This window comes from Heterodontus francisci, chromosome 17 (genome assembly GCF_036365525.1).
Source record: "Heterodontus francisci isolate sHetFra1 chromosome 17, sHetFra1.hap1, whole genome shotgun sequence".
Classification (NCBI taxonomy): domain Eukaryota; kingdom Metazoa; phylum Chordata; class Chondrichthyes; order Heterodontiformes; family Heterodontidae; genus Heterodontus; species Heterodontus francisci.
The window spans coordinates 71,757,038-72,269,602 of NC_090387.1; the positions used below are offsets into that span (position 1 = coordinate 71,757,038).

At 43.2% G+C, this 512,565-nt stretch overlaps 2 protein-coding genes across 6 annotated transcripts; both read left to right on the forward strand.

Moving 5' to 3' along the window:
- The first annotated feature begins 5,826 nt into the window (after nt 1-5,826).
- LOC137379046 (guanine nucleotide-binding protein G(o) subunit alpha) lies at nt 5,827-260,122 on the forward strand. Of its 3 annotated transcripts, none has more exons than XM_068049653.1 (10): nt 5,827-5,998; nt 6,217-6,259; nt 99,556-99,697; nt 105,213-105,252; nt 108,693-108,700; nt 210,852-210,961; nt 244,618-244,746; nt 248,708-248,837; nt 254,376-254,529; nt 256,697-260,122. In XM_068049653.1, the coding sequence occupies exons 1-10, from the start codon at nt 5,881-5,883 to the stop codon at nt 256,882-256,884; spliced, it is 1,062 nt and encodes a 353-aa protein (XP_067905754.1). In that variant the 5' UTR covers nt 5,827-5,880; the 3' UTR covers nt 256,885-260,122. The 3 variants fall into 3 exon arrangements, with proteins under 3 accessions (XP_067905754.1, XP_067905753.1, XP_067905752.1); XM_068049652.1 differs by lacking the exons at nt 105,213-105,252; nt 108,693-108,700 and adding exons at nt 138,229-138,275; nt 202,943-202,961 and having other exon boundaries at nt 210,867-210,961; XM_068049651.1 differs by lacking the exons at nt 105,213-105,252; nt 108,693-108,700 and having other exon boundaries at nt 210,801-210,961.
- A 60,655-nt stretch (nt 260,123-320,777) lies between these two features.
- Nucleotides 320,778-469,485, forward strand: cbfb (core-binding factor subunit beta). 3 transcript variants are annotated; one of them, XM_068049656.1, is made up of 7 exons: nt 320,778-321,104; nt 321,385-321,471; nt 325,467-325,583; nt 419,926-420,042; nt 438,361-438,456; nt 449,844-449,901; nt 468,049-468,081. In XM_068049656.1, exons 1-6 carry the CDS (start codon nt 321,027-321,029, stop codon nt 449,892-449,894), a joined length of 546 nt encoding a protein of 181 aa, XP_067905757.1. In that variant the 5' UTR covers nt 320,778-321,026; the 3' UTR covers nt 449,895-449,901; nt 468,049-468,081. The 3 variants fall into 3 exon arrangements, with proteins under 3 accessions (XP_067905757.1, XP_067905756.1, XP_067905755.1); XM_068049655.1 differs by lacking the exon at nt 449,844-449,901 and having other exon boundaries at nt 320,780-321,104; nt 438,361-438,463; nt 468,049-469,485; XM_068049654.1 differs by lacking the exon at nt 449,844-449,901 and having other exon boundaries at nt 320,782-321,104; nt 468,049-469,485.
- The last annotated feature ends 43,080 nt before the right edge of the window (nt 469,486-512,565 follow it).

Sequence of the window (512,565 nt, forward strand, 5' to 3'; positions counted from 1 at the left end):
ACAAATGAATAAAAAACAAAACCCATCCTGATTGGAAATATATCACCATTCCTTCATTGTTGCTCAGTCAAAATTCTGGAACTCCTTCCCTAACAATACTGTGGGAGTAACATCACCACAGTGGCTCAAAGGTGGCTTACCACCACCACCTCAATAGCAATTGGGGATGGGCAATAAATGCTGGCCTTGCCAATGATTCTACATCCTGTGAATGAATTTAAAAGTGTACACTTCATCCTTGAACACAGTGTTTTAAAATGAAATTGTTTGTTTACTTGGTCTGTGAGATTTTATGGTACCGAACTAAATGGCCCATCAAAATGAAATGTTTCGAAACTCTCTGGTTTCAAAACAAAGACTTCCATTCTTCTTAAATTTGCAAAGAGCAAGCTGTATCCAGAAAATTTAAGTAACTCAGCATGTTCCAAACTTTGAAATTAGTATTATAACACCTTCTGTACAAAGTACATTCAAACCATACTTCAACAATGTCAGCAGATTAAGTTTAATACAGATAAAACCAAAGCCTTTCAAAAAGTTTATAAAGACAAATGATTTACCTGGGCTTATCTGAGAATCAGTGTGTTCAGCCATTCAGACTCACCAAGGAAGTCATTACTGGGATATATATGGATTTGTGGCTCAGATTTGCAGAGATCCTCACTGCAACTATGCCCCTGCGGCTGTCCGTCATAGCAATCTACTGTTTGCAACTGAGTTCTCCAAGGATTACAATGGCCTCAGTCAAGAGTTCAAGAATTCACCTACCTAGGCTCAACTATCACCAGTAACCTGTCTCTCGATGCAGAAATCAACAAGCGCATGGGAAAGGCGTCCGCTGCTATGTCCAGACTGGCCAAGAGGGTGTGGGAAAATGGTGCACTGACACGGAACACAAAAGTCCGAGTGTTTCAGGCCTGTGTCTTCAGTATCTTCCTCTATGGCAGCGAGGCCTGGACAATGTATGTCAGCCAAGAGCGACGTCTCAATTCATTCCATCTTCGCTGCTTCTGGAGAATCCTTGGCATCAGGTGGCAGGACCGTATCTCCAATGCAGAAGTCCTCGAGGTGGCCAACATCCCCAGCATATACGCCCTACCGAGCCAATGGCGCTTGAGATGGCTTGGCCATGTGAGCCACATGAAAGGACACATTGTACAGCGAGCTCGTCACTGGTATCAGACCCACCGGCCGTCCATGTCTCCGCTTTAAAGACATCTGCAAACACGACATGAAGTCCTGCGACATTGACCACAAGTCGTGGGAGTCAGTTGCCAGCAATTGCCAGAGCTGGCGGACAGCTATAAAGGCGGGGCTGAAGAGAGGTGAGTCAAAGAGACTCGGCGGTTGACAGGAAAAGAGACAGAAGGGTAAGGAGAGAGTCAACTGTGTAACAGCCCCGACAACCAATTTTATCTGTAGCACCTGTGGAAGAGTCTGTCACTGTAGAATTGGCCTTTATAGCCACTCCAGGTGCTGCTCCACAAACCACTGACCACCTCTTCCCCATTGTCTCTCGAGACAAGGAGGCCAAAGAAGAAGGAGTCAAGTCGCTATGTGTGTCAGTAAGTGACTGGTGCATAACGTCTTCTGAAGTTATTTAAAGGTGCATTTAGAATATTCTGAGCAACTTTGGATTCTGCGTTTGAAGAGAAATTGTTCTTCCCATTGTATAAATCAGGAGAGAAGTTGATGCAATGGATGGTCAATCAGGATAATTTCAGGACTTCTGGTTCCACGTTTTGAAAAGAGGCTCACATAACAGAAATTCCTTTTATCAAAGAAAAGACTGAGAGGTGACATGATTTAGTTATGTGAAATACTGAGAGGCATGAATAATGTGGATGTAAACAGTACTTCTTCAATTTAAAATGATCACAAATATTTTTTCATAGTAAGGAATAGACTTCCATCAAAAGCAGTTAATGCTGTGTCCGCTTACCTGTTAAGATGTGTTGGATAAAAAATCAGGATGAAATGGAATTTAAAGTGAGAAAGGAGGTAGACACAATTGGCCAGATGCTCAATGGGACACAATCATTCCTGTTATGCTGAGCCACTGATAAGTCAAATAATTGTGATTAACTAAAACTGGATTCATATTCTAGACTCCTCACTTGATTAACCTCAAAGAGCCCAAGGACGATTTATTTTTTTGGGTTAAGAAAAGCAACATTTTTTTTATACAATGGAAGCAAATACTACCAATGTAATACATTCAAATATCTAAGTTGGCTAATTGACAGAAGACAGTCATAGCTAATGGACAATTTTAAATTACATAGAGGTACATAAAATGTACAGCAGAGAAACAGGCCATTCGGTCCAACATGTTTATGCTCCACACAAGTCTCCTCCCACCTTATTTATCTAACCTTTCATGTACTTACATAGATTCCCCTTCAATGCATTTATGCTATTTGTCTCAATCACTCCGGGTGGTAGGGAGTTCCACATTCCAGATTGGAGGGATGTTTGTGATATTTGTTAGGGGTCATTGCTGGGACCATATATATTCTATATAGATGATGTGCTGTATATAATCTGGACTTGAGTATAGGGGCAGAATACCAATTTTTGAAGGGAACACAAAAAGTGTGACTGAGACTAACTGTGTAAAGAACTGCAGAAACTTTAGGAGTCTATAAACAAATCAGTAGATTGGGCTGATGAAATTTAATACTGGCAAATCTGATATATTCTGAGACAATGAAAAAAGAGAGGATATGTACACTAACTAGTAAAACTTTTAAGAAAGTTAAGAGCAAAGAGACATGGGGGTTTAAATACACAGACCTTTAAACGTGATAAGTAACAAGGCATAGAAGATCCTAGTTTCTATAAATGGAGCATGGACTACAAAAGCACATCTATACAAATCATTAGTTAGGCTCCAAGTGGAATTTTGCCAAGTTTTGGGTGCCTTACTTTAAGCCTTGGAGAGGGAGCAGAAGAGATACAATAAGATGTATCAAGGATGAGAGGCTTTAGGTAGCAAGAGTGCATAAAGAGGCTGGGACTTCTTTGTCATTAAACCAAAGGTTAAATAGAGATCTGATAGAGATGCTCAAGACTAATGAGGGGTTATGATCAGGTAATTATTATCATTGCTCAGTGAGTTGGTAACTAGCAGTCATAAATTTGAATATTATTACCAACAGAATGGAGGGAGAGTTTAGGAGATTTTTCGTATGTGGCAGGCATGCCTTACCAGAAAGTTTGGTGGAAGCAGAATACATTTTCTAAATAAAATAGAATCCTAATTATTTGAAAACAAGATTAAAGACTGCACTGCAAGGACATCAGAATGAGATTGAATGGATAACTGTTTTGGAGAGCTGGATCAAGCACCATGGATCAAATGGCCTGCCTCTGTGTTGTAAAAATTCTACCATTCTGTGATTCTGAGAATGTTGAATACTTTGAAACAGCCTGTAATTTCCAGAAGTCCAATAGAAATTTCACCAACCTTTTTATCCTGCTGCAGGTTCTATCTGTGGATACTCCTCTCCCTTGGAGATTATTGGTTTAATTTGTCACAGTTTGTTTAGGGACCCAAGCTACTGGACCAAATGACCTTCTTCTGTCTGTATTTTCTTACATCTTGTGCATGTCTTGGTGTATGTGGAGTCGAAATTGTGTATTCTTGTCTATTGTACTGATGACTGTTCCTTGTGGTATATTCACTGCATCGCCACTATTCCCCAGTATAACATTGTTTCCCTTTGCATATTGCACATATCTCTCATCATTCCTAACTGTACGTCACATTGTTGGCTATTATAAGCTCCATTTTTGGTTTTGGTAAAATAAACTTCTGTGGCAGGAACCAACATCAGCTCCTAACAGCTTTTTTATTTCATTTGTTTGTGTATGCAGTACGTGCTTTAACTTGACAACTAATCTATGCCAAGTTTGTTCACCTCCTGACCTATGTGCCATCACCATCTGGTTATCAGCTTGGGCTAGTCCTTCATCGCTTTTTGCGGAGAGGGTGATATCTTTACAAGCTCTGCCTAGCTCGCAGAATTATGGTAACGTCGGGATCACAGCACATTTGTATTGGCTATAATGCGCTTGGGACGTGTTGAGGTGAAAGGCGCTATATTAACGCAAGTTTGTCTTTTTGTATAAAGAGCAATTCTCAGCAGGATTCTAGTTATGCTAATGCTATTCTGGCTATTATTGAATATCCTCCCCCACAGTTTTCAGTACAAAGTTTGTACAGTTCACAATTTAACACCCTTTACCCCTTCGTCCCTCTTCACATGCAACACACTGTCCGATTCCATGTCTCCTTAAACCACTTCACAAATATTGCCATTTTTTAATGTTTAGTAAAAACATAATCCTCCTAATGGATAACGGATGATCGGATATTCTAAACCACAGATGTTTGATGCGGGAGTGATTGTTTTGGGGAGTGAATTGATCAAGATGTCAGGCTTTGCGCTGTACTTAGAATTGACAGACACGTTTATCTGGGAGAAACACGGGCATTTCATTTTCAATTCGGGAAGGAAGGAGGCGGACTGTTTGCGGCCGGAGGGTTTGGACAGTGGATATTATTTATAGATGGCACTCATTCCGAATTGTGTCAGTGGGATGTCTGGGAGTAGGGATGCGGGTGAATGAACAGCTTCAGTGTTTGTTTGGCTCCGATCTCGGTTGGCACCGTGATCTGCAGATCTCGGGTACACGCCCTGAAAGCCTGGGAAATGGAAGGGGCTGCTCCGGGAGAATTCACTGTAAAGACGGTCCCACTGGAATTGCCAGCCTCCCCACTCGGCTTACTCGATCGTTACTTTGCCAGCAATAATGGATCCGCGGAGCGTTTCAGATAAAATGCACTTGATGCCCACCTTTTTGTGATCGTTTCTCCCTTTCACTTCTCTGTAAATAGTCTGACTTTACAGCAGATGTGTCTCCCTCCCAGCCTCACTAAATCGTCATGTACTGTTAACTTAAGTGCTTCAGTGCCCTAATTGCGAGTGATTTTGTGGTTAAATCCGTTTAACAGCGTGACATTATGGGTGTGATCAATTTATAGTGCCCACCATAATCTGCTGGTACAATAAGCACTCTTTGGCCCCCAATAGCATCTGGATCATAATCTCCTTTGCATTCAATGAATGCAAGTTAAATGAGCAGTGCATATATATGAGGGTGTATGTGTGAGAGCGGGTTTTAGAAATGGATTCTACTCTGTGTTGTATTAAATATGTGGGTACTGGGTCGGTGCAGGTTGTTTTCTTTTTGCAATTGCATCGATTACATTCACTCCTGCATCGTTTGGGGGGCACGGCGATTGCAGCTTTTTCTGCCATCTCCTGTAATAAGGAGCTGCCTCTCTCCCCCCCACCCCCCAGTTAAGGTGCAGTCAGCAGTGGGAGTGTTGGGTGTTGGTGGATTGGCGCAGGCTCAGTGTCTATTTGACGTCAGTGTGGAGTGGGGCTGAGGCTGGCGCACTCTCTGTCTCTCCCTCCATTGTGAGCAGCTGAAGGATGAGATCGGGCTGACTCGCTGCCGCCGCCGCCGCCCAATACACACCAGCCAGACTGAGCCCGTGACAGACCCTGCCGGCCAGAGCCCCTCTGATCTCTCTCCTCCCCACGCATTGGAAGGGCAGCAATCTTGAGTGTGCAAACCTGCAACAACAACAACAACAAAAAACCCAGCCCCCTCCAAAGGATATCTTTTCCTCCTTCTTCCCCCTCATTCGCTATTCACCGGCAAAGGAAAAGAAGCGAGCCCGGCCCACCTCATCCCTGGCTTTGGATGTGTGATTAAAACCCAGCGTCTAACAACAGAGGGTTCAGTCTGAGAGTGAGTGTGAGAGTGAGGAGAGGCCAGAGCTTGTGCTACTTTACAGCAGTAACCATGGGATGTACAATGAGCGCCGAGGAGAGGGCAGCCATGGAGCGGAACAAAGCCATCGAGAAAACCATCAAAGAGGATGGCATCAGCGCCGCCAAGGATGTGAAGCTGCTGCTTCTCGGTAAGAGCCAAGCTGCCCGCGCTCCCCATAGCAACCCCTTCCTTCCCTGCCTCCCTCCAAGGCGGACTGGAGAGTCTGCTCCGCCGGCCTGCTTTCCTCCTGCCTTCCCTCTCTCTCTTTAATCTTCCTTTATCTCCTTACATTTGTTAACGCCCGCTTTTCCTCCCCTTCCCAAACCCCACTTTCTCACATTTTCTCTTTTTTTTGTTTTCCAACAGGGGCGGGCGAATCAGGGAAAAGCACCATTGTAAAGCAAATGAAGTAAGTGGCTTATGTTTTTACATTTTTTGACCTGTCATTTTATATGGATTTTAATACCGCGCATACACTTCCCTATATGTTCACGCCGCATTTTGAGTCGAGACTGTATCTTGAGGTTAGATGTACATTAATGGCAGAGGCCCGCCATATTTATGGTGCTGTTATCTCACTCTCCTATCTCCAATATATTGATGGCTTTGATGGAAGAACTGTGACTCTTCCCAACATGTACAGTGTGGTGATGGAAGAGTCAGATTTTTTAGGGGGAGGGGACCTTAATTTTTGTTTTGATATTCCTATTTCTTTGGAAAGGGGTGTGGGGCTGGTGTATTTATGCTGTAGCTCGATCACCATAGCAGGACTTGCTTCAGTGAGTGTGCAAGGATGCATCAGGACTGAGACTCAGCTTCAGAGGAGGGGCAGGGGAAAATCATCCCCAGCTACCAATTAACCTTTAATGCCAAGCTTTCATCTTGCAACCTTTTTGTCATGTTTGATCACTTAAAACTGGATTAAAAGCCAGTTATGTGGCGCTTTTTCACATTACATAGAACGCAGATTTAACCTGACAGACGGCAGATTGAGCATTTGCCATTTAAAGCTTCTTTTAACTGAGATTTCACAATTATACAATGTTATAATTAATCAGCCAGAATTCTCTTGGTTTGAGTAACAGTGGTGATAATCTCATTGTTAAAAAATGTGTGGGATTACCTGGGTCTCATAGGTTGGTCCTGCCCTTCCCTATCCATTCCTTTGAATATTATTTTCTTTATAGATAGTATGACATCCTCACAATTTGGGGGATAAGGGAATGTGTCTGATCATAAGTACCAATCAGTTATTGCTGTACGAGAATAATTCAAACGTTTTTATTATCGATGGCCCAGGTCTGTGTGTTATGTACATAAGTGTCCATGTACACAAATCACTAAATACTAGTGGTCATGCACAAAAAAGTAATCAGCGACCAATGGAATGTTGGCCTTTACCTCAAGGGGGCTAGAATACAAAAGTGAGGAAGTTATGCTTCACTTGTACTGAGCCTTGGAGATACCCCATTTGGAGTGCTGTTTGATTCTGGCCATCACATTTCAGGAGGGTCTTGGGAGAGGGTACAGTGCAGATTCGCTAGAATGACACTGGGGCTTAAAGGGATAAATAATGACAGTTTGCATAAAATTGTATTCCCTTGAGTTTAGACAGTTGAGTGGTGATCTGATTGAGGTGTTCAAAATAACAAAAGGATTTGATAGAGTAGATACAAAGGAGCTGTTTTCTCTGGTGGGGTAATCCAGAATAAGAGGGGAGCACAATTTTGAAAATAGATCTAGGACTTTCTGAATTGAAAACAGGAAGCACATTTCCCACATAAAGCGAATGAGAAATCTGGAGCTGTCTTTCTGAAACAGCTGTAGATTCTAGATCAATTGAAATTTCAAGACTGAAATTGATAGATTAGTTTTGGGTAGGGAGATTGAAATATGGATCAAAGGCACGTAAAGGTATTTGACGAAGATTAGTGATCTAATTGAATGACAGAACAGGTTTGAGACTGTGAATGGTCTATTTCTGTTCCTATCCGCGACTGGCCCAGGTCTGCGTCTTATAGCTTGGGCCTGCATATTTGCCTGTGCATCTGCTTGAAAGCTTTTTTTTTGTAGTGATCTATATGTCTTGATTCAGTGGAATACTGCCTGTACAACACATTTCTGTATTACAAGCCAGATCAGATGATTGTATGCATAACTGGCTGGAAGCCTAGTTCTGTGTACTGGAACCCAGGTTCATGCCTGTTTACCAGAGCCTGGGTCTTCTCTGCGTGTCATTGTCCAAATTGTAGCCCAAAAGTGATGATACTGTAGCTTGGATGTATGTTTGTCTGTTGGGCCTAGGTTGGTACAATGTGATTGGCTTCTGATTTGGGTTTGGTTTGTGGGCCTGGGTTGGTGTGTTGCAGGTTGGGGTTTGGGCATTCTGGCCCAGGTTGGTGTGAAGTGGCCTTGAGTCTGTGTTTTGCGACCCAAGTGGTTCATTTGGGCCCAGGTTTCTGTGTTTTGGCTTGGGTGCACTTCCACCTTCAACATCGTCTGTATCCACTTTTGCCTCAGTTTATCTGCTGCAACCTTCATCCATGCCATTGTTACCTCTAGACTTTACTATGCCAATGCTTCCTCGCAGACCTCCCACATTCTTCCCCGTAAACATGAAGTCATCCAAAACTCTCTTGCTCATGTCCTAACTCTCACCAAATCCCATTCACCCATCACCTCTGTGTTCGCTGACCCACATTGGCTCCCAGTCTGGCAGTACCTTGATTTAAAAAAAAATCTCATCATTGTTTTCAAATCCTTTAATGGCCTTGTCCCTGCTATCTCTGTAATGTCCTCTGGCCCCACTATTTTCAGATATGTGCACACCTCTAATTCTGGCCTCTTGAACATTCCTGATTTTAATCACTCCACGATTGGTGGCTGTGCCTTCAGCTGCCTAGGCCCCAAGCTCAGGAATTGTCTTCCCAAACCTCTCTGCCTCCCTACCTCTTTCCTCCAGTAAGAAGCCCCTTGAAACCTATTTCTTTGTGGTCACCTGTCACTATGTCAAAGGTGCTATATAAATACAATTTCTTATTAGGTTGGTGTTTTTGGTGTCTCGGGCTATGTGCTGCGTTGTGCTGGTTTGACGTTGACCACAGTTGATTCGTTTGGGCTCTGGGTCTGTTCTGCTCTGAGTCTTTGTGTCGACCCGGAGCAGGGCGGTCTGACCGGGTCGTTGAGAGGTGGACCGGGGTCTGTTTGTTGGGGGCCGGGTTGAGCTGGAGCAGCCTCTGGGAGGTCAATCTGACCTGGGGCAGCCGGTTCTGGGCAGTGACAGAGGCCGGGAACGGCTCTCCCCGTCCCCGCGGCGCTGATGAGCTGGAGGACGGAGGGGTTTGCGCACCGGGGCCGGGACGAGCGGGCGCCGAGCGCTTTTCAGGCGCTTTGGTTGGTGGACAGCGCCCAGGGAAGCGGCTGAACGCGGCTTCGGGAGAGCTCGTGCTGGATCGGGCGGATTCGGCGCTGGGAGGGCGGGTCTTTCGCCGCGGGGCGGGAGGAGGAGTCAGTTCCCTGGGCGGCAGTGACCCGAGCTTCGGGATGTTGTCCAAGTTGACCGAGGCCCAAATGTTTGAGATCCTAGCGCTGGACTAGCACTGGAGACACGGGGCCATTAGTTTTGCTTGTTGAGCGCCTGATGCATTGTATGGTTTTAGTCAGTCAGCAGCATGAAGCATTCTCGCTTCCTTTGCCAGCAGTTCTGCAGAATATGCTCATTCACATTACAATGCATGTCCCACAGCAATAAAGAGAGAGCGGAGCAGGTTTTTGCATATACTTGAAAGTTGCAATATGAGATTTATAATTCTTATAGCTGCCAGGCTTGACCTGATGAATGGGAAAGACCTGTACGGGACAAGAATGAAGGCCTGCTTTGCTTGCCTCGATGGAAGGGGTCCCAAGTGTTAATCCTTATTAGTGACCAGAAACATCAGGGCCAGCTATCTATGTAGGTGGTTTGTATGGCTAATAAAATCACAGCACTGTTCATTTACAATGCTGCTGCTAAAATTGAGACAGTCATCAGAAGCAACCAATACAAGCGCTTGCATTTATTTAGCGCCTTTAACATAAAAATGTCCCAAGACGCTGACCAATATAGGCCATGCCATGGTGAGAAAGCAGCATCCCTGCAGTCCAAACCATGTAATTTGAAATGGATGCCTTTTACTGCATGATTTGATCATAGCAAACTATTCGTCTGTACCACCTATCATATTGCTCTCAGCTGACCAAGAAATATCTTGGCAAAAATGGATAAAGGTGATTCCACATTCCCACCATATATATCTTAAAGAAAATGTAAATGAACATCTTAGTTTCCAATGACACTGGTCAATCTGTCTGAATTTGCTTTCGTAGTTCTTATTGTGTGATCTTTTCAGTGTAACGTTTCAACCTATTTGTAGTGTAAGGTTTCTTGAACAATGCAAATTATGTGATGTGTACAGAAGTTGTGAATTCAGGAGCTGTTGCAACAACTGGACACAGTAGTTTTTCTCAATTTCAAATACATTTAGATTTTAAAATTATTCCACAGGGAATGAGATGTGGGAATGACATTAAAGTAATTATCATTATAGGAGTATGTATTTTGATTCTACAGCACTCTTCTGTTTTAGAATAAGATGGCAAGTGAGAAACGTTCCTATGGTTTGAGAGCTTAATAGCTATTAAGAATAAGAACATTTGGCATCCTGATATCTGAACTGTGGAAAGGATAGACAAAATTCATAAAATATTTGGATTGATTCAGACATCTGTTGATGGGCAGAGAGTGAGAACAAACTCAAATACTGGTCTTGGTCTCCTAGAGACTTTTCACTGGTGTGCTCTGCAATATTTCAGATGTGAGTCAAATTTTAGATATTTGGTATCCACACCCATCTGGTTCCTTCAAGTGATATTTAAAAAGAGATCATGGATGTTCAAAGAATGTCTGGGTAGAGTTACTTGCAGATGTTCTTGGAACCATTTCCAGGTTCGTGCTGTAAACATCTGCCAAGTCACAGCTGATAAATAGTGGGAAGAGTCCTGGTCCACCACAATTCTTAATACCTGCAAACATCTGAAGACACAATAATAATGGGCGCAAGTTTGCATTTTTGGAATATAGCAATGCAAGTTCTGGAATCATCACCTGTGACATTTGGGTGTACCTGGATAGAGACGATTGCGATGAAGCCTGGATTAAAGTATGATCAATACCTTTCAAAGGAAACTTTTGGTTGGGTGGAATTCCAAATTTGGTAGAATTTGAACTGTGAGAGTCGTTCCATTTCTTAGAACGTTGAAAGTTAGAATGGAAGGGGATGTTTTTGTATGCCTTGCTTTGATAGAGATTCAGGCATTGTACTAATTGTGTAATACTGTGATCTTCCAAAAACTGAATTCCTTTTCTGTTACACATGGATTCTTATCGCTATCAAATTACTATTTAGTTGCAGAGAGACTGTTACCATGTGTCCCATCTCAAACTTGAGAACAAGAGCAACAAATAACATTTACATTCTTCGTGTCTGTTCTGTGTCTAATCATTTTGAAATGTTTAAAAGGTTACACCTTTTGCAAATACATTGTGACAAGAGTCAAATATCAAAAGGGTCAGAATACTGAAATTGCACCAAAGCACGCTTGCTATTATGAGGGTGCGAATATTGAAGTGATTCAGTCCTTTTTTTTTAGTTGTTTTTAATTTTAAAACTCCCAACAGTGCTATTGCTAGGTCCCTGATCTCTGCAATTCCAGATGACTAATTAGATATAGTGACAGTGAACCTGTTGCACCTGATCCTGTATAACCAGTTATTTTGCAGAGGGTCACCCTGCAGGAAGCAGGAGAATATTCAGTGCTCTTATAATAACAGCCAAAACAGGGAGGTTGACATTGTGTGAAATGCCATCCATTTATTTTAAATTAGTCATTTTATCTAAAATTTTGCTGTTAACGATTGTTGGTAAGAGTGTATTTCTATAGTGATATTGCACTGTGTTAATTGCACAACCAACAAAGTGATAATGCACCTGGTAAAGTTAGTGTCTTCCTTTGAATTGTCATGCAACCCTTTTAATGGTCCAAGCTGTAGGTCTCCCAGTTGCTGACTTGTTTTTTTTAATGCCCAGCTATAAAGCTGAGAGGCACTGTACAGCCTGCTAGGAAACATTTTGCATATGGTCCACTTTTCACTAACAATGTCAGATTTTGTCCTAGTGACATCATATGTAGAGACGTGGATATCACAGGGGCAGGAATGGATGTTGGATGTTCCGGGGTTTAGATGTTTCAAAAGGAATAGGGAGGGAGGTAAAAGAGGTGGGGGAGTGGCATTGCTAATCAGGGATAGTATCACAGCTGCAGAAAGGGAGGTCGTCGAGAAGGGTTTGTCTACTGAGTCATTATGGGTGGAAGTCAGAAACAGGAAAGGAGCAGTCACTTTGTTGGGAGTTTTCTATAGACCCCCCAATAGCAACAGATTGGGAGGCAGATTTTGGAAAGGTGCAGAAGTAACAGGGTTGTTGTCATGGGTGACTTCAACTTCCCTAATATTGATTGGAACCTCCTTAGTGCAAATAGTTTGGATGGAGCAGTTTTTGTAAGGTGTGTCCAGGAAGGTTTCCTGACTCAGTATGTAGATAGGCCAATTAGAGGGGAGACTATGTTGGACTTGGTGCTTGGCAACGAACCAGGCCAGGTGGCAGATCTATGGGTGGGAGAGCATTTCGGTGATAGTGATCACAACTCCCTGACCTTTACTATAGTCATGGAGAGGGACAGGAGCAGACGGGATGGGAAAATATTTAATTGGGGGAGGGGGAATTACAATGCTATTAGGCAGGAACTGGGGAGCATAAATTGGGAACAGATGTTCTCAGGGAAATGCACGACAGAAATGTGGAGGTTGTTTAGGGAGCACTTGCTGCGACTGCTGGATAGGTTTCTCCCGATGAGGCAGGGAAGGGATGGTAGGGTGAAGGAACCTTGGATGACAAGAGATGTGAAACAGCTAGTCAAGAGGAAGAAGGAAGCTTACTTAAGGTTGAATTAGCAAGGATCAGACAGGGCTCTAGAGGGTTATAAGGTAGCCAGGAAGGAACTGAAGAATGGACTTAGGAGAGCTAGAAGGGGACATGAAAAAGTCTTGGCGTGTAGGATTAAGGAAAATCCCAAGGTGTTCTACACTTATGTGAGGAACAAGAGGATGGCCAGAGTGAGGGTAGGGCTGATCAGGGATAGTGGAGGGAACTTGTGCCTGGAGTCGGAGGAGGTAGGAGAGGTCCTAAATGAATACTTTGCTTCAGTATTCACTAGTGAGAGGGACCTGGTCGTTTGTGAGGACAGCGTGGAACAGGCTGATATGCTCGAACAGGTTGAGGTTAAGAGGGAGGATATGCTGGAAATTTTGAATGATATGAGGACAGGTAAGTCCCCGGGGCCAGACGGGATATACCCAAGTATATTAGGGAAGCGAGGGAAGAGATTGCTGCGCCTTTGGCGATGATCTTTGCGTCTTCACTGTCCACTGGAGTAGTGCCGGATGATTGGAGGGTGGCAAATGTTGTTCCCTTGTTCAAGAAAGGGAATAGGGATAACCCTGGGAATTATAGACCAGTCAGTCTTACGTCGGTAGTGGGCAAATTATTGGAGAGGATTCTGAGAGACAGGATTTATGATTATTTGGAAAAGCATAGTTTGATTAGAGACAGTCAGCATGGCTTTGTGAGGGGCAGGTCATGCCTCACAAGCCTCATTGAATTCTTTGAAGATGTGACAAAACACATTGATGAAGGAAGAGCAGTGGATGTGGTGTATATGGATTTTAGCAAGGCATTTGATAAGGTTCCCCATGGTAGTCTCATTCAGAAAGTAAGGAGGCATGGGATACAGGGAAAGTTGGCTGTCTGGATACAGAATTGGCTGGCCCATAGAAGACAGAGGGTGGTAGTAGATGGAAAGTATTCAGCCTGGAGCTCGGTGACCAGTGGTGTTCCGCAGGGATCTGTTCTGGGACCTCTGCTCTTTGTGATTTTTATAAATGACTTGGATGAGGAAGTGGAAGGCTGGGTTAGCAAGTTTGCCGATGGCACGAAGGTTGCTGGAGTTGTGGATAGTGTGGAAGGCTGTTGTAGGTTGCAACGGGACATTGACAGGATGCAGAGCTGGGCTGAGAAGTGGCAGATGGAGTTCAACCTGGAAAAGTGTGAAGTGATTCATTTTGGAAGGTTGAATTTGAATGCAGAATACAGGCTTAAAGACAGAATTCTTGGTAGTGTGGAGGAACAGAGGGATCTTGGGGTCCATGTCCATAGATCGCTCAAAGTTGCCACCCAAGTTGATAGGGTTGTTAAGAAGGCGTATGGTGTGTTGGCTTTCATTAACAGGGGGATTGAGTTTAAGAGCCGCGAGGTTATGCTGCAGCTCTATAAGGCCCTGGTTCGACCACACTTGGAATATTGTGTTCAGTTCTGGTCGCCTCATTATAGGAAGGATGTGGAAGCTTTAGAGACTGTGCAGAGGAGATTTACCAGAATGTTGCCTGGACTGGAGGGCATGTCCTACGAAGAAAGATTGAGGGAGCTAGGACTTTTCTCATTGGAGCGAAGAAGGATGAGAGGTGACTTGATAGAGGGGTACAAGATGATGAGAGGCATAGATAGAGTGGATAGTCAGAGACTTTTTCCCAGGGTGGAAAGGGCTATCACCAGAGGGCATAATTTTAAGGTGATTGGAGGAAGGTTTCGGGGAGATGTCAGAGGTAGGTTCTTTACACAGAGAGTGGTGGGTGCGTGGAATGCGCTGCCAGCGGTGGTGGTAAAAGCAGATACATTAGGGACATTTAAGCGACTCTTGGATAGGTACATGGATGATAGTCGAATGAAGGGTAGGTAGTTAGTTTGATCTTAGAGTAGGTTAAAGGTTCGGCACAACATCGTGGGCCGAAGGGCCTGTAGTGTGCTGTACTGTTCTATGTTCTACGTTCTATGTTCACTCCAAATTTTTATCCATGAAGTGACGACAGAGTCTGTTCCCAGCCCTCCCTTTCCCCAAAACCTTCCAGGCCAATAGTCTTAAAAGCCTAAAACATAAACAAATGAATTCGGGTACCAGTGCTTAAATGGCTTTGTGTAGAACATTTGGGAGTCCCTGGCAACTCAGATGAAACTCATTAACAGCATAATATTTTTCAGACTGTTTCTGCAGAACGCTAAAAGCATGCGAGTTCCACAGGAGAGCTGGAGTTTGCAATATTTTAATCAACTCACAGACTGAAGCCTCAGAATTAGAATTATTTTGCTCACCTTAGAACTTTTTATAATTATTGCAATTTTGAGAATTTGAATGATGTAGAATATTTTCACCCAAATAAAGGCAATTATAGCATTTTAACTTCCCAACAGTCTAGATTCAGAGTTCTATATCTAATACCAGCTTTATTTAATTCTTTTGATTTCATGGGACTGAGTCTTGTGGTTGTCAGTTAAAGTGTTCCCCTTTTCAATTTTGGAATGCAGTTCTTTCTGTTGGGGACAGTGAATTGGTTAGAAAACTGTCATTTTGCATCTCAGAACTGAGTTAGAATCCAGTGTAGCCAACAGGATAAAACTTGGATGAAAATCTGCTCCTTGGAGCAATTGTAAGTGACATTGTGTGGGTCATTTTCAACCTAATTCCTACAAGGTGTAAGTTCATAGCATGCACTGCCCACAATTTTTATGAATCAGTAATTTCACTTGGGCAAAAGACATGGAAATTTAATTGCCATTATTGGTGCAGAAGGCAATTTTTTAGGTTAACTTCAAGGCACATTGTTGAGGGAAGGTTACTATGCAGTTAGCATGCTTTATAATTGCCCTGAAGCTGCTTGATGGTGCAGTATTGGTGCAGTATTGATGGAGCTTTATCCTATATCTAATCCTTGCTGCATCAGATTTGAGAGTGTTCAGTGGGGTGGTGCAGAGGAATCTTCCTGGATGTGTCTAATGGTGCTAATGAATAGAACAGTGGTCACTTTTATCAATCTCCAGGCACCCCTGGCAGCTTGAGTCATTTGGTAGCAGTCTTGCTTCCGAGTCTTGGCAGACATTTCAGTTCATCATTGAGGGAGTACTGCACTGTTGGAGGTGCTGTCATTTGGATAAACTGTTCTACTTGGGTCCCACATGCTTGTTCTGTTGGCTCAGGTAGACACTTGTGATTTCATGGTACTATTTGAAGAGTAGGAAGTTCTGATGCTCTATCTAACATTCCTCCTTCAACATTGGCAAAAACAAATTAACTGGCCATTTATTGTTCTTTGTGCCTCTCGATCTGAGAGGATGAAATCATTTGAGAGGGTATTGGGCAATAAACAATTGCAGAGATAAAGCCATGGGGAGATTTATAGATAAGGATGAGGATCTTGAAATTTAACGTGATGGGGGGGTGGGGGGGGGGGGGGTTGGCATGGGGATTGCAATGATGGGCAGCCAGGACGCTGGGAGGACAGCAAGGAAATAATTATTCAGGACATGACAAAGGTGAATATAAAGTTTCTAGTGGCTGTGGGGCCGAGGTAGGAAAATGCAAATTGTGGAGGTTGGGTTCAACACAGTGGAGAAAAATCAGTGGGGTGGGACCAGAGTTTGTGACAGGTGCCAGTGGTAATATCTTCTGGATATTTAGCTGATTGAAGTTGTAATGAAGCAAAACTTGATGTTGGACAGGCAGTCTGATGAAACGGAGGCAGTCTAGCAATCAAGGGAAATGGCAGATAAGGATATTATTTGTGAGAACTGACCCCATGCCTGCGAATGATGTTGCAGAAGGGCAGGATGTATCAAAGGAACAAGAGGCCAAGGATAGATCCCAGAGGTGATGGTGTGAGGAAGGGAAGAGACGCCAGAGATGCAATTTTATAGATTGGAATAGATCATACAAAGGCAGTACCACAGAGGTGGATGACTAAGAAGAGGCATTGGAGGAGGAAAGTGCAGTTTTCCTGTAGAAAAGTCGAAGTGCATCTCTTTTCCCCCTTTGCCTTAGAGTTGATGGCTGTACTTTCAACTGTCTGAGCCCTATGCCCTGGGATTCCCTCCTTAAACCCATTCTCCCACTTCTCCACTTTTAACCCCACGTCTTTGGCCAAGCTTGTGGTCACCCCTCCCAATATCTCCTCCTTAGGCTCGGACTCCTTTTGTTATATTGTGTCTCATGGAGCAGCTTGAGACGTTCTTCTACGTTAAAGGTGTAACTGTAGATGCAAGTTGTTGTTGATGAAGGCTAATGCAGTATAGTCACAATCACTGAGGATATCCCTTCTGACTTTGGCAAGGGCCGTTTTAGTTTGAGAAGGACAGAAGTAAAACTGAGAAACTCAAACCGGGAGCTTTAGGAGAGATGAACATGGAGCTGGGAGGCAACAGCACTTTCGAGGACCTTGGAGAGGAAGGAAGCTTGGTGTTGGAATGGTAGTTGGAAACAATAGATGGGTGATGGGTGAGTTTGTTAAGTAGTGGGATGGTGCCTGACAAAAGAGAAACATAAACAATATTGGCTAGCATTGGGACGAGGAAGTGGAGTTGAGTGGGAAGGGATTTAAGGGACCAGAAAATGGGTGTTGGATGATATTAGCTTGGGCGAGTATAGGTGATAAACTACAAGGAGATGAGGGTCTGGTTTGGAGGTGGCAGGTGGAAGGGAAGGAAGTAGCAGAGGTAACTACATAGATGGTCTTGATTTTTGAGAACAAGGAGATCCATGAGCTCCTTGCATTTGATGTTTTGAGTGATTGGTGGTGGGGTTGGAGGGGGGGGGGGTGGGTGGGAGAGTGGGGGAGGAGGGGTGGCAAAAAGAAACTTGTTCTTGACCTCCAGGATGATCTTGGAGTATTGCATGGCTTTGGCTGAGGAGGGCAAAGTATAAGCGATCCATAGCTGGATCCCTTAATTAGCTAAGCTAGATTGTAGAAATTTATAGCACAGACGGAGGCCATTGGGCCCATTGTGTTAGTGCTGGCTGACAAGTAGCCTTCCAGCCTAATCCCACTTTCCAGCTGTTGGTCCATAACCCTGTAGGTTACGGCACTTCAAGTGCACATCCAGGTACTTTTTACATGTTAAGAGGGTTTTTGTCTCTACCCACACTTTCAGGCAGTGAGTTCCAGATCCCCACTACCCTCTGGTGAAAACATTTGCCCACGAATCCCCTCTAAATCTCCTATCTTTACCCTAAACCTATGGCCCCTGGTTATGGACCCCTTAACCAAGGGGCTTCCTATCCACTCTAGCCATCTCATAATTTTATACACCACAGTTAGGTCTCCCCCAGCCTCTTCTGTTCCAAACAAAACAACCCTAGCCTTTCTAATCTTTCTTCAAAACTAAAATTCTCCAGTCCAGGCAACATCCTCATAAATCTCCTCTGCACTCTCTCTAGTGCAATCACATTGTTCCTATAATGCAGTGGCCAGAACTGCACACGGTATTCCAGCTGTGGCCTAACTAGTGTTTTATACAGTTCCAGCATAATCTCCCAGCACATATTCTATGTCTTGGCTAATAAAGGCGAGTATCCCCTATGCCTTCTTGACCACCTGATCTACCTGTCCAGACATTTGTGGACATGCACTCCAAGGTCGTTCTGCTTCTGTACACTTCTCAATAACCTACCATTTATTGTGTATTCCCTTGCCTTGTTAGCCTTCCCAAAATGCATTAGCTCACACTTCTCTGGATTGAACTCCATTTGCCACTGTTCCTCCCACCTAACTAGTCCATTGATATCGTCCTGCAGTCTACTGCTTTTTTTCTTCATTATCAACCACAATTTTGTATCGCCTGCAAACTTCTTAATCATACCCCCTGCATTCAAGTCCAAATCATTGATGTATACTACAAAAAGCACAGGACCAAGTACTGAGCCCCACAGAGCCCCACTGGAAACAGCCTTCCAGTCACAAAAACACCAATGGACTATTACCCTTTGCTTCCTGCTTCTGGCCCAATTTTGGATCCAACTTGCCACTTTGCCTTGGATCCCATGGGCTTTTACTTTCATGACCAGTCTGCCGCTTGGGACCTTATCAAAATCCTTGCTAAAAGACTACATCAAATGCACTACCCTCACCAACCTTCCTTACTAACTCCTCAAAAAAAAATTGATCGTGTTAGCCAGACACGACCTTCCCTTAACAAATCCGTGCTGACTGTTTTTGATTGTATGAAGTTTTGATGGAGCTTACTGTCCTCTGACTTAAGGAGGCAAAGAATGATAATGAAAGGTTATGACTGCAATATTAATCTGACTCTTTGAACAGATGCTGTCGAACCTATTGTGCATGACCAGCATTTTCTTTTCTAGTTTGATTTCCAGCATTTGTGTTCTTTTCATTTTGTGTAGCGCAGTGGTCTATGTTTATGCAAAAAGGTGATGAAAATGGCACCTCCATTTACCCTCGCTACCCCTTGTCAGCAAACCTGTTCGCACTCTTTGGGAACCAGGCAAATGCTCTGAATAAAAACAGCCCAGTACATTTATATCTCCTCTTTCTGTCTAATTACAACTGATTATTGAATAGTATTTATTTGGGCGTACTCTTAATACAAGATTTGCATTAAAAACAGTTCCATCTAACAGTTACTTCAAGAATGCAAACCTGTTTATCTAGAAGAGTACAGCACTTGTAATTGCTATTTTATCTCCCTGTGTTGGTCCTGTTTGACTTGATTTTACTACATTCACTCCATGTGGAGAAAATCATAAAACCTGATGTTGAGCAGACCAAATGTTCTAACTCCACAAATGTGCTCCTTCAATCAAACAACATTACCATTGAATGTATAGTTGCACCATAATACACTATTATACCAGACCAGTGGTTTCCTTATTTTGGGATGGGGTGTGTTGAGAGTTCAGATGGTCCAAGCTACAATGGATAAGTCTGTCAGTGAAATCTAAAAGGCTCCTCTCTAATTGCAGCCAACTTGAGCAATCTCTTGTCCTTTTCTACAAAAGGGTACATTGCTAATGGAGAACTGTCTGTTCATACAGCAAATCCATTGAGGGAAAAGCATAATCATCTATTACCTTGCAATCTCAGCAGTGTTGTCAACATGTTGATCAGTGGTGTTGTTACATGAGGTCTGAAATGTTCACTGCAGCCCAGGTACGTGCTTATATTTGCAGTGTTGTCACATGCTGGTTCTAAATAATACCCCGCTCCACTTATCGTAAAATGAAAGATTTTGTTTGTTTCTTTTGCACATGCTTCTAGTATGAAAAAGTCTCCTTGTTCTAACTTGTTTAATGCAAGCTGAAGCGTGTTCATCGGAATGGTCACATAACCCATTAATGTTCAATTTATAAATCTCCTTCTGACAGTGCAATTCCATTTAACTTTTTCTTCTTCAGAAGCTGTCCTTGCAACAATTTTCCAATAGTTTTCAAATTACAATTTAAAAAAAACACTACACCTTATCAATAAAATTTCTTCCACAAACCAACGTGATATAAAGGAACTAGAATTGTATGCTGCTGAATGCTATGATAGAGTTATGTAACCTCATGTTTTGATTTGATGAGATATATAAATACATTGTGCAATATGATAGTCTGTTAGTTGATTGTGGTATTTAGAAGTCAAGCATTGATTTGATAACATATCCAAGAGAAATTGATAGATTAAGTGCTTGTATTAAACTGCTTCGAAGGAAATTGGGGCCATAGTCCACCTTCATTTTGGATCCTGGTTTGAACCATTGCCTCCTTTGGTGAGGGAGGAAAGATCTGCCTCGTGATTTACTTTTCAAACCCTGTTGTTTTACCTTTAGAAGTAGAGTTTGAATCTAGCAAGGACAAAAATTGAAGAACTTCTATTGTCTACTCAGTTGACTTCAGTTTCTGAGGGTCAGTGGAATATTTCTGGAGCAGTCCATAGCACATACTGCCTGTTGTTAAGCAAGATTTAGGATTCGTCAGAAATCTCCCTGTAATAGTGCCGAGCATGGACTCTATTTTTTTAAAAAAATGTTGTACTATGGTAGTAGGATGCTCAAGATTGCAGTTAGCATTAATTAGTGAGGCAGCACAGGTGGATGTGCTGCTTTGTGCCTGATTTGGGAGCACTGATTACGGACAGTGGAAGGTTTATTCCTCAGGACTGCTATCGATCATCTGTTGAGTACATGAATAAACATAAACAAAATACTGAGAAGGATTTGATTGGGTGACTGTCTCTGATCTTAAGATATTAGTGATTATTTTCAGCTTATCTAGGAGGCAAGGAGGACTTGACCATTCTCTCAGAAGCCCACTGTGCTGTCATCAGTCAGTGCTGTGCAAATGTGTCTTGCCACCTTCACTTGATGCCTCCTCTGGTAATTACCCATGATTGGGAGGTATAGAAGGGAGGCACAGCCAGATAGGGATTCATCACTGCACCACTATTGCACATATGTGGTTGCATTAGTGGTGGTCTGGGAACAGATCACTCAGCAAGTCCACTTGGCTCAGGAGTTGCATAGCAGGAGAACCAGCAAGGACACAAAATGGGAATTAAAAAGGCTCTTGGTTGTGACCAACTCTTGGACTTGCCCAGTTCCAATTTATAAGAAATTCTATATATTTTTTAATATAAGTTGGTGGGTAGGCCCAGTATTCAAGTTTTAAAATGGTTTCTGTTACTGATTGCTGAAGGGGTTTTATTCTGGTTTGTATGTATGTGTGGGTGGGGGTTAGGTGAATATTTACATTGTCTAATTTAAGGCCTCATGAAAACATTGGACTGAATTTTCCTGTTCGAGTTGCGAGCCCAACGTCTGGCTGATTTCTGGATTCCAAACCTGGGCATGCACGTGGCGAGACATCAGGCACAATCTTCTCGGAGGAGGCCAATTAGGAAGCTGCCTCTGGCAGTCACGTCCAATTACGAACAGCCCGAGAACCCAGGAGAGCCAATCAGAGTGCACTAAGTGGAGGGCAGCCGACAGACCCACTGTGAATGCTGTGTACTGCTGAGGTCAATGGAGAAGGATAGGGCAGGACAAGGTGGAGGTGCCTTACTACTAAGAGGAATTGGCTCCCGGTCCCTATGCCCAGCACTATCCAGTGGATCCATTCTGCAGGTGACAAGCAAACAATTGCAAGTATTTGCTTGCCACTGACCTGAGGATTGCCAACTTTGTTTTTTAAAGTGACCACTGCATCTAAACTTCAGGGCACTCTGATCTTGCCTCCTGTGAGTAGAAAAACAACAGACACAGCATGGCTTCCATGTGCCATTGGCAAAATTCCATAGCCCTCCAAAAATGCCTATTAATTCCCTCTGTAATTACCTTAATTGGCTTCCTGCCACTGACAGGCAGGTTGCTGTCCGCACACGTATCACACCCCTGGGAAAAGTAGGAGGAGATGGGAACACATCAGGCGATAACTGTCTGCCAGCAATTTTTCAAATTTTTCCGGCCCCCTCCCCCCGCCTCCGATCCCAGCTCCTTTTGGCCTGGGAAAATTCCCCCAGCTGACCGCTTTGACGTTGACCTTAATTACAGAGGGGTGTACACTAGTATCAACCTGGAATCCTAATCCAATGAAATAAGTCTTGTTCAACATAGCTTTAAGTTGAGGGGTGATAGATATAGGACAGATGTTAGAGGTAGTTTCTTTACACAGAGAGTAGTAGGGGCGTGGAACGCCCTGCCTGCAATAGTAGTGGACTTGCCAACTTTAAGGGCATTTAAGTGGTCATTGGATAGACATATGGATGAAAATGGAATAGTGTAGGTCAGATGGTTTCACAGGTCGGCGCAACATCGAGGGCTGAAGGGCCTGTACTGCGCTGTAATGTTCTATGTTCTAACTGATCTAGGCTAGGGAATTTCCTCTGAGCTGGTGCTGCTCCACTGTTGTAACATCACCAGAGGTGTAGCAGAAGCCTCATGTACGTCTGAAAGTGATATCAGTGGAGCAGGAGCAGCTGTGAAAATGTTCCCGGGAAAGGTGTTTGTTTTGAAGTTGTGGATTCCTTTTTTGTCTCTGGTCAGTTGCTGCAAAAAGCATTTTGAAGTTTCTGATAGTGCATGATGCCATTTATCTTCTATTCTGCCATGTTGGTGATCAAAGAAGAGAAAGGCAAATAACCAGGCTGGTGCTCCACATTCTTCAGTTTTCCTGTTTTGCTTTGTTGCTACGTAAATTGGTTGGGGCAGGGACTTGTACACCGTTCATTTTGTGTGTGAAACTTTTCATCATAGACTACTGTTTAAGAGTTACTAAAGAAAGCTTCTAAAACCTTAGAGTGTTTATGGTTTTGGAATAGATGATGTCAAGTTAGGTAAAGTCTTGTGCTTGTCTGCAGATTCATTATTGCTTCTATGTAACTTTACTTGAGAAATTCAAATTAATTGTTTTTATCCTGAGCTGTATGGTTTGGCAATATGGTGCATTATAGCATTATAGAGAGATCTGAAGAGTGGTGGGTAGGTTCTTTCTTCAGGTGTAGACCCCATGCATAAGACTATATTTCAGGTTGTCGGAAATGACAGCATCCTATGTGAGCTGACTTGTATGGATGGGATGAATAAAAACAGAATTGAGAGAAGTGTCCCAAATTAACAGGGTTTCAACCTTTAAAAAAATGCATAAGAAACTGTGGGGAAATGCAGGTAGCCAAATATGGCCAAATCCTCTGTGGCACAGCTGATAAACACACAGTATCACTGGGCTGTTCTTCATGTACTAAAATTGTTCTTGCGTATTGCTGAAAATAGAGACATTTTGTCGAAGCTTTTCGTCCTGCACTCATCAGGACAATCCGTAAGTATACCAATGTAAGGGAAACAACAAATTTATACTGTATGAGAAGAGAGTGCTGATTGGTTGACAAGTGGACTTTGATTGGTAGAGGAGTTGCCATGGAGACTGCACCAGTTTATGGTGACTGACCATTAGCTGCCAAGCTTTATTTGAAATTTAAACCAGGCAGCTTGGCTGTGGTCAAGGCATTGCCTTGAGGAACGAACCAGCAAATGGCGGTCACTTATTTTGTTTTGCTGAAACAGGTACAATGTATGTGCACGTTCTTTCTGTCTGCAAAGAACAGGCCCCTTTGTATTGATATATGTAGCCTCCATTACGTGCAAATGTGCCACACTGTGAGACCTACTGACAATCTTAAATTGGTTGTCAGCATAATTCTTAACACAGTGAGGATTATTTAGCAAATGTTGGCCAATCGTGGAATCACATCTAATGTTGGACACTTTTGAGTTTTGCAAGCATGGGCTGGTTGGGTACGGCCTGTACCTTGCCCATTGCAAACAGCAGAAGGGACAGGTTGTTTCATACGATCCGCCAGTCTTTGGGACGTACGGCCTATATACCTAGCATCACGCTGGCATTGAATTCATTTTTCACATTACACACTTGTGTGATAGGCAGAATGTCTTTTTGGCTTGACGTCAGCATCCTGTTAGTGGCAAACACCGCACGTGTTGCTACTGCATAGTAGTAGCACGATACAGCTAGTTTCACCTGATGGTCAAATTTTTGTGATACATTACCCTTCCAGGGTAATCTGAGGTAGACTGGGCACTTTTCAGGGATGAAAATGATGGCCTTAGGCCAGTGAGATGACAAAATGTCTCTTTTCAACAATGCTCAAGTTCCGTATTTAAAATTTATTGACCATCCCTAATTGCCCTTAACTGAGTGGCTGGTTAGGCCACTTCAGAGGGCATTTAAGAGTCAACGACTGGAGTAACACATTGGCCAGCAGATTTATTTGCCTAAAGGACATTAGTGAACCAGTTTATTTTTTATGCAGTCACTTTTATTGGTACCAGCTTTCTATTTCTAGATTTTAAAAAACATGAACTGCCATGGTATGATTTGCACTCAACATTCTCTGGATTGCCACTTCAGTAATAAAACCACTGCGCTATTGTACACCCTATTCTCAACAAGAACCTGTATTTATATAGTGAATTTAATATAATAAAACATCCCAAGGCCCTTCACAGGAGCAAAATTTGACACCGAGCCACATAAGGAGGTATTGGGGAAGTTGGTCAAAAACTTGGTCAAAGTAATGGATTTTAATAAAGGAGGAAAGAGAGCAAGAGAGGCAGAGATAAAGAAGGAGAGAGCACTTGGGGTCGTAACAGCTGAAGGTACAGACACCAATGCAAGAGCAATTAAAATCAGGATGTTCAAGAGGCCAGAATTCGAGCAGCAGAGATATCTGACGGTTGTGGGACTGGAAAAGGTTACAGAGATGGGGAGGGGCGAAGTGATGGAGGGATTTAAAAACAAGGATAAGAATTTTAATTTTAAAATCAAGTCATTGCTTAACCAGGAGCCAATGTATGTCAGCAAGCACAGGGGTAATGGGTGAATGGCACTTGGTGCAAGTAGGGGCACGGGCAGCAGAGTTTTGGATGACCTCAAGTTTATGGAGAGTAGAATGTGGGAGGCCGGCCAGGAGTGCATTGCAATTGCCAAGTCTAGAGGTAACAGCAGATAAGCTGAGGTGGAACAGAGGTGGTTACAGGCGACTTTACAGAGGTGAAGATGGACGGTCTTAGTGTGATGGTGTGGAAATGTGGTTGGAGGCTCATGTCGGGGTCAGATATGGCACTAAGGCTGAAAACAGTCTGGTTCAGCCTCAGACAGTTGCTAGGGAGAGGGATGGAGTTGGTAGCTAGGGAACGGAGTTTGTAGCAGGCATCAAAGACAATGGCTTTGGTCTTCCCAGTGTTTAGTTGGAGGAAATTTCTGCTCATTCAGTACTGAATGTCAGACAAGCAGTCCAATAATGAAGAGACAGCGAAAGAGCGAAGCGAGGTGGTGATGAGGTAGAGCTAGGTGTCGTCAACATACATGATAAAACTCATATTTTCAGATGATGTCACCCGAGGGGCAGTGTGTAGATGAGAAATAGGATGGGACCAAGGATAGATTCTTCAGGGACACCAGAGGTAACGGTGTGGGAACTGGAAGAGAAGCCATCGATGGTGATAGATAAGAATGGAAGCAGGCACGCTGAACAACAGTGGAGAAGTGTTGGTTGACCATACTATCCTCCGCCATGTAAAAGGCTGCAGACAGGCTGCGAAGGATGAGTAGGGATAGTTTACCTTTGTCACAGTCACATATGCTGTCATTTGTGACATTGATAACCGTTTTGTTACTGTGGCAGGGGCAGAAACCTAAGTGGAGGGATTCAAACCTGGAGTTTTGGGAAAGTTGGGGATGGATTTGGGAGGTGTCAACACATTCAAGGACTTTGGAGAGGAAAGGAATGTGCAAGGATAGTAGGGTCAAGAGTTGGTTTCTTCACAGTTTAGTGAGCAGTGGGATGAAAATCAGGCCGGCTGTTTTTTATACAATCATTATCCAAATGCAGTCCTACCATAAGTATAGTAATTCTTGGTTTTAATAATTATACAGTCACCAGAATTGAACTGCAGACACTTCTAGCAATTGCCCTGACTAATGGCAAAATTGAGGTGTTATACAGCACCACCAAATGCAATAATTTACCTTATATACTCTCAGCTGGAGTGTTCTGTGAAAAACTGATATTTTGGTGCAGTTATGTTGCATCATCTTCCACTGGAGCAGTTAGCCTCGAAGCAAGCTTCAGACTACAGTTCCCACCAGATTAACACAATGAAAAATAACTTGATCAAAGCATTGTTCCTTCGCAGAAGTGCAGCTAAAGGACTAGAATAGCACAAGCATGAATAAGTGTGACAATCCATAGGAACAGGAGTAGGCCATTCAGCCCATTGAGCCTATTCTGCCAGTCAGTTAGATCATGGCTGATCCATATCTTAGCACCATTTACTTGCCTTGACTCCATATCCTTTTAATATCTCTGCCTAATACAAATACATCAATGTTGGTTTTGAACTTTTTAGTTGAAGTAACCTCAACGTTTTGGGGGAAAGGGTTCCAGATTTCCACACTCCTTTGTATGAAGAAGTGCTTCCTGACACACCTCTGAATGGCCTAGCTCTCTAATTTTAACTTCAGGACTGCTGTTATACTAGGTATTTAATGGAAAGGTCACCTGAGCACTTAAACCTGCAAAACACTACCTTATAACATTTTACTGTGTTTGTTCAGAGTACAGGACTCAAATAAGTTGTTAAATGGTATTCCTCTATGAATATATATTGATGTGTCCCACTGATTTTATTTATTTAATCAAGTTAACTGATAATTGAAGTGATATTGAGATCTGTTTATATCATCCAAAATGGGCCCAGTGCCCAATCCTCTCTCTCTCTCTCTCTCTCTCTCTCTCTCTCTCTCTCTCTCTCTCTCTCTCTCTCTCATGTCAGATTTAAATTGGGAGTTTTTCCTCTTTCTTTTCAGCTTCTGTTTTCCCATTTTGAACTCCAAGATCAGTTTCCCTGCCAAGTGAGATTATTCCAAGGAGCTGCTGATAGAGACCATGCTGACCATGTGCCAAGAGAAGCCGCGCAGTTCTGGGACAAGAGACCAAACTGACTTACTCTAAGGGAGTTAATGCCATATCACCTGCTGATGAGGGACATATTGATTTCATGCCAGTTACAAGCTAAAGAAACTATGTCAGTTCTGTGTCAAGAGACCAAACTGATCATGCGGTGAGGCAGCCCATATTATGTGTTCATGCGGCGTACCAGCTGAGTCAAAAAGGACCATAGTGACACATTCTATTAGGGGCTTTGCAACCGTTTGCCATGCTGAATGCTCACAAGTTTCATTGAATGAGGCCTTGCCCAGTTTTTATCAGGAGAGACCATTTGCTCTATTCCAGGAACCAATGCATGCGCTTACATTATATAAAGTCTGCAAATTGCTTTAGAAATAACAGTGCAGAGGTGTACTCTGAACCATATGTGGTAAAGTGCTGCTATTATTTTCACCATGCAGTGAGATGACCAGGTCCTGCATGTGTCAGTTATGCAATGAATAAAGCACAATACAGAATATCATCACTTCTGTGTTGTGCTATCAGTGTGTCTCACGCAGGTGCACAATGCCATATTATGGATAGCTATAGAACAAAATGGAGTGTCTCGGAGAAGTGTGCAGTAATGTATTGTACCCACACTAGCTTCATGGGACATCAGTTAATGACTAGGCTTTTGTTTTGGCCAAAACCTGTATTTTATAATAGGATGCAGATGCTCCTCCAAGATTTCCACATACTGAATTCCCGATCTTTGGGAGGCATCGAACCCTATTTGGTGGCTCCAGTGTTCGAAACAGTCACACACTCACCTGATTTGCTTAGCTGGTAAAAGCAGGATGTAACTGATCCAGATAGATCAGGATGGCCCAAGTTTAGAGTCTTTGCTGAGTTAGCTGATCTCACTTAAGATGGCTGTAGGAAAGTTACACCTGATTTCGATGCCTCTAGGCTGAAGAGGAGGATAAAGGAAGTATCCAGTGGTGCCTGTCGGGAAGTGTCTGTGGGTGTGGATGTTGGGTGCCGATAGGATCCAGTTCAACTGTGATGTCCCCTCCCCCCCACGATTCGATAGCTTGCTAATACTCACCATCTAGAAGGTGGGGTCAGAATTGTTGCTGTGTGCTTTATGTAGCAAAATTGTAAACCTATTTCCAGCCTCTGTGTTAATGATTTTGCTGCACTTGGGACTGGAGGAAATTTTTCTCCCATCAAGGATGGCCACTTGGATGAGGTACAGGTGAATGATCAATATCCATGCAGCTGCACTTCAGCAAGAGTTAATGTCTTCAGGAAGGAAAATTACAGAAGATTTTTGCTTTCAAATGCAGTGCAACAATGGTCATGCGAGGAAATACTTTGTACCATTTTGACAGCTACAAATCAAACAGAAAACAAAAAAAAGTTGGAAGTAACATTCCTGATTGCAGCAAGAAAAACACTGAACCTTGAGAAACAAAGGATAGATGAGAATTTTTTCACACAGGGAGTTTTTGTGATCGACAATGCACCGCCTAAAAGGGTGATGGGAAAAGATTCAATAGTAACTTTCCAAAGGGACTTGGATATATATGTGAAAAGGAAAAAGCTGCAGGGCTATGGGGAAAAAGCAGGGGAGTAGGACTAATTGGATAGCTCTTTCAAAGAGACAGCACAGACATGATGGACCAAATGACCTCCTTCAGTGCTCTAAGATTCTGAGTTTGTTGGTTTATCTAATTTGCACTGAGAGAGTGCCCATTCACAGAACCCTGACTTTTCCAGATGCTGAATGCTGAAACATGAGTGCAGTCCTTGCATTGAATAGATCAATAAATCTTTTCTGAATGGTAACCTACTAACAATTTGCGGACCTGGTTGAGTGTCTCAATATCCTGTTGTTTGGCCCAGTCTGTTCAACTGATGCAAGATGATAATTTCACAATTTTACTTTTACTCCATCTCAAGCATTTAGCGCAGGAAATATATTAATTTCCTTGGGTGCTGTTGTCATATCCCCAGAACATAACAGCCTTTTTTTCATCAAGCGACCACTGCTGATAGCCAGCATAGAATAAATTTTGGGCATTCACTTATCTGTGGCCCATAAAACTTGATCTGCAGGAAACCAAGCAGCACTTTCTTAGTCCCCACATATCTCTATGGTGTGCGATACCAATGTGACAGTGGTGAACAAATAACTAACCAAATTATTTTGAGTCATAAGGGTGCATTTACATTGTAAGTTAATGTGGAGGGGTTTCAGCTTTGCACTGAATTCAAGTAATATAAGTCATGTGTGAAGACGCAAACTGATTGTGAAGAAAAGCAGAGTGTGACTTCCCTATTAAGGGTGTCTCACTCTGCATCACTCCATTAACTGGCCAGATGTTCTGTTGAAACTGGAGTTGAGCTTGAAACTGCATATCCAATCCACCAGCAAGACCATGTGCTTCTGGAAAGTTGGCCACCTTCATCGCTACCTCGGCTCCTCTGCTGTAACCCTTAAACACTCCTTTGTCACCTCCAGACCCGACTATAACGCTGACATCCCATCCTCCATAAAATTCAAATTGTCTGAGACTCAGCTGCATGTGTGCTGTCCTGCATTAAATTCCATTTGCCTGTCACTCCTGTCATGACTGACTATTGAATCCTCAAACCCCAATGATTTAAATTCAAAATCCATTTCCTCCTTTATAAATCCCTCGATAGCCTTGCCCCACTTTTACTTTTATATAACTTTCAATCTTGATCTTCCTTTAATTCCAGCCTGTGTATTCCTCTTTTTTTTATTTGGCCCCCATTGGCAGCTGAGTTTTCAGCCACCTTGGGCCTACTCTTTGGAACTTCCTCTGCCTCTGCATCTCTTCGAAACCCATCTTTTGATCAAGCTTACTGTCACCCCCACCTAATCTCCCCTCATCCATTTACCTTGTGTTTATGGATACATTAAAGGTGTAATATAAAAGCAAGTCTTTTAATTGAAACAGATTTTCATTAGTGTGAATGCACCCTTTATAGGAGTACATTGTGCTTATTGTGCATTAGAATGACATCTGTATTGAGTTGCTGAGTGGGGTTTTGTCATTCAATTGAAAGGGAAGGATCATGACTGTCCTTAGGTTCCTCAATTGTAGATTGACAGTAAACAGGGACATCTGAGATAGGACAGGATGCTATTGAGCAGCTGCTGGCCCAACATTGAGACAAACTTCTGTCCAGCTGCAAAAGAAGATGCAAATCTGACCTTGGGACGAGTAGAGAGCTATTATTACTGATGAGTAGGTAGGTGACGTGTCTTCCAACCTGATTTGAGAAAGCAGTGGTTCACCAGAGAATAAGAATATCCTGCAAAGTGTTTCATTTGTACTGTGTACGTAGAATTTGATCAGGGAATAGGTTGATGTTTTGGTTGGAACGATATCTGAATATCACATTATGTGAATGTGAGTTTTTGAAGTAATTTTGTTGAATTATTTGAAATATAGATGAGTAAAGTTATAATTAGTAGAAATTAACAGTAGAAGGCCCTTTACGCCCTCTCTCTCTGCATTGGATTTGAACCCTGAACCTTACCTTAGAGATGAAAGGACAGTGCTGTAAGCCCTCATTGGGATTTAGCATTTTATATCCCTGTTATGGGACATCTAAATAAGCACATGAGGGAGAAAGGAATGGAACAACGTGCTGATGGAGTTAGATGAAGTCGGGTAGGAGGAGGCTCATACGTAGCATGAACACCAGCATTTACTAGTTGGGCCGCATGGCTGTTTCTGTGTCATGAATTCTATGTAATTCTATAGAATGCATGCTGTCGTTTTATTGTAGTCGAACTGATTGAGTATAAGGTCCTCATTTAACAGCGGAATGTGGTTTGTAAATATTAATAACACTAGTTCTACCAGGAGATGTGAGAAAGGTAATGTAGGACATGACTGGAAACAATATTTATATTTAAAACCATTGCAGTTACCAGCAGAGTAAAAGGGGTATAATTTTAATATTTAACTCAACAGGTGTTTGTGAAAAGATTGCTAATGGCTAAGAGTTAAGCAGAATTCACTGGGAATGGGGAACTGCACTCAAGCCCTGCAGTTGTCACACTAAATTGCTTTATTGGAACTTGAGGCAGATCAATAGCTTGCACTCCGCAGGGCAGTGTTTTCAGTGCTATCAGTTACCAATGTAGCTCATCTATAGGCTGACTGTAAGCAGTAAATACCAGACATCCACAAATTGACAATGAAATAAGAGCAGCTGTCGAAAGGAAATGTGATTAAATGACATTAGGCCAAATTCCATTTATATTTAGTAGCAGGACTTGTATATCTGTAAAGAAGAAAAAGCAATGCAGATTTTTGCCATGGGGGTTGGCAGCAGATAGAGATTATTGACTAAAAGTGCCCACTTAATATGGGTGGGGATTTGTCCAGGGATTTTGGAGGAAGGAATGTAGCTACTTAGGGATAACCAGGTTAGTTGAGGTTTAAAAGGGTAGCATTGTCATGGTGATGTGTTCTGCAAAATTTTCATTGTGTTTGTACACACAGCAGAACAGAGTGACATGGTTAGGAGAAAAGCATCATCGTGTATCTGGCCCTACCAGTTATAAAACTATAAATGTTTATAACCCAGAAAGAAGTCATTCTGTGCAGTATGGCTGTGCCAGCTTCTTGCTAGAGCAATCCAAAACTAATTTCACTGCCCTGTTCACTCCCCTTGGACTTATTTATTCCTCTGCTTCAAATACTTATCTGCTCCCCTTAAAAAGATTTGATGGTTTCAGACCCAACTTCCCCTGTTTACAAATTATTCCATGCTCTAAACACAAATCTACATAAAGACGTTTTTCCTAACCCACCTCCTTACTCCCTGGGGGAAATTTTAAATTGATTTGTCACTAATTCCCCGATCAATAGTTGAAATACTCTTTCCTTATTCGTCCTTCCAAAGCCCTTGAAGATTTAAAAAAAAACTCAATTACATCTCCTCTTGATCTTCTCAGGTGTCAGCTGTGGCTCAGTGGGGGGGTAGCAATCTCACCTTTTGAGTTAGAAAGTTAAGGTTAAAACCCTGCTGCAGAGACACGAGTAAAAATCTAGGCTGATGCTCCAGTGCTCTACTGAGGGAGTGCTGCACTGTGAGGTGCCATCTTTCGGATGAGATATTAAGCCGAGGCTACATCCACCCTTTAAAGTGGACTTAAAAGATCCCAAGGCACTATTCAAAGAAAAGCAGGGAAGTTTTATTGGACAATATTTTTATCATTCAAGCAACAGCACTAAAACAGACTATCTGGTCATTGTTATTGCTGTCTTTAGAACCCTGCTGTGTGCAAATTGGCTGCTGTGTTTCCCTCCAGCATAGCAGTGACTACAGGACATTTTGACGTATAGTCAGTGTTATAATGCAGGAAGCATGATTGGGGTGGGGGGTTGTGTGTTGATGTGAATTTATAAAATTAACATCTAGTTGTTCATTTTCTAGAGTCCAACAAAAACGCACTCCCTTCGCCATCTCTGAGCAATTCTCCTGTTACAAATTTCTTTCCAAATTCTTTCCATAGAGATGTGCAACTGCCTTCCACCTCCTGGAGCCCCAATAACAGAATGGCCTGCAATTCATCAAAACTAGGCGTGATAATGTTTATTATTTAATATGATCATAAACAATGCTGCAGTAGATCGGCTAATGTTTGTTATTAACATTCGCGGGTTTCAGAGAAGCAGAAGGTGCAAGGAGGTTGGGTTCATGGCAAGGCCAGATCGAAAATCATGCTGGCTGTGCCCTTGCATTTGAGCTGTATTAGTTGATCTCCATCAGTACAAATTTCTGTAATGTATTTTAGGGATTTTAATCCTTTTTTAAAGCTCCATATATAAAGTGCATGTGTAGTTGTAAATATGATTCGATAAATAAATACCTTCAACTCCAAAACATTTGATTCAAACAGAATCATACCACAAGTGTAGAAATCCAATTGACCTCTCACTTCCCAAACCATATACTGTTGGTAAGTCAAATGAATTTCCACTGCAAGTATAAATATTTTTGCAAGTATAATCAGTCAATTCATGATTCAGGACAGCAACATGTTTCTGGAATTGATTTCCATTTTTTGTAACTTTGCTTTGTTGGTGTTTACTAAATTGTAGTGCACACAATTGCAAATCTATTGCTTGCATCTGCAATATTTGGAGACCTGATCCAAACCGAAAACAACTTGGCAAAGCAAACATATTTGACATAATATAGTCATGATTCCCTGACCTTTCCCATCTGTTCCCCCCCACCCCCCCATTCTCTCCCCAACCCCACCATTCTTCTTAACTCCACGTGTAAGCTGTTTTTCCTCCCTGGCTGCTTTAAATAAAGCCTCATCATGCTATCTCTTACTCTCGGTTATTCGATCCCTGGCCCTCAAAACTGTGGAACTCCTTACCTTTCCCAGACTGAAGGCTTTTAAAACCCAAGCTTGGTCACACCTAACCTATACTTCTTGATTGCTTGGGAAGGACAAGTGACAGTGGGTTAAAGATTCTCAAAGTGCTCCACAACTGGGGTTTTCCTCAAATCTTGTCTGGGTCTGTGTAGCTTAATTGAGAGAGATTGATTGCTGTGATTAGTCACAACTCCATTATCATTGTCATGCAGCAACCAGGATGGTAGAAGGTGAACTAGATGGACCTTGGTCTTCATATCGTCCAGTAATTCTTACATACCCTGTCATCTCTCTTATTTTCAACCTTGATAGTCTCCTCCCTTACCTTACTAAAGATAATAAATTTTAAGCTATGATATTCTACAGAATGAGCCTCGTGAATTCTCGCTGCGTCCAGGTGTCCATTATCTGCTTTTACTTTCTATCTCAATTATTATTTATTTATTTAGAGATACAGCACTGAAACAGGCCCTTCGGCCCACCGAGTCTGTGCCGACCATCAACCTCCCATTTATACTAATCCTACACTAATCCCATATTCCTACCACATCCCCACCTGTCCCTATATTTCCCTACCACCTACCTATACTAGGGGCAATTTATAATGGCCAATTTACCTATCAACCTGCAAGTCTTTTGGCTTGTGGGAGGAAACCGGAGCACCCGCAGAAAACCCACGCAGACACAGGGAGAACTTGCAAAATCCACACAGACAGTACCCAGAATTGAACCCGGGTCGCTGGAGCTGTGAGGCTGCGGTGCTAACCACTGCGCCACTGTGCCGCCCACTATATTGGGACATCTGTATCAGAATATAGAGATGAGAATCGTCTTTGAAACACAAACAGAAGAATCCTTCCTTTACTCAATAATTAATGACCCACTACCAAAATTATATTTTCAAATATCACACCTTTTCATGATTTTGTTGGCATGCTATTAATTATGGACAGAATCAGGCAGGTACAGTTTGGATTTTCTGTCAACACTTCTGTCATGTGTTCACAGCACAAAAAACAGTTTCCGTAAACAGACTGAGACTCTAATAAACTAAAATCTTACTGTAAGTGGGATAGAGTGCTCAGAATTAAGTTATTCTTTCCATGTACTGTTGGACGCTGGACATTATATGGGATTCCCAACATGTTCACCTTATTTATTGGGCAGGCAGAAGATACCACATCATCGGATCAAGTTGCACAGGTTAAAATTAATATTCTGATTTATTTACATTTGGAACAATACATGGAGACAGTTAAAGGCAGCAAGCTATGAAAATACTTACAATGGACTGAGTCTGAGTTCACAAGTGATTAAAAAAAATCTCACTTCAGAATGGATGAAGTAGTTTTTCGTAGACTTTTACAAAGCTGCATTGATATGAAATTTCAATTCCGAGTTCAGATCTCTAAATAGAATTAAATCTGTGTATTCAGAGCTGAATTTTTTATGGCATGTCAACGTTTTTCAGGTTACAGCTGTGCTGTTGAAGTTCACAGACAATCTGAGGACACAGCTTATCTTGTGCCTTGTGGAGAAAGTTGTTAATGGCAGGATGTTTCTGTCTATCAGTAAAAAAATCTTCCATTAATGGTTCAGCAATCAGAGTAATTGAAATTATCTATTCTGTGGTCTGTTAACCTGCATAGATTAACATATTCAACAGTCAGTCCCATCCGGCAAGCAACTTTCGACTTAATTCATTTCTGGGTTAGAGGTGTTGACACAAAGAGAAACCATCCAATACGGATATATCTCCACAGTCTTGGTTCGATTGTGTGCATTGGTCCCTTTTGCCACAGAGCCCCTGAGCTCCTCTTATCTGCTGAATTTCCACATCTCGCTAGCAGGCCAGTTTCCCTGGAGACAGCCTAGCTCCAGTCTCCATTTTGAAATTTTGGTAAAGATTCCATTTTAATCCTAGATATTAAAAAAAGCCATTCATAACAGATCAAATTCCCTTTTTCACACCGTTTTCATCACATGGGCACTTTGCGATTTTTCATTTAATATAAAATTTTGAGCCTTATAGGGGTCACAGCACTTCAAAACTGATATGAGTGCTCAGAACACTCATTACAAGACAGCTCTACACCTTTATACTGATACATGTGGGCTATAGAGGAGAAATAGAGATATTAAAGATGTTAGACAATTGAGAACTGGTGTGTACCACACACAGAGTGGCATCAAATGTGATTGTTTTTCTTTTTACCCATTGTACACTATCCAGATCCTTCAGCAGCAAGACAATTCCACTCGGCAAATAGCTTGAAGGATGTTATTTTCCAGCTTTAGCTGAGTTGCAAAATAAAGCAACTGTATCCAATTGCAGCTGTTCCTGACTCCACTTCTTGCCGACATTGAAGGCATGTTTAACTCCTTTGTCGGATTAATTTTGGCTGGTTGTCAGAGGAATTGCCATCACTAAATCATTATCTTGCAATCCCAGTGTCACCATTTGTAAACAAATCGGGCAATAACATTTGTCATGTTGCAGTGAAATAATTTGTCTCTTTTTAAAAAAAACTTGCATTTCTGTAGCGACTTCCATGACCTCTAGAGGTCCCAAAGTGTTTTACAGTCAATGAAGTACTTTTTGAGGTACAGTCACTGTTGTAATGCAGGAAACTCAGCAGCCAACTTGCGCACAGCAAGATCCCACATCAGCAATGTTAAATTTTTTTATTCATATTGTTTGAGGGATACATGTTGGTTAGGGGTCACCTTCTTGGGAATAATGACATGGGATCTTCTACATCCAACTGCGAGGGCAGCTGGAGCCTCAGTTTAAATCTCATGTGAAAGACGGCAGCTCCAATGGTGCAGCACTCCCTCAGTACTGCTCAGTGGGAGGTAGGATCAGTAAGTTTGCGGATGACACAAAGATTGGCCGAGTGGTTAACAGTGAGGTTGAGTGTCTTGGGTTACAGGAAGATATAGACGGGATCGTCAAATGGGCAGAAAAGTGGCAGATGGAATTTAACCCTGAAAGGTGTGAGGTGATACACTTTGGAAGGAGTAATGTGACATGGAAGTATTCAATGAATGGCCTGACACTGGGAAGTTCCGAGGAACAAAGGGACCTTGGTGTGTTTGTGTGTTCTGAAGGCAGAAGGGCAGGTTAATAGGGTGGTGAAAAAGGCATATGGGACACTGACCTTTATCAATCAAGGTGTAGATTACAAAAGCAGGGAGGTCATGTTGGAGTTGTACAGAACTTTGGTAAGTCCACAGCTGGAATACTGTGTGCAATTCTGGTCGCCACATTATAGAAAGGATGTGATTGCACTGGAGGGGATGCAGAGGCGATTCACCAGGATGTTGCCTGGGATGGAACATTTAAGCTATGAAGAGAGGTTGGATAGGCTTGGGTTGTTTTCGCTGGAGCAGAGAAGACTGAGGGGTGACCTGATCGAGATGTACAAGATTATGAGGGGCATGGACAGGGTGGATAGGGAGCAGCTGTTCCCCTTAGTTGAAGGGTCAGTTATAGGGGACACAAGTTTAAGGTGAGGGGCAGGAGGTTTAAGGGGGATTTGAGGAAGAACTTTTTTACCCAAAGGGTGGTGACGGTCCGGCATGTCCTGCCTGGGAGGGTGGTAGAGGCGGGTTGCCTCACATCCTTTAAAAAGTACCTGGATAAGCACTTGGCACATCATAACATTCAAGGCTATGGGCCAAGTGCTGGCAAATGGGATTAGGTAGACAGGTCAGGTGTCTTTAATGCATCGGTGCAGACTCGATGGGCCGAAGGGCCTCTTCTGCACTGTATTATTCTGTGATTTTATTTTGGAGAAAAGCTGCACATATTGCCTGTAGACTTCTATTAGGGCTGCACTGAGCACCAGTTGAAAGTGCTGGAGAGTGTTCTTTTGTTTGCTCTTGTGGCTGAAGTGAAATACTTCTCGTCAGAAGGCATTCCATTTAACAGTGGCAGACAGAATTGATGAAACAAACCACATCTATGACGGGCAGATTTAAATGATAGGCTGAAGGGTCAATCTTGAATGATAGTCTGTGCTGATTCATTCTCGAAGTTTAGAAGCCAGGGCTATGGATACATGATAAAAGACACATAGTGTGGTAAATTTATAAGTCATTTCCAGATGGCATTAATTCTTACTAATGCAAATGTCCCAAGTAAGCTATTAACCTAACCATGAATATTGAGAACAACTTGTGTCACATAGTGCATCAGTTCAACTCACTGTTGCCAGTATAGACTATCGTGCTGAATGTTGAGGCATTTTGCTGCCACTTTGCTTTTGTGGTTTGACCATCAACCATAATGGAAAAAATTTCAAGGAATCATTCCCTTCAAATCCTATGCTTACTGTAATGAAAGTAAATCTATTCCAATTCTTCAGATCAGAAAAGAGAATACTTGCACTTCTATAGTGCCTTTCACTATTTCAGGACATCCCCAAGTGCTTGATAGCCATTTTGAGTGACGTTGGTTGAGGGATAAATATTGACCAGACAACCAGGTGAAATTCCCTGCCGTTCTTAAAATAGGGCCGTGGATCTTTCACACTCTCCCACGAGAGTAGATGGAACCTTGGTTTAACATCTCGTCTGAAAGACAGCACCTTTGACTGTGCAGCACTCCCTCAGTACTGCAATGGAGTGTCAACCTAAGTTTTGTGATTGTGCTTCTGGAGTGGAACTTAAAATCTGCTGTCTCAAATTCAAGAGTGCTACCATCTAAGTCAGGACTGACACCTTGATTTCCTTACAATACACTGAAATAGCAGGACCTTAAAATGAATAGGCAGTGACCCCCCCCCACCCCTTCCCAATCTGGACCTGGCTGCAGTGGGTGAAAGCTGGACATTTATTCACTGCTGCATCTTGTGACCTGGAGTATTTTGTGAGATTAGCAGTTTACTCTTTGTCTCCAAATTATACAGATTAGCTGTTTGAATTTTTTAAAGGTAGCTTACTGACTTAAATCCTGTGGCTCACGACAGCGACTTTCCGGAGCTAATTGTCCTCCTGGCTTCTGCGGCTTCATAACTTTGGTGGGGCTGGACTTACATTGGCTCTGACCAGAGTCCATTTCCTGTGGTCAGTCTTGTAATATTTTTGGCTGGCTTCTTGTGGGATTCCTGGCCTGCGTGTTGCAGGGGGTTGTGAGCCTGGCCTCTTCCCTAGGGCAGCTGAAGAAATGTTAATTTTAAAGTGTATTAAAATGGGCAGTGTATCCATCATGCTAACATAGCAATATCATATGACAGGAATGCCAGCCACCCCCAGTATTTGTGTGATGATGAGGTAAATGGTGGCAAATATGTTGCATAAAGTATTCATGATATTTGCAATTCATTTCAACATGCCCCACCCAGATTTGGGCAGACATATTAAATACTCAACCCCACTACTGGTGGAAAATCCCTGAAGTACCAGCAAAGGTATTGGGGGCTTGGCAGGACTGAATTTAAACAACTGCCCACTGAAGTTAACCAGCATAACTCCAGAGGATAATCTTCCCCCATGTCTTAGATTTTAAAGCACTGAATTCTAACATATATATTCTGCAGTTGGTGAGTTTTAATATGTCATCGTAGGGACAAATAAACCAATTGACAATTCCAACCATCTAATGTGTGCCAATGTTGCATAGTATTTACAGCTCAAAAACAGGCCTTCCAGCCCAGCAGCTCTGAGCTGCTGTTTATGCTGTACACAAGCCGCCTCCCACCTCACCTTATTTCGCCCTAAAATGTTTAAAACAATCCTTCCATGAAACTTCACCATACTAACATGCCCAGATCCCCCTCCAATGTCATAGCAAGTTCTCAAATGTCAACTACTGCTGAAGGGCTTTGACAGATTAGAAACATTAGTTAAGTTTAGGAGTTTGCTATCTATGAAATGGCTGCCGCACCCAGAAGGCCATGGTATCTCCACATTCTCCTCCGATGCTGCAACACCTTCCATTTATGTAGCGCCTTTAACATAGTAAAACGTCTCAAGGTACTTCACAGGCAAAATATATCAGACAAGAATTGACACTGAGCCAAAGATGATGATGTTAAGATGGGTAACTAAAATATTAAGAGGTAAGTTTTAAGGATTGTCTTCAAGACAGAGGTGGAGGGGTTTAAGGAGTAAAATCCAGAGTTTAGGGCCTAGATGGCTGAAGGCATGGCCGCAATGGTGGAATAAAGGAAATTGGGGATGCACAACAGGAGGAACAGAGTTCTCTGAAGTTTGTAGGGCTGGAGAAGGTTAGATCGAGGCAGGGCATAGCCATGAATGAATTTGAACAAAAGTATGCGAAATGTTGATTATCTGTGGGATGGTTTTTTAATTGAGTTAAATCCTGTGATTTATAACCCCGATATAATTTAGTGTGCAAATTATGATGCAAGTTCACTTAAAATCATTGAATATTACAACACAGAAGGAGGCCATTCAGTCTGTCGTACCTAGGCCGACTCTTTGGAGGAGTAACCAATTAGTCCCACTACATTGCTCTTTCCCATTGGCTTTGCAAATTGAAGAATCAATGAAAGATTGTTTTTTGGTCTCTGAAACTGTATAGCGATAGAACTGAAATTAATGTCTGATGATGTGCTGGACTGTGCCATTCCATGAAGAGGCTAATTTGGGAGTACAAATCAAATTCCTTTCAAAAGCAATGCTCCCAATCCATCAACATCTAAATTTTAAAATCCTCATCATTGTTTTCAAGTCCCTCCATGGCATCGCCCTCTCTATATTTCTAACCTCCTCCAACCCTACAACTCTCCAAGCTATCTGCACTCCTCCACTTCTGGCACCTTGTACATCACTGACTTAGATCTCTTCACCATTGGTGGCTGTGCCTTCAGCTGCCAAGTTCCGAGGTTCTGGAATTCCATCCCTAAATCTCTCCACGTCTCCTCTTTTTTTTATTCATTCAGGGACGTGGGCGTCGCTGGCTAGGCCAGCATTTATTGCCCATCCCTAATTGCCCTTGAGAAGGTGGTGGTGAGCTGCCTTCTTGAATCGCTGCAGTCCATCTGGGGTAGGTATACCGACAGTGCTGTTAGGAAGGGAGTTCCAGGATTTTGACCCAGCGACAGAGAACGGAACGGTGATATAGTTCCGAGACATGATGGTGTGTGACTTGGAGGGGAACTTGCAGGTGGTGGTGTTCCCATGCATTTGCTGCCCTTTTCCTTCTAGAGGTAGAGGTCGTGGGTTTGGAAGGTGCTGTCTAAGGAGCCTTGGTGCATTGCTGCAGTGCATCTTGTAGATGGTACAGACTGCTGCCACTGTGCGTCGGTGGTGGAGGGAGTGAATGTTTGTAGATGGGCTGCCAATCAAGCCGGCTGCTTTGTCCTGGATGGTGTCAAGCTTCTTGAGTGCTGTTGGAGCTGCACCCATCCAGGCAAGTGGAGAGTATTCCATCACACTCCTGACTTGTGCCTTGTAGATGGTGGACAGGCTTTGGGGAGTCAGGAGGTGAGTTACTCACCTCAGGATTCCTAGCCTCTGACCTGCTCTTGTAGCCACGGTATTTATATGGCTACTCCAGTTCAGTTTCTGGTCAATGGTTGCCCCGTAGGATGTTGATGGTGGGGGATTCAGCGATGGTAATGCCGTTGAATGTCAAGGGGAGATGGTTAGATTCTCTCTTGTTTGAGATGGTCATTGCCTGGCACTTGTGTGGCGCAAATGTTACTTGCCACTTATCAGCCCAAGCCTGGATATTGTCCAGGTCTTGCTGCATTTCTACACGGATTGCTTCAGTATCTGAGGAGTCAAGAATGGTCATAGAGTCATAGAGTGATACAGCACTGAAACAGGCCCTTCGGCCCACCGAGTCTGTGCTGCCCATCAACCACCCATTTATACTAATCCTACATTAATCCCATATTCCCTACCACATCCCCACAATTCTCCTACCACCTACCTACACTAGGGGCAATTTATAATGGCCAATTTACCTATCAACCTGCAAGTCTTTGGCTGTGGGAGGAAACCAGAGCACCCGACGGAAACCCACGCGGTCACAGGGAGAGCTTGCAAACTCTGCACAGGCAGTACCCAGAACTGAACCCGGGTTACTGGAGCTGTGAGGCTGCGGTGCTAACCACTGCGCCACTGTGCCGCCCATGGTGCTGAACATTGTGCAATCATCAGCGAACATCCCCACCCTTTAAACCTACCTCTTTGACCATCTACCATCTCCTGCGGCTCGGTGTTATTTTTGTTTACTGGCGACGGTCTTGTTAAGCACCTTGGGACATTTTATTGCATTAAAGGCACTATAGTTGTTCCCGAATCATGCTTTTGAGATTGTGCTGAGGTGCTAAATGGAGGCCTGAAACTTCCCTTTGGGGAGAAAGGGAAAGTTAACCATGGGAATAGCTTTCACTTGCTTCTGGCAATGACCTAGAAGCCAGTTGTTATTCTGCCCCCTCTCTACTGAATGATGTTTGGGGCATAGAGGCCTAACAGACAGAGAGCAAAATAATTAGAACCTGTTTTAAATTGGTAGGGGAATTCTAAATGTAAAATAAATAGCAAGACATGAAGTCTTAATGCAGAATATCCAATTTTTTAAAGGATGAGTAGCATATCAATCTCCTGCTAATAATAACAATATTGCCCCTTCTAAAAACTGAACATTTATAAATCCTACAATTTATCATTTTTAAGTGAAAATTATCTAATTATTTTCATGGTTTGGTTCCCAGTTAGAAAGTCTGAGTGTAGTTCCACCAACAGCTCTGTTGGTTTATACCGTGAGTATCTGAGTCATGCAGACCAATGAGGTTTCCGATTCCATCCCTACTACAGGTCGCACCTGAGGCATGTGAAGAGTGTCAAATTTTCTTTGGTTTCTAAACGATCTTCCCTCTTCACGGCAGTGGATCAGGGATTTTCTCAGCAATGAAGAAGCTCCTGGTAATTGGGATTTCCTTCCCCCAGCTGATGGTTAATCATTTCCCAGGAAAGCAAATGTGATAAGAAATTCTAAGGGGTTGTGTTATTATATTTCAGTGCAAATGCTGCCATGGGCCAGATGAGGCTTCAACAGACTGAAGATCTGATTTCCTTCAGATTCTAATCAATAATGGTCATTTTCAACTCTAAATATTTACAGGCTATGCATGTGTGTATTTACATGGGGAATAGGGGAAGCAGCAGTATTTTCAAGGGCAAAATCATTCTGCATTTTGTTGACAAGAATCAGCTTAATATCCTCTTATGGTGGTTTGTTGGGAGTTTTCTAATAGTACAGTACATCAGAAGTGATGCATAATGATATCCAGTGTCACCCACAGAGCAGGCAGTCACTCAGAATCTCTGACAGTAACTGTCATACAGTAGGAAGTCATGAATGCTGACTATCAGTAAGGGTGTGGGGCCTTACCAGTAAATGTACTATCTTTGGTTGATGTTTTGTTAGTTGCATTAGTCCGGTATACTGACTTGCATTGGTGTCCACTACGTCGTCACCAAATCCAACTTGGCAATAAAAGAAATTTATTAATGTATAAACCAGAAATTCTCCTAGTCTAAGATGGCTTCCAAATGAGCATTATTTGAAGAAGAGGCAGCTGTCTGGTAACAATACTTTAATGGCCGAAGTTGGATTTCTTCAGGACCAGCAGCTTCCGGACTAGAGGATTGTGTCTGAGTTGAAACTGTTGAGACTTTGTAGCAGATCCTGTAACATCCTCCATTCAGAACCTTTCAAAGGCAGTGTCCTTCAGAAGCTGTGGGTGGCACCAAACTCTTCTAGTAATTAGAAGTCAAATTGTTTGACCTTGTGCCTGTACAGTATGGGGACCATGAGATTGTTCTGCTTTTCTGATAAGGAAGAATACAAATAGGCCCACCTGGCCGATGCTGGTGTACCTCATTAACCCACTTCCACGCTAAATGCCTCCGTTTCTAATGTACATCCCTGTGGATTCCCAGCTTCCCTTGTTTTGCCTCCTGTTTCAGGTTTGCCTCCTGTTTCAGGTGGTTTTCCATTGAATTATATAGAAATTGTGTAGAAATGGAAGCATCGAGTTCGATGTAGTTATTGGGCCTGCAGCTCGTTGGGGGCTGCATTGGCTTTTAAAATGCTGAGGGATCAGGGTTGATTTTTAACCCTGCCCATCCAGCAGAAATAGTCCTTGGGATTTGCCAGGTTTTGATTTTAACTTGCTCTTCTGAGTAAGCAAGAAGAACGGTTGCCAGAAGCCAAGCTCCAAAAAACAGTACATGAAAAGAAAAGGTGGCAGTGTCTTGTTTTTACAAGTACAAACTTCAAGTCATTATGGTGTGTGGCAGCTTTTATATTTGCATTTTTATGTAAATTTATTTACCTGATATTATGTTTTTGCAGCAATCTCCATTAGAGATTATGGTAACAGTCAAATCCCTAAGCCATGGTCTTATGTTCTCATAGTCCAAAGCCTCTGCTTCCCTCCTATATTAACCCTTGTCCACCAGCTGATGCTGAAGGTAGCACATGCTAGATTGTCGCTGACAAAGCCAACATTTATTGCCCTTGAGGCTGCAACTGAATGCTTGCTGGGCCAATTCTGAGGGCAGTTCAGAGTCCACCACATAAATCTGGGACTGGAGTCACATTTAGGTCTGATTCGGTACAGATAACAGGTTTCCTTCCTGAAAAGACATTTATTAACTACATGCCAAGAAGAACATCTTTAAACAAAAGAAATGAGGCTCTAAAGCCAATTTACTATGCCTGATTTTGGCGCCAGGCGTACTTGCAGTGCAATTGAAATTGTGACCTATTTTCAGACAGATAGTTGTGAAATATTTTGTTTTGAGAAGAAAAATATTGCAATAAATCCATCACAAGAACACTGCTGCTTTATTACAAAATGGTCACCAGCTGGCTGATAAGCGAGTTTAAAATAGCAGCCTGCAAATTACAGCCAGTTATTTTATAGTTCGAATGCTTAAGTATTTGTACAATAGTTGTTATTTCTAGGCTGTAGTGTATAAATGGAAAGCCCACATTGTTGCGATGAGTCATCAAGATATTGAATATTAATCAGGAAGGATCTTTTGAGAGCAGCATTTGACTCCTATCTTGAATCAATCACCCTCCTAATAATAGGTCCTTGCAGCTTGACAACCCAACACACTTGTTCTCAATATGAAAATATCTCAAATTGGCATTTACCTTCCAGATCAAAGCACAAAAGGAATCACCTGTGACATTATTTTCAGGATTGCCGATGCTACTGGGATGGCTCACTACAGTCATCAGCCCAGCTTCTTTTAGCGACAGCAACGTCTTGCAACTAAAAGACATTAAAAATTGGGAGTGAGGGCAAGGTAGATACCGAAAAAAAATCATATTTAATTATCATTGACATTTGTAGCTTATTCCATACCTAAGAATTGAAGCATTCAAATTCCTTAATTCTTTGTTAGGCTGCTTCATGAAGCTAAATCTATTGTCACTCCTGGATTAAAGCGAGTTTTGGTTTAATCTGAAATGGTAGCAAAGCTCACTGCAAACTCCCAAATGTACTTCCCACCCCTACAAAGCACCAAGTTTCACCAAGTGTGATATCATGGTAGCACTATTCAGGGCTGAGTGTGGTTTGAAAATACACAGCAACTGTAGTGATGTTAGGAGCAGGACAAGGCTATTCAGCCCCTTGATCCTGTTCTATCATTAAATTAGGTTATGCTGGATCTGGACATGTAGCTCAACTTCATTTACCCGCCTTTGGCCATATCTATTGGTATCCTTACCACTTTTTCTTTTAAAAAGCCTGACATTTTTGGTGTTGTGGCACATTAGGGCTGGGTGTGTTGGTGGCTTTCGTATGCAGATTAGGTCTGGGTGTATACATGCTGAGATCAGATGTGTTGGTGAGTGTGGGGCACATGTTAGGACTGGGTGTGTTGGTGGTGTGAGCATGGTGTGGGCAGACAGCCACAGCTGGCGCTTGCCTTGTCAAAACAATCTTATTTTGCAAATCTGAGGTCTCCCTGGGACACAGCATCACGAGAAACCAATCCACAGAGACACGCTCCAGTTTTGCTTCATTGAGCATGACATGCATGTAATGATGAAAAGTGTGATGCTTGTCCATCTTCTAGAGTGCACAGAGTGCAATGCAGTGTGGCGTTATTTGTGTTGTACGCTTATCTGTTGGGCTGCAATTTCCAAACTATCCCCAGTTTAATAGAGCCCTTTGTCATTCCTTTTTCAATTTTTTTTGGTGTAATCACTGTATTAATCCACTGCCAACAAACTGGAATATATTTTGTGTCTTGAATAAAGTGCAGGCAGCAATGTCAACTGATGAATGAAATTGAGAAGAGTGAAGCTGCTTTGTAATAATGGAATTGTTCAGAAAAGTGCTTCCAGATCCCTGCAAGTTCCACGAATAGGAATATGTTCCCGTTAGTTCTTAAATGCTAACTTTTAGAATTCCATTATGCAATGGAATTGCCCTTTGGTGGGTTGCTTTTGCTCTCAGCCTACACATTAATTCTGTTGCAACACTAAATGCTTTTGGCTTGCATTACTTGATGTTCAAACCCAACTTTTAAGGAATTATATTTATTTAGCTTCTACTCCAACGATGCTTTACCCACTGAAGGCTGAGTATTGCCTGTGCTTCCAGCTTCCCAAAATAAGTTCATTAGACAAGAAAAACTGGATGCAAAAGTCAGCTGCTATTTTTTTTTTTGAATACAGTGGTCTAAATTCAACACCTATTTAAAAGCTTGGTTTAATTTGTTTGCCATGAAACCTTGCTAATGAATATTTCTAGCTTTGAATAAACATCTATTTAAAGGAACAGATCCTGCTCAAGGAGCCATGAGATGTTACAGTTGGTATTGTAACAATATAGAATTAACTCCAGTAATGTCACCTGTCAACTGTTTAAATTTGTCAAAAAACTGTAAATGCAGCTAGCAGAGCCACTCAGCTGCCCCAATGCAGCCCCAATGGTAGCTTGGGAATACGAAACTCCTCCAAAACCAAAGACAAAGAATTCCACACCGTGGGTCTAGCTGGCTATCCAGTGTCATTTCTCCACTACCAATCATATCCTTGAACCCCACCTGCCCCCCTCCATCCTCATTTGTAAGAACAAGTGCAAGGAATTGGTCAGTTTCGTTGACAGTAAAGTTGAGAAAATCCATTCAGCTGCCTCATGCATCCCTTCCTTTGTCTAGCTCTGAACCCACATTCTTCTGTCATTCTGCCTTTTATCTCCCCTTATTTCCCTCTCTGAGTGCAGCTCATCCATGAGACTGATCTCCTGCTCCCTTGACCTTATTTCCATTAAACTGCTGACTGCCCAACTTCTCTTCCTGGCCCCTGTGCTAACTACATTACAACAGTAATTAATATTCAAAAGTACTTTATTGGTTGTAAAGCACTTTGGGATGTCTTGATGTTGTGAAAGGTGATATATTTTTGTTTTTTTTTCTTTTCAATTGTTCCCTCTCCTCAATTATTGTGATATCCTCTTCTATCCCCCCCCCCCCAAACAAAAATAATACCCTTGACCCCTCTGTCTTTGCAATCTGTCGTCTCCATCTCCAACTTCTATTTCCCCTCAAGCCCTTGAACAAGTTTTTGCCTCCAAAATCTGTACCCATGTTTCTGGAACTCCATGTTTGAACCTCTCTAATCAGGTTTCCACCCCTGCTGCAGCACTGAACGGCACTAATCAACATGACAAATGATATCCCCTGTGACTGTAATTGAGGTGCAGTATCTCTCCTCAACCTTGATCTCTCTGCAGCCTTTGACACAATTTGATCACACACTTCTCCTCCAACACCTCTGCTCCATTGTCTAGCTGGGTGAGTCTACCCTTGCCTGTTTTCACTCTTACCTATCCAGTCACAGCCAGAGAATCTCCTGTGATGGGATCTTTTTCTGCCCAGCACCATTACCTCCGGAGACCCCATATCCTTGCGTCCTCTATTTCAAAATAAGGGGTCTCCCTTTGGAGATGAGGAGGAATTTCTTCTCTTAGAAGGTCATTAATCTTTGGAATTCTATTCCCCAGAGATCACTGGAGGCTGGGCCATTGAATATATTCGAGGCTGAATTAGATAGATTTTTGATATACAAGGGAGTCCAGGGTTATGGGGTGCAGGTAGGGAAGTGGAGTTAAGATCAGCCATGATCTTATTAAGTGGCGGAGCAACCTCAAGGGGCCGAGTGGCCTACTCTTCATTTCTTTTGATTCTTGTGATCTTATGTGTGGCCCCTCGATGACATCATTCAAAGGTATGACATCAGCTTCCATAGATACGTTAATGGCACGCTGCTCTGTCTCACCTCGAGCTGTCTCAATCCTTCCATAGTCTCTGTTCCCAGACTGCTTCTCCAACATCCAGTTCTGGATGATTGCAATTTATTCGAGTTAGACATTGAGAAGACCAAAGCCATTGTCTTTGACCCCCGCCCAAAACTCAGTCCCATCCCATCCTCAGCCATTGTCTTGGGTTGAATCAGGCTTTTCAGAATCTCTGCAGCCTCTTTGAAGCTGAACTTCTGTCACCTTATCCTCTATCACCACCACTCCCACCTGTGTAACATCACCCATCCTCTCCTCTGCCTCAGCCCAACTATTGGTGAAACCCTTATCCATGTTTCTGTTAACTCCAGACTAGACTGTTCCAATGCACAGCAAGCGGGTCTCCCATCTTCAATCCTCTGTAAACCTGAGCTGATCTGAAACCACTGCCTGTATCTTAACTCACACCAAGTCCTGCTTACCCCTAATCCCTGTGTTTGCTAATCTATGTTGGCTCCCAGTCAATCAACACCTCAAATTAAAATGCTCATCCTAGTGTTCAAATCACTCCACCTTGCTAGTTTAACATTCTCCAACTCTACAACTTCAGAGCTCTGCATTCCTCCAACTCTGGCCTCTTTTGCACCCCCACCCCCAATTCCCTTTGCCCCACCATTGGTCACAGTGCCTTCACCCATCTATGCCCGAAGTTCAGGAATTCCCTTTCTCTTAAGCTCTTTGCCTTTATACCTCTCACCATCCTTTAAGATCCTAGTGAAAACCGACCTCGTTGATGAAACTTTATTTGGGATGAGTTGACAAAACAGAAGTGCAATCAGACAAGAATCGACACTGAGCCAAATAGAAATATTAGGAGGGATGACTAATCATTGGCTCGGTGTCAATTTGTCCAGTGACATGTTTGTGATGCACCTTGGAATATTTTCATGCTAAGACCCTAAAGGTGCAGGCAGTGGGCATCACTCACTGTGTCACTTGGTTTTGGGTGTTAATACCAAACAGAGAGCAAGTCATGTTGCTGTGCTTTGACCTGATCTTTGAAATTCCTTCACTAAACCTCTTCATGCCCCTACCTCTCTCTCCTCCTTTAAGATGCTTCTTAAAACTTAGCTCTCACCAAGTTTTTGGCCACCTGTCATATTATCTCCTCATGTGGCTTAGTGTCAAATTTTTGTTTTGATGATTGCTCCTGTGAAGCACCTTGGGATGTTTTACAATGTTAAAGGCATTATATAAATACAATTTAAATTCATCTAACCAGCTTTGATACATTATGATTAGCATGTATGAGCCAAAAGTTTGGAAAATTATCTCTGTTCGTGAAAGAACTGAACTGTTGTGGTTTTGAGTCAGTGCAAGTTCATAAATAATACTTAGAGCCTATCTGGTAGAATCCAGCACATGGGATCCTCACGTTAAGCTAATAGTTCATATGTCTTACTGATGATCTGGTCCAGGCGGTTTGGTTTTGAAAGGGTTAGTGTTGCCATTTGTCTTCGAAGTGGCTGTGTGTTGGATGGGACAACATTTCACAAATCAAGGTCCTGTTAAAGGCTGAGGGTGTCTTTTATTTTTGAGGATTTCTATTCATTCAAAGTTTTGAACAGACTGGGTGATTGCACCAAATATCACTCAATTTTCACTTTGTTTACCTTTCTGTAAAAAGAAAATTACAGATGATCCAATCTTTGACCGCTTTCCATTTCCTGACTTTGAGCAAGCTGCAGTGAAGGCTGAGGGACTTGGAGTTCATCCAGGAAGCTTATGGACATCCAGAATTTTAGGTCTTTTGGGTTTCCATTATCCTTTTAACCTACACTCTGCCCAGATAAATGCCCCCATCTGTTTGCTTCCCACTTGGCCACCAGCATTCATCTTTGTCAATGTAATTGTCAGCTTCTGACTGGGGTGGCAGATGTCATAAAGCAGTAATCAGTGAAATTTCTAACTATCTAGTAAGTTAAATTTTCTCATGAGAAAGTATTCTGCTCACATAATTGTAGTTATTGATCAAATCTACACATATTGAATTGCACAAGTGTTCAGAATCAGAATCTTGGCATCTTCAGCGGAAAAAAAAAGTGATTCTGAATGAGTGTTTTACTTACAACCATTAAGTGACCCAGCGTTGGGTATTCTCTGTTGTTTTTGCTGTTCACTTCTGATATATTACCATGTCCTTGATATAATGTAGACCATGAGTGTAGTATCCAGTATATTGAGGAAAACTGCAGGTGAGTGGGACAGCTTGACACTCACTTACTGGGCATGGAGTTTCTAGGATGAGTTTAATTTTTGTTTTAAATATGTAGTAAAATAATGTCAGAATTTTATTTTTGTTATGTCTTGCTCTAGCTCCGACTCCCCCTCTTTCACCGCACCCCATCCCTTCCCGCTCGCTCCAGGCTGCTCCAATGAGGTTGCCATGGGAAGTGTTCTTGTGAATTCCAAAGCAGCACTTCAGAAAACTGTGGGAGGTCATAATCCCCACACCAGCCTGAGCACCAAAGCAGTGCCATAGTGGCCCTAGAAATCACACTATTGGATGAGAAATCTGAACCTCTAACTTGGAAGTTCATTTTTAGGCGGTAATGCAACTATATTTAACTGGAGAGCACTGAATGGCACAAAACCTTCAGATGCAGGAGTTTTGTTATACTTGGTTTTATATTGTACAAAATGTTTTTGAGTATTCTGCAATTAAAACCCAATACCAGGAATCGCATCCAGCTGGAGGTTTTACAACAAATATTTTTAAGTGGGAAATAATGTTCCTTATCCCATTTCTAACAGGTACTGAGGGTTACATTGAAACTATATTTCAGTATTAATATATTTATCATATGAGTCAATTGGGATCAAGTATTCAAGCTATTTTACAATCTGGCCAGCACGTGCCTGAAGGACACTCCACACTTCCAAGTATTCATTATCAACACCAAACTGGTTCCAGTATCTTTATGTACAGTTCAAAAAAGCATTTGCTGGTCGGGGCCATGAACTCTACTAAAAGGTGACAGAATTCCTAAGTGACATTTTTGGCAAATTAGTGCGTCTCAAACCCAACTCGCTGGCTAATGCACAAATTAAGGGCCAAAAGTTATTAACTTGTGTACCCACTATATTCTACCTTTTTATAATGTCCAGAAAGTAGCCAAGGTAGGTAGTGAATACATTAATCATTAGCCCTTGAAAGCCTGGTGTTGAATCCATGTACCAGCTTTCTCTTAATTTCCTCTAAACTAATCTGGATTTCAAAACCTCAGCCCCAAATGCATCTATGTTTACTCAGAAATGTGCAAGTCACATTAGACAGATTACAAAATACAATTCAGATTTCTTACGATGGGCACACAAATCCTAAGTACTTTATATAAACTTAACAAGGTCTGAAATGCTGCTCTTGGATCTTGTTTTGTGAAATCATTCCAGGGGTCATTTTAAATGGACCCACCTAATGGGGAATTGGGACCAGGTTGAAGGTAATGGAAAGTAAAAGCCAGGTGGGCTGTAAAACAAGTGACTGATCTGATCCTAACAGTTTCCCACTGGATGGGTTAGGTTCAAATTATTGCCCCCACCCCATTAAGAAAGGGACGGTTGTTGATCAATTAATTGTGTATCAGTTGTTTGATTACATGCAGATTGAGGGTGTTAATTGTGTTCTTACTTGAGCACTTATAAACAGACACTTGCTGAGACTGGTGGAGGGTTTTGAGTGAGGAGCTACATGTATAAATAAATGTGAAACTGAGTAAAGATAGGCTCCAGCATTATCCTTCCATAACAAGCTTTCTGGAGTTTAACAAGGGTTTCACAGCCAGGTTTCATAAACCTGACATAGATGCATTTTCTTCCAGATGACTATCAAAATGACCCAAGTTGAATTGCATGAACTTGTGAATTGAAAAGAGGGCTGCATAAACAGAACATTGTTCACAGATCATAGGAGGGGAAAGGAGGAGGTCTATATTCACACATTTCACAACCACGTGTAACGTGTAGTTTGGCTGCGTTAACAATGTTTTGTTAATTCATTAATTTATCATTTCAACAATGTCGATTCAAAAATGTCATAATTTAATGGAACTTGTGTAGGTGGTGCAATGTATTAATCCAGTAGTCAGCTGTCATACAGTGTAATCGGATGCTTTTATGCATTCACTTGGTTGTGCACGCAACCAGCTCTTCACTATCCATATTAATGATTTGGATGAAGGCATTGGAGAAACTGTGAACAAGCTCATGGATGATGTCAAGATTTGTGCTGGTGTTCAAGCTTTGGATGAGGGAAAAAAAATCACTATCAGATCTAGACACATAGGGGAATGGGCTTGAATCTGATAGATGACATTTAATGTAGATAAATATAACTCTGTGCATATGTGTAGGGGTAATATCAAGCATGTATATACCTGCAGGATTCCAAACTGAAGTATGTTGAATGGGAAAGAGATTTAGGTGTTTTAGTGCATGAGTCGCTAATTGTTTGCAAACAGTATTGCAAGGCTGTAGTGAAGACTAACCGAATATTGGAATGCATTGCTGGGAAGATCCAACATTAAACAAAAAATACTGCATTGTCCATGTTCCTTCCCTTCTTTCTTTGGAATCCTGAAAAAGAGGTTAAGCCATAAATCAACTCCTAGCTTGAGAATCTTGGACCAATAGAAAGTACAGTCTTTTTGCCCCTATTTACACATGTTTATACTTTTTCTTAAGTTTCCTGTCACATCAGTCTAATTCATGTGATTACAGCCACCTCAAAATCCCCAGCCTAAAAGCAGTCTCTTCAAACTGCAGAACAGTCACTATGAAGAGCTGCTGACTTTATTTGCTAATTTTTAGTGCAAGGTGATTCATCTTGGCTGTTTTATAGGGGAAGACAAAATTGTGTTGAGGCGAAACCCTGTTATTGCCATTTGTCAGGCTGTCAAAGCCTTTTAGTGAGGACAGAGGATTAATATTCACTCCTACATCAGAACAATCTAGAGCAGCCATTCATGGAGCAAATGAAGATTATATGCTTCCATTTGACGTCTTGATTGAGTTTTTGGTCAGATATACCGATGAAGAACAGCATAGTTACAATCAGATAATCACCTTCATGCTACATTATTCTTCACGAGTGCTAACAATGGCTTTGTGTGCTTTGCAAAAATTGTAAGTCTAAACAGTGGAGAGCAATGGGGTACTAACCTTATTTTATGACTGAACAAACCTCTCAACTAAAATGTGTCAAGCCACAAGTTAGTGATAAGGATCTTCTGTGTGAGTGGAATAAACTCGATACTCTGTACTGTGTTTATAAATCATCACTTTCCAAACTCAAAATATGTTACCAGAAGACATTTTATTTGCATGTTAACTCCACTGAATCTTTAGCACTGGATTCCTGACAAACACCGAATTATAACTCTCTAAGTAGAAGAGCTACCCTTCTCACACATCTGCCTCATGATCAAGCTTTCAGTTTACACACTGCTGTGCTTTGCCTGACAGTAAGGCTCTAACCAATAGCTGGGTTTCTGCTCTTTACTCTTTTTTTTACATTTTTTAGTTTCTTTTTGGTGAAAATTGAGCAAAAATATAAAGTTACATCGCCTAGGTGGCAATCCAATGTTTGGAAAGGTAACTCGCTCAGTCCTTTTATACAGGGTCTACAGCTAAATATGTGTTATTTAAAATATTGAATGAATACAGTCAGCACATGAAGGGAACTGTTGCCTGAAAGCTGGTAAGTGTGATCAGATGGGAATGATGGAAAACCCTAAAAACTGCAGGCTGAAGCTTTTTACTTCAGCACAGGTCTCTGGGGAAAAATTTTTACAGTCATTTCAAACACAAAAATTCTTCTTTCTTTTGGGCCTCCTTATCTCGAGAGACAACACAAAAATAGTGTGTAGGTAATCTTGGCCATACTCTTGTAAATTTTGTATCTTCTGTGTCTCACAATGTTACAAATCTTTATTTCCATAAATATGTTCACATTTTGTGGGAAAACCAAAATGGCAGCTGGAAGCATTTAAAAACAAATTCTCTTCATTTGTAACTTCTTGCTGTTCTTTGAATGTGAACTTTGAGGCAATCATTTGCAGGTATACACCTCTGATGTCCAAGACATAATACCAAAGTTGTGATGTGGAATGTATGAGGTAACGAAAGCAATGTATGCTAGATGCGGTTGTTTTATATAATAGTCCAGGCCCAGGGTTTTCTGCACTCCAAGATCTACATTCCAATCCCCACCATTCTGCTGCTGCAGATCCTGCTTCTGTCACTGTACCTCTTTGGTCTTGGTCATCTAGGCTCCATTTTTGGGGGTAGAAAGTCAGACTCTGTTGAAGGGTAGGGAAAGAGAGAGGCCCTGGTTTCTACATTACCGCACTGACAATGCTTCAGCAATACTTCTGATCACCACATTACAGGAAGGACATAATTGCTCTGGGGAGAGTGTAGGGGAGACTTACAAGAATGTTGCCAGGGCTTGAGGGTTGCAGCTATGAGGAAAGATTGGATAGGTTGGGGTTGTTTTCCCTGGAATTGAGGCTGAGGGGTGACTTGATTGAGGTGTACAAAATTATGAGGGGCCTAGATAGAGTAGACAGAAAGGACCTGGTTCCCCTGGCGGGGAGGTCAGTTACCAGGGGACATAGATTTAAGGTTATTGGTAGAAGTGTTAGAGGGGACATGAGGAGAAACATTTTCACCCAGAGGGTGGTGGGTGCCTGGCATTCACTGCCAGGATCGATGGTGGAGGCAGAGACCCTCAATTCTTTTAAAAGGTACCTGGACATACACCTGAAGTGCTGTAACTTGTGGTGCTATGGACCAGGTGCTGGAAGGTGAGATTAGTTTGGGTGGATAGCTTATTCGGCCAGCGCAGACACGATCGGCTGAATGGCCTCCTTCTGTGCTGTATTTGGTTTTCTGTTCTAAAGCACTTTGTAACATCCTGAAGTCATTAAAGGCTCTCTCTAAATGCAAGACCATGAGGGAGACTAGAAGGCTATGTCAACAGGGTGAAATGAAATAAAAAGAACAGAACGAGGCTCTTGTAGAGTGTAGAACACCTGGCAGCGTGAAGACCAGGAAATTTTCACTTTTATGCAAAAACCAACAAAAAATCAAATATGACATCTGCAAAGAGACTGAGATTTAAGCCAAAGTGCTTTAGAACACAAAACAAAATACAGTAGAGAAGGAGGCCATTCAGCCGATCATGTCTGCACTGGCCGAATAAGCTATCCACCCAAACTAATCTCGCCTTCCAGCACCTGGTCCATAGCCCCGCAGGTTACAGCACTTCAGGTGTATGTCCAGGTATTCTAAACCTCCAATATTTCAACAATGTAACTGGAGAAGGGAGTCAGATGTCCTGGACAATGACAGTAGTTCCCAGGAGGGAGAAAGGAATAGAAAGATATGTTGATGGGGTGAGCTGAAGTAACAGTGGGAGGAGGCTCGTGTGGGGCATAAACACCAGCATAGACTAGTTGGGCCGGATGGCCTGTTCCTCTGCTGTAAATTCTAAGTAAATCTATGTGTCTTTGATAATTTACAGTTGGGAATTTATTGAGGACAACAGGTAAAGGAAAAAATGAAGAATCTTATTGTGACATTTTCTCTGTCATCCAGTCCCTTCTTGGAGTCTTGTATCAGTCTCTGCCATTGAAATCTTGCTTGCTGCAAACTGAGGCTGCTGCAACTGCTGTTTTTACAAATTGAGATCTGGCTAAAATCCTCTGACCAACTGAATGAATGATGTGAAAATATGTGATTAGAAGCAGCATGTGTTTACAGCAGGAACCACACTGCATTCGAAGGAGGCATGGCAAGCAGAGATTGTCGCTGTGGCAATGTATTTCAGTAGTTTCTGTCCTCGTAAGTAAACAAACAGCAGGACCTCGCCATGAAATGAACCATGGTGAGTGCAGGAATAACAGAGAACACATGAGCCTGCCCCGAACAAACTCTGATATCAAACAGTATATCATAGTGACTCCTGAACAGAAAATGTCATTACCCAACATTAATATCCCTCACCTTGCCAAGTACAGTATCTTAAAATAAAGATTTTAAAAGAACACTTTGCAACGTATTCTCTCGAACGCAAGGCAGCCATGTTTCTGCAGATGCCCCTTTGTGATTGGTGCTTCTTCATGGCATCAAATTCATTGCTTTATTGTAGGTTGCTGACTTTTCCGTCCTCCACCCTCTCTGACTAGAATTATAATAAGGATGGTGAAGTGACTGCACAAAACTTGTGTTTCAATGTCTCCGTTGGATGAGGCGCATTTGCTGTTTGTTCTGCATTGTTAACGTGTCTCTGGAGTTCCCTACACCTAAGTGCATAACAGTGGAGATGTGCGTTCTCTGAATACTGGGTTGATGTCCACTGAAGTGCTTGCATCCAATGGGAACTAAGTGCCTGTACTTCCCCTTCTGTCTCTTTTTGCCACCCCCCACCCCCGCTCCCCCGCCACATCATCTCTAGCTGGTCCTCCTGTTATTTAGTCAGGCTAACGATAACAACTTAAATTTATATAGCACCTTTAATGTAGCAAAACATCCCAAGTCACCTAGAGAGTTATCAATAAAAACATTTTGACACCAAGCCACTGGAGGAGATATCAGGACAAATGATAAAAAGCTTAGTCAGAGGTAGGTTTTAAGGAGCATCAAGGAGGAGAGATAGAGAGGTAAGGTGGTAGAGGTTTAAGGGGGGAATTCAAGAGTTGGGGCCAAGGCAGCTGAAAGCGCAGCCACCAATGGTGGAGCGATTAAAACCAGGGATGTCCAAGAGGTAAGAATTGGAGGAGCACAGATATCTCAAAGGGTAGTAGGGCTGGTGGAGGTTATAGAGATAGGGAGGAATGAGGACCTGGAGGGAATTGTGAAAAATAATGAGGATTTTGAAATTGAGACATTGTCGGACCGGGAGTCATAGCAGGTCAGCGAGCACTGGGGCGACGTGTGAACAAAACTTGGAGTGAGTTAAAGATACGGTCAGTAAAGTTATGGATGAGTTCAAGTTTATGAAGGGTGGAAGATGGGGGCCCAGTCTGGAGAGCTTTGGAATAGTGAAGTCCAGAGGTCACAAAGGCATGGGTGAGGGTTTCAGCAGCAGATGGGCGGAGGTATGGTCGGAATCGGGATATGTTACGGAGGTAGATGTAGGCAGTCTTGGTGACGGTGCAGATGTGTGGTTGGCAGCTCATCAGCTGGTCAAACACAACACTAAGGTTGCGAATGGTCTGGCTCAGCTCCAGACAATTAGTTGTTCCCGAGCCACTATTTCTACCCTAAGTTTGTCATGCATTTAACATAGCAATTTGTCCCACTGCGCTTCACAGGAGTGTAATCAAATAAAATTTGCCACCAAGACATTTTCAACAATGACCTGTCCGTTTTAAAAGGGTTTGTTATGGAAACAACCCAGAGCATAATTTGCTGGCTGTAAGTTTGTGGAAGAAATAGGTTGTCTCATTTGCCCGTAGACATGGAAGAGTCTATGAATAGACATGCACAACCCTGCATTTATCCACACTAATGATCCTCTCTCTATAGGCCCACTCACATGGCTTATCTGAATTGGCCATTACCTTAGTTATATTTGATTTCAATTCCCAACTCCCATCCATGTTTGTGTCCTCTGTGGAATATGTTGTCAGTAATTTTTCACCATTGTTCTGATAGTTCAAAATGGTGATTGTGATTCAATGAGGTGTGTTGAGCAAGGGCAAAAACCCCCACTCAGTATTTTACTTAACATGGATAAAATCACTCGACTCATCTCTTGTCTACGTCTTCTGTTGAGAGAGTTCCCATGCCCTTTGGATTACACAACCCTGACGTGTGGCCATTCAACTCCCCTTAAGAATTCTGAAGCACTAGAATTACAAGATGAGACGCCAACCCCAGAATTTGGTTTCAGATCTGTTCTCAATGCTCTTTATTGAGTAAAACACAATAGACAAAATTTACTTGTAGTGTTCAGATATACTCCCTATCACCCGCCCGGTCCGTCTTCCGGCGGTAAAGTGGGTTCCGTGGAGTCGGTGACCAGCCAAACTCCTCTTCCTGTGTCTGTCTGCAGATCAGCTGTCTTCTTTCTTTCTTTCTCTCTCTCCTCTTTCCTTCCTCGATGGCTTTAAAGCTGCCAGGTTTTATACCCCTCTCTGCTGCAGGATTCTTTTCACATAGGCAGGATTTCGAGTGACCACAGTGATGTAATCAGTTGGTGGGTGACCTCGTCCATTGTGGCCGCAATTCACCATGATCTAATTAGTTCAATACTTCAGCAACATATGGCCTGGCTTTTATATTTAGATATAATTGATTGATTATTATAATAGGGCACTGTAATGGCTGAAACAGTACAAATATCAGTTTTTGATAATGGTAAATAGTTTAGCAATGTCCTTTTGTTTCTGTGTCAAAGTTCCTTCTGCAGTTTGCTGAGGCCAGCTAAATTGTCACCAGGTTTAAATAGTTCATAAATGTTGGTATACGGCCGTTGAAAATACAGTGGCCTCCTACAGTCCCCCCTTTCATATCTTTTCTCTTATAGAGAGGGAGGCATCATCTTTGATCTCTTCATCTGTCCTTCTGCCAATTGTTTGGGCAATTAGTGAGCATACCCTTACACGATCAATTAAACATTTACTTTTTCCCCTTCGCTTTGCAAAGCTTTGATTTGTTTATGCAGTTTAGCTTTGGCAATCATTGTAATATTAATACATGCACAACTATAATCAACTGACTGATGACCAATATATGCAAGATTATTCTGATCCATGGTGGAATTTCACTGTTTAAACCAATATCCCACCACGGAGGTACATAAATGTCATCAATTCCCTTTACCAGATCCTGAGATTTGTGTTTCAACTCATAATAATGTTGTTGTGATGTTTTAAAACTGTCTATCAATTCAGTATAATGCTCGGGTATTAAAGGTACATCATAACCAAATCGCAGCACATAACTTCGCAGCTCTGATTCTGAAAGTGGACTATTTACGGTAATATCAACAGTTCCAAGATTGGGCAGCACAGTGGCGCAGTGGTTAGCACCGCAGCCTCACAGCTCCAGGGACCCGGGTTCAATTCTGGGTACTGCCTGTGTGGAGTTTGCAAGTTCTCCCTGTGTCTGCGTGGGTTTTCTCCGGGTGCTCCGGTTTCCTCCCACAAGCCAAAAGACTTGCAGGTTGATAGGTAAATTGGCCATTATAAATTGTCACTAGTATAGGTAGGTGGTAGGGAAATATAGGGACAGGTGGGGATGTTTGGTAGGAATATGGGATTAGTGTAGGATTAGTATAAATGGGTGGTTGATGTTCGGCGCAGACTCGGTGGGCCGAAGGGCCTGTTTCAGTGCTGTATCTCTAATCTATAATGTAACTAAGTGATGACCTTAGGCCCAATTTGCACTCTTTATTGGGGATGCATGCAGAAGGTCGGGTTGTTAATGACACAAATGGTTTTGAGCAGTCAAACAATAGGTGCCATTTCCAAGATATAAAGTCTGTGGCCTCACATGGTTATCAGGGATGACTTCCAACAAGCAATTAATAGGTACTGTACCATTAAACCCACAAGACCCTGTGTGGTGTTTGGATCAAGGTGCAACGGGCACATTATGATACCTTCTCCTGCCTGATGACAGCCCTCTATACTCGTCATGATTTCCCCTTTTATCTCCTGCATAATTTTCAGTGTGTAGGTATTTTATAAAATACCCCTAGTTTTTAATCATCCCTATATTTTCCAATCGATACAAGTCCAAGGGTACACGCTCTTTGGGTACCACAGGCATCCTTAACACGATTCCCAAAATCTTACTTCGTATCTTCCTACATTTTATAGGAACATGATAAGCTTCCGTGATGGTTTGTAACTGGCATGGGCTCAGCCCCTGATCATAGGAACTGAAGGCTGTCAAACGATCGTCATCTATCCAGTCGGGAACTTCCCCATCCTTTTAACTGTGCAAGTTTTCCCTTGCCCGCTTAATCATGATCCATACATTGCATATACATCATTCTGAGCTGCCTCAGCAGACGCATTTTCATCTTTTCTATTTTCCTGACTAATTATTTGCGACATCTTTTCCAATTTTCTAACTACTTCCTGCATTTGCATGATTATTATCTGATTCTCCCTTAACCCATCTGTTTCAGTTGTAATGCTTTGATTTAATATTTTCTTGAGCCTAATTTTAAGGTCATTAAGTTGTGACCTTAAAATTGGGCACTGAGGAAATGGCTTATTACCTGCACCAGATTCCACCCCCCTCCCCCCCCTTTTACCCCCCACCCCCGTCCCCTTCCCTGCTCCACCCTCTCAGCTCACCCCCTCACAACCCCGTCCCAGCCCGCCCCCCCCTCGCACCATCTTCACCCCGCACCCCCTTCCCCTGCACCCCCCCCCCACCCCCTCCCTCTACCCCTCCCCCTTGCATCCCCTCCTCCCACTGGCACCATCCTACACCTGTGTAGGGGCCCCAACAACCCCACTGCCTTGTGGGCGTCTCGGGAGAGACCAAGGCTAAGGGAGTAAACCCTAACAGAAAATCCGGAGCGGAACCCCGTAGGCGGTCATGTGTCACCTTTGGCATGTTTCCGGCAGTTCCTGCAGCCATACTGGTGCCAAACGTCGTGTCCTGCACTCCTTTGGACCCCACCAGAAAGGCCGAGAGGGGGGTTTTGACGACTGGGCAATTCTCAACCTCCATAAATTTGCCCAGGCATGCGCCATGGAGAGGTCACTCCATAGTTGCCTCACAGCGACTAAAACAACACGGAAGGCAGCAGTTACGGGTTATAAGTTCAGATAAATTGGCGTAGAAACTGGGCGCCACGGGTTGCCTTTGTCGGTGGGAGAGGTCATTGCACCTCACTGGACAGCTACCGCTCGCCTCAAACCGGGCAGCCCCCGGTCAATAAGGTTCTGTCCCGCCACAGTCTGCCTGCTTCAATGGGTGCTTGGAGCTCAGGGTCATTGCCCGAAAGGTGGACTGATACACCGCACCAAACAACATGAAAAAAGGAAAGAAGGTACCAGCCCTTCGCTTTGCAAGCTGGAACGTCAGAACTATGTGTCCTGGCCTGTCGGAAGACCTTACACAAATCAACGATTCTCGGAAGACCGCCATCATTAACAACGAGCTCAGTAGATTCAATGTGGACATTGCAGCACTTCAGGAGACTCGCCTCCCCGCGAGTGGCTCTCTAGCAGAGCAAGACTACACCTTCTTCTGGCAGGGCAGGGATCCTGAAGAACCAAGACAGCATGGAGTGGGCTTCGCCATCAGAAACTCCTTGCTCAGCATGATAGAGCCTCCCTCAAATGGCTCGGAACGCATACTGTCCATCCGACTGCTCACCACCTCTGGTCCAGTACACCTACTCAGCATCTATGCTCCAACACTCTGCTCCGCACCTGAAGCTAAAGACCAGTTCTATGAACAACTCCATAACATCATTAGCAGCATCCCCAACACCGAACACCTATTCCTGCTGGGGGACTTTAATGCCAGGGTTGGGGCCGACCATGACTCATGGCCCTCCTGCCTTGGGCGCTATGGCGTTGGAAGGATGAATGAGAACGGGCAGAGACTGCTTGAGTTGTGTACCTATCATAACCTCTGCATCACCAACTCGTTCTTTCACACTAAACCCTGTCACCAGGTTTCATGGAGGCACCCAAGATCACGTCGTTGGCACCAGCTAGACCTCATTGTCACAAGGCGAGCCGCCTTAAACAGTGTTCAAATCACACGCAGCTTCCACAGTGCGGACTGCGACACCGACCACTCCCTGGTGTGCAGCAAGGTTAGACTCAGACCAAAGAAGTTGCATCATTCCAAGCAGAAGGGCCATCCGCGCATCAACACGAGCAGAATTTCTCACCCACAGCTGTTACAAAAATTTCTAAATTCACTTGTAACAGCCCTTCAAAACACTCCCACAGGGGATGCTGAGACCAAGTGGGCCCACATCAGAGACGCCATCTATGAGTCAGCTTTGACCACCTACGGCAAAAGTGCGAAGAGAAATGCAGACTGGTTTCAATCTCATAATGAAGAGCTGGAACCTGTCATAGCCGCTAAGCGCATTGCACTTTTGAACTACAAGAAAGCCCCCAGCGATTTAACATCCGCAGCACTTAAAGCAGCCAGAAGTACTGCACAAAGAACAGCTAGGCGTTGCGCAAACGACTACTGGCAACACCTATGCAGTCATATTCAGCTGGCCTCAGACACCGGAAACATCAGAGGAATGTATGATGGCATGAAGAGAGCTCTTGGGCCAACCATCAAGAAGATCACCCCCCTCAAATCTAAATCGGGGGACATAATCACTGACCAACGCAAACAGATGGACCGCTGGGTTGAGCACTACCTAGAACTGTACTCCAGGGAGAATGCTGTCACTGAGACTGCCCTCAATGCAGCCCAGCCTCTACCAGTCATGGATGAGCTGGACATACAGCCAACCAAATCGGAACTCAGTGATGCCATTGATTCCCTAGCCAGCGGAAAAGCCCCTGGGAAGGACAGCATTACCCCTGAAATAATCAAGAGTGCCAAGCCTGCTATACTCTCAGCACTACATGAACTGCTATGCCTGTGCTGGGACGAGGGAGCAGTATCCCAGGACATGCGCGATGCCAACATCATCACCCTCTATAAAAACAAAGGTGACCGCGGTGACTGCAACAACTACCGTGGAATCTCCCTGCTCAGCATAGTGGGGAAAGTCTTTGCTCGAGTCGCTCTGAACAGGCTCCAGAAGCTGGCCGAGCGCGTCTACCCTGAGGCACAGTGTGGCTTTCGTGCAGAGAGATCGACTATTGACATGCTGTTCTCCCTTCGTCAGATACAGGAGAAATGCCGTGAACAACAGATGCCCCTCTACATTGCTTTCATTGATCTCACCAAAGCCTTTGACCTCGTCAGCAGACGTGGTCTCTTCAGACTACTAGAAAAGATCGGATGTCCACCAAAGCTACTAAGTATCATCACCTCATTCCATGACAATATGAAAGGCACAATTCAACATGGTGGCTCCTCATCAGAGCCCTTTCCTATCCTGAGTGGTGTGAAACAGGGCTGTGTTCTCGCACCCACACTTTTTGGGATTTTCTTCTCCCTGCTGCTTTCACATGCGTTCAAATCCTCTGAAGAAGGAATTTTCCTCCACACAAGATCAGGGGGCAGGTTGTTCAACCTTGCCCGTCTAAGAGCGAAGTCCAAAGTACGGAAAGTCCTCATCAGAGAACTCCTCTTTGCTGACGATGCTGCTTTAACATCTCACACTGAAGAATGCCTGCAGAGTCTCATCGACAGGTTTGCGTCTGCCTGCAATGAATTTGGCCTAACCATCAGCCTCAAGAAAACGAACATCATGGGGCAGGATGTCAGAAATGCTCCATCCATCAATATTGGCGACCACGCTCTGGAAGTGGTTCAAGAGTTCACCTACCTAGGCTCAACTATCACCAGTAACCTGTCTCTAGATGCAGAAATCAACAAGCGCATGGGTAAGGCTTCCACTGCTATGTCCAGACTGGCCAAGAGAGTGTGGGAAAATGGCGCACTGACACGGAACACAAAAGTCCGAGTGTATCAGGCCTGTGTCCTCAGTACCTTGCTCTACGGCAGCGAGGCCTGGACAACGTATGCCAGCCAAGAGCGACGTCTCAATTCATTCCATCTTCGCTGCCTTCGGAGAATACTTGGCATCAGGTGGCAGGACTATATCTCCAACACAGAAGTCCTTGAAGCGGCCAACACCCCCAGCTTATACACACTACTGAGTCAGCGGCGCTTGAGATGGCTTGGCCATGTGAGCCGCATGGAAGATGGCAGGATCCCCAAAGACACATTGTACAGCGAGCTCGCCACTGGTATCAGACCCACCGGCCGTCCATGTCTCCGTTATAAAGACGTCTGCAAACGCGACATGAAATCGTGTGACATTGATCACAAGTCGTGGGAGTCAGTTGCCAGCATTCGCCAGAGCTGGCGGGCAGCCATAAAGACAGGGCTAAATTGTGGCGAGTCGAAGAGACTTAGTAGTTGGCAGGAAAAAAGACAGAGGCGCAAGGGGAGAGCCAACTGTGCAACAGCCCCAACAAACAAATTTCTCTGCAGCACCTGTGGAAGAGCCTGTCACTCCAGAATTGGCCTTTATAGCCACTCCAGGCGCTGCTTCACAAACCACTGACCACCTCCAGGCGCTTATCCATTGTCTCTCGAGATAAGGAGGCCCAAAAGAAAAGAAAAAAAAAGTTGTATTTGTAGCTGAGCATTATCAAGACTGTTAACTAGGAAAGTGCCTGTATTAAAAACAGTGGCGGCTGCATTTAGTAAACCTCATTTCCTTCTGATCTGCTCCATGGTGCTCTCATTATATTCACTTTCCCCGTACCAATTCTCAGAATTGCATAAATACTTGCTGCAATAATTTCTCATACAATTGTTCAGTTTGGGGTTTACACATTGCAGGCAAATGTAATCTGCTAAAGTTCAGCATTACTGGTACCACTTCATAATATACCCCATAATACAATTGTTGTCTAGTGGGAATCATTACTAATCCATTAGGTGGTCCAGGAATTTGCTCTGGACATTCTGTTTCTTTTCCCCTGTGCATTTGTGAAGGTTTTGGAGGAGGTTGTTTTCCCTTCATTCTTAGTTCCATTTCCTTCAAGCTCCCAGGCGGCCTGGCTGTTTTATACATGAGTTACCTGAAGTGGTCCTTCACTATCCTGCCACCATTGTTTCAAGGTTATGGGCAGTAGTGGCAGTACATGAGGTATTACTTCCCTTTAATACACAAATATACCCCTTCCTTTTCCTTCCACCACTTTGTCCAACATAACTTATTCCATTCTGCTCTTGTGTTACTGGTATTCTTCACCTTTTCCCACAGTGAAGTATAATTCCCTTTTTCCTTAACTCCTTTCTTCAGCCAGATATGATAACCAATATTTCAAGATTGTTGCAGCATTGAATACATACTCCCTTTCCTTCCTCTACACTGAACGTGGTGGCTACTATGGTAATATTGGTATTATAGTTCACACTTGCATCCGAGAAGTTTGGTCAGTTTTGACTACTGTTACTGCCCAAACATCCCTGCCAAAAACCCGGATGTACATATTTGGCGGTCCCATCATCCAACAAAGATTTTCCCGATTGATTTACTTTAGGTGTACTTGGGCCATTGCAGAGATATACTTTAGACTGTTCAGTATCTCTCTGTGTTGCCGGAACAACTAATACATTGCTCAATAATCCAATGACCCAGAGTAGCTTCATTTTTCTGTACTGATTGCTTTCTTTTGCGGGAACATACATGACTCCATGAGGTTTCCCGTCACAGGTCAAGTGATTAATTTTCAATGCCTTTTCCCTTTAATTTAGTCAACTGTATTGTGAGGGTGTGGTGCTAGGACCTGCTCTTTTCCACACAGGAATACCCATAGGTGGTGTATTCCTTGGTGATGGTCCCAGAGGTGCCGGTAGGGTGTAAAGCACCTTGGCCTTCTGTTGTCTTTGACTTCTCTTGACAGCATCATCTTCCCAAACATGAGGCATCACTCACCATTCCAAGTCTCACAAACCTGCAATGGTACACTCCATTTTGGTCTGTTTCAACTGTCTGCCCTTCTAGTACAATTTACATTGGTTAATGTGGAACCATTTTACCTTCTTTTCCATCTGCACAGCATACACCATAGGGCTAGCCTTGTCAGTGATGGTGTAGGGGCCCGATACAATGGTTCAAACAGACCCACCCGGGCATAGTTCCTCACTATTACTTGGTCTCCCACATCCCACTCTTGAGTTTTCAGAGGTTCCAGTCTTAGTTTGTTGTCCCTATGCCTCTTCCCCATCCATTTAGCAGCTGCTAAATGCCACTGCTGCAACTGTTCTTGCAATTCCTAACAAATTTGTCCTTTTTCACCTCCCTTTCTACCTGTTCCCTAGGCACCACCAAATGTGCAGCAGTTTTCATCGGTCAACTGTTGACCAACTCATGGGGAATATCCTGTAACCTTTGATTCTGTGGCCCTAATATTCATTTGGATTGGGTTAGGACCTCGTCCCATTTCTTTTGGTGGGCCTCCCCTAGCTCCTTCTGCAATCGTTCCTTTAATGTTCTGTTCATTCTTTACACAGTCCCAGATGATTGAGGATGATGGGCAACATGCCATTTCATTTTGATTCCCAACAGTCTTAAAGTTGTTTGTTTGACTTGCCCAGTGCAGTAGGATCCCTGATCTGGTTCCACTATGTCTGGTAATCCCCATCTTGAGAACACCTCCCTTACTAAAGTTCTTGCTGTAAACAAAGCTGATGCAGCCTTACAAGGAAAGGCTTCTACCCACTTTGTAAAACTGTCTAGCAGTACCAGGCAGTACTTGTTGCCCTCTTAGACTTTATAGGACCCCTCCCCACTACTATCTGAATACTCCACCAGGGTCCCATTGACCCCTTTTCTCGATGTGGATCAGGATTATCAACAGCACACACAGGACAGTTCCTAACATCATCCTGCACATTCTTTCATAACATGGGCCACCAGACTGAACGCTCTATCTTTTCAATCATCATGTAGATCCCAGGGTGTTTAGTTCCTGGTGCGTTATGGGCTAGTTGGATAAATTCCTCTTGGCATCCCTTAGGAACTATCCATTTATCCCCTTTCCACAGCATGTTCTCCCTTACCGTTATATCATCTGCTCCATATGGCCCTGCAACAGCAAATCTATCGCCCTGCAGTTTATGTTGCATTATTGCCTTGTGTGTCACATCCCTGTGTTGCGCAGTTTCTAGCTCTTGAGGGGGTGGCTCCGCTTCTGCTACGGCATGCGTGTGTGCCTGTACAACTCCTGACCAAAAGGGTTCCAAGGATCTCCTTCACTTGCCCCTTCTTTAGTGAGTTCATCTGTTTTTTTGTTACTTTCCCACCGGGGTTCGCTTTTAGAGTATGCTTTGACCTTGTGGATGTAGTACTCTTGATTAGTCCCTTCGGTTACTCCAAGTATAGCTTGCAACAGGGGCACTATCGTCAGAGGCTTACCATCTGCCGAGGTAAATCCCCGCCTGGCCCAGATGGCCAGATGTTCAGTGCAGGAATTACAGGTGAACCTGGAACCTGAACATATGGTGTTTGGCAATGTAAACTCTAAGGGGTGTGTAACTACATATGTTATAGCTGCTATTTCAGCCTGCTGAACACTCATACAGGTGAGCAATTTATTTTTCTTCTGTGTTCCTTTTTCGGGGTTCCAAATTCCACACCCGGTCTTCCCCTCTCCCTGTTCTACATAACTCGATCCATCTATGTAGATGTCTTGCTCCTCAGCCCGAAACCTACCTGTAGTCTCCCATACACCTTCCGCTGTACAGTTGTGAGGACTTCCCTTGCACAGGAGATTGGCTGCTAGCTTTGTTTCGTTCAACCATTCTGTTTTCAACGACATTTGCATCAACAACAACGTCCACCTGGCTATTCTAGCATTACTTATGGGGCCATCCTGAATCCTTCTCTCTAGTAACAGCCTTACTGGTGTGTGACAGGTGAGCAAAGTCACAGACTGCCTTCCAGGAAATATTTCAAAATGCTTCGCCACCCAAAAGGTAGCCAGTAGATGGTGTTCGCATATAGAGCATCCCTTCTCTACCTCTGTCAATACTTGAGAGGCATACGCTACCGGTTTCCATTTATGGTGCCTTTTTTGAGTTAGTATTGCATTTAGACTTGTAACGCTAGCTGTAACCTCCAATTGAAAGGGGGTCTTTGGGGCAACAGTTTCCAATACGGGGGATACTTGCAACCTCTGTTTGTTTAGTTTCCTCAAAGGCCTGATGCAGTTCTTCACCACCCCCCCCAACCATTCCAATTGACCCCTTTCCTTAATAGCGCTAGTAGGGGCTGCATAATTACTGCATAATCTTCGATAAACTCCCTACAATACCCTGTCAGTACCAGAAAGGATCTTAGACCATGTGCATCCTCTGGCACTGGTAAATTCTGCACAGTCTTGCACTTAGCTTCATCTATCCCTAGTTCTCCTGCTGACAAGGTCAATCCTAAAAATTATACTTTGGTGTGACCAATCTGAGCCTTTCTCGGGTTCACTTTTAACCCAGCTTCTTTAAGGATCTCTAGCAGTTCCCCCAATAGCTGCTCATGCTCCTTTTCTTCCTCCATGTAAAACATGAGGTCATCCACGTACTGTATCAATTGTTTAGGTTGGCTAAACCTTTGCCATATGCTGGTGGAATATGGAGGAGCTATTGTGGAACCCTTGTGGTAAACATGGCCATGTGTACTGCTGTTCCTTAAAAGTGAATGCAAATTTGTACCTGTCGTCTTCCCTTACTGGCACTGACCAAAATCCATTGGAAATGTCCAGGACACTAAATACCTTAGGTGAGGCCGGAATCTGAGCCAACAATCCTACCGCTACTGTGGGTGAACAAGGGAGTATATGTTTATTAAGTACCCAATAGTCAATTGTCAACCACCATGAGCTGTCGGGTTTCCTGACTGGCCAAATGGGCGAAGACACATGAATACCACGGTTCTCAAAACTCCTTGTTCCAGCAAGGAATTTACCACCCCTCAATATCTTGTTCTGCTTCGCTGCTGTATCAATACTGTTTTTGTGGTTTCCTCATGGGCTCCACCTCTATTTGCACATCTACTCCTTTCATTCTCCCACAGTCATTTTGAAGCTCAGCAAAAGCTCCCAAATGAACCTCCCATATTGACCGAAAATGATCCAGTACCTGTTGTGACAGCTGATTCCAGTCATACTTCCCTACCACTGCCTGGATACTTGCCTTATTGCCGGGAATAACTACCAGATCTTCCGTCTCTTGTCCTGCTTGCCTAAAGCACGTATTGCAAAAGTCTACTATGATGTGCTTGCCTTTTAGCCAATCTGATCTCAGGATCCCTTATCCTATTTGTGTGGTGTTCATCAATATTACCTTCCACTGGGTCTTCAAAGACACCACCCGCAGAATCACGGGATTGGATACTGCCCCAGTCTCAGCTTTTCCCGTAAAGCCCTTTAAGCTGTATGGTTTCCTGCATGACCATGGTGATAGGGATCCATAGGGATAACCGTCTGTAAGGCTCCCATATCTACCAAAACCGTCAAATCTGTCCCACTAATATTGAGATCAACACATGGTCTGCCCCATGGGTCCTACCTAAGGGGACACAGGTACTCAGGCTGGGTGCGGCCCCTTCAGCATTGTGAATTTTCCCTTTCGGAGTTCCACTCATCTCTCTCTCCCTTTCCCATATACACTAGCTCTAGCTTCCCTCATTATTTCGAAAAAGACATCTTTCAATTCAGCTTTTAGCACACTCCGTGTTATCCCTCATGACAGATCAGAGGTTCCTTTCTCCCTTTCCTCTTTTGACTTCCACTTCGTCTGGTCCTCCTTTGGGGCTTTATAATCTCGGGCAAAATGCCCTTCCTTTCCACAGTTATAATAACCCTTCTCCTTTTCTTTCTTTACTCCCCTATTAGTAACTTTGGGTTTTGCCCCTTCCTGCTTCCATGTTGGTGGCCCCTTTTCCTGTGATTGCCCTTCGGGTTGCTGAGAATGGACCCTTCCCCCACTCTTCACTATTGGGGTATGCTGGTGGATATTAGTCACTTTCCTTAGCACCTGTTGTTCTGTAGTGTTATAGTCCTCTGCGTCATACCGCTCTTCCATCTTTTCCCTAACTCCTGGTCGTAAGCCTGATGGCAAACACCTTATCCACTTTACCCGTACATCCTGCTGCAAATTATTTCTTTGTGGTACATTATCCAACACGGCAGCATGTGCTTCCCACTTCCTCTGTGCATAACTATCTACTGCTTCAGTAGGCTCCTGCCTTACATTGTTCAGAACCTGTATTGGATTACCCTGACCCTGTCTCATTGCTTTCCTTACAGCATCCTTGGTTGCCACCCATTTCCCCCTTGTCTTTATCCCAATAGAAATCCTTCCCTATATTGAGGGGCTCAACCTGAGGAAGCAAGCCTTTTTTTCAGTATCATCCCACCAGTGGATGTCCCCTAACTGTTCCATCTGTTGGTGGAACATCTCCCCCCGTGTCCAGAGGCGTCTCCTCCAATCTGTGTTCCTTAGTAGTAACCGCTATCGTGTACTGATTAACAATCAGAGGATTTGCTCCACCTGCACCCGAGGGCCCATATTTTATCTGCGTCATAGGATTCATTGGTGGGAGCTGCCCCTTACCTACTGGGGTATATTCAGTCCCACAACTTTCTTCTCCTATCAGATTCCTGTATTTCTCTCTGACACTGCGTGTGATCTGCACCTTTATGTCTCTGTTCTTGTATAACTGCATAAGCCTGCTTCATCCCTTGCAATGTGAGTCATGTAACTGTGCCTCAGTTGTGGAAAACCTTTCCCGATACACTTTCTTCTCCTTTTCTAACAGACACATCTGATTCTGATAAACCATTACCTGACTTCTAAGTCCCGCTTCTGTCTCCACCCTTTCTCTTTTCAACTCCTCTAACTCTTTCATTAAACAATTCGCCACTGCCTTTCTATCATGTGCTTCTACATTCAGTAGCTCTACCTTTTTCTTTAAGGTTCCTATTTCTGTTTGATCTTGTTGGTGCTGTTTATCATAAGCTGCCAGCCATACAGCCTTTACCTGACTCTTTTTCCTACAGGAGGAATCACACCAAATCTCTGCCGCCTCTAAGGGTGTAGGGGCTATAGCCATCATACTGTTCAACGGCTCCTTATTAAGATCTATCTTTTTAAAAACACAGGTCCGCACTCGCTCCCCGAGTGGTAACAGCACCATTTCCTTCTTAGTCCCCTCCCGGGGTCATTCTGCTGTTCGGGACTCATCTTAATCAGTCTCCTACCTGGCTTGCCAATTCTATTGGGAGAGTTCACGTACCCCCTGGGTTACACGTCCCTGACGTGTGGCCGTTCAACTCCCCTTTTCACTTCTTAAGCACTAGAATTACAAGATGAGATGCCAACCTTAGAATTTGGTTTCAAATCTATTCTCAGTGCTCTTTATTGAGTAAAACACAATGGACAAAATTTAGTTCGTGTTCAGATATACTCCCTATCACCTGCCCAGTCGGTCTTCTGTCGGTGAAGTGGGTTCCGTGGAGTTGGTGACCAGTCAAACTCCCCTTCCTGTGTCTGTCTGCAGATCAGCTGTCTTCTTCCTTCTTCTTCTCTCTCTCCTTTGTTTTTTCCTTCCTCGATGGCTTTAAAGCTGCCAGGTTTTATACCCCTCTTTGCTGCAGGATTCTTTTCACATAGGCAGGATTTCGAGTGACCACAGTGATGTAATCAGTTGGTGGGTGACCTCGTCCATTGTGGCCACAATTCGCAGTGATCTAATTAGTTCAGAACTTTAGCAACTTATGCCCCGGCCTTTATATTTAGATAGAATTGATTATTATAATAGGGCACAGTGATGGTGTTGGATAATGATAAATGGTTTAGCAATGTCCTTTTGTTTCTGTATCAAAGTTCTTTCTGCAGTTTGCTGAGGCCAGCTAAATTGTCCCCAGGTTAAAATAGTTCATAAATGTAGTATTAGTCTGTTGAAAATACTCCCCCTCATTGTTTAATTACTATAAATTGTTTCTTATTCCTGTACTGAGTGCTAAAATATTCAGGCCATCTGAGGTATAATATTCTGTGATGAAAAGGGAATGTCATGACAATACAGAAGGCACTTGGTAAGTGAGGGCATCATGACCCATAGAAAGTAATGAACAAATGCAAAACATTCCTCTTGATTAATTGGAGAATTGAATGAATAATGTAACAAGAGGAAGGGTTTAATCACTGGCTCGGTTTAGTTTTTGAACACCAGCTTGTTGAAGTGTCTCAGCCTGGCCTGACTCTGGTGCTGGAGCATAACGTTTGGAAAATCCAGGATTTCTGTGACTGAATCACTGTGCTAATGTTAACTGTCCATCGCTTGAAGGAACAGCTTCTGAGTGATTCTTCTTCCACATTTTGCATGTTTGAACCTTTTGGAGTGAGACTTGACCTGACCTTCTGACTTAGCGACTTGCGCACAATCTAGGTTGACATTTGTTGCAGTTTTGAAGGAGTGCTTCACTGTCAGAGATGCCATTTTTTCGGTGAGACATTAAACCAAGGCCTTGTCTGCCCTCTTGGGTGGACATAAAAGATCCTGTGGCACTATTCAAAAAAGAGCAGGGGAGTTCTTATGGTGTTCCGGCTAATATCTATCCCTCAACCAGCACTAAACAGATGATCTGGTCATTTATTTCATTTCTGTTTGTTTGACTGCTGTGCACAAATTGACTGCTACCTCTCTTATGTTGCAACAATGACTAGACTTCAAAACTGTTTCAATGGCTGTAAAGTGCTTTGGGAGGTCCTGAAATTGTGAAAGGCATTGTATAAATGCAAGCCTTTTAATAAAAAAATGCTGTCTTTTTTCACTTCTGATTTTCTCAGCCTTTTCTTTCACCAGTACTTGTCGTTCGCTGGCACAAAATGCACTGCAAAATTATTTTAAAAACAGGTGACCTGCTTTGCCTATGGTGTTCATCAGTCAGCCATATAAGGTTTACAATGTCCACCACTCATTCTCCCACTCATTATGGATTTAAATATTCCATGTTTGCTCATGAAGCATTTTATTAACATTCATTTTGGGGAAAAACACTAAGGTTTGAATAATGACGAACAGATCTGTACAATTTCATTAGAGACTACTGTAGTCTTTGAGTTCAATGTTTGGATTCACCTAACTATTTCTAGTTATTACTGAAATACAGGCACTTAGCAAATAAATTTGGAAGCAGTCGAGGCATTGTAGGAACTCCACATCCATCAATAAAGAAACAGACTATACGTGAGCTCAACTGCTTAGAGGGAATCATAAAATAATGCAACAAAGAAGAAGGTCATCATTCCTGTGGCAGCTCTTTAGCAGAGCTACCTGATCAGTCTCACTCCCTGCAAGTATTTACCCAGTTCTCTTTTGAAAGCTACAATTGAATCTGTTTCCACCACCTTTCAGACAGTGCATTCCAGATTATCATAACACGTTGCATGAAAAATATTCTCGTCTGCCCTGAGGTTCTTTTGACAATTACCTTAAATGTGTATCATCTGGTTACTGACGGTCCTGCAAGTGGAAATGGTTGCTCCTTATTTACTCCAGCAACCCCCCCCCCGCCAGAATTATTGCTTAAAAATAACCCAGAAGTAGTAATTTTCAAATTTTCCTGGAGTTAGTCAAATGTATCTCCACCTTTAGGATCAAGAGTTCACCTCATAGGTTACCAGACCTGGGGCTGTGATCTCAGTTTGCGCATAAACATACTATCCTAGTGATAGTACATGGTGCACCAAATAGGAGTGTGCAGTGATCCCTGCTGTTGCACTGTTATGTGCAGTACAGAGCAAGATGTATACAATCATCTATACACTGTGTACACTGGCAGTCTTGTCTATTGAGTAGAATGTGAGGCTGCAGTCCACAGAGGGTGAGAGGAGAGAATAAGAGAAATGGAATGATCTTTGACAGTCAGTAGAGTGTCGGAAGGCATACTGTACAGTATGTTAACCTTCATCCTGTGAAATGAATAGGAATTCCGTGCAGTGATATAATTGCAACTCCGCACCATTATGCAGCAAATATGCATCACTCCCCACATTTACTCAGTCAGGAATCTGTACACTGTTAAGTTGAATTTCTAGATGACTCTCATGCTGCACTCTTGGTTATTGACAGTTTATTGCCTTGACATCCATACCTAAAGTGTGCGCCTCTTTTTTTCAGCCGCCAAAGGTGATCAGCCCCATATGTGCTCACACTAACTTTCCGCTGGTTTCCATGCACCAACCATCCCTTTTCCCCCAACACTAAGAATAAGCTGAAAAAAGAGACTTTCAACCAGTTCAGGAGTCTTCTGGTAAAAACCTGCTCCCTCACGCCTTCATAAGCAATGCAATACGTGCCAGTGGACCTCGGGCCCTACTTGGATTCTGTAGACCTGATTTTAACTCCCAGCTAGAGTTTTGCAGGTGCAGGAGAGCTGGGCTGGACTCCGGGCCCTCCATTGCGCAAGACCCTGGAGATTTTAGCTCATGGTCCACGTGAGCAGTGTGAGCTGGCCGACGGGCTTGTGGGACAAGGACTTCAGGTGGCAGGAGTCCCCAGCAATGGATTAAGTAGTTGGAGAGAGGGTTGGGAGGGCATCGGGTGAAGGAAGCTCAAGGCAGGTGAGGCCCAAGGTTTGCTTGTGAGGCCCTTGGAGCACTGCCGCTCATCCCAGCCAACAAAGAAATAGAAACAAAGATTAAAATTGTATTTGGGCTTTGATGACATCGGGAGGGATCCGACTATGTAAAGCAGGATCCAGTACCTTCCGGCAGGAGTCCCGCTTACCTGCTGTGAAGAACAGTTTAAAATTCTGACCTGAGGGAAGGCAGTGGGATTGAAGGAGGTAAGTTGCTGCCCTAATTCTAACTGCCTGCATGCCACTGGGGGTGTGGGGGGTGGGGGTGGCACAGTTAAATTGGCCCCTGTGAGTAAAATGGGAGAGCAATTCAGGTCACCCACAGTCATCATATCAGAGACTTGCAATATTAAGGCCCCTGTATAAAATATGTGGTGAGAAATGAATCATTTTGCAATCATCCCAGTGGCCACTTAAAGTGGAAGAGCACAACAGAGACCTCATTTGCAATGACACAGAGTTCATCTTCATTTTGCACACTATATTGGAGTTTAAACTTTGCATTTGTTAAAGGGAGGAAGCAAGGCATGTGTCTGTTGTGGAGCCTTCACATCCTTTCAGTTCTTTAAGATGGATGAAATTTTATATGCAAAGGAGCTCTGTGCAATGAGTAATGAAACAACCTGGATTGATGTATCACTTGGCGTAGCTCAGTGTATAGTGCAGGTTTGACCAGACTGTTAAGTACGGTTCTCCAGCTCTTCACTATCTTAGACTGTCCTCTCTGGCCTTTCTATTCTATCTCAGTAGTTATTGTGGCATCTTTAGGTTCTGAATGCCTATTCCATTCTGGTTGGCATCCTTCCAGCTACAAAAGATGATGGACATGCAACAAACAATCCATTTAGGTGGGGTGTCTTCTCTTGGTGCACCGTTACTGATGGCTGTGAAGGCCAATCCTTGAGAGGCAGGTTCTGTCACAAGTGCTGCACCCAAGTGACGCTGTGAGTTGTTGTTTTTAACGTTGGCGCCTGTTGTCAAGCTGCTGTGCACAACCACAGTGACCAGTTGCTGCACCGGTCCACAGGATGTGTCGCCGTTTCCCCCTTTCGGCAGCTAGTGACTCCCAAGTGCAGTAGTCAACATTTAGGACCTTCATGTCACGCTTGCAAACATCTTTGAAGCGGAGCTTTGGGTGTCCCACTGGTTGCCACTCAATGCTTATTCCATATTACAATAATAATCCCCTCAAACATCATTTGCTCCCCTCCCTCACTTGTACCTTTGGCAAATTTGTCTGTGTCTTGCTTTTAACTAGGCTAGAAATACCCTCTTTGTCCAGGAGATCTGACTGCCTTTTCCAATTAAGTTGCTGAAATATGGGAGATTTAGAATGTTGACAGTGGACGAAGGGCTCAAATCATAAACTTTGCAGACCTGTTAAATTTGATTTTCTGGTGATTTCTGCATGTGAGTTAAAATCTCCTGGGCCTCGTACTGCTGAGAATTTAAAACCAGGGCTTGAATGTCTGCCACCTTTTAATTGAACTCTTGTATAATTTCACCTAGTGTTTGCTTAAATGAAATCACATTTAAACTTCAGAAAAACAATATATTGTGCTTTACATGATATATTATTCCTGTCCAAATACATCGTCTGACTTCTGTGAGCACTGCCACAGGAGTTTAGCTAACAAATTAAAAAACTTAGTGTAGGGTGAGGAGAGGTTGGTTGGCTTTCATTCTTTAACTTTTTTTTTGTTAAGTGTGTTGCTAATTTTAAAAAAAATAAAGTTTGTGTGGTCATGGTAGTTGAAACTCCAGCGCACGTGCTATGGTGCTGGAATGAATGTGATTCTGGTACATCACTGAGCACCTGAACTTAGCCACTCTGTTATGGAGAGGCATCAGGTGAGGATAAACATCTACAAGGTTGAGGGACGATTGAAGAGAATTGTCTCTTAGTGCTGCTGCTCAACTCCTAGCCAGCTCATGGATTAAGTTACAATAACAGACAATATCTCTTTCAGTGTAAGCTGCAGAACAGCACAAAAAAAATGAAACACAGCTTTCTCTTGTTCCTATTGCAGCTTATGCGAGGCTTATAAATAAATCTTGTGTGACAGGAGAGGAACTGATCGAATGAGCTGGTTGACAAAGTTACTTCTTTATTGTGAGTGAGCCACGTGTTAGCACACATTCTCCACAGTGTTACTGCCGCAGTTCAGATCCACTTGGCACAGCTGTGAGATTGATGCCATCGAGTGCCTTCCCTGGGACAAAGGATTGCAATTAGAATGAGATCATATGATGTATTTTAATAGTAACTTGGTGGAGCATAAGAGCATTAGTTAGTACCAGGAGTCATGGGTGCGGCAGGAATAATAAAAGCAGCATTTGGAGGGATGCAGCAAATCTAGAACCCTGACCAAGAATGATGAGTCTCACGATTTGGGGGCAGCGGGTGTTGATAATTACAATATTAGCACAACTAGTAGAGTCCTAACTAGGAGTTATAAACTGGATTTGCATTCACTTGCGGAGAGTAATGGAAACTTGTAGGAAAGGCGTGTTTTCTGCATTGCCCTTGTGCCCCACCTAGCACTGAAAATATGCAGAGGTGCAGGTGAAAGTTGAAGATGGGACACGGCTAGCTCAAATACAGATAGAATACAAGTGAAACAGAAGTCAAATACAGGCACACTGTGAACAAGGATTGGGATTCACACTTCCAACAGTGGTACCAAAGCACAACTGACTAGCAGCAGTAGAGCTTAAATCACTGTCTGCAAAATGGAAAGAGAGGCAGCTATAGAACCTGAACTCATGTTATCCAGGATGGAAGGACCATTGCCCTGGATGTGAACTCATGATCACCAGGATGGAAGGACATTGTCCTGGGCTTGAACTCCAAATTGAAGCAACACACCCCAGGAGATGAACTCAAATTAATTTGTGGTGTACCTTGTTTCTACATTTTGTGTAATCTTACTTTGTGTAATCCAATCAGTGAGTAAGAACAAACCAAGCATGCCGAGACGAAGAATAAATCCAGCCTCCGATTTGAATTGAACAGACTGCTGCAGGACTTTCACTACATCCCAGACCTCAAGTAATTTTGGGTGAGAACTCGCCTGAAATACAGTCTTCCTTCTACTTTCTCTGAAATGGAAACATGAGCTTGAATTAGATTCACACTTAACTCTTTCCCATAGTTTAGAGTCAGAGATTTTAATAACTCAGACTGATTGTCAATTCCATGGGAAGCAATTTTCCTCTTCCTCAGACCCATGTGATAATTTATCAAATCTGTCTGATGTCTTGACTTGATTTCAATAACAGTAACTGGAAGAAATCTGGTAAATCAGTAGTCAGTGTGGATTCATTGGACTGGATGGTGGGAAGTCAGTAAATGTGACTGAAGGAAGGATCTACTGAAGTCTCAGGAAAAATATCTTTCCAGTAAAGTGACTAGTTTGTAAATGAGTGAAATGGCATGAAAATGGTTAAGAATTATATCAAGAAACTGCACATACTGATCAGGTGGGACTGTTCACATCTAGCAGTGTGCCCAGTTTTTGTTTCTCACTGCTCAAAAGCATTACATTAGTGATTTTTGTCATGACTTGTAATCCCTCTTTTTTTTTGTTTCTAGAACCATCTCCCAACTTCTAACTGTTTTCAAATTGCCTGTACCTAGGCCTGTGCCGGTGGTGGTGATTCATCCACCATCACACTAAGGAAGTGCCTGATCTCAATCTGATCCTTCTGTGAGCCTTTGTGAGGGGAGATTTTCAACAAACTATAGCACTTGCCATGGTGTATTAATGCAGTAATGAGCTGCAGCCCTGCGATTGAGATTTTTCAGATGCAAAAGCTGAGGCCTGATTAGAAAAGGCAATGGGAGCTTGTCCTCTTTGAAACAGGACTTTTACTTCCCCCTGTAACCCTCTTCCCCCACCCCCCCAACCACCTAGTCACCCGGCACCCATCCACTTGGGTCATCACTCATTCACTATGGACAGGATTCCCAACATCAAGGGAACCCTGCCAATGCAGCTGAGGTAACTCGAACAATGCAGCAACAGCACTCGGGGAGGATACGAGGCTTCTTAAGGGGCAGAAGCACCCAAGAATCAAAATGAAGACACCCACTAAAGACTTCAGTCAAGACTATTGCCTTCAGCAATTAAGCATTTGGTGCCGACTGGAGGGAGAGATGGTTGCTATCTTCTGTCTGTTGGATGAACTGTGGGCCTTTACTGCTACATCAGGAGTGTCTGTTGCCACCAGTATTGCCAAATCTGGACACATATTGGGAGGTTTCAACACATGATGTAATGGAATTAAGGACTGAAGTACTCGACTCCTTTACTTGTACCATCTGTGCACTGATAAGATGGGTGAGAGAGGGCAAGCACGTGTAGCTTTGATTTTTCAGTCATTGGTCAGACTATAAAGTCTCTAGGAATGTATGAAGATGTTCTAGCCATAGTCCTAAAGGACCATAGGCATGACTCCCCATTAGAAAGAGACACTCCACAAGTGTAGGGCAAGGCATGGAGGCAAGCCGCCATGAACTACCACAGCCGGTATGGGGATTGAACCCACGCTATTGATGTCCTTCTGTATCACACTCTAGCTGTCTAGCCAAATGAGCTAACTGACCCCCGTATGAAAATAACGAGAGCTGACAATGTGATTATTGTCATTCACCATTTAGTATTCATTTTGTGTGTGTCTGGGAGATTAATTGGTAATTCCAGGACAATCCAGGAGGGTTGGTGACCATAATGGCCCCCTCCCATGTGGCGGCTTGTAGATGCAACAGTAATTGGGACAGATAGGAGGGAAATCTATTGGGAACTCGCCACCCCCTGCCATATGCACGTAATGAGTGGGAAGAAGGAATCACTGTAGGGGGTGGTGGGAATGATGGGTTGGAAATGGAGCCAGTTAGGCTTCACAACTTGAATAATTTCTACTGCGATTCTACCAGATTGTGGGCAGGATTTCTGAGAAGAACTTTGGCCATAAAGTCTTTCAATTTGCACACATCAAGGTCCAACAAACAGCAATGAGATAATGGCTTGATCATCTGTTTGTGATGTTGGTTGAGGAATAAATGTTGGCCAGTACACTGGGAAGAGCTCTGCAGCTGTTCGAAACAGTGCCATGGGGTCTTGTAAACTATTGGGGTTGAAGGCAGACAAGTTCCCAGAGCCTGATGGCCTACATCCTAGGGTCTTAAAGGAAGTGGCAGCGGAGATAGTGGATCCATTGGTTATAATATTCCAAAATTCCCTGGGTGCGGGAAAGGTTCCATTGGATTGGAAAAATGCAAATATAATGCCCTTATTCAGAAAGGGAGGGAGGCAGAAAGTATGAAACTATAGACCAATTAGTTTAACATCTGTCATTGGGAAATTGTTAGAATCCATTATTAAGGAAGTAATAACAGGACGGTTAGAAAGTCAAAACGCAAACCATCAGAGTCAGCATGGTTTTATGAAGGGTAAATCGTGTTTGACTAATTTGCTAGAGTTTTTCGAAGAGGTAACAAGTAAAAGTGGATAATGGGGATCCTGTAGATGTATATCTAGACTTCCAGAAGGCATTTGATAAGGTTGCTGCACAAAAGGTTAACACACAAGATAAGATCACATTGGGTTAGGGGCAATTTATTAGCTTGGATAGAGGATTGGCTAACCACCAGAAAACAGAGAGTTGGGATAAATGGGTCCTTTTCTGGTTGGCAAGATGTAACTAGTGGGGTGCCACAGGGTTTGGTCCTCAGGCCCCAACTATTTACAATCTATACTAATGACTTGGATGCAGGGATAGAAGGTACCATAGCCAGATTTGCAGATGACACTAAAATAGGTGGGATAGTAAGTTGCAATTAAGAAATAAGAAATTTACAAATGGATATGGATAGGTTAGGTGAAAGGGCCAAAATTTGGCAGATGGAGTTTAACGTGGATAAGTGTGAGATTATCCATTTTGGTCAGAAGAATAGAAAGGCAAATTATTATCTAAATGGAGAGAAACTTCAGAGTGCTTCGGTGCAGAGGGATCTGGGTGTCCTCGTACATGAATCGCAGAAAACTAGTATGCAGGTGCAGCAGGTAATAAGGAAGGCAAATGTAATTTTGGCATTTATTGCTAAAGGAATAGAGTATAAAAGTAGAGAAGTGTTGCTGCAACTGTACAAAGAATTAGTGCGACCGCACCTGGAGTATTGCATACAGTTTTGGTCCCCTTACTTGAGGAGGGATGTAGTTGCATAGGAGACAGTTCATAGAAGCATAGAAACATAGAAAATAGGAGCAGGAGTAGGTCATTTGGCCCTTCGAGCCTGCTCCGCCATTCATTATGAGCATGGCTGATCATCCAACTCAGTAACCTGTTCCCACTTTCCCCCCCCCATATCCTTTGATCCCTTTTGCCCCAAGAGCTATATCTGACTCCTTCTTGAAAACATACAATGTTTTGGCCTCAACTGCTTTATGTGGTAGCGAATTCCACAGGCTCACCACTCTCTGGGTGAAGTAATTTCTCCTCATCTCAGTCCTGAAATGTTTACCCCGTATCCTGAGACTATGACCCCTGGTTCTGGACTCCTCCACCATCGGGAACATCCTTCCTGCATCTACCCTGTCAAGTCCTGTTAGAATTTTATAGGTTTCTATGAGATCCCCCCTCAATCTTCTGAATTCCAGCGAATATAATCCTAATTGACTCAATCTCTCCTCATACGTCAGTCCCGCCATCCCAGGAATCAGTCTGGTAAACCTTCGCTGCACTCCCTCTATAGCAAGAACATCTTTCCTCAGATCAGGAGACCAAAACTGCACACAATATTCCAGGTGTGGGCTCACCAAGGTCCTGTATAATTGCAGCAAGACATCCCTGTTCCTGTACTCGAATCCTCTCGCTATGAAGGCCAACATACCATTTGACTTTTTGACCGTCTGTTGCACCTGCAGGCTTAGCTTCAGCGACTTGTGTACGAGAACACCCAGGTCTCGTTGTATATTCCCCTTTCTCAGTTTATAGCCGTTCAGATAATCTGCCTTCCTGGTTTTGCTACCAAAGTGGATAACCTCACATTTATCCACACTTCAGAAGAGGTTCACTAGATTGATTCCAGGGATAAGGGGTTTGTCTTATGAAGAGAGATTGAGCAGTTTAGGCCTTTATTCTCTAGAGTTTAGAAGAATGAGAGGAGATCTAATTGAGGTGTATAAGATGATTGAGGGGATTGACGAGGTAGATGTAGAGAGGATGTTTCCTCTTGTGGGGCAATGTAGAACGAGAGGTCATAGTTTTAGGATAAAGGGCAGCAGATTTAAAACAGAAATGAGGAGAAATTACTTCTCTCACAGGGTCGTGAGTCCGTGGAATTCACTACCCCAGAGTGCGTTGGATGCCGGGACATTGAGTAAATTTAAGGAGGAGATAGAGAGATTTTTATTTAGTAATGGGTTGAAGGGTTATGGAGAACGGGCAGGAAAGTGGAGTTGAAGCTGAGATGAGATCAGCCATGATCATATTGAATTGTGGAGCAGACTCAAGGGGCTGAATTGCCTACTCCTGCTGCTAGTTCTTATGTTCTTATGTATGTCCACTTAAGGCAGAGGGGCCTTGGTTAAACGTCTTATCTGACGGTGCAGCATTTCCTCAGCGTCGGCCTAAAGTTTGTGCTCAAGTTCCTCGATTTTGCAAGTGTTTTAGAAGAAAATGGTTGCTGTACACTAAAGCCTGGCTACCTGACCCGAACCCGACTACGTGTCGGGTTCGGGTCAGGTCAGGTCTGTGTTTGGCGTCCAGCATTCAGGCTCGGGTCGAGTCAGACTGGACTGTACCGTTTTGTTTTGTGTTGTTTTTGTTTTAGTTCGTGATTTTTTTCTGATTCAAAAATATGTTTGTTATTTTCGTGTCGGGTTGGGCATTTAAAAAAATTAAAGGACTCGGGGGCCCAGGTCAAGTTCGGGTTGGCTGTTGTCTGGTCAGGCCCGGGTCGCGTTTTAATTTTATACCCAAGTCAGGCTTTACCGTGCACATCAGCTAACTAAATGGTTCTCCACACCTTCTAGGGGAGTTTCCATATCAGAGGAGCCTACATGAAGTATAACGTGACAATATATGTGAGGCCTATGAAAATATTGTCGTCATAGGGCTTCTGTTTAAATATTGTGTGACTGGTGAAATGTTGAAGTGTTCAAATGAATCATTGGATTAGTGTTTGAGCAAATGACAACAGGGCCATTAATCTGCTCCAGTGCGAGTGCAGACTGCAGCACTACATGTTCCCGCGGCAGGCAGTTTCAGCAGACGTGCGGTTCTGCCGCCATCCCTCGCAATCCTGAAGGTAAAGGCACTGTTCTCTGATGAGAGCCAGAGCTGTACACTGTTTGTTTCTTTGTGATGCCGCAAGCGTGCTGACCTACAGGAGCAGATTGCATTTTATCATGAAAACAATTTTAGAGGTCTGCTTTGCCAAGACAGGCGCATTTTACTCTTTTGGTCCTTGAGCTTGATGTTTCATGTGATCCCTTTTTTCTGCTTGACTTTTAAATATACAAAGCAACACAATGCCAGCTGTGCATCTGACTGTGTGTAGCAAGGTCACAAAATGCTTCCCACTACCTGGTCCCCACAAGTGGCAGCTGTGAAATTCACAATGGGCAATAAGCCTGGCTCCACCTTAAATAAAGACCACAGGGTTGATTTTAATCCTCCCACTGGGCAGGTAAGCATTTAAAACGACCAGGTGACTTATCCATCAATTCCCTTCCTGGATCCTGCCGTCTTAGCTTTTAATCTGCTGTTCTGAACATACGGCAAAGGCACCTGCCTGAAACTGGCAGAGTCCTTCTTTAAATAGGGTCCAATGATGCCATCAGGCTCTGACCCAAGCAGCGAATCCATTGTGGCTTTCCTACAAGGTGAAATTAAGTGGGAAGAGTATCAGAAGCAGAAGAGGCTGTTCACTGTAAGTTTTCTGCTTTACTTTGTGGGGTAAGGAAGATCAAGTGTGCTTCCCCCTTCCGTACCACGAGACACCCCCAGAACTCGCTTCCCCACATTTAACCAGAGTGCCAGTGGCAAGAGCCAAGGTCCAGTTGAATGTCTGCAGGCTAGCAGCTGCTTCCTGCCGGAAGGTTAGCGGTGATTCAAATCATCATGGCCGCATTCTGGTGCAAAATGACAGTCGACCTCAAAAAAGAAAAGGTTCTTTTTTAAATAAAGCTCTCTGATAGCTACCTGTAATTTATTAGTGATTACTAGCTGGAATAGTGCTGTTTGCACAGAGTGAGGCTATGAGTTGTGTGTGGGAGATTTCGCTGGTTGTCGGGGCAAGGTGCTCTTTGGTCTCTTTCTTTTCTGCCTTTTCAGCCTCCAAAGTACAGGGGATAAAGCTGATTACAAATAACTGTTATTAGATATTACATATTAGATATTAAATAAATTATTACACTTATTGCACCAGCAATAATTGATTGTAAAGCTAAGTAATGGCAGGGCAGCTCGGCCAAGTGGAATGTGCCTCCTCTGGTATTTAGGATGTCGTGGATGCACCATGTGTCCTTGACAAACACATCTGCAGGAAGTGTCTCCGGCTGCAGAAGCTTGAGCTTTGGGTTTTGGAGCTCAAGCGGTGGCCAGAGTCACTGTGGCGCATCTGCGAGGTGGAGGACTTCGTGGATAACACATTTCAGGAGGTAGTCAACCTGGTGCTTAAGAGAGCACAGGCAGAGAGGGACTGGATAGCTGCCAGACAGACAAGAAGGTCAGGGCAGGTAGTGCAGGAGTTCCCAAAGGGCATCCCACTTTCTAACCAGTATTCAGTTCTGAAATTGGATAAATTGCCAGGACCGGATTGATTGCATCCCAGGTTGTTGAAGGAAGCCAGGGAGGAAATAGCGGATGCGCTGAGGATCATCTTCAAATCCTCACTAGATACAGGCGAGGTACCAGATGATTGGAGGTCTGCGAACGTTATACCATTCTTTAAAAAGGGTGCGAGGCATAAGCCAGGTAATTATAGCCCAATCGGTCTGACCTCGGTGGTGGGTAAATTGTTAGAATCTATTGAGGGACAGGATAAACCGTCACTTAGAAAGGCACAGATAGTCAGCATGGATTTGTTAAGGGAAGGTCATGTCTTACTAACTTGATTGAGTTTTTTGAGGAAGTGACAAGGAGGATGGATGTGAGTAGTGCAGTGGATGTGGTTTACATGGATTTTAATAAGGCATTTGACAAGGTCTCGCATGGCAGACAGGTCAGTAAAATGAAAGTCCATGGGATACAGGAGAATGTGGCAGGTTGGATCCAGAATTGATTGAGTGACAGGAAGCAAAGGGTAGTAGTCGACGGATGTTTTTGGGAATGGAAAGCTGTTTCCATTGGCGTTCCACAGGGCTCAGTGTTGGTTCCGTTGCTGTTTGTGGTATATATTAATGTTTTGGACTTAAATGTGGGAGGCATGATTGGGAAATTTGCTGATGACACAAAAATTGGTTGTGTAGTTAATAGTGATGCTGGAACTGTATAGAACGCTGGTTAGGCCACGGTTGGAGTATTGCGTGCAGTTCTGGTCACCACATTACAGGAAGGACATTTTTGCTCTCGTGAGAGTACAGAGGAGATTTACAAAAATGTTGTCAGGGCTTGAATGTTGCAGCTATGAGGAAAGATTGGATAGGCTAGGGATGTTTTCCCTGGAACTGAGGAGGCTGAGGGCTGACTTGATTGAGGTGTACAAAATTATGAGGGGCCTAGACAGAGTGGACAGGAAGGACAGTTACCAGGGGGCACAGATTTAAGGTGATTGGTAGAGGGGGCATGACAGGAAACTTTTTCACCCAGATGGTGGTGGCTGTCTGGAATTTGCTGCCTGGGATGGTGGTGGAGGCAGAGGCTCTCAATTCTTTTAAAAGGTACCTGGACATGTACCTGAGGTGCTGTAACCTGCAGGGCTATGGACTAGGTGCTGGAAGTTGGGATTAGTTTGGGCGGATAGTTTATTTGGCCGGTGCGGACATGATGGGCTGAATAGTCTCCTTCTGTGCTGTACTTTTTCTATGGTTCTATGGTTCTAACTGAAACCGATGTTTTATTGCTGGAAATTAACATCATCCAAACCTGCTACCTCTAGTCTACTGGACTCACTCAAAGTCTATCCCTAGCAAATGTACACTTCATGTGAGTGCAGAAGACAAAGTATCAAGTTAATGGTCACATTTCTGATGGGGCCAACTGAAGTCTGCAAACACTGAACTGATATAGACATGACCACTGTTCAGGGAGCCCACTGTTATGTCAAGAAGCTGTTCCAAATTACATCGCTAAAGTTTTATTATTTTATATGTTTAGTATTTGAGAATGGACATTCATATCAGTTGAAGATTTAGACCATATCCAAATGTAATCTAAAGAATAAAACAGAACAGACTGCTTTGCGAGTGAGGAGAGCTTCATCAGATCTCCAGAGTGCTCGTTGCTCTGTCTCCACAATCACCAGTTGCCTCTGGAAGGGGATTTTTTTTATCTTTTGTCAATCACCTGGGTGTCTAATACTCAGGAAACCCATTCCCACATTTGATCCTCCAGACCAAACTACATTGTCACTGCACGGGGACATATTCCACTTACCAAAAAGCTTTGTTGCAGGTTGGTAACATTGAGGCTGGGGGTCCTGCTAAATGCGTACCGGAATACTGGTGGAGTTTGGTGTTGCTTGTCTAGTTAGGACCACCCTACCAATTAGGCTTATAGGGTTAGCTGGAGCCTAGTGGAAATAATTCCAGCCCCAGTGACAGCCCCTTCACTTTCCACTGGTGAGTCAGGCTGACTGGTCAGTCATTGATATCAGTGTTGCAGAACTGCACAGTTCAGGTATCGGCTTACTGAATCCACCATGGAAACTTAACTTGGTTCCGAACTTACATCGCCAGGTTCACCAGTGTGGGGCCCAGAGAATCCCAGCATACAGGCTTGTGATGGGGATATGCTGCTGCTTTCCAATTTATTTTATTTCATGTTCACACAGATGAATTAAACTGAGGCATATCTAATGTTCCAAATCACTTTTATAGGAAAATGAGAGCATTTGATTTGCATTTTTTGTGTTTGTTTCTGCTGTCCATTGTCCAGAATAAAATATAAATGTTTTATTGGCCATGTTATTACTTTACAGGATTATTGTCTGCACAATGATTATTACAATTAGCAGCCATAATCCGAGTTAACCATCTCTTCCCTCACTCTGTTGGGGTTTGGGTGTTTTGATTTGAGTCCAGTTGTGTTCAACATGAAATGAATTGCAGGGTGGGATTTGTACATAGTGTGTCATAATCGCCTATGATAGCTGAAGTAATTCACAATGAGTGAATGTGTAAGGGCTATAAACAGTCCTGTAAATGAGCTTCAGAAATACAAGTTTGCCGTTGTTTCTCACCTCAGTACGACTTATATAATCATATACTTGTGTGTTTTTGTTTAATTATGATCAAACTTTATTCCTGCAGATGTACACAACAAATAGAGTAGTTGTTGACTGATGCTCGATCAGGGAGGGATGTGGGGTTGTAGGTTTTAGTCACTCAAATGTTGCAAAGGACTGGTCAAAGTTACATACTCTGAGGAGAGTGAGTTCTCCTCCATAACCAATTCCATCTCAATGCATGGTGTGCTGAAGTTATTAACCTGGAATTTGAGTGATTCTGTGATATGAATTAAAGCCTGGCTCAGGTATAAAATTAAAACCCGACCTGGGTCCGATCCGACCCGAGCCCGAATGCTGGACTCGTAATTTCGACCCAACCCGATCTGCCACGCACCCAACGCATGCAGTTCGGGTCGGGTAGCCAGGCTTTAATATGAATGCCTTGTGTGTCTGCAATAACTTCCTTTATTTACTTTTGGTAAAAAGTGGAAACAGAAAGCAGGAAAGAGCAAACTTGCATTTATATAGTACCTTTCAGGATATCCCAATGTGCTTTAGAGCCAATAAAGTATTTTCGAAGTGCAGTCACTGCTGTAATATAGGAAACATGGCAGTTAATTGGCATGCAGAAAGGTCCTAAAACTACAATGAGATCGATGACCAGACAATCCATTTTAGTGACATTGAAAGCCTGTTTTTTGACATAAGAACTTCTGATAGCATTATTAAATGTGTGAGGGAAGATTGGGCCTCCATTTAATATCTCATCCAGAAGACAGTGTGGTTCTCCCTCAGTAGTACGTGGAAGTAATGGTGATCAGGTCTCTGGAGTGAGACTTGAACCCATGACCTACTGACTCCAAGGCAAGGGGGATACTTAATATGAAAGGAATTTGATACAAAATATGTGAATCATTTGTACCATAGTATTGCTAGCAATAATTTCCTGGCTTTTGTATTAGTTTCATAGGCAGGGGAGGTGGGAGTGACTGTTAGTGCATAAAAATTACAACACGGAAATAGGCTGTGGAATCTAGCCAGTCCCTGTTTAAGTTGGTGTGTGCACTCTGCTGTAAAGAGCAGATTCATTCCAGTTTAAGATTATTTGTACATTTCATTTTCTTCAGTTTTACAGTATATTTGTAAACCGCATTGTTTGATTCAAATCTGACTTCTTATCCCTATATATACTATGTCAAACTCACAAGAAGAATACCCATTGTGAAACAGGTGAGTGATAGGAAATTGGCAAACTGCACAAAGGTTTAGCAGTCTGTATAATGCCTTGTCACTTAAGGCTGGTACATGAAAGTAACAGGAGCAGCAAACAGTGAGGTGAAATGTTACCTTTTCTTTGAGGTGACACTATGAAGGATGGAAGTATTTTCTGATCACGACGTTCCCTGAGCACTTTTGAATATTCAGTGTTTGACTGTACAGAAGCATTCCGAATGATAGCATTTGTGTCTGCCTAGTTTATTATTTATCTGCCTGTAAAAGTGAAAAAATAATCTCACAAATACCATTGCACAGAGCTTAGCTTACAAATATACGCCACCCCATTGAGCCGGATGGTGGCGGAGGGTGGCATAAAATTGAGCGGGAGGCTCAGGGAGGCCTTCCCGGCTTGCTCCCGCCTCCATCCCACTTTACGTGGGCCGAGAGTGGGTGAGAAACAGGCCGCCCAACCCAGGCCAATCAAGGCCCTTAAGTGGCCACTGGGTGCCCAATTGAGGGCCAGCCCCGCTTTTCCAACTACCCCCAGGACCCGAGTCCCCCCCCCCCCCCCTCCAACTCCCCCCAAACAACCATCCTTGCCTCGCCGGGCTGCAAGCGATTAGCCCGGCAAGGCAACCCTTACGTACCTTCAGTCCTGGCTCCATGTCCTCGGCTGGGCTGCAGTCCCAGCAATGGCTACCGGTGGCACTGCAGGGACTGAGAGCTGCTGGCCTGATGTTTGGCCGGCAGCTCAATCAGGCAGGACATCCTCCTCAAGCGGGTGGAAGTCCCGCCTCTGAATAATTAAAGCCCGGGGACCCGTAAAATGCGAGTCAGATGCGGGTTCGCCACCTACTTTTACTTCGGTGGCCAGCTCCCGTCCACCCAGCGTAAAATCCAGCTCGGTGTTTTCTATATATAAATAAGCCTAACTGAGGAGTACCACAGACACCAGTGAGTTGTTAGGAATCTGTCATTTGAATGAAAACATTCTGGAATTCCTGAATGTATAAAATCCAGTAGTGGAAGACTGAGAGGGCATGAGTTGGAAAACTGGATCCCCGACTTCAGGTTCGATTCTGCGGGAAGCTCAATTTGTTTTTACCCCAGTGGATGAAACACAGGCAGTCCTTGGCTAGCAAAAGTTGGTGTAGCCCACTTCGACACTGCCTGCGTCACTAATGTGCACAACCCCAATTTAGCTGGAATCATCACAACTGGGGCTTAGATAGCTATCCCAAAGCCAACATTTAGGAAACTCTTTTGATTTAAAATATTGTCCTGCATTAAACTTACTTGAAACCATTGGCCGAGAGTTTGGGCTTTATTGGAAAGTTACCGTCACTCATTTAGTGCAGCAGTTTCTGCCTCCCTGTCTTGAAGGGAGGGTGAGGATAACAATCTTCTGACTGACCTGAACTTTGTGCACCTGAGGACTAATTGTGTGAAGCCTTCCACTTGATGGGTCAGATCTACATCTGTTAATAATCCAGCCTATTGAATTGAAGCTTGTGATTCTGTTCATGTTGTGTTTTGTAAAGTCTGTTCTGTGGCTAGTTGGATTGATAGAACATGAATTGTGGGATTGCTTCCAAAGAAGCATAGCAGCACATGAGAATATGGTACTGGCTTGACAAGAGGCCTGTCATTGATAATGGGAATGTGTATGAGTCTAAACCTGCCTTAAACACTAGTTTTATCACCTACCTGAGTCCCATTGCCTTTTTCTGGATGAGGTGTCAGCTGTGACACAGTGGTAGCGCATTATTCATTGTGGGAGGTTGATGTGCGCAACTTGACTGTTGCGTTTTCCACGTTATAACAGTGACAACACTTCAAAGGTACTGAATTAGCTGTGAAGCATTTTGGGATAGCCTGAGGTTGTGAAAGATGCTATATAAATGCAAGTCTGGCTTTTCTTTTTGAACGCTCATGCTGGTGCTTTGGGAAGTGGCAACTGGGAGTTGTGGTAAAAACAAACCATAGACATTGCATTTCTTTTCTGTTCTCATTTTCTTCCCGTCCACCTACCTCTCAAAACACTGCTATAAAAGATAATTACCTCTTGGGCTCAGAATGAAGGCAGAGACTGACCTTATCCCTGATGGCTCCTGAAGCACTTCTGTACTTACTACTCAAGGTGTAACTCACACAAGGTGACAGCCTGTGGTGGAATCAAGTATAGTGGTGGAATCAAGTATAGTGCCATCTCAAAGAAAATTGCCACCTTATCATGCATCTCTGAAAAATCCCAAAGTGGTTCATAGACAGTTAACTGATTTCAAGTCCAGAGACTATTGTTTTGTCAACAAACACAGCAGTCATTTTTCTGCACAGCTAGATCTTGCAAACACTGAGCTAGATGACCAGTCAGTCTGTCTTTAGTTGTGTTGTGTGAGGGGCCAATGAAACTGAGAGAACTTGCTGTTCTTCTTCGATTAATCCATCTGAGTAGACAGACAGAGCCTCAGTTTAGCATTTCATCTGTCAATAGCACCTGTGACCAGGCAGAACTCTCAGTAGTTCACTGACTGTCATTATCATCTGTCCTGAAGTCTGGTAATGGGGCTTGATCCCACAACCTTGCGACTCTGAGATGACCGCATTACCATCTGAGACAAGTGGACACTTCCACCAGCAATAAGCCCACTACGGTCCACCTTAGAGTAAATTACTCAGCATGCCTGTACCAATCAGGAATAGTGTAAAATTGTTCCTGATCCAGTGTCTTCTGCCATGGTTAATACCCTTGCAGTTGTCAGTAATGTTTCAGACTGTTTGCTGTGACCATATTGTCTCACTTGGAGAGAGTGTTTAAGGGCCTCTCAATTATGAGCCATGGTGATTTTCTCATTGTTCAGCCATACTTTTCTCAGTGATGGACCAAATCCTTCTTGTGACTGATTGGAATCACTATGAATAGATAAATGACCTTGATGATGTGATTGTTCAATCGAAAGATGTACCAGTATACCTTGGGAATGGATCCTGTGTGGACTATATGCTTTGAGATTTCAAATGGGCCTTTATGAAACCCAGTGTTATGAAATCCTTAGCATTCTAAAGGTAGGCTTCACATTATTTTTGTGGATTAACTTTTCTGCTGCTGAGGTTTTAAATGGAGTAGACAACGTGAACTTCGACTTGTCAGAGCAACAGCTACAGAAATTAAAGTTCGATATTCAGAATTTGAAATCGTATTCTAAGTTGTGAGAACTTAAAACATTTGGCAAGGTTATGACTCCATTTTATTTTAATTATTCAAAAGATGAATATCTTTTCGTGGTGTCCGACTAGACAATTTATTCCTGAAACAATGATCCTTTTAAGCAGCAATACTGTATTAAATGGGCAGAAACAGTGGGTGAAAGGAATGATATCAAAGCACTAAAGGGGAATGATGCTGTATTAAGCACTCAACAAAGCATCGTTTGGTATGTTTGAGCGCCACTTGGTCTGCATTCAAGTGGCCTTTCATTTATATCTTGAAAGGAATACCAAGCACAAGGTTTGGCTAGATGACCAATTGGAACAGTCTCAAGCATGAAGTTGCTGCCTCCAACTGGCATCCCATCCAACAATCAAAAGACCCAAACTCCCATCCGAGCTCAAAGTGAGCAGGTCACATTTTGAACTGCAGAGCACCACTTCCCATTCAAGCAGCCAATTGGCATCTGCCCAAAAGCTTGGTCTAATGCCACATCCCTGCTAGATGAGGAAGATCAGGTTATGGGAAGGCCATATCACTGGAAAATTCAATTCATTAGCTCACCAGAGGTACAAGTCCAAGATCAGCTGCATGATTCTCAAGGAGAGGTATTTTTAAAAAATTGATAAACCTACATGAGCGAAGGTCCATACTGCAGGATGTAATGGAGGCTTGAAAAATAGTGAAACAAATCAAGAAATAGAGGTTAGTTGAGTGCAAGCTTGCAGTTTTAAAAACCTGTAAGAGGAAGAGAAAACAGGTGGAATTATGAGTTTCATAGTTCAGAGGTTTTAGGAAAGAATTAGCTGGTGTAAAGAGCAACGAGTCTTGATTGAAATGAAGTGTGGAAGAAGGAAAAGTGCATTAAAAAAAAAACTTGTGGAAAAGCTGCCTTCAACATTGGGATTAATCCCACTATGCTTCCACTTGATGAGGCCAGAGATGTATGCTAAACTTGTGTGCGGAAAGCAGAACTGTTGATCACCAGAGTAGAACTGCTTTGCTTTGCTCTTCTCACACATTTACTTTAAGAGCTGGGAAGATCATGGTGAGGGCGTGTATAGTTTCTCCATATGCACCAGGAACTCCAAATAGGAACATTGGCAGGCTGATGGAGAAAGTGAAGGCGCTTGGGGTCCAAGGTGTACTAGCTAGATGGATAAAGAACTGGCTGGGCAACAGGAGACAGAGAGTAGCAGTAGAAGGGAGTTTCTCAAAATGGAGACGTGTGACCAGTGGTGTTCCACAGGGATCCGTGCTGGGACCACTGTTGTTTGTGATATACATTAATGATTTGGAGGAAAGTATAGGTGGACTGATTAGCAAGTTTGCAGACGACACTAAGATTGGTGGAGTAGCAGATAGTGAAGGGGACTGTCAGAGAATACAGCAGAATATAGATAGATTAGAGAGTTGGGCAGAGAAATGGCAGATGGAGTTCAATCAGGGCAAATGCGAGGTGATGCATTTTGGAAGATCCAATTCAAGAGTGAACTATACAGTAAATGGAAAAGTCCTGGGGAAAATTGATGTCCAGAGAGATTTGGGTGTTCAGGTCCACTGTTCCCTGAAGGTGGCAACGCAGGTAAATAGAGTGGTCAAGAAGGCATACGGCATGCTTTCCTTCATCGGACGGGGCATTGAGTACAAGAGTTGGCAGGTCATGTTACAGTTGTATAGGACTTTGGTTCGGCCACATTTGGAATACTGCGTACAGTTCTGGTCGCCACATTATCAAAAGGATGTGGATGCTTTGGAGAGGGTGCAGAGGAGGTTCACCAGGATGTTGCCTGGTATGGAGGGCGCTAGCTATGAAGAGAGGTTGAGTAGATTAGGATTATTTTCATTAGAAAGACGGAGGTTGAGGGGGGACCTGATTGAGGTGTACAAAATCATGAGAGGTATAGACAGGGTGGATAGCAAGAGGCTTTTTCCCAGAGTGGGGGTTTCAATTACTAGAGGACACGAGTTCAAAGTGAAAGGGGAAATGTTTAGGGGGGATATGCGTGGAAAGTTCTTTACGCAGAGGGTGGTGGGCACCTGGAACGCATTGCCAGCGGAGGTGGTAGATGCGGGCACGATGGAGTCTTTTAAGATGTATCTAGACAGATACATGAATGGGCAGGAAGAAAAGAGATACAGAACCTTAGAAAATAGGCGACATGTTTAGAGAGAGGATCTGGATCGGCGCAGGCTTGGAGGGCCGAAGGGCCTGTTCCTGTGCTGTAATTATCTTTGTTCTTTGTTTTTTTTTAAAAACCATGTCCAGTAACTCATTTAAAGTCAAGCATAAAGTTAAACATTTTGTCCAAAGCGTTATAAAGGGTTTCTCAAACTCTCATCTGAGGAACTAGATACTCTCCTTGCTAATGCTTTTCAATCAGTATTATCCACCAGAAGTAGAGAAACTCATACCCCAGTACAATTTCGAGTCTCTACATTCACGGCAGTCATGGTCATTTTTGTTGTTAACTGTTGAAGTTAACTGCAATTAATATGCAAAATAAAAGGGGCAACCACACAGAGCCAGAGAACAGTTATGGTGGGCTGTAGTCAGAGGGTAGTCAGTGTGGGGAAGGTGGTGGTTGTCAACAGGCGGGGTAGTTGGTGTGGGGAGGATGGTGGCTGTAGTCAGAGGGTAGTTGGTGTGAGGAGGATGGTGGCTGTAGTCAGAGGGTAGTTGGTGTGAGGAGGATGATGGCTGTAGTCGGAGGGTAGTTGGTGTGAGGAGGATGGTGGCTGTAGTCGGAGGGTAGTTGGTGTGAGGAGGATGGTGGCTGCAGTCGGAGGAGGGTAGTTGGTGTGAGGAGGTTGGTGGGTGTAGTCGGGGAGGGGAGTTGGTGCGGGGAGGATGGTGGGTGTAGTCGGAGGAGGGTAGTTGGTGTGAGGAGGTTGGTGGGTGTAGTCGGGGAGGGGAGTTGATGTGGGGAGGATGGTGGGTGTAGTCGGGGAGGGGAGTTGGTGTGGGGAGGATGGTGGGTGTAGTCGGGGAGGGGAGTTGGTGTGAGGAGGATGGTGGGTGTAGTCGGGGAGGGGAGTTGGTGTGGGGAGGTTGGTGGGTGTAGCCGGGGAGGGGAGTTGGTGTGGGGAGGATGGTGGGTGTAGTCGGGGAGGGGAGTTGGTGTGAGGAGGATGGTGGGTGTAGTCGGGGAGGGGAGTTGGTGTGGGGAGGATGGTGGGTGTAGTCAGAGAGGGGAGTTGGTGTGAGGAGGTTGGTGGGTGTAGTCGGAGGAGGGTAGTTGGTGTGGGGAGGATGGTGGGTGTAGCCGGAGGAGGGTAGTTGGTGTGAGGAGGTTGGTGGGTGTAGTCGGGGAGGGGAGTTGGTGCGGGGAGGATGGTGGGTGTAGTCGGGGAGGGGAGTTGGTGTGGGGAGGATGGTGGGTGTAGTCGGGGAGGGGAGTTGGTGTGGGGAGGATGGTGGGTGTAGTCGGGGAGGGGAGTTGGTGTGGGGAGGATGGTGGGTGTAGTCGGGGAGGGGAGTTGGTGTGGGGAGGATGGTGGGTGTAGTCATTAGAACATTAGAACATTACAGCGCAGTACAGGCCCTTCGGCCCTCGATGTTGCGCCGACCTGTGAAACCATCTGACCTACACTATTCCATTTTCATCCATATGTCTATCCAATGACCACTTAAATGCCCTTAAAGTTGGAGAGTCTACTACTGTTGCAGGCAGGGCGTTCCACGCCCCTACTACTCTCTGAGTAAAGAAACTACCTCTGACATCTGTCCTATATCTATCACCCCTCAACTTAAAGCTATGTCCCCTCGTGTTTGCCATCACCATCCGAGGAAAAGGACTCTCACTATCCACCCTATCTAACCCTCTGATTATCTTATATGTCTCTATTAAGTCACCTCTCCTCCTCCTTCTCTCCAACGAAAACAACCTCAAGTCCCTCAGCCTTTCCTTTTAAGACCTTCCCTCCATACCAGGCAACATCCTAGTAAATCTCCTCTGCACCCTTTCCAAAGCTTCCACATCCTTCCTATAATGCGGTCACCAGAACTGCACGCAATACTCCAGAGAGGGGAGTTGGTGTGAGGAGGTTGGTGGGTGTAGTCGGAGGAGGGTAGTTGGTGTGGGGAGGATGGTGGCTGTAGCCGGAGGAGGGTAGTTGGTGTGAGGAGGATGGTGGGTGTAGTCGGGGAGGGGAGTTGGTGTGGGGAGGATGGTGGGTGTAGTCGGGGAGGGGAGTTGGTGTTGGGAGGATGGTGGGTGTAGTCGGGGAGGGGAGCTGGTGTGGGGAGGATGGTAGGTGTAGTCGGGGAGGGGAGTTAGTGTGAGGAGGTGGGTGGGTGTAGTCGGGGAGAGGAGTTGGTGTGGGGAGGATGGTGGGTGTAGTCGGGGAGGGGAGTTGGTGTGAGGAGGATGGTGGGTGTAGTCGGGGAGGGGAGTTGGTGTGAGGAGTTTGGTGGGTGTAGCCGGGGAGGGGAGTTGGTGTGGGGAGGATGGTGGGTGTAGTCGGGGAGGGGAGTTGATGTGAGGAGGATGGTGGGTGTAGTCGGGGAGGGGAGCTGGTGTGGGGAGGATGGTGGGTGTAGACGGGGAGGGGAGTTGGTGTGGGGAGGTTGGTGGGTGTAGTCAGGGAGGGGAGCTGGTGTGGGGAGGATGGTGGGTGTAGACGGGGAGGGGAGTTGGTGAGGGGAGGTTGGTGGGTGTAGTCGGGGAGGGGAGTTGGTGTGGGGAGGATGGTGGGTATAGTCAGAGAGGGGAGTTGGTGTGAGGAGGTTGGTGGGTGTAGTCGGAGGAGGGTAGTTGGTGCGGGGAGGATGGTGGGTGCAGCCGGGGAGGGGAGTTGGTGCGGGGAGGATGGTGGGTGTAGCCGGGGAGGGGAGTTGGTGCAGGGAGGATGGTGGTTGTCGTCGGTGGAGGGTAGTTGGTGTGAGGAGGTTGGTGGGTGTAGCCGGGGAGGGGAGTTGGTGTGGGGAAGATGGTGGGTGTAGTTGGAGGAGGGTAGTTGGTGTGAGGAGGATGGTGGGTGTCGTCGGAGGAGCGTAGTTGGTGTGAGGAGGTTGGTGGGTGTAGTCGGGGAGGGGAGTTGGTGTGGGGAGGATGGTGGGTGTAGTCGGAGGAGGGTAGTTGGTGTGGGGAGGATTGTGGGTGTAGTCGGGGAGGGGAGTTGGTGCGGGGAGGATGGTGGGTGTCGTCGGAGGAGGGTAGTTGGTGTGAGGAGGTTGGTGGGTGTAGTCGGGGAGGGGAGTTGGTGCGGGGAGGATGGTGGGTGTAGTCGGGGAGGGGAGTTGGTGTTGGGAGGATGGTGGGTGTAGTCGGAGGAGGGTAGTTGGTGTGAGGAGGATGGTGGGTGTAGTCGGGGAGGGGAGTTGGTGTGAGGAGATTGGCGGGTGTAGCCGGGGAGGGGAGTTGGTGTGAGGAGGTTGGTGGGTGTAGCCGGGGAGGGGAGTTGGTGCGGGGAGGATGGTGGGTGTAGTCGGAGGAGGGTAGTTGGTGTGAGGAGGATGGTGGGTGTATTCGGGGAGGGGAGTTGGTGCGGGGAGGATGGTGGGTGTAGCCGGGGAGGGGAGTTGGTGTGAGGAGGATGGTGGGTGTAGTCGGAGGAGGGTAGTTGGTGTGAGGAGGTTGGTGGGTGTAGCCGGGGAGGGGAGTTGTTGTGGGGAGAATGGTGGGTGTAGTTGGAGGAGGGGAGTTGGTGTGGGGAGGATGGTGGGTGTAGTCGGAGGAGGGAAGTTGGTGTGGGGAGGATGGTGGGTGTAGTCGGAGGAGGGAAGTTGGTGTGGGGAGGATGGTGGGTGTAGCTGGGGAGGGGAGTTGGTGTGGGGAGGATGGTGGCTGTAGGCTGGGGGGTATTTGGTGGGATGAGAGAGTTCTAATTTGAAATATTTTTTTAAAAGAATAAAAGATGTCAGATTGAGACCTGAGAAGTTGGTGAGTAGCACAATATGGTAACAGTTATGAGAAATTGGAATGGAATTAAGTTATAAGTAGTACGCAGAGTGTGGATAGTGCAAAGGGTCTTGCTCAGAAGTTAATACAAGGTAGGTATCAGTTGTGGAGATTCAGTAATGATTCCTAATTAGAGAGGTAAGTAGTAGAGTTAAGCTAATTCACATGGTTTTGTGTATTACGAGTCCAGATAAAATATGTTGAATGGAGATTGAAAGAAGCATAAGACACATGTTAGGATAAATTGTGTACACGACGGGTAATCTGAAATCCTTGCTTGATCTAAATCATTTTAAATTCAATACTGCCTGGGCCACTTTCAGTGTTGTCAAGTTTGCAGTTCAGTAGGATATTTGGTTTTAGCATTCATTATTATATAAAAAAAATATAAATTGAACTGAAATGAATGTTGAAGAAGGCAATAATTGCCTTCCTTTGCTAAACAATGTCCAAATAAAGAGAGGACTGGGAAATTAGGACTGAATTTGTACAAAGCAATATTGAGAAACATTTAATTAGAGCCAGAGAGGAAACAATATTTAATAGAAAGGAAGAATTTGTTTTTATCTCATTATAATATTTCTTAAACATCTTATTTGAATTGCTTTTAAGTTATGGAAGGGAAAGTGGCAACCATTTTGCACACAACAAGATGATGAATTAACAGTTAATCTATTTTTGTTGGATTGACTGAGGGAAGAATTTGGTAAGGAGACCAGGAGGAACGCTCTGCTTCTCTTCAAATACAACCATGGGGACTTTAGCATCCACCTGAACCATTGTAACAAGCAGATTGAGCTTTGGTTTACAATTTCATTTGAAGGATAGCACTTTCAACACTATAGCACTCCCTCAGTGTTGCACTGAGGTGCTAGCTTCGATTATGTGCTTAGGTCTCTGGAGTGGGTTTTGAACCCACAACATTCTAACCCATAGGCAAAAGTGCTACCAATTGAGCTGTGCCTACAGATAGATTTAAAGGTGGCATATTTATGATGACAGAGCTGAGATATTAACAAAACAGCAGGTGAAAATCAATGAATGAGCAATTGCAACAATCATTGTGATGTTGACAGAATTAAGTGTTTTTACACCAATATAAAGAGTATTGGAGCTTCAAGGTTATCGGTAGAGAGAGAAAATGGATATTATGCAGCACAGGCTCAACTCTTAGCGGCCAGGTTAAAAATCAGAGAATGCCAACAGATTCATTAGATTAATGTGCTCCCTTGTGAATAATGTGTAACCACAATGTCCCCAACTCCACCAATGTATATGAATGGAAAAAAATCAGTTTTGAATAATTAGAACAGATAAAATAAAAGGTGCATGTCTAACTTTGCTGATAAGGAAGGATTTAACATTTACTTAAAGAATAGGTTCATCTTTGACTGAGGGGAATTTTGAGTCATATGGGTGGAAATCTGTGATGTACAATAGCAATGCCCAATTTGTTGCTCTTCACATCAGGGCAGTAAGTGAAAATTGATTTTGAATTATTGGAACATGCATGGAGAAAGGAGAACAAGGATTAATGAAGGATTTTAATGGAACTAAATTCAGGTGAAATACTAACTGTGATTCTTTCAAAAGGGCAGATAAAGCTGGGCTGCTACAGGACTACTCTTGGATACAGCCTGTTAAAAAGGGACGGTGGGGAAAAAAATCTCCAATATTTAGTAGCAAGTCTGATATCATGGAAAATTTAAAGGTGAGACACTTGAACAGCAGTGGAGAGGAGCACTAAAGAATAAAACAGGAAAGGAAATATCTGCTATTCAGAGCAATACTGCCCAATAGGAATTGCTGACTAGTTGCAGATTTGGACACAATGAGACCATTTTAGACACATGCGCTAATTTTAGTAGAAACCCTTTGCATGCACACAATACAGGTCAATATATTTCCCGTGTGTATATTTACTTAATGGGCATCTACCTCCAGTAAGGAAGTAAAGCATGAACAACGATGAAAAAACACTCTCACACTCTGCTTTTTGTCTTGCCATTTTACCAACAAACACTCACAAAGGTAAAGTCCACATGCACACATTGTATGAATAAGAGTATTGAGATCACATGCCCAAAGATGGTGTCAGTTATGCATTTTCTAATTTAGTAATCAAATGCAGTTTGTCACATCTGAATTCCCAATTAGCCACTTGTGGCTACTGGACAATACTGATCTAGAAGTAGGTTAATATTGGAGACATGGAACTAGATAGCTAATTAGAGAGATTTTAAAAATGGCATAAAGGAAAAGCACAGATCTTTTAAAAGGTTTAAGAAATAGAAGGAAGGTAAGTGGAAACTGCTCAAAAGATGATCATTGATCAAAAGGGTAAATTGAAAAAACTAATTTGAAAGGGATGTTCAGAGAATAAAGAGAAATTGCTTGTACATGTTTTTAGTAATTGTTGGAGGCGTGATAGTATTCATGTTGGCAGCATGGAAGCAGGTTTAACAATCTGGATTTAGGACTATTTTAGTCATTTCCCTGTAACACTTGGCATTGTACTTTTCCAGGATTATCCATGAGGATGGATTCTCTGGTGACGACGTGAAGCAGTACAAGCCTGTGGTGTACAGCAACACCATTCAGTCGCTGGCGGCTATTGTCCGTGCCATGGATACCTTGGGCATTGAGTATGGTGACAAGGAGAGGAAGGTAAGGTGGCAAAAGCACATACAACAACATGTGGGTGGAGTGGAAACCTGGCTATTGACTGAGGCACGAAAGCTTTTATAAAATGAAGAAGTTGAACCAGGGCGATATTGGCATTCACCTATAAAACTGGAACACACTTGATAGATGTTGGAAAATATATTGTCCTTGTTTAATTAAATGGTCATTACTGAAATTTACAAAGTAGAATCAGGATTTGGGTATCGGAATCTACTTTTCAAACAAACTGTCTGCAACAAAAGAGTCCTGTGACATTGGTGGAATCTCAAATACAAATAAATCTCACCTGTAGATTTACCCTGTTTGCCCCAGTTCAGCACGGTAACTGTTTTTGCTGTGCAGTCCCAACATGGCTGCTTTAAGTTTAGGATTTAAAATAGGAGGGTGTGATGTAACTTTATATCTGCCATAACTGATTCCTTGTCATGATTGCCATCAATGATGCTGATCAGCAAATCCAGCACAAATCAATTTGAGAAGTGCTTGCAGTGAGCTCTGTGTGTTACATTTGACCAAACTTGTGCTCTGTTTCCTGGATAGCAAAGGCATTGATTATTTGTTGACATTGAAAGTGATGGGTTGCCTCCATCATTGTGTGCTATGTCGGTTGTATCCTGCATTGTTAATGCTAAGGATAAGTGTGTCACCCTGCCGGACGCGAACTTTGCCCAGATTCCATTTCCAATCATTTTGTGAATTGGCCCACACAGCCAGCCAGCTCAGAGCAAAATTGGCAGCATGTGTTAACATTGCACTCAAAATGTAATACATCACCCGTATAAAAAGAAACTGATCTTAATAGATTTAAGGATGTGGCAGTGCAGCGTTATAAACAGAGCACTGGTCCCTCTGACTTCAGCCAATTTGTCATGGATGGAGCTTGGTCATGCACATTTGATGTTGTAAGTGTGTAGAGTGTGTGTACTCCCTGCTGTGGTTTGGTGATTCAGGGTTCTGATTGTATCATTTCCTCAGTGATTTTGGATTGACGTGGGTGAATACAGTGCAGCCTCAGAATCAATACTAAGTTCATATTGTTCATATTGGTATTGGATTACAGATGTGGCATCATTGTCGAGGAGTCTGAGCAGACAGAATTGTGGACTTGAACCACTCTCATGCTTCAACACACACAAACATAAGCATTGAACATAATGACCAAGACTAGATCTTGGAACTTGAATCTTGAACCTGATGGTAGAATATGGTAACATTTCTACTTATGGAGCTCTTTCACATTATTCATGAAGTATGAAAGCTGTAAAACCCATTTAGTCACAGTGAATTAATGCACAACTCAGGACATCTTACAATCCATAGACAAATAAACTCTTGTAATTGTTATTGGTAACATTTGAGATGTTAATAGAAAGCTGACCAAAAAAGGAAGCAACGTAATCTTTTAAGCGGTACAATAAATTAGTGAAAAGGAAACACAGGTGTGTGATGGAAGAACCCAAAATATAAAGTATACAAAAATGACAGTCTTGCCTGAAGATATAGATCATGTGGCATTCAATTGTGCCATTTGATCAACACCCTGAGTTTACTTAAGAGAAATTGCAAATAGTTACTTGATTGTGTGCAAGTAAACACTAAGCAAATATTAATTTTGGTGTAGGGGCAGCTCCAGAATTTTACAAGGAATTGAGAGTTCCAAAGCCAAAGTAGAGGTACCAATAATTTCTGAGTTAGAATCCTAATTGGGAGGGGTGTGTTCAATCCCATGTGTTGGAATCATCATGAGATTTGGTTTTGAATTTCACTTTTGGCCCATGTTCACACGTGAACTGTCCCTGGGAAACATTTTAGATTCTATATCCACACTAGAACTCAATCTACATAGAAATGTTGGGTTAAAATGGCATAGTGAATTATTCAAGTTGCACCGCATTACAGCATTATGTGAACCTCTTTTCTTTAAGTAAGTACATTGTAGCAAGCTTGCAATCATCTAGTTATGTGAGGAAGCCTTGGCTTTTAATGTTACAGAGTGCATTCCCTGTCCAGCGTGATTCCACTTTAATGTATCTCACAAAGCTTGCTGGAATATTCATTTGCAAGAGCATCTAACTTAGAACATTGGTAGGGTATAATAATGTCTATTGGTAATGTAGTGGATTTTTTTCTCTCTTTGACTTTTCTCTCTTCTGCTTTTCTCTCCTGCTCCTCCTCTTACACCCAATGGTCTTGACTCTATATTAAAGTATGGATCCATGGCCAGGTTTCATTTGGTACCACTCCCAAGCGGTCATTCTTCATATGTGAGGTTACACAGTAAGAGTTAGCAGCCTGATCCGTGATGGGTGCAGCCCAACTGAGCACAGTACTGTCCCACCTGATCACACATGTGCAATTCAGCAGGGGTTACTGATTAGTAATTAGGAGCAAGAATGCTGGCCAATCTTCTCCTGTCTAATGCAAAGGTGCTGAGGCCAGTTGCAGCCATGCCTGAGATTCTTCAGTGGACCACAGACTAGGGATTAAATGTATGACTGTTTTGTCTGTACAGTTTATGTTGCAGATGGTCTTAACTAGCTCAGAGGTAAGACATGCCTCATTGTGGATGTTAGAGAACACAGCGTACACTGTATGCTATAACTTATGGCCTGCACTGGGCATGGATAAAAAATGAACTAAAGGATAATATTAGAAAGTGCTCATCCAGAACTGATGGGTCAAAACTATGTGTATTCTATAGCTGGTATCTCCCTTGAGACTGGTGTGATATGATTATAGTTGTTTTGTAGAGGGTATTCCCTTAAGACTTTGTAATGTGATTAGAGGTGTTATGTAGAAGATGTTTCTGTGGGTATAATTAGAAGCATTATACAGAGGATACTCTGTGGCCAAACAACTTCCTATTGCAGGTTCATGCTAGAAGCCAATGGCAATACTAAACTTTTTGTAAACCACAAACTACCTTCTTCAAACTTCCCTCCCCCATTTGCTTCATTTTTGCCTCTAGCGCCTGAAGCAAGGAACTAATGGCTGACTTCATCCACCAGCTGTCCAACCGTGTGTCTACCCTGTAACAGTTGTTTATCCTCCCTCTACCCAGCTCTCATCAGTTTCATTTTTCTTTGAGAAATGCTTATGCTTTCAAAATTGAAATACCTATGCTCAACTCTTCTGTCCCCTCAACTTATTAGCCCACCTCCAATCTTCCCTTCTGTCAAGAGTTCTTTGTGTTATCTTGAGCAACACAATGAGACACATGGATTCCAGTTCTTTGAAGATCTCTAGAAGATTTATTAACAGCTAAATTAGTACATAGAATATAAAGCAAACTATATACAGAACCTTTGTCCAGGGTGTTACAGTGCAGAGTTACTATGGCTTCTAGTCACATGGCTACATCCTAGTACTTAGCTCATTAGCAAACTGAGTTCTTAAAGGGACATCACTCTTGAAGCAATCATACAACACTTTCCCTTCAAGATCTTGAATTGATTAAATTTCACCCAACTCTTCGACCACGCCCTATTTCAGTCCTTCCAGTCTGGTTTTTGGTTCTACCCATGTCTAACCAAGACTCTATTGATCAAAGTCGGCATTGACAACCTATGTGGCATTCTGTTTCTTCTCAATCCCTCCATGGCCTGTAGTACGATTGACCATTCCATTCTCCTCCATCATCTGTCCTCTTATCGCAGTGCTCTCTTCTGGTTCCATTCTAAGTTACCCTAATGAAGTAATACATATTTTCCAACTGTTCTGCCTCCCATGCCCAAGTATTCATTTCTAACACGCCCAATGTTCAATGTCTGGTTCCCTCCTAATCGTCAAATATATATATATATATATATATATATATATATAAATGTGGGGTCACCGTTCATATGTCTGTCCAGAGCACCAAGCTATCCCACCTTTGATTCCATAACTGGCATTGTCCTGTGTGATACCTTTTAGGCATTGGGTCCTGAATGAGCCTGTACTTTGCTCAGCTCGTATCAACATGACTGAAGCCATCCTGTTTGATTCCATCACAAATGAAGTGCCTCAGACATTGATTTCACCTTTTGTCTACTGTTGCTCTCTGATGGAACCCAACAGTGTGCAGCCTCAGTCTCCTGCTTAATCTTTTGCTAAATATCTTTGCTTTTACTTCTGAAGTAGTGCAGTCTAATGCCCTGACTTCATCATCACTATTGCTGAGACCTTCATCCATGCCTTCATTATCTTGAGGATTAACTTCAACCTTCTTTGACATCTTTATCACTGTAGTTCATACAATATGAACTTCTGCGCACTCATGCACTCTCATTACTCCTGTTCTTGCTAACCTCTGCTGATTCCCAGAGTATTGATTTCAAAATCCTAGTCTTTAGCTACAAATTCATCAATGGTCTTGCTCCATCAAGCATCTACAATCTTCTCCAGCCCTACATTTCAGCATGTACCCTTTGCTCTTTCAGCTCAGATTATTGTGTGCCCCTCACTGTTCTCTGTAGAGAGTCTTCACTCACCATGCCCATGCACATCGCAATCCAATGATAATGCAGAACTCTGCCCAGCTCTCAAAAAGAGCGCGGCGTGCTGGGAGAGGCTTCACTTCAAAAAGAGCGTTGAGTGCAGGGAGAGCCTGCCCTCTAACCTGTCCAGTACCCGATCCTCTCGCCTATCCAATACCCGATCCTCTCGCCTATCCAGTACCCAATTCTGCATCCTGTCCTCTAGCCTGTCCAGTACCGATCCAGTACCCGATCCTCCAGCCTATCCTCTAGCCTATCCAGTATCCCATCCAGTTCAGTGGAACGAGCCCTTCAAAGAAAATCAAGTGTGACATCACAGGCAAGCAGGTAGGTGATTGGTTGGGAAGAAGCTGTTTGGTGAGTATCTGGTAAGTGGTTAAGGTCTATTCTAATCCTAACATTTAAAATAGTAAGGGAACTAGTGGTAAGCTTAATAAAATATATAAAAAAGGAAAATACAATAAATAATTGAATAAAATAATTAAGTGGTTAATTGAAACACATTAAGGGTGGCAAGACAGGTGATGTGTCACGGCTGCAGCATGTGGGAGCTCCTGGATGCCAGTGTAATGCAGGGCAAACACGTCTGCAGTAAGTGTTTGTGGATTGAAGAGCTTCGGCTCAGAGTCATTGAACTGGAGGCCGAGCTGCAGACACTGCAACACATCAAGGAGGGGGAAAGTTACCTGGACACTTTGTACCAGGAGGCGGTCACACCCCTTAGGATAGGGTCTTCTGATTTAGTCAGTGGTCAGGGAAAGGAGAGTGTGGCTGCAGCTGAGGCAGGTAAGGGGTCCCAGAGGGCAGGAGTGCAGGAGCCTCAGCCTTCACGATTGTCCAACAAGTTTGAGGTTCTTTCAGCTTGTTTGAATGAGAGTGGGGGCTGCAGGGTGGATGAGCAACCTGACCATGGCACCCTGGTACAGGAAGCCATTCAAGTGGGAGGAGAAAAAAGGAATCTAGTGGTAGTAGGGGACAGTATAGTTAGGGGGATTGACACTGTTCTGTGCAGCAAACAGCAAGAGTCCAGACGGCTGTGTTGCCTGCCTGGTGCCAGGGGTCGGGACATCTGCTCAAGGCTGGAGAGGAACTTACAGTGGGAGGGGGAGAATCCAGTCGTTGTAGTCCATGTAGGTACCAACAACATAGGCAGGACAAGGAAAGAGGTTTTGCATAGTCAGTAAGAGGAATTAGGCACTAAATTAAGAAACAGAACCTCAAAGGTAATAATCTCTGGATTATTATCTGAGCCACATGCAAATTGGCATAGGGCAAATATGATTAGAGAAATTAATGTTTGGCTCAAAGACTGGTGTGGTAGAAGTGGGTTCCAGTTCGTGGGGCACTGGCACCAGTACTGGGGAAAGTGGTGGCTGTACCGTTGGAATGGTCTACACCTGAATTGTGCTGGGGCCAGTGTTCTAGTGAGCCACATAACTAGGAAGGACAGGAAGCTAAGAGAAGATGGAGGGGTGGCTCTTAATTAATGATGGTATTAGCGCAATAGAGAGGGATGACCTAAGTTCAGGAAACTAGGGTGTAGAAGCAGTTTGGGTAGACATGAGAAATCATAAAGGCTAAATGTCACTTGTGGGAGTGGTGTACAGGCCACCTAACGTTAACCACACTGTAGAATGGGGTATAAAGGAAGAAATAATGGCAGCCTGTCAGAAAGGTACGCCGATAATCATGGGGGATTTTAACCTACATATAGACTGGATAAATGAGATGGGCAGAGGTAACCTAGTTGAAGAATACACAGAATAGATACATTCCAATGAGAAAGAAAAATTCCAAAGGGGGGACTCGCCATCCGTGGTTAACTAAAACAGTTAAAGATAGTATCAAACTTAAAGAAAAAGCATATAATTGCGCAAAGATGGGAGGCAGGTCAGAAGATTGGACAGAGTATAAAAAACAGTAAAGAAAGACTAAAAGATTGATAAGGAAGGTAAAATTTGAGTACGAGAGAAAGCTAGCTAGAAATATCAAGACAGATAGTAAGAGTTTCCATAGATATTTAAAAAAGAAAAGAGTTAACAAAGTGAACGTTGGTCCTATAGAAAGTGAGTCTGGAAAATTAATAATGGATAATAAGGAGATGGCAGATGAATTGAACAGGTGTTTTGCATCGATCTTCACTATTGAAGATACAAGTAACATCCCAGAATTAGCTGTAAGTCAGGAAATGGAAGGGAGGGAGGAACTCAAGAAAATTACAACCACCAGGGAAGTGGTACTGAACAAATTGTTGGAGCTGCAGGCCCACAAGTCCCCAGGTCCTGATGGACTTCATCCTAGGGTCTTAAAAGAAGTGGCTAGTAGATAGTTGATGTGTTAGTTTTAATTTTCCAAAATTCCTTAGATTCAGGGAAGGTTCCGCTAGACTGGAAAATAGCCAATGTAACTCCTTTATTCAAAAAGGGAGGGAGACAGAAAGCAGGAAACTACAGGCCAGTTAATTTAACATTTGTCTTAGGGAAAACATTAGAAGATGTTATTAAAGACGTTATAGCAGGGCACTTAGAAAAATTGAAGGTAATCAGGCAGAGTCAACATGGTTTTGTTATAGGGAAATCATGTTTAACCAATTTATTGGAGTTCTTTGAGGGAGTTACATGTGCTGTGGATGAAGGGGAACAGGTGGGTGTATTGTACTTAGATTTCCAAAAGGCATTTGATAAGGTGCCACATCAAAGGTTATTGCAGAAAATAAAAGCTTATGGTGTAGGGGATAACATATTGGCATGGATAGAAGATTGGCTAGCTGACAGGAAACTGAGAGTAGGCATAAATGGGTCATTTTCTGGTTGGCAAGATGTAACGAGTGGGATCTGTACTGGGGCCTCAACTTTTTACAATTTATATAAATGACTTAGATGAAGGGACCGAAGGTGTGGTTGCTAAATTTGCTGATGACACAAAGATAGGTAGGAAAGTAGGTTGTGACGAGGACATAAGGAGGCTACAAAGGGATATAGAAAGGTTAAGTGAGTGGGCAAAGATCTGGCAGATGGAGTATAATGTGGGAAAATGTGAAGTTGTCCATTTTGGCAGGAAGAATAACAAAGAAGCATATTATCTAAATTGTGAGAGATTGTGGAGCTCTGAGATGCAAAGGGATCTGGATGTCCTAGTGCATGAATTGCAAAAGGTTAGTATGCAGGTACAGCACGTAATTAGGAAAACTAATAGAATGTTATGTTTATTGCGAGGGGAATTGAATACAAAAGTAGGGAGATTATGCTTCAGTTGTACAGAGCATTGATGAGACCACATCAGGAATGCTGTATACAGTATTGGTCTGCTTATTTAAGGGAGGATGTAAATGCGTTGGAAAGAGTTCAGGGAAGGTTTATTAGACTGATATCTGGAATGGGCGGGCTATCTTATGAGGAAAGATTGGACCCGCTGGAATTTAGAAGAGTAAGAGGGACTCGATTGAAACATGTAAGATCCTGAGGGGTCTTGACAGGGTGGATGTGGAAAGGATGTTTCCCCTTGTGGGAGAATCTAGAAACAGGGGTCACTGTTGAAAAATAAAGGGTTGCCCATTTAAGACAGAGATGAGGAGAATTTTTTTCTCTAAGGGTCGTGAATTTTTGGAACGCTCTGCCTCAAAAGGCGGTGGAAGCAGAGTCTTTAAGTATGTTTAAGGAAGAGGTAGATAGATTCTTGATAAGCAAGGGGGTGAAAGGTTATCGGGGGTAGGTGGTAATGTGGAGAAATCAGTTCAGCCATGAACTTATTGAATGGCGGAGCAAGCTCGAGGGGCCGAGTGGCCTACTCCTGCTCCTAGTTCTTATGTTCGTATGCTTTTCCCACACCACTTGTCTTGCTATTTTACTCTCCTCCTTCAAAAACCTCCTCTAAACATACCTATGTGACCACGTTTTTCAGTCTTCTCCTGTCCCTCTGCTCCTGCTAAGGGTGAGAGGATCTAGTTCTGAGACATCTGAAAGATGTCATGTATTAAGTGGTGTTATGTAAAGAATATCCCCCGAAGACTGGTGTGATGTGATTAGCTATACTTCAGAGGTTGTTCACTCAGGACTGATGTACTTAGAGATGTGTACAGAAGGTATTCACTCGGAATGGAACTGTTGGGGGACTAAGTTACCCTCCTGGGGCTGCCAGCATATAATGGCTGCATGCCAGTGGCATTGCAGTGTCTTGGGATAGGTTGCAAGTCTGCCCTTAATGGTCAGGGTATCTTATGGATCTGGGTGACCAAAAGACAGGTGGCAAATTAAAAGAAAAATACTTATTAAAAGAACTTGTAGTTCCCTCCCTTTTTTCCTGATAAGTCAATGTAAACTTAATCTTGCATACCATGACTCTTTTAAAAACCTGGGCCCAAATGCTAAACAGCCTTTTGCAAATAAGCCTGTGCTGGGTTATATCTAAAGTCTTCTGTTTGTAGCCCTTTGCAGAGCCTACGTGATAACACTTCTGATAAGTCCCTATTCACAGTGCTTACTGGCAGCACACCCCAGCAGAGGAAGGAGTGTGGAGAATTTAATTCTCACTTCAGGTTATTAATAACTCCTTATCTTTCCTTCTCTCATCTAAAGAGAGCTCGGAGTTGGTGGCTGAAATTGGATTTTTACGTTTGGACCCTTGACCACAGTCACACAGGAGCAGATTCACTTGGAAATTGTGCAGCAGTTTCTCAAACCATAGGCATTGCATTCAGCTCCTGCTATTGATTTCTCTTCCCTTTCTCCGTGCCAATCTGTATTTCATGTTTCTGCATTTTAAGCTGATTAGCTTAGTTCTGACTTCTTTCTATTACTGTTCAGTGCTTGCATCTTTTCTGAAACTTGCTTCATCAAAAAGAATCACTTGCAAATGATCATTTCAGGTTATCACTGCAATTTTTAGAATTTAATTTTTAATTAAAAAGACCTCTTTTAAGAAAAAATCCTTGTTAGTCAAATATTTCATATTTGCCACATGCAGGTATGCATTTATGACATGCTATCAACTCAGCCAGTCACACATTTATCATTGAAATTACACCATCCTGAGCGACTGGTATTGTTGAGCCAGGAACTGCCGATGTATTGTGATTCTACTACTTCTATGACAAATTGCCAATTAAAATATCTTTGTTTTGATTTAAAGTATAGCAATATGGTTTGCTATCTTGGCATGCCAGTAATTTAATCCAAATTGAGATGCCGTTAGAGCATCAGTGAAACAACTGTAATTAACAGAAAGATTGTCATAGCTGCACTGAGATCCCTGAGACTGGCCATGTTACTGATCAGGGTAACATAAGCTTCATTTAAAGTAAATTGCTGAACTTGATATCTGATCCTTACTTAAGACATTCGTGTAGGCTGTCACATGTCAACGGAAGAGGAAAAAACCTGCTTTGAGTTTCTCTGTCCTGTTTAATACTTGCTACCTCACATGCCTTGGAATCAGATGTCCATATAAGATGTATACATGAACTCAGCTGATGAAGCCTATACAAACCAAAAGGTTCCAGGTTTGAAGCTCAATCGGTGCTGAGTTAGCTGATCTCAGCTTGGCCAATACTGGGGCCTGATGATTTGGTGCCCCTGGGAAAAAGTGGGGGATAATCTAAGGTTTGTGCTCCTTATTGCTATCCAGTTGGCAATATAGAAAATGCTAGTCCCTTTAATTAAACTGGACTCATTTCAGTGTTAATAGAGAGCAGGTGATGCTCATTATAGTTTTGCATTGAAGGGCTAGGTTTTTGGCCAGTTGGGGAGTTGCCTGTGGACAGTGGGTTAGTCCAGAAGGAAAGACTGGGAACTGATGTTTGGACTGAACTATGAATTGTCAATAAAACAGTTGTGGATCAGAGACAGTCATTTGCTTCCTCATTTTGGTGACGGGAAATCTGCCTGTTTAACACAGTAGCTATCTCAGCTCATCTCAAACCAGGTCCAGAGCTATTAGAGTCCATTATGCCCCTTCCTTCACTTGTAAGAGAGTGCACTGTGTATATGTAGGGATGAGGACAGGATTGGGCTCAGCTGTAATATCCAATAGTCAAATAGCCTGCAACACTCACTATCTAGAGTCGAACAGGCAGAAAAGCCTCTTGGACAAGTTACTGGTGGGGTGGGGGTGTGATGGGAAATAGTGTTTATGTAGAACTGCACACAAATGTAAGGCTTCAGAGGATTGGTAAAGCATTTAGGTGAATAATATCTGCTGGAGTATAATCCCATGGGTAAGCCCAGGCCATGCAGATTAACTCATGGAGTGCCAGATGCTTTAACCAACTGTAAACATCAAGTAATATTGGATCATCATATTGTGCAGCAGCAATTCTTTTCAATACTTTATCTTACACAAAATTAAGCAAAAGGAGCCATATTTACAAAACAAGGACAACAAAAGAAAATAGGAAAGACAGGAAGAACATTTTATGGTAACATTTGAAACCAGCACAGGTGATAGAACAATAAACCTTTATGGGTTTCAAGGAGGAACTAAAAAAGTTCATGTCAACAAATGGGTTTTGGGGTTATTAGAAACATGGATAGGTGGGCTGGATGAACAGAAAAGCATCTCCCATCTGCAACTGCTGTGAAGTTACTAAACAATTTGCTGAAACGACCACTACCATAGACAAAGTTATTTTGGATTGTCATACCAGTTAAAAGTAAAAGAATTGTGTTTTAAGATGTCAAGTGTTAGTAAATTGAAAATGTGCCAAGTTCCACCAGGTGTCTGGGATTTCATCAGATTGAAACAGCCTATTGGTGTTGAGGACCAATATCAATCATATCAATAGGAATTACAGGAAGTGCATAATGAAGTTCTTCTATCTCTGCAGTATAGGTTTGAGTCCACTCCAAACAATGAAGCCCTAAAGGCTTCCTGTTGCTGTGGGGAGGTGGCTTAGTGCAGTTTTAGATCTTTTCCTCTTATCTTGGACTTTGGATCAATCCTTTCCAGATTCGTAGAATGTGATGGTCTCTGGTGTCTCATGGTGTACTGAGCAGGAGAATGGAGTAGAACACTCTCCCTTTAACTCTGGATTTGAAGTGGATTATTCTACTTCACCTTGAGCTGAATTAACTGGATTTGAATCATATATTGAGGTAATCGGGATGATATTCTCACCTCCCTGTTTGCTGTCATGGATTTTAAGTGGATATTTGCCTTTGTTTTACTGCAGCTCCCAGCAAATGTTTGCCTAGGCTTGGAGTTCAGCACCTTGCTGGGGTATGGTAGAGTAACATCTACATTGCAACTCGTCTAAGGATATTAATATTGAACAAGTGAGAGAATATTGCATTCTGAAGATTATATCATTGATTATACCAATGTAACTACAACAAAGTGTCAAGACTGTATTGAATGGAAAAGCCTGGGAACAGTGCCGCACTTGATCTAGACACTCACCCGGACACACTCTCCATCTTCAGCTGAGTGGATGATCCATCGCGGCCTCCTCCTGAGGTCCCTGGAATCACAGATGCCAGTCTTCAGCCAATTCAATTCACTCCACGTGATATCAGGAAACAGCTGAAGGCACTGGATACTGCAAAGGCAATGGGCCCTGACAACATCTTGGCAGTAGTACTGAAAACTTGTGCTCCAGAACTAGCCACATCCCTAGCCAAATGTTCCAATACAGCTACAACACTGGCATCTACCTGACAATGTGGAAAATTGCTTCGGTTTGTCCTATGCACAAAAATCAGGACAAGTCCAATCTGGCCAATTACCACCCCGTCAGTCTACTCCTGATTATCAGCAAAGTGATGGAAGGTTTGTTGACAGTGCTATCATGCAGCATTTACACAGCAACAACCTGCTCACTGAGTTTGGGTTCTGCCAGGACCACTCAGCTCCAGATCTCATCACAGCATTGGTTCAAACATGGACAGAAGAGCTGAATTCTAGAGGTGAGGTGAGAGTGACTGCCCATAACATCAAGGCAGCATTTGACTGAGTATGGCATCAAGGAGTCCAAGCAAAATTGAAGTCAATGGGAATCGGGGAAAGCTCTCCACTGGTTGGAGTCGTACCTAGCACAAAGGAAGATGGTTGTGGTTGTTGGAGGTCAAACAACTAAGCCCCAGGGCATCACTGCAGGAATTTGTCAGGATAGTGTCCCAAGCCCAGCTATCTTCAGCAGCTTCATCAATGACCTTCCATTCATCATAAGGTTAGAAGTGGGATGTTTGCCGATGATTGCACAGTGTTCAGTACTATTAGCCAATCCACAGATGCTGAAGCAGTCTGTCCACATTCAGTAAGATCTGGATAACATTCAGGCTTGGGCTGATAAGTGGCAAGTAACATTTGCACCACACAAGTGCCAGGCAATGACCATCTCCAACAAGAGAGAATCTAACCATCTCCCCATGACATTCAATAGCATTACCATCACTGAAGCCCCCACCATCAACATCCTGGGGGTTACCATTGACCAGAAACTGAACTGGACCAGTCATATAAGTACCATGGTTACAAGAGCAGGTCAGAGGCTGGGAATTCTGTGGCCAGTAATTCACCTCCTGACTCCCCAAAGCCTGTCCATCATCTACAAGGCAAAGGTTAGGAGTGTTATGGAATACTCTCCACTTGCTTGGATGGGTGCAGCTCCAACAACACTCGAAGCTTGACACCATCCAGGACAAAATAGCCCACTTGATCGGCACCATATCCACCACCTTAAATATGCACTCCCTTCATCACTAGCACACAGTGGCAGATGCATTGCAGCAACTCGCCAAGCCTCCTTCGACAGCACCTTCCAAGCCCATGATCTCTACCACCTAGAAGGACAAAAGCAGCAGACACATAGGATCACCACCACCTGAAAGTTTCCCTCCAAACCACACATCATCCTGACTTGGAACTATATCAGTCAAAATCCTGGAACTCCCTTCCTAACAGCACTGTTGGTGTACCTACACCAGATGGACTGCAGCAGTTCAAGAAGGCGGCTCACCACCACCTTTCTCAAGGGCAATTAGGGGTGGGCAATAGATGCTGGCCTGGCCAGCGACGCCCACATCACCACGAAAGAATAAAAAAAAAGATTGAGTTGCGAACAGAAAACCTTGGCAACAGTGAGATAGGATAGCTTCTCCCATCTTTTGTCTCACTGGATAAATATGGCATAAGCTTCTACTGCAGTTATGAAATGTACGTATGTGCAGTTTTATTAACTTTAAATTTGTTTTTGCACTGGTGGCACTTTATCTTTTGATTGCTGTAAAATTATTTGTGCTCATGTTTACTAGATGGTCACATCAGCTGATTTATTTGTGACTTTAATAAACACCTCACAATCATCAGTTAAATTGGATGCTATTCGTGTGCAGAATGATAGCATTAAAGATATGGTAACAGTGTAAGAGTGTGAATTCACAGCCCTCGTGACAATGTTCTGCTGTTGTGAAAGAGTCAATGTGTTTGGGTGAAAGACAAAAGTTCTGCAGAGTAGCAAATAAGGTTTTGAACAGTCCAATGAAGAGTAGAAGGAATGGAATTTTAAAACCAGAACCTAAGAACAGGTACAGGACATTCAGGCCCTTGAGTCTGTTCCATCATTCAGTTAGATCATGGCTGATCTGTATCTTGACTCCTTCTATCTGCCATGAAGCTCCTCTTGACTCAGATTCTATGTTCAGAGACCCTGTTAATTTCTTGGAGAGGAGATAGAAGAAAATTTCTTGTTTAGAGTTGGATCGGCACTACAAGCTGTCAGTAACACTGAAACAAAAGCAAACTCTGTTGCTTGAGATTTCCATTTTGTGCTTAACTGAAGTCCAGACCACAGTATCGAATGCAGTGCCTGGTCATACCCACTGGCAAAGCTATGTAGTGTCAGTTATTTGATTATCAGCTAATCTACAGGTTCCTGCTGATTAGAATTTGCGATGGAACAAATGTTATCCTTGATAGAACCTGACTCAATCCCAGGCCAGTGAGTGAGTTCAAAATTCACTGCTTTATTCAAGTCATCAAATTAAAGAATTAAAGTCCAGCAGGTCAGTTGAAGGCTTGCGAGCTGACTCGAGCCAGTGAACAGATATTGCCCTGTATAAAAATCTAAACAAGACCAACAGACAGGATTTCCCTTTTGTCCCTCACACACTCATTCAGTCACTCTCAAAATCAGGGACTCCAATTTGCAGTCACAAGTGCCAGCTTTGTCTCTCCCCTCCCCTCACCACCCCATGGGTTGTGACACTGTGCTCCCCGCACCCCCCCCCCCCCCTCCAACCCCGGTCACTCTAGCCTGCCCTGGTGACTTTCTTCATTACAAGGATCTTCGATCAAAAACTAGCAGGCAAGGGAAGGACTGACCAGAAACCAATTAAAAACTGTTTGTAAGCATCAGTATCAGTATGCTGTGCTCTGTCCAGGGTACTGAAACGTCACTTAACCCCCAGCAGTTATTAATCAGTCACACAAGGTCTTGTTACCAGTGCAATGTGGACATTAATTATATTTCACAGTTAAGAATGGGCTAGTGCAGCTCTACTATTCTACCAAAATAATTAACAAACACATAAATGCAGATGTTTTGGGCTAAGATATTCAGTGTGGGTTACTTTCCTGACGAACAAGTTGGTTCAGAGGAATCCTATCTGAGAAGCATTTTTCGTTCTAAGACCGCAGGCACATAAACAGTATCATTGATCAGGGTAGACAATCTTTTCAACTGAGAGATAACTTATGTACTGATCCCATATTTATAATAGGAGGTAAGGATAATACAATAAATTAGTAAAGCTGACAGGAAAATGCATGTCAATCATGAAAATCTCTGGACATCCCAAAGCCAATGAAGTACCAATTGAATTGTAGTCACCATTATAATGTAGGAAATATGGCAGTCAATTTGCACACAGCCTCTTGAGAGAGTAGACGGGGCCTCTCATCCAAAGGACAACACCTCTGACAGTGGAGTGTTTGCCTAGATTTTGTGTTCAAGTCTCTGGAGTAGGACTTGAACCCAAGACCTTCTGCCTCATAGGTCAGATTGCTACCATTAGCTGCGGTAACTATAGTAATGGTTTATCAGCAGGAAATGGATATTGAGTAGTACAGAGCTTTTGATATTTGATTGAAGATCTCCAATCCCATTCAGTTAATTGATGAACAGTGTCAGTGGCAACAATGGTTAACAAAAGGCACCCATTTGTTTTTGATGAATCGCTCAATACTATCCACCTCCTCACTGTATTAACTAACAACCCTTGCCTGGCCAAAAAATTGGCAAGCAGTCTGATGGCATGCATCAGCCAGTGCTGTTCTGTAATTAGCCACTGGGCGAGCTACCAGAGCAGTTGGAGGTGATTTGCATGATAACTTTTCCACCTTCCCCTATTGGGAAGCTGCTGTTCCTCTTTCACTACCTCCCTGGGATGGCGCAGTCTGGTTTAATTTAGGATCTCATTAGTGACAGAAAATTAGTGGTATAAATCAAGCAAACTGTGTCACGCGTGAGCAGGCATTTTCATATTGTGACCTTCCTGATCCCTAGTGGATGTAGGAGCAAGTGTATTTTATGAGACTGAGACAATAACAACGTGCCATGTACCAGGAATATCCAAGCACACTCTTTCACTTATCTGATACACTTGCAAACACATACACATTCATTCTTATATAATTATAGTCCTTTTACTGACACTGAATTAATGTGTTAACCTTGAAACTGTTTACTGGGCTGGAATTTTCGCCCTGAGCAGAAATCCTGCTTACTCTCAGAATTTGCATACTTGTCTTGGATCTCCAGATTCTTTGAGCCTTACTCATCGCTGGTTCAGAAGCTGCCACTGCCATTCAGATGACTTAATAAAATCTCAGCATTAACAGATCCACTTTTATAGATTTGCCAATCCTGGTTTTAACAGTTGAAAGTATAATTTTTGATTGAGAAACCGGGTAGAGTGTTCTGGGTTATTTCTTTTTTTTAAAGAACAGGCATGTTCTATCAATAATTTGAAACAGTTAATGGAACCACTGGATACACTGAGGACACATTGTTCAGAAGCATGTGCGGTAATGAGGTCATCTGTTATTCACTGCAGGAGCACAGTGCAGCACCAATCTCTCCCACATACTCCAATGGAGTGGTTGTCCCTTAAACCTATTTATAGATGAGCAAAGAACCGAAGAATCACATCTGAAAACATTGCAACCCTCTATACTTCACATCCCTCTTTGTTTTTGCATGTGACATGATAGTCTCAGGAGTTTGGTTTCCACGATGCAAGGCCATTAGCCCTGAGTGTGGCACACATTTATTAGCTTGCTTATAGAATCATAGAATGGTTACAGCACCGAAGGAGGCCATTGAGCCGATTGTGTCTGTGCCGGTGCTCAGTGAGAGCAACAAAGCTAGTCCCAACCCCCTGTCTTTTCCCTGTAGCCTTGCAAATCTTTTCTCTTCAAATAATTATCCAATTCCCTGTAAAGCCACGATTTGATCTGCCTGCACCACCCTCTCAGGTAGTGCATTCCAGATTTAAACCACTCGCTGCATAAAGTTTAACGCAATGTCTGCTATGGTTCTTTTGTCAATCACTTTAAGTCGGTGTCCTCTGGTTCTCAACCCTTCCACCAATGGGAACAGTTTCTCTCTCTACTCTGTCCAGACCCTCATGAATCGAATTTCCTCTCAACCTTCTCTAAGGAGAACAACTCCAGCGTCTCCAATCTGTCCTTGTAACTGAAGTCCCTCATCCCTGGAACCATGTGTTAACCATCAATGTACAGCTCAGGGTCCCAGTGACTCAACTGGAGACTGAAATATATTTCATTGTTCATGAAGTGTTATATCAGAGGATCAGAACAGTGGTGCCAGATTTTACTTGGGCTATTGTTAGGGAGGACACATTCCTCATGTCTTCCCTTGTGAATATTCTTATCTTGTAATTTACTGAGAACTTTGTATCAGTTAAGATTTTGTTAAATTGCTAATTATAGATGAATTCATCATACCTTTTGTCAGTTATTGTAACTGTGCCAGAAGTCAGATTACATTTAAGGTGAATGCAGCAATTGGCAGACTAGATTAGAAGTATAGTCATGCCAAATATTGTTCCTAGCCTAAGGCAAAGCTAGGTGTGCCAAGAAGGTGGTTCATTATTTTTATACTAAAAAATGATGAATTCATCTATAATTAGTTATTAGTTTGACTCAAAAATTCAATGCAAAAGAATCTTGCTTGCTGATGTTACCAACCTAACAGGCAGTGGAATCGGAAGAGGCAGCTCAGTGAACAAAATGAGTTGGGCAAGATTTTCACGTGGGCAGAGCAATGGTGAATGAAGTGCAATGCAGATAGGTATAAAATACTGCTCAGAGCAAGGAGAAATAAGCAACATATGTACTTCATGAATGATGTTGAAATAGCTAAAAGGGAAGCAGAAAGAGTTCCAGGGAGTATTTTTCACCTTGATGTTCCTCCTTTATAGAACCCGCCTGACTTTTCATTTCCATTCGAGAAAAGTGGGATTTTCATCCGACAGAGAAGGTGTCTGAGAGGTGATCTTTAAGATAGTGAAGGGAATTGAAAAAATAAATCCAGAAAATGAGTTTAAATTAAATAATAGGAGTGAAAAAGGGGACACAGGTGAAGGTTATTTTAGGTCTGAATGATGTCAGGAAATCCTTTATATATGGACTTTAGTAAAGCCTTTGACAAGGTCCCGCATGGCAGACTGGTACAAAAGGTGAAGTCACACGGGATCAGAGGTGAGCTGGCAAGATGGATACAGAACTGGCTTGGTCATAGAAGACAGAGGGTATCAGTGGATGGGTGTTTTTCTGAATGGAGGGATGTGACTAGTGGTGTTCCGCAGGGATCAGTGCTGGGACCTTTGCTGTTTGTAGTATATATAAATGATTTGGAGGAAAATGTAGCTGGTCTCATTAGTAAGTTTGCGGAAGACACAAAGGTTGGTGGAGTTGCGGATAATGATGAGGATTGTCAGAGGATACAGCAGGATATAGATCGGTTGGAGACTTGGGCGGAGAAATGGCACATGGAGTTTAATCTGGACAAATGTGAGGTAATGCATTTTGGAAGGTCTAATGCAGGTGGGAGGTATATAGTAAATGGCAGAACCCTTAGGAGTATTGACAGGCAGAGAGATCTGGGCGTACAGGTCCACAGGTCACTGAAAGTGGCAACGCAGGTGGATAAGGTAGTCAAGAAGGCATACGGCATGCTTGCCTTCATCGGTCAGGGCATAGAGTATAAAAATTGGCAAGTCATGTTGCAGCTGTACAGAACCTTAGTTAGGCCACACTTAGAATATTGCGTGCAATTCTGGTCGCCACACTACCAGAAGGACGTGGAGGCTTTGGAGAGGGTACAGAGGAGGTTTACCAGGATGTTGCCTGGTCTGGAGGGCATTAGCTATGAGGAGAGGTTGGAAAAACTCGGATTGTTTTCACTGGAACGACGAACGTGGAGAGGCGACATGATAGAGGTTTACAAAGTTATGAGCGGCATGGACAGAGTGGATAGTCAGAAGCTTTTTCCTAGGGTGGAAGAGTCAGTTACTAGGGGACATAGGTTTAAGGTGCGAGGGGCAAAGTTTAGAGGGGATGTGCGAGGCAAGTTTTTTACACAGAGGGTGGTGAGTGCCTGGAACTTGCTGCCAGGGGAGGTGGTGGAAGTAGATACGATAGCGACGTTTAAGAGACATCTTGACAAATACATGAATAGGAAGGGAATAGAGGGATATGGACCCCGGAAGTGCAGAAGGTGTTAGTTTAGGCAGGCATCAAGATCGGCACAGGCTTGGAGGGCCGAATGGCCTGTTCCTGTGCTGTACTGTTCTTTGTTCTTTGAAGAGTGATCAGCACTCAGAATAAACTGCCAGATATAGTAGCGGAGGCAAAAACCCTGGAATCATTTGAATGATTGGATGTTGCAATGGTGGGGGAGGGGGGAGAGAATCCTTAGGATCTTTTTGAATGGATGTTTGTTTCTGTACATACCTTGAAGATTTCAACCTACTTCAGAATTTTAAGTCAGTGACAGTGAGATGCTCTTTGAGCTCTAATTCAGACATTGTGGACCTGACCATGCCACTGTGAAATGGCTACCTTCCCCTCTCATCGTTTTGACCTCTAGCACACGTAGCTGCACCATACAGAATTCTGTCACACTTGTCAAATCAGATCAACTGTACTCGGATAACTACCTAGTGCGTCCTTGACTTTTGCTTTTTTTCTGTTCAGTAGTGTTGAATACCTCCACGTAGGAACACTGATTTCTCCAACAGTGTGTTGAGGGCCTTATTTCTACCACAACGAAACTTGGAGCCCTTCCTGCCAATTTGGACCCAAATGGTATACAGTTATGAGCAGTTTTAAATTGTGGGCTGTGCCAGTAGGAACTGCGGAACTAAATTGTCTGTGTCTGAAATTTCTGGAGTCATGAGCTATGTTTTTTTTTAAAGATGTAACAATGCAAGACGGAAACAGTGTCGATGGGAGGCAGTGTAATTATTACAATCCTTTCTAACACTTTCAAGAGATAATGTCTGAAAGGGCAGCTGCATGTTCTGCTAACTTTCAGTGGAGCGAGGCTTTTTAAATCTATTATTATATTTAAATAAGATACATCTAGAGTATTGTGTGATGCGATACAGTAATTTTGGTGAGTGTGATCAGCATGCTAATTTCTTGGAATTGTCTGCTATTTTAAGATAATCAGCTTTAAATTTTATGCTAAAGAAATAGCAGTTGCTAATGTAAATCATTTGGATTCAACTAATTAATGGATTTGTAATCCATGACCAATAAAGGTCACTGATCCCTTTGGAAACACAAGAGGCCCATTTGTATTTTCTGCGTATCAGTTATCCCAGTATCTGCATTTGAAATGTAAGAGTTTTAGGGAAATTGGACCCCAGGAGTTTACAGGTGTGGGGAATGTTTTATAAGTTGGGCACCTGTACTCATTGAAAAATCTGTTCTTTTTCCCCAAATAAAAACATTTACTTGTCAAAATCAGTGTTCGGAAACCCGCGTGTTGGGTCCGTGTCAGAATCCCACCTCGCCTCACTTAACAGCTGTGACTCAGTTGGTAGCAGTCTCACATCTGATTCAGAAGGCTGTGGGTTCAAGTTCCACTCCAGAGACTTGAGCACAAAATCTAGGCTAACATTCTCAGTGCAGTACGGCAGGAGCGCAGCAGTATTGAGGTGTTCTCTTTCGCATGAGATTTTCATCCAAGGCCACATCTGCCCTCTTGGGTGAATGTCAAAGATTCCATGACACTATTGCAGAGTAAAGCAGGAGGGCCATCCCCAGTGTCCTGGCCAATATTTATCCCTCACTCAACCAACAATACTTTAAAAATATATTATCTGGTCATAATCGCATTGCTGTGTGTGGAACCTTGTGGCGTGCAAAATGTGTGCTGTGTTTCTTACATTACAATAATAACAAGACTTCAAAAGTACTTCATTGGCTGTAAAGCGCTTTGGGATGATCTGAGGTTATAAAAGATGCTATATAAATGCAAGCCTTTCTTATTCATGAAAGCACACAGCATCATGCCTGAAATTTGAGACAAAAACAAAACAAAGAACAAAGATAATTACAGCACAGGAACAGGCCCTTCGGCCCTCCAAGCCTGCGCCGATCCAGATCCTCTCTCTAAACATGTCGCCTATTTTCTAAGGTTCTGTATCTCTTTTCTTCCTGCCCATTCATGTATCTGTCTAGATACATCTTAAAAGACTCCATCGTGCCCGCATCTACCACCTCCGCTGGCAATGCGTTCCAGGTGCCCACCACCCTCTGCGTAAAGAACTTTCCACGCATATCCCCCCTAAACTTTTCCCCTTTCACTTTGAACTCGTGTCCTCTAGTAATTGAAACCCCCACTCTGGGAAAAAGCCTCTTGCTATCCACCCTGTCTATACCTCTCATGATTTTGTACACCTCAATCAGGTCCCCCCTCAACCTCCGTCTTTCTAATGAAAATAATCCTAATCTGCTCATCCTCTCTTCATAGCTAGCGCCCTCCATACCAGGCAACATCCTGGTGAACCTCCTCTGCACCCTCTCCAAAGCATCCACATCCTTTTGATAATGTGGCGACCAGAACTGTACGCAGTATTCCAAATGTGGCCAAACCAAAGTCCTATACAACTGTAACATGACCTGCCAACTCTTGTACTCAATGCCCCGTCCGATGAAGGAAAGCATGCCGTATGCCTTCTTGACCACTCTATTTACCTGCGTTGCCACCTTCAGGGAACAGTGGACCTGAACACCCAAATCTCTCTGGACATCAATTTTCCCCAGGACTTTTCCATTTACTGTATAGTTCACTCTTGAATTGGATCTTCCAAAATGCATCACCTCGCATTTGCCCTGATTGAACTCCATCTGCCATTTCTCTGCCCAACTCTCCAATCTATCTATATTCTGCTGTATTCTCTGACAGTCCCCTTCACTATCTGCTACTCCACCAATCTTAGTGTCGTCTGCAAATTTGCTAATCAGTCCACCTATACTTTCCTCCAAATCATTAATGTATATCACAAACAACAGTGGTCCCAGCACGGATCCCTGTGGAACACCACTGGTCACACGTCTCCATTTTGAGAAACTCCCTTCTACTGCTACTCTCTGTCTCCTGTTGCCCAGCCAGTTCTTTATCCATCTAGCTAGTACACCTTGGACCCCAAGCGCCTTCACTTTCTCCATCAGCCTGCCATGGGGAACCTTATCAAACGCCTTACTGAAGTCCATGTATATGACATCGACAGCCCTTCCCTCATCAATCAACTTTGTCACTTCCTCAAAGAATTCTATTAAGTTGGTAAGACATGACCTTCCCTGCACAAAACCATGTTGCCTATCACTGATGAGCCCATTTTCTTCCAAATGGGAATAGATCCTATCCCTCAGTATCTTCTCCAGCAGCTTCCCTACCACTGACGTCAGGCTCACCGGTCTATAATTACCTGGATTATCCCTGCTACCCTTCTTAAACAAGAGGACAACATTAGCAATTCTCCAGTCCTCCGGGACCTCACCCGTGTTTAAGGATGCTGCAAAGATATCTGTTAAGGCCCCAGCTATTTCCTCTCTCGCTTCCCTCAGTAACCTGGGATAGATCCCATCCGGACCTGGGGACTTGTCCACCTTAATGCCCTTTAGAATACCCAACACTTCCTCCCTCCTTATGCCGACTTGACCTAGAGTAATCAAACATCTGTTCCTAACCTCAACATCCGTCATGTCCCTCTCCTCGGTGAATACCGATGCAAAGTACTCGTTTAGAATCTCACCCATTTTCTCTGAGTCCAAGCATAACATTCCTCCTTTGTCCTTTAGTGGGCCAATCCTTTCTCTAGTTACCCTCTTTCTCCTTATATATGAATAAAAGGCTTTGGGATTTTCCTTAACCCTGTTTGCTAAAGATATTTCATGACCCCTTTTAGCCCTCTTAATTCCTCGTTTCAGATTGGTCCTACATTCCCGATATTCTTTCAAAGCTTCATCTTTCATCAGCCGCCTAGACCTTATGTATGCTTCCTTTAATCACAAACCAGGCTGGTGGTTTCTTGTGCCAGGTGCCAATTGGAACCTGTATGGTTTGTGACCCTGGTCTTTTTTAAAAGAAAAATGTTGTCATGGTTGCTGTGTCCAATCTGACCACTTGTTAAAAACCTCATGTTACCATGCTAGTTATTTTGCCCAACTGAATGGTATCTGGACTGACCGAAACATCTGGTAGCAGTCAATGTGTCCAATTCCTCCACCATGAGCTCACAATTTGGCATGTTGACAAGATCTAGTGATGATGAGAGTGATACCATCCAAGGTTATTTCCTATCTGTTGGGAATCAATTGAACTTGATACCACAGATCTATTTCTAGTGGGCCCTAGGTTGTTACCAACAGCCTCCACAGCCTATCACCAGCATGATAGTAGATTTGATGTTTTGGCTGTAAGCTTAAGCTGTCCTTGGAACCAGAGAGGTGTTAGCACTTACTGTTGAATGGAGGAGAGTGTCGTCGAAGTATTCTGCTTGAAAGCAGATTGATCTGGTATTCTTGTGGGCTCTTCAGATCTCTAGTTTTGCCTCAGAGTTGGGCCAAAAGACTCATCCCTTGTGTGTTGCAGTAGAATGATTTAGTATGGTGCAGTAAGAGCTTTTGAAGCACAGACTAACAGCACAAAGAATATTTAAAGATAATTTAAATTTCATGTACTTAACCAAACACCTTGACACCAGCTAGCATGTGGGACAGAACTGCACTGATAAAGATAAGGAAATGGAAGCTGAGATGGTGATCCAAAGGGGCACACATTCCTCAATGATATAAAGGGCTGGATTTTAACCCATTCAAAACCCACCCACTTGTATGGAGTTAAAGTCAGGCCCTTTAAAACTTAGTAGAAAAAGGACATAGAGGCACTAGTGAAAGTACTAAAAAATTATAAGGACAATACCAAAACTGAGAAGTTATACCTATCGGATAAAACTGAATAGGCTGGTGCTCTTTTCTCTGGAAAAGAGAATGCTGAGAGGTGGCATAATACAGATATTTAAAATTATGAAGGAGTTTGATAGCGTAGATGTAGAGCAGATGTTTACACTTGTGGGGGGAGTCCAAAACTAGGGGTCATAAATTAAGATAGTCACTAACAAATCCAGCAAAGAATTCAGGAGAAGCGTTTCCCAGAGAGTGGTTAGAAGGTGGAACTTGCTAACATATGAGGTGAATAGCAGATGTATTTACTGGGAAGCTAGCTAAGTACACGAGGGAGGAAGGAATAGAAGGATGTGTTGATAGGGTTAAATGAAGTAGAGTGGGATTTCATCATAGACCAGTTGGTCTAAATGATCTGTTTCTGTACTATAAATTCTTTTAAATCAACTGTTGTCTTCAGTCTGGGACTGGTGGTGCATTACTGTGAGACTCTTTGCTACCTTAAAATGACTACCAGCCAATAGAACATGGCATACATAGTTGAGGCTACAGCTTTACCTAATATATGCCAAAATGCTTCATATAATGGCCCTGACACTGTCTTAATCTGCTAGACATGTTGTCTTGCTGGCCATTTGTCCATTGTGAGAAGAGATTTCCCCATTGTGGCAACTGTCATTTCCAAATGAATAGCTGTTTTCAGACACTGTTATGAAGAGATGGAGGAAATCCGATTCCTTGGTACTTTGTATATTAATGCTGTTACTCAGTGCATTCTGATAGTTGTGGAGAATTTGAGGTGCAATCAGTTTTCAGATGTCACTTCAAAAAACTTGTCAAGGATATTACTTGCACACTGCAGTCACTATCTTTTAATAATCCAAATTGACTGCACTGTTTATATTTCGGTCAGGGTTTTCTTGCCAATGTGGTATCTTCCAAAAGGAAAATAGAAAGGGGAAAATGGTGCAGGCAGCTGGTCCATGTTGATTCCCCAAACTATTTGGGAACCATGCATACTTTGATACTTGCACTACAACAGTGGCTGTGTTTCATTGGCTGTGTAGGATTTTGTAAAGCCCAGAGGTTATAAAAGGCCAATATTAGTGCAAGTTCTTTCTTTCCATCTATGCTACTACTAGGAGTGCCCCGGAACTCCCTAACCATAAGCTCCACAGTATTCAGTGTGCGGATCAGTCAGGTTTCTGGGTTCAGAGAGGTTTGTGCTTCACTTGTGTCCCTTGATGTGGCACTAGCTTCTGAAAGCTGCTCTTTTCCCTCCGTCGCCCTTTTTGTTTGCTTCTCTCTTAAGCATGCTCTCTGAACTTGCGCTGAATATCTCTTGCTCTCACATCCTTATAATGACTTCTTTCCTTTGTACTGATTTTTTGGCCTCTTTTTTTGTTGGTTATTCCCTTTTGGATATTTGCTTCTTCATTTTCAAACATATGAGGTTTGCCACTTGAGATTGGGGACGTTGATCTGCTGTTTGTGGTCAGTCCAAATTGTTGGATTTTCTTGGCTGGGTGGGTCTTCTCTCGGGATTCCTTTTCGACCTGGTCCATATTTCATCTCGTTGTATCTGACTGTTCTCTACATTTTACTCTGTCTTGGATAGGGTGTTGATCGTTTTAATGTTGTATATTAATTCTCAGCGTCATATTTCACAGTTGAATGAACACAACTTGTTGATCATTACAGTGGATTAATTGCACTTTGTATTTGCGCTGTTAAAATTTTATGAAGTGAAAAGATTGCAGAAAAGATTAAAGATTGCTGCCCTTGGAGAAATGACAATATAAAAGAGTGTGTATGGTGTGCAATGCTGGACAGTCACTCACATGGGCAATACAAGACTATCTGAAGCAGAATAGGAGGCAGTTGAGAAATTAAGTTGCTAATATTTGGTGTTTAGCCACAAACAGGACACTGAACTGCTGAATACTCAAGTATCCCTGATAACAACTTAAGTTGTTAATCATGTGGGTTTCAGCGAAAGGCATTTTTTATGATCTTTCAAATTATTATGGGCACTAGGATTTGGCTGACATGGTTACCAATTGGGATTTTTTTTTAATTTTCTACTGGTTCTTGGGATATGGTTGACAGGCATTTGCCCATCCTTAGCTGGTCTGTCGCAAGAGCAAGTAAAAAAAAAAGTAGCATGGCGAAGCTTTAAGGTTGTGAAATGTTATGCTGCAAAACTCAATCTCATCTCCATACTAAAACTGTGCTGCTCGGCCTTGCTGATTGTCTTTGCGGAAATGGCAGTTTCGGCAGGTCTTTTTACAAACACAGCTTGATCCATATTGAATAGTCATGAGAATCTTGCACTTATCGCTTTTATATAAACAAGCTTCTCTTGTAAGTCAATGATGTATTCAAATGGAACCTAACCCAGTCAAATAAACAATTATTTGAGTCAAAAAAAACCCATAGGGCGGCACAGTGGCGCAGTGGTTAGCACCGCAGCCTCACAGCTCCAGTGACCCGGGTTCAATTCTGGGTACTGCCTGTGTGGAGTTTGCAAGTTCTCCCTGTGTCTGCGTGGGTTTCCTCCAGGTGCTCCGGTTTCCTCCCACATGCCAAAGACTTGCGGGTTGATAGGTTAATTGGCCATTATAAATTGCCCCTAGTATAGGTAGGCGGTAGGGAAATATATAGGGACAGGTGGGGATGTGGTAGGAATATGGGATTAGTGTAGGATTAGTATAAATGGGTGGTTGATGGTCGGCACAGATTCGGTGGGCCGAAGGGCCTGTTTCAGTGCTGTATCTCTAAACTAAACTAAAGATGGGATTGTCCTCATGGTCTTTACGGGTGCACATTCTCTTGGGTCATGAAGGTCTTCTCACGTCAACATCCAGCTAACGTAGATGTTCAAAATCCATATCACTTACCTTTACCTCACCCAGGATACTAACATTTGACTGGCATAGTTAAGAAAGTCCACAGTAGAAGGTATAAATCTAACTCCTTAAAATTCTGATCAGACTGAAACTTGCCAGATATATTAACCAGCATCCCCATTAAATTGAAATACATGTTTTGAGTACATCATCCATTAATTAAATTGAGAGCAGTTGAAATGTGTATGCCTACCAGTGAGGGGCGATGTACATCGTTTAAAAAAAAAAATTGTAGAATAATCTTCATTAATCTTAATTTTTATTATGTAATCTTACAATTCCCTCCCGTGACCTATGGAAGTATTTGGCATCCTTTTGAGACCAAGCCTGAGATGCATTATGAAAATTCAGGTAGGTGCTTCACGCTGCTATTAGAAATCTATTACCATGAAATACTGGTTTACGAATACAGGAAATTGCATCAGAGAGGCCCTTGAGCACCAGCTGTGTTTAATGTGTTGTGATTGGTAAAGTAGATGTTGTGTCATGATGACTCCCTCAGGTTCCAATAGTAAACAGGCAGCTCTCTATAATGTATTGTATTGGGATCCTGGGGAACAAATACAACCCTGCTTGTTTTTCTCTATATGTATTTACCTAAGACAGAATTTTGTTTCTCTGCCAACTAAATAGATAGCAAAACAGCAATAAAGTACATCACAAGAGAATGCCCTTGCTACCAAATGATCTACTGTGATACTAAATAAATCCTTAGCTTTGTAGTCTTGACATGGCCTAAAATGCTGGTCAGAGCTTCCTGGCCTTTTTCATTCCTTACAATGGTACCTGTATTGCCTGTGCTCCTTTCCAGTTGCAATTTCCTTCACTCCTTTCCCATTCTCCGAATGGTCCAAAGTGTTTCACAGCCAATACATTGTTTTTTTAAGAATAGTTGCTCAGTATATAGGCAAACCTTGCACACACAAGGGTCTCACAAACAGCAAGGAAATAATTGATCAATTAAACTGTTCCATTGGTATTGGTTGAGGGGTATATATTGACCAGAACACTGGGAGAACTCCCCTGCTCTTCTTCAGAATAGTGCCTTGGGATCATTTGCTTCCATCCTAACAGACAGATGTAGTTTGGGCTTAACATCTAATCTGAAAGGCGGCACCTCTGACAGTGCAGCATTCCCTCAGTACTGCACCGGAGTTGGACTTGAACGCAACTTTCTGACTCAGGTGAGATTGCATTCATGCAGCATAGCCAATCCCAAGCTGGCATAAACACATATGAGAGATTAATGATAATTATCTCCCATGAAAATGTTTTCCAGAACTCTTGAAATAATGTGGCAATCAATGCCTTGTCCACAAATTGCAGGGCTAGAGATGCAAGTGATCCTTTAGGCTATTGGTGATTGGTGTGTGCCGACAATTTTGCCTCAGTGCATGAGATCGCAGATTTCAAAAAACACTTTTAGAGCAGCACTGCTGATTTTAAAACTGTGATCTGAAAGAGTCCAATCATTTTGGGGGCCCCCAGGACTGAGGACTTCAGGAAAATCCACTGCCTTCTCGGGGTTGGGCAGTAAAATGAGGCCATGCTATTGTTGTCCACATCTCAAGTACTAATTTTTTAAAAAGTGAATGCCTTCTCTACTGTTACCAAATTTTTAAAAAGGCCCGAGTTTGTTGTTGTTAAACTCAAGGCTCTGGGTGAATATTAACACCTCGGTGATGTAATCCTACCTTTTCTGTAAAACACTCTATTAAAATAAACATGTTTAAATTTAACATGATTAAAAATCCAAATTCATGTTTATTTTCTTTGCTTTTGTAAAAACCTACCATAAAAGATGAGGAACAATTAACCTGATGCCTGCTCTTTAGCAAAGTAATACAGTAACTGTGCCTGTTGAAACTTGGCTCCTTAATCAACTGAAGCCACTTCTGCAATAAGCCCTGTGCATTGAAAATTGCAAGTTAATGATTCTGCTTACATCCCTATGGAAGATGCATGGATGCAAATATCCTGCCTGTTCTGTATCACACACCTGTTGATTTCCTAGTGTTGTATGTTCCTCTGCACCTCCTCCCAGTGAGTACAAAGTTTTAAAAGAAATTCTCTAGAATTTTCTCCCTTGCTTCTGCTCTCCTGAAGGTTGTTGATGATGGGTGGGGAACAGACCATCCTACAGCCAGCAGTGGCCGTCCAGTAACTCACTACAGTGACAGTCTCTTCTTGGGTGCAAAGTGTCTTGTTGAACTATGCAGGCAGTCACAGCTAAGCCTAATTCTGTCCTTATGTACAAGTAAACTGAAAGTAGGGTGCAGAGTGATCAGAACTGAGGATGATTTCCCCTTTTTTGCCCACATCCATCAGGCAGGGCCTTATCTGTCTAAATGTATCATTAAATATTGTGTGTGTGTGTGTGCTGACACAATGATTATAGTGAGCCTCTAACTTTACCGACTGGGGCATGGATCCCATCAATAAACCTATCACACTTGCTGCCTCGGGATAGGCTTGGTAGGCTAGAGAGGGAAAACTTGAGCTAAAAATAGCTCAGTCCAACCACATAGTGGCTGTGGAGCAGCAGCAGGGAGATTGATAGCTTGTTTACTCCCTCAGAAAGACAAATAAATGCCTCTAGCACGTTGGTGATACAGTGGTGATGGTCGCTAGCCTCAGGATTGTGCTGGCAACAAGGGCCAGTTAAGGTATTCGGTACTTTGAAAGAGTGGTTCCCATTAACAAGATATGCAAGGGAGCCAGACCTTTTCAGGCTGTGGACAACCGTGTGACGACCCCCCTTCTCAAGCAGCAAGTTTCCACATGCTTCCTGGTCCAACATCAGCACTGACCACCTACCCAGATGCCTGCAGCTTCTCTCACTCATTCTGATTCCAGTCACCTGGCTTCTTGGAACCCTGGGGTTTCTTCATTTTCCCATGCAGGGCTTTTGAGTACAGCCTGGATAATGCAGAAGTATGCCTTTTCCTTCTCCAATAAACAACAGAGGAAAAATACAGAGCTCTGTAGTAAACTGAAGCCAAAACCCAGCTGCTTCCCTTTCTGCTCAAACAACCAGGCACCAGGTGCAGCCTGGCGAGGTTGTAAACACCAACAGATTAGGAATAGGTGGAGATTGAGGTTACTGAGCGGTCTACAGGTCATGCAATGGAGCAAAACAAACCCTGATGAGGCTAATCTCTTTGACGGGTTTAGCAGGCTTACTGTGGGCCTGTTCAAACACAGTTCCAGGGCTACATCTACTAGCAAACCAAACTAGATTACAATCTCTGAGCTCTTTTTTTATTCATTCATGGGATGTGGGCGTCACTGGCCAGGAAAGCATTTATTGCCCGTCCCTAATTGCCCTTGAGAAGGTGGTGGTGAGCTGCCTTCTTGAACCGCTGCAGTCCATGTGGACTGCAGTGCTGTTTTTATCTCCATTATTAAGAGGTGACATTTGGTTCAATATATTTTCAGTCACTTCCTTTGATTTTACTTTCTTCAGGAGTACAAATTTTATAGAATCATAGAATGGCTACAGCACAGAAGGAGGCCATTCAGCCTATCATGTCCATGCCAGCTCTCTGCAGGAGCAACTCAGCTAGTCCCACTCTCCGCCTTTCCCCTGTAGCCCTTAAAACATATTTTTTTTAATGTGAACTCTTCTGTTCAATTTTGTGCTACCAAAGACCAGAGATTTCAACACTGCAGCATGAAAGTCTCCTGCCTTTTGCACCTAACCTTTGATTTTAATTCTGGGTGTAAAGTCACTGAGTTTGTATGGCTATATTGGCGTAAGGCCAGGGCCGTTTTAACTCCAGACAAACTGTTCTACAGTTCTGTAATTCAATTCTTCAGCTGGACAGTTGGAATGTTTGAGAGTTTTCTGTTGACCAGCCCACGAACTTCCCTCCCTTCCTTTACCCACAAGTTAAATGGAGGAGCTGTTTCCCAGGATTCCTCCTTCTAAATGTAGCATATAATTGTGAAATGATTGAAATAACAAACGTGTTTTCAGTCCTCTAGAGCTGTCTGAGTAAAGTGTAATTTCATTGTACTTTGTGTTTTGAGGTGTGCTGACACTGTCTTCGTAATGGAAGGCTTGTAAATAAGATTTACTTATGTAGAATGTCCTGGTGAGGAAGCATATGCCGAAGATTACACTGAGAATGGTGCCCAGTGAGCTCCATGTTAAGACCCCCGCATGCTGTGAAGCAGATGGCATTTTGACAAGCTCCTCTTGTGAGCCCGGAAGATGCCTGTTTACTATAGAGAATATGGTATGGATGGTGACCTCAGCTGCTGCTCACCCAGTGCACCCTGCTTCGCATCAGCCAACACCTGCAGAACAAGGCTGGAGGCTGCTGTCACATCTACATTAAAAGGAAAAAGGTTCAAGGCCAAAGAGAATTCTGCACAACAGTCCCAGCACACACCAGATATGCTAAGCAGCTGAATCAACCAGACTGTCTTGTGGTGACCTGTGCATCAGGATGCAAGTAATTGCATCATTCCTGTTCCAGCTGGTTGATTGGTCAAAACAAGTGACTTGATAGTACAATGTCTGTCGAATTCTGTAGTTCAAATAGGCCTGGGGGAGGTAGCTTCATTTTCTGAAGGAAATGCACTTTCATTGTGGAAATAAATTGGGTCTCAGTTCACTTGATGCACTGAGGGCAGGAAGTGAGGGAAATTAGTGAGCAAGTCAGCACAGAACTCTCTCAAACCTTCTAACCAACTAGCTGAAGGTTGGCATTACAGTACCATGGGACCAATTTGCTGTCTTCGCTTCGCTCCCCTCCCCCTCCCCCTCCACTTCTCAGTGCAGCCCAGTCATTTCCAAAGGGGGAAGAAAATAAATGACTTAAAATGCTGGGTTTTAATACCCCAACATTGAATGGTCATTGGCTATTACGTATCTGTGAGCTGTAGGAAAGGGTTTAGGTATGATGGATCAGGCTGGTCTTTCCTGCCTGTCTTTTTCATATGTTCACATGTAAAGATGGAACAATGTCACCTGAACCGAAATTAAACAGCAAGGTTGGACCATGCATAATAATGTTTTCCACTGAGATGATTTGTTTTTAAATTTTATGTGAAGGCTCTGCTCTGAACTGAACTGAGGTGCCTTTTCCCCCATGACACATAATAAATGTGTACAGAAGAGGAGATGAGGGTTTTTTTAATCCAATAAGTTGTTGTGATCTGGAATGAAGTGCCTGAAAGGGTGGTGGGAACAGATTCAATCAAGACTTTCAAAGAGGCATTTCATAGATACTTGAACAGGAAACATTTTCAGGGCTATGGGGAAAGAGCAGAGCTGTGGAACTAATTGGATATCACTTTGGAGGTCCTAAGAGACTAGCGGTCCATGTACATCATTATTTTTTGTATCTGTCCATAACATTTTAGTCAAAAAGGCTAATGGAATGCTGGCCTTTATATCTAGAGGACTAGAATATAAGGGGGTAGAAGTCATGCTTGAGCTACACAAAGCCCTGGTTAGACCATACCTGGAGTATTGTGAGCAGTTCTGGGCACTACACCTTAAGAAGGATATATTGGCCTAAGAGAAAGTGCAGCTGAGATTTATCAAAATGGTGCCTCTTTCCGAGGGTTAAATTATGAGGAAAGATTATACAAACTAGGTTGTGTTCCCTGGAATTTAGAAGTTTAAGGGATGATTTGATCAAAGTTTTCAAGATATTAAGGATAGCAGATAGGTGGATAGAGTGAAACTATTTTCGCAGGTTGGGAAGTCTAGGACAAAGGGATATTAGGCCTGGCTCTAATTTTTAAGGTTTCAGGACTGGACTTAAGAAACACTTGTACATGCAAAGAGTAGTGGAAATTTGGAAAACTCTTCTGCAAACAGAAGTTGCTCCTAGCAATTGTTAATTTTAAATCTGAGATAGATTTTTGTTAACTAAAGGTATTAAGGGATATGGGGAAAAGGTGGGTATATGGAATTAGGTTACAGGTCAGCTGTAATCTCATTGGATGGTGGAACAGGCTTGAGGGACTTCCCGAAGAAGGGTCACTGACCCGAAACGTTAACTCTGCTTCTCTTTTCACAGATGCTGCCAGACCTGCTGAGTGGTTCCAGCATTTCTTGTTTTTATTTCAGATTTCCAGCATCTGCAGTATTTTGCTTTTATATTATTGAGGGACTTCCCTCCTGTTCCTATGTTCTGTCAAAGAGCTGGCACAGGCACGATGGTTGAATGGCCTCCTTCTGTGCAGTATGCATCTATGATATCACAAAAAATGTGGGGAATGTATTACCAGCTGTTCAATAATTCTGAGCTACTTGAGTTCTGCTTAATATTCAAGATTTGTTCTGGAATGGCTCATTTGGATGGACATCTCTGGGATCCAACACAGTGTTTGTCCACTTGATTTTGGTGATGGCGGCCCCTTTCAGATTGCAGATTCCCACTGGGCACCTCGGGTACCTGGGTTTCACACTATTACATAGAGGGAGTAATATGGGGTATTGCTTCACTCGAGAACTGATTCAGAATGCAAAGCTCATCCCATTTGTTGGAAGTCTTATTGGTGGAGTTGCCCAATTAGTAGAGCCTAACTTTTCCCTCCATGTCACCTTTTCTCTTCAGCCTTTGTTTTAAATCACTCTGTCTTCCAGTGATCTGTTTATTTGCTTTCCTCCCCTTACCCTCCTGAGAGGGTGGATCGCCAACCTGCTCCCAGATTTCTGCCATTACTGTTTTCTTCGAATCATCTTCAGTTCAGTCTGTGTTGTATCTGGGTTCCCTTGATGACTTGCGTTTTGATTTCTCCGTCACCTGCATGCCTGCCCAAGCGTCTGCCCAGTTACTGTAAGACTTCCTGTTACCATAACTTTCTAGCTTACCATGTTTGCCATTTTCTGGGAATATGTACATACTTAGAAACACAGTAGCAAGCTATTTCCCCTGGTACCTCAGCTAGTTTCAGCAAGATCCAGCAGTTCTATTTGGAAGTCCCAAGTACAAACACTACTGTTTGCATCCGGCGTGATATGTCTCTTGCATCCTGCTGTGTGCCCATTTCTTATTCTCTTCTAATACCATCATGCACCTGACCATCTGAAGATGTGCATACACCTGGCATGCCTTGGATTTTCCTTCTTTGTTTCCAAGGATCCGTGCGAGCTTTCAGCCAATTGAATAACTGAGATTAGATAAGGGGAACTCACAGGTACGGCTTTGTGCAGAGTGCTGGTAATCAATGCAACCTTGTAATCCTTGTAAAAGGCTTAGCAGGCATATCCCAAGTACAGTAGTGGTTGCCTTGCAGAAGATCAACAAGGCTTTGCGAAGCATGTGAATAACCCACTTTGAATTACACACTAGGGACAAGTGAGATATCACTTTGGCTCAGGTGTGCAATTTTGGCTCAGGTGGGCGTTAGCTGTAATTAACAGTAGCTAAGGAGTGTTTGTATAATACAATGCAACAGGGACCACTTCATCCTTTCATATCACAGTATCTACAACTGTGCAATTACATTCTATTGTTCGAAACAGAATCTGCAGCACATTAATTAATCTTGTTTGTTACAGTGACGCCAGCTACTTCAATCAAACTGAAAGTACAGCCTGTCAGAGAGACATTGTGGTAACGGGATGTAGGGAGGGGGTCACGGGTGCCACGGGCGCAGGATGCAGTTATGGCAGGATACAGAGATGGCTCATGGTAACAGGATATAGAGAATTGGAGGTCACTAAAATGGCAGAAGCTAAGAAGCGGTATCACTTTGACGGAGTGTAGGGAGAATGTTGAGATGACCCTTTCATACAAATATAATCTAAGGAAGTGGCATTTTAACACTATAGAGGACTGGGAGAAAGTTTCTCTTTCCCGATGCAGTCAATATCCTTGTTTTCTTCATTATTGTCTCCTACCATCCCTAATCCAATGAGAGTGTCAACTCATGAGGGGAAAAGGCTCAGACTGCCTGCAAAAATGATAGGAACAGAGCTTGGTAAGAACAGTGAATGGTACATATCATGCACTCTGGACTTTCCTCCAAAAACTTCCTGTGAAGGACCTTGCGACATTTTACTGCTTTAAAGGCACAATATAAATGCAGGTTCTTTGTTGTAAATAATAAAGGGAAGCTCAGGGAAGACCACAGAGTTGCAAAACTCTGCAAGGGCTCTGATAACGTTATAAAACAATTGCTCTTTGCCATCATGGTTGACAATACCATCTCTACCAGCTGAATGTCGAATCCCTTTCTGTAAGAGCTTGTTCAGCCACCAAGCAGGCATCAGAGATTTTGGGCTTTATACTGTTCTATTTATCCAAGTAACAGTAACTGTGTAATGTGATGAGAGATGTGGTAGGTTTTACATAAATACATTTGTTTCCTTTTGAGAGCCTCAAACAATATTAGTCACCAGGTCATCACCTGATTTTCGTGCTTAGCCTGTGGACTGGGACTCACTAATACTGGTGGATGCCTCTTGACCAAGGTGTAAATTGATAGCTGGGCAATTTCTTCACTTTCACCAACTTGCGCATAAGACACCAAATCTTGGGCTGCTGCCAGTAAATCAGTGAGCCTATTGACTCAAGCTTATGTTTGAGAAACATATATCCACACCTAGGAGATGAACCAAGAAGCTGCTCATTCAGCAACTCAGATACTGGTGTCGGGCATCTGGCTGATCCGAAGGAAAATCAGGTCTAGTGACAGAGTCTCTCATTGAACGGACTGCACCTAGGTGTATTTGCTGCTAATGATTGACCATCGAGTCTGAATCACCAATGAGTCCCATTTCTAGGTGCTAAGGCTTTCCTTACTCATTCCGGATAATCCTTCAGGCCAATGTCTGGCAAGCTGCAGGAGGCTTACCAGTGAGTTAGCTGGTCAGTTTTAGCTGGTTAAACTCCCCCTACCCACACTTGGGGGATCCCTGTGCACTGGAACCTCCCAGCCTACACCAAGTTCTCTGACCTGGGTAAGTAGATGGGGTCCCTTCCGGTGAGATGATGTGTAATCCATACTGAACAATGGAAACTCTGCTTATGTGAATCTTCAAGTTTGTTTTGGCAACTACAGGCCAGTCAGTTTAACCTCAGTGGTGGGAAAGCTTTTAGAAATGATAATCTGGAACAAAATTAATCATCACTTGGGCAAGTCTAGATTAATTAAGGAAATCCAGCACAGATTTGTTAAAGGCAAATCATGTTTAACTAACTATTGATTGATTTTTTTTGGTGAGGGTAATGTGTTTAATGTAGTCTATATGGACTTTCAAAAGGCGTTTATAAAGTGCCACATAACAGGCTTGCCAGCAAATTTGCAGTGACAGCATGGATAGGAAGTTGACTGAGTGAGAGGAAACAGAGAGTTGTGGTGAAAAGTTGTTTTTTCGAACTGGATGAAGGTATATAGTGGGGTTCCCCAGGGGTCGGTAGTAGGACCACTGCTTTTCTTGATCTTCTAATGACCTAAACTTGGGTGTGCAGGGTACAATTTCAAACTTTGCAGATGACACAAAACTTGGAAGTATTGTAACCTATGAGGAGGATAGTGATAGACATCAAGAGAACATAGACAGGCTGGTGGAATGGGCAGACACATGGCAGATTAAATTTAATGCAGAGAAGTGTGAAATGATACATTTTGGTAGGAAGAATGAAGAGAAACAATATGAACTAAACGGTGCAATTCTAAAGAGGGTGCAGGAACAGAGACCTGGGGTTATGTGTGCACAAATTTTGATGGTGGCAGGGCAGACTGAGAAAGTGGTTAAAAAGGCAAACAGGATTCCTTGGCGTTATAAATAGAAGCAGAGAGTACAAAAGCAAGGAAGTTATGATGAACCTTTATAAAACACTGGTTCAGCCTCAACAGGAGCATTGTGCCCAATTCTGGACATTGCACTGTAGGAAGAATGTGAAAGCATTGGAGAGGGTGCAGAAGAGATTTAAGAGAATAGTTCCAGGGCTGAAGGACTTCAGTTACTTGGATAGATTGGAAAAGCTAGGATAGTTCTCCTTAGAGAAGGGGAAGTCAAGAGGAGATTTATTAGAGGTGTTCAAAATCTTGAGGGGTCTAGACAGAGTAGAGAGAGAGAGAAACTGTTCCCATTTGCGGAAGGGTCGAGAAGCAGAGGGCACAGACTTAAAGTGAATGGCAAAAGAACCAAAGATGACATGCGGAAAACCTTTTTTTATGCTGTGAGTGGTTAAGATCTGGAATGCACTGCCTGAGAGTATGGTGGAGGCAGATTCAATCGTGACTGTCAAAAAGGAATTGGATAAGCACCTGAAGAGAAAAAATGCAGGGCTACGGGAAAGGGCGGGCTAAATTGCTCTGGCAGAGAGCCGGCATGGACTCGATGGGCTGAATGACCAATACTACCTGCAGCAGCTTAAACGGGGAGTCAAAATTGGATTGTGGAAAAATTCTCCCAATGAGTTTGCCAATTCTATTGATGTGAAACTGCCAATCTGTTGTCTGCACCATCCTTTTTTGATTATTGGTATTGTTCCTTCCCCTAGCAACACTGAACACCTGTTGAATGCTGACATTAGCATCCAGCGTTGCTATGGTGATTATGATGGGGTGAGTGGCTTATTATGTCCCCCCATCAATATGGTCTAATTTGTATGTTCCTACCCCATAACTGGGCTGGCACATCCACTACTACTTCCAGCAGAAAATACATGCAGCACAAGAATTGGGAGAGCACCAACATTACAAGTCCCAGCCCACTCCAGTACTGCTGCTAAAAGGAGGAAAATACAGCCTCAAGTCTCTGGCCCGGATAAGCGATGGAGGAGCTCCAGCCTTCCATATGATAAACTCCTAATGTGAATGGTGTTGCTTGCGCAAACAAGCCTGGAAGAATGAGGTGATTATATTTGAAGCAACGATCATGACCTCCAATTGTAGCTATTACTCTTTACTTATCAGATAGCCCTAATGGGCAAAGCCTGCAATGCTGGAGCTGAGAACAACAGGGATAATATATGGAAACCAGCTGAGCAAAAAGAGTAGGCCCCAGCACGAAAACGATTGCTCTGTGAAATCTGTGTACATTTAAACATTTATTATAATTTTCACTTCAGATTCCTGCCACAAAGCAGTGACACATTGTTGTTAATAATTCATTTGCATCCCTGGAGGAGACTCTCCAGAGCAAGAGTTGCAGTCTTGTTGCTAGGGAGTTGCTAAGGGGTTGCCTAGGCAGAGCTCGTTGCTGAGGACACTGATGGATGTCTTGTGAAATCAGGAAGAGAACAGCTGAATTAGCTCCAAATGCAGATATATTCTTTCATTCTGTCCCCCTCTGGGGGAAAAATAATTTTTAAAAATATTCACAGACACTGTAAGATTCTTCCATTTGGGATTTATCCTGCATTTTGTCTCTCTCTTGATTTAACACTGAGCCTGATTTTTCTCTACCTGCGTTGGATGAATGTGCAAAGTACTATTTGCATTGGAGGGGTAACAGGAAATAGATTTGTGCACAAGAAGGAATTATTCTTCCTCTGTTTACTCAAGTTGGGGTGCTTCATTTTCCACTTGCCCTAACTCCTCAGTGCCTGCAGATTTCACCTGTTTGAGAAGTCTACACCTGCCATAGCTCCTCAAGTCGATTCTGCCCGGAGGTCAGCCCATTTATGGGACAGTGCATCACCTTGACTGTCTGACCACACCATCTGCCCAGAATACCACACCCATGGAGGCAAGGAAGTTCCTACAAAGGAAGGTTAAATCAAGGGCCTTGTATATCTCCAGGCACACAGCTGAAGATCAGTGCCATCTACTTCATCCCCACTTATGCTGAATGATATGTTAGAACACAGCTACCTGGATTTTCTTCCAAATACAGGCTAGAAATTGTGAAGGGACCCGTTTTTACCATTTCTCTGTCTATTTTAACACCCGACTAATTTCAGCTTTCATTTCTAACCAGCATCAAACATTCCCTGCCACGTTCCTCCGCCCCAAACATATGCATTTAAAGAAAACTGAAACATTGTGGTGACTGAGAATCTCTGCCTTTCCTCCAACAAATAGTTATCGTTGTGGCAGAGCACAGGTAGATGGGAACGGGAAATGAGTCGTGGATGCACTCTGGAGTGTCTCATCAATTTTTGTGTTTCCACGTTTTTTTACTCGAAATGCCTAAAGGTGTTCAGTACACCCACCCGTAATGTGCAATATTCAAATGACTGAAGTGTGTCACCAACATACTTTCCATCGTTTGCACTACAGCAATGCTAGTTACTTCCATGGCAGCTGTCCACTCATTCTACAACTATCTTCAACACAGAACAGTCAAGTGGCTGGGATGTCAAGGCTCCCATTTACAGCCATTGTCGATGACACCTGTGATTTCCAATTACTTTGGTGTGTTTTCCCAGACATCAGCTGAGCATTTCTACAATGAGGCTAATCCTTCCAGCAGAGTTGATACAGCACGCAAAGTTCTGAAACTTTGAAGGAGCACTTAAATTGGTCTTGGACTGCTCTTCAATATCATCTGGATGGGGGTCATAAGGTTTGTGATAGTGTGCTGCCTCACAAAGAAGGAGCAGGCACCCAAGGAGGGCAGAGGGTGAACCTGAGAATGACTGAAGCCTGAAGAGCACGCACAGCACAAGCCATTGCTAGATGCTCGAAACATTTGTTTCAATCTTATATGGGAATGCTCACTTGATTACTACATCTATCACTGCGTGAACATTCGTGTCTACATCTTCTCTCCCATCCAGAGCAGGATTACGAATTCTTGGGGCCCTGGACACCTAGAATGTTCAGGGCCCACTCCACACTCTGTGTACAGTGCCACCCCCAGTCCATGAAACACAAACGTGTGGTTAAATGGGCCTGTAGAAGGTTTACCTACCATATGAATAATAAAACAAATTATACCAGGATATACTATACTTACACAAACCGATCCTTCGTTTTTACTGTGTTATGATGAGTTTTACCATATTTGGCTGGGGCTCCTGAGGAACAGGTCTCATGGGCCTGTGTGTTAAACCACCCATTCTCCTCCAACCCACAACACAAAGCTGCCATCATCAACAGACAATTCTTTGTCTGCAGCAACTCGTGTCACGCCCTTAAAGTCACTTCCAAACCTTGCTGAGAATACGGTCTACAGGTTCAGCAATTTTAGTGCAGCCATAATTTAAATCAAAACCCATTCTGTACATGAATCTTTTCCCTGTACCTCTTGTGGGTGCCTGTGTGTGACCTATGCAAAGCTGGGCACCAACAGCAATATGACTGGGCTGGGGGTATGCAGGTTATTGCATTGTCCCAAGTTGGTGGAGATCAAATCATATGTAGTCAAATATGGCTAAAACCTGCCTCTCCCTAGAACTCTCCACATCACCACGCCCCTCTGCTCCTCTAGAGACACTCCTTAAAATCCATCTTTTTAACTGAGGATTTGTTCCTGTTTCCCCCTTGACTCCGTATCCCATGTTTTTGATGAAGCCTCTGTGAAGTACTTTGAGATTTTTTTCTTTGTTAGAGGTGTTTTCTAAGTGCAGTTTGAAGTGGTGGTGGTGATCTGTGGCTACAGCCAATAAACTGACAGCCCAAATTCCATGATCTTGATGCCTCATGTTTTTCTTGGCTCATCTGGTTATTTGGAGATATAATTGTCTAGCCGAGTGATAATTAGAAGTTTCTATCCTGGCAGTGACATTTTATTTGGGAAACTGGTAAAGGGTGTCCCTTTTGAAATTTCTATCATGATTGCATTGCTGACTACTCGCAGTATCCACTCGGAGGGGTTCCATGCTGCTGTGTTTGTGGTTCCTTGTCACACAACTGATGGATGGACTGCAGAGATCCTAACTGAAAGCAATATTAACGGAACCAAGATAGAGGGAGGCAGAGAAAGAGCTAATATTGATACTGGTTTTGCCCTTTGGAGAATCCAGATTAAATAAATAAAATGAGATCAGCTGCATGGGCCATTGTGAGTGGTGACTGCACATTGCTGTTATATTTGATCGCTTTTCCGCTGCCTAATTATATGTCATTATGGTATTGAGTGTTGGGTAGGTATTAATTGAGCATGTTACGTGCCAACACCAAACTGCAAGCCTGCTGATGACAGAGCCAAAATTACCATTACACATGGAATGTAGTGTATCACTTCTGCAAGGAAGGGGGCTTTCAGGGTGCATACTGGGCAAGAATCTTGTCGACACAGACCAAAGCTGGGATACATTCGCTGCATTTTAATTGCAACCCGCAGCCGAATTAACAACCAAAAATGTGGTTCTTGTTTGACAGCATAAATGCTACAGGTTTAGTGCATTTGGAATAAATACATTTGCCCCATCTCATTTATTGAAAATGCTGTATATGTAGTTACTGCAAGAAATTCAGGATATCAAAAGAAAATGGTGAACCCCACCCCAGTATGACTTCCTCCATCAATGTCCAAACCACCTTTTTAAGGCATTTTAACAGGCAACTCTTTTCAATGCAGTGAACAGCAGATCAAATGGTTTTGTTTGAAAGCCTGACACATCTACTCGTAGATCTATGTTACATACAGATTGTACATGCAGAGAGGTCAATTACCAGGGGGCACAGATTTAAGGTGATTGGTAGAAGGATTAGAGGGGACATGAGGAAAAACTTTTTTACCCAGATGGTGGTGGGTGTCTGGAATTCACTGCAAGGAACGATGGTGGATACAGAAACCCTCAATTCTTTTAAAAGGTACCTGGACATGCACCTGAAGTGCTGTAACCGGCAAGGACGTGGACCAGCTGCTGGAGGTGAGATTAGATTAGGCAGCTAGTTTTTTCGGCCGGCACGGACACGACGGGCTGCATGGCCTCCTTCTGTGACATAATTGTTCTATGGTTCTATAAACACAACTGCCCAAATCCAATCCCATACTGTCCTGCTATCCCAGTTTTCACTGACCTATGCAGGTTCCCCATCTCTCACCATGTCCAATTTAAAATTCTTGTCATTGTCTTCAAATCCTTCCATGGTCTCCCTCTTCCCTACCTCTACAGTTTCCTTCAGCCATAATCCCCTCCTGCAACCCCTCACTTCTCCAAATCAGGGCTCCTGTGCATTTTGTCCTGTGTTCCCTTTGACTCACCATTGATGGCAGAGTTTTCAGTTCCCTCAACCCAACTTTGTAGAACTCCCTCCCTACATACCTCCATCTCTCCACTGATCTCTCCCTCCTCAGACACCTCCCCAAATCCATTTTTTCCACTTACCTTTCAATAACTTCTTATAAACTCTGCTCATTGGCTTGACGTCTAGTCCTCTTTCTCCGTGAAGCACTTTGGCACATCTTGCATGTTAAAGGACCATCTAAATTCAAGTTGTCGATGATGAAGAAGAACGCTCCACCCCATGTGGCAGTAATCTATGCAGATTAGAAAATGAAGGTAAATTTGTCTGCACCAAATTAGTCAACAACAGTTGGGGAAGAGTTGGAGTTCATCTGAACTAAGGAAGGAAAAACAATTCAAGCTTCTGGTTCCTGATTACTGCCAAGTAAGTGATTGTGAGTAGGCCTGGGCTAAGCTATGTTGCCCCTGTTTGCAATAAAAAGGAGGCCTCCACCTGGGATCTGAGAACATGGCCCTTGACACTAATAAGAGGTCATTGGGGTGGGTGGGAGGTGCAATTGGGTGGCAGTCATGGTCAAGGGAGGATGCTTGGGGCATCGGAGGTCCAAGGTTTTCCTCGAGAGGCTGGGAGGAACAGTCCTACTGCTCCTAATCCACAGGGAAACTGGTGTGTGTGTGTGTGTGTGTGTGTGTGTGTGTGTGTGTGTGTGTGTGTGTGTGTGTGTGTGTGTGTGTGTGTGTGTGTGTGTGTGTGTGTGTGTGTGTGTGTGTTTACTTTGCTTAAAATCTCTTCGGGCCCTGAGTCCATTTGGTGACATTTTTGACCTACACAGTCAGCACCCTATGCAAGTTGCACAGCCTGGGCTTAAAATTACAATAAGGTCTGAATGCCATCAGCTCTCGAATTTTGAATATTTGACACCCTTGCCTCATACGCATCCTGAACGCCTGGAATTGAAATAGTGGCCGTAGAAGCGGGGAATTGTGTTCTCCACTTCGATGTTAACCACCCACGTTTGTCAGTCTAGTCATGCATTAGGGGTTCAAATTGGAGCCTAAGGGGTTGAAATTCTGTTGTTAACATGGCACAGTGTAATATTGACCCATAAGCCATCTAATGCAAAGGCGTGCTGTCGATGCCAGGTTGTCAATGGAAGGAATTTCTTTGAGAATGGACAAAATACAGATCCCCATTGTTGCTGGCCACTTGTGTGTAAAGTCTGCTCTTACAGTCACTCTTTTGGGTGTGTCAGCACATTCCTCCAGTCAAAGCTTTGCTGCTGTTAATAAATCGGCCCTGCAGCAGCAGTACTTAGTGACAGAACTGTCTTAACACAATGTCACAATGGACCGATGCCAAAATCTACAAGATCTCTAACCAGCACAAAGTAAATCTTCTGTGGTATTAATTGCCAAGTCACCCTGCTGTAAGAACAAATATCAGACTGCTTTCCAGCATTGCAATAAATCCTTCCATCCACCACCCCTCCCCTCGACCCAGCCACAAATGCAAAATACAGGAGACTACAATTCAGCTGCCACTGCCCATGGGTACCCGCCACTGGGTCAGATGGTACCTGCCCAGAGGGCCAGTGGTCCAGACTTTAGTCAGGCTTCTACATAGAGGACCAGTGGACTGGGCTTTAGTCTGGCTCCTACCCGAAGGACTGTAACGTGGTGTTTATTTAGGCTTCTACCTGAAGATCTGGCAGACTGGGCTTTAGTCAGGCTCTAACTTTTTGATCTGTCTGTCATGGGTAGTCCTACCAGGAGTTATACTCCCGCCAGCATTATCTTTCAGGGCCATAGGAGTACTCAAGTCTTCCTATCTCGTCAATGTGCAGTCCCTAGAGAAGGCGTTTTTATGTTGAAGAATTTTTTTTTTAACTCCTCTACTTGTGAAATTGCATTCAGATGAACTTCCTCAGCCTAGTATTTTAACAAAAGTGCTACTGTCGCACAGCATGATTTCTCTGGTGTTATCAAACACTCCCACGGTCAGGTGTCACATGGTTTATGTGCAGAATGAAGTGTGTCTATCATTGCAGCATTTCAGTGACAGTCTCTGTTGGAATTACCAATTAGTGCCAGCTTGTTGCCATCTTGTGTGTGTGGGATTGACCCACAAGGAATGCAAAGGGAGGTTTTTCTGCTTTGATTCAGCCACCACCTACCCAGACTGCACACCAGGAAATTGCTGGTACTCGTGGGCAGGGTGTGCACATTTTCCTGACTATAGGCGCAGTTCCAAGCTGAGAGAGCCAATGCAGTTATTATTGAAACTGCTTCCACCACCCTTTCAGTCAGTGCATTCCTACTAATCACAACTCACTGCTTAAAAAAAATCTCTGCTTGTCGCCTCTGGTTCTAAATCTGTGTCCTCTGGTTACTGACCCTTCTGCTACAGGAAAAAGTTTCTCCTTATTTACTCTATCAAAGCCCTTCTAAATTTTGAACATTGCTATTAAATTTCTCCTTAACTTCTCTGCTCCTAGGAGAACAATTCAAGCTTCTCCATTCTCAGAGATTCATTTCTTCAGGTCCATTTTAACTGCAAGGGCGAGCGGTTAAATGAAGTGGCTGAAATACTACTGTGTTCCCACTTGGCTGCAATTTTTAACATGCCTGATTATTCAGGTGTATGAGGTGCCCACCTGAGTCAGAAGCAAACTGCAGCTCTATTACATCAATAGGACCTTCTCTCATTTCAATGATAAATAAGTAGGCTGCCCATAGCAACTGTCCTGATGGTAGAACCTGATCAAAGGACTGAAGAAGCCTTTCCGGATGAGATTGCTCCTCTAGATGCCACGAGGAAGGTGTGGGCCTTCGCTGCCTGGACTTCGCCTAAACCCATGTCTTCACCCTTGTGACAGCCTCTGGCTTTTCCCCTTTCTGCTTCTTCCCACTAGTTTCTTGGCCATTTTGGTTGGGAAGCCAGACAATGCCATGTCAATGAGGCTCGGCCTTTAAAATTAGCTTCCATTCCTGGACAGGCCAGCCGTTTGCTAGGCCACTTTTGCACATGGCAGTTAAAATTGAATGATGTGTTTTTGGACATCCTAAGGTTGTGAAAGCTGCTGTAAAAATGCAAGTTCTTCCTCTTTCTTTGGAGACCTCTAACTCAAATAATACCCTTTGGAATTCCTACCAACAAGGCACTGGCAGTTTGTTAGCCACTGGAATATGCTCCAATCTGTTGTTCCAAGATAGGAGCTTGAAAATTGTAGATGAGCCAAGAGATTGTCATCCCTCGTGGAGGGTCAGTGACTGCTGGTGGAAACTTTTTTCTGGATGGCTTTAAGGGGTGTGAAAGTCAGTTCAAACCCATTGAAATGTGATTCTCACCAGTCAGGAAATCCTCAGCTTTAAGGCATTAGAACAGATTATTGGCTCATCATTCAAGATTCACTGAGAAGAGAGGGACATGAGCCAAAGCTATCAAGTATCCACACTGTCATTTATACTGTAAGTAATACTTACTGTAGTCAGTCAAATGTGGCCGAGCCACTCCATTATTAAAAGCATACTTGTACTTCAATTTGTTGCCTTTTGTTTAGACCACTCCTCAATAGTCAAAAGGGTAAAGTACTTGCATTAACTTCCTCTGAATTGCTAGCTTGTTATAACAGCTCAAATCAGGAGGACCAATTCATTAGAATAATGCCCTCAGATTGGATGGCTGATTTATTGTAACTCTCCGTCTGGTAACTAATCACACTCAGTTCCTGTCACCCTCTCTGTTCCCCAGCCCCGACTGTGTGGGATTTCGTGACTGGCAGAATTCTCATACAGTGGATTCTGATGTGTTCAAGTTGAATTTCTGCCATTGAATGTTGCTCTGATTACATGATTCAGAAATGGCAGCGACAAGCTTATTTTTGCACTTCTGATATAGTCTGTATTTACTATAAGAGTTTACAAAGCAAAGTTTGGAGGTTACTAAATCTTTTGTCCCAGATTTCAGATCATAATTATTTTGAGGCCAGTATCCACCCATTTAAAATAATGGCAGTGTTGAAATAATTACAGCTCAGGAAATGTAGATTTATTAATCTGACAAAAACCTCTGTTTTATTCTTTGTGTTCTATCATAAGCATTTCAAGCACACAGTTCCATTTGGGGTGTAATTGCCTCTCATGTTGCCTTGTGCTCTGCTTTTTAGAATGTGAAGTAATACTATTTTCGACACGAGATGTTCTTCTAGGTGAGCCTTGCCATGCAGGTCATTGTTCCTTGCTGTTCCTATTGATCCTCATTGATCCTGTACAATTCACAGGCTCCTCTCTTGGAACACAAGAACTAGGAGCAGGATTGGCAATTCAGCCCCTCGAGCCTGATCCAGTATTCAATAAGATCATGACTGATCTGATTGTGGCCTGAAATCCACTTTCCTGTCTGCCCCTCATAACGCTTGATTCCCTTGTCGATCAAAAATCTATCTAATTTAGTCTTGAAAAATTCAGTGACCTAGCCTGCGCTGCTCTCTGGGGAAGAGAATTCCACCGACTAACGACCCTCTGAGACAAAAGATTCCTCCTCATCTCAGTCTTAAATGGGAGACCCCTAATTTTTAAACTGTGCTTCCTGGTTCTAGACTCCCCCACAAGGGGGAAACATCCTCTTAGCATCCATCCTGTCAAGTCCCCTCGGGATCTTATATGTTTCAATAAAATCACCTCTCATTTTTAACTCCAATGGATATAGGCCCACCCTGCTCAACCTTTCCTCATAAGATAACCCCTTCATCCCAGGAATCAGTCGAGTGAATCTTCTCTGAACTGCTAATGCAATTATATCCTTTCTTAAGTAAGGAGACCAAAATTGTAGACCATACTCCAGATGCAGTCTAACTGAGGTCTGTACAGCAGTAGCAACACTTTCCTACTTTTATATTCGATTCCCCTTGCAATAAATGCCAACCTTCCATTTGCCTTCCTAATCACTTGCTATACCTGCATACCAACTTTTTTGGAATTCATGTACCAGGACACCCAGAAGCCTCTGTAACATTGAGTTCTGTAATCTCTCTCCATTTATTTTCTATTCTTCCTGCCAAAGTTGACAAGTTCACATGTTCCCACATTATACTCCATCTGCCAAATTTTTTGCCCACTCACTTAACCTCTCTAAATCCCTTTATAGACTCCATGTCCTCTTGACAGCTTGCTTTCCTTTCCTTCCTATCTTTGTGTCATCAGTAAATTTAGCAACCATGCATTTAGTCCCTTCATCCAAATCACTGATTTAGATGGCAAATAGTTGAGGCCCCAGCACTGATCCCTGTGGCACTCCACGAATAGCATCCTGCCAACCTGAAAATGTCCCATTTATCCCTACTCTCTGCTTCCTCTATCCATGCTAATATGTTACCCCCTACACCATGAGCTCCTTTTGGAAATCCAAGTACACCACATCTACAGGTTCCCCTTTATCCATATTGCTTGCTACTTCCTCAAAGAACTGTAATAAATTAGTCAAAATCTATTTCCCTTTCACAAAACTATGTTATTAATATTAGGCTGGAGACTATTCCAGTGGGTACCAAACTGCCAGTGCCTTGTTGATGTGAATTCCTAAAGGTATGATCTGATTTAGAGCTCTCAGAAGAATGAGACTGAACATGCACTCATATAGCACCTTTCATGACCTCAGGATGTCCCAAAGCACTTTACAGCCAACAAAGCACTTTCAAAGTGTAGTCACTATTGTAATGTAAGAAACGCAGCAGCCAATTTGCACACAGCAAAATCCCAGAAACAGCAATGTGATAATTAACATAATCTGTTAGTGACGTTGATTGAAGGATTGATGTTGGCCAGGAAACCAGGGGAATCACCCCTGCTCTTCTTCAAAGTAGCAGCGCGAATCTTTTTTGTCCACCTGAGAGGGTATCCAGGACCTCTGTATACATTCATTCAAAAGTCAGTACCTCTGACAGTACAGCATTCCCTTTAGTACTGCACTGAATTGTCAACCTAGATTATGTGCTCAAGTCTCAGGAGTGGGTCTTGAACTGGCCCAGTCGAGAATGCTACCACTGGGCTAAAGTTGACACTCTGTGTTGATTTAGCATTGGGAAAGACACCAGTAAGGGTCTGACATTTTAAAAGGTCTTGCAATAAATCTCCTGCAAGATCGCAAAATAATTACAGGTATGGAAGACGATTTACCCTGTATTAATTCATCCATCCAGAACAACCCTCCATTCTCTCTTCCATTGCTGTATTTAATTGTTTCTTTAATGATTTCAGGATGTTCACCTGCACCACATCTGGAAGTCAACTCCACATTTTGATCACGATGCAGAAGAACTTCCTGATGTTGGCCTTTCATAATCTGAACCCGTGTCCCCTCCTACTCCAGTTTATTTTAAAGAAGTGTTTTGAATTGATCCATTCCATACTTTTACCATCTTGTGTATGGTTTCTAGATCACATCTAATCTACATTCTACCAGTTTTGACCACGTTGTTAAGCATCCTGTTAGCTCTGTTGAACACTGAGGCCACTGAAGACACCTTTTTTTCTACTTCACTCTTATCTATTTCAGCATGGTTCACAAAGTGTGTTTGTTGCCCACTTTTCTTTCCCATGTACAAAACTTTACACTGCATTTGATTTGATCTCGCATTGTTCAATTCACTTAAATAGTTTGTTTAATGTATTCTTTAATTTCCATGCTGCCTTTTTCGATTCTACTGCCCCTCTGAGTTGGTATCACATCTGACCACTCTATATTGAGCTCCTGAATCCAAGCACTAAACCCTTGGCACCATCATCCACCCCCCAACACCACCCCCACCCCCCAATAAAACCTAGGTGATAATCAGTACAAATCATTCTCAACTTTATTCCCAATTAATAAGTTTTCCCCCTTCATGTTTCACAGGTCTTTCTTTATTTGAAAGGTTCTTGTGTTTTGACTTGTTTTTATCCACCTCCTGGTGAACCACCATCACACTGTTCAGAATTGCATAGAATCTTACAGCAGAGAAACAGGCCATTCGGCCCAACAGGTCTATGCCTGTGCTTATACTCCAGACATCACACCCTGTGAACTTCTCCCTCATGTACGTATCTAGCTTTCCCTTAAGTGCATCGATACTAGTCACTTCAACTATTCCACGTGGTACGGAGTCCAACATTCTCAGCAGTCTGAGTAAAATCAATTGAAGGTCACATGTCAGTTTGTGGCTGGTTGAGAAGTATCACCATACAAGGCTAATCAGGTAACTTGTGAGCATAATGCGAATTACAGTCACCTCACAAATAGAGATATTTGTCGTAAATTATGGCTTCCATTATATAATTAATGTATGTAGGTTCTGGTGACGACACTTTATCAGACAGGAAATATGGAGCAGAGGTGAGCTAGTCTTCGTGAGCCAGCCTAGGAAGGTATTTCACTCTCACTGCCTTGCAGTTGACTGAAGGGCAGCAGAAATCTGGAAGCTAATTGTTTGAATGTCTGCATGCTCAGTTGCTTGTAAATGGAGACCTAAAGGAAGGGGCTGAGAACATTAAGTGTGAAAAGAAATTAGAACAATAATTCAGTTCAGCAGCCAACTCCTCCCTCTGTTTCACTGATTCACGTGACTGTTTCATTGCCCTTTCTTTCATACCTGCTAAAAGGAGAGACTGTACAACCATCTTATGTAGGCCATGCCATTCCTGAGTCTAGACATCAGTAGGTTAAAATGTTCATGTAGTTTGAAGAGAAGAGATGCCAAGCCCAGCAATACTACACTGCTTTTTGAGACATTATGCCAATGTGTGCCTAAAATTTTGCGATTGCCAATTGAAATGAAAGAAAGACACCGCACCCCCCCCCCCCCCATCCCATCCCCCCAACAACTCTTACAAAGCTCAACAGCCATCCAGGTGAATAACTTGGTGATTAAATCCCAAGAGCTTGCTGCATAATTTGTACAGGGACAGAGATGTAGGCAGTCAAGTAAAAGTTGTACGTGCTCTTTACAAATGGTGCTCCAGGGGTGTGGACTAATGCATGTCTTGCTGCAGGAGGGTTCTTTTCTTCACCTCCACCCTCTTCAAAAAAAATTGATTTTATATTACATTGAAATCAGGCATTACTGTTTATTTTATAACATTTTTCCCTTCATAGTTAAAAGGGCGGCACAGTGGCGCAGTGGTTAGCACTGCAGCCTCACGGCTCCAGGGACCCGGGTTCGATTCTGGGTACTGCCTGTGTGGAGTTTGCAAGTTCTCCCTGTGACCATGTGGGTTTTCGCCGGGTGCTCCGGTTTCCTCCCACCGCCAAAGATTTGTAGGTGATAGGTAAATTGGCCATTGTAAATTGCCCCTAGTGTAGGTAGGGAATATGGGATTACTGTAGGGTTAGTATAAATGGGTGGTTGTTGGTCGGCACAGACTCAGTGGGCCAAAGGGCCTGTTTCAGTGCTGTATCCCTAAATAAATTGGTGTGAAGTTGGTCAGTACGGTGCCGTGAATCAGACATTCAAGGAATTTAATGTCAGACAGTATTTTTGTCAATTGGCCTAAAATCAGCAATGGGATAACACGTTATAGTCCAACATTCAATGTGAAATTGATAATTGAGTTTACTGCATAATCCAAGATATCGAGTTAAAGTTGCAAAGAAACTAAAAATTACCTATACTTTACTAAAATAGCACCGCTCCCTTGATGTGTCTCTCTGATTTTCTTTCTTCCTTGCCCCTCGTGCATGCTCTCTCTCTCTCTCTCTCATGCTCTCTCTCTCTCTCTCATGCTCTCTCTCTTTCTCATACTCTCTCTCTCTCTCTCATGCTCTCTCTCTCCCATTTATTCTCGGCAGGGAGGCTTCCTGTTTTGTTTTTTTGCACCTTATGACATTTGAGTGATGGTGACCTCAGGTAGGACACATGCAGCTTAGTTGGTTGGTTGTTCATCTCAGCTTGAATGTTGAGTTCGTATTATAGAAAGGAATTGAGACAGGTTTTAGTGAGATCACCAGAAAAGGGATTAAAACTCAAAACAATGTACAACTTCCATACATTGCAGAGGGCACAATATATTTGTACTTATACTACACCTACACCACACAGCTATAAATAGAGGAGGCTCAGTCAATTCCACAAATCCCCTGTTTAAAAGTAACACCTTATTTTTCCAAGATATTCTCAAGTTCTATAATTCTCCCAGAATTGCAGTATTTCAACATTTGATAGTAACCTGAAGCCTTCCATCATTTCACTGCTGGAATCCAATCATTTTCAATCAAGATTGAATGATTCTGTATATTATCAAGTTCCTCCCTGTTTCAGGCTCCCAGAGGAGGGCTGTCTTAAAGTTTCATGATGTGAAGGATTTCCAGATTTTGGCCTGGAAATCCCATTGCGTTGCTTATATTGGCTATACTGCTGTGAACAGGCACTGAGTGCAGGCGAAGTGAAGGCCTGAGCTCTTCCCCATGGTGAAAGGTGGAGAGTACAATCCTAATGGCTCAAATGGCCTGTATGTGCAACCTGCCCATTGAGAAGACAACTCCACAAAGTGCACATGCACACCTGTGCATGGTGAGTTGCCTATGTCTCTGTCAATGTTCCCTGTAAGCTGCACAGTTGCGCAGCAACCCAAAAGTCCCCATGCAGGCTGCGCACAGGTCAGCCCCTTTAAATTACCATGCATGTGCCGCCACGGGAAAAAATTTTAAAGGGCCGCACACTTAAATAAACCATCCATGCACTCCAAAAAAATAAAGGGAATGTTGATATCAGTCAAGCTCAGACATGTGGATTAGATGTAAACTGATGCACAGTAATGCCACCAATCAGGACCATAAATAGGACTTGTTTGGTGATGGCTATCCATTGAAATTTGATTAGTGCCTTGCCCTTCTGCACTATATTTTGCCTCTGCTCAGTAAAAGCTTGTATAGCTGTGAAATGGGCACACTGATCCCTGCCTAAGTTTTCAATGCAAGCCCTCGTTGGCAAAACTCTGGACTGGAAGCACTAATTTGTAAATATATATTCCTATGTGCCACTATATAGGGATGCCACCAGCGCTGTGTAACACTCTGTAGGATTTCAGTCATTTATCCAGATCCGAGAAGCTGAAAAGACATGGTCAGTCTTATTTTAAGTATTCCATGGCTCATTTGTGAGGCTTGCACTAGAATTCACTTGATCCTTGTGTAACGCCAAAGTGCTTTATTGAATGATAATGTTCTTTGGTCCACTGGCTGGAGATCTGAATTTGAATTTTTTTTAAAGACATTTTTAAAAGACAAGCTGCTAGCAAAGTCGTCCTTTCAGCTTAAGATGCTAACCTAATTTGCAACACTGTATCCTACTGCAAAATGGGATCAGAATGGGTAGGCTTGATGGCCAGCACAGACACGGTGGGCCAAAGGGCCTGTTTCTGTGCTGTATAACTTTGACTGTAATGCTTGTGAGGAGAGAGACGAAATGTCTGCTAATTTCCCAGCAAGAACCAAGACCCAGGAAGTTTAAAGGAACCACCTGTTCTTCCAGCAAGAACAGCCTTTTGAATGGCTGAGTGACTGTCATGTGACAAGCCTCCCCATCTGTGGTTTTAAGCTGGTGTTTTTCTCTGCAGCAGAGGAGAAGCAACTGGACTCTGACATGTGCAGCCCCTAAGTGGGGGGGTCTCTCTCTCCCTCTCTCTCTCTTTCTCTCTTTCTCTTTCTCTTTCCCCATTCCAACTTGAAAGCTTTCAAATCTGGCTTGTTGACTGAATACCTTTGCATACTCTGGCTACAATCAGAAACCCCATTGGAAGAAATGATCCGCATTGCTATCTCCAAAGGACTCACTGAACCAGTCCTCTACCTCTTCAAACTAAAAACCTAAGGACCACTGAATTCAGCTAGAAGCCAGACGAATCACGAAACTTCACAGATTGTATACCTTTTTTTATGGACTCTATCTCAACCAATCTGCCTTTCCCCACTCTGTAACTTATTTGTGTGTATGTAAACCTCGAGTGTGTGTATGATTGTGAAATTTGGAGCAATGTTTATTATTTTATTAGCTCAATTTAGGTACATTAAGGTTAACCTCTTTCTTAGCTAACTCAAGAAAACCTGATTGATTGGTTCTTGTTATGATCAGAGCAAGTAAGTAATCAAACACCTACTGAATTGGCCAGTACATCCACTTTAATAAAGAATTAAACCTGTTGTGGTTTAACAAGGAGAGGGAAAAGAGGGAAGCCCTTTGACTCCTCCTCATTTGACAGTAACAACTAAATGTTTCAAATCCATCACAACTCCCCTTTTGTCCAATTCATTTGCTAGTTTGACTTGAATGCTTTTGTAGTTCAGTTCATCTTCATATTGTAGGGAGGTGAAGCGTTCCACTTGCTTTTAATATACAGGAATGTAGTGGCTGCATTAGATTCTTCTGTGATGTGATTGTTTGGTCCTGGCAGAAAAATACATTGTGCATTTATATAGTTACTTAAATTATTTAAGGCAGCATCTGTAACTAAATGAATAATTTATCTCTGAAAGCCAGCTGTGTTGTGCATTAGCTTAATATTTATTTCAATGGGCTGTTCTATATATGTTTTATTAGAAGCAGGGTCAGATCTCAAAGGGGGTTCCTTTGTGAAACCACAAAAGCCATTTAGTCATTGTCACTGAGCATCTTCTAGTTGATGCTATTGAGTGTTCTTGCATTGATTGAAATTATATTCTCCCAGGTCTCATGTTCTATTGCTGAGGCAGGACCCTTTTCTGGCCAGGTGGAATTCTAGTTCCAAATGAGAGGCTGGCTCTGTGATCTGGTTCAGAGAGTCTCGAGTTGCCAGAAAGTGATGGGGTGGTTATAAATGGGCTGCCCTGGAAACCAGACCCAATTCAAGGTTGTATACGATACACTTGTCCCACTGTCCACTGTAAATGGTTAATTTAAGGCAGTCTTGGGTATAGCAGTTGTTACCAGTTTTGCAGGACTTGTACTTCACAATAAATGGGTACAGGGCAATATTTCAGCCGAGCAGTTTGGAAGATAAATTGTTCTTGGTTGTATTAAGCCAAAACTGCTCTCCACACAGCCTGGAATAATCTATGTCCGTGCAGCAGTTTTGTGTAGTAAAAGAAACTCCACTAGAAAGGATGATCAACGCATCATCGTTGGCTCGGGTCAGTGCTTTTTCTGGGTCACATTGGGAATAACTCATTGATTGTCCCATCCTGTGAAGGTTCTTCCACTGGACAAAAATAATAATGAAATAAATAATATAATTTTAAGATTGGCTGCAAAACAGAACAGAGGAGCAGGTTGGCAGGGGTGAAGCAGCAAAGTGGATTGGAAGGAAGGGTGATGATCTTGAAACCAATTTACTGGGCCACAGAGAGCTCCTGAGGTTAGTTGAGGGGGGGGTAGCATATGGGAGTGCAGGACCTTGATGGTAGAAAAGCACAGGGGCATTGATGCATTGGTGGGGCACAGAGTTTTGCAACTGATTTGTTTTTCAACTTAAATCGTGTTTCCTCCATTCGCAGTAGTGTTACTTCAGGGTTTCTCCAAGAGGGAGGAAGAAGGAAGCAATGAACAAGTGGAGAAAACTATATTTTTTTGAAAAGGGGAAAGAGATGAGACACAATGAGAGGCAAATGATGTAAAAGAGGCGCCATGAAGACTATTAATGGTTTTCTTGAATTGTCAGTATTTGTTGTGTATTACTGACTGAGGAGGGTTGCCATGGATATGGGGAGAGGAGTGGGATCAGAATGAATGGGCGGGGAATAAAAAAAATACATCTTTGTAAATCTAAAGGAAAAAATGATTGTTTGTTTTATGGGTCATTACATAAGTTGTCTGTGAGTGAAACACTCCAACACAGAGAGCGCTACTTGTGAGTTGATATTGAACAATGTCATTTTGTTGTGAAGAGCTCTCATTGCTTGTATCCCTGAAGATTATGTACACATTATTATAAAGTTGTAAACAATACAGAGTTGTTAGTCCTGCTAGTGTTTGGGAATGCACCGTTTAGGACCAAGACCAGAATCACTGCTTCACTCAAATGAATTGGAGGCACATATTAGCTGTGGAGTATTGCAGCTGCAGGGAAACTGCACCCAAACACCCAGTGAGGGAGGTAGGAATGATTTAAATAAAAGATCTAAATGGATACAGAATTATGAGTCACTATGAGTGTGCAACAGTAAGTTATTGAGGGAGATTCATATACTCAGGAGACAAATGTTTCACTTGTGACTCAGTAGATGAAGTCTTGGAGAACTGACCTTTGTAGCTCTCCTTCCTTTTAGTACAGGAAATTGAGGGATGATCTGATTGAGGTGTTTCAAATGTTAAAAGATTTTGATATGGTGAATACAGGGAAATTATTTCTTCTGGTAGGTGACTGAAGAACAAGGGGCGTGATCATAAAATTAGAGCTAGGTCATTTAGAAGTGAAATCAGGAAGGACTTTATCCATGCAAGGAGTTTTGGAAACCTGGAAAACTCTTCCAAAAGGTTGTGGCTGTTGGGCCAACATGAGCTTTCAAGATTGAGATCGATAGATTTTTAAGTAAGGGATTATGCAGAAAATGCATGTAAATAGAGTTGAGGTACAGATTAGTCATGATTGAATTGAATGGTGGGTCAGACTCAAGGGGCTGAATGGCCTCCTGCTGTTCCTATGTTCATGCATACAAAGATTTGTTGATCTGAACTGCTGCGTTGAGATATGCATGAGTCTTTCTCATCATCCTGCCCACTAGTGTATCTGATTCTAGGAGATCAGCTCTATTTGCAATGTGAACGGGTTGTCAGCCAGCATCAGGCCTGTCCTTGGGAACTCGTCACGGGTGGTGATAGTTCAATTTACAGTCTTGCAGCTAGTTAAAGGTAAGTGGCTGCAAATAAGTAAGAATGATGCTACTTTTTATAAGGCTCTTGTTCAGGCCGTGACAAAGGTTCACTGAGTACCAAGTAACTAGGTGTCCTTGTGCATGAATCGCAGAAGGTTGGTCTGCAGGTACAGCAAGTAATTAGGAAGGCAAATGGAATTTTGTCCTTCATTGCTAAAGGGATTGAGTTTAAAAGCAGAGAGGTTATGTTGCAGCTGTATAAGGTACTGGTGAGGCCGCACCTGGAGTACTGTGTGCAGTTTTGGTCTCCTCACTTGAGAAAGGATATACTGGCACTGGAGAGGGTGCAGAGGAGGTTCACTAGGTTGATTCCGGAGTTGAGGGGGTTGGCTTATGAGGAGAGACTGAGTAGATTGGGATTATATTCATTGGAATTCAGAAGAATGAGGGGGGATCTTATAGAAACATATAAAATTATGAAGGGAATAGATAAGATACAAGTAGAGAGGATGTTTCCACTGGCAGGTGAAGCTAGGACAAGAGGGCATAGCCTCAAGATTAGAGGGAGCAGATTTAGGACTGAATTAAGAAGGAACTTCTTCACCCAGAGGGTTGTTAATCTATGGAATTCCTTGCCCGGTGAAGTAGTTGACGCTTCTTCAGTAAACGTCTTTAAAGCTAAGGTAGATATCTTTTTGAACAATAAAGGAATTAAGGGATACTGTGGAAGTGCAGGTAAGTGGATCTGAGTCCACGAAAAGATCAGCCATGATCTTATTGAATGGCGGAGCAGGCTCGAGGGGCCGGACGGCCTACTCCTGCTCCTAGTTCTTATGATCTTATGATCTTATGAACTAAAAATATCTGGCTGGCATAAGTAACGTGGTCAGGATGCCAAGTCTGTAGCCAAGTGATGGAGCTGAGCAATGCTCCAACCCTCTGTTTGGTGGCTGGTAAACGCTTCAAAGACATTCTGAAATGCGGCAGCATTGACATTGATTACTGGGAGGAGCTTGCTACCAATCATTCAAAATGGTGACAACTCGTCCATCAAACTGCATCATGCTTCGAGTCCAAACACCTTAAGGATGAGGCAGAGCGGCGGCAGAAAAGGAAGCAAATCCTGCACTCCGGATTCCATTACCTCGTGGGACGTCCTGCCACATGTGCCTAAAGATCTGCGGGTCGAGAATTGGCCTGTTCAGTCACGTGAAAACCCAGGGCAGAAACTAGTGACCTTGAGTAGACCTCGAGGAATCGAATCGAGGGACAGCCGACAACAAAGTGGACTTGGTACATAATGAGTTGGTAATGAGGAAGGTGGCTCTGTTTGCCACTCCAGCTCACCCTCCCTGTAGGACAGTATTGCCATATATTTGAAAGGGCAAAAGTAAAAGTTTCAAAGGTTAATCTCTAGAATGTTGCCAGTGCAAATGTAAATCGCATGACTATTCATGTTACAGGTTTCTTAAATGAGCAATGGCACCAGTGATTTTTCTTTTATTCACATTGAAGCAATATTAACTTCCAATTGCTATATGGAGTTGAATGTCTTTGGATGAATGAGGAAGATGCAAACCCTTATAAATGAACTTGCAAAAAGGGAACATCATTCCAGTAGATGTCCTGGAAGCATTGCCATTGTCACAGCTGACAGTTTGGCAAGTTGAACCTCCAACCCCTGAGTTCTATTATGTGCATCAAGCAGCAATTGCAAAATCTTCAAGGGCTCAAAGGCTCCCAGCACTGAGACAATGTTGATACCTGTGCTGGTCAAGATTCATCATCCATATGGAATTCTGAATATACAAGGAGTCTGTACAGCAAGCTGAATCAGGGCAATGGGAAGTAAGATGGCCAGCAACGAAGATAACACTGATTCATTCAAGAAAAACCACACACTATCTCGTATTACTAATGGCAATTGGGAAAATCTCATAGCTGACCACAGAATATGTGGTCATGTCACCTCCTGAAGGAAACATGGAAACGTGAACAGCAGCAGAGGCAGTCTCAACCCTAGATGAGCTGTTTGGATCTATCCAATGAGCCACTGTTATATTGGATTGTACTAGTCATCAGTACAATCGTCAAGACTCACCATCTTTCCAAGAAGTGTTGTCATCTTCCAAGCAAAGAACTGTCATCAAAACTATACGACCCAGGAAGAGAGGGGCCTAAACTCCAGTCGAAATCAGCAGGCTTCCATATTCCCAATAGTAGAATTGTAGACCCACAATGGAGTGAGCCAAGGACATCTGTCATCCTTTGACCAAAACCACAGACACATTAAATATTCATGCACCTTTTCAGGAGTCACTGACTGACTAGGCTCACAATCAAGAATAGGACTGTTGCCAAGGTACTGTCAGGTGGACAGCTGCATGTGGGAGCATATCCCATCCAAGTGTTAACATCTTCAGGAGAGGAAATGGAGAAAGTTGTCACAAAGGAAAATAATCTTTCAGGTGTACACAGACAATACATGGAGCTCCCTAAAACATGCTCTGATACGTTTTTCTGATATCATTTTCCACTGTCCCCTTCAGTGACTGGTCACACTCTCTTCTGCCTTGTCTAAGTGGCCATTCTTCACATCCTAACCCAGGTAGTGATTATCTCTCGGCTATTTGACTCTGAGGACACCACAGCCCTTGTCTGACATCCCTATCCAGTAGGGGTCTCTGAACAGCAATCAGGAGCCGGGGTGTTCACCAATTCTCCCTTCCATAAACCTACTGAGCACTGGCTGTAGTTAGTTATAGCACCTTAACTGTCAGCCCAACTCATAGAATCATAGAATGGTTATAGCACAGAAGGAGGACATTTGGCCCATCATGTCCATGCTGGCTCTCTACAAGAGCAACTTCGCCAGTTCCTGCCCATACCCATAGCCCTGCAGATTTTTTCTCTTCAGATGCTTATCCAGTTCCCTAAGATTAGTTAACTTAGCAAAGAGTGATGATAGAACCTGGGATTTTCCTGCTCTGCATGACTACGCTGCGAGCTGCACAAATGCACTTAGGGAGGTTCTCTGGTACATGGGTATCAAAAATTGGGGTTCTCTGAGCCCAGGATAACAGACACTCTGCTGATATTAGAAACTGTAATTCTATGTAAAAGATGTTTTGCTGTGACTTCAATCGCCATCTAAGCCCATTCTTTGTCTGCTGTACTATTATGGATCAATGTATTCCTTTGGATCAGATGTTCCTTGGAGAGTAATTTGTTGATAAACCTTCTAAAGCATTCTATAGGCTCGCTGTGACAGGAGCTGGAGGCAGTGAGCCCTCACGAGCGTTCTTAACTTCAGGCAGAGCGGATACTCTTCCATGTCGTTGTTGCCAACCCACCACACCTCATTATAGTGGAGGAATGAGCAGACCTCAGCCTTTGGGCTTCTGAGTGACTTGGCACTTCTGCTAGATGAAAGGACCAGGGTCTGTGATTGTTCTGCTGTCAAGCTCCAAGCATTTTAAAAAAAAAATTGAATGTCCGTAGCCTTGCTTTCACATCAGCTTTATTTTTAATCAGTTCATTTTTGGGTTGCAGATTTTATTTTTCTTTGCAGACAGTTTGCAGTAGAAGATAACCTGAAGAAAGAAATGATCATGTGGCTATTGGATCACATCGTGGCTGACATTACTCTTTCTTTCTCAAGATGGTCTGTGTACAGGACTGTTTCCATTTCTATTCCGGCTTGTTTCCTTTTATGAAAGATTTGGGATTATGCGCCAATAAAAGCAGAATTGCCCTGGAAAGGAGGCGGGATCAGTGGTACCACTGGCCAAGTACAAATTACCATAGAAGTGTTCTGCCAAAGTGTTGGCCAATGGCACCCAGGTGAGTTGAGAATTTCTGGCCTTGCTGCCAAGTTTTAAATGGTGCTCATAATTCCATTTGTGATATATTTTCAATCCGTTAGTAAGATTAACCATCAGTCAATTTTAAAAAAAAGTCACACTTCTCTCAGGAGAGTCGGCACTTACTTTTTGCTGCCTGGAGCTCGTCATTGTCCATTTTGCTGCCATATTCCTGCTCCAAAAACTGCAGGTCGACCAGTGAGGCTCTGGCAAAACTTCTGAGACTGTGTTGTCTCGCCTCGATCAGTTTTGTCATGTTTCCTAGGTGTTTGAAGCGTTCTTGTTTACACTGCCACCTATAGCCTAATTGGGTGCTCTTCAGGTGGAGATGAATTGTGGTTAAGTTCCCAGGCCAGATGAAGATTTTCTCTAAACAAGAAATGGGAATAGTTGGATGTGTGAACTAAGAAGCTTTATTTACATGGAACACTCCAGATGTATTTTACTTCTTACTAGGCACATTGTTTACACATGCTTTTCACACAGTCACCCAAATGGATCTGGCAAGCACTCAAGTCCTTACTGTAGCCAATACCCAGGTGTAGGCCAATATGGACATAATTAGCCAGGTGCAATGCTACACCAGTCAGCAATGAGCTGCCTCAATACAGGAGCCCAGATGGCTGCCCAGGATATTGTCCTGCACTGTTTCATTTGGCTGACAATCTCGCACACTCTGCCAGATTTACAAATGTGGCTGATGAAATTCTCCTTTCAGATGCCAATCTCTTTGAAGATTATGTCGAAGCAAGCCTCAAAAATTCTCTTTAAAAAATATTCAGGCTATTCCAGGGGTATCTTTAAAAGGAATTTCCTAGACAGCGTAGTGCCAGACCAAGATCGTCTCAACCAATAAATGACTACCATTTTGAATGAGTGACAGATACACCCACTGTTGGTAACACAGTATAATGGATTGCAAATCACTGTTCCTGTTATATGGATGCAGACAGTTTGATGTCTGATGGTACAATGGCAGGTGAAACCACAACATGGCAAGACAAGCTGAAAGAGCTTTTAATGTAAAAAGATAAATTTCTATTTCTATAGTGCCTTTCTGTATGTCCCAAAACATAATTTTTTGTTTGTTCTTGGGATGTAAGTGCCACTGGTGACCCAGCATTTATTGGCCATTCCTAATTGCCCTTGAGAAGGTGGTGGTAGGCTGCCTTCTTGAACCGCTGCAGTCCATATGGTGTAGGTGCACCCACAGTGCTATTAGGGAAGGAGTTCCAGGATTTTTACCCAATGACAGTGAAGGAACAGAGATATATTTCTAGGTCATGATGGTGTGTTACTTGGAGGGGAACTTGCAGTTGGTGGCGTTCCCATGCATCTGTTGCCCTTGTCCTTCAGGTGGAAGAGGTCATAGGTTTGGAAAGTGTTGTCTAAGGAGCCTTGGCAAGTTGCTGCATTGCATCTTGTAGTTGGTACACACTGTGTGTCGGTGGTGGAGGAAGTGAATGTTTAAGATGGTGGATGGGCTGCCAATCAAGCGGGCTGCTTTGTCCTTGATGGTGTTGAGTTTCTTGAGTGTTGTTGGAGCCACACTCATTCAGGCAAGTGGAGAGTATTCCATCACACTCCTGACTTCTGCCTTGTAGATGGTGGACAGGCTTTGCAGAGTCAGCAGATGAGTTAATTGCCGCAGAATTCCCAGCCTTTGACCTGCTCTTGTAGCCATAGTATTTATATGGCTGGTCCTGTTAAGTTTCTAGTCAATGGTAATCCCCAAGCTGTTGATGGTGGTGGAATGCAGCAATGGTTAATGCTGTTGAACGTCATGGGGAGATGGTTAGATTCTCTCTCTTTTTGGGGGAGGTCATTGCCTAGCCCTTGTATGCTGCAAATGTTACTTGCCACTTATCAGCCCAAGGCTGAGTGCTGGCCAGGTCTTGCTGCATGCAGACATGGACTGCTTCAGTATCTGAGGAGTTGTGAATTGTACTGAACGCTGTGAAATCATCAGTGAACGTCCTTACTTCTGACCTTAGGTTGGAGGGAAGGTCAATGAAGTACTTTTGAAGTGTAATGACTGTTGTAATACAGGAAATGCGACAGCCAATTTATGCGCAACAAAGTCGCACAAACAGAAATGTGATAATGACCAGGTGATCTGTTTTGGTGATGTTGTTGAGGGATAAATAAATATCTATGAATTTGTCATGCTGAGTCACGAATATACATTTTCCATTTTCTCGTTGACTTTGCCTGATGTGTCCCTGAGTGTGCAGAGTCATAGTGGAGTAACATGTCAATTGAGTAGCCCTTAGTGATGAGGGAGGCAGCAGAGGGAGCTCCAAGTTCAGCAATGGATAACTGAGCACATTATGGGCTAGGAGTGGGAGAGGGTTCTCAGAGCAGACTGAAGGAAATGCAGAACTTGTTTCGAAGCTACTGAGATGGATTCTTTTAATTGGAGCTAATTGCAGCCAACTCGCTGGCCACAGGGACCCAAAACAGAAATGTTCCTACAATTTCTACTGTTCATAAACGGCAACTAATTTCTCATTGTGTTCTCTGCCCAACAAAGTGAGATTGTTTCAGCTTCTTGGGGCCTGGTGTTTCCAGATTGTTGCGGGACAGTTTCTGGAGCTTCACATTGATTTAATTAGCTGTTGTCTCTTTCACCGAAATGATGACTGACTGAGCCGAGTCTGCACAAGACAAGCCTACAATAGGAATGCAGGGGGAGAGGGGCCCCATAGAGGAGATTCTTGGGATGGATTGTCACCTCCACATTAGCTAGTATCTCCAGCAGCAATGAACCAGGCTGAAGACGATGACGACTTTCTTCATCCATAATCTTGTGCCAAAAAACATTCCAGAGGGAGGGGTTGGTTGCAGTATTATCACCGGTTTGGAGATCTCTGGGACCTAAGGTTGCATCCATCCCAATCAATGGAATGAAAGTCTCCTCGCTTTTGGCAGGAAGGAACCATTTGTTAGCTCGATTGTAAATAATTACCTATCCTTAGGTACTGTCCCCTCCGTTTCAAATCTATCATCAACCCATTCCTCAAAAAATCTACCCTCTGCCCTTGCAAGCTGATAACTCATCTCCAACATCCTTTTTTTCCCCCCAAAGTCCTTGAATGTGATGTCACCTCCCAAATCCATGCACATCTTTCCCGCAACTCCATTTTTAATTTCCCCAATCAGGTTTTTCAACTGTGTGAGAGCACTGAAACGGCCCTAATCAAACTCACAAATGGCACCTTTTGTGACTGAGATGGTGGTGCACCACCATCTCATCCTTTTCATCCAGTTTTCAGCCTTTGACATGTCCTCCTGCAATACCTCTCCCCGTTTTAGCTGGCTCATTGAGGCTGCTCCCACTTGACTCCACTGTAATTTATCGGAGCGTAGCCAGACCATCTCCAGCACTGGTTCCTTATGCTGCTCTTGCACCGTTACCTCTGGAGTCACCCAAGGATCTATGCTTCGTCTCACCCTCGTCCTTTTCCTCATCTCTATGTTGCCTCTCAGTGGCATCATCCAAAGATAAGGGGCAGAATTTCATCAGCAGAGTGCAGATGTGCTGGGAGATAGGAGGGTCAGCAAAATGGCGGTGGATAGTGTTGGGAGGGAAGCCGATGTGTTTATGCTGCTAAGGGATATTCCCAGAGGTGGCCCGGCTGGCGGATTGAGGCCACACTTGAAGGTGGTGGGTAGGTAATTAAGCTTATTAAACAAGCAAATAATGGTGATTTTTACCAACTATTCACAATTTTGCAAGGGGTGCAAGAGAACATCGTGGCTTCAGAGCCTCAACAGCTGTAAGGAGGCGGAAGATGAATGGAAGGTCAGTCTTGGCTGTGGTCAGCAGCTGTTGTGAAAGGTAGCATGGCTTTACAGGAAGGATGAAAGAGAGTAAATAGCGGCAGTAGCAATCTGGAGACTAGCCAAACTTGGCAAGCACAGTGGAGGCATTCTGATTGAGTGTCCTCTTTGAATTGCCACTTGTATGTACAGAGTCAGGTGGGTGGGAGGCCTTGAAAAGTGAGTGTAGCAATTTACATGTATCTCATTCACTCCGGCTTTGACACCTCCAGTGAGGAGGAGCATCAGAGAGGGAGGGAGCTGCAGCCAGTGGGAGGGCTGCTGACACACCCAGAGGGGCAACAGGATCATGAGGCTGGAAGGGGCCACACAAAGGGCACTGAGGGGCATGCAACCAGCTTGTTGTGCACAGATGACGCTACCCACCAGAGAGCATTTACCATCAGAGGCTCTGCTTCCTGCACCTCTCCAGAGACATGGTCACTGAACTGTGCACCATAATAGAGGAGGAGCTGAACCCAATGGGATGTGGTGGGCACCCAATGCCTGTGGCAAAGGTCACCGTGGCGCTGAATTTCTATGCCTCAGGCTCATTCCAGGGATCTTCTGGAGATATCTATGGGATATCCCAGTCTGCGTTTCATCGCTGCATCAAGATGGTCACCAATGCCATCTTCAAGAGGGCCTGCCATTTTGCACCAATCCAGTCAGTTGGGCTGAGAGTGCTTCAGAATTTGGGGCTATTGCTGGATTCCCCCTGTGCAGGGTGTCATCAGCTGCACGCGTGACCATTAAGGCTCCCACTGACCAGGCAGCAGCCTTCATCAGCCGGAAGAACTTTCACCCGCTCAATGTACAACTGGTCTGCGATCACCGCAAGTGGACCCTTCAGGTCTATGCAAAGCTCCCGGGAAACTGTTATGACACCTACATACAAAGGCAGTCCCAAGTGCCTGACCTTCTCGGGCCCACCCCTCGCCTTGGAGCTGATACTTGGTGACGAGGACTACCCACAGACGACATGGCTCCTTATGTCTGTGTGGAACCCTGGCACAGATGCAGAGGAGAGATACAACAGCTTCCACAGGACAACACAAGTGATCATCGAGCAGGCAATAGGGCTTCTGAAGATGAAGTTCAGATGTCTTGATAGATCTGGTGGAGCCCTTCAATATTCCCCAGCAAGGGTCTGGCTTATCGTTGTGGTGTGGTGTGCTCTGCACAACCTGGCGCTACAGAGGGGAGAAGCTTTGAACAATGAGGACATCTTGGAATGCAATGTCTCCTGTGAGGATGAATATTTGAAGGGGGCTGCTGACCAGGTGGGCTATGATGAAGACCCGGAGGAACCACAGGCAAGACACAATGAGATACGCACAAGGAAGGCTTGCAAGTCACTAATACAGACACGTTTCTCATGAATTTTCCTACACAACCATACAAGCAAATATATCTTCTACCTTCTATAGCCCTGTTGCCCTTTCCTTGAATGCCCTTCCCACCTCACGAGACTTGCAATCGCATTAGACCATGGCATGAAAAATGCAATGACCTTGTGTGTTGTGGTCCTTCCCATCACATCCTTTGCAAGAGCCATCAAACTGTTAATGGCCCAGTAGTGGATAAATGAGTAAAGGATTCTTTTTGTGGTGCAGCATATCTGATTTAATTAAGACAAATAAACAGCAAGGTGACGTCAAACTACATAATCTATCCCTTTGAAACCCAAATGCAGCTAGGTGGACTTCCTCATGCACTTGCGGGTGCTCCCCCTGTGCTGTCACCTGAGGTGGAGGCAGGCTGCTGTCTTTCTGCTCCATGGCTCTCAATGGCCGTGGCAGTCAGCCTCTGGTTGCCTCAGGCCTTGAGGGCCCAGGCTTTGGTGGTTTCCTTCACAGGTGGCTGTGTCATTGTAGATTCCTGAGGCACTGGGGTCACTATCAGAGGGGACAAGGATCCACCGTCCAGTGTCTTCGCAAAGCCACTCCTCTACTCTTTCAGGGCACACTTGTTCCTCCCTTCTCACTTGAGTTCGAGCACGTGGCGATGATGCCAGGCATCTGGCCCCGCCCCTTCGCCCAGCTATTGCTGCACAGATTTCATGGAGGCAATGGAATGCAGATCCACACGCATCTCGGGAATCCACTGGATGGTTTGCTGGATGTGGCGCTCCATGAGGGTTGCCAGTCTGTCAGTAGAGGAGGTCATGAGTGCGCACACCAGAGTCATAGCTGTGCTCATGTTCTGGATGGACTCCTCCAGCATTCATGCATCGGTACACATAGCCTCTGGAAGCTCCGCCAGATGTTCATGCACCTCACACTGCAGCTCCAGCATCTGCTGCTTTGTGGATGGCCTCAGAGGCATGTCATCAGCCTGAAGCTGAACATCGTTGGGTACTTCCACAGTCCTCTGATTGTGAGTGGCCACAACTGTCACTGCCTAGGTCAGCTGCTTGGGCGGGTCTGTGCTGTGGTCACCAGATTGTGACCCTGTTACTACTCGTGCACGATTACTCACTGATGTGAGAATATCTGTGCTGGTGGAGGATGCAGGGGGATAATATGATGGTGCACCCTCTGAGGTCTCCTCCTCCTCAGAGGTGAAGGGTTATCACCCAGGCTCAGCACCTGGCTGTTCTTGTCCCTGACCTGCGAGAGACAGAAGAGTGATGAGAGGGCAATACACTTTCCAACACGTCCTTCTCACTACTCATCATCTGGAGCTCTATGTGAGCAGTGGTGTACACATGAACACTATGCTTTTTGCTCGCCAGAGGGTCCCTTGTACCCTCGCACTCTCTTGGAGCTCCACGCGCGTCTCACCATCTGTGATAGCCTGCCTTGCCTTATTGTCCCTGAACTCCATTGCCACCTCTTCCATTTGTGTGAGGAATGCTGCCTCCAGTTCTTCTTTTCTCTTGCACACTGTGAGCTCTTTTCTCCTACAAGCATATAAATTTACATTGTTACATCATCATGGACACATGGTGTCACAGAAATGCCTCCTGCTTGCGGCTATTCACTGGCAGTGCAGGGGTCAACTGCAGGGAGTAGTGTTGAACTGCGGGAGCAGGCTGGTAGAGGACCTTTATCTTCTGGATGTTTAGCTTAATGCCCATTCTTCCATACACCTCCATGAATGCATCAGCGAGGCTTTGAAACTCGGCCTCTGACTGTGCACATATGCAAGCATTGTCCGCACACCGCAGTTCGATGACAGAGATTGGAGAGGCCTTGGTTCTGGACTGGAGGTGGCATAGGTTAAATAGTTTCCCTCCACTACCTCTGTATTGTCCGATTTTCAGGCCTGGATACCATGTTTAATTCCAGTCAAATATTGGGAAGACCGAAACCATTGTCATTGACCCCATCACAAACCTCATACCCTCTCCTCAGTAACATCCCCAGCCACGGTCTCTGATTGAACTTGACTGTTCATAACCTCCACAACCTATTTAACCCGAGGTGAACTCCAACTCTATATCCTCTTCATCACAAAGACCGCCGAATTCCAACTCTGTTATATCCCCCTATCTCCATCCCTGCCTCAGCCCATTCATTGGCAAAATTCTTATCTATGCCTTTCCCACCTCCCATCTTTGACCATTCCAATGCTCTACTGGCCAGCCTCCTATCTTCCACGAACTTCAGCTAATTCAAAACCCTGCTGCTTGTGTTTTAACCCACACCAAGTCCCATACACCCATCACCCTTGTGCTCGCTGCTGTTCGTCAATTCTCGCTCCTCCTTCAGTTTGGTGGGGTTTTTTTCTGATTACACTTCTTTGAAATTCCTTGCAATGTTTTCCAGCATTAAAGGTGCTGTTTAAATCCAGATTGTTGTTGTGGTAGTGGGTTTGGACAAAAATTGCCAGCATTTAGTAGCTTCACTCCAGGAAGAAAAATGGAAATGATGTGACAAGTTTGGATATTTGTTGTAATGGCCATGTTTCGAGGGATTGTGTATTTATTACCTGTCTAGACTGGGTGTGCCTCTTGTACGGGTGACGGACTGATATTACCTGTCTAGACTGGACGTGTCTCTTGTACAGGTGGCGGACTGATATTACTTGTCTAGACTGGGTGAGCCTGTGGTACAGGTGGTGGACTGATATTACCTGTCTAGACTGGATGTGCCTCTTGTATTGCCAGCAGACTGATATTACTTGTCTAGTCTGGATGTGCCTCTTGTACAGATGGCAGACTGATATTACTTGTCTAGACTGGATGTGCCTCTTGTATTGGTAGCAGACTGATATTACTTGTCTAGACTGGGTGTGCCTCTTGTACTGGTAGCAGACTGATATTACTTGTCTAGACGGGGTGTGCCTCTTGTACAGATGGCAGACTGATATTACTTGTCTAGACTGGGTGTGCCTCTTGTACAGATGGCAGACTGATATTACTTGTCTGGACTGGGTGTGCCTCTTGTACTGGTAGCAGACTGATATTACTTGTCTAGACGGGGTGTGCCTCTTGTACAGATGGCAGACTGATATTACTTGTCTAGACTGGGTGTGCCTCTTGTACAGATGGCAGACTGATATTACTTGTCTGGACTGGGTGTGCCTCTTGTACTGGTAGCAGACTGATATTACTTGTCTAGACGGGGTGTGCCTCTTGTACAGATGGCAGACTGATATTACTTGTCTGGACTGGGTGTGCCTCTTGTACAGATGGCAGACTGATATTACTTGTCTAGACGGGGTGTGCCTCTTGTACAGATGGCAGACTGATATTACTTGTCTAGACTGGGTGTGCCTCTTGTACAGATGGCGGACTGATATTACTTGTCTAGACGATGTGTGCCTCTTGTACGGGTGGCGACTGATATTACTTGTCTAGACTGGGTGTGCCTCTTGTACAGATGGCAGACTGATATTACTAGTCTAGACTGGGTGTGCCTCTTGTACAGATGGCAGACTGATATTACTTGTCTAGACTGGGTGTGCCTCTTGTATTGGTAGCAGACTGATATTACTTGTCTAGACTGGGTGTGCCTCTTGTACTGGTAGCAGACTGATATTACTTGTCTAGACTGGATGTGCCTCTTGTACTGGTAGCAGACTGATATTACTTGTCTAGACTGGGTGTGCCTCTTGTACAGATGGCAGACTGATATTACTTGTCTAGACTGGGTGTGCCTCTTGTACAGATGGCAGACTGATATTACTAGTCTAGACTGGGTGTGCCTCTTGTACAGATGGCAGACTGATATTACTTGTCTAGACTGGGTGTGCCTCTTGTATTGGTAGCAGACTGATATTATTTGTCCAGACTGGGTGTGCCTCTTGTACAGATGGCAGACTGATATTACTAGTCTAGACTGGGTGTGCCTCTTGTACAGATGGCAGACTGATATTACTTGTCTAGACTGGGTGTGCCTCTTGTATTGGTAGCAGACTGATATTACTTGTCTAGACTGGGTGTGCCTCTTGTACTGGTAGCAGACTGATATTACTTGTCTAGACTGGATGTGCCTCTTGTACTGGTAGCAGACTGATATTACTTGTCTAGACTGGGTGTGCCTCTTGTACAGATGGCAGACTGATATTACTTGTCTAGACTGGGTGTGCCTCTTGTACAGATGGCAGACTGATATTACTTGTCTAGACTGGATGTGCCTCTTGTACTGGTAGCAGACTGATATTACTTGTCTAGACTGGGTGTGCCTCTTGTACAGATGGCAGACTGATATTACTTGTCTAGACTGGGTGTGCCTCTTGTACAGATGGAAGACTGATATTACTTGTCTAGACGGGGTGTGCCTCTTGTACTGATAGCAGACTGATATTACTTGTCTAGACTGGGTGTGCCTCTTGTCCAGATGGAAGACTGATATTACCTGTCTAGACTGGGTGTGCCTCTTGTACAGATGGCAGACTGATATTACCTGTCTAGACTGGGTGTGCCTCTTGTACAGATGGCAGACTGATATTACTTGTCTAGACTGAGTGTGCCTCTTGTACAGATGGCAGACTGATATTACTTGTCTAGACTGGGTGTGCCTCTTGTACTGGTAGCAGACTGATATTACTTGTCTAGACGGGGTGTGCCTCTTGTACAGATGGCAGACTGATATTACTTGTCTAGACTGGGTGTGCCTCTTGTACAGATCGCAGACTGATATTACTTGTCTAGACTGGGTGTGCCTCTTGTACAGATGGCAGACTGATATTACTTGTCTAGACTGGGTGTGCCTCTTGTACAGATGGCAGACTGATATTACCTGTCTAGACTGGGTGTGCCTCTTGTACAGATGGCAGACTGATATTACTTGTCTAGACTGGATGTGCCTCTTGTATTGGTAGCAGACTGATATTACTTGTCTAGACTGGGTGTGCCTCTTGTATTGGTAGCAGACTGATATTACTTGTCTAGACTGGATGTGCCTCTTGTATTGGTAGCAGACTGATATTACTTGTCTAGACTGGGTGTGCCTCTTGTATTGGTAGCAGACTGATATTACTTGTCTAGACTGGATGTGCCTCTTGTATTGGTAGCAGACTGATATTACTTGTCTAGACTGGATGTGCCTCTTGTATTGGTAGCAGACTGATATTACTTGTCTAGACTGGATGTGCCTCTTGTACTGGTAGCAGACTGATATTACTTGTCTAGACTGGATGTGCCTCTTGTACTGGTAGCAGACTGATATTACTTGTCTAGACTGGGTGTGCCTCTTGTACAGATGGCAGACTGATATTACCTGTCTAGACTGGGTGTGCCTCTTGTACTGGTAGCAGACTGATATTACTTGTCTAGACTGGATGTGCCTCTTGTACTGGTAGCAGACTGATATTACTTGTCTAGACTGAGTGTGCCTCTTGTACAGATGGCAGACTGATATTACCTGTCTAGACTGGGTGTGCCTCTTGTACAGATGGCAGACTGATATTACTTGTCTAGACTGGGTGTGCCTCTTGTACAGATGGCAGACTGATATTACTTGTCTAGACTGGGTGTGCCTCTTGTACTGGTAGCAGACTGATATTACTTGTCTAGACGGGGTGTGCCTCTTGTACAGATGGCAGACTGATATTACTTGTCTAGACTGGGTGTGCCTCTTGTACAGATGGCAGACTGATATTACTTGTCTAGACTGGGTGTGCCTCTTGTACAGATGGCAGACTGATATTACTTGTCTAGACTGGGTGTGCCTCTTGTACAGATGGCAGACTGATATTACTTGTCTAGACTGGATGTGCCTCTTGTATTGGTAGCAGACTGATATTACTTGTCTAGACTGGATGTGCCTCTTGTACTGGTAGCAGACTGATATTACTTGTCTAGACTGGGTGTGCCTCTTGTACAGATGGCAGACTGATATTACTTGTCTAGACTGGGTGTGCCTCTTGTACAGATGGCAGACTGATATTACTTGTCTAGACTGGGTGTGCCTCTTGTACAGATGGCAGACTGATATTACTTGTCTGGACTGGGTGTGCCTCTTGTACAGATGGCAGACTGATATTACTTGTCTAGACGGTGTGTGCCTCTTGTACAGATGGCAGACTGATATTACTTGTCTAGACTGGGTGTGCCTCTTGTACAGATGGCGGACTGATATTACTTGTCTAGACGGGGTGTGCCTCTTGTCCAGATGGCAGACTGATACTACCTGTCTAGACTGGGTGTGCCTCTTGTACAGATGGCAGACTGATATTACTTGTCTAGACTGGGAGTGCCTCTTGTACAGATGGCAGACTGATATTACTTGTCTAGACTGGGTGTGCCTCTTGTATTGGTAGCAGACTGATATTACTTGTCTAGACTGGGTGTGCCTCTTGTACTGGTAGCAGACTGATATTACTTGTCTAGACTGGATGTGCCTCTTGTACTGGTAGCAGACTGATATTACTTGTCTAGACTGGGTGTGCCTCTTGTACAGATGGCAGACTGATATTACTTGTCTAGACTGGGTGTGCCTCTTGTACAGATGGCAGACTGATATTACTTGTCTAGACTGGGTGTGCCTCTTGTACAGATGGCAGACTGATATTACTTGTCTAGACTGGATGTGCCTCTTGTATTGGTAGCAGACTGATATTACTTGTCTAGACTGGATGTGCCTCTTGTATTGGTAGCAGACTGATATTACTTGTCTAGACTGGATGTGCCTCTTGTACTGGTAGCAGACTGATATTACTTGTCTAGACTAGATGTGCCTCTTGTACTGGTAGCAGACTGATATTACTTGTCTAGACTGGGTGTGCCTCTTGTACAGATGGCAGACTGATATTACTTGTCTAGACTGGATGTGCCTCTTGTACTGGTAGCAGACTGATATTACTTGTCTAGACTGGGTGTGCCTCTTGTACAGATGGCAGACTGATATTACTTGTCTAGACTGGATGTGCCTCTTGTACTGGTAGCAGACTGATATTACTTGTCTAGACTGGGTGTGCCTCTTGTACAGATGGCAGACTGATATTACTTGTCTAGACTGGATGTGCCTCTTGTACTGGTAGCAGACTGATATTACTTGTCTAGACTGGGTGTGCCTCTTGTACTGATAGCAGACTGATATTACTTGTCTAGACTGGGTGTGCCTCTTGTACAGATGGCAGACTGATATTACTTGTCTAGACTGGATGTGCCTCTTGTACTGGTAGCAGACTGATATTACTTGTCTAGACTGGGTGTGCCTCTTGTACAGATGGCAGACTGATATTACTTGTCTAGACTGGGTGTGCCTCTTGTACAGATGGAAGACTGATATTACTTGTCTAGACTGGGTGTGCCTCTTGTACTGGTAGCAGACTGATATTACTTGTCCAGACTGGGTGTGCCTCTTGTACAGATGGCAGACTGATATTACTTGTCTAGACTGGGTGTGCCTCTTGTACAGATGGCAGACTGATATTACTTGTCTAGACTGGATGTGCCTCTTGTACTGGTAGCAGACTGATATTACTTGTCTAGACTGGGTGTGCCTCTTGTACAGATGGCAGACTGATATTACTTGTCTAGACTGGGTGTGCCTCTTGTACAGATGGCAGACTGATATTACTTGTCTAGACTGGGTGTGCCTCTTGTACAGATGGCAGACTGATATTACTTGTCTAGACTGGATGTGCCTCTTGTACTGGTAGCAGACTGATATTACTTGTCCAGACTGGGTGTGCCTCTTGTACAGATGGCAGACTGATATTACTTGTCTAGACTGGGTGTGCCTCTTGTACAGATGGCAGACTGATATTACTTGTCTAGACTGGATGTGCCTCTTGTACTGGTAGCAGACTGATATTACTTGTCTAGACTGGGTGTGCCTCTTGTACAGATGGCAGACTGATATTACTTGTCTAGACTGGGTGTGCCTCTTGTACAGATGGCAGACTGATATTACTTGTCTAGACTGGATGTGCCTCTTGTACTGGTAGCAGACTGATATTACTTGTCTAGACTGGGTGTGCCTCTTGTACAGATGGCAGACTGATATTACTTGTCTAGACTGGATGTGCCTCTTGTACTGGTAGCAGACTGATATTACTTGTCTAGACTGGGTGTGCCTCTTGTACAGATGGCAGACTGATATTACTTGTCTAGACTGGATGTGCCTCTTGTACTGGTAGCAGACTGATATTACTTGTCTAGACTGGGTGTGCCTCTTGTACTGGTAGCAGACTGATATTACTTGTCTAGACTGGGTGTGCCTCTTGTACAGATGGCAGACTGATATTACTTGTCTAGACTGGGTGTGCCTCTTGTACAGATGGCAGACTGATATTACTTGTCTAGACTGGGTGTGCCTCTTGTACAGATGGCAGACTGATATTACTTGTCTAGACTGGGTGTGCCTCTTGTACAGATGGCAGACTGATATTACTTGTCTAGACTGGGTGTGCCTCTTGTACAGATGGCAGACTGATATTACTTGTCTAGACTGGATGTGCCTCTTGTACTGGTAGCAGACTGATATTACTTGTCTAGACTGGGTGTGCCTCTTGTACAGATGGCAGACTGATATTACTTGTCTAGACTGGGTGTGCCTCTTGTACAGATGGCAGACTGATATTACTTGTCTAGACTGGGTGTGCCTCTTGTACAGATGGCAGACTGATATTACTTGTCTAGACTGGGTGTGCCTCTTGTACTGGTAGCAGACTGATATTACTTGTCTAGACTGGGTGTGCCTCTTGTACAGATGGCAGACTGATATTACTTGTCTAGACTGGGTGTGCCTCTTGTACAGATGGCAGACTGATATTACTTGTCTAGACTGGGTGTGCCTCTTGTACAGATGGCAGACTGATATTACTTGTCTAGACTGGGTGTGCCTCTTGTACAGATGGCAGACTGATATTACTTGTCTAGACTGGGTGTGCCTCTTGTACAGATGGCAGACTGATATTACTTGTCTAGACTGGATGTGCCTCTTGTACTGGTAGCAGACTGATATTACTTGTCTAGACTGGGTGTGCCTCTTGTACAGATGGCAGACTGATATTACTTGTCTAGACTGGGTGTGCCTCTTGTACAGATGGCAGACTGATATTACTTGTCTAGACTGGGTGTGCCTCTTGTACAGATGGCAGACTGATATTACTTGTCTAGACTGGATGTGCCTCTTGTACTGGTAGCAGACTGATATTACTTGTCTAGACTGGGTGTGCCTCTTGTACAGATGGCAGACTGATATTACTTGTCTAGACTGGGTGTGCCTCTTGTACAGATGGCAGACTGATATTACTTGTCTAGACTGGATGTGCCTCTTGTACTGGTAGCAGACTGATATTACTTGTCTAGACTGGGTGTGCCTCTTGTACTGATAGCAGACTGATATTACTTGTCTAGACTGGGTGTGCCTCTTGTACAGATGGCAGACTGATATTACTTGTCTAGACTGGGTGTGCCTCTTGTACAGATGGCAGACTGATATTACTTGTCTAGACTGGGTGTGCCTCTTGTACAGATGGCAGACTGATATTACTTGTCTAGACTGGATGTGCCTCTTGTACTGGTAGCAGACTGATATTACTTGTCTAGACTGGGTGTGCCTCTTGTACTGATAGCAGACTGATATTACTTGTCTAGACTGGGTGTGCCTCTTGTACAGATGGCAGACTGATATTACTTGTCTAGACTGGGTGTGCCTCTTGTACAGATGGCAGACTGATATTACCTGTCTAGACTGGGTGTGCCTCTTGTACAGATGGCAGACTGATATTACCTGTCTAGACTGGGTGTGCCTCTTGTACAGATGGCAGACTGATATTACCTGTCTAGACTGGGTGTGCCTCTTGTACAGATGGCAGACTGATATTACTTGTCTAGACTGGGTGTGCCTCTTGTACAGATGGCAGACTGATATTACTTGTCTAGACTGGGTGTGCCTCTTGTACTGGTAGCAGACTGATATTACTTGTCTGGACTGAGTGTGCCTCTTGTACAGATGGCAGACTGATATTACTTGTCTAGACTGGGTGTGCCTCTTGTACAGATGGCAGACTGATCTTACTTGTCTAGACTGGGTGTGCCTCTTGTACTGGTAGCAGACTGATTTTAGCTGACTGAGTGTTTCTGCTGAACAGGTTTGAAAATCAAGCCTGTATTTGACCTGGAGAGATCAGCAGCCACTCTGCTGAGAATGATCTTGTGGGGGTGACTCCCAAGTAAACTACAGGGATAAGTTCTGAAAGTGAAGTTGGCGGACTGACCAAGTTCCGGATAGGTTTGGGACAGATCCCAATGTTCCTGGACCTTCATGCTGTGACTGCTTGATCCTATGTTTTCCTCGATTGAAAATAAGACTGGATGATGGCTGCCTTTTTGATCACTTTTTCTGTTTGACTGATTACATTAATTAGTGCATATCTCATGTGACCAGTCAACTCTTTAGCCTGTGTGTTGAAGTATTATCAAATTAGTATTTAATTTTCCCAATTATGGGATTCTGAATTATTGGATTATTTTACTTTCAGTCGAAATCCCTTTGTTTCTCTCCCCCACAGGCAACATTTTCCATAAGCTATCTTCGACTGGCCTTTTGCTGCTAGGAGATGGGTGGTTGTCATGGCAACAAAGCTTCGAAGATGCCTGGTGACTCCCTGATTGGTGCATCTGTGCTGAATTGCTTTCAGGATTAATTTTACTGTGCTTTGAGATACAAAGACCCAGTCTGTTGTACTGGTTAATGTTTTTGTGGTTGATGGAAAGGTGGTTTGTGGGAGGGAGATGGGAGGGTCAATGGCTGCAGCAAACCTTGGCTGCATAATGTACCTCGACTAATATGACACATCCAGTAGCTCCATTCAGGCAGATCGGAGAAACACCATGTCTCCTTGTTGCTGAGGTAGTGCAATATCTGCATACTCAGCCTTTCGTACGCGCTAGATATTTCTGCTCAATTGTGACATAACAATGAAGTGCCTTCAGAGTAAAGCTCTAATTAAAACAAATTATTTTCTGGAATCATTCCTCAGAATACTCTCTTTGCAGTAGGAATTGAAGTGACATTGACCTCAACACTTCGTCCTGGTTCTTAACTGGCAATAACCTTAAGTAATAAAAAAAGCCGTAGCCCATTGGATGCTGCAGTTGCTTCCTAAATGCAAAATGCATATTTCAACTCTGTGTATTAAATTATTCACAGTTGCAGGTGTTGTTGAGGCAGGAGTTACTTCGTGCTCTGTTCCATTATTGGAGTCGGTGGTGGGGGTGTGGTTGTGCTTTACCCTCGAGTTTATAGGATTGGTGACAATTTTGGGCTGTTCAGAAGATCCATGATGGAACCTCGGTACTGATGTGCACAATTTTGCATTAATCTTTCTGCCTGTGTCAGAAATAGGATGTCTCCACATGTATCTAAATCTATTAGATTTGCAGCTTCTTTGCATTGTGAAGCACTCCCCGTCGGACTGGCAAGTACTCTCCGGCATATTTGCCAGCTTAGCTAACTCCATTTAGGTTGGATTTAAGATTTTGTGACCGCTGACAGTTATTTCTGTTTGGATGCAGCATCTTTATTCTCCAGCATTCTGCTCTCACAGTTTCATAACAGCTATATTATTCTCTGTACCACCAAAGAAAACTATACTGCACCCCTATTCCCCACACTACGTCCTCAGTAAACTCCTCTATACAGCAGCCAGCTCCCAATGTTTCAGGAGCAAGTTATGTCCTTTGGTCAGGAGTAGTGCCTGGGAGAAAATAATGGATGGAAGGAGACAATATGCAATGAAGAAAGCTGATGTGATAGCAACTGCTAGTCGAACATATCCAGATAGAACATATTACAACATTCCTGGCTTAAGGACTCATCCCCAGTGTTTGACAGTAAATATAACTACAGCATTGACACAAATAGCTGTTTAATCTGTTTGGGTGCACTGATTACATTTTGACTGGGATAATTCTGACTTCTCTTGACTGATTAACTTAACACTTCATAATACCAAACCTTAATGATCTCCCTGTTCCCTCCCTGCTGCAATTAGACTGTGCTGTAAAATGATCTGGGAAACTAGGGACTAGGGATATGTGGGACAGGAAGAGCTTACTGCAGAAAGAAAGCAGATATGAGTTAAGTCTTTCGCGCATGTGTGAATAAACAGCTGATAGCAAGGGGAGGCTGATAGAGACTCGGAGTCAGAGTGAGGCTTCGGCCTTGCTCCGTCTCATGCAGCCTAACTTAAAGCCTGCTGCTACCTGTGCTGTTTGTCTGGAGTTCCTCACACTGTTTAGTCGTGCCGATGGAAAGATAGCGGCCCCAAGGCAAGATTTCTATCGACTGGTTTCAGAGCCGAGAGCTGTCAACGTTGGATACTGTGAGAGAGATTTTGAGGCATGAGCTGTTGCTTTCACCAAAAATACAAAAACGATTAAAAACAGCAAGCAATGTTGCAGTGCCAGTATTTTTTTATTTTTTTATTTAGAGATACAGCACTGAAACAGGCCCTTTGGCCCACCGAGTCTGTGCCGACCAACAACCACCCATTTATACTAATCCTACATTAATCCCATATTCCTTACCACCTACCTACACTTGAGGCAATTTACAACGGCCAATTTACCTATCACCTGCAAGTCTTTGGCTGTGGGAGGAAACCAGAGCACCCGGCGAAAACCCACACGGTCACAGGGAGAACTTGCAAACTCCGCACAGGCAGTATCCAGAATCGAACCCGGGTTCCTGGAGCTGTGAGGCTGCAGTGCTAACCACTGCGCCACTGTGCCGCCCATGTAGTATATTCTTCTTTCCTCTCCTTTCCTTATCTTGCTCTGTTTCTCCCTTTCTCCTTTGTCCTTGTAGCTGCTTTCTCTCCCTTGGCCAGAAGTTTTAATAGAGAGCTTTCACTGCAGCTTTGGATGCTGGGATACTCCTGCCACTTGTGAAAAACACTGCTGCAGCTGAGGCATGAATATGGCTGATCATTGGGTATATCCAGGAGTGTCAGTAAGCCAGTACAAGTGAGCTCAGGCAGAGGCCGAGAAGCAAGTTACTCAAGGTGTGAACACAGGTGCATGCCCACACGTAATTAGGGGAGGGTATATGTGACTGCAGTGGAAATATCCAGTTGCCGTGAGAGATTGCAGAGATCACATTGGTGTCTGGAAGAATGAGGTGGGGGGAGGGGATGGGGGGGAAAAAACATTTATAATCTGTGACTATTTCACCAAAATTGATTAGTCCTATAATGTCAATTGCTAAGAGTGGGATCAGACATAACAAGGTAGACTTATGTATTGAAGCTTACCTAATTCTTTGGAATTTTACAGGTTTCACTCCTTGTAGTATGGGCTGTTATCTACACAATGCAGCTAGTCAAAGCTCAATATAGGTGGTTATGTTCCATTGACCTACTACATGTTTGCTGTGGAAGAAAAAATTCCCAGAATTTCCCTTTTGCAATATACTCTGATTATTCACCTCTCTCGGATAATTAAATGAGTTGGGGAGTTGCCGTGGTAGTACAAATTGTATGAGTCATTGCAAGGATCGACCTCAATTGACTGAGTTTCTTGTTCCATATATCTTTAATACTTCTTTACCAATTCTTTTATTTGTACTTCCTCCTTTTCTGTTTATTATTCCCCAGGCTACAGGGGGGAAGTGGGGGATTCAGGCAAAATGGTTCTTAATTCCATCCTGTCCCCAATGCATTTCTACAGTCGCCCATGAGGAGGGATAAGCATTGGCATGGTGACTGTTTTTCCCCCTTCCAGTTCTTCCTCCTTCAAGGGAAGAGATGGGCAGGACTGGGGATGTAGAGGTGTGCTGCCCAGATTATGGACATTAGGTAAGGTGGCATCACTGGCTGTTCACATGCTGCTACACTTTGATAATGGGCCCCTGGTCTCCACTGTCTGTTTACAACAGATCCTTAAATGGCGCTAAAGCAACAAGGTTACCTCATACAGTCACTGCCAATTTACTTATTTTTTTGAAGATGTTCTCAGCTTCTGTCAAATATCTTTTGAGCTGCTATTACCTGGAGAGAGGCCTTCATTCCCTGATAGGAGAACTATACGAAACACTGCAAGTGAATCAGTTACTGATTTGGAATTGTGAAAACCCATCCACACACAGCTGGCAGTCACACAGGCGAGGGTGAAACTGGAAATCCTGGTCAAGGTTATCCTGCATGTAACTTGAATTGCAGCTGATACAGCAGCAGGACTCTACTTTGGAGGTCCAATGTCCAACAGGATGGAGAGAAGACATTTTGCTTCAATATCTTCTCTTCACCTTCACCCCTGTACTCCACTGAGTTCCCAATCTTGGCCATGCTGCACAGAAAGGATGCTCCTACCAGAACAGGAGAAAAATCTGTGAGTCACAGTAAGCAGCTCTCACAAGAAGGAACAAACTGATTCGTCAACAGAATGGGAATTCATCCAAAGCAGTAATCTAATCAAGGTGGGTAAAAGTACTCTCCACAAACCATTATTTCACAGATAAATCAATCAGACTCCTCAATTAGTGTGTAACTTACACAAAGCTATGCATTATTCTATATAAGCCACCCAAACCCTTCAATTACATTACAGCCTGCAGTAGCACCCTCATTATTTTGTATATGCAGCAACCAATTCCTCAATTCAGATTTGAACCCTGCATATTCTCCATTCATTTCATCCTTACGGTTCACTTTTCTCCTGGGCAGACTGGCTACATTATAAACCATGTAGTTCTCAACATGGTTTATTCTTTTTTCTTTTGCAAGCACAGCATCTTAACAGGTTATGGTCCCACCAACACTGGCAGCACCCATTGTTCACTGTGGTTCTCCATGTGTGAGCCAAGTTACTGATCATCAGTCAATTATTTGATGACAGAAGGTTACTCCCCTGACCTTTCTGACTTCCAGTTGTCTCCTTTTAAGCAGCGCTTGTTGGATAGTAATTGGGGGTTGATTCACTGGCTGATATTTCTCTCTCCTCTTTGCCCCTTTCCCACCACTCATGCCTAAGCTGCCAGTTCATAGGCTTGTAGTCTAACTGCAGTACCTCAGCAATTGCTTCAGTTTATATGAACTGACTCAGTACAGACCAGATGTAGGACCTCCTGCTCTGTATGGCTCAGTACATCATCAAGCCATCCAGGAGCTTCAAAAAACTGGTATTTTGTTGGACAATAGCTGTATCACTAAATTAATCCAGCATCTTTGAGATGCAAAAAAAGAAAAACTTGCATTTACATAGTGCCATTCACAACCTCAGGACATCCCAAAACGATTTACAGCCAATTAATTACTCTTGAAGGTGCAGTCAATGTTGTAATGTTTGGCAGCCAAATTGTGCATAGCAAGCTGTCACAAACAGCAAAGTGCTAATGACCAGATAGTCTGTTTTACTGATGTTGTTTGAGGAATAAATATTGGCCAGGACACCAGGGAGAACTCCCCTGCTCTTCTTCAAAATAGTGCCATGGGATCTGTTACATCTACCTGAGAGGGCAGATGAGTCCTTGGTTTAAGACACCTCTGTCAGTGCTGCATTCCCTCAGTACTGCACTGGAGTGTCGACCTAGATTTTTTTCTCAAATTTATGGAGTAGGATTTGAACTAATAGCCTTCTGACTAAGAAGACTGAGTGCTACTGTAGAGACACGGCTGACAAAACACTCTGTTACCTTCCCATGTTGTCGTCAGTGTGTTACATGTCAGCTACAAGCAGGACAACGGGCATTCAAATGGACCTGCTGAGTATGCATTGCATTAAGGGGCTTATGCTTAAGACAAGGCCAGATAAGATGTCATCGTAATGCCTCACAGTGTATATCTGATTGGATTTATAATGCCGAGCAGGCTGCTATATAAAATCTAGGTAGTGCATCCCGGAAGATGATGCTTAGTGATTTGCTGCAGCTCAAAGATAACCGGTGTCTCTTGCTGTGCTTCGCATGGACTTCATTTTACCAAGTCCTTACTGTACCCTTGTGGAGAAAATCTCAGCATCGTTCCAAGATTAGAAAAAAAACTCCCAGAAACTTGGATAGTCTCTGAAGTACTCTCCACTTTCAAGTTGGCTTTCTGATGTAGTCAATCTGTTGTCCAATATCCTGGGTAATTGAATATTTTCTAGTTTTTGTAACCAGTATCAAGCATTCCCAGTAAGATGCAGCACAGGCTAAATGTAGGTAAAAACTTCCTTTAAATTGGCTCATACAGTACCAAGATGGGACCAAGATCAGAAACTATCTTTAGTCTTGATACAGGAATGTCTATGTGGCCTCACAATCTGCCTCCATGCCGGATCCACCTAATTAACGTGCAACAAAATCTTCTCTGCCAGGAGTACAACAGCATGCACCTCACTTTTTTTTAATCTTAGTAACAGCCATTGCCATTTGGTAACCACTAGAAAGAATTCTGACTTTTTCTTTAGTACCTAAGAAATAGGAGCTGGAGTAGGCTCCAGCTTTCAAAAAGATTGTGGCTGATCTTCTACCTCAATTCTACTTTCCTGCACTTTCCTCATAATACATTGTCCAAATTCTTCGCCAGTTCTGTGAGACTAAACCAATATGCCTAATTAAGAAAGAGTCCCACTTTATTCCTTGGAGTGATCCCCATGACAATTACAGGTGTCCTAAATTGGCACCGGGCAGCATTAGAATACTATACTGAAGTGGTTCCAAATGGCATCAGATGAGGGAGCACTTTGTCTAACCAAACACTGCATTGAAAGTAATTCATCATGCAATGCTTTTTGTAGTGTTTTGTTATAAAGGGGGACTATATAAATGTGAGGTTTGTTATTTATTATTGTTAATTCCCTGGGATGTCTGAAGGGAGTTAAAAATGGAAGTCAGGACAACAGCAGTCAATCTTGCACTCATTTGACGAGAAAGGCATGAGTAGCAGCTTGTTCAAGGGCAGAAGGTGAGTTTGTGTAAAAAGCACCCTCTCAGTACCTTAAAATGTTGGGCGAGGCATTACTTTCACCGTGAAGTTACTAGTATTACAAAGAAGCACCTAATTCTGGAGTTTAATGAAATAGGAATGTCCATACTTCAGCTCAGCTTCTGGGTCAGAGAGATGCATGTGGTCATTCCGGGTTGAGATTGGCTATGGAATGCTCATTCAACACTGGTCTGATGTCATAGGCCCGCCCATGTGCCCCTGCCTCTGAGTCTGTGAAATAGTCCTTCACAAACAAGCTTACACTGTGTGAATGGGCATTTTTAAAGAGGAATATATAAGTAGCTGTTTTTATTTATGTGTAAAGGCAGTGTGATTTAAAATAGTTAATATGGCAGCTGGTCAAAATTTCATGGTAGTTCCCAGAATCCATTGTTAAGAATGAAGATTTTGCAGCATTTGTATTTTGTATTTACTTGTATTTATTTATATCTTGAATTAGAACTGTAATCGATCTTGGGGTAGAGTTTCTGCTTTGTGTGCAGACAGTGATCTGGGCACAAATTGTGTTCAAAATTGCTCTACATTTCCGAACCTTTTTTGCTCAAGTTTCCATTCAAACTAGATGTAAAATCTGCCATGAACCAGCACAATTGGGCTGTGTTTTAACATGTAATTTTTTTTAATTGCATTTAAAAATATGATAAAATCATTGGTTATAGCACAGAAGAAGGCCATTTGGGCCATCAAGTCTGTGCCAGCTCTTTGTAAGAGCAGCTCAGCTAGTCCCATTCCCCTGCCTTTTCTCATAGCCCCGCAAATATTTTCTTGATATAATTATCCAATTTCCTATTGAAAACCATGATTGAATCTGCCTCCATCATGCTCTTGGGCAGTGCCTTCCAGATCCTAACCTCACGATGCGTTAAAAAAACGTTTTTCCTCATGTCGCCTCTGGTTCTTTTGCCATTCACCTTAAATCAGTGTCCTCTGTTACCCTTCTGCCAAGGGGAACATTTTCTCCCGATCTACTCTGTCCAAACCCTTTATGATTATGAATACTTCTATCAAATCTTCTATCAACCTTCTTTTCTCTAAGGCGAACAACCCCAGATTCTCCAATCTATCCATGTAACTGAAGTCCCTCATCCCTGGAGTCATACTTATAAATCGTTTCTGCACCCTCTCTAAAGCCTTCACATCCTTCCTCATGTGTGCTGCTCAGAATCGGCCACAATACTCCAGTTGAGCTGAACAATGGCAGGGGGGTGGGGGTGCGGTGAGGGTGAGGGATCAAGCTTGAGTAGATGTAGCAAACAGGGGTAGAGTCAAGGCAGGACAGCAGAATAGTAATATGGGAAATGAAGGTCTGAATGACAGGATGGGACAGAGAGACAAAACCTAAGAACACACCAACAGTCGAGACTTGATGTTACAAAGATAACAATAAGACAAAACTAAAGGCTCTGTATGCATGTAGCATTCATAACAAAGTAGACGAACCAGTAGCGCACATTGAAGTAAATAAATATGATCTGATAGCCATTATGGAGACATGGCTGTAGAATGTCAAGGATTGGGTCTTGAATATTGAGGGGTATATGACATTCAAGAAGAATAGGAAGCTAGGTAAAGATGGAGGGGTAGCAAGGATGGCATTGGTGTAATAATTAAAGATGACCTTGGTTCAGGAGATCAGGAAGTAGAACTGGTTTGGGTGGAGATGAGGAATAGTAGGGGGAAGAAGTCACTAGTGGGAGTGGTCTACAGGCCCCTGAACAGTAATCACAATGTAGGACAAAGTATACAAGAAGAAATATTGGGTGCTTGTGATAATGGGATGGCAATAACCATGAGTGATTTTAACCTACATATAAACTGGAAAAATCTGGATGCGGAGTTCATAGAATGCTTTCGAGATAGTTTCTTAGAGCCTAATGTTCTGGAACCAACCAGAGAGCAGGTTATATTAGATTTGGTATTGTGTAATGTGGCAGGATTAACTAACCACCTCAGAGTAAAGGCACCTCTAGGTAGCAGTGACCACAATATCATTGAATTTTACATCCAGTTTGAAAGAGAGAAGAGTGGGTCAAAGACTAGTCTTTTAAACTTGAATAAGGGCAACTATGTGGGCATGAAAGCTGAGCTAGCTGAAGTGAACTGGGTTACTAGGCTTAGCGATAGATCAATACAGAAGCAATGGCAGACATTTAAGGGGAGATTTCAGAATACTCAGAATAAGTATATTCCTGCTATAAAGAAAAATTCTAAGGGGAGGACCCACCATCCATGGTTAACTAAAGAAATTAAGGAAAGCATCAAACTTAAGGAAAAGGCATATAATTGCACAAAGATGAGTGGCAGTTCAGATGATTGGTCAGAATATACAGAACAGCAGAGAATGACGAAAAGGTTAATCATGAGAAAGTAATTGGAGTATGAGAGGAAGCTAGCTAGAAATGTAAAAACGGATAGCAAGAGTTTCTACAGGTATTTTAAAAAGGAAAAGATTAAGTAAAGTGAGTGTTGGTCCTCTAGAGAGTGAGAATGGGGAGCTAAAAGTAGATAATAAGGAAATGGCGATGCAATGAACAAATATTTTTCTTCTGTCTTCACAATAGAGGATACAAAAAACATTCAGGCAATAGCTGTAAATAAGGAGGTTAAAGGAAGAGAGGAACTTGGTGATATTACAATCACCAGGGAAGCGGTACTGACCAAACTGCTGGAGCTGCAGGCTGACAAGTCCCCGGGTCCTGATGGATTTCATCTTAGGGTCTTAAAAGAGGTGGCTCATGAGGTAGTCGATGCGTTGGTGTTAAGTTTTCAAAATTCACTAGATTGTGGAAAGGTTCCATCAGACTGGAAAGTAGCAAATATAACCCTTCTATTCAAGAAGGGGGGGAGGCAGAAAACAGGTAACTATAGGCCAGTTTGCTTGACGTCTGTCATGGGGAAGGTGTTAGAATTGATCATGAAGGAGGCTATAGCTGGGCACTTAGAAAAACTCAAGGTAATCAGGAATAGTCAGCATGGTTTTGTGAAAGGGAAATCATGTTTAACCAATTTATTGGAATTCTTTGGAGGAGTAACATACACTGTGGATAAAGGGGACCCGTTGACCTACTGAACTTGGATTTCCAGAAGGCATTTGACAAGGTGCCACATAAATGGTTATTGCGCAAAGTAGGAGCTCATGGTGTAGGGGGTAACATATTAGCGTGGATAGAAGATTGGCTGGCTGACAGAAAACAGAGAGTATGCATAAATGGGTCCTTTTCTGATTGGCAGCATGTGACAAGTGGAGTGCGGCAGGGGTCTGAGCTGGGGCCTCAACTTTTTGTAATTTATATCAATGACTTAGAGGAAGGGAGCGATGGCATGGTAGCTAAATTTTCAGATGACACAAAGATAGATAGAAAAATATGTTGTGAAGAGAACATAGGGAGGTTGCAGACCGATATAGACAGGTTGAGTGAGTGGGCAAAAATCTGGCAGATGGAGTATAATGTGGGAAAATATGAAGTTGTTCACTTTGGCAGGAAGAATAAAAAAGCCGAGACTTACTTAAACGGAGAACTACTGCAGAATTCTGAGGTGCGGCGGGATCTAGGTGTGCTAGTGCATGAGTCACAAAAAGTTAGCATGCACGTACAGCAGGTAATAAAGAACGCTAATGGAATGCTATCCTTTATTATGAGAGGAATTGAAAATAAAAGTAAGGATGTTGTGCTTCAGTTATACCACATCTCAAATATTGTGTGCAGTTTTGGCCTTCTTATTTAAGGAAGAATGTAAATGCGTTGGAGGCGGTTCAGAGGAGGTTTAGTAGATTGATACCTGGACTGGGCGTATTTTCACTGGAATTTAGAAGAGTGAGGGGAGACTTGATTGAAGTACATAAGATCCTGAATGGTCTTGACAAGGTGGGTTTGGAGAGGATCTTTCCTCTTGTGGGTGAGTCCAGAACTAGGGGGTTTCTTCCCTTCCAATTTCCTTTTGAAATCATTGTTTCTGCTTCCATCACTCTCATGGACAGCAAGTTCCAGGTCATTACCACTCACTACATTAAAAAAATTCTTCCTCACATTCTCCTTGCATCTCTTGCCCAAATCTACAATCTGTGTCCTCTAGTCCTTGTACTATGAGTTAATGGGAACAGTTTTTCCTTGTCTAACTTATCTAAGCCTGAATAATCTTGTACACTTCTATTAAATCATCCCTCAATCTCCTTTGCTCCAGGGAGAACAACTCCAGCTTTTCCACTCTAACCCTGTAACTAAAATCCCCCATCCCTGGAACCATTCTGGTAAATCATCTCTGCAACTCCTCAAGGACATCCTTCCTAAAGTGTGGTGACCAGAACTGGATGCAGTACTCCAGCTGGGGCCTAATCAGAGCTTTATAAAAGTTCAGCATAAATTCCCTGCTTTTGTCCTCAATGCCTCTGTTTATGAAGCCCAAGATCCCATTTGCTTTGATAACCACTCTCTCAATATGTCCTGCACACTCTTTAGAACCGCGCCATTAAGTCTATATTGCCTCACTCTATCCTTTCTTCCAAAATAGATCCCTCCAGATCTCTCAATTCCTGCAAGCCCTTTAAAATTGTACCATTTAGTTTATGTTTCCTCTCTTCGTTCTTCCTAGCAAAATATATCACTTCACACTTCTCTGTGTTAAATTTCATCTGGCATGTGCCTGCTCTGCCCATTTTAACGGTTTGCCTACGTCCTTCTGAAGTCTGTTACTATTTTCAGTGTTTACTACATTTCCAAGTTTTGTCTCATACAGGACATAATTTCAAAGTTTACAGATACCATATCCTCGTCATTAATATACATCAAAAAGAACAGTGGTCCTAATACCAACCCCTGGTGAACATCATTCGATACTTCTTCCCTCCAGTTTGATAAACAACCATTTCCCACCACTCTCTGTTTTCTGTCCCTTGGCCAGTTTTGTGTCCATGCAGCCACTGTCCCTTTAATTTTGCTAACAAGTCTGTTATGTGGTACTTTATGAAGCACCTTTTGAAAGTCCATATACGCATCAACTGCACTAGCCTCATCCGCCCTCTCCATTACTTCATCAAAGAACTCAATTAAGTTAGATTTGAGTAATCTGTGATGACTTTCATTTATTTGCCCATACTTTTCCAAGTGGCAGTTTAATTTAGCCCTGGATTACTGTCTTTTAAATGTTTTCCCACCACTGACATTAAGCTGACTGGCCTGTAGTTATTGGGTTTAGCCCTCTCTCCTTTTTGCAATCCTCCAGTCTTCTGGCACAACCCTCATAATCCAAGGAGGATTAGAAGATTGCAATTTCCACCCTTACTTCCCTCAATAATCTAGGAGGCATCCCATCCGGCCCGCGTGACTTTTCCACTTTGAGGACTGCCAAGCTTTTAAGTGCGACCACAAAGCAGAGTGCAAGTAGTAGGGCAGCACAGGGCCCCCCTCTCCCCACTCCTATCCTGCCTCCTGGATTGGCTGGTGACATGCAAGGTTGCAAGTAGCGTGTCTCTGTTTGCCACTCTCAGGTGCCAGTCCCCGAAGTCAGTATGTCTGGAAGGGGGCGGAGGCAGATGTGACCATTGCCTGCTGAAGAAATTAGGCATTGCTGATATTTTAATGTCCATGTGGAAAACAGGGTTGAATGGAAGCCCAGCAGCATTTCAGTGCATTCAGTCAAAGTTGGATTCAAAGGCAAGCTGCAGAGGGAAGACAAACATCAGACTGGGAATATAAGACAAATTTGACCTGCAGTCAGTATTATTGTGGACAAGCTTGGTGTTTGAATTTTGGCCAAGTTGCTAACAGATTAAATGGCAATCCAGTTTATAGAGATTATGGAGGGGCCTTTATGCTGGCAGCAGGGGTCTCGATGTCGGAGAAAACTGATGTTGAAATCCCCACGTTGCCTCTTTTCTGGAAGGCGTGGCAATTTTAGTGTCCATCAGGCACTTAAGTGGATAGCGGCTGGCCTTCCATAGGATTTAGGACCCCATCACCAGACATCCCGGCCTTGGAGAGCTGCTGGCCAATCAGAGGCTGGCAGCTGCAGCGCCACCGCGGAGAAACGAATATCGTTTTCATGAAAAGTTCCCATTTGTAATTATTCACTTCCATTGTTCCAATCCAACAGCCTCTTATTGTAGCATGACCTTTGGAAGTTATTTATATAATGTATTTATTTATGTTCTCTTATCCCAAACAGTATATTATTGGGCTTTCTTTAACATTCAGTCCATAATTCAAACTGGATTGGCATTACTGTCGTAATGCTGTGCATCTAACATAACAATCCAAGTATAAAAGAGGGTCTCTAAATATTTCATCAAATCAATAATTTAGTGACAATGTACATGGACCTCTTTGGTCTGTAAAATGCATCGTCAGCAGGGGTTAGTTGCCATGGTTACCAGCTTGCTGTATCATGTGATGGAAGAGAATTGGGGTGTGAGTAGGGCTGCAAGTTGCCATAGTAACAGTGACAAGTATGATTGATTGTGTCTTAAAGACAAACAGCCTGAAAGCAGCACTGGTCCTCTCTCATCTTGGCTGTCTAATATCCGAGAGTGTACTTAACAGATCACACATCATGCCTTGAATAATGTAGAAGTAGGCAGGTGATACTGGGTGATAAACAGTTAAAGTTCAAGCTCTTATAGAGAACCAGAATGAAGCAATTGTCTTATTGCTGCTTATTCCATCATGTATAGAGGATTTGGATCGGCGCAGGCTTGGAGGGCCGAAGGGCCTGTTCCTGTGCTGTCATTTTTCTTTGTTCTTTGTATAAAGATGCTTTGTGCACATTCTATGCCGTGTTCTCCATTGCACAGCCCTGATATTAAACACTCAGGAGTGCAATGTGAAAAGTATCACCAAAGTTTTCAGCATCAGTGAGGACATAAAATGGGTGATATCTGATTGGCTGCCTGTTACATACCCTGCCTGATTTTTTCTTTTCCCATTGAGGTCAATGGGAAGCAAGCAGTCAATCAGATAGCATCCATGAGCCTGGAATGAAATCCCTTTCCAAATTACACCATTCCTCCTGTCACCACAGCTGTGGCAGCTGTATTGGTGTTAGCCTGAGTGACAGCGCTTTTGCCTCTGAGTCACGTCCGCCACCAGGACCTAAACATGTGATGTAGATTGACACTTCAGTGCTGCAATACCGGAGCTGCCGTCTTTCAGATGAGATGTTCAACTGAGCCTTTAATTGCCTTCTCAGGCCGAACCAAACGATCTCATGGCATAATTTGAAGAAGAGCAGAGGAATTCTCCCTAGTGTCCCGACCAACATTTATTCCTCGACCAACATAATCAAAAAATGATTATCTGGTCATTATCTCATTGTGCGCAAGCCAGCTGCCACATTTCACTATATAACAACAGTGACCACACTTCAAACATAGTTGATTGGTTATAAAACACTTTAGGATGTCCTGAGGATGTGGAAGGCACTAAATAAATGCAAGTTTGTTCTTCCTGAATTTGTGACTTCTGTACAAGATCAAACTGGTAGAACACATTTTATTCCTGTACAGTAGCTAGTGGAGAATTTAAAAACCAATTTAAATGTCTAGTGTTTCTATTCCTTCATTAAAGGAAAATAACATTTGAATTATAAGTGGCAATATCCTAAGTCTCAGTCATCCATACATGCATTTATCGCCATGGTGAAAATGGTAGTCTGGATTTAGAGGCTTTTCCGATTGATATTAACACCGGGATCACAAATTCTGATGTAGGCTGAATACAGTGATAATATGATGCTGGTGTGTTAAAAAGATTAAATTAACTAATTATTAGCAGGGAAATTAACTTAAGTCACAGTATATGCCCAAATTGTTTTATCAGATACTGTGCTGGTGTTATAAGTCCTACCTAGGCCTTCATTTATACCATTAGGGGGAGCACTGGTCCTGTGGCATGGTCGTCAGAGGCAACAACTGTTATCGTCTTTGTTCTGGAATAGAATCTGATGTTTGCACATATAGGTGGGTGAACTGTAGTGATTCTATTCTATGATTAGGGCTGCACTGCTGTTCGTAAAGTAAGGTAATGGACTTTGCTGGAATCAAGAGTATTTGGAGTGTGCCGACATGGCTTGCGATTGTGCGTTTGGTCATAATCTGCTGCAGCATCTAATCCTTGTTGGCTTGCAGTTAGAAGCCATGATGACAGAAGCAGCGTAATTTTCCAGAGAAAGGCTGTTTGCCTCCATGCCATACTTTCACACTGCTGGAGCTGACCATAGAGTGTGCAGATGTCGTAGTTGTACTTCGTTGTTTTTTATTATCAGTTCTCCTCCAATGAGGGGAAAACTTGATTTCCTTATTATGTGTTGTCAAGCTCCTTGATACAGGCAGTGAAGAAAACAAAAAAGGCCACAAAGTATAATCAAATGTTCCTTCAATGAGAACGACATTTCCCATCTAGTGATTGACGGTTGTCATTGTCACCTAGTAAAGAAAGAACTTGCATTTATAAAGCACCTTATCACCACCTCAGGATGCCCCAAAACACTTGACAGCTAATAAAATACTTTTGATGTACAGTCACTGTTGTTACAGAATACAGCAAGATCCCACAAACAGCAGATAATCTGTTTGATGCCATTGATTGAGGAAGGAATATTGGCCAACACACCAGCAGAAAATTTCTTCCTCACTGAATATTGACGTGTCCTGAACAGACCGCATGTCTTCCTTTCAGAACCAAGTGAACAAACGAATTAGGAGCAGAAGTAGGCCATTCGGCCCCTCTAATCTGCTCTGCCATTCAATAAGATCAAGGCTGATCTGGTTCTGTCTTGAATTCCACAATCCCATCTACCCTTGATAACCTCTGATTCCCTTGCTGAGAAAGAAATTTCTCCTCTTCTCTGTCCTAAGTGGCTTCCCCCTTATTTTGATATTGTGTCCCCTGATTCTAGACTCCCCAACCTGGGGAAATATCTTAGCTGCATCTACCCTGTCTATCCCTTTAAGTATTTTGTAGGTTTCAACTAGATCACCTCTCATTCTTTGAAATGCTAGAGAATACAGGCCCAGTTTCCCCAATCTCTGTTCATAGGACTGTCCCGCCATCCCAGGAACAAGTCTGGTGAACCTTTGTTGCACTTCCTCTATGGCAATAATATCCTTCCTAAGGTAAGGGGACCAAAACTGCACACAGTACTCCAGGTGCAGTCTAACCAAGGTTCTATACAATTGAAGCAAGACTTCACTACTCCTGTACTTAAATCCTCTTGCGTTAAAGGCTAACATACCATTAGCCTTCCTAATTGCTTCTGCACCTGCATGTTAGCTTTCAGTGATTTATTGACAAGGACACCCAGGTCCCTTTGTACATCTACACTTTCTAATCACTTACCATTTAAAAAATAGTCTGCACATCTATTCCTCCTACCAAAGTAGATAACCTCACATTTTTCCACATTATATTCCATCTGCCACGTTCTTGCCCACTCACTATGTCTGTCCAAATCCCCTTGAAGCTGCTTTGCATCTTCTCACAACACACATTCCCACCTAGTTTTGTGTCATCCGTGAACTTGGAAATACTACATTTGGTCCCCACATCCAACTCATTGATATATACGATGAGCAGCTGGGGCCCAAGCACTGATCCCTGCGGTACCCCACTAGTCACAGCCTGCCAATGCGAGAATGACCCATTTATTCTTACTCTCTGCTTTCTGCCTGTTAACCAATCCTTAATCCATGCCAGTATATTACCTCCTATCCCATGTGCTTTAATTTTGCTAACCAACCTCCTGTGGGGGACTTTATCAAAAGCCTTCTGAAAATTCAAGTATACTACGTCCACTGACTCCCCTTTATTAATTCTGTCAGTAACATCCTCAAAAAAACTCCAACAGATTCGTCAAACATGATTTACCATTCATAAATCCATGTTGACTATGCCCAATCAGATCATTATTTTCCAAGTGTCCATTTATCATATCCTTTAGAATAGATTCTAGCATTTTCCCAATGTCTGATTACCTGTTTTGTCTTTCCCTCCCTTCTTAAATAGTGAGGTGACATTTGTGACCTTCCAATCTGCAGGAACCGCTCCAGAATCTGTAGAATTTTGGAAGATGATCACCCATGCATCCACTATCTCTATAGCTACCTCTTTCAACACGGATGTAGAATATCAGGTGCTGGGGATTTATCAGCCTTCAGCCCCATTAATTTCTCCAATACAACCTTCTTGCTAATACTGATCTCCTTCAATTCCTCATTCTCCCTAGTCCCTTGGATCTCTAATTCTGGGAGATTTCTTGCATCTTCCTCGGTGATGACAGACACAAATTAGTCATTTAGCTTCTCTGCCATTTCTCTATTTCCCATTATAAATTCTCTTAACTCTGTCTGTAATGGACCCACATTTGTCTTAACCAAAAGTTTCCTTTTGACATATCTGTAGAAGCTTTTAAGTTCCTTTCACCAACTTTCACCAAGTTCCTCTCTTCCATCCACCTCCTGATTTACAGCTATTACTGGAACGTTTTTTGTATCGTGTTTCGTGAAGACAAAAGCAAAATATTTGTTCATTTCATCTGCCATTTCCTTTTTATCTACTATTAACTCCCCATTCTCACTCTCCAGAGGACCAACACTCACTTTACTTACTCTTTTTCTTTTTAAATACCTGTAGAAACCCTTGCTATGTATTTTTACATTTCTAGCTAGCTTCCTCTCATACTCTAATTTCCTTCTCCTGATTAACCTTTTAGTCATTCTCTGCCATTATTTATATTCTGACCAATCATCTGGCCTGTCGCTCATCTTTGCACAATTATAGGTGATTTATTAGTGTGTTGCTGAGTGCTCTGAAGTCACCCTCATCTGCCTATTTGAGATCAGTCAAGCTATGTGTTGCCAGAGATATGATATAGTCCATAATGACACTAACCAAGGACTGAGCCACTGTACACTGAGACACTCAAAGCCAGCCATTGCATTTGTGTCCGGAGGTAAAGAGACACACCCCAATGCCAGGTGGTATCCTGTGCCTCTGGAAGCCTGTGTAGTGCTTTGTTTTATATTACAGCCTTCCTCTGAAGGCACAACAGGTTCCATCCACAAGATCCCATTACCCTTGGAGCCAGTATACAGCCATCTGGCTCAGTATTCCAAGGCTCACACCACTTTACTTACCTACTTACAGCATAGGCATTTTGTTTGCTGAATTACCTGTTGAAGCTGCAGCAAGCAGTGCGTTTTTTATTCATTCAAATTTTGTCGACATTCCAAGACAAAACCTACAAACCTTTTAGGGCAATAAAACTGAAAACAAACTGCACAACAATGATAAAACTGTCAATGTAACTGATGTTCCTCAGTGCAAACGTGTGGGGGATGCATAATTAAACATGGTTAAGCTGCATACCGTATAAAATTTTTAAACAACGTGAAGACCAGGTGGATGGGCGTGCATTTTGTGCCTGCATTCGTTAGGCCTGCTGAGTTACTTGGCCGTGTTTCAAAACACCAAAAAAAAAAGCTGTTTGCTTTTTAAAAGGTACTCCCGCACATGCACAGTAAGGTTTTACAAATCTGCTCTATCATTTTGAACTATTCTTGTTCCTTTCTGCTCAAAAATATTTTGCATTTTTGAAATTGATAGTCTTTTCTCATTGTCTACATTCAAACAATGTTGTCTGGTGTTGTCTGAAAATACCAGTGTTAGAATCATAGAATAATACAACACCGAAGGAGGCCATTTGACTCATCATGATGGTGCCGGCTCTTTCAAAAGAGCTTTCCAATTAGTCCCCAGCTCATTCCCCATAACCCTACCAATTGTTACCTTTTTAAGTAGAGCTCCAATTCCCTTTTGAAAGTTACTACTGAATCTGCTTCCATCACCCTTTTAGGCAGTACATTTCAGATCTCTCAACTCGCTGCATGAAAAAATTCTCCCCACCTCACCTCCAATTATTTGGTTTTGCCAATTATTTTAAACCTATGTCTTCTGGTTACCAATGTTCCTGCCAGAGGAAACAGTTGCAGGTGCGTTTTCAAGCATGTCACAGTCTTAGACTGTCATGTGTGTTTTTTTTCGAGATGTATGAATCCTACCTATCCACTTTCATAAACAAATACCTCCTGTACATATCCTGTGCAATGTTTAATCCGATTTATTTTTAGAAGTGGCCATGCATCATGCCCGTGCTTTTATTTGACAGGGTACATTTTCTGATTGGATCCAATTGAGCTAAACAGATCAGAAAACGATCCATTAAAGGCCACATTTTCCACCTTTCAGCGCAACATTTGATTTTTCCGGTTGGGTTTTATACTGGAGCCAAAAATACCTGCCAGTGTGCTGTTAATTCTATTAAAATTTAAATCTTTGCACAATTTCCTGGTGCTCACACTGATGTAGGACTTTGTTATCCGTCTTCCTATAAGAAATACATTTGCCATTTGCAGGAGTGCTTTGACAGAATTGTATTGTAAGATCTGGAGCAGCATGTTAAATCTATTTCTGAACTTTTTTTAATCTTGTTTCCACTTATTTCTTCAGGAGGCTCTTTGTCGGTTATAGTTAATTTTCTGTTGCTTACAATTGGAACTGTAGGTTTCTGTTATGATCAGGTGAGAAAGGTGTTTAGGGTTCCCTCTCAGCCTTCACCTGGTCTTACTGTAACAGGGTTCAATTTTAAACGCACCATGTTTTTAGCTGCCCCTTGGTGAATCCTTTTTCACTGCTTTCAAATTATAATGCAAAGAAACCAGCACAACAGGTTTTCTCAGGTTTAAAGAAGAAAAGTGAAATTTTATTAAACTTAAACTCTAATTCAGTTAACGCCTACGGATACACGATGCGCCCACGCTCGCTAGCATGTACATGCGATACACACATGTACATGGAGACAGAAAGAAAACAGAAGAAATAAAGTTGGAAAAGTTTGAGGCAATATCTGAGAAGGTTTTTTGTGTTATGGTTCTTCGAGCTCACTGTAGAATCCTTTATTGTAGGTAGGTCTTGCTTTTTGTTGGGGCCCAGTATTATTCTTAAACCTTTCTCGCTGTAGGAGACTTTTCTCTCTTGGGGTTCATGTGTCTTCAGTGAATTTGGAGTTCTGTGAGAAAGAGAAGGGAGCAGACAGACAGGAGAGGCTGTGGCGAGCCAGCCAGGAGAGATCTTCTAAGTCCTGGAGCATTCAGCTCTCTGCCCAAATTGTTTGTACAAATTCAAAAAACTCAGGTTGCCCAGCAGGTTAGTCATGTGACTAGCTGGTTTGACCATCTTTGTTTGTGTATTTGGCCATCTTAGCAGTGAACCTGGAATACGAGCTCCCCCACCTTCAACGTCTGGTGATCAAAAGTCCATTGTGGGTTGAATGTGTCAGGGAATGGTCCTTTGTCCTTTCCAAGCACTGTGTGTTAATATGCAAATGTCTTTCCAGCCAAGGGTCCATTATAGGTTGAATGTGTCAGGGAATGGCTGCTTTGCCCTTCCAAACACTGTCTGTTAATATACAAATGTCTTTCCAGCCAAGATCTGGCAATTTTCTAAAACACGTCCTTTCTTCACTTCAGCGACAGTTTGAAATTTAATGTCCATGTGGCAAAATTAATATGCCTCATGCTTGGCAGATGAGGGCCTGTGTGACAGTTTCCCACTGGGAATTTCCAAGCACTTATTTTTTGGAGGTGGTGGGGCAATGAATGGGTGCTTTCTGTCGGGTCAGGGTGTGCCAGAGGCAGACTGTGCCAAGTTGCTGACACCCTACCACTGACATTTACAGGCAAAGCCCAGCTTCCTGATAGTGAACATGCGAACTGGCTCCAGGTCATGAGTGAGTCGGGTGAGGAGCTGCACCAACCTTTGCAAGGATACCAAGGACCAGCAGATGGTATTCTGGGACCCTCTTCCTCTGCCTCCAATGCTGCCATATAGACAGAGAACCATGAAGAGAACTGCAGAGCCATGTCCCTCACTATCACCCCATTCAGCACCACCTCCGCTTCTCCAGACGTCACACTGGGCGTTGCAGTGTTGCATGACTCTGTCACTTGGCCATGACTGGGCATGCAGGGTCTGGGGAAGGCACCTGATTATATTGGGGCTGCTGGGTGGATGCCCACAACTTTTTTTAAGAAAAGGAATTGCATTTATATAGCACTTCTCACGACCTCAGATCCGAGAGCACTACTGTCATATAAGAAAAACACCAGCAGCCAACTTGCACACAGCAATGTCCCAGAAACAGCAATGTGATGATGACCCCAACAGTGCAGCACTCCGCCAGTACTGCAGTGCAATGTCAGCCTGGATTTTTGTGCTCCACTCTGTGAAATGGGACTTGAACCACAACCTTCTGACTCAGAGGCAAGAGTGCTATCACTGAGCCACAACTGTCACTAGAGGTGCACCTTAGCCCCCTTTGTGACCCAAACTCTGGTAAATCCAGCCTTAGGCTGGATGGGAGTGTTGCCTGCCACCTCACCCCACTCTCTGCCAAAAACCTCTGCAAATTGTCAGGGGTCAAATTGAAAGAAAAAGCATACAATTCTGCAAAGATAAGTGATAGGTCAGAAGATTGGACAGAATTTAAAAACCAGCAAAATTGATGAAAAAATAATGAATGAGTATTAGAAAGCTAGCTGGAAATATTAAAATGGACAGTAAGATTTTCCACAGGTATCTAAAAAAGAGTAACTAAAGTGAGTGTTGGACCTCGAGAGAGAGAGTGAGTTTGGGGAATTAATGGGAAATGAGGAAATTGCAGAAGCATCGAACAGATATTTTGTGTCTGTCTTCACTGTGGAAGACACAAATAACATCCCAGAAATACTTGTAAATCAGTAGGTGAAAGGGAGAGAGGAACTTAAAACAATTACGATCACCAGGGAAAGGGTACTGAGAAATCTGTTAGAACTAAAAACTGACAAGTTGCCAGGACCTGATGGCCTGTATCCTAGGGTCTTCAAAGCTGCTGAGATAGTAGATGCATTGGTTGTTGTTTCCAAAATTCCCCAGATTCTGGAAAGGTCCAATCAGATTGGAAAATAGTGAATGTAACTCCTCTATTCAAGAAAGGAGGGAGACAGAAAGCAGGAAACTACAGGCCAGTTAGCCTAACATCTGTCATTGTGAAAATGCTAGAATCTATTATTAAGGAGGTTATAGCAGGGCACTTAAAAACTCTTAATGCGATCAGGCAGATTCAACAAGGTTTTGTGAAAGGGAAATCGTGTTTGACTAATTTATTAGAGTCTGCGAGGAAGTAACAAGCAAGTTGGATGAAGGGGAACCTGTAGAAGTGGTGTATTTGGATTTCCAAAAGGCATTTGATAAGGTGTCACATCAAAGGTTACTATGCAAAATAAGAGCTTATGGTGTAGGGGGTAACATATTAGCATGGAAAGAGGATAACGTAATAGCGTGGATAGAGGATTGGTTAGCTAACAGGAAGCAGATAGTAGCATTAAATGGGGCATTTTCGGGTTGGCAAGCTGTAACTAGCGGAGCGTCTCAACTATTTACAATCTACATCAATGACTTGGATGAAGGGACTGAATGTATGGTTGCTAAATTTGCTGATGACACAAAGTTAGAAGAGTAAGTTGTGAAGAGGACATAAGGAGTCTGCAAAGGGATATAGATAGGTTAAGTGAGTGGGCAAAAATTTGGCAGATGGAGTATAATGTGGGAAAATGTGAACGTATCCACTTTGTAAGGAACAATAGAAAATCAGTATATTTAAATGGAGAGAGGTTGCAGAATTCTGATACAGAGGGATCTGGGTGTTGTGGTACATGATTCACAAAAAGTTAGTATGCAGGCACAGCAAGTAATTAGGAAGGAAAATGGAATGTTGTCGTTTATTGTAAGGAGAAGAGAATATAAAAGGGATGTTTTGCTGCAGTTGTACAGGGCGTAGGTGAGACCCCATCTGGATTACTGCATACAGGTTTGGTCTCCGTACTTGAGAAAGGATATAATTGCATTAGAAGCAGGTCAGAGAAAGTTCACTCGACTGATTCCTGGGATGAGGGGGCTATCTTATGAAGAAAGGTTGGACAGGTTGGGCCTCTACCCATTGGAGTTTAGAAGAATGAGAGGTGATCTTACTGAAACATATTAGATCCTGAGGGGACTTGACAGGATGGATGCTGAAAGGATGTTTCCCCTAATGGGAGAGACTTCAACTAGGAGACACAGTTTAAAAATTAGGGGTCTCCCATTTAAGACGGCGATGAGGAGAATTTTTTCTCTGTTGGTTGTTATTCTGTGGAATTCTCTTCCACAGAGAGCAGTACAGGCAGGGTCATTGAATATTTTTAAGGCTGTGAAAGATAGATTGAGTTCGATAGATAGATTCCTGATTGACAAGGGAGTCAAAGGTTATAGCAGGTAGACAGGAAAGTAGAATTGAGGCCACAATCGATTAGACATGATCTTATCAAATGGCAGAGCAGGTTTGAGGGGCCGAATGGCTTACTGTTCCTACTTTGTAGACCCAAAGTGGGTCCGACCCCTGCCAGGATCATGGTCGCCACCCCTCTTCTAGTTGGATGTACCAACTGGCATTTAAACAGCAGGGCTCTGACAGACTGGGGCTGAGGGTATATCCCGGCCTGGGAGTCTCCTGCCCCCTCTGCCACCAAGGTTCTACACCATACAAGGTCCCACAGGAACTTAGAGCACAGGTGAGATCTGGCCTATTCCAGTTCCAGTCTATTTCCCATAGTCACGGTTGGAGGGCACCTGTGCATTTTCAGGCCCAAGGGCTTAACTTCCATAGTGTGAAATCCAGCTCAGTTTGACAAGGCGTCATTAAACGGTGAAAGGAGTTCTTTATTAAGGATTCATTGGGGCCTTGCATCTGATCTATTTTATATGTCTTTAGTTTCACTGAATTTGAGTAGTTAGGAAGCTTTTTTTCCAATATTCCAATTAATTGTGCCTTACTTTTATTTTTATTCTCCTTTACTTGTTCTGTACATTCATACAGACTTGAACACTGCCTAACTTTTGCCATGAGCTCCCTTCATTTCCCCCAATGCCCTTGCTGTCTCCCTGGTGTTTGATTAGCTTCCCCCACTGCTTCCTCAGTATTTGGCTTGTGTTCAAGAAATAACTGACCGTTGGCTGACTCTTGCTTATCACTGTAGTTTGCTTAACACTGCATGAAGTGTGTGGTGTAATTTGTCTGTAAACAGACCACTTTATTCTTATTCTATATTTAGGTTGGATAATCTGTGACTTGCATAACTAACTGTAAATATTCACTCCTTACTTTATTCCAAGTTGTTCCCGGAGTTTGTGTTACTTTGCTTTCAGAATGTTTGACTTTGAAATTTTGTGAAATTCCATGATGAACTGTTTGATATTAATTGGGAGTGTGTGTTATGGGCATCGTCCCATTCTTCCCAAATCACAATCCCAACCACAGTTCCCTCCACCTCTATCCTCTCCATCTTCAGTTTTGGCCTTCACAAGAGGTGCATGTGTGTGGACAGACATCAATGAGCCGTATTTTGCTGTAAAATAGCAGCGAGAGGCTAACGGTGCTGACTGTTATTTATGTGGAACGCGACATTAGCTTCTGATGACCACACATGCGGTTAAGTGTGGAAGTTCAGAAGTTGCTGTTCAAGATGCTCGACTGCTATAATGGTATCTCGCCATACGAACATATGAATTAGGAGCAGGAGTAGGCCACTTGGCCCTTCGAGCCTGCTCAGCCATTAAATAAGTTTATGGCTGAACTGATTATTCCACATTTCCACCTACCCCCGATAACCTTCCACCTGCTTGCTTATCAAGAATCTATCTACCTCTGTCCTAAAAATATTCAAAGACTCTGCTTCCACTGCCTGTTGAGGAAAAGAATTCCAAAGACTCACAACCCTCAGAGAAAAAATTTTCCCTCAGCTCTGTCTTAAATGGGCAATCCCTTATTTTTAAACAGTGACCCTAGTTCCAGATTCTCCCACAAGGGGAAACGTCCTTTTCACATCCACATCTGATGCACCATTCAAATACATTGAATGGCATGATGTTGCTGCATTTACCTCAGAGGTAGGAATTAAGCTCGTCAGAAAATGTTAGGTCTTGTCCATTCCAGTCTAAATACCCTTTTAACAGTGTGGTAAGTCATAACGACTGCTAAATGACTTCTTTTTCATTTAAAGTTAACTTTTAGGAGTGTGGAGTTTCATTCCTTCAGATTTTACTTATCATTGGAGGCTTTAAAAATCGTAATCACTTTTTAACTTTTTTCTTTTGTCTAATCAATTTCTCTAATCACATCTTTCTTTCCCTCTTTTTCACTTTCTGTGCCTCATTTGACATTGAATTCAGTATTCTAACTTATACTTCCTGATTCAGACTCAGGGCTGCTCATTAATGATTCTTCAATCTGTGGTTAAAGAGACATACAGATTTTTGTCCCGTTTACTCAGGTTCCAGATGTACTGTAGAGGACTCTGTTCTTTTTACATAGAAACACAGAAAATAGGGGCAGGAATAGGCCATTTGGCCCTTCAAGCCTGCCCCACCATTCATTATGATCATGGCTGATCATCCAACTCAGTAGCCTGTTCCCGCTTTCGCCCCATACCCTTTGATCCCTTTTGCCCCAAGAGCTATATCTAACTCCTTCTTGAAAACATACAATGTTTTGGCCTCAACTGCTTTCTGTGGTAGCGAATTCCACAGGCTCACCACTCTCTGGGTGAAGAAATTTCTCCTTATCTCAGTCATGAAATGTTTACCCCATATCTTTAGACTCTGAGCCCTGGTTCTGGACTCCCCCACCATCGGGAACATCCTTCCTGCATCTACCCTGTCAGGTCCAGTTAGAATTTTATAGGTTTCTATGAGATCCCCCCTCACTCTTCTGAACTCCAGCAAATATAATCCTAACTGACTCAATCTCTCCTCATACATCAGTCCCACCATCCCAGGAATCAGTCTGGTAAACCTTCACTGCACTCCCTCTATCGCAAGAACATCCTTCCTCAGATAAGGAGACCAAAACTGCACACAATATTCCAGGTGTGGCCTCACCAAGGCCCTGTATAATTGCAGCAAGACATCCCTGCTCCTGTACTTGAATCCTCTTGCTATAATGGCCAACATACCATTTGTCTTTTTTACCGTCTGTTGCACCTGCATGCTTACCTTCAGCGACTGGTGTATGAGAACACCCAGGTCTCGCTGCATATTCCCCTTTCTCAGTTTATAGCCGTTCAGATAATAATCTGCCTTCCTGGTTTTGCTACCAAAGTGGATAACCTCACATTTATCCACATTATACTGCATCTGCCATGCATTAGCCCACTCACTCAACTTGTCCAAATCACCATGAAGCCTCTCTGCATCCTCCTCACAACTCACCCTCCCACCCAGTTTTGTGTCATCTGCAAATTTGGAGATATTACATTTAGTTCCCTCAGCTAAACCATTAATGTATATTGTGAATAGCTGGGGTCCTAGCATCGATCCCTGCGGTACCCCACTTGTCACTGCCTGCCATTCGGAAAAACCCATTTATCCCTACTCTTTGTTTCCTGTCCGCCAACCAATTTTCTGTCCATCGCAATACACTACCCCCGATCCCATGCGCTTTAATTTTACATGCTAATCACTTATGTGGGACTTTGTCGAAAGCTTTCTGAAAGTCCAAATAAACCACATCCACTGGCTCCCCCTCATCAACTCTACTAGTTACAGCCTTGAAGAATTCTAGTAGATTTGTCAAGCATGATTTCCCTTTCGTAAATCCATGCTGACTCTGCCCGATTCTACCACTGTTCTCTAAGTGCTCTGCTATAAAATCTTTGATAATGGACTGTAGAATTTTCCCCACTACCAACGTCAGGCTGACTGGTCTATAATTCCCAGCTTTCTCTCTACCTCCCTTTCCAAATAGTGGGGTTACATTAGCTACCCTCCAATCTGTAGGAACTGTTCCAGAGTCTATAGAATCTTGGAAGATGACCACCAATGCATCCACTATTTGTAGGGCCACTTCCTTAAGTACTCTGGGATGCATACCATCAGGCCCTGCGGATTTATCGGCCTTCAATCCCATCAATTTCCCCAACACCATTTCTCGACTAATACTGATTTGTTTCAGTTCCTCTCTCTCACTAAGCCCTGTGTTCCCCAACATTTCTGGTATGATATTTGTGTCCTCCTTTGTGAAGACAGAACCAAAGTATACATGTAGTTGGTCAGTCATTTCTTTATTCCCCATAATAAATTCCCCTGTTTCTTACTGTAAGAGATCTACATTTGTCTTCACCAATCTTCACATACCTATAGAAACTTTTACAGTCAGTTTTTATGTTCCCCACAAGCTTACTCTCGTACTCTATTTTCCCCTTCTTAATCAATCCTTTGGTCCTCCTTTGCTGAATTCTAAACTGCTCCCAGTCCTCAGGTCTGTTGTTTTTCCTGGCAACTTCATATGCCTCGTCCTTGGATCTAACGCTATCTCTAATTCCCCTTCTAAGCCATGGTTTGGCTACCTTTTCCGTTTTATTTTTGCGCCAGACAGAGATAAACAATTGTTGCAGTTCATCCATGTGCTCTTTAAATGTTTGCCTATCCACCGTCATCCCTTTAAGTAACGTTTCCCAATCCGTCATGGCCAACTCGCGCCTCATACCTTCGTAGTTTCCTTTACTAAGATTCAGGACCCTTGTCTCAGAATCAACTATGTCACTCTCCGTCTTGATGAAGAATTCTATCATATTATGGTCGCTCGTCCTCAAGGGATCTCGCACCACTAGATTGTCAATTATTCCTCTCTCATTACACAATACCCATTCTAGGATGGACTGTTCTCTAGTTGGTTCCTCAACGTATTGATCCAGAAAACCATCCCGTATACACTCCAATAATTTCTCCTCTACGGTATTGTGACTAATTTGATTTACCCAATCTGTATGCAGATGAAAGTCACCCATAATTACAGATGTTCCTTTATCGCATGCATCTCTAATTTCCTGTTTAATGCCATTCCCAACATCACCACTACAGTTTGGGGATTTATATACAACCACCACTAACGTTTTTGCCCCTTAGTGTTTCTCAGCTCTACCCATACAGATTCATCATTGTCAGAGCTAGTATCTTTTTGGCTGTCTCATTTACAGCAAATTCCATTGGAAAATTCCATAGAAGGTCTATGGGCAAATGGAAGTGGAAGGAATGATTGTTTCTTGTTGCTGACTGTAAAATCCAGCCCATCATGGGTGGGTGGGTGTGTGGGGATGGAGCTGCAGGTGGGTGTGGGGATGGAGCTGCGGGTGGGTGGGTGGGTGTGTGGAGATGGAGCTGCGGGTGGGTGGGTGTGTGGGGATGGAGCTGCGGGTGGGTGGGTGTGTGGGGACGAGCTGCGGGTGGGCGTGGGGACGGAGCTGCGGGTGGGTGAGTGGGCGTGGGGACGGAGCTGCGGGTGGGTGTGGGGACAGAGCTGCAGGCGGGTGTGGGGATGGAGCTGCGGGTGGGTGTGGGGACGGAGCTGCGGGTGGGTGTGGGGACGGAGCTGCAGGCGGGTGTGGGTGCTTGGGAGGGCTGTTCTTCCAGATGTAGTACTTTGTCTGGAAAAAATACCAAAGAATGGTTCTGTACTGAAGAAATATTGATCACAACTTTCAATATTTGCTTTGAAACTCCTACGCAGGACCTTGGTGATACTGAGCTGTGAAATGTAGGGTGAAAAATACATTCCATCTATGCCTCTGGGTTAGGAGTGAAAGGCCAGCTATGTTCCTTAAGCAATTTGACCTAAAATCTAATTAGAAATGTAACACCTGAAATCAGTTCACAGAAAAAATAAGGTTAAGTTCCCTGTCTCGCACAAAAAAGTGGAAGAATATACTTTGTCTTTCTTTTGGTGCCTGCAGCTCACTACACTTGAAGAGGGTGCCCCAGTGTAAACTACACAAGCGAACATCAGAGGGCTCTGCACATGGATGTCCTCTTCTCTCTGGCTCAACATCCAATACCGTGGACCACAGTCTGTGCTTGTCTTGTGATGGTGATTCGTGTAGAGGAAATGCTGGTGCAGGTGTGCCGGTGTGTGGTGTTGAAGGTTCCAGTGTGTGGAGCACGGTGCGAGTGGTGAAGGTGTCGGAGTGCAGTGCTAATTGCTCTTGAGCAGCGAGTTAAGAATCAGCTCCTGTATGTCTGCCTCACTAAGACCAACCTTTTCGGTGTCTACCCTTACACTGCAGACTGTCCTTATGACCATAATAAACCAATATTTATGATTTGCCACAGCAAGACATCCCATTTATTCCTCACAACTAGATGAACTTTGCTGAAGTTCAGGGCAGGCTCAATGAGTTTGAGTTTGCCAGTTAATCTCCTGGGGGTTACCATTGACCAGAAACTGAGCATAAATACTGTGGCTACTATAGCAGGTCAGAGGCTAGGAATCTTGTGGTGAGTAGTCCACCTCCTGACTCCCCAAAGCCTGTCCACCATCTACAAGGCACAAGTTAGGAGTGTGATGGAATACTCTCCACTTGCCTGGATGAGTGCAGCTCCAACAACACCCAAGAGGCTCGATGCCATCCAGGACAAAGCAGCCCACCTGATCTGCACCCCATCCACCACCTTAACCATTCACTCCCTCCACCACCAGCGCACAGTGGCAGCAGTGTGTGCCATATACAAGATGCATTGCAGCAACTTGACAAGGCTCCTTAGACAGCACCTTCCAAACCCATGATCTCTACCACCTAGAAGGGCAAGGGTAGCAGATGCATGGGAACACCACTACCTGCAAGTTCCCCTCCAAGCCACACACCATCCTGACTTGGAACTATATCGCCATTTCTTCACTGTCACAGGGTCAAGATCCTGGAACTCCCTTCCTAACAGCACTGTGGGTATACCCGCAGCAGATGGACTACAGAGGTTCAAGAAGGCGGCTCACCACCACCTTCTCAAGGGCCATTAGGGATGTGCAATAAATGCTGTCATAGCCTGTGATGCCCCAAATCCCCCAAACGAATAAAAAAAAAGTTTGTGTCGGATGAGCAGTTCGTCATCTGGTGGTACTGTTATCCAGCTGCTCCAGGTGATGATATCCCAGTTGTAGGGGGTTCCTGCTCTTAATGGTGTCCACCTCCTCAACCAGGTCCCTGAAAGGATATTGTGAAAGGGTAAGAGTTACACTGAGAGAGTGCACAGCCAGGGGATCAAATAATTATTACATACGGCACAGTAACGCCATCATAATGAGTTATATAAAGAACTATAATTTATATTGTGCTTTTCATGACCCATTCTTGGTTTCAAATCCCTCCATGGCCTTGCCCCTCCCTATCTCTGTAACCTCTTAAAACCTTTGAACATACAAATTAGGAGCAGGAGTAGGCCATTTCGCCATTTGATAAGATCATTCAAGAACTCTGGGTTCCTCCAATTTTGGCCTCTTGTGCATCCTCCATTTTAATCACTCCACCATTGGCAGCTGACTGGCCCTAAGTTCAGAAATTTCCTCCCTAAACCTCTCCACCTCTCTCTCCTTCTTTATGACACTCCTTAAAACTTTCCTCGTTGACTAAGCCTGTCCTAATATTTCCTATGTGGCTTGGTGCTGATAATGCTCCTGTAAGCACCTTGAGATTATGGAAATGCATGTTACCTGATAACCCTGTCATGTGCTGTGGAGAATCTCGTTTGGATCTCCTCAGGTGAGCCTGACCGTTCTTATTCATTAATATCGGGGAATTGGGGCTAGGCCAGTGTTTTGAAGGTCGAGCCTCTGCTCCATCGGCTGTGTTGTGCATACAGAAAATTTACTGATTCGGCTCCTCTGCTGGTCCACTAGGTAAAAATATCATCTGGTGCAATACAAAGCCATTTAAACGAGGAGAGGTCTCAGCTTTGATTTGGTCTGCACTATGTCAGCTGATTTAAACTAGGGGCCCCTTTATGATGCTACAGCTGTACCTCAGGGCGCTGGGCCAGGCAGGAGAGAAATCACGCTGAGTTCAGTCTTTTCTTTATCCATTCTCAGGACATCATTCTGAGTGAGGCCTATCCCTAATTGCCATTGAGAAGGTGGTGATGAGCCACTGCCTTGAACTGCTGTTAGTCAGGGAGCTCCAGGGTTTTGACACAGTGACAATGAAGTAAGAAATATGCCCAAGTCAGGATAGTGTGTGCCTTGGAGGTGATGGTTTTGCCATGCATCTGCTGCAGTAGAGGTCCCAGCTTTGGGAGATGCTGTTGAAGAATGCTCCGGATTCTGAGCTGGTTTAGAAAATTCATGTGGAACAGGAGCTTATGTGAGGGCAGGATTGGGCTTTACTCTGATGCCATCTACAGTTGATAGGCACCTGGGCAGACCCCAGAGAGCCTGTGAACCGCACCCCAGCAAGACTCACCATCTTCAGGAGACGAGGAGTGAAAATTGGAAAAAATAAAATCAACAAATGTGAGTTAGTTGTCATCTTTTACCTGATGGGAGTGTTTCTCACTTGAAGTGAGACTCGCTTATTCTGGTTTTGGAAGGCCTCGTTATTTCTTGTCTCTCACTTCTAAAATAAGCACAGATGTTGCCAGTTCTGTTTAGTTTAAGACCACCTGGGTCATCTCAATCAACAGAAACAGGCACAGGACAGATGTGAAAATACTGCAAATGGGCCGAACCTAAAAGTAATGAAAGCTCAAGCCTGGCACCAGTGGCTTTAGTACTGCTCCACAGATTGGTTATAAGCTGTGGCTGCTGCTCAGTTTCAGCCTCTGTCAGAGTTTATCCCAGGCTTTCCCAGCTAATGCCAAAATGGAGGTCATTCCCAGGGCTGCTCCCGTTTGCTCTGCCATTAAACCCTGAGCTCTGACTCCTCCTTGTGGTCATGTTGAGGAACTGCACGTTGGTCCAAACGAGAGATTGGCAACCTCTTGAACAGAATCTCTTCTGTTCTGTCTGACCTGTCGGAGTATTGGCTGAGCTTCCCTCACCTTCTAGAGTTAGGATTTTGCTAAGTTTTGAACCCTGGAGAGCTGTGGCTGTGGCAGAAGAGATGTACCAAAAATTGTAAGGGGTTTTGACAGAGTAAATGGGGAGAAATTGTTTAAACTGGCAAGAGGTTTGATTGGTAAGCAAAGGAACCAGAGGAGATGAGATTTTTTTTTACAAGGCAAGTTATTATGCCTGAAAAGCTGGTGGAAGCAGATTCACTAGAAAATTTCAGAATGGAAATCAATATGAGCTGCAAAAGCCTCACTAAAAATTTTAATGTAAGTTTTAAGGCCTTTTTTTTTCTTCATTCACTGGATGTGGTTGTCACTGGCAAGGCTAGCATTTATTTCCCATCTCTAATTACCCTTGAGAAGGTGGTGGTGAACCACTGCAGTCCATGTCGTACATGTACAGTGCTGATAGGGAGGGAGTTCCACGATGTTGACCCAGCGACAGTGAAGGAACAGCGATATAATTCCAAGTCAGGATGGTCTGTGGCTTGGAGAGAAACATGTCACTGGTGGTGTTCCTATGTGTCTGCTGCCCTTGTTCTTCTGGACAATAGAGCTCGTGGGTTTGGAAGTTGCATTCGCAGAAGCCTTGGCAAGTCGCTGTAGTTCACCTAGTGGATGGTACACACTGCATCCACCGTGCACCACAGGTGGAGGGAGTGAATGTTGAAGGTGGTGGATGGGGTGCCAATCAAGTGGGCTGCTTTTTCTGGATGGTGTCGAGCTCCTTGAATGTTGTTTGATCTGCACTCATTCAGGCAAGTGGGGCGTATTCCATCACACTCCTGACTCATGCCTTGAAAATGGTGGACAGGCTTTGAGGTGTCAGGAGATTTGGGAGAAGAACTATTGTTTTAGATTAACAGAATGAATACATTATCTATGTGATCGCTACTGGTTTTGACTGAATGACGTGCTCCGAGAGGAATTTCCTAGAGATTTTCCTCCTTATTGTTTTTTTCTGTTTTTCTGCCTCTGATGGGTGGGGAGAGTAGAAAGTGTCTGATCTTAATGCTCCAGTCATGATGAGTGTGGAGCAGGCTTGATAGAGCAGCTGTTTTTTTTTCATGCCCATCATATTTATATCTTAAGCAATGTGGATAATGTTTATGTCATAAACGGGCTATATAATGATATGTTTTGATACAATTCACAACACTGCATCATGAAAATGAACATTTACTGATTGCTTTTCATGAAGACGGATTCCTCTGCACATTCATCAGTTGAAAAGGCTCCTGGTTCCAAATTTTAACCATTGAAAATTCCAGGATAAAATTAGTTTGTCCACAGTAACCCACGCAGTTGACAAGCTCGACAAGATAGTGACTGGAGGGGACGAATAAGACAGTGGGGTTGTGTTCTCACATTGTAACTTCTTCCTTTAACTCCTTCTTCTCCTGACTCCTCCTTGCCTGTGGTTCCACAGGTATCAGCAGCCCTTGACCACCTCATCCAAGTGATAGCTTTCTACACGAGGACCTGCACACTGGGTGTCAGCAAGATGTTCAGTTCATCACGTTGGAGCCCACTCCTGTTCTTGTCAACGTCCCGGTGCACGCACGCTTCACTGAAATGATCAATGATTGGGCAGTTCTCCGCCTTTCCCAGCCTAGGGGGGTTGACTTTAATCGCAGTGACCCCATCACTAACCTTTTTCAACTAACCCAGACCAGATATCAAACCTGTCTGTACTGCTCAGTACCCCACACCAAGTAGTGTGCTAACTCAATGAACCATCAAGATACCAATGGGGCTACCTTTAATATCACACGTTTATCCACTGAGGTCTGTGTCATTTAGATGGACTCCCTCCAAGGGATCGCTGCAGGATTAAGAAGTTTCTCCTGAATTCCCGATTAGATTTATTAGTAACTATCTTATATTTATGGCCCCTAGTTTTGGACTCCCCATAAATGGAAACGTCTTCTACTGAACCCGTTCAGAATTTTAAAGACCTCTATCAGGCTACCTCTCAGTCTTCTGTTCTGTGGAGAAAAGAGCCCCAGCCTGTTCAGTTTTTTCTTACAGTTACAACCTCTTACTTCTGGTATTTACTTTGTAAGTCACTGTCCGTTTTGTAATATGGAGATCAGAACTGAGCACAATACTCCAATATAGTCTAACCAAGGTTATATATAAACTTAACATTACCTCCCTACATTTGGACTGCAGCCTTTCCGACCCTTGACCAGCTACAACAAAGATACATTCAAATTTCTTCTGATTAACATTTATGAAACGTTTTTTTTTCCAAGTATAAAGTTATGTGAGATTTTTTAAAATCCTCAGTGAGGGGTGCTATTATGACCAGGTGAGAAAGGGGTCTTGGGGTTCCCTTTCAGCCTTTGTCTGGTTTAACCATAACAGGGTTTAATTTTTAAAACACTGTTTTTAGCTCCCCCTCAGTGAATCCTTGTTCACTGCTCCAATTGTAAAGCAAAGAAATCAATCAAACAGGTTTTCTTAGATTTAAACAAGAAAGGTGGAAGTTTATTCATCTTAAACTCTAATTCGGTTAACGACTACGCGAATGAATACGCGACACGACCACGCTAGCATGCATGCGTGATAAACACACATGCAGATAGAGACAGAAAAAGTAGAAAGAATAAAGGGGAAAAGTTTGAGGCAATAGCTGGATGTATTTACAGTCCTTTGAGTTCAATGTGGAGTCTTTGGTTGCTGGTAAGTCTTGCTGTTCGTTGGGGCCCAGTGCACACTTTAACTTGTTTCCATGTAGGAGTCATTTCTCTTTTGAGGTTTAAGCGACTTCAGTGGGTCCGGAGGTTTGTGAGAAAGCGAGAGAGAGCCAGCCAGGAGAGAGGCTCTCTTATTCCAGGTTCAGTTGCAATCTGCAGTCTGTCTTTAAACTGTTCTGTAAGCACAATTCAAAACTCCCAATTGGCCAGCAGATTAGTCATGTGACTAACTATTTAAACAAACTCCTCCGTTTGTGGATTTCAAAGCTTTTGGTGGGGGAGTACAGTGCTGTCTCTTACACAAAATGTGGATTACCATTTCCCAGACCAATCTCTGTTAATTGGATCAGTGAGCAATTCTTTTGTCTCTCCAAGCACTGTCTCTTAGTATGCAAATGTTTTTCCAGCCATGGCTGATCACTTTAAACAAGTCATCTCTCCATTCCAACAACAATTTAAAATTGATGTTCATATGACAAAATGAATGTGCCTCATTCTTGGCAGGTAGGGGTCTCCGTGATAGGAAAGTTTTGCAATATTTCCCTAGCAACTCTGACTAATTGGCATGTTGAGCCAAATGACCTCTTCCTGTCCCTAAAAAAAAACTTCTGCACTTAATAAATATAAGACTAGGAGGAGACCTGATGAGGAGCTTTAAAATGATGGTGTTTGATGGGGTGGGTGTGGAGAGACTGTTTTCACTTATGGGTGAGCCCAGACTAGGTTTCATAAATTGAAGATATCCACAAAGAAATCAAGTTCTTTTACACAGAGAGTGATGAGACTGTGGAACTCACTGCCACATGGAATATTTGAAGCAGAATACATTAACATATTGAAAGGGAGGCTTTATGCACAGATGAGGGAGAAGGGAATAGAGGGAAATGGGGGCATAGTGGGGAAAGCTAATTAGAGGTGGAAGGAGGCTTGTGTGAAATGTAAACAGTAGCATAGACCAGTTTGGCCATGGTCCTGTACTCTAGGTTCAATGTAGGACAGATAGATGCAGCAAGAATGTAGAGAAACACTGAAAGATCTGGATCAGGGTTGTGAGGGCTCATAACTTCAGTAATGATGTAGTTTGTAACCTCAGCAAAGCTGACCAATCACTAACTCACCCATGACTAGTTGGTGGATGAAATTCTATAGCCCAATGCTGTACGGTATGACATCTGCAACATCTGCCTCAAGCTAGCTGACACAGTCTTGGTAGGTCACTGATGGACCATGTACCAGCTCTAATCCTCCAAAATTGTTCCACTAATCATCTTAAAAAACAAATGAACAAAGTTTCACTGAGTAAAGCACAGCCTGTGGTAGTTATTAATCCTTAGGAACCAGCAGGTCCTAGAAGTTGATCCCAGAGTTGGCTGTCCTATGTTCGGGCTGTACAATTGGCCTTGACATCGCTGTGCTAGGGGCTGAAAAATCAGCCAGAATTCCTGCTTTTGATCATAATCCAGTAACACTGCCACCAGTGGGCTGGAAAGTGACTGTGGTTGTTTGCTCACTGCGGAGACTCACTTTAGAAGGGTTCTGGAGGGTTGCCATCACTCATGGAGCTATAGCTTTGCAACAGTTCATAACTTCAGGATTGATTTGTTGTTGATGCTTGCCTTGACATGATTGGCTCATTGCTGTCCTTTGCCATGACATGCTTGGCTTGTTGCTGTTCTATGTAGTGACATGATGGGTTTGTTACTGTCTTGTTCTGACACATTTTCTCATTTCCCACAGGCTGATGCTAAAATGGTGTGTGACGTAGTGAGTCGGATGGAGGATACAGAGCCATTCTCCCCGGAGCTGCTGTCTGCCATGAAACGACTTTGGACAGATTCTGGGATGGTGGAATGCTTCAGCCGTTCCCGTGAATACCAGCTTAACGACTCTGCACAATAGTGAGTACACAACTGAACGGATTGTCCATGGAGGGTTCATCTTTGAGCAGGGTGTTGCAGGGATTACTTTGCCAAGTGGCATCAGATCCAGGGATTGAAGATATTTTAGTAGCCAACCTGGTGTGGGAACTTCATCTTCAGGTCAGAACTCAGGGAGCATGTTAAAGCCTGAAGACACCAAATGAGAATACAACAATACATGGCCCAGATGGACTGTGCACTATGCATTTGGGGAAATGGCTGAAAAATCTGCCACACGTTGGTATTTTAACAATTCATTGGAAACAAGAATAGTGCCTGAAGCTTAGACAATGGCAAGTGCAATACCAGTTTATAAAAAATGACAAAACAAACCTGGGATCTACAATCCAATGGCCTAATATACATAATAGGTCAAACAGACCTGAAGGAGGGAATAAACACTTGGAGAAATATGAACTTAGAGGGTCAACATGGGATGGAGGTAACAACTAACAAGTTGAACTTTGAGGAGTTAATGCACCAAGTGGATAAGGGAGTCAGCAGACATTACTGCCTCAGGAGTTCATTGGTCTCCCACCATAGCTCTGGCAGTGGACTGGCAGAACCACCAGAGAAACAGCAGAGACCCAATTACACCAGGTCATTTGCCAACCCATTGAGGCAAATGGCGAACTGGGGCCATGATCAAGGGCAGGGACCTAATATAGTAATGGTGCTGTTGAAACATACCAGCCCACAAGGGTGTGAATATGCTCCATCACTGGGGTGTAGGAGTGGCAAGGGATCTCCACCAGGGTTGTCCAACATACGGCCCGCGGGCCAGAATCCAGCCCACCGAAGGTTTCCATCCGGCCCGCCAAACTGCCTGTAGCTCAGCTCTGATTGACAACTCCCATGTACGTCAGGTGCTGGGTGTAGGCGGGACCTGTGTCTGACGGGCAGGGGCCTCTCTCTGTGATTGTTCAGTCCCTGCGACTGACAGGGGCTGCCCAGGCAACGTTAGTGGTGGAATGCGGCGCAGGTGCCCTGGGATCAGCTACCCCTGCTGCTTTCGCGTGGTTCATTAAATGTCCTGTATCTTGCACACTCGGCAGGTTCCCGTCTCCACTCGCCCCAACTTAAATAATACAGGCATGGTAAATATCTGGTTGTGGGAATGGCTGCTGCAGGGAACACTGAGCGGGGAGTGGGGGAACACTGAGAGGGGAGCACTGAGCGGGAGCAATGAATGGGGAGTGGGGAACACCAGAGATACAGGGGTGAGGGAGAGAAGGACAGAGAAACATACAAACAGAGGAGAACAGAGAGACCCGGGAGGGGAGAGAAAGAGTCATAGAGTCATTTACTTATGGCACAGAAGGAGGCCATTCTGTCCATTGAACCCATGCTGGCTCTCCACAGAGCTCTGCAGTCAGTCCCACTCTCTGGCTCAATCCCCGTAGCCCTGCAAGTCTGTTTCTCTCAGGTGGCCACCCAACTTCCTCTTGAAGTCATTGATCATCTCCACTTCCACCACCCTTGTGGGCAGCGAGTTCCAGGTCATTACCACACACTGTGTAAAAACAATGCTTCCTCATATTCCCCCTGCATCTTTTGCCCAAAACTTTCAATCTGTGTCCCCGAGTCCTAGAGATGGGAGTGGGGGTGGGGGTGGGGGGGGGGGGGTGGGGGTGGGGGTGGTGGTGTGGAGGAACAGAGACAAAGATATGCAGGGAGAGCGTGCAGGGAGACGGGGATAGAGAGATCAAGGTCTTTCCTGACAGATGGACATCTGTCCAGAATATTCTGCATTGCTACATGAAGTGTGAGGGCAGAGATTGACTACTTATGCAAGCAAAAGTAATGCCAGGTATGTCACTAAATCAGTTTTCAATATAGTGACAAGAAAGTAAGTCAAAAAATTAGTCTTCTCATTTAAAGCTTCTTCACAAAAATGTACATTTGTTGTTGTTTTTGTTAGTAAGATAAATTTTTAATGTCTTTATCTTTTGAAATTTGCTCACCAGCCCCCTGGGCCGAGCAAAAATCATAATGTGGCCCTCTGCCCAAAAAGGTTGAACAACCTCGGTGTAGACACAGGAGAAATGATTTTAAAAGAATGTCCTGAATCAGCTAGTTTGTTCAGACCATTGTTGGACTCTGTTTCGGGGGTTTGAGGTGACAGCAGGATGCAGATTTTCTGGCAGATTGGGTAGCCACTCGCACCCACCTGCTTCATTGAAATAGGGGTGGCCTCCCGCTTACAGCAGGTTCGGTGTTGCTGGTAACCATTGGGTTTGGGTGTCGTGGTGTAACAAACAGGATCTCAGCCGGCAGAATTTCAGGGCCTATATATTTTAACATTTTTTAAATTCTTTCATGGGATGTGGGCGTCGCTGGCAAGGCCAGCATTTATTGCCCATCCCTAATTGCCCTTGAGAAGGTGGTGGTGAGCTGCCTTCTTGAACCACTGCAGTTCATGTGGTGTAGGTGCTGTTAGGAAGGGAGTTCTAGGTTTTTAACCCAGCGACAGTGAAGGAACGGCGATATAGTTCCAAGTCAGGATGGTGTGTGACTTGGAGAGGAACTTGCAAGTGGTAGTGTTCCCATGCATTTGCTGCTCTTGCTCTTCCAGATGGAAGAGGTTGCTGGTTTGGAAGGTGCTGTCGAAGGAGGCTTGTGAGTTGCTGCAGTGCATCTTGTATATGGTACAGACTGCTGCCACTGTGCGCTGATGGTGGAAGGAGTGAATGTTTAAGGTGGTGGATGGGGTGCCAATCAAGTGGGCTGCTTTGTCCTAGATGGTGTCGAGTCTCTTGAGTATTGTTGGAGCTGCACTTATCCAGGCAAGTGGAATGTATTCCATCACACTCCTGACTTGTGCCTTGCAGATGGTGGCCAGGATTTGGGGAGTCAGGAGGTGGGTTACTCACCACAGAATTCCCAGCCTCTGACCTGCTCTTGTAGCCAGAGTGTTTATATGGCTGGTCAAGTTAAGTTTCTGATCAAGTGAAATAAATGAGGGGGGACTAGTAAATAAGGCTAGTAAGACTAAGAGGAAGAGCAAGCACGGAGCACAGCGGGACTGGTGGTCTGAAGTGCATTTGTTTCAATGCGAGAAGTATAACAAGTAAGGCAGATGAGCTTAGAGCCTGGATTAGTACTTGGAACTATGATGTTGCTATTACAGAGACTTGGTTGAGGGAAGGACAGGATTGGCAGCTAAATGTTCCAGGATTTAGAAGCTTCAGGCGGGATAGAGGGGGATGTAAAAGGGGTGGGGCAGTTGCATTACTTGTTAAGGAGAATATCACAGCTGTACTGCGGGAGGACACCTCGGAGGGGTCGTGCAGCGAGGCAATATGGGTGGAGCTCAGGAATAGGAAGGGTGCAGTCACGATGTTGGGGGTTTTCTACAGGCCTCCCAACAGCCAGCGGGAGGTAGAGGAGCAGATATGTAGACAGATTTTGGAAAGATGTAAAGGTAACAGGGTTGTAGTGGTGGGTGATTTTAACTTCCCCTATATTGACTGGGACTCACTTAGTGCTAGGGGCTTGGATGGGGCAGAATTTGTAAGGAGCATCCAGGAGGGCTTCTTGAAATAATACGTAGATAGTCCAACTAGGGGTGGGACCGTACTGGACCTGGTATTGGGGAATGAGCCCGGCCAGGTGGTCAAAGTTTCAGTAGGGGAGCATTTCGGGAACAGTGACCATAATTCCATAAGTTTTAAGGTACCTGTGGATAAGGATAAGAGTAGTCCTCGGGTGAAGGTGCTAAATTGGGGGAAGGCTAATTATAACAATATTAGGCAGGAACTGAAGAATTTAGATTGTGGTGGCTGTTTGAGGGTAAATCAACATCTAATATGTGGGAGTCTTTCAAATGTCAGTTGATTAGAATCCAGGACCAGCATGTTCCTGTGAGGAAGAAGGATAAGTTTGGCAACTTTCGGGAACCTTGGATAATGCGGGAAATTGTGAGCCTAGTCAAAAAGAAAAAGGAAGCAAACAAGATTAAGGAAAATCCCAAGGCTTTTTATACGTATATAAAGAGCAAGAGGGTAACTAGGGAAAGGGTTGGCCCGCTCAAGGACAGAGAATGGAATCTATGTGTGGATCCAGAGGAAATGGGCGAGGTACTAAATGAGTACTTTGCATCAGTATTCACCAAAGAGAAGGACTTGGTGGATGATGAGCCTAGGGAAGGGAGTGTAGATAGTCTCAGTCATCTCATTATCAAAAAGGAGGAGGTTTTGGGTGTCTTGCAAAGCATTAAGGTAGATCAGTCCCCAGGGCCTGATGGGATCTACCCCAGAATACTGAAGGAGGCAAGGGAAGAAATTGCTGGGGCCTTGACAGAAATCTTTGCATCCTCATTGGCTACAGATGAGGTCCCAGAGGACTGGAGAATAGCCAATGTTGTTCCTTTGTTTAAGAAGGGTAGCAAGGATAATCCAGGAAATTATAGGCCGGTGAGCCTTACGTCAGTGGTAGGGAAATTATTAGAGAGGATTGTTCGGGACAGGATTTACTCCCCTTTGGAAACAAACGAACTTATTAGCGAGAGGCAGCATGGTTTTGTGAAGGGGAGGTCGTGTCTCACTAATTTGATTGAGTTTTTTGAGGAAGTGACAAAGATGATTGGTGAAGAAAGGGCAGTGGATGTTATCTGTATGGACTTCAGTAAAGCCTTTGACAAGGTCCCTCATGGCAGACTGGTACAAAAGGTGAACTCACACGGGATCAGAGGTGAGCTGGCAAGATGGATAGAGAACTGGCTCAGTCATAGAAGACAGAGGTTATCAGTGGAAGGATGCTTTTCTGAATGGAGAGATGTGATGAGTGGTGTTCTGCAGGGATCAGTGCTGGGACCTTTGCTGTTTGTAGTATATATAAATGATTTGGAGGAAAATGTAGCTGGTCTGATTAGTAAGTTTGCGGATGACACAAAGGTTGGTGGAGTTGCGGATAGTGATGAGGATTGTCAGAGGATACAGCAGGATATAGATCGGTTGGAGACTTAGGCGGAGAAATGGCAGATGGAGTTTAATCCGGACAAATGTGAGGTAATGCATTTTGGAAGGTCTAATGCAGGTGGGAAGTATACAGTAAATGGCAGAACCCTTAGGCGTATTGACAGGCAGAGAGATCTGGGTGTACAGGTCCACAGGTCACTGAAAGTGGCAACGCAGGTGGATAAGGTAGTCAAGAATGCATACGGCATGCTTGCCTTCATCGGTCGGGGCATCAAGTATAAAAATTGGCAAGTCATGCTGCAGCTGTACAGAACTTTAGTTAGGCCACACTTAGAATATTGCACGCAATTCTGGTCGCCACACTACCAGAAGGACGTGGAGGCTTTGGAGAGGGTACAGAGGAGGTTTACCAGGATGTTGCCTGGTCTGGAGGGCAATAGCTATGAGGAGAGGTTGGATAAACTCAGATCGTTTTCACTGGAACAACGGAGGTGGAGGGGCGACATGATAGAGGTTTACAAAGTTATGAGCGGCATGGACAGAGTGGATAGTCAGAAGCTTTTTCTCAGGGTGGAAGAGTCAGTTACTAGGGGACATAGGTTTAAGGTGAGAGGGGCAAAGTTTAGAGGGGATGTGCGAGGCAAGTTTTTTACACAGAGGGTGGTGAGTGCCTAGAACTTGCTGCCAGGGGAGGTGGTGGAAGCAGGTACGATAGCGATGTTTAAGAGGCATCTTGACAAATACATGAATAGGAAGGGAATAGAGGGATATGGGCCCTAGAAGTGCAGAAGGTGTTAGTTTAGGCAGGCATCAAGATCGGCACAGGCTTGGAGGGCCGAATGGCCTGTTGCTGTGCTGTACTGTTCTTTGTTCAATGGTAACCCCCAGAATGTAGTTGGTCGGGGATTCAGCAATGGTAATGCCATTGAATGTCAAAGGGAGATTGTTATATTCTCTTTTGTTGGAGATGGTCATTGTCAGGCACTTGTGGGTGCAAATGTTACTTGTCACTTATCAGCCCAAGCCTGAAAGTGTCCATGTCTTGCTGCATGCAGGCACAGATTGTTTCAGTCACAAAGCACACAGTAGAGTGATCCACAAGATCAGAATTTGACTGGAAGGGAAGCTTCTGGAGTGGATCTGAAATTGGTTTAATCAGCGTCGGTGTACATGAACTGGATCAAATTGAAAAATGGTGATTGCTGGAGTGTCATTGTTGTTTGGGCCATTATTGTTTGCACAGTACATAAATTATTTTGAAGTCATCTAAGTTTGATGATAGAAAATAGGGAGGTTCAAGGAGCAGAAACATACAGATGAATGCAGTGTATTCTTAACAAGGGTTGAGAAAGGAGGCTCAAAGATTCTATGGGGTACAGATAAACTAAACCCAATAACCTGATACAGTGACAGACTCTGTAACCGGGGAATAGACAAGTGCTGAAAAGAGGGAATAGATGGTTTTGATTTAACTACTTTGCAAAGTATGATGAATGCGTGAAACAGACTGTCCAAGGCCTGTGAGCAATTGTTAAGGAACTGGATAGCTTTTGGTGAAATAAGTGATTATATTTCTTCTGCTCTTCAATGTGGCATTTTTAGAACTTAGAAACTGTCCGTATGAACCAAGTGACCCTTTCAGGTCTTGTGCCTTCCCAAGTTCCTAGAACCACTTGATATCGAGGCATTACAAAGCTGGCAAGTTCCAAAGATGAATATCAGATTCTGGGGCATTGGCCAGTTTGAGATTTGGCACATCTTGCAGTTTCCAGGTTCTGGCACTAGGTGTTGCTAGCGAGTTGGGCTGATACCACAGGTACCTGTGGTGGCAGAAATTGTGTACTGCAACACTAACTTCTATTTTTCATCCATCCATCAGTCTTCAAACTTGGCAGCATTTAGCAATCATACAAGGCAACTTTAAGGATAAATACCAGGATTGATGGGTGCTTACATTTACTTTAAAAATCTGTTCTGAATTAATCGCATTGCAGGAGCCTCCTGTTTATGCTGTACTTGATGAGTGAAATAGTGGAACAGATGTGCTTGCCGTGACGTCAACTAACAGGATCCCTTGCAACACATCATTGATTAGAATTGGCACTTAGTGCGTGCAGTCTGTTTGCGGATTCTTTTTCGTGTATAATTATACAGTCCATGCTGTATGTTTGCTCTGTTTAATTCTTTCACTTGGCTGGAGTACACTTTCCTTTTCAGCTGGGCCCAATTTTGTGATGAGGCTGCGTTACATGGTCATTTCAAACCCTGAAACAGTGGCCCTGTCTCTGGACTAGGTGCGATATTATATATCCCTTCACTGGAGAAAGTTTAAACGGCGGTTTGCATAAAGTGGTGTGATTGCACTGTACAAAATTCCAATTTTGAAACTTTCCGAGGCAATGAAATTCTGTTGGGATTTTCCTGATTTCTTGCTGCAACTTCAGGAGATCAGTGGAACCCCCCAGAGAGATGGTTTGAACGGCCAAAGTTGCAGCATGAAATTGAGTAAAAGGCCTGCTGACCTCAGACCTCCAATTTCTCTTTTTTTTAAATCGCTTGTCAAGATCACAACGCGCTCTTTCCCCAGACCTGAACCTCTCTGACTAAGCACCATGAATGGTCCAGTGCCCTTTCTTACAATAATGATAGCCACTCCAGAAATAGACTGGGGCTGGGGTGTAGATCCTGCCTCATCGGAAGATCTGATTGTAGCCAGGAGGAAAATCCAAGGTTATTGTACCAGGGGATGCAGTTTCTGGAAAATAAACCATGTCGTGTTACTGGTCATGTAAGACATCACTGTCCTGGCCAATTCCAGCCCAGTCCATCCTCACCTTTAGTGTTTCTCATTGTTCCTTGTGTGTCAGCCGTGGCTCAGTTGGTCGCACTCTCGCCTCTGCGTTAGAATATTGTGGGTTCAAGTCCTGCTCCAGGGTTAGAGCACAAAAATCAAGGCTGGCACTCCAGTTCAATACTTGTCGGAAGTGCCATCTTTTGGAAGTGACATTAAACCAAGGCCTCGTCTGCCCTCTCAGGTGGACATAAAAGATCCAATGACACTATTTCAAAGAAGAGTGATCCCCAGTGTCCTGACCAATATTTATCCCTCAATCAACCTCACAAAAAACAGATTATCTGGCCATTATCACATTGCTGTTTGTGTGAGTTTTCCGTGTGCAAATTGGCTGCTGTGTCTCTTACATTACAGGAGTGACTACAGTTCAAAAGTACTTCATTGGCTGTAAAGCAATTTGGAACATCCAGTGATCATGAAAGACACCATATGAATGCCAGTCTTTTTCCTTTCTTTCTTACGTTATACACTTATTGCACAGCACCAATCCATAATAATTTGGAAAAAATGCTAATGGTCAGTATATGGAGGCAAATGGCTAAGCCCAAATCAGCACTCCACACACCACCATAATGACTGTGTCAGTCATTATCTCCCACTGGTGCTCAGGACATCCTGTAACTGAAGAAAGTGATGTGAAGGGAATTTTTGAAGTTTTTCCAGATGGGGAAAAATTTGAAAGATGGAGTACCTTTATCAAACGTCACAACATTTGAAATAGTTTTATCAAGCCTGTTCGTGCAGGGTTATTCAGCCCATGCCCCTAGGGCTATTCCAGCTCATCTGTGCCTGGGGCTAGTTCAACCCATATACATGGAGCTTATCTGGCTCATATGTACATAGTTATAGCAGTCCATTTATATGGTGTTCCCAACAACTTGAGTGAGTCACTGTTGTGCTCACTCAATCTCGATCATGGAAGCCTCTCAGTGGATCCCAAAACATGGGAGGTCTTCTGTGCTCGGCTGGCTCTCTGAATTCTCTGGTGGGGGGACCAGTGTTTCAGTTTAATATTCTTTTGATGATGAAATTTCCATAATTTTTCTCTTTTTTTCCGTTATTCATTCTCGGGATATGGGCACCATTGGCAAAGGCACTTATTGCCTATCCCTAGCTGCCCTTGAGAAGTTGATGATGGGCCACCTTGAACTGTTTCAGTCCATATGGTGAAGGTACTCCCACGGTACTGTTGATTAGGGAGTGCCAGGACTTTGGCTCAGTGACAATTAAGGAATGGCAAATGTTGGGCAAATTTTAATCAAGCAGCCTGAATATTCTGGCTGTACTCCAAGGCTCCCTCATTTATTATGGATTGTAAATTGTTATTTTCAGCCAGAATACAAGTTACATTCCATTCAATTCTTTGTCTCATGACATTGGGCTCACTAGCAGTTATGGCCTTCCCTTACTCGCTGTCTCACTTTCACCTGTTGTCTTTAGTTTTTTTTTCAAAGCGGACATTGTACTCATCAAAATGATTTGGCAACTATTTGTTTTTGGGGAGTCAAGAGCTGATAGAGCCATGTCTAAATCTCGCCATACACAGGCGACATGATGTCTTTCACCGTAATTAATGTCATAGCATAGTGTGTGTGTGATTGTATGCAATGGCACTCTAATTCAGAGCTCTCCAATTTACAGTATGAGAGATCAAGGGAGGGATTAGCCATATAAACCTCTAAAAGTGGCAGTTGCATCACCATAACCTTCACTTGACCATCTGAATCTATTCTTCACTTGTACTCCTCATGAATATGTATTTGCATTAGCTGGCATAACAACATACAGCTAGCCACAAGTGTAACACAGACGTGTATCTCTCAAATTTACCCTGTGTTGCTGAGAGTACTTGGGAGAATTGCACTAGGAAAGAAAGACTTGCATTTATATAGTGCCTTTAACAACCTCATGATAATCCATAGTACTTTACAGGTAATTAAATACTTATGAAGTGTATTCACTGTTGTAATGTAAGAAACGTGGCAGACAATTTGCGCACAGCAAGCTCCTACTATCGGTAATGTGGTAACAGCCAGATAATCTGTTTTACTGATGTTGGTTGAGGCTTAAATATTGACCAGGTAATCAGGGAGAACTCTGCTGCTCTTCAGATAGTGCCATGGGATTTTTTATATCACCCTGAGGACAGATAGCTCCTAGATTTATCGTCTCCTCCAAAAGACAGCACCTCCAACAATGCAGCACTCCCTCAGTACTGCACTGAAATGCCAGCCTAGATTATGTGCTTAAGTCTTTGGAATGGGACTTGATCCCACGACCTCTAACGCAGAGGCAAGAGTGTTACCAGTTGAGCCACAGCTGACATAAGGGCACTAACTGATGAGTTACTGAAGTCCCAACCAAGTGGATGATGGCATGGTTTATCTTTATATCTGTGCATCCTTGGTTGACATGGCAAGTGATGGGTCTGCAATTAATGGCTTCTGCTGTATTTTGAACTCTGCATACAAGGAACAGATTTCAGGATGGTGACTCTATCTGGTAGCAAGTTCCATTGGCAGAATGAATTTTCCAATAAATGCAAGCAACTGCTGTGCTAGTGCTGCAGTTGTCATTTTGTAAAGGAATGTCACTGACAGAATGATGTTGGAGGACACTATTGATGAGGTTGATGCCATAAGGGCTGGATAACACAAGACCAAATATTGTACTGATTTTGAATAGAACTAGGAAAATTTATGAAGGTAAAGGACTTCCATCAGGGAATGTTGAACTTAACAGTTGAATCAGTAGAATAGCAGAAGCTGTGATTAAACTGTACAGTGCTACGGTTAGACTGCACCTTGAGTACCTTGTCCAGTTCTGGTGAATGAGACACAAAGGAAACATTTAATTCCTGGAGGCAGTGCAGAGAAGAACAATGAGGCTAATAGCTGGTATCAAGAGACCTGAGTTAAGAGGGAATGATGGAGAAACATAGGCTTTCCAGCTGGGAAAGAGGCTGTTCAGAGATGATCTTATACAGCTATATAAGACAGCTGATCTGTTTATATTAAATAGCAGGAGTGGAACAAGGGGACACAAGGTGAAGGTAATTTTAGGACTGATGTCAGGAACTGCTGTACACAAAGATAAAGCAGTGGAGGCAAAGGCCTTGGGATCAGTTCAGATTGGAGACTGAGATGGCTGGGTGCATTTAGGGTCATTCTGGATAGAAGAACTAAGACAGCTCAAATCGCATTCTCATCAGTAATTATCTTGTGAGCTTGTGCCTCATTTTTCTGCACCTCCACTTGGCTATGCCAGGCCTGACAGAAACCATTGCAGCAATTCACAATGACCAGTGGTGCTGTACTGTTGATCAGAATATGCTCAATTAGCTGAGTGATTCATCGATGGACACGGTACAGTAGAAAGCACTTTGCTTTCTTAATAATGCAGAGATGGATTTTTTCCAGCATTTTGGAACAACTTTAAGAATCAAGAGTTTGTAATTGTGTTTGTTCGGGGCAGGTGGGGGAACAAAGATTTTTTTAAAACAACAATAACCTGCATTAATAATAACCTGCCTTTAATGTAGGAAAACGTCACACAGTGTTTCACAGGAGCGTTATCAAACATAATTTGACACTGAGCAAAAAGAATGAGGTATTTTAGAACAGGTGACTGAAAGCTTAGTCAAACAGGTGGGTTTTAAGAGGTTTTAGAGGAGAAGAGACAGAGGTTTAGTGAGGGAGTTCCAGTGCTTAGAGCCTCAACAGCTGAAGGCAGGGCCACCAATGGTAGGGCAAAAGAAGTGGGTGTTGCATAATCAAACATAATGTCTATATTTGTACTTTGTTAAAGATGCCTTCTGTTGACTCCCTAACACACAGAATAGGCAATTAAATATGAACCTAGTCCCCAGTTTCAAATGATGTGAAAGAAAGGAGCAACACAGATCCGAACAGTGAATGATGGAGAGGCCTGAGCCACAATGTCAAGGCGCAGAATGAGATTTACAGAGTAAACAACAAGAATACAAGTAAAAACAATCTCCAAGGAGCAAAAGGTGAATTGGAATTACAATGTAATAGTCACATTGAAACAACGGGTGAGCTTTGTATTGTTTCTATATTCGTAAACATTTGAGAATTAAGAGAAGGACTTGAGGCTCCTCAGCTGATGTTTGTCACTCTGGCTGCAGAAATGATAAACAACATTAATTAAATTAAAGACATTGCAGTTGATGTCACAGCTTTGTTTAATTGGTCAATTTGTCATGCGTTTGTTAGACCGGCATAAATAATTAGAGTTGAGTAAATTCAGTAGTTTATTACATCACTGTGTGACGTTTCAATGTGACTATTACATTGTAATTCAAATTCACCTTTTGCTCCTTGGAGATTGTTTTTACTTGTATTCTTGTTGTTTACTCTGTAAATCTCATTCTGCGCCTTGACATTGTGGCTCAGGAAAATGAACATCATGGGGCAGGACGTCAGAAATGCTCCATCCATCAATATTGGCGACCACGCTCTGGAAGTGGTTCAAGGGTTCACCTACCTAGGCTCAACTATCACCAGTAACCTGTCTCTAGATGCAGAAATCAACAAGCGCATGGGTAAGGCTTCCACTGCTATGTCCAGACTAGCCAAGAGAGTGTGGGAAAAAGGCGCACTGACACGGAACACAAAAGTCCGAGTGCATCAGGCCTGTGTCCTCAGTACCTTGCTCTATGGCAGCGAGGCCTGGACAACATATGTCAGCCAAGAGCGACGTCTCAATTCATTCCATCTTCGCTGCCTCTGGAGAATACTTGGCATCAGGTGGCAGGACCGTATCTCCAACACAGAAGTCCTCGAGGCGGCCAACATCCCCAGCTTATACACACTACTGAGTCAGCGGCGCTTGAGATGGCTTGGCCATGTGAGCCGCATGGAAGATGGCAGGATCCCCAAAGACACATTGTACAGCAAGCTCGCCACTGGTATCAGACCCACCGGCCGTCCATGTCTCCGCTTTAAAGACGTCTGCAAATGCGACATGAAATCCTGTGACACTGATCACAAGTCGTGGGAGTCAGTTGCCAGCGTTCGCCAGAGCTGGCGTGCAGCCATAAAGACAGGGCTAAAATGTGGCGAGTCGAAGAGACTTAGCAGTTGGCAGGAAAAAAGACAGAGGCGCAAGGGGAGAGCCAACTGTGCAACAGCCCCGACAAACAAATTTCTCTGCAGCACCTGTGGAAGAGCCTGTCACTCTAGAATTGGCCTTTATAGCCACTCCAGGCGCTACTTCACAAACCACTGACCACCTCCAGACGCGTATCCATTGTCTCTCGAGATAAGGAGGCCCAAAGAATACCTATTGAATATTAAAAGTTATGTTCAAATGCCAACTTCATGGCTAAACAATGGAGGTTTTCCTTTAACTTTCAATCTCCAGTGACAATCCTGCTGCCGCAAATACCCTGAAGTTCCAAATCACTAGGCCACCTGCATCATTTAGGTGTCTTGGCAACTGCCCTCTGCATAATCCCAACTCACTTAATTTCATCTCTGGTTAGTTGTATCCTTGGACATTTTATCACATGACCTCCTGCTCCCATGCTTCCGCCATTGGTCGTCCAACACATCTAACCCTGTGGCGCACTGCCTTCCCACACCAATTGGAAAGCAAACACTCATCCTTGGCTGACTGGATGATTCTACACTCTCAATCAAACAACCTTCTTCTTATCTCCATTATTTTTATAACTAATAAACACATTTCTTTTGATTCTTTCCTGGGATGTGGGTGTCGCTGGCTAGGCCAGCATCTGTTGCCCATCCCTAATTGCCCTTGGGAAGGTGGGGGTGAGCCGCCTTCTTGAACCACTGCAGTCCATGTGGTGTAGGTAAACCCACAGTGCTTTAGAAAGGGAGTTTCAGGATTTTAACCCAGCAACAGTGAAGGAATGGCGATATGGTTCCAAGTCAGAATTGTGTGTGTCTTTGAGGCAAAATTGCAGGTAGTTGTGTCCCCATATATCTACCGCCCTTGTCCTTCTAGGTGATAGAGGTCACAGATTTGGAAGGTGATATCAGAGGAGCCTTCTGAGTTGCTGCAGTGCATCTTGTAGATGGTACACACTGCTGCCACTGTGCCTTGGTGGTGGAGGGAGTGAATGTTGAAGGTGGTGCATGGGGCACTAATCAAGCGGGCTACTTTGTCCTGGACGGTGTTGAGCTTCTTGAGTGTTGTTGGAGCTGCACCCATCCAGGCAAGTGGAGAGTATTCCATTACACTCCTGACTTGTGCCTTGCAGATGGTGGATAGGCTTTGGGAGTCAGGAGGTGAGTTACGCACCACAGAATTCCCAGCCTCTGACTTGCTCTTGTAGCCACTGTATGTATATGGTAGTTCACGTTCTGGTCCATGGTAACCCCCAGGATGTTGATAGTGGGGGATTCAGCAATGGTAATGTCATTGAATGTCAAGGAGAAATGGTTAGATTCTCTCTTGTTGGAGATGATCATTGCCTGGCACTTCTGTGGTGCGAATGTTACTTGCCACTTATCAGCCCAAGCCTGAATGTAGTCCAGGTCTTGCTGCATATGGACATGGGCTGCTTCAGTATCTGAGGAGTCATGAATGGTACTGAACACTGTGCAATCATCAACAAACATCCCCACTTCTGTCCTTATGATGAAGGGAAGGTCGTTGATGAAGCAGCTGAAGATGTTTGAGCCGAGGACACTACCCTGAGGAACTCCTGCAGTGATGTCCTGCGACTGAGATGATTGACCTTCAACAACCACAACTACCTTCCTTTGTTCTCGGTATGATTCCAACCAATTCCCATTGACTCCAGTTTTGCAAGGTGTCCTTGGTCAAATGCTGCCTTGATGTCAAGGGCAGTCACTCTCACCTCACCACTTGAGTTCAGCTCTTTTGTGCATGTTTGGACCAAGGCTATAATGAGGTCAGGAGCTGAGTGGCCCTGGCGGAACCCAAACTGAGCATCAGCGAGCAGATTTTTGTTGAGTAAGTGTCGCTTGACAGCACTGTCACCGACACCTTCCATATCTTTTCTGATGATCAAGAGTAGACTGATGGAGCGATAATTGGCCGGGTTGGATTTGTCCTGCTTTTTGTGTTCAGGACATACCTGGGCAATTTTCCACATTGCCAGGTAGATACCAGAGTGGTAACTGTACTGGAACAGCTTGTCTAGGGGTGCAGCTAGTACTGGAGCACAAGTCTTCAGTACTATTGCTGGAAAGTTGTTGGGACCCACAACTTTTGCAGTATCCAATGCCTTCAGCCATTTCTTGATATTACATGGAGTGAATCAAATTTGCTGAAAACTGTTATCCTGGGGACTTCAGGAGGATGCCGAGATGGATCATCCACTCGACACTTCTAACTGAGAATGGATACAAATGCGTCAGCTTTGTCTTTTGCACTAATGTGCAGGGCTCCCTCATTATTCAGGATGGGAATACTTGTGGAGTCACCTCCTCCTGTTGGTGTTTAATTGTCCACCACCATTCACAACTGGATGTGGCAGGACTGCAGAGCTTAGAACTGTTTATCTCATGCTGCTTCCACTGTTTGGCATGCAAGTAATCCTGTGTTATAGCTTCACCAGGTTGACACCTCATTTTTAAATATGCCTGGTGCTGCTCCTGAGGTGTCCTCCTGCACTCCTTATTGAACCAGGGTTGATCCCCCAGCTTGATGGTAATGGTAGAGTGGGAGATATGCCGGACCATAAGGTTACACTGTTGTTGGATACAATTCTGCTGCTGCTGATGGCCCACAGCACTTCATGGATGCCCAGTTTTGAGTTGCTAGATCAGTTCAAAAACTACACCATTTAGCACAGTGGTAGTGCCACACAACACAATGGTGGGTACCCTCAATGTGAATATGGGACTTTGTGTCCACAAGGACGGTCACACCTACCAATACTGTCCTGGACAGATGCATCTGCTGCAGGTAGATTGGTGAGGATGAGGTCAAGTAGGTTTTTCCCTCTTGTTGGCTCCCTCATCACCTGCTGCAGACCCAGTCTGTTGATCTGTTAATTGTGTATCAATTGTTTGACTATATGCAGGTGGAGGGTGTTAATTGGGGTCTTACTTGAGCACTAATAAGTTGACAGTCCGAGTGTATCAAGCCTGTGTCCTCAGTACCTTGCTCTATGGCAGCGAGGCCTGGACAACGTATGTCAGCCAAGAGCGACGTCTCAATTCATTCCATCTTCGCTGCCTCCGGAGAATACTTGGCATCAGGTGGCAGGACCGTATCTCCAACACAGAAGTCCTCGAGGCGGCCAACATCCCCAGCTTGTACACACTACTGAGTCAGCGGCGCTTGAGATAGCTTGGCCATGTGAGCCGCATGGACGATGGCAGGATCCCCAAAGACACATTGTACAGTGAGCTCGCCACTGGTATCAGACCCATCAGCCGTCCATGTCTCCGCTTTAAAGACGTCTGCAAACGCGACATGAAATCCTGTGACATTGATCACAAGTCGTGGGAGTCAGTTGCCAACGTTCGCCAGAGCTGGCGGGCAGCCATAAAGGCGGGACTAAAGTGTGGCGAGTCGAAGAGACTTAGTAGTTGGCAGGCAAAAAGACAGAGGCGCAAGGGGAGAGCCAACTGTCTAACAGCCCCGACAAACAAATGTTTCTGCAGCACCTGTGGAAGAGCCTGTCACTCTAGAATTGGCATTTATAGCCACTCCAGGCGCTGCTCCACACACCACGAACCACCTCCAGGCGCTTACCCATTGTCTCTCGAGATAAGGAGGCCAAAGAAAAAAAAAGAAAAAAAATAAGTTGACACTTACTGAGACTGGTGGAGGCTTTTGAGTGAGGAGCTACATGTTTGTAAACCTTTTACTCTGTACAATAAATGTGAAACTGAGTAAAGATAGGCTCCAGCATCATCCTTCCATAACAAGCTTCCTGGAATTTAACTCAGTCTAGCAGCTATATCCTTTAGGACTCGGCCAGCTTGGTCAGTAGTGGTGCTACCGCACCACTCTTGGTGATGGACATTGAAGTCACCCACCCAGAGTACATTCTGTGCCCTTGCTATCCTTAGTGCTGCTTCCAAGTGGTGCTCAACATGGAGAAGCACTGATTCATCAGCTGAGGGGGGGCTGTAGGTGGTAATCATCAGGAGGTTACCGTGCCCATGTTTGACCTGATGCCATGAGACCTCATGGGGTCCGCGTCAATGTTGAGGACTCCCAGGGCAACTCCCTCCCAAATGTACACCACTGTGCCACCACCTCTGGTGAGTCTATCCTGCTGGTGGGACAGGACATACCCAGGGATGATGATGGTGGCGTCTGTAAGATATATTTCTGTGAATGTGACTATGTCAGGCTGTTGCTTGACTATTCTGTGGGACAGTTCTCTCAATTTTGGCACAAGCTCCCAGAGGTTAGTAAGGCAGACTTTGCAGGGTTGACAGGGCTGGGTTTGCCATTGTCATTTCCGGTGCCTAGGTAAATGCCAGGCGGTCCATCCAGTTTCATTCCTTTTAGACTTTTCTCTAGTGGTTCGGTCCAACTGAGTGTCTTGCTAGGCCATTTCAGAGGACATTTGAGTCAATCACATTGCTGTGGTTCTGAAGTCACATGTAGGCCAGACCAGGTAAGGACGGCAGATTTCCTTCCCTCAAGGACATTAGTGAACCAGATGGGTTTTTACGACAATCGACAATGGTTTCATGGTCACCATTACTGAGACTAGCTCTTTTAATTCCAGATTTATTAATTGATTTTAAATTCCACCAGCTGCCATGGTGGAATTTGAACCCGTGCCTGGGCCTCATTACCACTACACAACCGCTTCCCCTAAATTGTTCAAAGAAAATGAAGGAACACAATTATCTTTTAATGTCCCTCTGATTATTCTCCTGGGTTGCCCACAGCAGTGTCCTGGCAATTAATCTTTAATTCCTGAAGGCTCCAGTCACGTTCCAACTCACTCAATGCAACTGGCATTCATATCCTTGAATTCTGTTGACGAGCGAGTGCTTTAAGTCATGAGTGACTTTCATTCACCTGCCCAGTGATGGGTTGTACTTGGTTCAGCAACAGACCATGAAAAGTGAGGGAAATCATGACGGCAAATGAACCAAACACGGGCTAGAAATTAGGGGATTTATAAACAAAGGTCGCACTGAACTTGAGCATTGGGATTGCACAGCAAACCAGTGAGTGATTTATTGAAAGCTCAACACCACCAAAAAAACTCTCAGCTGCAGCTTTGCTACTAAGAACTTTTCAATGAAAGTGCCAGAACCACTCCCTCAGGCGGAAGAGTTTGGACTGTACTTAAAGCAAGGTTGAACCTCTCTTTTTGAAACCGTAGCTGTTCCCCAATTGTTTGATGGATGCGGCCTTGGGCACTTGTCTTCCACTCTCAACTGTTAAAAGGCCCGCACTCTCTGTTTCGAACGATGTGGAGTAGATTTGTGTACAGTGATGGCTAAGTGCACTAGTGAAGTATGTAATAAATACCGACAGCTAGCAGAGATAAGTCAAGAACAATGTGAAACACATGGAGGGTTTGGATCCGATTTTGTTTCAGTAAAATGTTATTTGTAATTCCGGCAGAAACAATTCATAAATGAAGCAGGCTGCATGTGTGAGTGTTCGAGCAGGAGAATGTGAGGAGGAGATATAAAGATTGGAGGTAAAGGAACAGAGTGGCAAAAGCTCCTGAAAGACAGCAGTGTTGTTATTTCATTTGTTACAGCCGTTGGTTCCAGTAATGAGGTTAAAATATCCAGCAGCCCATGGAATTCCCGCTCCCCTCAATAAAAATACACGTTCAACCAGCTGATTGCACTTCTATCCTCTCAGAAGAGGCAAGCACAGAGGATTACAATAATATAGCACATAAATCTCATTCTAATGGATTATTATCATATTAATTGAGTTTTTGATGCTGTTTTAGAATTATAATATTTCAAAAGGCAATATCTCAATTGTGATAGCTTGTCTGATGTTTGGTGCAAAATAATGACATACAATTACAGTATAACCCATTTAATCTCCAGTGAGCTTCTGTTCACTGCCCACTGCACATAATGCATCAGAGTAATTACACAGAGCGGCAGGGAAATCTTATATACAATGGATCAGCCTTGTGCACAAGAGGAGTATTCAGGCGCTTTGCAGGGCACTGCCACATAATGATCTTTCCTTTGTTGAAGTGTAACTCACTGAGATGGACAGAATGTTGCGTTGGAGAGAATTCTGAGCCAGGGAGGCAAACTCATTCAGTGCTGCAATATACTTGGCATGTCAAAAGGGAAATGTCACCCACATTAATGCAATGTCATTCTCTGCCAAAATGTCATTAAAAGGATCAAGCTTTTAATTGTAACTGGCAACAACAGTAAATTCTCAAAGAACAAGATTATACCATTTGGCCCATCAAGCCCATTCTATCCACACTATATGGATGATTGTCTCAACCATGGACTCCTGCTCCTATTAAAAAAAAATCTTCCATGACATGTAACGGATTTTGACAGCAAGTTGCATTTATAACATTAGCATGTTTGCCAGTCCCCTTGCTCCATCAGGTAGGATCAGCTTGTCAACAAATGACCTGGATTATAGTGAGCTCTACCGAATGTTTCTGTAACTAGGGGGTGACCTGCAGCTTAGCATTTTGGAGTTAATTTAAATGTTCCTAGGTCAAATTGGCTTGTCATTCATTAAAGAGGAGACAGCTCCAAACAACCAGTTCCAGCTGGAATAGGAATTATATGCAAGACATTAAGCCAACTGTTATTTTTCTTTTGCTAACCGAGACTGCATCCTTTCCATTAATTTTTAAGTTAGATTCTCCTGTTCCCCTTCACTGGGTCATTTCATCCTTGGCTAAGAGAGGGAGCAAGTGAGCTTCCACCACCTCTTCCCCCCGCCCCCCCCCCCCCCCCCTCCAGCCACATGCTCCCTCCCGAGCCTGCAGCTAGCAAAAGGTACTTAGAGTAATGCTCTTAAGATTTCCCCTCACTCACTCCAAGGAAACTCATGGACTGCACCCATTGCCTCCCCACAGAGGTAATGCTGTTGGTAATTTGCAATGTGACAGATCACAGACAAGGACCTAGAATCCAGTACGATGAGCATAGAATGTAATCTTGGGGGTGGTGGTGGTGGTGGGGACTTCACCAAGAGTGGCTCAGTAGCACCATTACTGACCAAGCTGGCTGAGTCCTGAAGGACACAGCTTCCAGACTGGGCCTGCAGCAGGTGGTGAGAGAACCAACAGGAGGGAAAAACCTACTTGACCTTGTCCTTACCAATCTACCTGACACAGATGCATCTGTCCATGACAGTGTTGGTAGGTGTGACCACCGCACAGTCCTTGTGAAGCTAGTCCCATGTTCACACTGAGGATACCTGTCATCATGTTTTGTGGCACTTCCACCATGCTAAATGGGATAGATTTAGAGCAGATCTAGCAGCTCAAAGCTGGGCATCCATGAGGCGCTGTGGGTCAGCAGCAAAATTGTATTCCATCACAATCTGTAACCTCATGGCCTGGTATCTCTCTCACTCTACCATTACCATCAAGCCAAGCGACTAACCCTGGTTTAGTGATGAGTGTGGAGAGCATGCCAGGAGCAGCACCAGGCACACCTAAAAATGAGGTGCCAACTTGGTGAAGCTACAACACAGGGCTACGTGCATGCTAAACAGCAGAAGCAGCATGTTATAGATAGAGCTAAGCAATCCCACAACCAAAGGATCATATCAAAGCTCCGCAATCCTGCGACATCCAGCTGTGAATGGTGGGTGATATTTGTGAAGGTATGCATTGTGAATATCCCCATCCTGAATAATGGTGGAGTCCAGTATGTGAGTGCAAAAGGTAATGCAGAAGCATTTTCCATCATCTGCAGCCAGAAGTGGATGATCAGTTTCTGCCTTCCGAAATCCCCAGCATCATAGATGTCAGTCTTCAGCAAATTCAATTCACTCCACATGATATCAAGAAATGGCTGAACGCACTGGATACCTTCAAAGCTATGGGCTCTGATAACATCCTGGCTGTAGGACTGAAAACTTGTGCTGCAGAACTAGCATCGTCTCCAGCCAGCTGTTCCTGTACAGTTATAATACTGGCATCTACCTGACAAAGTCAAAAATTGCCCAGGTATGTCTTGTCCACAAAAAGCAGAACAAATCCAAACCAGCCAATTACTGTCCTATCTGCCTACCCTCAGTTAACAGCAAGGTGATGGAAGGTGTTATCGACCATGCTATCAAGTGGGATTCTCACAGCAATAACCACCTTCCCGATCCTTAGTTTGGATTTCACCATGGTCAGTCAGCTGCAACCGCACTACAGCCTTGGTCCAAATGTGAACATGAGAGCTGAATTCCAGAGGTGAGGCAAGAATGACTACTCTCGGCATCAAGGCAGCATTTGACCGAGTGTAGCATCGAGGAGCTCCAGTAAAATTGAAGAAAATGGGAATCGGGGCGATCTCTCCACTGGTTGGAATCACACTTAGCACAAAGGAAGATGGTTGTGGTTGTTGGAGACCAAACTTCTCAGCCCCAGGACATCACTGCAGGCGTTCTTCAGGGCACATCCTAGGCCCAAACATCTTCAGCTGCTTTATCAATAACCTTCCCTCCAGCATGTCAGAAGTGGAGATGTTCGCTGATGATTGCACCGTGTTCAGTTCTATTCGCAACTCCTCAGATAATGAAGCAGTCCATGCCCGTATACAGCAAGACCTGGACAAGATTCAGGTTTGGGCTGATAAGTGACAAGTAACATTCGTACTTCACAAGTGCCAGGCAAAGATCATCTCCAACAAGAGAGCATCTAACCATCTCCCCTTGACATTCATAGAAACATAGAAAATGGGAGCAGGTGTAGGCCATTTGGCCCTTCGGGCCTGTTCCACCATTCAAAAAAGATCATGGCTGATCGTCTAATTCAGTACCCTATTCCTACTTTGTCCCCATATCCCTTGATCCCTTTGACATTAAGAAATGTATCTATCTCCTTCTTGAATATATTTAATGACTTGGCCTCCACTGCCTTCTGTGGTAGAGAATTCCACAGGATCGGTAGAGAATTCCACATGGCATTACCATTGTCTAATCCCCCATTAACATTCTGGGAGTAGCCATAAAAATATTGTGGCTACAAGAGCAGATCAGAGGCTAGGAATTCTGTAGCAAGTAACTCACCTCCTGACTCCCCAAAGCCTTTCCACCACCTACAAGACACAAGTCAGGAGTATGATGGAATACTCCCCACTTGTCTAGATGGGTGCAGTTCCAACAACACTCAAGAGGCTCAACACCATCCAGGACAAAGCAGCCCTCTTGATCGGCACCCCATCCACCACCTTAAACATTCACTCCCTCCACCACCAGCGCACAGTGGCAGCAGTGAGTACCATCTGCAAGATGCACTGCAGCAATTCGCCAAGGCTCCTTTGACACCACCTTCCAAACCCACAACCTCTACCACCTAGAAGGGCAAGGGCAGTAGGCACATGGGAACACCACCACCTGTAAGTTCCCCTCCAAGTCGCACACCATCCTGACTTGGAAATATATCACTATTGTCTCGTCATTGCTGGGTCCAAATCCTAGAAGGACTGCAATGGTTCAAAAATGTGGCTCACCACCACCTTTTCAAGGCCATTTAAGAATGGGCAATAAAGGCTGGCCTTGCCGGTGGCACCCATGCCTGTGAATGAATAAAAAACAAGTGCATTGGATGCAGGAGCACCATGGGCCACTCCACCCAAGATTATTCTGCTTTTATGTTGGCTTTCATTTAGAAGGGCGATAGGGCAGTACAGTCGGTAATGGGTTCACTGCGTTGGAATTTAGGTCTGCATTTTTATTAACCAGAGCAACAACAATGTGTCAGGCTGTGCCCAGTACTCCTTGCATATTAGTTACTCCTCAGCTTTAAAATTTTGGTTCTGCCTGTTACTTGCCAACTGTAGGGTGCATCAGTGAAAAGACTTTCTGTAACGGTCACATCAGTATGTATTAGAAGAATAAAGCTCCAGTAGAGCGACCTTATTGAGGGAAATCTACAAATGCTACATCTGTGGTACAGGTGCTATAGATATGATTGTGCTTGAGTTCTCTACTCCATTTCAACAGATTACAGGGAACCAGCGTGCCAGGCACTTTGTCAATAAACTATTGTGGATCTTCCTTGAGGACGGTCATGGATCAGCTCAGGAGGCACAGTGTTGATTGTAAGCAAGATTGAAAACATCCTGTCCACGCTAACACAAATCCATTCTAGTCTTTCTCTGTCTTGAGAGGGTACTGCAAGCAGCACAGTTTGACGTGTGCATACTGAAAGCACTTGGAGATAAGTAGCAATTCGCCTGTAAAGTATTGAGGAAAACATCAGTGAATTCCTCCTCTCCTACAGCAACCCTGCAGCGTGAGGCTCTGGAACAATTAATGTTCACAGCAGAGTAACTGAATAATTTACTGATGGCGTCACTCAGTGATAATGTTAGCTTTATTGTGCTATAAGCTTGAAGACCAAACAGAATGTATCTGAGCGAGGTTTCTGTTGGGTCTACAGCCCAAAATGGTTGTGATTTGTACTTAACAAAATCTCTCTGACTTCTTTATGAGCCTAGGGCATGAATAGCTGATACTTGTAGGAGATGAAGATTGGATGAGGGTCTCGGGATGTTATTACATAAACAGGTCATAGAATCTTAGAATACTATAGGAGGCCATTCAGCCTCCTGCACTGACTGTTCCGAAAAGCAATCCATTTAGTTCTCATTCCACGCTCTTTTCTCATAACCCTTCAATTTTTTTTCCTTCAAGTATTTATCCAATTCCCTTTTGAATCCACTATTGACTACTATTGAATTTGTATCTGCCACTCTAGCATGCAATGCATTCCAAATCCTAATCACTCATTGCGTAAGAAGAGATTTTCCTCATGTCACCTCTGCTTCGTCTGTCAATCACCATAAATCTGTGCCCTCTGGTTATCAACCATTGGAAACAATTTCTCTTTATTTACTCTATCTAAACCCTTCATGATTTCAAACACCTCTATCAAATCTCCACTTAATCCTCTCTGCTCTAAGAAGAACATCCCCAGCTTCTCCAGTCTATCCACATAACAGTAATCCCTCATCCCTGGAACCATTCTCATAAACCTCTTCTGTACTCTCTCTCAAGCTTTCACATCCTTCCTAAACTGTGGTGGCCAAAATTAGACACAATACTCCAGCTGGGGTCAAACTAGTGTTTTATGTAGGTTTAGCATAACTTCCTGGCTTTTGTGCTTTAGGCCTCATTTATAAATCCCAGAATCTCATATGCTTACTAACTGCTTTAATCTTCAATGATTTGTGCACATGCAATCCCTGGTGTCTCACTTGCACCCCCTTTAATATATTTAGCATTTAATACCATTTAGCATGTCTATCCTTGCTTTTCTTGCCAAAATGTCATTCAGCCCAATTGGTCTGTGCAGATGTTTATGATGCACTTGACCTTCCTCCCATTCTACTTCGTCTAACCCTATCAGCATACCCTTCTATTCCTTTCTCTTTCATGCACTTTTCTAGTTTCCCCTTAACTGCATCTTTCCCCTTAACTATTCCATCTGGAAGCACATTCTCTGAGTAAATAAATTTCTCCTGAATTCCTTATTAGATTTATTAATGACTATCTTATATTTATGGCCCCTAGTTCTGGTCTCATTCACATGGGAAACATCTCCATGTCTACGCTATCAAAACCTCAAAGTTTTAATGACTCTATTAGGAAACGCATCATCTAACGAAAAGAGCCCCAGTCTGTTCAGTCTTTCTTGATGGTTCTAATCACCTCAGTTCTGGTATCATCCCTGTGAATTTTTTTGCACCTTCTTTGATATCGTTTTTATAATATGGAGACCAGAACTGTATACAGTTTCCGAGTGTGGTCTAACCATGGTTCTAAACAATTTTAGCATAGCTTCTCTGCTTTTCAATTCTGTTCCTCTAGAAATGGGTGCTTTAGTTGCTTTTTAATGGCAGTATAGTAAATATCATATACTTGGATTTTCAAAAGGTCTTCAATAAGATACATGGTAGGCTCATAACAAAGGCTGGGCATATAGCTGAATAGACAGCTAATTTGACTCAAAAATAGAAAGCTGAGAGTAGGGGTAAAGAGCAGTTGTTCAGATTGGATGAAGGTAGAAAGTGGTGTTCCACAAGAATCAGTGCTGGGACCAACGTTAGTCATAATTTGCAGGAATGATTTGGACTTGGGAACAAATGACTCAATATCAAAATTTGTAGATGGTACCAAACTGGTGGGGTACAGGGGTGGAAATATAGCTAATGCTGAGGAAAAATACAACATAATACAAGACAACATCAGAAAACTTACAGACTGGGCAGTTAAGTGGCAAATGAACTTTAACATAGATAAATATGAGATGATGCATCTTGATAGGAAAAACAGAAGCATCACATAAACCTTAGAAAGTAAAAAACTAAAGAGGGTTGCAGAGCAAAGGGATGTAGGGATACAAGTGAACAAATCATTAAAAGCTGCATCACTGGTCAACAAAGCAATTAAAATGCTAACAAAGCACTGGGATTTATTTCTAGGGCTATAGAATTCAAAAGTAGTGAAATTATGTAAACTTGTATAGGAGCCTGGTTTGGATACACTTGGAGTACTGTGCACAGTTATAGTATCCACACTATAAAAAGGACATGGAAGCAATGGAAAAAGTGCAAAACGATTTACAAGGATTTACCAGGACTCAGAGATTACAGCTGTTGAGAAAAAATGAATAGGTTGGGGCTTTTCTTCTTTAAAAAAGAGGAGACTTGCTAGAGGTCCTTAAAATTATGAATGAGTTGGACAGGGTAGATGTGGAGAGAATGTTTCCACTTGTAGAAGGATCCAAAACTAATGGCCAGAAATACAAGATAGTCACTAGTAAATCCAATAGGGAAATATGGAAAGGTTTCTACTCAGAGTGGTTAGAATGTTGAGCTCACTACCACATGAAGTGGTTGAGGTAAATAGCTTAGATGCTTTCAAAGGGAAATTACATGTGAGTAAAGAGAATAGGAAGATATGCTGAAAGGTTCAGGTGAGGTAGAGGGAGCAGACTCAAGAGGAATATAAATACCAGCACAGACTAGTTGGGCCAAATGACCTGTTTCTGTGCTGTATACCATATGTAATTCTATGCAAAATGTACACCAGCTTAAACTTAACTTGAAATTAATATGCCATTTACACCCCCATTCTGCAAGTTTATTAATGTCACCTTGTACTTTGGCACAGAAGAGAATATCCCTTAACTTGGAGAGGCTAAGAGATGTCACTGGAGTAGTACATGCAATTATATTAAGCCAGTGATGTCCAAGTGGAACTAAATATATCCCACAAACTTCTTTGATCTTGCTGGCCCCCTTCCGGCCTGCAATGTTCTGAAAGCTAACCCTAGCTCCTTGAAAATGTTTCAAACAGTCTTGGGCCTGAAGGACAGACAAAGGCCCTGCCTCGATTGCTGAATTTTAACCAATAAGTGAGCAGCCTTGATCAGGTTCACTAGATTGATTCTTGGGATGAGAGGGCTGTCCTAAGAGAAATTGAGCAGAATGGGCCTATATTCTCTGGAGTTTATCAGAATGACAGGTGATCTTATTGAAATGTATATAATTCTTAGAAGTTTGATGGGGTAAACACTGAGAGGCTGGAGAGACTAGAACAAGGGATTATGGTCTCAAGATAAGGGATCAGCCATTTAGGACAGAGATGAGGTGAAATTTCCACTCAGGCTTGTGAATCTTTTGAATTCTCTATCCCAGAGGGCTGTGGATGCTCATTCCATGAGTATGTTCGTGACCGAGATCGACAGATTTTTGGCCACTAAGGGAATTAAGGGATACAGAGATATACAGGGCAAGTGGAGTTGATGTAAAGGTTCAGCCATGATCTTAATGAATGGTGGAGCAGGCTCAATGGGTTGTATGGCCTACTGCTGCACCTATTTCTTATGTCTTTATGTCCTCTAGTTGAGGTAACTTTTCAGAGCTGCACCATTCGTTATTGCTCACCAAGTGGCTTTAGCAGCTCCAGCCGTATCTTTCCCGCTGCCTGCATTGGCCAAGGAAAACATGTATTTTGAAGCATGGATTTTGTTCTTTAAGATAATCAAATGAACCTAAAAAAAAAAGGGGAAAGAAAGACCAGATAGAAGAGATGAGGAAAACTGAAGAATAGGAAGGAGAGGACTGCAGGAGAGCAATAGCTTAGAAGGAAAAGAGTGAAAGGACTACAGCAGTAAAGGGAGGATCAGAAAAGAAATTACATTTATGTAGAACCCATCATAAGAACATAAGCCCCTTCAAGCCTGCTCTGTCATTCAACAGAAGCATGGCTGATCTACCTCAACTCCACCTTCCCACACTATCTGCATATGCCTTAATTCCCTTAGTGCCCAAAAATCTATCAAATTCTTTCTTGAATATACTCAACGACTGGGCATCCACAGCTGTCTGGGATAAGGAATTCCAAAGATTTGCAACCTTTTGAGTGAAGAACTTTTTCCTCTTCTCAGTCCTTAATGGCCATCCCCTTATTCTGAGACTGTGACCCGTGTTCTAGATTCCCCAGCCAGGGGAAATATTTTCTCAGCATCTATTCTGTCAAGCCGCTCAAGAATTTTGTTTCAATTAAATCACCTCATTCTTCTAAACTCCAGGGCAATAGGCCTAGTCTACTCAATCACTCCTGAGAGAACAATCCCCTCATCCCAGGAACCATTCTAGTGAACTTTCATTGCACTCCCTCGAAGGCATGCATGTTCTTCCTTAAGTAAGGAGACCAAAATAGCACACAGGACCTTAGGTCTGCCTCACCGATGCACAGGTATAATAGTAGTAAGATTTCTTTGCACTTATATTCCAATCCCTTTGTAGCAAAAGCTAACATACCATCTGCTCTCCTATTTGCTTCTGTACCTACATGTCAATTTTCTATGATTCATATACAAGGACATCCAGGAACTTGTGAATGCAAACGTTTCCCAGTCTCTCACCATTCAAAAAATACTCTGCCATTTTATTTTTCCTACCAATGTGGATAACTTCACACTGCACTACAGTGTATTCCATCTGTAATGTTCCTGCTCAGTACCCTCATCTAAGTCATCAAATAGAGTATAAATAGCTGAGGTCCAAGCTCTGACTCTTGTAGTATCCCACTAGTTCGAGCGCCAACCCGAAAATGTCCTGTTTATTCCAACTCTCTCTTTTCTGTCCATTAATCAATCTTCAATCGTGCTAATATATTGTCCCCAATCCCATGAGTCCTAACTTTGTGTAATAACTTCTTGTGTGGCACCTTATCGAATGCTTTTTGGAACATCCAGATACACTGCATCTACTGGCTCCCTCTTATCCATTTTACTAATTGCATCTTCCAAAAACTCCAGCAGCTTTGTCAAATATGATTTCCCTTTCATACGTCTATGTTGACTCCGCTTATTCACATCCTGGGATATCACGAAATGCTTTACAGCCACTGAAGAATTTTGAAAGATTGTCACTTTTGCAGTGTCGAGAAACGCAGCAGTTAATTTGCATACAGCAAGGTCTCAAAAATAGCAAATAGATAAATGACCAAATAATCCAATTTTGGTGATGTTTGAAGGGTAAATGTTGACCAGGAGAACTCCCCTGATCATCTTCGAAATGGTGCCATGGGACCTTTTTATCTGAGAGGGCAGGCAGGAGGGCATCGATTTAATATTCCTCAGTACTGCGCTGAAGTGTCAGCCTAGATTATGTCTAGGCAAGAGTTCTCCCACTGAGCCAAGGCTGACACCTTAGGGACACAAGATAGAGTAACAATGAGAAGAGAACAACAAAAGCACTGGAGTTTGGGGAAGGGATGATGAAGGGAAGGATGAGTGGCAAAGGAAGATGGAATATTGTATTTTGTTTATGGAGCTTGCTTTACTGCATAACCATGTACAGCTCACTCACTACTTCAGATGGATGTATCACTGCACCCTCTGCCAGCTTGAAAATGCTGTATTAGGGGATATTTTAACATGGAGCTGGAAGTATCAGAGTGCATTACATTGGCAGGGGAGATAGACCCTGCGTGATTCCCTACAAAGCACCTTCTCAACCTGAATGACCAAGGGAACAGTGAGCGAGCAATTGTCTCACCAAACTGTCAGCATGGGCAGAAACCTTGGCATGAGATTTTTATCTAAGAATCTATTTAAGTTGTAAATGTGGCAAGTTGTGTCCATCAACTGGGGTTCAAGGGATGGCCATCTTTTAATTACAGTCCTGTCCCAGCGATGCTTCCACTTCAACTCATTTTCTCAGTCATGGTTGAAGAGCTGAATTGCTTATTAGTTGCAGAACAAGCATGTTTAGCCAATCAGAAATCCCCTGGAAGAGGTAGAAGATGGGCACTGACTGAAATATGAAAACAGCTAGTGCAAAGTCCTGCCAAAAAAGTCCAAACTTTTAAAGTTAAAAGTTTATCTCTTGTACCATCATTCACTATTTAATAATTTAGAACTGACTAACTTGTCACCTGTTACAACTATTAAAACTCATGGCAGCAGGAGCCTAGTAAACTGAGCATCATGCATGGTTTGATTTGAACGTTATTTATAGAGCTGTACCTCCTTCAGTCTCTCAGTGCTGCAAGCATACTGTAAAAGTATGACTGCCACTTAGTAAAAAGAGAATCAACAATCTTCATTGTTGCTGTGTATTTAACTGCTGCTGTTTGTGTTACTTCTATCAGTCTCTCTCCTCTATCAGTCTCTCGGTCTCTGATCTTTCTCCTCCATCGGTCCCTCTGTTCTCTCCTCTTGGTCTCTTTTTCATCAATCACTATCTCCTATTGGCCTCTTTGTTTTTCTTCTTGTTTCTCTACGTCTCTTTCTCTTTTTTCTATCAGCCTCTCCTCCACTAATCTCTCAGTTTCCCTCTTGTGCTGTTTCTGCTTCTCACTTCCCATTATTTTCTCAGCTATATGTCTAGTTCTTTCTCTCCTGCTGATTCATTGTTCCCTCCTTCCCTGTCATTTTCATTCCTTACTTTTCGTTTTGTCCCAGTCGCTGTTATTTCTCATCTACATGCTGGCCCTCAATGGCATCATCCAAAAAACACAGCGTAAACTTGCATATTTATGCTGACAACACCCAGCTCTACCTCAACATCACCTCTCTGAACCTCTCCAATATCTGATTTGTCATACTGCTGGCCAACATCCAGTACTGGATGATCAGAAATCTCCTCCAAATAAATATTAGGAAGGCTGCAGCCATCATCTTTGGTCCCTGTCACAATGCTTTCCTGGCTAGTATCCCATTTTCCACCTCGCATAAACATAAGCTCATCCAAAACTCTGCTGCCCGTATCCTAACTCACACAAAGTCCTGTTCAACTATCAACCCAGTGCTTGCTGATCTACATTGGCACCCAGTCTGACAAAGCCTTAATTTCAAAATTCTCATCCTTGTTTTCAAATCACTCCCTGCCTGTGTAGCCTCGCCCAACCATCCGAGATCACTGTGGTCCTCCAATTCTGGTCTTTTGTGCATCTCCAGTTTTAATCGCTCCATCATTGGTAGCTATACCTTCAGCTGTCAAGGCCTAAAGCTCTGTAATTCCCTCCCTAAACCTTTCTACCTCTTTAAACCTCCTTTAAGATACTTCTTAAATCTTATCTTTTTGACCAAGCTTTTGATCATCTGCACTAATATCTCCTTATGTGGCTCGGTATCAAATGTTGTTTAGTAATGCTCCCGTGAAATGCCTTGGGATGATTTACTACATTAACGGCACGATAGAAATGCAAGTTGTTGTTCTGGCCTCTGAACAAGTAGCCATAGACAAGTTGCAGCAAAGCACCCACAAATGGAAAATAAACAGTCTTGTGTATTTTGCCACGGGACCTTGCTGGTCATTTGCATGGCTCTCAAAGGCAATAAAGTTCCAGAGAATCATTAATCTAGGAAATTTCTACCCGTACCAGCTTCTCCACTGGGAATCGATGGGAAATGCCTCTGGGGTGGTAAATGTGCTGTATGGTTTTATGCAGAACCCTGCCCCTCTCAGAAAGCTTCCATGTTTGATCACTGATTTATACTTAATCAGCTGGGGTGACAGTGGAGGTGTAACAATTAATCTCTGAATTCCTGGTTCTGGGAAGGAGAATTGGGAATAGGTATGTGGGCCTGGTTGAACACAATTGAACTTCAGGAACAAAACAGGTGATTAACCGATCGGCCACCCTGCTGAAGTCATTAGGATGAAAAATCAGATGGGGTTTATAATGGGTGACAGATCTGCCAATGTGCACTTTACCCCTGTTGAGGTTGAATTTTAACCCCTCAATGTCTGGGCTCACATTGATGGAACAGTCCAAGGCACTAAATGGCAATTGTCATCCTTGGGGCCATATCTCAGGATGCAGTGCCATCTCCTGTTGTTGCTCTATTATTCCATTTACTTCTAAGCGGTTATCAGTTCAGCTAAAATAACAGGCAAAAGATTGTCTGTAGTCATTTATAGAAGACTAACAACAACCAATGTCAGTTTGAATGCATGGAGAATTTTTCTTAGAATAGTTAATTAATTTTGTAAGTAAAACATGGTTTGACACCCTTATCATATTTGCATAGCAAATATCTGTTGCATATCTGCCTCTGGTAACACAAGTGGGCATCACTGGCATCATCCAGACAACTCCCTGCAGAATTGAAAAAATCAGACAATGCATCTAAAGAAATGCAGAATTACTGAATGGAATTCAGTGGAAAAGGATTTGCTAATTCTGAACTTCCATGCACAGCTGGGCTAATCCTTCAGATACATGAATACATGCCAGGGGTGATTCTACAACCTGGCACCCTCCATGGGGACCAGCTGTCACCCATGATTTTCTGTCCGCTAAATTAATTAAGATAAAATCAAGGGCTACACACCCACCATTTCCCTATATATGTTCTCCTTGAGAGTGCCACTCGCTATGCGGAGCATTGGATTGTTGGTTCGCTCTTGCTGTGAAATCATATCACCTTTTCTTACATGTTCTATTGAGAAGGGGCTTCTCTTGTCATTAATTTGCTACTGAGTTATTGTAACTATATCATTTTTGATATAAAGATATTTTATTATCAACTCGAAACTGGTTTGTTTATAATACTACCCCTTGCTTTATTAACAAAGAATGCCTTGCATTGATGCAGCATTCCAAGTTGCAGTGAAATTATTTGGTTTCATTTCACTGGAGTTTTTGATCTACTGAACATGAGCTGGGATTATGCATAGTACCTGCTCATGATAATCTGGGAAGAGGGGAATGTGAAACTTCACATCAACAATGTGTCAATGTATTTTATTAACAAGATAAAATGTGAATAAGCTTTTATTTCACAGCCCTTACAACGTGAAACGAGGTCTGTAGACTGCAATGTAAAACACACAATGCACTTTCAAATGTGCTCTATAAACTGCAGACTAAAACAGTCATTAGTATATACCTCAGTAAGGATGATAGACTGCAATGTAAAATGCTCACCCACACATACCACATTGGGTCTGTACAATGTATGTAAAAGATTCATCAATGCATTGGATTAGATGTAATTGAATCTTTGAAAAATGTAATTGGGTTAGATGTGAGAGAATGGTTGATGGTGATTGGATGAGATGTAAGGAAATGGCTGAGTCACTGATCCATTTTGGCACATGTTGAATATTCTAGTAAATATAAATACAGTATTAATAGGAGAGGCTTCTTTATCTTAGTGCCATTGTCTCTGTTATAATATGCAATCAGAATGCTTAATGGAATTATCAGAGATTGGCAAAACGTTTATTGATTTTGTTTTTAGATTGCTATTCAGCTTAGTGGGACAGGTGCTTGGAATTGCCCCAAGTTAGTGTGATATACTACACTGAGAAATCATATCTATTGCTAATATGGAGATTGCAATATGAAGCCACAGTATAGAATCTGTACATGACGTAAGTGGAAACATAGTAAAAATCACATGTTGGTTTATAGCCGTTGAAAACCCAAATGACTAATCCTGACTACCTCTTCAAACCTCCAGTGAAGATAAGAGTAATTCTCTTTGACACGTGAAGATGGGTAGATATTTCTACCAAAGAAAGGTGGAAAGAACTAGCCAGGAAGACATCTTCATTAAGTTTACTGTATTTGGTTAAACAATACCCCCTTTCCAGTCTGAGAAGTTAATTACTGTTATTCATCGGTGCCATGCTGAGATTAATGGGAAGTTAATGTACTTTAAATATAGGAGGTAACTTTCATCCCTGCAGTGGCCATTCAAATCAATTCTTCCACTCGCAATAAGGGGGCACATGAGAGAGTTCATGTTTCCTGAATTACAGTCTTACTTGCAGAAAATAGAAACTAAATCTCTTGTCCCTAATCCATAGCCTTTCAAAAAGATTTAATTCCATCCCCCAGAATTGAAAGCCTTCCAACAAGTGAAAGCTCAGTCAACTTATTTGGCAAAGGGGCCAGCAGTTTTTTTCACCCAAACACCATAGATTGAGAACGGCCTACTGAAGACAAGTGGAAAGGTTGGACCCTTCTTACTATGATTTAAAAAAATAGTACTGAACATTTTGTATATTTCAGTCTATTTCTGTTGATTAGTTGAATGTTTTAAATCAATGTGCATATCAATGACATCAGGAGTAAATCTCTGGGAAGAGCCTATTCTTTTGTAATTGTTTGATTTACAATTACAAAGATGTCTCTGAAGGTTTCTGATCACATTGGATGCAATATAGTACATTGTTGGGCAGTTGAGGGCTTTCTTTGTAACAACCTCTGTTTTTTTTCAGTTATCTAGACAGCTTAGATCGAATTGGAGGGAATGATTACCAGCCAACAGAGCAGGATATCCTCCGAACCAGAGTGAAGACCACTGGCATCGTAGAAACTCACTTTACATTCAAAAACCTCCACTTCAGGTGAGTCCAGTTAAGGATAGAATCACATCTCCCCATATAGGAGGGCTCCTTCCCATCATATCAGTAGATAAATAACCAAGCATGTGCAATTGAATTAGATATGAGAGAATCATTGAGCAAGATTTTAACTCATTCAAAACCCATCCACTTAAACAGAGTTAAAATTGGGCCCACTGAGTATGATTGTGTTTGATGTGATAAGGTGAATATTATAAAAAATACAAATATAGCAATAAATAAAAGAGGCTGGTTGCCCTACGACTGTTGCCTTGATGGTAAATACTGTGGTGCCTCCTTACCCCTCCCAACAGGAATCTCCACCCATCATGTACGGACATAATTAACAGACCAGAATCAGTGTGTTCCTCACAGATAGGGAGCCTCTTCCATGCAGTTATTTAGATCAGCGGCAGTCACATTGTACAAGTTGCAGTTATTAGTTATCCCCAGTATCGAGACACCGGTCATGGCTAGTCAGTTACATTGGGTGGGCTACATCAACCTCATGCCTGACACAAGACTGCCAAAACAAGCTTTCTACTCTGAGTTCCATCACAGCAAGAGGTTACCAGGATGACAGAGGAAACACTACAAGGATATCATTAAAGCCTCCCTGAGAAAATGTGACATCTCCACTGATTCATGGGAATCTCTCGCCTGAGACCACCCAAAATGAAGAAGCATCCACGAAGGTGCCAGCCAGTTCGAAAAACGTCAACATGCCCAGGCAGCGACAGATGCAAACAGCGGAAAGAGCTTTAGGAAATTCAAGTATCCCATCCACTCGCCAAAAACCACCTGTGGCAGAGTGTGCGGATCCAGAATTGGACTATTCAGTCACCTAAGGACCCACATTCCTGGAGTGGAAGAAAGTCATCCTCATTCCCAAAGGACTACCTAAGAAGAGAAGAAGTATTAGTTATAAACGGTTCAAATGTGTTTTCACTATAATAAAGGGATCACTCAGAACCCTGACCTCTCACAGTCGAGGATAATGCACAGTAAACAAATAATGTAGCCAATGGAACCCAAATGGAACCATTTACATTGCCTTGGTGTGCAGGCAAAGCATGTGGCTCATCCAAGACTAGATGACAGACATAATGTCTGAGAGCATAGATGCAATGAAGGGGGCTGAGAGAGGTGGTGGAGCTGAGTGTCGTCAGCATACATGTGGAAGTTGACTCCATATCTTCGATGATCTCACCAAGGGGAAGCATGTAGGTGAGAAAGAGAAGATCAAGGATAGATCCTGGAGAGACTCCAGAGGTAACGGTGCCAGGGCAGGAACAGAAGCCAGTGCTGGAGAGGCTCTGGCTATGAATTGACAGGAAAAGCAAAACTAGGCACAGCAGTCCCATAGCTGGACATTGGAGGAGGATAGTGTGGTCGATCATGTCAAAGACTGCAGAGAGGTTGAGGAGAGATGGTGTATTATAGTCAAAGTTACAGAGGGTGCCATTTGTGACTTCAATTTAGGGCAGTTTCAGTGCTGTTCAGAAACCTGATTAGAGAGATTTAAATATGGATTTGCAGGAAACAAGGGCATGGATTTGGGAGATTTGTAATAATTTGACATCATGATCATTTTCTCCCCACAGCCCATAAATTACCAAATTCAATTTTACAACTTGTCATGGTGGGATTTGAATTCTGACCTGTAGATAGCTATCCAGTATCCTAACTGAGTAACACAATCATGGGAATTCCAACAAATTATAGAGCCACTTCACATAGGAACTGACCTGTAGTACACACACTGATGGAAGGGTCAGACCTCTTCCCTGCGGGGTGGCGGTTCAGACCTAGGCATTTCAGATTGTTTTCCCCTTCTCCAGGATCCAGTTTGCATTTCAAAAGATTTTTCATTTCACTAAGTGACTTTCTGTAAAATATGAGTAAGTAATTTTCTGAGCCAGTTCTGGATACCTGCTGATTGGTGATCATGCGGCTCATGGGGGTTGATAGCAGGTGGTTTTCATTAATTAGCCTGTGTGGGCGCTGATAGACTGCAGGGTTTTGATCATTAACCTTTTAAAGGACTGCTAGTCGTCAAACATAAAAGATCAAAATTTACATTTTTTTTTAAACTGCATTATTTCTTATAAAAGAAATAAACATAAATAAACCATATCAGCACAATTACGTAACCAATTTGAAAAACAGACTAAATAGACCATTAAAACAAGGGGGTTAGTTCACTGTGCTCAGGCTAAGCCAGACTAGAACCCAGTACTCTGTACCCATGCTAGTTCCTTCTAGACTGTACCAAGCCCAATACCCTGTACCCAAGTTAGCACTCAGTGCCTGTCGTCCTGTACCCAGGCTAAGCCAATAGCTAACAACTACCCGTTAGCCTCTGTCAAGTACCCAGTACCCTGAACCTGTATCAAGACCTGTATCTGGTAATCTGACCAGTACCCACGAGCCTGTTTCCAGACCTATATCCAGCACTTAATACCACGTTTCTGGACACAGTATCTGATATCTAGGCTGGTATCCTGGACCCAGTATGTAGGCAACTCTATATCGTGTACAAAGACAACTACTCTGGTATATAACTGGGATGGGGAGATCTACTCCTGCATCACAATTATTGGGGATAAGTGACCTGTATCCCCATGTGGTTAATATTGGGATAACACCTGTGTGTTATATACTGAAGTAGTTTGATTGTTGTATTTATCATGAGGTTAGACCCATGTATCAAGATATTTTGAGTTATCTAAAGACATAAGGAACTTTTGACACTGTGTTTTTAGATCAGAAGGGAGAGAGAGTCCCCATGTAGAGTGTATATTTGAAAGGTTATTCCTGCACAGTGTAGATCATGGTGAGAGTGGAGGAGTTGGTCTCTATCTGAAGCTGACCTTCAACATCACAAGATCACACCGGCATGCTCTGTCTCCAGCAAGCTTCCATTGTTGTCGCCCACCCAGTCCGTTCACAGCCCTTTATCTCAGTTTTGGCCATCCACATTGTCATATCCCAGCTGACGCTCACTCCATCATCTTCAAAAGTGCCAATCTTGTGCCATATGCACACCCATTTCAGTTATCTCCCTGAAATATATGCTGTGGTACAAGAGCCATTCTCTCATTGCTCCTGGGTACTACCCACCATTATCTTTGCACAGTGAATTCCAAAAGCACCAGTCTCTGCTTCTGTGCCTTTTGTCAGTAAAGAACTGTGGACAATAAACTGGTGTATTAATATCTCCAATTGGTGAAGAGCCATATTGGTATGGTTAGTAGAAATGTACATAGAATGTACAGTACAGAAATAGGCCATTGGGCCCAACTGGTCTATGTCAGTGTGTATACTCCACATGAGCCTCCTTCCATCCCTCCTCTTCTAACCCTACCAGCATAATCTTGTATTCCTTTCTCACTCGTGTGTTTAACTAGCTTCCCTTTAAATGCTTATATGCTATTTGCCTCAACTACTCCCTGTAGTAGCAAGTTCCACATTCTCAACACTCTGAGTAAAAACACTTCTCCAGAATTCCTTATTGGATTTTTTAGTGACTATCTTATATTTATAACCCTTGGTTTTGGATTCTTCCACATATCAAACTCTATGTATATTGGGTCCTGCCCTGGAGATTGTCTGCAACTAACTTCTAAAAGCAACAGGTGGCTTCTGTAACTGGCCCATCTTGCCTGGAGGGAAGTGAATGACCTGTGCTTACTGCCTTCTCAGCCAACATCAGAAACTTCACGTGAAGGGAATTGCAGCCACAAAGGCACATTCTAATTCTCCACAAAGGGCTGCATGGAAGCATCACCACCACACTACCTCTGGGCTTTCAGTCTCAGGGATAATAAATTCGGGAAGTCGAGCTGTATGTTGTGATCGCTATCTGTCAGTCCCACATACATCCCCATAGCTGATTGAGATGATCCCACTGGTTTGGCAGTCACCAGGTCTTACTAAAAATAATTGTTACATTTTTTCACAGGCTGTTTGATGTGGGAGGTCAAAGGTCAGAGAGAAAGAAGTGGATCCACTGCTTTGAAGACGTGACAGCAATTATTTTCTGTGTGGCACTGAGTGGCTATGATCAGGTGCTCCATGAGGATGAGACCACGGTGAGTAGGGCCCCAGGAGTTGGAGTACGCCCGATGGCTGATGTTTGCACTGCCTGACAGATCCTGTAATGATGGTTTCGGTCTCTGTCCTGCAGTTGTAGTGTACCCAGTGAGGTACAGAACCATGGTTTCACGTGTGTGTGTGAGTGTGTGTGTGTGGTTTGTGGATGAGTAAGTACATGTTTGTATGCATGTGGGTCTGTACAGAGATGTTTTCAAATTGTTGTGTACATAAACTATAGAAGTGAAATTAAGATTACATGTGCCTGTTAACCAAGAGAGTCTGAGAAGGGAGTTTGACAGAAGCTGCACAGAAGGGAGGGGCAGAACTGATTTCTCTTTATCTGCGAGTAACAAGAGAATTGAATTATATTACATGTAATATTTCTTTTTCAAGCTGTGTAAAGTGCTGTGAGAGATGGATTATTGTCTCTGCTGATGTCTGTGAGATACTGAGTAGATGTGATGTGTTTTGGCTCTTGGGTATTTATTTTTGTCCTTACACAGGATTGTGCTGCCGAAGTTAGACAGTTTGGCTGATGCACTGGCTATTAGTCTAGCTGTACTCTATCTCTGGTTGGAAGTGGTTTGCTCTTCACTATTTACATAGAAGCACAATGACTTGTTTCTTGTCGTTCTTTTCCCCCCAAGATATCAACTTTCTCAAAATGGCTTAAAAAAAAATACACTTTATTTTATGAGATCTGAAAATTAAAGCAACAGAGTGCTTAGTGTAGTACCAAGGTCTGAGAACAGAGAGGGCCCCTACCTTGTTGGATTTTTGCAGCTATTATAATCCAGTTCCAGGATTCTTTGACCTGTCCAATCAAACCTTTTGAACTCAACAGGAAATGACGCACTAAAAAAAAATTGTTCTATTATCCGGCACGGACACAACAGCCTGAATGGCCTCCTTCTGTGCTGTAAGCATTCTATAATTCAAATGTACATTCAGGATTTCTCATGCAACAAATAAGATTCCAATTGATGCAGGGCAAGATTTTAGAATCCCTGACATGCATGTGTTAATAGGACAACTCTGGGAGAGGTAGATTATCCCAATACAACCTCATAGCCACCTTTATGTATCCCCTCTGCCTTTAAAACCATTATGTACATTAGGCTGATTGTTAGGATTGCATCAATGTTAAAGGGGATGTGAATTCATGAATTTTGCTTCCTAGGTCCAGTAGCATGTCTTTTAACTCACTATGTTTTATAATATCCCAGCATTCCTTTCTCAAGGAGTAATCAAAGGCAGAGTAATTATGTATATTGATGTGTTCAAATGATGATACATGCCTGTGTGTTTTTGTATGCTGGAGCTGAGCAGGATGGCTGCTGTCAAATTTTCACCAAGTTTCCCCAGACTCTAAGGCCAGAATTTTACGGCCCCCCCAAAGGAGCGGGCTGGTTGGGGGAGGTGGGGGGCCATAAAATTGAGTGGAAGGTGGGAGGGTGCCGATCCTGACGCCTTCCCGCCCCAACTGCAGTTTTACGAGGGGCGGCGGCGGTGAGAAACGGCCCGCCCGCCCTAGGCCAATCAAGGCCCTTAAGTGGCCAATTAACTGCCACTTAAGGGCTTCACCCACCGCCGCTGGTATTTTACCAGCAGCAGGTGGGCAACTTAGGCCCCCAGAATGCCGCCCACCTCCTTGTGGGCTGGGGCCCCTCCTGATCGGGCACCCTGTGCCCCACGGAGGGCTGCCCTCGAAGCCCCAACCACCCCCACTGAAAGAAAGTTCCCCCCCCCCCACAACTGGCCCCCCTCTTGCCTCGCTGGGACCTGGCCAATTGTCCCCAGCAAGGCCCCAAACTCTTATGTGTCATACAGGGCAATCATCCCTCTTGCTGCTGAAGCTGGGTGCAGTCCCAGCAGTGGCCACCACTCCTGTTGGCGCTGCTGGGACTGAGAGCTGCCAGCCCACTGATTGGCCAGCAGCTCGGCCAGCAGCTCCATTAGGCGGGACCTCCTGCCTCAGAGAGGGGGCAGGCCTGCCCAAGGCCATTTAAGGGCCTGAGGAGCATAAAATCCCAGCGTGGCTCCCCTGGCCTGTTGGAGGTGCGCTCATCCGCAACTTTTTGGCCTGTGGGCAGGGCCTCCCACCCAACATAAAATTCCAGCCAAAGTGAAATGTGTAAGTAGTTACTGTTGCAGGAATATCATTGTAGGTTTGTCCCTGGATCTGGCATGAACATAAAATTGCATGCTACCATTCCAAGCCATTTAGATTATCACAACATTTTGATGCTGTAATTCCGACCTGTTCCCAGTTCACTCAACTGCTCTGAATATTGTTATTCAGCTGTGCAGCTTCATACAAGACTAAAACTGCCTACTGCAATCTCATTTCTGGTGTGTGTCCCCAATACCTGTTTCTTCTATTTAGTGAATATACAATCACCTTCATCTTAACATACAGTGCAATCAGTAGTAAATACGTGAAGGAATCACATAGTGTATTATTGTTACAGTGGTGCTAGCTGTCATCATGGCCTTGTCTGGACTGCCTTAAACTTACCTGTAACTTGCTAAGGTAGTTCTGTAATGACGAAACGACCCCAATGCTACAACAGGCACCATCACTGACAATACGCCTTCGATAAGTCAATTTTTTTAACACTTAATTTTTCACAAATCCAATGGGACAGCACAGTGGTGATGGGGACATGTTAAGAGTCTTGTATTCCATGTGATACATCACCATGCTCATCAATAACAAAATATCCTGAAGGAAATAAATTTATAGCATTAAGGGGATCGAGCGGGGAAGTGAGACTGACTGGATTGCTGCACGGAGAGTCAGCATGGACTCGATGGGGCGAATGGCTTCCTTCTATGTCCTTTTATGAATGACACTGTGACTCCATATAGCTAATAAAGAATGTTGTGTCTAATTTTGTACAAGCAGATTACTAACTGTACCTAGGATTTAGTAGTAACCCTTTTGAGGATATAAGGATGGCATACAAGGGTTCCAAAGAAGGCAGCATTGATCATATATTTTTTCCCACAGGATAGTGGGCATATGGAGCAGACTTCCAAAGAAGGTAGTTGATTTGGATTCATTTGACACCTATGAAGAGATCTGGATCCATACTGATGGGAAAGGAGATTGAGGGTTATTAATAATGCTGATTTTTTTTTTGAGGTTGAGGCAGAATTTTAGTATTCCTTAAAATAGGAATCAACAGGTGATGGGACTGAGGTGAAGTCCATGGTATATTAATCATATGCCTTTTGGATGAAACAGCTGGATCAACTGAAAGTCCTTTTCCTACATTGTAATATTGAAAGGCAATGGCGGGGTGTATTTTCTCTATTGTTCACATGTATGCTGACGAAACTAAGTTCTACCTCACCACCACTTCTCTCATCTCCTCCACTGGTGCTAAATTATCAGACTGCTTATCCGACATTCCTGATTTTAATTGTTCCACCACTGGTGGCCGCACCTTCAGTTGCCTAGGCCCCAAGCGTTAGAATACCCTCCTACGCCTCTCTGCATCTCCACCTCACTTTCCTCCATTAAGACTCTCCTTAAAACCTACCTCTTTGGCCAAGCTTTTAGTCATCTGACCTAATATCTCCTTTTGTGGCTTGGTGTCATACTTGGTTTTATAAGGCTCCTGAAAAGCACCTTGGAACGTTTTATTGCTTTAAAGACGCTATATAAATATAAGTTGTTATTTTCATAAAATGACCTCTGGTCACAGGTTAAACGCATATTATAATTAGATATCCAGACGATTTAATGATGTCATTAATAGAGACATGGAAGTATTACAGTGACCACTCATTACTCTGATTTATGGGAAAGTCTGGAATAGTAAAATGCTGAAAATCTGAAATGAAAAAAATATAATATCCATTAACATCTGAAAAGATAGGTTAAGATTTCAAGTATGGATACTTCTTCAAAAGGTCTGATCGTAGCATTTTGTTTGTGTAATTAATATCCCCAAAGTGTTTCAGCATTGAAAGTGACAGGGTGAGGTCTGATATGTTGTCTTTCTTCACATCACTTACTGATTTTATTCAGCCCTTCCAGCATGAGTCTGAGTGAAAGAATCCAAATAATCATTTCTATAAGAATGTGCTGCTGTTTAAATCTTTCCTCCTTGGAATATCAATTGATCACGAATACAAACTTTCCGTCCAAGTAAACAGACCCATGGAATGTGAGACTGGGGAGGGTTGTGGCAGGTTTTTTTAAGTGCGACTCCATTAAAGGGAAAATGACGGTGTGTGCAGTGGAGAGTAGGTGCTCGAGTGAAATGGACTTTTGCATCCTGTTTGAACACAAGGTGGCAACATTGTGAAGTAAAGCAATGCCAATGCTTAGGAGTTCAGCCATTGCCTTCAGTGAATGCTATACCTGAAAATGTAGAACTGACATTTAGTTATACTGAGAATTTCTAGAAGCAAAATGCAATCAAAATGTGATATTTGTGTGAACTTTCAATGGTTTCTGGCTAAATTACACTCTATTCATTATGTAAAGAGACGCCCCTCTGGGTCATGCTGCATACATGATGGTGATTTTTTTGGATTGCACTGTGACATAACAGTGTGCCTTCAATGCCGTGTGACCATCCCATGACTCTGGGTGTGCTTCGTCCTCTTTTTGCCTGCTCTATGATATCACGTCCCTGGGGGAAGGAGGCGGCCTTCCAGCTACAGCCTCATGCTACAGCCTCATGACACCATTCCACCACCGGCTGACTGTTGCAAACAAAATGCTAATAATGAGATTTTGAGAGACCAACCAAATTGGCAGGTATGAAGCTTCTCTTGACCAAGAATTGAAAACAGCAATGTGACCTCTGACCTGGACCTTGTCACGAGCTCCTCCCACCACCATATGCCATGTAGAAGACTTGCAAGTCTTTTCCAAATTTTTTTCTTCTGCCTTTTACTTTGCCTCGGCACATGTCCTGTAAAATGTAATTTTTTTTTTTGCTGTCCATGCATTTGGTAGTCTTCCTTTTGGCACTAGACAAATGTCATCATGAGCTGACATTGTGGTGTTCAGTAGTCTACAGACTTCTTACTCTGTTAGTTCCTTCACTCCAGTTTTTAAAAACCCATCTTTCAGTCATTGCTGTTAATAAAACAAAAAGGTCATGGCAAAGTCTCAAAGGTCAGGAAGAGGTCAATCATTGACTGTTTTCAAGTCTCGATTAATTCAAGGATCTCTGACATCCTTGGTTAATGTATCCAGTTAATATTTGCCACTGCTCTCTGGTTGCAAGGTTCTGCATGGATTCTCGCCCTAGCAATAGAAAAAGGCAGCAAGTCTTCAGCTCTAGTTCCCACTACATGCATGATGCATGATTTATACCATATATAAGATAAAATGTTTTTTTAAATAGATGCAGTTGTAACATTATGCATAAAATGTTTAAGTAACATTGACCTTCTGTAGTTAGCCTTGTATTTAATACATAAATTGTAAATTGCTGAGCTGTCAAGATGGAATTGCTTTGTTTGGTCCCAAGTGTTTACCTTAACCAAGAGCGTTCTTTCTGTTTCAGAATCGCATGCATGAGTCGTTGAAGTTATTCGACAGTATCTGTAACAACAAATGGTTTACAGATACTTCCATAATCCTCTTTCTCAACAAGAAGGACATATTTGAGGAAAAAATTAAGAAATCTCCACTAATGCTCTGCTTCCCCAAGTACACAGGTAACTAGGTTACTGCCACACCTGCTGGGGTGGGTGGGGAGGGAGCACACAAGTCTGATAAATGGCAGTTAAATTCATTTGATAATTTTGAAGTTCTGTGGCTTGAACTTGCATTCTTTGGAAGTTAACATTTTAGTTTTAGAGATACAGCACTGAAACAGGCCCTTCGGCCCACCGAGTCTGTGCCGACCATCAACCACCCATTTATACTAATCCTACACTAATCCCATATTCCTACCACATCCCCACCTGTCCCTATATTTCCCTACCACCTACCTATACTAGGGGCAATTTATAATAGCCAATTTACCTACCAACCTGCAAGTCTTTTGGCTTGTGGGAGGAAACCGGAGCACCCGGAGGAAACCCACGCAGACACAGAGAGAACTTGCAAACTCCACACAGGCAGTGCCCAGAATTGAACCCGGGTCGCTGGAACTGTGAGGCTGCGGTGCTAACATGTTGAGCCTTTGTACGCTCAACATTCAAAAAGTTTACTTTCAGGTTACCTGTGTCTGGAAATAGAATCAGAATGTTGTTGGTAAAAGAGCAAGAAATATGAGATGTCCAAAATAACCCAATATTTCAGATGACACACCATGATGCCCTCAACAGAATTCTGAACACTCAAAATACAACTAACCTCATCACCTTCACTACCCATTAAGTAGCAGAGCTACACTCATCTGCATTACAGGAAAGATTTGCAATAATTATAATACAAGTAGTACCCAATTCCTCTCAATTAATTTAGTCATAATTCAGTCAGAAGTTTTGCGTAATGTAAGCAGCATGTTCATTATAAAGCTGAGTGGCGATTTAGTTAAACATAAAGTTAAACTCCAATGGAAAATTTGAATTGTATTATCCATGATGAGGGACGCTTCAGATGAAGTGGGTGGGAACTGTCAACTTTCATATGAGATGGTAAACCAAGGCCTTGTCAAGAGTTAGTAAAAGATCCCACGGGACTGTTCAAAGAAGAGTTTTTCACGTGTCCCACCCAATATTTATCATTCAACTAACATCATAAAAAACTGATTATCTGGCCATTTATCTCATTGCTGTTTGTGGGAGTTTGCTTTGTGCACTTTGGCTGCTGCATTTCTCTATAACAGTGACTACACTTCAAAAGTACTTCATTGGCTGTAAAGCAGTACTATAAAGCTGTTGATTCTGATTGATTCCTAAAGGCCATGGATAGGAAAGCCTCTGGTTAAGATTTGTACAAAATTAGTTGATTAACTAAAGTATCAAACCCATCATGGATAATGCATTTTAAATTTTATCTTTAAGATACTTTTTTTACTCGTTCTCCACCCTTTTTTATAATGAGTTCATCTTACCTTGTATGCTGCTTGCATTGTCTGTTCAACTCATGACATCATTCACTGGAACAGTCCATACAAAAAGAGGAAGTGCAATAATAGCATGCATTTTTATAGCATCTTTAACATAGAAAAATATCCCAAGGTGCTTCACAAAGGCATAATCAAAAACATTTGTAACGTAGGTTGCAGATTTTTTTTTACAGGATTTAGTCCCCCAGTTGCTGCCAATTTCCTGGCTTGGTTGAACAAGTGCCTGTTTGCATAGTTACCGCAGGTCTCTGGTACATCACCCAAATGGACAATCTTCATGTGCCATTCTAGACAGTGATCTTTGGTAGGCTCCTCCACCGTGGAAGGTATCACAGCTGATTACATCCTGTTCTCAGCCAGTTGCAGGTTTTGAACAGTTACCTGGAAACGCAGCAAGCAGTCCTCCCAATCTCCGGCCATGAATCCAGTGGAAGCTTGGCCAAATCCTTAGAGAAATGGTCTCAATCACACTCTAAGCTATTCCTGCAGGATTTCCTGCCTTAAGTCACAGTGAGAGATCAGGCAAACCCCACCCTCAGCAGAAATTACACCCCGATGCATTTATTACTGGGCAGGGCATTTACCTGTGTTTCTGCAAAGGTATTTGGATGCTTCTCAGGAAATGTTTTACAAAGAAGCAAAAGAGAAACTGACAGACCACAGAATACCTTAGGCCTGTTAGGTATGGTTTTAAGATCTGTAGTTTACTCTGAGAGAGCTGGTGTCTAGCACCAGACAAGGAGAACAATCTTAAATGTTGCTGATACTATTTTCTTTTCCTCTGTGTTTGTGTGTCTCTCTTTCAGGCCCCAGCATGTTTGCTGAAGCTGTTTCTTACATTCAGTCCCAATACGAGACCAAGAACAAGTCAGCGAACAAGGAGATCTACACACACATCACCTGCGCCACCGACACCAATAACATCCAGTTTGTTTTTGACGCAGTAACCGATGTGATTATTGCTAACAACCTGCGAGGTTGCGGACTGTACTAGATTCAGTCGGGGCTGTAAAGGTGGCATTTTTGGAGACAATTTTGCCACTGGTTTTACTTCAGATATAAACAAAACAGCCTATTCTGCAGCGGTTGCTTGGGCACAGAGCAGAATTGGACAGATTTTATCTTCATTTACATACACACGTGGGCCAGGCAGGCATACACACACAAACACACACCCTGACACAGGCAATATGCACTTCGGGGCGCAGTTATAATGCCACTTTGGATTGATTTGGGTGCATCTCAATGCGTAAGTGGCAGTATAGCTCAGGAGAGTCCTGACAGCAGTACAACCAGGAAGTACGAGTCCCCCTCCAGGAGGCCAAACATGTTGTTTGGAGTTTGCATCAAGTTCAGTGTAACTCCATCCTTACTGTACTGAACCATTCACTCATATGCAACCATTCACCTGGTCAGCCATGCACACGGACACACACTTAGCTCTAACATTCAGGATGCACATACACATGTGTAAGCTTGTGTATTTTTCTTTGCGGTCAGTATTGGCTATTTCCATTCTCTCTTCTCTGCCTTTTGTTCATGATTTCAATTTAACTAAATTTATCCTCGGGGTCACTTTATCTGAAAAGTTCCTCTTTTTTTTTAACAAAGCATTATATTTCAGAACTCAGAACCCATACTATTCAGTCACTTTTCATTTTGTTGGAGAAGCTGATGTCTTTTAGGTTTTTCTTGGTGGTGTTGCTGAAATTAGAAATGTGTCTTGCTTGGGAAGAGATTTCTCAGGGATTGGCCTTGTGCTGAGAACTCCGGTGTCTGTTGGACCCGTGTTATCTATATGGAGCACAGGAAGCTGTGTGGTAGATGTGGGCAGAGCTAGTCAGTATTGAGGCTATACGTGAATGCTTTCCTGGAGTCTCTCCTCTTCAGTCTTTTGCACCCACAGATGTTGGATCCCAGTAACTGTCGATATTTATTGTACCTAATACAGTCGGTTGATCAGTATTACTGAGACTCATTTCCAAAACTTTGGTTGCAATCATACATGAGGCCATTTGGCACTTCGTGCCTCTGCTAGTTCCATGGTAAAACATGCAGATTTTTTGCCCGCTAATTAAGCTGGCAAATCTTGAAAATACTAAACAATAGTCTTTTCAAATACTTCACAATTCTCACCTCTTGAAAACCGAGTGCCAGTTGTTATGTCCAGGTGGGTGATGAGGTGGCTTGTTCCCACTGTTCACCTCCCAACTGACCGCAGCAAGTGTTTTTGTGATGAGTGTTTTAACCCTTGTGTTTTATTTGCCAAGTAAACAGACAAATGACAGGTTTTTTCAGAGGTTAAAAAGAAATAACTACTTTAACAAATCCCGAAATGCCCGCATTCACTCTCTCACGAGCACTCGAGAAGATAGATAGAAAAGTACAGGGTAAGAGGTATTCAGAGTTCAGGTTGTAAAAGTCTGTTGTTTCAGGAATAACCTATGGGATCCCCTCGGAAGATGAATTTTTAAAGTTGCAGGCCTATTTGCTGGTGGTCTGGTATTTGTTGGGCTGTTGCAGTCTCCTGGCAGTTCACTTTGGGTTGAAGACAGTGCTGATGTCTTAGGTTAATCCTCACCCGTAGAAAAGTCATTTTTGCAAAGGCACTGTCTTGTCTGCTGCAGCTAGCTACCAACTTGTCTCAGCAGGACTCAACTGTATTGACTGGAATCTCTCTCTCTCTCAGCCTTGTTGGAAATCAAAATGCCTTTTTTGTTGTAATGAGAGAGCCGAGGACAGACCAGATTGATGTCTCTAGTCCTGTCCTGAACTCCCCCTCCATTCCTCAAAATTATTACCTTTTAAGGTGAATATTTTTACAAGGGTTGTTTTTGCCCATGTGACTTCAGGTTTCAGGCCTAGCTGGGCTGTAAAATAGCCTTGATGATGGCCCCATTCTGAGATGAGAGTGGTTCACATTCCATTGTAATGGAGGTTATTCGGAGATGAGAAGACTGAAAAAGGTCTCATTGTGTTTTAGTATAGCTCACATCCAGATGTGATTGTCTGTCGCATTTCCATGCAGACAGGGCTTAATTGGTTTTCAGTCTTAGTAGACACTGATGTGGATTTGAGGGCAAGAGATGCTGAGGGTCATGTGTCTTGTCCTCCATTTTGTTGACAGCACATGTACGAGTCTCTTTAAAATTGTTCTAATTTTTTGTAACTCTTCAGTTTGGTTGTGTATTTTCATCACTGCATTTCTCATGAGTGTGACTCCACCCCCAAAAGGGAAGAAATGAAATTCCTTGGATTTCATTTTTATGTTTTTTTGGTTTAGAAAGAAAGAAGGAAGGAAGGTATAGGATCACACAATCTGCACTCATGACACCCACACCTCAATCTTACAACTGTGACAGCTGGCATTATCTGTAACAGCTGTTTCCTATTCACGTTTGATTTCTTCTTCTTCCTTTCTTTGGATGAGGCTCAATTATAATTGAATTTCCTTTTTGGGCTTTGAAGTTTTGCCCCAGGAAAGCTTCTGTTTCGCATATTTGGTGTTTTCTATCCGTTTCCACTTTTAAATCCCAGTTATGTGGTGTCGAATGGGGTTGGATTTCTCGGGCATCTGTTTGCAGTACTTTGGGAGACTGCTGGAGAGACATCTTTTCTGTTCCAAGGCTTGTATTATGCATATTTCTGATACTGCATTGTTCCTGGCTGTTTGTAAATTGCACTGCCAGTAACCCCTTAATGGCTGATTTCACAATACATGGCTTGAATAGTTCAGGTTCTGACACATTGATAATTCTTATCACTAGGGTGACAGCAGGTGATAAATTGTTTTTTAGCCCCTGTGAGGTGTCTGGGGTTCTCATTCTGCACTTCGTCCTTAGTGGGTTCTGAATCTAATTTGCTGGGTTTGGATTTAGAACCTGACCCTTTGATTCTTCAATGGGCAAATCCACACTGACCTCACTTTTAGTTTTCTTATGACTTTCCCAAGTGTTTTTTTACCAGAGGGTACATTACCTTCTCTTTTCTCTTTACTTCGGGGATGGCTTGACACTGTGTGCATGCTGGGGAAATCTACTAGCATTAAAATATTTATTATAAATCAAAACTTATACTAAAACCTACAATATATATATATTAAAAGCTGAAATAATTTATTACAATAAAATACAGATGATTAAATCAAAACGGTATAGTGGTATTAAAACAAAATAGATTTTATGTCTGCACCAGTTACAAGTAATTTCACAGGAAGCTGATCCTTAGTATTCTTTTTGGGAGATTTGTTACGTTGCGTTTCTACGCAATTTCTCTCCCTCTCCCCAGTCACAGAGCATGTTTCCATGTTTCTGGAATTACTCCACATGCTGTAAATATCACATTTCCCTTCAGATTGTGCAGAAGTTCCTTACTGGGCTGATGGCCATCTGGGGAATGAAAAGATTCAGAATAGGCTTTCTCAAATGTTCCTGAGAACATGGAACACTATCTTGTCCCTGTGAGAATTGACAGGATTCCACCAAATTTTTGGACAGAGTGCTTTTTGTATGAAGAGATGAGGTGAGAGTGCTCTTGTGAGTATGGCATCAAGGAGCCCTTGCAAAACTGGAGTCAAGGGAATCGGGGGAAATCACTCCACTGGTTGGAATCATACCTAGCGCAAAGGAAGATGATTATGGTTGTTTGAGGTCAATCATCTCAGCTGCAGGACATCACTGCAGGAGTTCCTCAGGGTAGTGTCCTAGTCCCAACCATCTTCAGCTGCTTCATCAATGACCTTCCTTCAATCATAAGGTCAGAAGTGGGGATGTTCTCTGCTGATTGCACAATGTTCAGCACCATTCGTGACTCCTCAAATACTGAAGCAGTCCATGTAGAAATGCAGCAAGACCTGGACAATATCCAGGCTTGGCCTGATAAGTGGCAAGTAATATTCGTACCACACAAGTGTCAGGCAATGACCATCTTCAACAAGAGAGAATTTAACCATCTCCCCTTGACATTCAATGATATTGCCATCGCTGAATCCCCCACTATCAACATCCTAGAGGGGTACCATTGACCAGAAACTGAACTGCAGTAGCCATATAAATACTGTGGCTACCAGAGCAGGTCAGAGGCTAGGAATCCTGCGGCAAGTAACTCACCTCCTGACTCCCCAAAGCCTGTCCACTATCTACAAGGCATAAGCCAGGAGTGTGATGGAATACTCTCCACTTGCCTGGATGGGTGCAGCTCCAACAACACTCAAGAAGCTCAACACCATCCAGGACAAAGCAGCCCACCCGATTGGCACACCATCCACAAACATTCACTCCCTCCACCACCAACGCACAGTGGCAGCAGTGTATACCATCTACAAGATGCACTGCAGCAACGCACCAAGGCTCCTTAGACAGCACCTTCCAAACCCGCGACCTCTACCACCTCGAAGGACAAGAGCTGCAGATGGTTGGGAACACCACCACCTGCAGGTTCCCTTCCAAGTCACACACCATTATGACTTGGAACTATATCGCCGTTCCTTGACTTTCGCTGGGTCAAAATCCTGGAACTCCCTTCCTAACAGCACTGTAGGTGTCCCTACCCCACATGGACTGCAGCGGTTCAAGAAGGCAGCTCACCACCACTGTCTCAAGGGCAATTAGGGATGGGCAACAAATGCTGGCCTAGCCAGTGAAGCCCACATCCCATGAATGAATTAAAAAAAGACAAGTGGTGTTTTATATTTGCTGTTTTACACAGTTATTCCATTTGAAATTTGTGGACCTTTCCTTTGCCTGCTGTATAATTCCAGCTGGGTGTTTATTTGTTCACCAGGAGAGGGGACACACTTGCAGAGGACTGCAACTGTCAAGTAGCTAGAGGAAGGCAAGGTTGAGAGTGTTTTTCAGTCAAGCTACATTTCACCGAAAGATAGACTAGTGAATAGAATAGTGGCTGATTTCTCCGAGACCTGAGTAGTTCATTCCCTCTGACTATGTATGTGATATTGAACTAATCACGGCCATAAATAACAGCACATAATCAAGAGCAGTATTAGAGAATGAACAAGCAGGCTTGGCCCCATGGAGTTCTACCTCTTATTACTATCTTCAAATATCTTCTGTGACTAATAGGATAGATCTTTCAGCCTGGCCAGGACAGGCCTACCCAGGGAGACCTGGTACACAGAAGAAACCTGGGGCTTGATTATGATAGCATTTGATTACCTCAAATTGCTTTACTTAAGGAAAGTGTAAATGACAATGGCAAGTGGCTAGTACAATATATATGACTCAGGATGGAATGGTTCAGATGCCAGAGCAACCCTACTAGTACAGAATTGCTGAGTACTGCTTCACACACTGGTACCACACCTAGAACCAGGGCAATGATGGGTAATAGTTCATTGTATGACTAACAGTCAGAGTAGCGCAGGAGTCTTGGGTCCTGTTCATTTACTGGAAACAGAACTGATAGTGGCAGCTTAGGAGTGATTAGTATTGGTAGCGGTAGCATTCAACTACAAATGGAATTTGGCAGTAATACCAATGCATTCCTGTTCTAGAAGTTGACTACCATACAATTTCATGGAGTAGTGATGGGCACTGGCACAAAAGGGTGGAACCTGTACTGGTGAATACCAAAACAAATAACAATACAGCAGGCAATCCCAACTGACCTCTCTGCAGAGAAACATGTTTTATGAATCTGGTATGGGATATACACTTCTGTAGATGGGATGCAAGAATTTGTGGTTTACAGGCACCCATGCTCTGTTGAACAATGATTCAGTTCTGTGGTGTTTGGTTATTCCTCCCTCGCAATTACTACCTGTGGGGACATTGTGGAGAGATCCTAAGCTGTTGATCAGGTGGTTGTTACTGATTGTTGCAGTTTCACTGTCAGTATTAGTGTAAGTCTTCAAGGCCATCTGCCAGCTTCGAACCACTCATGCAGGTCTGCCAATTGCTATGAAGGTTTTGAAGGCCAGTTGTGCTCATTTACCATTGAAAATCATCCCACTAGCTTTGTACCATGCTGGTATTCCTTTCCAAAGTATTAACCACAAACTGAGTGATGTTTTCAGTTGTGTCTACCCAGTGCCATAACACTAATAGCAGTGGAATGCTTCAGGTAAGTGAACTGTGTGGAACACAAGTAAATGTTTGTACAAGACCTAGTTGCAAGGCGGTCCTTACTAATGCAGTATAGGCCAGCCTTTAGCGGCTGCCTCTTAGTCACCTCTGTGTAGCATTAGGAACTGTAATGTGAGATTGAGTTGACTGCTGAGGCTAACCTACTGCTTTATTGGTTATTACATGTGAATGAGGTACTTAATAATTTTACAACAAAGTAAGTGTCCGTCTGCTTATACAGTAGTTTGTGTCATTATTTATTTCTGTTACTGTATTTATTAGTAAGATGTCAATAAAATGGCAGCTGTTTCCTAGTGTGTGTGTTTGCCTCTTCTTTGTGTCTGGCCTCATGATGCTGAGTGCAATTTTTCGTTCATTCTTAAATCCATGATTCTGAGATAAGGAATGCATTCAGCCTACTTTCTCCAATTTTCAGGAGATTTAAGGAATCAAAGCAGCAAAAAAAATCAATGTGAAATAATCTAGGTCTCCAGATATCTTCAGAATGTCTTTTAGTATTGTTTTACTTAATCTGCTAGTTCCATTTTATGACTGATCTTCATTACTGCCCCAAACTGGGATATCTGCTCTTCTCTCTTGTCATTTCCAATAGCAATATCAACTACCCACATGCACTTGGATGTACAGCCACTGATGCAGGTTCCATTGATTCTCTTTCCCCGTATTCATCATTTAATTTTATCTGCCTTTCTCCTATTGCTTTTTTCCACAGGATCTGAACTTCAGTACATTCCTGACTTGTAATGGAAGGAGCCAGTCTGTACTGCAAACCTTTGCCCATGACACTCTGTGATTGTAGTCGGTCAAACGTCTGTGAGCTGCCCACTCTACCGCAACCCCCACCAGCTCCACTTTTTGGGGTGGTGTGGTTGCTGGGGGTGGGGGTGGAGGTGGGGGGTGGTTGTTGCGGGTGAAGTGTTTGATGAGTCAAACTCTTACGGACAGGAAATGCTGGGCCTTGGATCTGCTCCTATCTGGCAAGTACCTGTCCACTTCCCTGTCCACATAATGCATAATGAATGTCCAACAGTCACAACAGTGTAAATGTACATCATGGGCCGCAGTGTGTTAACATAAAGGCATCAGGATCCAGCTTTCCCCTGTATGTTAGCTGCTCAGTCCAAGGGCTTCTATTTATATTGCTGTGTTTGCCAACCTCCATAAGTAGATTTTGTGATCAGATTAGGTCCGCCTTTTGTTGCGGCACTGATGCTGAGGTGCATCAAAAATAAAAGCACTGAAAGGAGAAGCAAGTTTAGCCTCTGGATTCAACCTGGACTTCAGGTCAGTTTCCAGTAGCACAAGACAGTGGTATTTGCCTTGGTTCCAACTCCAAGTAGGTCCCCAACTCAGTACCATGACTTGCAAACACATCTTTAAAATATCAATGCTGTCATTACACAGAATTATCACCACAACTCAGTCATTCAGGCAGAAATTCTCTACACACTGAAATGTAAGCCTTTAGGAGAGACCTATCTGTAGGCTTTCAAAGTCTGCACAATGGCCTCCCCCTCCCCCTCCTTCCTCCACCCCCATTCTTGCTCAAATGCTAATTCGCTCCCTAGCAACAGGTTCCAAAAACAGTTATATTCCCAGGCTGCTCTAGTGCATGAACTCTGGAGTGGGCCAGACTTTGTTGGAAAGTTATGGTGAGAACTCTTACAAATTTAACTCTTATCACATCTTGCACAGTTTGATACAGAAAGCCCTGCGTGGTCTTGGTGTAGTTGGAGTTTGAGTGCTCCAGTTAGGAAGGCCTTGTGCAGTGCTGTTTTGCTTATGGCTGCTCATGTGAGAGTCACATAGGATCCTTGTATAAGTACACTGTAAACTAAGTAAAGTTGTATACCCACCATAACATATTTAAAAGAATGTGTCTGGTGTTGCAGGATCTTGTTTGTATGTGTCCAATATCTCATAGTGTGGAATACATCCAAATGATGTGCTTGTGATGCGTCTATGATATGTGTGCACAACACAGTATCACTATCCACTTTTATGCAGTGTTTGATGTAGCTTAATAAGTTAGTCACAAAACCTTCTTGAATGGATGGACTAAAACATTCCAGTGATTGGTCTGTATTTGTTCAGTAAATTTGATGGCGTCACTTGTAACATTAGTTTGTATTTTCATGCCCTTGTAGTATTTACACCTGTGGGTGTATTGATGTTCCAGAAAATGTGATCACATTTTCTGCTGTGATTGCAAGATCATCTCCTAGATGCTCTTTGGAACTGTTACTGAACAGTAGATGGAGAGAGGGCTTGTCAGTGAACGTGTACGATCTGGTATAGACCTTATATCTATACATCAGAATGCCAAACTGAGAACTTTCTTGCTCTCCTTCTCACTGTTTGTGGCCTAGCATAGCCACAGTGCCTGATTCTGAGATCTTTCACTGCAGAGCTTCATGAGCATGACAGAGGCATGAATGAATTTGAGTTGATGGGTTTCAGTATTTTATTGCTCAAACAGAAGGAAGTGTTGTTATTGGGCTGGATGTCATTTGTCAGGGAAGGCTGAAGTTTGCCCAGGTAAAATTACCTGGATAATAACTGAACTCTTGGCTGATCTATGTATTTATAAGTGTTGGTTAATACCAGGAAATGTGGTGGCACAATTTGCAGCTGAAGGTTGCACAGCTATCTTGGTTAAAGGGCTGTATTGCTGAGCAAAATTTTTTGGGACAAAAGCTCCACATGGCCAATGATAGGTCATCCAAAATGGCAATGATGATGTTGTCCATGCAATATTTGGTATTATGTGCTTATGTTCTGGATCCCATTCTTCATGCCAACCACCCAATTGGTCCTGTGACATTTTAACCTGGGAAGATTTATTTTGAAAACTGAAATGACACCTTTAACAATCTCCATCTATGGGTTGTAAGTAGACTTATCAGTGATATGTCACCAAATCTAAAGTTCGAGAAAAGGTTAAGCAAACCCTACCTACAGAGATCAACAGCAAAAGACGAAGTTGATAAGAAAGTTTCTAGATTGATCAACAGGGAATGCTGAAAGTTTTAGGTGCTGGAATGTGAGTGAGTGAGTGTGTTTGTGTTGCTGAGAATTTGTGTCTGTCCACCTGAACATTGGACTGTCTGAACTTGTTTGAGCGCTTACTTGTATCTAATATCTATTTGACTCATGTTTATTAACTACACTCGTTCATACAGTTTCCCCTTTCTGATGCTAACGAATCCTCCTTCTTTCTCTCTCTTCTCTCCCTCTCCCTTGCTACAGAACCGCATGCACGAGTCTCTTATGCTGTTTGATTCCATCTGTAATAATAAGTTCTTCATCGACACCTCCATTATTCTTTTCCTCAACAAGAAAGACTTGTTCGCTGAGAAGATCAAGAAGTCGGCTCTCACAATCTGTTTCCCTGAGTACACAGGTAGGAGTTTTATTAAACCTTCCCTTCCCTTGTCTCTCTCAGCAGTGACTCCTTCTCTGTGTGCATGCTTGTGTGTTCAGTCTGCTTTGTTCAACACAAATCATTCACTCTCTTCAACTAACCCTTTTTCATATCAAGTTTGAAGGGCCCATGTCATCAGAAGTCTCTTGGCTGTTAACCACAGATATATTTGTGTGTGTGTGTGTGTGTGTGTGTGTGTGTGTGTGTGTGTGTGTGTGTGTGTGTGTGTGTGTGTGTGTGTGTGTGTGTGTGTGTGTGTGTATAAACAGTGGAGCATTCATGGCTGTAAGATATAGTGAGCCTGGGGTGCCTGCTGGGTGGGGGGAGGAGGATTTGCAGATTTATGTTCCCACAATATTTTCAAAGATTTAGGGGTAGATTTTGACTGTGTGCAACACTGTAAAATGGGTGCTAGCGAATCAGCAGCTCGTTTTACATCTCATTGACTTCAATGGAAATAGCAATCGAAGATGTTGAACGGACTGCCAATTGGCTATCGGCCACTTTACACTGTCAAAGTTAGAATATAGCTACTCAATGAAATTCACACTTTGAAACACTTGAAAGACCCCAATCGGGTTGTTGGTGGGTTCATGAACCTTTCAGCAGCACTGCTCCTGTAATCTTTCTATACTAGTTCAGGAACAAAGTATGCAAGTCAAAAAGATGAAAAGAGTCTCCCTTTTGAGGGCTGCAGTAGCATTTGTACACACTTCCAAAAATAACATCTAAATATATCCATCTGTTCATAACAGGCCTGTATCATTTAATATCTATACCTTTTTGTGTGTTTATCTCTGTGTTTCTGTGTCTGTGTTGCTTCTGTAACTTTGTGGGTGTATGTATGCTTATTTTAGTCAATGTATCTGTGCATCTTTATATATGCATTTGTCTGTATGTATATGTGAAGTTCTGTTTGCACTTGTGCATTTCCATATCTCTGTTTGTATTTCTGTGTATTTGCTTGTGTCCACATGTATAATCATAGATGCACACAACTGGGTGAATATATACTGTCTATACATGCACATACCTGTGTGTACCTATACCTGAGGATATGTACATTTATCTGGATGTGTGCTTATCTGTTTCTATATGTACACTTCTGTGTGTGTGTGTGCTGTCTCCCTATGTAGGACGGATGTATGTATTTGCAATTTGTGCACGTATTTATTTAGGTGTGTGTATATCTGGAGGTATGTATGCCTGTGTGTGCTTCTATCTATGGCTGATTTATCTGAATATATGTTTTTAGGATAGATAGGGAAGAAAATGGGGAGGGGCTTTGTTAATAAGGGATTCCATCATGGTGATACAGCAGGATGTTCTAGATTGTTGCATACAGAGTCTATGTGGATGATAGGAAAGGAAGTGGTTACAATTCTCAATGTGCATGACAAATCATCAAACAGTAGAGGGGTGGGGATCAGTATACCATTCAGAGCAGGGGTCGGCAACGTGTCCGTGGTAAAACATTTTTAGGTCCGTGACTGGTAATTTCAGGGACGAGAAATTTCCCATTGGTTTCTTCTTTCCGACCAGAGTGGCTGTAAAAAAAAAAGGCAGCTGTCCGTTTCACAGCTGACAGGTGCAGGGAGTAGGAACAGCGGTGTCCAAACTTCAGACAGATTCAAGGGTTTCCAGCGGGTGCAGCTTTTTTTTTAAAGCCCGCCAGAAAACCTTGAATCTGTCTGGAGTTCAGAAACTGCTGTTCCTGCTTCCAGCAATGATCATGGGGGGGAGGGGGGGGGGGGTGCAGGGGGAAGGGTACAGAGAGAGGGGGGAGGGGAAGAGATGGAAGAAGAGGGGATTAAAAGGGCTAAAAGAAAATTTGGGAAAAAGCGGATAATTGAAAAGGAAAAGTAAGTGCTTTTATAAGCATATAAAAATAAAATGGTGAGAGAATATGACCACTCGGATGAAGGAGGGAACATAATTGTGGAAATTTGGTGGTGATATTAACTAAATATTTTACATTAATTTTTACAATTGATGGTGGAAGTGAGAATGTAGATGTACTGGGGAGGACATGGAACACTTGTCAGAGGGAACTGTGGAAAAGAACTCAAGGCAGATCGGTCATTGGGCTCTGATGGCTGCAGCTTCGGCTGCTGAAAGAAATCAGAGAGGAGATAGCACAATTTTTCAACTTTCATCAAATACGGAAATTCTGCCATTGGATTGACAATGGGCTTGCAGTTTTACACTGTGCACTAGCAGCACACTGCTGCACAAAGGGGAGGGGCTTGGGCCGGGAGGGGGATCTCCTCGTCGGTCTGCTCCTGGGCCTGGCCAAGGTGGCAATTCACAGGTCCAGGTTGCGGGCCGTCGGGGGGTCAGTCCTCCCCGATTGCCTGCCCCTCTTCCGCGGTTACGTTCGCGCCCGGGTGTCCCTGGAAAAGGAGCATGCGGTGTCCGCCGGTACGCTTGAGGCCTTCCGCGACCGGTGGGCACCGCAGGGACTGGAGTGCATTGTCAACGCCGAGAATGGCATTTTAATTTGAGTTTTTTGTTTATTTATCTGTTTTTTAATAAAGTTATTTTAAAAATAAAAAAAAAACAAAGGGTTAGACCTTGAGTTAGTGTGGCAGTGTTAAACATGTGATAGCGAATCGGCAGCCCATTTGGCATCTCTCCCATTGACTTCAATGGTGATAAAAATCAGGATTGTTGGTGGGCCACAGCTGCTGAACTCAGAGCATGTTACTTGTTCTGCTGAATATTAGACCATACTCCTCTGTCACTTATAGTCATTCCTTTTTTTTTTGATCAATGCTAATTATTGGTGTGTTCAAAGTCTAAGGAGTTGTGCCTGCTGTTGTAGACTTTGAAATTATACACTTTGTTTTTATATTCAGACATCACATTGCATTTTCCCTGATGTTTTGACTAGAGTATATCACTAATCTTGCATCGGTATTGCTCAGGTTAGTACTTAACTTCTTAGAAACTGAGTATGGCACAAAATTACATTGATATCCCACATCAAACTTAAAACAGTTCCACCATGCATCTTTAGATCAACAGTCCATTCAGTTTAGCACCTTTCACAACCACAGGACATCGCAAAGCACTTTACAGCCAATGAAGTACTTTTGAAGTGTAATCACTGTTGTAACATAGGAGAAGCAGTATCCAATTTGCACACAGCAAGCTGCCTCAAACAGCAATATGTTAACGATCAGTTAATCTGATTTTTAGGTGTTGATTGCGGGCTAAATATTGGCTTGGACACTCGGGGATAACTCCCCTACTGTTCTTCAAAAGAGTGCCCTGGGATCTTTTACCTCTACCTGAGAGGGCAGATGGGGCCTCAGTTTAATGCCTCATCCAAAAGACGGCAATTACAACAGTGCGACACTCCCTCAATATTGCACTGGAGTGTCAGCAGTGGGATTTGAACCCGTGACCTTCTGAAGCACAACCGCCACAATGTCAGGATTGCTGTGAAGTCAGTGGGGCAAACAAGAAAGCTGGGCCATTGTATCCTCAGTGGTGAGGGATGGATGTTTGAGTGTATTTGTGTTTGTGTACATGTGGTTTCTGCATTGTGGAATCCCTTCTGTGTCTGCCCATCAATGCTGGTGGCCTGTCTGGTTACCATCTTCATTAATGACATCCCAAATGGATTGTTGAAAGACCTCTTGGGCTTCCAAAAGACAGTATCCCCATGAAAGGCTATTTGGCTCAAAGGGGTGAGGTATTCAGAAAAATATTTTGGAATGGATAAGAAATTGGTTGGAGGAAACTTCTTTTCCCTCTTGGCATCCCCTCAAAGCAACACAGCTGTGATTAGGAGCTTGGTGGTACAGGAAATTGACTACAAATGCAGCATCCTGATTGTGGTTCCAATGCACCACACTGCTGTTCTGTCAGAACACAAATCCCCATCCGCAATTGTATGTAAATACACAACTGGAATTCTGTACGTTGAAGCTACAATTCAGACCCACCAGCACAGGAACAAGGCTTACCGCTTACTTATCACTGGTCTCAAAAATGTAGATAACCAAGTTGAGGGTTGTAATTCCAGAGCTCCACTTCCTCGGTGCTGCTCATACACTCAGTGCTACATTATTGCACTGTGGACAGCATGAGATATTTAATCTGGAGCATGACAAGAAAAAGAATGTGTGAATAGCCAGTGCTACTGTAGGTTTGGGCAAGCTTTATTGCACCAGTTAATTAAACTGTAAACATGTTTACAGATGTTACTGAGATGTTACAACAGTTTGGATTCCCGGGTCCTGATGGACTTCATCCGAGGGTCTTAAAAGAGGTGGCTAATGAGGTAGTACATGTGTTGATGTTAATTTTTCAAAATTTGCTTGATTGTGGAAAGGTTCCATCAGACTGAAAGTAGCAAATATAACCCCTTTATTCAAGAAGGCGGGAGGTAGTGGGGGGAGGCAGAAAACAAGTAACCAGACGCCAGTTAGTTTGGTGTCTGTCGTTGGGAAGGGGTTAGAATCAATCATTAAGGAGGTTGTAGTTGGGCACTTAGAAAAACTCAAGGTAATCGGGAATAGTCAGCATGGTTTTGTGAAAGAGAAATCACGTTTAACCAATTTATTGGAGTTCTTTGAAGGTGTAACGTGTGCCGTGGATAAAGGGGAGCCTGTTGACGTACTGTACTTGGATTTCCAGAAGGCATTTGACAAGGTGCTACATAAAATGTTATTGCGCAAAGTAGGAGCTCATGGTGTCGGGGGTAGTATATTAGCATGGATAGAAAATTGTCTGGCTGACAGAAAACAGAGTATGCATAAATGGGCCCTTTTCTCATTGGCAGGTTGTGATGAATGGAGTCCCACAGGGATCTGTGCTGGGGCCTCAACTTTTTACAATTTATATCAATGACTTAGATGAGGGGAGCAATGGCATGGTAGGTAAATTTTCAGATGACACAAAGATAGGTAGGAAAGTATGTTGTGAAGAGGACATAAGGAGGTTGCAGACCGATATAAATAGGTTGAGTGAGTGGGCAAAAATCTGGCAAATGGAGTATAATGTGGGAAAATGTGAAGTTGTTCACTTTGGCAGGAAGAATAAAAAAGATTATTATTTAAACGGGGAATGACTGCAGAAATCCGCGGTGCAGAGGGATCTATGTGTTCTAGTGCAGGAGTCACGAAAAGTTAGTATGGAGGTACAGCAGGTGATAAAGGCAGCTAATGGAATGCTATCCTTTATTACAAGAGGAATTGAAAATAAAATTAAGGATGTTATACTTCAGTTATAAAAGGTATTGCATTGGAGGCGGTTCAGAGGAGGTTTACTAGATTGATTCCTGGAATGAGCAGGTTGTCTTATGAAGAAAGGTTGGACTGTCTGGGCTTGTTTTCTTTGTAGTTTTGAAGAGTGAGAGGAGACTTGATTTGAAGTTTATAAGATCCTGAACTGTCTTGACAAAGTGGATGTGGAGGGGGTTTTCCTCTTCTGGGTGAGTCCAGAACTAGGGGGCACTGTTTTAAAATTAGGGGTCACCCTTTTAGGATAGAGATGAGGAGAAATTTTTTCTCTGAGAGTTGTGCAACTTTGGAACTCTGTGCCTCAGAAGGTGGTGGAGGCAGTGTCATTGAATATTTTTAAAGCAGGTAGATAGATTCTTAGGCAAGGGAATCAAGGGTTTTCGGGGTAGATAGGAGTGTGGAATTCGAAACACAAACAGATCAGCCATGATCTTATTGAATGGTGGAGCAGGCTCGAGGGGCCGAATGGCCTACTTCTGCTCCTAATTCATATGTTCGTAGGGAGGTTATGCTTCAGTTATACAGAGCATTGGTGAGACCACATCTGGAGTACTGTGTACAGTATTGGTCTCCTTATTTAAGGAAGGATGTAAATGCGTTGGAAGCAGTTGAGAGAAGGTTTACTAGACTAATACCTGGAATGGGTGGGTTGTCTTATGGGGAAAGGTTGCATGGCTAGGCTTGTATACGCTGGAGTTTAGAAGATAAGAGGCAAATTGATTGAATCAGGATTTTTCCTCTTGTGGGACAATCTAGAACTAGGGGTCACTTTAAAAATAAGGGGTTGTCCATTTAAGACAAAGATGAGGATACATTTTTTCTCTCAGAGGGTAGTGAGTCTTTGTAACTCTCTTCCTCAAAGGGTGGTGGAAGCAGAGTATTTTAATATTTTTAAGGCAGAGGTAGAAAGATTGTTGATAAACAAGGGGCTGAAAGGTTCTGGGGGTAGGCAGGAATGTGGACTTGAGGTTACAATCAGATCAGCCATGATCTTGTTGAACGGCGGAGCAGGCTCGAAGGTCCTGCTCCTAATTCATATGTTCGTAGATAACCACTGAGGCGTTGAGTGTAAAAATGTTCGGATCCAGGATTGATTTCAATGTCACTATAGCAGAACACCTTTGGAAGCTGGATTCTCCCATCAGGCCTCACTCAGGGTGAGAGATTTAAGCTTTTTAATTATAAAGTGTTGTATGTAGGAGAACCAAATGGATATCTCACACACTCTCGGAAATAGATAAGGAAAGCTGAAAAATCCAGTGGCCTGAGCCTTGAGACTCAACATGTCCAACAACTGCAGAGCGGCAATCAACAAAGCAAAAACATATTGAACAGGACAGTCAAAGCACTAGGGTACAAGTCAGAGGAAGACATGTTTAAACTAGTTCGTGCTCTGATCAAACCACACGTAAGTCCCGTGTCCAGTTGTGATTGAACTACGGCACTGTGCCAGGAAAGGAAACAGAATTCTCGGTTTATCGATGGTTTGCCCAACAATGTTGTGTGTCAAGTCAAGACGTGTGTGTTGTGTCTTTCCTTGCGCTTAAGGCTGTTTCTGTTCCATTCTACCCTTGCCTTTAGGTCCCAACACTTACGAGGATGGTGCAGCCTACGTTCAAGCACAATTTGAGAGCAAGAACCGCTCTCCCAATAAGGAGATCTACTGCCACTTGACCTGCGCTACGGATACTGGCAACATCCAGGTGGTCTTCGATGCCGTCACTGACATCATCATTGCCAACAATCTCCGAGGCTGCGGCTTATACTGACTCTACTGTCTAGAGGCAAATTTGGTGATGATTATTGAATGCAAGTTGGTAAATAAAGGCATAACGTATATAATTCTTTTTAGTTATCATAAGCTGCCAGCAGAACTAGACTCCTGAAACCCCGCAGCCTTATCACAAACTTGTACACTGTTAACACTGTACTTCACAGGATCTTCTGCTTTAAAGAGAAAAATTTTACAAAAACCTTTTTAAAAAAAAATCCACACCCTCACCCCCACCCTGGGAAGACGAACCATTTTTATTAGTACCATGTCTGCCTGTTTTTAAACACATGGCCCGTACTACGGAATCGGTGTGGCACTTCACCTTCCAAGCACAAGGCCGAGTTTCCAGTGTTTAGTTCCGTGGCAGCTCTTTGACTAATATGTTAGGAAACCTGAGGACGCACAGGACAGCACCATATCAGCTGCATTGAGCCTCCCTCTTCATATGGTGGAATGGAACGGCCCTGAGTTAAGCACAGCAACAGCCTTGGAGCTTTCCACTCTGACCGAGGGAGGAGAGGGGCTTCCGTTTACTAAAAGCTTGAAGGTCTATTTTTGCCAGAGAAGTTTTCTTTTGTTTCGTTTCATTTTCTTTGACTGTCCTTACCAGTGCCAACCTGCCCCTCCAGCCATTCTCCCACCCCCCAAACATTCCCCACCCCACCCCTCGTTTTGGTGAGCTTGTGAAAATGGCTTAGACAAGTTGGTGACCTGATAAATGTTTCTCTTCCTCCCCTGAGAGTGTGCATGAAGAATCTCTTGTGTGTTTTGTGTGATGGGAAGGTTCCCTCAGCCTCTTTCTGCAGACTGTATAATGGACTATCCTGGTGCCCTTATGTACAGATAGCATGATCTTTGGCCTTTGTGAGACACAGCCTTCCTACACGGTCAATTCAACCTTCTGAAAACTGAATGGTGGTTGTGTGTTTCAGTAGAATGCTGTAGATCTGGTTTTAGCCAAGTCTTTAAAAGTAGAAGCTAAAATAATAAATTATTTAAAACATCCATTTCTTGTGCTATGTAGCTTCAAAAAGTTATTTTTCCCTTTTTTTAAAGTTAAAGAAATTTTGCTGAGAGGTTGTGTACAACACTCGGATTAGTTAAGCCAAGTTAATGTTTTGGATTATACTGGTTCAGCAATGCTTTGGTTACTCTTTAGCCTGACGTCCTGCATTTGCAACATCTTTTCTCGGCCTGGAGTCTTTCAACCCCACCATGGACCTTGACTGTCCCCCGAGACAGTGCAACTGTACAGTAACAATGAAACTCTGTTTAGACTTATCTTAATTCTAATTGTATCGGGATTTTAAAAAAAAAACAATTAAACGTGTTCACCCTCCAGGTTTGTATAGAAAAGCACAGCTCTCACTGGCCAAGTAGGTGCAGTAAAGATGTCCCCGTTTTACAATATTTGCTATGATACTGTGTAATATATAAGTTAGGCTTCATTTCTTTCTCGGTGAACGTCTGTGCTGCTATTTCTTTTTAGTGAATGGTGTTTTCTCCTGTGGGATGTTAGTGACGCAAACACCTCGAATGTAGTGTTTACATTAAAGCCACAGTTTTCATGACCAATATTGTTTGTCATTTCCTAGTTTGATTGAAACAAGGTCGCACCCCACTGTCTCACTATGAATAGGGCGTGACCTTTGAACGCTGACAGCGAACCAGCTTGTAGGAAAATAATGGCCGTCCGTCGCGGAGACGTTTCTACTTTATTTATTGATTCGTTTCTTGCTGGTGTCTGTTCAACGTGGCCAGTCTCTTTTACAGATGATGGAATATTCATGTGTAGCTCTTCAATAAAGAGGAAATTTGTCAGTAACACCCAGTCTCCAAACCTCTGGTTTTCCGATTACAATCATTCTTTTTGTGTTTTTGTTTATTAGCTCGGTACATTTCTGGTGTATGAAAAGTCATTTTTCTGTTAACAACCCTCTGTTAGAATGCGTGGGAGCTGCCTGTTGTCTTGCAGCTGGCGCCTTGCCCATTAAGTGATGTTGCTCATACTTCAGTCCTCATCGGCACAGCCGGTAGTGACAGTGGCACAGATCAGTGCAGAGAAGCCACACCTTCAATTTCGTCTTAAACCCCTTACGCCATTGAAAGGTTTCAGCTGACATCTGCTCCAAGAGGTTTGTGATAAGAGTATAGATGGCATGAGCCTTCCTCTTGTGTTTAGAGGTCTACCTGACTGACGGATTGGGAGACTGGAGCCTTCTTGTTGCCTGATGGATTACTCTCAGATTCATAGATTTTGATTGACTAGTCACCCTCTGGTTTTATCCCATTTAACATCTCGTTTTATCTTTATATTAACCCAAATCTTCATTTAAACACTCAAAGGGAGGGACCATTTATATGGAGCACATCCTCAAAGATGTCCAGCTTGGAATCCAGTAATCTTTACATGTAGATAGATGCCTGTTTACTGGGTCCAAAGTCAATGGTGCAACCAGTTTTACTTATTGTAACGATGAGTCTCACAGTTAAGGTAGATGCTTCTACCTTTTCATTAATAATATTGGAAAACTCTTAATTATTTTGAATTTGGTAAAATGTTTGAAATGTCAAGCAAATATCATGTTTGGTCATTTCTAACCTAAAAATGTAATAAATCAGATAAAATTAATTCACTGTTAACTCAATGAAGCAGATAAGCAGTAACATTAAAAAATGGCAGTTTGGGAAAGGTTCGTGGACTCAGGACAATATTAGCCTGGTAGTTTGTAGAGGCACAGAAGCTGCATGGATAATCAATGAGAAGAGTACTTGTGAGGTTCAGTGCATTTATACTGTGGATTTAGCATTAGTACAAAGTGATTTCTGCTTCCTAATGATGCTGAACTGATCATTTGATTCTAGGGTCATATGGGAATGGTAGCATAGTGGTTATGTTACTAGAATAGTAATTCAGAGACTTAGACTAATGACCTGGAGATATAAGTTCAAATCCCACCATGGCCACTGGGGAATTTAAATTCAATTAATTAACTAAATCTGGAATTTAAAAAAAAGATTAGTATCAGTAATGATGACAATGAAACAACTCGATTTTTGTAAAAACTTATCTGATTCTCTAATGCCCTTTCGTGAAAGAAATCTGCTGTCCTTACCCACTCTGGCCTATATGTGACTCCAGACTTTCAGCAATGTGGTTAACTCTTAACTGCTCTCTTAAATGGCAGTTGTTAATTTGTTAAGAAGGTGGCTCTTAACAGCCACCTTCTCAAGGGCAGTTACCCAACATCCCAGGAATGAGTTTAAGAAAATTAAGAGTCAGGGCTGAGCTACACAGTGAAGGTCCTTGGAGAGTGGGAGTTTTGCACTGCTTTGCTTTGGTTTGATGCTGCATGCAGTATAAATCTCCCAGTTAAATCTGACTGACTTCAAATGTTTACAGAAAATGGATTCTCCATCCTAATCTCAAAATCATTGAAGTTTTTTACTCCTTGTGGGCTGAAGCAGTCCTAGGCAAGCTACAGCCGAGGCATGTATATGGGCTGTAAGTCGGAAGGTTGTGAGTTCGAGTCCCATCTGGGACTTGAGCACAAAAATCAAGGCTGACACTCCAGTGTAGTATTGAGGGAGTGCTGCATAGTTGGCGGTGCCATCTTTCTGATGAGATGTTAAACCGAGGTCCTGTCTGCCCTCTCAGGTGGATGTATAATAGTGCCATGGGATCTTTCAAAGAAGAACAGAAGAGTTATCCCCAGTGTCTTAGCCATTCTTTATCCCTCAATTGACATCACAGCAACAGATTATCTGGTCATTATCACGTTGCTGTTTTTGGGAGTTTATGTGCAAATGGGCTGCCACATTTCCTATGTTACAACTGTGACTACAATTCAAAAGTACTTCATTGGCTGTAAAATGCTTTGGGACCTCCTAAGGTCATGAAAGGCGTTAAATAAATGCAAATCTTTAAAAGGAAAAGCCTTCAACCCACCTCAAGATCCAACAGAGAGAGTAATGAAGGCCCCAATTTTAACGTAGCAAGAAAGGGGCAGGTGAGGCAATCACCGACCGCCGCACCCAGCCCCCTCGCCCCCCGACCACCACCCCCACCAGCCTCAGTAACTTGAGGCCTGAGCGATTTTAACACCCAAGCTTCGTCTGCATGTCCCCAGTCAGTTGTCTGCCTGAATCTAGTGGAATACAGCAGCTGGCTAGCGGGAAGGAGCAGAATATTGGCCGGTCGGAAACTATTGTCAGGGATTGAAGGAGTGGTCCACAGCATTTGGGTAAATAGCAGGAGGAAGTTTTGGGAGGATCTCATGATTGAGTGGGGCTGGGGGTAGTCTTGGGACAGGGAAGGTCACAGCTTTCCCTGTGGGACCCAGAGAAGGACTTCTCCTGGCCCCACAATGAAGGATTTAAGAAGAAGTAAAACTTAATCTCTTTAGTTAGGAACAGGAGTAGGCATTCAGGCCCTTGAGCCTATTCCTCCATGCAGTGAGATCATGGCTGATCTGCATCTTAACTCCATACATCTACTTTATCTCCATAATCCCAAAATACCTTTGGCTAGCAAAAACCTATTGATCTGCAGATTTAAAATTATTCATTGAGCTAGTATCTACTGCTTTTTGTGGGAGAGGTCCACACTTCTGCCATCCTTTGTGTGAAGAAATATTTCCTAACTCCTCTCCTAAATGGCTTGGCTCTGATATTTAAGATTATGTCCCTCTATCTTAGACTTCCCCACCTGTGGAAAAATTTCTCTCAATTAACCCTATCGACTCCCTTCAAAATCCTAAAAGCTTCAATCAAATCACCCCTTAACCTTCTATATTCCAGGGATTACAAATCCAGTCTATGACAATCTCTCCTTGTAATCTAAACCTTGGAGCCCTTGTAGCATTCTTTTCCAAGGCCAATATATCATTTCTAAGTTGCGGTGCCCAGAACTGTACACGGCAATGTTCCCTTTAAAATTTAGTTGTTCTGCACAGCCCGTTTAAATTTTCTTGCACGGCCATGCACATGCATTATTTATCACAGAGCAAGGCCTGTACACTACCCTTTTAGCTGCTGTGCAGTCATGCACCTCCACACGTCTTTGCGGGAACATTGGTACATGATACTCCAGATGTGGTCGAACCAGGACTTTTTATAGCTGTTGCAAAACTTCCTCCCTTTTATATTCTAGCCTTCTAGTTACAAAGGCTAATATTCCATTGGCCTTTTTTTGATTATTTTTGTACCTGACTACGATATTTTAGTGATCTGTGTACATGGACCCCTAAACATCTTTGGACCTCCACTGTTTAGAGCTTTTCACCATTTGAAATAAATACTCTGATCTATCCTTTATTATTCCAAAATGAATGACAGTACATAGAGGTGTTGAAATCCATCTAACAATTTTGCCCACTCACTTAATCTATCATTGTCTTTTGTATTTTATGTTCCCATCTCCATTACTTACTATGCCACCAATCTGTGTCATCGGCAAACTTGGATAAATGGCTCTCCATTGCATTATCTATAATGAATAGTTGAGGCCCCAGCACAGATTTTTGGAGGACATGACTAGTCTCTTCCAATTCGAGTACATACTCAATTATCCCAAATTTACGTCTTCTACCACATAAACAATCTTCTAACCAGGTCAATAATTTGTCTTCAGTTCCTTTTGCTTTAATTTGAGCTAATGTCTCTCTTATATGGACCCTACCTTCTGGAAGTCTATAGACATTCCCCTGTCTACTACTTTAGTTACTTCCTTAAAAAATTCAATTAGATTCATTAGATGTGAGCTACCCTTTACAAATCCATGTTTTCTCTCTCTAATAAGCTCAGATTTTTCTAGTCACTCCGTCCTTAATTATAGATTCCAACAACTTCTCACACCACGGCATGGATATAGAACAGGCAAGGGAGACGGGCAGACATGGAATTTCCCGAAGCTGGTTCCCTGCCACGGTGACGACTTGGCTGTTTTCCTGGAGGCCGGATACAGCAAGGACGAGCTACCCGCCTGTAGCTTGTTAGGTCAATTAAAAGGCCAATGGAGGCCATTAATCAGAGGCTGACTGGAATTTTTCAGTCAGCCTGTGGAACCCCCATGGCATCAGGACCTCGGCAGATGCCTGGAGGTGGTCTCCTGGTGGCAGACCAGGGGCCAGCACTTCAAGATCACTTTAAGGCACCCCTGCAGCCACAATACCTACCTGGCTGCATCTGCGGCCACAGTACACCCTGTTGAGGGGTTTCCCCTCCACAGTGCTGGTCTGGCCGCAGTAGCCATTTTTAATTTCAAATATGCTAAAAGTGCTGAAAGGGCATCTCAAGGTGGATGCACCCTCTCCTTCCCTTACCTGCAATGACAGAGTGTAGTTCCTTAAGTGCTGGAGAGCCCCCTACTGGCCCTCCAGCTTTGAGAGCCCACCCACCATCCTTAATTAGAGAGCGAGCAAGCCTTCTGGCCACTAATTGGCAATCCAGCAAAATCGATGCCTGGTTACTGCTCATGACACTGTGCAGGGTCGGGTCTGGCATTTGATCCTGATGTCAAATCCCAATCCAAAGTGGAAAATGCTGCCCCAACTGTTTGACTAACAGGTCTCTAATTTCATGGTTTCTGTTTCTCGCCTTTCTTAAATAATAGAATTACATTTGCAATTTTCCAGTCTAAAGGGACAATTCCTAGATTGAGAGCACTTTGGAAGATTATGGCTAAAGCATATGCAATTTCCTCACCTATTTTCTTTAAAACCCTAGGATGGAAACCATCGGGTCCTGGGGATTTGTCATCCTGTAGTGCCATTATTTATCCTAATATTTTTTCATGCTTACGTTAACTTTAGTGAGCTCCAGACTATTAGTTGCCCTGGAATGTCTGGAATATTATCTGATTCCTCGACTGTGAAGACTGCCATAAAATAATTATTCAACAAGTCTGCCATTTCCTTCTTTTCATTTCCAATATTACCCACATCTGTTTTTAAAGGACTCACATTACCCTTGACTACTTTTTTTCTCATATAATTGTAAAAACTTTTTATGTTAATCTTGATATCCCTTGCAACTTTTTGTATTTTCTTTTGCAGCTCTTACTATCTTTTTGTTGTCTTCCTTTGTTATTCTTTATCTCTCCCCCAATCCACTGGATTTACACTATTACATGCTGTTTGCTTTACTTTGATGTTATGATTAGATTAGATTAGATTAGAGATACAGCACTGAAACAGGCCCTTCAGCCCACCGAGTCTGTGCCGAACATCAACCACCCATTTTATACTAATCCTACACTAATCCCATATTCCCAACAAACATCCCCACCTGTCCCTATATTTCCCTACCACCTACCTATACTAGTGACAATTTATAATGGCCAATTTACCTATCAACTGGTTCTAGACATATTGCTTCATAAAACTATCCTGAATGCACTGAAGAAATTCACTACCATTCTGAGTTGAGCTACTCTACTAATAAAAATTAAAATCTCCCATTAAAACAGCTCTGCTTTTGCGATAAGCCTCTCTAATCTCTGAATTAATTTCTTCTGCCACTTTATGGCTGCTATCAGGAGGCCTGTAGACAACTGCCTCTACTATTTGAAGACCTCTCTCATTCCTCAATTCTAACCGTAGAGTATCCACTGATAACGTTCCATGACCTGTATCCTCTCGTACTGAAGCCTCTTGTGGCCCTGGATCATCCCCACTAGGTTGGCCTGAAAGAAACGCCATACAGTTTCACCACTCAGGCCACCCCTACATGAGCAGTCGGGGCCTGGTGAAATTATCGGACCCTGATCTGCATATTGAAAGAAAGACCCTGCCAGTTTCAGGAAGTTGTCCTTGACCCTTGCTCAGAAGAGCAGGTTAAAAGAGAAAACCGTGGGAAGGGAATGGGGCATCAACAGTTAAATATCCCAGCTGATTAGTTTAAATTAGTCTTGGAATTTTCCTAGTGCTTCCCAAGGGTAAGATGAACAGTCTGCCCCAATATTACAATGAAAGAGCCCCACCATTCTGAGAGGGAACCATACAGTCAGATCAAAAACTCTGCAGGAGAAGAATGTGCATCAATGCGGCCCCCCCCCCCCCCAAAAGGAAATCAATGTACCTGAGAGCAAAGTAAAAGCTGTCACTACTCTTTCTAACTGTCTGATGTAACCTTCAGCTCATCAGAACTAAAGCCACTATTTTTGTTTCCAACAAGCAATTTCACTCGCTCAAGCAGTGGCGCACCATGGCTGCAGTGTGTACCATCTACAAAGTGCATTGCAGAAACTCGCCAAGGCTCCTTTGGCAGCACCTTCCAAACCTGCGACTTCTACCACCTAGAAGAACAAGAACAGCAAGTGCATGGGAACACCACCACCTGCAAGTTCCCTTCCAAGTCACACACCGTCCTGACTTGAAAATACCTTTCACTGTCACTGGGTCAAAATCCTGGACCTCCCTCCCTAACAGCACAGTGGGTGCACCTATAACACAAGGACTGCAACGGTTCAAGAAAACAACCTATCACCACCTTATCAAGGGCAGTAAGGTGACCTTGCTAGCGATGCCCACATCCCATGAATGTTACTGGTCCCCACTCCATCAACCTTTCCCACTAAGGTCGCAAATCTTGATGTTTGCAAACTTAACATCATGTTTGAAGCTGCTTCATCGCCTGGAACACATTCTTCAGTCTCCAGTGCAGTGACCATTTATACCAATAACTCACCCACACAGCTGCTAAAACATAATCCATCAGGTGGGCCAATTAGTCATTGAAGAGACCCTGATGTGTGAACTTATTTTCTGCCTATAAATCTATTCTGCAAACACGTAACTAACTGTACCTCGAGATGTTCCTCCTGGTCCTAAATTTTCTGCTTCCTTATTCAGTATCTACATTTCACCTCCTCAAGGACTCCAGAAAAGTTTTAAAAATGCAACTTGTTTTTGTCCCTAAACTGAGTGGGAAGAGAGAGGAATGCAGAGACAGCAGTGAAAAACCTGTCCCTACACTCAGAGAACAGTGTGAAATTGTCACTACACTCAGAGACAGCAGTGAAAAACCTGCCACTACACTCAGAGACAGCAGTGAAAAACCTGCCACTACACTCAGAGACAGCAGTGAAAAACCTGTCCCTACACTCAGAGAACAGTGTGAAATTGTCACTACACTCAGAGACAGCAGTGAAAAACCTGTCCCTACACTCAGAGAACAGTGTGAAATTGTCACTACACTCAGAGACAGCAGTGAAAAACCTGTCCCTACACTCAGAGAACAGTATGAAATTGTCACTACACTCGGAGACAGCAGTGAGAAACCTGTCCCTACACTCAGAGAACAGTGTGAAATTGTCACTATACTCAGAGACAGCAGTGAAAAACCTGTCCCTACACTCAGAGACATCTTTAGACAATCACAAATTAACTATTTTTAAAAACTAAATCTTAAACACTATTAAGATAAACCTATGTCTAAAGACCTTATAACTTCTTATTTTAACCTAACTCCCCCATTCACACACATACACTGAAAAATCACGGTTAACTGGTTTCTTTTCTAAAAATTGTGTTTTAAAAGTTTGCTGTTTCTTAAGAATAAATAAATAAATAAGTCTTTGTGGGTTACGTCCCTAATGGATGAGGTATTCTAATGTGAAATTAAGCAAATGCTACTCGAAGACTCCTTGCGGATTTGATGAAATAGTTTGTTCTTAATAGGCATTCAAAACACTTCCATTGTAGTACGCATCAAACAGTTCTTTTAACGATGAGCACAGCAATAGGTCAACTTGAATTTTAAAATTGACAATTTCTCAGTTGAAACTTTACTTCGAATTACAGCAAACACAATCAGTCAAGAGAGATTCAATCTTGAAGCAAATACTTTCTGGCTTGGAAGTAAAGAAAAGGAGTTTTGCTACCTTCAGCAATACAAATGGTCTCTTCAAAAAAAAAAGGCTTTTTTTCTCCTTAGGCAATTAATTTAGCCTTTAGCTCCTTGTAGAATTTCTGCTGAGAGAGAATAGACAGCTCTTTTCAGTAGCAGGCCTCACTGGAGAGTCTCTCAAAACTAGTTTGAACCAGTTTTTGCCAGTTTTACACACAGTCAAATCGAAACAATATACCATGTGACCTCTCTCCAGCTGTGGCCTAGGGACTGGTGCAGCTGGTATCCGCTGCTCAGTCTTAGAGGCACACTGTTTTCGAACAGAGTCTAAAAGGCACACACTGTTTTTAATCCGAGGAGAAAAAAAAGACAATAGTTAAACACCAGCTGGACATCGAGGGACTAGAATCTCTTTCAGTTGCGGTGCATCTCAGAGTTGACATGTGATACCTGCAAAGTGCTAAACATGCAGTCAGTGCCATGTGCTCACTCCATCTGCTGCTCTCTGGCAAGAGAGAATGAAATATATTCAGCTCCCTTGGAATACAGAGCCCCAATGAGTCCCTTATGCAATAATGGATGGCAAACTGGGAGATGTTGCAAATATCTCCAGCTCCAGCCTGGAAGGAGCCTGACACATAAAAGTTCACAGTTAACGGTCACCTTAACAGCGACTGGCAATACTGTCCTCACCCTGTTCTGTGGCTGCAGCAGGTGGCAGCTTACAGTAAGGACATCCTTATTGAAGTGCAGATGTATGACACATTGGGCGGAATCTACTGCTCTTAAAATATTTGGAGGTATCTGAACCATTTCTAGGTCCCGAACCTACAGGGGTCAGAGGTGCACCAACAGGGTGAATCTTCTGGGAGGCAGCCAATTATGAGGCCGTCTCCACGTTCACTGTCCAATTAAGGACAGTGGCAGAATCAGGAGGTGGGACATGAAAGTCAGGCGACCTATTTAAAGACCAAAATAGTGGAGTGGAATGGAGGGCAGGCTGGGAAGGGCAGCCCCAAGATTCACTGAGATCATGGTGGAGGCAGTGAGGGTTTGCAGCTATGTATTATTTCCAGAGAGCGAGAGGAGGAGGCTAGCTGCTACGATGAAGCAGGAGGTCTCCAGCCACAGCGTCCTTAGAAGGACCTGGACTCAGTGCCGCAAGCAGTTCAATGACCTGCTGAGGTCTGGCAAGATGAGTGGCATAAGCTCCCAGGTGCCAGACAAGAGGGTTGTTGAGCACAGTTGGCCTCTGCATTGCAAAGGTTCAGCCAGAACAAGTGCTACCAATACTGAGTCTTGTGCACCCTGGGCCACTCAGTGACTGAAGGAGATGGTAGATGCATGCCACCCATGGAAGAAGTGAGGATGGCACCATGACGTTAATAGTGTGTGAACTGTTCTTTGGCACAATACCATCTCAGGTGCTGATGGGAGCCCAAGCATTCATGACACTCCTGTCCTTCACCTTGCAGGAAAAGAAAGTGCACAACACCCGGAAGAGGGGCACACTGAGGGTGGAGTAACCCTCATCTCAGTCCTGACGTCAGTGGAAGAGGAGGCCCTGGTGATTGGAAGAGTGTCAACAGAGCTTGCTGTAGCTAATGGCGAGATGAGGGTGCCCCTGAGTGAACGCCCAATGCTTGAAACATGGCACTGTTTTTGCACACTCTTGGGCAAAAGATGGAGGAGTCCATCCATGGCATGAGTGCTGCCATCTCTCAGTCCAATGAGCACATGAGTACCTCCATTGAAAGGGTCCCATCCTCATGGAGGCTCATATACGCCACGCCATCAATTGGATGCAGGAGCAGAAAAGTGGCCTTCATAGTGTGGCTGCAACGCGCAGGAGCATTGACAGTTCCATTGCAGTTATGGCACCCAGAGGCATGGAAGCATAGCTCAGTGCTCTCCCACTCCTGGTTAGCGCAGGTTTGCCCTGAAAGGACTGGGGCAGATAGGTCTGTAGGCAACAGGAACCCTACGGTCATCGGCCGGCCCCCTAGTCCCTGACAGAGACACCCCTCTGCCTCCTGTCCCCATGACTGGGGCTGTCCCTGCACAGATGCAGAAGGGGCAGTCTGTGGCTGAGCCCTCATGGGCACCAGAACCCAGAGGACAGCCGCCATGGGCATTTACTTTGCAGCAAAACGAGCAGGTAACTTCACGTCGGCCTCCACCACAGGGAGAGAACCATGTAGAAGCTCACGGAAGAGAACAGAGAGATTGCATTAGTGTCACTAGGGGGCACACGAGTAACTTTTTAAATGTAAGTGTTAGTTGCATATTCGTGATTTGAATGAAGGATCATTTGCTGATGACTTCATAAAATGTAATGTAGTTAATTTTGCATTGAAAACGCCTGGTTAAAAACACACTGGAGTGCAGGTAAACTAAAGTCGTGGGATAAAGTCTGGCCGTGGCCTGGGTGTAGGCAACGGGAAACGTGTTACCAGGGGAACTGGTTGTTTTGAGGCAGCAACTGATTTTTGTGTCAAACAGGGCAGGTCTGAAAACCTCCAATGCAGCCAAAGCCCTTCTTATGAAAACCTGGCCTGGATGAGTGTCCCGAGCTTCCTTGCCACGCAGCTCCATCTGCTGACGGCTCAGAGGCACCAGAGCTCCTGTCCTTCTTGTGTCTCCAGTTCCTCTCCCCCTCGCTGCACAGCACCACTATTTTAGGTCCTTTTTGGAGGGCACCCCAGAGCGATCAAGGCACCGGAAACGCATCTTCAAAAGACCAATGGCCTGCTCAGTGGTTGCCCTGGTGGAGCCATGGCAGCATTTGTACCACTTCTCTGCCTCTGTTGCTGTGTTCTGCACTGGCGTCATGAGTCATGCCTTCAAAGGATATCCCTTGTCACCCAGGATCCCTGGAGGCTATATGGTGGAGTGAACAGTTGAGGCACCTGAGACTGTCCAAGAATGAACAAGCCATGGCAGCTGCCAGGGAATCTTGTACACATTTGCATGAAGTGTTTATGGTGGTCACAGACTAGCTGCATGTTGAGAGAGTGGAAGCCCTTCCTGTTAATGAATGCATCCTCCTGCTCCAACGGCAATTTAATGGCCACAGGGGTGCAGTCTACCGCCTCCTGCACCTGACGGAATCCTGTGATTGAAGCAAAACCGACAGCCCTCTGGGCCTAACTGGGCCCATCCGTGGAGTACCCGATGTAGTCAGATGCCCTCGCATACAGGGAATCTGTCACCTGCGTTATGCACGCAAAGACAGCCCCAGATGATGCCTGAAAGGAGCCAGTGGCATAAAAGTTAAGGGCAACTCTCACCTTCACTACCACAGGCACTGGATGTCTGCCTGTTCCCTAGGATGTGTGGTCATCATCCAGAAGAGTGCAGATGTTCACGACCATCTGCTGTGAGAGGCACAGTATCCTATGGCACTGTTCCAAGAGGTCTATGAAGCTGAGCCTTTGCCTGTAAACCCTCCATGGAGGGTTACACCGTTTTCTGCATCCTGCTTGCATCCAACCCTTCTGTGGCACTCTGCTGCCTGTGCTGCTCTCCATGTTGTTCCTCTTCCGTGATCCAGCCAACCACTGAATAACGGACCACATGTCCACTTGCACAAGTCACTCCTGTGGTCTCCTCAGCTCTGGTGTCCTGCCGGAATACATTGGCCCAAGCCAACCTACATTGTCATCCCTAACACTTTTTACACTTCAGCATCAGAATGACTACTCCTCCATGGTAGGTGTCTTCCAATGCAAGGGTCCTTCCTGCTGCCTCTGCTCTTTATGGTGAGGACTGCATGTAATTTTCATTGCACAATGACTTGCTGCTTGTGCAGCCGCCTCAGCTGAGCTGCTGAGATGCTGACACAACATGAAGCTTGTGTGATGGTCACAAGATCTCATGGTACACTCTGATGCTTAATTAATTGCTTCTGATTGGCTACCCACCACTGTGCAACTTTTGCAATTTTCTCCCAGTCCCACCTTGAAACCCACTTCCATAGGGTCCGGGCTGATTCTGCCCATTGTTCCCCACTGAGGTTCAGGTAGGAAGATTGCTCCCTGAACACCCCGCTGAGACCCCATCTCCCCGTCCTCCACTCCCTCTTCAGCAGCTGTCCAGCTCTGCGTGGCCTCTGCTCATTCTCCAAGTCATGCTGTATTCCAAGGGGAATGCCAATACTGTGCCCATGTCTGGTTTGTGCAGAAACTTTGAAGTTAGGACAAAGTTCTCCAGCAGCTGCCACTCGACTCCCTGTAGCAACTTTAAAAAAACTCTGGAAACCACCAAACATTTCTACCATTGCAGAATCAGCCAGTAGAAATCAATCAGCAACTAACTTGAAAGCAACTGATGATCCCTTTAAATAGCACTGGTGGTGGTCTTTCCTGCTGCTGAACATGTGTTCAACTGTGCGAGATTATGAGAAAGTGTTAACTGGAGCGTTGAGCTCCAAAATGGCCTTGCTGGTGTCAAATCAGTGTTACACATTGATTAATATCATGATCTGCCTACGCTGCATACTTCCAGCAGACACTCACTGCACGCATGCTAACACCCTCATCAAAGGGTGACTCACACTAGATGTGTGCACGCACACCACAGATGCTATTTTAGACCTCCTTGGCCACCAGTGGCACCCAAAGAACAGGCCCTACAGATCCAAATTTGCTGCACATATTCTTTGATTTACCATCCGCAACCCCATGTGAGGGCCATCGAAATATAGGGGCTAATTTTCACCTTGACTGCTTGGATATAATCTGGCAGAGTGGAGTGCCTACTCATTGCAGAACTCACGATTCTCATCTCCAATCTGGCACAATTGCCATAAATTTCCAATAACCCAGCTGGGTTCATTATTAGACCTGGGCTGCATTAGTTCCTGTAAGGCTCCAATATTTTACTTGTAGCTAGTAGTTATCCTATTACCCACTGATATTCATCCTGTAACTGAAGCCAATACACAAGGTGCACTCAGGCTTCTCAGCCCAGGTCTGATAATGGGTTATTTGAAATTTATGGCAATTATGACAGATTGGAGATGAGAATCATGTGAGTTCTCAGGCTTCTCAGTCAATGCCACTGTTAACAGGCCTTATATTTCTCCCTATCTCCCTGAACTCTGTGCCAAGATGACAACTCTGAACTGGGAGACTCAGCGTAAATCCCCATTTAAGTCCTTAATTGACCCCACTCCTCCTTTTACCACTCTTAACTATTTATATGCCTATAGAAGACTTTTGGATTCCCTTTTATGCTAGCTGCCAGTCTCTTCTCATACTCTTTCTTTGTTTCTCTGATTTGTTTTTTCACTTCCACTCTGAACCTTCTATATTCAGCCTGTTTCTCAATTGTATTATCCATCTGACATCTGTTATATGCACCCTTTTTCTGCTTCATCTTCCCTTCTACCCCTTTCATCATCCAGGGAGCTCTGGTTTTGTTAGTCCTACCTTTCCCCCTCATGGGAATCTACCTCAGCTGTATCCAAACATCTTTTTAAAGGCAGCCCATTGTTGAGCCACAGTTTTGCCTGTCAATCTTTGATTCCAGTTTACCTAGGCCAGACACATTCTCACTCCATTGAAATTGGCCCTCCCCCAATTAATTATTTTTACTCTGGATTGCTCCTTATCCTTTTCCATAGCCAACCTAAACCTTATGATGCTATCTATGGTCACTGTCCCCCAAGTACTCCCCTACTGTCACTTGGCCCATTGCCTAGAGCCAGATCCAGCAATGCCTCCTTCCTCATTGAGCCAGGAACACACTGATGTAGAAAATTCTCCTGAACACACTCTAGAAACTCTTACCCCTCTCTGCCCTTTACACTATTACTATCCCAGTCTATATTTGGATAATTAAAGTCCCTCATTATAACTAGTCTATATTTCTTGCAACTCCCTGTAATTTCCGTGCAAATTTGTTCCTCTATATCTTTCCCACTAGTTGGTGTCCTATAGAATATACCCAGCAATGTAATGGTACCTCTGTTGTTGCTTAGTTCTAACATAATAGATTCTGTCCTTGACCCCACTAGGCCATCCTCTCTCTCCAGCATTGTAATGTTCTCCTTAATCAATACAGCTACCTCTCCTCCTTTCCTTCTTTCCCTATCTTTCCTGAACACCTTGTATCCAGGAATACTTAGTACTCAGTCCTGCCCTTTTTTGAGCCAGGTCTCCATTATTGCTATAACATCATATTCCCACATGACTGTGTCCACCTGCAGCTCACCAACTGGCAAATCGTCCCACAGGGACATTGTTCCCAGCTCTCTTCGGGTGAAATCCATCCAGCTTTTAGAGGTCCCATCTCCCCCAGAACCGATGCTAATGTCCCAGGAATCTGAAGCCCTCCTTCCTGCACCATCTCTCCAGTCATATATTCAACTTCTCTATCATATTTCTATACTCGTGCACATGATACTGGGAGTAATCCAGAGATTACTAGTTTTGAGATCCTGCATGTTAGTTTCTTTGCTAACTCCCTAAACTCTGCCTGAAAGACCTCATCCCTCTTTCTACCTATGTCCAATATGGACCAAGACTGCTGGCTGCTCACCTTGCCCCCTCAGCCCTGCAGCTACTCCATGATGTCCTTGACCCTGGTACCGGGGAGGCAACACACCATCCTGGATTCATGTCTGCAGCTGCAGAAACACCTGTCTGTTTCCTAACCATCGAATCCCTTATCACTATTGCTTTTCCAATCTTCTTCCTGCCCCCCAGTACAGCTAAGCTAGTCGTGGTGCCATGGACTAGACTCTGTCTGCACACCCCAGTTGAACCATCACTCTCACTAGTATTCAGAACGGAATACTGGTTGGAGAGTGAGATGCACTCAGGGGAATCCTGCACTACCTGCCTGGTTCTCCTTGATTGCCTGGCAGTTACCCATTCCCTCTCTGCCCGCATACCCTTAAGCTGTGGGGTGACCACATCTATAAACATGCTATCCACGAAACTCTCAACCCTATGGATGTGCGCTGTGACGCCAGCTGCTGCTTAAGCTTCGAAACCCGGAGCTCAAGCAGTTAATAACACTTCCTGCATATATAGTTATCCTGGAGTTCCCACATGGAACAGGTTGCACACTCCACGGGTCCAAGCTGCCCTGCCATGCCTCTATTTATTAGACTATTAAACTTACGACTGAAATAAAAAAGACTCACCAGCTACTTACCAATCAGCTGCTTCTTCTATGCTGATATTACTTTATTTTGTAGGGAGGTTAATGGAAATGCTTTTACTAAAAGCCTTAAATTTTAATTCACTTAAAAATTCAGACTTCTTTAGTTTAGATTTAGAGATACAGCACTGAAACAGGCCCTTTGGCCCACCGAGTCTGTGCCGACCATCAACCACCCATATATACTAATCCCATATTCCTACCACATCCCCACCTGTCCCTATATTTCCCTACCACCTACCTGTACTAGGGGCAATTTATAATGGCCAATTTACCTACCAACCTGCAAGTCTTTTGGCTTGTGGGAGGAAACCGGAGCACCTGGAGGAAACCCACGCATTCACAGGGAGAACTTGCAAACTCCACACAGGCAGTACCCAGAATTGAACCCGGGTCGCTGGAGTTGTGAGGCTGCGGTGCTAACCACTGCACCACTGTACTGCCCATAACCACTGCACCACTGTACTGCCCATAACCACTGCACCACTGTGCTGCTCATAGCCACTGTGCCGCGCATAACCACTTTAGTTTTACTATCCTCTAATATTTAATTATTTAATTTTTCAACTGAAAATCGGGCGGAAATCCAGATTTATACCTGAGCAGCAAGTTGAAAATCCACCCCAAAGAATTTTTTGTGAAGGTGTTTTATACTTTTATCTATTCATGCGTTTTGAAGGTTTTAGTGAGACAGCACTCGTAAAGTCTCACAAGCATAACTTGTACATTGCAGTAACTGCTGAAATGATCAGCACCAGTTCAAAATGACATTGGACAGTGGCAGGCCACCAGATGTCAGTCCTGTTCTGAATGATCCTGGCACCAGCAGCACCCCAATTCAACAGTGTGCTTCATTCAGTCTGACTGCCCTGCAGGAGACATTGATGCAGGCAGAGTTCCAGATGTGCTTGTCAGCTCTTAACCAGTGTGTATGGGGCAAAAGCTACACAGTGTAAATAATCTGTCATTACCGAGGTTATGCTATTGAGATTCTACTCAATGCTTCTACATTGCTCCCGTTTGACTTATAGGCTGTAGCCTTTTGTAAATGGAATTTTACATCATAAATTATCCATGGTTATTAGCATTTTCTTGACTAACTGAGAGAGGTTGGAAGAAATGAAACCTTTAAGATTGAGATTGATAGATTTTTATTAGGTAAGGGCATCAAGGGATATGGAGCAAACCCAAATAAGTGGAGTTGAGGCATGATCTAATTGAATGGTAGAGCAAGCAGGAGGGGCTGAAAGCCCTACTCCTGTTCCTATGTGAGTGAGAATGCAGTTTGCTCCCAAATGTTGCCATTGGTCCCTGTATCAGTTCGGTGTGACTCCACCTACCGCCTGCCCCAACCTTCCTAGTGAGATGCCACAGCCTCCAATTGGCATGGTTCAGATCAGAAATTGGACAAATGGCTCTGGACATGTCAAATCTCCATATTGGGCTGCAGTTCTGATTCGATGTCAGGTGCAACTGGACAGATACAGGACGTTGATTCCTCGGCAGTCACTGTGGGTCATTGCACACCCTTTAACGACTGGAGAATACATCAGTGCTCAGCATTCAATCTTCATTCTTTTCTCTGACTTCAGAGGCATGAGGCTAACTTAAATAATTCACTGTTGCCCGGCTGAGATCTGCTTCAGCATAATGAAAGCATAGATGCTGGACCCGTACTGGTCTCACAGATATGAGACATATCCCCAACTCTACCATTACCAACAAGCCGGGGGATCAACTTGATTCAATGAAGAGTGCAGGAGGGCATGCCAGGAGCAGCACCGGGCATACCTCAAAATGAGGTATCAACCTGGTGAAGCTACAACACAGGTCTACTTACAGACCAAACAGTGTAGCAGCATGTGATAGACAGAGCTAAGCGATCCCACAAGCAACAGATCAGATCTAAGCTCCGTAATCCTGCCACATCCAGTCGTGAATGGTGGTGGACAATTAAAGAACTAACAGGAGGAGGTGGCTCCACAAATATCCCCATCCTCAATGATGGGGGAGCCCAGCATGATATCAAGAAACAACTGAAGGTATTGGATACTGCAAAGGCTATGGGCCCTGACGACATTCTGGCAATAATACTGAAGACCTGTCCTCCAGAACTTGCTGTGCCCCTAGCCAAGCTGTTCCACTACAGCTACAACACTGGCAGCTACCCAGAAATGTGGAAAATTGCCCAGATATGTTCTGTACACAAAAAGCAGGACAAATCCAAACCAGCCAATTACTGCCCCATCAGCCTACTGTCAATCATCAGTGAAGTGATGGAAGGTGTCATTGACAGTGATATCAAGCGGCACTTGCTTAGCAATAACCTGCTCAGTCACGCTCAGTTTGGGTTCCGCCAGGGCCGTTCAGCTCCTGATCTCATTACAGCCTTGGTTCAAACATGGACAAAAGCGCTGCAGTCAAGAGGTGAGGTGAGAGTGACTGCCCCTGACATCAAGGCAGCATTTGACTGAGTATGGCATCAATGAGCCCTGGAAAAACTGAAGTCAATGGGAGTCAGGGTGAAAGCTCTCCGCTGGTTGGAATCATACCTAGCGCAAAGGAAGATGGCTGTGGTTGTTGGAGGTCAATCATCTGAGCTCCAGGACATCAATGCAGGAGTTCCTCAGGGTAGTGTCCTAGGCCCAACCATCTTCAGCTGCTTCATCAATGACCTTACTTCAATCAGAAGTGGGGATGTTCGCTGATAATTGCACAATTTTCAGCACCATTTGCAACTCCTCAGATACTGAAGCAGTCCGTGTAGAAATGCAGCAAGACCGGGACAATATCCAGGCTTGGGCTGATAAGTGGCAAGTAACATTCGTGCCACACAAGTGTCAGGCAATGACTATCTCCAACAAGAGAGAATCTAACCATCTCCACTTGAAATTCAATGGCATTACGATCGCTGAATCCCCCACTATCAACATCCTGGGGTTACCATTGACCAGAAACTGAACTGGAGTAGCCATATAAATACCGTGGCTACAACAGCAGGTCAGAGGCTGGGAATCCTGTGGCGAGTAACTCACCTCCAGACTCCCCAAAGCCTGTCCACCATCTACAAGGCACAAGTCAGGAGTGTGATCGAATGCTCCTCACTTGCCTGGATGGGTGCAGCTCCAACAACACTCAAGAAGCTCAACACCATCCAGGACAAAGCAACCCGCTTGATTGGCACCCCACCCACAAACATTCACTTCCTCCACCACCGACGCACAGTGGTAGCAGTGTGTACCATCTACAAGATGCACTACAGCAACGCACCAAGGCTACTCAGGCAGCACCTTCCAAACCCACGACCTCTACCACCTAGAAGGACCAGGGCAACAGATGCATGGGAACACCACCACCTGCAAGTTCCCCTCCAAGCCACACACCATCCTGACTTGTAACTATATCACCGTTCCTTCACTGTCGCTGGGTCAAAATCCTGGATCTCCCTTCCTAATAGCACTTTGGGTGTACGTACCCCACATGGACTGCAGCGGGTCAAGAAGGCAGCTCACCACCATCTTCTCAAGGGCAATTAGGGATGGGCAATAAACGCTGGCCTGGCCAGCAAAGCCCACATCCCATGAAACGAGTAAAAAAAAAATTCAAGCCCTGGACATAACTTGAAGAACACTCACAAGACTGAGGACTGAGCCTGAGTGTCAGAAGATTGATTGAAGGAAGGATTGGGATTTTCAGCATTGAAATTAGACAACCTGACAGGTGAACTTATCGAGCTGGATAAGGTAATATAAAGAAGGTGGAACTTCAAACAAAATAATGAGTGGAACAAGAGGACACAGGTCCAAACAAGCAAAAGGAGGACTGATATCAGGAAGTTGTTCTTCACTCAACCCTTGGAATGGACTTCCAGGTAGAGTGGTGGGGACAAAAACCCGGGAATCATTGGCTATATCCTTGTATTTTTAAGGATCCGTAATCAATCTCCATCCTCTGCTGATCTAGAAGAGCGACAGTGTGTCTATGCCCTGCTTCTGATCATTAATAAACAAAAGAGGTCCCAGCACTGAACCCTTGCGACAACTCATAGTGGCTGTACCTCATTGGGAAGTTACCCCATTTAAACCCACCCTTTGCAAACACTTCTTAGTCAATTAGTGATCCTTCTCACTATTGAGAACACAGGACTTCATTTTAACAGTCCCTCATAAGGCACTAAGTTAAAACCTTTTGGAAATTGAAGGAGATGTCTATTGGATCTCTATGATCTTTCAATGATTTTATTCTACTGCTTTGGCCATACTGGTCAGAATTCTGTTGGCTTTGCTGATTGCTGCTCTGCTGCAAAGAACACAAAAGGTTGGCTTTTGTTGCAAGAGGATTGGAGTACAAGAATAAAGAAGTCTTGCTACAATTGAATAGGGTTTTAGTGAGACCACACCTGGAGTACTGGGCTGAATTTTGTGTAGCTGTTTAAGGCAGGTCCAGTGGCATGGGGGGACCGAGAATTGCAGCGGAGCCGTCCACCCTGAAATCCGGTGTCATTCCGTATTTTCCCGATTTTGTTTGAGGTAGGGAAGTACCAGGGCAGTTTTGACTCCCTGGTACGACGGGATCCTAATTTAAATTGCTGAAATGCTGATTAACACGAATTTAAATGTAATTATTTCCAATTTAATGACTTGACTGTGATTTTGTGAATGGCAGGTGGCACTCACCTGCCTTCAGCTTTGCAACTGGTCAAAGCTGGCAGCACCAAGGCGAGAGGCCTCAGAGTCGCGACAGGGAGGTATCCTGACCATGCAGCATCGGGGAAGTGGGGGGGGGGGGGGGGGGGTTCAGTGACCATTGCTGCTTTGCTAATGTAGGGTCTGCAAGGGGGTTGTGTCTATCAAGGGCTCTGCAAGCGTTTACGTTGGGTGTGGGTATGCATTGGAGGGTATCATAACTGCTGTGTTATTGTGTGTGGTGGCTCACACTGCTGAAAAAGGTGGTGGCCCTTCAGTAAGTTTAAGTCTTGAGGCACATCAAGCAAATAGTGATAAGCATAGTTGCCAAGGCAGGCTCGTCTCTGCCTCTGAAGCAATCCAAAGGCCCCAGGACACCTGCCATGGGTCTCACACACCCTGTGTTTTTGGATCCCCTTGGTGTGTTGAGGCACCTCTGACAGAGTCAGGCCCAAGAGGCAGCTGCACCTGACCCTGAAGCTCCACGAGGAGAGCAGCAGCAGCAGCTGGCCAGGCCAAGAAGGACCCACGTACACCAAAGAGTCTACAGGACTCACATCAGCTGCCTCCAAATGTCTGAACGACACTGTCAATGAAGACAACGGCTCTCTAGGGAGGCCGTCACTGACTTATGCGGCCTTCTGCAGGACGATTTGTGATCTCTAGGATTTGGGGGTCACACTATGTCGGTGGCCCTAAAGATTACCGTAGCACTAAACTTCTATGTATCTGGATCTTTCCAAAGATGCGCTAGGGACAAGTTGGGGTCTCCCAGGCCACAGCGCACTGTTGCATCAAGGAGGTCACCAATGCTCTGTTCAAGAGGGCTGGCGACTATGTGCAGTAACGGATGGACCCAGATAATCAGGCTAAGAGGGCCATCGGTTTTGGGGCCATCGCTGGATTCTCCCAGGTGCAAGGTGTGATAGATTGTATGCATGTGGCCATCAAGGCTCCAACAGACCAGCCAGCCACCTTTATCATCAGGAAGGGCTTCCATTCAATCAACGTTCAACTAATCTGTGACCACCAAAAGCGTTTCCTGTAGGTATGAGCCCACTTCCTAAGAAGCAGCCACGATGCCAACGCACTTCGACAGTCCCAGGTGCCACAGCTTTTCAATCCCCCCGCTAGACTTCAGGATGGATTCTCAGAGACAAGCCATTGAAGATATTGCTTCTTACCTTTGTGAGGAACACTCACACTGCAGCAGAGGAGAGGTACAGCAGTTGCCACGGCTCCACCCAAGCGACCATCGAGCAGGCCATTGGTCTGCTGAAGATGAGGTTCCGCTGCCCCCATTGTGTCTTGCATATCGTGGCGCTCTGCTGTGCTCTGCACAATCTAGCACTACAGGGTTGCGGGGCAGGGGCTTACATGAGGAAGACATGCCTGAGCAACAATGTCCTCCAAAGAGGAGGACGCAGTGGAGAGACAGGGGCAAGTAGCAATGGATGATGATAAGACAGCGGTGGAGGCCAGACATATTGAACGATGCGCAAAGGCGGCAAGAGACAACCTCATAATGATCTGCTTTCAGTCACCCTGATGTCCACTCAATGATAATCCAATACTCACCTTCATGCATGTAGTCTTCTGCCTCCTTTCCATCTGTGTTCCCTGAATGCCGACCATCTGCAATGTGCACTAGTGCCCATGGGAGAACATATGTTAATGAGATATGAGATATGGCATGTTGGCCTTTATTGCAAGGGGATTGGAGTACAGGAATAAGGAAGCCTTGCTACAATTGTACAGGGTTTTGGTGAGACCACATCTGGAGTACTGTATGCAAATTTGGTCTCCACATTTAAGAAAGGATATACTTGCATTGGAGGCGGTACAGCGAAAGTTCACTAGATTGGTTCCCGGGGTGAGGGGGTTGTCCTATAATGAGAGGCTGAGTAAATTGGGTCTATATTCTCTGGAGTTTAGAAGAATGAGAGGCGATCTCATTGAAATATACAAGATTCTGAAGGGGCTGGATAAGATAGACAAAGAGATTGTTTCCACTGGTCAGAGGAGGATACTTTCAGTATAAGGGGCCAACCATTTAGAACAGAGATGAGGAGAAATTTCTTCACTCGAAGGGCTGTGAATCTTTGGAATTCTCTACCCCAGACGGTTGTGGATGCTCCATCATTGAATACATTTAAGGCTGAGATAGACAGATCTTTGGTCTCCCAAGGAATCAAGGGATATGGTGAGTGGGCGGGAAAGTGGAGGTAAAGCCTAAGATCAGCCATGATCATATTGAATAGTGGAGCAGGCTCGATGGGCCATATGGTCTAATCCTGCTTCTATTTCTTGTGTTCTTGATAATGAGGGCTGTGGTTACATTGACACTGCACTAAGGGGTAGGGTGGAAGTCAGAAGCTCACAATTAAGGCATGTTGGAATATGCTTTTCACACAATGATGGCTAATGATTGGCCAAATGAGCATTAAATTGAATTCCAAAGAACATATTTGCAACACCCATGAATACCCAATGTGGCTAGGTGCTTTTTTTAATATGTTTGTGGGTGCTCCTAAGCGATGTGACCGCTGCAGTAGCAGCTGTGCTAGAGGCAGGCTGCTGATCAGGCTGCCCCTTGGCCAGTGATGAATTCAACGGCTGTTCTCTGGGTGCCTGAGGCCTGGAGGGTTCCAGCTGCCTGTGGATGTCCTGCACTGGTACAGGAATTTCCTCAGGCATTGTGGATGCTGAAGCTGGGCTCACTGGTGGAGGGCCTGAGGAGCCAGTGTCCACACTCAGAGCGCACAGTGGGGAGCTCCCAGATGTGGAAGGCAGCCTCTTCTCCGCCCCTTCAAGGCTCGCTGGAACCTCCCTGCTCACCAGTAAAGGACGAGGAGTGGGAGAAGTCTCCAGGCTCCTGGTCCTTCTCTCACCTTGCCACTGCTGAGTTGAGCTCATGGCCAAGGTGATGGTGTGCAGGTCCTGGTGCATCTGTGAAATCTGCCTCTCCATGAGGGATGCCAACTTCTCAATGGAGAAAGCCATACGCTCATATGCCTGAGACATGGCAGCACTCATGGCATGAAAGGACCCTTCCATTGTCCTCTCATGGCTGCACATGGCCTCTGGCATCTCTGGCAGATGTTGCCTTACCTCTGTCTGCAGTTCCAGCATGCCCTGTACTATCAACACCACAGGCTCATCATCAGCCTGGGACTCAGCATAGCCTGTCCACCCATAGTCCTCCGACTGTCAGAGGCCTCAGCTGTCTCAGCCTCAGCCAGCTACTGTGGCGCGTGTGCAGTGCTGTCTCCATCTTGTGACCCTGATGCTAAAGCTGAGCAGTTACTTACTGAGGTGAAAGTATCTGCACTGGTGGAAGGTGCAAGAGAGTCATGGGATGGTGCATCCTCTGAGTGGTTCTCCTCCTCAGAGGTTGATGGGTGTCCCACTGGGGCTGCAGTCACCTGCAAAATCTGACCTGCACAGGAGAACAGAAACATGTGAGGGTTAGGCTGCACATATCCCATCATGACAAACATGCCTGAGTTGGTTCTCCATCATTCATGAATTTTTCGATGAATGGCAATAATCGCTCTCTTGCGCAGGGACTCCAGTCTCCCCATCAGATTTAGTGCATCTGTCCTGGCTCCCCACTCATTCTCAAGCCTCTTCCTCAGCCTGGCTTAGAGGACGAATGTCAGGGACCTCTCCAGCAGTCCTAACCGCCTCTTCTCCTGCAAGAGGAAGGATAGAGAAATTATAAATTGGTATAAGTATCACCATGACAGTTCTGCTGCTATGGGCCCCTCATCACCAACTGGGAGATCTGATATATCCCATGATGACACATGCTGTCATGGGATTTACTAGGGGTGAGCTATGAACGACGGTGGCATGTGGCCCAGATGCAGTCATAACTCTGTCATGATGATGTAATAAGCACTGTTATCGCAATGGCAGTGGCACCCTCACCATGTCGCACACCTTGTAGTCACATCCAAACCCCAGAATAGATCATTGGAATGTCACACTCAGCTTGGCTGAACGCAGGAGGTCATTGACCCTCTTCCCACACTGGACTCAGTTATGTCTGGTGATCCCAAGGCTGCTGACCACTACGATCTTTGTCCAGGCTTGCTTGGTCAGGCGGGAGGACCGCTTCTTGCCATTGCTGGGCAAGAGAACCTCCTGCCTTTCCCTTGCAGGCTGGAGGAGAATCAGCAGGGATGTATGACTGAAGCGTGGGGTAACTCTTGGTCTACCCTCTGCCATCTGCAAGGCAGGAGTGATTGCAGGGCTGGCAGGCTTTTAAAGATGGTGCCAGCACCTGATCCACTGTCACCTGCCGACATAATTGGCATCTTGCCTCCCACCCCGCCACATGATTGGGGGTGACAAGTGCCTCCATTATGTTAAATGGCCACCCACTGCATAATTGCATCGATGCAGCCAGCCGCACATGTGACACACGGCAACGCCGCCCTTTTCCAAGCCCGCCGCCAGGACCAACAGCATCCTCATTAAATTCAGCCCACTGTGTGCAGTTTTGCTCTCCATATTTAAGAAAGGATATGCTTGCCCTGGAGGCGGTACAGCAAAGGTTCACTAGATTGGTCCCTGGGATGAGGGGGTTGCCCTATGATGAGAAGCTGAATAAATTGAGCCTGCACACTCTGGAGTTTAGAAGAATGAGAAGTACTCTCATTAAAATATACAAGATTCTGAAGGGGTTTGACAGGGTAGACACTGAGAGGTTGTTTCCCCTGGCTGGGGAATCTAGAACACGGGCCACAGTCTCAGGATAAGGGGCCAATCATTTAGGACTGAAATGAAGAGAAATTTCTTCACTCAAAGGGTTGTGAATCATTGGAATTCTCTAACCCAGAGGGTTGTGGATGCGCCATCATTGAATATACTTAAGCTTGAAATAGTCAGGTTTTTGGTCTCTCAGGGAATTAAGGGATATGGGAAGTGGGCAGGAAAGTGGAATTGAAGCCAAAGATCAGCCATGATTGTATTGAATGGCGGAGTAGGTTCGATGGGTCATATGGTCACTCCTGCTCCTATTTCCTATGTCCTGATGTTGGGTTTTACAATTTCAGCATCATTGATAGAATATGTGTTTTCCACTTTACGTTGCTATTTGCAGAACTTTACTCTTGTCAGTATTAAATTTCACATACCATTTGATCTGTTCCCTTACATATTTTGATCAACTCATTTTGTAATTTCCTCCTTTTTCCACTGCCCTTCCTAGTTTGTTATCAACTGCAATTTTTTCCAGTTTTCACTGGGCTTCTAAGCTTGTAGTTATCTCAATGAGTGAAAGATGTAACAATCGATAATAGTTACGGTATCCTGAGAACATTGCAAACTGATTTTCACATGTTATGATTTACAACTAGAGGACAAGCTATGGGTCCATTTCCTGTCTTGCATTCATTCACTAAAAGCTGTGTCTGGCATCAGTCCTTGCAGAGGCCTGTTTTTGAAAAATGTTATTAATCTCTCACTGTCTTTCTCTTTGTTTCTTTATTGTTATTTTTGATTGTTTTCTTTTAATTTTGCATGTCTTAAACTTTCAGTCTGTTGGCCTTTTGAAAAATCTTTCCATATAAATCCCTCTCTCTTGTTACGACCAGGTGTGAAGGGGTCTAGGGGTTCCCTCTCAGCCTTTGCCTGATTTAACCGTAGCAGGGTTTAATTTTAAAACACTGTGTTTTTAGCTGCCCCTCAGTGAATCCTTGTTCACTGCTCCAATTGTCAGGCAAAGTAATCAAACAGGTTTCCTTAGATTTAAACAAGAAAGGTAGAAGTTTATTAATCTTAAACTCTAATCCAGTTAATGACTACAAATATGCTACGTGACCATGCTAGCATGCATACGCGATAAATGCACGCAGATAGAGACAGGAAAAGTAGAAAGAATAAAGGGGAAAATGTTTGAGGCAATATGTGGTAGTTACAGTCCTTTAAGTTCAATGTGGAGTCTTTGGTTGCCAGTAAGTCTTGCAATTTGTTGGGGCCCAGTTCACACGCTTCAACTTGTTCTGATGTAGGAGTCTTTTCTCTCTTGAGGTTTACGTGTCTTCCGTGGGTCCGGTAGCTTGGGAGAAAGCAAGAGAGAGGGGGAGGCTTCCTTGTTCCAGCTTCAGTTTCACACTGCCTTCTGAATTCAAACTGTCCAGTGGCTAGTTCAAAAAATCTGGACCACCCACTTAGTCATGTGACCAGCTGGTTTAACCAGTCCTGGCTCTGTGGATTGTAACATCTTAACAGGGCCTGGAATGCACCTCCTTACACCTTCAATGTCTGGTGATCAAAATCCATTTGGGTTAATTGGAGCAGGGAATAGCCCTTTGTCTCCACAAGCAGCGTCTCTTAGTATGCAAATGTCCTTCCAGCCCAGTGTCTGGTGATCTTCAAACAAGTCATTTCTTCACTCCAGCAACAGTTTAAAATCAATGTTCATATGACAAAATTAATATGCCTCATTCTTGGCAGGTGGGGGTCTGCATGACACCTCCACACCCAGCGGAATGAAATGCAATTTTTAAGAAAGAGCATTTCATTAAAAGGGACTAGAGAGAAGATAAGGACAGGAAGATACACATGCATCTCTCTCATTCATTCAGAACCCTAACAATTGTTACAGCCTATCTTTTCTGGGTAGCAGTGCTGCTTTAAACGGCCCTTTTTGGCATCCCAATAAACATGTAGTTTTTGGGGAAGTTTTTCTTTCCAGTTTGCACATTTCCATGATTGCCTAAGGTGTCTTTGTTCTTGTTGAGGTCTGCAGGGCGAGGGTTTAGTTTAATTAGCCCTGGGTTAGAGTTCTGCTCCGGGACGGCGGCAGTGGGCGGTTCTACTCTGAAGTCTCTATCAATGCTTTGATGAGTCATGCAAGGGCTTTTCACCTCAGGGAATGGCTGATTCCCCTTTTTCCTGACTTTGGGGGTGGATTCTTTGCTAATCCTCCCTTTGTCCTGTGGGACATTCCTGCTTGTAGGTATTTGTCCAGATTTTGCTGCACTCCCCTGCAGTACTTTGACTAGGTGAGGCATCTCCCTCACGGTTTCTCTGCCCTCTTGAGGACTTTCTTTGTCCCTGCAGGTCCCTGTAAATGCTGTTAGCCACCATGGTGGGGGTGCTTCTAGTGTCTGCATTTACATAGGAGGGTTTGGGGTCTAACTTTTCAAATATTTCGGGGTTGGCTGACTGGACAGTAGGGGTTTCCATTTGGGATTTCTCCCAGACTTCCTTTAACCTGCCCTCTTGGTCCCTTTTCCCTGTTCCTTTCTAACCTTTTGCCAGCCTTGTGCCTGCCTGTCCCCTTTTGTCCTTGGCAGGGGTCCCTTACAGTTCACCAGCCCTCTGCTGGATGGTCCTCCTAACGCCAATTCAAGACTTAGGGGTGCAGATTTCACCATAGGTTGGCACTTCCCCTCACCCTGGCACATGTGACAATTCCTACAGTACTCCACCACATCTTTGTGGAGTTTTGGCCATTCAAACTGCTGTCTTATGCGGGCTTTGGTTTTTCATATACTGACATGTACAGCCTCTGTAATCTCCTGGGCCATTCTTACTATTTCTCCTCGGTACCTTAGCAGCACCATTAACTGGTGAACCACTGTCCACTCCTTGCTCTCAGGTCTGTGAGGAGAACTCCACTTCCTCATCACTACCTCATTCTTTAAGTAGTAGCAATCAGGTTCAATTTCAGATTGGGCAGCCTCTCTCAATACTGGGTCAGCTTGCTGAGCCTCAGCTAGGGAAGATCCATTTAATTCATACCCTGATCATCTAACTTTCCAAAGAAAGTCTCAGATAGACAGACCTCATGGTCATCTGCCTGCAGTGTCAATTCAGTCTCCTCTGGGGCAGCTGGTTTGATCATAGCCTGATTCATTACACATTTAGGGAAACTGCAGGGGATCGTCTCCTGCCACTGCCCTGTCTCTCTGACCTCCTTTGGCCTCTCTATCACTACTGGAGAAGCTACCACCTTCATCCCCGCCAGATCATTACCTAGGAGCAGGTCAACCCTGTCCACAGGCAAACTAGGGACAATCCCTGCGGTCACCGGTCCCGAAATTAGGTTGCTCTCTATGTGCACCCGGTGTAAAGTACAGGCATACACTGCCCTCCAATACCATTTACCACCATTCTGGATTTTACTGCACTCTCTGGGGAAATGGTCAGGCCTTTTCCCAGTAAAAGGGATCTAGTGCCCCTGGTGTCTCTGAGGATTACTATGGGCTTGCTTGCTCCACTTGATGGGTATGGGGTTACTTTCCCTTCAACCACAAAACCCTGATAGCCTTCAGGAATCCTATTAATTTTTCCTGCTTGCAGTAGTAAACTTCCTGGGTCTCACTCTTACTGCAGTTAAAGCCACAGCTTGTGCTGCTGTGCTTTCCATCAGGTTTGCTTCTTCACTGAGCAGGTGTGCCCTGATTAACCCGACAGGTTTTCCCTTTAGTTTCCAGCAGTCAGCTCTTAAAAGCCCCGCTTTATTACAATGGAAACACACAGGTCTCCGGGTCTCACTCCTACTTATAGCACCTTCCTTTTTGGCTGGAGGAGGACTCCCTGTGACTCCTGCTTTTTCTTCCCGCTCAGGACTGCTTGGGCTTCTAACACCTTCCCACCCTCTGTCCTTTTCAGATTTGCGGGGGTGGTTAGGAAAGGTTCTCCCCTGGGAAACTGACTTATAAATTAAAACAAACTCATCAGCCAGGACTGCGGCTTGCCGGGCTTTATGAGCCTTCTGCTCTTCTACATGTGTCTTTATGGAGAGTGGGAGAGAGTTTTAAAATTCCTCTAACAAAATTACTTCTCTGAGATTCTCATAGCTGAGATGTACTTTAAGAGCCCTCAGCCACTGGTCAAAAGCCAGCTGCTTACCTCTTTCAAATTCCAATTAAATTTGATCAGCTTGCTTCTTGAGGGTTCTAAACTTATGGCGATAGGCTTCCAGTACTAACTCATAAGCCCCGAGGATAGCATTTTTTGTCAGTTCATAATTTGATGAACTCTCATCTGGCAACATGGAATAAACCTCATGGGCTTTTCCGGTTAGCTTACTTTGTAGCAAGAGAGTCCAAGCCTCAGTTGGCCACTTTAACTGCCTTGCCAATTTTTCAAAAGACACAAAAACGCTTCCACATCTCCCTCATTGAATTTTGGGATCAGTTGGGAGAGTTTTAACAATTCTGTACCCAGCCCTGAAATACGCTCCTCCATATTGGCCAGGCTTTCACTGGGGTTACTCTGTCGCCCCCTAGCTAACTCAAGTCGCTTCAGTTCACTCTCTCTTTGCATTCTTTCTGGAAGGTTCTTTCTCTTACTCTCTCCTGTCTCTCTTTGTCTTCATGTTCCTTCTGGAAGGCTCTTTCTTTCTTTCTCTCTCTCTTTCCTTGAAATTCATGTTTTCTCTGTTCCAATTGTATCTTTTCTAGCAATACCCTGTCAGAGTCTATTTCTAACCCTGCTCTGCTTCTTCAGATGCACGGGAAAAATGGTTGGCCACTAGTCTTAGGCATTCCAACTTCCTAGCCTTGCCACGTACAGTGATCCTACACTGCTCAGCCATTTTCCTCAACTCTACCACAGACAGTTTTTAACTTATTACAAATTACTTCACCCTGGCTTGGGGAGCTACTCGCTTCAGTCACAGACATGTTAGTATTCTAGTACACACAACCACAAGAAAACTTGTATTGAAATCTTTTCTCTTTTTGTTTGGGATCAATTTGACCTCCCACTTCTAATTTCTCGTTTGTGGGTAAAATCTCAGACACTAGCCCCCAAATTTCTGTTACGACCAGGCGAGAAGGGGTCTAGGGGTTCCCTCTCAGCCTTTGCCTGGTTTAACCATAACAGGATTTAATTTTAAAGCACTGTGTTTTTAGCTCCCCTTCAGTGAATCCTTGTTCACTGCTCCAATTGTAAGGCAAAGAAATCAAACAGGTTTCCTTAGATTTAAACAAGAAAGGTAGAAGTTTATTAATCTTAAACTCTAATCCGGTTAATGACTACAAATATGCTCCATGACCACACTAGCATGCATACACGATAAACGCACGCAGATAGAGACAGAAAAAGTAGAAAGAATAAAGGGGAAAATGTTTGAGGCAATATCTGGTAGTTACAGTCCTTTAAGTTCAATGTGGAGTCTTTGGTTGCCGGTATGTCTTGTAATTCGTTGGGGCCCAGTTCACACTTTGACTTGTTCTGATGTCGGAGTCTTTTCTCTATTGAGGTTTACGTGTCTTCCGTGGATCCAGTGGCATGGGAGAAAGCGAGAGAGAGAGAGAAAGCTGCTCCCTTGTTCCAGCTTCAGTTTCACACTGCCTTCTGAATTCAAACTGTCCTGTGGCTAGTTCAAAAAACCTGGACCAGCCAGTTAGTCATGTGACTAGCTGGTTAAACCAGTCCTGGTTCTGTGGATTGTAACATCTTAGCAGGGCTTGGAATGCGCTTCCTTACACCTTCAAGGTCTAGTGATCAAAATCCATTTGGGTTAATTGGAGCAGGGAATAGCCCTTTGTCTCCATGGCCCAGTGTCTGGTGATCTTCAAACAAGTAATTTCTTCACTCCAGCAACAGTTTAAAATCAATGTTCATATGACAAAATTAATATGCCTCATTCTTGGCAGGTGGGGGTCTGCATGACACTTTGTATTTGTCTTTGTCTCATGCTCTTTCTCTCTCCATTCATTCTGTTTCTTCTCTCGCTCTCACTATCTCTCCCTCATTCCAGGCACACACACAGAAAAAGCTGGACCACTGCCAGAGAACCACCCAAATCAATGCTAACATTGTACTGTGTATTTACTATGCTGAGCCAATTCGTATGTTAGTTAATTCACTGTTACCTACCTTAAGGCACACAGATAGACACAATGATTGCAAAGATAAGAGATCCTTCTATGAAAACCTTTGATCCACCCATCACAGCGTCTAATTGCCTCTTGAATGACTCCAGTGCATCTTGCCTCCACTGCCCTACACTGTTGTTCATTGTGTGAAGATGTGCTTCCTTATATTAGTCTGAACCTTTTACCAGTCTGTACATATATCCTCTTGTCTTGCAGTTGTCGCTACATTTCACTAGCTCTCTACCATCTCTCCTCAATAACAACTTGCATTTATATAACACCTTTAAAGTAGTAAAACATCCCAAAACATTTCACAAAAGTGATATCAAACAAAATTTGACATCAAACCACATAAGGGCAGAAAGCCAAAAGCTTGGTCAAAGAGGTAGGTTTTAAGGAGCGTCTTAAAGTGGGAGAGAGAACAGAGATGTTTAAGGAGGGAATTCCAGAACTTAGGGTTTTCACAGCTGAAGGCATGGCTGCCAATGGTGGAGCAATTAAAATCAGGAATGTTCAAGAGGTGAGAAAGTCGGACGGGGCAATTGGGATTTCAGCTCATAATGATGAGCCCTTTAGTAGATGCCAAGAGAGGCACAGAGGGAAGCTGTGGGCTTATCAAAGAGGGAGTCAGGACTGAATTTTTTCTAACCTTTCTTGATAGCTTAATTGCTAACATGGGATCAGCCCCAAGGCCATTCTCTGCACCACTTCTAAGTCTTGGATATTCCTCTTGTAGAAAGATGCTGGTTCCAGCCAATAAACAGCCAGACAGACTGATGCAACAAGTTCTAATTGACCAGAACTTTAGTTAAAATCAGCACTTCCGCCCCAACATGAGCAATCTCTGTACCTCATTCAGCCCTGACCATTATGCTGGGTCAAACTAACTCAGCCTCTGCCAACAAATCATCACTAGATCTTCCAAAGAAACAGTTTATATCTCTCTTCCTCATCAATATGGGTTTCTCCAGATGAAAGCGCAGGAGATACACTGAAAGCCCTGAAAATGCTGAGCCATTAAATAGACCTGTAAATACTGTCAGCACCACAGCATCTGCACTGGTTACCAACTGCTGTCCCCTATCTCAGTAGTTCTCAAACATTTTTAGTTGAAAGACTCCTTATCAAATGGATTAGTAATCGTGGACCCCAGTCTAAATAATAACACTCAAAATATGAATATGCAGCAGCCGCACTCTGCTTCCACCTCTCGGCTCACACCAAGCCCGCTTCCAGCCGCCACTCAATTATTTCTTGGACCCCATGGAAAGTCTCTACAGACCCCACTTTGAGAACCATTGTCCTATCTTTTCTCCAGGCTTCTGAGGGGGCAGGTGGATCTTCATTCTGAGAGGCAAAGTCTTCAGCCGTTTTTCTTCTTACCGTGCTCCAATGTCTGCTGCCCCTCGTGCATGACTAGGGAAGTGTCTGGGCACAGCCCTTCAGCTTGTTCAGGTAAGGTGCAAACCTGCCATCAAGATGCTCTCAAGATTGCATTTCTGGCTGCTATAGAGTAAGAACTTACTGTAAAGTGGAGCCCAAGATTTCAATACCAGTAAACACCATCTGTCCTCGCGAGCTCCTCGATAGTCACTGGATTTCCACTTATTCCATGGTGTTATGCAGGTTCTTGAAACATTCTTAAATGCATACACAGTTGTCAGAGCAGCACTCCTGCAGGTTCTGTGACAGTCTGTGCAGTGAGCTTTGAAAATTCTCAAAAGAAAATAGGAACAAGAGTAGGCCATTTAGCGCCTCGCGCCTGTCCCACCGTTCAGCTAGATCATGGCTGATCTGTATCTCAACTCTGTTTACCCAGCTTGGTTCCATATCCCTTAATTCCCTTGTTGAACAAAAATCTATCAAAAAGGACTCCATAAAGAGTTTCTTCTGATTAATCAATGGAGTTCAGAATGTAGCAATTGTAAGGTACGAATCCGTGTATCCTGCAGTTGGTGTCAATCTAACTCTAACCCTCCCTCCCTTCCTCTCAGTTGCTGTCATCTCCACTTGCTGTTCCTCGCTGGTGCTCAGTGCCTCACCCTGACTCCTGTACTTCTTCCTAATGTCTAATTCCCCTGAATGTCTCTGGGCTGGTGCTTGCAGGATCTGGAGTGCTGTTGTGAGAGGGGTGCTCCATGGTGCCAACTTCCTTATCTTGGGAGACGCCAACAATGAAGGGAAAGTGAACTTGTGTTAGTATAGGTTATGCAGTCAATGGCAGTGCATACTGTAGCGAGGCAACTACAGTGGTTTGAAGCAGTGGGGCAGATGTGGCTGCATTATAGTAATTGATTGAGTGCAGCAGAGGCATTTGAAGTCAACCCATAACTTGTTGGGCTCGCACAAAGCCACCAAGTTCTCCCTCACCAACTTCTTCGATGGCTTCCACTCCAATTCCTTGGAGGATCTGCTCTTTATAGCGACTGAAGAGACACATGTTGTCTGTTCCTCCCCCGGTGTGGCTTTGCTGCTGCTGGTTATGCAAAACCTTCAACTTTACAAATAAACTGTTTGAGTATTAGAAGGTGTAATACATTTGGACCTGACCGTTGATATTCTTTCAGGGACAGTAGTGCTGGGCACTCCCTGAACATCTTACATTTGGGGGTTTGCCTGGACTCTCCAATGTTTAACACTACAATAGTGTAACCAGAGAAGTTATAGAATTGAACCCCCCCCCCCCCCCCCCACTCCCCACCACCAATCTAGTGATCTAAACTGAATATTCATGTTCTTCAAATATCCACCCAATCCAATCCTTTGGAAGGAGACTGAGAAAACTCTTGCTAAGATGAGGCCCCATACCAATTATTAAGTTAGATCATGACAACTATACTATTGTATTTGTTAAATTCCAGAAAGCTTATTGTGGAGAATAATGCTGGAACCTATCTTTACTCATTTTATCATTTATTGTACAGAGTGTTACGGAATTTCCATTTTTGTGCTAAAACTTGGGAATCTATATTTTTAAAAGCTAAAAAAGGATTTCATGGACATTGAAACATCTGGAGATAACTGAACTTTATGGATGCTTTTAACAAAAAAGGAAGGTCAACAAGAGGTTCCTGGTTTTGACTAGTAAACAAATACTGGAAACCAGGTGATTTCAAGTAAACATCACAGGGGGTTTGACTTAAGAGTTATTCTTTGTTGTGACAAGAGAGAATTTATGACTAGCATGAGACCTGCTTGGAAAAGTTTAGTTTCACTTTGAACGGTTAAAAAATGCTGGTTCTTGGACTAAAAGCAGGCAGTTGGTATCGCATATGGACCTGTCAGGAGATCAGAAGAAAAACCAGATAACTATTACCACTCTTTGAAGAAGCCCTGCTATTGAAAAGCAAAAGCCTGTATGTAGTGGTACTCTTGCCTCCTGTATTTTTAAGAAACCCTGAATATTTACAGAAACCTTGCATCTTCAAATGAACTTTGCATCGAATGTGTGAGTACTGAAACCTCTGCTGCTGCACACCTGATAGAAGTCCTAGGTGAAGCCTTCTGCAGTTGAAATTCTTTGAACACCTACCCAAAGCAGACTATTCATTAACTGGAAAGACTCCTGGTGGCCACCAACTATTCAACTTTGGGACACGTAGCCAAACCAAAGGACTTCCTTCCATATCTTTTCAGTAAAAGTTTTTTTTTATTCCTTCTATTCCTTTGTAACAGCTGTAAACAAAAATCCTTTTTTTCCTGGTTAACCGATTTTTGGATGTGTGTGCATTTGTGTGAGGGCTAGGATAATAATATTGGGCTTTAATATTTCAATTCACATATATATTTACTTCATTATTGGTGAAGACTCCGTTTTATAATAAATGGATAATTTTGATGTTTATTAAAGAAACCTGGTTGGTGTGCTTTATTCTGGGGACAAATAGAATATCTAATTGGCTGTTTCGTTAAGTGGGGAAATTTATTGATATGTTATGACCTGTGGAGAAGTGGGACTGAATTAACAGTGCACTTCTCCCACCTCAGTTGTAACAAGAGTAAAAGGATTACAAACATACAGCTCCTCATTCAAACCCTCTACCAGTCTCAGTAAGAGACTTCTTATAAGTGCTCAAGTAAGACCCAGTTAACATTATCCACTTGCATATAATTAAACAATTGATACACAGTTAACAACCGCCCTTCTTTCTTTTATAATAAAACTTAGATTAATATGCTCAAACAACATTTCAAAATAAATTACACATTAGGTACAAAGTATTACATTGCGAGATGCCCCTCCTCTAGCACCTCTAACAATTTCTTTGTACTAGCTTTTCTTTTTGTGAAACAATTGGATAGCTGATGATTTTCATCTACCCATTTAAATTTGGAGATTTCCTTTCTCTCCAGCATTTGTTTCAATCCAGCAAGGTCAATACATAGTTTTTTCTCAATCACACTTTTTGCAGAGTGTACATTGTCCCACAAAGAACAATTATCCACATAACATTCAATGGGTAGCCTATCTTCAGGATGTCCCTTGTTCAAATTTTCACCTAAAATATTTGATAAATAGAACCCCATATCCACTGCCTCCATAAGACCCAGTGTTTCCACAGCTAAAGTACTTTTAACGAACCTTTTTGTTTTCTTAACTTCCCAAGCTAAAGGAAAACATTTCCCATTTTCACCCATTGGAAATATTATGAAACCAACTGCACTCTAATACCCATCAGGAAGATTAGCATGTGAAGAATCACTAAAAATTACTAGTTTCATGTTCTTTGGGTCACCTAAGGATGGGAACTTCAGTACATATTTCTCCAGATGTAATTTTTTAAATGTTTTATTTGCCCTTAAAACATTTTCAACTTTTGGGTGTTTCATCATTGTACTTAGCTGCAGCCACATTAAAACTAGCATCAGGTCTAGTCTGAGTGCACAACCAATTTAATTGACCAATCAAGCTTCGCAATTGCTCAGTCTCTGCTTTAGATATATCTTCATTTTTCTGTGATGACCTAGCATGATTAATTGGGATGGAAGTAACACTTTATAAATAGGATTGTTGATTTAAAGTTATTCCAGACTTAATCTGCTTAATATCTACTATCTTAATATTTAAAGGCCCCACATGCCTGACTCCCAATCTTAAATTCTGCCCTAATCTTATTAATAACATATTTCTCAAAATCCACAGTAGCACCCAATAAGAAATCATCAAAATGCATCATGAAGATGCCTGAAAGTTTCCCTTTATGATACCAGTAAAATATTGCAGGATCTGCTTTTAGTTGAACACAACCAATTTTCAACTAAACAGATCTCACTGAGAAATACCACACCTTGGAAGCATCATTAAGGCCATAGACACATTTATTCAGTTTCTATAGTTTCCCTTCTGCATCTGCTGCCTCTTTGGGTAGTTTCAGAAACATTTCTCTCTGAAAAGTATCACCCTGCAGAAATGTGGCTTTTATGTCAATGGATCTACACTCCTATGAATATGTGGCCAAAAGAGCTAAAAATATTTTCAAGATTACTTTTCCAGCTGTATCACCTAGTCACTCTTCAATACCCCTTGCAACTAGCCTCACTTTAGCCTTATAAGTCCCATCAGCAAGGACTTTTTCAGTACAAATCCATTTATGTGACAAGGCCGGCTGTCCCCTATCTGCTACCTCAGAATAGACTCCAAACTCTCTCCAACTCTCTAATTCCTGATGTTTTTCTTCTCTTACTAGTTGATCCTCAAGTTTATTGGCAGCCACTAAAATGTCACGGTCATGAGGACTTCCGTTTCTAGTTCTATTCCAAGACTGCTCTCTAGCCTTCATTTCATTGTGCAATCTGTTCAAACTATGATCTATATTAACATGGTGATATCTTTTAAGACTACTGCTATAAGATCTCCCTTGCACACTATTGGAGGCTCTTTCTCAAGTACAGGATCGTTTCCTCTCTTCAGTGACTTCAATGTGTTGTCATCACCAAACCTAAAGCTGGTAGTACTTTTATACTCCTTAACCTTGCGTTGATCCTCACTACTGAGTGAATCCAGATGACATTGTAACCAATCTGTTCCACATACTGTCGATGTGCAAGTACTATCTAACACAGCACAGTTGAATAAATCGGCAACTAACACATTCATCGGACTAAAATTCCTTGTGACAAGTACAATTCATTCAAATTCATCAGTATCTTCCTCTTCTGCCTCAGAATTCTCTGTGTCATGTGTTATTTTGAGGACTCTGCCCCTCTGCTTTGGGCAGTTCATTGCATAATGATACATTGAGTCACACCTGAAGTACTTATTAACTATTCCTAGGGCATTCCTGGGATTCATTCGCCTATGATTGCTCTTCCAATTCTGTCTTCCACTGTAATAGTCAGACCTGCTAAAGTTGCTTTCAGCCTCATTCCTCTTGCCTTTAACTCTTCTACTGTACTTATGCCTGCATCCAGTATCTGGACCATTTAGAAATCTAGTAAACATTGAGTCATCCATTCTTTGTGTCACCACAGAATGCCTTGTTTGATCTACCGGGGCTGCAGGAAATAACTGTTTCCCCAGGAATTTCTTTAAGGCAGCAGACATTTGATCTAACAGAGTCTTTTTCCAAGAACTGAACCCCAGTTAGAACCAAAGGCCTGTCCATATGCGACACCCTAGCACAATCTAGCAACTTAAATGCTAGCACTGAACCAGGGATTGCCAAACTGAATTTCCTCAATGTTCTATACAGTCTGCTAAAGTCCATGATATATTGAATAACCACCTGTTTTCTGAAATCTATCAAAGTCTGACCATGCCTCATATGCATTCAGTAGGTCAGCTTTCTTGCAAATTTCATCCAAGAATTCTAACAGAAGATCCAAACCTTCATCAGTATTCAACTGACAAGCATCCAGTCCAGAAAACACTTTACTTCCGATTTTACTTTTGGTAGGAAGTGATAATGCCAAGTCCATACCCTGTTTCCTCTTTGGTAGGGACATAACCCATGTCCACATATCCACTTCATTCTTCCACTGGTCATATGGTTCAGACTCAGAGAACATCAGAGGGTAATCATACCCTGACAATTTATACTTACTCTCTGCAATTTTTCCACGATAGCCAGTGAAATTTTAGTTTTCTATGTACATTTTTTCCCTAGTTTCCAACTTCAGCTTTAGGCAACCATCCTCTGCTACCATCTTAAATTCCAGAAAGTTTGTTGTGGAAGGATAATGCTGGAGCCTATCTTTACTCAGTTTCTCATTTACTGTACAGATTAAAAGGATTACACACATGTAGCTCCTCACTCAAACCCTCCATCAGTCTCAGTAAGTGTCTGTTTATACATGCTCAAGACCTCAGTTAACATGCTCCCCCTGCATATAGTTAAACAATTGATACACAATTAACAGTATTCACTATTTTTACTCTATCCGACACCAAGGCATTCTCCCTGCCCCTCCCCCACCCATTGCTCCCATAGCAGCACAGTCAGAAATTCAAAAGTATGGCAGGCAGTATGGCAGGAAGGGAATTCAAATGAACAGATTACATTGAACCTGTTTTGAAAGGATGAGCATGCAAATAATTCTAGAAATTATATAAAATGGTCAGAAAACATATCAGTGTTCTGTGAACAAAAGGAAACCCATTCATTTGACAGCTGGCAAGTTGTACCTTCACATATACAGGAGGATTGAAAAGTGAAAGGTGGGGTCACTGGTTTACAGGCTGCATTGCAGATGCTGTGATACAGTGTGAGTTGAGTGCTTACTACATGCATAATATGGCACGCCCTTGCTTTTAGTGGGTGTTTAATAGCATTCCCTACCTTGGCACTCTTTCTCAGTCTAGAGAATGTTTACTTCCTCATTTGTTCCCATGATTAACACAGAGGGGACTATAACTTCTCGCCAGGTTCACCGCACTCCAGCTCAATTGAAGAATTTCTCTCTGCCTCAAAGATTGCCACATTCTTCTACCTCCTCCTCCAATCCAGGTTCTCTAAATTGATGTGGGCAAATCTGGGACCTCCTCCAGACATGCATTCAACTCAGCCATACAAGAGAAAATGCTGCCTCCCTTTAAGAGTTTAGCATCACTTTAAGAGTTGCTGCTCACTTGATTATGAGTGCCACCACCTCCCCCAACACCCCCAAGTACAACAACTCTCCCCACACACACAGAAAGGATTGCAGGAAGACAATTTAAATGATCCAATTCCACGGAATCCAGTTTAACACGTGCAGGCACTGAGCCTGTGGAGCCATTTTAATTTGATCATGGAATCAGTATTTGTGTAAGTGCAAGTTGTTGTTGGAAAGAGATGAAAGTTGGAGCGAGAAGCTGAGCAGAAATTACTCACATTTAAATCATTTTAAAGTTTATGCCAGAATCTACTACACATATCCAGACATTAATTGCTCTAAATAAAATATTTAGTTTTCTTTTACAGCTTTAAACTTTTGTGAAAAGTTGTGTAATTTGTGTTAAGGTATCAGGTCGCAAATGATGCAGAAACTTGCTTTTGCATTGGGATCACACTCAATCTCTTCCAGTTCTCGGGAAGATTCTCTTTTTTTAAGAGATATGCTGAAAAAATGAACTGGAGCTTTGCCTGATACCAAAAAGAAGCTACATGTACATTTTCCTGGATGTTCTCTGAGGGGGAATATCTTTTTTTTTACAATTAAAATGATGGGTTGACTTTCAGCTCCGGGTACACCAGCAGCATGTGTGCATTCACAGAAATTACAAGCACACATGACCATCAAAGAAACAATCAATTAGGATGAGGTGTGTGCTTTGCAATATAAAACATTTTACATGGAGAGATGTACACTCTGTGCTGGCACAGAGCATCCTAGGAAGTAGTAGTATTAGTATTTATTCCGCATGTCCCAAGACAGAGAGAAATCAGTAGAACTGAATGTAATTATAAGGAAGTCAAGGCCACTGATGCTGCTCCCTTTCCCCGCACCCCCGCCCCCCCCCCCCCCCCACTTATCCTCAGCATTGAAACAGCTGCTGGAGTTATCTTGCACTGCTTTCTGTTGCATGCAGTTATAGCAGTGCCTCTTACTTAATGACTAGATCGATATGGAGGGTTTCAGTGCAGGCCTGCTTGTCTGTCTGGGTATTGATCATTGGAACTGTATTCATCATCATCTCACCCTCAGCACTCCTTCCTGCTGTCAGCTCATTAATCATCCTCTCAAACATTCCCATGTGTCCCACCACACCAGTAACTGCAGCCAGGCTAAGCTTTTTAGAATAAATGCAAGTGTAGTGAACATATCTGGATTGCATTCATCGAGGACAGGAGACTTTGATGTCTTTTTATGCTAACAGATTATTACCAGCCATATGCTTACTTGTATCAAATAGAGGACTTTGAGATTTTATGTGTGATTATGTACCACAGTATTGTGTGGAATGTACAATAGGACAATATATATTACAAGCTATAATGGCATGTACATTCCATTGCATATGATATACTGTAAAAATGTGTAACGTATTAACAATAGAATAGATGACAGCATGTTATTTGAACAGTATATATTGGATAAATTAATATACTCTGTATTTAATCTATAACGAACTACATGACAGTATGGAGATACTCAGATTGGATATATTAAGCTACATATGCCCAGCATAATAATTGTGTTCATGTGGTATTTATTACTAATCTCTTGAAAAACAATCCAATGTTCATTCCAATAATGGATTAATACTTTCAGGAACTGTTTGTGGCATTTCTTTGTAGTTGGAACCGTGTAAGAGTACAAAATTAAACCTATCAAACACTTGTGCTTGTCAGATACAAACCTCATGAAGACCAAGTCAGTAACTCCAAGTAAGACTGGTTGTAATTTTACCAGTCACCTCCCCTCTATGTGAGTTTGCAAGTTCTCTTCGATTTCTGTTTCAGCTTCATGTATTTTTAACCATATCTGATTGACAAGTGGTGGATGTGGCTAAATACTGTTGAAATCATAGAATGATTCAGCACAGAAGTAGGCCTTTCAGCCATCGTGCCTGTGCCAGCTCTTTGAAAGAGCTATCCACTATTCCCACTCCCATGTCCCTTCCCTGTCGCCCTGCAATTTTTTTTCCCATTCAAACATTTATCAAATTCCCTTTTGAAAGTTATTATTGAATCTACATCCACTGCTCTTTCAGTTAGTACATTGCAGATCATAACAACACACTGCACAAAAAAATTCTCCTCATGTCAGCTCCATTCTTTTCCCAATTACCTTAAATCTGTGTCCACTGGTTACTGTCTCTTCTGTTACTGGAAACAATTTCTCATTAATTAGCCTATCAAAACCCTTCATGATTTTATACACCTCTATCCAATCTCCCCGCAACCTCTAAGGAAAACAACCCCAGTTCCTCTTGTCTGTCCCAGTAACTGAAGTCTTTCATTCTTGGTACCATTCTAGTAAATCTCCTCTGCATCCTCTCTAAGGCCTTGACATCCTTCCTAAAGTGTAGTGCCTGGAACTGAATACAGTACTCCAGCTGGGGCATGACCAATGATTTATAAAGGCTTAGCATAAGATGCAGAGGAATCCTCAAGAAAGCTGAACTTTATTGCCACAGTCCGCAAAACTTATTGGAGTAGAAATCGGTCTGTATTGCATCGGTTTTAATCTTAATTCTATAGATGCCATCTGGTGTAATTAGTGTGGACTTGGTAGAATAAATGGCCTTGAATGAGTTCTGATCGAAGGTCATTGAACTGAAACATTAGCTCTGTTTCTTTCTCCACGGATGTTGCCTGACCTGCTGAGTGTCTCCAACATTTTCTGTTTTTATTTCAGATTTCCAGCATGAGCAGTATTTTGCTATTGTTTGATTGAGGTCTTGATTGAAATAAATGCCATGTAGCTTTGTGACTGTGGACTCAGCTGATGCATTGAGAAAAGAAATAGGCAGATTCCTGACTGAAGAAAGAGCTGGGTGTAGTGGGAATGGAAATGGTGTGATCAGGAAATGGTGTTAGAAGGTCCCAAGCATGGACTGAAAGAAAGATCAGCCAAATGGAATGAATAGCCTTTTATAGTTTAATGTTTGTGTTCTATGAACAACAATAAATGCATTTATACACTGCCTTTAATGTAGGAAAATGCCCCAAGGCATTTCACAGAAGCATTAATACCGAGCTGTAGAGAAGTGGAATTGCAGAGCTTAAGGCCGAGGTAGCTGAAAGCATACCCGCCAATGATGAAGCAATTAAAACTGAGGATGTCCAAGAAGCCAGATTTGGAGCAGTGTAAAGATTGCAGGTGTCAATTTCAAAATTTGTGGATGACACCAAACTGGGGAGGAGTACAGTTAATACTGAGGAGGACTGTGACAAAATACAGGAAAACATCAATAACTTTCAGAATCGTGTGTAACTGGCAAGTTAACTTCAATATAGATAAGTATAAGGTAATACATTTGGTTGACAAAATATGGAGGACATATACTCCATGGAAAATAAGTGTCTAATTGGGGTAGAGGAGTAGAGGGATCTGGGCGGGTACAGATATACATATCACTAAAAGTAGTGATGCAGGTTAATAAGGCCATTAAAAAAAGCAAACAAAGCACTGGGGTTAATTTCTAGAGGATAGAATTGAAAAGCAGAGGCATTATGTTAAACTTGTATAGAACCTTGGTTAGACCACACTTAGAGTACTGAAAATAGTTCTGGTTTCCATATTATAAAAAGGATAGTGATACATTGGAAAAGGTGCAAAAAAGATTTTTGAGAATGATACCAGAACTGAGAAGTTATACCTATCAGGAAAGATTGAACAGGCTGGGACTCTTTTCTCTAGGATTGAGAAGCCAGGGGAGGGGAGAGAGGGGTGCAGGGGGTGAGGTAGGGTGGGGTGGGGGAGTGACCTGATGGAGGTCTTCAATATTATGAAAGCTTTGATGGGGTAGATATAGATATGTTTCCATTTGCAGCTTAGACCAGAACTAGGGGCCATAAGATAATCGCTAATAAATCTAATAGGGAATTCAGGAGAAACATCTTTACCAGAGCATGGTTAAATTGTGGAACACAATACCACACGGAGTAGTTGAGGTGAATAGCATAGTTGCATTCAAAGGGAAGCTGGATATATACACGAGGAAGAAAGGAATAGAAGGATATTTTGATGGAGTTAGATGAATAGGGTGAAAGGAGGATCATGTGGAGCATAAACACGGGCATTGGCTTGTTTCTGTGCTGCAAATACTTAGCAATCTTGATGGGGGGCGGGAGGGGGAGGGGGTTGTGGGGGGCGGGGGAGTGTTTGCAGGGCTGCAGGAGTTTACAGAGATAGGGAGGGGTGAAGACAAAGAACACAAGGAAACAAGGATGAGAATTTTAAAATCGAGAGTTGCCAGACCAGGAGCCAGTTTAGGTCCATGAACACAAGGATGAGGGGTAAACAGGATTTGATGTGATTTCAGATATTGGCAACAGAGATTTGGATGTGCTCACGTTTACGGAGGGTGGAAAATAAGAGGCTGGACAGGCGCATTTGAATAGTGAAGTATAGAGAAAACCAAAGCATGAATGAGAGTCTCAGCAGCAGGTGAGCTGAGGCAGGAGCAGCTGGAAGGTAAAATAAAGACTTATTGCCAAGACAAAACAGGAGTAAAAGTTCTAAATTGGGGGAAGGCAAATTTTAAGAAACTGAGAGGTAATGTGGTGAAAGTGGACTGGATATAGCTACTTGAAGAAAAATCAGTGGCAAACCAGTGGGAGGCATTCAAAAGCAAGATACTACAGGCACAGTGTAGGCATGAACCCACAAAGATAAAAGGTGGTACTGCCAAATCTAGAAGCTTACAGGGTAAGTTAAAGCAGAAAAAGAAAGCTTATGACGATCACAAAAAATTAATACTTTAGAAAGCCTAGAGGAGTATAGAAAGTGCAGGGGTGAAGTAAAAAAGGAAATTAGAAAAGCAAAGAGAGGAGATGAAAAATTATTGGCAGGTAAAGTCAAGGAAAACCCAAAGATGTTTTATCAGTACATTAAGAACAAGAGGATAACTAAGGAAAGGGTAGGGCCTATCAGAGATGTACAGGGGAACTTATGCATGGATGCTGAAGATGTGGGCAGGGTTCTTAATGAGTTTTTTTGTCTCTGTCTTCACAAAGGAGAGGGTTGATGCAGACATTGTAGTTAAAGAGGAGGAATGTGAAATATTAGATACAATAAGCATAATGAGAGAGGAAGTACTCGAGGGTCTGACATCCTTGAAAGTGGATAAATCACCAGGACCGCATGGATTGCATCCCAGGTTGTTAAAGGAAGCCAGGGAGGAAATAGTGGATGTGCTGAGGATCATCTTCAAATCCTCACTGGATATGGGTGAGTGCCAGAGGATTGGACGTCTGTGAACATTATACCATTGTTTAAAAAGGGTGCGAGGGATAGGCCAAATAATTATAGGCTGGTCAGTTTGACCTTAGTGGTGGGTAAATTATTAGAATCAATTCTGAAGGACAGGATAAACTGCCACTTAGAAAGGCACAGATTAACCAGGGATAGTCAGCATGGATTTGTTAAGGGAAGTTCATATCTTACTAACTTGATTGATTTTTTTGAGGAAGAAACAAGGAGGATTGATGAGGGTAGTGCAGTGGATGACACAGGTCCCTGAAGGTGGCAGGACAGATAGATAGAGTGGTGAAGAAGGCATATGGATTGCTTTCCTTTATTGGCCGAGGTATAGAATTCAAAAGCTGGGATGTGATGCTGGAAATATGTAAAACGCTGGTTCAGCCACAGCTGGACTATTGTGTACAGTTCTAGTCACCACATTACAGGAAGGACATCATTGCTCTGGAGAGACTGCAGAGGAGATTGACAAGAATGTTGCCAGGACTTGAAAGTTGCAGCTATGAGGAAAGATTGCAGCTAGGGTTGTTTTCCTTAGAACTGAGGAGGCTGAAGGGTGACTTAATTGAGGTGTACGAAATTATGAGTGGCCTAGATAGACAGGAAGGACCTGCTTGCCCTAGCGGAGAGGTCAATTACCAGGGGGCACAGATTTAAGGTGATTGGTAGAAGGATTAGAGGGGACATGAGGAAAAGCTTTATCACCCAGAGGGTGCTGGGTGTATGGAATTTACTGCCAGGAATGGTGGTGGAGGCAGAAACCCTCAGCTCATTTAAAAGGTACCTGGACATGCACCTGAAGTGTATGCAAGGCTATGGATCAGGTGCTGGAAGGTAGGATTAGATTGGGTGGCTAGTTTTTTCAGTCGGCACAGACACGATGGGCTGAATGGTCTCCTTCTGTGCCGTAATTTTTCTATGGTTCTAAATAACACCTTTCACACCTAAAGCACGTATTGAAATATAGTCACAGTTGTAATAAAAGCATGCAGCAAATAGCAACAGATGAGTATCAATTTGGGGAAATCATGTAAAGTGGGCACAATGGTCTGTTACAGTGGAAAGCCGGTTGCCCTCTGGGTGATTGAAGTTAACACATTGAGAACTTTGGAGATTGCAGTCCCATTAGGATGTATTCTTTCACTAGTTTATGCAGGATACATGCTAGTGACGATAGGCGCAATAAATTCAGTTAGCTCTATACAACTTATCGTGTTCGTGCATGAATACGTTGAACTGCGGCGTAGTGTGTCAGGAATGAGCGAAACATGTCAGTGCTGAATTCCGCGGGCCAATTCCCACTCCGTTCGGCAATCATCCTCCCTCCAGGCACTCGTGGCTAATGAGCTGTGTTGGCGGTCCAATGAGGAGGAGCCGCGCCTGCGCACTGTATGTAAATGAGGGGGAGAGTGCGCGCCTGCGCGCTACTGCCGCTGGCGGGTGCGAATGGTGCAGTGTGTGAGTGAAGTTAGTTGAGAGGAAGTGAGAGCGCGAGACGCGCCGCGAGCCTTGGAGGAAGTGAGCGCGCGAGCTCTGTCTGAGTCGGTTAGAGGCCGGGGAGCACGAGCCGGCGGGGCAGGACCGGATAGCAGCGACCGAGGGAGGGGGAGAGAGAGAGAGAGAGAGGAGCAGCGGCAGCACCGAGGCATACTAACCTACCCAGAGACAGAGAGTCGGGAAAGATGCCGCGGGTCGTCCCCGATCAAAGGAGCAAGTTCGAGAACGAGGAGTTCTTCCGCAAACTTAGCCGGGAATGTGAGGTGAGAAACCAGTCTGGACGGGGCCGGGGTGCACGGGGAAAGTTTGCCAGAGTTGCCGCTCGGCGGAGAGGGTGAGGGCTTGTATGGGAGGGAGAGGCCAGGTTGGGGCGGGCCGTGCCGGGCCGGGCGGGGGACACATGGCCATCCGCTACTGCTGCTTTATTCCGTGTTGTAATTGTAATTTGGGAGGGGAGACTTCCCCGAGTGCCACCGGCGCGCCCACGCTTATTTGTTCACCATTCGCGCTGGCAACAGTTTAACTTTCTCTTTTTGTTAACAGATTAAATACACAGGTTTCCGCGACCGACCGCACGATGAGAGACAGATGCGGTTTCAGAACGCCTGTAGGGACGGCAGGTCTGAGATTGTGAGTAGCAAAAGTCATCCTCCCTTGATTATTAGCACCAACAAGACACACGCACAACATGGGCAGCGTGTCCGGGACACAGTACCTGATACTAAATAGCTTGGAAAGGAGTGGCAGGGAAAAACTGCCCAAGAGTCAGACGCCCGACCGACATGGCTCTAAATGTGCCTTGATATAGAAGTGGGAAATGAAGTGAACACTGGTGTGTGCAGTCAGTATGCAAACTTGAAAGGCTGGTTAAGTTTGGGTGGAATCTCCATCAGGATGGCAGTGGAGTTGGTAACCTGTTTTTCTTCAGATGCTGACCGTTTTTGTGTTTGTAGCATTTAACGTTTTTGTTTCGGATTTCTGACTTTTTGCTAATCCTTGATGGATTGATGAAAATAAAAAGAAATACACTCAAGTAATCCTAACCACTCTACTTGAGGTGACTTAAATTTTATATGTACCCACTATCAGATGGGCACAGTACAGTCCAGGATGGGCTGAAGCTCACATTGGCCTATTGCAATGAATTAGTTTAAATGAGCTATCTCAGGATGGAACTGAGCAATGAAGATGCTGAGCAATATATGCTTTTTCTCCTGACTGATCTGTCAATATGAATTACATTTGGAGCTGCTGAATGTTTTTTCAATTCCCTTGGGAATGGCTGCTTCCCTCAAGCAGAAAAATAATTGGCCACTCTAACATTATTTATTTGAAGTTATTGGCGCTGCACAACTTTTAGACCTTTTATACTCCACTTTTGTCTTCATTTAATGTTTGCAGATGTATAAGGCTTGTCATATCTTAATCTGGAACACACAGCTTCCAATATATCTTTCAAGCACTTAGGCAGGCAGGATTTCACTCAAGATAGGTGTTTCATTAGCTTGTATAAATTTGTCTTGCAAATGTATTTTTTTTGGGGAGTGGCATGTGGTCATACGGACCAGACTATTTGTACTTATGCCAGAATGGAACTTGTGAAGTGAGTGCTGTTTTGGTTGGAACACTACTGTAAGATAGGGAAATTAATGGGGAATGGCAAATTTTGGTCGGGAGCTTGGTATCAAATCTGTCTCAATAGCATGCTGATAAAATCATTACCACTGCTAAGATTTGCATAGGCTTTATTTTTATGATTAAATCAGTGCGTGTGAAATTTGTAAAAGTATGGCCTAAGTGAAAATAACCTATTTTGCAGTATTGGTTATTTTAAGCATATTCAATTTATGTCTTATATCTGTCATAGGCTAAACAAATGTGACAGGATTACCTCTGAAATTTTTCATAGGTAAAATAAAGTTTCATGAACAAATGTGAGATATTTCTGACAGAAGTACATCTACATTAACTTCCTTAAGTGCTAATTCTTTCATTGGGATATGCATGATTGGATTCTCCCTGGTCATATTTGAGCCTTTACAATGAGCACTGACAGGTTGTCTGTGGAGGATATCTTAGTCAAGCACAATCCTGTCTTCATGTAGCATTTATACATGAGCCCTTCCAGTAAGGGATGCTGCAATAATAATCATAATGTCATGGCACAGATTGTGCAGTCTATCAACACATTGCTTTCTACAAGTGTGCCACCTAGTCTAATCCCACATTTCTGTATGCTTCTCATACTCTTAAATATTTCTCCATTTGCAGCTAACTAATTTGCTTTTGAGACCTAGACTCTGCTTGAACAACTCTACTCTTGCTGTGCAGTTTTTCCCTTCCATTGCTGTGTGTTTTTGGGCAATTAACATTCATGCCACTCAAGTGCCAGGCACTTGACTGTCACTGTCTCTTGTTGGAGACCTTCAGTGGTGTTACTATTGTCATCCTGGGGCTTACCATTGACTAGAAACTTGACTGGGCCAGTCACTAATGCTGTGGCTACAAGAGCAGGTCAGAGACTGGGCATTCTGTGCCGAGTGACTCACTAACTTCCCGAGCCTTTTTGCCATCGACAAGGCATAAGTTGAGTGTGATGGAATCCCTGGATGACTGCAGCTCCAACACTCGAAGCTGGACACCGTCCAGGACAAAGCAGCCTGCTATATCGGTGCCCTATCTACCATATTAAGCATTCACTCCCTGCAACATGACTGCAGCATGTACTATCTACAAGATGCATTGCAGCAACATACCAAAGATACTTTGACAGTACCTCCCAAACCCATCTCTACCACCTAGAAAGATAAGGGCAGCAAGCGCATGGGAACACTACTTCCAAGTCGCACACCATCCTGATTTTGAAATGTATTGCTGTTCCTTTATTGTTGCTGCATCAAAATCCTAGAACTCCTTCCCTAACTACTGTGGAAGTAGCTTCATCACATGGACTGTGGTGATTCAAGAAGGTGGCTCACTTCCCGAGGGCAAATCGGGTTGGCCAATAAATGCTGACTCCACCTACATGTCAAAATAAAGTAACATTGTAACACCCTTATCACTGCTTCAGTTGAGATCAGATAACCCAGCACAGAGCAGGGTCAAACATGAATCCTCCTGGTATGTCAGACTGAGACATGGCTCAGAAACATTGACTTTGAACTGTCAGGATGGTTTCAGACATTTTTAAGCCAACCTGATTTCATCCATGTGAAGAATAACTTTGTTGCATTCTACCCCAGGAATAGCAATGGACAGAATTATATGGCAACTTCTTTAATTTTTATAATTTTGCCCCTTCTCTGGGTTGGTCGAGGTTGCATGCCATTCCCCAAATGTGGGAATCCACCACTATCTTTTTGATCCAGCTATGGAAGTGTGTGATAGGGGTCCACTGTGGCTTCCAACATGGTTGAGATCAAAAACATATGCTTCCTGGATCCTTCTGATCTGTAACATTGCATGATAACACTCAATGCGCTGCACTGCTATTCTGAACCATTCATCATGGAAATTGAAATTCATGAGCTTTCAATTGGAAAATTTGCCATTTTTAATCAAACATTTTCTAACAATGCTAGAGATTCCGTTTCTTTAAAGTAGTTGATCAGTTTAGATCGCAAACATGCTGACTTTGAGGGGATAGTAAATATTTCTCCAAGAGCAAAATACTGCAGATGTTGGAAATCTGAAATAAAAACAGAAAATACTGGAAATACTAAGCAGGTCTGGCAGCATCTGTGGAAAGCGAAATAGGGTTAACATCTTGGATCAGTGACCTTTTGTCAGAAATGTTTGGTCATCGACCTGAAACACTAATTCTGTTTCTCCCCCCACAGATTCTGCCATTCCTGCTGAATATTTCCAGCATTTTCTGTAAATATTTCTCCTTTGGCTTTGGTCTTTCCTCTACTTTTGCACAATGGCTAGTCTGTACTTGAACTGTTTTAAAATGATTTGTTTCGAAAGTTAATGACATCTGTTTGGCTGGTGGACTTATGCAAGCTCTGATATCGATACATTAAATAGATTGATTTGCTGTTGCATGAATAAGTATGCTGTAGTTTGACACCATGAATCCCAGGTCAAACAACCAAAAAAAAACCCTCTGTCCTCAGCGTGTCACCGATACAGTCAACAAATAATGCTGGGTTGACTTGACATTTGCACTGCACAGATCATGCTGTTATACCAAATTCAATCCCGCGATGTTCGAATATTTTTTATTGAAGGGTGTCCAACTGATTTGGTATTAGTATTATAAGAATCTCCTTTTCCTGATCCTAGTTTTCATTTTATCTTATCTCATCAGAAATAATCACTGTACCTTCAGCTTTTCAAAGTACATAGTTGTTCTGGGCAGAGACAGTAATGTTGATTATTGCAGTATCTCATACTATTGACAACTTCTGGGCTATGTGTCACAGTAGAATCAGATGCCTGTAACTGTACACTTGATATAAAATGGACTCATTCATTTCTTATGCAATTCTGGAGCTTGGAGTATACAGTGCCGCCTGGCAGACTATAACCTCAGGATGTAGCACTGATGTAAAAAATAAATGACACTATAATTTATTTAAAGGCCTGTTTTCTGATACAGTTTATATTGATTTTTCTGAAAGGCTTTTGTGGCCTCTGGAACCAATCTATCTCTGCAGTTTTTTCCGGCAAATTGGCATGGAGAACAGCGGCAAACACCCACACGGGAGTATGTGGATTTTGAGCGTGATGTAGGCAAGGTAAGAAACTAGTCCTGACATTCTTAGAACTTATTCTGAGTGGGAGAAATCTTGATGTTCTAGACTGTGCCTGCTGCTATGCAGGTGCTTTTTAAATGTATTAAATATATACAAATGTGAACTGGGAAATTTTTTATTCTGAATATTTGCTCAAATGTGTTAAATGTTTTCAGTCTGGTGAAGCAATTAGGAAAGCTATAATTAGATATTATTCTGGCTCTAAGTACAAAGCCTACTGGGATTGTGCTGAGACTACAATGCGCTTGTTAGACAACATTGCATGCACTTCTGGTAACTGTGGTACAAAAGAGATTTGCAAGCATTAGAGAGGGTACAGAGAAGACCAACAGAATGACACAAAGTGTATGTTGCTGAGTTGTGAGGAGCAACTTAAAAGATCAATTTTTATAGTTGGAATGATAGTATATTGGCTTAATTGTTAATTCTGAGTACATTATTTTAAAATTATGTAGAATATGATAGCAAGTCATAAATATGAACTAGCGAAGGATAAACTTAAATCAGAAAATAAAAATCGCAGAATGGGTACTGCATAGCATGAGGCCATTTGCCCCATTGTGTCCGTGCTGGCTCTCTGCAAGAGCAACTCAGCAAGTACCACTCCACTGCCTTTTCCTTGTAGGCCTGCAATTCTTTTTCTACAAATAATTATCCAATTTCATTTTGTGTTCGAATCTGCCTCCTTTAACACTCAGGCACTGAAATCCAGATCCTAACCACTTGGGTAAACATGTTTTTCCTTGTGTTGCTTTTGGTTCATTTTCCATTCACCTTTAATCGGACTCTGGTTCTCGATCCTTCTACCAATGGGAACAGTTTCTCCCTATCTTCTCCGTCCAGCTCCCTATCAAATTTTCTGTCAACTTTCTAAGGGAACAGCCCTAATCTATCCTCATAACTGAAGTCCCTGGAACCATTTAGTTTAGTTTAGAGATACAGCACTGAAACAGGCCCTTCGGCCCACCGAGTCTGTGCCGACCATCAACCACCCATTTATACTAATCCTACTCTAATTCCATATTCCTACCACATCCCCAGCTGTCCCTATATTTCCCTACCACCTATCTATACGAGGGGCAATTTTTATAATGGCCAATTTACCTATCAACCTGCAAGTCTTTGGCATGTGGGAGGAAACCGGAGCACCCGGAGGAAACCCACGCAGACACAGGGAGAACTTGCAAACTCCACACAGGCAGTACCCAGAATTGAACCCGGGTCGCTGGAGCTGTGAGGCTGCGGTGCTAACCACTGCGCCACTGTGCCGCCCATTCTTGTAAATCTTCTAATGCCATCACATCCTTCCTAAAATGTGGTGCCCAGAATTGGCCACAGTACTCCAGTTGAGGCCAAACCAGTGTTTTATAAAAGTTCACCATAACGTGCTTGCTTTTGTGTACTCTGCCTCTATTTATAAAGACCAGGATCATGTGTGCCTTATTAACAACCTTCAATGGTTTGTGCACCTATACCCCCAGGTGTCTCTGCTCCTGAATCCCCTTTAGAATTGTATCCTTTTATTTTGTATTGCCCCTCTTGCTTCTTCCTACCAAAAGGTATAGCTTCATAGCCCTGTGCATTAAATTTCAACTGCCACGTGTCCGACCACCAGCCTGCCTATGTCCTCCTTGGAGTCTATTATTATCATCCTCCTCACAGTTCACAATGCATCCAGCTTTCGTCATCTGCAAATGCTCTGCATATCCAAGTCTAGGCCATTAGTATATATCAAGAAAAGCAGTGGTCCAAATACCGACACTTGGGAAACCCCACTATATACCTTCCTCCAGTCAGAAAAACAACCCTTCACCACTACATTGTTCCCGATTACTCAGCCACATATGTCCATGTGACTGTTAACTTTGTCCTGGATTATCGTTTCTAAAAGCTTTCGCAACACTGAGGTTAAACTGACTTGCCTGTAGTTGCTGGGCTTATCCTTCTACCTTTTTTGAAAAACAATCTAACATTAATAATTCTTCAGTCCTTTGGCATCACCTGTATCTAAGGAGGATTGGAAGATTATGGCCAGTGCTCTCTTTCCCCCACACCCCCCCAACCTCATGTATCTCATCTAGTCCTGGTGACATATGACTCTATCAACTTTAGATCCAGCCTTTCTAATGTTGCCTCTTTATCAATTTTTGGACCATTCAGTGCCTCAACTTCCTCCTCTTTCACAATGACTTTGTCTTTACCAAGGAAGGTGCTGCCAGATGTAATGTATTCATTTAGTACCTCAGCCACGCACTGTGCCTCCATGTATAAATCTCCTTTTTGGTCTCTAATCAGCCCAGTCCTTCTCTTTACCACCCTTTTACTATTTATATGCCAGTAGAACTTTTGGATTCCCACTTGTGTTAGTTGCCACTCTACTCATACTCTCTTTGCTTTTCAATTTCTTTCCTCTCGACCCCTCTGAAATTTCAATTTTTAGCCTGGTTCTTGTATTGTCAATCTGACGTTTGTCATATGTACCCTTTTCTGCTTCGTCTTACTCTGTCTCTCCTTTGTCATCCAGGGAGCTTTCTTTATTTGTCCTACCGTCCTCCCTCACCCCCCCCACACGCCACCACCTCCTTGTGGGACTGTACCCGAACTATCTTTTCTTTAAAGGCCGCTGTTACAGTTTTGCCTGCCAGTCTTTGATTCCAGTTCACCTGGGCCAGATCCGTTCTCACCACATTGGAATTGGCCCTCCCCCAGTTAAGTATTTTTATTCTGGATTGCTCCTTGGCCTTATTCCTAGCTAACCTAAACCTTATGTTGCTATGGGCACGGTCTCCTAAATGTTGCCTTACTGACACTTGATCCACCTCATTCCCTAGAACCAGATTCAGCAATGCCTCTCCTTCCTCACTGGACCAGAAAGCTACTAATCTAGAAAATTCTCCTGAACAGACTTCAGAAACTCTTTTTTTTGTTCCCCCCTCCCCCACTCTGCCCTTTACAGCATTACTGTCCTAGTCTACATTGGATCATTCAAGTCCCCCATTCCAACTGCTCTAATTTTTGCACCTTGTAAATTTGTTCCTCTGTCTCGCCCATTAGTTGGTGGCCTATAGCATGCACCAGTAGTGTAATGGTACCTCTATTGTTAACTCTAACCAAACAGGTTCTGTCCTTGACCCCTCTAGGATAGTCCCCCTTCCCCACTTCTCTCTTTCTCGCTCGTTCTCTGGCGTGTGCGCTCGCACCGGCTGCTTAATGTCATTAGTACTGATATGGACAATGATTGGTGGCTGTTTATCTTGTCCTTTTTCCCCACCCCCCCACTCAGTCCTCTACTGCTGCTCAGTGACATCCTTGACCTGACACCAAGGAGGCAACTTACAATCCTCGATTCATGTCTGCGGCGACAGAAACTTCTGTCTTCCCCGAACTATAGAATCCCCTATCACTGTTGCTTTCCTGAGCTGCTTCCTGTCCCCCTGTATAGCTGAGCTAGCCATGGTGCTGTAGACTTGGCTCTGGCTGTACTCTGAGGAACCATCACACTCTCCAGTATTGAGATCTGAATACTAGTTGGAGAGCAAGATGTACTCTGGACTTCTGCAGTACCTGCTTGGTCCTCCTTGACTACCTGGCAGTCACACATTCCTCTCTGCCTATGCTATCCACGAAACTCTCAGCCTCGCAAATGCATTACAGTGATGCCAGCTGCTGCTCAAGCTCTGAAACCAGAAATTGAGCTGCTCCAGCTGGTAACTCTTCCTGCACATATGGTTGTCCAGGACGCACACAGTGGAACGGGATGTGCACTCTATGGGTCTGATGACCTCCCATGCCTCTGTTTATTAGCCTAATAACTAACTGAACACAAGTAAACATAAAACTTAAATAAAGACTCACCCACTACTCACCAATCGACTACTTTCCCTTGTGCTGACATCACTTTATTTTACAGGAATTTAACTTGAATGTTTTATTTAGCTCTTATTTATATTCCTCATATTTTAATTCTGAAAATTCAGAATTCTAGTATCACTGTCCCATGCTATTTACTTTTAACTTTATCTCTAGATCTGATTAACAGAACACTGATTATATTTATAAATTATCAAATTGACTTCAGTTTTCCTACTAATTAATTGATCTATTCTTACTTTATAGTTGATTTAAAGTAAAAGCTTACTGGTATAGTCGCCTCACATGACTCCTGTGATGTAACTTTACGAGTTTTTTTTTTTCCCCTGCTCCCTTTTGGTTCAGTTCAGATTCACAGTCGCATTAGTGCTGCTCTGCTCCTGGCTTTGACTTTTATGCTCATTTTGCCCCTTTCTGCATTGAGGATGACTAACTGGAATAATCTGATGGACAGTCTTGGGTGATCAAAACAAAATAGTATGCAAAGCTTGGAGAGTTGTAACGAGAGGGATGAGATTTGGTGTACCGGATGCTATTCCTCATCCTTCACTATCTTTTTAAGTCCGTGGTGATTTGGGGAATTACTTGAGTAACTACTTGAGTATCCTCTATACCGATATGAGTTTTGCTGAGATCTTTTGTATTTCTTAACATTTTTATGAAGGCACTTAATTAAAATGAATTATGTTCTAAAGTAGCTTGTGCAGTTACTGTATGATAGTAAATATTTGGATTTTGGACTCTGAAGTAAGTAACTTTAATTGCTAAAATCAGTCACTCTCAATGACCAGTAATCCAGTTTTTGTAGGTGCTGGATGATTCCTAGCATGAACAGTTTTATATTGTATCTTCTGATCTAGAAAAGGGGAATGATGCATTTGCAGGTCAGTGAGAATGGGATGTGATGGTAGAATATACTGCATTTATGGCAATAGGTGCAATTGCACTGGAATATTAGTCTTCTAACTCTTTGCTGTGTTTCTAATGTAAACAATCTGAGATTCAAAATTTGCATATGTTTGCTTTCAAGGATTTGGGTCACTTAATCTTGCATTCGTTGTGGTTGGACCTCTGGAGTCCATAATACTGGCTGAAATTAGAAAATACATAAAATGCAGGGGATAGTCTTTGGGTACATCTGTTAACTTTCCCTGTGGCATCAGTAAGCTAATATAGAATCAGGAAATGAGTCTTGTGTTGGAAGGTGCAGAACAAGTACTGCCATGTTGGTGCTCAATTGTATAAAAGTTTGAGTGGCCTTGACTGACAGAAACAGGGCACTATAGCACAGTATGAAGTATTTTTCACCAGTCCATTGTTTTCAGGCTGTTTTGTTACTTTGAGTCTTTTTCTCCCCCCTTTCCTCTCTTTGTGGAAGGCAGGGAGAGAATATGAGCCAGTGACTAGTTATTTCGGATAATACAAGGAAAACTCGGCAGGTTTAGTGGGCGGCGCAGTGGTTAGCACTGCAGCCTCACAGCTCCAGCAACCAGGGTTCGGTTCTGGGTACTGCCTGTGCGGAGTTTGCACTATGACTGCGTGGGTTTCAGCCGGGTGCTCCGGTTTCCTCCCACAGCCAAAGACTTGTAGGTTGATAGGTAAATTGGCCATTGTGAATTGCCCCTAGTGTAGGGGAATGGTGGGGATGCGGTAGGGAATATGGGATTAATGTAGGATTAGTATAAATGGGTGGTTGTTGGTCGGCACAGTCGGTGGGCCGAAGGGCTTGTTTCAGTACTGTATCTCTCTGACTCTATGACTAAAATTCAGGTGGATTCTATAACGGGTGAACAATTGTTCAGCCAGGCTACCTCCTATGTAGTGAAGATGAAAACTTGCCCTGTGGTGTCTTGTTAGTTTTTAAATAGCAAGGATGTTTACTGTTCTGCACATAAACTAATATAAAGAAGACTAATCTTCATAAAGCTAAAACTAAGTCTTGTTAGCAGAGTTGAGCAATAGTTTTGCAGTGCCAGCTGATAAAACAATTTCAAGAGACTAAATGAAAAGTTGTAAATGTCTTTCAGCAATATCTGGCTTGGATCATGTATTCAAAGATGACATCTGATTATTCTTGCTGCTTTTGAATTAATCTTCAAACCAACTGATCTCTTTATAATTGCGAACTGTCATTGCTGCTCCAGCACCTTATTACAGAGTGAAAGAGGTGCTTGATAATTGGCCAATAAATTGGCATTGCAGGATGAATAATCTGAAGGCTATAACAGAGTGAAAATGGATTCATGAAATGAAAGTACAATATTTTGATGTAAAACTGAGCGAATGCAAATGCCCTTGGGAGCTGAATTCGTGGTTTTATGGTGTGGCTGTTTTTTTAAGAAGTCAACATTTTGGTATGCAAAGTATGGTTAATTATTGAAGTAATCAGGCGAAATGAGACTTGTTTTAATATTTCTAATTCTACGTGTCTGGAGCCTGAATGGGTCATGATGTGTTCAGACAGTTCATTCGTTGGATATGTGGGAAAAGTTGAAGAGGAACACAGAAACTAGGAGCAGGAGTAGGCCATTTGGCCCTTTGGGTCTGCTCTGCCATTCAAAAAAGATCGTGGCTGGTCGTCTAATTCTGTATCCTGTTCCTGTTTTCTCCCCATATCCCTTGACCCCTTTGGCATTAAGAAATATATCTATCTATCTTCTTGGATATATTTAATGACTTGGCCTCCACTGCCTTCTGCAGTAGAGAATTCCACAGGTTCACTACCCTCCTGAGTGAAGAAATTTCTCCTCATCTCTGATCTAAATGGCATACCCGTATCCTGAGACTGTGATCCCTGGTTCTGGACTCCCCAACCATCGCGTGCATCCTCCCTGCATCTAGCCTTTCTCGTCCTGTTAGAATTTTATAGGTTTCCATGAGATCCCCTCATGCTGCATGCTCGTTGGCAGCACAGTAAGGAACATTATAGTGAGCCAAGTGCAGTGCTTGCTTATTGATATGGAGTAACATAATAGGGTGGCCATCTGATTAAAGCTATAAACTTACATGTGCAACATTGTTAGAAACTTTAGATTATAGGCATACTCTAGTGTGACTTTCTGCATCAACCTCATTATTGTAACAACATCTTAAAAAAAAAAGGCAATTTGTGTTTGACATTCCACTTTACTTCCTCTTGATTGAAAGTAGCATTTCGGAGCCTGGGCTTAGACATTTCCGGTCCAATATATGGCTACCCAGTACCTATTTCTTACAAAATGCACCACCTTTTGGGCAGAGATATTTTCAGCCAAAAACCTGATGCAAGTTGTGACTATTAATGGATTTGTTTTGTTACTGAGAGTGAGGAGCTTCCCTTTGTTCCAGGGATCTTCAGTACTATGCTTGATCTTGCATTTGTGCCATTGCTGTTCTAAGCCAACTGAGAATGAGGTTGGAGTTCACTCTGCAACCTCTGTTTTTACACCCTCCCCATCTCTAGCAATGTGGCTCCAATCAGTGAAACTTGAAGCCTTTGGAGAATCGTTTGTCATTACCCTGGGCCATACCAACAACTATATTGTCACCTCACTGTACTGCAACTAAAATCTTTTATCTTCTGACTTTACCATTAATTCAGGGGGAGTGTGTCATCTTTTCCACTCTATTTAATTCATCATATAAGTGATGTCCATTCATCACCCTACAGAAACATCAGGAATAGGAATTGAAGATTGCAGGGTATAACTTTTAGGAAAGATAGAGAGGGGAAAATGGGAGGTAGAGTAGCTGAACTTATTAGGATAACAATGGCATAGAAAAAGGGGATGCTGCTATCAGCAAGACAAAATTAGAATCCATATTGATAAAGATAAAGGATCGATCACTGTTATGGCCAGAATTGAGAGAGTCGAGTACCTGAAACCCAGTTCTGTTCACTGTAATCTGAGGTTTTTTGAAAAGGAAGATAGGTGTGTTTTTTTAACCCCGAGTGTATGGTCAATTTGAATAACCACTTCTTTGGCCTCCTTATCTCGAGAGACAATGGATACACGCCTGGAGGTGGTCAGTGGTTTGTGAAGCAGCGCCTGGAGTGGTTATAAAGGCCAATTCTAGAGTGACGGGCTCTTCCACAGGTGCTGCAGAGAAATTTGTTTGTCGGGGCTGTTGCACAGTTGGCTCTCCCCTTGCGCCTCTGTCTTTTTTCCTGCCAACTACTAAGTCTCTTCAACTCATAACCAGGCGCATGCTTTTTGTGGGTTGAAATAGAGAATTATTTTTATTCACATGTTCACCCTGAAAGTCTGATGCTGTGTCACTCTCACCATTCGCGTGCACACACATGCACTCAGGATTTTCAGCTGGTCGCAAAGTTAGTTTCTTGTAGTCTTATGAGGTCAGTTTTCTATACTGGTGGACTTGAAAAGGAGCTGGTTTGGAGGCCTTAAGATGTAGTAATCTCCAGTTATAAGGCATAGGTGTTTTGCCTTTGCTGCTGTCTCTCTACAGCTGTGGTTTGCAGACTGCCCAGTCTCTCCCTGGTGCTTGGAGTAATAAGATTAGATATCTCCGATTTAGTTCCAGTCTGGTGACCACCTGATTAATGCTTCTGTTGTCCACCAAGAACTGTTTGAAGTTCGAAACCATTGCTACACAATGGGGAATGGATGGTGGCCATTCGGCCTACTCATTTAATTGGTTTCTTACAGCTCCCTTTAAGTTTCGATCTCGGAGACATTGAGTCTAGGAGTCCATAGATATTGAGTTATGGTAAGACCACAAACAATAGGTAAGAATTCCACACATGGTTTCATCTTTGTATGTCCATTTCAAGGGAGGCACTCTACCCACTGTCATTCAAGTAGGAACTTTCCGGAGGCTTGAGATACTTCTGAGTCTGGGCCGAAGTTGCAAAAGTCACTTGACCCTCGGCAGCCATCATGTGCAGCATTTTAATGTCCATTGTGGTTCATTTATAAAAAAAGTTCAGCTCCAGAAGATTCTATGCTGAATACAGTCCATATTTAAAGTTATCAATAGGACATTCCTTTACTGGGCTTCATACCACACTGATAGGTGAAGTCTACAGACCTGCCTACCTGGAAGGGAGGTAGAGGAAGAAATCTGCAGACAGGTTAGGATTGTATTGAGTTTAAAGGTATTTGAATTTTAAAAAAAATCTAAATCATGGGGGATTTAAATAATTGGACAGAAGATGTAGGTAAAGGGGATAAGGGAATGAAATTCCTACAATGTGTACAGGGCTTCTTTCTAACCCACCATGTAAAAAGCCCAACAAGGGAAGATTCACTTGGATCTAGTAATGGGGAATGACCCAGAGCAAATAACGGAAGTAAAAGTAGGGGAATAGCTAGGCAATAGTCGCCATAATAAATTGCATATTAATGATCGTAGAGAAGGCATGACAAAAACCAGGTTAATAGATTGGAGAAAAGCTGATTTTTTTTTTTTTTGAGGGGCTGAGAATAGAACTGGGGGAAAATAAAATGGGCAACAATATTGGCAGACAGTGATATCGAACAACAATGGAAAACATTTAAAACAGTGTTCAACAAAGTGCAAGAAAAATGTATTCTGCTGAAAGGAAAGAACAAACTAAGCACTAGTGAGACTAATGACCAGGGAACAATTGTGGGTTAGAAAAGAGGCAAACATTAGTACATGTACAGTAGACAAGTACATGTGAATACAAAGATTAGGAGAGAATTAAGGCAAAAAGGAACTATGGGGAAATTTAACAAGGAACATCAAACAAAGTAAAATATTTTACAGGCACAGCAATAAAAACGGAAGGTGGTGATGGATTATTAAGGGATAGATGTAATACCACGGGTAATAAAAAAAGATGGCAGAAATATTAGATTACTTCACTTTATCAGGGAGATAGAACAGGTGGACATTATGTTGGATGAAAGCCCCTGGTCAGGAAGATTGCATCCATGCATATTAAAAGAACCCACAGAAGAGATAGGAGAAGCGTTACTGCACAATTTAATAATTCATTAAAGAAAGGATGTAGTCCCAGGGGGCTGGTGGATAGCTAACCTATTCCTATATTTAAGGAAGGCAAAACATGCCCAAAGAATTATAGACCAGTCAGCTTAACATCAGTGGTAGGAAAAATAATGGAATTCCTATGAAAATGTGCGACTAGAGAACCTCTAGAAAAGAAAAATATATAATAAAGAATAATCAGCATGGATTTCAAAAGGGAAAATCATGTTTGACGAGCCTCATTGAATTTTTTGAGGAGGTAAGAGAGTAGGCAAAGGTAGTGCAGTAGATGAAATTTAGCTGGATTTTCAAACGGCCTTAGATCAGATGCCCCGTAATGGACTTATGTACAAGGTCTGAAGGTGGAGTTGAGACAAGTGGCAGAATGGATTGCTAACTGGCTCCGAGACACTGTGTGGGAGTAAAGGTTGGTTATTCAGAGTGGTAGAAGGTGGGATGTTGTGTTCCAAAAGGATCAGTGCTGGGACCACTGTTAACAATTTGTTAATGATTTGGACTTTGGAATCAAAAGAAATTTGAGGATGACACCACATTGTGGAAGGTGAGGAGGGTAGTCAATACGGAGGACTGCAGCAAATTACAGGAGGGCATTAATAAAATTGCAGAATGGCAAATAATTGGCAAATGAAGTTCCTCACAAATGTGAGGTAATACATTTTGGTAGGAAGAATAGGGAGATCACTTATTACTTGAAAGGTGCGAGTCTAGGTGGTGTAGAGGAACAAAGGGATCTTGGTGTACAAATAAACCAATCACTGGAGGTTGCGCCACAGGTTAGCAAGGTCATTTAAAAAAAAACCAAGCACTAAGCTTTATTTCTAGAAGGATAAAATTGAAAAGTAGGAAGGTTATGTTCAACCTATATTGAATCTTGGTTAGACCATACTTGGTGGATAGCATGCAGTTCTGGTCACCATATTTTAGAAAGTATATAGAGGCACTGGAGCGGGTGCAGAGAAGATTTACAAGGGATACCAGAAATGAAGGTATACATAGCCAGGAAAGCTTGAAGAGGCTGGGTCGCTTTGCTCTTGGTGGGGAGGAGGAGCGAAAGAAAGCTGAGGAATGACCTAATTGAGGTCTTGAAAATTGTGTAAATTTTGAGTGGATACAGAGAGAATATTTCCACTTGTGGGGAAGAGCATAACTAGAGGCCATCAATATTGGATTTCTTGGTGACTATCTTGTAGTGAATTCAGAAGAAACTGCTTTACCCAGAGAATGGTGAGAATGTGAAGTTCGCGACCACAGGGAGTGGTTCAAGCGCATAGCATAAATACATTTAAGGGAAGGCGAGACAAGCATATGAGGGGGAAGGGAATAGAGGATTATGCTGACAATTAGATGAGGAAAGATGGGAGGAGACTTGAGTGGAGCATAAACACTGGTGTGGATTGATTGGGCTGAATGGTCTGTGCCTATATCATATGTAATCCAATCCTGGCAACTGTTGCTTTTGATTTTACTCTGTTTATCAGTTTCCTCTTTGTATTGCATATCTTCAGTGCACTGAGCATCAGTTTCTTGCAGAGTTCCCATTGCTGAATTACATCTGGATTTACACTCTGCTGCTTGAGGCAATGACAATATTGCTGCTTTTTCCAAGTGTTTTACAAATCTAATAGTTGCTGCCTCTTGCCTTGGGCGTTTCCATTTATTGGCATTCATGAGCTCACCACGTCAGCTGATGTCAAATGAAATCTCCATTGTTAAAGCTTGTTGACAAAAACAACTTGGACTAATGTAAATGTTTCATAGTGCTTCACCGAAGTGTTATCAGGCAAAATTTGACAGGCTCATGAGCTATTGGGACAGGTGACCAAAAGCTTGATCAGAGGTAGGTTTTAAAAGGCATCTTGGAGGAAAGAGGTGGGAGGTTTAGGGCTTGGGGCTGTGATGGCTGAGGACATGGTTGTCAGCGGTGGGGGTTAAGGAAATTTGGCATGCACAAGAGGCCACAATTGGAGTAATGCAGAAGGTTCTGAAGATTGTAGGGCTGGAGGAGTTTAGAGATAGGGAGGAGGTGAGTAAGAAAAAAACAAAAGGGTGAGGGAGAGTAGAAGGACAACAGGATAAGGTAGTGGTATTCAAATTTCTTTACATTTCTAGAGTACATGGACGATGCAGGTGAAATATTTAGAGTTAAGGATAAGAAAATAATCCACTTTTGTGACTATGTTAATAAAACGCTACAGAAGTTAGCAGAATTTTTTTTTTATATAGAAAGCAGTTAAGACATTGGGTTTTCAACCAGAAAAGTTGTAATGGCAGAATCAAAACCTGATCAATATTTGAAAAATATTAGTGTGTGGCTAAGGGATTGACACGAACTGGATACCTGTTTCAGAAAGCTAAATTGCAGGCGGGGAGGGGCGGGAGGAGGAGAAGGGAAGAGGAAAGAAACAGTGGCCTCCAGAGCTCTAAAATTCGACAGTTCTACCTGGTACCACTCCTGAACAACCCAGCCAAGTTCATCGTATTAGGAAGTCTACACATTATTATCTTCTTTACATATGAGAGCAAGCCACATGGGGGCAAGCAGAGCCAGTCAGACAATTAAACTTCTGTTATTTATTGTCATTAAAACATTGCTGTTTTAGTAATGGGATCTAGTTAGAGTAGAGGATCACGAGGAATGGGATGAAGGGATGAACCCCCAGTTCTGATGAAAAGTCTTTGACCTGAAACATTAATTCTTTCTCTCTCTGCAGGTGCTGCCGAACCTGCTGATTTATTTCCAGCATTTTCTGTTGTTAAAAGGAGCAGCGCTGGTTAACAAAGCCGTAACAAATGTAAACAAAGCACTAGTGTTCTATTCTAGAGGAGTAGAATTAAAAAGCAGAGAAGATGTGTTAAACCTGTATAGAAACCTTGGTTGGACCACACTTGGAGTACTGTGCACAGTTCTCTTGTCCATATTCAGAAAGGAAAAAGAGACACGAAATGGTGATTTAAAAAAAAAAAATTATGTGGATAATGTTACAGCCCCTCTGTTCTGCTATCAGGAAAGTCTGGGGTTCTTTAGAAAAGAGAAGGCGAAGAGATGGCCTGATGGAGGCCTTTAAGATAATGAAAGGGTTTGACAGGATAGACGCAGAGAAGATGTTGCCACTTGTGGGGAGCACCAAAATTGGTGAACATGAATATAAGGATAATCACAAAAATTCAGGAAAAACTTCTTTATCCAGAGTGTGAGTGGAGTCTGCTATCACAAGGAGTAGTTGAGGAGTGATAGCTAGCTTTCTCTGAAATGTATCTGTGCTAAGTACATGAGGGAGAAAGGAGCATCAAGATATGCTGATAGGGTGAGATGAAGTAAGGTGGGAGGAGACTCTAGTGGAGCATTAACAGTGGCATAGACCAGCTGATCAATTGGACTGGTTCTGTGATGTGAAATTTTTTAAAAAACCACTCCCATGCAACAATTGATTGATTTTCACTTGATTTAGTAATCGCAAGCAAATGTTCCTTAGCATCAGTTGCAGTAATAGACCCACAACAGAGCTGTAGAAGTCAATCTCAGAACAGCAACTGTCTTTGTCCTCGCATAGGCCAGTTGGGCTGAATGGCCTGTTTCTGTGCTATAAATTCTATGTAGTGTTCAATATACACAAGTGCAAGTGTTCAATTTCAGAAGAATTGCTCTTCCTGTATGCTGTGGCATGCAATTGTTGGGGATGCAAATGTAATCGTGCTCTTCAACATTCCTATGTTTGGAACATAGGAGCAGGAGAAGGCCATTCAGATCATCAAGCCTGCTCTGCCATTCAGTATGATCTTGGCTGATCATCCACTTCAATGCCTTTCTCCCACACTATCCCTATATCCCTATGTCATTGGTATTTAGAATTCTGTCAAACTCTACTTTTAAACATACTCAATGACTGAGCTTCCACAACCCTCTGGGGTAGAGAATTCCAAAGATTCACACCCCTCTGAGTGAGTAAATTTTTTTCCCATCTCTGTCCTAAGTGACTTCCCTCTTATTTTGAAATTGTCCCCTGGTTCTAGACTCCCCAACCAGGAAAGTATCTTGTCTGCATCTACCCTGTCTATCCCTTTAAGTATTTTGTAGGTTTGAATGAGATCACCTCGCACTCTTTGAAACTCTAGAGAATACAGGCTCCAATCTCTCCTTGTAGGGCAGTCCTGCTATCTTGGGAACAAGTCTGGTGAACCATTGTTGCACTCCCTCTATGGCAATAATATCCTTCCTAAGGTAAGGGTCCAAAACTGCACGCAGTACTCTAGGTGCAGTCGAACCAAGGTTTTATACAATTGAAGCAAGACTTCACTACTCCTGTACTCCAAACCTCTTGGGATAAAGGCTAACATACAATGAGCCTTCTGAATTGCTTGCTGCACCTGCATGTTCGCTTTCAGTGACTTAAGGTAGTTATGGAAAAGGTCGAAGATGGACTGGAAATAAAGGTACTGAATTGGGGGAAGGCCGATTTCAATATGATAAAACAGGATCTGGCCAAAGTGGACTGGGAGCAGCTACTTGTAGGAAAGTGTACATCAGACCAGTGGGAGTTATTAAAAAAGGAAATAGTGTTCAGGGCCAACATGTTCACATAAAGGTGAAGGGTAGGACCAATAAGTCCAAGGAACCTGGGATGTAGAGGACTGGATAAGGGAACAAAAAAAGGCTTATGGCAGATTCATAGGGCTGAAAACCGTGGAGGCCCTAAAGGAGTATAGGAAGTGTAGGGAGTACTTAAAAAAAAAAAAGTAATTCGAGTGAAGAGACAGCATGAAAAAAGCACTGGCTGGCAGGGTAAAAGAAAATCCCAAGGTGTTTTATAAATATATTAAGACCAAAAGGATTATCAGGGAAAGAGTAGGGCCCATTAATGACCAAAGTGGCAATCTGTGTGTAGAGCCGGAGGATGTAGATGAGGTTTTAAATGATTACTTTTCATCTGCCTTCATTATTGAGAAGGACAATGTAGCTATAGAGATCAGGGAGGGGATTGTGATCTACTTGAATAAATTAGCATTGAAAAGGTTTAAAAGTGGATAAATCCCTAGGACCAGATGAAATGTATCCCAGGCTGCTTTGTGAGGCAAGGGAGGAGATTGCAGGGACTCTTACACAAATTTTCAAATCCTCTCTGGCCCCAGGAGAAGTGCCAGAGGACTGGAGGACAGTGAATGTGGTACCATTATTCAAGAAGGGTAGTAGGGATAAACCAGGTAATTACAGGCCAGTGAGTCTAACATCTGTGGTAGGGAAATTATTGGAAAAGGTTCTGAGGGATAGGATTAATCTCCACTTGGAGAGGCTGGGATTAATCAGGAATAGTCAGCATGGCTTTGCCATGGGAGATTGCCATGTCTAACAAATTTGATTTGAATTTTTCGAGGAGGTGACTAGGCGTGTAGATGAGGGTAAAGCAGTGGATGTGGTCTACATAGACTTCAGTAAGGCTTTTGATAAGGTCCTGCATGGTAGATTGGTTAAGATGATGGGCCCATGATCCAGGGCAATTTGGCAGATTAGATCCAAAATTGGCTTAGTGGCAGGAGGCAGAGGGTGTTCCGAAGAAGGGTCACTGACCCGAAACGTTAACTCTGCTTCTCTTTCCACAGATGCTGCCAGACCTGCTGAGTGATTCCAACATTTCTTGTTTTTGTTTCAGATTTCCAGCATCCGCAGTATTTTGCTTTTATTTTAGTGATGGTAGAGGGTTGTTTTTGCGATTGGAAGCCTGTGACCAGTGGCGTGCCACAGGGATCGGTGCTGGGACCCTTGCTGTTTGTAGTGTAGGTTAATGATTTAGATGTGAATATCGGAGATATGATCATTAAGTTCACGGATGACTCTAAAATTGGTGTCGTAGTGAGGAGGATAGCATTAGATTGCAGGGCGATTATAGATAGGCTGATAAGATGGGCAGAGCAGTGGCAGATGGAATTTAATCCTGAGAAGTGTGAGATTATGCATTTTGGGAGGACTAACAAGGCAAGGGAATATACAATGGATAGTAGGCCCCTAGGAAGTACAGAGGGTCGGAGGGACCTTGGTGTACTTGTCCATAGATCACTGAAGGCAGCAGCACAGGTAGATAAGGTTGTTAGGAAGGTATATGGGATACTTGCCTTTATTAGCCGAGGCATAGAATATAAGAGCAGGGAGGTTATGATGGAGCTGTATAGAATGCTGGTTAGGCCACAGTTGGAGAACTGTGTACAGTTCTGGGCACCACACTATAGGAAGGATGTGATTGTACTGGAGAGGGTGCAGTGGAGATTCACCAGGATGTTGCCTGAGCTGGAACATTTCAGCTGTGAAGAGAGACTGGATAGGCTAGGGTTGTTTTCCTTAGAGCACAGAAGGCTGAGGGGGGGGGGGGGGGGGAACCTGATTGAGTTATACAAAGTTATGAGGAACATAGATAGGAAGAAACTTTTTCCCTTAGCGCAGGTGTCAATAACCAGGGGGCATAGATTTAAGCTAAGGGGTAGGAGGTTTAGAGCAATATAGATTTGAGGAAAAAAAATTTCACCCAGAGGGTGGTTGGAATCTGGAACACACTACCTGAAGAGGTGGTGGAGGCAGGAACCCATAACATTTAAGAAGTATTTAGATGAGCACTTGAAACACCATAACATACAAGGCTACAGGCCAAGTGCGGGAAAATGGGATTAGAATAGATAGGCTTGATGGCCGGCATGGACACGGTGGGCCGAAGGGCTTGTTTGTGCTGTACAATTCTGACACCCAGGTCCCTTTTTTTTTTTTTACATCTACACTTTCTAATCTCTGAAGAGTCACTGACCTGAAAGGTTGACTCTGCTTCTCTCTCCACAGATGCTGCCAGACTTGCTGAGTATTTCCAGCATTCTTGTTTTTACTTCAGATTTCCAGCATCTGCAGTATTTTGCTTTTATTTTTCTTTCTAATCTCATGGCATTTAAGAAATACTTTGCACATTTGTTTCTCCTACCAAAATGGATAACCTCACATTTTTCCACAATATATTCCATCTGCCACGTTCTTGCCCACTCACTAACTCTGTCCAAATCCCTTTGAAGCTGCTTTGCATTTTCCTCACAACGCATTCCCACCTTAGTTTTGTCATTTGCGAACTTGGAAATATTACATTTGGTCCCCACATCCAAATCATTGATATATTGTGAACAGCTGGGGCCCAAGTACTGATCCTTACAGTACCCCGCCAGTCACTGCCTGCCAATGTGAGAATGACCTGTTTTTTTTCTGACTGCTTTCTGCCTGTTGACCAATCCTTAATCCATGCCAGTCTGTTACCTCCTATCCCATGTGCTTTAATTTTGCTAACCAACCTCCTGTGGGAGACTTTATCAGAAGCCTTCTGAAAATCCAAGTATACTACGTCCACCGACTCCCCTTTATCAATTCTGTTAGTAATATCCTCAAATTCCAACAAGTTCGTCAAACATGATTTCCCATTCATAAATCCATGTTGACTATCCCCAATCAGATTATTATCCAAGTGTCGATTTATCACGTCCTTTAGAATAGATTCTAGCATTTTCCCTACTTCTGATGTAAGGCCAACAGGTCTGTTGTTCCCTGTTTTCTTTCTCCCTCCCTAACTTAAATAGTGGTGTGACATTTGCTACCTTCCAATCTGCAGGAACTGTTCCAGAATCTGTAGAATTTTGGAAGATGATCACCCATACATCCACTATCTCCATAGCTACCTCTTTCAACACTCTGGGATGTAGAATATCAGGTCCTGGGGACTAATCAACCTTCAGCCCCATTCATTTCTCCAATACAACCTTCTTACTAATTACCTTCAATTCCTCATTCTCCCTTGGCTCTCTAATTCTGGGAGATTTTTTGTATCTTCCTCAGTGAAGACAAGCACAAAGTAATCATTTAGCTTCACTGCCATTTCTCTGTTCCCCATTATAAATTATCCTAACTCTGCCTGTAATGGACCCACATTTGTCTTAACCAAACCTTTCCTTTTTATGTACCTATAGAAGCTTTTACAGTCCGTTTTTATATTTTTTGCTAGTTTGCATTCATATTCTGTTCTCCCTTTCTTTATCAGTTTCTTTGTCCTCCTTTGCTGTATTCTAAAATCCTCCCAATCCTCAGGTTTACTATTTTTGGCAACGTTATAGCTTTTTCTTTTAATCGTATACATTCCTTAACTACTTTTGTTATCCACGGTTGACTGCTGTGTTTTGGGGTTTTTGTGCCTTGAAGGAATGTATAGTTACTATAAACTACAGTTTTTTTTTTGAAGACTATCCATTATCTATGCACTGTCATACCTTTTAATGTATTTTCCCAATATACCTTAGCCAATTTGCCCCTCAAAGCTTCATAATTTCCTTTGTTCAAATTTAACACCTTGGCTTCAGATTTGAATTACCTCACTTTCAAACATAATGTAAAATTCTATCATTTTATGGTCACTCATCCCTAAAAGATCTTTTAGAACAAGATTATTAATTAGCCTTCTCATTACATAATATTAGATCTGTTCTCTAGTCGGTTCCTCAACATACTGCTCTAGATAACCATTCCTAACACACACCAGAAACTCATCCTGCATAGCATTAGTGCTCATTACGTTTACCCAGTCTATATGCAGATTGAAGACAATCTGGATTACTGTATTACCCATGCTACATGCTTCTCTAATCTGATTAATACCAGGCCCCACACTACCACTTCTGTTCGGTGGCCTATAAACAACTCTGACTAATGTTTGCTGCCCCTTGCTGTTTCTTAGCTGCACCCAAACAGATTCCACATTTTGTTCTTCTGATTTGAGATCCTCTTTTATTATTGTACTGATCTCATCCCTTATTATCATTATAACACCTTTTTTCCTGTCCTTCTGAAATTTTGCAAAACCATGAATATTCAGTTCTCAGTCTTGGTCACCCTGTAACCACATTTCTGTCATGGCAATTCGATTATACTCATTTACATCTGTTTGTGCCTTTAAATCATCTACCTTCTTGCAAATTCTGCTTGCATTCAGGTCGTCTTCTTTGGCCTCCTTGTCTCTAGAGACAATGGGTAAGCGCCTGGAGGTGGTCAGTGGTTTGTGGAGCAGCGCCTGGAGTGGCTTTAAAGGCCCATTCTAGAGTGACAGACTCTTCCACAGGTGCTGCAGAAAAAATTGTTTGTCGGGGCTGTTACACAGTTGGCTCTCCTCTTGCGCTTCTGTCTTTTTTCCTGCCAACTGCTAAGTCGCTTCGACTCGCCACACTTTAGCCCCGCCTTTATGACTGCCCGCCGGCTCTGGTGATCGCTGGCAACTGACTCCCACGACTTGTGATCAATGTCACAGGACTTCATGTCGCGTTTGCAGACGTCTTTAAAACGGAGACATGGACGGCCGGTGGGTCTGATGCCAGTGGCGAGCTTGCTGTACAATGTGTCTTTGGGGATTCTGCCATCTTCCATGCGGCTCACATGGCCAAGCCATCTCAAGCGCCGCTGACTCAGTAGTGTGTATAAGCTGGGGATGTTGGCTGCCTCGAGGACTTCTGTGTTGGAGATATGGTCCTGCCACCTGATGCCAAGGATTCTCCGGAGGCAGCGAAGATGGAATGAATTGAGACGTCGCTCTTGGCTGACATACGTTGTCCAGGCCTGGCTGTCATAGAGCAAGGTACTGAGGACACATAGAGTGCCATTAACCTTGTCTTGACATTCTGCATTCTAAACCTAGTTGATGCTTGCCTTTGTTTCACCTGCTTTCATATGTCATTTGCTACTTTTCTACCTCCTGTTACCAGTTTTACTTCCTTCCAGTTTGAGTTACCCCTCAGGTTCTCATCCCCCTGAGAAGCCAGTTTAAACCCTCCCCAACAGCACTAGCAAATCTCCCTGCGAGGATATTGGTTCCAGTCCTGTTGAGGTGTAGTCTGTTCATCTTGTACAGGTCCCAATGCCTCAGAAATCTGATGCCCTCCCGCCTACACCAATTCTCCAGCTGATCAGTCCTCCTATTCCTATGCTCATTAGCACGTGGCACTGGGAGTAATCCTGAGATTATTGCTCTGCAGGTCCTGCTTTTTAATTTCCTTCCTTACTCCCTAAAATCTGCTTTCAGGACCTCATCCCTCTTCCTACCTATGTCATTGGTTTCAATGCGGGCCACGACCTCTGGCTGTTGACAGTCCACAGAAGGATGTCCTGCGGCTGTTCGATGACATCCTTGACCCTGGCACCAGGGAGGCAACATACCATCCTGGAGTTACGTTTACTGTCACAGAAATGCCTGTCTGATCCCCTGACTATCGAATCCCCTCGATATTGCTCTTCCACTCCTCTTCCGCCTGTCCTGTGCAGCTGAGCCATCACTGGTGCCACAGACTTTGCTCTGGCTGCACTCCTGAGTAGCCATCGCCCTCACCAAGATCCAAAATGGAAAACTGATTATCAAGCAAGGTAGACTCAGGGGACTCCTGCACTGCCTGCCTGGTTTTCCTAGACTGCTTGGCGGCCACTCATTCCCTCTCTGCCTGCATGCTCCTAGCCTGCGGTGTGATCATCTCCCTAAATGCGGTGTCCTCAAAGTCCTCTACCTCCGTCGCTCAAGTTCCAGAACCTGGAGCTCCAGTTTCTGCAGCAGGTCACTCTTTCTGCCGATGTGTTCGTCCAGGACACATGCGTCCATGACGTCCCACATACTGCAGGATGTACATTCCACTTGGCCGAGCTGACCTGTCCTACTGTAACTTTAAAAACTATTTATTACAATTAGAATAACTTACCAATTACTCACCAGTCAGCTTTTTCCCCTGCACTGGAGAGAGGCAGCTGAAAAAAGGTAGAGAGAAAGGAGCCCCTCCCTCAATGAATTCCCACATGAGCCAACTCCCACTTTACACTCTGTGCACTCAAAGTAGCTCTCAGTGCAGACAAATTTATCTTAATTTATAGTTCCCCTCCTTACTGAACTCCCTCCCTTACCAAACTCACTTCACATTTCTGTGCCCTCCAGCACAGTGCAGACAAGCAGTCCCCTGAATTTATGCTCCCTGTAAACAATGCTGTGTCAGCTCTGCTGGAGCTCAGAAACCTGTTTAAGCTAGCTACCTAATTAACTAGCTGTAGCTACTGAGAGCTTGTATATCCCTGTTTAAAGCTACGAAACCTAACTTTCCTCTTAACTTAAACAGTAATTTCAATTAATTGCTAAATGTAAATAAAACAAAAACTAGACTTCTGCGAGATTAACCTTTAAGTTCCACTCACTTACCAAACTCCCTACTTCATGTGCCTTCCAGCAATATTCAGTGCAGACCCCTGCAATCCTAAACAGTAGCATTGCACTCAAGTATTTTTAATTAAGTAGAAGAGCGTACCAGTAACTTCACCTCCAAGTTAGCAGATTATGTCAAAATAATAGTTTATGCAGTGCAAGGTATGTAAATGCTTCAGGAGGATCCAGACGATTTGGGGAGCTGAACAGATAATTGCCAAATGGAATGTAATGTAGGTAAGTGTGAAATGGTGCATTTTTAAGGACAAAAACCAGAGAGATTATATGATTAAGCAATTTATTGGCCACCAAAGATCAGGAGAGGAATCTTGAGATATAATAGATGCTTCAAGACATCAAGCCATTTTCGGCAGAAGTCAGAAAAGCTAATGGAATGTTGAGTTGCTGAGAAATATGGAGGAAATCAAATGAAGTAAACATACCATTATGTGGAGCATTGGTCAGGCCACAGTGTTTTCTTTTATTCCATGCTGCTGAAAGGATGTAGCTGAGCTGGAAAAGATCTCGAGTACCATGTGCGACTATCCTGAAGTACCCATGGGTCAGTATGCACAAGACTCTCATGCCTCCTCTTCCCTAACAGTTGTTCCATCACTCATAACCTAACATCAGGGCAGGCAGTGGGTGTTTCCTGAAACATTTCCCTACACCTTTCCACCTCCGCTGCAATTTTATGCAGGGCAGCAGTGAGAAGTGGCACGCTTGTCCCAGGCCAATCAAGGCCCTTAAGTGGCCAATTAACTGCCATTTAAGGGCCTCCTCCTGCTGCCGCTGGTATTTTACCCGCGGTGGCTGGGGCAAAGATCCCAAAACACCACCAGGTAAAACCTGGTGGTCTTCTGGCAGGTTAGGGGGGGCCTCCTGATAGGGCATCATGACCCCACGGAGGGCTGCCCTCGAAGTCCCAACTGGCACCTTCCTTTTCCCCCCCCTCCCCCCCCCCCCCCCCCCACTCTGGCCCGGCTGATTGTCCCTGGTGAGGCCCCAAAAACTTGCTGTCTTTCGGGAGGCATCCTTCCTCTTCCTGCTGAAGCTGGGTGTAGCCCCAGCAGTGGCCACTGCTCCCGGTGGCGCTGCTGGGATGAAGAACTGCAAGGAGGTGGAAATCCCGCCCAAGGGTCTAGGGAGTGAAAAATCCCAGCGTGGCTCCCCAGGCCTGTCGGAGGTGGTCTCGCCCCTGACTTTTTAGCCAGTGGGTGGGGCCTCCCACACAGCGTTAAATTTTGGCCAAGGATTTGAATGCTCGTTACATGTTTGTCCTGGTAGTTCTATATTAACACAATTAGCTGCCTCATCAGTAACTACTGACACTACAAATGAGGTTTAAAATGTTGACAGAAACTGAGATTTCACTTTGCAGTGATTGCAGCTATGCTGTAGTTGGCACAAAGTTGAAATGTAATCAGACTACCACCTTGAGAGAGTCTGACTAAATTCTTCACATCTGTGTAGTATTACACTGCTTGTGTCCACATGGAGACACTATCTCGTATCTGTATAAACTATAACTATAACTCGCCCATTTGATTTGAAAACATCTTTCCCCATTCCTTTAGAGAAAAAAAAACCTGATTTCACTTCACTTGTAATTTTTAACAACTTTTACTTGTTCCTTTGGCTGTCTGTTTAGTGGGTCATCACTGCTGAATACTTAAATATTTGTATGTTACACAAGTATCGAAGAGAAGTACTTAGTGTTATCTCTCCATCAACGTCACTAAAAGATTGTCTGATCATTGTCTTTGCTGTGTGCAAATTGCCTGCCTTGTTACCTCCATTGCAACAATGACTACATTTAAAAGTACTTCATTGGTTATGAAGTAATGTGGGTGTCCTGAGTTCATGAAGGGCACTATAGAAATGCAAGTCTTTCTTTATAACTCACTTTATCAGTGGAATTATACTTTATTCATTGCTTGATTGTAATACTTTTGTCATACAGTAGTCTGTCATCAATTTAAACGTGAGTGTTAAGACTTGACCATCTTATAGTCCAAGGAATAGCAAGATCTTCCAGTGTATCTATTCACTTTTGATTGCATTTCCTATAAAGAACATGGGATGCATTTCAGATTATGGAGTACTAAATTAACTTTTAACTTGATTATATCAGAAATGTTAATGAAACCATCAGAAATATCCAATTTAACTCTTTTATACCTTTATTCAACATGAGGAAAAATAAATTACTGCCATGATTTTTTTCTGATTTTGTGATCAGTATTCTCTCAGGTTTAGCTACTTCTGTGACTCTTGTGCATTGAGCCCTTGCTACATATACCTGATAGCAATATCTTATGTGCGACAAAATGTCTTTACAACAGCAATTTGAATTTATATAGTGCTATTAACCTAAAACTTTCCAAGGCGCTTGACAGGAGTGTTATAATCCAAGTTTGATACTGATTCACACAAAGCAATGTTAGGGCAGATGGCCAAAAGCTTGGCCAATGAGTTAGGTTTTAAGGAGCATTGTAAAGGCAGAAAGGGAGGTAGAGAGACAGAGGTTTAAGGAGGAAATTGCAGAGTGTAGGGCCTAGGCAGCTGAAGGCATGACTACCAATAGCGGAGCAATTAAAATTGGTGATGCTCAAAAAGCTGGAATTAGATGAGCGCAAATATTGGAGGGTTGTAGGGCTGGAGTAGATGAGGTAGGAATTTGAAAATGAGGATGGACAAAAGAAATTCTAAGATGAGACATAACTGCAAACCAAAACTGTTGTATAAAATACATGAAAGAAGTAAGGTTCCTATTCTTTGAATAAATGAAATTGCAGCTCTTGATGTATGAAACAATAGCCAACTTTCACGTTACCTAATTTAAAAAAAAAATTTTTTTTATTCATTCATGGGATGTGGGCGATGCTGGCCAAGCCAGCATTTATTGCCCATCCCTAATTGCCCTTGAGAAGGTGGGGGTGAGCTGCCTTCTTGACCCTCTGCAGTCCATTTGGGGTAGGTATACCCACAGTGCTGTTAGGAAGGGAGTTCCAGGATTTTGACCCAGTAACAGTGAAGGAACGGCGATATAGTTCCAAGTCAGGATGGTGTGTGACTTGGAGGGGAGCTTGCAGGTGGTGGTGTTCCCATGTATTTGCTGCCCATGTCCTTCTAGTTGGTAGAGGTCGCGGGTTTGGAAGGTGCTGTCTAAGGAATTCGAACTAATCTGCATGCAGTGGAGGAAACGCCTTTCATTTTAGAATGTAGGGATATTGCTGTGAAAACTGTATCCTGTTCATTTATTTTATTCACTATAAACCAATTTGTTTTCTATTGTCTCATCTCTACAGAATACATTTCAGTTAAGGCAAAACCCTGCTCAAAATGCATTCTGATCATCTTCTGTCATGAAAACAAATGACCACAATACCAAACTGACATTGGTAAGGATCGAAATGTTAGTTATTGCTCATGATCCAATTTGCGTAAAGTAGGTCCCTAGTTAACACATAATTGTAGAATTCACCAATGCAGAATTCGCAGAACTGCATTTAAAACGACCTGAATAATGCATGTCATCAGATTGCATGTGTATTTATTCATCTATATTTCTGTGCTCACCTTCAGTTTTTGTCCTGTCACTCATTAGAATACTGGACTAAAGGTAATACTTTTTGATTCAGATGGTTGGTGGCAAGGAGTGAGATGTGTTGATGGTTGCTATTGGTTATAATGTGTTAATATGGTTGACTTGTTGCAGGTGTTCAGATTCTTTTGTCACTGATCAAATAACCTAAACAATAGTGGAGCTTTAAGCAATGAAACTCACCCTAGCATCAAGCATGGCTGTTTAGTAAGGTTTCCTTCTGAATGCTTTTTTTAACCACTGTGTTTAGAGCAGGTGCTGGAATTGGGAGAAAAACCGATTACTGTCTTCGTGAACTTTCAACTGTCAAGGTATACAGGATTTTTGTATGCTATCATGGTGTGTTTAGTAAGATGGCGCAGTTAACTTTCTTTTAGGGTGGCGCAGTGGTTAGCACTGCAGCCTCTCAGCTCCAGCGACCCGGGTTCAGTTCTGGGTACTGCCTGTGCGGAGTTTGCAAGCTCTCCCTGTGACCGTGTGGGTTTCCGCCAGGTGCTCCGGTTTCCTCCCACAGCCAAAGACTTGCAGGTTGATAGATAAATTGGCTGTTGTAAATTGCCCCTAGTGTAGGTAGGTGGTAGGAGAATGTTGGGGATGTGGTAGGGAATATGGGATTAATGTAGTATAAATGGGTGGTTGTTGGTCGGTACAGACTCGGTGGGCTGAAGGGCCTGTTTCAGTGCTGTATCTCTAAATAAATAATACTGTAAATTGTGGTGTGTTTATAGGAAAGATTATGGGACCAGTGCGTACAGTTTAAAGTACTCTGATATTTTCTGTTTTTCCCCACCCAAAAATAAGTTGGGTGTCTTATCAAATCAGGAATTTTAGAATTGGTCTACTTGCCATCGCCCAGAGATTTGTATTTTGTTTCAGGCTTCCAAACTCTGCAGGCCTATCAGCAAGCAGTGTCGAGGAATAATGCAGATCGAATAGAAAGCCACATATCCAAATTTGCTGATGACATAAAGGTGGCATTGTAAGCAGTGTAGATGGAAGCATAAAATTACAAAGATATTGATAGATTTAGTGGGTAAAACTGTAGCAAATAGATTTCAGTGTAGGCAAATGTGAGGTCATCCACTTTGGACCTAAACAGGGTACTTTGTAAATGGTGAAAAGCTAGAAACAGTGAAGGTCCAAAGAGTCTTGAAGGGGTGGTGGTGGGGGTTGCTGTCCAGCTACATCATTAAAATGCCATGCACAGGTACAGAAAATAAGCAAAAAGGCTAATGGAATGCTGACCTTTTATATCTAGAACACCAGAATACAAGGGCATAGCAGTCATGCTTTGGCTATGCAAAACTCTGGGTGGACCACACCTGGAGTACTGTGAGCAGTTCTGGGCATTCCACTGTAGGAAGGATATATTGACCTTGGAGGGAGTGCAATGTCAGTTTACCAGAAGGATACTTGGAGTCCAAAGGTTAAAAATTAGGAAGAGAAATTACACAATCTAGGGTCGTATTTCCTAGAATTTAGAAGGTTAAGGGGTGATCTGATTGAAGTTTAAGGTATTATGGGGAAGAAATGGAGTCGATGGAAACTATTTCCGGTGGTTGAGGAGTCTTGGACAAGGGGATGTAGGTCTGGCTGTAATTTTTAGACTTTCAGGTATGAAGTTGGGTACTGCTTGTACACACAGGGTTGGGGGAATGTGATGGAAGTTTGGAACTCCTTATACAAACAACAGTTGATGCTCAATTAATTGATTTTAAATCTGCGATTGATTTTTGATATCCAGAAGTATTAAGGGATATGGGGCAAAGGTAGGTATATGAAGTTAGGTCGCAGATCAGCCATGATCTCAGTGAATGGCGAAACAGCCTCTGGGCCTAAATGGCCTCTTCCTGTTCTTATGCTGCTTGTATGCAAGATTATGATATACTTTTGGATTACCATTACCAGTGCCTCTGATCTGCTCTGCTTGAACTCGTCCATCCTTTTCTCAACATCTGTAACCCTGGTAGACAAACCATCACCCACTTTTTATTTTGGTGGTGCAATTGATTTATGTGCAAATTGCACCATTGAATAACTTGCTTTGTAGCCACCCCAATCCTCAATGTAGCTTTCTCCCTTGCTTCAGTAAGCTACTCCGACATCTGATCCCCCTTCCTTCTCTGGAATAAAGTTTTTCATGTTCAGTTCTTTGTTACACCCCTAGTTTTTCTGAATTTACAGCCTTTTCTTACTGTAACACTGTTATTATCATCTTTTAGCTCCTTTCAGCATTGTCACTTCTGTCCCTAGGGAATTCCTTACTGTGCACCTCTGCCATTGGCCATCTGCTATCATCCTTGCCCCTTTCTCTCCAAATCTCCTCCCTTCTGCTGTTCAAGTCCTGTCTCTCATAGTGCATTTTAGCCCTAACGATATGTTAATTGCTAGTTTAAGCTGCCACTGACTACTAGTTTAAGCTCCCATCCTGTGACCATGCTTGTTCTTTTGTGAACACTGGATCTTTTTTCAAATTTGGCTTCTGAATTTCTGGACTTCTCTGGACATCAAGACTACGCTTCTGCACCAGACTACACCATAAGGCTCAGCAGTTGTCTCTGATCTTCAGCCCAGTTGCTTAAATGTTTGAATTAAATTTGATCAGCTTACACCCTTCCCCTACCACTGCTGATTTTAAAAATTCTCATCCTTTTGTTTTCAAATCCTTCCATGGCCCGGCCTCTCCTATCTCTGATCTCCTCCAGCCCTATACCCCTCTGTTATCAGCGCTCTTCTAATTCTGGCCTCTTGAGCATCTCTGATTTTAATCACTCCAGCATTGGTTGCTGTGTCTTCAGCTGCATCGGCACTAAGCTCTGGCATTCTTTCACTCTCCACCTCTCTTTCTCACTTTCCTCCTTTTAAGACTCCTTAAAACCTAGCTCTTTGACCAAGCCATTATTGCTCATCTGCCCTAATATCTCCTTATGTGACTTGGTTTCAGAGTTTGTTTTATAATGCCTCTGAAGTGCCTTGGGATGCTTTATTATGTTAAAAGCAGTATATAAATACAAGTAGTTGCTGTTAACTGCTGAGCCTGTGACAGGCCTACTGGTTCTACTTACTTTAAGCTACAGCCTAGTTTCTGGCTAGAGCTTCATGCTTCTGGATTGAAGTGCATTTTTCAGCAGCCTCTGCATCTAATGGTGACCTCCAATTTTAGTTTTTTTTTTAACCTTGCAACTGATTCTGCACACGTCTTGGATTTTCATTCCGATGGAGATACTTCAGTGTGTTCTCTGATACTGTACCTTTCAAAAGCTTCTGGACTTCACGTGCTCTCTGCACCTGTCTCTATATATGGGCAACAGGTTGTCAGTGCTCCATGCTGACTCCAACTTTATCTAGCCATGGGACCTCTGATTTTATCTCTGAACTCTCTCCTATTGTGTCCTCCCTATTCCCTGTTTATTAACAATTACTACATAATCAGGCTTATGTAACTTGGGTTTTCCTTGTGTCTGCTCGCATGCACGTTTTGTTGCTGCTGTGGACCCATGCCGATCGCTGTTATTTCTACCTTTTTTCCCCTACCTTTTTTTCTCCCCCCCCCCCCCCTACCTTTTTTTCTCCCCCCCTACCTTTTTTTCTCCCCCCTTGTCACCCTTCCTATACACCATTTTCTGTCATTCCTTCATTTCTTCCTTTTTGGGTACTCTGCTGTCCCAAATTCCTACCTCAACCATTTCAGAACTCCTTGATCTTTCTACTCTCCTGCTGCTGTCTCAAGCTGGACTCCCTCTTGGATAATCCAACAGATTCCCTTTTGTGCCTCTCTTGGCATCCTCCCAAAGGCCCATCAAGGCATTCATTACTGCTTCCTTTATGAGTAGCAACCCCAACTGCTCCATCCTACTTCCTTGCTGACCTTCCCTTGTGGATGAACCTGATGGGTACAAGCTTGGATCTGCAGCAGTTGCAAGATGTCGCGCTCTCTGGCTGCCTAGGGAAAGGTGGGATGAAGTATCTAGAGCAGAACATGCACAGGAGAGGGATGGCTTATCAGTTAAACCGTTTACCCAGCCTTTCATCCCAGTGCTCTACTATTGCTCAGGATAATCAAACATATTCAAATTTCCTCCAGACGCATGCTCTGTATACGTGATCTCTCAAGCCCCATCATCATGCCGTTGGTATTTATACTGGCTAAGAACTAATTTTCGGGTAGGAGCCTTCCAAGATGGACCAGCTGATCAAAATTAGGTAAGTAAAGATTTTGCACCAGACATGTGAACCTTTTGTGCCTAACCCCACTGGAGGGTTTATAGGGTTTATACAGGAAGTAAAATGAAAAAGACCAAACTGGCCTGAGGCCAACTTTTCTTTTAGCTACCCACCAGATCTTTGGGCTTGAAAGCCTAATTTTAAAGGCTGCCCCTTTTTGGCATGAAGATCAGAATGGGAGAGATGTTGGAATCAATGCCTGTGATAACAAATTAAATCTGTTGCTATTGATGGTGATCCTTTGTTTTCTAATTAGGTTATAATTGGATGCATAAATCGCATCTTTTGCAGGTTATTGTAAGTTTGGGGAAGGGACTTTCTATACAAGTACAAAGCCAAGTTTTTTTTTTGCATCTTTTGAATGAGCTTGTAGTTTACTAATGCTTATTGAAAGTTATGATTTGCAAAGACCATCTTCCTCCCTCTGCAAACCAATATGGTTTCATCCACAAAGAATTCCAGTTTGTTGGGTGGCACGCCTGTTAATTTGTAAACTTGGGATTTTAACCCCCAAGGATAAATGGTTTGGGGGTGGATGGATTGCTAAAATAATTGATTTTTGTATTGCGACTGCAAACTGGCTGCAAGGTGGCCACTTCCAGGTTAAATGGAGGCATGGCTGGATGCCTGTAACTAACCTACTTGCCAAAGTTAGTACATTAATTAGTGCAACTGGTTGGTAATTATTTTTCCAATTGACATCCTTAGATGTTAGAGGTTTTTTAAATCAAATTTTATTTAGGTATAAATTTAATGTCTCCAGCATGGGTTTCCTAGGACTCTGGAAATTCAGTGAAAGGGGTGAGGCTGAGCTGCTGTTCAGATGGATATTTAAACCTTTGTTTCCTGCATCTGAATAAAAGCTCACTTTCTTATACTGGTGTCTCAGTTGCCTCTGACAAAAATTTGGCAGTGTTTTTAGTATAGATACAGCTTTTTTCCAAACTTAAGCTTTCAAACTGGCAAGATCAGGATTGGAGATGTGCAGTCAAACATATCCAATGCATCAGAAGAGACGTTCCATTCACCTTCCACGACAGTGACAGTGTGCTGTGGTAGGGTCAGCACGTGTACAGGAGGGAGGGACCAAGTTGCAGGAGGCACAACCCATGTCAAGCTTCTTTAACCTCTTGAAAGAGCAATGCTTCTGTTGGCTGAGATGTTATGTCAGGTGGTGGCAGACATCTGCAGCTTCCAAGAAGACCACCTGGTGGCCACGCATTGCCAGTGGTTGTGAAGATCGCCACTGCCCTCAATTTTTTTGCTTCTGGTTCCTTCCTGATCTCAGTCTGCCACACATAATTGCATAAGGTGGGTGATGGATGGGTTGTGTCAGGCCTGGGAGTTATGTAAACTCCCCTGTAATGACAATAGTCAATGATTGGGCACTTGGACTTTCCTCTTTAGCTGGATGTTCATGGATATAGGGTGCTATTGACTGCACACACGTGGCAATCCAAGAACCGACTTGGTATCTAGGAGCCTCGATAAACTGCAAGGGATATTCATTCATCAGTGTGCAGCTGGTATGCAACCACAAGAAGCATTTCAGGCAGGTTTGTGCTAGATTCCCTGGGAGCTGTCATGATGCATTTACGCTAGGGCAGTCCAACAAAAGCAGACTTAAGAATTAGCTCTTGGGAAACGAGAAATACTCTCTTCAAAATTGGCTCATGACACCTGTCAGGAACCCTACGAGCAAAGCACAAGAGTGCTACAGTCAGAGCAACGTGATCACACAGTGTGTCATAGAGAAAACTTGTTACAATGTTGAAGGTAGATTTTAGGTGTCTAGATAGTTCTGGCATTGTTCTTCAGTATGCACTGGGAAGGGGATGATCCTTTGTCCCCTTCACTGTCAGGTCAGACTACCTGAAGGTGCTGGGGATATGGTTTGGAGGGGCTGGAGTGTGTAGCCAAGGTGAAACGGAAACTGGGCATGTGGGAGCAATGTTTCCTCTCCATTGTGGGTAAGAACCTTGTCGCAGGAGCAAGGTGCTGTCTGTTGTTCTACATGGCGCAGGTCTGGCCCATATCCCTCTCCTGCACAGTGGTGGTCACCGAAGCCGCCATCTGCTTTATCTGGAGATTGAAAATGGACCGTATCCACAGGGAAATAATGTACAAATCTTTAAATAGAGGGGAAACCATACCCAATGTGCCCTCATCCTGTTGGCGCCTTTTTGTGTGCAGCTGCTTCAAGCTATGCATAGACCCTCCGTACACAAAGACTGTGCTGTTATGTGCTGAGGTTTTATCTGTCCCCAGTTTTGCGAAGGATGGTTCTGGCTGTGTTGGCGCAGGATGCTCCATTCAGTTGGACTGTGCCATAATACCTGCCCCTCGTGGGGAAAGTTTGTGCAGAAAATCTACTTTTGGCCACAAGTCCATCAGGCAGTGGTTCGCATGTAACGCCCTTGACGCTTGCAGGAAAAGGGGATGGATCCTGGCGAATGGTTCCCTGAGCAGACACTCACTCATTTGGCAGAATGCCTCGTTGCCAAATTTTTCAAACAAGCACCATGATGTAGCTTGGCAGGTGGTGAGAAGGGCCCTCCTCGTCAGATCCTTCCTGCAAGCCCGGAGTCTCAGCGCCACCACATGCTGCAGTGGGGAAGAGACCGTTGTCCACCTTCTGGAATTTGCCTTGCAAAGCATGTCTCGAAAGAGATGCAGTGGTTTTTTGTTGAGGTTCATCCCAAGCAGTCACGTAACACAGGGCTCAGTGCTCGAAGGGCTGTTCCCAGGGATGCACACAGATAAACATCAACTGCTGCTGAAGGACCATCAAATCGGTCAAAGACGTTCTTTGGTCTGCCTGAAACTTGCTGGTCTTCCAGTGCAAAGCACTCTTGACAAGAGTGTTGCAGACTGGCACATTGCAAGGCCCAGGACTGTGTGCTGAGGGACGCACTAAAGCTTGGCAGCTGCCACAGAGGCTCTGGAGAAAGGCCACTGTCTAAGGCCCTCTTGCCACCGTATACAGAGGGGCTGGAACCAGTGTAAAGCTCCTTGGACTATGCATCAGAGAATGTTTGACACAATGTAAATGTACATTGTAAATATAACCTGTAATGGCATGTGTAGTGAGGCACCTCATAATGCAATACAGATTAGAAACTAATCTGTATTGCACTTTATATAATATCAAATTTGAAATGCTACGCTTTGGTAAATAAAAGCAAAACACTGTTGATGCTGGAAATTTGAAATAAAAACAAAGACCTAGAAATACTCAGCAGGTCGGGCAGCATCTATGGAGAGTGAAGCAAAGTTAATGTTTCAAGTCTGGGATATTTCATCAGAACTATACTATACTTGGGTACTTCACAATTTGTATATTTTTGGGGGGGAAAAAAAGCATGCGTGTTCAGAATAATGGTGTGCTGCTGCAATTGGCATACACATTTCAAGTGGAGGACAATGGTGGGGCTTACCAGTCATCAGTGGAGGAGAAGTAAGATGGGGCACACATTGCAGAGACTGGAGTGCAATGGTCCTGCTGCTCACCAGCTTGGCTACCTCCAACCACACTTTCTTGATGAAAGCCATGCATTGTGAACACCTAGAGTTTACATTTGTCCTATTAAATGCAGCTGAGATAGCGTAATGTGGGTGTGCAGCTTAGAGACGCAAAACACAGGCAAAATTAATTCCTTCAATTCCAATTGTGATTGCAGATTCCCAATTGTGTGGGCACAACCCAGTAGTCAATGTAATTCCACATCCCCACTCCTCACCCCAGCTTGCAATCTGCCTTCAGATTAATATCGGGCCATTGTTTTTCTTTTGTTTTCCACTGCTTTCCTTATAGAAGCCAGTACATGTACTATAGGTGTCATGACAATACCCCAATAATTCTTCTTCTGTTCTTTGACAGATTGGGATGATGCAAAATTTGAGATAGGTGGAATGAGAGTTCATTCCTAAAGGCCGGCTGTGGACAACAGACTGAAGTAATTGGTGACAATGTGAATTATTAAATAATTTAACATGATTGAGCTTGGGCGGATGTTTCAAATTCTCAATCCTACCATAAAGGTTAGCTTATTTAGGTAGTAGATGGATGTCTCCCTTTTGTTTAGTGTTTTCCCGAAAACTTTGGCCTTTTCAGTAAACTACTCCAAATGGTATGGTCATTGCTACAAGCATTTTCTTGACCTCTGTGCACTCCTTAATCATTTGAGCCGTATTTATTTGAATGTTCGGAACCTAACTATCATGTTAGAAATTCCTATAGTTGCATTTATCATGTCCGTGAATGGACAAATCAACAAAATGTTTTCCAAGCTGGGAAACAGGAAGAGTTCCATTCACACAGATTAACTAAACATTCCTTGCTCCACATTTAATGTAAATTTCACTGTTTCCTGTAGTAAATACATTGTTTAAGAATGTTTCTATAATTCAGATGGCTGTTAGGATTATTTTCCATTTAGATCCTGAATGTGTAACTAGGTGACTGACTTGAGCCAAATTAGCTCACCCTTTCTCATTTTTTTTTTCTTGCCTTCTGAAATCAGTTTGCTGAACTTTTCAAATCACGTTGCTCAATTTAATTGAACTTCTTTTGATTGCTGTGTGCTTATTGGTGTTTCTAATTTTTAAAATAATTACTTAGAATTATGTTTCTTCTTTGCCCTCCTTGTCTCGAGACAATGGGTAAGTGCCTAGAGGTGGTCAGTGGTTTGTGGAGCAGCGCCTGGAGTGGCTATAAAGGCCCATTCTAGAGTGACAGACTCTTCCACAGGCGCTGCAGATAAAATTGGCTGTCGGGGCTGTTACATGGTTGGCGCTCTCCTTGCACTTCTGTCTTTTTTCCTGCCAACTGCTAAGTCTCCAACTCACCACTCTTTAGCCCTGCCTTTTATGGCTGTCTGCCAGCTCTGGCGATCACTGGCAACTGACTCCCACGACTTGTGGTCAATGTCACAAGACCTCATGTCACGTTTGCTGACGTCTTTAAAGCGGGGACATCCATGCGGCTCACATGACCAAGCCATCTCGAGCGCCGCTGGCTCAGTAGGGTGTATATGCTGGGGATGTTGGCTGCCTCGAGGACTTCTGCATTGGAGATACGATCCTGCCACCTGATGTCAAGGATTCTCCGGAGGCAGCGAAGATGGAATGAATTGAGACATCGCTCTTGGCTGACATACGTTGTCCAGGCCTCGCTGCCGTAGAGCAAGGTACTGAGGACACAGGCTTGAAAGACTCTGACTTTTGTGTTCCGTGTCAGCGTGCCATTTTTCCACACCCTCTTGGCCAGTCTGGACATAGTAGCGGATGCCTTTCCCGTGCGCTTGTTGATTTCTGCATCGAGAGACAGGTTACTGGTGATAGTTGAGCCTGGGTAGGTGAACTCTTGAACCACTTCCAGTGCGTGGTTAGCAATATTAATGGATGGAGCATTTCTGACGTCCTGTCCCATGATGTTCGTTTTCTTGAAACTGATGGTTAGGCCAAATTCGTTGCAGGCAGCCGCAATCTTGTCGCTGAGTCTCTGCCGACACACTTCCGTGTGGGATGTTAATGCAGCATCGTCAACAAAGAGGAATTCCCTAATGAGGACTTTCCATACTTTGGTCTTCACTGTAAGATGGGCAAGGTTGAACAACCTGCCATCTGATCTTGTGTGGAGGAAAATTCCTTCTTAAGACTTGAACACATGTGAGAGCAGCAGTGAGAAGAAGATCCCAAACAGTGTAGGTGCGAGAACACAGTCCTGTTTTCACGCCACTCAGGATGGGAAAGGGGTCTGATGAGGCACTACTATGCTGAATTCTGCCTTTCATATCCTCATGGAATGAAGTAATGATACTTAGTAGCTTTGGTGGACATCCGATCTTTGCTAGTAGTCTGAAGAGACCACGTCTGCTGATGCCCTCAATGCAGCCCAGTCTCTGCCAGTCATGGATGAGCTGGACGAACGGCCAACAAAATCGGAACTCAGTGATGCCATTGATTCTCTAGCCAGTGGAAAAGCCTCTGGAAAGGACAGCATTACCCTTGGAAATAATTGAGAGTGCCAAGCCTGCTATACACTCAGTACTCCATGAACTGCTTTGCCTGTGCTGGGATGAGGGAGCAGTACCACAGGACAGGCACGATGCCAATATCATCACCCTCTATAAGAACGCGGGTGATTGCAACAACTGCCATGGAATTTCCCTGCTTAGCATAGTGGGGAAAGTATTTGCTCGAGTCGTTTTAAACAGACTCCAGAAGCTAGCTGAGCGTGTCTACCCTGAGGCACAGTGCGGCTTTCGAGCAGAGAGATCTGCCATTGACATGCTGTTCTCCCTTTGCCAGCTACAGGAGAAATGCTGCAAACAACAGATGCCCCTCTACTTTGCTTTCATAGAATTATATTAGTGAAAAATGATCATGTAAAACTGTTCTATGTGCACAGGCACTTAAAGGGCAAGACGCTGAAGTCCAATGTAGCAGTCCGATTATGCTGTACGATGAAGCTACAATGCTCAATGAAGAAAATACCTGGAGTATTCAGGGTGAGGTGGTGAATCCCAGCTTTGCAGTTAAAAATAAATATTTGTGAATGCTTTGTTAGCTTGGAGAGAGAATTGAGGCTCTAACCTTTGGTTTAATACAGATACTGCACCAAATCTATTCATTGTCCAAATATTTGTGTTCAGTAGATCACATACCAAAAATTGCTTTCATGTGGGGCTGGTTCTGTTTATGAAAACTGAGTCTTGATAAAGCATCATTGATATTTGGTTCATTTTAAGTGAGTTTTGCTGTTCTTGTGAAGTCTTAAGTAAATTATGTTGCAATGTATGAATTTAAATGTCTTCGCTTAGAGAGTTGAAAGTCCCAAGTTCATGCTTTTACCTGAGCTTCAGTTTGAAAAAAATAAGCACTTGTATGGAAGCCACACACAGCTGCGAGTCAAGGTACCCACTGCAATTAGTCATGGTCGCTAATCCTCCAGTAAAGTGTTTGTGGTTTATGCCATCTGATCCTGAAATTGTTTAGCTTCTTGCTCTTTGTATATTAGACAGTGACTTGGACTCAAACTAATGCTGCTGCTTGTATGTGCTTGAGCTCATTGATGCTGACCACGTGCCATGGCAGGATTTTATAGTGGAGGGCAGCAAAATGTATCTTCTAGGCCAGATGGCTATCTGGTTATGCTATCATTTTTGAATAGGAGAAAGGGCTACCTGCTTGAGCTACCTCTAAATTCAATTATCTGGAAAATAACCTGGTTCATTCAAGGTGTACATTGCGGGGAAAAACTCCTTGGTTCTCTCAAAGCATGACATGTTGCAGAAAATATCAATCAAAATATACTTTTAGTACCTTTGGGCAGATTAAAGGGGCGTAGGTGCGCCAACCTTTTTGCCCACAATCCATCCTCTGTCCAGATCTGTCAGTTATACTGCATTGGCCAAGAGGTTTGTCAGCAACAGCTTTGCACGAGAAGGGTATAATGTTAGTAATTTATTTGGAACACACTGTTGAAATATCACTGCCATTTTGTCTTCAGGTCATATTGACTTTAGCTTCTTCAGATGAGAAGGAACCAGCCTGTCCTTTTTATGTGCAGACTGTAGAATGTTATGAGTTAGCACGCCGTGGGTGAGCATGGGTATATTTTGAAGTGAGCGATTGAAGATGCGCATTAAGTAAAATGTGGTGTTTCACCAGGAATTATTACAGAGCACATAGAGAAAGCAGTGGATATGAATAGCGTCAGGTAACAATTTGTGACACCAAGTTATACTGAAGGAGAGACGATTCTAAACATCCGCAGCAAAAATATATATAATTTTGAAGTAATTTCCACTACTTTGTATGCAAATATGATGTGCATTGAGGGGAACTTCTGTTCATTTTTCAAAGTACCATGCAATTTTCAATAGTCTGAACTCTTTTCCATCACTAAAACCAACTGGATTTATGACCGGGGCTGCCCAAGGCTGGCTTTTTAAGTCATCTTTTCTTGTGACTGCCCGTGCACATTCTCTGTCAGTTGTCTTCTGACCCTCACCTGCCCGTCAAACCTCCTCCAGAATGGTAGTTTTGAAATATTTCTATGTGGGAGACCCCTTACTACTGTTGTCATGTTCCTGGAGACTCCATCCCTAATTTTCAATAATCTGTTGGAAATGAAATAATACTTTAATTGTGAAAAATGTTTTAATAGCATACAGCAGTAGATAATGCCTCAAGTTAACAAACTCTGGGAAAATGCTGAATTCTTGAGACGTATTTACATGTTCAGAATGTGTAGTCCACACGCACAGAAATGTGACTGTGGAGATGTCAATTGATGACCTCTGCACTAACAAAAAAGGTGGGCAGGATGGGAGAAATAATCCCATTTGTCTTTTGTTTTGGAAAGGTGACGGAGAAGTTGGGAAGTGGGGTAATGGGGGTAAGATAAAATGGGAAAAGTTGCCCTTTTTGAGGATAAAAATATTTAGATGCTAGCCAAGATTGGATTAGAGTTTGCTGCTCGGTTAGAAGAGCCCCAGTCACCTTTCTGCTGTTAACTGAAGATGTATGATGTGGTTCAACCTAATTTGCTCTCGTTTTGTTGGTTTATGAAAAAAGTAGAAATAGAAAACTAGTGTTACGACCAGGTGAGGAAGGGGTCTCTGGCTCCCCCTTTCACCCCTTATCTTGGTTTGACGGCAACAGGGTTTATCCTTTTAGCAATGATTTTAGCTTACCACTTCAGTGAGCCCTTGCTCACTGTTCCTTGAATATAAACAAGAAAGATGCAAGTTTATTAACCTTATCACTCTAAACCGGTTAAAATTATTAAAATATGCGACACATCCACGCTCGCGTGCATTCGAGAGGCATACACAGACACAGAGGGGAAGAAAGAGTTGGGAAGTTGAAGGAAAGTCTGTAATAAATGGAATTCAAATACTGAGTTGCAGTGTCCTTAATTGAAGTCTTGGAGTCCTCGCTGGGGCCATGTGCACAATTTAGGCTTGCTTCTCTGGTTCCAGAGGCCAAAGAGAAGTTTTAGCCATCTTGATGGTAGCCTGTAAGGTTCTGTAATCTTGAGGATTAGTAGCTGCCACTGTGGTTTCCCTGGGACTTGGCTGGGGACAGATGCTTTCTTGGAGTTTGGTCTCTCTCTCTCTCTCTCTCTCTCTCACGCTAGCAATATGTCATGTGACTGCCTTTGTTTGAAAACAGAAGTTCCTGGAGGGTGGTTTGACCTTCAGAGTTCTTCAGATATACTCGCTAGAGTGTGGGGGGTTGGCTCTTTCAAAGTCAAAGATGTCAACGACTTTTGATCACCACTGTTGACAAAACCAATATCACTCATTGAATCAGGGAGCATCCCCATTGTTCAAGCTAGACTGGGCAATTTACCTCTGTGTCTCAGCCAGCCTTTGTCTTTTCATATGCAATTGTGTGTGGCCATCTTTAGCTGTTCAGTTCTGCTTTTTAAAGTTATTTGTAATGTTCAGTGCAAAGTTTCATGTGATGAAATTAATTTTCCATTTGGCATATGTGATTTCCATCACACTAGAGATAAGCCGTTATTAAATACCGCTAATTACTTGAGGGATTAACAAAGTTCTATTACCTGTATGGTGGTGATGCTCATGATATCTGAAGCTATTCTCAAGAATATGAGAGCAACATACATGTTGTGGAAGCACACTTGTACATATGCTACCAGGCTGTTTAATAGCAATTTCACCTGTGCAAAAGGTTAGGAGTTCAACTCCCTGGTTGCCCATCACTGCTAGTCATGCAGCAATAGTAGTGAAGACAAATGAGATATGCCTATGGTTACCTCTTTCTAAGATAGGGCACGCATATCAACAGTACAATGCACACCCAGTACTGGATGTACATTTATTTACATGTTTTAAATTCCTAGAATAACAAAGCTTCCATTTACATGATATTTCAGCACCATGCCCTTAATGAGTTATATTGTTTTACAGCTTTCATTTAATATAACAAATATCAAAATATTCCATATGACCTAGAAGTTTCTTTCTTTTGGGCCTCCTTATCTCGAGAGACAATGGATACGCGCCTGGAGGTGGTCAGTGGTTTGTGAAGCAGCGCCTGGAGTGGCTATAAAGGCCAATTCTGGAGTGACAGGCTCTTCCACAGGTGCTGCAGAGAAATTTGTTTGTTGGGGCTGTTGCACAGTTGGCTCTCCCCTTGCGCCTCTGTCTTTTTTCCTGCCAACTACTAAGTCTCTTCGACTCACCACAATTTAACCTAGAAGTTAACACCTAATAAATTAGTTAGACTTGAAAAGGGCATAGACAGCCTGGTGGAATGGGCAAACAAATGGCTGATGAAATTTAATGCAGAGAAGTGAGAAGGGATGCAAGGAGAGGCAATATAAAATAAAGGGTATAATTCTAAAGGGGCTGCAAGAACAGATACCTGGGGGTATAAGTGCACAGATTGCTGAAGGTGGCAAGGCAGGTTGAGAAAATGGTTTTTAAAAAAAGGCATATGTGATCTTGAGCTTTATAAATAGGCATTGAGTACAAAAGCAAGGAAGTTCTGAAGAGCCTGTATAAAACACAAGTTCGGCCTCAACTGGAGTATTTTGTCAGATTGTGGGCACCATGCTTTAGGGAGAATGTGGGGTCACTAGGGCATGCAGAAAAGATTTACAAAAATGGTTCCAAGGATGGGGTCACCAGTTACATGGAGAAGCTGTGGTTGCTTTCTTTGGAGTAGAGGAGGTTGAGCGATTTCGTAGAGGTGTTGAAAATCGTGAGGGTTCTAGAATCATAGAATGGTTATAGTACAGAAGGAGGCCATTTGGCCCATTGACTGTGCTGACTCTACAAGAGCAATTCACTGAGTCCCACTCCCTCTGTTCTTTCCCTGTAGCCCTGCAAATTGTTTCTCTTCAGATAATTATCCAATTCCCTTTTGAAAACGACGATTGACTCTACCTCCACCACACACTCGGGCAATGCAATCCAGATCCTAACTAGTCGCATTTTTAAAAAAAAAAATGTTTTCCCTCATGTCACCTTTTCCTTCTTTTGCCTAACACTGTCCTCTAGTTCTCGACCCTTCTGCCAATGGGAACAGTTTCTCCCTATCTACTCTGTCCAGACCCCTCCATCATTTTGAACACCTGTATCAAATTAGAACAGCCCCAACTTCTCCAATCTGTCTAAGTAACTGAAGTTCCTCATCCCTAGAGCCATTTGCGTGAATCTTCTCTGCACCCTCTTTATGCCTTCACATCCTTCCTAAAGTGTGGTGCTTCCTTGTTCTTTTACTTATGCCCCGATTTGTAAAGCCCAGGATCCCGTATGTTTTGTTAATACTCCCAGGTCCCTCTGCTCCTGCATCCCCTTTAGAATTGTACCCTTTAATTTATATTGCTTCTCCTCGTTCTTGCCAAAATGAATCACTTCACACCTCGCTGCATTAGCTTTCATATGCCACTTGTCCACCCATTCCACCAGCCTGTCTGTCCTCTTGAAATTTGTCACCATCCTCCTCACAGTTCACAATACTTCCAAATTTTATCGTCTGCAAATTTTGAAATTGTACACTGTAAATTCAAGTCTAGGTCATCAATATATATGAAGAAAAGCAGGGGTTCTAACACCAACCCCTGGGGAACCCCACTATATACCTACCTTCAATCTGAAAAGCAACCTTTCACAATTACTGTTTCTTGTCACTCAGCCAATTTCGTATACATGCTGCTACTGTCGGTTTTATTGCATGGGCTCTAACTTTGCTGACAAGTCTGTTATATGGCGCTTTATCAAATGCCTTTTGGAAGTCCACATATACTACATCAACCCTCTCTGTTAATCATCAGAAAAACCTTATTTAAACACAGTTTGCTCTTAACAAATCCGTGTTGCCTTTTCTTAATTCATCCACATTAGTCCAAATGACTATTAACTTTGTCCTGAATTATCGTTTCTAAAAGCTTTCCTACCACGGAGGTTAAACTGACTGGCTTGTAGTAGCTGGCTTGTCCTTGCACCCTTTTTTTGAACAAGGGTATAAAATTTGCAATTCTCTAGTCCTCTGGCACCACCCCTGTATCTAAGGAAGATTGGAAGATTTATGTCGTCCGTACCTCTAATTTCTACCCATACTTCCCTCGGTATCCTTGGATGCATCTCATCGGATCCTGGTGACTTATCAACTTTAAGTACAGCTGGTCTATCTAATATCTCCTCTTTATTAGTTTTTAGCTCATCCAGTTTCTGAACTACCTCCTTTTTCACCATGACTTGGGCGGCATCTTCTTTGATAAAGACAGTTGCAAAGCACTCCTTTATCAAATTCCAGAAATATCCCCATCCTCAATGATGGGGCAGCCCAGCACATCAGTGCAAAAGATGAGGCTGAAGCATTTGCAACAACCTTCAGCCAGAAGTGCCGAGTTGATGATTCATCTCGGTCTCCTCCTGAAGTACTCAGCATCACAGATGCCAGACTTCAGCCAATTCTATTCACTCCACGTGATATTAAATGACTGAAGGCACTAGATACTACAAAGGCTATGGGCCCTGACAACATTCTGGCAATAGTACTGAAGACCTGTGCTCCAGAACTTGCTACACCCCTAGCCAAGCTGTTCCAGTACAGCTACGACACTGGCATCTGCCCGGCAATGTGGAAAATTGCCCAGGTATGTCCTATACACAAAAAGCAGGACATGTCCAACCTGGCCAATTACCGCCCCATCAGTCTACTTTCACTCATCAGTAAAGTGATGGAAGGTGTCATCAACAGTGCTATCAAGCGGCATTTGCTTAGCAATAACCTGCTCAGTGATGCTCAGTTTGGATTCAGGCAGGACCACTTGGCTCCTGACCTCATGACGGCCTTGGTTCAAACATCAACAAAAGAGTTAAACTCTAGGTGAGAGTGACTGCCCTTGACATCAAGGGGGGGGATGGGGGGGAACTCTCCCAATAGATGGAATTGGAGGAGCATATATGTCGGGAAATTACAGATAGGTGTAGGAATTATAGGGTTGTAATCGTAGGTGATTTTAACTTCCCTAATATTGACTGGGACTGCCTTAGTGCCAAGGGATCAGATGGGGAAGAATTTAAGTGTGTCCAGGATAGTTTTCTGAAGCAGTATGTGGATGGCCCTACTAGAGAAGGGGCTACACTCGACCTCCTCTTAGGAAATGAGGATGGGCACGTGGTTGATGTGTCAGTGGGGGAGCACTTTGGGACCAGTGACCATAACTCTATTAGCTTCAAGATAGTTATGGAAAAGGATAGGACTGGTCCTCAAGTTGAAGTCCTAAATTGGGAGAAGGCTAATTTCAATGGCATCAGACAGGAACTCTCAAAAGTTGAATGGGAGAGGCTGTTTACAGGTAAAGGGATGTCTGGCAAGTGGGAGGCTTTTAAAAGTGAGATAGGAAGAGCTCAGGGCCAGCATGTTCTTGTTGGATGGAAGGGCAAGACTGGCAAGTTTAGGGAACCTTGGTTGATGAGGGATATTGAGGGTCTGGTCAGGACAAAGAAGGAGACATATGTCAGGTATAGGCAGCTGGGATCAAGTGAGTCCCTGGAGGAGTCCAGGGGATGTAGGACTACACTTAAGGGAATTAGGAGGGCAAAAAGGGGCTATGAGATTTCCCTGGCAGATGAGATAAAGGAGAATCCTCAAAGATTCTATAAGTATATTAAAAGTAAAAGGGTAGCTGGGGAGAGAGTAGGTCCCCTTAAGGATCAGTGTGGTAATCAATGTGTGGAGCCACGGGAAATGGGAGAGGTCTTAAATGAATACTTCTCGTCTGTATTTATTGTGGAGAAGGTCATGGAAGCTAGTGAGTTCAAGGGAGGGAGCAGCGATATCCTGGAGCGTATCAACATTACAAAGGAGGAGGTGTTGGAGGTTTTGAAGCGCATTAAGGTGGATAAATCCCCAGGGCCTGACCAGGTGTATCCTAGGATGCTAGGGAAGTAAGGGAGGAGATTGCTGGGGCCCTGGCAGAGATTTTTGTACCATCGTTAGCCACGGGTGAGGTACCGGAAGACTGGTGGATAGCTAATGTTGTGCCTTTTATTTAAGAAAGGCAGCAGGGATAAGCCAGGGAACTACAGGCCAGTGAACCTTGCATCAGTGGTGGGAAAACTATTGGAAGGGATTCTGAGAGACAGGATTTATGTGCATTTGGAAGGCATGGTCTGATTAGGGATAGTCAGCATGGCTTTGTGCATGGGAAATCATGTCTCACGAATTTGATTGAGTTTTTCGAGGAGGTGACCAAGAGGATTGACGAGGGCAGGGCGATGGACGTTGTCTACATGGACTTTAGCGAGACCTTTGACAAGGTCCTGCATGGTAGGCTGGTCCAGACGGTACGAACACATGGGATCCAGGGTGAGCTAGCCAATTGGATGCAAAATTGGCTTGGTGATAGGAGGCAGAGGGTGGTAGTGGAGGGTTGTTTTTCAGATTGGAGGCTGGTGACCAGTGGTGTGCCACAGGGATTGGTGCTGGGCCCTCTGTCATATATATTAATGACTTGGATGTGAATGTCGGGGGCATGATTTGTAAGTTTGCAGATAACACCAAAATTTGTGATATAGTGGACAGTGAAGAAGGTTGTCTAAGGTTACAACAGTATATAGATAAACTGAGAAAGTGAGCAAAGGATTGGCTAATGGACTTTGATGTTGACAAGTGCGAAGTGATTCATTTTGGGAAGTTAAACCAGGGCAGGACATACACAGTGAATGGCAGGGCCCTGGGGAGTGCTGTTGAGCAGAGAGACCTTGGGGTGCAAGTACATAGTTCCCTGAAAGTGGCAACACAGGTAGACAGGGTGGTGAAGAGGACGTATGGCTTGCTTGCCTTCATCGGCTGAGACATTGAGTACAAGTGTTGGGACGTCATGTTACAGTTGTACATAACGTTGGTTAGGCCGCATTTGGAGTACTGTGTGCAGTTCTGGTCCGCACTACAGGAAAGATGTGATTAAGCTAGAGAGGGTGCAGAAAAGATTCACAAGGATGTTGCCTGGTTTGAGTTATAAAGAGAGATTGGATAGGTTGGGTCTGTTTTTCCCTGGAGCGAAGGAGGCTGAGAGGGGACATGATAGAGGTATATAAAATTGAGAGGCATAGATGGGTAGATAGCCAGAGTCTGTTTCCCATGGTAGGGGTGACTGAAACTAGAGGGCATAGATTTAAGGTGAGGGGGAGGAAGTTTAAAGGGGATCAAAGGGGTAAATTTTTCACAAAGGATAGAATGAGCTGCCAGAGGAGGTGGTGGAGGCAGGAACAGAGCACCATTTAAGAGGCATCTGAACAGGTACTTCAATGAGCAAGGCATAGAGGGATATGGAATTAATACAGGCAGGTGGGATTAATATAGATAGGCATTATGGTCGGCATGAACGCGTGAGCCAAAGGGCCTTTTTCTATGCAGTAAGACTCTCACTGTGACAAGATAAAGGAAAATCCTAAGGCGTTTTATAAGTATGTTAGGGGCAAGAGGATAACCAGGGAAAAAGTGAGGCTCATTTGGGATCAAAGAGGCAATCTGTGTGTGGAACCGGAGGACATGGGTGAGGTTTTGAACGATTACTGTTCATCTGTGTTCACTATGGCGAGGGGCCGTGTAGGTGTAGTGATCAGGGAGGGGGATTGTGATGTACTTGATTAAATTAGCATTGAAAAGGAGGAAGTATTGGCTGTATTAGCGGGCCTAAAGGTGGATAAATCCCCAGGCGCAGATGAGATGTATCCCAGGCTGAAATGTGAGCCAAGGGAGGAGATAGCAGGGGCTCTAACACACATTTTCAGATCCCCTCTGGCCAGAGGATTGGAGGACAGTGAATGTGGTACCATTATTCAAGAAGGGTAGCAAGGATAAACCAGGTAATTACAGGCCAGTGAGTCTAACATCAGTGGTAGGGAAATTACTGGAAAAAAAATTGAGGGACAGGATTAATCTCCACTTGGAGAGGCAGGGATTCATCAGGGATAATCAGCATGGCTTTGTCATGGGGCGATAGTGTCCAACAAATTTGATTGAATTTTTCGAGGAGATGACGAGAGGTGTAGATGGGGGTAAAGCAGTTGATGTAGTCTGCATGGACTTCAGTAAGGCTTTTGGTAAGGTCCCGCATGGGAGATTGGTTAAGAAAGTAAAGGCCCACGGGATCCAGGGTAATTTGGCAAATTGGATCCAAAATTGGCTTCGTGGCAGGAAACCGAGGGTGATGGTAGAGGGTTGTTTCTGCGAGTGGAAGCCTGTGACCAGTGGTGTACCGCAGGGATCGGTGTTGGGACCCTTTCTGTTTGTAGTGTACATTAATGATTTAGACATGAATATAGGAGGTATGATCAGTAAGTTCGCAGACGACATGAAAATTGGTGTCCTAAATAGTGAGGAGGAAAACCCTAGATTACAGGACGATATAGATGGCCTGGTAAGATGGGCGGAGCAGCGGCAAATGGAGTTTAATCCTGAGAAGTGTGAGGTGATGCACTTTGGGAAGTCTAACAAGGCAATGGAATATAAAATGGATGGCAGGACCCTAGCGAGTACAGAGGGACCTTGAGGTGCTTGTCCATAGATCACTGGAGGCAACAGCACAGGTAGATAAGGTTGTTAGGAAGGCATATGGGATACTTGCCTTTATTAGCCGAGGCATAGAATATAAGAGCAGGGAGGTTATGATGGAGCTGTATAAAATGCTGGTTAGGCCACAGTTGGAGAACTCTGTACAGTTCTGGGCACCACACGATAGGAAGAATGTGATTGCAATGGAGAGGGCGCAGAGGAGATTCACCAGGATGTTGCCTGGGCTGGAGCATTTGTTATGAAGACAGACTAGATCGGCTGGGGTTGTTTTCATTGGAGCGGAGAAGGCTGGGTGGGGGGCCTGATTGAGGTATGCAAAATTGAGGGGCATTGATAGGATAGATAGGAAGAAACTTTTTCCCTTAGCGGAGAGGTCAATAACCAGGGGGCATAGATTTAAGCTAAGGGGCAGGAGGTTTAGAGGGGAGTTGAGGAACTTTTTCACCCAGAGGGTGGTTGGCATCTGGAACACACTACCTGAAGGGGTGGTAGAGGCAGGAACACTCGCAACATTCAAGTAATATTTAGATGAGCACTTGAAACGCCATAACATATAAGGCTACGGGCCAAGTGCTGGGAAATGGGATTCATTAAGACGGGTGCTTGATGGTCGGCGCAGGCGTGTTGGGCCCGAAGGGCCTGTTTCTGTGATGTAGAGCTCTGACTATGACTCTTAAGTGTGTTTTCTATTTTTGCTATGCAACTCGTTGGCTTAATTTGGGACAATTTTTGCCCAACTTATACCAGGTGTGTAAGTTGTGTTGATAACACACAGTAAGTGCAGGTTGGAATGTTAATGTTTCTGTTGACCGTCTTCTACAAACTATGCTTCAAATGTTTGGGGGAAAACTGTACAGTTAGACACAGTGGAATTTTAAAGCATGTACTATAAGAAGTGCAAGTCACCAAGCCTGTAACTAGTTAGTTTGGAACAGACAAAGCAGCATAGCAAAGACTTTCCAAAACCTCAGACTCTCTGGAACATTATGTTGTGGGTTTTGGTGTTCAGCTCTATCCCATGGATTCATCTTGTGTTCTTTTAGTTAAGTGAATGATGTGGGTGGAGAAGGCAGGAGATTTTTTTCACAATCATTTTAATGCCATGAACTTTCAGTGCCGGTCAATGTATTCTCAGGAAATTGAAGACAGTATCTTTATTGTGCATAGAGATTTGTATGCCAATTGGTGATCAATGCAAATTGAAGGATTATTACTAGGGGATGGTCATAAATATTGGACATGGTTTGGAGCTGAGAATCAGAAAACTACAGTTGCTTGCATTGTCGGAATGTGATTGCTCAATGTCCAAGAAAGGCAGAACTAAAATATTAGCTGTTCGGAAAGTTTATATGAAATTTAAAGTGTGTTTTAGGATTAATTTGGCACATGAAAGTAAATGTTAGTTATGTGAACAAATCAGATGAAACTATTAAAACTATACCTGTTGCATTGCAGTTAATTATGGAGATGTTCTCATCTTCGTAGTAAATATTGTTTTCCCTCCCCCCTCATGCCCCATAAAAGAAAAACTTGTACTTTTGCAGCAAGGAATGATTGATAGAATGGGAGCTTTCTCCATGAGATTCAGTTTGTTTTTAAGTTATACAGTTTTTAATTGTAAATGTTAATGGAGCATTGTTTTTAAAAAAATTTGAAGAAATTGTTGAGAACAATTATGCTAACCTGCTATATCGGTTGTTTCAAGATTATATATAATCAAGTATTTGCTAATAGAAACTGCAATAAACATTTCACAAATCGTTTAAGCTTTCCTAATTGTCTTGATATTGAGTCACATGTTAAAATGTAGCTACATTCTAAAATGTGAAACCCAGTTAATTAATGTGCATTTGTTCCTATTTTGAAAAGAACATGCTTTTCGTGAATTCTATGGGGTAACACATTCAATTTTCAGGGGAGTGAATAGTTTTAATGCAATTTAGCTTGTAGTTTTTTTTTTAATGAAGTTCCCTGGTATTAATGTGAAGTTTATCCTTTAAGTGTACAATGAGGTCTGGCAGTTTCAGATGCACTGGCTGTGGGAGGTGCAAAGCAGGAGGTATTTGGAATAAAAGCAAAATAGTGCGGATGCTGGAAATCTGAAATAGAAGCAAGAAATGCTGGAAATACTCAGCAGGTCTGGCAGCATCTGTGAAAAGAGAAGCAGAGTTAACATTTCTGGTCAGTGACCCTTCGGAGCTGGCAAATATTAGAAATGTCAGAGGTTATAAGCAAATGAGGTGGGGGTGGGGCAAGAGATAACACAGGAGAAGGTGTAGATTGGACAAGGCCACATAGCTGACCAAAAGGTCATGGAGCAAAGGAAAACAATATGTTAATGGTATTTGGAAACCGGATTGCTGTCGCACAGCTCCTTCTTTGGGCCTCCTTATCTCGAGAGACAATGGATACGCGCCTGGAGGTGGTCAGTGGTTTGTGAAGCAGCGCCTGGAGTGGCTATAAAGGCCAATTCTAGAGTGACAGGCTTTTCCACAGGTGCTGCAGAGAAATTTGTTTGTCGGGGCTGTTGCACAGTTGGCTCTCCCCTTGCACCTCTGTCTTTTTTCCTGCCAACTACTAAGTCTCTTCGACTCACCACATTTTAGCCCTGTCTTTATGGCTGCCCGCCAGCTCTGGCGAACGCTGGCAACTGACTCCCACGACTTGTGATCAATGTCACAGGACTTCATGTCGCGTTTGCAGACGTCTTTATAACGGAGACATGGATGGCCGGTGGGTCTGATACCAGTGGCGAGCTCACTGTACAATGTGTCTTTGGGGATCCTGCCATCTTCCATGCGGCTCACATGGCCAAGCCATCTCAAGCGCTGCTGACTCAGTGTGTACAAACTGGGGATGTTGGCTGCCTCGAGGACTTCTGTGTTGGAGATACGGTCCTGCCACCTGATGCCAAGTATTCTCCGGAGGCAGCGAAGATGGAATGAATTGAGACGTCGATCTTGGCTGACATACGTTGTCCAGGCCTCGCTGCCATAGAGCAAGGTACTGAGGACACAGGCTTGATGCACTCGGACTTTAGTGTTCCGTGTCAGTGCGCCAATTTCCCACACTCTCTCTTGGCCAGTCTGGACATGGCAGTGGAAGCCTTTCCCATGCGCTTGTTGATTTCTGCATTTAGAGACAGGTTACCGGTGATAGTTGAGCCTAGGTAGGTGAACTCTTGAACCACCTCTAGAGTGTGGTCGCCAATATTGATGGATGGAGCATTTCTGACGTCCTGCCCCATGATGTTTGTTTTCTTGAGGCTGATGGTTAGGCCAAATTCATTGCAGGCAGCCGCAAACCTGTCGATGAGACTCTGCAGGCACTCTTCAGTGTGAGATGTTAAAGTAGCATCGTCAGCAAAGAGGAGTTCCCTGATGAGGACTTTCCGTACTTTGGACTTCGCTCTTAGACGGGCAAGGTTGAACAACCTGCCCCCTGATCTTGTGTGGAGGAAAATTCCTTCTTCAGAGGACTTGAACGCATGTGAAAGCAGCAGGGAGAAGAAAATCCCAAAAAGTGTGAGTGCGAGAATACAGCCCTGTTTCACGCCACTCAGGATAGGAAAGGGCTCTGAGGAGGAGCCACCATGTTGAATTGTGCCTTTCATATTGTCATGGAATGAGGTGATACTTAGTAGCTTTGGTGGGCATCCAATCTTTTCTAGTCTGAAGAGACCATGTCTGCTGACGAGGTCAAAGGCTTTGGTGAGATCAATGAAAGCAATGTAGAGGGGCATCTGTTGTTCACGGCATTTCTCCTGTATCTGACGAAGGGAGAACAGCATGTCAATAGTCGATCTCTCTGCACGAAAGCCACACTGTGCCTCAGGGTAGACGCGCTCGGCCAGCTTCTGGAGCCTGTTCAGAGCGACTCGAGCAAAGACTCCAATATCCACGTTAAGTGGTATTGTTGGAGCTCTGGGTACAGGTCATCTGTCTTGACAGATAGGAAAGAGAAAATAACTAGTGCAGTAGAGGGACATGTTTCCTCATATTAAAAAGAAATTGCACAATCTTAAAACTAATGCAAAATTCCACAAGTCTAAGGACTGGGCAGAGTTTTAGTTATCGGAATCTGCAGAATTATCTGAAGGCTTTGGGGTCCTATGAGCAAATTGAAATTTTTTGTGGCAGGCCTTTGCTGCAGTAAGGTGCTGGACTAATGGGAACAGAGTGCAAATAAAGAGGTTAAATAGCTGTGTAAGGCAAAACACTTTTTTTCTGGTCACCTAATAGTCCATTGGCCTCAAGGTTGGAGGTGAACAGCATTGACTCTGGGTATCAGGAACTGAAATTGAGGAAATTTGGCTTGTTTTTTTTTTTAGCAAACAAACTTAAAGATTATCTAAACATTTTCAAGATCATTAAGAAACTTGCCACCAGACAAATTGTTCTTTATTCTGAAGGGTGCAAATATGCAAGTTGGAATTACTAAGTTTGGAGTAAGAATGCAAGTTGAATAGTTCTGCTTCATCAAAAGGATTATAGACCTGCAGAATAAGTTACAGGGAAGCCATATAGATGGACTAAAACAATTGCATGCCCTTCTGGATAAAGAAGGGATTGAGGAACATAGTGAGAAAGTAGGGAGGTGGGGTTGATATCTGATCAACCTGATGACCTTTCTTAAATTAATTTTGATTGGTCTACAACTTAGTTTGTGAATATTTTGTTATCAACACCTTCCCAGATTCCATGAGAGTAGCTCTGGGTAATTGTACATTTAGTTGTTGTCTTTCCTATGTTATTGCCTTGTCTATTATGATTGCCGCCAGGTACTTACTTTGTGGCAGTGGGTGGGGTGGTGTCCTGCTGCTCTGACCAGCATGTTTGTACTTCAGTGTGTGCTGTTTTACTGTGCTTGTCTTTTTGATTGATCAGAACTTGCTGTGCCCTGCATCTGGATTGATGGAGCCTTAAACTGAGTGAGAATAATAGCAATAGGTTAAGAATGAGTAATGTGAACGTGGTTGACGCATTTCAGTTCATGCTGATTTAAGTAGAGCAATAGTATAATCCTTTTCCTTTCTGTTCTTTGTTGCCTTGCCAAACTTTATTTTAAAGATTATGGCCCAGAGTTTGTGTGAATAAAAGTGAGGCTATCACGCTCCCTGCAATTATGGAGTAAATGGGATAGCAATTTCCTTCTGTATAGTTAAACACGGAAATCCAAAACTTTCTGTTCTGCTCCTCAAGCTGCGCTCCATTGGTGCTTCACCAATAGACTCAGCATCAAAATCCATGTAAGGATGGGAAGTTGTGGAGCTGACCTACTCGTTCCCCATTCAACATGCCAGAAAAAGTCCGGCTGGTGCTTTCGCTGATAAGTGAATTTTTAAACTTGTGCTAAGACTTGCTTCCAAGCAACCTCCCTGGCCATGTAAAATTAATTTTACAAGTGTGGAGTCTCATTCTTCCAGAATTTAGTCATTGGAGATACAAGAAAAATTACTTTTTCTCAGTCATTATCTCTTGCTATCCCATCTTTTCCTCTCTAAGTTGCTTTCTGTGCATGATTTTACAATTCAACATTCTAATTTATTATTCCTGGTTTCGACTCTGTGTCTTAGTGAAATTCTTCAATCTGGTTGAAGAGCCATACTGTATCTTGACCTGCTCTCTATGGTTATCCTGCAGAGGAGACAGCTGTTTTAGGGGGGAAAAAACAACTCTAGGAGCACGAAGTTGCCACTCAGAAACTCGCGAAAAGTCTGTGGGCATATTTAGGCATGATGAACATGAGTACTGTTCCCTCACTGATCTGGGATGATGTCTTTAGGAGTCTATCTAAAATTTTAGACAGGTGTGCCTTTCTAAACTATTAATATAGATTCATGATTCATGTCCAAGATATTTTTCAATAATTCTATTCAACAAAACCAAACTTGGCATGTCATCAAAAACAATTTAGAATGTTACTACTGTTGCAAAAAAAATCCAGATGTTACAAGCATAAAAGCGAATGAACTCCTCCTTGTATTTGTCGCTTTTGTCAATCATTTCAAGCTGAAATACTTGCAGACATGGCTACAAATTTGTAGGCTTAACTTGTAGTGATATTTAAAAATCTATATTGTAACTTAAGCAGTTAACCTCCATTCTTCTCTTGCCGACCGGCAGTAATTTGTTTTTGTGAAACTGATGATTACTAAAAGCACACAAACTGGAATGTAAAAAATTTAAATTGCTAAGAATTTGTTCCAAAGCACCACTCATGTCTCAGAATTGAAAGGGTGGCTATGAAGTTCTTTCTCTTCAACTGCTGTTTTGAGTCTTTTTTACTTCTTGCATGGGATGCGGGCATTGCTGGCAAGGCCAACATTTGTTGCCCATTCCTAATTGCCCTTGAACTGAGTGGCTTGCTAAGCCATTTCAGAGGGCAGTTAAGAGTCAACCACAGGTTTGGAGTCCCATGTAGGCAAGACCAGGTAAGGACAGCAAATTTTCTTCTCTAAAGGATATTGGTGAACCAGATGGGGTTTTAAGACAATCATTGGTAGTGTCATGAAACTATCACTGGGACTAGCTTTCAATTCAAGATTTTTAATTAATTGAATTTAAATTCCACCAGCTGCTGTGGTGGGATTTGAACCTGTGGCCCAGGGCATTAGCCTGGGCCTCTGGATTACTAGTCCCTAGACATTACCATTATGTCACTGTTTCTCTCCCCCCCCCCCCCCCCCCCCCCCGGCTTTTTGTGAAGTTAGAAACTCAAAATATTTATCAACTAGGTGCAGCTCCTTCCTGTATCCCTCATAACTTGCTATTTATAGGTGATTGAGGGAGAGGTGTGCAGAGTGGTTAATTATGGAAAATTAATTGTAAAAAATAAATCATTTTGGTGCCATTTCATGGCAAATACACTTGAAAAAATAAATTTAAAATCTGAAATAAACACTTTCTGAAGAAACACAGCAAGCCCATCAATATTTTGGAAAGATGGGTTAAAATTTGGCTATTTCCAAAGTTCTGGCTGGAATTTTGGTGTCATGTAGACCCCCGCCTGCCAAGAATGAGGCATATTAGTTTTGTCATATGAACATTGATTTTAAACTGCTGCAGTGAAGAAAGGACTTGTTTTAAAAAAGATCACCAGACACTTGGTTGGAAGGACATTTGCGTACTAACAGACAGTGCTTGTGGAGACCAAGGTCCATTTTAATCCACAATGGACTTTGATCACCAGACGTTGAAGGTGAGGCAGCTCACATTCCAGGATGACTGCTAAGATGGCAGAATCCACAAACACAAGTGGTCAAACCAGCTAGTCCCATGACTAATCTGCTTGGCAACCTGTTTTTTTTTTTAATTGTACCATAGAGAAAGACTCAAGTCTCTCCCCCTCTCTGCCATCTATTGCCTCAAACTTTTTCTCTTTATTCTTTGTCTCTACCTGCATGTGTGTTTATCACGTTTGCATGCTAGCGTCGTCATGTCGCATATTCGTAGTCGGTAACCGGATTAGAGTTTAAGATTAATAAACTTCTACCTTTCTTTAAAATTTAAGAAAACCTGTCCAAGTTTGCCTTACAGTTGGAAAGCGGTGATCAACGATTCACTAAGGGGGAGCTAAAACATGTGTTTTTCAAAAAATTAAACCTTGTTGCGGTTAAACCAGACAAAGGCTGAGGGAACCCCTAGGCCCCCCTCAACTATTCGTAATGCTTGGTCTAGAGTTCATCTGCTAATTCTAGTTTCGGGTCTCTGTTTGCTTCAGACCATATACTTAGTTCTGTACAGGTCAGTACCCCATTCTGGCTGGCCTCTGCGAGTTGGAATTATAGTTGGATGTTTATCAATTCCCATTTCTAAGGGGACTCGACTGAAACACTGGCCTAAGGCATCGTGTCCAAATATGCAGAGCTAGCATTGACTCTGGGAAGACCTGCAACACGCTCAACCAGCCAAAATTAAGTTTTTAACGTCAAACTATTAAGGATTTGCTATCTCGAGTAGCTGCTTTGACTCAAATGAATGTTCCTGTGTATTAGCATCAATTTTCTTGTCTATGTATATTCTAGGCCGGCACAGTGGCGGAGTGGTTAGCACCACAACCTCACAGCTCCAGCGACCCGGGTTCGGTTCTGGGTACTGCCTGTGCGGAGTTTGCAAGTTCTCCCTGTGACTGCATGGGTTTCCGCCAGGTGCTCCGGTTTCCTCCCACAGCCAAAGACTTGCAGGTTGATAGGTAAACTGGCCATTGTAAATTGTCCCTAGTGTAGATAGGTGGTAGGAGAATTGAGGGAAGGTGGCGATGTGGTAGGGAATATGGGATTAATGTAAGTTTGGTATAAATGGGTGGTGGATGGTCGGCACAGACTTGGTGAGCCGAAGGGCATGTTTCAGTGCTGTATCTCTCTGACTCTAGTTCAGTCTCTCTTGACTGACCCGCTTTTAAAATCTTTCTGATCTTGCTAAGCTAATTCCTTGGGGATCTTCTGATTTATAGGGAAGATGTGTGAAGATGTATTGCTTTTTCTTTTGCACACATACCATAACCTGTTTTGATTTGGTTTAGTGCTCGAATGTACTGTAGCCAGCAAATGAAAGACACCTGTCGTTTCTTAGACTTGTCCTTGCCTGTTCCATGACACTTTGCACTAGAAGTTGATGTAAGTGGGAAATTGAAATGGAATGGTGATCTTGCAGGGCATCTGGGATCTGTGTGAATAGTGCAAGCAACTCTATCTCCGTAGCAATCAGATTGGTGAAGTATTGTTAAATGAATAGACTAAACCAGGATAGTGTTAGAATAGTGAATTTAATGTCAAATCGGGTGGAGAAATTGAAAGAGGGAAAGATTGGATTGAGAGGAAAAAATATTTTTTTAAAAGTCCTTTTTTTTTTTTTGAATCGCCAACAATTAAAAGCTGAAGCAATCAGACTCTACACTTGTGACAGTCAATTTTCAGTGCCAGAGAAGTGTTTTTTATTCATTCATGGGGTGTGGGCATCGCTGGCTAGGACAGCATTTATTACCCATCCCTAATTGCTCTTGAGAAGGTGGTGGTGAGCTGCTGCCTTGAACCGCTGCAGTTCATGTGGGGTGGGTACACCCACAGTACTGTTAAGAAGAGTTCCAGGATTTTGACCTAGCGACAGTGAAGCAACAGTGATATAGTTCCAAGTCAGGATGGTGTGTGACTTGGAGGGGAACTTGCAGGTGGTGGTATTCCCAACCATTTGCTGCCCTTGTCCTTCCAGGTGGTAGAGGTCTTGGGTTTGGAAGGTGCTGTCAAAGGAGCCTTGGTGTTTTGCTACAGTGCATCTTGTAGATGGTACACATTGTTGCCACTGCATCGGTGGTGGAGGGAGTGAATGTTTGTGGATGGGGTGCCAATCAAGTGGGTTGCTTTGTCCTGGATGGTGTCAAGCTTCTTGAGTGTTGGAGCTGCACCCATCCAGGCAAGTGGATAGTATACCATCACACTCCTGACTTGTGCTTTGTAGATGGTGGGCAGGCTTTGGGGAGTCAGGAGGTGAGTTACTCGCCGCAGGATTCCTAGCCTCTGACCTGCTCTTGTAGCCATGGTATTTATATGGCTATTCCAATTCAGTTTCTGGTCGATGGTAACCCCTCAGGATGATAGTGTGGGATTCAGTGATGATAATGCCATTGAATGTCAAGGGGGGGATGGTTAGATTCTCCCTTGTTCGAGATGGTCATTGCCCGGCACTTGTGTGGGGCCAATGTTACTTGCCACTTACCAGCCCAAACCTGGATATTGTCCAGGTCTTGCTGCATTTCTACATGGACTAGTATCTGAGCAGTCATAAATGGTGCTGAATATTGTGCAATCATCAATGAACATCCCCACTTCTGACCTTATGATTGAAGGAAGGTCATTGATGAAGCAGCTGAAGATGGTTGGGCCTAGGACACTACCCTGAGGAACTCTTGCAGTGATGTCCTGAAGTTGAGATGATTGTGGTTGTTGGAGGTCAACCATATTCCTTTGCGCTGTATATGATTTTAACTTTCTAATGGTGTGTTTTCTACTGATTCCCGTTGACTCCAGTTTTGCAAAGGCTCCTTGATGCCATACTCAGTCAAATGCTGCCTTGATGTCAAGAGCAGTCACTCTCCACACTTCTTGAGTTCAGCTCTTTTGTCCATGTTTGAACCAAGACGGTAATGAGGTCAGGAGCTGAGTGGCCCTGGCAGAACCCAAACTGAGAGTTGCTGAGCAGGTTATTGTTCAGCAAATGCCACTTGATAGCACAGTTGACCAGACCTTCCATTGCTTTACTGATTGAGAGTAGACTGGGGTGGTAATTGGCTAGGTTAGATTTGTCCTGCTTTTTGTGTACAGGACATATCTGGGCAATTTTCCACATTGCCAGGTAGATGCCAGTGTTGTAGTTGTACTGGAACAACGTGGCTAGGAGCACAGCATATTCTGAAACACAGCTCTTCAGTACTATTAAGGGCGGCACAGTGGCGCAGTGGTTAGCACTGCAGCCTCACAGCTCCAGCGACCCGGGTTCAATTCTGGGTACTGCCTGTGCGGAGTTTGCAAGTTCTCCCTGTGTCTGCGTGGGTTTCCTCCGGGTGCTCCGGTTTCCTCCCACATGCCAAAGACTTGCAGGTTGATGGGTAAATTGGCCATTATAAATTGCCCCTAGTATAGGTAGGTGATGGGGAAATATAGGGACAGGTGGGGATGTGGTAGAAATATGGAATTAGTGTAGGATTAGTATAAATGGGTGGTTGATGGTTGGCGCAGACTCGGTGGGATGAAGGGCCTGTTTCAGTGCTGTATCTCTAAATAAAAAATAAATAAATATTGCCAGAATGTTGTCGGGGCCCATAGCTTCTGTAGTATCCAGTGCCTTTAGCCATTTCTTGATAAAATGTGGAGTGAATCGAATTGGCTAAAGACTGGCATCTGAGATGCTGGGGACTTGAGGAGGAGGCTGAGACGGATCATCAACTCAGCACTTCTGGCTGAAGATTGTTGCAAATACTTCAGCCTTAACTTTTGCAATGATGTGCTGAGCTCCCCCATCATTGAGGATGGGGATATTTGTGGAGCCACCTCCTTCACCACCATTCAGGACTGGAGAGCTAATATCTGATCCGTTGGTTGTGGGATTGCTTAGCCCTGTCTATTGCATGCTGCTTATGCTTTTTGGCATGCAAGTCGTCCTGGGTTTTCGTTTCACCATGTTGGCACCTCATTTTGAGGTATGCCTGGTGCTGCTCCTGGCATGCCCTCCTGCACTCTTCATTGAACCAGGGTTGATCCCCCGGCTTGATGGTAGAGTGGGGGATATGCCAGGCGAAGGTTACAGATTGTGCTAGAGTACAATTCTGCTGCTGCTCATGGCCCACAGTGCCTCATGAATGCCCAATTTTGAGTTGCTGGATCTATTTAAAATCCATCCCAGTTAGCACGGTGGTACTGCCACACAACACAACAATTTGTCAGTAATCAAGACTTAACACTTTTAAAAAGGTCACCTAAACTGAAATGGACAAGCCTTAACTTTCCGTGGCGAATTGAGCTTATATCTACCATGCAAGTACAGGAACTTCACTGCTCAATGCATTTGAATGGTGAGTCAGTGAGCAAGATGCCATTTTCACAAAACTAATTGTGGAGTGATGTATCTCTGGATTTTTAATTTTAACCACACATCTGCCTCCTCCTGAAATTGCTGTATGATTTGTGCATAAATAGCGTTGTGTGACGTTAGCTTCAGTGTTACTTTTAATAGTGTAGGCATGTCCCCACAAAGAGTAAGGGTAGTACTGCCAAATCTAGAGCCCCCTGATTATCTGGAAGCTGACCGGGCAAGCTAAAACAGAAAAAGAAAGCTTATGACGATCACAAAAAACTCTATACTTTAGGAAGCTTGGAGTATAGAAAGTGCAGGGGTGAAGTAAAAAAAAGGAAATTAGGAAAGCAAGAAGATGACATGAAAAATTATTGGATGGTAAAATCAAGGAAAACCCAAAGATGTTTTATCAGTACATTAAGAGCAACCGGATAACTAAGGAAAGGGTAGGGCCGATCTGAGATGTACAGGGGAACTTGAGCCTGGATGCAGAAGGTGTGGGCTGGGTTCTTGATGAGTTTTTTGTCTCTTTCTTCACAAAGGAGAGGGTTAATGCAGACATTGTACTTGAGGAGTGTGAAATATTAGATACAATAAGCATTATGAGAGAGGAAATACAAGAGGGTCTGACATCCTTGAAAGTGAATAAATCACCAGGACCGCATGGATTGTTAATGGAAGCCAGGGAGGGAATTGCGGATGCGCGGAGGGTCATCTTCAAATCCTCACTAGATACTGGCGAGGTACCAGATGATTGGAGGTCTGTGAACGTGGTGCTTTGTTTAAAAAGGATGCGAGGGATGGACCATATAATTATAGGCCGGTCAGTCTGACCTCGGTGGTGGGTAAATTGTTAGAATCCATTCTGAGGGACAGGACAAACTGCCAGTTGGAAAGGCATGGATTAATCGGGGATAGTCAGCATTGGATTTGTTGGGGGAAGGTCATGTCTTACTATTTGAGTTTTTTGAGTAAGTAACAAGGAGGATTGATCAGGGTAGTGCAGTGGATGTTGTCGACATGGATTTTAAGTAAGGCATTTGACAAGGTCCTGCATGGCAGACTGGTCAGTAAAATGAAAGTCCATGGGATACAAGGGAATGTGGCACGTTGAATCCAGAATTGGCTCCATGACAGGAGCCAAAGGGTAGTAGTCGACAGATGTTTTTGCAAATGGAAAGCTCTTTCCAGTAGTATTTGGTGTAGTGGTTAGCACCGCAGCCTCACCGCTCCAGGGACCTGGGTTCAATTCTGGGTACTGTCTGTGCGGAGTTTGCAAGTTCTTCCTGTGTCTGGGTGCTCCGGTTTCCTCCCACCGCCAAAGACTTGAAGGTGATCGGTAAATTGGCCATTATAAATTGCCCCTAGTGTAGGTAGGTGTTAGGGGGTATGGGATTGCTGTAGGGTTAGTATAAATGGGTGGTTGTTGGTCGGCACAGACTCGGTGGGCCGAAGGGCCTGTTTCAGTGCTGTATCTCAATGAATAATCAATTCCACAGGGCTCAATGTTGGGTCCCTTGCTGTTACTGGTATATATAAATGATTTGGACTTGAATGTGGGAGGCAAGATTGTGAAATTTGCTGATGATGCAAAAATCGGCCGCGTAGTTGATAGTGAAGAGGATAGCCGTACGTTCCAGAATATCAATGGTTTGGTTGAGTGGGTGGGAAAGTGGCAAATGGAGTTCAATCCAGAGAAGTGTGAGGTAATGCATTTGGGGGGGGCAAATGAAGCAAGGGAATACACAATAAACGAGAGGACATTGAGGGGGTAGAAGAAGTGAGACCTTGGAGTGCATGTCCACAGATCCTTGAAGGTGGCAGGACAGATGGATAGAGTGGTGAAGAAGGCTTTGCTTCATTGGCCGAGGTATAGAATACAAAAGCAGGGATGTGATGCTGGAACTGTATAAAACGCTGGTTCGGCCACAGCTGGAGTGCTGTGTACGGTTCTGGTCACATTACAGAAAGGACAAAATTGCTCTGGAGAGAATACAAAGTAGATTGACGAATGTTGCCAGGACTTGAAAGTTGCAGCTATGAGGAAAGATTGGATAGGCTATGGTTGTTTTCCCTGGAAATGAGGAGACTGAGGGCTGACTTAATTGAGGTGGACAAAATTAAGAGGGGCCTAGATAGTGGACAGAATGGACTGGTTTCCCCTGGCTAGTTACCAGGGGATGCAAATTTAAGGTGAATGGTAGAAGGATTAGAGGAGATGTGAGACTTTTTCACCCAGAGGGTGGTGTGTGTCTGGAATTCACTGCTAGGAACAGTGGTGGAGGCAGAAACCCTCAATTCTTTTAAAAGGTACCTGGACATGTACCTGAAATGCTGTAACCTGCAAGGCTATGGACCAGGTGCTGGTAGATGAATTAGATTGGGTGGCTAGTTTTTTCCGCTGGCATGGACACTATGGGCTGAATGGCTTCCTTCTGTGCCGTAATTGTTCTGTGGTTCTAATAGTAAATTCTATTATTTACCGTTACATTTACTCTAAATTGTTCTGGGAAATTCAAGTCACTATTCAACCCTCAACCTAGAGGTTGTCTGTGGTACCCTATGCTTTAATATGTTTTCATGTTCGAAGGATCTTCGTAGTATTCAATTTTGGCTAGAGAAGACAAACATTTCAGACCAGTACTCATGAGATATATTCAACAGGCTTGGTGAAGGCTAGGGTACTTTTTATAGAATGTGGATGGCTGTGCAGCAGATGCGACTCAAATTTATCCATTGGCAAATGGTTCAGATTCAGTTTATTGCTAAGAAACCAATTTCCTGTGTATTACAGGATACTAATGTATAGATTACAAAAATAATTGCATCAGGTATTTGAGGTAAGTTTGCATCTTCAGGCTTCCCAGGAATCTTCCCAGGAATCTTGAGACAGCCATAACTTGTTTTCAGTCCCTCCTCCAAACTCCGTTCCCTAGCTACTGACCCATCCCTCTCCCTGGCAACCATCTGAGATTAAGCCAGTCTGTTCGCAACCATGGTGTCACGTTTAACCCTGGGATGAATTTCTGACCTCCTATTCATGCCATCACTAAGCTTTTTTCCACCTCCATAACATTGCCTAACTTTGCCCGTTTCAGTTCATCTGCTGAAACCCTCATTCATTCCTTCATTCTAGACTTGACTATTCCAATGCACTCCTGGCTGGTCTCCCACATTGTACTCTCCATAAACTTGAGGTCATCTAGAAATCTGCCCATGTTTTAACTCTCTCCAAGTCCAGTTCCCCTATCACCCGTGTGCTTGCTGGTCTACATTGGCTCCCAGTCAAGCAATGTCTTGATTTAAAAATTATCATCTTTGTTTTCATCCTCTCCCTATCTCTCTCTAATCTCCTCCAGCCCCACAACCCTTCAAGATATCTGTGCTGCTCTAATTCTGGCATCTTGTGCATCCTTGATTTTAATTGCTCCACTGTTGGTGACCGCGCTTTCCGTTGCCTAAGCCCCAAACTCTGGAATACCCTCCCTACACCCAAAGACACAGAGAGGAAGCAGAGATTTTAAAAGCCTGCCAAAAGCCCAGAGTCTGAGACCAGAGAGAGGAGCAGGGGAAAATTTCGAAAAGTGACATCCGAGTGACGTCACAATCAACAGTGAGAGCAGGGAAAAAGCGAGCCACTGGGGTGAGTATACAAGTAAGCTTTTAACTTAATTTAATTTAAATCAAATGTAGCATCAGACATCACAGGCAAGCAGGTAGGTGATTGGTTTGGTGAGTATCTGGTAAGTGATTAAGGTCCATTCTAATCCTCATGTTTAAAATAGTAAAGGGACTAGAGGTAAGCTTAATAAAATATATTTAAAAATAACTGAATAAAATAATTAAGTAGTTAATTAAAACACGTTCAGGATGTCAGGGTAGGTGATGTGTCACGGCTGCAGCATGTGAGAGCTCCTGGATGCCAGTGTGATCCGGGGCAAACGTGTCTGCAGTAAGTGTTTGCGGTTCGAAGAGCTTCGGCTCAGAGTCATTCAACAGGAAGCCGAGCTACAGACACTGCGACACATGAGGGAGGGGAAAGTTACCTAGGCACTTTGTACCAGAAGGCTGTCGCACCCCTTAGGATAGGGTCATCTGATTTGATCAGTGGTCAGGGACAGAAGAGTGTGGCTGCAGCTGAGGCAGGTAAAGGGACCCAGAGGGCAGGAGTTCAGGAACCTCAGCTTTTACAATTGTCCAACAGATTTGAGGTTCTTTCAGCTTGTTTGGATGATAGTGGTGGCTGCAGGGTGGATGAGCAACCTCACCATGGTACAGGAAGCCATTCAAGTGGAGGGAGAAAAGGGAATGTAGTAGTAGGGGGCAGTAGAGTTAGGGGGATTGACATTGTTCTCCAGAGAGCATTGAGCGAGAGTCCAGATGGTTGTGTTGCCTGCCCGGTGCCAGGGTTTGGGACATCTGCTGAGGGTTGGAGAGGAACTTATAGTGGGAGGGAGAGGGTTCAGTCGTTGTCAATGTAGGTACCAACGACATAGGCAAGACAAGGAAAGAGGTTCTGCATAGTCAGTGTGAGGCACTAAGTACCAAATTAAGAAGCAGAACCTCAAAGGTTGTAATCTCTGGATTATTACCTGAGCCATGTGCAAATTGGCATAGGGCAAATAAGATTAGAGAAATTAATGCATGGCTGAAAGACTGGTGTGGTAGAAGTGAGTTCCAGTTCGTGAGGCACTGGCACCAGTACTGGGGAAGGTGGTAGCTGTACCGTGCTGGGGCTGGTGTTCTAGCGAGCTGCATAACTAGGGAAGTAGAGAGGGTTTTAAATTGAACACTGGGGGCAAGGGATCAAATTTGGGAAGATATGGTAAATCAAGGGCGGCGCAGTGGTTAGCACCGCAACCTCACAGCTCCAGCGACCCGGGTTCAATTCTGGGCACTGCCTGTGTGGAGTTTGCAAGTTCTCCCTGTGTCTTGTGTGGGTTTTCACCGGGTACTCTGGTTTCCTGCCACCACCAAAAGACTTGCAGGTTGATGGGTAAATTGGCCATTATAAATTGCCCCTAGTATAGGTAGGTGGTAGGGGAATATAGGGACAGGTGGGGATGTGGTAGGAATATGGGATTAGTGTAGGGTTAGTATAAATGGGTGGTTGATGGTCGGCACAGACTCGGTGGGCCGAAGGGCCTGTTTCAGTGCTGTATCTTAAAATAAATAAAAAGGAGTAGAGAGGAGGCAAGAGAGAAAGTTATTAATATGGGAAATGATAGACTGTGACAGGAAGGGACAGAGCATACAAATCTAAGAGTAAATCAACAGATCAGGCTAGAGGTTACAAATAATAAAAGGACAAACTAAAGGCTCTGTATCTGAATGCACATAGCATTCGAAACAAAACAGATGAACTGAGAATGCAAATGGAAATGAATAAGTACGATCTGATAGCCATTACAGAGACATGGCTGCAGGATGACATAGATTGGGACCTGAATATTGAAGGGTATATGGGATTTAGGAAGGACAGGAAGCTAGGAAAAGGTGGAGGGGTAGTTCTGTTAATTAATGGTAATCGAGCAATAGAGAGGGATGTCTTAGGATCAGGAGACCAGGATGCAGAAGCAATTTGGGTAGAGATGAGAAATCATAAAGGCAAGAAGTCACCTGTGGGAGTGGTGTACAGGCCACCTGACATTAACCACACTGTAGGACGGGGTATAAAGGAAGAAATAATGTCAAAGGTACAATGATAATTATGGGGGATTTTAACCTACATATAGACTGGAAAATCAGATGGCCAGAGGTAGCCTAGATGAGTACAAAAAATGTTTTCAGGATAATTTCCTGGAGCAATACGTTCTAGAGCCAACCAGAGAGCAGGCTATACTAGACCTGGTATTGTGCAACGAGATAGGATTAATTAATGATGGCACAGTGGCGCAGTGGTTAGCACTGCAGCCTCACAGCTCCAGCAACCCGGGTTCAGTTCTGGGTACTGCCTGTGCGGAGTTTGCAAGTTCTCCCTGTGACCGCATGGGTTTCCGCTGGGTGCTCTGATTTCCTCCCACAGCCAAAGACTTGCAGGTTGATGGGTAAATTGGCCATTGTAAATTGCCCCTAGTATAGGTAGGAGAATTGAAGGAAGGTGGGGCTGTGGTAGGGAATATGGGATTAATGTAGAATTAGTATAAATGGGTGGTTGATTGTCAGCACAGACTTGGTGGGCCGAAGGGCCTGTTCAGTGCTGTGTATCTCGATGACCTCGCAGTTAAGGCGGCCCTAGGTAGCAGCGATCATAATGATTTGAATTTTACATTCAGTTTGAGGGAGAGAAGAGTGGGTCCAAGACTAGTATTTTAAGCTTAAATAAGGGCAATTATGAGGGCATGAAAGCAGAGCTAGCCAAAGTGAACTGACAAATTAGGTTAAGGGATAGGTCAATAGTGATGCAGTGGGCAGACATTTAAGGGAATATTTCAGAATACACAATAGATACATTTCAACGAGAAAGAAAAATTCCAAGGGTGGGACCTGTCATCCGTAGTTGACTAAAACAGTTAAAGATAGTATTAAACTTAAAGAAAAAGCATATAATTGCGCAAAGATGGAGGCAGGTCAGAAGATTGGACAGAATATAAAAAAAACAAAGAATGACTAAAAGATTGATATGTTGGATCTCAGTTTTTTCATGATCTCATGGGTTGCACGAAAAGAGACGAAGTCCGACTGTAGCTTTAAGAAACTTTATTGCAGTACTTAAGTTTTCTGAAGATGTAACAATTAACAATGAACTGAACTAAAACTAAAAGCAACACATATACCCTGAACTAACCACCCCGCCCCGAACTGAACTGAACTAACCTTTGCGCCAAGTCAAGCCTTATTATAGTTATTCTTACAAATCAGTGACACCCCCTTTTATGTTCCCAATTGGTTTACAAACTCTGCAGTTTCTTGGTGTTAGGGCCTGATTGGGGCACTGCCTTGTCATCCTCTCCTCAAGCAGTTTCTTATTCCCCTATCTCCCTGGGAACGTTGGGCTGATTGTCATGCAAAGGGTTAGTCTTCAACAGCTACAGCTGTCCTGCTAGGTTTTAGCTGGTTAGTCTATTTCTACTGATAAGCTGTCCCTCCCTGCAGCACTGAATAGGCTACTATTAATTTCTGATGAGCTGTCTGCTGAAGCTCTAAAGTTATTTTGTTAGTAGACTATACTTAATTAATTAGTTCACTTTAAATGTCCCCAAGTTCTGTTCCCATAGTTCTGTTCCCACAATAAGGAAGGTAAAATTGGAGTACAAGAGAAAGCTAGCTGGAAATATAAAGACAGATAGTAAGAGTTTCTATAGATATTTAAAAAAAGAAAAGATTTAACAGTGAGCATTGGTCCTATAGAAAGTGAGTCTGGGGAATTAATAATGGATAAGGAGATGGCAGGTAAATTGAACAGATATTTTGCATTGGTCTTCACTATTGAGGATACAAGTAACATCCCGGTATTAGCTGTAAGTCAGGAAATGGAAGGGAGGGAGGAACTCAAGAAAATTACAACCACCAGGGAAGTGGTACTGAACAAATTGTTGGAGCTGCAGGCTCAAGTCCCTGGGTCTTGATTGACTTCATCCTAAATGGCTAGTGAGATAGTTGATGCGTTAGTTTTAACTTTCCAAAATTCCCTAGATTCGGGAAAGGTTCCGTTAGATTGGAAAATAGTGAATGTAACTCCTTTAATCATAAAAGGATGGAGACAGAAAGCAGGAAACTACAGGCCAGTTAGCTTAACATCTGTCTTAGGGAAAATGTTGGAAGCTATTATTAAAGATGTTATAGCGGGGCATTTAGAAAAATTCAAGGTAGTCCGGCAGAGTCAACATGGTTTTGTGAAAGAGAAATCATGTTTAACCAATTTATTGGAGTGCTTTGAGGGAGTTACATGTGCTGTGGGTTATGGGTAACCAGTGGATGTATTGTACTTAGATTTCCAGAAGGCATTTGATGAGGTGCCACATTAAAGGTTATTGCAGAAAATAAAAGATCATAATATAGGGAGTAACATATTGGCATGGACAGAAGATTGTCTAGCTAACAGGAAATAGAGTAGGCATAAATGGGTCATTTTCTGGTTGGCAAGATGTAACTGGTGGTGTACCACAGTAATCTGTACTGGGGTCTCAACTTTTTACAGTTTATATAAATGACTTGGATGAAGGGACCGAAGGTATGGTTGTTAAATTTGCTGATGACACAAAGATAGGTCAGAAAGTAACTTGTGAAGAGGACATAAGGAGGCTACAAAGGGATATAGATAGGTTAAGTGAGTGGGGAAAGGTCTGGCAAATGGAGTATAATGTGGGAAAATGTGATGTTGTCCACTTTGGCAGGAAGAATAAAAAATAAGCAGATTATCTAAATGGTGAGAGATTGCAGAGCTCTGAGATGCAGAGGGATCTGGGTGTCCTAGTGCATGAATCGCAAAAGGTTAGTATGCAGGTACAGCACGTAATTAGGAAAGCTAATAGAATGTTATCATTTATCGCGAGGGGAATTGAATACAAAAGTAGGGAGATTATGCTTCAGCTGTACAGAACATTGGTGAGACCACATCTGGAGTACTGTGTACAGTACTGGTCTCCTTATTTAAGGAAGGATGTAAATGCGTTGGAGGCAGTACAGAGAAGGTTTACTAGACTTAATACCTGGAATGGTCGGGTTGTCTTATGAGGAAAGATTAGACAGGCTAGGCTTTTATCTGCTGGAATTAAGAAGAGTAAGAGGCGACTTGATTGAAACATCTAAGATCCTGAGGGGTCTAGATGGGGTGGATGTGGAAAGGATGTTTCCCTTTGTGGGAAAATCTAGAACTAGGGGTCACTGTTTAAAAATAAGGGGTCGCCCATTTAAGACAGATGAGGAGAAATTTTTTGAGGATCGTGAGTCTTTGGAACTCTCCCTCAAAAGGCGGTGGAAGCAGAGCCTTTGAATATTTTGACGGCAAAGGTAGATAGATTCTTGATGAGCAAAGGCGTGGGAGGTTATCGGGGTTAGGTAGAAATGTGGAGCAATCAGTTCAGCCATGAACTTATTGAAGGGCCGAGTGGCCTGCTCCTGCTGCTAATTCATATATTTGTATGTTCGTATGTACACCTCTGTCCCTCTACCTTGCTTTCCTTCTTTTAAAACGCACTCTTTAAAACCTACCTTTTTGACCAAGCTTTTGGTCATCTGACCTGATGTCTGCTTTTGAGGTTTGGTGTCATACTTATATAATGCTCCTGTGAAACGCCTTGGAATGTTTCGTTATGTTAAAGTTGCTGTATAAATATAAGTTGTTATAACAAAAATAATGTCTTGGATGCTGGGTTTCTTTTTAAAGGCAATGAGCTTGAAGGCTGCCCAAGGGGCATCCAGCTGGGAAAGCAGCAGGCTACTTGTGCTGTAAGGCGAAATAAATTTTCTTTGAGGATCAATGAGATGTGCATGCTTGAGGTCCCAGTGGACACAGTCAGTGGCATTGTAGGTAGAAACTTAATTCCTTTGGAATCCATGTACTACATTTCATTTTTTTTTTAGTGTTTCCTTAGCCTGTTTCCAGTCCAATCACCACTTGACAAGTTTGAACATCGTTTTGAGGTATAGGATCTTGCATTTCATACTTCAAAGCCATTAGAACAATTTAAAGCATCATTACTTGAATGGAATAGTAATCTAGGCAGTAATCGGGATTTGAATAACTTTAAACCTGGGCAGACATTTCTTGATTTGGAATAATATAAATCTGGCAAGATTTGTACTTTTTTTTTTTTTGATTTCAACATCTGACTCTAGTTTTACACTTACCCTGCTTTGCTATTTACAGTCTTGCTGCCTGGTATTTTATGGATGTATGGTTGGCACTCAAAGGTAAGTTTTTAGAGACAAATCCGAGTGAGGTATTGTCTATATATGAGCACTGACAGCCACAGCTTTTTGTGTTGATGGAGAACAGGGTTGCCCAACATATGGCCTGTGGGCCAGCATCTGGCCCGCCGAAGGTTTCCATACGGTCTGTGGATGTAAACTGTACCCGAGTCGTTCCTCGTCCTAGCCAGGGGTCTGTGACTGCAGATGAGACATTTTTCACTGCCTTCTTGCAGAGCGGCTTTAAAAAAAAAACGCAAGTCACAGCTGACAGATTCGGGGGAGAAGCACATATCTGTCCGAAGTTCAGAAATCGCTGTTCCCAATGTCAGCAGCCGACAGCTGTGACTTCAGTTTTTGAAATAAAAAACTGACCCATTTGCTGCGGGTTCCCGCTCTCTGCAACTGAAGGGGGGGTGAGGGAGTGATCAAGATCACTTCTGACAATTAGACATCTACCTGGAATACTCTATCATTACAAGAAATGTGTGGGCAAACATTGACTACTTATGCAAGCAAAAGAATGCCAGGTATCTCACTAAATCAGTGTCCAAAATAGTGATGAGAAAGTAAGTTAATAAATTAATCTTCTCATTTAAAGCTTCTAAGCTTCACAAAAATGTACATTTGTTGTTTTGATTAATTAAGGTAAATTTTTAATGCCTTTATCTTTCCGAAATTGTCACATTGTCCCCCTATGTAAGACAAAAATGGCACCCCCCTTATGTGAAAAGGTTGGACAACCCTGATGTAGAATGTGCCCTTCAAAATAAAACACTCCAGCGTGTTGCTGGCTTTGAAACAAGATACCAAACATTGAATATTGCCGTATATACATTTCAGTCAGTAAAATCAATCATTTGGTCAGTTTTAGACCATTGAAGCTAGTATTAACAGCAGAAAATGCAAGAAATACTCAGCAGGTCTGGCAGCATCTGTGGATAGAGAAACCGAGTTAACATTTAACGTTCATCAGAACTTTATTTCAGATTTTCAGTAATTTGCTTGTGTGCTCATACCAACAGCAATGGCTGACTACTTGACTGGGAAAATTGCTAAGAAATATTGATCGGTTTAGACAAAGCAATACTTTGGTCCATTTCATTCCTTCCCTTTCAGAATAAAAGATAGCTGTGGAGCATGGTACATTGCACGTTCCACGCCATATCAAAGAATGGTAGGTCATAACCGCAACATCTCCTATTGCATCCGACTGCATTCCAGTATGTATTGTGGATTTCCTGATTTTTTATTTTTTTAACATTTTTTTTGGTTACTCACTTTTTGGGAAGAAAAATAAGGATAATTTATGTTTGAAAACTTCTCCTTGTCTCCTTTGCAAACACTGAGCATTACATTGGCCTGGAATGTCCTGGCAAATTTGGTATCTCTATGGTGTAAAAACAGAGTTGTGTTTTTGTTAGAAAATACATGTATATTACACCAGCTTCTCACTGCGCATGAATTTCAGCTCATTCATATCGCTCTTTAATTGTGTTCTCCAAAACTCCAATTAACTCATTAACATAGCACCAGCCCCACAGAATAGACCAGAGACAGCAATCTTCCTGCATTTATACCTGTTCTGTATGGGTATAAATTAATGGTGAAACTTTTATGTGCATTTTTGTGATTTATGTCTTTGGACACTTCAAACCCTCATACAGCTAGCACCAAAAAGAAAATATTCCTATTTGTCGTCTTCAGACCCAAGGTGGATGACCTCTCATTTCCCCACATTGAACTACTCTCCCAGGCCTCAAATTTAACACCCTCTAGCCTGCCCATCAGGAATGGTGTGTGGGAGGCATTCAGATTTAAAAATTCTGCTTCCGGGCTTTAGTCCACCAATTTTCCAGCTGTTTGCATTTTTACAAACCCAAATCAGGCCATAAACGATACCGCAAAAGGTAGTCAGGGACCTTGTGACCATCCAAAAGTTGTGGGCTGCTGATATCATTGGGGCTGCAAATAAAACTTTACGTTGTGGGTAGGGAGTGCAGTCAGCTGTCCGACTCTTTCCTCCAGCCCAATTTACGGCCCTGATCTTTTGACTCCCCATCCCCGATCATGGCCCTGATCTTTTTTTGGCTCCACGCATCCCAATTATGGCCAGGACACCTCCCACCCCTCCACTGACTGGTAGGCACCTTTCCCATGGTCCCCTGTCACGAGTCTGCTCCTGACTGCTGTGCAGTTAATCTGGCTATTTGTCAGGTGGGCGTCTTCCCAAAATTAAGATGGGTGGGACATCAAGTATTTTTTTAGAGATACAGCACTGAAACAGGCCCTTCGGCCCACCGAGTCTGTGCCGACCATCAACCACCCATTTATACTAATCCTACACTAATCCCATATTCCGACCAAACATCCCCATCTGTCCCTATATTTCCCTACCACCTACCTATACTAGTGACAATTTATAACGGCCAATTTACCTACCAACCTGCAAGTCTTTTGGCTTGTGGGAGGAAACCGGAGCACCCGGAGAAAACCCACGCAGACACAGGGAGAACTTGCAAACTCCACACAGGCAGTACCCAGAATCGAACCCGGGTCCCTGGAGCTGTGAGGCTGCAGTGCTAACCACTGTGCCGCCCTTGTCCAAATGCCAATAGGTGAATACCCTAGAATAACTGGACTACTGGTTCACAGTTGAAGGTGCACCATAACAGCCAAGGATAGGCCACAAAGTACACTGAATATTCCAGGTCTTTCATGTCACTATGGTGGTGGCCCCTTATCCTCTCTCTCCTCTCTATCGATGATATGAGCAACATGCCTAGTGTGGGTTAAAATATTTTCAGTGCATTAGTGTCTCAGACATTCAAAACTATCCTATATTTCTGCAACAATCATTTGAGATTCCTCAATGTTGATTTGATCTTCCCATTCCGCGATCTCCCCTTCTCACACTTCTGCCTTCCAATTTCCCACAATTTCTAATTTTAGATCCAAAGGAGTTACTTTTGCTCATGTTCTTCTAGAATCCCCTGGTTCTCACCGTAAAATCTTTAGCAGAATAAGATTTGACAGTTAATTTAATGTACTTTCCTTTATCTCACTGAATTCATCTGTCTCTATTACTTTCCTAACCTTCATAAACTCCCTGAACTTCGCAACTTGTTGAGCAATATTTAATCCTTCAACTTAACTTCTGGTCAACTACATTTTCTTGGCAATTCCAATGCCAAAAATGGTTATGGGGAACCAGCTCATACAAACATCTTAATCAAAAAAGTTATTCATTGCATCAAATCCAAGAAATCTACAGACATTTTTTTTTTAGTTAGAGATACAACACTGAAACAGGCCCTTCGGCCCACCGAGTCTGTGCCGACCATCAACCACCCATTTATACTAATCCCACATTAATCCCGTATTCCTACCACATCCCCACAATTCCCCTACCACCTACACAAGGGGCAAATTACAACGGCCAATTTACCTATCAACCTGCAAGTCTTTGGCTGTGGGAGGAAACCGGAGCACCTGGCGAAAACCCACGCGGTCACTGGGAGAACTTGCAAACTCCACACAGGCAGTACTCAGAATTGAACCCGGGTCGCTGGAGCTGTGAGGCTGCAGTGCTAGCCACTGTGCCGCCCATTTTAGTCTTCAGTCAAGAGCATACTCTAGGAATAATTGTACAATATCCTGGTAAACAGCCAATATGGCTTCAAAATGGGAAGATAATACCAGGTTTACCTTATTGATTGAGGATACGAGCATGCGAACATATGAATTGGGAGCAGGAATAGGTCACTCGGCCCCTCGAGCCTGCTCTGCCATTCAACAAGATCATGGCTGATCTGGTTGCAACCTCAACTCCACATTCCTGCCTACCCACAATAATCTTTCACCCCCCTGGCTTATCAAGAATATATCTACCTTTGCCTTAAAAATATGCAAAGACTGTTCTTCTACCGCCTTTTGAGGAAGAGAGAGTTCCAAAGACTCGTGACCTTTGGAGAAAAAATTTCTCATCTCTGTCTTAAATGGGTGACCCCTTATTTTTAAACAGTGACCTCTAGTTCTAGATTCTCTCAAGAGGAAACGTGCTTTCCACATCCACCCTATCAAGACCCCTCAGAATCTTATGTTTCAATCAGGCCGCCTCTTACTCTTCTAAACTCCAGCGAATACAAGCCTAGCCTGTCCAACCTTTCCTCATAAGACAACCTGACCATTCCAGGTATTAGTCTAGTAAACCTTATCTGAACTGCTTCCAATGCTTCATCCTTCCTGAAATAAGGGGACCAATACTGTACACCGTATTGCAGATGTGGTCTCACCAATGCCCTGTAAAACTGAAGCATAACCTTCCTACTTTTCTATCAATTCCCCTCGCAATAAATAACATTCTATTACTTGCTCAATCTGCAGACTAACCTTTTGTGATTCATGCACTAGGACGCCCAGATCCCTCTGCATCTGAGCTCTGCAATCTCTCTCTATTTAAATAATATGCTGCTTTTTTATTCTTCCTGCCAAAATGGACAATTTCATATTTTCCCACATTATACTCCATTTGCCAGATCTTTGCCCACTCACTTAACCTATCTATATCCCTTTGTAGCCCCCTTATGTCCTCTTCACAAGTTACTTTCAGACCTATCTTTGTCATCAGCAAATTTAGCAACCATATCTTTGGTCCCTTCATCCAAGTCATTTATCTAAATTGTAAAAAGTTGAGGCCCCAGCACTGATCCCTGTGGCACACCACGTATTGCATCTTGCTAACCAGAAAATGACCGTTTATGCCTACTCTGCTTCCTGTCAGCTTGCCAATCCATTATTCTTGCCAAAATGTTACCCCTACACCATGAACTTTTATTTTCTGCAATAACCTTTGATGTGGCAACTTAACAAATGCTTTCTGGAAATCTAAGAGTACATCCACCGGTTTCCCTTTATCCACAGCACGTTACTGCTTCAAAGAATTCCAAGAAATTCGATCAATGTGATTTCCCTTTCACAAAGCACTGTTGACTGCCTGATTACCTTGAATTTTTCTCAATGTTCTGCTATAATGTCTTTAATAATGGTTTCTAGCATTTGCCCTCAGACAGATGTTCAGCTTTGTCTCCCTTTTTGAATAAAGGGGTTACATTAGGGGTTACATAAAGGGATTTAGATCTTTCAGTAAGAACAGAGAAGATGGTAAAAGAGGGGGGGGGTGTGGCATTGTTAATCAAGGAGAGTATTACAGCGACAGAAAGGACGTTTGAGGACACGTCTACTGAGGTAGTATGGGCCGAGGTTAGAAACAGGAGAGGTGAGGTCACCCTGTTGGGGGTCTTTTATAGACCTCCAAATAGTTCCAGAGATGTAGAGGAAAGGATAGCGAAGATGATTCTCGACAGGGGCGAGAGTAACAGGATAGTTGTTATGGGGGACTTTAACTTTCCAAATATCGACTGGAAATACTATAGTTCGAGTACCTTAGATGGGTCAGTTTTTGTCCAGTGTGTGCAGGAGGGTTTTCTGACACAGTATGTAGATAGGCCAACCAGGGGCGATGCCACATTGGATTTGGTGCTGGGTAATGAACCCGGCCAGGTGTTAGATTTAGATGTAGGTGAGCACTTTGGTGATAGTGATCACAATTCGGTTAGGTTTACCTTAGCGATGGGCAGGGACAGGTATATACCGCAGGGTAAAAATTATAGCTGGGGGAAAGGAAATTATGATGTGATTAGGCAAGATTTAGGATGCGTAGGATGGGGAAGGAAACTGCAGGGGATGGGAACAATCGAAATGTGGAGCTTATTCAAGGAACAGCTACTGCGTGTCCTTGATAAGTATGTACCTGTGAGGCAGGGAGGAAGTTGTCGAGCGAGGGAGCCGTGGTTTACGAAATAAGTTGAAGCGCTTGTCAAGAGAAAGAAGAAGGCTTATGTTAGGATGAGACGTGAAGGCTCAGTTAGGGCGCTTGAGAGTTACAAGCTAGCCAGGAAGGATCTAAAGGGAGAGGCAAGGAGAGGACACGAGAAGTCATTGGCGGATAGGATCAGGGAAAACCATAAGGCTTTCTATAGGTATATCAGGAATAAAAGAATGACTAGAGTTAGATTAGGGCCAATCAAGGATAGTAGTGGGAAGTTGTGTGTGGAATCAGAGGAGGTAGGGGAAGTGTTAAATGAATATTTTGCGTCAGTATTTACAGTAGAGAAAGAAAATGTTGTCGAGGAGAATACTGAGATTCAGGCTATTAGGCTAGATGGGATTGAGGTTCACAAGGAGGAGGTGTTATCAATTTTGGAAAGTGTGAAAATAGATAAGTCCCCTGGGCCAGATGGGATTTATCCTAGGATTCTCTGGGAAGCTAGGGAGGAGATTGCAGAGCCTTTGTCCTTGATCTTTATGTCGTCATTGTCGACAGGAATAGTGCCGGAAGACTGGAGGATAGCAAATGTTGTCCCCTTGTTCAAGAAGGGGAGTAGAGACAGCCCTGGTAATTATAGACCTGTGAGCCTTACTTCGGTTGTGGGTAAAATGTTGGAAAAGGTTATAAGAGACAGGATTTATAGTCATCTTGAAAAGAATAAGTTCATTAGCGATAGTCAGCACGGTTTTGTGATGGGTAGGTCGTGCCTCACAAACCTTATTGAGTTTTTCGAGAAGGTGACCAAACAGGTGGATGAGGGTAAAGCAGTGGATGTGGTGTATATGGATTTCAGTAAGGCGTTTGATAAGGTTCCCCATGGTAGGCTATTGCAGAAAATATGGAAGTATGGGGTTGAAGGTGATTTAGAACTTTGGATCAGAAATTGGCTAGCTGAAAGAAGACAGAGGGTGGTGGTTGATGGCAAATGTTCATCCTGGAGTTTAGTTACTAGTGGTGTACCGCAAGGATCTGTTTTGGGGCCACTGCTGTTTGTCATTTTTATAAATGACCTGGAAGGTGTGTAGAAGGGTGGGTTAGTAAATTTGCGGATGACACTAAGGTCGGTGGAGTTGTGGATAGTGCCGAAGGGTGTTGTAGCGTACAGAGGGACATAGATAGGCTGCAGAGCTGGGCTGAGAGATGGCAAATGGAGTTTAAGGCGGATAAGTGCGAGGTGATTCACTTTGGAAGGAGTAACAGGAATGCAGAGTACTGGGCTAATGGGAAGATTCTTGGTAGTGTAGATGAACAGAGAGATCTTGGTGTCCAGGTGCATAAATCCCTGTAGGTTGCTACCCAGGTTAATAGGGCTGATGAGAAGGCATATGGTGTGTTAGCTTTTATTAGTAGGGGGATCGAGTTTCGGAGCCACGAGGTCATGCTGCAGCTGTACAAAACTCTGGTGAGACCGCACCTGGAGTATTGCGTGCAGTTCTGGTCACCGCATTATCGGAAGGATGTGGAAGCTATGGAAAGGGTGCAGAGGAGATTTACTAGGATGTTGCCTGGTATGGAGGGAAGGTCTTACGAGGAAAGGCTGAGGGACTTGAGGTTGTTTTCGTTGGAGAGAAGGAGGAGGAGAGGTGACTTAATAGAGACATATAAGATAATCAGAGGGTTAGATAGGGTGGATAGTGAGAGTCTTTTTCCTCGGATGGTGATGGCAAACACGAGGGGACATAGCTTTAAGTTGAGGGGTGATAGATTTAGGACAGATGTCAGAGGTAGTTTCTTTACTCAGTGGGTAGTAGGGGCGTGGAATGCCCTGCCTGCAGCAGCAGTAGACTCGCCAACTTTAAGGGCATTTAAGTGGTCATTGGATAGACATATGGATGAAAATGGAATAGTGTAGGTCAGATGGTTTCACAGGTCGGCGCAACATCGAGGGCCGAAGGGCCTGTACTGCGCTGTAATGTTCTAATTCTAACATTGGCTATTTTCCAGTCTAATGGAACCTTCCCTGAATGTAGGGAATTTTGGAAAATTAAAACCAACGCATCAATTATCTCACTCGCCATTTCATTTAAGACCCTAGATTGAAGTCCATCAGAACTCGGGGTCTTGTCAGCCTGCAGTTCCAACAATTTGCTCAGTCCCACTTCTCTGGTGATTGTAATTTTCTTGAGTTCCTCCCTCCCTCCCTCCCTTCCATTTCCTGATTCCCAGCTAATTCTGTGATGTTACTTGTATCCTCAATAGTGAAGTCTGATGCAAAATACCTGTTCATTTCATCTGCCATCTCATTTTCCCTTATTAAATCCCCAGACTCACTTTCTATAGAACCAATGCTCACTTTGTTAACTCTTTTTCAATTATCTATAGAAACTCCTGCTATGTTTTTATATTTCCAGCTAGCTTTCTCTCGTACTCTAATTTTTACCTCCTTTATTAATCTTTTAGTTCCTTGCTTTTTATATTCTGTCCAATCTCCTGACCTGCCACCCATCTGCACAATTGTATGCCTTTTCTTTAAGTTTGATACTATCTTTAACTTTTTTAGTTAACTACAGATGGTGAGTCCTCCCTTTGGAACTTTTTCTTTCTCATTGGAATCTGTCCTGTGTATTCTGAAATATCCCCTTAAATGTATGGCACTGCATCTCTATTGACCTATCCCTTAACCTACTTTGCCAGTTCACTTTTGCTAATTTTCTTATCGTTCAAACTCTGAATCTGCGCTTCCAAAAAACTTTTGACATTACTTCATGAAAAGTTGCAGGATAAGTGAGAATTCAGTGTGAACCGTCGCAATGAATAAGACACTGGAGGAAAGGAAGCAGTGGATACTTGTTAGGGGAGTGCAGTTTAAGTAGCAGGTAAGAGTTCTTAATAGAGTACTTCAGGATTGCCACTTCTCTTCCGGGCATGCCTACCTTGAAGTTCTGTTCTTTCTGGGATTTTCGTTTGTTTCTTTTACCTTGTTCACCTTCATTGCTTTCTATTTTCCTCCTGTTGTTTGATAAGATGTCTACCCAAACTCCTTTTCACAACCTTCCTCAGTGACTGTCTGTCTGTCGCTCAGGCTTATCCCACGTGGATTCCAACTGAAGTTTCATCCTTCATGTTTTGAATCCACCCAGGATTACAGCTATCTCCTAGAAATACAACTTTCCTTGGACTGCCGTTCTTGTCGCATCCTGAGATCCACACTCCGTGTCATGCGCTGCCGCATGTACACACTGGACCCCTCTCTCGAAGTACAGCCTCACCTTATCTCAAAGCTGTTCTACCCTGCAGTTTCATTTCATCCTTTGCCTTATCGCATTAACAAAAAACTTTTTTTTTAAAATCCTTTGTCTTTCACCACACCATTAGCACACTTTGCCTTTGTCCCATAACCTCCTTGTCAGTTAATCTCTGTCCTATCAATACCTTCCCTTTTGTTCTCTTTTCCCCCACCCCCTCTTTATTTGCTTAAAACCTATGACATTTCTAACCTTTTACAAGTTCTGATGAGAGGTCACTGACCTGAAACATTAACTCTGCTTCTCTCTCTCAGATGCTGCCAGACCTGCTGAGTTTTTGTTCTTTTGTTTTTATTTCCGGATTAAATGTTGGTACCCCTACTGATTCTAATTTACATCAGCAAAATAGTCAGTTTTGCAGATGATTGGAAGGAGTCCAGGTATGGGGAAATAGCAGGGATCCACAAAAGTAGTGAAAGTATGTAAATGGGCAGAGCCATGGTAACTTGTATTTCATACAAAAGCATAAGGTACTGCATGTTGGTAGAAAAATAGACAGCGTACTAAAACTGTATAGAAATGCACAGAAGCTACAGTGCAGAAGCAGGCCGTTCAGCCCAACTGGTCTGAGCCGGTGTTTATGTTCCATATGAGCTTCTTCACCCTATTTCATTTCACACTAAAGCTATTTTATATTTTCCTTTTCCTCTCAAGATACCAGCTCTTGCTGTGGTGCAGTTTCACAGGTGCCAACACCTTTCCAGTGCTTCACCAAACAGGCATTCTTCATTTGAGAGCCCAAATAGTGAGTAATTGACTTGAGCCCAATCCTGCCATCTGGAAACACAGGCAACTTCCATCAGAAGTTGAAAAGGTGACAGCAAGATTTGGGGCCAATTTTTCTTCTAGTCAAGTGCCTTAATTGCTGTGCCAACTAGCTGAAGGTTCAGTGAGATTTGGGGGTGTTAGCAGGCCTGGCATTTAGCACTTCAGTGCACTGTGGAGCAGCTATTAACAAAGCAAATGGAATGTTGAACTATATTCCAAATTAATAGCAGGAGGTGATTCAAAAATTGTAATGTGTTTTGATAAAACCTTATCCTGATTACTATGTCTACTTTTAGTCTTTGGGACGTAGAGGAAAAATTGAAGCCTTGAGGAGAAAATTAAGAGCTGCAGGGCTGATCAAGATCAGAGGTCTAAGCTATGAGGGCATTTTGAGAATCAGGTGTTCTTCAGTCTTGAAAGCAAATGACTGAAGGATGAAGAGCAAAATTAGAACTGATGTTGGAGTGAATATTTTTCACAAACAATGGTGACCACTTGAAATTGATTGGCGTGAAAAGCTATCTGAGCATAGAACCTGCTGTTCAGGATTCTACTGGATGGCATAACCAGAGCAGTAAAGATTGTTCGTGATGGATGGATGAGCTAAAATGGGCCAAATCGTCATCCTTTCATTTTGTGACTTTTTGTTTCTGTGCTGTTTCTGATCAGGCCAGATCTGATGCCATACCATTCACCATCTTGATTGACCTTCATCTTGTGAATCAGTCTACTCATCTTCCTAGGGACCATTTCCAGATCGTCAATCCTAACCTGAAACCATGCAATTCTTCGTGCCACTGGACTATTCTGAGTAGTAATTCATATCTACCTCTTGGAGAATACCTTGCATCAAATCTTATTTTATCAAGTCCAATCTTGTTTGGCGCTCTAGGGTTGATTTTGAGCTTCTAGCGTGCACCTTTGTGTGCCCCTATGCATACCAGGGATTTGGGCATGGAGGTCAGTGGGCTCCATAGGTTTTAGAATTCATTCAGATTAATAGGCGAAGAATCATGTGGGACCCGCTGACCTCCCGCACCTGAATTCTTGATGTGTGCTTCCAGGTTGTAAAGCTCTGTACCAGAAGTGCAAATTCAGAAAGTCTGCCCTGATTAGTCGGACAACTATGGTAGCCTCTTGCGAATTTTAAAATTACATTTACAGCTGGTGAATTCATGCTTGCCTTTTGATCTTATAGCATTGAAGTACCTGGTAGCTTGGAACATTCAAACTGAATGAACTATCTTTATCTCTGCTAGTAACTTCTACAGATGCACTACTGAAGCTGTTATAGCTTGTTGAAAAATATAGTTTAACTACTCTATACCTGCCCCGCCAACACCTGATTCCTTGGCAAGCTGTTTTGTAACTTCAATGAATATTCTTCACCTATCCTAATATTGCAATTGCTAGTTGTCCTAAAGAGGTGTTTTTTTTTCCCCTCACATTTCTCATCTAGATTTAACAGTAATGATAAAGAACCCCTCTCTTTCCTCGCGCGCACATACATCGATTCATTTAAGAAAGATTTATATTTATATAGCACTCTACCATGATGTCCCAAAGCTTTACAAGCAGGTGAAGTGAACTTTTATGTAGGCAAATGTGGCAGGCAATTTGCACACAGCAAGGTTGCACAAACAACAAATAACTCTTTTTGATCATAATTCATGAATGAATGTTGTCTGGGATGCTGAGAATTCCTTGTACTTTGAATACTGTTGTTAATTATTTTGTGTCCACCTGTGAAACTTGAGCTTAATGCATGTCTGAGTTCATGCTCGCAGCATTTCAGATTGATTCTTTGTGAAGCATTTTGAAATGCTTGAGAGATGTGATAATACTTATAGATGTAAGTCTTGGTCTACTTTTTTTAGTTTTAGTTTTAGAGATACAGCACTGAAACAGGCCCTTCGGCCCACCGAGTCTGTGCCGACCATCAACCACCCATTTATACTAATCCTACACTAATTCCATATTCCTACCACATCCCCACCTGTCCCTATATTTTCCCTACCACCTACCTATACTAGGGGCAATTTATAATGGCCAATTTACCTATCAACCTGCAAGTCTTTGGCTTGTGGGAGGAAACCGGAGCACCCGGAGGAAACCCACGCAGAGACAGGGAGAACTTGCAAACTCCACACAGGCAGTACCCGGAATTGAACCCGGGTCGCTGGAGCTGTGAGGCTGCGGTGCTAACCACTGCGCCACTGTGAAATGAGTTCTTTCATTATTTTATACTTTTATGTCCTCACTTTTTCACCTTTCTCATTCACTTCCCTCAGTTTGCTTATTAATTTAATCTTCCTCTTCATTTTCTTTTTATTTTCCTCCTTTGTGCACTTTGTCACTGTTATTTCTGCTTCACGTCTCTCTCGCTCATATTCTTTTCTCCTTCCTTTTTTCAGTTTTTCTCATCATTCTGCCTCTTTGGGGAAAGTTGAACCTACTTGACTTGTCATTGTGACCCTGACTGCTTATGGCCAAATTATTTTGTTTTCATGATACTGTGCACCCCTGTCACACCCACCCCCCCAGCCCCATTCCATTCTTTATAAATATGCCAAAATTTGTTACCTTTAGAGTAGATTGAATACATGGTAACCAATGGAGGAAATTGCTCAGCTGAAACAATGGCACCGTTGTGACTAGTCTTATTAATTTAGTATTCTTTGACTCATCAGGACTGCGGCTATTTAATTTTTATATGTATTTGCTTTCCTAGTCAGTATACAACAATGTCATTTGGCTGAAAAATTCCATGATATTTTATGAATATGTAGTGATTGTTTAAGTATTCCATTTAGTCATGTAAACGGATGTGTAACTGCTGGCCGTTAACTATTTTTAATGACTCTTTAAAATACTTTGCACAGTTCAAAAAAAATTTGAGTGTTAAACAATGATCACATGGCATTTCTCCGAACTTGATTTTAGAATGAGTGGGGGAGAAAAGGGGCCAAAAGTTGTGCTTGTTGAGTTACTGAAGAACAATATATTTCCAAGTTTGTCTCCATGCTGTGGAAGTGTAACCCTGATTTCTGTCATGTGGAGAAGAAAAAAGACTGCTGTGGCTACAGTATATATCCTCTCCCAAAATACCTAAGGAAGAGTCCCTATCCAAGTTAAAATAATGTGGAAAAAAAACTGCGGAAGAGATTATTTGATACTTGTTGTCAAGTAGAAGCTACAACTTTACTTTGTTTTCATTGGCTGATGTCCACTTTTAAGGAAAAGGTTAATTATTAGGATTTCAACCATGTCATCTTTGCAGAAGTGAAGCCAGGACATATGTGCCATTAACAAGTAAACAAGTCAGCAATCCTTTAAACCCCACAGTAATTGTTAAATAAACCAAATATATTATAGAATGGTTAAATTGCAAAATAAACCAGTACTAAGTGTTAGGAGTTGTAATCACTGTATAGTCGTAAACTCTTGGTGTGAGTAGGATCTTGGAAGAACAAATGACCAGCTACAGCACAGAGAGGAGGGGTTCTGGACAAGGGTATGGAGACCATGAATTAGCTGTTCTCTTTCCCCCCCACCCCAACCCCTTTGAATTTGGTTGGGGTCTGCTAATGACTCCTGCCCTAAAGCAACCATCTTGCCCTGTGCAGGCTACCAATGTAGCAGTTCCCAGGATAAGAATACCCCTTCCTTAATGGAAAAGAACTCTAGGATGGCAACTAGGAAACCCAACAAACAGAAAATGAACTGGATCACTTTCCACTGACTGCTCCAAAATTGGTTATGATCCTGGGTCAGGGTGAATAAATTTGGCTTACTGTAGTAACCGTGACTATTTTGAAAATAAGGGTACCTGATGTGAGTCCCCAGGGTATCCCTAATTTACAGGTTTCACCTGTATTTGGATGAGAATTGACAGTTGAATTTTGTTAACTAATCTTTTTGTTACTGTCTTAAGAGTTAGAAGAGTTCCTGTATTAGCCCTAGAGTGAATCAGTGTCATCTTCAGATAATTTAAAGCAATCTCAAAGTGTCCATGATATTAAAGCTTACTTTCCTCCTACTTACTAACAGTGGGTATAAGTTGCTAATCCTAAGTGCTTTCTGACAACTCAGATGATTCAGGAGCAGGTGGGAACAGTGTAGAATGCAGTGGAGATAGCTGTGGTCTGTTGGATGAATGGTCAGATTCATGTGACTGAGCAAGAACGATGAGTCAGAGCTCTGTCTGTATATAGGAATGCAGCTCTCTGAAAGGCTCTTTTGGGGTTGTATGACTTGGAGGTTCGGCTGGTTGTCTGTGGTCTCGTCCATTTCCTGTTGGTGTGGATTTGCTGGACGTTGCTGTGACTGCACTGATTCATGATCTCCAATTACAGAAGCTGTGGGAGGGCATGATTACTACTGCTACCTTCCCACCAAAACTGGAAACACACTTAGCATGGAACAAGAGCAAGCTTCAGAGCAGTAGGCGGAGGGGAAAGAGTTAGGATGTGGTCATACAGGAATCCTACGCTGACCAGTTGCTGTGGATCATAAAACAGCATGTAGCCAGATCTTGTGAAAATAGCTGAGGGAGCAAGATCCTATATTGTGAAACTGAACATTTCATGAGATCTTGAAATGCTAGGGAACAGCCCGTGTCTGCTTGTATTGCTACATTAAGTACATATACAGAAGCAAGTGCACTGTTGATAACGGTTCCTAATGTTTACTATATTACAACTGAAACTTTCCAAAAAAAAACTTCATTGGCTGTAGTGCTTTGGGATGTCTTGATGCCATGAAAGGTACTATACACATGCAAGTCTTTTCTAATATAAATATTACTATTGTTACGACCAGGTGAGAAAGAGGTCGAAGGTTCCCTTTCAGCCTTCACCTGGTCGTACCGTAGCAGGGCTTTATTTTAAACAGTTTTTAGCTCCCCCTTGGTGAATCCTTGTTCACCACTTTCCAATTATAAGGCAAAGAAACCAGCACAAACAGGCTTTCTTGAGTTTAAAGAAGAAAAGTTGAAATTTATTAAACTTGAACTTAAACTCTAATTCAGTTAACGCCTCCGGATACATGCCGCACCCCACACTAGCATGCATATGCGATACACAAATGCAAATAGAGACCGAAAAGAGCAGAAGAAAAATAAACTGGAAATGTTTGAGGCAATATCTGAAGAATTTTTGTTACGGTTCTTCGAGCTCACTGTAGCATCCTTGATTGTAGGTAGATCTTGCTGTTCGTTAGGGCCCAGTATTATTCTTAATCCTTGTTCGCTGTAGGAGACTTCTCTCTTGGGGTTCATGTGTCTTCAGTGGATTCAGAGGCTTGTGAGAAAGAGATGGGAGCAGGCAGACAGGAGAGGCTGTGGCGAGCCAGTCAGGAGAGATCTTCAGTCCAGGAACATTCTGCTTTCTGCCCAAACTGTTTGCACAAATTCAAAAAAACTCAAGTTGCCCACCAGGTTAGTCATGTGACTAGCTGGTTTGATCATGTCCATTTGTGTATTCGCCGATCTTAGCAGTCAACCTGGAATGCGAGTTCTGCTGCATTCCCCCCCCCCCCCCCCCGACCTTCAACGTCTGGTGATCAAAAGTCCATTATGTGTTGAATGTCAGGGAATAATGGCTGCTTTGTTCTTCCAATCACTGTCTGTTAATGTGCAAATGTCTTTTCCAGCCACAGCCAATCTGTTCAAGTCCTCCCCTCCAGTTTAAAATCAGTGTTCATGACAAAATTAATGTGCCTCATTCTTGGCAGGTGGGGGCTTAGTATGACACTATTACCATTTCTTCACTTTATTTAAGCTCTTTTGCAATTCTGTTATGTAATGGTACAGTGGCTGGATATTCATCGTAAGAGATTGATTCACTGCATTTTATGGTCTGAGGCCTTTTTTGTTTAAGTTGCCACCAATAAAAAGCTTGCATTCTCTCATGTACCTAACAAATTGACCTTTTAAAATGATCATGGAATGCTTTCAGAGTTTTTTTTTTTGGAGGAGGCGGAGGGAGAAATTTTAGCATCCAGATCGAGGAGGGGTATAATTCTTTGAAATTGGAAATCCACCCTCAATGTCCCCACTTTCAGTTTTAACTGGTGAGCAACTAACCTCTCCAGAGGAGGGTGTATAATTTAAATATTTTAATAAGGCTGTGTACCTCAAATTTCACCACAGTTTAAATTTAACTGCTGTGAGCTGCTGGGTTTCCCAGGATTTGGGAAATCCAAAAGCTGAAGGGAGGCAAGAATGGCCCATTCCAGAAATTAAGTGCTTTTCACCACTGATTGTGGGCCAGGAAGTGCAGGACTGCTCCTCACCTCCAAAGCTAACTTGCTTCCCTCCCTGCGATTTTGTCCCACATGGCAACCAGCTAGCCCCTCAGTCTGGCTGGCTGCTAGTTGGGAAACTGAGAAAAAAAAATGAAATGAGTGCTGCTATTTAAATTTGGCAAGACCTCTGGGTTTCCCGAACACTACGATCTTCCCTCCGTCCACTGTAAATATCAGGGCCGTCCTTTCTGTAATAGTGTATCCTGTAAATCCTGACTCATTTATGGGAATAATGAGAAATTCAAGGGGGAGTCAGAACTGTGGTAGCTTCTCTTTGTGGGGTGGTGGAATGAGACTGGTAGTTCTGGAGGAAGTGTGTGGTTTAACGTTTTCTGTTGCATAGACTGATGTTTCCCCTCATTCCAGTTAGACATGGTTCTTTTAAGATGAAGAAAATTGGTCTGATGTGGTGAAGGAGGTGTGACGTTGGTAAGATGGGTTCGGATAAATGGACTGGATAATCAAAGCAGTGTTCTGATTTTTGTGTGTAGGCATTATATAGAAAATTTACTGGCAACAAGACAGCTCTGCAGGCAGAGAAGGCAGCCACAAAGTACAGGAACTCGTGAGGACCAAAGTACAGGTCAGCTGACTTCCTGTAGGTCTTGGCTTGCATCCAGTAAAATAGTGTCGTCCATGTCTCGAAGGAGGGTTTCTGTAACATAATGTTTGACTGAAGCCTTTGCGCAAATTTTCTGTTCAGAAATGAAACCCTTGCTCAAAGTTCCCTCCAACTAATTGAGTCTAAGATTTTGAAAAGAGAAAGGAAAAATGAGTGCGAAACTTGGAGTAACTCACTGCAAATGAGTACCATTTTCTTGGACATCTGCATACAGTATTCAGATGGCTATAATTTTGTTACATCCCTTGATATCCAGAAAAAGCTGTTCCATATACTAATTACTTTCTGATTATAGACCTTCCTTTGGGAGGTCGGTGTTAATTGTGTAGCTCAAGAATGCAATTATAAATATCTGGAATAACCAATCACATTATGTTAGTGTGTCCAGTAAAAGGTTTTGCTCACATTGTAGAAAACTGATTTTATATTGAGAAATGTCTAATTTGCTCAGTATTGCACATGGAAGTCGGAGTGCCTTTTGACTGAGCTCTTGTGTTTTTATTGTGTCGTTTGGTTATTGCCAGACTGGCGCAGATTTAATGTAAGCCTAAAGTTGCTCTGAAGCATGACAGACAAGAAGTCCTCAAACTCTGGCTGTTTTCCAAGAACAAATTCTGCCTGCCTCTTTAATTTCGCAGATTAAAATCAGAGCCTACAATGCTTGGCACAAGTATGTGTAGCATTTGTAGAAGGCTCAATTGGAACTATGACCTGTCCCATCAAAGATTTAATTTGATTGTTTGTTTTTCTTTGTTTCATATTGCATTCTCCTTTGTGGTCTAATAATTTTAATACTAATTGCAACTTGTGCTGCTTGCTGTGCAGTGCATAACTTGGAGAAAGCAAACAGAAATGGCATGTGTTGGGGAAGTGAAGTCCTGATGTGTGGTCCTTTCTGTTGGCACTGTCTTGTGTTTAGATTTGAACAAGTTGCATTCCAGAAGGTACTGAATAGTGTGAACTTGCTTTTAGCAGCAACATTTCCCAACTTGTCAGCAAAATGAAACAAGTATTCAGATAACCATTCATGGGCAGAATATAATGTAGACAGTTAAGAACAAGAAGATAACTTGGTGAAGTGATTAATCTACCAGTTCTCTTTTCACGAGTTGCCCTTGCTATGATTTCTGATAGTTTGGACAATTGCAAAAATTGTTTAGCATAAAATTATTCTAAATTCAGGGAGTATGGGGGGAGGGGGGCTGTTTAACTATTCCTTGAATCCGCACAACCAGTTATCAAACCCAATCCCCAACTCTAAAACATCATCCATGAGTGTCTTGAATCATTGCAGAGCTCTCCCAGTGGCTCCTTTGCACTGCCCAGTATGAAACAGCCATGCAAACTAGCAGGTTCTTATAGTGTGAAATCAGTGGGGTGGCGCAGTGGTTAGCACTGCAGCCTCACAGCTCCAGCGACCCGGGTTCAATTCTGGGTACTGCCTGTGTGGAGTTTGCAAGTTCTCCCTGTGTCTGCGTGGGTTTCCTCCGGGTGCTCTGGTTTCCTCCCACAAGCCAAAAGACTTGCAGGTTGGTAGGTAAATTGGCCATTATAAATTGCCCCTAGTATAGGTAGGTAGTAGGGAAATATAGGGACAGGTGGGGATGTGGTAGGAATATGGGATTAGTGTAGGATTAGTATAAATGGGTGGTTGATGGTCGGCACAGACTCGGTGGGCCGAAGGGCCTGTTTCAGTGCTGTATCACTAAACATAAACATAAATCAGGATGGTGACACGGTACAGCAATTGTCTGCAGTGTTCCTGGATTAGGGAGGAGAGAATTATCCTGGGTTCCTTTTCCTCCTTCTCATGGTCTGAATTTTGTTGCACATGTGGCTGTATTGGTGAGTCAAAAAAGAATGAGAATGTATATTGCACCTTTCGCATTCTAGGGCTGTGCCAGTGAACTACTATTAGAAGTGTAATTACTGTTGTAATGTAGGTAAACATGGCAGTCCATTTCCAAACAGCAAGATCCCACAAATAGCACAGAGGTAGATGACCAGATGTTTCTAGTGGTGTCAGCTGAGAGCTAAATGTACACCAGGGCATCTCTCTGCTCTTCTAATATTGGCATGTGACTCAATTTAATATATCATCTCATAACACCACTGGCAGTACAAAGCATTCTCAGTACTGAAGGGTCAGCCTAGATTAGTTTACTTTATTAAAATCTCTAGAGTGGGACTTAAACCCATAACTTTCTGAAAAGATTGGCACTGAGTGGTACCAGTGGAATTGGGCTTGACAGTGATCTGTAATACTCACTATTTAGTCTGACAGGTGTTGAATATAGCTTGAGTGAGGTACTGGCGAGGGGTGACATTAGAGGAACTAGTCTCCAACCTGAGGCATGCAGGAAGTAGAAGTACTGCACTGTCGGAGTTGCCATCTTTTGGATGAGACGTTAATCTTTGCCCAGTCAAGTGAAAGTAAAAGATCCCATGGCACTATTTTGAAGAGTGGAGCTATTCCTGGTGTCTTAGCCAATATTTATCTATCAAATTAAATCTTAGCAATGACCAGATGAGCTGTTTTTTTTTGTTTGTGGGAGCTTACTATGCAAAAATGGGCTGTTGCGTTCCAACATTGCAACGGTGACTGCACTTCAAAAGTACTTTATTGGCTGTAAAACATTATGGGATGGCTTACGTGGTGAAATGTACCCGATAAATGCAAGTATTTTCACTTTTTTTTTAAACAGGAATTTGGTGTGAGTGGAAGGCGGCACCAAGTAAATTAACTGAGGGTCAAAGGCTGTGTTCTCAATTTTCTCTACCTTAACACTTAACTATATTAGATATTATGGAGGGACTAAATTAAAAAGAATAAGTAAGCAAGGGGAAGCCTAACCAAATCAATAAATAAATGAAAACTTAAAAAAAAAAATTATTTAGAGATACATCACTGAAACAGGCCCTTCAGCCCACCAAGTCTGTGCTGACCAACAACCACCCATTTATACTAATCCTACATTAATCCCATATTCCCTACTACATCCCCACCATTCTCCTACCACCTACCTACACTAGGGGCAATTTACCTATCAACCTGCAAGTCTTTGGCTGTGGGAGGAAACCAGAGCACCCGGCAGAAACCCACGCGGTCACAGGGAGAACTTGCAAACTCCGCACAGGCGGTACCCAGAACTGAACCCGGGTCGCTGGAGCTGTGAGACTGCAGTGCTAACCACTGTGCCGCCCCTTTTTTTTTTCAAATATTCTCCCAGTCCCCCTCTTCTCTTGAAGTTTGTTAGATCTGTATCTATTACATACAGAAATAGGATAATTAACAGCAATAAAAAGTGTCAAAGAAATGCAAATTAAATCTGTAATTGAAACTTAGGTTAGTACTGGCCCTTGCCCCACATTTGAGCTTTGAACAAGTTACAGCTTGGTGGTAATACATCTAGTGAAATGATGATGGAAAGAATCTTTTTTTTACCCCTGCCTATTTTCCTTGGCCAGTATACCTGGACTTAAGTGTTGGGACGACTATTTCACCTGAAAGGTTGTGTATTCAGAGACTGAATCAGCAATATGTCCAAGATTTGGTCTCCATTCTTTGATCACCAGCAACAAGCAGCTGCTTCAGGTCTCTATTCCATATATGCATAAACACTACCCAGAGTGGTATAAGGCATCTCATCCTATTCGAAGGGTAGAGGCTGATTGATGTTAGTTGTTTGTTCTGGGCAAACAATTAGAAGGCTGTTTATCATGTAAGGCAAGAGGAGATATATACATGAGCATAATGCATTGAGCATATAATATGCAACATACGAAGACATCTCTCTCAAGTATCTTTCAGTTCTGGGTTTTCTGCTAATTTTGGAATTCATCTTTCAGGAGGTCGGTGTTGAATATAATTAAATTTTACTAAGTACTCACTTGACTACAGTGTGTCAGTACCAGCAGGCTATTCAGTGTCACAGCTGAGCCCAATCTGTTCTCATCATGTACATGTCCAGTAGAGCTTGCTGCTAAATAGTCAGGAGTGGCTAATCATCTTAACCAATGCCCCCCGCAAAATCACTGCCCTGGTTGAGAAGCATCTGTTTTATTAATCTTGGTTTCTTTAGTGCATGATCTTGATTTATGCTAATTAGTGTAAACTATATAATCGTGCACCATTCCACATAAGATAATTTGTTTAGAAATATGAAGTTAATGGAGCAGTGAAGAATACTGAGTTTACATTGGGAATGTAGAAATCGTCTAATGTCAGCTAGCCCATTCTATAAACCTACCCAGTCGGTGTTCTTGAAGCTGTCATTGGCTCAAGTTTTCCTTCCTGCTTAGTTGGCCCCGAGAATGATTAACAAAAATAAATCTCCAGAAAGGTAGAATTTTGACCTGCACTGGCTTGTAGCTAGTTCATGCCATATCGTTATAAAGAAACTTTATGAACTGATGTGTTATTGAGCCATAGTCAGCACTTTTCTAGTCATTCAGATTTTGCAGAAGAAATAGGGGCAGGGGTAGGCCATGTGGCCCCTCGGGCCTGCTCCTCCATTCTATAGGATCATGGCTGATCTGTTCTTGGCCTCAACTTTACTTTTCTGCCTGTTCCTCATAACCTTAACTCCCCTATAGTTCAAAAATCTATCTTGCTGTTGAACATATTCAATGACTCAGTCTCCACAGCTCACTGGGGTAGAGAATTCCGAAGATTCACGACCCCAGAGAGAAGAAATTCCTCCTCATCTTTGTCTGAAAAGGGAGACTCCTTATTCTGAAATGGTGCCCCTGGTTCTAATTCTGCCACAAGTGGAAACATCCACTCAGCAACTACCCTGTCAAGTCCCCTCAGAATCTTGTACGTTTCAAAAAGATTACCTCTCATTCTTATAAACTCCAGTGCGTATAGACCCAACTTGCTCAACCTTTCCTCATAAGACAACTGCTTTATTCCAGGAATCAACCATTGAATCCTCGATGAACTACCTCCATTATAATTATATCGTTCCTTAAGTAAGGAGACCAAAACTGTCCGCAGTACTCTAGGTGTGGTCTCGCCAAACCCTGTGTAGTTGTAGCAAGACTTCCCTACTTTTATACTCCATCCCCCTTGCAATACAGGCCAACATTCCATTTGCTGCCTTAATTACTTGCTGTACCTGTATGCTAATTTGTGTTTCATGTAAAGGATACCCAGATCCCTCTACTGCAGTATTCTGTAGTCTCTCTTCATTAAATAATATTTTACTTTTCTATCTCCTACCAAAGTGGATAACCTCATTTTCCCACATGATACTCCACCTGCCAAATTTTTGCCCACTTACTTGGCCTATCTCTATCCTTTTGCAGACTCTGTTTTAGCTCACAACTTGCTTTCCCATCTATCTTTGTATCAGTAGTAAATTTGGCTACAATAAGCTCTGTCCTCTCATCCAAGTCATTAGTATAGATTGTAAATAGTTGAGACCCCAGCACTGATCCCTGTGGTACCCCACTATTTACTGTTTGCTAACCAGAAAATGACCCATTTATCGTGACTGTTTTCTATTAGCATGGGTAGAGGAATGGCTAACTAATATTACCCCCCGAAACCATGAGCTCTTATCTTGTGCAGTAATCTTTTATGTGGCAGCTTTTTGGAACTCCAAATATACTACATAGAGGTTTCCCCTTTATCCACCCTGCTCTTTACATCCTCAAAGAACTCTAATAATTTGTCAAACCTGATTTCCCTTGGTAAGCATTAGATTGCTGATAACTGCATTTTATTAAACTTTTTTTTTATTAGAAGAGTTCATATAAGTGCTCTGGTGTTCACGCTGGTGACCGTAGCTTGCTGTTTAGGCAAGTTAAATGAGGAGCAATGATTAACATCCCATGTTTCATAAAATAATTGGTCAGTACAGCTACACTGAGAAAATGATTCTTAAGGGCAATTCTGTCAATCTTACTGATATCTAATAGAAATATGGGGATTTTTTTTCAACTAAAGCATTTGAATTATCCAATAAATTAAATTAATTTGAATTAAATGTAAATAAGTCAAGTTGGAATTTACTGCTTAAAAATTGTATCATATAATTTGAATTAAGAAATTGTGAATTGAGCAATACAGTGTGCAGTATCTCGGCTTCTGGTGATGAGCTTGTAGATTCTAGTGATGAATGCAACATATACTATGCCATTGCAGAGCAGCAATAAAAAAAAAACAAATAATTGACTGTAGCCAAATAAATAGAATACAAGTTTGATGGTATTGTACTGAAGTTGTGTAGTACTCTGGTCAGGTTGCACTTTGAGTACTGCATTTAGCTCTGGTTGCTGAGGCACAAGGGAATTCAAGCCCTAGATGTGCATTGAAGGGCAATGAGACTAATTTTGCGTGCCAGAGGATTGATTTATGATGGGTTTGACAAACTTAGACTCTTCCGTCTTGAAAATGAAGTTACTAAGTGGAACAGAAAGAAATAATGCTCCCGATTTTATTTCTATGAAAGCTACAGGTAGAATCAGAAACAACAGCAATGAAAGAGGCCATTCGGTTTGTGCCTGCTCACTGGTAGAGTGATCCAATTAGTCCCACTCCCCTGCTCCTGCTCTGTCGCCTTGTAAGTTTTTTTTTTTTCCCTCCCCTTTCAACTATTTAACCAATTCTGTTCTGAATGTTAGTATTGAATCTGCTTCAGCCACTGTTTTAGTTACTACATTGCAGATTGGAACAACTACTTGCATTTATATAGTGCCCTTAACATAAAGAAACTCCCCAAGCTTTACAGGAGCATTATGGAACAAAATTTGGCACCAAGCCGTATAAGGGGATGTTGGGCCAGATGACCAAAAGCTTGGTCAAAGAGGTGCACTTTAAGGAGCATCTCAAAAGGAGGAATAGGAGGCGGAGAGAGAGAGGGAGGAAATACCAGAGGCTAGGGCCTAGGTAGCTGAAGGCACAGCTGTCAGTGGTTGAGTGATTAAAATCAGGAATGCTCAATCGGCCAGAATTGGCAGAGCACAGAAACTTGGAGAAATTGTAGGGCTGAAGCAGACATTATAGAGATGGGGGGAGGCCATGAAGCAATTTGGAAACAAGGATGCGAATTTTAAAATAAAAGCATTGCTTGACTAAGAGCCAGTGCAGATCAGCAAGCACGGGAGATGGATAAACTAGACTTGGTGTGAGTTAGGATGCGGGTAGCGAGTTTTGGATGAGCCCAAGCTCAAGGAGGATAGATTTTGAGACTAGTCAGGAGTGCATTGGAACAATCCAGTCTAGAGGTAACATGGGCATACATGAGGATGGTAACAAGTCCCTGTTTTAAAAAAAAAAAAAAAAAAAAAATTGTTTCCTTGTCTGATTCTCCCAGGCACCTAAAATTTCTGTTCTTTGGTTACTGACCCTTCGGTTGGTGGAAGCAGTTTCTCCTTACTTACACTCAATCATTTATAATTTTGAACAACTCTCATCAAATTTTTTAGCCACCTCTGCTGTAAAGAGAACAGTCCCAACTCTTATCTATCCACCTAACTGAAGTCCCTAATCACTGGAATCACTCATCTTTTCTGCATGCTCCAATGCCTTCACATCCTTCCTAAAATGTGGTGCCCAGAATTGGGCACAGTACTCTAGCTGAGACTACTTAGCATAACTTTCTTGCTTTTGTACACTCTCTTCCCTATTAATAAGGTCAAGGATCCCAGAAGTTTTTTTTAAACGGCCTTCTCAACTTGTCCTATAAAGCTTTGCGTGCATACATCCCAGGTGTGTCTCTTCCTGCACTCCTAAAATTGTACCATTTAGTTCATATTGTCACTGCATTCTTCATTCCAAAATAACACAATTTCTCAATTCTCTGTTAAATTTGATCGTGGGTTTGGAGTGCATATGCGTACATTCATGTAGTATGAAGTCAGGTTAGTGAGCTGCAGCCATGAGTCACCACGTGGGATGATGAAATGGTGGCAGTAACAGAAGAGACATGGCTCAAAGAAGGGGAGGATTATAATTCGATATTCCTGACCACAGGTGTTCAGGAAAGGTTGGGAAGAGAAAAGGAGGAGGAGGTGACAAACTATTACAGCACAGGAGAGGGATGTGTAGTTGAGGGGTCAAAAGCAAAATCTATTTAATTAGAATGAAGTATCAATAGAACTATTCTACTGGGCGTATACTGTAAGCTACCAAAGAGTGGAAAAGTGATCAAAGAACAAGTTTGCAGGCAAATTACAGGAAAAAAGCAAGAACTAGAATTGTGATGATGGCCTTCAGTTATCCTAATATGGACTGGGATAATAGTGTAAAGGGCAACAAAGGAGAAGAATTCTTGAAACATGTTCAAGAGAACTTTCTTGATCAGTGTATTTCCAGTGAGGAAAGAAGCAGGGCTGGATATAGTTACGTGAAATCAAGTGGGGCAGATGGAACAGGTAGAGCATGTTTCAGTGGAACAGCATTTAGGGAACAGTGATCATATCAAGTTTAGAATAGTTCTGGAAAAGGACAAGATATAATCAAGCATAAAAATACTTGAGGGATAACTTAAGCGAGACTTAAAGGGATCTAACCCAGTTATATTGGAATCAAAAATTGTAGGCAAAACAGTAATTCTACTACGGCTTTCATAGAAGGAATGGTTTGGGTACAGAATACAGATTCCCATTATGGGGAAAGGAAGGGCATTCAAGGCTGGAGCTCCCTGGATGACTAAAGATATATGAAGGTTAAAAGAGACAGGAAAAGGAGGCTTATGATAATGGTAAGGTTCATAATACAGGTGAGAACCAAGCGGAACATAGTACACAGGATATCTAAAGAAAGAATAAGGGATCAAGAGTATGAGAACAGGTTAGCGGCCATCATAAAAGTGAACCAGAAATCTTTTATAAACCCGGTGGAAGGGTGGGGCTGACTTGGGACCAAAAAGGTGTTCTTGTGGAGGTGGAGGACGTGGCTGAGGTACTAAATGAATATTTGTGAATACATTGCATCTGACTTCACTAGAGCAGGAGATGCTGTTAATGTTGCAATAAAGGAGTAGGCTATATCCATATTGGATAGGATAAAAAATAGATGTATTTAAAAGGCTGGCAGTCCTCAAAAGTAGAAAAGTCACCCAGTCAAGCTGGGTGCCTCCTAAGCTAGCTGAGCTGCACTTGCAGGGAGTTGGCATGGTGACAGTGGCCGAATGGCCTCCTGTGCTGTAACCATTCTATGATTCTAAGTTACTGAGAAAAGTAAGGGTGGAAATTGCAGCGGCTCTGGCCATAATCTTCCAATCCTTCTTGGATATGAGAGTGATGGTGCCAGAAGACTGGAGGATTACAAATTTTGCACCCCTGTTTAAAAACGAGGGGAATAAACCTGATAACTACATGCCAGTCAGCCTCATGTCAATGATGGAGAAACTTTGAGCCAATAATCTGGGGCAAAATTAACTGCCATTTGGAAAAGTATGGGCTAATAAATAGAAGAACAGATTTGTTAAATCCAAATCTTTGGCTAATTTGATTGAGTTCTTTTGAATTAATAGAAGGTGGTCGAGATTTATGTGGACTTTCGCTAATGGAATTGTTAGCAAAATTAAAGCCCCTGGGATTAAAGGGACAGTGGCAACATGGATATAAAATCTGCTAAGCAGCAGAAAGTAGTGGAGAACGGTGGTTTTTCAGACGAGAGGGAGGAATACAGTGGTGTTCCCTAAGAGTCAGTATTATGACCATTGCTCTTTTTGATATAGGTTAATAGGGCCTTGGGTATACAGGACATAATTTCAAAGTTTACAGATGACACAAAACTTGGAAATGTAGTAAATGAGGATTGTAACAAACTAGTGAACTGTCGATCAAAATGACATGTTTACTAACTAGTAAAAGGTAAGTTCAGGACTTGCGTCCAGAAGCTTTTCTTGAATCTGTTACTACCTGGAATGACCTTTTGGATCGTGTAGTGGAAGCAAAATCTTTGGATTCATTCCAGCAGTAGTTAGAAGCTGTGATGGTGGGAGTCTAGGTTCATTCATCTAGTTGGATGAATTAGATCAACAAAATATCCTTCCCCATCTGTATTTGCCTTTGTGAAATAGGGGTGATAGTACCTAATCCAAAAATTTGAGGGATTGATTTCGTTTAAAATGTTGTTTCTCATACTTCAGGTGGTAAACAATCAAAAATATAAAACAGTAAAAACCAAGTATTCGACTGCCTCCCCATTTTTCAGTTTTAGGGTGGAGCAGATATATTTTACAATGTTTGGAAAAAGCTCATCACAACCTCAAAATACACATCCTGGATATGTAAACAGATTATTTCAGTCAATCCAGTGATGTACTAGTCTTTGTGGAAGGAGTAATGTACTCATAATTTGACCCTTGTATAATGTGCATAAGACATGGAAATGCTTCCCCCAGACTATGCAGATACGTTAACCATTAGAGCAATCCTTGGGCATGTATTGTGATTATCTCAAAAAAAAACTGTTGCAACATTTTATTTCAGTAATTGACACTTTCAATTTCTCATGAAAATAAAATTGCTTGGTGCGGCTTAAGCTGCAACTTCTTTCGTAGTTAGTGCGATACTACTTGAAGCCTGGCAACTATCAGTCCTTAACTTTTAATTCAATATCTTGTTCATCGCATAGGTGTATCTGAAAGCTCCCATGATTCTTAATGGAGTCTGCGTGATCTGGAAGGGCTGGATTGATCTCCAGCGACTTGATGGCATGGGCTGTCTGGAGTTTGATGAAGATCGTGCACAAGTAAGCAAGAAAATTGGGTAGAATGTTGCTTCACTTAATTTTGCAATTGTATCATGTTCCAACAGCAGCTCCCGTCTGCAAAATGTATGCATATAATTTTGACTATTGACCAGCTAGTGCAGTATGCTATAGAATAGTAGGACTAAGATTTTGCTTCCAAGTCCTTGCACAGTGAGTTTCTCTTCAGCTTCGCAACATAATAGTTTCATGAAGCTATCACTGACACTTTTAGGCACTGTTTGTAATTCCAAAATGGCAGAAATGTGGTCAACAGCTTGCCATTGGCTGTATGACGTCAGAACATATTTCCAGGTGCCTATAGCAGTGACTTGAAAGGCTGCATTTGCTGACAACGCTACTGCTAGGGGGCGCTGCTGTGGCACATGTGCAAATGCAGCGTGTGCCACTAAAACGTCACAGACTGCGACTTTAGGCAGCTGCCAGGACTAAAGATGGCGCTGCTCAAATAATCACACGGAGGCAACCTAACAAACACATATCAGCACACAATGGCGGCGTGAGAGAGCGAACGAGCGGGCCGGGGAACGGGGGTGGGGAGGAGCGGAGCGGGCCTGGGGGTAGCGGAGTGGCCGGCGAGTGGGCGAGCGAATGGCCCAGTGACGGAGGGGAGCGGAGTGGCCGGAGACGGCAGGGGGGGGTGGGGGGTGCGTTTCTGCGCATGCGGCATAAATTTGCAATGGCAAAAGACTTACCAGCCGGTCCCCGCACGTCATCGGCGCATGCGCTAACCAGTCCTGGCAAGTCGGAAAGCAGCGCATGTGCAGAGAGCAGGAGACCGTCTGCGCGTGTGCGCACCGCGGCGCAGCCTGATGACATCAGTGGCGGCCAGCGTTGTTGGGAATCACTTTGTTTTTAGAAAGGCTGTGTTTGCTGATAATGAAACCACTAGGTGACGCAGTACTAGCACATGCGCAAATGCAACCTCTTCCACTGAAATATCACTGCCTGCGACGTTCAGGCAGCTGCCAGGATTAAGGATGGCACTGTTCAATTTCTCTCAAAAACCACTTCAACCCAAAAATTCCCTCTATCAGGCTCCCTGCTTCCTTCCCTTAAGCACTTGCTACAGCCTCGCCGTCCACCTCTGTCGCCACCCCCCCCCCCCCCCAAGCTGCTCGCTCCAGACCTCGCCACTGCTCTTCTCTCTTTTTTCCCCCCCACTACTTCCCCTCCTCTCGACTGATTGTTCCCTGCTCATCGCTTCCCGCACCGCCACCCCGCTCTCTGGGCATTTGCTCCCCATTTTCCCCCATCACCACCCCCAGTGGCTAGCTCCAGGCCGCGACACTGCCCTCCTCTCAGCCAGTCGCTCCCACATTCGATTGTTCGCGCGCCGCCCAAAGAAGCAAGGCTGGATAATGAGGCCATGCAAGTGCCCAAGAGGAAGGAAACGGCACGGCCTGGAGCTAGCGGCTGGAGGGGGGATGATGTGAGGACTGAGTGGTCAGAGGTGGGGGGGTGGGGGGGGAAGCAGTGGTGAAGTTTGGAGTGAGCGGCTGAGGGGGAAGAAGCAGCCAGTGGGGAGGAGGGGGAGGGAGAAAAAGTGTCGAAGTCTGGAGCTGAAGGTGGAGAGAGAGTGGGAGGATCAAGCTCCAGCCTCAAAGTGCCTCATTCAGCCGCGCAATGACATTTTCCCGTGCGTGCGCCTGTTAGTCCTGGCAAGACGTAGGCTGCACGTGCGCAGCATCTCAGAGAGCAGTAGACCGTTTGCACATATGCGCAGCTTGGAGCGCTGTGATGACGTCTGGCTGCTGCATTGTAGGGAGTCACTTTGTTTTAGAAAAAGTTAAGTTTATCAGGTGAGTATGTGAGCTATACAGATCAAAGTTCCAATTTCGATTTCCAGGGCTGAATTTTATGCCACCCTAAAGACCAGGATGATGGCAGGAGGTGGCGTAAAATGGAGCTGGAGGCTCCGGGAGCCTTTCCTGACCTGTTCCCACCTCCGCTGCCACTTTTTGCAGGGCGGCAGCGGCAAAAAACGCCCTAGGCCAATCAAGGCCCTCAAGTGACCACTTAAGGGCCTTAGCCCACCTCCGCGCAGATTTTACTTGTGGCAAGCAGGCGTCCTAGACCCGAGAGAGGCCGCCTGACAAAAGCAGGCGGCTCTCGAGCATCCCTGGGTGGCCCTCATGACCGAGCACCCTGTGCCCGATAGAGGGCCGCCCCTGCTACCCCAGCCACCCCCAACATGTGCCCCCCCCCCCCGTCCACCAACCTTGCCTCGCCGAGGCCTGACTGATTGTCTCGCCAGGAGTAATCAAACTTACAATTTTAACAATTTCCAGTTTCCTGGCCTTAACCACCACCTCTTCACTGCAGACATCCAATCTCTCTACCACCTCCATCCCCCACCAGGACGGTTTGAGGGCTGTTCGCTTCTTCCTTGAACAGAGGCCCAACCAGTCCCCATCCACCACCACCCTCCTCTGCCTGGTTAAACTTGTTCTCACATTGAACAACTTCTCCTTCAACTCCACTCACTTCCTTCAAGTAAAAGGTGCTGCTATGGCTACCCACATGGGTCCTAGTTATGCCTATCCTTTTGTGGTGTACGTCGAACATTCCTTGTTCCAGTCTTACTCGGGCCCCCTCCCTCAACTGTTTTTCCGGTACCTTGATGACTGCATCAGTGCCGTTTCCTGCTCCTGGCCCAAACTGGAAAACTTTATCAACTTTGCTTCCAATTTCCACTTTTCCTCACCTTTTACATGGTCCATCTCCGACACTTCCCGTCTCTTCCTCGACTTGCCTGTCTCCATCTCTGGGGATAGGCTGTCCACTGATATTCATTATAAGCCCACAGCTACCTCGACTACAGTTCTTCACACCCTGCCTCCTGTAAGGACTCTGTTCAATTCTCCCATTTTTTTTTTCCCCGTCTCTGTCGCATCTGCTCTGATGCAACCTTCCACAACAGCGCTTCTAATATGTCTTCCTTTTTCCTCAACCGATGATCTCTTTCTCTTTCTCTCCCCCCCCCCCCCCCCCACTGTGGTTGACTCTAACCATGTCTGGCCCATTTCCCACACTTCTGCCTTCACCCCTTCCCCTCCCTCACAGAAATACGACAGGGTTCCCCTTGTCACTTTCCACCCCACCAGCCTCCAGATCCAAAGGATCATCCGCTGTCATTTCCGCCACCTCCAGTATGATGCCACCACCAAACGGATCGTTCCCTCGGCGACACCCTGGTCCACTCCTCCATTACCCCCACACCTCGTCCCCTTCCCACGGCATCTTCCCATGTAATCGCAGGAGGTGTATAACCTGCCTTTTTACCTCCTCTCTACTCACTATCCAAGGCCCCAAACACTCCTTTCAGGTGAAGCAGCGATTTACTTGTACTACTTTCAATTTAGTATACTGTATTAGCTGCTTCATCATAACGGTGCCTCACCAGACTCCTTTTCCATCCTGAGTGGTGTGGAACAGGGCTGTGTTCTCGCACCCACACTGTTTGCGATCTTGTCACTCCTGCTTTCTCACGCATTTAAGTCTGAAGAAGAAGGAATTTTCCTCCACAAGATCAGATGACCGGTTGTTCAACCTTGCCTGTCTTAAAGCGAAGACCAAAGTACGGAAAGTCCTCATCAGGGAACTCCTCTTTACTGACTATGCTGCATTAACATCCCACACGGAAGAGTGTCTGCAGAGACTCATCGACAGGCTTGCGGCTGCCTGAAACAAATTTGGCCTAACCATCAGTTTCAAGAAAACGAATATCATGGGACAGGACAACAGAAATGCTCCACCCATCAATATTGGTGACCACACTATAGAAGTCGTTCAAGAATTCACCTACCCAGGCTCAACCATCACCAGCAACCTGTCTCGACGCAGAAATCAACAAGTGCATGGGAAAGGCGTCTGCTGCTATGTCCAGACGGGCCAAGAGGGTGTGGCAAAATGGTGCACTGACACTGAACGCAAAAGTCCTGAGTGTTTCAAGCCTGTGTCCTCAATACCTTGCTCTATGGCAGCAAGGCCTGGACAACGTATGTCAGCCAAGAGTGATGTCTCAACACATTCCATCTTCGCTGTCTTGGGAGAATCTTTGGGATCAGGTGGCAGGACCGTATCTCCAAAGCAGAAGTCCTCGAGGCAGCCAACATTCCCAGCATGTACGCCATACTGAGCCAGCGGCGCTTGAGATGGCTTGGCCATGTGAGCCGCATGGAAGATGGCAGGATCCCCAAGGACGTATGCACAGCGAGCTCGTCGGTGGTATTAGACCCACCAACCGTCCATGTCTCCGCTTCAAAGACGTTTGCAAATGCGACATGAAGTCTTGTGAAATAAAAACAAGAAATGCTGGAACCACTCAGCAAATCTGGCAGCATCTGTGGAAAGAGAAGCAGAGTTAACGTTTCGGGTCAGTGACCAATCTTCGGAACTAGCAAATATTAAAAATGTCAAAGGTTATAAGCAAGTGAGGTGGGGGTGGGGCAAGAGATAACAAAGGAGAAGGTGTAGATTGGATAAGGCCACAGAATAGCTGACCAGAAGGTCATGGAGCAAAGGCGAGCAATATATTAATGGTGTGTTGAAAGACAAAGCATTAGTACAGATAGGGTGTTAACGGACTGAAGATTGAACAGCAGCAAGCACAAACATGAAAAAAAAAAGTGGGTAAGCAAACTGAACAAACTAAGACGAAATGAATTAAACAAAAAAAAATTGTAAAAAATGTAAAAAAAGAAAAAAATAACTAAAAATGCAAGTAAAATGGGGGGCCCCGTCATGCTCTGAAATGATTGAACTCAATGTTCAGTCCGGCAGGCTGTAATGTGCCTAATCGGTAAATGAGATGCTGTTCCTCGAGCTTGCGTTGATGTTCACTGGAACACTGCAGCAAGCCCAGGATAGAGGTGTTCCGCTCAGTCCGCAAGCAGGGCCCCGAGAACTCCCCCCTGCTCTCATGCTCACATCTTTATCCTGGGCTTGCTGCAGTGTTCTCGTGAGCATCGACGCAAGCTCGAGGAACAGCATCTCATCTACCGATTAGGCACACTACAGCCTGCCGGACTGAACATTGAGTTCAATAATTTCAGAGCATAACTGGACCCCATTTTACTTTTATTTTTAGTTATTTTTCCCTTTTTTTACAATTTTTTTTTTTGTTTCATTTCATAGCTTGTTCAGTTTGCTTACCCACTTTTTTTTTTCATGTTTGTACTTGCTGCTGTTCAATCCATTAACATCCTATCTGTACTAATGCTTTGTCTTTCAACACACCATTAACATATTGCTTGCCTTTGCTCCATGACCTTTAGGTCAGCTATGTGGCCTTATCCAATCTACACCACCTCCTTTGTTATCTCTTGCCCCACTCCCGCCTCACTTGCTTATAACCTTTGACATTTCTAATATTTGCTAGTTCCGAAGATGGGTCACTGACCTGAAACGTTAACTCTGCTTCTCTTTCCACAGATGCTGCCAGACCTGCTGAGTGGTTCCAGCATTTCTTGTTTTTATTTCAGATTTCCGGCATCTGCAGTATTTTGCTTTTATTATGAAGTCTTGTGACATTGTCCACAAGTCGTGGGAGCCAGTTGTCAGTAATTGCCAGAACTGGCGGACAGCTATAAAGGCAGGTCTGAAGAGCGGCGAAGACTCAGCAGTTGGCAGGAAAAGAGACAGTTCTGTAAGGAGAGAGCCAACTGTGTAACAGCCCCGACAACCAACTTTGCCTGCAGCGCCTGTGGAAGTGTCTGTCACTCTAGAATTGGCCTTTATAGCCACCCAGGCACTGCTCCGCAAGCCTCTGACTACCTCTAGACGCTTACCCATTGTCTGTCGAGACAAGGAGGCCAAAAAGGAAAAGGATTCGCTGCTCACAATGCAGTCTCCTCTACATTGGGGAGACCAAACACAGATTGGCTTTGCTGAACACCTCTGCTCAGTCCGAAAGCATGACCCCGAGCTTCCGGTTGCTTGGCATCTCAGCACCCCCCCCCCCCCCCCCCCCTCTCTCATGCCAAGATTTCTGTATTTGGCCAGCTGCAGTGTTCCAGTGAAGATCAATGCAAGCTCAAGGAGCTGCACCTGATCCTTTGAATAGGCACTGTACAGCCTTGAGGACTGAACTTTCAGTTCAGTAACTTCAGAGCATGACTGGCCTTTTAAATAATTTATTTTTTAACCATGTGCCTGCTTTTCATGTAGTCAGAGCTGCTCATTATTCCGCTATTAACAGTCTCTGTGGAATAATGCTTTGTCTTTCACCACAAGCATTAATACACGCTTTGCCTTTTTGTCCTAGGACAGATTTGTTATTTAAACGCTCCTGCCCGATCAAACACCTTCCCCTTTGGTTCTCTTCCCCCACCCCTTCCCCTTCACTTGCTTAAAACCTCATTCTTTTCTAACCTTTTGCCAGTTCTGATGAAAGGTCACAGACCTGAAATGTTAACTTTGATTCTCTCTCCACAGATGCCGCCAGACCTGCTGAGTATTTCCAGCACTTTGTTTTTGTTTCAACCAAAACGTACCTTTGTTCGAGGCTCCCCGCCATCTTTTCTTCGTGCTGGGTTGTAGTACCAGCAGTGGCCATTGCTTCCTGTGGCCGGCAGCTCTATTAGGCGGGACTGCCTTCCTCAAGCAGGTGGAAGTCTCACCTCTGAGCAATTGAAGCCCAGCAATCTGCAAAATATGGGTCAGATCCCCAGGTGGGTGGAGGTGGAAGCGGGATTGCCCCATTCTGGCCCCAGTCTCTGCTGAGTTAGTTAGCTCAGCTGGACAAGAGTGCTGAAGTTTATGCAGACATTGGGTAGGAAAATGATCGGGTTAGCCTCTTGCACTGGAAGAATTCGCTGTCCAGGCTCATATGAATAATTGGTACTTGTGGGGGAGTGGGGTGGTATGAGAAAGTGTCTGCTGTACATGGAACTGTACCCTGGAAAAAATTGAACAATGGAGGGGAGATGGCATCCTATTCGAGTGTATCATTGTATGAAAAAGAATGAGAGAGTGCCCTTAAATCCTAAACTTGTAGCATATTGAACACAGAGTGATGCACGCTACATTTTAATGTGTTGCATCAATCCAAAAGGCTTGTCTGTTGCTTGGTTTATGACACATTTATTTGAGAAGTTGCATTGAATCATTGGCGGTGAGCCTTTCTGCAATACTTGCATAATCTTTGGGCACGTCACTTCAACCATTTTTAATTCTTGCTTGATACATGGTTTCTCCCTCCCCATTGATGAAGTCCCATCTTCACGCCAAACAACCCTTTTATTTTATTTGTTCCTGGGATGTGGGCATCGCTGGCTAGGTCAGCATTTATTGCCCATCCCTAATTTCCTTTGAGAAGGTGGTGGTGAGCTGCCTTCTTGAACCATGCAGTCCATGTGGGTTAGGTACATCTACAGTGCTGTTAGGAAGGGACTTCCAGGATTTTGACCCAGCGACTGAAGAAACGGAGATATTGTTCCAAGTCAGGATGGTGTGTGGCTTGGAGGGGAGCTTGCAGGTTGCCATACATCTGCTGCCCTTGTCCTTCTAGTTGGTAGAGATTGCAGGTTTGGAGAGTGCTGTCGAAGGAACCTTGGTACGTTGCTGCAGTGCATCTTGTAGATGGTACAAACTGCTGCCACTATGTGTCAGTGGTGGAGAGAGTGAATGTTTGTGGAAGGGGTGCCAGTCAAGCGGGCTGCTTTATCCTGGATGGTGTTGAGCTTCTTGAGTGTTGTTGGAGCTGCACCCAACCAGGCAAGTGGCAAGTATTCCATCACACTCCTGACTTGTGCCTTATAGATGGTGGACAGGCTTTGATGAGTCGGGAGGTGAGTTAGTCGCCGCAGGATTCCTAGCCTCTGACATGCTCTTGTAGTCACTGTATTTATATGGCTCCTCCAGTTCAGTTTCTGGTCAATGTTAACGCCCCCCCCCCAGGGTGTTGATAGTGGGCGATTCAGCCTGGCACTTGAGGCCCAAATGTTACTTGCCATTTATCAGCCCAAGCCTGGATATTGTCCAGGTCTTGCTGCATTGCTACATGGACTGCTTCAGTATCTGAGGGGTTGCGAATGGTGCTGAACATCCCCACTTCTGACCTTATGATTGACGGCATACCTAAAAATGAAGTGTCAACCTGGTGACACTACAGCACAGGACTAATTGCTTGCCAAACAGCGCAAGCAGCATGCAATAGGCAGAACTAAGCGGTCCACAACCAATGGTTCAGATCAAAGCTCTGCAGTCCTGTTGCATCCCGTCATGCATGCCGACGGACAGTTAAACAACTAATGGGAGGAGGGGGATCTACATGTATCCCCACCCTCCGTGATGGAGGAGCCTAGCACATCAGTGCAAAAGAAAAGGCTGAAGCATTTGTAACCATCTTCAGCCAGAAGTGTCGAGTGGATGATCCATCTCAGCCTCCTCATGAGGTTCCCAGCATCACAGATGCCAGTCTTCAGCTAATTCGATTCGTTGCACATGATATCAAGAATTGGCTGAAAGCACTGGATGCTGCAAAAGCTATGGGTCTTGACAACATTCCGACTTTAGTACCGAAGACTTGTGCTCCAAATTAGCCACACCCATAGCCAAGCTATTTCAATTCAGTTCCAACACTGGCATCTACCCGACAATGTGGAAAATTAGCCAGGTATGTCCTATCCACAGAAAGCAGGGCAAATCTAAACTGGCCAATTACCATCCCATCAGCCTCATCTCGATTTCGCAGCAAAGTAGAAGGGGTCGTCAACAGTGCTATCAAGCGGCACCTACACAGCAATAACCCGCTCACTGATGCTCAGTTTGGATTCCGCCAGGGCTGCTCTATTCCTGACTTATTACAGTTTTGGTCCAAACATAAACAAAAGAGCTGAACTGGGATGAGGGAGAATGACTGCCCTTGATATCAAGGCAGCGTTTGACAGTGTGGCATCAAGAAAACCTAGCCAAACTGAAGTCAATGTAGGGTAGGGTGGGGTGGGAGGGGTGGAAAATCTCTGCACTGATTGAAGTCATAGCACAAAGGAAGGGGTTTGTGGTTTTTGGAGGCCAGTCATCTCAGTCCCAGGCCATCGCCCTGGGTCGTGTCCTAGTTCCAACTCCTTTAGAGCTGCTACTTCAATGACCTTCCCTCTATCATAAGGTCAGAAGTGGGAATATTCACTGACCTGTTCAGTACCATTTGCAACTGCTTGGCTACTGAAGCAGCCCATGTCCATATGCAGCGAAACCCGGACAACATTCAGGCTTAGACTGATAAGTGGCAAGTAACATTGGTGCCTCACAAGTACCAGGCAATGACCATCTCCAACAAGAGAGAAACTAACCATCTCCCCATGATATTCAGTGGCATTACCATCACTGAATCTCCCACTATCAACATCCTCGGGGTTACCAGTGACCAAAAACTGAACTGGACCAGCCATATTGTTACAACCGAGGCGGGAAGAGTGCACTGTTTGTTCTAGTCCCACTTCTCCACAGGTCACAGCATATTTAAAATTTTCCAACTTATCAATACAGTCAATCATATACACTTTTTTTTTTTCCCAGAATAGAGAACACTAATCGGCTTTCGTTAATGAACAACAAAATTATCAGTTTATTATGAAACCAGTCTTCACCAGTAATGAAGTACAAAATGAACACACAGATTTTAAAGTTCCCTTTTTACTTTCGTGTCTTCTTGCACGCGCGCGCACACACACCTGTTAACCAAAAAAAAAAGGGATTTTTTATAAATTGAGTTCTGTTACAGACAAAAAAAAAAACTTTTGGGCAGATTACTTGCTCTTGGTTTTGGTTTGGCATCCCAAATGCGTCTCGACGGTTGTCAATGGGATCTTCCTAGAGCAGTTCTTTTCAGGTGGCGTTGAGAATTAATTTTAACAGGCTTTCTTCAAAGACAGGAAGCGAGATGAATCAACATAGTGGACTTCAAAGGGTCTTTTATAAAGTTTCTGGAAAGTGAGCTGAGTGGTGGTCTACTGTCCTTCCTTGACACTTCAGCAGACTTAACATTATATCACTCCAGAAAGTAAAACACACACGAACACACAACCAGAAAGCTTGTGAGTTTTCTGTGCATCCCAGGTGCTGTGCTGCTACTGGGCTTGTCCAATCAAAGGGATGCTCGTCACTGCTCTGCCCCTATTGCTAGGGTTTCTGTTCTATCTTTAACTTGAGTCATGTGACAACCAGTAACATTGTTGCCACTCCAGCTCCCTCAATGTCCCCTTGATCGCTCTTTTTTAAAAAAGAACTGGTCCAACATTTATTCAGTTTAACGATAAATTCCTTTAAAAATATTTTAACAAAAAACAATCACTTTCATAATATAAGTACTGTGGCAACAAGAGTAGGTCAAGCTGGGAATTCTGAGGCGAGTAAACTACGTCCTGACTCTCCAAAGCCTGTCCACACTGTACAAGGCACGTAGGAGTGTGATGGAATGCCCTCCCTTTGCTTGGATGAGTACGGCTCCCACACTCAAGAAGCTCGACACCACCCAGGAAAAAGCACCCCGCTTGATTGGCACCCCATCCATCCAATTAAATATTCACTCCCTCCATTACTGACTCTCAGTGGCAGCAGTGTGCACCATTTACAAAATGCACTGCAGCAACTCAGCATAGCACCTTCTACAGCTTCCAAAGCTGCGACATCCACCAACTAGAAGGATAAGAGCAGCAGATACATGGGAACACCACCTACATGCCACACAGCAACCTGTTTTGGAACTATATTGCCGTTCCTTCACTGTTTCTGGATCAAAACCCTGGAACTCCCTTCCGAACAGCACTGTGGGAGTATCTGCAGCAGATGGACAGCAGCGGTTCAAGAAGGCAGCTCACCAAAACCTTCTGTAGGGCAATTGGGGATGGGCAACAAATGCTGGCCTTGCCAGTGACGGCCACATCTCATGAAAGAATTAAAAAAAACTTTCTACTTAAAAGGCAGTGTATAAGTGTGTTGCCATTGTTCCAAACTGCTATATTTTTTAAGTATATGTTTCAGAGGACTTGTATTTAAATTGTGGAGATGGATTCATTGGAAGGCTGAAGATTTCATAGAAGCTGGACTTAGCTTTGTTGTTGACTGCTCATTGAAAGGACACTGAGGTGCTGTTTAAAAACAGCCTTGCTGGAAATCATGTACTTTAAGCAATAAACAACAGAAACTTTGGTGACTTGGGGAAGATGTTTACAGAGAAGTGACAGTTCAAAAGCGGTCAGGAGGCTTGACTCTAGGATATTGTTTTTGGCTTTGCTTTGGACCATGTGTTGGGATGTGAACTGTTTTGAAGACAGTTGGAGCAAACCAGCCAAGAGAGAAGCCACCTTCAGCTCTCCCTCTTCCATCTCTTTGAGAACTTCCTGAGAATCGAGTGTAAGAAATAGAAAAACTGATGCTGCATTTCTACTGAACAACCTGCCAGAAACTCCTGATGCCACATTTCTCCTAGAAAGCCTGCCAAACTGATCCTCAATGTTGCCTGAAACGAACTGCTCCAGAAAGATCCCAGTGACAGCGTCTGTGCGTATTTGGGATGCCAGACCAAAAAGGGATAACTGACATCTTTCCATATCTCTTCTTTTCCTTCAAGAATTAGCAAGTATTTGGCCAAAGTATTTCTTTTTCTAACAGACCTCTGCTGAGAGAATTTGTGTTTTTTTTTTCCAGTGAGTTTGTGTGTGGGGAATTTAAAAAGGGGAACTTTCATATTTCAATCTGTTAATGCTTTGCTTTGTTACTGGTTGTCTTGTTTTATAATAAACTGATTTTGTTCTTTATTAGAGAAACCTGGTTGGTGTATTTTATTCTGGGATAAAGAGTAGGGTATATGATTGCATTGGTAACTGGGTAAATAGTTTTTTGAAATGTCTTGAGCTGTGGAGAAGTGGATCTAGAAAAAAGAGTGCACTCCTCGTCTCGGTCGTAACACCATTGACATATTTGTGTTTCAATTCTCTCCACTGCCTTGTGGATCCAACTGAGTTGGAATATGCCCTTTATCTTACACTTGAAAGGGAATGGTCATGTGGATAGATGACTTCCTAACGTTATTGGCATCAAAATATTTTCAGGAGGTTGACATCTGTAACTACATTTCTTTATGGCACTGACGTGTCCTACAGTGTGTTGATGCATCAAATCAAAGAACGCAGAAGGTAATTTGTCTTTTTGTTTGGCTTCTCTGCTGCTGGCTTGCTACATGAAATTGGATGAATATCTGTCAGAATGGAGGATGATAGGCTAAGATGGAGTGCCCTTCCTGCATTGACTTATAAATAGCTGTATGGAGCAACCTGATGCCTCGGGCAGAAAAGGCAATTTCCTTGTACTTCAGGAACTCTGGCTGACTATAACTAATGAGTTATTGATGTACTGCCATCATGGTGAAATGTTAAAGGAATTTTGGTTCAGTGATTTGATTAGTGTCGTGTCTGGTTCACTGGCATGCATGTCTGTATGAAACTATCCTGTTTGCCATCTATGACTTATTCATGGTGTCCTGAATCAGGCCTTGCCTGGAATGGCTTTGAGACATCAGGTGGTCATGAAAGGTGCTAGATAAATGCAAGTCTTATTTGTTTCTGCGTGCTTTTAATGGGAATTTTATCACCCCTTTCTGAGCGTCAGGATGATTTAAATTCTTAAGTTAAAAATCACTGCGTCCTTCCATCAGTACTGCATGTGTATGTAGTGTTGTTGAGGGTAACATTTTGTAATGTACTAAATATAATGGGGCTCAAGTAAACTTCGCCTTGCTGTACTTTAATACACATCCTGCAGCCTCGCCTCAATTGTTCTCTTCAAAATACTCAGAAGCCCAAAAAATAAGTTAAATCCCTTAATATCCCCGTAGGTATTTTAGCAAATTGATAGTGCAAATGGAGTTGAGGAATATAAATATAAATGACCAAAGTAAGAACCACTGGACACAGTATTGACAATCTGGTTAATGTTGAGGAAACGCTTTGAATTCTTTAGACACAAAAAAACTGGAACCACTGTACTCTTCCTCACTCCACATTGAAAGTAAACCATGGTTTAAATACCAACAAGATACAAACCCCATCCTGCCTCCATGAGAGCAACACAGGCTTTTGCTCCTACCTCCCCTGTTGTGAACAACTTTGTCCTCTTTCCACACCCCCTCCTTGCTGAAAATTGGACTCTCAATTCCTATCCCTTTGAGAAGCAATTGTGGCTTGTATCTTTCAACTCCCACCCCAACTGTCTCTCTTATCATGCCTTTTAAACTTATGTAGAAAATGTGCTTGCCCCTTACTTTGGCTGAGTTCACTTATATGCACCCACCTGTTAAGGGGAGACAAAAATCCAGAGAACTAATTGGGCTCAACTTCATTATTGAGTGAAAGCAAAATACTGCGAATGCAGGAAATCTGAAATCAAAACAAGAAATGCTGGAAATACTCAGCAGGTCTGGCAGCAACTGTGGAGAGAGAAGTAGTTAACGTTTCGGATCAGTGACCCTTCTTCGGAACTGGCAAATATTAGAAATGTCAAAAGTTATAAGCAAGTAAAGCGGGGGTGGGGCAAGAGATAATAAAGGAGAAGGTGTAGATTGGACAAGGCCACAGAGTAGCTGACCAGAAGGTCATGGAGCAAAGGCAAACAATATGTTAATAGTGTGTTGAAAGACAAAGCATTAGTACAGATAGGGTGTTAACGGACATCCCAAGGGATGGGGAGACCAAACACAGACTGGGTGACCGCTTTGGGGAACACCTCCGCTCAGTCCACAAGCAGGACCCCGAGCTTCCAGTTGCTTGCCATTTCGACACTTTCTCCCCCCCGCTCTCATGCTCACATCTCTATCCTGGGCTTGCTGCAGTGTTCCAGTGAACATCAACGCAAGCTCGAGGAACAGCATCTCATTTACCGATTAGGCACACTACAGCCTGCCGGACTGAACATTGAGTTCAATCATTTCAGAGCATGATGGGGGCCCCCCATTTTACTTGCATTTTTAGTTATTTTTTACTTTTTTACATTTTTTTTTGTTGTATGTTTTACTTCATCTTAGTTTGTTCAGTTTGCTTACCCACAGTTTTTTTTTTTTCACGTTTGTACTTGCTGGTCAATTTTCAGTCCGTTAACACCCTTTGACATTTCTAATATTTGCCAGTTCCGAAGAAGGGTCACTGACCCAAAACTTTCTCTCTCCACAGATGCTGCCAGACCTGTTCAATATTGAGTAGATTGCTACTTCACTGGTGATTCAACTTTTACAATCAGTGAGAGGTCAATAGAACTGATGATCCCATTCTAGCACAGCTCAGAATACTTTGTGTTAATAGTTCCAACCTGTATCCAGAGTTTTCAATCACTATGGCCTCTTAACTACCACTGCGCTCTCCCCTCGTGACCAGCAGTGGAGGATTGGGGTGTTCAAAATTTAAAAACTGGAAACTCACCCCAAACCAGCTATGTATGTGCCTGTTGCCATTTTTATGGTGGCGAGTTTTGTGGCATGCGAGTGTCCTGCCAATGAGAAGTGGGGTATTTCATTTACCATATTTTAATCAGGCTCCCAATTGTGCTATGGGAGCCTGATTTAAATTCTGGATTTGCTACACTGGTTTCCCATGGTTTGGGGAAATTTGGCAGTGAAAGGGAGGCAGCAGCTGCTGGCTCAAAGGTTAAGTGCCTCTTAACAGCGCTCCTTGCAGCACTGAAACAGGCCCTTCGGCCCACCGAGTCTGTGCTGACCAACAGCCACCCATTTATACTAATTCTACATTAGCCCCATATTCCCTACCACATCCCCCACCTTCCCTCAATTATCCTATCACCTATCTACAGTCGGGGCAATTTACAATGGCCAATTTACCTAGCAAACTGCAGGTCTTTGGCTGTGGGAGGAAACAGGAGCACCCGGCGGAAGCCCACACGGTCACAGGGAGAACTTGCAAACTCCGCACAAGCAGTACCCAGAACCAAACCCGGGTCGCTGGAGCTGTGAGGCTGCGATGCTAATCACTGTGCCAATAAGGAGGAGAAATGCTGATGCTCTTGCGCCCAATGCTGCTAACTTCATGCTCACTACTCATTGAAGTTATCTACGAGTCCAGCCAGCGCTAATTGCATTGTTCATTGGCTGGGAGCATCAGCAGAGGGCCGATACGGTCAGTGGCTAGCACTACTTAAAGCTGGTCTGCACCTCTTAAAGGGGAGATGCATTGTGGCTGGAGCACATGGTAAATTTCTGATAGCTCCCTTACTGTTAATGGTATATTGGTTTAATTGTAAGCAGTTGGTGGATATTAACTGGGGTTTCAGTTGCGCGCACAACAAGAGGCACTTGTTGAAGCTGTGGTGTGGTTGAGGGAGGAGGTGTATGCTCGTAATATTTAACTCTAAATGTAAAACTGAGTAATTGGCTTCAGTACTATCCTTCACCAACCGGCTATCTGGATTAAAACACATAATGAAGTGCTGACGTCTCACACATTGTTCCTTGCTTCAGTTCAGTTAGGAGAATTGGTCACTGAACACCCTGGGTGTTGTATATGGCCTCCTGCTGAGACTCCTCCTCCCATCCTCCTCCTCCTCCCACCCTCCCCCCTCCTCCCCCGACAATTACCATCACCAGGGACATATTACTGAGCAGATTGTTCGAGCTACTGGCTGACAAGTCCCCAGGTCCTGATGGACTTTTCCTAGGGTCTTAAAAGAAGTGGCTAGTAAGATAGTTGATGCGCTGGTTTTAATTTTGTAAAAGTCTCTAGATTCAGAGTACCATTAAATTGGCAAATAGCCAAAGTTACTCCTTTATTTAAAAAGGGGGGGAGACAGAAAGCAGGAAACAGGCCAATTAACTTGACATTTGTCATAGGGAAAATATTAGAAGCTATTATTAAAGACGTTGTAGCAGGGCACTTAGGATAAAAAATCAAAGTAATCAGACAGAGTCAACATGGTCTTGTGAAAGGGAAATCACATTTAACCAATTTATTGGAGTTCTTTTAAAGAAGTAACATAATGTGGATAAAGGGAACAGTGGATGTACTGTACCTAGATTTCCAGAAGGCATTTGATAAGGTGCCACGTCAAAGGTTATTGCGGAAAATAAAAGCTCGTGGTGTAGGGGTAATATTTTTTTTCCTGGATAGAAGATTGGCTAGCTAACAGGAAACAGTAGGCATCAATAGGTTATTTTCTGGTTGGCAAGATATAACTAGTGGTGTGCCATGGATCAGTGCTGGGGCCTCAACTTCTTACAATTTATATAAATGACTTGGATGAAGGGACAAAGGATATGGGTGCTAAATTTGCTGATAAAACAAAGATAGGTCTGAAAGTAAGTTGTGAAGAGGACATGAGGCTACAAAGGGATACAGATAGGTTAAGTGTGTGGGCAAAGATCTGGCAAATGGAGTATAATGTGGGAAAATGTGAAATTGTCCATTTTGGCAGGAAGAATACAAAAGAAGCATATTATCTAAATGAGAGATTACAGAGCTCTGAGATGCAGAGGGATCTGGGTGTCCTAGTGCATGAATCGCAAAAGATTAATATGTAGGTATAGCAAGTAATTAGGAAAGCTAATAGAATGTTATTGTTTATTGCAAGAGGAATTGAATACAAATGTAGGGAGGTTATGCTTCAGTTATGTAGGGCATTGGTGAGACCACATCTAGAGTACTATATACAGTATTGGTCTCCTTATTTAAGGAAGAATGTATATGCGTTGGAAGCAGTTCAGAGAAGGTTTACTAGACTAATACCTGGAATGGTCGGGTTGTCTTCTGAGGAAAGGTTGGACAGGTTAGGCTTGTACCCACTGGAGTATAGAAGGTTAAGAGACGACTTGATTGAAACATATCAGATCCTGAGGGGTCTTGACAGGGTGGATGTGGAAAGAATGTTCTCCCTTGTGGGAGAATCTTAATCTAGGCGTCACTATTTAAAAATAAGGGGTCACCCATTTAAGACCGATGAGGAGAAATTTTTCTCTGAGGGTCGTGAGTCTTTGGAAAACTCTTTCTGAAAAGGCAGTGGAAGAATTTTTAAAGCAGAGGTAGATGGAAGAAGGGTCACTGACCCGAAACGTTAACTCTGCTTCTCTTTCCACAGATGCTGCTGGACCTGCTGCGTGGTTCCAGCATTTCTTGTTTTTGTTTCGGATTTCCAGCATCCGCAGTATTTTGCTTTTATTATATTGTTGTAGATAGATTCTTGATGAGCAAGCAGGTGAATGGTAATCGGGGATAGGCAGGAATGTGAAGTCGAGATTACAGTCCAATCAGCCATGATCTTGTTCAATGGCGGAGCAGGCTCGAGGGACCAAGTGTGCTCCTACTCAGAGTTCATATGTTCATATGTCTTCTCCCTCCCCCTCCGCCTCGCCAGCAGTATGGCCTGCTCTGCATGGCCTTTGTTCATTCGCCCAGTAATGCTGTATTCCAAGGGGAATGCTTACTAATGCACCTATATCTAGGTGCTACTGCTTTGTGCAGAGGCCTTGGAAATCAGCAGAAGCCCATTAGCCACTACCACACAACTCCCCATAGACTTTTGTGACTTTAAACAACTATAGAAAGTACCAAGCATTTGTAAGATTATAGCATCAACCAGCGAGTGACTTGTACGTAGCTGATCCCTTTAAATAGTGTTGGTGCAGGGTCGTTCCTGCTGCTGAAACCATGCTCAGCTGTGAGTTTGGCTGGAGTGTTGAGTTCCAAAGTGGCAATGCTGGCATCAAATAAGTGTTGCACTTCAACTGTACAGCCACTATTGCTTGCACCAATATGATGGTTGGCATAATTTATCCCACAGGGATGCCATTTTGAAGCTCTAAGGCCACTAATAGTACCCAAAACACACATGCTAAGAGCCCAATTTCCTGTCCCATATATTTGCTCATTTATGCAGTTTACACAAGTAAATATTTTGGGCCAGTAAAGTTTGTTTGAGACAGTGCAACTGTGGGCAGAGTAAGCACTGAATGCTGGGGACTGATCTTAGCAGTAGGATATTGCTAGTAACGAGTGTCAGTTAGCAAGCTTGAAAGTTCACTTTTTCTTGAGTAAGTTACCATTTACACTTGATTTGTGCTGCATTGTAATGGACAGAAGTCCTGAAATATGTTGATTCTGATTGCTTTTATTGGTATTTTTCAGTTGATATGCTCGGTCAAACAGATTTCATTAATATTGAATTATGACTTTTGGAGAAATGACTCCTGAGTTATAGGGTTGGAACTTTATTCAGCAGAAAATTCTTTAAGTCCTTAATAATTCTAATGACTATTGCTATTTTATTCCAGCTTGCATTCAGTTACTTATTCCTTTCTTGTAGCAGGAGGATTCCTTGGCACAGCAGGCGTTTGAGGATGCCCGACGGAGAGCCAGGGATTTTGAGGAGAGGGAGAGGTCCCATCGGGAGGACATGGAGGTGAGAGGTTAGGACACTTTTTGTGTTAAGTTAGGGAGGGAGGGGAGCATGTAATACTATGTATTTATGTATGTGTTCCTGGAAGTTTAAGTGAAGGTTTAAGGGAAAGGTGTAATAGTGCTACAGGAGTTTTGCTCTTTTAGGAGGAGAATGACTCCGTATTCGAAATGCCTGATGTCCTTGCAGTTTAATATATCTTTTGTGGAGATGCAGTTATTCCTCATGGTTAGGAATGATCTTAACTGGTCTTTTCCTCCTGAAGTGAAAAATCTCAGTCCTGAGAAATTGTAAACAAAAACAGAAAATGCTGGGAAAGCTCCAAGTCTGGCAGCATCTGTGGAGAGATCTGACTGGAGTTCTGAGAAATCAACCTGAAACGTTAACTGTTTCTCCACAGATGCTGTCAAACCCACCGAGTGTTTTCTGTTATTTAATTTCCAGCACCTGCAGAATTTTGCTTTCATATTACTCAAAAATTGTAACACTACTCAGTGTTCATAATGAGAATCCCCAGGTAAGGGGCTGGGTCAAGTTCCATTTACTCTAACAGCAAATTTTAACTCGAGCTTCCTTAGAATGCTCCATTATTATGACAACTACCTGTAAAGCATCTCTGAAGTGCTAAGTAATCAGCTTCCTCTTTGGATTTGCATCCATTATGAATTGGATTAAAACTACTGCAAACTTGTATCTTTGCTGTTTGTAAATGCCTTAAATCCCTTCTATCTGGGCTGGATTTAGTCCATGCGTTCTAAGTTCTTTTCAGTTCTATTTCAAATTAAAATAGAGATGTTAAACGGCATTTCCTTTCTTCTATGTAAGCTACAGCTGATTTAAATGCATAGTCATTATAAGTGACTTGGTTCACAACAATGGGTCTTCCAATAGGAATTGTGAAGCAAAATGCCTCTACAGCTGATTCCAAAACCTCAGTCTTGATAGCAGCTCACCTGTCCTTTATTGTCCCTTTTGGTACTTTGTATGTCTGGTTTGAGGCTCAAATTTGAATCAGAGTCTGTCCTTTGTCCCACCCAACTGGGTGTTTGTAGGAGTGCAGTCAGGCTGCTCAGTGCCTAAATGACAAACTTAGCAACTGATTTTTTTAAAATAAAGATGAATGGTAAAATTTAAAATGTTTAAACAAACTTTAAACTAACCCAGCTGTACTTGATCATTCGGGTGCTCTGTAAGCAATCCAGCATTATACAGTGGCCGTGCTTTTCCTGGCAGAACACTCACTGCTCTGTTTTTAAAGGCTGTTTAAAGCAAAAAAAAAAATTAAAATGTTTCCTTATTTGAAATGACTTTAATAGAGAACAGATTACAGTCCATTCCTTTAGTAAAACAGAAATAACTATCATTACTCCACTCACTCCACCCACTACCCCCTACAGTGATTGCAGTGCCAGATTTCACTGCAACATGCAGCTTGCATGCATTACCCCCTTCTGTCTGAATAAAAGCAGCATAGGGTAAGGTACAAAAAGGGCTGCTGGTGTATAATAGTCTAACACATTTCCCCCCTTATGTATGCCCCCCACCACCCAATCATAATCTCTGATGCATTCTTTGCCTTACGCTCTTTTTCTCGCAGCTGTTATATCTGTATATGTCTCTGCCTGTCTTTCTCGTGTGCTCGCTGACCCTGCTTGCTGTCTTGCATCTCCATGTACTCTGATCTCTTTGCTCCCCACCCCCCTGCCCAATCCATGCATGCATGCATCCTCTTATTTGTCTGCTACCTCAGCTCGAAAGATCAGTTCAGTGGGGCATCCACAAGAACACACCAACACGTGCATATTTTTTGTATCGTCTTGAGTATCACAAAATGGATCTGTAGATGTTTTGAACTGTTTCAAATTTTGCACTACTCCCTTGGTGTGAAGCTCATCCAGTCTAACCAAACGATGTAAACTGGATGTTTTTCGTAGGAGAAATTTTCAGTTGTGTCTTTGGTGGAAGCAGCCCTAATCAAAAATGACCTCACTCACTTGCTGATTCTGGCCTGGATTCCTAGTATTGTCACTTGCATATTTCACTTTTGTTGGGTTTTATCGATTTCAGTCCATTTAAAAAAAAAACAAGTGGGAAGGCTGGTCGAATTGGAGTTTACCTGGACTGTGAGGAAGGCCAAGTGTCCTTTTGCAATGCTGCTGGCTTGTCTCACCTCTGCACTTTGAGACATGTGTCAAGAGAATGTTCCCTTTTTCCCCTGTTTTGACACTGGCAACAATGGTGCTTCTCTCTAATTTTGTTTAGTTGGCAGTGGTCTTTAAAGATGATTTCAGTCCACAAAAAAGTTTTACATTTATAGCACCTTACCACACCTCTCATTTCAAAATGTTCTGTATGTATTGTATTACTTTGAAGAGTGCTTTGCTGCAACGTAGGCAGTTGTAGCAGTTTATTTTGAACACAGCAAGCTCCCAGAAGTGACGCTGAGATAAATGACCAATTGATCTGTTTTTGATAGTTTTGATTGAGGAAGAAATGTTGGTCAGGATACCAGGAAAACGTCCACCTCCTTTTTGAATGGTGTCATGGATTTTTTTTTTAAAGTCCAACCAACAGGACAGGGCTTCAGTGTAATATTTCATCAGGAGAACAACATCTCTGACCGTGTAGACTTTCCACAAAAGTGTGTCGTATTGTCGGTGTAGATTATGTGCTGAAGCCTCAGGCACTTTTTTTGCCTCATTTTATCATCCTGGAGACAGATCAATAGCAAGTGGACTGAAGGGGAGAGAAACCAGCTTTTAAACAGTTCATTGAGTTAATAGATTTTTTAAATTCGTTACTTGGTTATTGGTGTTGTTGCCAAGGCCAGCATTTATTGCCTATATCCGTATTTGTCCTTGCGAAGTTGGTGCTTCTTGAACTCTACAGTTAATGTGCTAAGATGCTTCCACAATGCTGTTGGATCAGGTTCCAGTATCTTGACCTAGCGATAGTAAAGGAATGGCGATCTAACGACAGGGTTCTGTGTGACTTGCAGGAGAACTTTGAGGTGATGGTGTTGCCTTTTCCACCATTCAGCGAGATCATGGCTAATCTGTATCTTGACGCCATCCACCTGGCTTGGCTTCATACTCTTTTGTACACTTGGCCAGCAAAAATCTATCATTTCAGATTTAAAATTAGGCTGCGTTTGCTGCCAATGCAACCACTAGGGGATGCAGTACTGGCACATGCGCAAATGTAGGCTCATCAACTGAAACGTCGCTATCTGCAAAGTCTCGGGCAGCTGCCTGTAATAAAGATGGCGCTCCAATTAACAGAAAAAATTTAACCCAAACCCCCTCACTGCTTAATGGCTGTGATCGCTGTTTCCACTGCCTCTCCCCCCCCCCCCAACCATTCCAACAGCGCCCTCTCACGGTTGCCACTTCTGTTTCCCACTCCCTCCTGTGCCCACCTTCTCACTACTTCACACTGCTTGCCATTCCATCCCATAGTTCTCTCCCATGCCTGCCTGCTCACTGCTCCATCCCGCTGTGTTCTCCCACACCTGATTGGTCGCCACTGCCTGCCTTGCCACCTGGAGAAGCGGCAGGTTGGGGGGAGGGGAGTGAGCGGGGTGTTAGCGGCGAGGCGGGAAGTGAGCGGCGACCAGTCGGGAGCAGCGAAATGGAGCAGCCAGCAGGCATGGGAGGGAGCGGGGAAGAGAAACGGTGATTGAGGCGCTGATTGCAGGAGAGAGCGGGGAAGAAAAGCTTCAATTGAGGCGGCGTTACAAAATTCACACTGGAGGCTGATATCCCTTTGCATGATGTATTCGCACGCATTAGTGCTGGCAAGCTGGCACATCTCAGGTGCATTTTGCAGGTGCGCAAGGATGAATGCATTCCGCACATGTGTGCAGTTCAGACTGCAGTGATGACATCGGCACTTGGCTGCATTGTCAGGAGACACTCCATTAAAATTATGAATTGAGCTTGCACCCACTGCTTTTTTGTGGGGGAGAACTGCACACTTCTTCACCCCTTTGCGTGAAGTGTTTCCCAACTTTTCTCTCCTGAATGACCTAGTTCTGATTTTAAGATTGTCTCCTTGTCCTAGATTTCCCAACCAGTGGAAAAGTTACTCTCTATTTACCCTATCCAATTCCTTTCAAAATTGTAAAAACCTCAACCAAATGATCCCTTAGCCTTCAATATTCAAGTCATAACAAGCCTAGTTTATGTAATCTCTCCTCACAATCTAGCCCTTGGAGACCTTGGAACATTCTGGTGAATCTGTGCTGTACTACTTCCAAGGCCAATATATCCTTTCTACAATGTGGTGGTGCTCAGAACTGTACACAGTACTCCATATGTGGTCTAACCACAGCTTTGTACAGCTGTTGCAAAGCTTCATGCCTTTTTGTATTTGCCCTCTGATTATAAAGGCTAATATTCCATTAGCCTCTTTACTGAAATGTAGTAGTCAGGTACAAAGAAAACAATAATCTGTTTACATGGACCCCTAAACCTCTTATACTGTTCCTAGCTTTATACCATTTAATAATAATCATATGGATCCTTTGTTGGTCCAAAATGGATGACCTCACACTGCATTGAAATCCATCTGCCACTGCTTTGTCCACTCGATTATTCTGTCAATATCTTTGTAATTTGCATCTGCACTATTTACTATGCTGCCAATCTTTGTGTCATTGTCAAACTTGAATTTATGGTCTCTTTTGCGTTTAAGATAACCATTAATAAATAGTGAATTGTTGAGGCCCCAGCACAGATTCCTGAGGGATACTAATTGTCTCCTCTTTCCAATTCAACTACATAACCATGATCTCTACTGTCTTCCACTACCTAACCAATCTCTTAACCAGGTCAATAATTTGCCTTCAATTCCAGGAGCTTTAATTTCAGCTCACAGTCCAGTCTGTGAAACCTCATCAAATGCCTTCTGAACTTTATATTCCTATATCCACTATCTACTACTTCAGTTCCTCAAAATTCAGTTAGCTTCATTAGCTATGACCTACCCTTTATAAATCTTATGTTGCCTGTTTCTAATTAGCTCAAATTTCTTTGTGTTAAGTCACTCGGAATGTATTTTTAATCTGGCGATTAGGAGGGCAATCAAATGGACTGCTTGGTCTTGGATGGTGTTTAACTTCTTGAGTGTTGTACCTGCACTCATCGAAACAAATGTCAACTATTCAATCACACTACTGATTTCTGCCTTGTAGGTGGTTATAAGGCTTTGGTGAGTCAGGAGGTGAGCCACTTGCCACAGAATACCCAGCATCAGACTTGGTATAGCAACAGTGGTATTTTTGTGGCTGATCCAGTAGAGCTTTTGCATCATTGCAGACATCAAAGATGCTTCCCAAGATGATGATGGGGTGGAAGGTGGTGGAAATTCAGTGATAGTAATGCCATTGAATATCATTGGGAGGTAATTAGGCTCTCTTGTTGGTGATGGTCATTGCCTGGCACTTGTCTGGCATGAATGATAAGTGCCACTAAGCTGAAGCCTGGATGTTGTCCAGGTCTTGGTGCTATGGGCATGGACTGCTTCATTATCTGAGTTGCAAGTGGACTGAGCACTCTGCAATCATCTGTGAAACAGCCCCACTTCTGACATGATAGAGGGAAGGTCATTGAAGCAGCTGAAGATATTAGGGCCTTTGCTGACCAAAGGAACTCCTGCAGCAAATGCCCTGGGGCTGAGATATTTAGTCTCCAATGGCCACAAACATCTTCACTTGTGTCAGGTTTGACTCTGACCGCTGAAGCGTTTCCCTTCCCTGATCTCACTGACTCCAGTTTTACTAGGGCTCCTTGGTGCTAATTGAATGTCTGCCGCCTTCACTGGAGGAAAAATACAAAGGGGATGAAGCTTTGCTACAGCTACACACTCAGTCAAATACTGCTTTGATGCCAAGAGCAGTCACTCGCCTCAACTCTGGAACCCAGCTCTTGTGTCCATGTATGGATCAGGCTGCAGTGATGTCTGGAGCCATGTGGTCCTGACTGAACCCAAACTGAGCATTGGTGAACAGGCTGTTGATCAAATGCCACTTGACAGCACTGCTGATATTTAGAGTAGGCTGATAGGGTGGTAATTTGCTGAGTTGGATGTCTATTGCTTATTGTGGACAGAACATAGAGGGGCAATGTTCCAAATTAACTACATGGCAGTATTGTAGCTGTGTTGGAACAGCTTGGCTCGTGACGTGGCTAGTTCTGGCACACGGGTCTTCACTACAGCCGGGAAGTTGTTGGTGTTGGAGTTGCAAATTATGTAATTTGAAAGTAGACTAAATAATTTATAATATATTTAATTGTAATAAAAGATGTTCAAAAATTATTACAACTGGAGAGGAAAGAAATTTGGTATTCGTTTGCCCTTGCTTGTTATCCTATTAACAGATTTTCATAAGGTTTTCCAACCAGATATTGCCACACATGTAAATACTATAAAGGAAAAACTATGGTAGAAGAATCAGTGACATCATTAATATAAAATGAGTAATTACTTGTTTGAAATTTATAATTTAACATCTGTCTGTCAATCTGAAAACCATTGAGCTGAAAGTGGTTTGTGATGAACAGCAGGTTTGAGTTGGAATTCAAACATCACATTTTTACATAAAAGCAAAATACTGCGGATGCTGGAAATCTGAAACAAAAACAAGAAATGCTGGATTCACTCAGCAGGTCTGGCAGCATCTGTGGAAAGAGAAGCAGAGTTAACGTTTCGGGTCAGTGACCCTTCTTCGGAACTGACAAATATTAGAAAAGTCACAGATTATAAACAAGTGAGGTGGGGGTTGGGCAAGAGATAACAAAGGAGAAGGTGCAGATTGGACCAGGCCACATAGCTGACCAAAAGGTCACTGAGCAAAGGCAAACAATATGTTAATGGTGTGTTGAAAGACAAAGCATTAGTACAGATTAGGTGTGAATATACTGAATATTGAACATCAAGTGCAAACCTGAAGAAAAACAACCTGAAAGAAACAGTGGGTAAGCAAACTGAACAAACTAAGATGAAATGAAATAAATGCAAAAAAAGATTGTAAAAAATGTAAAAAGGAATGCAAAAAAAAAGGAAGAAAAAATAACAAAAAATGACTAAAAATGAAAGTAAAGTGGGGGGCTGTCATGCTCTGAAATTATTGAACTCAATGTTCAGTCCGGCAGGCTGTAGTGTGCCTAATCGGTAGATGAGATGCTGTTCCTCGAGCTTGCGTTGATGTTCACTGGAACACTGCAGCAATCCCAGGACAGAGATGTGAGCATGAGAGCAGGGGGGAGTGTTGAAATGGCAAGCAACTGGAAGCTCAGGGTCCTGCTTGCGGACTGAGCGGAGATGTTCCGCAAAGCGGTCACCCAGTCTGCGCTTGGTCTCCCCAATGTAGAGGAGACCACACTGTGAGCAGCGAATACAGTATACTACATTGAAAGAAGTACAAGTAAATCGCTGCTTCACCTGAAAGGAGTGTTTGGGGCCTGGGATAGTGAGGAGAGAGGAGGTAAATGGGCAGGTATTACACCTCCTGCGATTGCAAGGGAAGGTGCCCTGGGACGGGGACGAGGTGGTGGGGGTAATGGAGGAGCGGACCAGGGTGTCGCGGAGGGAACGATCCCTTCGGAATGCTGACAGGGGAAGGGAGGGGAAGATGCGACTGGTAGTGGCATCACGCTGGAGGTGGCGAAAATGGCGGAGGATGATCCTTTGGATATGGAGGCTGGTGGGATGAAAAGTGAGGACAAGGGGAACCCTGTCACGGTTCTGGGAGGGAGGAGAAGGGGTGAGGGTAGAGGTGCGGGGAATGGGTCGGACACGGTTGAGGGCACTGTCAACCACAGTGGGGGGAAATCCTCGGTTGAGGAAAAAGGAGGTCATATCAGAAGCACCGTCATGGAAGGTAGCATCATCAGAGCAGATGCGTCGGAGACGGAGAAACTGGCATCTCTGACACTTCCCTTCCCTTCCTCGACTTCTCTGTCTCCATCTCTGGGGATAGGTTGTCTACCAATATCCATTATAAGCCCACTGACTCCCACAGCTACCTCGACTACACTTCTTCACACCCTACCTCCTGTAAGGACTCCATTCCATTCTCCCAGTTTCTCCGTCTCTGACGCATCTGCTCTGATGATGCTACCTTCCATGACGGTGCTTCTGATATGACCTCCTTTTTCCTCAACCGAGGATTTCCCCCCACTGTGGTTGACAGGGCCCTCAACCGTGTCCGACCCATTCCCCGCACCTCTACCCTCACCCCTTCCCCTCCCTCCCAGAACCGTGTCAGGGTTCCCCTTGTCCTCACTTTTCATCCCACCAGCCTCCATATCCAAAGGATCATCCTCCGCCATTTTCGCCACCTCCAGCGTGATGCCACTACCAGTCGCATCTTCCCCTCCCTTCCCCTGTCAGCATTCCGAAGGGATCGTTCCCTCCGCGACACCCTGGTCCGCTCCTCCATTACCCCCACCACCTCGTCCCCGTCCCAGGGCACCTTCCCTTGCAATCGCAGGAGGTGTAATACCTGCCCATTTACCTCCTCTCTCCTCACTATCCCAGGCCCCAAACACTCCTTTCAGGTGAAGCAGCGATTTACTTGTACTTCTTTCAATGTAGTATACTGTATTCGCTGCTCACAGTGTGGTCTCCTCTACATTGGGGAGACCAAGCGCAGACTGGGTGACCGCTTTGCGGAACATCTCCGCTCAGTCCGCAAGCAGGACCCTGAGCTTCCGGTTGCTTGCCATTTCAACACTCCCCCCTGCTCTCATGCTCACATCTCTGTCCTGGGATTGCTGCAGTGTTCCAGTGAACATCAACGCAAGCTCGAGGAACAGCATCTCATCTACCGATTAGGCACACTACAGCCTGCCGGACTGAACATTGAGTTCAATAATTTCAGAGCATGACAGCCCCCCACTTTACTTTCATTTTTAGTTATTTTTTCTTTTTTTTTTGCATTCCTTTTTACATTTTTTACAATCTTTTTTTGCATTTATTTCATTTCATCTTAGTTTGTTCAGTTTGCTTACCCACTTTTTTTCAGGTTGTTTTTCTTCAGGTTTGCACTTGCTGATGTTCAATATTCAGTATATTCACACCTAATCTGTACTAATGCTTTGTCTTTCAACACACCATTAACATATTGTTTGCCTTTGCTCCGTGACCTTTTGGTCAGCTATGTGGCCTGGTCCTTCTCCTTTGTTATCTCTTGCCCAACCCCCACCTCACTTGTTTATAATCTGTGACTTTTCTAATATTTGTCAGTTCCGAAGAAGGGTCACTGACCCGAAACGTTAACTCTGCTTCTCTTTCCACAGATGCTGCCAGACCTGCTGAGTGAATCCAGCATTTCTTGTTTTTGTTTCACATTTTTACATGTCTTACACAGTTCAGTGGTGTTTAGATTGTGGGACTACCTTCAAACAAAAGGTGGTTAATACTCTGAACTTCTGTTCAGTAAAACTGAATATACAATTCTTTTGATTTCTGTGGGCTATATCTTTAAATTATTTTTATTGGAATTTACTGTTTTGTTAGCCTGTGGAATTATAAACACCCAGAGAGTAAATGGGATATTGATGTTTTCAGTATTTTCCACCACAGGCATGCAACTAATCATCAGTTTATCAGAAAGAATGAATTTTAAAAGACAGTAACTTCACAATAGATTATCCAATCCAATTGACTGTCTATTTGTCTATTGTGCAAGTTCTTCAGAGTGTGATAGTTGCAGCTTACTCAGCTAGTATATGTTGCTAACTTACGGAAGCTTTCGATCTTGGCATTGCTTGCTCGCATTCAGCATCTCGGATGTTAATTGTGAAGATGCACTGTTAGATTGGGGAGCTGTGAACGAATAAAAATATGAAGAATGGCAAAGTAAATTGCACCTTGAAGGAATGATGAAATATTGTGATAGTAATGGAATTAATTTTAAGGAAGTTAAATTTTAAGATGGATCGTCATTTGGGGATGGAGGGGGGAGGAGTGATGAAATTTTAACTTCCACAGTTTCACATTTTTCACAATTCTTGTGTGCTGCCCTCCTTTCTCTTCCCACCCTGCTCATTTTACTTGATCTGTTCTGGCTTCGTGTTCTGATTTATTCTTGCTCATGAATGCAGTAATTGATCTGAAAAATGAAATTTGCATTGTGCTATGTTCTAAGTGTACATCTGTATGTACTATATGTGTGATACACACTGTGGAAATTGGGGCTCACATTGACCATTAAAAGTTGATGTAACCCCAATGTTACTGCAGTAAGTTATGGGGCTCATTTATTTTTAAACTGTGGCCGGACAGAGCACGCCAAGGCATGTAAAGATCAGAACAAAAATGGACGCAGGCAGCAAAAAAATACTGATCGGAATTTGTTAAAAGGTCACAACTTCAATTAAAAGTAGCTTTTTTTAAAACTCGCATGTAATTACATGTATCTCTACGATAATGAAGCAATTTTCAATGTCTGCTGCATAACGACTGAGCCCATGATTTGAAACCTTGCATCACCACAGGGGTACTTTTAATTAGCCAAAGCCTGTGTTGCTTTTAGCGCCATCCAGTGCTTTCAGCAGGAATTGCACCTATACATGCAGATATAGATGTTTGTAGGAAGCAAATGCTAGAAATTGTGGAACTGTAAAACAAGATGGGCAGATATTTTGCCATTATCTTGGGGATAAATAAATGTTCTACATACTTCAGTTGTTGTCTCTGTTCTTTTTCAAATTTCCACACTCCAGAAGAGACTTGGGATCTACATCAATGCCTTGGAATTGATGGTAGTTGTCATGTTTATAGTATCTATCCATGAGTTTTGTGAATCATTTTAAACATGTTCCCTTACATAGACAAGGCTGGTGGACTTGCCTTCAGTCAAGCCTTTCAGTGGTAGAGACTTAGTGATGATTTAACCAATATAACCTTCCAAATGCACGGAGTGCTGCTAGAGGGCACAAAGTGTAAAGAAGGGAGCTTGGTAAGTAGTGGATTTTAAGGGTTAATCTCAAGTTTTTGTTTTGTTTACATTTTAGCAATTCGTTGAAATTACTGTTTAAGAAGTAAATTAGGTTTCTTAAAGTTTTAAACAGGGATATACAAGCTGAGAGTAGCTGTAGCTTGTTCATAAGATAGCTAGCTTAAACTGGTTGCCAAGCTCTAGCAGAGCTGACAGTGTTGTTTACAGGGAGCATGAGTTCAGGGGACTCAGTGCTGCATGTCTGCACTGAGTGCTGCTGGAGGGCACATAGTGTGAAGAAGGGAGTTGAGTAAGGAAGGGAGCTATAAATTGAGAGAAAATAAATTTCTCTGCACTGACAGCTACTTTGAGTGCGCAGAGTGTAAATTTGGAGTTTGGTGCGTGAGGGAGGTGCTCCTTTCTTTATTCTTCTACCTTTTTTCAGCCTCCGGTAGCTACCCCTCTCTTCGGTACAGGGGAAGAAGCTGATTGGTGAGTAACTGGTAAGTTGTTCTACTTCTAATTGTAATAAATAGTTTTTAAAGTTACATTATGGCAGGTCAGCTCAGCCAAGTGGAATGTACATCCTGCGGTATGTGGGAAGTCATGGACGCACCACGTGTCCTAGACGAATACATCTGCGGGAAGTGTTACCAGCTGCAGAAGCTTGAGCTCCGGGTTTCAGAACTCGAATGATGGCTGGAGTCACTTGTGTATCCGTGAGGCAAAGGACTGCGTGGATAGCATGTTTAGGGAGGTGGTCACACTGCAGTTTAGGAGCATGCAGGCAGAGAGGGAATGGGTGACTGCCAGGCAGTCTAGGAGAAGCAGGCAGGCAGTGCAGGAGACCCTTGAGTCTCTTGCTTGTTAATCAGTTTTCCATTTTGGATACTGGTGATGGTTCCTCGGGGATGCAGCCAGAGCAAAGTCTGTGGCGCCACTGGTGGCTCAGCTGCACAGGAGGGGAGGAAGAAGATTGGAAGAGCAATAGTGACGGGATTCAATAGTCAGGGGATCAGGCAGGCGTTTCTGCAGCAGTAAACGTGACTCCAGAATGGTGTGTTGCCTCCCTGATGCCAGGGTCAAGGATGTTACTGAGCAGCTGCAGGACCTCCTTCTGGGGGAGGAGGTCGTGGTCCACATTGGTACCAATGTGGACGTAGGTAGGAAGAGGGATGAAGTCCTGAAAGCAGATTTCAGGGAGTTAGGAAGGAGATTAAAAAGCAGGGCGTCGAGCAGTAATCTCCGGGTTACTCCCAGTGCCACGTGCGAGTGAGCATAGAAATAGGAGGATTGATCAATTGAACATGTGGCTGGAAAATTCATGTAGGAGGGATGGCATCAGATTTCTGAGTCATTGGGACCGATTCTGGGGCAGGTGGGACCTGTACAAGATGAACGGGCTACACCTTAGCAGGACTGGAACTCGCAGGGAGATTTGCTAGTGCTGTTGGGGAGGGTTTAAACTAGCTTGTCGGGGGATGGGAACCTGAGGGGTAGCTCAGATTGGAAGGAAGTAAAGCTGGTAACAGGAGGTAGAAAAGCAACAAGCGATATTAAAAGGCAGGCGAAACAAAGACTAGCATCAACTAGGTTTAGAATGCAGTATCTTGTCAAGATGACCAGATTAAGGACACTCTACCTGAATGCACGTGGCATTTGCAACAAGGTAGAAGATTTAAAGGCACAAATAGAGGTAAATGGACACGATGGATAACAAAGTAAGTTAAGGATTGTATGTTAAGGAAGTAAGGATTAAAAGGCCTATAAAGTTGCCCGAAATGGTAGTAAACCTGAGGATTTTGGAATACAGCAAAGGAGAACCAAGAAACTGATTAAGAAGGGGAGAATAGAATATGAATGTAAGCTAGCAAAATATATAAAAACAGACTGTAAAATCTTCTATAGGTACACAAAAAGGAAATGTTTGGCTAAGACAAATGTGGGTCCGTTACAGGCAGAGTCAGGAGAATTTATAATGGGGAACAGAGAAATGGCAGAGAAGTTAAATGATTACTTTGTGTCTGTCTTCATTGAGGAACATGCAGGAAATCTCCCAGAATTAGAGATCCAAGGGACTAGGGAGAATGAGGAATTGAAGGAAATTAGTATTAGTAAGAAGGTTGTATTGGATAATTTAATGGGGCTGAAGGTTGATAAGACCCCAGGACTTGGATTTTCAGAAGGCTTTTGATAAAGTCTCCCACAGGAGGTTGGTTAGCAAAATTAAAGCACATGGGATAGGAGGTAAGATACCGGCATGGATGAAGGATTGGTTAACAGGCAGAAAGCAGTAGGAAAAAACGGGTCATCCTTGCGTTGGCAGGTGGTGACTGGTTAACTTTGTGCAAACGTAGTCTTTTAAGAACAATCTTTAGAAGCAAACTTTTATGTAAAAATGCTTATTGGCTCAAAGCCTTTGTCTCAAGTTGGTAGAATGTTTAGCTTGATATGGGAGATTGATAAAATAAAATTCACATGACAGCACATGATGCATAGTCGTAGCCAATGTCCGAGTAAGGCTGAAAATAGTCATGTCGAAGCTTTTCATCTTTCTTTCATCAGGACAATTCACAATAATGACCAATATAAGGGAAAACAGCAACTTATACTGCATGAGAAGAGAGTGCTGATTGGTTGGCAAGTGAACTCTGGTAGAGGCATTGATGCAATGACCAACATTAGATGTGATTCCACGATTGGACAACATTTGCTAAATAATCCAGCGTGTTAAGAATTACGCTGACACCCAATTTGATTGTGAGTAGGGCTTGCAGAGTGGCACATTTGTCCATACTGGAAGCCACATATATTAATACACGGGGCCCTGTTCTTTGCAGACTGAAAGAATATGTACAAGCATTGCGCCTGTTTCAGCTGAACAAAATAAGTGACAATGCCTTGACCAGAGTCAAGATGCCTGGTTTAAATTTCAAACAAAGCTTGGCAGTTAACTGTCAGTCATGGTAAACTGATGCATTCTCCATAGCAATGCCTCTACCAATCAGAGTTCACTTGCTAGCCAATCAGCAGTCTTCTCATGCAGTATAAATTGTTGTTTTCCCTTACATTGGTTATTCTTGCAGATTGTCCTGATGAGTACAAGACGAAAAGCTTCGACAACATGTCACTATTTTCAGCAACACTTGTCGTTCAGTAGTACAGAACCTTATATGTCCGAGTAAGGGTTTTCTTGCAATCTTCGGGTTGTGGTACCATTTTATCTAGTTACTGGTTACTAGGAAAGGGTGCGCTCCAGATTATGAGAGCACAAGGTCCATTCATGGAAGTGGCTAGTGAGATTGAACCAGAGAACATAGCAACACAAAAGTCCAAAAACATGACTGGGTGGGAGGAAGTGTGTCGTTATACAGCCTGAACCAGCATGTTGGTCTCATTTTAGTCCTTGCATTCAAATCAAAACTAGTTGAGGGACATGAAGCAGAAAAGTTTGAATAGGTGGTAGTTCTGTGAACATAGAAAAAATTACTAAAGGTAGCCCATGACCTCCTGCCTGATATGGGATCAGATGTACAAAGGACACGTAGCACTTTCATTGACTCATTGGGCTGAATCCTAACTCTCAAAAGTGGTGCGGGAAGGGGTTATGGTCACGTCAGAGTTAAATTGCAAAATATCTGAAATGGAAACTCAACCTCTTCTGGATTTAGTGGAGACTGAACAAGACCGGGTAACCAGTATGAAGTGGGTTGGTCATTCAAATGTTAAAATTAGGCTGCCTGCCTTCACTTGGCCAGTCATTCTATTTTCAACATATTTTTGCTAAGTTTCCCAGGTCTTGGTGAAACATGGCAGCTTAAGGGCTAAATCCACAAGATAAGTGCTAAGTGCTTTTACAGCACTACTTGTGGGCCAGGAGGAGCAGGAGTGTCTCCTTTTACCCGCCACACACCCCAGGCACAACAAGCTACCCAGTTAACCATCTGCTGGAGATGACTGCTCCCCTGGACCAACATTGGATCCACTGTGATCTCTCTCACTCCCCCACATAGGCTTCAGCCTTGTGGAGCAGGCTTCCTGACCAAAAGACCTCCAGCCTGTCAGTTGCGTTGTCTGTGGGTGGGAACCAGACAAAAAATTTTAAGGAGCCCTGCAGTAAAACATCCATGCAAGGGACTGCCTTCCAGGCCAAAACCCAGGCCAGTATCACTCAGGACCGGGTTAAACTTTCAGGACATGTAAGCGATGTCAGAATATAGGTAAACCAGAGAGTTGAAATTGTGTCATTGTAATTCTACCCATTATTAATGAACCTTTTAAATTTAGGCCTGCTTCTTAGAAATTGTTTGGTGTAATGGTGCATATTATTCATGGTAATCCAGGCATTTGTGGATGTGGACACAGTGACTGATGCATGTCAGACATGTTCACTTGAGAAGTTCCTAGAAGAGAATTTGTCTGGCCTAAAGACTAGGTTTTATATCTCAGCCAATCACTTACTTATGCCAAAAGTACCAAATAAAACTATTTTGATCCACCATACATTCTTCAGATGAATGAGATGTTAGGTTTAATGGCACACTGGCTCACAAGCTGTGGCATGCACTTTAATGGATTTAGAGGACTGGAATAAAATGTTATTTCTCTAAGAAAATAAATGAGTGTTGCTGAAAAAAAAAATGCAGTCAAAGCTTTTTGTCTTGTACTCATCAGAATAGATGCAAGAATGCCAAATTTCAAAGGGAGCAACAATTTATACTGCATGAGAAAAGGGTGCTGATTGGTTGGCAAGTCAAATCTGGTTGAGGCGTTGCCATGGAGAATGCACCAAGGAACTGTTGTGCCCCCACACTTCATTAAATTCAAAAAAGGTGCAACACCTGGTCATGTTCCTTACTCCTGCAGAGGACAGGTACTTGCATATGAATATATGTAGCTTCTAACAAGCATAAGTGATCCATATTGCGAGCCTGACTGATGATCTTAAGGTTGTTGGTGTAATTCATAGCATACTTGGGATTGTTCAGTAAGTGCTGTCCAATCGCAGAGTCACATCTAACATTGGACATTGTGTTCTGAGTTCAGCAAGTATGAGCTGGTTGAGTTTGGTCAGAACTCTGCCTATTGCGAACAACCGAAGGGATGTGCTGTTTGATACAACCGCCAGTCATTCGGACAATTGGCCTAATACCTGGCATTGCACCGGTACTGGAATTAGTGTATCACGTTACTCATTTGTGTGGTAGGTAGAACATCTTTTTGACTTGACGGCAGCATCCTGTTAGTGGGAAATACCACTTGTATTTCTTGCATAGTTGCAGTGTGAAACGGCTAGCTTCACTTGCTGCTCAATTTTTTTTTTACATACCTTACCTTTCCAGGGACCTGAAAAGTGCCTAGTCTATCTCAAATTTATCTCAAAAGTTTAAGCAACAGATGAAGCTGGCCATTGCTTAAAATCTCCCAAAGATACAGGAATGGGTTTCAAGTGCTTGCAGCGCTCATTAAACACCTGAAGGAGGAAAAAATTGCAGTCATATTGTGGTGGGGGGGGGGGGGAGAAAGAGAGAAATGGGAGACTGGGAATAATTGGGTTGTTCTTGGAAAGAGCCAGCACAGACTCCATAGACCAAATGGCGGCCACCTGTTCTGTACTATTCTATGATTCTATCTTTTAAGGTGCGAGTTTTGACTTTTATACTAGTCTTTTTGTAGGAGGAATTCAATTATTTTGTGTTTTGAAAATTGTCATTTTATTGAGAATATCTTGAGTTATTTTCACCAACTTCACAGGCTAACTGATCTGGTCTTTTTGTAGCATTGATTTGTATTAAGTTTGCAACAATCCAATTTAAATCTGAAACCCATAACTTGATTAAAACACTCATTAAAATGTGAAATGTTTTAATCTAAACTATTAATACTTTGAGGAAACAATATTCAAAGCAGCTGCATAAGCATCATCTTAGATGTAATAAAAACAAGAAATGCTGGAAATACTCAGCAGGTCTGGCAGCATCTGTGGAGGGAGAAGCAGGGTTAATGTTTCAGGTCAATGACCCTTAGATGTGATTGATGTTGAGTACAGTGGGATGCATTAAAATGCAGTTCACTTAAACCATGAGCATGTTGCAGTTTGCAGGATGGTGGTTACAAGACCAAATAACACCCAGCATTGAGAATTGAATTCACTAAAACAGGGTTGGGTCTGTTTTCTTCTGGAGGAACAAACCCTGGGGAAAGGCCAGTTTTACGAAGCTGAGATGTGATTTGACAGAAGTGGACTGGAAACAGCTACTTTAAGGTAAACCAGCATCCGAGCAGTGGGAAGCATTCAAGGAGAAGATGTTTCAGTGCTGTATCTCTCTATAGAGAGAGTTCAAAACAAATATGTTCCCACAAAAAAAGTATGGGACTTTCAAAACTAGATGTCAAAGGGTAGGATAAGGCAAAAAAGCTTATATCAGAAACCATAAGCTCAATACTGCAGAAAAGCTAAAGGAGTATAGAAAGTGCAAGGGTAAGATTAAAGAGGAAATTAGGAAAGCAGAGGACATGGAAAAATATTGGCAAGTAGAATCCAGGAAGCCAAAGATGTTTTATAAACGCATAAAGTGTAAGGATAACTAACAAAAGAATAGGGCCTATTAGAGACAAAAAGGTAACTTGTGTGTGGAGGCGGAAGATGTGGGCATGGTTCTTGATGAATACCTTGCATCTATCTTCGCAAAAGAGGGGAATGAAGCAGACACTGTAGTTGAGGAGGAGTGTGAACTATTGGATGGGATAAACATTGTGAGAGGGGAAATATTAAGGGGTTTAATATCTTTGAAAATAAATAAATCACCATGCCCAGATGAAATGTATCCTAAGCTGCTAAGAGAAGCAAGGGAGGAAATGGTGGAGGCTCTGACCATTTTGAAATCCTTTCTGGCTATAGGTCTGCCAGACAATTGGACCGCTGATTTGTTCTGTGCTAAAAGGGAGGAAGGGATAGACGAGTAATTACACGCCAGAGAATTATTGGGGGAAATTCTGAGGGACGGTATAGCTTGTTTTTCTTATGGTAGGCACAGACACGATGGACTGAATGGCTGCCTCCTGCGCCAGAAATTTTCTGTTTATATTCTTGGATTTCACAGTATCCGAAAATGTTTTGGGGAAATGTGGAATAGGAAGAAATGGTCAAAATTAGAGTGGTGCTTTATTTATTAAAAACGATAAATATATAACGATTCTTGTTCCGCTAATCATAGTCAGAGTATCACTTGGAATGGCTTCTCTTCCCACTCCTGCACTGTTGGCTCTGCTGCCCCCCCGCCACCCCCCCACCAAGGATCTATCCTTGGCTACCTCCTATTTATCGTCATGCTGCCCCTCAGTGAAGTTAGCCGAAAGCACAGCATTAGTTTTCATGTGTATGCTGATGATGCAGCTCTATCTTGCCACCACCTATCAACTCCTCCACTGTTAAATTATCAGACTGCTTGTCTGACGTCCAGTACTGGATGAACAGAAATTTCCTCCAATTAAATATTGAGAAGACTGACTCCATTGTTTTTGGTCCCTTGCTACTGACTCCATACCTCTCACACTCAACAGTCTGAGATTAAATTAGTCTGTTCGCAATCTTTGGTGTCACATTTCACCCCAAAATGAGCTTCTGACCTCATTCACGCCATCACCAAGACCTCCTATTTCCATTTCCGTAACACTGCCTGACTTCGCCTCTGTCTCAGTTCATGTTCTGCTGAAACCCTCATTCATGCCTTCATTACCTCTAGACTTGACTATTCCAATGCACACCTGGCTGGTCTTCCACATTCCATCCTCTAAACTTTAGGCCATTCAAAACTCTGTTGCTCATGTCTTAACTCTCTCTAAATCCTGTTCCCCTGTCAGTCCTGTGCTCACTGATCTATGCTGGCTCCTGGTCAAGCAACATCTTGATTTTAAGATTCTTAGCCTGGTTTTCAAATCTCCCCATGGTCTCACCCCTCCCTATTTCTCTAATTTCCTGCAGCCCCAAAACCTTCCATGATATCTGTGCTCCTCAAATTCTGGCTTCTTGAACATCCCCAATTTTAATCATTCCACCATTGGTGGCCACGCCTTCTGTTGCCTAGGCCAAAAGCTCTGGAATGCCCTCCCTACACCTCTGTCTCTCCACCTTGCTTTCCTCCTTCTAGACGTTCCTTAAAAACCTACTCTTTGACCAACCTGACTGAATCATGTGGCTTGATGTCATATTTTGTTTTACATTCCTGTAAAGTGCCTTGGGACATATTATATTCAAGGTGCTTTATAAATATAAGTTGTTGTTGGTAGATTTGGTTAAACTGATGTGTCTGTCATCCTAGATTTAGATGGAGCTGGCAGGAGAGGTCTGTTTTGTATCTGGTGAAACCCAAACACTTGGGTCCGCTACCCTATGTCAAACTTTTCTGCAGTACCTATGTTGCAAACTTGTATTAAAAGAACATTCTGGACATCACAGCTGACGGGGACTCGAGACGGTGTGCCAACAAAACCAGTTGGCTGAGTTTTGCATCCATTCAGAATTCGCCAGATTGTCAGACAGGGCTGTCAAGGTTTTGATACAGTTTGCTACAACTTAACCTGTGTGAAAGTTGTTTTTTGTCACTCACTGGAGTGAAATCAAAGTATCGGTGGCTTTGTATAGAAAACAATTTACAACTTAACTATCACCTATCACTCCAAATGTTATGTGCCTATGCTCAAACAATCTCATCTGTCATATTGATGGTGAGTAGTACAGTTAAGCCATTGTTCAAGTTGTCTTTGTATATTACAACTTGTGCATTTCATCCAATGCTGGGCATTAAAGAAGTTAAAATAGTAAATCTGTATACTGGTGACAGTATGTTGGCAACTGGTAGATCTGGAAGGGGATGCGCAAGAAGTAAAGTTTGGGAGCCTCTGATTTAGATTGTGTCCCATCCAGACTTCAGTAAGGTTGATGAAAGAGGTAAATGGACTGAAGATAATTGTCATTTGCACTACCTAACAAACTTAACAGAATAAGATCAATAAATTAATAGTTACAAAGGGAAATGCACCAATTTCCCCCATTCTTTTTTCACAATTTCTGAACTTGCAAGAGGGTTTTAGGGCTGGACACTGAAAATAATAACCTACTCTATTTTTGGCTGCCATGGTGTGGGTGGAGTTGGGGGCAGAAAACTGCTCTTGCTAGGATTCCCCAAATCATTTGAGGTCCTGGCTCCTCAGGTAGAGGGGGTAGGGAGGCAACCTACATTTAAATCCCTGTCAATTTTGGTTCCGTCTCTTTCAGTCTTAGAAGCTGGAACTTTTTCAATGTCTTTTTACAATGACACTTGCCATAGTTATGAAGCTGTGGATCTATTGCTGTGTACTTTGGTTACACAAATATAAGACAGTATAAATAAAAAATGACTGGTGTTGATAGTAATTACAGTGCCTTGGTTTAATTATGTGAAATGGATGCTTTGTTTATAGATATAGTATTGTCCTATCCCCAGCGTGGAAGTTGGTGCTTTTTGGTAGGGGAAGGCAGAAAATTGGAGACAAAAGTACTGTAGTAATGCCACCATGGCTCGCCAGCAGATAAATGTGGCTTATTCATAACCTCAGCTGACCACAAGCTGCAGGAGACTAAGTAGCATCTGTATATGACTGGGTTCAAAGCAGAAGCACGGTTGGTTTGACCACTGAGTGAGTGGTGTTAACAACTAAAGTTCCAATATAAGACTTCAAATGAATTCTGTTTCTTGCACAAATCTTGTGGTCATTAGTTAGAATTACTATTTGCTTGATTCATTTCTTGTCTCTTCATATGGGATGTGTTGTCCTCGTGAAGAGATTTTGCTTTTATTAATTTAAACCTTTTTCCATATTGCCCTTTGGGGCCTGGAGATAGTCCCCAAACCTTATATTACACAAGTTTATTCATCTTTACTTTGCTCTGCATTGTTGCTGTTAGTACTTCTGTTATTTGATTTTGTGCCTTATACAATTAATCTGGGGTAAGCAATTTTAAGCAACCCAAGCCAGATATCCTGTAGTACAAAAACAATTTAAAAGTGCCAGTTGTGATGCAAGCCACCTACTGAGATTGTAATGACTATTGTAACAATTACAATTCTGATCAGCATTCAGTTACAACTACCCAATCTTTTTGGTTCTGCATTTGCTACAGTACTCTGCAGCAGCTATCTGCCTGCTCAACCATGCACTCTGACCTTTTGATGCCTTGACACCAGCAAAATCTATATTCACTTCCATACCAGTTATTTCCTGTGGTATGGACACCACCTTTGTTCCCTCAAGGCTAGGGGTGCAGACATGAGCAGATCTGCCACAAAACTGTTTGGCCATCCGTCACCAGATATGACTGGACAATATTGAGGGTTATTGGGACTTGCTTTTCTCTGCCGAAACCACCCACTACTCCCAAGATCATCTGAAGAGCAGAGATAGCTGCCCAGTTTCTTTCCTGACTGCCAGTGATCTCCTTAAAAGCCTGTCCTCTCTAGCACCACCATTCATGTATCCAACAAGCGCAAGGCACTCGTGTACTTCTCAGTAAGATTGAGACCATCTGTTCAGCCGTCTCTGCTGCTTACCCCCACTCCCTCTTTCTTTTGCCCATCAAACCAAAACCTCACCCTCTGCATCCCTGCTGCCGTTTCTCTTCCTATCTCCCTCCATTCCCTTTCTTCGCCTCCCCATCAAAAAAAATTCACCCAATAACTCATTAGTTAGGCGCAACTTGAGTACTGTGTTCAGTTCTGGTCACCTCATTACAGAAAGGATGTAGTTGCACTAGAGAGGATACAGAGGGGATTTACGAGGATGTTGCCAGGACAGGAAAAATGCAGCTGTGAGGAAAGATTGGATAGGCTGGGGTTGTTCTCCTTGGAACAGAGAAGGCTGAGGGGAGATCTGATTGAAATGTACCAAATGTTGAGGGGCCTGGATAGAGTGGAGGTGAAGGATCTATTCACCTTAGCAGAGAGGTCAGTGACAAGGGGGTATAGATTTAAAGTGACTGGTAGAAAAATTAGAGGGGAGATGAGGAAACATTTTTTCATCCAGAGGGTAGTGATGGTCTAGAACTCACTTCCTGAAAGGGTAGTTGAGGCAGAGACCCTCAACTCATTCAAAAGGAGCCTGGATATGCACCTCAAGTGCTGAAAGCTGCAGAGCTGCAGACCAAATGCTGGAAGGTGGGATTAGACTAGATGGATTGTTTTTCGGCCGGCGCGCGCCCGATGGGCCAAGTGGCCTCTTTCTGTGCCTTAAATTCTCTGATTTCTGTCTTTTCAAACTATAACCTCATCTCCGACCTCTCTTTCTTCTCAAGTTCTTAAACATGTTGCTTCAAATTCATGCCCACCTTTCCCACATCCCCGTTTGAATCTCTCCAATGCGTTTTCCACTCCTAGCACAGCACCAAAATGACCCTAAGCAAAGTCACAAATGACATCCTCTTCTCAACCTCGCTGTTGGTTTTGACATGGTCGACCATACCATCCCGCTCCGATGCCTTTATATGTACCGTCCTACCAAATTCAAGGCAGTGAAATCTCGGGTCCTTGGAAATTGACAATTTTGCAGACTTCACGGGTTTTACTGATTGACGAGACTCAGCCTGTTGTTTGGTAGATGAGGCAGGGCTTTCTGTGCAGTTTTGAGAGTAGCAGCCTCAAGTGTTGGATAAGTGAGAATGCCAGAATGAGCAAGCGAAAAACGGCCACAACCTTTACTGCAGCTCATCGAGTGAAAGAATTTGGAAGCTAAGTTCTGCATGCCAGTAGTGCTATAATGTTTGTACAAGTTGCAATGTTTCGCTGGCAATGATTCAGCGCCACTTAGTCCGAAAGGTATCGCATCAGAAAGAGAGCATCTGACACCGCACTGCTGGAAAACAAAGATGCAAAGCAACAAGCAACTATTTCATCTCTTTTTTAAGAAGTCAATAGAGAGCTCAGAAAATAGTCAGTTGGTTACACTGGAAATGGTGGATGCTTTGCAAGCGCCAACATACCATTGGAAAAAGCTGATCAACCAAAGCTGCGGCTATTCATTCAACGTAATGTGTAAAATGGCTGTTGCTTGCCAAATGCAAATAAACTGTTAGGACTACCTACGGAAGCTTTTTGTTGCTCATTGTGAAGACAATTCCAATAAACTCTGGACACAACTGTCTAAACATGGACAGGTGTTCACAGTGCAGCCACAGGGAATGAAGAAACGAACAGTTGCAGGTTGCTCCAAGCTCACATTCAACCACCGACTTCAGTGAGTAAAGAATGTGATCTGTTCTATAGTCAGCTTTTTACAATAATTTGAGTATACAAGAAATGCCATTTGAAGCCAGAAACTCCTTGTCTTTTGTTTTAAAATAATTCTTTTTATGGTTTGTTGTGACACTCTGATATTTGCGATTTAAATGTGTAATCGTGAAATTCATGATTCTTAAAATGCTGTGACTGTGAAATTTTATAAATTTGGCCATGAATTTGGTAGGGTCCTACTTATATCTATTATCCATGGGAGCACATGAGATTGAGGGTAATATACTGGTATGGATTGAGAATTGGTTAACAGACAGCGAACAGAGTAGGAATAAATGGGTCATTCTCAGGGTGGCAGTATGTTACTGCAGGGTACTGCGAGGATGAGTGCTTGGGCCACAGCTATTCACAATCTATATAAATGATTTGGATGTGGGGACCAAATGTATTTCCAAATTTGCTGATGAGACAAAGCAAGGTGGGAATACAAGTTGTGAGGAGGATGTAAGGAGGCTTCAAAGGGACTTGGACAGGCTTGGTGGGTGAGAACATGGCAGATGTAATATAATGTGAATAATTGTGACATTATCCACTTTGGTAGGAAAAACTGAAATGCAGAGTATTCCTTAAATGGTGAGAGTTTGGGAAGTCTGGGTGTCCTTGTTCATGAGTCACTAAAAGCCAGCATGCAGATTTAGCAAGCAATTAGTAAGGCAAATAATACCCTTCATACAAGGGTTTTTGCGTACAGGAATAAAGGTGTCTTCTTGCAATTGTAAAGAGCCTTGGTGAGACCGCACCTGAGTATTGTGTACGGTTTTGGTCTCCTTATCTAAGGAAGGATATATTTGCCATAGAGGGAGTGCAACTGAGGTTCACCAGCCTAATCCCTGGGATGGCGAGATTGTCTTATGAGAGAGTGAGGAAACTGGGTCTGTATTCTCTAGAGTTTCGTAGAAGGTGGTCTCATGGAAACTTACAAAATTTTTACAGGGTGTGACCGTGTGGATGTAGATAAGATGGGATGTTTCCCCTGGCCGGTGAGTCTTGAACCAGGGGACATAGTCTCAGACTAAGGGGTAGGCCATTTAAGACTGAGATGAGGAATTTCTTCATTCAGAAGGTGGTGAATCTTTAGTTTTAGTTTAGTTTAGAGATACAGCACTGAAACAGGCCCTTCGGCCCACCGAGTCTGTGCTGACCATCAACCACCCATTTATACTAATCCTACACTAATCCCATATTCCTACCACATCCCCACCTGTCCCTATATTTCCCTACCACCTACCTATACTAGGGGCAATTTTATAATGGCCAATTAACCTATCAACCTGCAAGTCTTTGGCTTGTGGGAGGAAACCGGAGCACCCGGAGAAAACCCATGCAGACACTGAGAACTTGCAAACTCCACACAGGCAGTACCCAGAATTGAGCCCAGGTCGCTGGAGCTGTGAGGCTGCGGTGCTAACCACTGCGCCACTGTGCCGCCCCGAATTCTCTACCCCAGAGGGCTGTTGAGGCTCAATCATTGAGCATACTCAAGACACAAATCAATAGATATCTGGATACTAATGACATCAAGGGATATGGGAAAGTGGCAGAGGTAGATGGTCAGCCATGATCTCATTGAATGGCGGAGCAGGCTTGATGGGCTGAATGGCCTACTCCTCCTATGTTCTTATCCAGCTAAGTGGTCCCTTCCTCATTCACAGACTGCCCTTTGGTAACAACATCTGAAGATAATGGGGTCAGCTTTCCTATGCATCCTGGCGACACCCAGCTCTACTACTCAACCCCTCCACTGCCTTTGCTGTCATACTGCTTGACTGATATCCAGTCATGGAAAGATGGTGCAGGAGGGAGGGCTTTAGTTTCCTGGGACGGTGGGACCTATACCGGCTGGGCGGGTTGCATCTGAACAGAGCTGGGACAAATTTCTTTGTGGGGCGATTTGCTACTGCTGTTGGGAAGGGTTTAAACTAACTTGGCAGGGGTGTGGGAACCAGGAGGAAGAGACCTGGCTCAAAGAAAGGCAAGACTGGGTATTGAATATTCCTGGATACAAGGTGTTCAGGAAAGATAGGAAGGGGAAAAAAGGAAGAGGGTGGCAGTATTGATTCAGGGGAGCATTGCAGTGCTGGGGAAAAAGGATGCCCCAGAGGGGTTGAGGACAGAATCAATTTGGCTCGAGCTAAGGAACAAAAAAGGTGCAGTTACATTGCTCAGTGTTGTCTGTAGGCCACCAACTAGTGGGAAGGACATGGAGGAACAAATTTGCAAGGAAATTAGAGAGTTGCAAAAATTATTGGGTAGTTGTAATGGGGGGACTTTAATTATCCAAACATAGATTGGGAAAGTAGTAGTGTAAAGGGCAGTGAGGGATAAAAGTTCCTAGCGTATGTTCTGGAAAACTTTCTAGTATGTCTCTAGTCTGAGAAAGGAGGCACTGCTGGACCTGATTCTTAGGAATGAGGTGGGCCAAATGGATCAAGTATCAGTAGGAGATCATTTAGGGGACAGTGATCATTGTAACATAATGTTTAGGTTGCCTATGGAAAAGGACAAAGGACAATCCAGAGAAAGAATAATTAACTGGTGCAAAGTCAACTTCAATGAGTTAAGAATGGAGCTGGGGCGAATAAATTGGAGTCAAAGGTTGGCAGGAAAAACAGTAACTGAACAATGGGCTACCTTCTAAGAAGTGATAGTTTGGGCACAGTCAAGGTATATTCCCTTGAAGGGGAAAGGTTGGGTAAAGAAATCCAAAGCTCCCTGGATGACAAAAGAAGTAGAGATTAAGATAAAGAAGAAAAAGTGTGTGTATGACAGATGCCAGGTAGAAAATACTGTTGAGATCCAGGCTGAATATAGAAGGTCCGGAGGGGAAGTGAAAAAGCAAATAAGAGAAGCCAAGAGAGCATGAAAAGAGACTGGCAGCTAACATTAATGGGAATCCCAAAGTTTTCTATAAACATATAAATTGTACATGGGTTGTTAAAAGGAGTTTTGGGCCAATTAGGGACTATAAAGGGGATTTACGCATGGAGGGCAGAGGGCATAGCTGAAGTATTAAATGAATACTTTGTATCTGTCTTTACCATGGAAGAAGATGCAATCCAAGCAATGGTAAAAAAGGAGTTAATTCAGACACTAAGAAGGGTTTAAAATTGATGAGGACATATTAGATAAGCTATCAGTACTTAAAGTGCATAAAGCACCAGAACTGGATGAGATGCATCCAAGGATACTGAGGGAAGTGAGGGTGGAAATCGCGGAGGCACTGGCCATAATTTCCCTTAGGCTCTGGTGCTGCCAGAGGATTGGAGAATTGCAAACGTTACACCCTTGTTCAAAAAAGGTGTAAAGATAAGCACAGCAACTACAGGCCAATCAGTTTAACTTCGGTGGTAGGGAAACTTCTGGAAAGAATAAATTGGGACAAAATTAATAGTCACATGGACAAAAGCGGGTTAATTAAAGAAAGCCAGCGTGGATTTCTTAAGGGAAAATCATGTTTCACTAACTTGCTGAAGTTTTTTGAAGAGGTAGCAAAGGGTTGATGAAGGCACTGCAGTTGATGTGTACATGGACTTTCAAAAGGCATTTGATACAGTGCCACACAACAGACTTGAGCAATGTTACAGCTCATGGAATAAAAGGAACGGTTGCAACTTGGTTATGGAATTGACTGAGTGACAGGAAACAGAGTTGTGGTTAATGGATGTTTTTCGGGCTGGAGGAAGGTTTGTAGTAGAGTTCCCCAGGGGTTAGTGTTGGGACCCTTGCTTTTCTTGATGTATATTAATGACTTGGACCTTGGTGTACAGGGCACAATCTCAAAGTTTGCAGATGATACGAAACTTGGAAGCATTGTGAACTGTGAGGAGGATAGTGTGAATTCCAAAAGTACATAGACAAGTTGGTGGAATGGGTGGATGCAGAGAAATGTGAAGTGGTCCATTTTAGTTGGAAGAACAAGGAGAGACAATATAAAATATAGGGTACAATTCTAAAGGGGGTGCAGGAGCAGAGGGACCTAGGTGTATATGTGCATCAGTCATTGAAGGTGGCAGGACAGATTGAGAGCGTTTAATAAAGCATACAATGTCCTGGAATAAAAACAAGAAATGCTGGAAATACTCAGCAGGTCTGGCAGCATTTGTGGAAAGAGAAGCTGAGTTAACGTTTCAGGTCAGCAATTCTTCATCAGAACTGGCAGATATTAGAAATGTAAAATGTCTTAAGCAAGTAAAGCGATAACAAAAGAGGTGTTGATAGGATAGAAGGTCACAGAGAATAACTGACCAGAGGTCCTGGATCAAAGGAAAACTGTATGTTAATGATGTGCTGAAAGACCAAGCGTTAGTACAGAGAGGGTGTGAATAGACTGTAAAGCACTCCAAGCACAAACATAAAAAAAAACAGTGGGTAGGCACAGTAGAAACAAACTAAAAAAAACTAAAATATAATAACCAAAGAGAAAAAGAAAAAATAACTAAACATAAAAAGGAGGGCCCGTCATGCTCTGAAATTATTGAACTCTGTGTTCAATCCGGCAGGCTGTAGCGTGCCTAATCAGTAAATGAGATGCTTTTCCTCGAACTTGCGTTGGTGTTTGCTGGAACACTGCAGCAATCCCAGGACAGAGATGTGAGCATGAGAGCAGTTGTGGGGGGGTGGTGCGGTGGTGGTGGGGGTGTTTGAAATGGCCAGCAACCGGAAGCTCGGGGTCATGCTTACGGACTGAGCGGAGGTGTTCCGCAAAGCAGTCACCCAATCTGCGTTTGGTCTCCCCAATGTAGAGACCACATACAGTATACTAAATTGAAGGAAGTACAAGTAATAAATAGCTGCTTCACCTGAAAAGAGTGTTTGGGGCCTTGGATAGTGAGGAGAGAGGGGGTAAATGGGCAGGTATTACACCACCTGCGATTGCAGTAGAAGGTGCTGTGGGAAGGGGACGAGGTGGTGGGAAGGGAGGGGAAGATGCGTTTGGTAGTGGCATCACGCTGGAAGTGGCAGAGGATGATCCTTTTGGATCTGGAGGCTGGTGGAATGGAAAGTGAGGACAAGGGGAACCCTGTTGTGCTTCTGGGAGGGGCAGGGGTGAGGGTAGAGGTGCTGGAAATAGACTGCACAGGTTTGAGGGCCCTGTCAACCACAGTGGGAGGGAATACTCTGTTTCTGATAGGTCTTCCTTTTTCCTCAACTGTGTCGTGGAAGGTAGCATCATCAGAGCAGATGCGTCGGAGACTGAGAAACTGGGAGAATGGAATGGAGTCCTTACAGGAAGCAGGGTGTCAAGAAGTGTAGTCAAGGTAGCTGTGGGAGTCGATAGGCTCATAATGACATTCTGGGCTTTATTAATAGCGGCATAGGGTACAAGAGCAAGGAAGTTATGTTGAAATTGTATAAGACACTAGTTTGGTCTTAGCTGGAGTATTGCGCCTGGATGCCGCACTTTAAGAATGATGTGAGGGCATTAGGAAGAGTGCAGAAAAGATTTACGAGAATGGTTCCGGGAATGAAAGAACTTCATTTATGAAGATATATTGGAGAAGTTGGAACTGTTTTCCTTGGACAAGAAAAGGCTGAGAGGTGATTTGATAGAGATGTTCAAAATCATGAAGGGTCTAGACAGAGTAGATAGAGAGTAACTTCCCACCCGTGTGAGGATCAAGAACGAGAGGGCATATACTTAAAGCAATGGGTAAGAAAAGCAAAAGCGACATGAAAAACTTTTTCATGCAGCGAGTGGTTAAGATCTGGAATGCACTGCCTTAGTGTGGTGGAGGCAGGTTCAAATGAAGCAGTCATCTCTCAAATTCTGTTATGCTGGCCATTTTGTTTGTCTTCCCTTTCACCCCACCATTGGTGGCCATGCCTTCACTGTCCAGACCCAAACTCTACAATTCTCTCCCTAAACCCCTCTGCTTCTCTACTCCTTTAAAACCCTCCTTTAATCCTCAGCTTTTTGACCAAGCTATTGCTTACCATTCCTAATATTTCCTCCTTTAACTCGGTTTCAATTTTTGTCTCTGCTTCTGAAATTAAATTATTAGATTAAATTATTAACTCTCCGTATCCTTCCTTTTAGTGGAGTAGAATTTACAGTGACATTACATGAAACAGAATAGACTTACAGATTAGTTAAAGGCGCAAAACTCTTATCAGTTGCACAGCCAATTTGAAATCTGATGTAAACCTTTACATTGCACAGTTGATAGTGGATAGCCTCAGCTCAAAGGAAATGTTGAACTTTACCTTTATCTTAATTGCTTTCATAAAGATCTTGAGTGAGAGAATTTTCTCCAATGTTGTAATTTTGGTTATTTGCCTCCCTTCTGACTTGTTCGTCTAATTTTTTTTTCTCTTTCCACTGTGTAGCAACGCAGGCAGGACCCCAGTCCCGGCTCCAACATGGGGAGCGGAGATGAACTCAAGCTACGTTAAAGTGTGTTTGGAGCAGGCCTGCCATGGGTCTGTGTGGGGGATGAAGCAACTTTTCAGTGAGACCCAAGTGTTTAAGGAAGTGGAGATGCTTTGGCCCAGAACAAGAAAACTTTGTCCTGTTCCCACAGCCCCAGGCCTTTGGATGCCCCATTCAGCACAAACTGTCAGGGATTGCACTATGTCCATGTTACAGTACCTGCATTTCCTGTTGTATGCATGTAGCCAGTAGTAATCTGTGTGAGTGTTTTCTATTCAAGCTGTATTTTTTATTCTGTTTTTGGTGAATTTTTACATGTCCTTTTTATGTATTGTTTAATTTGTCTCCACTTCTCCCCCTTGGTGGTTTAACCAAAAATGCAGGACATCTATCAAAAATTAGGTCAAAATGTTGCGGTTGAATTGAGTTTTTTAAAAGAAAATGTGGCAGGAAACCCAGAGTTTCTATTTTCTGCTTTTTGTAATAAATTCTGGGCTGGTAGAGGTTAAGGGCCTTAATTCTGCATCTGTTTGCTTTTGCTTTTCTTGAGCACAGAGGGAATGCATTGTTTGCTTACTAGCAATTTTTAGCTCTGATTTTTGTATCCTGTAAAGAGATAGCCACCTGAGGAAGCAGTTCACATTACTGGACAAAATTTTAAAAATGTAAAAAAAAAAAGCGTAGAGCAAGTGATCAGAAGGTTGGGGAGCAGAAAACTGGCCAACATGAGTGTTGCGTTTGGCTTGTTCTTTCCATTTTCCAAATTGAGCTTCAGACTTAAAACTGAAAACCCACCTAAATTGATTTTAACCTTTTTTGAAATAAACCAGTTGCACAGCTTTTTGAAGCTAACATCAATAACTTAAATTGTTTTTATTTTAAGGTCACATCTAGCACACTTTTGTGTTCTGTTACTAAACAAAATATTTAACACTGCACATAGGATGCAGTTTGGGCTGACAGAATGTGCACTGCTTGCAGTTTAAATACATCATGTGCTGGACACATGAAGTGTGACCAAATGAATTCCGATAGTGCCCTGGACCCTGGCGGGTGTAATGTGTGTTTGGAAATGGATGTTAGTGGCCTTGGTGGCTATTTCTTGCTCTGCATTGCTTAAAAAAAATCTTAATGCTGGCATTAAGATTAGGATGCCTGCTTTCTGCTGTCTAGTGCAAAGAATTCAAAACTTTTAAATTACTGGTCTTAAGTTATTGATGCGATTTAATACGTTTTTTCCGATCTCTATTTAAGTAGAAGGAATTGCATCTTTTTTTTTTTACATAGTACATCTCCCTCAGGAGTTGCTTTGATTTATCAGAATAGCTTTTGCTTCCTTTCGAATCGGAAGCATTTTCTTTTAAATTACTTTCATAAATTTCTGTCAAGCCAAACCTGTATGGTCTGTTAATTTTTAAATTACATTTCTAATGTCAATTGATCTTAACGTGAGGAAAAACCCCTCCAGTTGACTAATGTGGTAGCTGCTCCAGATTTCCTACAAACTTTGCAAAACGTTGAGATGCACAGAGGACAAAGACAGAAACATAGAATATAGAAAAATAGGAGCAGGACTAGGCCGTTTGACCCTTCGAGCCTGCACCGCCATTCAATACGACCATGGCTGATCATCCAAGCTCAGTACCCTGTTCCTGTTTTCTCCTCGTATCTTTTGATCCCTTTAGCCCTAAGAACTATATCTAACACTCTCTCTCGAATATATTTAATGACTTGCCTCAACTACTTTCTGCGGTAGAGAATTCCACAGGTTCACCACTCTGGCTGAAGAAATCCCTCTTCATCTCAGTCCTAAATGGCTTACCCCTTATATTTAGACTGTGACCCCTGGTCCTGGACTCTCCCGCCATCGGGAACATCCTTCCTGCATCTAGTCTGTCCAGTCCTCTCAGAATTTTGTAGGTTTCTATGAGATCCCCTCGTTCTTCTAAACTCTAGCGAATACAAGCCTAATCGACTCAATCTCTCTCCATGCATCAGTTCTGCCATCTCTGGAATCAATCTGGTGAACCTTCGCTGCACTCCCTCCATAGCAAGAACATCCTTCCTCAGATAAGGAGACCAAAACGGCACACAATACTCCAGATGTAGTCTCACCAAAGCCTTGTATAATTGCAGCAAGACATCCTTGCTCCTGTACTCGAATCCTCTCGCTATGAAGGCCAACATACCATTTGTCGCCTTAACTGCCTGCTGCACCTGCATGCTTACTTTCAGCTGGTGCACAAGGACACCCAGGTCTTGCTGCACCTCCCCCTTTCCCAATCTATCGCCGTTCAGATAATCTGCCTTTCTGTTTTTGCCACCAAAGTGGATAACCTCACGTTTATCTAAATTATACTGCATCTGCCATGCATTAGCCCACTCACTCAACCTGTCCAAATCACACTAGAGCTTCTCTGCATCCTCCTCACAGCTCACTCCCACCCAGCTTTGTGTTGTCTGCAAACTTGGATATATTACATTTTATTCCCTCATCTATATCATTAATATATATTGTGAATAGCTGGGGTCCTAGCACTGACCAGCGGTACCCCACTGGTCACTGCCTGCCACTCAGAAAAAGATCTATTTATTCCTACTCTTTGTTTTGTTTGCCAACCAGTTCTCTATCCATGTCAGTACCTTACCCCCAATCCCATGTGCTTTAATTTTGCACGCTAATCTCTTATGGGGGACCTTATTGAAAGCCTTCTGAAAGTCCAAATAAACCGCATCCACTGATTATCCCTGATCTATTCTTCTTGTTACATCCTCAAAAAATTCTAGTAGATTTGTCCAGCATGATTTCCCTTTCGTAAATCCATGTTGACTTTGCCCAATCCTGTCATTGTTTTCCAAATTCTCTGCTATTATATCTTTTATAATGGACTCCAGCATTTTTCCCACGACTGATGTAAGGCTAACCGGTCTAAAATTCCCTGTTTTCTCTCTACCTCCTTTTTTAAATAGCGGAGTTACATTAGCTACCCTCCAATCTGTTGGAACTGTTCCAGAGTCTATAGAATTTTGAAAAATGACCAGCAATGCATTTACTATTTCTTGGGCCACTAGATTCTAGATGACCTAGATTGGAACCTGAATATTGCAGGGTACGTCACATTTAGGAAGGACAGGAAGCTGGGAAAAGGTGGAGAGGTGTCTGTTAATTAATGATGGGATTAGCACAATAGAGAGGGATGACCTAAGTTCAGGAAACCAGGCTGTAGAAGCGGTTTGGGTAGAGATGAGAAATAATAAAGGCAAGAAGTCACCTGTGGGAATGGTGTACAGGCCCCCTAACAGTAACCACACAGGATGGGGGTATAAGTGAAGAAATAATGCGAGCTTGTCAAAAATAATCATGGGGGATTTTAATCTACATATAGATGGGAAAAATCAGATTGCAAAGGTAACGCAGGTGAGAAATTCACAATGTTTTAAGGATAGTTTCTTAGAACAGCATGTTCTGGAGCCAACCAGAGAACAGCCTATACTAGACCTGGTATTATGCAATGAGATAGGGTTAATTAATGATCTCATAGTGAAGGTGCCCCGAGGCAGCAGCTATCATATGATTGAATTTTGCATTCCGTTTGAGGGAGAAAAGAGGAGTCTAAGTCTAGTATTTTAAACTTAAGTAAGGGAAATTGAGGGCATGAAAGCAGAGCTAGCTGAAGTGAACTAGCAAATTCAGATAAGCAATAGGTCAATAGAGATGCAGTGGCAGACATTTAAGGGGATATTTCAGAGTACACAGGATAGATACATTCTAACAAGAAAGAAAACTAAAAAAAAGTTAAAGGCAGTATCAAACTTCAAGAAAAAGCATATAATTGTGCAAAGATGGGTGACCGGTCAGAAGATTGGACAGAATATAAAAAAACAGCAAGGAACGACAGATTAATAAGGAGGGAAAAATTAGAGTCCAAGAGAAAGCTAGCTAGTAATAGAAAAACAGATAGTAAATGTTTCTATAGATATTTTAAAAAGTAAAGGGTTAACGAAGTGAGCGTTGGTCCTGTGGAAAGTGAATCTGGGGAATTAATAATGAAAAATAAGAGATGACCGATGAATTGGTATTTTGCATTGGTCTTCACTAGAGAATACTGGTAACATCCCAGAAATGGCTGTAAATCAGGAAATGGAAGGGAGGGAGGAACTCCAGAAAACTGCTATCACCAGGAAAGTGATAGTGAGCAAATTGTAGGAGCTGTGGGCTGACAAGTCCCCGGGTCCTAATGGACTTCATCCTAGGGTCTTCAAAGAAGTGGCTAGTGAGATAGTTGATGCATTGGTTTTGATTTTCCAAAATTCCCTAGATTCGGGAAAGGTTCTATTGGATTGGATAATAGCGAATGCAACTCATTTATTCAAAAAGGGAGGGAGATGGAAAGCAGGAAACAGGCCAGTTAACATCTGTCTTAGGGAAAATGCTAGAAGCTATTATTGACGTTATAGCAGGGCACTTAGAAAAATTCAAGGTAATCTGGTAGAGTCAACGTGGTTTAGCGAAAGGGAAATCCTGTTTAACCAATTTATTGGAGTTCTTTAAAGAAGTAATGTGCTGTGGATAAAGGGGAACAAGTGGATGTACCGTACTTTGATTTCCAGAAGGCATTTGATAAGGTGCTACATCAAAGGCTATTGCAGAAAATAAAAGCTCATGGTGCAGGGGGTAACATTTTGGCATGGATGGAAGATTGGCTAGCTAACAGGAAGCAGAGTAAACATAAATGGGTCATTTTCTGGTTGGCACGATGTAGCGAGTGGTGTGCCACAGGGATCAGTGCTGGGCCCTCAACGTTTTACAATTTATATAAATGACTTGGATGAAGGAACTGAAGATATGGTTGCTAAATTTGCTGATGACACAAAGATAGGTAGGAAAGTAACTTGTGAAAAGGACATAAGGGGGCTACAAAGGGATATAGATAGGTTAGGTGAGTGGGCAAAGATCTGGCAAATGGAGTATAATGTGGGAAAATGTGAAATTGTTCATTTTGGCAGGAAGAATAAAAAAGCATATTATCTAAATAGTGAGAGATTGCAGAGTTCAGATGCAGAGGGATCTGGGTGTCCTAGTGCATGAATCGCAAAAGATTAGTATGCAGGTACAGCAAGTAATTAGGAAAACTAATAGAATGTTATCGTTTGAGAGGAATACAAAAGTAGGGAGATTATGCTAGTTATACAGGGCATTGGTGAGACCACACCTGGAGTATTGTGCACAGTATTGGTCTCATTTAAGGAAGGATGTAAATGCATTGGAAGCAGTTCAGAGAAGGTTTATAGACTAGTACCTGGAATGGGTGGGTTGTCTTATGAAGAAAGGTTGGACAGGCTAGGCTTGTATCTGCTTGAGTTTAGAGGAGTAAGGGGTGACTTGATTGAAACATATAAGATCCTGAGGGGTCTTGACAGGGTGGTTGTGGAAAGGATATTTCCTCTTTTGGGAGAATCTAGAACTAGAGGCCCTTATTTAAAAATAAGGGGTCGCCCAGTTAAGACCGAGATGACAAGAATTTTTTTCTCTGCGGGTTGAGTGTCTTTGGAACTCTCTTCCTCCAAAGGCCTGGAAGCAGAGTCTTCGAATGTTTTTAAGGCAGAGGTAGATAGATTCTTGATAAGCAGGGTGGGATGAAAGGTTATCGGCGGTGGTGGGAATGTGGAGTTGAGGTTACAATCAGATTAGTCATGGTCTTGTTCAATGGTGGAGCAGGCTTGAGGGGCCAAGTGGCCTACTCCTGCTCCTAATTCAAATGAATGTAAAGAAGTTAACTTTAAAAATTCTGTTAGGCCCATGAATACTTTTTTAATAGATGGGGTACATGGGACAAGTCTGCAATCCTGCTAAAGGAAAATCAAATTCAGCACAACCAGGTAAGTTTAAAATAGAGAGGTAGAACTTCAAAGCAATTGCTATCCCAGGTGTTATTAAAAAGTATAGCATAATTGAAAACAAACCTACAAACTAAGGTCTAAAGGGAACAATGGAGGAAAGATAAATTGAGGGAAGAGCAGGACCTTGGATACGGGGGTGGGGTGTTACTGCCAGAGGATTGACGAGTGGCAAATGTGACACCCTTATTCAAGAAAGGGTGTAAGGACAGTCCAAGAAACTGCAGGCCTGTTAGTTTAACATCAGTGATGGGTAAAGTTTTTAAAACAAAAATCGGGGGGGATGGGAGAAACAATCAACAGAGACTTAGAGATAGTTTGCGTTAATTAAGAATAGCCAGCATGGATTTGTAAAAGGCTTGACTAATCTAATTTAATTTTTTGATGAAATAACAAAAGATTGATGAAGGGAATGCAGTGGATGTTTATATGGATTTCAAGAAAGCGGTTGATAAGGTACTACATAAAAGGCTGGTTAACAAAATTGAGGCTCATCGAATAGGAGGGTCAGTGTCCAATTGGATAAAAAAATTGGCTTAAGGACAGAAAACAGTGAGACATAGTAGACAGTTGTTTTTCAGACAGGAGGATGGTAGACTGTGGTGTTCCCCAATGGTCAGTGCTGGTACCACTGCTTTTTTTGCTACAGTTATGACCAGGTGCGAAATGTGTCTAGGGGTCTGTTACTATCTTCACCTGTTCTTATTGTAACAGGGTTTAATTTTAAACACACTGTTTTGAGCTCCCCCTTTATGAATCTTTGTTCACAACTTTCCAATTATAAGGCAAAGAAATGAGCACAAACCGGCTTTCTTTGGTTTCCTAGTGTATGAATCGCAAAAGGTTAGTATGCAGGTACAGCACATAATTAGAAAAGCTAATAGAATGTTATTGTTTATCGCAAGGGGAATTGAATACAAAAGTAGGGAGATTATGCTTCAGCTATACAGGGCATTGGTGAGACCACAGCTGGAGTACTGTATACTGTACTGGTCTCCTTATTTAAGAAAGGATTTAAATGCGTTGGAGGCAGTACAGAGAAAGTTTACTCAACTAATACTCTGAGTGGGTGGACAGGCTAGGCTTGTATCCACTGGAATTTAGAAGAGTAAGAGGTGACTTGATTGAAACATTGAATCCTGAGGAGTCTTGACAGGGTGGATGTGGAAAGGATGTTTTCCCTTGTGGGTGAACCTCGAACTAGGGATCACTGTTTAAAAATAAGAGGTCGCCCATTTAAGACAGGTGAGAAATTTTTTCTTAGGTCGTGAATCTTTTGAATTCTCTTCCTCAAAAGGCAATGGAAGCAGAGTCTTTGAATATTTTTAAGGCAGAGGTATGTAGATTCTTGATAAGCAAGGGGGTGGAAGGTTATCGGGGTTAGGTGGAAATGTGGAATAATCAGTTCAGCCTTGAACTTATTGAATGGCGGAGCAGACTCGAAGGGCCGAGTGGCCTACTCCTCCTAATTCATATGTTTGTATGTTAAAGAAGAAAGATGAAATTTATTAAACCTTAAACTCTAATACGGTTAACGCTTATGGTAATACGACGTGCCCGCTAGCATGCACACATGATACAGACATGCAAATAGGGACAGAAAAGAGCAGAAGAAAAGATAAGTAGAACAGTTTGAGGCAATATCTTGTTACTATTTCTCGAGCTTGCTGTAGTCCTTGATTGAAAATATGATCTTGCGTTTTGTTGGGCCCAGTAGTCTTAAAACCTTGTTCACATAGGAAACCTTTCTCTCTTTGAGTTTCACGTGTATTCACAAGGTTCAGTTCCATGGGAAGAAGATTGAAGCAGGCAGACAGGAGAGGCTGTAATTCTTGCTTTAGTTCCAGGAGAGATCTTTACTCCATGAGCACACAGCTTTGTCTCTTCAAAATCCTTTGTTGGAAGTTCAAATTCTCTGCAACAGCCAGTTAATCATGTGACTAAAACTGGTCTGACCACTTCTGTGAATTGGGGAAGCAACTACTGGGTCCCCATTGTTCCAACATTTCTAGTACGATGCAAATGTCCTTCCAGTCAGCGCTTGCACTTTTAAGTTTTAATGTTCATGTGGTGAAATAATGTGTACCTCAGTCTTGGTAGGTGGGGGCAGGGGGTTGCCTGGCAATATAAATGACTTGGATCTTGGAATACAGAGTAGAATTTCAAAATTTGCCGATGATACCAAACTTTGAGGAGTAGTAAACAGTGAGGATGATCAGAATTGTCTGCAACAGGACAGAGGCTAGCAGAATGGGCAGAGCGGTGGCAGGTGGAATTTAATACAGACAAGTGTGAGGTGATGCATTTTGCAGAAGGAATAGGAAGAGGCAATATATACTTAATCGCACAGTTCTAAAGAGTTTACAGGAACAAAGGGACCTAGGGGTGCATGTGCATCGATCTTTGAAGGTAGCAGGATATATTAGCGTCTAGTATACTTTTTCAGTGTCTCAGTAACCTTAGGATACCTTGGTATCCCATCTTAGTGCCGAGTTCACATTGGTACAAAGAACAGTACAGCACAGGAACAGGCCATTCGGCCCTCCAAGCCTGCGCCGATCTTGATGCCTGCCTAAACTAAACCCTTCTGCACTTCCGGGACCGTATCCCTCTATTCCCATCCTATTCATGTATTTGTCATGATGCCTCTTAAACGTCATTATCGTACCTGCTTCCACCACCTCCCCTGGCAGTAAGTTCCAGGCACTCGCCACTTTCTGTGTAAAGAACTTGCCCTGCACATGCCCTCTAAACCTTGCCCCTCTCACCTTAAACCTATGTCCCCTAGTAACTGACTCTTCCACCCTAGGAAAATGCTTCTGACTATCCACTCTGTCCATGCCTCTCATAACTTTGTAAAGCTCTATCATGTCACCCCTCCACCTCTGTCGTTCCAGTGAAAACAATATATACTACAAAGAGCAAAGGTCCCAGCACTGATCCCTGCGGAACACCACTAGTCACATCCCTCCATTCAGAAAAGCACCCTTCCACTGCTACCCTCTGTCTTCTATGACTGAGCCAGTTCTGTATCCATCTTGCCAGCTCACCTCTGATCCCGTGTGACTTCACCTTTTGTATCAGTCTGCCATGAGGGTCCTTGTCAAAGGCTTTACTGAAGTCCATATAGATAACATCCACTGCCCTTCCTTCATCAATCATCTTTGTCACTTCCTCAAAAAACTCAATCAAATTAGTAAGACACGACCTCCCCTTCACAAAACCATGCTGCCTCTCGCTAATAAGTTTGATTGTTTCCAAATGGGAGTAAATCCTGTCCCGAAGAATCCTCTCTAATAATTTCCCTACCAGTGATGTAAGGCTCACCGGCCTATAATTTCCTGGATTATCCTTGCTACCCTTAAACAAAGGAACAACATTGGCTATTCTCCAGTCCTCTGGGACCTCACCTGTAGCCAATGAGGATACAAAGATTTCTGTCAAGGCCCCAGCAATTTCTTCCCTTGCCTCCTTCAGTATTCTGGGGTAGATCCCATCAGGCCCTGGAGACTTATCTACTTTAATGCTTTGCAAGACACCCAGCACCTCCTCCTTTTTGATAGTGAGATGACTGAGACTATCTGCACTCCCTTCCCTAGGCTCATCATCCACCAAGTCCTTCTCTTTGGTGAATACTGATGCAAAGTACTCCTTCAGTACCTCGCCCATTTCCTCTGGCTCCACACATAGATTCCCTTATCTGTCCTTGAGCGGGCCAACCCTTTCCCTAGTTACCCTCTTGCTCTTTATATACGTATAAAAAGCCTTGGGATTATCCTTAATCCTGTTTGCCAATGACTTTTCATGACCCTTTTTAACCCTCCTGACTCCTTGCTTAAGTTCCTTTCTACTGTCTTTATATTCCTCAAGGGATTCGTCTGTTCCTAGCCTTCCAGCCCTTACAAATGCTTCCTTTTTTCTTTTTGACGAGGCTCACAATATCCCGCGTTATCCAAGGTTCCCGAAACTTGCCAAACTTATCCTTCTTCCTCACAGGAACATGCTGGTCCTGGATTCTAATCAACCGACGTTTGAAAGACTCCCACATGTCAGATGTTGATTTACCCTCAAACAGCCGCCCCCAATCTAAATTCTTCAGTTCCTGCCTAATATTGTTATAATTAGCCTTCCCCCAATTTAGCATCTTCACCCGAGGACTACTCATCCTTATCCACAAGTACCTTAAAACTTATGGAATTATGGTCACTGTTCCTGAAATGCTCCCCTACTGAAACTTCGACCACCTGGCTGGGCTCATTCCCCAATACCAGGTCCAGTACGGCCCCATCCCTAGTTGGACTCCCTACGTATTGCTTCAAGAAGCCCTCCTGGATGCTCCTTACAAATTCTGCCCCATCCAAGCCCGTAGCACTAAGTGAGTCCCAGTCAATATCGGGGAAGTTAAAATCACCCACCACTACAACCCTGTTACCTTTACATCTGTCCAAAATCTGTCTGTGTATCTGCACCTCTACCTCCCGCTGGCTGTTGGGAGGCCTGTAGAAAACCCCCAACATTGTGACTGCACCCTTCCTATTCCTGAGCTCCACCCATATTGCCTCGCTGCACGATCCCTCCGAGGTGACCTCCCACAGTACAGCTGTGATATTCTCCTTAACCAGTAATGCAACTCCCCCATCCCTTTTACATCCCTCTCTATCCCGCCTGAAGCTTCTAAATCCTGGAACGTTTAGCTACCAATCCTGTCCTTCCATCAACCAAGTCTCTGTAATGGCAACAACATCATAGTTCCAAGTACTAATCCAAGTCCAAGCCTTACCTGTTATACTTCTTGCATTGAAACAAATTCACTTCAGACCACCAGTCCCGCTGTGCTCCTCAACATCTCCCTGCCTGCTCTTCCTCTTAGTCTTACTGGCCTTATTTACTAGTTCCCCCTCATTTATTTCACTTGCTGTCCTACTGCTCTGGTTCCCACCCCCCTGCCACACTAGTTTAAACCCTCCCGAGTAACGCTAGCAAACGTCGCAGCCAGGATATTTGTGCCCCTCCAGTTAAGATGTCCTTCTTGTACAGGTCCCATCTGTTCCTGAAGAGATCCCAATGGTCCAGATATCTGAAACCCTCCCTTCTGCACCAGCTGTTCAGCCACGTGTTTAGCTGCACTATCTTCCTATTTCTAGCCTCACTGGCATGTGGCACAGGGAGTAATCCCGAGATTATAACCCTAGAGGTCCTGTCTTTTAACTTTCTACCTAACTCCCTAAACTCCCCCTGCAGGACCTCGTTACTCTTCCTGCCTATATTGAGAGACTAATTTGTAAAGCATATGAGATCTTGGGCTTCATAAACAAAGGCATTGAGTGCAAAAGCAGGGAAGAGGAAAAGAAGCAGGGAAGTTATGCTGCACCTTTATAAAGCTCTGGTTAGGCCTGAACTGGAGTATTACATCCAGTTCTGATCATGGCACTTTAGGACGATGCGAGGGTCCTTGAGAGGGTGCAGAGGGGATTTACCGGAATGATTCCAGGGATAGGGATTTTAGTTACAAGGTTAGGTTGCAAAAACCCGGGTTGTTCTTGGAACAAAGATTGAGGGGAGATTTAATAGAAATGTACAAGATTATGACATAAGTTAGACAAGGAGAAACTGTTCCCATTAACTAATGGTACAAGGATTAGGGGTCACAGATCGAAGATTTTGGGCAATAGATGCAGGCGGATGATGAGGAAGAACTTTTTTACGCAATGGGTGGTGATGACCTGGAACTTGCTGCCCACAAGTGGGAGTGGAGACAGTCAATGACTTCAGAAGAAAATTGGATGGCCACTTGAAGGAAATAGACTTGCAGGGCTATGGAGATTGAGCAGGGGAGTGAGATGACTGAAGCTTCGTGGAGAGCCAACATGGACTTGATGGACCGAACAGCGGCCTCCTGGGCTGTAAATGAATCTATCACCACTTGATTTCTGAAGTGTGAAAGTGAATGAATATCACAAAAAGAGCATTGGGACATTAACCTATAAGGAGACAATTGGCAGAAACACAAGAGACAGAGGGCACCTGTGAAGTTAAATGTGGGACAAGGTGAAGTGGATGGAGAGAAGTGTAGTAAGATGAAGGTCATAAAATGCTTGTATGATTACAAAGGAAAAAGCCAAACTTAACCAGGCAGAAAGATCTGATTGTCCACTGACACAAATTTGAGTTAATACTAACAAAGGGGGTATGGCTTTAGAGAGAGTTATGGAAATTTACAAGGGCAGCAAAAGCGAGGGATTTTTTTTTAAGATAACTGGATGGTATTGAACTTTGAGTGTCATTACACATCTATGAATGGCCAGGCAAATAACAAATCTTGAGAGTAACCATTCGGAATTGGGGACTGCTATAATCGAGGATGGAGTTGTCATGAAATAGAGGTAAGAGCTGAAGGAAGCCAAGGAAATGAAGATGGTGAATGGATTAAATTTGGTAACAATAGTAAGATAATAAAGTCTGAGATACTGACCAAAGGATTATATTAAAAGATGCTAAGCTCTGTCTACCAATGCGGAAGGAAACAAGCCACCAGGATCCTGCCAACCACGATTTTAACCAATTCTGGGCCATTCACGAGGATGCCCACTCTAGAGCTGGCGCGATTTGTCTTTACTTATGGATGTTGGGTTCTAATAACTTCATTGGAGCAACTGCAATTTTAGCTCTGACCTGAGCAGCAAAACCGCTGTAGCTTTCCCGTCTGGCTGAATCTGATCAGAAGAGGATTGGGAAGAGGCCCAAGAGAGTAAGCTTTTCTCGAAAGGCAGGGGTAAGAAGTAATTTAGTGAGGGAGTCGCTGAATACTGATGAGGTACCAGTAGATTGGAAACTGGCTAATGTGCTGTTCACAGTCAGAAAGGGGGAACAAAACTGATGCTGGAAACTGTAGACCCATTAGTTTTCACTTGGCATCCGTGTAAAATAATGGGATTGATTTTCAGGGGTTAATAATAAATATCTGAAATAGCAACTGAATAAACAACATGAGTTTATAAGGAGAAGATCCTGCCTGACCAATTTCTTTGACTTTCAGAGATAACTCAAGTGGACTGTGAGAGGCCCTATATGTTATCTGTAGACTTTGAAAGGCATTTGACTAAGTTCCACACAAAAGGCTTAATATTATAAATAAAAAAGTTGGCACTCAAAGTAAACCCAGAAAATGGATAGGAAATTAGCTGGAGTAGAAAAAATGAGTGCTTGTTAGAGGAGTTATTATGGAGGCCAGCTGGAACACATCAATTATTTTCATGGGTTCGGTCAGTTAAATCAGTTATTTTTTTATTTGTTTTATTTTTATTTATTTAGAGATACAGCACTGAAACAGGTCCTTCGGTCCACCGAGTCTGTGCTGACCAACAACCACCCATTTATACTAATCCCGTATTCCCTACCACATCCCCACCATTCTCCTACCACTGACCTACACTAAGGTAAATTGGCCATTGTAAATTGCCCCATCAGTTATAAATTAGGAGTTTAACAAGAGATCCTTGTACAGACCTCTAGGGGAGTAAAACTAAACACATATCAATGTTTTTAGCTCTACTTTTTCCTTTCTGTCCATTGGCCACCCATCTCCATACAGCTACATTCTATTTAATGCCTTGTACCTTGATTTTCATCATTAAAAAGTCCATTTAACTCAATGGTAAAATCCCTAAACTCTTGGCTGGGTTTTGTAGGGGAACACTGAACCTTGCATCTTGAGGCTTTCATTTTAAATTCTCTTCAGTATTATTGACTTTGTGTACATTTAAAGTGAGTGTTGTTATCACTGTGTGGTAACTTGGTAGTATGGCTATGCCTGATGGGTGCACTGAATTAATTAACCTCTGCAGTTCACCATTGAAACACAATATTTAAGTGGCCCGCAAAAGAAAATCAGTTTTTTGCTTCTCCATATTTTCTCCCTTGCCCGCTGGTCAGGAGTTGTTACGGTGCAGTTGTACGGGCAGTAGCAGCCCTTTTGGACGTGAGTGATGTTCTGAGAGGGGATGTGTTATTTGAGAATGGTTGGGAGATGTCACAGCCGATCTCAATTCTTCTGGCATTCATGTGCACTTTACAGCAGAGACTCATTAGAGATTCACCTACAGAAGGGACCAGTCTGACCAGTCCTGGTTTTAGTACAGTTGTTACTTCTAAGAATATTCCTTGTAGAAACATAGGAACAGAGGTATGGCCATTCAGCCCATAGAGCCTGCTCCGCCATTCAATACAATCATGGTTGATCATCCACTTCAATGTCTTTTCCCCCACACTATCCCCATATCCTTTTATGTCATTGGTACTTAGAAATCTGTCAATCTCTACTTTAAACATACTCAATAACTGAGCATCCACAACCCTCTGGGGTAGAGAATTCCAAAGATTCAGAACCCTCTGAGTAAAGATCATCTCAGGGAGACCACAGAAAAAGAAAGAGAGAGAAAACACAGTGAGAGCAGAGCTTTAAAAAGCACACCAAAAGGAACAGAGTCGGAAAGCAGAGAGAGAGAGGGTATTTTAAGGGAGTAAAAACAGAGAAAAAAACAAAGTGACATCACAGGAAAACCGTAAGTTCATTGGCTGGTAAGTAACTGCCAGTTGAATTACCTATTTTAAGTTGATTTCAGATTAAAGGTGAATAGGGAAAATATTTTACAGATTAAAAACTAAAGACCAGTCGGAAATTTAAACTACAAATTAAAATCTAATTAAATAAAATAGAGATGCAGGGCCAGGCGATGTGTTGTACCTGGATGATGTGGGAGCTGGTGGACCCCATTGTGGTTCCTAGTGACCACATCTGTAGCAAGTGTTGGCTGTTCAAGGAACGCCAGCTCAGAGTTGATGAGCCTGGAGTCTGAGCTTCGGACACTGCGACACATCAAGGAGGGAGAGAGTTACCTGGACACTTTCAGGACACAGTCACACTCCTTAGATTAGCTACCTTGAATTCGGCCAGTGGTCAAGGACAGGAGGTGTGACTATGAGTGAGGCAGGTAGAGGGATCCAGGAGGTAGTGTTGCAGGAGCCTCAGCCCTTGTCCTTGTCCAACAGGTTCGAGATTCTTGCTCCCTGTGTGGACGAGAGCAGGGACTGTAGGGAGGATGAGCAAACTGATGATAGCACCGTGGTACAGGGAACCATTCAAGTGGAGGGAGAAAAGAGAAATGTAGTCGTAATTGGGGATAGTATAGTTAGGGGCATTGACACTGTTCTCTGTTGCCAGGATCGAGAGTCTTGAAGGCTGTGTTGCCTACCTGGTGTCAAGGTTCAGGATTTCTCATCTGGGCTGCAGAGGAACTTGGAGTGGGAGGGGAAAGATCCAGTTGTCATGGTCCACATAGGTACCAACGATATAGGTAGAATGAGGATAGAGGTTCTGCTGAGGGAATATAAGCAACTCGGGGCTAAATTAAAAAGCAGAACCAAAAAGGTAATAATTTCCAGATTACGACTTGAGGCACGAGCTACTTGGCACAGGGTCAATAAGATTACAGAGGTAAATGCGTGGCTCAAAGATTGGTGTGGGAGAAATGGGTTCGAATTCATGGGGCATTGGCACCAGTATTGGGGAAGGAGGGAGCTGTTCTGATTGGACGGGCTGCACCTGAATCATGCTGGGACCAGAGTCCTGGCGAATCGCACAACTAGGGCTGCAGATAAGGTTTTAAACTAAATAGTCGGGGGGAGGGTTCAGTTGCATGGAAAATTAGGAAGTCAAAGGAGAAGGTAGGAGTGCAGGATAGCGATGAGGCTGATTGTTACCAGAAAATAATAGGTAGGGACAGAATGTGTGAACGTCATATTGCACCAAGGAATCGTACAAGAGTAGGGAAATTTGATAATAGAATAAACTTAAAGGCTTTGTATCTGAATGCACAATGCATTGGGAATAAAATGAATGAGCTAACAGCGCAAATAGAGATGAATGGGTATGATTTAGTGGCAATTACTGAAACATGGTTGCAAGAAAACCAGATTTGGGAATTGAATATCCAAGCGTACTCAGTATTTTGGAAGGATAGGCAGGAAGGAAAAGGAGATGGTGTAGCTTTATTAGTAAAGGAAGAGATCAGTGCTGTAGTGAGAAATGATAGGCGTTGGAGATCAAGACATAGAATCAATCTGGGTAGCAAGGGAAAGAAGTCCCTGGTGGAAGTAATGTATAGGTCCCCAAACAGTAGTTCCGCAGTGGGGCACAGTATAAACCAGGAAATATACTGGGGGCTTGTAAGAAAGGTATGGCAATAATCATGGGTGATTTTAATATTCATATAGACTGGATTAATCAAATTGGCAAGGGTAGCCTCGAGCGACAATTCATTGAATGTATTAGAGATTGTTTTTTGGAGCAATATGTTGTGGAACCAACCAGGGAGCAGGCTATTCTAGATTTGGTATTGTGTAATGAGGTGGGATTAATTAATGATCTCCTAGTTAAGGATCCTCCAGGGAAGAGTGATCATAGCATGTTAGAATTTCAAATTCAGTTTGAGGGTGAGAAACTGGTGTCCCACACTAGCGTTCTGGAGTTAAACAGAAGTAACTACATAGGCACGAGGACAGATTTGGCCCTAGTGGACTGGGCAGGAAGACTAAAAGGTAGGACAGTTGATGAGCAGTGGCAGATGTTTAAGGAGATATTCAATTCCTCCCAACTAAAATATATTCCAGAGAGGAAGAAAGATTGTAAGAGGGGGAAAAAATATCCATGGCTAAGCAAGGAAGTTAAGGATAACATAAAGACAAAAACTAAGGCATACCATGTTGCAAAGGCCAGTGGCAAGCTGGAAGATTGGGAAACTTTTAAAGATCAATGAAGGGTTACTAAAAAAAGTAATAAAAAGGGCAACGGTAAATTATGAAAGAAAACTAGCGCAAAATTAAAAACAGCTTCTCTAAGTATATAAAAGGGAAGAGAGTAGCTAAAGTGAATGTTGGTCCCTTGGAGGATGTGACTGGGGAGTTAATAGTGGGGAACACAGAAATGGCGGAGACACTAAATCAGTATTTTTCCTCAGTTTTCACGATGGAGGACACTAGTACCATCCCAATAGAAACAGGTAATACAGAGGTTACAGAAAGGGAGGAACTTAGAACAATCATCATCACTAGGGAAAAAGTACTGAGCAAACTATTGGGATTGAAGGCAGACAAGTCCCCAGGGCCTGATGGCCTACATCCTAGGGTCTTGAAGGAAGTGGCAGCAGAGATAGTGGATCCATTGGTTATAATCCGAGATTCTCTGGATGCGGGGAAGGTTCCAGTGGATTGGAAAAATGCTAATGTAACGTGCTTATTCAAAAAGGAAGGGAGGCAGAAAGTAGGAAACTATAGACCGGTTAGTTTAACATCTGTCGTTAGGAAATTGTTAGAATCCATTATTAAGGAAGTAAAAGCAGGACATTTAGAAAGTCAAAACGCAATCCATCAGAGTCGGCATGGTTTTATGAAGGGTAAATCGTGTTTGACTAATTTGCTAGAGTTCTTCGAAGATGTAACAAGCAAAGTGGATAATGGGTATCCTGGAGATGTTGTATATCTGAACTTCCAAAAGGCATTTGATAAGGTGCTGCACAAAAGGTTAATACACAAGGTAAGATCGCATGGGGTTAGGGGCAATTTATTAGCTTGAATAGAGGATTGGCTAACCAACAGAAAACAGAGTCGGGATAAATGGGTCTTTTTCTGGTTGGTAAAATGTAACTAGTGGGGTGCCACAGGATTCGATCCTCGGGCCACAACTATTTACAATCTATATTAATGACTTGGATGCAGGGATGGGAGATACTACAGCCAAATTTGCCGATGACACTAAAATAGGTGGGATAGTAAGTTGTAATAAAGAAATAAGAAATTGACAAATGGATATGGATAGGTTAGGTGAATGGGCCAAAATTTGGCAGATGGAGTTTAACGTGGATAAGTGTGAGATTATCCATTTTGGTCGGAAGAATAGAAAGGCAAATTATAGAAATGGAGAGTGCTTCGGTCAGAGGGATCTGGGTGTCCTCGTGCGTGAATTGCAGAAAACTAGTACGCAGTACAGCAGGTAATAAGAAAAGCAAATGGAATTTTGGCATTTCTTGCTAAAGGAATAGAGTATAAAAGTAGGGAAGTGTTTCTGCAACTGTATAAGGCATTAGTGAGACCGCACCTGGCGTATTGTGTACAGTTTTGGTCCCCTTACTTGAGGAGGGATGTAGTTGCATTGGAGGCAGTTCAGAGGAGGTTCACTAGATTGATTCTAGAGATGAGGGGCTTGTCTTCTGAAGAGAGATTGAGCAGTTTAGGCCTTTACTCTTTAGGGTTTAGAAGAATGAGAGATCTAATTGAGGTATATAAGATGATTAAGGGGATAGACAAAGTAGACGTAGAGAGGATGTTTCCTCTGGTGGGGCAATCTGGAATGAGAGGTCATAGTCTTAGGATAAGGGGTAGCAGATTTAAAACAGAGATGAGGAGAAATTACTTCTCTCAAAGGGTCGTGAGTCTGTGGAATTCACTACCCTAGAGTGCAGTGTATGCTGGGACATTGAGTAAATTTAAGGAAGAGATAGAGAGATTTTTAATTAGTAATGGGTTGAAGGGTTATGGAGAACGGGCAGGAAAGTGGAGTTGAGGCCAAGATGAGATCAGCCATGATCGTACTGAATGGCGGAGCAGGCTCAAGGGGCTGAACTGCCTACTCCTGCTCTTATGTTCTTATGTAAAGAAATTTCTCCTCATCTCTGTCCTAAGTGGCTTCCCCCTTATTTTGAAATTGTGTCCCCTGGTTCTAGGCTCCCCAACCAGGGGAAATATATTACCTGCATCTATGAGATCATCTTTCATTCTTCAAAACCCTAGAGAATACAGGCACAGTTTCCCCAATCTCTCTTCATAGGACAGTCCCGCCATCCCTGGGAACAAGTCTGGTGAACCTTCGTTGCACTCCCTCCATGGCAATAATATCCATCCTAAGGTAAGGGGACCAAAACTGCACACAGTACTCCAGATGCAGTCTAACCAAGGTTCTATCCAATTAAAACAAAACTTTGCTACTCCTGTACTCAAATCCTCTTGCGATAAAGGCTAACATACCATTAGCCTTAATTGCTTGCTGCACTGCATGTTAGCTTTCAGTGACTTATTGATGAGGACACCCAGGTCCCTTTGTACATCTACACTTCCTAATCTCTTACCATTTAAGAAATACTCTGCACATCTATTCCTCCTACCAAAATGGATAACCTCAGATTGTCCCACATTATATTCCACCTGCCATGTTCTGGCCCACTCACTAAATCTGTCCAAATCCCTCTGAAGCCACTTTGCATCTTCCTCACAACCCACATCCCCACCTAGTTTTGTGTCATCTGTGAACTTGGAAATATTACATTTGGTCCCCACATCCAAATCATTGATATATATTGTGAACAGCTGGGGCCCCAAGTACTGATCCTTACGGTACCCCACTCGATACAGTCTGCCAATGCAAGATTAATCTGTTTATTCCTACTCTGTTTTCCGCCTGTTAACCAATCCTTCATCCATGCCAGTATATTACCTTCTATCCCATGTTCTTTAATTATACTGACCAACCTCTTGTGGGGGACTTTATCAAAAGCCTTTTGAAAATCCAAGTGTACTACATCCACCGACTCCCCTTTATCAATACTGTTAGTAACATCCTAGGCTCAACTATCACCAGTAACCTGTCTCTAGATGCAGAAATCAACAAGCGCATGGGTAAGGCTTCCACTGCTATGTCCAGACTGGCCAAGAGAGTGTGGGAAAATGGCGCACTGACACGGAACACAAAAGTCCGAGTGTATCAGGCCTGTGTCCTCAGTACCTTGCTCTACGGCAGCGAGGCCTGGACAACGTATGCCAGCCAAGAGCGACGTCTCAATTCATTCCATCTTCGCTGCCTTCGGAGAATAATTGGCATCAGGTGGCAGGACTATATCTCCAACACAGAAGTCCTTGAAGCGGCCAACACCCCCAGCTTATACACACTACTGAGTCAGCGGCGCTTGAGATGGCTTGGCCATGTGAGCCGCATGGAAGATGGCAGGATCCCCAAAGACACATTGTACAGCGAGCTCGCCACTGGTATCAGACCCACCGGCCGTCCATGTCTCCGTTATAAAGACGTCTGCAAACGCGACATGAAATCGTGTGACATTGATCACAAGTCGTGGGAGTCAGTTGCCAGCATTCGCCAGAGCTGGCGGGCAGCCATAAAGACAGGGCTAAATTGTGGCGAGTCGAAGAGACTTAGTAGTTGGCAGGAAAAAAGACAGAGGCGCAAGGGGAGAGCCAACTGTGCAACAGCCCCAACAAACAAATTTCTCTGCAGCACCTGTGGAAGAGCCTGTCACTCCAGAATTGGCCTTTATAGCCACTCCAGGCGCTGCTTCACAAACCACTGACCACCTCCAGGCGCGTATCCATTGTCTCTCGAGATAAGGAGGCCCAAAAGAAGAAAGAAAGAAAAAAGAAATGAAGTAACATCCTCACAAAACCCCCAACAGGTTCATCAAACATTCATAAATCCATGTTGACTATGCCCAATCAGATCATTATTATCCAAATGTTCATTTATCACATCCTTTAGAATAGATTCTAACATTTTCCCGACTACTGATGTAAGGTTAACAGGTCTGTATTTCCCTATTTTCTCTCTCTCTCTCCCTTCTTAAATAGTGGGGTGACATTGTTAAGAGTCAGTTTGTTCTTCTGAATGTATTGTGTAACTGTTCCAAATCATGTTTTCTTCATAAGAGGTTAGCAATGTGGTTGAGGCGAATAGCATTGATGTGCTTCAGGGAAAGCTAGATAAGTACATGAGGCAGAAAGGAAAAGAAGGATATGTTGATGGGGTGAGTTGAAGTAAGGAGGCTTGTGTGCGGCATTAAACAGGCGTTAACCTGTTGGGCCGAATGGTCTGTTTCTGTGTTGTAAAATTCTTTTTAAGGCGCTTATCCAGCACCTTATCCACATCCTTTGAAAATCCATATTTAGACTATCGCTCCACTTTTGTTTTTAACATTTTCCGGTTTCTTGAGAAATTAAATTAAATTATTCAAATGAAACTTGACCACTACAAATTCATGTCTGTAGTTAGCCCGTGCCTTACACAGGGTTCATCAGTATTCTTGTCTCTAGAAGTTTACCTGAAAATGAGACCAGACTAACTGACTTATTTTCCTGGCTTATCCCTTATGCAGGGGTGTGCTATCGGCAATCCTCCAGTTCTTAGGCACATGCTGTTTCCAAAGGTTTTCAGAAAATTATGCTTAGTGCCACTGCTATCTCCTTCCCTAACTTCCAGCAATATTTTGGAATGCATCTGGGCCTGATGCCTTGTCTGTCCCATGAACGTGTTTGGTATATTGTCCTTTTGGATATTTGTCTCAAGTGTGACTCTTTCAAATTCTCCAAGTGCCACAGGAATGCCTCATCCAAACCCTCTTAGATATGTAGATTTTTACAGTCTGACTTTCACCTTTATTGATAAACATTGAGGCAAAATACTTAAGCTTCTCTCTATTTGCTCATTCTCAAATATGATACTGTTTTACACCCATCTCCTTTTTAAGTGACCCCATCCAATTCCTTGGCATAACTTTTACTCATATTGTAAGAGACCATTTATAGAACAGAGGCTCGGATCAGAATCCAACAGGATGCTTGATCGCAAACCATCCAGTTCAGCCTGAGATAATGGCTGGGAAGGAGGATGGAGTAATCAGTACAGAATTTGTCATGAGGGCTGAGGATGATTTCAGTCTCCTGCAAAGTTTAGTTGGAAATTGCAGATCATTCCAGACTTGATGTCAGACAAGCAATATAACCGCACAGAAGTAATGGGGAGATTGAATGATGAATAGGTAGAACTGCCCTCTTGATCTGGAATAAAAACCATCATCACCTGACAATCTTTGTTGTTTTAGTAGTTGTTAGGCTGGTGTTTAGCTTCCTTGCAATTCCTTTATTTAGATCATCAATATACTTCCTCCAACCTTTCGCACTTCCTTCTACACTTTGCATATTTCTCAATTTTCTTCTACATTGTCTTCATCTGGCTTTAATTTTCTTTATCCTTTAAAATGATTACACTTGCATTAGGATATCAATTCTTGAGCATCAAGCTGATGTAATAAATGGAAGATGATTTATCCATTTAGCTATCTTTTCTCTGGTACTTAGATGGGACTTTTAGACCTCATAAAGAAGTTTTTAACCAACATTTACTGAGTTCCAACTTTGTCATGAGATAATAGTGCCTTTATTCTTTATTCCCCCTCATTCGTGAGAAGAAATGATTTTAGAAAGGAATATGGTATTCATTTTGTCATCGTGAAGCTATTTGTAATGTAACATCAATGATTTAGCACCACCTTGATTTTGAGAAATTCTGCATGCAGATGGCATATAACTGTCTCCTACATTAATGATGTAAGTAATATGTTTTTCTATATGAGGAAAGGCTTTTTTCCTTCTGTGTTCTTCTGGTTTCTTTGTGTGAAGCATCATTTCTGGCAACTGGGCAGGTGCCTGCTGACAGCCCTCTGCCAATACAGTTACGGTTAAACGGGAGTAATTCTGAGTGATTTATCCTCCAATTTTCCTTCCCGCCCTGTGAGGCAGTGCCAAGGCTCTGTCCGAACCACACAGATTCAGGGTTCAGTACATGGGGAGTAGTAGGTACAGATGTGTATAGAAATAAAAAAAATTTTGTTAAATTGGTTTGGTAACACAGACTAAACATTGCAGGTTTCTGATTAATGATTATTGCAAATGATACGTTAAACTCTGCTGCGTTTTTTAAGCCTTTAATCTATAGGCAACAATTTTGAGTGTTACTGGCCCCTGAAACATGTGGTTTAGTGCTGCACTAACAGAGTTGTTAAGGCCACATGGTGCAATGTGGGTAGTTCCCAATGTTCAACTCCACACCTGACCACAGCAAGTGCATTTTGTTATTCGGGTTTAACCCCTTGGTGTTTTATTTTTCAAATAAACAGACAGCAACAAGTTTTCTTGTGGGTTTAGAAACAGAAAATCACTTCTTTATTGATCAATATGCCTTACCCTGGAATTGTTGCAACTGCATCCATGCACGCATTCGCTCTCACACACACACACACACACACACACACACACACAAGAAGAGACAGACAGAGAGGGAAAAAGGGGAAAGTGATGTTTAATTGGGGGGGGGGGGGTGGGGGAGGTGACCACGATAAATGTGTTGAATTCTCTTGGAAATCAAGTTCTCGTTGGGTGTAGGCCTAAGATGATTGTAGATTTCTCCCTTGATTGCAAGTTCAGTTTAAGATGATGGCTCACTTCTAGTTCACTGCTGTCTAATGTGGATGAAGGATTCTACAGCAGGGCACATGCCTTCTGGTTTGCTGGAAAACAAGCTTCTGGGTGTTGCTTCTGTTCTCTCTCTCTCTCTGGAGTCTCTCACTATAGGTTGTCTTTTTTAAGGTAAAGCTGTGTTAATTCTCACCTTCTGTTAGGAGACGCTCTGGTCTCTTCCCCATGGTGATCACACGCTGGCTATTTCACTCCTTCTTTGTTCGAGAAGAAGACATTTAATTCCGGAATGTTTTAGGATGGGTGCAATTGACACCTCCTAACTTTGAAGATTTTTCCTTTCTTCCTGTCAGACAGTTTGAATCCACAAAGAACCTTTTTTCTTCGGTGGCCATTTTGGATCATTATTCACTTTTAAAAATAAAGGTTCAGTTTTAAAAGACAATGTCAGTTTTTTATAACTCTTCAGATTTAGTACATCATTTGTATCATTGCACTTCCTGTGTGCATGCCAGAGTAGTGAAAATCTCTTGGTGGAGGTGTGAGTAGGACAGTGTGAGCTGGCTGACAGTTTAAATGTATATTAAGCCAAGAGATACTTATTAAAATATACAAACATACCTAAATATTAAGCAATTTTAAATACTTTAATTTCTTTTTAAACAACCTATGATACATTTAATAAATAAGGAGAAGTGTGAGTGAGTTCCCAATATTATGTGGTAAACTCACCATGGTAACTGATCATCAGGGATGAGTTCTGACTAACATTTTATTTCCTCTGGCACAACAGTCCTTTACTTTCTGAAATGATTAAACTTGCTGTCTGTCTTTGGGTGCCCAGGGTGCAAATCATTCTGTGATAGGTGGGCAAGATTTTCCATAAAAACTGCTGTCTTCCTCTAAACCACCCACTTCACAATTGCTGCCTCTCCCACTGGCAGCCTTCCCTATTCTCTATCTATATAGCTGAGCTGTTCAGGAGTGATGTCAGGAAGCAGTTCTTCGCACAAACAGTAGTGGAAATCTGGAACTCTCTCACCAAAAAGCAGCTGAGATGAAGTTAAGTGACAATGTCAAAACTGAGGTTGATAGATTTTTGTTAAGTAAGTGTATTAAGGTGAAGGAGCCATGATGAAATAAACAATGAGATGGAAGAATTAGGAATAAAAAAGTCAGCTGTCAAACAAATTCACAGGAACATGGACACGTGTATCATAGTAAAACTGGAGTCGCGGTCACGTGACCCCTCCTGTATTGGAAATAATCAAACCTGTCTGCAGGGCTGGACCTCATTAACCTCGTCTGAAATAGCTTTGGAGCGAACTCCTTTGAAATTAAAAAGAGTACTCTTGCATATTAGTTTATTCATGTTGCCTAGAATAATTATCAAAGGATTCTGGAGACTGACTCATAGCCATACCAAAATGAATGGTTGTGAAGTGGCACCATGTTAACAGAATGGTCCATATTCAGACATCGGTCTACTGACATGGTTTCTACATCCTGGTCCATTGTGCGGTCACACCAGTGGAGAGAGTCATGTGTCTCCTAACAGAAACTCTAATGTGATGGATTTTTCCTTAAAAAGGTATCTCTCTGGAAAGAGAGGAGAGATCAAGCCAACACCTTCAGAAAGCAGTTCAGTCAGAGACTGTGCAAGAGACTCAGCCGAGCAAGAAACCTGCTGAACAATAGCTGAACAACCACTACTGCAAAGACATCACAAAGTGACTTTAAGACTCTCCATCTGTGAAGGTAATGAAATCCACACCACCAGCTTTGTGCTGAGTTATAACCACTAGAAGGCGACAACACCTCAACAAGTTCAAGACTAGCAAACACCCAGGCCTGCACCTTTAAAGAGACTGTCCTTAGAAGATAAAACAGGTTTACTGAAAACCACAAACACCTACCGCACTTTGAACTTTAAACTACTTACTCTTTTCTCTCTATCTATTCTTGTGTATCTTCTTCTAGAGATACAGCACTGAAACAGGCCCTTCGGCCCATTGAGTCTGGGCCGACCATCAACCACCCATTTATACTAATCCTACACTAGTTCCATATTCCTACCACATTCCCACCTGTCCCTATATTTCCCTACCACCTACCTATACTAGGGGCAATTGCTAATGGCCAATTTACCTATCAACCTGCAAGTCTTTGGCATATGGGAGGAAACCGGAGCACCCGGAGGAAACCCACGCAGACACGGGGAGAACTTGCAAACTCCACACAGGCAGTACCCAGAATTTAACCCGGATCGCTGGAGCTGTGAGGCTGCGGTGCTAACCACTGTGCCGCCCCAATGTGTGAGTGAATGTTTGTGTGGGTATTATGAAAAAATAGATTTTTTAACCTATGAGAAAACCTGTCATTTGTCTGTTTATTTGACCTGAAAGACACTCGGGCTAATGCAACATTTTAACAAAACACGATTGCGTAAGTTGGGAGGTGAACAGTGGAAACCACCCACACGTCTTTCCACCTGTCCATAACAAAGTAATATGGAACCAATGAAGAAGAGGGTCACTGACCTGAAACGTTAACTCTGCTTCTCTCTCCATGGATGCTGCCAGACCTGCTGAGTATTTCCAGCATTTCTTGTTTTTATTTCAGATTTCCAGCCTCTGCAGTATTTTGCTTTTATTATAATATGGAACCAAGGTGGATAGGTGGAGTTAAGATATAGATCAACAACAATCTAATTGAGTGGCATAATAGGCTCGTGGGGCTGAGTAGCCTGCTCCTATTCCTATGTTCCTAATGGTCTGTGCAAACTCTTCAACCTGACAGAACTTTCCTGGGGCAGCAAGTATCACTGGTTTAGACTCCATTTTAGTCATGCATTGTTTGGCGTATGTTACAGCCAGGTGGTAAGCAGTGTGGGTGGTTTCCACTGTTCGCCTCCCAACTAACCACAATTGTATTTTATTTAAAATGATGAATTAGCGCCTGAATGTTTTACTTGCCAAATAAACAGACAGTGATCTTCTTGCAGGTTTAAAATGGAAGATTAACTATTTATTGAATGATATTCATTCCCCAAAATGTCCGCAATACCACTCACGCATGCATTCACTCTCACGTGTACTCTCAAGAGAAGATAGATAGAAGGCAAAGGGTAAGGGTTCAAGGTGTGGTATGTGTTCATGGTTTATGGTAAATATGTTGAATCTTCTAAGTAGAACAGTTCCTTTTAAAGATGCAGGCCAGGATTGTTTGTAGTCTTAACTTGTTGAGGTGTTGTAGATTTCTGGTGGTTAAGATTTCAGATTGGAGGTGGCTGTCACTTTCAGTTCTCTGCTGTACCAAGTTGAAGTGTAGAATTAGCAGTAGGCCTCCTTCCTTGCTTTGGCTGGATCTCTTTCCACAGCCTCTCGCAGGACTGCTTTTCTGTGATGTTCTTGTGATCTTCCCTCTCTCTCTAGAGGGTTGCCTTTTAAGGTCACAATTCATCATTAGCATTTCTGGTGCCTGACACATGTTTTTTTTTCTCCTGTGTGACCACACAATGGACCAGGATGTGAAGTCCATGGCCATCCATTATTATCTGGATAAGTAAAACCACGTTATGATGTGGCTACTTCACACCTTCTTCGTTTCAGAAGAATCCATTCAATTCAGAAATGTCACTTGGTGGTTTTGGGATGGATGTAATTGACACCTTTTAGCCTGGAATGTATCCTTTTGTCCTTAACAGACAGTGAGGCAGTGTTCGAATACACAGACCAGGTCTTCTGACCTTCAATGGCCACGTTATGCAGCATTGTTCAACTTTTGTAAAAGCTAAAGACAATTTTTAAAGAATCTACCTTGAATAAAGTTCGTATCTTAAAGGTGGGAACATGATATGTCTTTACTGGGCATGACACCTATCTTTGAAGGTTTCCTATTTTGATGAATTAAAGAAGTAGACCTTACTCTTCAGGGGAAAGAAAATCTAGGAGCCGCATATGGATGATATTAAATGTATCCACAAATAGTGTAGGCAGTCCTTTTATTATATTAGTAGCTGCCATCAAATCCCAACCCATGCCTATCATGGGACTCCGGATCTGACATTGGAACTCCTTTCTTAGTAGATGAAAGCAGTCAGCAGGAGAAAGCATACAGCCTTAAAATGCAAAAAAAGGAAAGCAAATCAGGGCAGTTGTTTTGGTATCAGAATCCCAGCACCCGGACTGTGCTGAGACAATATGTAAAAGTGCCTTTAAATACAGGAGGGTAATTACACAAGTGAATCCTGTGGTGAGAAATAATGGATGAGGAAAGCTTAGCTCTATCAATGATGTCAACCAACCACATATAGAGCAATTTGCCATAAATAGCCTATTGTAAAAGGCTACTTTCAACAGGGAGGACTGTGGGACTTCTGTACAATAATAGAGCACGCGTTACAAGGATGTTAAGCAACCAAAGTGTTCAACTGTAAAGGTTTCTAAATATGATCAGCTTGGAATTGTCCTTGTAATTTAGATCCACACAATCAGCGATTACTTTTTGATACCAGGGACATTACTGTTTAAATTTAGAGAAACATTGTAAATGTCTGACAAAATTATGATATTATGTAACCTCAGTCACATCCACTTTCAAACAACAATTTGCATTGAATACGATCCTTTAATGTAGCAAATGTCTCAAAGCACTTCAGAGAGTAAAATCAAATAAATGGTCTCTGGGTGAAAATCCAACTTACTTGCAGCAGTGAGCAAAAGCTTGATGTAAAATGTGGGTTTATAGGAGTGTCTGAAAGGAGGAGAGAAAGAAGTGGAGAGGTTTGGGGATAATTCCAGACCGTTCAGTCTAGACAGCTAACGCTACAGCTGCCAATGGTGGGATGATGGGAAATGGCTGTGCATAAGAGACCAAGGTCAGAAGAATGGAGAGTTCAGTGGTAGGGTGGGGTGAGGTTGGAGGCAGTTGTAGAACTGGAGGAGGTTGCAGACATGGGGAGGGACAAGCCATGAAGGGATTTAATGCATTATGAAAATTTTAAATTAGAATTTTTGAAGGTATGGGGATTTCAATGGGGACAGGGCGATGTGTGAGTGGAACATGATGTGGAATAGGATACAGCAGCGGAAATTTGGATGAGCTGAAGTTCATGGAGGGTGGAGAATGGGAGGCTGTCCAGGAGAGCGCTGGAATAGTCAACTCTGGAGGTGCCACAGGCATGGATGATGGTTTCAGCAGCAATTGGCTGAGGCAGAGGCGGAGACGGAAAATGGTGTGGGGGGATGGAAGAAGGCAGTCTTTGTAGGATATGGGATCAGCAGCTTAGGTCAGAATCAAAAAGGTTAGCCTTCGTTACTCATTATCATCAAGGCTATTACTGGCAGTTTTTCCTGTTTGTCATCTTTTCCTACATCACATTCTTTAACTTCTCATGAGTTCATGACTTGAGTAACACTCGTGTGTGCTTAAATCTTGTTGGCCTTGATATTTCACAGTGAGTTGCACTATTTTTATGCCAGTGTAAAATGAGTTGCACCCACCAATGGTCTGGAGGGATATTTACATGTGAACTTCGAGTCAATTCATTTACCTACCCATTGGAGTAGCAATTGCTGTAAAACACATGTTACGTGGTATAATCTGCTGCGGTGCATGGAAATTGGAATTCATCCTTTACAAAGCTAGTTCTGGCTGGAGATTGCTCCAGCAGACATGGGGAATACCAGATAAGTGGAATAGTGCTTGGTTCAGTCAGTTGACTGTCAGCTAGCTTAATTGCATGTCTTTTGACTGTTTCTGTACCACTGTACAAGGATGTCTAGCACAGGAGAATGTGTCAGGCAGCCAAAGGAGTGAAAAGGGCATGGCACAAAGGCAGATAGAAGGTACTAAAATTTCACTGAGTCTGACCTTCAAACACACCCTTGCTGAAATAAAGCAGATGGAAGACGAAGGCTGACTATCAATGGCAAGAAATGTACCAAAAAAATTACTTTTTCCAATGTGAAAGGAGATGGTATTGGTACGAAGTGCCAAACCCCTCATCTCCAGGACTAGATCAATACCAGAAAAGTTCAAAAGGTAACCCACTGGCCACTCTATCTTTACTTCCTTCAGCACCAATACATTTTACAGCCTCTAAAGGTAACAGCAGTACAACTAATCCTTCACAGAGCACCTTGGTTAAGGGGGCACCAACTTATGACTTTATAGTGTGGGTATCTATCCCCTCCAACAACATTTGCTTGCACACACAACTAAAGCTGCTTTTTCTTTCACAGGGTGCTGCCACTTTATCTCTTACCTCAGCTCTCCCATGCCACTTAGCACATTTCTTTTATTCATTCACAGGATGTGGGCATCGCTGGCAAGGCCAACATTTATTACCCATCTCTAAATGCCCTAGAGAAGGCGGTGGTGAGCCGCTTTCTTGACAATTCAGTGGTTTGCTAGGCCATTTCAGAGGGTAGTTAAGAGTCAACCACATTGCTGTAGATCTGGAGTCATGTATAGGCCAGACCGGGTAAGGATGCCAGATTCTCTTCCCTAAAGGACATTAGTTAACCAGTTGGGTTTTTATGACAATCCAGTAGTTATGTGGTTACCAATACTAATATCAGCTTACTTTATTCCAGAGTTGGCAGCTGAGGCAGGAGTGCAGGAGCCTCAGCCGTTGCGATTGTCCAACAAGTTTGAAGTTCTTTCAGCTTGTTTGGATGAAAGTGGGAGCTGCAGGGTGGATGAGCAACCTGACCATGGCACCATTCGAGTGGAGGGAGAAAAAAGAAATGTAGTGGTAATAGGGGACAGTATAGTTAGGGGGATTGACACTGCAGCAAAGAGCGAGAGTCCAGACAGCTGTGTTGCCTGCCCGGTGCCAGGGCTCGGGACATCTGCTCAGGGCTGGAGAGGAACTTGCAGTGGGAGGGGGAGGATCCAGTCGTCGTGGTCCATGTAGGTACCAACGACATCGGTAGGATAAGGAAAGAGGTTCTGCATAGTCAATATGAGGAACTAGATGCCAAATTAAGAAGCAGAACTTCAAAGGTAATAATCTCTGAATTATTACCCAAGCCACGTGCAAATTGGCATAGGGAAAATAAGATTAGAGAAATTAATGCATGGCTCAAAGACTGGTGTGGTAGAAGTGGGTTCCGGTTCGTGAGGCACTGGCACCAATACTGGGGAAAGTGGTGGCGGTACTGTTGGGACATTCTGCATCTGAACCGTGCTGGGGCCGATGTTCTAGTGAGCCACATAACTTTGGAAGTAGAGAAGGTTTTAAACTGAATAGTGGGGGCAAGGGATCAAATTTTGGAAGATATGGTAAATCAAGGAGTAGAGACAAGGCAAGAGAGAAAGGTATTAATATGGAAAAGGATAAACAGACTGTGACAGAAAGGGACAGAGTGTACAAATCAAAGAGTAAATCAACAGATAAGACTAGAGGTTACAAAAATAATAAAAGGATAAAACTAAAGGCTCTGTATCTAAATGCACGTAGCATTCGAAACAAAACAAATGAACCGAGAGTGCAAGTAGAAATAAATAAGTACGATCTGATAGCCATTACAGAGACATGGCTGCAGGACGACATAGATTGGGACCTGAATATTGAAGAGTACATGGCACTTAGTAAGGACAGGAAGCTAGGAAAAGGTGGAGGGGTAGCTCTGTTAATTAATGATGGTATTAGCGCAATAGAGAGGGATGACCTAAGTTCAGGAGACCAGGATGTAGAAGCAGTTTAGAGATGAGAAATCATAAAGGCAAGAAGTCACTTATGGGAGTGATGTACAAGCCACCTAACATTAACCACACTGCAGGACAGGGTATAAAGGAAGAAATATGGCAGCTTGTCAGAAAGATACAACGATAATTATGGGGGATTTTAACCTACTTATAGACTGGAAAAATCAGATGGACAGAGGTAGCCTAGTTGAGAGTACATTGAATGTTTTCAGGATAATTTCTTGGAACAATACATTCTAGATCCAAGCAGAGAGTAGGCTATACTACACCTGGTATTGTGCAACGAGATAGGATTAATTAATGACCTCATAGTGACGGCACCAATAGGTAGCAGTGATCATAATGTGATTGAATTGTACATTCAGTTTGAGAGAGAAGGGTGGTTCCAAGACTAGTATTTTAAACTTAAATACGGGCAATTATGAGGGCATGAAAGCAGAGCTAGCTAAAGTGAACTGGCAAATCAGGCTAAGGGATAGGTCAATAGAGATGCAGTGGCAGACATTTAAGGGGATATTTCAGAATACACAGAATAGATACATTTCAATGAGAAAGAAAAATTTCAAGGGTGGGACCCTCCATCTGTGGTTAACTAAAACAGTTAAAGATAGTATCAAACTTAAAGAAAAAGCCTATAATTGTGCAAAGATGGGAGGCAGAATATAAAAAACAGTAAAGAATCACTAAAGGATTGATAAGGAAGGTAAACTTAGAGTACGAGAGAAAGCTAGCTAGAAACATAAAGACAGATAGTAAGAGTTTCTATAGATATTTTAAACAGAAAAGACTTAACAAAGTAAGCATTGGTCCTATAGAAAGTGAATCTGGGGAATTAATAATGGATAATAAGGAGATGGCAGATGAATTGAACAGATATTTTGCATCGGTCTTCACCATTGAGGATACAAGTAACATCCCACTATTAGCTGTAAGTCAGGAAATGGAGGGGAGGGAGGAATTCAAGAAAATTACAATCACCAGGGAAGTGGTACTGAACAAATTGTTGGAGCTACGGGCTGACAAGTCCCCGGGACCTGATTGACTTCATCCTAGGGTGTTAAAAGAAGTGACTAGTGAGATAGTTGAAATGCTAGTTTTAATTTTCCAAAATTCCCTTTATTCAAAAAGGGAGGGAGACAGAAAGCAGGAAACTACAGGCCAGATAGCTTAATATCAGTCTTAGGGAAAATGTTAGTAGCTATTATTAAAGACGTTATAGTGGGGCATTTAGAAAAATTCAAGGTAATCAAGCAGAGCCAACATGGTTTTGTGAAAGGAAATCATGTTTAACCAATTTATTGGAGTTCTTTGAGGGAGTTACATGTGCTGTGGATAAAGGGGAACCGGTGGATTTATTGTACTTAGATTTCCAGAAGGCATTTGATAAGGTGCCACATTAAAGGTTATTGCAGAAAATGAAAGCTCATGGGATATTGGCATAGATAGAAGATTGGCTAGCTAACAGGAAATAGAGAGTAGGCATAAATGGGTCATTTTCTGGTTGGCAAGGTGTAATGAGTGGTGTGCCATGGGGATCTGTGCTGGGCCCTCAACTTTTTACAATTTATATAAATGACTTAGATGAGGGGACCGAAGGTATGGTTGCTAAATTTGCTGATGACACAAAGATAGGTCAGAAAGTAACTTTTGAAGAGGACATAGGAGGCTACAAAGGGATATAGACAGGTTAAGTGAGTGGGAAAAGTCCTGGCAAATGGAGTATAATGTGGGAAAGTGGGAAATTGTCCACTTTGGCAGGAAGAATAAAAAAGAAGCATATTATCTAAATTGTGAGAGATTGCAGAGCTCTGAGATGCAGAGGGATCTGGGTGTCCTAGTGCATGAATCGCAAAAGGTTAGTATGCAGGTACAACACATAATTAGGAAAGCTAATAGAATGTTATTGTTTATATTGAGGGGAATTGAATACAAAAGTAGGGAGGTTATGCTTCAGCTATACAGGGCATTGGTGAGACCACATCTGGAGTACTGTGTACAGTACTGGTCTCCTTATTTAAGGAAGGATGTAAATGCGTTGGAGCCAGTTCAGAGAAGGTTTACTGGATTAATACTTGGCATGGGCTGGCTGTCTTACGAGGAAAGATTGGACAGGCTAGGCTTGTATCTGCTGGAATTTAGAAGAGTAAGAGGCGACTTGATTGAAACATATAAGATCCTGAGGGGTCTTGACAGGGTGGATGTGGAAAGTATGTTTACCCTTGTGGGAGAATCTAGAACTATGGGGCACTGTTTAAAAATAAGGGGTCGCCCATTTAAGACAGAGATGAGGAGAAATTTTGTCTCTGAGGGTTGTGAGTCTTTGGAATTCTCTTACTCAAAAGATGGTGGAAGCAGAGTCTTTGAATATTTTTAAGGCAGAGGTAGATAGATTCTTGCTAGCAAGGGGGTGGAAGGTTATCGGGGGTAGGCGGAAATATGGAGTAATCAGTTCAGCCAGGAACGTATTGAATCATGGAGCAGGCTCGACTGGCCAAGTGGCCTACTCCTGCTCCTAATTCATATGTTTGTATTTATTTAATTAATTGAATTTATTATGAATTAATTCCGCAGCTGCCATGGTGAGATTTGAACTCATGTCTCCGGATCATTAGTCCAGAAACATGACCATTATGCTGCTATTCCAAACTCAACCGTTATCTAATTGTCTCAATCTTGCTGCAGGGGAAATTAGTGCACAATGCCTGCAACAGGCAGGCCACTGGAAGGGGAAGCTGAAATGCCTCGTGTCCTACAAGGAGCAGATCTTGGGGAGGTATTCTGCTGTTGCTGTAGGAGATGGCAAGGTGAAGGAGATATTGTTGGCACACAGTTAGTGAAGAAAGACCAATATTGTCACTGTGGCATCCCTGTGAAAGATCATCCAGCCACAAGCTTTCCACCCCTTTCTTGGTCACCGTAATGCTAAGGAGAGAATGCTGAACCATTCTTAGCTTGCACCCTTCTTCCCTGGAGATCCATGACAGTAATTAATGTGAGACAAATGATAATGAAGAGCAGCAGCAGAGGAGAAATTTCTTCCTTATTGATTATGATGAAGAGGAAGAGTGTAATGAACACCTACTAACACAAGAGTCCCTGGAGCATGATCTTGTCCCATGTTCCTCTGCTGTAGCTCCTTTGGTGTCACTCCTTGTGCTACTTGTTAACCCCCTCCCACACGCAGCTCAATACTTTCACCTGGAGGAAATTAAATAGTTTTAATGAGGATTTGGGACGGGGTGATTCACGGAACATGATGGACCTGGAGAAGTAGGAAGGGACTGAGGGCATGTGACCTTCCCAGTGAAGGGTAGAGAGGAGGAACTCATGAGTACTCACTTGAAAAGGGAGGTAATTTGACCAATATCCTACAGACGTGCAGCCTTCAAGATCAGTCTCCAAGGGTGAGTGGCAACTGGTAGGTGTGACTCTTGAGTCTACAGTTATTACTGTGACAGCGTTAGAGAAGCTTTTTCTTAGTTGCGAATATTAATGAAATGTTTGGTAGCTTTACTGGAATCAACAGCAGACCCCTACCTAAGAAGTGGCCAGTCAGTGCTTCCATCTCCAAAGAAGTAGAGGCTGCAGCTTTGGTGGCAATAGAAAAGAGAAGAGTACTGAAGACTTGTGCTCCAGAATTGACCGCACCCCTAGCCAAGCTGTTCCAGTACAGCTACAACACTGGCATCTACCCGGCAATGTGGAAAATTGCCCAGGTATGTCCTGTACACACAAAGCAGGACAAAGCCAACCAGGCCAATTATCGCCCCATCAGTCTACTGTCAATCAAGTGTAAAGTGATGGAAGGTGCCACCAAGAGTGCTATCAAGCGGCACTTGCTTAGCAATAACCTGCTCAGTGACGCTTAGTTTGGGTTCCACCCAGGCAACTCAGCTCCTGACCTCATTACAGCCTTGGTTCAAACATGGACAAAAGAGCTGAACTCCAGAAGTGAAGCGAGAGTGATTGCCCTTGACATCAAGGCAGCATTTGACCGAGTGTGGCATCAAGGAGTCCTAGCAAAACTGGAGTCAATGGGAATCAGGGGGAAGTTCTCCACTGGTTGGAGTCGTACTTAGCGCAAAGGAAGATGGTTGTGGTTGTTGGAGGTCAATCATCTCAGCTCCAGGATATCACTGCAGGAGTTCCTCAGGGTAGTGTCCTAGGCCAAACCAGCTTCAACTGCTTCATCAATGACCTTCCTTCAATCATAAGGTCAGAAGTGGGGATGTTCGCTGCTGATTGCACAATGTTCAGCAGCATTCGCAACTCCTCAGATACTGAAGCAGTCTGTGTAAAAATGCATCAAGACCTGGAAAATATCCAGGCTTGGGCTGATAAGTGGCAAGTAACATTTGTGCCACTCAAGAGTCAGGCAATGACCATCTCCAACAAGAGAGAATCTAACCATCTCCCCTTGACATTCAATGGCATTACCATTGCTGAATCCCCCACTATCAACATCCTGGGGGTTACCATTGACCAGAAACTGAACTGGAGTAGCCATATAAATACAGTGGCTACAAGAATAGGTCAGAGGCTGGGAATCCTGTGGCGAGTAACTCACCTCCTGACTCTCCAAAGCCTGTCCACTATCTACAAGGCACAAGTCAGGAATGTGATGGAATACTCTCCACTTGCCTGGATGGGTGCTGCTCCAACAACGCTCAAGCAGCTTGGCACCATCCAGGACAAAGCAGCCCGTTTGGTTGGCATCCCATCCACAAACATTCACTCCCTCCACCACCGACGCACAATGGCAACAGTGTGTACTGTCTACAAGATGCACTGCAGCAATGCACCAAGGCTCCTTCGACAGCACCTTCCAAATCCACGACCTCTACTACCTTGAAGGACAAGGGCAGCAGATGCATGGGAACACCACCACCTGCAAGTTCCCCTCCAACCCTCACACCATCCTGACTTGGAACGATATCACCGTTCCTTCACTGTTACTGGGTCAAAATCCTGGAACTCCCTTCCTAACAGCACTGTGGGTGTACCTAACCCACATGGACTGCAGGGTTTAAGAAGGCAGCTCACCACCACCTTCTCAAGGACAATTAGGGATGGGCAATAAATGCTGGCCTGGCCAGGGATGCCCACATTCCCATAAACAAATTAAAAATAAGTCAGCATCCTGCATATCTCAGGGCTTTCAGGATCTGATAGCTACCATTAGAGCAACCATCCTGCTTATCAGTAGGAACACTGACCCAGGGCCCCAGTGCAATAGTAATGGATGGAGTTGACCTACCCGATACTGCTCTCTCTCAGGACAGCAGCAAGTGCAAGACGTCTACCCTTCCCCTTCAGAGTCCCATGCCAGTGGAATGTGGAAAGCAAAGCCAGGCTGTCCAGAAATGAGCTTCAGAGACACAAGCTATCTGTGATGGCCACAAGAGAAGGGCAAGTTCAGCCCCATGACTCTTCTGTCGATAATGAACAACCAACCGTCTCTTGTCTTACAGGTTCTCAGGTTGCACCTCAGGGAATCATTTTAATAGGTGAAAGAAAGGCACATTTATACAAACTAGTCAGACAACATTGTTAGGAAAGAGTAGATTGGTTTGTGTTCCCTTTGGACTATTTTGTAATAAAATGGAAAGTGCCATTATGTTATACTCTGATATTCATGGAAGTTAGAGTCCCTACTTTTCTCAGAGTTTAAAGGGATATAGAACAAAGGTGGACAAATGGAGTTGAGTTCCAGATTAGCCATGATCCAATTGGATGGAAGAAAAGGCTAAAGGATATGAATGGCCTAGTCCTGTTCCTATAAATTGTATTCCATAAATAAATATTTAAATTCAACCCTCCAGTGACAACTGAAGCATTGTTGATTATGATGGATCGGTTATTGGGTCATTGGTGCATCATTTGGACATATAAAGGGAAAGAAGGCTGATTTGTTGTCATGTTTTAGTATATATACTGGACTAAGGATTGATTCTTTATTTGAAGGAGGTAAGATATTGGTATCAAAGGTGGACTGTGTTAATACAGAAGGGGAGAGTTCATTAGTGAGTGGGTTCTGCTGCCTCTTGCACCAGTTACTGAGGAGAGAGTACAAATCATCGTGATGCTCTTATCCATTTAGCTCTGTCTCAAAAGGTGCAAGGGCTACCCCTCCAGCAATGTCCAAGACCAGACCATTTTGTCTGATAATGTTGTGCAGGGCACAGCCGATTACTACTATGTGTGACACACGAGTTGGTGCACACTGCAGAACCTCTTCCAACCTATCTCGGTAGAAAAAGTGTCCCATTAAGATTGTCCTTTCAATGAGCATTCTTGTACGGGCATTTGCTTTTTTACAGCATGCCCTCTGCTATTGTTTGGGTAACTCCTGTTGGGGTCAGGAGATAGGCTTTGTCACCCATAAGCATTCGATTGACACAATTTTCTTCCCTGAAGAGGTCAAGGAGAACCAAACTTTAAAGGACTAATGCATTGTGACATCTTCCAGGATATCTTACATTGACATGTAGGATCTTTTGCATGTTGTCACAAACAATCTGTACATTGAGGAATTGGAAGTCCTTCCTATTGAGGGGGCTTTCTGCAGGAGCTTGAAAAACAACGTGCATATCATTGACTGCACCCTGGACCTTGGGAATGCCAACAACCCCCTAAATCTGGCTGTCCTTCTCTCTCTGCTGCCTCACTATGATGCCAAAGGTGATGAATTCCACTGCTCTCCTGTAAAATGTGTCAGTTAGCTCACAACTGCATGCCCATTCTGCACCATAATTGATACTAGATAGATTCTCTATGGCTACCTGAAATAATCTGGGGCCATATGTTCCTATTAGAAGAATAAGAGGTGATCTCATTGAAGCATACAAAATTACAGGGCTCGAACGGGTAGATGCAGGAAGGATGTTTCCCCAGGCTGAGGGGTTCTAGAACCTGGGGACACAGTCTCAGAATAAGAGGTAGGCCATTTAGGACTCAAATGAGGAGGGATTTGTTCACTCAAGAGTGGTGGGAGTTATTGGAATTCTCTTTCCAAGAGGGCTGGGAAGGCTCAGCCATTGAAAATATTCAAGATAGGGATCGATCAATTTTTAGATATTAAAGATATCAAGGGATACGGGGGTAGTGTGGGAAAATGGCATTGAGGTAGAAGATCAGCCATGGTCTAGTTGAATGGCAGAGCAAGCCGATTGGCCTACTGCTGCTTCCTATGTTCATAAACACTGAGTGCAGCTTTCACTTTTATAGCCACAGAGACGTTTGAACAGATGATCATGATTGTAGGATCTCAGTCAGTAGTTGCAGAACTGCCCTATTGTCTCTTTAGTGACGTGTATTCTTATACACATCTTCTCACTAAGGTTTTTATACATCCTATATCGGCTGTATTGTTCTTGGGTGGGGTGGGGTGGGGTGGGGGGGGGGTTGTTGGGCAGTTGTAATATCTGGTAGTGTGCATCTTTAAAAGCTGCTTGAGTGGAAGTGATTAAGGTATATAAATGGTACAGGAGCTGAAATAGGGCAGAAGCAGGCAGTGTTGTGGAGATGGAAATAAGTAGTATTGGTGATGAAAACAAAATTAGGTTTACAGCTTGGAGTTGAACAGGATGCCAAGGTTGCAAACAGTCTTGTTCAACCAAGGTCGGGGACGAAATCCTGGGTAAGGGAGTCTGTAAAAGGAAGAAAGAGCGATTGAGCTGAGCACAAGCAGCTGGCAGCTAATTCTTGAGTTCACCAATAATAATTGTATTGCCAGGTCTCTGCAATGAGACAGAACTCTGAATATAAAAGGTGCATGCTTAAATAAAGCTCATGTAAAGGACTTTTAAACTCTCAAAATGATTTTCCCTGTTGGACTCAGAAAATTTAATGTACTGGTGAAAGCTAATGCTCTGCTGCTGTAACTGTTTCTGTATGTAATTCATTCTTGTAATATTAACAGTTTGTAGTTTAGGTTGAAACCTGTATTATGGCAGTTGCACCATATAATAGCAGAGCATTCCAGATTGACATGCAAACTTAGTTGATCAGACGTTTGAAAATGTTCAAACAGCTTTTTCTCTTGTCATTAGTTTCTTTGTATCCCTTTCCCCCCATCTGTTTATCATAATTGGTAAAGAATTATCCATTGACATCCCATTTTAACAGAACTCAGTATTCAAAGTAGTTGCATTAACAATGTTGTGAATGTATGGGCAATGGGATGTATCTCACTTTTTCACACTGCAATGTGAGAAACTTCCAAGCCTGTTTGCAAAGAAGACTGAGACTAGGATGCTTTGGTAGAGACAGTTTATTGCTTGCTACAGAGCTTACTTCTCCACTCCTAACAATACCCAGCCAGTGCTGACTGGCTCTTCTTTATATATACACACATCATCTGAGTAATGCACACACGTTATAACCGACAACTCCAGTCACCGCCCCCAATCGAAATATACGATTCTGATTGTGGTGGGACCAACGCACTGTTAATTCAATCCCATCGCTTCACAGATCGGCTAACATATCATTTAAAACTTTCCAAATTAAAGAAAGACCAAGCTAAATTGTACCATCTATTAACCCCCTGAATAAGGCTAACCAAACCAAGTGTTTTTAAATCAACAAATTAGCTCTTTAATTAGAAGAACTAAATTCTTAAACATTATGAAGATATAAACAACATTTAAAATAGAAAAAATTAGAGTCCTTGCAAATTTACAGTCCAATGGTGCTTGAAATCCTCACAGTTGTCTGATGCGGGAAAAATGCTTCTTCCACAGCAGAACAGTCCTTAGTCTAACTTCAGCAGTAGGTGATGCTTTCCTTCTCCAGCGAATTTCAACAATTAATGACTTGCAAACACTTTCAATAGAATCAAACTGACTTTGGAGTTTTGAGGGATAAAAGATTGTCACAGTCTAACTTCCCTTTCTTCAGTTTAAATTACCAGAGATCTCTGTTTTGGCTTGACTTTTTTTTTAGAATTTTGAGAGAGAATAAACAGACTAAAATCTTCTTCCTTCAGTTTAAATGGTTGAGAGCTCTTTTTCCAGGTGCCAACACCAGCTGTGTCTGTATGTCTCAGTGTCTGTCTGTTAGAACAAACTGTCAGTTCCGATGAAGGGTCACTGACCCGAAACGTTAACTCTGCTTCTCTTTCCACAGATGCTGCCAGACCTGCTGAGTGGTTCCAGCATTTCTTGTTTTTATTTATGTCTTCAACTAAAAGCCAGTTCAAAACTGAATTGTGACAAATGTATCGCATGAGACTCACACCCAGTGGCTATATCTATGGTAACAAGAATGCACCCTTTGAATCACAGTCTCCAAATGGCTGTTTCTAAGGCAACGAAAATGCACTTTCCTATAACTCCTGAGGCTTGCCAGCTCTTAAAGCAATACTGATCCGCTGAAAACCTTAAAGGCAAACCGCATATTCCTAGAAAAAAAACCACAGGACCATGACAATAATATAATATATATATATATATATATAAAAAGAGAGACAATATAATGATACCTTTTTCTTCATCTTACATTATTATACGATCAACCTTCAACAGCACCAGCCAATAACTTACTGTATATTCTCCCTTAAAAACAAACTTGTTTAAAGAATTACAAAGCAATCCTAACATTAAAAAAAATTCCACGTTTTCCTAACTCATCATGCACAAGGCGGCCCTCTGCGAGGACATCCAACGATTTCTTTGAACAGGGACCTCTCTTCGTAAAACAATGACAACTGATGACTTGTGTTGACCCATTTTATTTTGGAAATCTCTTTTCTTTGCAACTGGCGAGATCAATCCTCAACCTCTTTTCTGTGACACTTTGTCGAATGGACATTGTCCCAGCCAGAATGGTTATTGCATTATGTAGGATTTTTTTTTTCCCGATTGCCTCTTATATAAAAGGGTTCTTTTAAAATACTCGATAAATACATACCCATATCTGTCGCTTCTGTTATGACCAGGTGAGAAAGATGTCTAGGGGTCCCTCTCAGCCTTCACCTGGTCTTACCGTAACAGGGTTTAATTTTTAAATACACTGTTTTTAGCTCCCCCTTAGTGAATCCTTGTTCACCACTTTCCAATTATAAGGCAAAGAAACCAGCACAAACAGGCTTTTAGATTTCAGGAAGATAGATTGAAATTTATTAAACTTAAACTCTAATTCGGTTAACAGCTACAGATACACGACGTGCCCAGTCTAGCATGCATACGCGATACACAGATGCAAATAGAGACAGAAAAGAGCAGAAGAAAAATAAAGTGCAAAGTTTGAGACAATATCTGAAGAGTTTTTGTTACAGTTCTTCAAGCTCACTGTAGAGTCCTTGATTGTAAGTAGTTCTTGCTTTTCGTTGGGGTCCAGTATTCTTCTTAAATCTTGTTTGTGTAGGAGATTTTTCTCTCTTGGGGTTCATGTGCCTTCAGTAAATTCAGAGGCTAATGAGAAAGAGATTGGAGCAGACAGGAGAGATCTTCTCAGTCCAGTAGCAAACAGACAGACACTCAGTTCAAACTGTTTGTACAATTCAGAAAAACCCAGGTTGCCAAGCAGATTAGTCATGTGTCTAACTGGTCTGACCAAGTCTTGGATTGTATCACCTTAGTCTCTGGAATGCTCCTCTTACATACAATACCTGGTGATCAAGGTCCATTGCAGTTGAATGTGTCAGGGAATGGTCCTTTGTCCTTCCAAGCATTGTCTGTTGATATGCAAATGTCTTTTCCAGCCACGGTTGAAAGTCCTTTCTTCGCTGCTATGTTCACGACAATATTAATGTGCCTCATTCTTGGCAGGTGGGGGCCTGGCATAACATTTCGATCAGTGCAAGTGTCTCAGCAGCTAAGGTGCTTTTACCTATCCTCTTTATTTTCTTCAATTCCCAGGCTAATGGACAACATTTATCATTACTTCCCACCAAAAATATAATGAACCCTGCTGTGCTCCAATAACCATCGGGAAGATTAGCGTGTGAGGCATCACCAGAAATGACTAATTTCATTTCTTCTGGGTCACCCAATGCTGGAAACTTGGGTGTACATTTGTCAAAACTCAATCTCTTCAATGTCTTATTTGCTTTCAGCACTTCTCCAACAGTAGCATGTTTCAGCATGGTGCTCAATTCTTATACACTATAGCAAGCATCCCACCTAGTTTATGTGCACAACCAGTTTAATTTGTCTGATTAAGCTCCTTAATTGCAAAATCTTCCTTTTGTGAGGATCTGGCCCGATTTATTGGGATCCTACTAACATTCTCTAGGCAAGACTGTTGATTTAGGGTTATCCCCAACTTAGTCTGCCGAATATTCAACCCTATATATTTAAAAGCTTCAGAAGCCCAACTTCCAATTTTAAATTATTATAGAACTTTATAGACCACAAATTTCTCAAATGTCGCAGATCCTCCCCACAGAAAATCATCAACATGCATCAAGAAAATGCCTGTTAGTTTTCCTCATAGCACCCAATAAAACATTGCTGGTTCTGATTTTAGCTGAATACAACCAGCTTTTAGTAGGACAGACCTAACTGAAAAATACCACACCCTGGATGCATCGTTTATCACATAAACACACTTGTTTAGCTTTCATAATTTCCCCTCTATATCTCCAGCTTCTTTTGGTGGCTTTAAAAATACTTTTATGAAATTTCTCCCCTGGCAAAAATGCAGCTTTGATTGTGTCGCTAAAAGGGCTAGGAAAATCCTCAAACTTGCTTTTCCTGCTGTTGGGGAGTCCACCCTAACTTCCTGGTCGCCTAGTCGTTCCTCAAATCCCTGAGCTACAAGTCTAGCCTTAGCTTTATACGTACCATTGGGAAGTACTTTCTCTGTACAGATCCATCTGTGGGACAATGCTGTTGTCCTCTATCTGGCACCTCTGTGTATATGCCAAACTCTCTCCAACTGTCAAGCACTTTTTGTTTTGCATCCTTTACCAATTTACCATCTAACCTGTTAGTAGCCACTAGACCTTCTCAATCGTAAGGACTCCTATTTCTTGTGGCGCTCCTCGCCTGCTCTCTGGTCCTTACTCTAGTGAAACCACGTCCCCTACTAGATTTCCTATCCCTTTTTGGACTGCTACTACTCCACCTGTCCCTCCTACAACCAGACTTCCTTTCACAAGTTAGTGACCTTTTCCTTGGACTATGATCATCTTCAGGCCTGCTGTCTGAACTTAATCTACGTTTTCTGGCTTTCCACATTTTTACTTCCTTCTGCCAATCTATAGGTCTGATATCCTGTCCCTAGTCTTGCACATTCAGCCAATGTTTGTATTTCCCTGTGGTTTTTCCTGCCCTTCCTAAAATGGTGGCTTCCCTCCATTCACTAGTCCCTTCTGGCATATACGTCACTCGTCCCAACTTTCGATAGTTGACCTTTGGGATAAATGGCCTTATCTGGATATTCACCATCACTTGGTCCACTCGGTTAGCTCATTGTCTGCCACAATCTGTTGCTCGTAAAGGTCCGATGTATGTGCACGCAAAGTACATGGTGCATCATCAGTGTCCATCATTAGTTCAGATTCTGTCAATGTAAAATCAGTGCCAATAAGACACGAGGAATGTACTGTAATGATTTGGTTGCCAAGTTGCAAAATTACCATCAGTGCCTATAACTTTTCCTGGCCCTCTCCATTCTTTCTGCCCTTCTCTTTTGTAATACACCATGTTCCCAGTATCAAAATTCTTTTCTGATGGCCTGATCCGATACCTCAAAGGTCTCCTGATTTTTTCTGAAACCTCTGACTTAATAAATGCTCTTGACCCTGCATGCACGGCATTCAAAATGTTCCGCAAAAATTGAACTAATTGTAGTTCCCTCTAAAGCCAGGAGGGGATGATCCCACAATACAGAAGGTATTTTCGGATTCCTGCCAACTGATATGGTTGGAGGGCTACAGCCCCTTTGAAGTGTGTTTTTTTGCATGTACCACCCACGCCAGAGCAGGTGTCCATTTACAATTTGGTTGGTCGGCTAAAATTTTTCAGAGCATTTCCTCAATCACGGTGTGATTTCTCTCACAAATCCCATTACTAAAAGGACTTTCTGCTGCCGTGTGCATTGCTACAATATTCATATTTTCACTCATATTTCTGAACACATCATTGGCAAATTCTCCTCCATTGTCAGTTAGAAATCTAGTCAGAGTGTTCCTCTCCACCTTTCCATTATCTTGTTCACTATTACTTTTTGTCTTCACTATAAATTACCGTGACAGACTGAATCTAGTTGCTATGTCTTCAAAGTGTAGAAGAAAAATGTTTTTATTTTTATCCCATACCTTCAAGTCCATCGCTACGCTTTCATTAAAGTCCCTTACTAATGGGAGACTCACTATGGGTTGCAATGGCATCCTCCTGTATTTTTTTTTTTTACAGATGTCACATTTTTCACTGATATTCTCGATAAGTTTAGTGTAGTTATCATCTATAACTGCTGCATCTTTTAACAGAATCTTCAACCTATGACAAGATGGATGTGCAAACTGTCGATGTAGTTATGAAATAATTTGCCTTTTCTCCTTTAAATCCCTACCCCCAGATGCCATTAATACTTCTTTAACATCC

Coding starts and splice junctions, on each gene's coding strand:
- cbfb (XM_068049654.1), top strand. CDS start 321,027: ATGCCGCGGGTCGTCCCCGATCAAAGGAGCAAGTTCGAGAACGAGGAG. Junction 325,584..419,925: donor TTGAGCGTGATGTAGGCAAG/GTAAGAAACTAG, acceptor TTCATCGCATAG/GTGTATCTGAAAGCTCCCAT. Junction 438,457..468,048: donor CCCATCGGGAGGACATGGAG/GTGAGAGGTTAG, acceptor TCCACTGTGTAG/CAACGCAGGCAGGACCCCAG.
- LOC137379046 (XM_068049652.1), top strand. CDS start 5,881: ATGGGATGTACAATGAGCGCCGAGGAGAGGGCAGCCATGGAGCGGAAC. Junction 5,999..6,216: donor TGTGAAGCTGCTGCTTCTCG/GTAAGAGCCAAG, acceptor GTTTTCCAACAG/GGGCGGGCGAATCAGGGAAA. Junction 254,530..256,696: donor CTGCTTCCCCAAGTACACAG/GTAACTAGGTTA, acceptor TCTCTCTTTCAG/GCCCCAGCATGTTTGCTGAA.